This window comes from Panthera leo, chromosome B2 (genome assembly GCF_018350215.1).
Source record: "Panthera leo isolate Ple1 chromosome B2, P.leo_Ple1_pat1.1, whole genome shotgun sequence".
In the NCBI taxonomy this organism is placed as follows: domain Eukaryota; kingdom Metazoa; phylum Chordata; class Mammalia; order Carnivora; family Felidae; genus Panthera; species Panthera leo.
In genome coordinates this window covers 50,469,504-50,984,782 of record NC_056683.1, presented here as the reverse complement: position 1 = coordinate 50,984,782, position 515,279 = coordinate 50,469,504, and the positions used below count along the sequence as shown (strand labels likewise).

Sequence of the window (515,279 nt, the reverse complement as noted above, 5' to 3'; positions counted from 1 at the left end):
CAGCAGGAGCCCACATCACATCCTCAGAGGTTCAGAAGCCACTTTCTGGCCTTTGCATGAGCTCATCTGACTTGAGCTCCTAGTTTCTACCACAAGTCAGCTGACAGGCCCTCCTGATGATCTTTTCCCAAGAAGTAGGTGTGGACTGTGGACAGAAAGGTGATGAGAGTGGCCAGGGTAGACACAGACCTCTCCATCTGGCCACACTACCCAGGAATCAGTCTGGAACATGCTGTAATTAGGTGTAACACCTCCTTCCACCCACCACATGACAAATCCATTCCTTGCGGTTCTTGGAAACTGAAATACCAAATTTCTTCCAACTGAGTCAAATTCTCTGGACTCTAGAATTACAGCCTAGATAAGGAAACTCTTCAAAATAATGACAAGCCAAAAAAAATGTTTTTTCATTTTTAAAAATATTTCATCTTACTTCTAGGAGTTCAAAGTATTTTTACAGTAGACACACATACATACCATTAGATCTTCTAAAATACCACATGCAATAGTAAATTACCATTCCTGTCCACTAAATAATACCCAAGAGAAAGTAAATGGACATCCAGGAGTTTCTTCTATGCATTTACTAAGCTCTGGCCCATGATCTCATCATCCCTCATAACTATCACATGAAGGAGAGGACAAACATTTGTAGCCCTATGTTCTGGGTAGGGTTCCAAAATAGGCTAAATCCCCCTAGACTTCCGTGAACAAAGAGAAAAGCCTTCAGCACTCACTCAATCCTTACCTAAAAGAACCCACTGCTTCTGGTTGTTCCATGGCACAGCAAGGTCATGGCTGAGATTTCTGTCATCATTGCTAAGAAATGTTTACCTTGCTATTCCTGACCCCCTTGTGTAAATATCAACTACACTTATCCCCAGAATGTCAAGTCTGTGGTATAGACTAAAAAGGTATTCCTTTTTAAGGAAATCCCAAGTCCCTACTTACTATAGTACAGAAGCTGCAAATTCTGGCAGAGAGGATAATGCACTGGAAAGCTGGAAGGAAGGTTCGATGCGCCCCTTTTCACTGGAAGCCCCTTGAAAGAGGCAGGAGGAACTGTGAAAACAAGCTTATTTTGCTATTTTACCAGCATCACTCATCTTTGTCCATCCCAGAGAAGTTTTATTAAATGAATAGTTTTACTTTCCCTCAAAGACGTGAGCTATTTTTTTAAAGACACATAACTTCCAAGTTCCTCTAGAAAAATAAAAATTCTGCAAGTGTTAGCCTTTCAAAGCATGAGCAGAAGATGATGAAACTAAAGTCCATGGTACAGTACACAAATAGTACGCGTTCGTATTACTCGGAAACACAGAACGCCAGGGCTACCAGTGTTCCTGCAGGTTCATGTTTATAAACTTGATGACCATATTCATCTGAAACGCAAAACGAACAAACTCTTGCCACCCATAGCACATCTGGCTATTCCTCCTTCCCCTGAGTCAATACCTACATATAATGCTTGCCGTGTCTTAGTGAGCAATTCACAAGCTGAATGCAGGCACATGCCACAGTCAAGGAAAAGATGTCCCCCCAAAAGGAGGTAAATGCTTTTTACTTGGTGTTACACAAGTATTACTGAAGTGCCTCAGAAGATCAGCGCAGCAGAAAAGGTAGCACAGCAGAAAGAGCACTGGACCCAAGGGCAGGAATGCCCAGGGTGAACATCTTTGACAAAGCCATCTCCCCTGTTCATCCCCAAGATGCTCTATCATTTCCTCTGGCCTAGACCACCATAGTGGGTTCCTGGCTTGTCTCCCTGACTCTAAACCCTGTGCTCTGGAATTACCTTTCTAAAGCAAAGATCTAACTGTACTGCACCTCTACTTACACACCATCCATGGGCCTCCTCTGCCTCCAGGTCAGAACGTACCTCCTCAGCAACACTGTCAAGAGCCTTTCACGATCTGGCCCCAGAACCCTCTCCAGGCACGCTGTACTGTTCAGGTGCCCCTCATTCTAGCCACCTGGAAAGGACTGGTTTTGGCAACAGCTGACATACTTTGTCCTTCCTTCCAGTCAAGTGTGAATGTCACCACCTCCAAAGTCTTCCCTCAGCTCCTCAGAGAATGTGAGACTCCTCAGAGCTGCCATGAGCTTTCTGCAGAGGCTCCCTCCTAAGCATGCACATACTGCCGGGCCTCCTCTGGCCCAGGCAGGCCCACAGGTGGTAAACGCACACGTGGAACTGGAGCCAAATGCCTACTCCAGAACTGACCTTGACCATGTTTCCTAAACAAGATTCTTAAGTAAGTTTCTTAAATAAGTCTCAATGTCTGCATTTGCAAAACTGAAATTCTAACAGCTAAAGCGTGTTATTCAGTTTGAGAGAAATAATTTATGTAGAGTACCTAATTCGATGTTTGGAGCTTAGTAAAATCTCAATAAGTGGTGACTATTATACTTCTTATTAATAGGTACTAAATACTCAGTATTTCTTAATCAGAGAGATTTGGCCCTCCACTAACCCAAGGCAAATTACAACTTCTCCAGGTCTCAGTTTCCTCACCTATAAGGGGGTGGGGGAATTGGGGGCAGAGAGAAGTAGGAGAAGGGGGGTTGGATGAACACATAAGAGACTCACAATTAAGTGCTAAACTGTGCAACAGGATACCTGAGAAATGAGAACGGTTTCCTTACCCTGACAAATGCGTGGGTCATCACTTTAAAGGGAAAGTCCTCTCTTGGACTCCCTTCTTCCTCAGCTTTCACTTAAATTATTTTTATTCCAATGTTACTTAAGTATGTCTAAACATAAAACTAGGTATGCCCTCCCTGCGCCTTAGCTCTTACAAAACTATAAGGTGAACCAATTAAAAAATCTGACAAAAACCAATAAAAGAGAACGCTAATCTGACGTGACAAATGACAATGACACAATTGGACAGGCATCGCATGGCTGCACATACTGGTACAGCACTACCTCGGAGCAGGCTCCTGGCAACTCTGCCTGCCTGCACCACCGTGAGCTCTGTGACCCCTTCGGCTACCCACCACTCTTCTCTAACAAACGGCTATGAAACCTTTGCTCACGTAACTTCCAGCTATCATCTGACCCAAACACGTGATTTCTGCAATAAGCCCACATCTGTTCTTTCCCCCTCAGCTAGAGACAATTAAGGGAGTGCTCAATCAAACAGAGATTATGGCACTACTAAAACCTTATGGCACTACTCATCTGTAAGTTCACCTAGATGTATGGAACCTATGAGTTTTTAATTATTATTGAAAAGAGCATTAAAAATTTAATTCTGGTTATAAAAAATGACTTACAAACTCCCAGGAAAACGTGTACCAACTCTGGGTTAAGAAACATTGTTTTATTTGGAGGGAAATAAAAAAGGGGCATCTCACCACAGTAACTGCAAAACTCTTAGACCTCATATATCTGACTGTTAAGTGCTTTGCGTGCACTTACAGAGTAACCATACAAACCAGGTACTAAGACAACAAGTGAGGAAACCAAGGCTTGAAGAAAGTATCTAAGCGATGGAGCAGCATGTGAGCTATGTGACTGCAGCATCCGTGGTCTCTGCTCCTTGAAGACAAGCCCAAAGAGCCTTGGTCCATGAACTTGTGAAGAACGGCTGTCCCACTGAAGTGGGACATGGCAAGTTTAAGACAAAAGGGACTTATTCCAAGTAAGAATGGATATCCTCTTAACAGATTACAGTTTGAGATTTGAAGTCACAGTCAGAAATTATGTTTACAATGCCAAAAAATTATTTCAAAAAGATATGACTGTCAAAGATTCCCAGCACAGAAGAGATAGAGAACAAAAACTGGTAAGAAAAAACCACTGAATTCAGAATGACTTTATCCCATGACGAGTTTCAATAGATTGGTATATAGTAGACGTGAGACTGCAGGAAGGGGAATCACGATGGCTGAGAAACGGGGGCAGCTTACCCATGACAGCACATGTGAAGACTCATTCATGCAACAAACATGTGAGTGCCTACTATGTGCCAGCCACTGCCCCAGGTTCAGCCATGAACAAAAGCATCCCTGCCCTCGTGGAGGTGATGTACTAGTTGGGGAGACAAAGAACATGAGTAAAATAGGAGGGGCTAAATAAGCACGTAGATGCAAGTAAGCAACTCTAGAGTTTGGTAGTAATAGGACTCTAAGGGCTGGGAAAAAATAAAGCAGGATATGAGAAAGAATGATGGGAAAGGGGAGATATTTGAGATAATGTCATCTGGCAATCATCAAAAGATCAACTAAACTCTAAATAAGAGTAGGTGACAAAATGAAACTTGGTTTTATAAGCTATATGGGTTCAACAGCCTTTACTCAAAATATGTGCTGCCTATTAGACTAGGCTCTGTACTGAAGCCAGAGAGATGGCATGAAGGTATCCAAGAATCCATGCACCTTGAGGGGGAAATTGACAGTGTCAGAAACACTAAGGAAGCACAGAGGGGAGCATAGGCTCTTGGGGAAGACAAAACAGCTTCACCATATCAGTGACCTTTAACTTCTCAAGCGGCTTCCAACTTAAAGCAACCAGAGACTGTGCATCTAACCAGCTAGAGTCTTGAAAAAGGTCACTCCCAACTTGAATATTCTCTGACTATATTAGAGGTGGATAGATGCCAGAGCCATGATATGCTTAAGAGAAAGAGGCAGAGGAGAAAGATCTGTATCAGGCGAGGCTAAATTCCTTCAACAGACAAAAGCTGTTTACTGAGCAGGACCTACTGGGTGCCAGGCTCTATGCTCACAAGGATGAGCAAAAGCATGCCAGCATCTCAGGAAGTTAGAGTCAGACTGTCTCCATTACTAGGCATCCCAAAGGGATGGAGCCGGGAGGAAGTGAGAAGGAGAAGGTGGATGGGAATGGGATGGTGAGCCTATCATCCAGCTGGGGTCAGGCTACAGATGAACGTTCCAAGCCTTCCCTGCAGAACAGCAGCACTGAGAGGCTACTACAAGGTGGACCCACTGCCGAGGATGGGGATGCAGGCTCAGCAAAAGTTTAGATTAGGTAAGTAACCACCAAGCTAGCTGTCATGCCCCCTCTACCTCATACTCACCACATCTGTATTCAAGTCATCTACCTCCCCATAAAGTTGTGAATAGCTCATAGGAATCATACCTTCTCTAATCTCTATATTCCTAGCAACTGCAAATGATGAAGGGTCAGTAAATGTTTGACAGAGACCAGGCTTAATGACAGGAGTAAAATAGGAGGGGCTAAATAACTGAGATTTTAATGGGTGTGAAAAGCTGAATAAGCCAGATTCCTGCTAGGTGTCCAAAGCTGCTGAACAGGGGCGGGGCGGGGGGCAACCAGTGACTCTGCATCTAACCACCTGAACAGCCTTGATGGAGTCACTTCAATTCTGAGTTTCAATTCACAAAATGAGGGAGCTGAAGCAAATCTGAGCTTACAAACCTTTCAGTAGAAAGGAGACGGCTTTTCATCATCCTGAACCGTGAACAATGTCTGTATCTTTGCTTTTGGGGTATGGGGTGCGGCCTTCCCCCTTGTCTGTGCTTCCAAACAAATTACAGAGAAGAGAACAGCCAGCCAGCAAGACCGCCACCACAAGGGCCCAGGAGGTCTGTCAGCAAAAGAGGGCCCCTGGTGATGGGGCAGGTAAGGAGACAGAGGTTAGAGGAGGGGTGGGGGTAGGGACAGCAGGGAGCAGTGCTAATGAGTTATGCAGATCTCAGAGGGGAAACAACAGCCCAAGGAAAGGACTTCTACTTTGAATGAAATATCTGTGCTTTCAAGGTGGTTGTGCACGTCTGGCTTATACCCATCCAGGCACCCAGACACAGTAAGTCATGAAGAAATCATTGTTAAACAACCTAGAAACTCTAAAACTAATTTGGGAGCTGTAAGAGCAATAATTACCCATAAGCAAGACCACCTTTAGCCTCTGAAAAGCTTGTTTATTTATACTGTATCTACAGAGTGCTATCAGACTAGCTTGAGCCTCTGAGAAGTTTCCAGTTAGGATTAGTATGAATACCTAACACTTCCAAAACCCATAATTTCCCCTTACAAAGCTGAATTCCCCAACATTACAGGAAAACCCACAAACTTTGCAGAAGGGAGTAAAAAGCCAATCCAGTCAAAGGAAATCTTCCAGTTCTATAAAAACAAACAAACAAACAAAATACCACAAAGAACACTGAAACATTTCTAGTTAAATAGTTTTTCACTCAATCTTTAATAACTTCATGCTGACACACTTGAAAAGTATTAAATAACGTATTCTGTATTTCTGGCAATAGCAATGCCTAAAACTTACTTACAACTTAAGGCAGTAAGTGAGCTTATGCCTTTCAAGTCAAATTTGAGCAAGCTCAAGGCCAGACAAAGCCATGCGTCTGAAAATGCCTGCAAAATAATAAATGCCTGAGGGAACTGTACGGCTTTTTTGCTTCTAAGCTAAATAAAGCCTGGGGGGCTTTGCAAAGATCCTAGTGAGGATAATCCACATGGTTACACAGAGCAAACCATCCGATTCCACATGAACCAAGGAAAGTTAATCAAAGAGAAAGAACACTTTAAATATTAAGAAAAACACACCGTTCTGCTTTTTAAAACACTTGGTCAGCGCTGAGGAACGCCATCAGGTCATTTTAACAAGCCAGAACATTTGACTAGCGAGCGTCTCTGTGACAGTCCTGTGTTAACTAAAGGACAAGAAAGATATTTGAGTCCCAACGCTCAGGCCTCACGTCCTCCTCCCAATTCCCAGCAGTCTAGTCTCCCTACTTCCTGCACACCTTTGGATTACTGCACACCGACTTCCTGCACACCCGGGATTTGTGATACCTTCTTCCTTGAGGGTTACTCAAGCTAATTTCCTCGGCAGCAAGCTCGAAGGTTAAAAGTTCGCAGTCCCAGACCCTCCGTTAAAGCTCAATCAGCATGTGTCTCCTGACAACAAGTTTAGCCGCACCAGACTGATTAATGTATGTAAACAACTCTGAAGAGGTAACGCATCACTGCAAGGATAGAAGTCAGCAGGCTGAAGGTACGCGCTCCGGGAGAGGCGGCTGGCAATGCTGGCCCGCCGGGCGCAGCCTCTACTGACGTTCACAGCGGCTCCTTCCACGCAACAGGTCCACGCAGGCAGGGCCCCAGCGGCGGGCACCTGGGCACCTGCCCACAGGTCCCAAAGCATACCTCTCCTCCTGCCCGATATCCTCCAGCTCACCTCCCCTCACCTCCAATTCCCAACCGGCCCTGGAGCCAAGGCCGGCCAGCTCGCCAAACTACAATACTTTCAAGCACTGCCCACCAGCGATAAGGCCCCGGGGGCACATTCCTCCGAACATGCCTAGTTAGTGCGGCTCACTTGCGCGCTGCCCACCCGGGAAGCGCGCCCTGGCTAGTGGTCGGGGAATGCAGTGCAAGGAAAACTGCCCTGAGAGCAGATGCCACGCTCTGTCCTTCCACCTGGGAACAGCCCCAGCCACCTGGCTCCTCACCTGCCCGGGTACAACTGCCAGTTGTTTGTACTTAGACGTGCATCTAAACTCCTTACCAGCCCAGAACGTTTCCTTAGTCTCACAAGCTCTAGTGACTACTTGGAAAATATCAAGTCGCTCGCTTTGTATAAAATGACAAGGAACTTTTAATGCGAGGGGAGGAGGGTAAGGGAGGAAGAGGCAGGTGAATACAGGTAGTGGTGGTTCTGCGGGACGTGGCGACGGGATCTGGAGGTAGAAGAGGGATAGAGTGTGGAAGGGAGGTGACCACGGGAGAGAGGAAGGAGAGGGCTGGCCAGGCTCGGCCGAGTTCCCCCAAAGGCGGCGCGCAGGTGAGGCCGGACACTCACCTCGGGCAGCTCGCGGAGCTGGTTGGCGTCCAGCAGCAGCTCCTCCAGGCTGCGGGCGTAGCGGTAGATCTCCTCGGGGACATAGACCAGCGAGCAGTGGCGCTTGTCGATCGTCTCCACATGACGGTTGCACCGCCACAGGGGGATGCAGTGGAACATCGCCGCCCCCGCCGCCGGGTCCCGAGCCGCGGAGACCCGGGCTCTGAGCCCGCTCCGCCCGGCGGCTCCGCTCCGCCCGCTGCCCAGTCCGCACTCGTTGGCTCCCGTGCTCGCTTGCTCCACGCGCCGGGGTTCGCGGTCCCAAACGCTTCCAGGAACCTCGGGCGGGAGCCCCAGCCGAGTCCCAGCGCCCCCGCCCGCCAGCCGGTGCGTCCCCTCCCACCTTCCAGTCGCGCCGCCGCGGCCGCTACTGCCGCGCGGAGCTTCCTACTCGCGGCCACCGCGCGACTGAGCATGCGCGCCAGTGGGCGCGCGCGAGGGCGTATCCCGGCCCGGGGGATGCTCCGCTCCGGGTTTTCCCGGAGACCTGGAGTCGGAGAGGGTCGAAACCTGCGGACCGGGCGCTCTCGGTCCCCCAACTCTGGCTGGGATTCCGGGAGCGTTCGGCCCTCTGAGGAAGCCTGACTCCAATGGAGCTTGGGGTAAAGATGAAGCAGAGGAGAGGTGGCCTGAGAGGAGCAGAACAACTTTGATTTTTAGTTACTTAACTCGCTCTCGTCTCCTCGCTCCCCTTCCCCAAAACAACTTTCTCTTCCGGGGTCAGGCAGGACCGCCCCCCGAAGCGTACCTTGCGCGCCTTGGGCGCCTCAAGCTACGAGATTCGGTGTGATTTTGAGGTGCTCTGGCTGCCAGCAGGAGTGAGCGGACCGCCCTCCGCCCTGCACCGGGCCTGGCCGTGCCCTCTGGTCCGCGGGCACCGCCTGCAGGCTGTTGTAGCCTGGGCTCACATCTTCAGCATTGTTTTTATACAGAGTAATAGGAAGTCCCTCTCCCCTTACCACCAAAAACATATGGGTCAGAGAGTTTGTAAGATTCTCCTAGATATGGATGCACCCCATCAGGAGTCCAAACTCAAAAACGAAGTAGCTAAGGTGAGTTTCTGTGCCTGTTCTAGCCAGGCAGTTGATGGCCCCTGGCGACTATTCTGGGCTAGTGAGGAAGGACGAACGGGGGAGGTGGGGCAAATTGACGGGGCTGTTAGGTGAACATCCTCCATCCAGCTCCTATGTTTCTGCACCAACACCCAGTATCTTGCAAAGGGAGGTTGCAGCCCAAGAAGGGATAGCAGGGGAGGACTCAAGAGGCTCACTACTGGATAATAATGACCATTTGCTCGCCCCTGATTCATTCCCACGGACTAGGACCAGAACCCTGAACTTCTCCCTATCTCCAGATAACGCACTGGCTCCTTTACAAAGGCTTGCCGACCAGATCAAAGCCAATCACATTGATGGATTGTCTTTTGGGTCCTACTCTGATTCCCCTACCCCTCCCCCCCCCCCAGCTGCCCCCTTGTCCTCACACCTTCCCTTTCAAGATTCCACCTGTGGCCTCTGCCAGACACCACCATGTTCTCTGGCTCCAAGTTGCCAAAGCTAAAATCAGGAGTCATGAAATCCACTTTTCTGCAGAAACTGAAAGCTGAGCATGCTCAGTGGCGAAGGAAAATTTTGGTTTGAAACTAGTGCATACTACACAGACTCCCAGTTTCAACTGTGCACAGGACAGTTTCCCACGGGGTTAGCAGGGAGAAGAATACTTCATCATTTCTATTCCTGGCCGAGGGCTTCTTTCTTCCCAATCAGTGAGGATGAATCTGAGTACCACTTTGGTTTCTATCCTAACATTATCACCACCTTAACTGTCTAAATCCCGTCAGTCCCTAAACTGCATTGCCCTACCCACTCCACCCTCTCTTTTGTTTGTCCTGGTGTGATTTATACATTCCCAGCAGGTAAGGAAGGCCACCTGGACTTTGAACCTTAGCCACTCTTCCTTCCTTTTCGTGTCCCAGAAACCCACTTTGTGCCACCTTTAGTAGAAAACTGGTTACTGCCTGAGAGACTAAGTCTGGATTGGTAAGCAAGTCACTGTCTTTGCAAGTTTTCTAACTGCTTACAAAAGCAACAAAAATGAAGAAGGCTCAGCTCCTTCATCTTAATCTTCTGTTGACTTCAGAGATTACCACGCTCCGTTATTTTAATAAACACCAAGTATGTTTTAGAGATATGGCTGGTGTTTTAAAAAATTCAGACCTCAACTACTATTCCCTGTGTGCCTCTCCATGACACTTAGACTTGCATTATGATTTGCATTTCCCTGGTGGCAAGTGATGATGACCATCTTTTCATGTGTCTGTTGGCCATTTGTATGTCTTCTTTGGAGAAATGTCTGTTCATGTCTTCTGCCCATTGTTAATGGGATTATTTGTTTTGGGGTGTTGAGTTGTATCAGTTCTTTGTATATTTTGGATACTAACCCTTTATTGGATATGTCATTTGCAAATATCTTCTCCCATTCCATTGGTTGCCTTTTAGTTTTGTTAATTGTTTCCTTCACTGTGTAGAAGCTTTTTATTTTGATGAAGTCCCACTAGCTTATTTTACTTTTACTTCCCTTGTCTCAGGAGACATATCTAGAAAAATGTTATACAGCTGATGTTGGAGAAATTACTATTTGTGTTCTCTTCAAGGATTTTTATGGTTTCAGGTCTCACTTTTAGGTCTCTAATCCATTTTGAGGCTCTTTTTGTGTATGGTGAAAAGAAGTCCAGGTTCATCCTTTTGCATGTGGCTGACCAGTTTTTCCAATACCATTGGTTGAAGAGACTGTCTTTTTCACGTTACATATTCTTTCCTCCTTTGTCGAAGTGTGGATTTATTTCTGGGTTTTCTATTCTGTTCCACTGATCTTTGTGTCTATTTTTGTGCCATTACCATACTGTTTTAATTACCACCACTGTGTAATATAACTTGAAATCTGGAATTATGATGCTTCCAGCCTTGTTCTGCTTTCTCAAGATTGCTTTGGCGATTTAAGGTCCTTTGTGGTTCCACACAAATTTTAGGATTGTTTGTTCTAGTTCTGTAAAAAATGCAGTTGTTATTTTGATAGGGATTTCATTAAATACATAGCTTGCTTTGGGTAGTATAGATATTTTAACAATATTTGTTCTTCCAACCCATGAGCATGGAATGACTTTCCATTCTTTACATTGTCATTAGTGTTTTATAGTTTTCAGAGTACAGGTCTTTCACCTCTTTGGTTAAATTTATTTCTAGGTATCTTATTGTTTTTGGTGTGACTGTAAATGGGATTATTATCTTTTTATTTTTTTTTTAAGTTTATTTATTTTTTGAGAGACAGAGACAGAGCATGAGTAAGACAGGAGCAGTGAGAAGGAGAGACAGAATCCAAAGCAGGCTTCAGGCTCTGAGCTGTCAGCATAGAACATAACATGGGGTGTGAACCCACGAACCTTGAGATCATGACCTGAGCTGAAGTCAGACACTGAACCAACTGAGCCACCCACGCGTCCCAGGATTTTCTTAATTTCACTTCCTACTGCTTCATTATTAATGTATAGGAATGCCACAGATTTCTATACATTTTTATATCCTGTGACTTTACTGAATTGATTGATCAGTTCTAGTAGTTGTTTTAGTGGAGTCTTTAGGGTTTTCTATATACAGTACTGCCTAAAATGTGAAACATTAGTCTGGTAAGAGAGAAAAAAATGAAAAAAACCTGTGAATTGGAGACTAGGGGACCGATTCTTTATCCTGAAGAGTTTTAAGCTTTCCTTGTTGATATAATTTCTAGCACTATTCCCCCATATACAAATATGAATTTGACTCAGTGTAAACTAAATTTAAAAGATCGCTTAAATTAATTTCTTTTGGAATGGTGCATTTCACTCCTTTTCAATGTGAACAATTTTTCACAGACTCTGGGGCTAAAGAGGTCTGATTTTGAACTCTGGCTCTGCCACCTAATAGCTTTGTAGAATTGGACAGTTTGCTTAACTTTCATAAGTCTGTTTTATCATTTCAAATGAGGACAATGCTCCAGGTGTTATTATCAGGATGAAATGAGGTGATGTAAATACAGTTCTTAGCAGGCTGTCAGGCACACATCAGTTGCATCAAATATTCACTAATGCACAGTCTGAGGCAGCTTTCAGGTTGGCTTTTGTCATTCCCATCTCTTCATTGGTCTATACAACCAGCCTCTATCCTTGCTTCTCTTAGATCACTCACTTTGGGGAAGCCAGCTGCCATATTGAACAGCCCAGTGGAGAGGTCCACATGGCAAGGAATTGAGGACTGCTGACACCAGCCAGCAAGGACCTGAGACTTCTTGCCAAAAGCCATGTGAGTGAATAATATTGGAAGCCAATCCTATAGCCCCAGTCAAGCCTTTAAATGATGCAGCCCCAGCCAGTAGCTTAATTACTACATCATAATACACCCTGACCTAGGACCACTCGATTAAGCTGCTCCTGGATTCCTAACCCTAGGAAACTGTGTGGAACAATAAATATTTGTTATTTTAAGCTGCTAAAATTTGGAGTAATTCATGACAACACAACAGATAGCCCCATTAAATGTGTGTATACTATGCACCGGGCACTGTGCTAGATACAAAGAACCAGATAGGTAGTACCCTCATCAAGCTTATACTCTAAGGGTAGGAGAATCATAAATGTTCAATTAATGTTCTTGTGGTGGTGGTCGTGGTTGTTCTATCAGTAATTTTTTGAGCCTGGTTATTGTCATTAACTTTTTTAAAAATGGAAGTCCAAAGTGATACCTGGTAAGATGGGACAGAATGTGGATTCAGAGGTTTGATCATGTGAATTTGAAAGTAAGGCACTACCACCTATCCATTAGAATGATGACTAAAAATAAAAAGATTGACAGTCTCAAGTGTTACTAAAGATATGGGCAACTGGAACTCCTGCATTGCTGGTGGGAGTGTAAAATGATAAAACCACTTTGGGGAAACAATTTAGAATTTTTTTATAAGTATATACCCACCCTAATGACCCAGCTATCCTACCCCCTTGGTATTCACACTCACACACAAGAAAATGAAAGCACATGTCCATTCAGAGGCTTGTTGACCAATAGTGATAAAAGTTGTGTTAATTATAGCCATAAACTGGAAACAACCCAAATATTCATCAACAGATGAATGAATAAACAAAGTGTACTGTATCAAAACAATGGAATAACAACAATAAAAAGGAACAAACTAATAATACATGTGACATTGTGGATGAATCTCAAAAACATTATGCTGAGTAAAAGGAGCCAGACACAAAAGAATCCATACTGTGTGATTCCATATACAAACTAAGATAAAGTGATACAACCTAGATCCATAGATACCTGCACCTAGGGGTTGGGAAGAAAGTGTAGGGGAAAAGATTGATGGCAAAAGGCAGGAGGGAACTTTGTGGGTAATGGAATATTCTGTGTCTTGATTGTGGTGATGGCTGCATGGATGTATACATTTATTAAAGCTATCAAACTGTACACTTAAAATGGGAAAATTTTTATTATATAAAATTGTTCTTTATGTGTTCTCTAATTTTTCCTTCCAATGCGTTTGTAATATTGCATTTCAGACTCAGCTCTTTTTTAAATTTTTTTTTTTTAACGTTTATTTATTTTTGGGACAGAGAGAGACAGAGCACGAATGGGGGAGGGGCAGAGAGAGAGGGAGACACAGAATTGGAAGCAGGCTCCAGGCTCTGAGCCATCAGCCCAGAGCCTGACGCGGGGCTCGAACTCACAGACCGCGAGATCGTGACCTGAGCTGAAGTCGGATGCTTAACCGACTGAGCCACCCAGGCGCCCCTCAGACTCAGCTCTTTAATTCATCTAGGTTCAGTTTAAACATGATGTAAGGACTATATCTAACTTCCTCCCACCCTCACCCATGGACACACCTGTTATTAACAAAAGCATTGTTTCCTCATTAATCTCCCGTGCCACCTGAGTCACAAATTTAGTGTAAATATATATATATGGAGCTTATTTTGGGATATATTATGCCTCTGTTTTTCTGTGTCTCTGCTAATACCACAGCATATAATTACAGAAGTTTTATTTGATATCTTGATATTTAGTGGAGCAAATTTTTTCACCATGCTTTTTCAAGAGTAGTTTAGCTAATCTTTCTTCCTGATACTTTTGTTAAATTTTAGAAATAAGCTTCTAAAGTTTTAAATAATAAAAAAATCTGTACGGATTTTAATTAACATGTGAAAATCTATAAATTTGTTTGGGAGAATTGTCCCCTTCATATTACTGAGTCTTTTTTTTTTTTTAATTTTTTTTAACGTTTATTTATTTTTGAGACAGAGAGAGACAGAGCATGAACGGGGGAGGGGCAGAGAGAGAGGGAGACACAGAATCTGAAACAGGCTCCAGGCTCTGAGCTGTCAACACAGAGCCCGACGTGGGGCTCGAACTCACGGACTGTGAGATCATGACCTGAAGTTGGCCGCTTAACCGACTGAGCCACCCAGGCACCCCTTACTGAGTCTTTTAATCCATGCTCAAGATCTATTTTTTATTTATTTAGGAATCTTTTTTTTTTAATTTGTTTTAATGTTTGTTTGTTTTTTTTTTTTTGAGACAGAGAGAGACAGAGCATGAACGGGGGAGGGTCAGAGAGAGAGGGAGACACAGAATCCGAAGCAGGCTCCAGGCTCTGAGCTGTCAGCACAGAGCCCGAGCAGGGCTCGAACTCATGGACGGTGAGATCATGACCTGAGCCGAAGTCAGACACTTAACCGACTGAGCCACCCAGGCGCCCCTATTTAGGAATCTTTTAATGTAACTCATAAAATTTTATTACTTTCCTTAAGAAGTTTTATATATCTTTTGTAGGACTTCTTCCTAGATTCAATTAATTTTTTATGCTGTAATAAATGGTATAACTAAAATTTTATTTAAACTTTTAAAAAGTAAATAACTAAAAATAAAATAATGCATTAATAAAAGTAGTTTTAAAAGTTAACAAATAAATATACAGGTAAATGTATTTAACAGGCAATTGTAAATTACTTCTAGGACTAGGAATCATGTTGTGTTATTTATTTAATGTCTGCTATTGTGCCAGACACTGGATTAATTTTCTGGGGAGACAAAAAGGAATACGACATAGCTTTCAGTCTTACTGAAAGAATGGCAGTTATCAAGAAAATTATAACAATCATAGTAATATTTTTTCTTAACCTATGGAATCTAATCTTTGTCTTATAAAAAATTACTTGAGTGCCCTCTGAATTATTTATGTGTCAGCCAAATGGGCAAATTAAATCTTACTGTATGCAATGCTGGATACTAGGAAGAAATTTGCAATAGAATCTCAAAGCCCTCAGGGAGAGGAAGCACTCAGACCCCAACCTCTGCTTCTTCAAATTTGAATTTAAGGACATTTTCTAGAGATCATTTTCTAGAGATCATGCTGTAAGGGAAGGACACCCAAACCATTCAAGAAACACAAGAGCCTACACGATCATATGGGTAAATCGGTTTATAATTCAACAATCTATATAATCAGAAGCAAAGTTGCCACTCTAAGACTTCTGTGATTTCTTCTTGCTAGTAAATTAAAATTCCATCCCCTTCTATCCCTGGCTCTTTCTGTGGAATGTTTAGCTCATTTACATTTAATATAATTACCAGTTAACACTTGAATAATATGGTGGTTAGAAGCACTGACCCCTGCACAGTCAAAAATTCATGCATAACTCTTGACTCCCCAAAAACTTTACTAATAGCTTACTGTTGACCAGAAGCTTTACTGGTAACAGTAAATTAACACATATTTTGTTTTAATACATATGTAATACATTTTATATATAATACATATACGTATATGTATAAAGTAAGCTGGAGAAAAGAACACGTTATTAAGGAAATCATAAAGTATAGGAAATACATTTATAGTACTGTATGGTAAAAAATCTGCATATAAGTGAACCCATGCATGTCAAACCCATGTTCAAGGGTCAACTGTATTGCTATGGTTGAATTTAAGTCCGCTATGTATTATTTTCTTTCTGTTTGTACCATCTGATTTTTCATTCTCTGTTCTTTCTTTTCCACCATCTTTTGTGTAAATAAATAACCACATTTCGTCTATAGGCCTTCTAGGCTCTAGTAGCTACTCTATGGATTACAATATGCATCCTTAAATTTTCACAGTTTACCATGAAAGTATATACCAATTCATGTTAAACATAAGACTCTTGTAATTATCCAGGTCTATTTGCCACCTCTCTGGTCCTTTATGTTACAGGGTTTTTTTGTTTTTGTTTTTGTTTTAATTTTTTTTTAAGTTTATTTATTTTTGAGACAGAGAAAGGCAGAGCATGAACGGGGGAGGGGCAGAGAGAGAGGGAGACACAGAATCGGAAGCAGGCTCCAGGCTCCAAGCCATCAGCCCAGAACCCGACGCAGGGTTCAAACTCACGGACCGTGAGATGGTGACCTGAGTCAAAGTTGGACGCTTAACCAACTGAGCCACCCAGGCGCCCCTATGTTACAATTTTTATATGTATTACATTTACCTATGTTACAAGCTTCACAACGAAATTTTATAATTTTTTAACAGTCCTATGTATTTTAAAGAAACAAGAGGAAGAATAGTCTCTTATATTTACTCACATGTTTACTCTTTCCAGTGTTCTTTATTCCTACCTGACCTCATTCCTCTTACCTTTTGGTAAAGGTCTGTTGACAGAAGATTCTTGGTTTTCTTTATTATAAAGTGTCTTTATTTCATCCTAATTTTTTAAGCACATGTTCAGTGTGTATCAAATTTTTATTATAATTTTTTTCCTTTCAGCATTCTAAAAATGAACAACTTTCTTCCAATTTTTATTGTTTCTTATAAGAAGTCAGCAATATTTCAAATTGATGCTAAGCTGTATATAATGTATCATTTTTCTGTTTGCTTTCAAGATTTTCTCTTTACTTTTTTTTTTAATTTGACTATTACATGTCTGTATTTATCCTGATGTGAGTTTACTAAACTTATTGACTCTGTAAACTTATCTTTCACCAAATTTAGGATATTTTCAGTCACTGAGTCCCTAAAATTTTTTTGCCCAATTTCTTCTTTTTTCCTTTTGATATTCCAATATTACAAATGTTAGACTTTTTGGTGGTCACCCACATGTACTTGAGGTTCTGCTTTGTCCCCATTGTTTTTTTTCTCTCTGTTTTTCAAACTGAATAATATATATTTATACAGCTTCACATTTACTGGTTCTTTCTTTTATCATCTGAAGCTACTATTAAGCCCATATGAAATACAACTTTAGATAGTGTATTTTTGTAGTTCTAGAATTTCTTTCATTGTTTTTTATATATACAGTTTCTATTTCTCTGCTGAGATTTCCTATTTGCTCATGCATTAAGAGTATATGTTCCTTTGAGCTCAGAGCCTGAAGCCTGCTTTGAAATCTGTGTCTCCCTCTCTCTGCCCCTCCCCTGGTCATGTTCTGTCTCAAAAATAAATAAAATGTTAAAATTTTTTTTAAAAAGAGTATATGTTCCTTTATAAACCAAATATAGTTATAACCCCTGCTTTAAACTCCTTGTATACTAATTCCAACATCTGAGTCATCTCAGTGTTGATTTCCATTGAATGCCTTTTCTTTTAAGTGTAGGTCACATTTTCTTGTCTCTTAATATGCCTGGTTATTTTCAAATGTATCCTGGACATTATAAATGATAAAATCTCTGGATTATGTGATATTACTTCAAAGGGTATTATTTTTTTATTTTCTTTTAGCACACAGTTAGCTTGGATGAAATCAAACATCAAACTCTTATGTCCTAGCCTCTTCAGGCTGCTATACCAAAAATACCATATACTGGATAACTTACAAGCAACAGAAATTTATTTCTTATACCTCTGGAGACTGGAAGTCCACAATCAATGCACCACTAGATTCAGTGTGAGGTGAGGACCTGCTTCCTGGTTTATAGATGTTTTTCTTAGCACTGTGTCTCCACACATTACAAAGGGACACAGGAGCTCTCTGGGGCTCCCTTTATAAGGACACTAATCCCTTTCATGAGGGTTCCACTCCTATGACCTACTCACCTTCCAAAGGCCCTACTTCCACTTTGGGGATTACACTTCAACAATATAAATTTGAGGCGGGGGGGCACAAATATTTGGCCTATGGTATCTTATTTTCTCTGTGGTGGATGGCAACTGAAATTTTGTGTTCTGTTATTTTATTCTTAACTGTGCTACTTCAAACAGAGCTGCACATGCATAATTAAGGGGTAAGCCAGAGATATGGGTGGAGTTTATATGCAGAATTTGGAGTTAATACTCTTACTCAATCCCTTCTTAGGTTTCCCTCTCTCACTTCCCAACTGAAATGGTCACTCCAACTCTGATCCGCTCCAACTCAGACCAGTTAGATTGCTATAAAAATTGGCTGTTTTAATTTATACTTTAAATTTTAGTGGTTCTATGTAGTAGAGTGTCTATGCTTGTCAAAGACATAATAACAGAAAACTCACACCATGTTATTCCCTCCTTCCAAGTGTACAGTCCCCTTCAGTTCCTGCTTGCTTTTGGTCACCCTCTAGCACCTTCAGATAGTTTTTTTTGTTTGTTTGGGTTTTTTTGGTCTAGGATTTTAATTGTTATCTGCAGAAAGGTTAGTCTTATAGTAACCACTTAGTCCTTACTCAGAGAAAAACACGATTCCTTGCTTTTTATTAATTATAATCATTATTTCTTTATTCAGTTTCACAAATTGTAGTAGTATGTGGAAAATCCAAAATTTCGTATCACATAGATTTTAATCTACTCCTCCATTCAGAGAAGTTACAAGTGAGCAGCTTGACTTTCATTTGCTTTTCTATTTTTCTCAGTCTCCTAATAAATGTGCTAATGATGAATCAAATATTGAGCATCATTTCGCCTTGGTGGAAATGGGCCAAACACTAATCTGTCATGTGCTGTGGTATAAAGAACTCATGATTTTGCATTGAATTCTTGCATCTGCCACTATTACGGATTAGATCATAGGTGAATCATATTAACTCCAATATTCATTTCTCTATTTCTACAAAAGAGATGAAAACTGCCACCCTCAAAAAGCTGATGAGAAGATTTTGGGTTAATGTAGTGGAAACAGCTTTCCGTACTGCAGAAAACTACCCATTAGGCATTAGTCATTGTCAGTACTTTTTCTCAGTTACCAGCTTAAAAGAAAGCCTACCATGTGGGAAAACAATATAGTGGATTGGTAGAAATGAGACTGTAAAAGTATTTCAACGTGAAAGAGGGTGCACCAGACAAACCAATCAAAACAAGCACCTGCAACTGAATTCATCTTTTTCCAGGCCACTGCTTCACAGCCTCTTTTTCCAATAAAACAGAAAACTTGTGAGATGAAGCCTAGAGGAGGCTTATAATTATAGCAGTCTTTCCTCAGGTTCCGGAAATGCTTTACATTCATATAATGCTTTATAGACCAAAAGAGCTATTAACACACATAATCTCAATTGTCCAGAATGTATCTTTTAGTCATTTAAATATACACAGATGTCCTTTCCCCATTGTATATTCTAGGCTCCTTTGTTGTAAATTAATTGAGCATATATGCATGGGTTTATTTCTGGGCCCTCTGTTGTGTTCCATTAATCTACGTGCCTGCTCTTAATGCCAGCACTGTACTACTTTGATTACTTTAGCTGTGTGATATAGTTTGAAATAAGAAGCTTGTTGCCTCTAGCCTTGTTCTTTCTCAAGATTGCTTTGGCTATTTGGATAGCCAAATAGCCAATTTTGGCTATTTGGGATCTTTTGTAGTTCCATACATATTTTAGGATTGTTTGTTCTATTTCTGTGAAACATATCATTGGAATTTTGGTAAGGATTGCATTGAATCTATAGATTGCTTTGGTTAGTCATTTCAACAATATTAATTCTTTTAATCCATAAACAGAGAATTTACTTGTGTTTTCATAAATTTCTTTCATCTACATCTTATAGTTTTCAGTGTACAGATCTTTCACAACCTTGGTTAAATTTATTCCCATAAAATTTATTTTATTATTTTTGATGCAGGTGTAAATGGGGTTGCTTTCTTAATTTCTCTTTCTGATAGTTCATTGTTAATGTCCAGAAACACAACTAATTTTAGTCTATTCATATTATATCCTGAATCTTTAGTGAATTTGTTATTAATTCTAAAAGTTTTTTGATGGAGTCATTGGGATTTTCTATATATGATATTATGTCATCTGAAAATAGAGACAGTTTTGTATCTTCTTTTCTGATTGGGATGCCTATTATTATTATTATTATTATTATTATTATTATTATTATTTGCCTAGTACCTCTGGCTAGATCATTTAGTACTGTATTGAATAAAAGTGGAAAGCGTGGCCCTTCTGCTCTTGTTCCTGATCTTAGAAGAAACTCTCATTTTTTCACTGTTGAGTAGCTGTGGGCTTGTCATATATGGACTTTATTATTTTGAGATTTGTGCCTCCTATACCCAATTTGTTGAGCACTTTTATCATGACAGTCAATACTGAATTTTGTCAAATGCTTTTTCTGTATCTGTTGAGATGATTATATGACTTTTTATCCTTCGTTTTGTTAGTGTGGTATATCACATTGATTTGTGAATATTGAACAAAACTTGTATCCCTAGAGCAAATCCCTCCTGATCATGGTGTATGGTATATTGTTGAATTTGGTTTGCTAATATTTTGTTGAGGATTTTTGCCTCTATGTTCATAAGAGATATTGACCTGTAATTTCCTTTCCTTCTCTGATTTTGGTATCGGGGTAATGTTGGCCTCATAAAGTGATTTTTTTTTTTATTTTAGAAAGAGAGAGAGAACACAAGTGGGGAGAGAGGCAGAAAGAGGTGGGGAGAGAGAGAGGGAGAGAGAGAATCCCAAGCAGGTTTAACACAGGGCTCAATCTCAGCACTGTGAGATCATGACATGAGCCAAAATCAAGAGTCAGACACTTAAACAACTGAGCTACCCAGGTACCCCAACATAATGTGAATTTGTAAGTGTTCCCTCTTCTACTTTTTGGAAGAGATTGAGAAGGACTGGTATTAGTTCTTCTTGAATAATTTGATAGAATTCACCAGTGAAGCCATCTAGTTCTAGAATTTTTGTTGTTGGAAGGTTTTTGATTACTGATATGATCTCCTTACAGGTGTTCAGTATGTCCAGATTTTCCATTTCTTCATGATTCAGGTTGTTTGTTTCTAGGAATTTATCCATTTCTTCTAAGTTGTCCAATCTGTCAACATGTAATTGCTCATAGTAGCATCTTATGATCCTTTTAATTTTTATGATGTTAGTTGTAATGTCTCATCCTTCATTAATAATTTTATTTGATTCCTCTCTCTTTATTTTCTGGTAACTCTAGCTAAAGATTTGCCTATTTTGTTTATCTTTTCAAAAAGCTATCTCATAGTTTCATTCATTTCATTCATCTTTTCTAATGTGTTTTAGTCTTTATTTCTTTTACTTGTACTCTGATCTTTGTTATCTCCTTCCATCTACTAATTTGGGGGCTTTGTTTGTTCTTCTTTTTCTAGTGCCTTGAGGTATGAAATTAGGTTATTTGAGATCTTTTATTTTTCGTAATTTAGAAATTTATTACTATGAACTTCCTTCATAGAACTGCTTTTGCTGTATCCTATGTTTTGGTATGTTGTATTTCTGTTTTCATTTCTCTCAAGTAATTATTATTTTTATCCCTGTTTTGACTCATTATATGTTCAGTAGCGTGTTGTTTCATCTCCACATATTTATGAATTTTTCATTTTTCTTTTTGTAATTGATAGTTTCATACCATTGTGTTTGGAAAGGGTGCTGCTCTGATTTCAATATTCTTAAGTGTATTAATATTTGTTTTATGGTTTAACATACGACCAAAACTGGAGAATATTCCTTATTCACTTGAGAAGAATGTATATTTTGCTGTTTGATGGAATGTTCTGTAAATGTCTGTTAAGTCCATCTGATCTAACATGTAGTTTAAGTGTTTTCTTATTGTCTGGATGGTCTATCCATTGTTACATGTATTGAAGTCCTCTACTATTTTTTTAAACGTTTATTTATTTTTGAAAGAGAGAGAGTGCATGCAAGCAGGGGAGGGGCAGGAGGGGAGCAGACAGAGAATCCCAAGTGGGCTCCGTGCTAACAGCGGAGAGCCTGATGCGGAGCTCAAACTCCTGAACCACGAGATTATGACCTGAGCCAAAGTCAGACACTTAACTGACTGAGCCACATAGGCACCCCATACTAGTATTATATTACTGTCTATTTCTCTTTTCAGATCTTTATCTAGATCTCCCTTCATATTTGCTTTATATATTTAGGTGCTCTTACATTGGGTTCATAAATATTTATAAATGTTATATCATCTTGTTGGATTGATCCCTTTACTATTATATAATGACCTTCTTTTGTCTCTTAGTAGTCTTTGGACTAAAGCCGTTCATCTTATATAAGTATAGCTATCTCTGCTTTTTTTTTTTTTTTTTTTTTTGGTTTCCATTTGCATGAAATGTCTTTTTTCCATACTTTCGTTTTCAATTTGTGTGTGTCTTTAAAGTTGAAGTAAGTCACTTGTAGGCAGCATATTGTTGGATCTTGTTCTTTTATGCATACAGCTACTCTGCATCTTTTGACTAGAGAATTTAGTCCATTTACATTTAAAGTAATTGTTGATAGATACGGCCTTATTAATGCCGTGTTAATTTTCTAGCTGTTTAGTAATTCCTTTGTTTCTTTCCTCTTGGTCCCTTTCTTTGTAATTTAATTATTTTCTGCAGTGATGTGCTTAGATTCCTTTCATTTTCTTTTGTGTAACTACTATAGGTTTTTGCTTTGTGGTTATCATAAGGCTTACATAAAGCATCTTATATTCATAACAGTCTATTTTTAGCTGAAAACAACTTAACTTCTAACACATTAAAGCTTCATATTTTTTCTCCACCCCCCACATTTCTTTTTATTTTGTTGTCAAAATAAAAGTCTTTTAATCTTGTGTATCCTTTAAGAAATTATTGTAGTTATAGTTATTTTTAATGCTTTTGTCTTTTAACCTTCATACTTGATTTGTAAGTGATTGACTACTATTATTACAATATTATTTTTTTTTTTATTTTTTTATGTTTATTTATTTTTGAGAGAGAGGAAGAGACAGAGTGCCAGTGGGGGAGGGGCAGAGAGAGAGGGAGACACAGAATCCGAAGCAGGCTCCAGGTTCTGAGCTGTCAGCAGAGAGCTTGATACAGGGCTCGAACCCACAAACCATGAGATTGTGACCTAAGCCAAAGTCGGACGCTTAACCGACTGAGCCACCCAGGCACCCCTAGAGTATTTTAACTATAACAATATATTTATAATTACCAGTGATATTTATACTTTCATATGTTTTCCTCTTACTTATTAGTGCTCTTCTGTTTCAGCTTAAAGAAGGTCCTTTTACATTTCTTGTAAGACTGGTCTAATGATGATGTACTCCCTCTGCTTTTCCTTGTCTGGAATACTCCTTATTTCTCCTTCATTTTTGAAAGACAACTTTTCTAGGTAGAGTATTCTTGATTGACAGTTTTTTTCCTTCCATTTCTTTCAGTTTTTTTTAAAAACTTCCTTCTGATATTTAAAGTTTCCACTGAAAATTCTTATAGTCTTATGAGGATTCCCTTGTACAGAACAAGTTGTTTTTCCCTTGCTGCTTTTAAGACTCTTTTCTTGTCTTTAACTTTTGACAATTGAATTATAATGTGTCTTGATTTGGGTCTTTTTGGAATCATCTTATTTGAAATGCTCTGAGTTTCCTGGATTGAATATCTGTTTCCTTTTCCAGATTAAGGAAGTTTTCAGCCATTATTTTTTCAAATAAGTTTTCTGCCTGCCCCTTACTCTCACTCTTCTTTTTCTGGGACCCTTATATATGAAAGCTGGACCACTTGAAGTTTGCCCATAAGTCCCTTAAGCTAGCTTCATTCTTTTTTTTTCTTTTTGCTCTTCTGATTGGATGAATTCCACTGCCCTGGCTTCAGGTGCTCTGATCATTTTTTCTGCTTCATCTCACCTGTTATGGAACCCCTCTACTGAGTTCACATACATGTGAGAATATAAGTATAGTTCATTTGACAGACTTATTTCAGATTTTTAAATCTCTCAAGTGATGTAGAAAATAATAAATTTCACATTTATAAGTAAAAACTTAAACCAATTCTCTTACAGATCATAAAGTGCCATTATTAATAAACTTTACTGGATTAGGAATTCAGTTAATCTCAGTCCTGGCTCTTCAACAAAATAACATTGGATATCAAAAGGTTCATGTCTTTCGTTGCTGTTTCTCATCCTAACCAAAGCAGATGGGATAAAAAAAAAAAGTATATAAAATCTCTGGCAACTCCAAGTAAAGCCCCTCCTAAGTAAACGATCCTATCAGGTTTTCATTTTTATAAACAGTTTGCTTTCATGATTCACAGCCAGCTGCTCAATTTTTCTCTCCCCCTTTCCCAACATCAAATCCTTTTTCCTCAGACTATTTACCTGCCTATGACCCCTTATATTTCTTTCTTTAACTGTTCATCTGGCTCATTTCTGTCTACTTTGCTGAGAAGGAATATTTTAAAAGCAAAAATTGCTAAGTTTAATAGACTTATTGGCAGTCATAGACAACCCAATAATTAAATACTGTCTCTAACAAAATAGACTCTCAGTAATTTATAGAAATGGAAGAAGGCAAAATGTCAACCTGCTATTGTTGAATCTACCTTTTTAATATCAAAGCAGATAATATTTATATAAAGTATATGTTTTAATATTTATCCAATAAAATGTTAGTATTTATAATACTTTATATGTTTACTAGTTGCTTATGTATATTTTTGTATTTGTATAATCTTTCTTTTAAACCTGAGAAGGCACAAATATCAAATTTGACCCATGTCATTCCCTCTTGGGAGGCTAATGCAATTAGGTAATGCTATGACTAAGACAAAGGGGGAAATGGGGCCAAGATCATCCTGAGGCAGGACACTTCACTCTAGGGAGGTGGCTGGATCATACTGTGACTTAATTGGGAATAAAAACATAAGTTTCCCTCCAAATATGGGGCTAGGACTAATATTTATAAGTCACCATGACTACCTACCTGATCTTTGGTGCTCTCTAAGGAAGGAAGTGTGTGTGTGTGTGTGTGTGTGTGTGTGTGTGTGTGTAGACTAAAGAGGGGGAAGTGGAAAATGTACCAAGGAGACAGTCAAAGGGGAAATTGTTTTTAAGAAACAAACCAACTCAGAGGAAAAGAATAATTATGCATAGAGTGGAAATTGAAAAGTAAAGATGGTGCAAAAACTTGTAAGACTATGAAAAGAAGTATTATCTTATTATTTTTATATTGTGGGGTATGTTAAAGCTTTATTACTGGTATAGCCAGTTATCCTTCTTAACAATTTGTATGTTTCCAAACTGTGTAAGTCCTTATATAAATGTAGGACTCTCCCTTATATAAAAACTTTTCTATGAAATCAGTGAAACAATTGGGCACATCACATTCCCTAGGCTAGCTCTTTGTGACTATTTAAACCACGCAGTGGACAAAATCTCATATGGAACTAATTATCTCCACATCTTGATATTCGTTCTCTGAATTATTCCCTCCTCTTGAGTATTGCCTAGACTTTTAACTTACTTATAATGAATACAAAATACAGCAAAAGTCATAGGATATCACTACTGAGATTTGATTATAAAAAGACTATGGCTTCCTTCTTGAGTGCTCTCTCTCATTCTTTTGGATTGCTTCCTCTGGGGGAAGTCAGCTACCATAGCCTGAGACAGTCCTGTGGAGAGGTCCACACGAGTAAGCTTGAAAGCAAACCTTCTGAAGCATGTAAACAGCCACATGAGGGAGCTTGGAAGCAAATTCTCCCCCAGTTGAGCCTTGAGATGACTGCAGGTGCAGGTGATATCTTGACTACAACCTCATGAGAGACTGAACCAGAACCACTAGCTAAGCTGTTCCCAGCTTCACTGGGATGTTCCCAGCATAACTGATGCATAGAACTTTGAGATAATGTTTATTGTTGGGGCACCAAGTGGCTCGGTCAGTTAAACATCTGACTCTTGGTTTTGGCTTAGGTCGTGATCTCACAGTCATGAGATCAAGCCTTGCATCCAGCTCTGTCCTGACAGTGTGGAGCCTGCTTGGTGTTCTCTCTCTCTCCCTCTGTCTCTCGGCCCCTCCCTCACTCTCTCTTGCTCTCTCTCAAAGTAAATAAAGAAACTTAAAAAAATATTTATTTATTGTTTTAAGCTGCTAAGTTTGGGGTAATTTGTTGCACAGTAATAGATACCTAATACAAACCAGAGGTAACACATAACATAGCTGAAATGTTGTATGAGGTACAACTGAAGAGTCAGAGTCAGGGTAGGCAGAGGGTTGTACAGGAAAGAGATGAAGAGAAGAAGCCTCACTAAGCACCTGTGTTGTGCTAGGCACCATGCCAGGCACCTTATAGACACATCTTAGATTATTTTCATTACACTGTAACAATAGCATCATTATCCCTACATCACACATGAGTACTAACATTCAGAGGGGTTAAATACTTTGCCCAACTTAACACTCCTGGTAAGCAGCAGGTGCTAGGTTTTGAACTTCCTCTCCCCTATCCTCCACATATACATATGTATACACAGTAGCTCCAAAGCCTGCTTCTGTTACAACTTATTCATTGCAATTAATAAGGTCAGCAAATACCTCATAACACTGATCATGAGTGAAAATGCATCCATCCAGCTGAACCTTGCAGACACAAACCTAGCACTTTATGTGATCACAGCTAAGGTAGCATGCGTAGAGGGCCGTGGGAACATGGAGAGAGCAGCTGCTTGCAGTGCGGATGAGGATGTAGTGTGGGAAGAGGGTGGCGGGGAAAACCCACAGAGGGGATTATGTTAGAAATGAACAGCACAGCCTCTCTCTTACTCCTGGAAGGACCTGGGCTCTGGAATCAGACTGACATGGGTTCAGACCAGTTATTGGCTCTGTGACCTGGACAAGTTACTTCTTGTTGCCTTAGTTTCTTTATCTGTACTGATTAAATGAGGCAAGGCATATAAATTGCTTGGCAGAGAACCAGGTATATAGCAAGCACTTAATAGATGTTCACAATTAATAATACTCTTGTTTTCTCTTCACGACTGACTTTATTTTCATGAGTGTGTTATGACTAGTATTGCCTTTCATGCTTATCAGTCGGAGTGACTTCTTTTAAGGGAAGAAGAAAAATTTCCCTATGCTAGTTGGGCAAGAGTTGAAGGAAGAAAAACAAAGAGAGAGAATGTGAGAAAACGGAAAGGTGGGTAAAAACAATTGTATGTGATTGTGAGATAATGATTGTGTGAGGCCAGTGACTGTTTCCGGGAATAGAGGCAGGGAGGGAGACTGTCATGTGGACTCTCTCTGTGGGACATAAAGACCGTGCATTTTTCATATTGTGATAACAGCACCAGGTCCACAGTCATTCAGTGAGTGTACAATGAACTCATTCATTCTTCCATTCAGCAAATACTGTGGAAACCTATTGTGCACCATCAGGCTTCCATGAGGGTGGCGTCCCAGAGCTTATATACTAACAAGGCAAGACAGGAAATCAACACATAATATACAAAATAAAACCGTATGCAGAAAGGATGAATACGTTTGGAATATGAGTACTACTAGGGAGACATTAAAGCAGGAAACAGGCGGAAAGACAAAGGACAAAGGAGGGTATTGTGTCATTTTAGCTAGGGTGTTCAGGAAAGTCCTAGATGAAGCCAGAGAACTGGCAGCTCACGGCAACACCCCCCCTCCAGTCTGCGGCCGTGCAGGCAACTCACTCAAGTGCCTAATCAAGGGGCAGGGAGGAATGGGAAGACTAGAAGTTGGTTAGTTCCCGAGTGTCAGATAATTAACATTTAAAGTGTAAAGGCTTGATTCTTTTGCAAGTAGTTTTTTCAGGAAAAGTATGCTTTACTCATCTACCCAGAATTCCAGACATGCTGTTCGTCACCTGCATTGACCTGCCAGCCCTCCCCGTGTTGTTTGCAAAGCTGTCCAGGGCTACAGTGGTGTCAAAGAGGAGCTGAGGGTGCATTCGTGTGATTCTGCAAGGGAGTGCCTGACCAGACTTTGTATCCCAGGTTCCTCATTGGCTTCACCAAAGTCCCAGCCCTGACTGTTTGGTTGACTGGTTTCTCTGTTAGTGGGTTGAGTTTTGCTTTTGCCTCATATTGACATTTTTCTTTAATTGACACGTAATTCTTATTTAAAATGTCAATCAATACATGGGGCGCCTGGGTGGCTCAGTAGGTTAAGTGTCCGACTCTTGGTTTTGGCTCAGGTCATGATCTCTCAGTTTTGTGGGTTAAAGCCCCGCATCGGGCTCTGTGCTGACAGAGAGGAGCCTGCTTGGGATCCTCTCTCTCCCTCCCTCTCTGCTCCTCCCCTGCTCATGCTCTCTCTCTCTCTCTCTCTCTCTCTCTCAAGATAAACAAACTTTAAAAAAAAGTTTAGGGGCACCTGGGTGGCTCAGTCGGTTAAGTGTCCAACTTCAGCTCAGGTCATGATCTCATAGTTCATGGGGTCAGGCTCGTATCAGGCTCTGTGCTCACAGCTCAGAGCCTGGAGCCTGCTTTGGATTCTGTGTCTCCCTCTCTCTGCCCCTCCCCAACTCGTGTTCTGTCTCTCTCTCTCTCTCAAAAATAAACATGAAAAAATAAAAAATGAATTTAAAAAGTTTAAAATGTCAATCAATACAAAAAATTAAAGGGAGAAAGTAACAAAGCACTCCAGGTCCTGCCACCCAGAAATAACTAGCGTTAGGAATTGCTATACATTGTTATACACTCTATGCATATATAGAGACAGAAGGTTGGTAGATATATAAGCAATGTAGTTAGTCAAAGAGGTAAACAGATTTATGTAGAAATTATTTTATAAAGATAGGATAATACTACACATGATATTTTTAAGAGAAAAATCTGATTTTATCTTAATTACACTTAAATTACAGGCATGACTGAAACTTAGGTATATGTTCCTTTACTCAAAAGACATTTTTTTCTAAAAGATCCTTCTAAAATTAAAGAAAAATAGTTACTGAAATTATTCAAGTGTGGAGAGTGTTTGCAAGAATGCCAGGGCCGGGGGAGAAGAGCTAGATTTTTCTACTCTAGACAGTGATGATTTGCTTCAACTCGGAAAGATGAGCTGATTAGCACGCTCACTTTTCCTTCAGACTTCCGATTTTTTTTTTTTGTTTTCTTTTATATTCTATTCTGAAACCATAATTTGCCCAATAATCTCGAGATAAATTCTGTAATTGACTCACATTAGTTTCCAGGTGTCTGCCCTTGTCCCTCTGCAGAGTAATCAGCTCTTCAATACCTGACTTGTAAACATGAATGGCCAATCAAAAGTCATAGGACATTTTAGGGATTTGCCGTGTATTAAATAGAGACACCAAGATAACTTTGAAAAGCAAAAAGACCCTTAGCGGAGGTACAAAAAGATAGAGTTCTACTTCTGTTTTCTGACATGACAGTGTAAAAGACTTTACAGACCTACTGCCTAGCAAAACTTGTGTTCAAGAACAAAAACAAAATTATGTTTAAAAAACAACAATTGAAAATCTCTGGAGATTATCCTAAGGGCAAAGAGCAAATGAAGACACACTTAGTCAAGAAAACCTGCTAAAACTTTATAAAAACAAGAGTGTGTGGCATTTGAAACAAGACCTACTCCTTCCCCTACTTCCCAGATCAGAGAGACAGCAACTCCATTTCAGACATGTGCTACCAATAACAAAGGCTCCCTGCCCCCCAGTTCCCAGTCCGAAGGCCATATTCCCAGAACGGGCAGGACATCACGTGCCAGCTCATCTCTGAGGCCAGAACTGCTCTGATACCAAAACCAGACAAAAACAATAGAAGAAAATTACAAGCAAATATCTCTTGTAAATACATATATGAAAATCCTCAATAAAATACTAGCAAGCCTATAAAAGGCATATAAAAAAGAAACATAAGGATTTTATATATAAAATGAATTCTACATATAAATAAAAAGAATTACATACCGTACCCAAATGGGATTTATCCCAAGAATTAATACCCCAAAATCAACTAATATAATACACTCTATCAATAAAAAATGAAAATCACACAATCGTCTCAACAGACACAAGAAAAACATTTGCAAAATGCAATATCCTTTCATGATTAAATGTTAGTAAACACTGGATGCTTACCCTCCAAGATCAGGAACAAGATAAGAACATACATCCATCCTTGTCACTTCTGTTCACCAGTGTACTAGAGGTTCTAGCCAGGACAATTAGACAGGAAAAAGAAATACAAAGCATCCAGATAGGAAAAAAAAAGACATAAAGCTATCTCTATTTGAAGATGATACAATCTTACATACAGATAATCATGAAGAATCCATTTAAAAACTGTTAGAACTAACAAACAAGTTAAGCAAGGCTGCAGAATACAAAACCAATATATAAAAGTCAACTATATTTCTAAACTCTTGCAACAAACAATCTGAAAATTAAACAATGCCTAACAATAGAGCAGTGCCTTCCAAACATCAAAGGATATGCTTTCCAATCTCCTAGTGTGCATTCAGCGAGATTATGATTCAAATGTAATATAAAGACATTCTCTGACATGCAAAGACTCAGAAATAATTTCTTTCCCATCTTAGGAATTTTCCAGAAAATATGCTGTAGCAAACAAGATAGTATACCACAAAAGAGAAGAGATCCTCAAAGGATATACTACAAAGGAGATCTAGAGATGTACCAGTAGAGGTTGGAGCATCACAGAAAGCTCTTCTGGAAAATAATAATAATAATAATAATAATAATAATAATAATAATAATGGCACCAGATATATACTGTGGTGCTTTTAAAGAACAAGAAGAAACAAACAAAAAACACCAACAAAAAAGGATTATTACATTAGGAAAACATTACAAAAGGAAAGGAAAACTGCTTAGAAGGACAAGGACAAAGGCATACAAGAAAGAAGTATGCTCATAGGATACTACCTGGTTCTGCAATGATACTTACATGCAATTATTTTTCATTAATTTCACTAAAAGTGATGATACAACTATATTGGAGGACGGAGAGATGAGATGAGATAATAGAGCTAAATCTTCATTTGTCATAGCGGGTCTCACACTGATAAACTAAAAAACTCCAATAAGAGCACATTATTTAAAGACATGATAATACCGATTTGAAAAAATAACCAAAAGACTTAAAGTTGGCTATTTCTGGAGCACCTGGGTGACTCAGTCAGTTAAGCGTCCAACTTCGGCTCAGGTCATGATCTCATGGTTCCTGAATTTGAGCCCCGTGTCAGGCTCTGTGCTGGCAGCTCAGAGTCTGGAGCCTGCTTCAGATTCTGTGTCTCCTTCTTTCTCTGCACTTCCCCCACTTACTCTCTGTCTTTCTCTCTCTCAAAAGTAAATAAACAATTAAAAAATAAATAAATAAATAAAGATATATGGTATTTTGGCCAGGAGACTTTTCAGTACAAGTGTTGCTATTCACCCTTCACAACTATAGTAATGTTAATAGTTAATAATAAGTTCTCTAATTTGGGGCAACAAAGTGGTTAACTTGTTGTTTAATATGATAACAGCTTTGCCCAAGACCAGACCTACATTCTGGATCTGACTCATCGTGGCGTTATTTTGTTTCTTTATCACTTGTATTTCCTATGAAAAGGAAATTAGGTGTAAAAGCTTGATTAAATGCAGGTTAAACCTTTTTTGGTAAGTATACTTCATAGTTGATGCTGTGTGTTTCATTTCACAACTCATCAGATTAGCGATGCTAAGTGTGGTTACTTGGTTAAGGTGGGGACCACCAGATTCCTCCATTATAAAGACATATTTGAAACAAAAACAAACCAAATACAGTCCTCTCTCACTCCTTAAGTACATCACAGCTTGTAGATGCCTCCCCTGGTCCCTGTCTCCATCCTGTTCTTTGAAGAGTGGCCCACTTTTGTCTGTTTTAGGAATGCAACAAGTTGTTCTGAAATGAACCGGCAGCTTGAAGTGGGAGTAAAAGCCCAGGACAGGGAATGCAAGGGAAATGCTACAGAATGGCATGAAACCCAAAGCAAATGGTAAAAATGAGCAACACATGGAGAATGTGGGATGGAGAGAAAAGCACAAAAATCATAATCACATCTGATGTCTCCAGAAACGGAGAGACACAACAGATAACACATTTGGCTCTCTTCAGGTCAGAAAGATTCATCTTCACCATTCAGGGGTGAAGAAGGAGAGTCTTTCGAGGTCTTGAACCCTTGTCAAGTTGTTCTACCATGTCTTTTATTTCTTCTGCTTTGGCCAATGATTTCAATCATCAGAGAAATCTCCAGGCACAAAATATTGCATAGACTAAATTGATGCTTTCCAAAGTGTGCAGGAAAGACCATGATTTGGGATGTCAGGAGAAAAACCTATAACAGCTTATTCCAGTTGTTTTTATCTCACTCTTTTGGATGGATTTTTGTGTGTATGTTGTAGAAATACATCAATACAGTAGTATAGGATTACAGTGTATAAATAAAATGTATATTGGGAGAGTTCGTTGGGGGAAAAGAAAAGGACGTGTTTGTTTAAAAACACACACAAGTAATTTGTAGGGTGCTGCTTAAGCACCACATAAATATTGTTCTCCAACCATCTTTCACCTACTAAGTAGTTTTAGCATTCGTTGGTGATTTTTGCCTGCATCAATTATTTCGATGGGTACTGCAAAAATAATGCTTTTTCTAGGTCTCCTTCTTCCTAAATTTGTTAGCTAGTTTTGTGCTATGAAGAAAGAGCTTCCTTTTGTTAACTTGGAAAAAGCTGGGACCAACCATTGAATTTTAAAATTTCAGACTTCGATGACCACTGATCTCTTCACCAGAGCTCCTTCTTTATAATTTTGCAGATTGTGTTTTGTATAACTCAGGATGGGGAGGAGGGAGGAGATGTTGACATAGTAGTCATTGCAGACTTGTATAATTATTATGACAATTTTCTGGAGGATAGCAGAAAAGTGTCGAGGAAAGGGCCTCTTTTCTAATTTAGACGGGGTTGCATTTGGGCTAGTGACTGGGACATATATACACCCCATCCCTCGCCACTCACCTTGGAACCTTGGAAATCAGCATCTGGAAACCATGCCAGCGTCTGGTCTGTTCCCCACATGTGCACCTCTCCAGAAAACTCTGTCCTGCCAGACACAGTTCCTCCATTCTTAGCTTCTTACCTACCATCCCTTATTATCTACTGATTGATAGCATTGAGGCAACGCTATATGATTTTGGGGTGTTTTCTAGTGAGGAGGAAGAAAGGGAAGGTACCTATCCTTCACTGACCCAAAAGTTTCTGATGTTTCATATGCTCGCCATGTTTCAGGGTTTTCTGTCTTCTGTGTCATGCAGGAGTAAACAGTATCCACCATTAATTTCTTTATCTCCTTATATTTCTAAGAGACTATAATTCTATAAGGCTATACATTTTGCAGTGCATTCATAGGCAACCAAGAGGTTGTAAGACATCTTAATGCAAAAACATTGACATATCAAGTCAATGACTTTTTTTTTTTTTTTGGAAAGACAGTCTACATCTAGTGGAGCAGAGTGAAGTGAAGTGGGCTCATTAAACATCTGCAGGGTCACTCTATTCTTGGCTCACCTAGAGCATTTGCTTAAAAGCTGTCACATCCACCTCCCCTTTGTGTTCTGTGTTAAAGCAATTCACAGAGTGATGGAAATTTTCCAGTTTTTTCTCTCCCTCTCTTGCCCAGGGAACCTGTTGGCAATTACAGCCTTTACTTGACAAGGTCCTTTTGACACAGCGTGCTGATGGCAGTTGCCTCCAGGAGGGTTCAGCTGTTTTAGAAACAGGGTGACAGTTATCTGCTTCGATTTCTGCTGGCTACAACTTTTGTTGTTAAAACTTTCCCAGGACTTTTTAGGGTAGTTATTTCTTCTTGTACCATCATGACAATTTTCTTATCTCACCGTGGGTACTGTCGTATGCAATTAAACTCTGTGCTCCAAAATAAAGTCAGAAGTGGTGATTACATTACCCTCAGCTGAATGCCTCTAACTCTATCCCTATGAAATGTGGAGAAACTTCATGTGGTGACTTTTATTTTTGTTTACGTTTAACAAGAACTATGTCTAAAAACTGGAAGACAAGTTCGAACCATCCTGTCTGTATCTTGAAATCAGGGTTTTTCCACCTTGGCACTATTAACAATTTGGATTAGATAACTCTTCGTTGGAGAGGGAGTGTCCTGTGAGTTATAGGATATGTACCAGCACCCCTGCCTCTACCCCCCGGATGCCAGTAACACCCTCTTCCAAGCTGTGATAACCAAAAATGTCTTCAGACATTAACAAATGTTCTCGGGCTGGGTGGGGGTGGGGAGCAGCAAAATCGCCTCTAGTTGAGAATCACTGCTCTAACTAACGAAGTATTGATACAGATTGTGTTCAGTTCGGTAGCATACATTTCACTCTTTTATACTTTAAAAGCCTCATAACATCTCCGCTTTGCCTAAGCATATAATAGAAATAACATTTTTAATCTTACTTATTCTTCTAAAGAGTTATCCAAAGTGATTCCCGATGAGTTTAACCAATTAAAGGGGAATGAGGAGGGGAAAGCTTTTATTCTGTATACTCAGCTAAGGGATGCCAATGTATTCACAGTGGGTAATTTAGAAAATACTAGAAACAAACGGATAGACAAAATGAGGACTCATACCATTATGCCACATTATTCATGTGTTGATTTGCTTTTAAGAGTAAGACATTTTGGAAACATAAGCTTAATAGCAATTCTACTGTCATTAAGACTACTTTGTTTCAAAGGTCCCTTCTAAGATAATTACTCCAGAGCCTAAGACACTTATGCAATTGATAAAGGTTGATGGTATCTTCTGCAACACAACTCCTCATTTACAGCTGGGGACACGGAAACCCCTTATGGTGAAGCAATATGACTGAGGACATACAGTGGCAGGATCAAGAAAAGTCTTCAGAACCTTGTTAAAGTGACTTTGCTTAACGTGTAGCCACTTCAGGAATCTAAAGTACAGCAGCACTGAACTAAGATCTTTTTTTTTTAAGTAAGATTTATCTGTTTATTTATTTACTTATTTATTTATATTTTGGGGAGAGAGAGGGCACACAAGCAGGGAAGAGGGGCAGAGAGAGAGAGAGAGAGAGAGAGAGAGAGAATCCTAAGCAGGCTCCACACTCAGCACGGAACCCAGTGTGGGACTCTACCCCTTGTCGCTGGGATCATGACCTGAGCTGAAATCAAGAGTCGGATGCTCAACCAACTGAGCCACCCAGGGTCCCTGAAAGAACTAAGCTTTTTGAGGAGAGGTGGGGTTCATGCCAAAAGGGATGATGGAAGGAGAAGGAAATTCCATGGAGCCTATCTCATGATTTTGCACTTTCACTCAGGCTCAGTATATCCTATCCTCATAAAGCAGTTTTATTTATATCTGAGAGTTCACTACCGGGGTCACTGTGTGTCTACTACAGTGACTGGGGCACTGGCAGCGTTCAGGAGTCATTTGATAATGTGCTAGTGGGTATTAGTGCCGATGGTCAATTGATGGAGCAGGAGAAGGATCTCCCAAAATGTCAATGGAGAGTCCACAGAGGGTCATTCTGATTGTCTGTCACTGTTACAATCAATACAGTTTCAGATGTCAGAAGCTTGTCTTGTTTTGTCAAGGACTTTAAAGATTCAAAGGAAACTTCCAAAGGTCTCCCCTGATGAAAAGCAGTTGAAAAGCTCTACATAGGTCCAGGCAGATTTTTAACCCAGAACCCTTGGGGATTCTGGAACTACTCCTTCATTTTATCATTTTCATGATGATCCAGAATTCATGTAAGACCCCAGTGGAAACTAAGGGGCTGTAGAAGGGCTTCTGAAACTTGAACGTGCATAGGAACCACCTGGGGATCTTGTTAAAATCCAGATGCTGATTCAGTCAGTCTGGAGTGGGGCCTGAGACTCTGCAATGCTGATACGCGCCCAGATACTCTGATGCTGATGGTCCAAGGGGTAGGATGCTGAATCATTTAAGAACCAAACCTGGCTCACACTTATCATACAAATCAATAAAATAGCTGCCTACTCATTTCTCTTCTTCATTCCTTCATGAGCAAGGCTAGGAGTTTTGTTTTGTTTTGTTTTTTAAGATTCCTTTATTGTTACAATAAAAAATTACACACATATATTATATATATATATATATATATATATATATATATATATATATATATGTTATATATGTATACACACACACACATATATATAAATTATGCTATAATCTGAGAAACATATAAAAATAAATCAGAAACTACTCCTGTACTCAAGGTGCCTTCAAATTAATGGAGATAGAATAAATACATAAATAGCATGAGTATAATACAGAGGATAAGTGGCAAAACAGAATTACAAACAGAATTCTAAGAGGATCCAAATGCGGGAGGCTAGGAAACACAGGTTTGGGATCAGTGTGATCTAGCAGTGGGATCTCAGACCGGTTACATGACCTATCCAAGACTCAGGGTTTTCATCTGTGCCATGGGGGGATAACAGTACCTGCCTTGGAGGGTAAATGTTAAATGAGTTAACACCTGACTCTCACAAAGCCTGGCACATAAGAGCTTTGTAAATATTATCTAATACTGTGATTACCCATATCGTGGCTAGTTTGGGAGGGGCCCATTTGAAATGCGTCAGGAAAAAATGGATACTACTTAGCAGGAATGAATGCAGGGTGAGAAGAAGCATAGACAAAGACAGTGAAGATCTGCATGTGTTCAGAGAATTTAAATTGGCAGCGGATAAGTGGAAGAGAAGTTTGTAAGCCAAGAGCCTGCAGTCAGAGCTTGAGGAACCCTGAAATTCAAATGTCTTGGTAGAAATAAGACAAACGAAAATTTGTGAGCAGACTCATGGCTTAAAGTGACCTCTCTGCAAATGAACTGGGCGTGCTTCTTTTAATTCCTGGCCAGTTAATCCATTCATGTAGTCTTTTTTACCCTTTGGTTGCAAGGAAGCTCACAGATGAGTATCATGGTTAAGTTCAATAGCTTTCCTTACCTTGGAATTTTTAGAGTGATTATGCCTCTCCCCTTCATTACTGGGTTGGGACTCTAACCTTTTTCTAATGATTTACTCATCTGTTGCTTCTGACTCTTTGTTTTTTTCTAAGTCTTACAAATAACTAAGATAATAAAAGTGATTTTAGTCTCTATGAGCCTCTGATAGGAACTATATTCTTAGGAATCTGGTCTTCTCTGTTTTCTATCAAAATTACTTAGGGGAAAAATTTTAAACACAAGTTCATGAGCCCCATGTGTGAATTTATATATCCAGAATGTGTTTGCTGGGGCATCAGAAATCTCATTTTTTAAGAGCTTGCCAGATTTATTTAAACATGGCAGATTGAACACCTTCATTTATCTTCATTCCTTTCTGATATTCTACTAAATTCACAGAACTAATCCATACCCTGTCCCTGGCATGTGATTGGTGGAGAGATCAAGAGATTCTCAAGATGATAACAAAGGGAAGTCCCAGGATAAACACCTGTGTGGCTGTCCTTAGGAGCATAACCCAGATTGGGACAGGAGAGAGAGGCTCCAAGAGGGAGGTCTCTGATATATAAATAAAAACAATATTTTTCCCGATGTGACTGACTAAATTACAAAGGCTTAAACTCCAATGGACAATTTAGACCTCAGGTATTTACAGGTAATAAACATGATAAGAATACCTAAAATTTATTAATCACTTACTATGCACCAGTTATTGTTCTAAGTGTTTTCCATGTATTAAATCACTGATTCCTTACTACAGTCTTATGTGATGAGTATTACTATTATCATCCCCATTTTAAAGATGAGGTTTGTGAGGCAGAGAGTGGTTTCACCCCTGCAAGTTTAGAGGTAATGCAGCCAGGAGCCCAAATCAAGTATCTGGCACCAGAGCTCATGAGAAGACAAAAATAGTCATACTGGCTGTGATGGTTCAAATAAAACTTTAACCAAAAATCATGATATAGCCCCATGATGTAGAGTTGGCAGTGTTAGTATGTAGGGTGGGGAGGGCTGAGTGGGCGTGTGGATACTGGGGGCGGGGGTGTGAGGTGGAAGCGGGAGAGTTATACCCTCTCCTTTCCTGCCATAACAGAATGGATACAGATAATGTCTGAAATTGGAAAATTAAAATAGCAATATATGCACATTATTAAGAAACCTAGAAAGAGATGAAAATGGTTGGTTGCTTATGGGAAGCAGGAATCCAGAGAGTCGGGATGGGGCAAGGCGTTGTGGATTTTAATTATATGCCATGTAATCGTATTTTATTTCCTTTTTTTTTGTTTGTTTGTTTTTTTTGTTTTTTTTTTTAATTTTTTAACGTTTATTTATTTTTGAGACAGAGAGAGACAGAGCATGAACGGGGGAGGGGCAGAGAGAGAGGGAGACACAGAATCGGAAGCAGGCTCCAGGCTCTGAGCCATCAGACCAGAGCCTGACGCGGGGCTCGAACCCACGGACCGCGAGATCGTGACCTGAGCTGAAGTCGGACGCTCAACCGACTGAGCCACCCAGGCGCCCCCGTATTTGATTTTCGAACTCACAAGCATATTTTACTTTGATGAAGGTTAAAATTAAATTAGAAGAAGCTCAGATTATTCTGACACACCCGACCAGATTGATCCACCACTGAGATGAGCTACATGGTAGTGGAAAGAGCAGGAGGGATGAAGCGTTCTCAAAATTGTCGACATCAGAGCCGTTTGAGGAATTTGTTAAAATTTGCATTACTGGGCCTCACTCCAGACTCACTGAATCAATATGTCTAAGTATGGGCCCAATATTTGCACTTTTAACAAGTACTCCCTTTGATGCTGATGCAGTTGACCTTTGCACACAGTTTGAGAAACACTGAATATAGGAGGGCAGACCAGTTATCTATTCTACTTCTTGCAATCAAGGAGTGAAAAAATAAGCCATAGTGAGGGAGAGATGTATTTGAAAAACAAATACTGATTTTCACCAAAATAATGACAGTATTTGTCAAAAGGGTGTTGTAAACGCAAAGATCAACGTAAGAATGGTTACTTGATTAACAAGAAACAGGGGTGACAAGAAGTGATAATGCTGCATAATAGCTAACATTTACATAGCCCTCACTCTGTGCCAGACACTGTTCTAAGTTCTTGGACCTTAGAACAGCCCAAGAAGTGGACACCACTGTCTCCATTTCATAAATTGTGAAATTGATGCACAGATGCGATTAAGAATCAGGCTAAAAATCACCAGCTCGGAAGTGGCAGAACCAGGGTAGGAATCCAGGTAATCTAGCATCAGTTGCCATGCATTTAACCACTATCCTAAGCTCTTCTCAAAGTATAAAAGTTAACTGGGGATTCAATTACACCTGGCTTTGAATCCCAGCTCTGCAGTGAAGAAAATGACCTGCAGTGCATAGTAAGTGCTCATTAAAAGTAGCTATAATTAGGATAACTGTTTTTACCTGAGGTTGGGGAGGGAGGGCAGATAGAGAATGATGGGCACCCTGAGGCCCAATCAGGACAGGCAGGTTAAGATATTTTCCCAATTGAAAATAAGATAAAAACAGAGAGTAAGGCAAACCATAGAGACTCTTATATACAAAGAACAAACAGAGTTGCTGGAGGGGCATTGGGTGGGGGGATGGGCAAAATGGGTGAAGGACATTAAGGAGGGCACTTGTGGTGATGAGCACTGGATGTTATATATAAGTGATGAATCACTCAATTCTCCTGAAACCATTACTACACTATCTGTTAACTAGCTTGGATTTAAATTAAAAAAAATTTTTTTTTAATTTCCCCAATTGAAAGAGCAGAGCTAGAATTCAGCCGGTTTGTGCTGGAGACAGAGAAGTAGACCGACCTGTGCTGTGCAGAGTATGCAGCTTAAGTCATGGAAGTTTTATCTTCTCTTAGGGAGATAATAAGAGTAAGGAGGAAAGAAGGACAGGCCAAAATCTCGGGACTGGTCTACATACAGACTGTGGGGAAAAGACCCAATAAAAACACAAAGAAGGTGCAGGAGCGGCACTAGGGGACTGAGCATCATAGAAGAGAGAGTCATGGAAGAAGTGGTGAAGGGGTCCACGGGAGGTCCCTGATTCTCTGGGAAAGAGGTATTTCTGCAGAAGTCAAGGTATTTCTGCAAAAATTTTAATGATAATTGGAGGTGAGGGAGTAGAAACCCAAGAAGGAAGGAAGAAAAAGAGTGACAGCTTAAATAGGGAAGGCCATCAAAAGCAGGTCCTTTAAGAAACAGGAGATCTGGGTAATAAGAGTGGAGGGAGCAGGGCAGTGAACAGGCAGGTGATAGAAGAACCACTGAAGGAAGTGGGAGCAGAATTGTATTAGTTTCCAGAAGGAAGAGGTTGGAAGGAGATAAATAAAAATACTGAGGGATTTGCCAACGTGGAGAGGAAGGAAGTTGATGCTTACAAGGAACCGTCTCCAAATTTATAGTAAAGGCCTGATGCAGTTGTGTGGACAGGGTGAGCCTCTGGGGCCTGAAGCAGGTAGGGTACTGCTGTAGGCAATGTAACAGGGAGTGGAGAAGGGCTGATTCAAAGATGGCTGACTTCAGAGAGGCCTCAGCCCAGGCCATTGTAGATACTCTGTTTCAGGCTGCACCAGTGAGTTTCTCCATGGGAGAGATCACAGGCTGCTCTTCAGAAAACACGCAGAATGCTGGATTTCCATTACATCTGGCAGCCTACACTCTGTCCATTCAGATGTTGATGGCATGACCTCTGGCTCTTCTAGACCTGAGCCCTGCTCATCCCCTCGCACAAAGTCTCAAGTACTCATGTGACCCCTGGAATGTGCCCTGTGGACTCATTTAGCATCATTCTTGGTCCACAGCTAAAACTGGTGCCCAGGTCCTGGGCTGATCCCGGGAGGTCTGGCTGCATCTTCATAGGACTGGGTTCTTCTTTGAGCATCTCTAGCTGCTTTACCTACCTGGGCTCCCAAGTTAATGTTTTAGGGGCTGAATAAATCCTCCAGCTTCAGAAGGTTTTACTCTCCATTGTAATAAGATGATATTTAGCAGTACCTGACATTATTGGACCAGAAATACAAAATCACGTAAGAGTTAAGCAGGATTGAGGATGGGGAAAGTGAGGACCGAAAAATGTGTGTGAGCTGCGAAAAATGTTGATTTTGAGCTGCTGCTTAGAACAGTAAATAATTGAAATATGTGAAGCCAGAATGCAGATTATAGTCTAAAAGGAGAAGAAACATCAGGATGAGATGAGTATTTTCAGTAAGAGTCAGGAAATGTGCCAGAAATAGCACAGAACTTGGAGTCTGTCAAACATGGGCTCAAATCCTAGCTGTGTGATCATGGATAATATACTTTACCTCTCTGAGCCTCGGTTTTCCAGTACAAATAAATTTGAGGGCTCTGAGTTAACCAAAGCTAATTAAGTTTCCTTTTTTGAAAAACAATGAAATTAATAAAGTCTGCCTTATATGGTTGTTATGAAAATGACAAGAGAGTGTATGTAAAACATCCAGTTTATGCCAGGTACACAGTGGGTGCTCAAAAATTGGAGGATGTAATTACTGCTAGGGAAAGATAAAAGAGTTTGATTAGAGGAGGGGATTCTGAATGTCTTCAATCTTAAAGTCCACTTGGACTTGATCATATATAACTTCAATCTGAACAGTTCTGTGCACTTCAAAGGCAAGGATAGTTGTGGCCAAATCTCATGTTCATGTGGCTTAGGAAGGAACAGGAGACTGCGGCTGTGCCAGACGCATATTAACCCACTGACCTTGAAACACAGGCCAGGGTGAAACTTGCCCTGCCCCTCTCAGAACCGCCTGCCCTCCTGTTTCCCTGTTTTTGCTCCCGGGACCACCCCTGGAGTCATTTGTGGGAACCCCCTCATTCCCTCCACCCACCCCCGCTACCACTGCCACCAGTTGATTCTCTCTGTTAGATTCTTCTTATCTCCCTTACTGTCCATTCACTGCAGCCACTGCCCTGGCTCGGGTCTCCTCATCTTGGTCTCCTAACCACTCTCCTTTCTACGAACAGTCTTTCTCCTCTGTCAAGAGATAGACTGTGGCATATTAAAATTTCTGAGAGTTGATCTGAACACAGATCAATTTGAATCAGGCATTGCACACCGGAAGTGGTTAGACGAGTTCCCCCACAGGAGCCAAAGGAGAATTTTATAGAGAAAAGGCAGAAGAAGGAAATTATGATCAGCTATAATTTAAAACCTGTTTGGCTCTTTGTGAGTGGTTGTCCTTAGCATTTTGATTTCATGACCTTGAGGCATTTACAGGCTTAGATCTTGGTTTGCTTGTGCAGACCAACCACGAAAGTGTTACGTTAAAACCCACCTCAGTCTGACAGTCTCCTTTAATTATTTTAACACCTCTAACATCCTTGTACATTGCTTGGTACATGGCAATTTTCCATGCAAGAACCTTTATAAAAAATAACCTTTTTTTTTATATATAAAAAAGAACCTTTATTTACTGTGATGCACAGAATGAAGTTAAAGCTGTAGCCTGACATTTAAGACTCTAAAAATCTTGGAGTGCCTCGGTGGCTCATCAGTAAGCGTCTGACTCTTGATTTCAGCTCAGGTCATGCTCTCACAGTTTCATGAGCCAGAGCCCCACGTGGGGCTCTGCACTGACAGTGTGGAGCCTGCTTGGGATTCTCTCTTTCTGTCCCTCCCTCACTTGCACTCTCCCTGTCTCTCTCAAAATAAATAAATAAACTCTAAAAATTTTTTTAAAGGCTCTCAAAATGTTTTTTACCCTGCTTCTTCCCAAAAGTCAAGGCTCAAAGGTCTCCAAACCCCGCTGTGTGTTCCTACCTTCCTGCCTTGCTGTCATGATTCCTGGGTATTCTTTTCCCACCCCAGCTCTGTTCACCTACACGTTGCCTATCTCATAAGGCTGTACTGCTTTTCCTTCGCATCCCTGAAATGCTTCCATAGAACAGTAATTCCGACCCAGAGTGATTCCTTCCCTCCTTAAATCCTCTGCATGCACCTTCTACAACAAAATCTCCCCCATTTTCTTGGAATGTCCATAGATGTTACACAAAAACATGTTTCATGTTGAAATAGATAGGAAACTCTGGGCTAACAAAAGATAGGCAGATTTTATTGTCTAGACTCCTTTAATATGCTCATATGCATGGTGAGTCTCCAAGGAAAGGACATAATATGTTTCCCCAACTTAATTGGCCTCAGGATGCTTTTCACAGAGCATCCCATAGCACTAGTATATCTGAGAAGAGTTTTCAGCGTCATTCATGTGACATTCAGCATGTGCCACTTTACATTTTTATCTTTACATTTAATTTTGCCTTCCCTAAACCAGAAAGGAAACTCAAGGGCAAGAATAAAATCCTACTCATATACTCAGGAAATGCTCTATAAATGTGCTGATATAAAAAACAAAGCATAGTCTACCTATCAGCTGACCCTGAATTTAAGACCACCATGGATGGTTGTGCAGATTGAGAACATCACAACTTTAGGGGACAACATTCGCCTACATTGCAATGTGAGTAACAGTTCCCCAAACAGCGCCCCACTGGTGGGCGCCTGTCTCGCAGCCCCTGTGCCCAAGAGTCCTGTCATGTTTTCTTTACATCCACCACAACGTGGAGCGTAGCAGATCTTGGCGTACTCTGAAATATTCCATTCACACATTCACACTAACTATAGTTAATACCATATATTTTACTGAATATTTTATGGGAGAGATAGCAGAGGGAGTTTGCACCACACCTGCAGTAAACATTTTAAAAATCACCCAGTAGACATTTCTAATTTTCCAAAGATGCTATTTAGCTTTGCCTCGCCTATGGACATTTTCCCCCTTTGTCCTTACCCCTAGAGGCACACTGATTTTCCTCCTCATTTAATTTTGATTTCTCTCAACTGCCATAACAATGCATAGAAGAAGGAAGTAAATAGCCTCAAGCCACCACAGAAAGTCTTTATTACATCATAAAACCACTGGTGTTTGAGGGTCTTCAGGGATCAAGTGAGAATGTCAGCAAAACAAACTAAAGTGAATAACTATTTAATGACTCAATTATAAATATCTACACATATCAGTTGGCTCATCACAATGGGATAAGGTCTGTACCATATGATCTAAATGGTATCTGTGCTGAACTGGTAAATACTGTCGGGTCCTTAGCCCCGCCCTACCTTCAGCAGCTCATAAGATGCTACTAGTAGCTTATGTGGGCCCTGAGCACCCCCAGCGAAGAACTCAGGTTGTGGGGGCAGAACCCTGTAAATGGCAGCCTCGAAGGTTGTCCTTCGGTTTCGGTCTCGGGGCAGGTGTCATTTGTACTTAAAGTCAACTAGGGAATGGGAGGTGGGGTCTGCATGAGGCAGGATCAGCTGACATCCCAGCCCGTTGAGTCCAGAAAGCAGTCCTCTCCTACCTCTGGCTTCTTGTAACTGATACAAACAAAAGGCTAATGACCAGCGCGGGGTGGGGGGGGGGGGGGGTTGCTGCTGGGGGGGGCAAGGACCCAGGCTAAAGAGAGCCCTTTTCTTTTACTGAAACAGTATCTGAAGCCTAGCACAGTGGAGCCACCCTTTAGCTCTGGCCTACTGAGAGGCTGGGGTCTTTGGGCCATTATTTGAAGGAATTTTTAGTTGAACCCTAGAGCTTTTAAAAGAAGGGGAGGGCTGTAAGTTGATTTACACCTAACTACATTATGTTCAACATTTGTTTCTCTGATGAAGTCATTATGTTCAACATTTGTTTCTCTGATGAAGTTACTTAGTTGAACATAAAAGAGGCTGGTAAAACATACCATCTTGGTCTGGTTAAGCCCTAAGCTAGTCATTAGTACAGATCTGGAGAAATATTTTATTAGAACTTTTAGTTACCGAGAGGCCAACTCTAGCTCCTATGTATACTCTCTGATGATCTTCTCTTGCTCCTTTTATCTGTGTTCCCTTGCGTGGCAGGCAGCAGAGTCCTTGCAAGCCTGTCTAGAGAAGGAAGTAGAGATAGGGGCGCTTGGGTTGTTCAGTCGGTTAAGTGTCCACCTTTGGCTCAGGTCGTGATTTCGTGGTTTGTGAGTTTGAGCCCAGCATTGGGCTCTGTGCTGACCAACTAGAGCCTGCTTTGGATTCTGTGTCTTCCTGTCGTTCTGCCCTTACCCTGCTTGTGCACTCTCTCTCTCTCTCTCTATATATATATATATATCTCAAAAATAAATATTAAAAAAATTTAATAAAAGAAAGAAGGAAGCAGTGATAGAATGACAGAGCTCTCCGACTCCCTTACAAAGTGAGCCCATACAGATTGTTAACCTTAAAAACTAAAACTGCCAGTTATTTTACTGGCAAAAGATGGGTTTATTTGGGCATGGCAGAGAATTGCAATCCAGAACTAGGAAGCTATAGCAAAACCATAGGCAAATCCACAGAACAAAGCAGAGGGCGGCTCTTTCATAGAGCAAAGTGGGGTATTGGGAAGGCTGTTAGAAGTAAAAAGTCCACCGGATAAACTGAGAGTTTGCTGTATAGTGGCTTTTTATTGACTGAGCTGTGACAGTCTCTCATTAGCTGGGCTATTGTCACTGGGGTAGGAGGAAAACCTTTCTTTGCTGGCTAGGGTAGTTAGTAAACACTCCCAAAGTCCCACTCTTCCTGTTGGATTTCCCTTTATTAATAGGGATTTTAACAAAATTTAAAGGGGAAACAAGATTTCCCTTTATTAATCTTCACAAGCTGCAGTGCAGTTTAAGACTCACTGACCGATAAGAACATGAGGAATATCCTCGGTTCAGGAGAGCAAGGCTCTCATGTGGCTTGTCCTGATTGGATAGGGGCCTGCGTCGAGGGCAGTGAAAGAATTCACCCAAGTCCGACCAAAGGAGATAGAAGTTTATTGAATACGCTACAAGGGAACAGCAGGCAGGACAGCAAAGGAGAGACTGTCTGCCACGAAGCAATGGTGAGGGGCTATAGTTACAGGGCAGAGTAAAAGAGTATAGAGACATATGGAATTTTACTTGTTTTGGTCATCTTAGGAACTGTGCCCAGTTGTAAGGATCCCATTGGTTGGCTAAGGCCTAGGGCATAATGAGCCTGTTTGTGTCAGTCAGCTGGTGGGGGGGGGGGGGGGGCGGTGGTCGCTGTGAGCCCCTTTGCCTTGCTCAAGTTTCCATGGCTCAAGCCTGTTGCCTACAAGTGGCTTCTACATCTTGGTGTTCGAATGCAATTTACTGGCCCCTTTGGAATCCTGCAGCCCCTTCCAAACATGCTGGCTGTGTCCTTAGGATGTGCTCTTTAGTGCTCTGACTTCTATTCCCTGCTTCTCAAATCTCTGTTTTTCTCTACAGCTCTGTAGGTATCCAGCATCACGACTAAGACAGCCAAAGTGATAATGTTAGTTACAAATAGCATAAAATATGTTTTTTTTAAATTTCTGATTATGTAAGTATTATGTATTATGTAAGTATTTCAAAAGGTGCCTATATTTTCATCACACTGATATTAATCAATCCATCCAGACTTTTCTGTTGTGGAAATTGTAATTAAGATATTAGCAACTGGACATGGAACAGAAGCTACAGATTCCTGGAGAGACACAGGACGGAGAAAGCACAGGGACTCTAGTAACTCTCACAGCTGAGGAAATAGATATCTCCTCTCCCCAAAGTGTGGTCTGCAGACCAGCAGCCTCAGCATCACCACAAACTTGTTGGAAATGCAGAAACTCAGGCCAAATCCCAGACTTAAATCAGAATCTGCAACCTGACCAGGTTCCCAGCTGATTTGCCTACTGACGTTTGGGAAGCGCTGCTCTCGATGACCTGGACCCTGCAGCTGTGTTGGATCCCAAAAAGCCTTGGTCCTCCTGACCTCCTGAGGCCTGATAGTATGCATCTTCCCATATTCCCATGAATCCTGGTCCAAGTTCAAGAAGTTAATAAATAGAAGAGCTGGGATTCAAACAGAGGTCTGACTCTTTGATCCATCTGGGTAAATATAATATTGTATTTCTAGTCCTTTTGCCCAGAAACACACTATATTTTCCCATTCATTTAAATCTTCTATTATAGCTCAATCAAGTTTTATTACTTTTTTTCATACGGATCTGTGATATTGTGATTTATAATAGGATATATTTGATCTTGGTTCACTATTCCTGGCACAGAGCTCCTAAAACCCTTGGAATTTCCTTAGTGATGAGAGTGCTAAAGCTGTCTTATGTTAGGTTAATAAGGTAACTTTTTGAATGCACCTGAGGTTGAGGGCTGTTTGCCAGGAGAACCAATCTTGTGATTATAGGGGTGGAACTTGCAGTCCCATTTCCTGCTGACCTCCAGGAGGGTAGAGGGGACTAGATGTTGAATAATATCCAGTTTCAAATGCTTCCTTTTTTCAACCATGCCTCTGTAATGAAACCTCTATAAAACCCCAAAAGGACAGGGTTCAGAGAACTCCAGATTGGAGCTTGGAGGTCCTGGGAGAGTGGTGTGTTTAGAAAGGGGATGGAAGCTTTGCTGTCTTTCCTCATACTTTGCCCTGGGCATCTCTTCCATATGGCTGTTCCTGAATTATATACCCTTTTATAAAAAAAAAAAAAAACAACCAGTAATCTAGTAAGTAAAATGTTTTTTTCGAGTTCTGTGAGCAGCTCTAGCAAATTAATTGAATCCAAGGTTGGGGTTGTTGGAACCTTCAATCTATGGCCAGTGGGTCAGAAGCCTGGGCTTTCAGTTGATATCTGAAGTTGTGGGGACAGTTTTGTGGGATTGAGCCCTAAATCTGTGAGATCTGACACTACCTCCAGGTAGATAGTGTCAGAATTGAGTTGAGTTGTAGTACACCCAGCTGGTGTCCGGAGAATTGCTTTTCATTTAAGGAGGGGGGAATCCCTGATACAATTTGGAAGTTGGATCCAGAACCCATTTTTAGGATCCTACATATTTTATTTATTTATTTATTTATTTATTTATTTATTTAATTTTAATATTTATTTTTGAGAGAGAGACAGAGTGTGAGTGGAGGAGGGGCAAAGAGAAAGGGAGACACAGATCTGAAACAGGCTCTAGGCTCTGAGCTGTCAGCACAGAGCCTGATGCGGAGCTCGAACTCACGAAACATGAGATACTGACCTGAATTAAAGACGGGTGCCCAACTGACTGAGCCACCCAGGCGCCCCATTAGGATCCTACATATTTTAATAGGAAACTTCCATTATCAATTTGTTTACAAAGCAGTTGTTCATGCTACTTTGAACTATTTTTCTTTGCATCATTTAAGATTCTACTTACAATATCGATTTTATGTTACCCTAAATAACTAATTTTATGTTAGTAACTAATACGTTAATAACTAATTTTATGTTACCCTAAATAACTAATTTTTTTTCTAGTTTTGCTTGACTATCAAGGTTGGCCTTTTAACAGTTAACAGTTAAAACCTAGAAAAACTTTCATAAAAACTATCAGAAAATGGATCTAAAGTGTCTGAGTTGAAAGCTCAGAAGATCCTTTCCAGTAGAAGGCTTAGGCAGATCAAGTTTTCTATTATAATTTTGCTAAGCACTTTTGGATATTATGTGCCCAAAGATCAGATGGCATCTACTAGCTTAAGATGGTTCTTAAGATTTGTTGCACATTAGAATTACCTAGAGAGCTTATCAAAATCCCTGTGCTGCACCCTTACCAATAAAATCAGTATGTCTGATAGGAAGGGGACATCTGTATATTTTAAAGATTCTTAGGTGATTCCAATGTGCAGCAAAGTATGGAAACCAATGTACTACATGGTACATTTCTGGACACAGGTATTGCCTACTTTTTAATACCTGTATTGATTAATGCCTATATTAATACCTCTCTTTGCTAACCAAAAGAAATCTGAAGGGAACTTTCACTTTGACAAAACAAAAAACAAAAAAAAAGCAAAAATCGTATTCAGCATTTATTTTGCAATGAGCCCTTACAGAGGCAGGGTGCACCCTGACCAGTCTCAGGGAAGTGTTTTGACCAACACTTAGGTTTTCCAACTTCTTTCTTTGTGCTGTGAATTTCTTTAGAGGCTTTTTTTCTTTTTATTTTAAATAGATCTATGATCTAGAATGACCATGAACTGTCATAAAGCAAAAGAATCATGCATATAATCACAAATACCCAGACCCAGTCTAAAATTGGGGTGCCTGGGTGGCTCAGTTGGTTAAGCATCCGACTTTGGCTCAGGTCATGATCTCACAGTTCATGAGTTCGAGCCCCACATCAGGCTCTGTGCTGACAGCTCAGAGCCTGGAGCCTGCTTCAGGTTCTGTGTCTCCCTCTCTCTCTGCCCCTCCCCTGCTCATGCTCTGTCTCCCTCTCTCTCAAAAATAAATACACATTAAAAAAATAAAAATAAAAATAAAAATAAAATAAAATAAAATAAGATTGGGTAGTCTGTCCGGAAAAAAAAAAAAAAAAAAAAAAAAAGAATATGTCCACTTGCTTGAGCTCCACACTCAGGCAATTAGTTCTCGTATTGAGACATAAGGCAGGAAGGGGAAAAAATATGCTGTCAAATGTACTGTGAATATATATGTCTGGGAGTGGGATTGGAAAATACCCCTGAATTAGGTTTGCCCCACCAAGCCAAATTAATTGTGACTGGCAGTAAAAAAAAAAAAAAAAAGGGGGGGGGGGGTTTCTGAAACCCCATTTACTGAAACTGGCAGTAAAAAAAAAAAAAAAGCATGCTTTTACTGATTTGAGTCACATTCTACTGAACACTTAGTATTTGGGGAATAATAGTTTTATTGATTCGCTTCTGTTTTATTCCATACAACCTATAAAGTGGATTATACAGATACTATGCCATAGAAGAAAATAATTTTGAGTGAAAGAATGAAGAGGGGCACCTGGGTGGCTCAATTGGTTAAGCCCAATTTCAGCTCAGGTCATGATCTCACAGTATGTGAGAGCGAGCCTGATGTGTAGCTCTGTACTGATAGCACAGAGCCTGCTTGGGATTCTCTCTCTCCCTCTCTCTCTCTGCCCCTCCCTCACTTGTTCTCTCTAAATAAATAAACAAATAAATTTTAAAAACTAAAAAAAATTGTATGCACTGGGTTCTGTGTATCTGAGGTATGAAAGCCACTACTTACTAAGAGAGAGGGCTACTAATTGAACTCTGAGATTTATTGTATCAAAACAGTATATTCACAATTTCCTAAAATAAAGGTCTATTATTTCTATAACTGAAACTAGAGAAAAAAATGCCTCTTGCATTGACATAAAAAGGACCTTGTACAAAATTGAAAAAACATCCTCAATTTCTATATAGCCAAGAAGTTTGTAGGATTATGGATTTGTAGGATTTCAAGTCTTTGAAACATAAATTTAAAGGAACTGTATACAGAATACATGTTTATTTATCCACTGCAAATGGCTATCAGAGCTGCCAAAACACTGTCCCTCCTGACCCTGATTCCTTTGGGGCAGAATTTGGTGCATGTCAGTGAGGGGAGGTCTATTTACCTCTCATCCAGCCAGCCCATGGCCAAGGCATTGGGTGTAAGCACTACACACAACCTGTGTTACTTCTAACAAAACCCTCTGAAAGTCAATAAAAATGTAGAAAAGATTAGCAACAGAATACCTATCAGTTTCCTGACCACTCCTTGGTTAGAACCTTAGACTAAGAAACCCAGACTGGCAGTTTTTCAACACAGAAAATGTCTAATAAACTAGTAGAATTTTAATTTATAGGAGAGGAAAGGGTATGACTTTTTTAAAAAGCAGTCACCAAAGACCCTCGCTTAGTGTGCTAGCAGAATTCAGTATGGGCAAGGATTAGAGTCAGCCATCTTTGATCCGTTCTGCTGGTGGGGAATCTCCCCAAGATGCGTTCAGTTGGAGGTGAGATGTTGGTTTTAAATGAACAGTGTTTCCTAGATTTCATTAGCGTGTCACTTTTATTTTTGCAACCTTTATATACCATCTGTACTGTTATTATTTTTTTTTAATTTTTTTTAACATTTATTTATTTTTGAGACAGAGAGAGACAGAGCATGAACAGGGGAGGGGCAGAGAGAGAGGGAGACACAGAATCTGAAACAGGCTCCAGGCTCTGAGCTGTCAGCACAGAGCCCGACGCGGGGCTCGAACTCACGGACCGTGAGATCATGACCTGAGCCGAAGTCGGACGCTTAACCGACCAAGCCACCCAGGCGCCCCATCTGTACTGTTATTAATATGGTTCTTGAAATTGACTTTAAGCTTTATTCATCCAGAGCAAAAATATTTGCGATATCACTCTTGTGAAGGATATTTTTTTCTAACACACATTTAAGTAAATACAAAGTATTTTAGAAAGTTCTCCATGCCCAAAGTTGTCTCTCACATCCCATGCTGTGGAAATCACCACTTACAGAATATGAAGGGACTTTGGATGCAGGGTAGCACAGTGGTTTGAAAGACCGAGTCTGGAAACAGGTGGGCAGGGTTCAAATCCAATCTCTGTTTCTTAGTAGCTTTGGAACATTGAGCAAGTGACTTAATTTTTTCATGTCCCAGTGTCCTTCTCCGCAAAATGGGATGATATCACTAGTACTTCTGACACAAAACTAGTATAAAAACTAAATAAGTTAACATATACAAAGTGCTTCTAAAAGGGCTTGGCACATAGTGAGTGCTATGTGCCTATGTATCATTATTATTAGAGCACAGTAAATAGCTTTTGCTCATCCAGACTGGTGACTCGGTAGAACTGGGAGAAAGTGAGCTTTTGGGGTAGCTCCAGGTACTGATTCTTTCTCGTGTCTCGCCCAATCCATCCCTCCCGTGACTTGTGCTAGTAGTTACCTTTTACATCAAATCTGATGGACAAATTCATGTCTTCACCTATGGATCTCTTACACCTAAATTTTCTGAGTTAATAAAATATAACGAAATTTGAAATAGTAATTTGGGAAGGCGATTGTTATTTAGTGATGAACAGCAGGTGTAAAGGAAATGGGGCGGGAGAGAGGCCAGAAGGAGAACAGAAAGAAAGGACAGAGGTGGGAAGGAAAAGCCAGCCTGAGAACTTCAGGAAAATCTAGTCAGTCAGTTTCAAAAAGTTGTGATGGGGTTAAGATAAAATGTGAAACCACTGAGTGGTAGGATAATGAGTGAATTTTATTTTCTTCTTTCTGCTTTTCTGTATTTACCAAGTCTTCTACAACGAATAAGTGTTGCTTTTATAATGAAGAAAAAAATGGCAAGTGTTTTTTAAATTAATCCAATGTGTCATTAGAAAACTGCAGATTGTTTAGGGAGGCAGGAATTCAAATTAATAGTAACCTGAATATATGGTACATGAGAAACTATGAGAGGGTAAAATTTTATGTGTATTTACTGTAAAAGACCACCAAGAATTTCAAATGCAAAACTCAGTAGAAGCATTAGCATCAAAACAACTTTCTCACAGTTCTCCAGTTTCTGGGCTAACTTTGCTTGGTATGCAGTTTTTCATCACATGGAAAGAGTTAAAAGATTGGGAGGCTGGGGGCAGAGACCAAAAAAATCCTCAAAAGCCCACCTTCTAACAGCTCAGCATGGGCTCTGACCAGATGGAAGGGTGATCTTCCATGTACAGTGACCCAGGAGCCTGGGGCCAGTAGTATCTGCACGTGGGAATCTAGGTGCCATAGCACTGTACCCTGACTTTGAGAACTGGGTTCTCCTTGACTTAGAAATTTGTTATATCCTAAACTATGACATTTTTCTGAAACCCCAAACCTATATTTCCATAGAAGCTATGTTATGATTATTCAGTAGGATTCCACGTTCCAGTTGGGTTTTCAAAGATATTTTGCATCATTTTTCTCATTTGGATCTGGTACACTTAATTTCTTTTCTCTTTGTCTCAACTTCAAAGTGAGAAGTATTGAAATCTACCAGCTTCTGAGGGGAGTATAGTAAATCTCCCAGTATGACTTAAGAGTTTGCCAATCTCATCAGTTTTTCTTTATAAATCTATTTTATGTCTCTGTTGCTAGGTGCATATATGTTTGTTACAGTTTCCCTGGATCCTTTCCTTTCCTTTCCTTTCCTTTCCTCTTTTCTTTTCTTTTCTTTTCTTTTCTTTTCTTTTCTTTTCTTTTCTTTTCTTTTCTTTGTTTAAATAAGTTCTATGTGCAATGGGGAGCAGGAACTCTTGACCCTGAGATCAAGAGTAGCATGATCTTCGGACTGAGCCAGCCAGGTGCCCCCTGTTGGATTATTTATGTTATGACCTAGCACATGTCTATTCCTTAGCCTCAGCGGTGACGTTTTACTTGGGAAGTGCCAGCCCAGGGCAGTGCAGGTGAAGAAGAACGAAAGTGCCATAAGAAAAAATGCAAGGCCTTATGAGGCAATGAGTTACCCTGCCAACCAGTACTTGCCAGATAGCTCAGAAAGCATAACACTTTCACCATTCAGTAGGACTTTCTCCACAAAGGTTACGAGAAAAGAAAGGACACGGTTTATCCATCTGGCTCCCTTCTCTCCCACTTACCTTTCATTGAACTTTATCCCACTGGGACCTGATCCCCCCATATTTCAGTGTTGTCATCTGGCCTTTCAGAAGCTCCCAGGAAGCCAGACCAATGTCCTGAAATGTGGCCTCCCGTCCAAATCTAGAGTAGAGTGGACTGTAGGTGGGTGAGGCACTTGAGAGACTCCGAGAAGGTAGACAAGATTTATGTCTGGGACGTCTCTACTAACATACATTCTCATGTAATAATAATACCCTGAAGTCAATTCAATAAAAATGGACCCCCCCCCCAAAAAAAAACTGACAAACTCAAAATCAATTCAATAAACTTGTATTGAGTACTTAGCATGTGCAAGTTGCCATGCTAGGTACTCTGAGAGGAAAATGGCATGCAAGAACTGATTTGGGGCCTCATGGGAGACAAGCAAATCTCTGGAAGGAAGATTTCGGGTTCAGATTTGAATTTCTGCCCTGCCCCTTACTTCTTGGTGAATATGAATAAAATATTTAACTTTCTGAGGCTTGGTTTCCTGAGGATAATAATAGTTCTCTCTTTACAGGATTGGCATAAGACTGAAATGAAATAACAATTTTAAAGTAGCCAGTACATTTGATTACTGTTAAGTGTTATTTCCCTCTCATGAGCTTAACTCAAGGGGTCAATTCAGATAACTACAAAAACATCCATTATAAGCAAAGGATGAACAAAGGACCTTGAATCACAGAGAAAGGAAAGGAGACTTTAAGCCAAGAAAGCTCCGGGAAGGCTTCCAGGTCTGTAGTAAAAGAGAAAGAGAATCCCTTCCCCTTTCCTAGTACGTGGTCATCCCATGGCCAAGTTTCTACTTGGGCAAATCTGGTCTTTGGCACTCTACTTTCTTCTTGTACCTGTCTCCTGCCTCTTATTTCCTCTGTCCTTTGGATCCTTAGGTAGAGTGAAGCCCATCCACGTTGCCTGACTCAGAGGAGTGGGCAGTGTTGGCCAGCTCCCCCAACCCAGCTCCCCTCGCTTCTGGAGCTACTGCTATTTGTTCCAAAGCAAACAGATTATACTAACCCCCATCCAGTTACATGACTGGTTGTGGCCTCCACCCTCCTAACATTCGTAGTTCTTCCTCATTGAGGCTCATTTCACAAAGAGAAATCTAAGCAGCATCCCTGCCCCTTGAGAGTATACCCATTGAGACAGCTCCTCCAAGCTTTGTTAATTTTTCAGGGTCTTCCTTTTACCACCCTTGGATGCCTAGGCTCTCAGAAAGCTGCCACATTCTCCATGACAGCTTTCCCGGAGGAGTTCTGGCCAGCTGAGAGTCCATGTTACCTCATCGGTAGTAGGTGTTTATAAGTCAAGGGCTGTTTGTTCCCAAACCATGGATGAGCTGGGTTTCCGTACTGCTCCTCTACATTTTTCCATCATAAAATTTCCTCTCATAAAAATCCCCTCTAGCATTTTTCTTTTTTTTTTCTTTAGCATATATTCCATATATTAAATACAGAAACCACATGTCAATTTTTTTGGTTAAAGACAGATCTAAAGAGCAGCAAAGCTTTTAATTTCCTGCTTGAAAAATTGGATTATTCACATAAGAAACATGTGAAAACAAACTCCTTATTTGATCAGATAAAAGGGGTGAGGCTTATCTAGAATTATGACACACACTTCTCCTTCACTTAGTCATTCCTTCTATTTCTCCAGCCAGCCTGAGTATTTCTGTACAGTGAGTCCACTCTGATATGGCTCCTATCTTAATATTTATTCTTCTCACCTGATATTTCAAGACGTCTGCTAGCCGAGAGTGGGAAGGCAAGCTGAGCAAACTTTAGAGGGTACTTTGAATTTAATTTAGCAAGGTGTTCAGAAACGCTACAGCCAGTTGCTAAGTTATCTTCCCACCCTGCCTGGTGATGGCAGTGGATCTAAGTGAGCAGAGGCAACGGGCCATGGTGAGAGAGCACTGGATTGCCACTGGGGCAAGATATTTGCTGAACCACTTCTTAGCGGCATGACATGACGAAGTTATTCAATCTTGTGAGGCCTCCTTTTCTCACATTTAAGATGTCAGTGACAAGCCATACCCATGAAATCAATAATAATCAACAAGATCATCTGACTCCTACAGCATTTGGATACCCGTGTGCCAGATACTGTGCTAAGTGCTGGGGATATAGATTTGAGCAAGATAAAATTCCTGCTCTCAAACAGCGCAGAATCTAGTAGGAAAGTCAGACACGTAGATAGGTATATCGAGTGTTGTGGAAGTATGTTCCACAGTGGCTCACGAGATGGGAGATTATATCAGACATACGTAGGGAGCTTTTCAAATTACACACAGCCAGCCCCGGAGGAAAGGTGTTACACTATCAATACTCACTTCTTTAAAACTGCTTCTGCACATATTTAGCAATGGAAGGCAGGTAGTTTAAGTCAACTCCCCAACATTTTCTATATAACCATATAATTTCCCACCCCAGATCCCTAAAACCTCTTCTGTATACAATATCCTTGGGCAAAATAAGTCATTACCTAACCTTCAACTTCCACTTGTTCGCTAATGACTCTGAAATCTGTATCTTTAGCCCAGACTGCTCTCCTCCGGAACAACTGACGGCTGGTGGGTATTTATCTTCTGGAGGATCCGTGGGGTTTTCATTTGCACTAAAAGAGACACTTAACTCAGGGCCCTTCTCCCTTCTTCTGGTGGACCTACTCCCCCTGTACCCCCACCTACTGAAGGGCACACAGTTCACCCAAGGTAACTACCTTCCAGTCATCCTAGACTCTTTCCATCTTTTGCATCATTTTTAGTCAGCCACCAAATCCTATAAATGCTGTCTCTGAGACACATGATCTATATCCCCAGCTCTGTATTCCCACTGCCCTGATCCTAGTTAAAATCTGCATTAACCTGTAATCATCTTTCCTCTGTACTATCACTATGACCTTCTTGTCTACTTCAAAATGCTACTGTCTATAAACTATAACGTTTCTTTCCCACAGGCAAATCTGGTGATGTCACCTCCAGCTAAAATTCATCCAGTGATTTTTTTCCTCTTTCCTCCTTCCCAAAACCCACAACTATGTCTTATTCCTTTTGCTGCTTGGTCAATTCTGGGACAGGGTGAGGGACTGATATATGCTGGGGAAGGAAGATGTATAAGGAAAGAATTGTAGAAGAGATCATCCTGCACTGAAGTAATTTATAGTCTGATTTGGAAGGCACTGGAAGAGTCAGATAGGTCATTCGGTGATCACTTACTGAATACCTGCGATGCACCAGGCGTTAAGGCAGATGACTAGCTGCGGTGATTAAAATGCATGGTTCCTGCACTGAAGCTGGGAGAATTGCACTATAATACATTTTGTACCATTATATTTGTATAAAGTACTATCAGAGCACGGAGCTTGAGTTGTGACTTGAAGGTTGAGGAGGAAGCTACCAGGCTATGGTGGTCTGCATGGGGAGATAAGGGAGCCAGAGTTTACAGCATGAGGAAGCATGATGTTTGGGAAATAGAAAGTACTTTATTGCCACAGGAGGGTAGGGTGCTCAGGGAAGGGTGATTGAGGGGGCAGGAGAGCAAACGGTTAGTCTGAAGCATTTGTTCGTTTATTCACTCACTCATTCATGTGTTCATCAATAAATGTTTTTTTACCTAACATCCTCCCCAGAGTTTCCTATTAGCTCTGTCAGCCCCAGAGAACTATGCCTGTGTCCTGGCTTAAGTCAAGAACTTGAGGGGTGCCTGGATGCCTCAGTTGGTTGGGCGTCCGACTTCGGCTCAGGTCATGATCTCAGGGTCCGTGGGTTCGAGCTCCGCGTCAGGTTCTGTGCTGACAGCTTGGAGCCTGGAGCTTGCTTTGGATTCTGTGTCTCCGTCTCTCTTCCCTTCCCCTGCTTGCACTCTCTCTCTCTCTTTCTCAAAAATAAATAAATGTTAAAAAAAATTTTTGAAAAAATAAAGAAGAGTCACCTGTGAATAGATAAAAAAATTCTAAGTGAAATCACCATTGATCTATTTGCTTCCCTCTCCCCAACCTCCATTCTCAGTCGCCATAGCATGCCTTCAAACCCTTAAATATTTCTATCTACTATTCCATCCACAGATTAGAGATGGCATCCTTTAAATGAATTAGAATAAAGGAAATAAACCCACTTAAGGAGAAAGGGCTTCTGCACAGAAACCTCTTTGCTGCTATAAATATTCAGGACAGGAAGGCACACAGTTAAGTCAGTTCCCTGCCACCTTCAGTGTATAGTTTTTATGTTTGGAACTCTCAGTGTTCAATCATTACTCCTGTTCTGGCAGTCTTTCCTTTTGTGCATGTGAGCTCCCCCCTATTAAATAAGCCTCTCTTTTGGAAGAATGCTCATGGCAATGACTATAATTACACCCAAAGACTGAGCTGGAAAATGCAGTGATGTGACAGCTTTTGTGATAGGAAGGGTAGAGAAAGAGTGAAAGCTTATAATTTTCTTTGAGGTATCTTTAAGTCTGACAGTAGCCTTGCCCTTGTGATGTAAATGTGCAGTGACCCAGACACTCAGGAAAGACTAAGCCAGACAGACATGCCAAGTCCCTGCTACATGGTCTACCAGTCAACAAGCAAGGGAGACCCAGCACGGTGCTGAGTTCCCTTCTTTAGAGGGAATAGTCTAGAATAGTTGTTGCCCCATTTTGTAGTAATGTCAAAACTTTTCATTCCTCATACGAAATGAGAGGTTTTTTTATACATTATGTGCGAAAATACATAATACAAGTAACTACACACTTCTTATTACTTAGAGATAAATGTGTTTCATTCATCACAATAGCATGCATAGATACCTGAAAAACAGAACATCTGTGTTTTAAAAATATGATTTATTCCATCTACTCACCAAGCTTGGCTCCTTATGTATTTGAAGACACTTCCAGCAGCCCAGAAACCCATGATTTCCTCCTCTCCTGCACTGCCCCTACTTCAAGGTCTCAGACTTGGAATAGTGTCTTCCTTACATTCATTCATTTGTTTATTGGTTTAATTGTAGCTTTTCATTAAAAAAAAAGCATAGGGGCCCCTTATATTTTGGCCATCATGCTAGGGATCATAGATACAAAGTCAAATGATATTCTGTACCTGCCCTTGAGAAACTTCAGTTCATTTGGGGAGGCAGGTATATAAATCTGTAACAGTACAATGGGCACAAAAGAGGATACTGTTGGTCACTTCTACTGAGGAAGAGTTACTATAAAAGCTTTCGTGTAGGAGGTATTATCCATCAGCAATTGCCACAATAATGCTTTGCAACAAACTGCTCAAAGATGTGATGACTGAATGCTTCTGAGGCTTATGGTCTGCAAGATGAGAGCCAATTCCCTGGGCTGTGCTTGACTCCAGGCTTTGGGCTGCACTCTCTAAGCTGCAGGTTGGGTTCAGATCTGCTCTCCATGGTTCTCATCCTCCTCCTCAGACCAGATGGTCTCATAGTGAGTCACTAAAAAGCAAGAGAGCTTGACTGCAGAAATCATTTCATTCTCTGCTCTTGCCGCAGTCACCAAAATTCCATTGGCCAAAGCAAGTAATCTGGCCAAGCCCAAAGTCAAGGAGTAGGGAAGTATACTCAACCGTTCCATTACATGGATATGGATACTGCTACAGGGAAGTGAAGAGCTGGGACCAAAAAGCGAACTTACTGTAGGAGAGAGACCTTTGATCTACATTCTGAGAGAGGATTACCAGTTTTATCTGGTGGACCTAAATATCTGGAATAAGAATCAGGAGAAATAAAGGAACATTCGTGTGCAGTATTTGGCCCGAGAGAAATGTTCTGACACGTAGGAGTTGGGGCTTTTCTGGGGGATCCATGTTCGATGTCCATCATGGAATATACTGGGGCCAGTAGTGAGTAGAGATGAGCCCAGCCTATGCCTGTCAGAGCTAAGTAGATCTAGAGGATATTCAATGAAAGACCCCATCCTGCTGATTCTAGGTCCAGATTGACCGTGAAAGGGCAGTGTCTCTGGTTTTTAACCCAGTGTCTGGTTTGATGACCTTGAAATCTAAAAGAAGGAAACCAGGACTCACAGTCTGTGCTGCCTTTTGCACCAACCCATTCTTTATGCTGTTGTCTTTCGAGTATTGAGTTTGTGGTTTGTGCTGGTTTCCTACTGCCGCTGTAAACAAATTATCACAAATGTAATGGCCTAAAAACAGCAGAAATTTATTATTTCACAGTTCTGAAATGGGTCTTGTGGGCTAAAGTCGGGCTGTTGGCATGGCTCCATTCCTCCTGGAAACTCTGGGAGAGAATCTGTTTCCTTGCCTTTGCCAGCTGCCAGAGGCCAACAGCATTCCTTTGCTCTGTATTTCCTTCCTCCATCTTCAAAGCCAGCAGTGGAGCATCTTCAAAACTACCTCTGAGCTTCTGCATCCCTCTTCCACCTTTAAAAGACCTTGTGATTATATTGGGCCCACCCTGTTAATCCAGGATGATTTCCTTATTTTAGGAGTAGCTAGTTAGCAAACTTAATCCCACCTACAACATTAATTCCTCCTTGCCATGCAACCTAGGCATGTGGACATGTTTGAAAGGCCATTATTCTGCCTCCCACTTGTGTCAGGGAGTGGGGGTGACAAACAATGCATTGGCATTATGCTTGATGACATACCAGCACTTTCATTTTTTTCTGCGCTCACTTTTGAATCAGCAGAATAGTAAGCAGAGAACCATTTCATAAATTTTTTTTAATGTTTATTTATTTCTGAGACAGAAAGAGACAGAGCATGAATGGGGGAGGGGCAGAGAGAGAGAGGGAGACACAGAATCTGAAGCAGGCTCCAGGCTCTAAGCTGTCAGCACAGAGCTCGACACGGGGCTCGAACTCACAAACCGTGAGATCATGACCTGAGCCGAAGTCGGTTGCTCAACCAACTGAGCCACCCAGGCGCCCCTAGAACCATTTTATAAGTGAATAAATTGTAACTCAGACACATTAAGTGGCAATGTAGTATAGCAAAATAGTGACTTGCTGCTTGTTCGATTATCTCAGAGTACTCTGAATGTATCTAGGTTGGCCCTTGCCTCACTCTATTGCAGTTGTTTGTCACATGTCCATCTCATCACTTCCAGGCAGGCATGGAGTCATTTTATGCTCTGTGCCTTAGCAGTTAAGGATCATGAAAGAAAAGAGCATTCATTAGACACTCATTGTGTCCATCATGTGCCAGGGACTCCTTATATGACTTGTAGTTTGTTTTTTCCCATACTTGAAGATGAGTAAACGTGGACTCAAGGTCATATGGCCCTCAGCACAGAGCAAGGCTGGAAATCATACTGAGATCTGCCTGACTCCAAAGCCAGCATTCTTTCCCGGCTTCTTATGGGCCAGGGATCCCTCAACTGAGTTTTGAAGAAGAAACAGTGTGGGCTATTGGATTTAAGTGTCTGAAATTGACACTTAGAGACACAAGGAGCAGTTATAATGCTGTACTTTTGTTTCTAAATGACTTTGACTTTTCTAATGAAGAAAATGTTCAAATGTCCAACCCTCATCTTGGTTTCAGCAACAATCAGTGTGTGGCGTTGGTCAATTCACTGCCTTTCTAAGCAAGTTTCTTTTATAATGAGGAGGGTGGAGTAGGTGACCTCTAAGTTTCCCACTGTGATTTGAGACTTGTTGATATCCACACAGGTTATTATAGGAAGAGATGAGACTGGAACACAGATTTTGTGTTCAGAGCAGGGCAGCTTTTTTCATTCATTCATTTATTCATGAGTGTATGGACTATTCCAGTTTTAAGAGAGAACTTTGAAATGAAAAGTACACGATTAATTCATGTGTCCAAATCCACAAAATATACAACAGCAAGAGTGAACTATGGACTTTGGGTGATTATGATGTGTCAGTGTGGATTTATCAGTTTTAACAAATGTACCTCTCTGGTGGGGGAGTTTTCTCTGTGTGGGGGTAGGGGGTACAAGGGAAAATCTCTGTACCATCCCTTCAATTTTGTTGTGAACCGAAACTGATTAAAGTTTTAATACGATAAAGTCTATTTCTCTAAAGCTACATATATTCTGGCCAAATAAACTGTGACACTTTAAAACTGTTTGTTTTTCAAACATGTACTGAATTTCTTTGAACTTTTTTCATTGCCTTTTTAAGTGAAAACTTATGAAATAATTCAAACATGTTTTAAAAGGAAATAACATGGCACCTATGTACCCAATACCCGAATTTAACAAATATTTACATTATATAGTATCTGTTTCAATTTTTTTAAAGAAATACAACATTACAGATAAAATCAGGTTCCTTACCTCATATTCCTTCTCACACTTCCCAAAGGAAAATTACTACCCTGAAGCTGGTATGTAATCTCGCATTCCTTAATTGTAAATGCATTTATATCTGTAACACTTTCATATGATGTTGTTTTGAGTATTTTTGAAACTTTCAAATGATGCCATGCAAGAAAGATTCCATCAACAATTTTTTTTCACTCAATCTTTTAGTTTCAAGATTTATCCATGTTAATATCTATAGAACTATTCATTTTTTCAATTTTTAATGTTTATTTATTTTTGAGAAAGAGAGAGAGAGAGAGAGAGAGACAGAGCATGGGCGGGGGAGGGGCAAAGAGAGAGGGAGACACAGAATCCAAAGCAGGCTCCAGGCTCCGAGCTGTCAGCACAGAGCCTGACACAGGGCTGGAACTCACAAACGGTAAGATCATGACCTAAGCCAAAGTTGGACACTTAACCAACTGAGCCACCCAGGTGCCCCTAGATCTATTCATTTTAATTGCTGTATTGTGTTTCACTGTTTGACTATAATGTTTATTTTCCACTATGGTAGTGAACTTAAACTTTTTTATATTTAAAACAGTACTGCAATGAACATCCTCTCGATGCATGTCCTTGTTCCTACGGGCTAGCATTAGCATTGTCTGGGCTCCTCAAAGTGTGGACTGAAGACTATTACCAGATAATGACTACAAAGTACCGAAATTGAGAATAAGCTTTCAGAAACTTGAAAAGCAAATTACCTGGGTACTTTGATGTCTGCTGAACTGACAAGAAAAAAAAAAAAGTATCATATGCAGGCTTGTATTTTGTATTTTTAAAAATTTTCCTTAATTTTTATTCATTTTTTGAGAGGGGGGCTGGATAGAGACAAAGTGTGAGCAGGGGAGGGGCAGAGAGAGAGGGAGACACAGAATCTGAAGCAGGCTGCAGACTCTGAGCTGTCAGCATAGAGCCCAATGCGGGGCTCGAACTCACAAACCACGAGATCATGACCTGAGCCAAAGTCGAACGTTTAACCAACTGAGCCACCCAGGTGCTCCTATTTTGTCTATGTTTATGTTTTATTTGTTTTATGTTTTTACTGTATTTTACAAAAATATTGATCCTCAACATGTTGGAATGTTAACACTTGGTTTTTTATTCAGAGAATTTGAGGATCTCGAGACAGTTTCTACCTAGAAGTGGCATGTCTGGTTTGATGCACTGGTGCATTTTTAGCTCTATAAGGTGTTAACAAATTGCACTCCGGAACAGTCAAACCAATTTCCATTCTCTTCTGCGGTATATGAAGGTTCTCTTTTTTCCCAGTTGCGTTGTCAGACTTCAAAATCTTTGCCAACACGGTACCTGTGAAATGATATTTCATCTTAATTATAGCACTTATCTGATTAATAGTTAGGTTGGACATCTATATGTTTGTTAGGTTCCCATTTGTGTGACTCTGACAAGGTAGATTTTCTCAGTTTGCATTTGTGAAAATATGTCTGTAACAAGCTAACTGTGGGAGGTAAAGTATTATAACAGGTATAACTGGTTTTGACTAAGAAAAGCCTAGAATAGCTAGTTTTGGCTTGATGAAGGACAGGAAAAGCTAGTTGTAGCAAATGAACGCATACACAGGTACTTCAGTGTCTTTCCTGGTATTTTAGACTTTGGACGATGATTCAGTCATCAGCACTAAGACATTTCAGTGGACTAATTATCACTGAGAATTCTGTACCTGTCATCCAGTTCTGATAGCCAGTGACTTTCTGGTCCTAATGAGGCTGAAAACACAGAGCAAGACTGAATTCACCTGTGAGCTTTGTTATTTTCTGGAGCTGTGATCTGACCTCTCACTCACTCTACCTTTGGTACGGGCGAAATAACTGGGGAGAAGGTATGGAGGTGGGCACACTTTATCAGGCATTCCCTTCCAATCACCCTGTACTCAGCCTGATTTTTTTTTTTTTTTAAATGCAAACCAGAACCTATGCTTCCATACTTAAAACCTCTCGGTACCTTCCTACAGCATTATAAAATCTGAATTACTTGGCCTGGATCTTTCCTGTTTCTTCCATCTCTCTCACCTTCCCTTCCTCCTAGCCTGTGAGATGACATTTCTTGCAGAGCCCCAGTTTATGGCCAATTGTTTCACACTTTAGTCACTTGGCTTAAAGAATGCCTATTCCCAGAATACTTTCTTCCCCCAGTTGGCCTGGTGCACATTTCCTCCTCATTCATAACTCAACTATGAAGGCTCTCCCAGGGAGAATGGATTATTTTCATTTGTATGCTCTATTAAATTAAAGTGTTCACACATTCCCTCCTTTTTACAATAAACTTTTGCCCAAGGTGCATAGCTCAGTGAATTATTACAAAAAGAACAACTGGTGTAACCATCACCTGGCCAACAAATGGAAAGTTATGAGTCCCTCTCTCCACTAACTAGTACTTTATACAAATGAAAGCACATCACATGTACTTTCTCTGTCTGGTTTCTTTAGTTTACCGTTCATTGTATTTGTGAGATTTATCCCATGCTGTATTGAGCAGCTCATTTGTTTTCCTTGCTTTATAGTATTTAATTTATGTCAACATTGCATGTATTGATTTGTTTTTCAAATTGTTGGTGGATATTAGAGTTGTTCCTATTTTGAGACATTAAAAATAATGCTTCTGGGGCACCTGGGTGGCTCAGTCAGTAAAGCACCTGACTCATGATCTCAGGGTTGTGAGTTCAAGCCCCACATTAGGCATGGAGTCTACTTTAAAAAAAATGTTTCTATGAACATGCATGCACATGTCTTTTGGTGCACATGTGTGTATATGTTTCTGGTGGACATATACCTAAAAATGAAATTGCTGGGTCATAAGGTATGTGATATGTTTAACAGATAATGACAGTTTTTCAAAGTAGTTGTGTGTATTTATACTCCCCCAACAATTTTGCTTGTAATCAGCTCTTTTATTTTAGCTATCATTTTGAGTATTGTTGTGGTTTTAATTTTAATTTCTCTAATGACTAATGAAGTTGAGCATTCATATATTTATTGGCCATTTAGATATCCTATTTTCTGAAGTGCCTGTTTACATCACCCCTTACACATGTACTTTTCCCCTCAAGGTTGTCTGTTCTGTTATTGTTTTTAGAGGTTCTTTATAACTTTAATAGAGTCCAGTTTATCAGCATTTTCCAGACAACCCACCAAATCATAAGAAATAACACATTGCTGTTATTTTAAGCCACTTTGTTTGGGGAGTGTGTTCAAGAGCAATGGATAAGTGAAGCAGAAGAGTAAGAGAGTCTTTTATCTATGAGAGTCATCTTATCACTTGGAGTCAATTTATCACTTGATTCATCAGAAACCCAAAAAAGTTCTTAAAGAACTGTGTTGGCCTGGGCAGAGACATTTCCAAATGAAAAGAGGCCTCTAAGTCCTCAAACTTCTATGGGGAGGAAGTAGGTTAAGGCTTCTCAGCTACAAACATCCAGTGGAAAAAGCAGGATAGAGGGCTCTCCAGAGGCTAGGGTGAAGAGCAACGGAGATCTATTCCAAGAAGCAGGACTAGCAACATATGCCCAGTGGATTTGGGAATTGCTATGTATCAATGACCGCTTTGCACCTCCTTTTCACTCCCCTGGTTTTTTTTGTTTGTTTGTTTTTAATTTTTTTAACGTTTATTTATTTTTGAGACAGAGAGAGACAGAGCATGAACGGGGGAGGGGCAGAGAGAGAGGGAGACACAGAATCGGAAGCAGGCTCCAGGCTCTGAGCCATCAGCCCAGAGCCTGACGCGGGGCTCGAACTCACGGACCGCGAGATCGTGGCCTGAGCCAAAGTCGGACGCCCAACCGACTGAGCCACCCAGTCGCCCCTTCACTCCCCTGTTTTGAATGCAAGCATTTATTTTGGTCATCGTATCCCTAGCTTATGAAGGTATATTGAGTGTATGTGTCTGTGTGTATTCAGGAGAAGGGGGATAGAGATAACTTGTCTTTTTAATTCACGGTCTGCACTACCTCAGTGTATCTGCAGGAAAACATCTCATGAGCCCCATCTGAATTTGGACGTGACTTAGATTACAAGATGCCATATGGGATGAGCTTTGGGAGTCCAGAGAGAGGTGAATGTAAGTATATTTTATCTGTGCGGGATGTGAATCCTTAAAGACCAGAAAGTACACTGTAATATCTCGTCTTAAACATGACACCCAGTATTCTTGTTCTTATGTAATTAATCCCCTCCCACATGACATCTGGGTTAACTTTGTGACTTGCTTTAACTATTAGAATATGGCAGAAACAACATCATGCCGGTTCTGGGCATAAGGCTCAACAAGGCCAGGTAGCTTTCACTTTTGCATTTTGGAGATCTCTGAGTTGTCATAGAAGACATTCAGATACCCTGATGGAGGGATCATATGGAAAGGTCATGTGGACAGGGAAGAGGCCTAGATCCATGGAAACAAAGAGAGGAGCCCAGTTGTCTCAGCTGAGCCCAACCTCCCAGCCTTCCCCCCACAAGGTGTCAGTGAGTGAAGCCATCCTGGCTGTTGTAATTCCAGCTGATGTTTAATCGCAGCTCCATGAGACACCCCAAGTGACACCACCACAACCGCCCACTGAGTCCCAGTCAATCCGTAGAATTATGAGCAATGACAGAATTGTGGCTGGTTTAAGCCACTACGTTTTGGAGTGGTAAGAAAACAACATTTCTATACTATTACTCTACTTTGTGAACCTGCTATATCTCTCCTTTAGTTAGATCTTCAATTTCCCCCAACAACGTTTTATAGTTTTCTGTGTAGAGATCTTGCACATGTTTTTAGATTGGTTCTTAGACACATGGCTTGTGTATACTATTGGTAAATGGCACTATGTTTAACACTCGATTTTCTAATTGTTTATTGCTAGCTTATAGAAATTTAACTGTGTATAGAAACTAAATACATGATTTTGTTTTATTGACTGTGTACCCAGTGACCTTCTTTAATTCTCCTCTTAATTCAACAGTGTATCTGTAGATACTTTAGATTCTTCTACATATGAAATTATGTATAAATAATGACAGATTTATGTCTCCCTTTCCAATTCTAATAGGGTTTATTTCCTTTTTCCTTACCTAATTGCACTGGCTAGGACCTCCAGCATAATGAACTAGCCATTCTTGTCTCATTCTTGGTTTTTAAAAAATTTTTCAATATTTAACTGTTTTTTTTTTAATGTTTATTTATTTTTGAGAGACAGAGCATGAGCGGGGGAGGGGCCGAGGGAGACAGACAGACAGACAGACAGAATCTGAAGCAGGCTCCAGGCTCTGAGCTGTTGGCACAAAGCCCAACATGTGGCTTAAATCCACGAACTGTAAGATCATGACCTGAGCTGAAGTCGGAGGCTTAACGGACTGAACCACCTAGGTGCCCCAAACTCTTTCTTTTTTTTTTTTTTTAAGTTGGCTCCACACTGGGCATGGAGCCCAATACAGGGCTTGAGCTCATGACCCTGAGATCAAGACCTGAGCTGAGATCAATAGTCAGATGCTTAACCAAATGAGCCACCCAAACACCCCTCAATATTTAACTCTTAAGTGTGGGTTTTCCAGATATGTTTGGGAAGGCAAGAATTTTTATTATAAATGGGTATTGAATTTTATAAAAAAACTTTTTCTGCATCTATTGAGATGATAATATGATTTTTTATATCCATTACTGTGATGAATTACATTGATTTTTAACTTTAAAACCAATCTTACATATCAAATAAATCCAATTTGTTCATGAGGTATTATTCTTTTTACCTATTACAAAGCTTGATTCCTTGTTATTTTAAAAAAAATTTTGCATGCATGTTCATGAGAGAGAATGGATTATAATTTCTTTCTTTGTGTGTCATTGTCAGGCTTGGGTATAAAGGCTATGTAAATCCCATAAATTTCTTTCCTATTTCTTTCCTATTCTCTGGAAAAGTTTGTGTAAGATTGATGTTATAACTTTTTTCAATGTTTAGTGGAATGCACTAGTGAAACATCTCAGGTAGGGAAGATTTTAATTATAGGCTCACTTCCTTTGATAGATGTGACATTATTCAAATCCTCCTATTCTTACTGTGTTCATTTTGATACATTGAGATTTTCAATTTGTCAACTTTACCCAGATTTGCAAAATTATCAGTATAAAATTATTTGCATGGTCACCTTAATGATCTTTTCAATGATTGTTTTTTCATTTCTAAACTTGTTTAGTTGCATTCCCTACCCTGCCAATTCCTTTTTCCCCTCTCTCTTCCTCTCTCCCCCCTCCACTACCCTCCCTCCCCTGCTTTTCCTGGTCAGACTGGCCAGGTGTTTGTCAATTTCATAGGTTTTGTTTTGTTTTGTTTTGTTTTGTTTTGTTTTGTTTTTAAGGATCAGATAAACCTCATTATTTGTTTTCTGTTTTATTATTTTCTATTTTGTTCTTTATTATTTACCTTCTCTACTTAATCTGAGTTTGCTGTTCTTTTTCTACGTTGTTGAAATATTGAGATTTTTCATTTTCAGTTTTTCTACTTCTCTAAAGGCTACATTTAAGTGTATAAATTTCTCTGGGAACACAGCTTCAGATGCAGCCCTACAAGTTTTGATACATCGCATTTTTAACACGTTCAATTAAAAATATATTTGAATTCCTATTGTGATTTTTGGGTTGACCTATCAGATTGTTTAGTAATATATTATTAATTTCTAAAATTGTGGGAGTTTGTATAGGTATTTTTGTTAGTTATTAGTAGCTTAATTACATTGTGGTCAGAGAACATACTCTGCTTTATTTCAGTTTTTTTTAATTTATTTATTTATTTATTTATTTATTTATTTATTTATTTATTTAACTTAACTGATCTCTACATCCAACAGGGGCTTAAAGTTTTGACTCCAAGATCAAGAGTCGCACACTCTACTGACTGAACTAGGCAAGTGTTCTATTATTTCAGTTTTTTATGTTTGTTAAGACTTCCTTTCTAGAATTCAGTTGGTTCACTCTTCTCTATATATTAATTTCATCAAATTTGTTAATCATGTTGCTCAAATCCTCACATTTTTACTTTTTTTTTTTTTTGGTTTGCTCATTCTTTTTATAACTTTTAGCAAAAGAGTTGTGTTAAAATCTCCCATTATGATCATGGATTGATCTACTTCTCCCCTTTAGTTCTGAGAATGTTGTTTCACATATTTTGAGGCTACACAAAAATCAATAGTGATAATCTTCCAAAGAACCACTCCACTGGGCAACCCTGAGTGCTGGGTTATCCAGGAGACCTGGAAAGACCTCTGGCTGGCCTGGATCATTCATATAGCTCATTTTTGCTCTGTTACTCTTAGATGTTAGTGGCCTCCTTGTGGTTTGGTACATGCTTAACACACTCCTGCTTGGAGCCTTTGAATTTTCCATTCCCTGTCCCTAGAACACTCTTGTAGGTGTCCTCAAGGCTTGTGTCAGTGAGAGATACGAAGCACACAGAATTATACCTGGATCACAGGAGCTATTATAAGAGGAGGGAAGGAATACTATGAGTTCAAGTGTAAGGAGGGCATCATGGAGAGTCATTAAGATTCACCCAGAGAAAAACCGATTTTGAATGGGGACAGAGAACAACATATTGTAGTCAAGTAAACCAAGGCATGGAGCTGTGAACATGAGAGCTTCTCTTGAAACATCGCAGTGAGTCCAGGGCTCAGGTAGGAAAATGGTAGGTGATAGGTGAAAAGACTTATAAGTTGAATCACAAAATAAAGAGCCGTGAAGATGAGGCAAAGGATTTTGGACTCTGCATTATCCGTCCTCCTCCCAGACTCTTAACTTATTAGAATATAAGATTCCTGAGGACATACCTAGAAAGATGCTCTGCACATAACAAGCAATCCATGTTCTACATACTGGTGATTAAGCACGCAGGCCCTGGGGTGAGGTTGTCTGGGTTCGGATCTTGCCCCATTCCTTCTTTACTGTAGGTGCCTAAATGCTCTACCCCTTCTTTTCCTGATCTGTAAAAAGGGGCTGACGTACCAGGCTCACTGGGTAGGTGAGGATTAGCTGTTATATATAAAGCACTTGGTATACGTTTATCACATAACCATTAGCTGTTATTAACTTGGAAAATTCCTAATTTCTTTTCTTTAATTTTTTTTAAGTTTATTTATTTTGAGAGAGAATGTGTGTGTGTATGCACACAAGCGGGGAGGGACAGAGAGAGAGGGAGAGGAAGAATCCCAAGCACAGAGTCCAACGTGGGGGTCGATCCCACGAACTGTGAAGTCATGACCTAAGCCAAAACCCAGAGTCACTTAAACTACTGAGCCACCCAGGTGCTCCAAAAATTCCTAATGTCTGTAATAGTCTCCTTACATTCAAGATTCAAACTTCTGCCTTAAGGGAGAAATTTGTAAGTAGAGGTGGAGGAAGGAGAACTTATATCACCCAACCTAGTAACTATAGCCTGACCCCACAACATTTTTCTAATTTCTTTGTGACAAGTACCGTCTCAGTTTCCAAAGTGTTGTTCAATCAAGTGACAACATGGCAGTGACTGCTGGGATTTTTATCTGTTTCTATGACACCTAAAATTTAATAAATAAGGAAAGGATGATAAGGAGGCCTTATATTCTATGGGGCGCCTGGGTGGCGCAGTCGGTTAAGCGTCCGACTTCAGCCAGGTCACGATCTCGCGGTCCGTGAGTTCGAGCCCCGCGTCGGGCTCTGGGCTGATGGCTCAGAGCCTGGAGCCTGTTTCCGATTCTGTGTCTCCCTCTCTCTGCCCCTCCCCCGTTCATGCTCTGTCTGTCTCTCTCTGTCCCAAAAATAAATAAAAAACGTTGAAAAAAAAAATTTATATTCTGATCATTACTTTGCTTCCAAGAGCTGTTACTCCATGTAAGTGTCCCCGCAAAAGCTTAGCTATTCAAGTGATGGTTAGAAATCAGCTGGGGGGGAGCACCTGGGTGGCTCAGTTGGTTAAGCGTCCAACTTTGGCTCAGGTTGTGATCTCACGGTTCATGGGTTCGAGCCATGCATCGGACTCTCTGCTGTCAGCACCAAGCCCGCTTTGGATCCTCTGTCCCCCTCTCTCTCTGTCCTTCCCTGCTCACACATGTGCTTTCTCTCTCTCTCTCTTTCTCTCTCTCTCTGAAAAATATAAAAAAAGAAAGAAAAAATAAATCAGCTGTGTGTGATTCCACAGCAGTTGATTTTCCTGACCGATGTGTTTTACAGGCGATTAGCACAGAACAGAGTACTTGCCATCAAGGACAAGAAGTAAAGAGAATTACCTAGAGCAAGTAAAACAAAACCCGAAATGCAACATAGATACAACAGAAACGCTTTCCCATCCCTGGTTTGCCGTTCTAACTTGTCCTGAAGTGTGTACTGAAAGAACTTGATGGGATGGGCAGACAGTGCCAGCACTGAGACAACACTGTCACTGGGAAAAGTCACTTGACAAATCCTAATCTTGCCAACAGCCGCACCATTAGCGGCTCTGATGCTAAGATTAAATTAAGTCTGTGCCCCAGGAAACCATAACTATGCCAGGATACTCCTCCCACGGAGTGTTTTTCACGTTGAAGCTTAATGTTCTCAACACTCAGCTCGAGATCTGTTTTCAGTTGCTACACAAAGGATTAGTGAAAATAACTCCTTCTCATGTGATTAATGTTTCAGAAATATATCCCATCGTAGAATTCATAGAAGACCCTGACTTCCTATAGAAAGGCCTTCGAAAAACAAGGTAAAGAAAATAAAATCATAGATGTCTAAGTATAACAGACAAAATTTTGATTTTGATATTATATTCAATAATAAATCTTGGTCAATGAATGTTTATTTCAAAAGAAAAGGCATGCACAGCCACCTTCCTACTAATGGTAGGAAATTACATAGCTATTTAAATATTGAACTATTGCAAATTAAGGTGTAAATGTTGATGATGTTCAGAGATGGACACACTTTACCCTTACTCTGGTCTTAGTAATATTTTCTGTGGAGCCACCATGACAGGTCAGTCCAGTTTTTGAGGACTCAGTATTCAAATCATTGTAAAAGAAGGGGGATAATACTACTGACCTCAAGTCATTATTATGAAAATAAAGCAAAATCAAGTAAACAATACTTTTAAAAAACTGTTAACAATATAGAGCTCTTAATTAGTAATATTATGAGGAAAGAAACACAATAAATTCCAGTCTTTCCATACTATCACATAAATACATGTATGCATGCATATATGGGTATATATTTATTCTTATTCTGGTTAACCTGAAGCACAGCTGTATAGATCTACACCTAACAAAGGTATATGGGAATTTTATAATTAAAGCTAGAGGTTTTTTCTATCAACATATCAAGCACTTTCTTTGTTTTCTAAAAACCACGATAGCAATTTTTATATTTGTTATACCAGAACATAATTAGTGGTTATTCACAGGAACACGGACAGAATTATATAAAAACAACAGGTGCAAGAACTCATAGATTGTCGTTAATTGCAAAGGCTCCGAGGACTTGGAGCCAGCGTTATAAAATACCACAGAAGCAGGTGTTCTACGTCTTCTTATGGCTCGTGTAAGCGCTTAGAAATATTTGACATGGTAGATGACAGCTTGCTTAACGATGAGCCTGAACAGGACGGCTGGCAAGAGGATTAGTGGCATGTGGAGAGCTGGGGATTGGAGAAGAGAAAAGGTATGATCAGAGTCCCAACTGCGGCCAAAGTCAGTTTCTGTGTTCTGAGGACCCTCTGTCTGCTCTGGTTTCTCCCTTGGATTCCCTATGTGCTCCACCAGCTGGATTGCAGGCTATCTCCCTACTGGAGTGTCCTTCCCTAGCTCTTCTCATGATGGGCTCCTTCTAAATGTTTAGCACTCAGCTGACACTACTTCTTGGAAACTAACACCTCCCAGACCCTCTATTTCTCTGTAGCCTTTATCACCATCTACGTTATTTAATCATTTGTTTACTGTTCACGGTGTTGCTGCCCAACAGCAGGTGAGCTTTGTAAAGGGAAGAACTACATCTCCAGCGGTTTCTGGGTTATAGGAAACATAAATAAAAAAACTGATGAATCAATGAATGCATTAATCTCTGAGGCCCCCTACAGCTGTATCATTTTCTTCTTGATTACCTCTTACCTCAAATAGCATTAGTTTTGTTCTTGATTCATTTAAGTCCCCTATTCCCAATTTTTTGGGTAATAGTATGTTAAACACGGCTAGTTCTCATTAGCACATTAGCTATCAAATATGATCACCCTTTCACATAACAGAATGATTTCTGACTCCTAAATACAGAGGAAAAATTGAGGGTTGCTGGTGTGGTGTTGGGTGGGGGTATGGGTTAAATGGGCAATGGGCATTAAGGAGGGCACTTGTTGGGATGAGACTGGATGTTATATGTAAGTGATGAATCACTAAATTCTACTCCTGAGACTATAAAAAATAAAATGAAATGAAATAAAAGCAAAACAACAGCAACAACAACCCAAAAACAAAAAACAAAATGATTCTGCCTAGTTAAAATTCCTTTGTGATCTACTTCTTAGAGTATATAGGGGTGTTCATTTCTAACAGTATAGAAAATTGTAGAACCCCCAATGATAAAACACTTAGAAATGCTTAATGAGTTATACCAAACATTCTTTTAAAATTTTTTTAAATGTTTATTTTTGAGAGAGAGAGAGAGTGTGAGCGGGAAGGGGGAGAGAGAGAGGGAGACACAGAATCTGAAGCATAAAACAATAAGAATCAGGAGAAAAATAAAACTGCAAAGATGAGGGGAAAAAAGAAACACACAAATGCATTCTTTGAAATTAAAAACTCAATAGGCAGATTAGGAAGGGCTGAGAGAGCACTGTCAAACTGGAGGTATATGTGAGCATGAATCACAGAGAGATTACGAGATGAAAACTGTGAACAGAGATGAAGAGACATTGGGGATGAGATGAAATGTTACCTAACAGGAGCTCCCGAAGGAGAATATACGAAGAAATAAGTAAGAGGCAATATTGGAAGTTACGATGACTAAGAATTTTCCAAAATTTATGACACACATAAGTCATCTGATTCAGAAAGTTCATGGAAGTCCTGACTAGTATAAATAAAAGTAAATCCACTCTGAAACACACTGTAGTGAAACGGCAGAATATCAGAGACAAAGATCTTAGCAGCAAAAGTCAGAAACATGTACCCAAAATGAACAATAAATAGATTGATCGGAGAATTCTCCACAGCAATGCTCTAGTCAGAAGACCATGCAATAATATCTTCAGGTGCTGAGAGAAGATAGTCATCCAGCTAACATCCTATGCCAGACTAAACTACCATTAAATAATAATAATAATTGAGAGGTGCACCTATAACAAACCCTGATACTTCAAGAAGAACAAAATTGAACTCAGAAGGAAGGTGTGAGATGCAAAAAGGCATAATCAAAGAAACTAATAAATATTCAGATAATTCTAAATAGGCTTTGTTGGATAAAACAACATAATAATGATCGATTTGCAGTCACAAAAATAGGATGGAACTGAAATGAGATGAAAGAGATTTTGACTTAGAGTGTTCAAAAGTCTATTACTTGGGAGGTGAGACATTTGTCAACCTTAGACATCGAAAGTCACATGTGCACGATCAAATGTTAACTATCACCACCAGTAGAAATATATATTTTTCAAACACACAGCTTTCAAAGCAGTAGGTGCTGTCCAAAAGCCTGCAGTCTAGTGCAGCTGACAAAGTCTTTCACAGCACTAGAGCTGACATTCTACCTGCTCTGTGAAAGGTCCCCCCTCCAAAGAAACTTCAAAGTGCATTCCTCTCTCTTCTTGGGTGCCCTGGGCAAACCTCCTATACAGCAAGCTGTAATGTCCTGTTTCTTGAATCAGTTTCCTGTGCCGCCTTCACCATTATATCCCAGTGCCTGGCACAGAGCAGGGTTCTCATGCTTGTAGAATGAATGGATGCAACTTGCTCAAGGTCACACAACTACTACTCACTTGCAGGTAAGAATGAGAACCCAGATCTTTGTTCATCCATGCTTGTTCCTTTTGGGAAAAAAAAATTGTATCTGAAAAAATTGTTGTGTCCCATGAAAACAGTAGCTGCTTGGATTAAAGCGATAAGAAATCCCTCTGAGATCAAAAAAGCAAATGAAAACAGAAAAATTCACATCAGTAACTATTGCCAATCTTCTGTTTAAAGAAAATCCACATTTTGCAGGTTATGCTGGTGATGCAGCAGAGTGCTAGAACAGGTTTTTGGAGAGCCTGACGTTTCCAGGGAGAACTTGACCATACCTATCCCAAGGCAGGCTCTCCAGAAGCATGATCCTAGGGGACAGAAAGGATTCCCTACCCACCAGCTTGTCACTGCAGGGAATTAAAATGCCTTGAGACCCTATTGGTGATAAGTTAAAGAGGTGTAAGGTGGAAGGATTTGGAGCTAGCTGAGAATTTGCTCTTGGAAGGCTCTGCATAGAATAAACAAAGAAGAGGGATTAAAGGGAGGCAGACAGGGAGGGAAGAGAAGCAAAAGGTGAAGGAAGATACCTAATACCTATTTCACAATTTTGCTCAGGGCCAACCCTGTTCAGATTTTCAGCCTCAGCAACCCACAGGTTAAAATGGGAGGTTTCATATTTGATCTCCCTGGTCTTACAACAAAATTAAAGGGTGGGCAGGAAGTGGAAGATCTTTTGAGATTTTGGTGGGCAGTAGACAACTGCATTAGAGAGGACCCTAAAGATGTATATATCTATGTACACATATTTATATGGACAGAGAGAGAGAGAGAGAGAGACATATATAGCCATGCAGGATTTTCTCCAGCCCTTTCTTATCAGTCAAGAGCCAAGGAGGCCAGACTATTCCAAAGGCAGCTTTCCTTCAAGAGGAGGATGGTCACAGAGGCAGTAAAGGGAAGTCAGGACTGAGGGTGGCAGCCTGCACAGGAGGGAAAGTGAGGCACTGAGCATGAGAGCCATAGCTTGGGTATCTGTCTAAATTTGCAGAGACTGGAGTCCTGCTATGTCTAGGTTCGTGCCTCTGGAAAAGGGTTAAGGTTCTTAAATCCAGCCTCTTCCCTCCACCTAGACAATCCCTTCTCTCCTTAACCTGCCTCCCACGTGAAGAAACATCAGGAAGGAAACACACTCCCCAAAAAGACTAAAAGGTGTGTGTGTGTGTGTGTGTGTGTGTGTGTGTGTGTGTGTGTGTTTAATGTGTTATCGAGAATGGACAGAGGTATTTGGGCAGCAGGAATACCTAGCATGTCTGCCACACTGAAGTGACTAAGGTTAATTTTCTACTCCATCCTTCAACTTTGAGGTACCAGGTGAAGTCCTGTTTTTTCATTAATTAGTCTGACTTTTTGTAGGATTGTGGAGCTTTATCAGAAAGGGACTTCATAACTATCTCCAAGTGGGACAGAGTGGAACCCTACAAGCTCCCGAGGAGATTTTTTTCACAATTAGCATTTCAGTCAAAGCCTTAACTCTGCAAAAGGAAAGCATAATGTGGAACAAGAGCTCCCGAGGCAGCCTGTTCTGACTCTGGCTCTCTGGGGCTCTGAAGGAGCCGATTGTGATCTAGCATTGAAAACAAAACAGAGCTTTCTCTCTTGAGCTTTGCTGTTTGTGCTTGTTCAGAATGCATGGGCTAATACTTTGATCTGTGATTACTTGCTTATTTCCAAGGACTTCACTTACACACATTTGTTGGGGAAAAAAAATCTCCATTTTCTCACAAGGGGGTTGAGGTGAGAAAAATCCAATTAGTAGGTAAACATTTCATCAGACTGGGTTAGGGTATGCATTGCTACCATCGTTTGCCCATGTAAACTGCTGTTAGAAAGAAGCCCCTTGCAAAATGTTACCTGTGGAACTGCTTTAATATCTTCCTTGACAACAGACGCTTGGCATTAGTGAATCAACCACTGGGTTAATTAGAACTCAGACATGCTGCCTATTCTCAGCTCATAGAATAAACACTGTTTTCCTTTGACCTAATTACAAGATGTTCTTAAACATCATCATTTTGTGAAAGAAACTGACTACAAATTGCCTCATGAGCCACATTGTCAGGACTCAAAATGTGCCTGCAATTTGGAGAAAGTGTTTGCAATTTGCCAACAAAATGCCGTCCACAGAAGACAGCACCGTTCTCAGGCAGTGGGCCTGTTCTCTTTGCAGATGCTACGTTCTTTCCCCTATTTTCCCTCATCTTCTACATAGCCCCTATCTGGAAAAGGTCAGATTAGAATCAGCATGTCCTTTACCTTTATCAACATATTTTATGTGGTAGGTTCCACAAAGCTGCTGGCTTCAGTGATATTCTAGATTTCTTCCCCCAAGCACCAGCAATAGTTTCTATTGTCATGATTGAATTAAAAAGCCAACAAACAAAAAATTACCACACCACTACTGCTATCAACAACAGCAAAACTCAGAAACAAAGTAATTTTATTTAAGTCAGTGAGGCTTGTTTAAACACTTGGGGGTATATAATGGATCAACTGTTCCGGACCACATTGGATTGTTATTGTAGAATTGTGTTTGAGTTTTTACCCTAAGGGACTGTAATACCTGGGGCCTTACCAAACCTGATCTGCACAGGTACCCCTTTGCCATATGGGAAAACACCTGGGTATGGAAGGGAGAAAACATTCAAAAGGGCCTATGTACCCCTTTGATGGGGCTGCTGGGACACCCAATATTTAGAGTGGTAAGGACTCTGATCTTAAACACCCTTCTGGAGACATCCTCCCATGTATGACTACAGACCTTTGACCAAAGGACTGCAAGCCTCTTATAAAAAACAGAAAATGAAGGCTCAGATAACAACGTATATATAATACACAGATTATTATACTAACTGGAGTTTCGATACTATTCTGGAGAGCTTTTACAGAGTAGTAATTCCTAGTCTTTGAAGGTGTTCTGCAACTTGGCCACCACTAGAGGGCGGAGCAGACCACTTCCACACGTTTTCCCCAGCGGAAAGTTGAAAGACCAGTTCTGAAGGAAGGGCTGAATGCTGGGCAGACCTCTCTCTGCACAGAAAAGTCTCTCCACCTTTTAACTTCACCCAACATGTGCATCACCTCTGAAGGTTAGGGGCAGAGGGAAGAGCAGGCACGCACGGCATCAATTGCATTGAAATGTAGTATTTCACTGAAGAAGAGAATCTTGCCTTTGATAACTTTCATCTGTTAAAATATTTCAGCCCTTTCCATGTGCCAGAGACTGGTAGGCACTGAGAAAATAATCCAAGTAGCTCTCGCGTATTCCCTTCTACAGGCTTACAGTTTAGGGAGCAAGGCCAACACAGGTGAATTAATCAAGAGAATACAGCTTTCTAAATGCAGTACAGCTCAGAGGAGAATCTAAGCCAGATTTGGGTGTGAGTGAGCAGGTAGCATTTATTTCCCCACAGATTTAATAAGTGAATGTGCCAGAGGCTCAAGGACCAAATCAGAAGTCACTGAGGGAAGGAGAAAGACAAGGCAGAAAGAGGTTTAATCTGTGATTACTTGCTTATTTCCAAGGATCTCACTTGCACACATTTGTTGGGGAAAAAAAAAATCTCCATTTTCTCACAAGGGGGCTGAGGTGAGAAAAATCCAGTTAGTAGGTAAATATGATAAAGTGCTTTCAGTGCAACAGAATATGTAACAGGAAAAAAAAATATCCAAATGCAAAATAAGAGAGAAAAGTCAATAGCTGGTACAGAAAAACCATGGTTTTTTCAACTATGCACTTTTCTAGATTTCACAAGGTTTGGGATAAAAGCAATTTAGGAAGAAAACAATAACATGACCACACTGCACTGAAAGAAGCCATTTGAATATCATTCTTATTGTGTGCGCAGGGGTGCATCTGGGACCCCTGCAGGCCAGTCTAGGAGTCATTTTAGAACCTGTCTCCCCTTCTCCAAATGTCTAGCTAACCCACCGAATGTGCCTGAAGTGCTCATAGAGTGGTTCTCAGTCTTGGCAACACCAAGATTACTTGCGGACCTTCTAAAATGCAAATGTCGAGCCCCACAACCCCTCCCTGTTGTGATTTAATTTTAGAAAAATCTCTAGATTATTCTAATGTGAAGTCAGGGTAGAGGCATATTGAGTTATACACTGATGACATTCCACAGGGAAAACACAAAATCCCAATTAGGTTATGGGCATCTTCACTTTCTTGAGCACCAGGAATGAACTGAACCCTGTGTTAAACTTTTTGCACCTGGAATGGTTTGTAGGTAAAATATGTTATCACAAAGAAATTAACGTTACAACTAAAATGAATCAACAGAGGGTAGAAAACATTGCAAAATATTTTTACTGTTCATAAGTCTTTTTTTTTTTTATTTAGACTTTAAATTTCTAGGAGTTCCCCCCGCCCCCCGCCAGTCCAAAAGGGCATCTGAAAACTCCCCCCTTTGGTCTTTCTTTTTTTTTTAATGTTTATTTATTTTTTGAGAGAGAGAGAGAATGAGCAGGGGAGGGGCAGAGAGAGAGGTAGGGGACAGCAGATCCTAAGCAGGCTCTGCACTGACAACAGACAGCCCAATGCGGGGCTTGAACTCACGAACCATGAGATCATGACCTGAGCTGAAGTTAGCCACTGAACTGACTGAGCCACCCAGGCACCCCTCCCTCTGGTCTTTCTTACATCATCCTTTCGGGATGCTCTGGCTCCCACTCTGCCCCTCCCTGGGGCTCCCAGCTTCATCTCTGAAGAGCAGAGTGAGATGCCCCAGCCTCTGAAGCTCCTTCTCCGCTTCACTCTGGACTTTGGGTGGCAGCCCCCTCTGTGCTATCTTGTACAGTATATGTGGTGATGGTTGGCAATTTTCATCTCTTTATCTTACAGCATCTATGTGGCTGACACTGCTACCATTAGCCTGCTCTCATTATTATGCTAGCACATTCCTTAATTTTGTCATGTTGCATTGTCTTTCAAATAATTTTTCCCTATGATGGTGAATTTACATGTCAACTTGACTGGGCCATGGGAGGTCCAGATAATCTGATTAAACATTATTTCTGTGTATCTGTTGAGGGTGTTTCTAGGAGAGGAGCATTTGAACTGGTGAACGGAGTAAAGTAGGTTGCCCTCCCCAACGTGGACATCATCCAACCTACTGGGAAGATGAATAGAATGAAAAGACAGAGGGAGGTTGAATTCTCTCTGTCTGCCTGACTGAGCTAAGACATGGGTCTTCTCCTGCCCTTGGCCTGGGATTTACACCATTGGAGCTCCTGGTTCTCAGGCTCTGACTGGAATTGTAACTATCAGCTTTCCTGGGGTTCTAAGTTACAGACAGTAGATTATGGGACTTCTGAGTTTTGGTAATTGTGTAAGCCAGCTTCTTTATAATAAATCTCCAGATAAATAGATAGATAGACACATAGACAGATTACTATTGTTTCTGTTTCTCTGGAGAACCTGACTGACTAATACATTCCCCATCAGGAGGGAGTACAAGAGGACAGAGAAAGACAGAGGTGATGGTGAAGACGGGACTCTGACCCTGCCACATCCCTGACATCTTGACATCCTTTTTCCAGCATGCTGAATTGTAGGCTCACATTAAAGGGCCTGGATCCCGTAGTAGTTACTCCAAAGTAGCATATTGTACGCATCAGGATGGCCTACATTTCTTGGGCACCTTGATTCAAACGAGGGTCCAAGACAGCTGCTGTCCCTTAAAGTCGATCCTCTTCTGGAAAGAAAGCTGCATCAAGCAAGAACTCCATTACTGAGAAACTGCCCGGGGCTGAAGGTTCAGCCTTGGCAGCCTCAGCCGCAGGAGGCTAGAGGAGCCGCCGCTCTGACATCCTGCTGCCACTAGAGGGCAGAGCAGAGCAGCAGCCCCAGCTCAGACGCTGGTAGCATTTCAATATTTCAGCCACTGCAGCAGTTGATAGGTAGCTCCTAATAAAACAAGCACAGAATAAAGGATCCAGCAAGGAAGGTTCCTTTGGAATTTTACCGGGAGAAGAGTAGAAACCAAAGGTAAAAGGTAGCATTTGCTTCAAACATCTTTGAGTAAATGACACTATCTTGTAGTGAACATGACAGCTGGCTCCTTCAGAGAGAAGGAAAGAAGGGAATTTTGAGGTTATTTGGAAAGTGGTTTACCTCAGTAGCAACATGGCACACGTCCACTTCAGGGATAGAAAGCTAGCTGCCCAGGGGCTACACTGGCCTTCCTAGGTCTATTCAAACACTTCCAATAATTCCCCACTTGCAGTGATTTCATGCAGCCAACTCAAAGGGAACCGTGGAGACCTAGGTTTGTGTCACATGACAACTAGCCCAAGAAACCACCTTCACGTGGACCACAGTGGCTCCAATAGAGACAGAGCAACATTCAACCCTCATCATTTCATCTCGGATGGAAACAGAGTACTTCCAAGGAAGACTTTTAGCGATCACATATTTTATGTTCATATTTTGTAATGCCAGTACTTCTCACAGCCTTTATTGAACGTTTTCCCCCCGAGCATGGAGCACTGTAAGAGAGATTCAAAGCAAGAAAAAGTGAGTTCTAACTCTCAACGACTTTACATCGTGTCCTGGAGAAGCTGGAAAGTGTTTCAGTCAGGGTCCCAGCAGGAAACAGGTAGCATGCCCAAGTCCCAGGAGGGTTTATTTACTAATGTGTGGGAAAGGTGCAGGGGCACACGAGAGAGAGCGCCAAAAGTAAAGCAGAGCATTAGCAGCAGAGTGGTTACTACCTTCAAATCCAGGGCAAAGGGAGGGAGTGGTAATGGGGATGCTAATGGAGAGAGCCACCTTGTAAACAGCGATGTTAGGATGCAGCCAGTGTCAGGTGATGGCACAGGGAGCTTCGGGGAATGGCAGTGCTCCCTCCCTCCAAGTTCCTTTTGGGGTCCCTATTGGCTGACTTAAATGGGGCTCTCTCATCCAAATATTTACCTTACAGGGCCCCCTGTCTTCCCCGTGGCTTGGATCTCAAGATGCTATTAAAATCAAATTTCTAGGTCCCCAGATTGTAGCTACACTTGCAGTGAGCACAGCAAAATGAATAGAGAAATTGCATCACTATGTCATGCATCTGAAACTAATGTAACATTATGTGTCAATTATTCTCAGACAGAAACATTTTGGGTGAGCGGGGGCACCTGGGTGGCTCAGTCAGTTAAGTGTCCCACTTCAACTCAGATCATTATCTTGCGGGTTCGTGAGGTTGCACCCCATAGGCTCATTGCTGTCAGTGCACAGAGCCCACTTTGGATCCTGTCTCCCTCTCTGCCCCTCCCCCCTGCTTGCACTCTCTCAAAAATAAATGAACATTTTTAAAAAACTTAGAAAAAAAAATTCTAGGTCCCACTAGGTGGAGAAATGTCCGTACAGCAGCCAGTGGCTCCGGTGCTTAATTTCTTTTCTGTATTTGTGCTATATATGTACGTGTGTTATACATGCATCACCTTTGAGGATTTTCTTTATTCCTTTGTCAGTTTTAACTGTCCATTTTTAAAGGTCTTTTACAAATTCCTTATCTAGCATTAATAGTTAGGTTAAGCAGAGATGTTTTTAGAGTATTTTTTTTTTCTGCAGTATTCCCAGAAACTCTCAAGTCTGAAATAAGAGATATATGAGAGTACCTTTTTTTAATTTTTAAACTTTGCGCTAGATACTGGCTAAACACTACATGAATTATTTTATGCAACCCTTAAAACAATCCTGTGACCAAGGGGTGATCAATTCCACGCTTTATGGAGATGGAATATGAGAGATCAAATAAGCTGCCCAGAATGACATAGTTATTCATTGGTGAAGCCAGTTTGTCTGATGGCCAAGTTCACACTTTTATTCACAATCAACACAGCCACGGTGACTTCTGTCTTAAAGGTTTGGAGACGATCCAGTGAATGTTATCTGATCTCATCATCCCCTAACTAATCACCCAAGTTTTTGTTTGTTTGTTTGTTTTGTTTTTTTAACCAAAGTCAAACTTAAAACGTATCAGTCAGAGTTCAGGCAGGAAAACAGAGCCATGTCAAGTCTTACAGAGATGTAAGTTTAATATTCAAAGTGGAGCTTACAGAATGTCAGAGGTGCTGGGAGCTGAGGAAGGTCTGCATGGAGAAGTGGCACAGCCGAGAAACAGTCACTAACAGACACAGCAGCACCAGGTCCTGCCTGAGTCTAAGCCTGTGGGAGTGTGTGGCAAGCTGTGTGTGGGCCACCGAGGTGGGACCTGCAAGGGACAGCTGCCAGAGAGGTCTGTGGAAGCTTCTTCCACCGAGGATACTCCCACCTCTGTGGGCCTCAGCCAAGGGCTGGCTGCTGTGGGCTGGTCAGACCTGCAGGTGGAAGGACAAGCTGGACGAGGAGCAGAGGACAGCCAGGACAAGGTGGCCCCTGGTCAGGAACAGTGCCTCCGAGGGTAACGGCCTCTTGCCCGCATCGGCTTCCAGTTCCTCTCCTGGCAACTCCAGCCTGGATCCATGGAGAGAAGAGAATCCTGAGAAACAGCCCCTAGCCTGAGGAGAGAAGTGCCAGTTTTCCTGCTGACGACTTTTTAGCGTCACCAGATGGCTCCAGACGTGGGGGGACCCGTCGAACCCGCGCCCCACCCCCAAGCCCAGGCCGCGGCCTCCTGGTCTCCGTGACCTCCCGGGCCCCAGCCACATCTCTGGGGATGCCCGTTTTTAACCTTTCACCCATTGGGACTCAAAACTGTGAGACGCGTTCCCCAAACTGTGACCCCAGACCTTGACCCTGCCACACAGAAACCCCTGACCCCAGGCTGTGACTTCCGACCCCTAAAAATGGTTAGCCGGCCCCAGACTGTGACCCCTCACCCCAAACCGTGACCCAAATCCCAGACTGTGCCCTGAGCAGACTGTGACCCTTGACGTCAAACTGTGACACACCCTCCTCTTTTTCCCACCCTCGGTGGCTTTTCCCTATTTTAACCTCGGACACTCCCAACGGAAGCCCCGCCTCCCCCTGCCCTAGCCTTGATCCCAACCAACATCAGGCCAAAACTTCCCACCCCGTCCCACCTCACTACCAGCCCCACGTGCCACCAACCACATCCTCTCCAACTCTAGCCCTTGTTTGTGACCCTCCCAATGGTAACCCAGCAGAGTCTACCCCCCACTTCAACCCCCAAAGCCTCCTTTTCCTAGAGCTCCAGCCTGGTCTGGAGCTGGGTGATGGAGGAGAGGGTCTGGGAATCCACACCCACCACCAACCTCCCCTCCCATTCTCCTGTTACACATTGCAGTGTTGGAATAAACCATGTTTTTATGCCTCCTCAAAAACAAAACAAAACAAATAACAAGAACAAAAAAAACACCACATCACAACTCTGTGATGTCTAAGACCGATGGTCCTTTAACTCTCTAGGGTATAGCATAAATGCACACATGCTTAAAGTACAGGACTGCCTTTCAAATAAAAATATCAATGAGGGCCACCTGGGTGGCTTAGTGGGTTGAGCCTCTGACTCTTGATCTCAGCTCAGGTCATGATCTCATGGTTCAGTGAGTTCGAGTCCTGAGTCAGGCTCCACGCTGACAGTGCAAAACTTGCTTGGGATTCTCTCTCTCTCTCCCTCTCTCTCTGCCTCTCCCCTGCTTGTGCTTTCTTTCTCAAAATAAACAAGTGAACTTTAAAAAAAATCAATGAATTTAGTCTTTAGTTATGGTTCTATTTTATTATCAGCAACAGAATTATGACATAAAATTTAATAACACTTCTGAATTTATGTCTGGTACATATCATGAGATTGATGAGCATTAGGCTGCAGAACAGGCCTGCTCTCTTCCAAGCAAAACTTAGGGGATACACAATTAGATTTCTTAATACCTTCATTTGCAGACTTAACATAGTTCCTATTCTGATAATCCTTCAATGAGTATATTTCCATCTGACTAGATTTATAAAAGGTTGAAATAATTATGGGCAGATTTTCTTATTATTTGTGTTCTGTTTTCTTATGACCTAACTGATTTTTTTTAATGTTCTCAATGATTTGGGCTTTGCAGAAACAAGTTCTGGAAGGTAAATATTATCACCTTAAATGTGAGTCAAATTCTCTGCTTTTCTGAGAGAGGCCATCTCAGTCACTACATATATCCCAAACCTTAAATGAGGCACTCTGAGAGATAACAACAATAACTAATACATAAAACTCTTAAAAGAAAACATAGGCAGTAATTTCTTTGACATTGGCCATACAATATTTTTCTAGATATGTTTCCTAAGGCAAGAGAAACAAAATCAAAAATAAACTATTGGGGCTATGCCAAAATAAAAAGCTTCTGCACAGCAAAGAAAACCATCAACAAAATGAAAAGACAACCTATTGAATGGGAGAAGATATTTGCAAATGATATATCCAATTAGGGGTTAATATTCTACATATACAAAGGACTTATACAACTCAGCACCAAAAAAGTAATAAATGGACAGAGGACCTGGATAGACATTTCTCCAAAGAAGACATAGAGATGACCAACAGACACATGAAAACATGCTGTACATCACTAATCATCAGGGAAATGCAAGTCAAAACCACAGTGAGAATCTGTCAGAATGGTTAGGATCAAAAAGACAGCAAACAACAAGTACTGGCAAAGACGTGTAGAAAAAGGAACACTTGTGCATTTGGCGGGAATGGGAATTGGTATAGCCATGGTAGAAACAGTATGAAGGTTCCTCAAAAAATTGGAAATGCCATGTGATCCAGTAATTCCACTATTGGATATTTACCCAAAGAAAATGAAAACATGAGGGGGCGCCTGGGTGGCTCAGTCGGTTAAGCAGCCGACTTCGGCTCAGGTCATGATCTCACAGCCTGTGAGTTCGAGCCCCGCGTCAGGCTCTGTGCTGACAGCTCAGAGCCTGGAGCCTGTTTTGGATTCTGTGTCTCCCTCTCTCTGACCCTCCCCCATTCATGCTCTGTCTCTCTCTGTCTCAAAAATGAACGTTAAAAAAAATTATTTTTAAAGAAATGAAAACATTCAAAAAGATCTATGCACCCCTATGTTTATTGTATCATTATGTATAATAGCTAAAATATGGAAGCACTCCATGTGTCCATTGTTAGGTGAAGAGATAAAGGTGTGGTACACACACACACACACACACATACACACACATACTGAAATATTACTCAGCCATAAAAGAGGACAAGAACTTGCCATTTGTAACAACATGGATAGACCTGGAGGGTATTATGCCAAGTGAAATAAGTCAGATAGAGAAAGACAAATATCATATGGTTCCACTGACATGTGGAATTTTTAAAAATAAAACAAATAAAGAGCATCATTTAAATTAATAACTCTGCATATCATCCTCCACCTGAAAACTCACTGAATGCTTCCAGACTACCCCAAACAAAGGTCTTTGTACTTGCACCAAACCCATATGTATTTGGAGACCAAATCATCTTGCTTTGAAAAGACAGAAGAATGATTTGTTATAGCACCAAGAGACAATAAGACTCTGGCACATGTTATGGATGTGATAACTTCTACCTTTTTTGTACATGTAAAAAGAAGAGCGACTTCTTGATCCTATTTTCTTAAAAATGGCCTTGCCACTTTGTAGAAGTGTTTCACATAAATAGTTATCTTCAACTGAATTTACACTGGAATTTAGAAAATTTGAAGATAGAGTAGTTCACATAAGAAAAATACACTTTCTTGATTAAAAAAAAAGTACAAAACTTTCACTATTCAGTATGGAGACATTTTACTAAACCACACCAGAAAATAAGTTTCAGTTATTGGCAGTCGTATTACATATGCTGAATACTTTCTAATAGCTATTCTGAATATGACATTTGAAGCCTTATCAGTCAAAGGATACAATTTATAAGAATCCCCTTGAGGTGGAGCTCAGATGTTGGGTTGTAAAACAAAAAACAAACACAGATTCAACAACTGTGTGCTGCACTTCCTAAGGAAAAGATGTTTTATCAGAGTCCTGCAGGGTGAGAAACAGTTGTGAAGGAGGGAGGGAGTGGGTGATTCAGACAGTGACAGAATGTCTGAAGTTTCCAGTCAGGAGGGAATATGGCAGTTATACCAGAAATTGGAAGAAAACCATGGAGCACAGATTGCTGAAGTGACAGTGGCTCCTAAAGAAGACTGTTGACGTATGGCATTGTAGACCGTGCAAAATATTTTAGCCTGTACCCAGAAACTGATGGGAAATTATTGAAAGGTTTTCAGTGCATGCGGGAAGGTTCTAAATGAGTTGTCAACAAGTCACTGGTCTGATTTTGTTCCTTTGGAAGTAATCCTGTCTTCACCATGGCTGTTTTGTCGTTTATTTTTATTATGACGTTTGGTGTGGATTAGTGTCCTTCACCAATTGTGGAAAATTCTCAGCTGTCATCTCCTTAAGTATTTCCTCTCTCCTATTCTGACCTTCTCCTCTTCATGGAGAACTCTAATTCGACATGTTAGATCTACTCACTCTGCCCCACTCATTTCTTAACGTGTCAGCTTTTTCCGTCTCTTTTTCTCTCTGAGCTGCATTCGTAAAATTTCTTTGGAAGATTCTTCTAGTTAACTAATTCTTTTTCTTTTCTTTTTTGGTTCATTTCTTTTCTTTTCTTTTCTTTTCTTTTCTTTCTTTCTTTCTTTCTTTCTTTTCAATTCTACCTACTTTAAAATTTTTACTTGTTCATCCTTTTAATTATCCTATTCACTTTTCATATTATCTAGTTTTCCCTCAAAATTTTATTACACTTTTTATGTTGTGATAATTGCAGATTCTCATGTAGTTGTGAGGAATAATGCAAAGAGATCTCATGCATTGTTTACCCAGTTTCCTCCCATGGTAATATCTTGCCAAACTGTAGTGGAGTGGCACACCGGGACACTACATATTTAATTTAATTTAATTTAATTTAATTTTAAAAAAACATTGCCTTTTAATGTTCGGTGTTTTGTAGCTCTGTTTTGTTTGTTTTACAATTTTCTTATTTCTGTTGGTTCTTGTTCATGGTAGCTTGCTTCCTTGTGTAGTATATGATTTGTAGCTGTGAACTGTTTTACTTGGATCTGGAAATAAGGAGATTGATTTAGTCTTTGGATTGAAGTTGGATTCTATCAAGCAGGATTTGTCTTGGATTCTGTACAGTGCCCTGTGGGATTACCAACCCAAGTCTCCCTTACACTAAATTCCTGGCTGGAGGTATTTTGGGATAACCCAGACAGTCCGAATTTCAGTTACAAACTCACACGAAGGCTGTGTTGTGACTGTTTAGAAAGGCAGTCTGCTGGGGTTGGTGGGAGTTGGGCTTACATCTACTTCACCCTTCCACAAAGGGTTGCATAGGACAGTGAGCTCAGAAGAGCCCCTTACTTAGTTTAATGCTCTGCTGTTACTGTCTTAAAATTCTTAATAATTTTGAATGAGGACCCCCACATTTTCATTTTGCATGGGGCCCAAAAAATTATGAAGCTGGTGATGGAAGGTCTGTTTACAGAACGCAGGGTGATGTCTCCTATTTTATGGGGCTTTTTTTTCTTGTACTCTGTAACTGGTAGGTCCTCTATACCCAGCATGGAACCCAATGTGGGGCTTGACCTCATGACCCTAAGATCAAGACCTGACCTGAGATCAAGAGTGAGGATGCTCAACCAACTGAGCCACCCAGGTGCCCCTTAGCAAGTCCTTTAAAACTCAAAACTCACATTTACTCCTTTCGGAAGAACAACATCTATGTTCTCATCACTTCATGTTTCTATGATAGCTTTTATCCTCAATACTCTTTACATTTTTTCCAGGTCATCAATGCTTTTAAGAAGATTGTTTAAAATATGTATTTTTTTTAAATTTCAGTGGGAGATTCAAACGAGGTATTTAATCTCAAATGCTGCTGGGCAGTACCCCAGTGCTGACCCCAGAGCCTCTTGGGAAAATCCCCCCCCCCCCCCCAGGTGCGCTCCTCCATTCATAGGATCACCAGCTTCCCTCTAGAGCATACTCCATCTCTTCCTCTTTCAAACTCCACATCTGGGCAATCCTAATTTGGTCTGCAGGACCAGCGCCAACTATTTCCTCTTCTACCTACTGGTCAAGGCACATCCCCTACCCCCTGATTCCTTTAGAGTTTAGCTCTTTTGATTCTCGGTAAGTCTTTCTTCTCTCAGAACTCTCTGGTTTTGCAGATCCAAAGCTTTCTTTCAAAAATCTGTGTTATGGAAAATTGTTAAATATGTTTAGAAATTGAAAAGATAAGCATTACATTTCCTCTTTGCTTTCCTGCTATAACAATCCTGATCCTTTCTTGAGGAAAGGCGACCTCTGAATCAGTGGGGATGCTGAGCGTGAGCACAAGGGAACAACAAAACAAACCTTGCTCTGTGACTCCCAGTTGTGTCCTACGCCACACATGCCTTGGGTGCTGGGGGGTCTCTGAGACCAGTTCCACAGCCAGACTTCCTAGTTACAGGAGAAAATAAATTCAGATTTTGGGTGTGAGACAGTCTGAGTTGAATTTACTTTACAAATGAAACTCTCAACTAATCTGATGGTTAACTGGATGTTGGACTGTTCTGAACCCCTTTCTCAAGAAGTTAGGAGTAGGGCCCCAGCAAGCTCCAATGCCTATTTATTTGGTGGAAAAAAATCAACCAGCAAAAGCGGTTTGGGACACTTAAAGTGTGATTTTAGATTTGGACTTGACTTCAGAAGAGAGGAAATTGCCAAAGGTCACGCCCTGGAAACACAAAATCAGTTATACTTCCTGGAAGACAGAGCAGGAACAACCACAGTCTGCCACTTGGTGGCAGCCTAGCTCTATATCAAGTAGACACCTGGGTGATGGCTGAGATCTCTGGGAACCAGGGTGAATTCATTAAAATGGGATGGGCTGTACTTCTCATTCCTGCTTTAACCTTGGATAAGGTTATATATTAGAAGTATCTTAAGTAAGAGTTAAAAGAAAAAAAAGCAAAGCATTGTGGGGTTTTTTTGTTTTGTTTTGTTATGGTCTTAAAATCCATGTAAATGCTCTGGGAATATTTTTCTAAATGCCCGGGGCCTTGCTGTTCCACCAGAATATTAGTTCTCTCTTATTTTTTTCTTTAGCAGACTTAGGACAAAATGTCATTCAAAAATTATCTCCTTTTGGGGCGCCTGGGTGGCTCAGTTGGTTAAGTGTCTGACTTCAGATCAGGTCACGATCTTGCGGTTAGTGGGTGTTGAGCTCTGTGCTGACAGCTCAGAGCCTGGAGCCTGCTTTGGATTCCGTGTCTCCCTCTCTCTCTGCCCCTCCCCTGCTCGCGCTCTGTCTGTCTGTCTCTCTCTCAAAAATAAATAAATATTTTAAAAAATTTTAATATATCATTTTTCCTGACTTTCTGGATAGCCAACATTAAGTCCTTCCGTTTTCTTTTTTTCTTTTTTAAAGATTTACTTTCCTTTCATTTTTATTATCTGCTCCAGAGTGAGAGCTGCTCCCAGATTTTGATGGACTTTTTGCATCCTTTGGGTGTTCTGCTGGTTGTTTTGCACCCCCCCCCCCCAGATAATCTCCTCCTTAGAAACAAAGGTTGCACGCCTCAGCGTCCCTTGTTACCTTCAGAGACACATTTCCTTTTCATGTTGAATGCAGAGTTAGCATCAGAAACAAGCATTCTAAGAGATGCTATAACAGAGAAACATCATCTGCCACTGTAACTTACCACCAAGATGAGTATCTCAGACACTGCTGAATGGCTGCCTCAGGTAAGGCACCTTGAGGTCACGAGTTGGTCCTTAAGGGACTGCCAAGGGGTGACAGGAGAAAGCCACCACTGTCCTGAACCACCCACCATCTGTGGGGTGAAAGGTGGTGGTAGGAGCAGTGATGGGAAAAAGGGTGGGGCAGCTCCAAGGCCACACACAGGGAGGGTGAAAGCACTTTTACAATTAGAAACTTTCTTTTCAACGTTAAAAAAAAAAAAATTGGTACACTAGTCCTCCCTTAACCAAAGGGGGTACATTCTAAGATCCCCAGGTGCCTGAAACCGCAGATAGTACCAAACCCTATAGATACTGGTTTTTTCCTGTACATACATACTTACAATAATGTTTAGTTTATAAATTAGGCACAGTGAGAGATGAATAATTAATAATAAAATAGAAAAAATATGACAATACACTGTAGTAAAAGTCATGTGAATGTGGTGTCTCTCTCTCAAAATATCTTATTGTCCTCTTCTCACCCTTCTTCTTTTTCTTTTAAAAATTTTAGTTTTAAGTAATCTCTACCCAACATGGGGCTCAAACTTACAACCCTGAGATCACATGCTCCACTGACTGATCTAGCCAGGTGCCTCTCACCCTTCTTGTGATGATGTGAGATGACAATAAGCCCATGTGATGCGATGACATGAGGTGAATGACGTCAGCACTGTGACGTAGCATTACGTTACTACTGACCTTCTGACAATAAGTCAGAAAAGGATCATCTACTTCTGGACTGCACTTGACTGTGGGTAACTGAAACGTCAGAAAACAAAGTCATGGGTAAAGGCGGACTACTGTATACATTCATTACAATTATTGATAAATTTGTATTTATTCCTTTCATCTTCTTTTGTGGTCTCATTGTTATTCTTTTCATGTTTCTTTTTTTCTCCTGATGTCTTTCAGATTATTTCTTTCCACTCTACTATTTGTACATTATACATTCTATTTTTTTTATTCTTTTGGTGGTTACCTTTAAAATTATATATATAATTTAGCAAAGCTTCAAGTAAAATAAAATATGGATTCTGCTTCCAAAAATGACAGGAATCCTAAAATTTTGTACTTTGAATCACTCCTTCTCAGTTGGTAATGTTGACTGACTGTTCATTGTCCAGTATTTTAGTTCTATCTTTTTAATTAGAAAACGGTTATTTTAAAATGTGATAGTAAAAATATGTAACCTCTCTGTAAGTGTGCATTTCATGGATAATTATTCTATGTTCTAGGAGTGTCTTGGGTCGCTCAGTCGGTTAAGTGTCTGATTCTTGATTTTGGCTCTGGTCATGATCTCACGGTTGGTTGTGGATTGAGCCCCTCATCAGGCTCTGCACTGACATCAGGGAGTCGGCTTCAGATTCTCTCTCTCTCCCTTTCTCTCTGTCCCTTCCCCTCCCCGCTCACTCACATGAATGTGCATGCATGTTCTCTCTCTCTCTGTTTCTCAAAATAAATAAATGCGCATCTAAAAATTATTTTATGTTCTATATCTGATAATTTTAATATCTGAAATCTTTTTTTTTCCCCCTTGGGTCTATCTCTTTGTTGTTCAGGATTAATATTTAGAAGTGGAAGCTCAGCTCTGGGTCCAAACCCAGAATAATTTAATTGATATTGTTAACTTAAACTCTAAAAAAGTTGTATTAATTTACAAGGCAAAAAATGCTCCTTCTTTGGTTACTAAACAATCCAAATCTTTGCTAACATGATAAGAAAACATGTTTTAATTTTCACTTTTTAATTCAGTGAAGTTTAATTTTGTTTCCAACTTCATAATTTTGGTTTCTAGCATTATCTAGTTTCAGTTCATTACCTTTTCAGTTTCTAATTTTAGCCATATGCTTGTTTTAAGTCACTCTTTTTTGTAAAGAACAATTTATTCTTCTATCATTGTAACATCCATGGAATCTCACAGAAGATCAGAGACAGAGTTTTTAGAGGTCTCAGACCTTTTCTTTTAACCTTCAAAAAGGCAGTGTCCTACCTGCCTCTTTACTATCCCAGTGGAATATACCAGAGTTCCCTCAACTTAATGATTGCCTGAATGAACAGAACCTTTTTTGAGAAGAGTGAAATGCATAGAGAATTCAAAGTCCCTATTTTGATTTAATTTTCTTTTAATATCTGAGTTCTATCTCTTCTGTTTATAATCCATGTCTGACCTTTGGACAAGTCTGTCTAGTTCTATCTCTATAGGTCCTGGTTTCAACTCATGCTCTCAGGGAATTTTTTCACTTGGGTTTTTAAAAGATATGCTACTGTAGGCAGGTGCTGGTCCTTGATGGGCATCATACAGCTATAGCAAAAAAGGTTTCACAAATGGTTATCTGATATGGTCTAGTTAAAACTAATCTTAACTATAGTCTAATTAGGATTAACTTACAAAATCTCATTGCTTAGAAATAATTACCCATTGGGGCGCCTGGGTGGCTCAGTCTGTTGAGCGTCCAACTTTGGCTCAGGTCATGATCTCGTGGTTCGTAAGTTCGAGCCCCGCGTCGGGCTCTGTGCTGACAGCTCAGAACCTGGAGCCTGCTCGAATTCTGTGTCTCCCTCTCTCTCTGCCCCTCCCCTACTCATGCTCTGTTTCTCTCTGTCTCTCAAAAATAAATAAATGTTAAAAAAAAACATTTTTTTTAAAAGAAATGATTACCCATTGACCTAAAGTCACAAAAGTCTTTTTTTCTAATATTAAAAAAATATAGAATTGGAGGGGAGGGGGAACAACTAACTTGAAATAAACCAGAAAACACCTTCACATTAATTGTTCTTCTCATATACTTCAAATTTGTACTTGATGCCTTTCTCCTCCTGGATATCAGAAAGAACACCTGGGTATTCTGGGAGAAGTTTATATTTCTCCAAATCAACTTCTGGAAAAAATGTGTCACTTTCAAATTCCTGCATAAGCCTTGTCACAAGTAGTCTAAGATGGCCTGGCCTGTTCATGGCTTCCTTATAAACAGAACTGCCTCCCACTACCCAAACCATGTCCACTTTATGTGCTAATTCTGGTTGCTCAATAAGTTTTAAGGCATCATCCAGACTTTTAGCAAGAAAATGAGTTCCTTGTGGAGGTTCCTGGAGGTTCTCTACTGAGAACTATATTAATTCTGTCCTTTAAAGGTTGATTCTTCTTGGGAATAGAGAACCATGTCTTCCTATCCATAATCACCAAATTCTGTTTACCTCCTACTGATGAGGTTGTGGTCATTCTTTGGAAATACTTGAATTCATTCCTGAGCGGCGGCCAGGGCAGGTCCCCATTCTTGCCGATGCCCATGTTCTGGGACACAGCGATGATACAGTTTAGCGGACGAACCATGACAGATGCTGTGAACACCACAGAGCTTGCTCACAGCACTGGGAATCCCGGCCGAGCTTGGCGTGAAATTTTTAATATCTCAGATCTTACCAGGGTCTTGAACTGGTGTTTGTTTTTCTTGGTTTTGTTTTGTTTTGTTTTGTGGTTCTGGTGAGCCTCACTCATGGTATATGTGGTTTCTTAAGGCACCTAGTAATCTTTTTATTATAAGCTTAGGTTTTGATAACCTGTGGGAACTTGTGGGAACTTGACTGAGGGTAATTCTCTCCAGAGAGGGTGTGCCAGGGCTGCTACTAACCTGGGGTCACTTCATTTCTAGGTTTGGGGTGTCCCTGACTAAGTGGGCAGTGTGGATTGGAATCCCAGATCTTCTAAAAGGTAGGCCTCTGACTAGAGGTCTTTAGAGAAGAAATTGTTATTGTCTTTTTTTTTCCCCACCAACAGTTTTTTTTGTTTGTTTGTTTGTGTTTTTTGCTTTTGCTTTTGTTTTTGTTTTGGTGGTGACTTTTGCTGGCAGGCAGATTTTTTTTTTCCCAGCCTACCCCTTCATTTCACTGAGAATGTGACATCTCCGGGTATCTTGGCTGTATGGGGAGAGTCTCAGGGTTAGCCCTACTTCTATGTGTTTCTGGTTTTTTTATGTTTAAGATTTTTGCCCTTAGAGCTTGCCTTCAGATCTTAGAAGTTCAGCAAAGCATCAGAAGGTATATTTGCTGGAATTTATCCTTCACATGGACAGTTTTAATGGGATGGCATTTCAGAACATGGTCCTCTTCTCTCTCTTGTAGCTTCTCTGGCCTACTCTGCACCCCCTCCCTGTCCTCTGGGAGGGCTTTGGGCCTGGAATCCAACACTAAGAGGCTGCATCACTTCACTGAGTAGCATTTGGATGACAGTGGCCTTGAAATAACCACATAGCCAAGGCCAAGATGATGAGGAGCACTGAAAAACAAAAAGATTTAAAAAAAGGGGGGGGACAAGAAATCCCTAGCCTAAAGGGCCAACACTCCACTGAAAAAGGTAAGAACAAAATGACACTTCAAACATTTCAAAGATAATCTCAGAGATCATATCACAGCATCACCTTATGCAACCTAATCATGAACATTGTATTAGCCACATTATGGTTTGTGGGGTTTTGTTTGTTTGTTTGTTTGTTTGTTTGTTTGTTTTTTACTGTATCAAGTAGAAGCAAAGATCAGATGAAAAACCCACTTACGTGGGTTAGCGAAAAGCGCTAGAAGGTTTCAGCAAAGCCACAGGACTCCAATACTACTGCTGGAGTCTGGAGTAACCCTACCCTACAAAATCCACATCAATATGTTGTCCCTGACCTTCTAAATCCCTCAGTTTTCCATTGTCAAGGAGCAAATAAATCATCGCTGCCTCCAGTGACAGGATGGCGAACACACACCTGACATTTTCTGCTAGAATAAATTGTTGCAAATGAGTTGTTAGGCACTAACAACAATTTGCTTCCTAAAAACCGTCAACTCTTGTTCCTACTCCAATTTTCAGGTTTACAAGGTAGAGAGAAAACTATGAGATGAGAGTCACATTATACTGTGATCAGTATAATCTTATTCTAAGGGGTAGCAATTCCAGTGTCAAATGACATTACTTCAAGTCCAAACAAGTAGACCTTGTTGGACTTTCAAGATAATAAACGAAAGCCTATATAGGAGAAACTTATTCTGAAAGATCATTACCCCTTGCCTAAAAGTCCTCTGTCTTAAGATTAATGAAACATGAAAGCAACCACTATTTCTAATGAAGGTTTCACCTAAAATAACCAATCAAATGAGAATCATGTGTCACTTACATAGCATGTTGAGTGCAGATGACATTATATAATTTTTTAAAATAATAAATCATAAAGTAGTCTCTCTTACGTGAGCTGTGCAATGTTCTGAATACTTTCTCTGACACTCAGAAGTAGTCTGTGGATGCCTCACTCATCACTATCACTGACATCTGAATAGAATGAGCCCCTCTGACAGTGGGCTGGTCCAGTGGGCTAGTCAAGAGAGGTGACCATTAGCCTCAGGAAGCCAGATTGTTCAGACCAAGCCCTGGGATTTTCACACCTACTCAGACAAGTGCAGAAGGCTGTTTTCAGTCATAGAGAGACCTCGAGATATACCCAGGCTCCTGGGAAGTCCAAGCATATGCCTTTACAGACTTCCATTTTCCTGGTACATATCTGGACTTTTGGTGAAATCTAGGAACAACTGAAGCTCAGCTTAGAGCCTGAACCCAAACCCAAACTAGTGTCTTTCTAAACACACACACACACACACACACACACACACACACACACACACACACACTTCCAGTACTTCCAAAGCTTATGAAAGTTCCAATCTCAGTGCTATAATTTTATGTTTGCTTCTCCTTCATCTTTCTCTGCCTCCTCTGTGTCTTCAGAGGCTGACCTTTATTTTTTTTAAAGTGTATCTACTTATTTATTTTGAGAAAGAAAGACAGTGAGTGAGTGCAGGGGAGAGGAAGAGAGAGAGGAGAGGGAGAAACCCAAGCAGGCTCTGTACTGTCAGCACGGAGCCCTACGTGGGGCTCGAACCCATGAACCGTGAGATTATGACCTGAGCCAAAATCAAGAGTCAGATGCTTGGGGCACCTGGGTGACTCAATCGATTAAGCATCCAACTTCGGCTCAGGTCCTAATCTTCGGGTCAGGTTCATGTGTTCGAACCCCACCTCAGGCTCTGTGCTGACAGCTAAAAACCTAGAGCCTGCTTGGGATTCTGTGTCTCCCTCTCTCTCTTCCCCTCCCCACTCATACTCTTTATTTCTTTCTCTCTCTCTCAAAAATAAATAAGCATTGGGGGAAAAAAGTGTCAGATGCTTAACCATCTGAGGCCCCCCCAGATGCTGACCCTTAGTTTGCATCATCAAGGTCCCTTTGCCTTCTGGCTTCTGGGTTGGGTTTGACCAGTGGAAACATATGCAGGATATCAGAGGTTGGAAAGAGAAAGAGGAGGAGATATTTACTGTCTCTGCTTCTTTCCTGTGTCCATGGTTCTTCATTCTGTAGTCATAGCTCTGGGTAGGTGATCTACCTTCCAAGGTTCCAAGCTCTCTCAAGACTTGACAACACAGTTACCTCCCTTTGCCTCTTAAGGACAAAGCATATAAAAGCTTCTGTCTATGGCTAGTCCCTTGGTGCTCCACCCTCCTTTGCTGGTTCCCTTAATTCTGTCCCCCCAGAGTTTCTTCATTAAACTCTCAGTTAAACACTATGAGGTTGTTGGCTTTCCCTGTTGGTATCCTGACTGATATATACGCCTTCCCAAAGATTGGTTTGAACTCCAGAAAGTCTTATGGTCACATGTTCACTGCTGCCCAGGCATTCCTGCCTCTTTACTTTATATATCTAGATAAGAAATAGCCTTTTTACTGGTTTCTAAACAAAGCAAAATTTAAAACATAACCAGTCACTTATAAAGTTTACTGGAAAGTTGGGGGGCAATGGAAGTGGTTATATCACATGCTACGCAGTTAATAAATTAAGAATCCACATTAGTCACAAATAGCCAAGTGTTTTGGACCATAGAGTCTGGAGTCAACCCTAATGACTAAAAGCCGTCTCTACTACTTTCTAGCTCCTGTGTAATCTTAGGTGGTACCTAATTTCTCTGGACTTTCCTTCCTTCCTTCCTTCCTTCCTTCCTTCCTTCCTTCCTTCCTTCTTTCCTTCTTCTTTCCCCCTCTTTTGTAAATTGGGGTGGCCATAGTTCCTACCTCCTAGGATTGTTGTGAGGATTCAACAAGTTAGCATATACAAAATTCTTAGACACCTGACCATAGACATTCCCCAGAATCTTCTCAGGTGGGTTTCCTGGTTTCTCTCAGGCCTTTTATTAAATTGCCACCCTCATTTTGCCAGTTTTCCATTCATTCCTCTTTCCCTCCACTTGTCTTCTCCAGGGCTGCCTCAAGGGTAAGGGGGTGGAGAGGAGGAACAAATTTCTTACCAGGGACTTAAACAATTTGAATAACTCAAAATCACCATGTCAGCCCCACACCGGCTACCCAATGTCATGCAATTCTATGTGAGAAATACTGAGCAAGATAGTGGAGATGATCCACTTGTCAAGCCTCCAGTTTGGAACTGGGGCCCAGCCCAGGGCCCCCAGAAGATCCCATAAGCACAAAGTCTCCCATGCTCATCAGCACTTAACAACCCCACATGTGGACAATGGGAGGAAGTTGGGGTAGAGGATCAGAGAGTTCCTCAAAAGAGAGAAAAACAGGCCAGAGCCCATGGGGAACCAAGGGCTCTAAATAAGTCCTGGTCTGGAATCATGACACCCCACCCAGAAGATTCTGGCAACCCCATCAATCCCAGGCACTGGAGGATGACTTAGATGGTTTTGAAGAAATTAGCAGAGCATAGGGGCCCCTGAGGTCCTGGCCTGGGCTTCTCCTCAGTTCCTTCCTTCTGACTGCCTCAAGGGATCTTCTGCCTCTATAAGGCAGAGTAATACTGAGAATAAACTGAGGGTTGATGGGGGGTGGGAGGGAGGGGAGGGTGGGGGATGGACATTGAGGAGGGCACCTTTTGGGATGAGCACTGGGTGTTGTATGGAAACCAACCCTACATAAAACCCTACATATTAACATATGTATTAAACCCTACATAAGGTTTTAACATATTAAACCCTACATAAGGTTTTAACCCTACATAAGGTTTTAACATATTAAAAACCCTACATAAGAACATACACTAAAAAAAGTTAATGGTTTTAGCCACACTTCTAGGGGCTTCCATGTATAACATCAGTCCACTCAAGTTGTAGGTTGTGATTCTGCTGTTTGATTTGCTCTCCCTTCATTTAGATCACTTCCAGTTTACCCTGGGAGAAGGGAAAATTGGAAGCCCACAGGAACAAGGTCTCCCAGGCAAGGCTTTGGGCTGTGAGTTCATAGAGAAAGTCCAGGGTGACGTTATGTGTTTGGTGAGTACTCAGTTTGTACCATGATAATACCAAGAGTCCCCGGGAACTATGTGTTCTCTGAAGAGTTGGGAAACCTGGAAGCCCCTTGGCACCATTTTATTATTTCCTTTATTAAGTTTTTTCATTTTAAGTCCAGTATTGTTAATAATAGTGTTGTATTTGTTTCAGGCGTACAAAACTGATTCAACAACTCTATACATTTCTCAGTGCTCATCATAAGTGTACTCTTTAATCCCCTTCACCTATTTCACCCGTCCTCCTGCCCACCTCCCCTCCATTAACCACCTCTTTGTTCTCTGTAGTTAGGAGTTTGTGTCTTGGTTTCTCTCTCTCTCTCTCTCTCTCTCTCTCTCTCTCTCTCTCATTTTCCCTGTTCATTTGTTTTGTTTCTTAAATTCCACATATGAGTGAAATCATGTGGTATTTGTCTTTCTCTGACTGACTTCCACTTAGCATTATACCCTCTAGCTCCATCCATGCTATTGCAAATGGCAAGATTCATTCCTTTTTGTGGCTGAATAATATTCCATTGTTTATATGTACCGCCTCTTCTTTATCCATTAATCTATCAATGGACACTTGGGCTGGTTCCATAATTTGGCTATTGTAGATAATTCTGCAATAATCAAAAGGGTGCCATGTATCCTTTTGGGTTAATGTTTCTGTATTTTGGGGGTAAATATCCAGTAGTGTGATTATCGAATCATACGGTAATTCTATTTCTAACTTTTTTGAGGAAACTCCATACTGTTTTCCATAATGGCTGCACCAGTTTACATCCCCACCAACAGTGCAAAAGTGTTTCTTTTTCTCCATATCCTCACCACCGCATGTTGTTTCTTGTGTTTTTTATGTTAGCCATTCTGACAGGTATGAGGCAATATCTCATTGTGGTTTTGATTTTCATTTCCCTGATGATGAGTGATGATGAGCATATTTTCATGTGTCTGTTGGCCACCTGGATGTCTTCTTTGGATAAATGTTGATGTCTTCTGCCCATTTTTTAATAGGATTATTTGTTTTTTGGGTGTTGAGTTGTATCAGTTTTTTATATATTTTGGGTACTAACCCTTTATTAAGATATATCCTTTGCAAATATCTTCTCCCATTCAGTAGATTGCCTTTTAGTTTTTCTATTTGTTTCCTTTACTGTGCAGAAGCTTTTTATTTTGATGTAGTCCCAACAGTTTATTTTTGTTTTTGTTTTCCTGGCTTCAGGAGCCCTATCCAGAAAATTATTGTCACGGCCTATGTCAGAAAAATTACTGCCTGTATTCTCTTCTAGGATTTTTATGATTTAAGGTCTCATATTTATGTCTTTAATCTATTTTGAATTTATTTTTGTATGGTATAAGAAAGTGGTCCAATTTAATTCTTTTGCATGTAGCTGTCCAGTTTTCCTAGCACCGTTTGTTGAAGAGAATTTTTCTCATTGTATATTCTTTCCTCCTTTGTTGAATATTAATTGACCATATAATTGTGGGTTTGTTTCTGGCTCTCTATTCTGTTCTATTGATCTATGTGTCTGTTTGTGTGCCAGTACCATACTGTTTTGTTTACTACAGCTTTGTGACAGAACTTGAAGTCTAGAATGGTGATACCTCCAGTTTTGTTTTTCTTTTTCAAGATTGCTTTGGCTATTCAGGGTATTTCATGGTTCTCTACAAATTTTAGTATTGTTTGTTCTGTGGAAAATGCTGTTGGTATTTTGATAGGGATTGCATTAAATCTGTAGATTGCTTTGGGTAGTAAGGACATTTTAACAATATCGGTTCTTCCAAACCATGAGCATGGAATGTCTTTCCGTTTCTTTGCCTTGTCTTCAATTTCTTTCATCAGTTTTATAGTTTTCAGAATACAAGTCTTTCACCTCTTCAGTAAAGTTTATTCCTACATGTTTTATTATTTGGCAATTGCCGATGAGATTATTTTCTTAATTTCACTTTCCGCTGCTTCATTATTAGTATATAGAAATGCAACACATTTCTGTACATTTGTTCTATATCATGCAACTTTACTGAATTATTTCATCAGTTCTAGAAGTTTTTTTTGGTGGAGTCTTTAGGGCTTTCCCCTTGACATCATTTTAAAGGCCTGTGGTTTATGATGAAAATTTTTATAATTGTGTTCCTAAGATACCAACAGCCTTGCTATATATAGGAAGGATCATGTAAAACTTCAAAACATTAGGCTGTATCTGATGTTGGCAATTTTACACGTTTAATCTCTATAGGTGGCATATGGCTATGAATTTGGCCAATTGAACTTTATGCTAAAAATCATGCCTTAAAACTTTTCCAATCTTTATATTTCTCATCCTACTTGATAACATACTTTCATTTTTGAATCCTCCAACCCCCTACCCCTCAAAATAGGTTATCAGGCAGACCATTTGTTCCCTTCAATTCTATTTTTAGAGTGGATTTCCTTTGGACAGGGTCAATAGAGCAGCTGCAAGAGCTGATGTCTATTCATCTGTGGCAAAAAAAAAAAGAAAAAAAAGAAAAAAAGAAAAGAAAAAAGAATAAGAAGGAGAAGAAAAAGAAAAGAAAAGAAATAAAGAAAAAACCTTCACAAATGAGGGGACACCAATGCCCTCCCTGAACCACTCCAAATTCAGCTCTAAGTGATGAGCACTGCTGGTCAAGAGATGCAGAGTGCTTTTCTCCTGAACCAGTAGGTGCTGGATTGAGGAATATGTATAATATATATGTGGGTATAAAACAAGGAAGAGGACTAGCAGTTAGTATTAAATATTACTTTTTTAGGATACATCATCAGAAAGTATTAAAGAATAGAAGGGAGGAATTTACCTATGCTTTGTGCTAGGTTGAATCAAGGAGGAGTCAAATATATGTTCTGCTCTCAAGGAGTTAATGGGTTGAGACACAAAGTAGCAAGTGATGAATTTTACAATATAACACCTAAGATTCATTTTTTAAAGTTTATTTATTTTTGAGAGATAGAGTACAAGTCAGGGAGGGGCAGAGAGAGAGAGGAAGAGAGAGAGAGAGAGAGAGAGAGAGAGAATCCCAAGTAGGGATTCGATGCAGGGCTCGAACTCATGAACTGTGAGATCATGACCTGAGCAAAAGTCAGACACTTAACCTACTGAGCCTCCCATGCCCCCCATAACACCTAATATTTTTGCATGCTTACCATGTGCTTTAACCTACTTCAGCTCACCTCCCAATCACTCTGTGAAGCAGGTTGCTGGGAAAACGGACAAGAACAGCAAGAATCAAGCAGTTACCAATAGATTAAGTGACATTATAAATGTGAAATTTTATTTCTTCGTTTCCAAGTCACAGACTGTGTGAAGTAAATTTCAATACTAGCTAGATGGGAGCTCAGGAGAGGAAGACATGTGCTCCACTTGCTGGGTGTTCTGTAACCCAACCTGCTCCTTCCCCCTGCCAGCCGCAGCCCCAGCAGGTCGCCTGTGCCCCTGTGGCCAACCCACAGGATCCAAGACCATTCTGGGCACTTCCCTCAAATGGCCATGAGCAGCGCGTCGGTTTGAGTTTCTGAGATGAGGGACAGAAGTAAAGGCCCAATCTGGAGCCAGAAAGGCAGGTAGCCAGCAAAGGTTGCTTCATACGAGGTAAATGTTTAGCTCCAATTCAAAGTCCACAGTGAGCTATTTTTACCCCTGGCTACCTTAAAGGAACCTCATTTCTTCCCAGAGAGTAACTCAGGCATGGAGAATCTGGCCCACCTAATGTAACCTCAAATTATATTAAAATGCTTTCAATTCATGAATGGCTTCAGGGCAGAGTCTGTCAAATAATGAATCCATCCATATGCCTCCTCTCTATGGATGGTATTATTTTTAGATTTTGCTTCCCATGGAAACCTGAGCAATAAATTAGGGGCAGAGACCCTGCCTGTGGTCCTCAGTATCCCCCAAAGCACATGGCCGTGCTGGGACACATAACACAAGTTCAATGCATCTTGGCAGCATTTATTGCAAAGACGTAAATCTTAATTTATTATGGTGTGTCCTCTTGTTAAGAGGGGAATCAAAGACACTAGTGTGGAGGACGTATTCGATTTTTCCTGGTTGGCAGGCAGAGAGTGAAAATTTCCCTTTACGCTCTCCCTTCACACATTCCCCTCCCCCAGAGCCTGCCATCTGTTCTGGAATATCATCATTCATGCAGGGTTACCCCTAGTGAGCCTTTTTAGACAGTGTTTTGTCATGAACTATAAGTAGTAGTGATTCAAAACAGAGATTAGAGATGAATTTACTCCTCATCCTTTCCCTTGCCCTGAGCAGTACTATACAGAAACACAGTACTTGGTTATACAGCTGAAGAACACCCAAAAGAAGTCCTTTTAAAGTCTTGCAGCCAGCGTATGGACCTCACCCACCAACAGCACCATACACACCATTCATGAAGTCTTTGTTGAGCACCCTGCATGGGCAAGCCCTTGTGGGAGGCACAGGATGAGTAAAATACAGACATTTCTCCATGGAAGTTACAAAACAACATGGGAAATGAAGCACATAATTGTAATATGAAGCAGGTCATGATAAAGTGCTAAGAGAAAGATACACACACAGTCATATCAGATAGGATATAGGAGTTCTTGCAAGAGAGCAATTCCTGTGTTTAGGAGTCAAGGGAGAGAATACCTTAAAGGCATGTGAGCCAGACCAATGCATAAGGTAGGATTTAGTCATGTGTGATCAGGCCCTAGCAGGGAACAGCAGAAGTAGAGGCACAAGGACGTGTTCAGGAAACAGTGAGCAAGTAATTCGGTTTCATCAGTATGGGGGGCCATCAAGGGGACTAAGAGGAAATAAAAGTTAGACTCCTGTCAGATCAGGAACTATGTCAAATTACAGACTACAAAGTTAGACTTACTCCATGGGCAAGTTTTTTTTGTGCTCAGCAGTGACAGTCAAACTGTGTTTGAAGAAGTCCAAACCACCGCGGGCCCTTCCAGGAGGCGGAGGTGTGAACCTACCTCTGGGTCCTTCCCATATGGAGCCAGAGGGCAAAGGAGTTTCAGAGCATAGAACTAAATGGAGATGGGTAGAGCGACATCTGGCAGGGCACATGGAAGATGTCTAGCCCAGCCCCATAGATACTGCGGCTCAATTTCATAGGTTAGCAAATGGAGGCATGAGAGACCATGCTGTCTAAGGCCGAGTAAACTGTTAACTACCAGAGGCAGGATTTGAACTCAGGTGGATGTGATTTCAAAGCTGGTATATTGGGGGACCTGGGTGGCTTAGTTAGCTAAGTGTCTGATTCTTGATTTCAGCTCAAGTCATGACCCCATGGTTCATGAGTTTGAGCCCCACATGAAACTCTGCACTGATGATGTGGAGCCTGCTTGGGATTCTCTCTCTCTCTCTCTCTCTCTCTCTCTCTCTCTCTCTTTCTCTGTCCCTCCCCCACCCTTCTCTCTCAAAAATAAATAAACATTTTTTTTTTAATGCTGGTATTCTTGCATTGTATCAGCCTGGACATCATTGCAGAAATGTTGACATCTCACTTGAGAACACAGACATGCACTTTGATTCTCATGGCACCACTCCATTTCAGCAGCCAATCTTGGGGTCATGGTGGCAGAGGATTCAGAATGTTGGAAAATGTTACTGTAAAATGACAAGCTGGGTCTCAAGTTTGGTAAGGAGAAAAATATCCATAAAGGTGCCAAGCATCTATAAAAATGAGGAGTCCAGGGACCAGAAGATGAAAAAAGAAAAATAATAATTATAATAATAGTTAGCATTTTGGTAGGTGCTAGTCAATATTGAAACACTTTACATATATTATCTGAATTTTCACAGCAGCTGATTGAAATGGATGTAATTAATTTCATCCCTGGCCCAGAGAGGCTCATTAACTTGCCTAAGTTCACATAGCCAAGAGAGGGGCAGAGGCAGGAAACAAATGCAGACATTCCTGACTTTAGGGTCTGTGCATAGAACCTTCACAAAATGTCCCTTTGAACGATGTCAAGTAAATAAGGAAAAGACATTTCTTTAAAAATGAAATAAGACTCTTCAGGATTTGGGAGGTTTGTGCTTATTGGAAAATCATATAGCCTGTGGCTATCTAGAGATGACTTTTCCCAAGGTAACCATTCATTGTTTATGTTGGGTCAAAGTCTGCTTTCTTTAAATTTGCCTCCACATGATGATGTGGAGAAACAGGAACTCTCTTGCGCTGTTGGTGGAAATGCAAACTGGTGCAGCTGCTCTGGAACTCAGTGTGGAGGTTCCTCAAAAAATTAAAAATAGAACTACCCTATGACCCAGCAATAGCACTACTAGGAATTTATCCAAAGAATACAGGAGTGCTGATGCATAGGGGCACATGTACCCCAATGTTTATAGCAACGCTTTCAACAATAGCCAAATTATGGAAAGAGCCTAAATGTCTATCAACTGAAATGGATAAAGAAGATGTGGTTTGGTTTACATTATAAGGGAATGCTACTTGGCAATGAGAAAGAATGAAATCCTGCCATTTGCAGCAACATGGATGGAACTGGAGGGTATTATGCTAAGTGAAATAAGTCAGCCGGAGAAAGATATCATATGTTTTCACTCATATGTAGAACTTGAGAAACTTAACAGAAGACTATGGGGGAAGGGAAGGGGAAAAAATAGTTACAGAGAGGGAGGGAGGCAAACCATAAGAGACTCTCAAATACAGAGAACAAACTGAGGGTTGAAGTGGGGAGGTGGAGAGGGGAAAGTGGGTGATGGGCATTGAGGAGGGATGGGATCATTGTTGGGATGAGCACTGGGTGTTGTGTGTAAGCGATGAATCAAGGGAACCTACCCCCAAAACCAAAAGCACACTGTATACACTCTATGTTAGCCAACTTGACAATAAATTATATTAAATAAATAAATGAATCTAAGCTAAATAAATAAATAAATAAATAAATAAATAAATAAATAAATTTGCCTCCACAAGCTTACCCCCACTGCCTCCCCTCCTCCAGGGCAGTAATGTTAATTCTGGCCACTGCTCATCCCCACTTGTTGCCCAGGTCCACCCCCTTCCTCTCTGTCCTGGAAACCAAGGAGTGCTGCTTCTGTCACTTTTGGGCTAGTAACAAAAAGACCGAGTTGCTTGAAGCAGGAGTTTCAAGGATACACTTAGACATGCCCCCTTTGTCTTCAGTAACAGCATTTTCCTCCCAGTGGATTCAAAGCTTTGAATTTGGAAAATTTCATCTCTCGTGGCATCTCTTTATTGTGGATAGGGATAGTTGTCACTTTGGGGGCATACTGGCTCTTAGTTCTTTATTTGTATTAGCTCATTTGTCCCCATAAATAACCTGATGAGATGATACTATCATTATTGCCAGTCTGCAAGTAAGGAAACAGATTCAGGGAAGTTCATTTACCTCCTGTTTCCTGGTCACTTGAGCGTTGGAAGCAGGCTGAATCTGTCTTCTTGACTGTGAAACTTGAGGTAGGACTCATTTACCATTTACTGGAGCCCTATTAAGCCCCATGATGCTGAATATTAACACGATTATATGTATTCTAGGGTGATGGTTGGTAGCCCCAGTTCTTGATGACATTCCAAAATGCGTGGAACCACATTTAAATCACCTTTAAAAGTCATAGTTGTAGACATGAAGGCTTATAATCCATGTACCAGGGGCACCATATTATGTGAGACAGGAAAACTGAACCATATCACTTGCCGACATAAGCAGCACAGTGTCCAAGCTGCCGTGTTGCAAAATCACATTACCTAAAACAGTCGCCACGGACAGGCAGTGATTTGTGGCTCCTGAACAGTACCTTAAATAGCAAGGTCCACAAGACATGTGGTTTAGATTTTTCTTTTTTAAATGCCCGCATTCTTAGCAAATGGCCTTATCATATTGAGAACAACTAAGACATTGACCAAACTAGCAATGTTTGATTTTTATTTTTACTTGGTTATGGGCATAGGCAGAAAAAGCAATCTGTTCAGATGAGTAAACTGCTTTGCATACTCAGAAAGAAAAATTCAGACGAACAGAAAAGCAGTAACAACCTCCAATTTGTGAAATTCACCTTCATGCAAAGTTAAATAACACTCTCTTAGTGCCTTCATCTGATTATTTCTTTAGTACAAGTTCCTAGAAGTAGAACTGTTGTATCAAAGGATATTATAGGAAGCCTTATGCAGTTGACCCTTGAGCAACGATTTGAACTGTGAGGATGCACTTTCATGAAGATTTAGCAGTATAGTACAGTACTGAAAATGGATTTTCCTTAAGGTTTGATGAACAACATTTTATTTTCTCTAGCTTACTTTATTGTAAGAAAACAATATATAATACATATAGCGTGCGAAATATGTTAATTGACTGTTTTGTTATCTGTAAGGGTTCAGATCAACAGTAGGCTATTAGTAATTAAGTTTTGGGGAAGTCAAAAGTTATACTGGATTTTCAACTATGTGGGTGGTGGCACTCCTAACTTCCCCACCCCCCACATTGTTCAAGAGTGAACCGCAATATACTTTGCCCAATTGTCCTCCAGAAACGTGTCTCCCGGCATTTCAGAAGAGCACTGTTTTCCCATGCTCACCCATGCTGGTATTATCCAGCTGTTTTTGAATTTTACCACTGGAAAGTGTTCAAAGTCTGCTTGGTCTATTTTACTTTACTCCTTGGGTCTGCCGTGTACACGGTCTAGCCCCACCTACAGCTCTGACTCCTTTTCGCACTCTAGCTCAATCATGTGCTCAGCTCCAGCTACAGGGGTCTCCTCGAATTTCCTCCAAGGTCTCCTGCCTTCACACAATCTTTGCACATGCTACTTCCTCCTCCTGGACTCTTTCTCCACAAGCTCTGCCTGGCAGACTCTTACTTTTCCCTCAGCTCTGCACTTGACTGTCCATCTCTCTCTCAGGAATGCCATCTGTCTTTCCCACATGAAGATCAGACATGCATGAAGCGCCTATCAAAGTACCTCTCAGTTGAAATTTAACCCACTATGTGATTTACTTATTAAAATACTATCTCCACAACTAAAATGTAGCTTTATGAACACATGTCATTTTGTTGTTGCTGTTATCCACCGTATTCTTAGTCTATAAGTGCCTAGGGTGTGCTAGACACCCAACAAATAATATATGAATAAGTAAACAAGTGAATATTAAGAAATAAATAGAACTTACCTTCAAGCTGCTGTTACATCGGGAGTATAAGTTAAATTTCACTAAATAAACTGTTTGATGAAGCCCTGAAGAGTCTTCTTGCTTTCAGAGGTTTTATCATGCAAAGAGTTCTCCCTTTAATTACTTGCTACTCTTCTAATTCCTCTTACTATATCCTTCTTTGATATTAATCCCTAGACCTTTTCCCCTTTTTCCATTGCCCTCGCTCAACCCAACCATGGGTTCCTTCCTAACACAATGACACATTCTGGGATTCCCACCCCAGTGACCAGGAATGACCTCTTTCCAGAGTACTTGACCATCTTCCAGGCTCAGACACAACCTGTTACAGCCTGGAATCCAAATAAAGAAAAAAATGGTGTGTGTGTGTAATGCTGAGTGCATAGCACTAACCAACAAACCAAACCCCTCTTCTCCTTACCATCTCCTGAGTGATTTTCTGCCTAAGTGGTCACTTATTTGTGAAACCCTGGGCATGGCTTTGGTAGAAAGAGAAGATGACTTAGATTTAGAAGCAATCCAATGGCTTTTTTTTTTTTTATCATTTCTCCCATCAGAGTAGATCTGTTCAACACTAAACCACAAGTCAAGTTCATTATATATTTGGTATAACCTGAGAACCAACCAGATTCTGAGGATTTATGTCAGGGGACTCAAACTAACTGCCTCTAGCCTGAATCTGACCCCATAAAAAGTTTATATTTGTCCAGAACAGTGTTTAAGTGAATGTGAATGTCTGAGGCAAGGTGTGCCCTCTCTAGCCTGCCATGGTGCCTCCACATCAATGTTGTCTTACAGAGTAACAAGTACACCCTTTCCACATGCACATTCACTGTTGGGAGCCCCTGGGATAGAATTCAGCAGATTATGGGACAGCTGGGTGGCTCAGTCGGTTAAGCATCCAACTCTTAATCTCAGCTCGGGTCATGATCTCATAGTTCATGAGTTCAAGCCCCACATAGGGCTCCACACTGATGGCATAGAGACTGCTTGGGATTCTGCCTCTTCTTCTCTCTGCCCCTCCCTGTTTGTGCTTTCTCTCTTTCTCTCGAAATAAATAAATTAAAATTAACTTAAAAAAAAGAACTCAGCAGATTGTACTCCTTTTTCCCACTGCTAATAATAATGACTACTCTTCCCATATACATATTTTCCTTTATTTGTTATTGTGAGATCTTCTTACATATATCTGTTATTTTAAGAGGTCTTATAATATTTTCTTTCCCATCTTTCCTTCCACGTTTCAACATACATTCCTTTCTACTGTTAACTGGGCCACAAAATCCAATTGTTTTGGAGCCTGGCCCTGTCCATGGTTTTTGTAGAGAGGGTGCCAGATTGAATCATGAGATGTGGCTTTATTCTGGACTCTGCCCCGATAAGCTATGTGATGTTGGGCAAATCACCTTGGAGCTTCAGTCCCCACTTGCCCATCCCAAAGTGAAGAAATGGTAATAGATGATCTCACCTTCCTCTCAAATGTCACATGTTATACTTGTGTGATTTTTTTTTGTCACAATCCAAATAGAAGAAAATATCAGGGGAAAAGAAACATCCACTTCATTACTCAACAATTATTGGTTGAACAATGAGCAAGTGCTGGGAATAGTGGTGAATAAGACAGATGAAGTCACTGCCTCTGCTAGAAGGAGACAGTGAGCAAATAAACACAGAATGTCAGATTACAATAAATGCTATAAAGGGAATGAAGCATGGTAATTTCATAAAAAGTGACTGAGTAGTGACTAAGGAGGCCAGGAAGGGCATCTCTAAGAAGATTACGTCTGAGCTGTGACCTGAGAGAGAAGTGGTGAGCCACATGGGGAACCTTCAAGGCAGAGGAAACAGCAAGTGCAAAGGCCATGAGACACATTTGAGGAATGAAAAGCAGGCCAATGTTTCCAAAGAGTATTGAGCCAAGGGATGGAAGGTACAAAAAGAGGTGAGGGAAGGGGAGGTCAAGTCATAAAGGGCCTTGTGGGCTCGGACGAGCAGAGTGCGCGGAAGGGTTATCAGTAGAGCAGTGTCCCAGGATGGTTCCTGAGGTTGCTGTGTGGGTGTAAGTGGAAACAGTGTGTGGGAGGCTAGTCTTTTCAACTCAAGCTGTCTGAGGTAGTGGAGGTGGAGAAAGAAGAAAATCTGCTTATATTTTGGAGGTGGGCCTCACAGGACTTGCTGACAGGCTGTGGACATGCAGGTGGGCAGCAGTAATCCAGAATCGCCCTTGGGTTTTGGGATTGAGGGGCTGACTGGACACTGTGTCACATCACTGGTGTCAGTATACCCTCAATCACAGGCATTAAGTCCAACAGCCCTTCCAGTCTTCTAACATCTCCCTGCCCACCTCATAAACACTAGTGAAGACAGATTTGTTCTTCCATTCAGCACATATTTATTGATTGCCTGCTACAGTCTACTTTTAAAGTAACATGGCTATTTGGTTAATTTTAGTATGGTTGTTTGAAACAGCTTAAATTGGAGCCCAGTTAATCAGTAATCTAAGCCACTGATGAAATGAATTCTTTTCTTAGCATTGGCAGGCTATTTGCAACAAATGAAGATGCCTTAGCTTCACGCCAGCTGTGAGCAAATAGTTTTGGTTCTCAATTTGTAATATTCTAGAAATTTGCAGGAGATAGCCAGGATAAGGTTTGGGAATGCCTTGTCCATGTTAAACTCTGTCCAGCTGCACAACTTAGCTCTCAACTAAAAATGTCGTTTTCTGAAGAGGAAAGGCCCACGTTCAAAGAACTCCTCTGGCATCTGTCATGGTGTCTGTCCATGAGGGATGGACTCAGTCTGATCAGCTCCTTAGAACTGATTGTGGGTACAGGTCTGAGTATGCTCCACACAGTGTTTTTAAATATTCAAACCTTCAGCTGAGATCACCACTTAGGACACCTCCAGTCATATGGAGTTAGGCTAATGAATTATCTGAGACCCTTCATAACTGAAGCAAAAGAAAAATGAAACCTGTTTAACTGGATTAAAAGAAAAAAAGATGAAATCTTCACCAACTCCTGACCAATTTGAGCCCTAAAACTCATAAACTTGGTTGTTTTATTCCACCCACACAAGAACCCTGACTTATTCAAGTGTATAAATATTCCTGCTCTCTTCGGATTATCATTTTAAGAGCCTTCAGATAAACAGGTGCAAAGTCATTGACTGAGTCTGGCTCATTTCCAAATGGCAAAAGCTTCATCTAGACTGTGAACATTTGCAGCTGCCATTTGTGGATATTTCTGCTCATTTCCACACCAGCAAGGGTGGAATCCCAAGCTCCTGTCCCAGGTTCACTGGTTGTAGCTGTACTGGAAAGTCATCTACTTTTCATTGCTTGAGTGGCTCACATAGGCTTCCACACACACCCCAGATCTCACCCCCCAATACTCCCCAAATGATGGCTGTTATACCAGAGTAATAGAGTATCAGGTAAATGTTTTTTTCCTATTGTACGGAATTTTGCTGAGGCCTAAAGGGGAAAAGACCCTACCACGCCTAGCAGCTGGAGTCTGCCTCTTCCCCCCGGGGTTGATGGAGAAGCACCAATTCAAGAACCAGAAGTTCTGCTCCCTAACCTACCCACCTCTACCCCCATTCATTATAAGATGACCAGGTGGGAGAAGGGAAGGTCATCTCCTCTCCCCAGACTCTGGACAGGAAGGGAGGCTTGCCTCTCTTTTCCTCTGTTTAAATAGATCTGCCCCAGACTGAACAAAGGAAAGGAGACTGGAGAGAGATGACAGGGCTGAGGGGGGCAGTAGAGGGTACCCTGTACATCCACCATTTGGCATGAGTATCCCATGGAGGGAGGGGAGCGTGGAAGGTCACTAGGACTGGCTGCCTCTGTGACAGCCCTCCCCAGAGAAAGCCACCTGCTGGATGAAGGATTGCTGCTCCTTCTGCCTGGAACACTGCTTTATGCAATGGTCATCCATTGCTCAGTTCAAACATCATCTCTTCAGAGAGGCCTTTGCCCTCTGGATCTTATGCTCCAGAGCAAAAGTATTCATTCAGTTGGGGGAAAATGTGGAGCATCTTGGAAAGTGCATCTTAGGTGTTCATTTTATCACCATAGATAGAGGTAGTCCTCCATAGCCTCAGTTTTGTGGCCTAGAAAACATGGCTATTAGAATATCAGGCTTCCTCCAAGATGTCTGAGAAATAGGAGGGTAGAAAGTGACTAAGGTAAAGGAAGTACTTGTGGATATTTCAGTTAGAAGATTCAGGTAATTTCAATACTTAAGAAAGTAGAAAGGATTATTAGACAATTCATAGGTAAGAACATATCCATTCTCACCACCAGAGGTTTTGCATGTGGAGAAGGACAAGTGATATTTGCTGCCCCCCAAATTTTTCTTCTTACCAAGAAACTGAAATCACCTTTATCAGGATAAAATACTTTATTTTTTAAGTTTATTTATTTTTGAGAGAGAGAGCACACGTGAACACAGGGGAGGGGCAGAGAGAGGGAGAAAGAGAGAATTCCAAGCAGGTCCCACGCTGTCAGCATGGAGCCCAACACAGGACTCAAACCCATGAACTGTGAGGTCATGACCTGAGCTGAAACCAAGAGTTGGTCGCTTAACCAACTGAGCCACCCAGGCACCCCCCAGAATGAAATACTTTTTAAAACTTGTTATTTTGTGTAGACAAGTGAAATATCTGGTGTTTTTTGTCTGACTCTTTAAGGACAAACTTGAGACTAAAATTTGTACTTTGAAGGTAAACTTACCAGGCCCAACCTTCCAGGTGACATTGACTTTGTGCTACTATCATCTTAGTGTTTGGTGCCAGTTAAAGATTAGACAAGTCCCACTGAAGAAGACCTTTTCCATAAAATTTATCATCTCTCAACCACAGACATACAACTCTATGTCCCATTAGTATTTTTTTCATGTCATGTCGCTGCCATCACGTAGTTACCGCATTCCACAAATGTTAATCATTGTTTCTACAGACAATTTAAAACAGTTTAGGTATCACTTAGAATGTTTTGTGTTGGAGGTAAGAAGGCAAGCCATGTTCAATATGTAAAAATCACAGGAGTGTGTGTGGAAGAGTTTTATATATTACATAGTTACAGAAACAGATTCAGTATGTATGTGCAAATATAGATTTGAAAATAATGCATACCAACATGTTCAAATGTGAACCTTTTAACTGGACTTTGTGGGAGGGGTCAGTATGATGTTTACTTTATATAATGCCTACTCTACAAGTAAGGCACATTTTAGTATTTTTTTAAATTCACTAACTTTTTCCCCCGTATATTATTTTATATAGACTAAAAAGTAATCATCAATGATAAAGTACGGGATAAAGAACAGGCGTTAATCAGTTGCATGAGAGACTTAGAAAAAACACTTAGACTTTTGAGCATGCCCACCTAAATTTTTCAGTAACTGGTTTCTTGGTTTGGCCCTTCTTAATACACATTCATCCAGGATTTAAGTTCTGTTTTGATGTGATAGCCAATTCTTATTGACTGAGTGGACTATTATTTTAACGTTGGCATTTAGATTTTATTTGTAATACAAGCGAGGCCAAAAGAAGATTTGGATAGTACACACATAGCTAATTTATTTAAAATGTATTTAGAATCTATCAGATTTTTCAAAAGCATTCTTTTTCTTTAAGTTAATTTATTTATTTTGAGAGAAAGAGAGAGAGAACAAGTAGGAGAGGGGCAGAGAGGGTGGGAGAGAGGGAGAATCCCAAGCAGGCTCCGCACTGCCAGCACAGAGCCCGATGCAGGGCTGGAGCTCACGAACCGTGAGATCATGACCGGAGCCAAAATCAAGAGTTGGACGCTTAACCCACTGAGCCACCCAGGTGCCCCCCTACAAAAGCATTCTTAAGCTCATTGCAGATGAACAGGGAAAATGTTGACTATCATACTTTTTGTCCCTTGCATGACAGCCATGCTAACATTTTTGTACAATGCAAACTACTAATTTGTCTGACATTCCATGTTAAACAATTTAGATTATTTGGTGAGGTCACTCTCAGTCATATGCCTGGTTAAATCCTACCCTACCCTGTGCTTCCTTATCCGCTTTTCCTCTGTTTTCTTTTTCTACACAGCATTGACCACAATCTGATACATGATTTATACTTTTTAATTACTTGTTGTCTTTCTCTCCCCTGCATGCTCTCCAGGAAGGCAGAGACTTTTGCTAGTTTTGTTCATTGCTTCCCCTGTTGGTAGAACAGCACCTGGCACAGAGCATTGGAGACAACCAACAAATAGTTGTTGAATTCATGAGAGATGCAATGGACATGGGCTTTATCACCAGGGGCAGGTTCATTACTGACTTGCCCTGCTTACCAGTTGCAATTTGGGAAAATTCTTATTTTTAAGTCATAAATAGATTTTTATTTCTCTGGTCTCTCTCTCTCTCTCTCTCTCTCTCTCTCTCTCTCTCTCTCTCACACACACACACACACACACACACACACACCAATATATGTTCATTATGAAATATTCAGAAATACAGAAAAATATGGAAAGTGGTGAAAAATAATAATAATTCCACCCCCCAGAAGTTGTTAAAAATTTTCATATATAGCCTCTGACCACCCGTGTTGATTTCCACTCATGGGATTGCAAACATAGCAGCCATTTGGTGGAACTGTTAGAGATAATGTGTAGAAAACAGCTGTCCCTCAGTGCTATTCTTTTATCAGGATGGAATGCAAACGTGTATTCACCTCCAGATGCATGGGGCACACTATTATTTTGAGACAAGTTCAAGAAAATTTAGCTCCAATTTCAGATATTGATAAGAATTAATATTATAGAAGATGGTCATCATTAGAGATCCCATCCCAAGAGATAACATCTAATGCTGATGGTAATAGTAAAGTAGGAGGAAGGGTCTTCTTACATCTTTAAAAGATAAATATATATGCCAATAAATTAAACAAATATTTTTAAATGTTTACTATGTGCCTGGCTCTGTGTTTATTGCGTTCAGGTATCTTTGCATTTTAGCGTCACAATAACCATGTTACTATTATTATTCCCATTTTAAGAATGAAATGGAGGGGCGCCTGGGTGGCTCAGTTGGTTGAGCGTCCGACTTGGGCTCAGGTCATGATCTTGCAGTTCATGAGTTTGAGCCCCGCGTCGGGCTCTGTGCTGACAGCTCGGAGCCTGAAGCCTGCTTCAGATTCTGTGTCTCCCTCTCTCTCTCTGCCCCTCCCCTGCTCATGCGCTCTCTCTCTCTCTCTCTCTCAAAAATAAATAAGTAAATAAACATAAAAAAAATTTTTTGAAGAATGAAATGGAGGTGTAAAGAGATAGTAAGCTGCCCAGGTCATAGGGCTTGAAGCCAAGGAAACTAGAATGCAAATCCTGGATCTGGCTCCAGGGTCCTCATTCATAGAGCATTTCAGAACAGCATCCAGTGCAAACAGGCAATGGGGGCCTACATGCAATATAGAAGGATGCAAAATAAGAATAACGTCCAGAGGATCAAGAGGATGTCGGTCATGAGGCATGAGCACTCTGTTCCACTCTGCTATCAACTTCCAACAGGATTAATCAGTTAGTTGGCTTTTATTGGTATGAATCTGCCCTTTAAATCCCAATCATGACTAGATGAACCGATGAAAATACTGTTCTTTGGATTCTGAAGTTCAGTTTCAGACCTTGGACCCATAATGACTTTACTAAAGAGTGGGTCCCCACTGGGGCCAAGACAGGGCAGCCGCTCTATCTCAGCAGTGGCTTCAGTGCCACTGATAAGACATTCCATATTCTCCAGCTGGTTTTTGTTACCTGATAGGGAAATCAAGACAGATGATTGGGAAATATGTATCTATGATCAAAAACATGTTATGCAGTGATTGGAATTTAATTTCTGACATGTGAGTTCACCCTTAGTAAGCTAACAGAAGGTTCATTGGACTGGCTGGGCATGCGAAGGTCACACTGATGCCCAGTCTGGTTAGAAGCTGGAGGATCCTAGGAGAACTCCAAATGTTTCCTCCCCTAGCCTATTTTCACCCTCAAGCCTCTGAACACACATCCTATTGATTGCTTCTTGCTTCACCAAGATTCCAGAATCCTTATTTCTAACATTAGTCTAGGACCCTGCCTTCAGTTCCTCACGGCCTCCTTTGCTTGAATGCCCGCTATTAGTGTTCTTGAACTTGAGCCACACCTCACTGTACATAAATTCAGAAACTGAACTTCTTTTTTGACATTGCGTACCCAGAAGGAAGAAATATTGTTGAAAGAAATAAAAGAACTTTGGCATCAGACTGACTTGGACTTTAATTCAAGCCCCACATTCACTAGCCATGTAGACTTTGACTTCTCATCTTGAGAACAACATTTTTTGCCCCTGTGAAAATGGGGGAAATACCTCTTATCCTGCTCACTTGTTGGGACTAAATGAAACAGTGAATGGGCAAAGGTCTGTGGCAGTGCTGAGACATTTCAGGCTCTCGGTCTTCTTGACCTCTTTTCTCAGAGCTGCCCGCATATTTTCTAGACCAGGGGTCCGCAAACCATTTCTGTGAGGGACCAACGAGTTAGTATTTTAAACTCTTCTGGACAAACTCATTCACAGCTGATCACTCAGACCAGTAAAACTTATTAGCTATGTAAATTTGGACCACAGTTGTACATTAATTTGGCATTCCACAATCAAAGTACAACCCAATACTGTAATTCAGTCACTATGAAGGCTTCTCACTCTTTCTGTCTCTTATAAGTCTTAGGCACAAATATAAATTAAGCAGTTCCTTTGTACCTCATTCTGCTTTTAATTTAGAGGACAACCCCACAATGGCTCTGGGATGGCATCAATTATCCTCAATTCGGGCCAGCTTTACAGTCTTAGGAGTGAATTGCTGGTATATAAGTTTTCTACTACTCACAGAATGACTCCTTTTGTGACAACCTGGGGGGCGGGGGAAGCTACTCTGGGCATATCTTAATCACGAATTCAAACTGGCCAGAAAAACAGTCAGAGAAGAGAAAGCGTGCCTATATGCATTATAAGATTTATACAAACTTTTACAAAGAAAACAGAGATCACAGAAGAGTGTGACTTGACTTTTCACCTTTAAAGAAGCGGCACATAAGAAAGTCTGGTTGCGCAATGCCTCCTTGAGGCTCAGCTAAAAAGTAACCCTAGCTGGCCTGAGATCAGCAGCAACCACCACAGCATTTCTTTCTTCCTTCCTGGTTATACAATTCATCATGCTTAGTGAATAGCCCTGGAGATATCACTGCAGCAAAGAAAAAAAGGGATATCTTAAGTTTAATTTTTTTTAATGTTCATTTTATTTTTGAGAGAGAGAGCACAAGTGCGGCAGGGACAGAAAGAGAGGGGAACAAAGAATGCAAAGCAGACTCTGTGCTGCCAGCGTGAGCCCGATATGGAGCTCCAACTCATGAACTGTGAGATCATAACCTGAACCGAAGTCAGACGCTCAACTGATGGAGCCCCCCAGGCACCCCATCTTAGGTTTAATATAATGATAAATAAGAAGCAATGTGAGTGGTCTCATAGAAAGGATCTACCAAGCACCTTCTCAACACAATGTAACCTCTGAAACATTCCCTCAAGATAGGTTGTCCCCATTTTGCATTTAAAGATACTAAGGCTCAGAAAGTTTAGACTTCTGCCCAAATTTCATCTAAACGGCAGGTAATCAAACTGGACTTGAAATCCTCTATTTCTCAGCTCGAGATGATAACTCTGCTTGTACCACACCAGGATGCCCCTTTCAGGGACTAGGAAAATAATTATAGCATTTATATATATGGGAAATCCTACCCTCTCTTTACTTTGTTTTCTAATTAGAACTGATTTTATTTGATCACCAGCCTTGAAAACAGTGTCCTTAATTAAATTGTGCCTAATACATTTCTGTTTAAATAACCATTTAAGCTACATTGTGGGTTATACAGGCTTTTCTGAACTAGCCTGAAAATCTATTCACCCTTTAATTGCTGAGGAAACTATCTGTCCCAAATTGCTGAGGAAACTCATTTATTAATATATATTTGGAGTAATGTTCAATTATGTATTACAGATTTCCAATGTCAATGAGTAAATATTGCCAGAGTGTTATGTAAGTTATTAAAATTTCTGCATTACATTTACATCCACCCATTTTTATTAGACTTCTAAGAGTTCTGAAGGGCTGTGGCTTATGATTAGGAAAGATGGGACAGAAAATAGAGATAGATGTAAATCTCAGCCTTGGCTATACCTGGGAATCATCTGGAGAGCTTTAAAATGTGCAATGTCTGGGTCTAATGCTTAGAGATTCTGATAGTATTTGAGTTGGAGCCTTGGTATCAGGTAACAAGCTTCCTGGGTAATTCTGACAAACAGCCAAGACTGAGAAGGAATGAAAAAGAAACAACAATTAAAAATATCCCATAGGAAAAAAAATTACCCCATAGAATGTACAACACCAAGAGTGAACCCTAATGTAAAGTATGGACTTAGGGTACTTAACCATGTCAGTGTAGGTTTATCAACTGTAGCAAACGCACCACTCTGGTTGGGGTTGGTAAAGGGAGAGGTAGGCATGTGTGGGAGCAGGAGGCATAAGGAAAATCCCTCTACCTTCCTCTCGTTGTTGTGAGCCTGACTAAAACTGCTCTAAAGGAAAAGTCTTTAATTTTTAAAAGCATACAAAATAAATATTTTAAAAAGAAAAAAAAAGGATTTCTTCTTTAATTTGGTTACAGGAAATGTAAATATATATGGAAATGTGACTAGGAAAATATTTAGTGAAGGTAATAATTTAAACAGTTCTTTTAATTTTAAAGACTTTTACGTGACACATGAAAGCCCACTTTTAAAAAGTTGTGCCTACCATGTGCCTCAACATTTCTAAGTGCCTTACACCTGCTATTTCAAGTAGCCAAAATCATACCTAAAGAAAAATGTATGCTTGTAAGTGTATATATTGGAAAATAAGGAAAATTGAAAATAAATGGATCTAGCACAAAATTCAAGAAACCAAAAAATAACAAATAAAATCAAAGAAAAAAGGTAAGAAAGGAAGGAAATAAGGAAGATAAAGGCAGAAACCAACCAAATGAGAAATTGAAAGAAAAAACGAATAGCAATTAAAAATAAAAGTCAAATATGCTCAGTTGGTAGAGCATGTGACTCTTGATCTCAGGGTTGTGAGCCCCATGTTGGGTGTGGAGCCTACTTAAAATAAATAAATAGGTATCTTAAAAAAAATAAAAAGTTGGAAAGTAATAAAATTACTAAATCTAACCTGGCAAACGATCACACCAAAAGAGATAATGTATAAGTAACATTATGGATAAAAAAGAGTCTATAGTTATAAATGAAGTAGGGAATAAAACCACTTGAAGAGCATACTAGTCAGTAAGCTTAAAAATCTATATAACTTTTTCAGATAGTTTTCTAGAGAAACGCAAATTAAGATTCGTTCAAAAAGACTTAGGATACTTGACTGTATAATAACCAGAAGAGAAAACAAAGAGGAAGCTAATCATTTACCTTGAATAAGAACATCTTTTTCAAAATGAAAGATGTGTTTTTTCCCTCTTTCCCTCCTAGGAAGGAGACTTCCTAGAAGTCCCACATCCCGCTTCTGCTGCCATCTCATTAGCCAGAATGTAGTCACATGGCCAAGGGGATTTGAAAAAGGTTGTCTTTACCTGGAAAAGGAAAAGGAAGGGTGGAACAGAAGGACAAAGTCATATTCAGAGGTGGCTAGAAATATCTCTTATTAAGCAGCAACAATCAACTAGATAAATAATGGAAAAAAAGATATAGTTGGGTTTTTTTTTAATGTTTATTTATTTTTGAGAGAGAGACAGAGAGAGAGCATGAGCAGGCTAATGGCAGAGAGAGAAGGAGACACAGAGTCTGAAGCACGCTCCAGGCTCTGAGCTATGAGCACACAGCCTGATGTGGGGCTTGAACTCATGACCCATGAGACCATGACCTAAGCTGAAGTCAGATGCTTAACCCACTGAGCCATCCAGGTGCCCCTATAGTTGGGGTTTTAAGCCATAAAAATAACACGTCCAAAAAATGCATAATCATCATATAAGAAGAAAAAATCAAGTGTGTGTACCTCCAGGCCCAAGGAGACGCCAAAGGTGGCTTTTGGGGAAGGAGTGTGGAGGGAGCTAGGACAGGCTGACAAGGCGGTCACATGTATACATGAAGTCCTGCTGGGCCTTTAACATACTGAGACATATGGTATGTGGACCTCCCTTCACACTTGCTCCAGGCCTGTGTATGTGAAGGACTTATCTGGCCGGGGTGTCAGGATGGGGATTCCTATTTTATATAATTAGGCCAAGGAAATCCTCATTGTTAAGGTGAATGAGTAGAGAGCTGAAGGAATAAAGAGCAATCTGCATAAGTCACAAAATGAACATGTGAGGAAATCAAATTTAAAGTAATACAGAAGAAGCAGCAAACAACCCATCCAAACCCAAACCATATTTATGTTTATGTCGATGAGAGCCATGTGAGAAATGGTTTTCGAACAACTTCTTTGGAAATCTTGACTATGTCATGATCTAGCTTGCTTCTCAAATGGAATTAAAAACTCCTAGCAACCTCAATGTCCCCTGTGTGATAAGAGTGAATCCGGCAGAGGCCTGAAATGGAATGGCTGAGTGTGCGATGAGGTCAGCAGCTATGTGTGGTGTGAGGGAGAGAGGGCTCCATGACGCTGGGCTATAATTGGCTGGTATAAATGCCAGCAAGCCAGGCTGGCAGCAGAAGGAGAGACTGAACCCAATAATCTGAGTAGCAGAAGTTACATTAGTGTTTCTGCCCATTAGTGACAAGCACATGGTTCTTTATAAAACAAACTTCCAGTACAACAGTGTTGGCATATTGAATGCACTTATTCTTTCGAAAAGCACACCAGTTAGGGGCACCTGGGTGGCTCAGTCTGTTGAGCATTTGTCTCGATTTCGGTTTGGTGAGTAACATGTCACTGAGTTACAATATTGTCACATAGGTGTATGCAAGCATAGTTTAATTTGAGTTTTAAGAAAATGCTTCATATGATCTCACAGTGGTGGGGTAGAGCCCTGTGTTGGGCTCTGCACTGAGCATGAAGCCTGACTGGGATTCTCTCCCTCTCTCTCTCTCTCTCTGCCCCTCCCCACTCCTCCCAAAATAAATAAATATATATATATATATATATATATACATATATATACACATATATATGTATATATATATATATACATATATATACACATATATATATATGTACATATATATGTGTATATACACATATATGTGTATGTATGTATATATATATATATATATATATATATATATATATACCAGTTAATTAAACTGTGATTACAATTATGTGGCAGAAGCTATGCAAAAAAAAAGAATGAAAACTGATACAAGTAAAATGATAATAATTGTCCTCGGTTGTCGGGGTAGTTTTTTCTACATTTCTGGGTTTTTTTCTTGCATACTCATTAATTTCATATTTGAAAAAATGTACTAAAACAAGCAATTAAATTTTTAGGCCTTATGAGCCTAGTAAGATGGATAATTAGGAGATAAATATATATTTTTTTCAATTTTTTAAAAGTTTATTTATTTATTTTGAGAGAGACAGAGACAATGTGAGTGTGGGAAGGGCAGAGAGACAGGGAGAGAGAGAGAATCCCAAGCAGGCCCCACACTGCCAGAGTAGAGTCCAGTGTGGGGTTCAAGCTTACAAAACCAAGAGATCATGACCTGAGCTGAAACCAACAGTCAGATGCTTCACCAACTGAGCCACCCAGGCACCCCAGGAGATAAATATATTTAAATCAGTTTAGTCTCAATAATCAATTAGAATGATGATTTGGAAAGAGATGTCACAATATATATATTTCACCCAGGAATAAACTTAACAAGAAACGTGCAAGATCTATGTAAAGAAAAAAAAAAAATATATATATATATATATTTTATATATCCATATATATATCCATATATATATCTCCATACATATTTATATATGTATGGAAAGACATATCTTATTTCCACGTGGGACACCAAATACTAAAAATGCTATAAGAATCCACATTAGTGAGGGGAGCCTGGGTGGCTCAGTCAGTTAAGCGTCCGACTTCAGCTCAGGTCACGGTCTCGCAGTCCATGAGTTCGATCCCTATGTCAGGCTCTGAGCTGATGGCTCAGAGCCTGGATCCTGCTTCCGATTCTGTGTCTCCCTCTCTCTCTGCCCCTCCCCCGTTCATGCTCTGTCTCTGACTCAAAAATAAATAAGCGTTAAAAAACAGGTTACTCTTTAAAAAAAAGAATCCACATTAGTGGATTAAAATGCAATTTCAGTAAAAAAAAAAAAAAAAATCCAGTTAGGCTTCCTTAGAACCTGACATGGGAATTTTAAATTCATCATAGAGAAGAAATTTGTTTAAAAAAGAAGAAAAACTAAAGAATAACAAGGAAAAGGGGGCGCCTGGGTGGCTCAGTCTGACTTCAGCTCAGGTCATGATCTCGCAGTCTGTGAGTTCGAGCCCTGCATCAAGCTCTGTGCTGACAGCTCAGAGCCTGGAGCCTGTTTCAGATTCTGTGTCTCCCTCTCTCTCTGATGCTCCCCCATTCATGCTCTGTCTCTCTCTGTCTCAAAAATAAATAAACGTTAAAAAAAAAAAAAAAAGAATAACAAGGAAAGGGGTGCCTGGCTGGCTCAGTCAGTTAAGTGCTGACTTCGGCTCAGGTCATGATCTCATGGTCCATGGGTTCAAGCCTGTGTGGCACTCTGTGCTGACAGCTCAGAGCCTGGAGCCTGCTTGGGATTCTGTGTCTCCCTCTTTCTCTGCCCCTCCCCCACTCCCACTCTGTCTATCTCTCTCTCTCAAAAATAAATAAACGTTAAAAAAAAAAAAGAATAACAAGGAAAGAGTTGTCTTTCTAAAAGTCCTGTGAAACTGCAGAAATTAAAACAGAAAATAAAGAAAGAGGTGGAAGGAAGAGACCAGACTGTGTGAGATTGATTATCTGATACAGGGGGTATTTCAAATCCAGGAGTGACAATGGCCTGCTCCATGCATAGTGCTGAGAATGGTATTTCAGAAGCAAAAGAAACAAAGTAAGAGTTCTACTTCAAGAGTTCCTGTCTTCAATTCTGACTGGAAAGATTAATGAATGACAAGTCTATCCAAGTAGTAGATGGAAAAACCAGTGACTATTTTATAATCTTGGGATAAGTTACTTTCTTAAGTAAAAAGAAAATTCAGAAGTCATGAAAGAAAATTGTAGCATAAATTGTAGACAAAAGATTAATATAATATGGTAAGCAACCACATAACTAAAGGGGCAAATCCAAAGGAGAAATGCTTAAGTCCAATAAACATATGAAGAGACATTCATCTTCATACATTCATTATGACATGCAAACTAAAGCATCATTGGGATCCATGTCTCTTACATTAGATCGGTTAACATTGAAAAGATTGATAATACCCAGTAGTTGCAAGGTGGTGGGGAAGAGGTATTTCTATACGTGATGGTGGGAATGTAATTTGGTGAGCCTTGTGGGGGTCAATTTGAGAATAAATATTTAAATAACCCAGGAATTCCACATCTAGAAGTCCATTCTACAAAACAACCTAACCATGGATATGTACACAAAGTGTTACCTATAAAACTGAAAAATTAGAATCAACTGAATGTGTTCCTATAAAAGATTGGTGAGATGAATTCTGACTTAACCACGCTAGAGGATGCAATGCAGTGTCATTAAGGACGAAATAGTTCTGCGTGTACCAACGATGAAAAAAGCTTGTGACATGTCACTGAATTGCAATATTGTCACATAGGTGTATGCAAGGATGGTTTAATTTGAGTTTTAAGAAAATTCTTCATGTTATGTAGGGAATGGAGGAGTTTTAAGTTTTATTTTATGAACTTTTATATTGTTTCAAATGTTATTAGTCTTATGTTTTTAAAACACTCGATTTAGCTGCAGTATTCAAAATTAAGTATCTATCAGTCCAGGTGTCCAACTTTCCTGCCCTCACTGGGGTCCAAGCTACTCATCACCTGTCCTCGGTGTATAAAATTTCCCTGGAGGAGCACCTGAGTGGCTCAGTCAGTTAAGCCTCCAACTCTTGATTTTGGTTTAGTTCATCATCTCTCATGAGATCAAACCCCAGCATTGGGCTCTACACTGACAGCACAGAGCCTGCTTGGGATTTTCTCTCTCCCTCTATGCTCCTCCCCTGCTTGCTTGCTCTCTCTCTCTCTCTCTCTCTCTCTCTCTCTCAAAAATAAGTGAGCTTTAAAAAAAAGTTCCCTGGGGCATGCCTGGGTGGCTCAGTTGATTAAGCATCCAACTTCGGCTCAGGTCATGATCTCACAATTTGTGAGTTCAAGCCCCGCGTCGGGCTCTGTGCTGATAGCTCAGAGCCTGGAGCCTGCTTCGGATTCTGTCTCCTTTTCTCTCTGCCCTCCCACGCTCATGCTCTGTCTCTCTCTGTCTCTCAATAATAAATAAATGTTTTTTTTTAAAAAAAAGTTCCCTGGACAGTGTGGAGGTTCCTCAAAAAATTAAAAATAGACCTACCCTATGACCCAGCAATAGCACTGCTAGGAATTTACCCAAGGGATACAGGAGTACTGATGCATAGGGGCACTTGTACCCTAATGTTTATAGCAGGACTCTCAACAATAGCCAAATTATGGAAAGAACCTAAATTTCCATCAACTGATGAATGGATAAAGAAATTGTGGTTTATATACACAATGGAGTACTACGTGGCAATGAGAAAGAATGAAATATGGCCCTTTGTAGCAACATGGATGGAACTGGAGAGTGTGATGCTAAGTGAAATAAGCCATACAGAGAAAGACAGATACCATATGGTTTTACTCTTATGTGGATCCTGAGAAACTTAACAGAAACCCATGGGGAGGGGAAGGAAAAAAAAAAAAAAGAGGTTAGAGTGGGAGAGAGCCAAAGCATAAGAGACTCTTAAAAACTGAGAACAAACTGAGGGTTGATGGGGGGTGGGAGGGAGGGGAGGGTGGGTGATGGGTATTGAGGAGGGCACCTTTTGGGATGAGCACTGGGTGTTGTATGGAAACCAATTTAACAATAAACTTCATATATTGAAAAAAAAATTTTTTTAATTTAAAAAAATAAAAAAAATTTTAAAAAGTTCCCTGGAAAGATTTTAGAAAACAGTGATGCCTGTGCTCCATCTCAGAACAAGTAAGTCAGAATCTCAGGGGTAGGACTGAGGCACCCAATGCATGGTCTGCAGACCAGCAGTATCAACAGGATCTGAGAGCCTGTTAGAAATGCAGACTCTCAGGCCCCACCGGAGACCTACTCCATCAAAGTGTGCATCTTAAATCACACCTCCCAGGGAATTCATTTGCACATTAGGTTGGGAAATGCTGACTATTCCATTTAGTGACCCAGGGTAAATTACTTAATGTATGGAGACTCCACTTTTCTCGACTGTAAAATAGAGGGAAATAATATCTCTGAAAGGTAAATGGGCTTATGTGTGTAAAGTGTCCAGGGCCCCACCAGGCATATAGTAGGGACCCAGTGAATGGTACCTTTTGCATGCTGGTTACTTCCAACTTTGCGCCTCAAAAGTGGATGGCTCACCCACCCGACCTCCACTGACCACCTCACCAGAAAATCCCGTGCTCTGCATACTCTCTGTGAGACATACAGACCAATGATCAGGGTACACGAGGTGGTGGCTACTATCCAGCACACCCATGTGCTTCTGCTCCCACAGGTTCAGCTGTGTGTTTACCAAGAGGCAGCTGGGTGTGTTCCCAAACCTGTTTATGCCAGTAGCACTTGTTATTGAATTACATAATTTAATTAAACATTATGTAAACCAATGAAATAGGAGTCCAAAAAGTAAACTGTTCCCATGAAATGCTACATTGAAGGCTTTCAAAAGACCCAATAAATGCAAGTATCTAAAAATGCGCATGGGTGAGACAACTGTAGAAGACAAGAGAAAAGAAGTCATATGCATGTACAATTATATTCAGGTTGCTTGGCAAGGTTTGAAAATTTTTCTGTCCAAAATAAGGAAACCAAAATTGAATTCACAATTGACGTTTTGTGCGTGAATTTAAGAAGGGTCCATCTACCTGTGCTCACACAGAAGGCCTTGGCTCTATGTCAAAAGATTGGGGGTGAGTATCTCTATGTGTCAAGTTAAAATAAAGTATCTCCAGTATGGGTAGGCATCTCTTGGAAAGATTTCCCATGTGTTCTGGTCACAGAAGGCTTGGCACTCTGCAGGGCCCAAAGAGAATTTGTCTCTGCCATCGTCTCTAATGTACACACTGAGTGGGCTGATTCTTTCCTGTCCTTATATGAAGCCTCAAGCAGCCCTCCCAGTCACTCTGGGTGTGAAATGTCCTGAGATCACCTTTGGTCTTAAGGAAAGCCTTGTTTTAGTAATTAAAATAATCAGTTTAGTTTAATAACAAAATTCCATATTTTCCCCCTCCCTGAGCTGAGGCTTGATTTAGGCCACGAAACCCAAGGTCTTGGGAGTCGGGGACACAAGGGCCATTAGGACAGGTGGATGTCCATCCTCTTTCAGTGCCTCCCCTTACTAACTGCCTTTCCATCCCCTCCAGGGTTGGGCCTGGGACAAGCGGGTTAAGACAAAGGGCACAGTCTTCCATGGATAATACGTCCGCAACCTGGCATGGCTGCCCATTGGTCTTGGGTGTACAGGGTTGAGTCTGTCATGAGGTATTCTCCCCATTGCGAATCCCCGCTGAAAAGCACATGATGAAAGCGATCATTCCTCTGCCTGCCTGCTCTCACTGCCTACACTCAACCCTCAGGCTGCTAGTCTGAAGAACTCTCCAGAAGGCCCTTTCTTGGTGGTCCTTCTTAAGAAGACTCTAGGCCAGCTCCCTCACATGAATCCAAACAACAAACCAGAAAAACTCACCTCCTTGTCCCAATGTTGGTGAAAGAACAGCTTAGAGTTCTAGCCATAAGAGCTTGTCAACACCTAGGGTCTCCAAGTACAGTTGTACAGATTATACACATTGTCATCTGTGTGGATGGCACCTTACAGTTGTGCAGTGTACCATCTGAACAGTCATCCTCAGAGTCACTAGCTCACTGAAACCCAGAGAACACACATCAAGCTTAGGTGACTGCCTCAAAGCCTTTTTCACTTGGATTGGGAAGTGATAAAGCACACCTCTCCCCCTACTAAATTAAAGGGGAAATGTCACAGCTCTCCAAGAACTTTCTCCATAAGAATCCTCTCTCTTTGATCCTCTTTACTCTCCTCTTCAACTTCCTAGCCCCATCTTAAATTACTTCTAAGGGTCACAAAAACAGAATTTTTTTGACCACCTGGTTTACATAGGACACTTTGGAGTATGAGTTTATTGTTTGTTCTTATACCTTCCTTCAAACAGGACAGAAATTGCTCTTGTTACACCTTTAATTGACTTTTAAAACTAATTGACCAAGAGAGTGCCTGGGTGGCTCAGTCGGTTAAGCATCCAACTTTAGCCCAGGTCATGATCTCATGGGTCCTGAGTTTGAGGCCCCATTTCAGATCCTCTGTCCCCTGTCTCTCTGCCCCTCTCTTGCTTACCGTGTTCTGTGTGTGTGTGTGTGTGTGTGTGTGTGTGTGTGTGTGTGTCTCAAAAATAAGTAAACATTTTGGGTGCCTGGTGGCTCAGTTGGTTAAGCGCCCAACTTTAGCTCAAGTCATGATGTCACAGGTCATGAATTGGAGCCCCCACTTTGGATCCTCTGTCCCCCTGTCTCTCTGCCCCTCTGTCACTTGCGTGTGCTCTCTCTCTCTCTCAAAAATAAGTAAACACTTGGGGCACCTGGGCGGCTCAGTCAGTGAAGCACCCAACTTCAGCTCAAGTCATGATCTCACAGTTCATGGGTTTGAGCCCCACATTGGAATCTGTGCTGACAGCTCGGAGTCTGGAGCCTGCTTCAGATTCTGTGTCTCCCCCTCTCTCTCTGCCCCTCCCCCACTGGCACTCTGTCTCTCTCTCAAAAGTAAAAAATAAACATTAAAAAAATGTTTTAATAAGTTAACATTAAAAAAAACAAAACAATAATTGACCAACTGTGGACCCAATGGCTGTTGTACATGGAAACACTTTATGCAGGAGGATGCGCCAACAGAAGGGAATCAGGCATTCAGAGAACTTTCACAGAAATGCTTCACAGAAATGCACAATTTACATTAGCCTTGAAACATCTGCCAGACCAAATCTAAGTGGAAGGGTACAGGAGCCAGAGAGGGGTCCTATTGGTGGAGAGATTGACATTGACTATCCATATTCACTCAAATTATGTTATCATGTCTGTGAAAACTTGGTCTGGCAAACATCAAAAAGACACAAGAACGGGATAATCTTAGCCTCTTTTCCTGCTTTAGAAGTTAGAATGATTGTTTAAGAGATGTCAGGTGAAATATTTCCTACTTTGTGTCATGAAACAGCCTTAAACCCTATCAAAAGATTATGGCTGTGGGGCACCTGGGTGGCTCAGTCGGTTGAGCATCAGACTTCAGCTCAGGTTGTGATCCCACAGTTTGTGAGTTTGATCCCCATATCTGGCTCGCTGCTGTCAGTGTGGAGCTCGCTTCTGATTTTCTGTCTCCCTCTCTCTCTGCACCTCCCCCCCACACTCAAAAATAATAAAAATAAATTAAAAGGCTATGGCCATAAACCCCATAGGATGATACACTGCTCAAGAATGCAGTTGCTGAAGCCATGAGAGGTAGCCCTCCAGGTCCACACTCATGGGCTCAGCTGTGTTTTCCACAGCAGAGGACTAAGCTAGCATGGTCCTGATGGGTGTCACCCCAGTCCCATGCTTCTCCAGACCTAGCCTTTGCCATTGTGAGATCAAAACTGAGGCCAGACCCCCACTTCCCTCCTGCTGAGTTCTTCTTTGGGACCTTGTCATTGGGTCAGCCTTGTACTTTACAGTTTTCAAGGTCAGCACTGAAAGAAGCAAATTTCCTTCAAGCCCCTTTAACTGCAGTGCAACTATGTGGCCATTAGGTGGATATGACCCTGATGCCCAAAGACACTGCAGAGTAGGAGTTGCAAAACATGTGTTTTGTGTTTTGTTGCCATGGGCAATGTTGAAAACAAATTAGTTACGAACATTTAGAGATTAGGCTATATCACATGAAAAGGTGATTTTTTTTTCTTGTCTTGAAATTAGAATCTCTCTCAACATACTGGGCCTAAATTCCTAAATGGCAACAGATAACTAAAACATTTTTTCCTGATACCCTGTGATAATAAACACATTTGATCTCCGAGGTTCATGGGTTCAAGCCCTGCATCAGGCTCTATGCTGACAGCTCAGAGCCTGGAGCCTGCTTTGGATTCTGTGTCTCCCCTCTCTCTGCCCCTCCCCCATTCACACTGTCTCTCTCTCTCTCTCTCTCTCTCTCTCTCTCTCTCTCTCTCAAAAGGAAAAAAATAAACATTAAAATTTTTTTAAAATAAATAAATAAAAAGTTTATCCTAAAAGTAAAAGGTAAGGGCACCTGAGTGGCACAGTCAGTTAAGCAACTGACTCTTGATTTTGGCTCACGTCATGATCCCACGGTTTGTGAGTTTGAGCCCCACTTCAGCACAGAGCCTGCTTGGGATTCTCTCTCTCCCTCTGTCTCAAAATAAATAAATAAACTTAAAAAAAGTAAAAGCTACACTTGAAATTCTCTTTAAGGTCTTATGAATTGCACTGCAATTTCCTCTGCCCATTGGAGAAACACATTTTAATGGAGTCCTTTACCTGACTCACCCAGAAAATACCTCCAAAGCCTTCAGGACCATGCCAAACATGATCTCCTGTGCTGAAACGTCACCAGCTTCTTGGGGCTGCTTCCCTTTGCTTCCATTATACCTAAGTCTAGTTAGTCTTTTTCTGATGATGTAATCATCATTCATCTCCCCAACCGGACTGTGAGCAATTTGAGAAAAAAAAAAAAAAGGTAATAATTTACAGGGCATTCCTAGCAGCTGAGCTATAATGTCTGATTAATGCTTATTTAATAGTGCATCATCCTTCAGGTCTCAGATTAGATATAGTTTCTATGAAGAAAACTTCCAACCTGTCCTGACACAACTGACTTTACCAGAACCCCTGTTATGCCTCTCCAAATATGGCCAACTTCTCATTCACAGCACCTGTTACAATGGTAGTTCATTGTTTGGTGGGAATTATTTGTTTGTCAGGGCCTTCCCCACCAGATTCGTGAGGCTGAGCCTATGTCTTCTGGTTCCTCAGTGTATTCACCCATCTGCCTAGTACAGTGCCCAGCAGCTTTTCTCAAGTGGTTGCATGGCCCATGCATAGTCATCAGGGTCATGAGTATCCAGCATAACAGTTCTGCCACTGCCCCCATGCTCCTGTCTGCTGTCACCATCTGTAAGTCCCAGGAGAAAGGGCCCCTGCCTTCTTTTGCTCACCATTATGGCTCCAGTCCAGTGCCTAGTTCAATGTCTGTGTCTGGAGCACCACATATGCGTATCCCTTGCTCTAGTCATCACCTCAGCCCCCAGTTCTGTGCAAACTTTCACCTACATTGTGCAGGTAAAATCTGTCAGTACCTCACTGGCCCAAGGTGTGGAATCCTGGGAGAACCTACTTGACTCACAAGAATACACAAGCCAGAAGCCAGGTTGTTAGTGCCTGTGGGGCCACTCTTGGTCAGTGGACAGTTATATGAGATCCATTTCAGAAAGCTTCTCAAGAGATCCAGGGGGCTGAGGCACAGCAGCCCACAGTGCTAGGCAACTTCTTAATGCATCCTTGTGCTGTCTTTCTCTCTGTTCTTTTTCAGTCCTCTGGCCTCTCACTCTTCCCTGCGATCACTTCCCAAATACACCTCCCATAGAGGCGTATACCTATATAGGTGTATATAGGCTCTGCTCTCAGGGAAATCCAGGGCAACATATGATGCAACAATTTGTTGTTGAATGAATGAATGACCCAGTGAATAAACAAGACCTTAACCATTGTGGATGCATGAGCATAACTGGGTCTCCAAAAATATCATGAATGATCATTTGCATTCATTACCACTCCTAAGAATAGAATTACCTCCAACAGATAGAAGATGTTATCCCAAAGAATGTCTTTAAAAGAATAGACTCATTAAAAAGCAAGAAGGGACTAGTTGGTGGTTGCCAAGGACTGGAGGGAGGGGGGGATAGGGAGTTATTTTTAATGGAATTAAAATTATTTTAAGGGCACCTGGATGGCTCAGTCGGTTAAGTGCCCGACTTTGGCTCAGGTCATAATCTCACTGCTTGTGAGTTCAAGCCCCACGTCGGGCTCTGTGCTGACGGCTCAAAGCCTGGAGCTTGCTTTGGATTCTGTGTCTCCCCCCTCTCTGCCTCTTCCCTGCTTTCTCTCACTCTCTTTCCCTCTCAAAAATAAATAAACCTTAAAAATTAAAAAAATAAAAATAAAATTATTGTGGAAGAATTAACAGAATTTCAGTTTGGAAGTTGAAAAAGTTCCGGAGATGGCAAGAGGTGATGGCTGCACCACAGTGCAAAGATACTCAATACCACTAAAATGTACACCTAAAAATGGTTAAAATGATGCATTTTGTTATGGATACTTTACCATAATAAATAATTATAATAAAAACTATAAGTATAATAAGATTATAATGATAAAAAACACATTGGACACTAACAAATAGTAGGAAATAAACACCAATGTTGCTACCTGTGATATGGGAGTGGGATTTTAGAATATACACTCTTTAGTTTCCAATTTTCTCCACTGCTATTCTACTGCATTCCTCACCTGACAGTGGTTATGACCGTGCTATTCTTCTTGAGATGGCCCCAAAACATTAATATACATATTTTAGCTAACATTAAATTCTGAGTACAAAAGGAGACTTATTAACTAGCCTGCTTGTCTTTAATGATGATAATTTAATGATGATAATGGAAAAATTTTTGTTTTGTTCTCTTCCATTTCACTTTTGTTAGGACTTAATTTTGACAGGAGGTAAAAATGAGACTCTAACCCCTGGTATGGCTTGCTTTTCTAAAGGATATGCTTGTAACATATATTATACTTTTATATAAAACATGAACATTAAACAAAGTAGTGCTTTCACTTTTTATGAAAATAAAGCTAACCCTCATTAATTACCTCCTTAATCTCCTTATCACTTCCCATTATTATTATTATTATTATTATTATTATTATATATTTTGTTATCATTGATTCTCCATTAACATCCGTGTTCCTTTTTTAAGGTGATCACACTTTCCTTCTCCACAATTTTGGGTTTAACTAAGACCATTTACCCCCAAACTTAGTGATCAGTGTGTGCATTCCATATGCATTCTGCTACTACTAGGTGACAGGATTCTGGGATTTCAACCCACTTTCATCACAGCCACCATTTCTGTTCTGGAGCAAGTTGCTGTATCTTGCTTCTGACCAACTTTTCAGAAATAGTATAAGACCACATAAGAAAAGTGGGAAGTCCCTAGGAATTCCTATATGCGTTTTCTAAGGTTATTCCGTGGAACACTTGTGCCACAGGGTAGTCCCATGAAAATAGGTTTTGATCAAATATATATGAGAAAAGGCTACATGTTTATTCTCCTTTTAGAGACTAACAATGCACAATAAGTGTTTTAAAGGGTCTAAGAAGTCCTTCACTAGAAGGAAGGAAGGAAGGAAGGAAGGAAGGAAGGAAGGAAGGAAGGAAGGAAGGGGAAAGAAAGGAAAAGAAAAGGGGAAAGAAAAGAAAAAAACAAAAGAAAAGAAAAGCAGTCATTTATCTTTGCTGATAAATGAATAAATACCTGGCTACTGAAATTTTTCTTTTATGTAACACCAATCTTAACATCCCTTGGAACAAAGTTTCTACAGAACATACTTTGAGTTTTACATAAATAAAAGTAGCTAATTCTAGGCGGGGAGAGCAGGGAGAGTGAAAATATCTTCTTGGTGTCATGGAGAATTCCCTGTTACTGAAAAACTATAAATGGTTAAGTGACTCCTTGCTGAGGATATTCTAGTCTAATCTCAAACCTGAAGAAGTCACTTCTACAAAGTTGCTTCTAATTTTAGAATGGTAGACAATTAGACAATGAACTATGATATGAAGCTCTTCGTGGCAAACTCAATTGCCTACCATGACTAAGGAGAAATGAGAAAACCATCCAGGATAAGTGCCGGGCAAACCCCATGTGGGCAATGGAAACTGATGCGTTGGGGGCATATGCCCTAATGGGTGCAGTCACCACTCAGCTTCAGCTGTTGTTCTCACGTAGATGGACGGGGCCAGTATCGCTAGATTGTATGACTGTTCATGAAACCACCTTTCTATGGAAATTGTTCTATGCAGCAAGATATTGTTCTGTGAAAACGTCTTTATTTAAAACTATTGGCTAAGGGGCACCTGGGTTGCTCAGCTGGTTGAGCATCCGACTTCAGCTCAGGTCATAATCTCACAGTTCATGAGCTCAAGCCCCACATCAGCCTCGCTGCTGTCAGCGCAGAGCCTGCTTCGGATCCTCTGTTTCCCCTTTCTCTCTGCCCCTTCCTCACTTGAGCTCTCTCTCTCTCTCAAAAATGAATATACATTTATTTAAAAAATATATTAGCAGGGTGCCTAGATGGCTCAGTCAGTTAAGCGGCCAACTTCAGCTCAGGTCATGGACTCACAGTTGGTGAGTTCAAGCCCCACATTGGGCTCAATGCTGACAGCTCAGAGCCTGGAGACTGCTTCAGATTCTGTGTCTCCCTCTTTCTCTGCCCCTCCGCCACTTGTGCTATATCTCTCAAAAATAAATAAGCATTAAAAAAAGAAGTTTAAAAAATATATTAGTCCAATAAAATAAAAAACAAAAAACATTGTAAAGGCTAAATTTGGTCCACAGGACAACTGTCTTGAGTCCTCTCACAATGGTGCTCAGAAATGAGTGCCCCTACCCTATGATGTAAAACTGAGGGTTTGGGAAGTCCTGTGTCACATTTTCATCAGTTTGCCTCCATCTGATCAATCCGCCGCCTCTTGCTGTGAATGTCTTCTTTACTGCCTGGGAACCAACTTGATTGGAATATGTGAAGAAAGAATGAATATGCATTGAGTGAGGATGTGGAGGGACCTCCTAAGTGGAAACAATAAGGAACCTATAACATCTGAGTTTTGATCATCTTATTCTTTCCAGCTGTTTTCCACATAGCGTGGAGTCACTGTGTTGCCCGAGAGGACTCAGGGACAGCCATCAAGCTTTCAAAAGATAATTTTAATCAATTTTTCTGTTCAGAAATAGCTTTTGAAATTTAAAGCTGTTTTAAGATAACATATAATTGATCTCAACTTGCATAAACACAAGCCACTATGGTTTCAAAATTTTATGATGGCTGGCCTTCTTTAAAGGGGGAGGGGCAGGAATGAAAAATGATAGATTTAACTTTACCGAAAAGGCCTCACATCTCTCCTTTCAACTTCTTTAAATCTTCCAGAATGATTTCACTCTTGATCATGGTGAGGCAAAGGAAAAATATTTTAGTGGAATAGCTAGATGGGAAAAAAGAAGAGCATGGCAGGAAGGACAGAACGAGGCCATCACTTGTCTAGGGCATTGAATGGAAGGGACTTTTAGTCTTTCAATTACCTTTTGAAGGTAATTTGATGATGCGACTAATGAGAAACTAATCTTTGGCATCTTTTCTAATCTTGTTTCAATCTTGTTTAATTCCAGGGATAGTGGGTCATTAATGCAAGCAAATGGATCATCCCTAGGGTGACAAGCTTTCTTGAGCACTGACCATGTACCAGGCATCATACTGATATAGAAGTTAAAGAAAAAAAAAAAAAGACCTTGTCCTCTAAGATGTCCCAGGTCAGGGAGGAGAAAACCACATTAATATAATGTAGTAAGTGCCACAAGAGACAGCTATATCCATGGCATCACAGGACCATGGAAGGAGGCACCTAACACAACTTGGGAAGAAGAGGAAGAAGACAGGTCAGGGAAGGACTCTACAAGAAGAAGGTAAATGAAGAAACACCACTCAACACTTGGGAATAAAGAAAATTTTATCATTTTAACTCACAATGGCCGGGAAAGCAAATTCCCTGAATAAGGGGCTTCTACATTTTAGATGACTCTTCAATAGTGCCAAACCAAAGTGAGTGTTAGTCCTCAGCTTTCATATGTAGATTGTTTTTATTATTTGCTGTCTAAAAGCAACCCTCAGTGACTGTACACTTGCAATCATCGGAGAAGCATGCCATATATTTTGAAAACTGTCATACTTTTATTTTTTTTTAATTTTTTTTGAATGTTTTATTTATTTTTGACAGAGCATGACCGGGGGAGGGTCAGAGAGAGAGGGAGACACAGAATCCGAAGCAGGCTCCAGGCTCTGAGCCATCAGCACAGAGCCCGACGCGGGGCTTGAACTCACAGACCGCAAGATCATGACCTGAGCCAAAGTCGGACGCTCAACCGACTGAGCCACTCAGGCACCCCAAAACTGTCATACTTTTAGAAGTGCTTGCAATGAATATGTTTTCTCCTTTACAAGTGTGTCTTTATACCAAAACAGAACTGCCACTTTTAAAATGTCACAACAGATCATGTGGCTTGTAAATGTCCTCTTACGTCAAGAACCTCTTAACTATACTGAGCACAGTCCATGCGCAATTGGCATCTGTAGATGCTTTTGGAATGGGCTGCATACATTCATGAATCGGCTATAGTATCCATGAAAGTTTTTACTTCATTGATTGACCTCATGTTTATCTTCCAAAAGTAAGAGTTCAATGGGACCTTTGAACGCCTCTATGCTTGACTTACCTAGCCAATGTTTTCTCCATAAAACCTATGTGTTTACAATAATGAAATAGATCCCTTTGTGTCACCTTGAAAAGGCAATGCTTCATGTCTATTATCTGAAAATTCTTGGCATAGGAACCCGGCTCCGCGTGTTCCATTTGTTTTAGAGAGTCACTAACAGATCCTCTTTCAAAGATTTACTCCCACAATAAAGACGAGAAACTATCTGTTGTCCCCTGTGACTGATCCCTGAGCTAGTCCTTCTTAGTGATGACAAATAGATTAACATGTCAGATGACATCTCCAAGCCTTTATGATATTTAAATAAAATTGGCTTCACCTTTCTAAGTCACAGCCATGCCCTCACCAGGATTTCGGGGAATTACCCAGGGACCTAGGCTCACGTATGTCACCTGTGACTCCAAGTAACTGCTCACCTCCTCACAGCTCATCTCCATAACTCTCCTGTCATTTTTACTCTGCGCCAATGCGGGTGACTTTTCTATGATTTCCACTGAAAACACCCACCCAGAACATTATGTAGAGCAGCCTTTACTCAAACTTTTGTGCCATGGAGAGTATTTACAATGCAGAAATACAAACTGCTGAGAATGAATCATTAGGCACCTTTGTTGTTACAGGTACATCAGCCACCCTGCATCAGAAATGGCTCCATTTCTGACTCCCTGCCCCCACCACCTGCAGACTACAGCTCACATCTCCTAACTCAGCCCTTCTCCCTCAAGACTCCCACCGGCTCTGTGCTTCCCTGCTTCCAGGCTGCCCTCTCTGAGTTTCCCCCCCTCAAGTCCCCCCATTTCATTATACCGAGGAGCTGAGCTCCTGGGCCTGTCAGCTGAGTAACTAAAGAGGAAAGAAATGCACTGAAAGGATACTGTGGAGCCCACGGACTCACTCCTGACCGGCCAGAGAAACAGGCCAGAGAGAGGAAGAGAACAAACAAAGCCTCTGCAGCTGGAGCCAGAGCGGAGAGGCCCAGACACCACAGCCCCCACAGAACAGTAGAAGCCATGGCAGGAAGTCCGAAAACCTCTAGATCTGGACGCAGAGGCCACCACTGGCCCCACTGCCAGTTCTGCTGTGGCAGACAGATGTTGCTGATGCGGCTCAGCCATTCCCCACCGCCCCCCTCGGGCCAGAACAGCTTCCTCTCTGCCCTGCTTCTTTGCATCATTAGCTCCCAATTTCTAATCTGGGGTGCGGGCATCTGATGAGCCAAACCCATGACTTATGCCCATCCATGCCATAGCTGACAAATTAAGCATCTGGCTTCTTGGCTTTTATGGCAGAGACAGACTCTGCTTGCCACCCAATCTCATACAGTAGAAAATAAGTATACAACCGTCAGCAAGGGGTTCACATGTCCAGCAGCCAGAAGTAAAAAGTGTCAGCGTCACTTTCTATCGCCTGTTTTGCCTCCTGGCCTTTCTGGCTCCTTGATGACTCTGCACAACCAAAGACTTACTATAGCCTTGCCTTTGCTAAACAAAGGGCAATCTTCTCCAGCCTCACTGTCTAGGATGCAAAACCTGTCAGTTTTGTTCTCTCAAACTTTCCTGTCTTCTGCCTGAAATGAAACTGTATATTTCTGGGAACCTAAATTTTAGAAGATGAAGGACATGCTTAAACTCTTCTCAGGCTACTGTTTAAGATGACAAGTCATGATTTCTTTTCCAGGTCCCACTTAAAGAAAAACTTTAAGACCACTTCTGTCCCTAAAGTTCAGTTTTTATTTTGAATAGTTTCTAGCACCTCTTGAGATCATAACAGAAGGAGTACTTACAAGAATAAGAGATACCCTGTTGACTCCCAGAGGCTGCATCTTCCTTCCAAGTTTTCTTTATACCTGCACTGTCCATACACCTGTGTTGTCCATACACCTAGGCTGTCGATACTCCTGCAGTGTCCATGTATGCAGTGCCTAATACTAATATTGGGCACTTGAAATAAGGCAAATCCAAATTTCAGCACTTGAAATGTACTGAAAATATAAAAGATTTTGAGCACTTAGTATTTATTTAGAATGTAAAATATCTCATAATTTTATATCAATTGTCTATTGAAACAATATTATAGATATATTGAGTTCAGTAAAATATATTATTAAATTAATGTCATCTGTTCCCCTTTTCTAATTTCTAAAGCAACTCTTAGAACATTTAAACTTACATATGCTTACATAATGCTTACATTACACTGTTTTGCACTCTGAAATGCACCTGTATTTTTAAATTAATTCCAGTATAGTTAACATACAGTGTATTAGTTTCAGGTGTACAATATAGTGATTCAGCAATTCCATATATTACTTAGTGTCATCAAGATGAGTGTGCTCTTAATCCCCTTCACCTGTTTTACCAACCCCCCACCCCCACCCCGCCAACTCCCCTCTGGTAACCATCTGTTTGTTCTCTATAGTTAAAAGACTGGGTTTGGGGAGTTTTTTTAGTTTGTCTCTTCCTCCCCCCCTTATTTGTTTTGTTTCTTAAATTCCACACATGAATGAAATCATATGGCATTTGTGTTTCTCTTAACTGACTTATTTCACTTAGCATTATACTCTCTAGATCTATCCATGTTGTTTGTAAGGGGCAGGATTTCATTCTTTTTTATGGCTGAAGAATATTCCATGGGGGGTGTGTGTGTGTCTTTTGTGTGTGTGTGTCTTTTGGGTGTTGAGTTGTATCAGTTTTTTTATATATTTTGAGTACTAACCCTTTATTGGATATGTCATTTACAAATATCTCCTCCCATTCAGTAGTCTGCCTTTTAGTTTTGTTGTTTGTTTCCTGCACTGTGCAGAAACTTTTTATTTTACTGTAATCTCAATAGTTTCTTTTTGCTTTTATCTTCTTGCCTCAGGAGACATATCTAGAAAGATGTTATTATGGCCAATGTCAGATAAATTGCTGCCTGTGCTCCCTACTAGGATTTTTATGGTTTCAGGTTTCACATTTAGGTCTTTAATCCATTTTGAGTTTATTGTTGAGTATAGTATAAGAAAGTGGTCCGGTTTCATTCTTTTGCATGTGGCTCTCCAGTTTTCCCAGCACCATCTGTTGACGAGATTGTCTTTCCCCCATTGTATATCCTTTCCTCCTTTGTTGAAGATTAATTGACCATATAGTTGTGGGTTTCTTTCTGGGCTTTCTATTCTGCTCCACCGATCTATGTGTCTATTTTTGTCCCAATACCATACCATTTTGACTACTACAGCTTTTTTTTATATGAAATTTGTCAAATTGGTTTCCATACAACACCCAGTGCTCATCCCAACAGGTGCCCTCCTCCATGCCCATCACCTACCCTCCCCTCCCTCCCACCCTCCCCCCATCAACCCTCAGTTTATTCTCAGTTTTTAAGAGTCTCTTATGGTTTGGCTGTCTCCCTCTCTAACTTTTTTTTTCCTTCCCCTCCCCCATGGTCTTCTGTTAAGTTTCTGTTTCTGTTTCTGTTAAGGATCCACATAAGAGTGAACACATACGGTATCTGTCTTTCTCTGTATGACTTATTTCACTTAGCATAACACTCTCCAGTTCCATCCATGTTGCTACAAAAGGCCATATTTCATTCTTCATCATTGCCACGTAGTATTCCATTGTGTATATAAACCACAATTTCTTTATCCATCCATCAGTTGATGTACATTTAGGCTCTTTCCATAATTTGGCTATTGTTGAAAGTGCTGCTATAAACATTGGGGTACAAGTGCCTAGAAATATGGGATTGTGATCACTCCAACTTTGTGTTTCTTTTTCAAGATTGCTTTGGCTATTCAGGGCCTTTTGTGATCCATACAAATTTTAGGATTGTTGGTTCTAGTTCTGTGAAAAATGCTGCTGGTATGCACCTATAATTTTCAGTCAATGAGCATGTAGCCCATTCTATGCCTGCATACTACAAAATGAAAAAAAGCCTTTGAGACTCAATTATAACTGAGAATACTCTTCTAAAATTCTTTTGCATGAACAAACCCAAAATTTATTCATCACTCATTTAGCACTTTTCTAAATTAAGTAATCAATTAACCAATTATTGATCACTAGTGTGTGTCAAATGCTGTGTTGTTGGTTGGGACTAGAGTTATACACAAATCAGATACAGTCACTGTTTCATGCAAAATGAAGTGATTAAAAGCATGGGCCATGGAGCCTGACCATGTGGGTCTAAATTCTGGTTCCATCCCTTACCAGCATGTGATCTAGGATAAGTTAAGAGTTCTTCACTTTTTTAATCTATAAAACATGAATCCTAGCTGGTAAAAATGTTGTGAGGATTATGTTAGCTTATCCATGAAAGGTACATGGAAGGGTTAGTTACCTACTGCTGCATAACTTAGCAGCTTGAAACAATACACATTTATTATCTCACAGTTTCAGTAGATCAGAGATCCAAGCTTAACTGTGAAATCACAGTACTGCACAAAGTACTGCACGGTTTGATTACTAAGTAATTAGCTAATAAGCAAACCTCACAGAGCAGCTTCATGTCAGCCAAGGCCACACACAACTGTGGACAACACATTTGAACTGACAGATTTTGACATGTTAAAAATACAACATCGGTGCACACTGGGGATCCTTGGTGCCAGAAACAAAGGCGACAGAAGGAAAAAAACTAGTCCTTAGTAGATTCCTCCTCCTTGATTTTAACTGAAGCACTCTCTCAAGCTTTGACCAACATACAGAGCTTGATTTCCAGGCTAATGGCTTTGGCCAGAGGTCATGGCAGTGTTAACCACCTGCTGGTGCTTATCCAGGATATTTGCCAAGGTTGAGTCTCATCTGAAGGCTCAACTGAAGAAGGATCCACTTGAAAGTTCATGCAGGGGTGTTGGCAGGATTCACATCTTTGGGGGAATGTTGGACTAAGGGCTTCATTTTCTAGAGGTTGTTCCTTGCCTGGGTATTTCAGATGTTGCACTGAGCTTCATTAAAGACAGGAATAGAGAAAGTCTTCTTTTAATGTGGAAATAGGAATCTCTTGCAATCTAGTCATAGAAATCATAGTCCCTCAACTTTGAGGTATTCTATTGTTTAGAAGTAAGTTGCGGAAAGCTAAGAGATTATTTAATGCTATGAATCCCAGGAGGCAGAGATCATTTGGGGACCATCGTAGAAGCTACTTACAACAGTTACCTGGTACAGAGTAAGTACATGCTAGCTTTTGTTATTTATGGCACTTCTAGTCCAATGAGGGGTTGTTGAACTGTGAAGTGGAAGGGGAAATAGATGGCACCTCGGGAGCAAGTATGATGACTTAAGGCCAGAGAGAGAGGTGGTATATTTGAGGTACTTGGAGAGGACTGGCTTTGCTAGAGCATGAAGATATTGTAGAGGAAAACAGGGATCAGGTGGCTGAAAGGCAATGTAAGCCAGAGAGAGATTTGGGACTTTATCCTGAGGAAATGGAAAGCTATTGAATTTTCTGCAGGGAAGTTACATGACCAGATTTGAAAATATCACTTTGGTTACATTGTGTTAAGGACAGATTGGAGAGAAGCAAGAGTAGACACGGGAAAGCCATTTTGGGAGATTTCATAATGGTTCAAGTGAGAGATGATGATAGCCAGGACCATAATGGAAGCAGTGGGAAATATATTACAGATATGTAATAACAGGACATGGTGAATTATAAGATGTGGATACAGGGGTGCAGGGTGGTGAGGAAGAGGCAAATAATGATCCCAAGTTCACCCTTTATAGAACTAGATGAGTGATGGCTTGTATACCACCAAAGGCAATATTGTAGAAAGAACATATTTTGAGGGAAAAGATGACTTTAATCCTGGAAATAATGAATTTTAAGGAGCCTGTGAGATATCTAAGGATGTCTGAGATCATCTGCCAAATGCAGCTTTGAGGATTGAAGAGGTCGAGGACAGCTCTGAAGCACTTGGATCTTCAAAAGTTCCACAGAAGATCTTCTTCAAGAAAAGGAAAATGAGAATACAAGACCAGAGAAATTGGAGAAAAGTCAAAACCAATAGGAAGAAAAAAATTTTAGTAGAAGTGATTGGTCAACTGTGTGGAATAATTCAGAAAGGTCAGGCTCTGACAAATGTCCAAAAAACTAGTTACTCGGGGTTATTTATGACCTTGGCACTAGCACTTTGGTAGAAGGGCAAACAGGGAAACTTAGTTGGATTGATTTGGGGAGAAAATGGGAAGCAACATGATAGAGGCTACAGATATAAATACACACAATACATCTGAGAAGGTTGCCTATAAAGAAGTGAAGAGAAATATGGCATTATCTGGAGAAAATATGGACAAAATTGAAAGATTTGTTTTGTTGCACTTGTTTTAAATAGAAGAGTTTGTGTACCATTAAATATACGTAGAAATTGGCCAGCAGAAATGGGGGTGGGGGGGTACAGGAGAGTAGGAAGAATTGATACAGCAAGGTTCCTGAACAGATGGCTATGTCTGTAACCCAAAGCACCAGCAGAGGGGTTTAGAAGGAGGGGCTGTTCCATTTTAACAAGGCAAAGAAAGAAAGGTTGTGGACTTCGTCCTGGTGGATTTGGTATTGGAACATTGAACGTGTTCTGATAGAATGGCTTCTATTGCCTTTTTAACAAACCCTTTCCTTCAGATGTTGAGTAGCCCAAGCATTCTAAATCCTCGCTACTCCAAGTGTGGCCCTGGGACCAGCAATATCAGCATTACCTGTGAGCTTGTTAGAAAAACAGAATCGGGGCACCAGGGTGGCTCAGTGGGTTGAGTGTCCGACTTCAGCTTAGGTCATGATCTCACAGTCAGTGAGTTCCAGCCCGGCATCGGGCTCTGTGCTGACAGCTCAGAGCCTGGAGCCTGCTTCAGATTCTGTGTCTCCCTCTCTCTCTGCTCCTCCCCTGCTTGCACTCTATCTCTCTCTGTCTCTCAAAAATAAACGTTAGAAAGAAAAGAAAAACAGGATCTCGGGCCCCACCCCAGGCCTACCTTATCAAAACTGATTTTTAACAAGGTTCCCAGGTCATTCCTTCTTACTTCTTGAAGGACCTTTCCATAATCATATAAGTATCATCATAAATACTGATATCAGCTGATTTTTATCATTCTACTAAGGTGACAGTTGAATGCCCTGGCCCTTGACTGCAATCAAGGAGGTGGAAACAGGAAGGATCACATGGAAGTGGTCCTCTATTAGCTTTATGTAAACCATAGAATAAAGAACTTCTTTGATTTATTTCTGACACATTCGAAGCTGAAGATCTATGGGTGAAAACTAAGAATTTAAAAAAAAAAAATCAAAATAGTTTCCCATTCTAAAAAAGCTGAATGGAATTTAAGTAGAAGTGATAACTAAGATTCTAACCAGTGAGCTGAGAGGTGACAGGAGGACTAAGCCCAGTACCTACGGAAATCATAGAATCATAGAGTTGGAAAGATATCAGACATGATCTAGTGCAAGGGCCAGCCAGAGCGATAGTCCCTCCTACCTCACCCAATCCTATAGCTTCTTTTATTTCCCCGCTTCCCCTCATAAGGAACTGGCTCCTTTTCATCATTAGGATCCTGTTTCATCATTAGAACCCAGTTGTTACCGGAATTTTCCTTTCTTATTTTTAATATTTCCCTGGACTTCCACCCATGGGGCCCAAATTTGGCCTTGTTATGTTGCAAGAATTTTTACTGAATCCCCTTGTTGCACAACAACCCCCAAAACACTTGACACAGGAGTTTCATCTATCCTAAGTCCTCTCTCGATACTTTGCTTCAGACAGGCCCAATATGCACAGCTTCTGAAGTTCTCTTCATTCCAGACATTTCCTTCAGGATGCAGAATAATTTCCCAGTGTGCCAAGGGGCAAAGCAATGCCTAACACATCACCTGAGTAATGAAGACTAATTTAGAACATTAATTTTCCCTGATCCATTTCTCCATTATTGCAGCCTAATATCACATTAATGCTTCACAGCCATTTCACACTCTTAGTGTCTATTAAAAGCTTGTGGTCAATTGTAATCCTCTGATTTTTTTTTTTTCACAAGAAGTGCTGCCAAAGTGGACATCTTTCCACCTGCCTGTACGCCAGAGCGTGTGTTCATCGCAGACCTCCCTGTGCATCACTGCAGAGTCAGGGACTGGTCGCAAACCTCACTCTGTTCAACTATACCATGACCGTAATGATGTCGATATCACATGTGAGGTATCAAAGAACACACCTTGTCCTCCTAAACATGTGCTCCTCTTCTAAAGAACAACCTATTTATAAACTTGGGCTTTGGGGAGGACCTGAGGTGACCAGGCTATTTACCGTTCTAGAAGCTAATTTGTGATTCACAGCCTTCCCTTCTTCTTACCAAGGATGCCTTCCCCGTCCCTGCTTCCAATAATTAAATACCCAGCTAATTAATTTCCTTTCCTCACACCCAGGGTGGCTGACTCTTGACTCTTTTTTTTTTAAACTACTGAGCAGGTCAAGAAACCCAACCCCTCCCCAGCAACCAGAGCCCCGCCTCTGCCCCAGGAGGCTGAGAGTTGAAGCCCCGGGGGGAGGGGGTCCCCTCCTACTCCAGGCCATTCGGGCTGAGGAGCTCAAGCTCTGACACCTCATTTGGTTGGACGGCCAAGGGTCACTCTAAAAATTGCTGCTGCTGGGACTTTGTCAGGTGGCTGCTGGTGGCTCCCCACCGCATTTTCCTTCTCCCTCCCTCCCTCCCTCTCTCTCTCTCTCCACAGATTGCTTCCCAAGAGGAGCCTGCTGCTGAAAACTCACCATCACACGTCTGGACGCCACTTCGCACAGGAGGGTAAGGAGCTGGGGCCACGCTCTCCAATTCCTGTCTTCTAGATTCGAGGGTGCGTATGGGTGTGTGGGTGGGAGAGGGTGGCCGTGACCGCGTGCTCCCGGCTCCGGAGCAATTCACTGACTGCCATCTACAGCGGGCGGTACCGTTCTGTGCCTGTGCCCGATGGGAAATTGGGAGCCAGAAAACATTTTCTTGAAATGTAAGGAATGCCATAGATTAGGAGAATGCCTAGGGATAGAAATGCATGAGAGGGATGCCTTTAAATAGTAAAATTGCTAGTCGTTTCTATTAATAATTTTAAGTCTCTAAAGCCTAATGTATTTTTTTTCTTCCTCTCTGTTTTATAAAGAAAGGAGGGACAAAGTAACATTATTAGGTTTGGTTCACAAGGTTTAGAATTCCCTCTTCATTTTGATCAGGAACCATGTAAACATTTAGTACCTGATCCATTTAGATGAAATACAGTACGTTTCAATTCAGTTGATAGCACAAAAGTCTACCAACTTTTTGGTTGATAACCTCTTTGAATTCCTAGAAATATTCCTACTGGCAAGATAGAAACTCCCCCTATGAAAAGAAAGTATTGTTGACTGAACCATAAGACAAGTTTTTGTTCCCGATGTACACATATGGCTATGCTGATCATATGTTTTAGGTTAGAAATGAAACGGTAAAGTGGAAAACCCCCCTCAAGTCCAACTTAACTTAAAATGGCAAGCAGCAGAGGCTGGAGTGTTTCTATTCCAGGAGTCAGTCCTGATGAGCTCGGACAGATGCAGCCACAGGAATGTGACAGGACAGGGAGAAGGCGCAGCTGATTCGCCCCTTTGGCAAGGACACATTCTGGGATCCCAGCTCATTCTGGCATGAGAGTGACAGTGACACTTTAGCACACATGGCTTTTCAGCTTGCCCCATGTGGAGTCTCTCCCAGGAGGCAAGGGTGGAGGGCAGCAGAAAAGAGAATGTTCTTAAATATAAAGTGACAATTCTTTTCTATAGTCAGCTCTAGAAGATTTTCATTTGAGAGCTGTATCAGGCCGGGACACAGTGTAATTCTTTCACAGTGACTTGCCCACTCCTTGAAGACAGTAGAATTTTGTGACTATTTCTTGTCTGACCATTCTCAGCCCAATGGTTCTGGGTCTATTTTGGGTTACGGGTCCTTTTCAGAAGATTTCATGAAATCTCTAAGCCCGCTCTACAGAAAAACACAAACACACAGGCGTAACATGTTTCATAACATTCCAGAAATTTTCATGGAATTCACGGACTCACTTGAAACCTTAGCCAGAGCAAGGTTTCCAGATAAAATACAGGATACCCAAACTACATTTGAATTTCAGATGAACCACCCAGTTTTTTGTATAAGTATGTCCCAAATATTTCAGGGGATATACTTATTCTAAAATATGATTCAAGGTTTATCTGAAATTCAAATTTAACTGGACATCTCGTATTTTTATTTGCTAAATCTGGCAATCTTCTGTCCCAGTTGGTTTATCTGTATCTGATAAAATTGATTGTAGGGTTCTGAAAAACCATATTGAGGGGAGAAAAGATATGGGACCAGACTTTGACAATTCTGGCAGCCAAAGCCAGCTGTTTCACCTTAACTCTCTGTAAACTTTTAGAACTGAGAGGTACACATGTCCTCATTTGATGGATGATTGAAGTGAATTCCTACTCGGTTGAGGTTTTGCCATACTTCCATTAGACGGTTAGAGCAAAAAGATCCCCAAAACTCAATTTCCAGTTCTGTGACAACCAAAGAGACATTAATCTGAATAATTACATTTCCAACCGTCCCACAACCCGTATACATACAAAAGTCTAAGAAGAGATTTCAACAAAACCAAAAACCAAACATTTTAGTACTAGTTCCTTGCATCCTGTGTGCGGTCTTAGTGAGTGGAATTACAATCAACTCTGCGTATGGTTTCTGTATCCTTTACACATAAAAGCCAGGCGCAATTCTCTAGCTAAGTTAAACCATATGGAATTAATACTTGTTTTTAAACAAAAATTGATAATTTCATATTCATCCCAACACATAATAAAAGGAAGTGCTTTATTCTCTGATCAACACATTCCTGTAGGATCTCCTTGAACCTATTTCTGTTTTGGGCTTACCCAACCGATTAGAGTTTTGTATCTTTACTACCCGTAACAGGATTAAGAAATCCACAGGCTCTGTTCCTCCTCAAATTTATTTTACATTCAAAAAGGCATTTCCTTTATTTTAGTGTTTGGAGTTTTTATAACTCCATTTCGTGTTCTCTGTATCCAAATTTTTATCTTAGAACCTTGGTTCTGCCTCACTTAGTCTGTGTCTTCCCATGCTGGAAAGAGCTAACTTTTTAACCTGCTACAGAGTTTAGCCTACCCTGGGTCTAAGAGAGGTGATTATAGGGGTCAGGACCCAATCTGGGTTTGAATCTGTGCTCCACTGCACACTACATACTTGTGTGACCTTGATACGTTTTTAAACTCTCTCTGAACCTTAATTTCTTCATTGGTAAAATGAACATAATATACCCTATCTTTTAGGATTTCAGTGATGCTTAAATTAAAAAAAAAAAAAAAAGTCACATCAAGTACTTAACTCAGGGCTCAGCACACAGTAAGTTCTCAATTAATAAATGCTAGCTATATAATTATTTTGAACAGACATGGAGGTAACAGTTGACATTTAATACATAGTGTAGATTCATGCTTGGTGGCTTATAGTTAGGAATTAATTATGAATGTACTTAAATTTGGCAAATACGAAAGATGATGAAAACTGTGATGGCTCACATGACTGTTTGCATGTGTTCATCAGATGTTGAATACATGACACCATCGTAATAGAAATTACACAAGAGCCAAGATCTGCGGTGGACAATGGGAGGAAAGTGTGGAATTGCATCTCTAGTACCCTTCTACCTAGTTTCTAATGGGCAGCCCTTCCAGGGGACCCAAGAGGCTGCTCCGGGTAATATTGGACAGAGCAGAGACAGAAGGAGGGAGGCTATGGTGTCCATCACCAGAAAAAGAGAATTGTCTGGGGTTTCTGCACAGAATGAAGGGATAGTTTGGAAGTATAACGAGCTTTCTATAACCCTCTGCACCCTGTGCAGTCTTTCACCCAAAAAGAGAAGGGAAAGGAAAGGATTTGCAGTGCCTTCCGTTATACTTAGCTGTTCATCCCATTACACAACCTCTTCTGCTGTAACTAACTGGACCAGTTCCTCTTTCCAGTGAGTCCTACTATGGTAGGGGCTGTGTGAAAACTGCAAGGCCTAACTGTCTCAGGGAGCATGTGTGGTTCTTCCTTTCTTTGATCCTGGAGTGGTGGTGGGGAGGCCCACAGCTTCCTAGAGCCCCCCTGGGTAGGGAGGGAGAATCAAGCCTGTTGTGCTTTAAGAACAACAGAGAAACAGTCTTGAAACTCTCCCAGCCTAGGACACCTCAGCAAGGCTGTGCTTCTCACCATCTAGACCATGACCCCAGTCAAAGCCTTCCTAACCTCCCTCTATGGTAACCGTGTTCATTGCCCTGCCAAGAAGCCTGGACAATGTCTCAGCAGCTTGACCACAAGACACTCACTCAGTTAAAAAAAGAGAAAAAAGCTTTAAAAAAAATAACAGTAATTAAAACCCTCATCCAACTGTGAGTTAATATATAATTGAATCAATGAAAGCGGAATGCTTTCAAAATTTATTGCTAAATTTCTAGGTTATACTCTAGATTACATATGAACATATGTATGCAACTCATTTGTAAAACATCTGTTCCTCACAACCACGTTGTGGGGCTGTCACTGTGACCATCATCAGCCATCACTTACAGTATGACCCAGGGCACACAGTGAACATTTGTATAATTGTAGAAGAAACAGTAAAGAGTTCCTGTACAAATTGTTTCTGAATATATGTTTGCATATGACCTGAGTGACTGAGCCATTTGCATTTGCAGTGACTGAGTAATATATTTTGTAAATATTCAGTTCTTTCTGATCATTCGTTGTACAATCAGCTTGGAAGCCCAGCGCCATGACAGAATGAGTAAATAGCAGTGGATTAAATTGTTCCACTTTACCTTCACACATCTGCTCCTTAGGCTGCCCTTTTACAACTCCCTTCCTTTCAAGCTGTCCTTGCTCTTCATTTAAATGTGACTGTGAAAGAATGATGGTCGGTCACGTGGCACGGTGAGTGTATATGTGTGTGTGTGCGCACATACGCCCACTGTAACATCCCTGTGCCTGTACTCCCCAGCAAGGCCCCAGGGTGAGGGATCTGTAGAGTTTGTTGGAGGCTTGTCTGTCTGCCTGATGAGAACGGAGCCTCTTGGGTTTTGATCTGCCATAATGAGAAAGCTAGTCTTCTCTGCAGTAGGGCCCTGAGTAGCTGCCCTTACCACTCTTACTGACCTGTAATCCTCCTCGAATTGAGAAAAGCAGTGGCCAGAGCCCCATGCAGGGCCAATAGGAATTAGAGGAGCAGGCCCAGTGGAAAAGCATCTGTCGGGATACAGGAGCCCGTGAACATCTCTGCAGCCTAGAGGACATCATCAGAGCTTTGTCCAGCTTCAGAGCAGTGACTGACCCTCAGAGTCCTGTGAGGAGTCTTTAGGGTCCTTATTGGAGGAACATAGCCCACACTAAGAACACCTGGCCAGGTGGATACACAGCCTCACCTCCAAGGTGCACACCTAGAAAAAGGATGTAGTGGCAGCTCTAGTACAGAATGATTGAATATGTGAGCATGTCTGGGAAAATATGGCCACTAGGAAGTTGAAGGCAAGCTCTGGTTTCAGTAGTCTTTTATAGTCTCCTGACGACTTCTCTCCCTCTAACTCGCCTGGAGAGCGCTTAAGAAGCCAGTTACCTGGATTTTGAGGGCTCTAAAAGACCTCTCTTATTTTTAAAATGTACATATTAAAATGTTACCCAGAATATTAATTAAGTGATGCCTGGGTGGCTCAGCCAGTCAGGCATGCGACTTCGGCTCAGGTCATGATCTCGCGGTTCGTGAGTTTGAGCCCTGTGTCAGACTCTGTGCTGATGGCTCAGAGCCTGGAACCTACTTCGGATTCCGTGTCTCCCTCTCTCTCTGCCCGTCCCCTGCTTGCGCTCTCTCTCTCTTTCAAAAATAAATAAACATTTAAAAAATGTCAACAAAGAGCATGTCTTAAAAATAAATTAAATAAATAAAATAAAATAAAATAAAATAAAATAAAATAAAATTTTAATTAATAGGGGCACCTGGCTGCCTCAGTCGGTAGAGCACGCAACTCTTGATCTTGGGGTTGTGGCTTTGAGCCCATGTTGGGTATAGAGATTACTTAAAAATAAAATGTTTTTAAAATATTAATTATACTAAATTAATTGAACTGATTAATATTATTTAAAATATCATTTAAATAATAAAATTATATATACATAATAAACAGCTGACCCTTGAGCAACATGGGGGTTAGGGGAGCCAAACCCCTGCACACTCAAAAATCTGCGTATAGCTTTTGACTCCCCCAAAACTTAACTACTGATCACAAGGACCATAAGATATCACGTTTTGCTGCCATAAAAAATTTCCTGGAGAGACAGACTGTTTATGCAGAGGTGATTAGGGTCACGCAGCATGTTAAGAGAATATTTGCAACTCTTGAGCTCACTGCAGTAGCAACAGGAGGTTGCTGCAAAATTATTGCAATTAATTTTATGCAGTTATGACTTAATTCTGCATCTTTATATTTGTTTACGTTTCTCTCAACTACAAATGGTGCCACACATGGTCTGTGTTTGTATGTGTACGTTTTCATAAATTTTAAATTGTTTATAATAGGTTTGTGTGTATCTTATGGTAGCAGATGATAAAATAGACTAGTATCTACATACATTTTATGCATTCATGACGTACCAGACTTTTTCTTAATTTTTTCACTATTTCTAGATTATATGGTTTGTCTGCAAGTGTTTTCAGTTATTGCAAATCTCCAAAAAAACCTCCAATGTATTTATTGAAAAAACCTGTATGGAAGTTCAGTTCAAGAGTCAACTGTACATATACATGTACATATATATCTAGGTAGATAGAAAGATAGATATGTATATATCTATATCTATATCTATATCTATATCTATATCTATATCATCTATATCTATATCTATATATAAAGGAAATTAAAAGTGGCAACAGGAGATAAGAGATGGAGGCCTGGAAGAACTTTTACTGATTTCACTAGGGCCTCAGGTCATCTTCTTCTCCCTTTCTGGAGATTTCTTAATCCTTCTTGATCACATACTAATTTATTGAGTTCAGACCCTTCCCAGAATCCAACAACCTTTATGTTTTGGCCTAATATGCCTGCCCACCTATCCCTCATGACAGCCATCTGAGTCTGCATGTACCATGCTGAGTCATGCCTCCCTGCTTCAGCATGAGGCATTTCCTCTACTACTAAGTGATCTTCTCTGCTCCCACCCCCCGACCCACTTCTCTTAAAAACCCTGTTTTGTACCAGGACCAGCAAAACCTATTATCTGCAAACCCTCCCATCCCAACACCACTTCACCAAAATAGCCCTTGTATTTGAATCCTTAGGCCCAGTCTTACAGGTTCAATCTGTTTCATGTAATTTTGTGTTGCTACATAACCAATAACCAAATGTCCCAAGTCTTCTAAATTTCTAGGGTTACCTTTATCATTCATATCAAAATAAAAATAATCTGCTCCTCATACTGCATAATTGCACAAATTCCATTTCTCTCCCTAGGATTTTCAAAAATTCTTAGAAATGTTCATAGTTTCTAGAAACACCCCCCTGCTTCCAGGTTGCTGTTTGCCATTTCTCATTCTGGGTCCCTGTGTATGCTTGTCCCCTGCTCCTCATGATTGCTTTTCCATAATGTGGCATCTTTCTCTGATTCGCTTCACCTCAAGGCTTAAACAAGTTACTTTCCTATTCCCAAAGACCCACAACACAATGTTGTTGATTTTTATGAAAATGATTGAAATTTTTTGAATGCTCACTTTTTGCTAGATACTCGGCTGAGTGCTGTATAGGCATTAATTTCTCATTACATTTTCATTTGCAACCTTGCAGGCAGGCACTATTATTATCTTCACTTTAAAGACAAGTCAGTGGAGACTCTAAGAGGTTAGGTAATCTATGGTGAGTCTTACTTTGGATTAGTAGCAGAGCTGTATTTATATCACATTTCATTATCATTTAGTTTGAAATATTATCTAATTTCTCTTGTGACTTCTTCTTTGACACATGGATTATTTAGAAGTATACTGTTTAATTTCCAAATAATGGTGGTTTTTCTAGATTATTGTTACTAATTTCTAAATTTAATTCCAGTATGATCAGAGAATGTACTCCGTATGGCTTCAGTGCCTTTAAATTTACTGAGACATGTTTTGTGGTCCAGCATAGGGTCTGATCTGTCTTGGTGAGAGTACCATGTGCACCTGAGGAGAATTTGTATTCTGCAGTTGTTGGGTGTAATGTCATAGAAATATCAGTTAAATCAAGGTGATTAATAATGTTGTTCAGGTAATCTATACCTTTACTGATTTCTTTGCCTAGTAGTTCTGTTAGTGTCTGAGAGTTATTAATATTTTCAAGTATAATTGAGGAATTGCCCATTTCTCCTTTTAATTCTGTCACTTGTTTTGCTTCACGTAACTTTGAAAGTCTGTTATTGGGGCGCCTGGGTGGCTCAGTCGGTTAAGCCTCCGACTTCGGCTTAGGTCATGATCTCACAGTCCGTGAGTTCGAGCCCCGCGTCGGGCTCTGTGCTGACAGCTCAGAGCCTGGAGCCTGCTTCGGATTCTGTGTCTCCCTCTCTCTCTGACCCTCCCCCGTTCATGCTCTGTCTCTCTCTGTCTCAAAAATAAATAAACGTTAAAAAAAAATTAAAAAAAAATAAAAAGAAAGTCTGTTATTTGCACATATATGTTTATATTTGTTATATTCTCATGATGATTTGACCTTCTTATCATTATGAAATTCCCTCTTTACCAATGGTAATTGTTTTTTTATTGAAATGTATTTCACCTGATATTAACATATCCACTCCAGTCTTCTTATGTCTACTCTTCCTATAGTAAATCTTTTTGTACCCATTTATTTTTTACCTATCTGTGTCTTTATAGTGAGTCTCATGTAGACAGTAGACAGCATATATCTGGGTCTTACTCTTGCTTTTCTTATCCGTTCTGAGAATCTGTGCCTGTTAACTATAATGTTCTACCCACTGACATTTAATATAATTAGTAATATAATTGGATTTAGGTTTACCATTAAATTACTTAGCGGGGGTTTTGTCCCCTCTAATTTTTGTCTCTCTGCTCCAACTTCCCTGCCTTCTTTTGAATTCCATTTAATCTATTGGTCTTTCAGCTATACTTGGCATTCTTTTTTTTTTTTTTTTTTAATTTTTTTTTCAACGTTTTTTTATTTATTTTTGGGACAGAGAGAGACAGAGCATGAACGGGGGAGGGGCAGAGAGAGAGGGAGACACAGAATCGGAAACAGGCTCCAGGCTCCGAGCCATCAGCCCAGAGCCTGACGCGGGGCTCGAACTCACGGACCGCGAGATCGTGACCTGGCTGAAGTCGGACGCTTAACCGACTGCGCCACCCAGGCGCCCCGGCATTCTTTTTTTTAATGTTTTTATTTATTTTTGAGAGAGAGAGAGAGTACAAACAGGGGAGGGGCAGAGAAAGGGGGGTACAGGGATCTGAAGTGGGCTTCATGTTGACAGCAGGGAGCCCAATGCAGGGCTCAAACTCACAAACTGTGAGATCATAAGCGAAAGTCGGACACTTAACCAACTGAGCCACCCAGGCGCCCTGTACTCTGCATTCTGTAAGTGGTTATTCTAGGGCTTTGCTGTCCAATACCATGGTCATCAGTCACATGTGACTATTAAACACTTTAAGTGTAGCTAGTCCAAAATGAGCTGCACTGTAAGTATAAAATACACCTTGCATTTTGAAGACTTGGGATGAATGAAGAATGTAAAATATCACATTAATAATTTTATACCAATTACATAGTGAAATGATAATATTTTGCATGTATATGGTTGAATAAACTATATTATTAAAATTAATTTCACTTGTTTCTTTTTAACATTTTAATGTCACTACTGGAAATTCTTTAATTGCATGTGTGACTCATGTTACATTTCTATTGGACAGCACTACTCTAGAGATTACAATATGCAAAGTTAAATTCTCACAGGCTACAGAAGTTAATATTTACCATTCCACATAAAATGTAGTAACCTTGCAACCATATAGATTCACTTACCATCACCCCACCCTTTATGCTGTAATTGTTGTATGTGCTACATCTAGAAATATTAGAAACCCTGCAAGACAATTTATCAATTTTGCTTTGAAGAGTTGTATGAATTTTAAAGAAGTTTAGAGGGAAAAAAGGTCTTTTATATGCATCCATATATTTATCATTTCTGATACTTTTCATTCCTTCCTGAGATCTAAATTTCCACTGAGTTCCCCTTTGAGGATCTCTTTTTCCCAGAATTCCCAGCTCACTTTGCAGTGGATGTGATTGCCACAAACTGTCCTCTGGTTCTTCAATGCAGTGATACTTTCTGTTGGAGGTGTAGCTGCCCCGTGAAGTGCCAGTTGCAATCTGCTCTTAGGCAAAAAGCCACCAACAAAACAAAACAACCCACAAAAAAACCACCCCAAAACTTTGCAAGGGTAGGGGAACTCATCCTATGCTATTTCTTTTTTTCCAACTCTTGACTCCTCTACAAAATCACCCTGCCTTTATTTTTTTTTTTAAGTTTATTTATTTATTTTGAGTCTCTGAGAGAGCACAAGCAGAGGAGGGGCAGAGAGAGAGAGGGAGACAGAGAATACCATGCAGGCTCTGTCCGCACTGTCGGCACAGAGCCCAATGCAGGGCTTGAACTCAGGAGCTGTGAGATCATGACCTGAGCAGAAATCAAGAACTGGAGGCTTAACGATCTGAGCCCCCCAGGCACCCCACATCCTGCTTTTTATACTCCCTACAGTCACTTGATAGTTTCCCCTGCTTCTCTCCCCCACCCCCCCCCCAATCCACAGCTTCCCACCCTAACCCCTAGAGCTGCTTGTTAAACTGAAGCAGTCCTTCTGTAGAGGCTGAGGTGTTCACGACAATACCAGATGATACTCCTACAGGCAGAAAGGGAGCTAGTCAGCAATTTATCAGACTTTATTAAGGATACTTGAGATTCTTCAATTAAGTGTGATATAGGAGAGTAACAATGTAGAAAAGGAAGATTTAAAACTGGCAATCATATATTATTGCTCCCAGGGTCCACTGGTCACCCTTTCCTTTGGAATTCCCTGCTGGCCCTTTGTCTCCAGAGCCCCATAATATTGCTGCTTTGTTGAAGCTAGATTTTCTGTTTTCTTCAGAAACCTCATGATTATACCCTGTCTCTGAGACAAGAATGATTCAGTACAGTATACCATTTGTTAAAATAGTGAGATCCTTCCGTACGGAGTTGATCCTTCTGTATTTCCGGATATTTGCTGCCCTGACCTCCCCCTGATTCCCTCCCACCCCTCCAGCCTTCTCCAAGAAGCCCCTGGGCCCCACTGTTATCCAGCAACTGATGCCTTACACAGAGTGCTCCAGGGAAGCCTCTGGAACTCAGCTCCAGAATCCATGCTATTTAGTAGGCGCCTGTGAATCCATGCTATTTAGTAGGTGCCCTGTTTTATCAGTTGTTGAATATCTTAAGATATTTAAGATATCCTATATGCTACCAATGAATACAGTAGTCACCCCTTATCCACAGGGGATATCTTCCAAGACCCCCGGTGACGCCTAAAACTGCAAATAGTACTGAAGCTTATATATATATATATATATATATATATATGGTATATATATATATATATAAGCCCATATACATACACACACTCTATGTTTTTTCCTATACATACATACCTCGGACAAAGTTTATAAATTAGGCGCAGTAAGAGATTAACAACAATAATAATAGAATAACTATAACAACATACTATAATCCAAGCTATGTGAATGTGCTCTCTCTTAAAATATCTTACTGTACCTTACTCACCCTTCTTGTGATGCTGTGAGATGATAAAATGCTTACGTGACGAGATGAAGTGAGGTGAATGACATAGGCGTTGTGGTGTAGCATTTAGGCTACTATTGGTCTTCTGTCCAGAAGGACATCATCTGCCTCCGGACCACAGCTGACCATGGGTAATGGAAAGAGAGGAAAGCAAAACCACAGATAAAAAAGGGACTACTGTAATCATTTAATGATAGATGAACAGAATATTTACCTTTTCGGTCTAAAACATTGATACTACTCTTCAAGTTCAGGATTTCCTCCAAAATAATGAGTGATTATAAGCCCAACATTTATGGGAATAAAAAATTGTCCAAAGGGGCTCTTCCAAGAAAATAGACCAGGCTTTTCCCAAAGACATTGGTGCTTCTACTCCAGATGGTAGAAACTGATGTTTAAAAAAAATTATTGTGTTTACCTAGTTACTTGTTGCTATTTTATATTTGTATGCCTTGTCTGTCTAACATAAATTACGTATTGTATTACTCCATCACTCCCAGCACAGTGCTGCCCAGACAGCAGTAGGTGTCTGATAAGTACTTGCTGAACAAAATTTTTACATTTCCCCAGAAAAATCCATCAAGAGGACACTAACCACCTAAGTCAAAGGCATTTGAAGACTAAACTGATGCGTGTTTGGAAATCTATTTCACAAGGTCAGGATGCATCTGGCATTGCTTGCAGAAAAGAATGAAGTAGGACATATGTGCTGCCGTCTTGTAAACAAATATAAATATGAATATGACAATCTGAACTTAATGAGGAGGACAAAAGGCCCTGGCAAAGAGATAGATCTTCTCTGTTTCCCACGTACTTGCTATGATTCTTCTACATCAAAGGAATAAGGACAAACAAAATAAAAAGGTTACAGAATTCTTAACATATATTCCAGGATCAAAGCCAAGTTTTACCCTTCAGAATGAATTCAACAGTGAGACTTAAAAGACACACACACACACACACACACACACACACACACACAGAGCCTTCAAAAAACTATGAAATGCCTGAATACCCAAATACCCATCAGTAGGAGAATAATTGCATAAGTTTTATACATCTTTAGTATGGGATGCTATGCAACTATCAGAATGATGTGAATGCATGTGTGTACTGATACGGAAGGAAGTACATAACTTATGGTAGGTGAGAAAAAACAAACTGCTGAATAATACAGCATCAATGTGTTTTAATGTAAGTTCTCATATAGTGGTATGCTGGAGCTGACTTGTACTGGCTTCTAAAAGCCAACTGTTACATTTTCAGGAATTTGACAAGCTGATTGTTAAGCAGTAGATAGCTTAAAAGCAGCCACAATGAGTGTATTTGCACTAAAGAAATCCATACTTTACAAAGAAGGACTTTTTCACCTTTAAGAGAGCTGGTTTATCAGCACATCACTGCTCAAAAATATGTGAATATAAGTTTGTATAAGCTTATCCAATTATCTGGAATAATATCTACCAAAGTGAGTTGTTGATTTATAAATACTGATTTTGCAATCTTCAAAATTAAAAAAAAAAAACAGTAATCTCACAAAAAAGTGAATACTACCATCCTGGTGTAAATAAAACCCACTGAAAAGTCCAAATATAACATCTTCTGGTGACTAAGCTCAATATTTTTAACAAGTCTGAAACAGTTTAATTAATGATATTTTAAGGGCTAAGCATGTATTTGTTAAACTTAGTATATTTCAAGTCTGTTTAATACTAAAGCTTAAATCACCTTAAAGGTTCAGAGCCACTTCATATCGGTTTAAACTGGCTCAAATATTTATAACATTGATAATGGAAAATGGATACTATCCATATAAATATATCTTTATGAGGATAATACTCTATGAGGCACATTCCTAGATTTAGATTTAGCATCAAAGCAAAGACTGTATCAATCATACTCCCATCAATAATGTGTGTGGACCACCACACCAGTATCTGATATATGAAGATTAGAAAATATTTTAACCATCTGATAAGCAAAATGAATCCACAAAAAAATAAATAAAAAGGATTTCTGTATTTCAGTTGACAGTTCCCTGATTATAATTAGTTTAGCTTTAAAAAATGTATTGATCAACTATTTGTATTTTCTGTGAACAATCTAGTTACCTAGTCATAGTCTTAGATAATTTTTAATTGGATTACTTTTTTATTGTTAATTAATTGTTGGAGTTCTTTAAATATCATGTTAATTAACTTATTATCTGTCAAGAGTGTTACAATTTTTCAAAAGGTGGGGTGTGCCTGGGTGGCTCAGAGGTTAAGCATCCAATTTTTTGTTTTGGTTCAGGTCATGATCTCGCAGTTCTTAAGATCAAGCCCGCTTGGGATTCTCTCTCTCCCTCTCTATCTGCCTCTCCCTGACTTGCGTGCACACTCTCTCTCTCTAAAAATAAATAAATATCAGGGTTGATGGGGGGTGGGAGGGAGGGCAGGGTGGGTGATGGGTACTGAGGAGGGCACCTTTTGGGATGAGCACTGGGTGTTGTATGGAAACCAATTTGACAGTAAATTTCATATATTAAAAAAAAAAAAAAAAAAAAAAAAAAATAAATAAATCCTAAAAATAAATAAATATTGAAAAAAAAGAATGTGACAAACATTTTTTAAACATCAATTTCTTGCCTTTTAAATGGCTGGTGTTATTTTATAGTTTCCTTTTTTTGTATTCAGATATTTCAGTCTTTTCCCCTATGACTTCTGGATTTGGGATTATGCTTAAGAGGGCCTTTCCTACCCTAAAATTAAAAAAGAAAAAGAAAAAAAACACCTACTTTGCTCTACTTTTTGTACACACTGCGTGTGTGTGTATGTGTATGTGTGTGTGTGAGTGTGACTTAGGGATTTCATCCATCTGGAAGTTATTTTAGTGACTATGTAGAGTAGAAATTAATTGAACTAATGTGTCATTACAAATCCTTACCCACTGATTTTTAAATTCCACATTTATTCTAATATATATATACATTTCACATGGATTCCTGAATTTTAGTATTTTATTGAGGAAAACTTCAGAGTAGTTATAATTCATTTTTTCATGAGAATAAACTAAGCCCTTCAAGTGATGTTTAACTACTATTCTATAAATACTATACAGCTAGAACAGAGAATATTTGATCATTTCTGCTATATAAAGTTACTTGGCAGTATAGGTATTGAGAGGTCTCATTTGATAATATAAATCTTTCTAGAATTGTCTTCAGTGCTTGATGCTGAATCAAACTGTCCATAAAATGTGCATCTGGTTTAATGTAAGTCTTTAAGCCCATTTTTGAGGTTTAATCTACATTATGCTATTAAAAAACTATTATGAAAAAGATGGTTTTCAGTGTAACATTTCAAAGCCCAATGCACAGTTAAAATAAAACCATGCCTTTCTTTCTTTTCTTTTTCTTTCTTTTCTCTTTCTTTCTTTCTTTCTTTCTTTCTTTTCTTTTTTTTTTTGTAGCAAAATCTTGCCTGTGACAGTGTGTTTGCCAACATGGCCCCCAAAAAGAAGACTGTCAAAAAGAACAAAGGAGATATCAATGAGATGACCATAATCGTAGAAGATAGCCCCCTAAACAAATTAAATGCTTTGAATGGGCTCCTAGAGGGAGGCAATGGCCTTAACTGCATTTCTTCTGAACTAACAGATGCTTCTTACGGCCCCAATCTCTTGGAAGGCTTAAGTAAAATGAGGCAGGAGAACTTCCTTTGCGACTTAGTCATTGGCACCAAAACCAAATCTTTTGATGTTCACAAGTCAGTGATGGCTTCATGCAGTGAATACTTTTACAACATCCTAAAAAAAGACCCATCTACCCAAAGGGTGGATCTCAATGATATCTCACCACTAGGCCTGGCTACTGTCATCGCATATGCCTACACCGGAAAGCTGACTCTCTCCTTGTACACGATAGGAAGCATTATTTCTGCTGCTGTTTATCTTCAGATCCACACCCTTGTAAAGATGTGCAGTGATTTTCTGATACGGGAGATGAGTGTTGAGAATTGCATGTACATTGCTAACATTGCTGAAACATACTCTTTGAAAAATGCAAAAGCAGCAACCCAAAAATTTATCCGGGATAACTTCCTTGAATTTGCAGAATCAGATCAGTTTTTGAAACTTACCTTTGAGCAAATTAATGAACTTCTCATAGATGATGACTTACAGTTGCCTTCTGAAATAGTAGCATTCCAGATTGCAATGAAGTGGTTAGAATTTGACCAAAAGAGAGTGAGGTATGCTGCAGATCTCTTGAGCAATATTCGCTTTGGTACCATCTCTGCACAAGACCTGGTCAACTATGTTCAGTCTGTACCAAGAATGATGCAAGATGCTGACTGCCACAAACTTCTCGTAGATGCTATGAACTACCACTTACTTCCATATCATCAAAACACATTGCAGTCTAGGCGCACGAGAATCCGTGGGGGCTGTCGAGTCCTTGTCACTGTTGGGGGACGCCCAGGCCTCACTGAGAAGTCCCTTAGTAGAGACATCTTGTACAGAGACCCTGAAAATGGATGGAGCAAGCTTACAGAAATGCCAGCCAAGAGTTTTAATCAGTGTGTGGCTGTGATGGACGGATTTCTTTACGTGGCCGGTGGCGAAGACCAGAATGATGCAAGAAATCAAGCCAAGCACGCAGTCAGCAATTTCTGCAGGTATTTGATCCTTTATTAGAAACTCAAATGGTTTAATATAAGACAGTTTCCCTGACAGAAGTAAATTAGTCATTTCTGTTAGTTCATTGGCTCAGTAAATCAATAACAATAATCCCACATTACGTGTACACAACAGTTCACATTACATAAAATACATGCATATATAAATAGTGCACTCCAGATTTCTGAATAAGCCTAGGAAATGAGCTGGGAAGATGTGGTTATTCTGATTATACACGTGAGAAATCTGATACCCAGAGAAGTTATACCACTAGTAAGTAGTAATTCACATTTTCTCATTTATAGTATGGTGCCCTTCCCAATACATTGTTTTTCTGAAAACAAACTAGGTACAAATGTAGTTTTTAACACTAGATGGTAAGAAAGATCACAATAATACAAAATTTATTTTAAGTGACTGTCACTGATGACTGTCAGATTTATAATTGGCAGATACAATGAGATCGTTAAACACGTGACAGGTAATTAATTTTAAACATTTATTTGAGGACTGAATACCTTAGAAAATATCTACATTTTTGATGCATGTAGAAACAGTAAAAGTATAATATAGCCTTCAGAAAATGGAACTCAAATGCCATGTTATTTTTGTATATTTATAATAACAACTTTCATATATTTGAAATGTCAGAAAGTCATGCTTCTATCATGGTACAAGTACAAAGTCAAACAACTAATGAGCAAGATCTGAAAATTTATACAGCATATCATGAAAAAAATTCTTTATTATTTCATTATAAGTCTGTGTGTCATTTAAATGAATCCAAACAATTAACTGATTTTTGTCCTTTATAAGAGTGGTTAAGCTTTGATTTGGAGGTTAAATGGGACAAAAATGAAGGAACATCAAACTAATGGAAAGAATCTGTGTTTACAATACTTTGGAACTATGTAAACAGTTGAAACAGGTTTTCTATGACTGCTTATTTTCCTCCTGCTGATAACTCTTATTAGTATTCTAGCCACTGCTTTTGCAGTATTGATTTCAATGCCTTGTGGCATAATAACTGTAATATCAAACACTGAAAAAATATACCTCTAACCTAAAAAATCTTCCCTGTGCAGAGGTGCTAGAAAATAGAAAGGTATCAAAAATTAGGCATCTGTTGATGTTTTTGGATATGAGTTCCATTGATCTCATTCTAAACCGATGATAGAAGACTTGGTTGAGTGACTTAGCTTTACTGTTGCAATGGCCAGGACACGTGTGTAAATGAGAAGGTATTGGTGAGAGATGGAGAAATCCAACTAGCCAACTCCTATCTTAAGCAGTGAGAATGAGCGAGGGATGGCTGGTGTCTGTAGATATGTGGAATTGACGTCAATGTGGCAGTGTTCCCTTTCTGTTTGCCACAAATACCCAGTTTGCACGGCCTCCCCTACATGCATAAATCTTCCCCGTGATGGATATTTGAATATGGAGGAAGAGGGACTGGAAGGTTGGGCTCTGTGGGGACTTCTCCAAGTGACAGCGGGTTTTATAAACGGGAGGAGGAGGAGTCACCAATGCCTACCTTGCCTTTTCCAAGTGTCACGCTCTTTTACTGGCTGACAGAGAAACACCAGCCTCCAGGTGAGGGGCTGCGCTCTGTTGGTAGGGAAGCCTCCTTGCAGGAAGTGTCAACATTTCCATTTGTGGACTCACGTGGGTTCTCCAGCTGCCGCCAACAAGGCTGTCACACTTCCTCTGCCATTTTCAGATATGATCCCCGTTTCAACACCTGGATACACCTGGCCAGCATGAACCAGAAGCGCACGCACTTCAGCCTGAGCGTGTTCAACGGGCTCCTTTACGCCGTGGGCGGCCGCAATACCGAAGGCAGTCTGGCCTCGCTGGAATGCTACGTGCCCTCCACCAATCAGTGGCAGCCGAAGACGCCCCTGGAGGTGGCGCGCTGCTGCCACGCCAGCGCGGTCACCGACGGCCGGGTGCTGGTGACCGGCGGGTACATCGGCAGCGCGTACTCGCGCTCGGTGTGCGCGTACGACCCCGCCGGCGACTCGTGGCAGGAGCTGCCGGGCCTGAGCACGCCGCGGGGCTGGCACTGCGCGGTCACGCTGGGCGACAGAGTGTACGTGATGGGGGGTAGCCAGCTGGGGGCGCGCGGGGAGCGCGTGGACGTGCTGACCGTGGAGTGCTACAGCCCCGCGACTGGCCAATGGAGCTACGCGGCGCCGCTGCTGGTGGGCGTGAGCACGGCGGGCGCCTCGGCGCTGCACGGCCGCGCCTATCTCGTGGGGGGCTGGAACGAGGGCGAGAAGAAATACAAGAAGTGCATCCAGTGCTTCAGCCCGGAGCTCAACGAGTGGATGGAGGACGACGAGTTGCCCGAGGCCACCGTGGGCGTGTCCTGCTGCACCCTCTCGATGCCCAACAGCGTGACCCGGGAATCCCGAGCCAGCTCGGTGTCCTCCGTGCCAGTCAGTATCTGAACCCAGGTAGATGCGGGGACGCAGGAAGAACAAATAGGCGTTCGTGGGTAACCTTTGAGTTAGCGGAAAGGAAAATATATAACCTTTACTACAGTGATTGTATCTTAAACTATATCGAGGCCTATGTCTTGGTGGTTTTAAATTCCGGGTATGGCTTAATCTACCTCTGGGTCTTTTTTTTTTTTTTTTTTTTTCTGTAAGCCACAAAGAAAAGAAACCACTCCTTTCACCGGCCATTGGGTGGCAGACAGAATTCATTGCAGGCAGTCTTCCACCAGGGCGTTTTCCCTTCATGCATAGCGGTTACACCCACATCTGAGAATTTTCTTTTACCCTTCAGTAGACGGGAAGCTTATTCGAGTAAGCAGTTTCATGTACAAAAGTTTATCTTCCTCTTTCTCTTTTTCTTTAGGAAGTTAAAAGCATTTATAGCTTTTATTTTAAAATGGAAATCCGTCTATATCCATAAAGACTTAATTCTATATTTAAATGCAGTTTCTTTTTCTATACGTGACTGAGTAAAGAATATTGAAAGGCATCCCGTGACAAAGTCATAAAGCTTAAAACAACGTCTGACTGGAAAGTAACAGGGATTCCTCCCTGTAACTGTCACATTGATACCTTTGGTTTATCCCTTGTTCTCTTTTTCCTCTGTGCCTCAGTCTCCACTGTAGTTGCTATCAAAAAACACTGCTCTCAAAGAAGAGAACCACTAGTCATTTAGTTTATGGTGTAAATTTAGATCATTTTGTTGTTTTTCCTACAAGTGTTTGCACTTCAACCTTCCTCCCCTATTAAAGAAATTGCAAGTATGATGGGAGCCTTACTCTGACCCTAAAAACTACACGAAGATGCAACCTTGACCCAATGTAAGCCCCAAGAAAGAACACCAAATAAAACTATGGCTGTAAGGATCATTAACTTAAAGCTTATGTAGCCCGAAGGTTATACAACTGGTAACAGTAATGTGATTTCCCCTTTTTTTTTTTTTTTTTTTTTTTTTTTTTTAATGGATGAGAATGAAGGGAACCTTTGGAATTCTTGGGTTTGGCAATAACATCCTGGTGGTAAATGTCATTGTTTTCCATTTCACAGCAATCCTCTTGATTTCTTAATTAAAAATCTAACACATTTATCTCACATGGAAATATCAAAATAATATATGCCCATTCTGTTATATATGTTTTCACTTCTCTGCTCCAAATTAGCTTTGCAAATTAAGGTGTATCTACTTGATATCATTTTCTTACATGTTTGCCAAGTTTTGGAGCAAGGGAATGATTGTAGTAAATGATACATATTTTCCTTTCTTATAATTTATCACTTTATTCTTTGATAGTTTCTTTGTTTTGGAGAAGTGGCCTATCAGTTATGGGTTATGTGCAATTAGGTTTTGAAAAATAAAACTATTTAAATGGTTAAACACGGGATACGTGGAAATGTAACTGGGTTCTCATTAATCCCATTTCTCCTACCTTGTGTAGATAGGTTATTGCTAGAGTTACAATATTTATATTTAAAATATTTTATTTGAACTGTGAAAAGTGGTTCATGTAGTACACTTTGTGGAACAATTTTATATCATTGCCCCTTATGAAAAGTTCAATTTCTGTGTATTTAATGGTAACACTTGGGTAAAACCTACGACACTATAAGTTGAGAACAAGGCATTATTAATGTTAAAACACTGGGCTGTTTCCTCACCCCACACAGAACATTCAGAACTTCTCCACATACGGAGCAAATCTAAAGGTATCTGCTCCCTTGACTCTCTGTTCAGGCTGGAAAGTAAAGCTGTATAAGAAACTAGTTTATGGAGCAAGTTAAATCACTGAGCTCCTTAAGTTACCATTGTACACACCACAGATAACCCTTGTCCTTGAAGCATCATTGGGAAAATAAACTTTTCATTTTTAATAAATTATTTTGGCCACAACCCACAAAGCCTGTGTGAGGGTGACTATAACATCTTTTAGTTTGATATAAATGTATGTTCTTGTACAGTTGAGATGCCTATAGTATATTACAAATTTTGAGAGAAAAAAAGTGATTTCTTATGGATTGTAGGTCATAAGTGGGCAAATAGACATAATTCCTGATGTGCACTAGTAGCCTCTCCCGTTGAGATCCTAGAAGTTCGGTGAAGTGGAGGGCCTGTGGCTTGGAATGAAATGAGAATCAATCAATCAGTTGTAACATTTTATCTTGGAAGAATGAGGAGAGATTGACACTAGAGGATTTTTCAGCAATCAGAGCTTGATGAGAGCTTGGTGCAGACACGGAAGTGGCTTTTTAGAGATGAGATTGGAGACATGTTGGAGCTGAGTAAATCATTTGAAATTACCATGTAATGTATTTTCTACGTTGTTTATTTGAAGACTGAGAAAACCCACGTGTCTGGGCGTACCAGGTTCCTGGGGACGTTGCTGCTCTCCCTTCTGTTTCAACAGTTAGGTCCATAAATAAAGACCAATATGAATTTCGGATCCTGGAATTTCTGACATAACAAATTGGTAGGGAGCATGGAACATTAAGTGTTGGTGAAAGTGCTGTGTCTTAAACATCCCTCACTGACAACTGAAAGACACGAAAGTATGTAGAATCAAACTAATGCGCGTCACTTTTTGCGCACGAGCGAAACATACTCTTTAACCCTGCCATTGAAGCAGTTGCCCCTAGAACCGCGACGGTTTCTCCATGTTTCCCAACTGGAAAAGCACTTCATTTTCCATGTGTTTAAAGCATTCAATTACACTTCTGGTCTCAGGATCCAACCCTATACCTCCTTTTATTTTTCTCAAAGAAAAGGACGTGTTATTTTTGTAATGCCAACATCCTGTGACTAAATAAAAGCATCAGTTCCGCCTATCAGAGCAATAGCAAGTTACCCAGTAGCTGAAATAAGAAGCTTTCTTTTTCTGAATGGGCCAGAGACCTGATGTGCGAGTCTCAAGGAAACAAGACTGTCATGTGGTCTGTCCGATGTTAGCGTGCCACTGTCGTCCCTGATGCTCCAGTTGCTTTCGGTGCCATTGAATGAGTTTTGTGTTTACTTTCTCTGTTGTAAGACTGGTTATGAATAGAAGGTCAGTGATGGTACAGATTAATATAATTCTAAACAGTAATTGGACGGTAGCAAGGTGTTACGAGTGAGGAGGTGTAATTGAGGCAAGAAGGAAGTGAAAATGTACTGAATGGTTCTATGGTTAAGGCATCACAGCAATTATAGTAAGTGTATTTTACAAATATGCATGTAACTAGAGGCTTCCCTGGAAATATGTAAGTGTTAAAAGGTCAATTCTTTGCTGGTTATCTCGGCCAAATGCCTTCAGAATTTATCCAAGACACTAGATAAAAGAAACTAAAATCACTTCATTTAATTTTTTCCCTGAGTTACAAAGCAATAAGTTTATGTAATCTTCTCTGAATGATTCTTCTGAATTCTTTTCTGAACGAATGTTCTCTGAATGAGCTATATCCCCATCCCAGCCACGGATGAATATGTCTTCTAGCACAAGGCAGAATTATAAGGAATTATTTTTCAGTATGTCTCTTCATATCAGTAAAAACTGTAGCAAAATTTCCTCAATGCTCCTCCCATGGTAATTATGAGAACTAAAGAATCTAAAATATTAAAGATTTACCCTCCAGCACATTCAGAAGGTAAAAACCATTTAAATTTCCTTCCCAGAGAATTTGAGATGAAATGCTTGTCTTGGATACTCCTTTTAAAACAACTTTGTATCTAGTCAGCAAATTCTGGCAAAAAAAAAAAAAAATTCTTTGCTTAAAACATTCTGGTACCATATAAGGAACAACAAACTAAAATGTATGTGGTGTCTGTAACCTCATCACTACCAATAAAGCTGCATTCAGTAAGAGCTCAGTCAGTGATCCACGTGGACAGTTTTGTAGTGTCCTTTGCGTGATAACTGGGGTGTGTGGTTTCTTCCTCTAGTTAGTTTTCATGGTGACTCACTTCAGCAAAACACAACAAGAAAACGAAATGAGATTGAAGAGCTGTTTCAGCTGCTTGAGGACTGCTAAAGGAAAAATGTATTTTTATACATCGAGAGTGATTTGCTTTGTAGCTCAGACAAAAGCCTACGTTTGGTCTGTCTCAGCCCTGACCACTTACAAGTCATAGATGAAGTGTGGTGGTTTCTAGTTTCGTTCCCACTCTGACCACAGCCAACCTGGCATGGACTCTGGTTCATCATCATTTGCATCGAAACTACATGTTAGGAAATGAAACTGTATTGTTGTGCCAACAAACCCTCACAGCCTTACTCTTCCACCTCACCTTCCAAATGAGCAAATGAAATATAACCAACATAAGATGCCCAGTCTTTGATCTGGTTTAGTAGTTAAAGAATAACACTCAGTTGAGGCCATTAGTCATTTCTAGAAAATTCTAAATGGCAGCGATTACTTTTTCTTAAACTTCTCCAAGCTTTGCCACCATGAAAAGAGACTAGAACCGCCCCCAAACGGAAACAGCCTGGTGCCACATTCCCAGTTCTGAGCACACTGGCAGGTGCCCCAGAGCTTCCTTGACTTTTCTTTGAACTCCCACATTTATAACTCCAAGCTTCCCCACCGGTCTGCACTCCCTCCCATGTCCACATACTAGTCTGTTTATCCAATTCTTAGCACATGTGAAATTATTTAAAGACACTAATTACATCTAAGGCACTCCAGTATGTATCAAAGGAATAACCATATTGCACACACTGCGTTTGCAAATTTGATAGACTAGAGACCGAAAGATATTCAAAACTACCTCTAGGCTTTCCCCTCACCGGGGTTGCAGGGGAAGTGGATTAGGAAGTCCATTTCAGGAAAGGGACTTGAAGGAATCCAACCCACACCCTCTAGAAATACTCTTCTTGGCCCTTCTTTTCCTTTCTAGCTACATTCACAAGATGGTCTATGAATGTAGGTGTAGGACGCATTATTCCTTATGCCAATGCCAATCTTCCACCCAGTTTCAGACCAGACATGCTCCTTAAAGAGTGGTGAGGGGGAGGCCCTTTTCCCCAACCTTTTGACAAATACAGTAGTCTCTGGTTAGCCTAAAGATCCTATATGTCTTCTTTCCTTATCCCTTTCAGAAAAGCACCTTTTAAAGTCAGTCTGACTCATCCTGGAGAAATTACTATTCAGATTTTGCCTTGATATTCAGTCACAGCTATGGAAGTGACTGCAACTTTCAAAAAAGAAGACCTCTTAAAATTACGATTCATCTAGTGCAGATAAGGGTGATATATCAAAATGGAAGAAGTGAGACCTTGATTATAGTGACAAACATTTCTCTTTACCTTACCTCCATCCCCACTGTTGCAACATGTACCCACAGGAGGGAAGTGTCCAGTGATATGAATGGAGGACTTACATCTTTTTATCTAGCTGTTTTTGCTTTGTGCTCACATTTAGGTTATCACTATAGACTCTGCATTCAGAAATTCCTTTTCCATCTTGGAGACATCACTACCAACAATTAGGGGGGGGGAAACTGAGCAGGATCTGTTTTTGGTGGGCCAGGTATGGAAGTAACCTATGTCAATTCCACCTACATCACTTTGGCCAGAACTAAGCATATGGCTGTACCTAGATACAAGGGAGCTGGAGAAACAGTCTTCATGTGAGCCCAAGAGGAAGAAGAAAGGATTTCATACAGCGTTGTCTCTGCACATTGAATGATTACATTTTGGAAACCACTGCTCTCATCTTCCTCCCTGGTTGTCCAGGTGGGGAGCAAGGAGCTTCCCAGGCAAACTGCCTCCCCTCAACTTCTGGATGTGGTCACAGCACAGCGGGTTCTCCTCTTTCCCTTTCCTGCCTCATAAGACTTGCACTCAGCTCCTCTATTGTATCTTGCCTTTTTCTTTCTGAAGAACAAGTCCAGATGACTCTTGCAGCCTTTTCTCAATTCAGGGTCCTGATAGGTCTACAGCATACATTACATGTATTCTGTAAGCCTTGAGAATTGGTATAAATCTGGCTCCCCCAAATCATCAAGGAAACCCATCCAATACCAGAATCACCCCCTCATCCCTCCCTCTTTGGGTCTCCCTGACCCTCTACTTCTAGAATACTCTAAATTCTTCTTGATTTTACCTCTTCTAAAACAATATTGACTAGAAATCATACATCTGTGATTAAATTCCTCTTACTCCAGTCATACAAGGAAGTTCCCAATGCATGATTGTTTGGAGAGAATAGAACACATTATGTAGAGTCTAAAAGAGGAAATACATGGATCTATTCTTAATAACCACAAGAAGAGAGGATTCCTTAATGAGAAAGGGAGAAAGAAAATGAAATGGCTATAATCTGACCCCCAAGTCTTCTTCCCTAACCTTTATGCAACCTTTCCATTTAGTGTAGAGCTCCAAGCTGAGAATTGTTTTATTCTTATTTTTTTAAGGTTTATTTATTTACTTTTGAGAGAGAGAGAGAGCACAAGGAGGGGAAGGACAAAGAGAGAGAGAGGGAGACACAGAATCCAAAGCAGGCTCCAGGCCCTCCGCTGTCAGCACAGAGCCCGATGCGGGGCTCAAACTCATGAACTGTGCGATCGTGACCTGAGCCGAAGGCTGACACTTAACCGACTGAGCCACCCAGGTGCCCCCAAGAAGTGTTTTATTCTATCACAATTTTGCATGTGGGTAACAAAGGAAATTCTGTATGCAGAAAGAATCCTTTCCTTGTTTAGCAAATATTCATTGAACATAACCATGTACCAAGAACACTGTTGGAACACCATCGTGAAAAGGTGCTATGTTTCCCCCAGGGAAAGTGAAGAACCAGAATTCCCATGGGACACTGCTACCTGATGCATACTCATTTGGGCAGAGGCGACCCTACAAAGTACAATCAAATTAACAGGCATTTACTTATTGCCAAGTTTCGTGCTCCTGAGGTCCTGTGCAGAAGAGAAAGATAAACCTAACTTAGAGCCTGGCCTCACAGAGCCTTTTAGAAGGGGTAGAAGTTGGAGTGCCTTGGTGGCTGAGTTGGTCAAGTGTCTAACTCTTGATTTCAGCTCAGGTTGTGGGATCCCAGGGTCATGAGATCAAGCCCCGCATCGGGCTCTGCGCTAAGTGAATGTAGAGCCTGCTTAAGATTCTCTCTCTCCTTCTCCCAAAAAGAAAGAGAAGCAGAAGAAGGGAAAGAAGGAGAAGTAAAAGTTTTCTAATTGACTACACTTGGACAGTATTCTTTTATTTCCCAACCCCATACCCCTGATCCTGCTCTGTCTGTCTTTGTCCTGCTCTGTGCTCTCAGAGGCTGACCCCCAGGGACTACATCCTCCGGACTCAGACTCTTTGTTCCATAGGTTGTATTTACCCAATGAGGCATCAGGAGGAGGTAGAGGGCAGAAGAGAGTGGTTGGGGCATCTCTTTCCTGTCCTTCCGGGCTTCTGCACTGCACTCTGGACACTGCTGCAACTCTCTGCAACTACTGCTTCTGCTGGGCGAGCCCCCCTCTCTGCCTCCACCTCTCACACACAACACGTCACAGCCCTGCAGCTCCTGGATATTTCCTTGCCGGTTTATGTACATTCCGCCACCCCTTTCAGAATACGTTCCTTCAAAGTGAGAACACTGTCTCCCCCGTTCACTGCTGTACCTCTAGTGTCTAGAACAATTCTTGGTGTACAGCCAGGGTATCAGTATTTTTTGTTGAGTGAATGGATGAATGAATGAATGAAATGATAAAATCATCATGACTGACTGCTTGCCAGATTCCTATTCTAATGATATTCACTTATTCAATCAGTAAATACTTACTGTGTGTCTAGGATATTCAAATCGCTTTCCCTTACCCCGGAAGAGGTGAGCACAAGTACTGTACAAGACCACGAAAATAGGTCTTCTCTAAACGAATGGCAGCCAAGAGTTACATTGTCAAGAAACAGTACAGGTGGAAGGAATTATCCAGCCAAACCTTTACTGTACATTTCTGTTTTTAAAAAAATCTGTCAGGGGCACCTGGGTGGCTCAGTCGGTTAAGCGTCCGACTTCAGCTCAGGTCACGATCTCACAGCTCGTGGGTTCAAGCCCCAGGTCCTCCTCTGTGTTGACAGCTCAGAGCCTGGAGCTGCTTTGGATTCTGTGTCTCCCTCTCTCTCTGCCCCTCCCCTACTTGTGCTCTCTCTCTCTCTCTCTCTCAAAAATAAATAAACATTAAAAAAAGAAAGAAACATTTGTAAAAAAAAAAAATCTCAAAAGATTGATAATATTTATATAGTTATTTTCCCATTAAACTTTCTAAAATCTCATTGCTTTCTCTCTATAATTGCCAAATCTTTAAAAGCAAATTAGGACTAGTTTCAGCATTTAGCTGGTAAGTGTTTATTTAGTGTATTTATTTAGTAATAAATATTTAGTGTCCATATTTAAACTGTTCAATATATTGAACATATTTAAACTATTCAATATAGTTATGTATATACATACATTTTATGGAATACATATATTGGTATTTATGTATATATCCATATTTATATACAGTCTATCAAATGATGTGCATATATATGTATATTTAGTAAGCACTAAACACCAGCTAAGGGCTGAAACTAATCCTATTATAAATATATATACATATGTGTGTGTGTGAGTGTGCATGTATGTATATGTATATGTATGTATATATATATATATATATATATATATATATATATATATATATAGTTATACTGTTACAGACTGAATGTGTCCCCTGAAATTTATATGTTGAAACCATATATGATGACATTTGGAGGTGGGGCCTTTGGGAGGTACTTAGGTCATGAGGGTGGAGTCCCATGATGGGATCAGTGTCCCCAGAGAAGAGGAAGAGTCAGCTCTCTCTGCCACGTGAGGATACAAATTAGAAGACGGCCATCTGTAAACCAGGAAGAGGGCCTTCGCCCAGAATCCAACCACACTGGTACCCTTATTTCAGATTTTCAGCCTCCGGAACTGTGAGAAGTAAAGAGTTGTTTAAGCCACCTGGTCTATGGTACTTTATTATGGCGGTCTCAGCCCAAGCAGACTAAGAGACAAAGATAGGGAGATAAAGAGAGACAGAGACATATCTGTATTTATATCTTATCATGTCACTACATGCTTGCATCCTGAGATTTACAGCCGTTCTGACTCCAACACCTTACTTTACATGACAGCTAAATGAGTTCATAGGTAACGTTCAGTTCTGTAAATACTTCTTGAGGGCAGCTGTGTTCGTGGTCACATGTAGGAACCTGAGAAGTTTGGAGCCTACCCATTGATGCCCAGAGGACTTCTTCTGATTCAGCAATGAGAGATAAATAGAGGGACTCCTGGGAGCAGGGTCCCTGCAGCCCAAACCCCGGCACCTTTCAGAACCCCAGAGCAGCCTCCATCAGTGGTTCTGTCTTTCAAGTTTAAAGATACAGAGGACAAGGCAGAGTCCTGAACAATGAACAGTAAGGCTCTAGGCCTGAGCACGGAGCCTGCTTTGGATCCTCTGCCCCCCCCCCCTGCCCTCCCCCTGCTCATGCTCTCTCAAAATTAAATAAAACATTAAATAAATAAATAAATAAATAAATAAATAAATAAATAAAAAGATAAAACGTTGCAAATTCCGCTGAGAGGGAGATCTGCCTGTCCTTCAGAGACACAACGCGGAAGCACACTTCTGAAAGTGATGTGAGAGACGGGAGACTGACCCTGGGCAACCTTGGGAGCCATGCGCTGGAAGTGAGAAGGCCATTGGAAGGGAGTCTCCCTGTGGAATGCTTGCATTGAATGGGGACAAATTGGCTCCATCGAAAATCCCCAAAATACTAAGACATTGTCCGTCTCAGTCCCACCTTGATTCCTCCTGAATTCTTCCAGTTGAAATCCAGCTCTGTAAGCTAGTACCTTTGGTGAAGCCCTCTGTCCTCTGCGGCCACCCCCACCCCCACCCCCAGCCTGCACTGACCAAACACAGAAGAGAGAGGAAGCCTTCAGGGGTGGTAACTCCCTGTGATGTCTGTAGGAAGATCAGGGCTCTGGGCTGCAGAAGGAAACTTTAAATCAGAAGAGTGAGCATCACCCAGGGCTGGGGGGATGTGAGTCCTCTGCTGCAGTGGGTGCCACCATTATGCCCTGACACACACAGCCTGGGTTCCAGCACAGCATGGCTGTGATGCCTCCTAGGTTTGCTGTAGGGATTTTGCTGTAGGTTTGCAGGTGGAGCCTAGAGAGGCCAGTGCTCACAGGCTGGTCTTCTCTGGCTGCATCAGCCTTTTCCATAGCCTCCTCAGTGCACCATACAAATAATTTTTTTGTGCACTTACCCTCTGCTTGGGCAGAGCAAAGTTACGAACCCTGGCCTCCCCCTCTCCCAGTCCCACTAATGGTCTGTCCTGGATTGAGGCAGTTGTTTGGGTCAGAGGTGGCACACTTTGCAGGGGCCTGTGCCAGTCATGTGGCTCAGAGGATACTAGCAACCAGAGGTGGCACTGTGGGACCCTTTGGAGTGATGGAGGGCCTGCTGACTGCCACAACAATGACTTTCCGGCAGTCCTGAGCAGCTGTGTTGTGCTCTGCCAGGCTTGTCGGAACACTCGAGACAATGCCCAGTTCTCTCTGGGTTTTCTCATGGTTTTGGCATTGGCTCTTTATAGTAAAGAGCCCATGTTCTTTAAAGAGGGGGAAAAGAACTAGGCAAAAGATCATCTGCCCCAGGGTGGAAGAATATGGCAAAGTCAGGGAGAAGACTGATCTGCTCACAAGACCAAGAAGGACTCAAGTCACCACCAGTGGAGGTGAGTCCTCCGATGGGCCAAGCACCATATTCGGCAGCCCTTGACTGAAAGCTGAGCAAGTTCATCTCTTCTCTAGAGGATACAGCAGGCCTTCCTGACAGATCATAGAAAAGCGAGACACCTATGGGGCACCCGGGTGGCTCAGTTGGTAAAGCGTCCGACTCTTGACTTCGCCCCAGGTCATGATCTCATGATTTATAAATTCAAGCCCCACATGGGGCTTGGGATTCATTCTCTCTCTCTCTCTCTCTCTCTCTCTCTCTCTCTCTCTCTCTCTCCCTCCCTCCCCCCCCCCCCCCGCTCTTGCTCTCTTTCTCTCTCAAAATAAATAAACTTAAAAAAAAAACCTTAAAAGCGAGACACCCAAACTTTCATTTCATTTCATGGAATAATAAAGACTCGCCTTCAAGGACAGACACATGGTCACTTGCAGATGATTCAAAATCCCTCCAGTCCCTAGTAACTCACATCAAAATATGCCTTTATCTTTTTTAAAACCATCAATGGTAAGATGTATTTGTTCTTTAGGTAAAGGAGAAAAGGACCAAGGTAAAAGCCATGTTGAAATTTACAAATACGACCCATTTAAAGAGGTTAGGAAAATCTCACAGCAAGAGCAGTCAAGCGTTTCTAATACAAGGATATGGCTTGCATAGAATATTTCCCATTAAATTACAACAATTACCCAGGCCCTAAAATTTGAGAAATAAAAAGATTTTAGGAAGTGCAGTTGATCCATGTTGATCCACAGAGGATGTGGATAATAGTCTTGGGAAATACGGTAACAACTAAAGGTTAGGTAGTACAAATTTCCACTTTATTTACTTTTGTGTGTGTTTGTGTGCTGGGGAAAAGCAAGCTCATTTTATTTTATTTATTTTGTTTTTATGGATTTTATTTTATTTTTTTAATTTACATCCAAGTTAGCATATAGTGCAACAATGATTTCAGGAGTAGATTCCTTAATGCCCCTTACCCATTTAGCCCATCCCCCCTCCCACATCCCCTCCAGTAACTCTCTGTTTGTTCTCCATATTTGAGTGTCTTATGTTTTGTCCCCCTCCCTGTTTTTATATTTTTGCTTCCCTTCCCTTGTATTCATCTGTTCTGTGTCTTAAAGTCCTCATATGAGGGAAGTCATATATTTGACTTTCTCTGACTGTCTAATTTTGCTTAGCATAATACCCTCCAGTTCCAACCACATAGTTGCAAATGGCAAGATTTCATTCTTTTTGATTGTCAAATAATACTCCAGTGTGTGTGTGTGTGTGTGTGTGTGTGTGTGTGTGTGTATATATATATATATATATATATATATATATATATATATATACCATATCTTCTTTATCCATTCATCCATCGGTGGACATTTGGGCTCTTTCCATACTTTGGCTACTATCAATAGTGCTGTTATAAACATTGGGGTGCATGTGCCCCTTCGAACAGCATACCTGTATCCCTTGGTAAATACCTATTAGTGCAATTGCTGGGTCATAGGGAAGTTCTGTTTTTAATTTTTTGAGGAACCTCCATGCTGCTTTCCAGAGTGATTGCACCAGTTTGCATTCCCACCAGCAGTGCAAAAGAGATCCTCTTTCTCCACATCCTCACCAACATCTGTTGTTGCCTGAGTTGTTAATGTTAGCCATTCTGATAGGTGTGAGGTGGTATCTCATTGTGGTTTTGATTTGTATTTCCCTGATGATGAGTGATGTTGAGCACTTTTTCATATGTCAGTTGGCCATCTGGATGTCTTCTTTGGAGACGTGTCTATTCATGTCTTTTGCCCATTTTTTTACTGGATTATTTGTTTTTTGGGTGTTGAGTTGGATAAGTTTTCTATAGATTTTGGATACTACCCTTTATCTGATATGTCCTTTGCAAATATCTTCTCCCATTCCATCTTCTCCCATTCCCGTCTTTTAGTTTTGCTGATTGTTTCCTTCGCTGTGCAGAAAGTTCTTATTTTGATGAGGTCCCAGTAGTTCCTTTTTGCTTTGGTTTCCCTTGTCTCTGGAGACTTGTTGAGTAAGAAGTTGCTGTGGCTGAGGTCAAAAGAAGTTTTTGCCTGCTTTCTCCTCGAGAATTTTGATGGCTTCCTGTCCTACATTTAGGTCTTTCATCCATTTTGAGGTTATTTTTGTGTATGGTGTTAAGAAAGTGGTCCACGTTCATTTTTCTGCATGTCGCTATCCAGTTTTCCCAGCAGCACCACTTGCTGAAGAGACTGTCTTTATTCCATTGGATATTCATTCCTGCTTAGTCAAAGATTAGTTGGCGATATGTTTGTGGGTCCATTTCTGGGTTCTCTATTCTGTTCCATTGATCTGAGTGTCTGTTTTTGTGCCAGTACCATATTGTCTTGATGATTACAGCTTTGTAATACAGCTTGAAGTCTGGGATTGTGATGCCCCCAGCTTTGGTTTTCTTTTTCAATATTGCTTTGGCTATTTGGGTTCTATCCAAATTTTGTGGTTCTGTCCAAATTTTAGGATTGTTTGTTCTAGCTATGTGAAGAATGCTGGTGTTATTTTGATAGGGATTGCATTGAATATGTAGATTGTTTTGGGTAGTAGTGACATTTTAACAATATTTGTTCTTCCTATCCAGGAGCATGGAATCTTTTTCCATTTTTATATGTCTTCTTCAATTTCTTTCATAAGTTTTCTATAGTTTTCAAAGTATAGATTTTTCACCTCTTTGGTTAGATTTATTCCTAAGTATTTTATGGTGTTTGGTGCAATTGTAAATGGGATCGATTCCTTGATTTCTCTTTCTGTTGCTTCATTGTTGGTATATAGGAATGCAACTGATTTCTGTGCATTGATTTTATATCCTGCGACTTTGCTGAATTCATGGATCAGTTCTGGCAGTTTTTTAGTGGAATCTTTTGGGTTTTCCATACAGAGCATCATGTCATCTGCAAAGTGAAAATTTGACCTCCTCCTGGACGATTTGGATGCCTTTTATTTCTTTATGTTGTCTGATTGCTGAAGCTAAGACTTCCAATACTATGTTGAGTAACAGTGGTTAGAGTGGACATCCCTGTCTTGTTCCTCACCTTAGGAGGAAACTCTCAGTTTTTTCCTGATTTATATATTTGGGTTCTTCCACATTTGGAGCATAAATGTTTACAATTGTTAGGTCTTCTTGGGAGATAGACCCCTTAATTATGATATAATGCCCTTATTCATCTCTTGGTACAGTCTTTATTTTGAAGTCTAGATTGTCTGATAAAAGTATGGCTACTCCGGCTTTCTTTTGTCGACCATTAGTGTGATAGATGGTTCTGCATCCCCTTACTTTCAATCTGAATGTGTCTTTAGGTCTAAAGTGGGTCTCTTGTAAACAACATATAAATGGATCTTGTTTTCTTACCCATTCTGTTACCCTGTGTCTTTTGATTGGAGCATTTAGTCCATTGACGTTTAGAATGAGTACTGAAAGATATGAATTTATTGACATTATGTTGCTTGTAGAGATGGAGTTTCTGGTGGTGTTCTCTGGTACTTTCTAGTCTTTGTTGCTTTTGGACTTTCTTTCTTTCTTTCTTTCTTTCTTTCTTTCTTTCTTTCTTTCTTTTTCATCTTTTCTCCCCTCAAAGAGTCCCCCTTAAAATTTCTTGCAGGACTGGTTTAGTGGTTGTGAACTCCTTTAATTTTTGTTTTTCTGGGAAACTTTTTATCTCTCCTTCTATTTTGAATGACAGCCTTGCTGGGTAAAGAATTCTTGGCTGCATATCTTTCCGATTCAGTACACTGAATATATCCCACCACTCCTTTCTGGCCTGCCAAGTTTCTGTGGATAGGTCTGCTGCAAACCTGATCTGTCTTCCCTTGTAGGTTAAGGACTTTTTTCCTTTGCTGTGTTCATGATTCTCTCCTTGCCTGAGTATTTTGTGAATTTGACGATGATATGCCTTGTTGATGGTTGATTTTTGTTGAATATAATGGGAGTCCTCTGTGCTTCCTGTATTTTGATGTCTTTGTCTTTCCCCAGGTTAGGAAAGTTTTCCGCTATGATTTGCTCACATAACCCTTCTAGCCTTTTTTCTCTCTTCACTTTCTGGGACCCCTAAGATTCTAATGGTGTTCCTTTTTAATGAATCACTGATTTCTCTAATTCTTAAATCGTGCTCTTTTGCCTTAGTCTCCCTCTTTTTTTCTGCTTCATTATTCTCCATAAGTTTGTCCTCTATATCTCTGATTTTCTGCTCTGCCTCATCCATCTTTGCTGCCATGGCATCCATTCGAGATTGCAGCTCAGTTATAGCACTTTTTATTTCATCCTGACTAGCTTTTACTTCTTTTATCTCCACAGAAAAGGATTCTAATCTATTTTTGACTCTAGCTAGTATTCTTATTATCATGATTCTAAATTCTGGTTCAGACATTTTGCTTGTATATGTGTTGGTTAAGTCCCTGGCTTTCATTTCTTCCTGCTCTTTATTTTGGGGTGAATTCCTTTGTTTCATCATTTTGAAGGAGAAAAGGAATTAATGAGGTAAAAAAATTAAAATTAAAAAAATTAAAATTAAAAAAATTAAAATTAAAAAATTAAAAACAACACACACACACACACACACACACACACACAAATCAAATACATGATGCTAGATCCTAGGTGTGTTTCCATCTAGTTGTTGAATGGGGCTTCATAGATTAGAAAAAAAGGGGGGGGAGAAAAATTTTAAAAAGGAAATCATTTGAAAATTTGAAAAAATGAATATACTGAAATAGAATAAAATGAAATGATGGAAGTAGAGTCTGAAAAAATTTACACAAAAGTAAAAAATATAGTAGAAAACATTAAAGAGAAATGTTTTTGATAAAAATTGAAAATAAAATTTTTTTTCTCTTTATGTATTCAAGAAAAAAAAACAAAAAAGAGAAAAAGAAAATTGAATAGATGGACCAGTGAACAGACTGAAATACGATTGAAATTACTTAATTTTCCCCTAGAAGTCAAACTATGAAGCTCTTTATTGTCCATAAACTAAGCAGGCAGAGAGACTTGTGTTCCTGAAGAGCAAGGTTGGCCCAGTTGGGCGGGGCTTAGTGTAATGGCTCAATTCTCCACTAGATGGCGCTGCTTAGCTTACTGGGGTGGATGGTTGTGGTGCTTGTAGGTGTGTATGTGCACAGGCCGCAGGGTTGAAAATGGTGTTACCCAGCTACCCAGTCTCTAGTATTGGAACTCTGCTCACCGATCAGCAATCGCGCACCTGTCCTTTGTCTTTGGCTTCCTCCCACTTCCCGCTTTGACGCTGTCCGTGACCAAGCCCCAGGTAGCACCTCCCTCCGGAGTTTTGTCTCAGATGCGGCTGTGTTTCCCAGCCCCTCGCTTGTGAAGGACTGCGGCTTTGACCAGCTCAGACCTTCTGGGGAATCGTCTCACTGAGCAATGGCTGGGTGCCGGCCGCACCCAGGAACATTTGCATGACTGTGCTGCTGCCGGTGCCCAGAGACTGCAGCTGAGTGCCAGCCCACCCCAGAAAAAGTTCACGCGATCGTGCAGCAGCAACATTTCAGGGATTATGGCAAATCACAACACACACCTGGCGCCAGGCTTCACCCTCAACGACCTTGTTCCAGCACTAGTGGATGTGGTTGTTCTCCCAGGTCCACTGGGGCCTTTTCCTTTTGGGGGTGGGGGGCCACACAGACTCTACATCTCCCAGCAAGGGAACCACCTCTCCACATGTGGCCCAAGGAACTGAGGACCTTGCTCTCTGCTCCTGGGGATTCGCCCTTCCCACCAGAGCACCACCAGGTACCAAGCTGCAGAGCCTCAGACTCTGCACTCCCCTGTTTATAGAGTCTTAATGGAATTTAAACCCTCTCCTTTCTCCTTTCTCCCTGTTTTGTTCATTCCCTGCAGCTGTTTCCACTTCTCCACTTTCTCTCCAGCTGCTTTTGGGGTGTGGTGCTTTTCCCGTACTCTCCTCCCATCTCTGTCCTCTCCCTGCAAGCAAAAACAGTTCCCTGCCCTCTGTGGCTTCTGTCTCCCCCAGTTCACCTCTCTGCACCACGTACCTGCTGAGTTCTGTGGTTCAGGTTGTGCAGATTGTTGTGTTAATCCTCAAATCAGTTTTCTAGGTGTGCAGCATGGTTTAGTGTTGACCTGGCTGTATTTCATGGATGCGAGACACAAAAAAAACTTCCATGCTGTTTTGCCATCTTGGCTCCTGTCCCTACATCAAAAGTGTCTTTAAAGGTGGGGCGCCCTGGTGGCTTGGTCGGTTAAGCATCTGACTTCAGCTCAGGTCATGATCTCGGAGTTCATAAGTTCAAGCCCGGCATTTGGCTGTCCACTGTCAGCATGGCACCCACTTTGGATCCTCTCCCCGGCCCCACCTCTCTCGCCTTCTCTCTCTCAAAAATAAATAAACATTTAAAAAAATGTCTTAAAGGAATCTCAGAAGAATGTAAAACAATTTCTGAGGAAAATAATGGGTGGCTTGGATGAAAACGCTCATCCCAAGAGGTGATATGATAGATGAAAAGTAGGGGGAGAAATACTTGAAAATTTAAGCCACGTGAATAAAACAGGCCATACAGGATAAAGGGGGCCCATTGAAATCTCTGACTGAAACCGTGCTGGAGATGATCCACTTGCCTGCTCCATTTAGAGATGGCCACGTGGATGATGGCAGCTTGTAGAAAAAAGAGAACTGGACATGGCTGCCTAAATGGTCAGCCACAAGTCAATTTGAAGAAACTCATTGATGCCACTAACTTAAATGTTTCCTTAGAAGATTTCAAGGAAAGAAACAAGGAATTTTAAAAGTTTTTAAAATAATATTGGGGTGCCTAGGTGGCTCAGTCTGTTAAGTGTCTGACACTTGGTTTCAGCTCAGGTCATGATCTCGAGGTTTCACGGGTTCAAGCCCTGCATCGGGCTCTATGCTGACAGTGCAGCACTTGCTCTCTCTGCCCCTCCCCCGCTTGCACTGTCTCTGTCTCTCTCAAAAAATAAATACTTAAAAAAAATTTTAATTAAAAAAACTATAAAATTAAAAAAATTTTTTTGAATAAAATCAAATGAAGAGCTTACAGGTCACAAAAAGTTTCTAATCCAAACAACCATCTTTAGTGGCTGAAAATTCACAGCCTGATGGGGAGATTTAAGAGCTTCCATTGAAACATCAAATACTGCCTGAACTGTGTCAAGAACATATTATGAAACTTTGCAGAAAACCAGTCGGGGAGGTAATTTACCTTAGAAGTTGAGAAAAAAAAACTTGTTAAAATGTAGGAAAGCATCAGCACTATAAACTGGAAACACAGCTCCCACCCAGAAGATGGCTGGAGACCTGGGGGAAGAATGGCAGTGCACAGCTTCCTTCTTTGCAAGCTGGACTGATTATCTCCTATGAGAAAAGAAGCTCAAGAAGGTTGGTTGCCAACTGAGAGAAAGCTCAACAAGCCAGGACCAGGAAATGGCTAAACACCCAAAAGTTGGCTGAAGCACAGTTTAAATTCTAGTTTTCCCACGGGGTCTTATGCGGGGCTGGTTAATGTCCACACCCACACCAAAATGTCTGGATCCTGTACGTATGTTCTGTTCCATGGCGAAAGGGGCTTTACAGATGTAATTAAGGCTATGACTCATGAGGTGAGGAGACAAGCCTGGATTAACCAACTGGATCCAATCTAATCGCTTGAGACCTTAACATGAGACTCCACTTCCAGCTGGAGTCAGAGATGCAGCAGCAGAGAAAGGAGCTTCCAAGTGTGAGAAGGATTGACTGCACTATTGCTGCCACTGAGGCATAGGTGTCCGCGTGCAGAGATTGAAGAGAAGCCTCTAGAAGCTACAGCCAGCCCCCAGCTGTCAGTTAGTGAGGAGATGAGGACCTTAGTCCTACAGCTGCAAAGCACTGGATTTTGCCAATAACAACCAGAATGAGCGTGGAATGAGCCTCTCCAGAAGAATGTGTCCTGTCGACACCTTGATGACAGCCTGTGAAACCTGGAGCTGAGAAACCAGCAAGCTAACCCACACTTGCAACCTGCAGAATAAAAGGCAATAAATGTGTGTTGCTTTAAGGCACTGAGTTGGGGTGATTTGTCCAGCAACAGTAGAAAACTAAAGCCCCTATTATTCAACAAACAGCCCTGGGCACAGGCCCAAGAGAATTGGGGCATCCCCTGGGTCATCAGGTCCCCAGGGGAAAGGGAGGGTTAAGCTGTGATGTCTCTGGAATCCAGGGTCACATGCTGGTCTGATTCAACTTTCAAAGCCCCCAGTCTCTGTGTATCCACAACAACCGAGTGATTTTCCTGCATCCTCTCTCTTTAAAAGTCATTTTGAGGGACACCTGGGTGGCTCGGTTGGTTAAGCGTCTGACTTCAGTTCAGGTCATGATCTCACATTTCGTGAGTTTGAGCCCCACATAGGACTCTGCGCTGTGCCACAGAGCCTACTTCGTACCCTCTCTCTCCCTCTATCTCTGCCTCCACCCTGCTCATGCTCTTCTCTCTCTCAAAAATAAATAAACATTAAAAAAATAAAGACTTTAGAAGTCATTTTGATACATCTCTTTTTAGTTCAACTACTATTACTTAATTGATGAAACATGTGCTGTTAGTAAGGTCTGATAGAATGATAATTCCTAAGGTAGTGTTTTTCTAATATAGATGATTGTTCTGTAATTCTTGTAGGTACATCGTTTCCACTTCAGTAGGCCCTATAGAATATAGATGATATATTGCATTTTGCTTCAAGAAAAAGGTCCATTATTACTTAAATTATCATTGAACCTTGACATGACCAAATGGAGACATTTAGAAGAGTAAAGACCATTTCTATGCCCTCTGAGCTGCTACTAGAAATCAGTAAAAGTCCCCGGGCACCTGGGTGGCTCAGTCGGTTAAGCATCTGACTCTTGATTTCAGCTCAGGTCATGATCTCACGGTTTGAGAGTTTGATCCCTGAGCTGGGCTCTGTGTTGGTGGTGTGGAGCCTGCTTGGGATTCTCTCTCCTTCTCTTTCTCTTTCTCTCTTTCTCTCTGCCCTTCCCTCACATATGTGTATGCTCTTTCTCTTTCAAAGTAAATAAATCAACATTAAAATTTTTTAGAAATCAGTAAAAGTATTACCTCAAAATGTTTTGACTGGTATTTAAAACAACACATACACACAGCCCCAAATGGCAGCATCATCCCTAGCTGAACTTAGTAATATTTTTATTATTAATTCATAGATTAGAGGATTTGATATTTTGTAGCCATTTCTTATTTTTCGATTTCTTTTTAACTTTATTTCATTTTTGATATTCCTTACTGTTCAAATATTTCTGAATTTTATGCAGTCGAATTAAGTTTTTCCTTTTATGAAAAACATAAAGAGGGCATTTATTACATCTAGCAACCTGCTGGGTACTGGAGACCCAAGATGGCTGGCCCTGTGTCACTGTCCCCGGGGGGTGGGGAGACAAGGGGAAGAGGTGGAGGGGACAGACATGTAAACGAATTATTGTTGTACAACGCAGTACGTGTAATTACAGGGGCAGGTGGGCAGCCTCACGGGATTGCTGCAGGAGTGGCAGATTCTATCTGGAGGGGTTAAAGCAAGAGGGGCAAACTTGGAGCTGAATTTTTAAAAAGATTTAGAAATTCAGTGTCACTGTGGGTTATGTACTATGTGCAAACAGCATTAGCAAGTCTGTGCTCTTGCCTGTCTTGAATTTTGCCAAGAAATTTAGCAAGGGTTGTCCCCAGAAAGCCTCTTCTATGGTCCTTGGAAAGTAGTCTAAACTGCGAGTCGGAAGCCTGGAATTTTATACCCAGATCTCACATTTGCTAAACAAATGGTTTGGGTCTCAGTTTTTGTAAAAATGGCAGTTGATCATAATCATCCTGCTTCCTTCATAGGAAAATTAGTAAAGATTGAATTAGAGCATGTATGTGCAAATACCAGGGCACTCTACAAATTAACTGAGGTCGCAACATTCCTGTTCTGAGTTGCCCAGGGCCAATGTTAATTACTACTACATATTAAAAGGACAGATTAAGCAGACTAATAAAAATGTTTGATGCCTTAGAGTTTCGTAGCACCTCACCTCTGAAGCTGGGCACCCCTGTTCCCTCCTTAGGCCTTCCAGGGTCTTTCCAGGATAACCATGGCCTGTGTCATTACCCCACACTTGTGGAAGAATGGGGAGGATCAGGTAGAAGGCCCAAGATTGACAGGCAGAGTGAGGACTGGAGCTCTGGCCCTTGCCTTCAGACCATTTCCTGGTACACAGAGTGCACAGAGCGCCAGGCAGGAATGACCATGGTGCTTTCTCACAAACTATTTCATTTTTTAAAAATAAGTGTTTTTTCTTTTAAATTTATTTATTTATTTTAAGAAAGAGAGAGAGCACATGAGTTTGGTAGGGGCAGAGAGAGAGAGAATTCCAAGCACACTAATAGTGTGGAGCCTGATGGGGGGCTCAAACTCATAAACTACGAGATCATGACCTGAGCCGAAATCAAGAATCAGACACTTAAAAGACTGAGCTACCCAGGTGCCCCTCTCACAAACTATTTCAATAGTCACCCAGAACAGATAAAGATGTATTTGTTCTAATTACAGATGTTCAATAGTAAGGCTCATTCTCTTCAATATTCAACTGGAATTAAAAACAAACAAACAAACAGGGGCGTCTGGGTGAGTCAGTCCTTTAAGCATCAGGTTCTTGGTTTCATCTCAGGTCATGATCTCATGGAACGTGAGCCCTCAGTGGGGGCTGTCAAGACATAGCCCTCTTGAGATTCTGTCTGTCTGTCTCTCTCTCTCTCTCTGTCCCCCTCAACTCATGCTCTCTCTCTCTCTCAAAATAAATGAACATTTAGAAAACAAACAAACAAAGCATGCCTTTAAAATGTAAAAGGAGGGGTGCCTGGGTGGCTCAGTCGTTTGAGTGTCTGACTTTGGCTCAAGTCATGATCTCATGGTTCATGGGTTCGAGCCCTATGTCACAGTCTGTGCTGACAGCTCAGAGCCAGCAGCCTGCTTCGACAGCCAACAGCCTGTCTGTCTCCCTCTCTCTGCCCCTCCCCTGCTTGCGCTTTGTCTCTCTCTGTCTCTCAAAAATAAATAGATGTAAAAAAATTTTTTTTAATTAAAAAACAGTTTTTAATGTAAAAGGAGAAAGCACTATGTGACTACCTCTCCTTGTCCCCCAGGCTCCACCCATTCCAGGCACGGAATATGCCTCCCCCTCTCCACCTGTGGAAATTTACCCCAACCCTAAGCTCAGCTGCAATGCCGCTCCCTGATCCCAGCTGCCAGAAACATTTCCCTCTCTTGAAATCCCAGCGCTTAGACCAGTGGGTGAGAACCCAGGCTCCCCAGGCAGTCTGTGTCTGAATCCCAGACCAAGTACTTACTAGCAGCCTCTCTACCTGTGGTCCCTTACCTGCAAGTGCATGGTGATGCTAAAAAACAAACAAACAGCAACAACAACAAAATCATGGGCATTACAGGTTTATTAAAAAGATTAATAAGAGGGGCACCTGGGTGGCTCATTCAGTAAGCATCTGACTCTTGATTTAGGCTCAAGTCATGATCTCACAGTTTGTCAGTTCAGGCCTGAGTCAGGCTCCATGATGACAGCATGGAGTCTGCTTGGGACTCTCTCTCTCCCCTCTCTCTCTGCCCCTCCCCACATGCTCTCTCTCCCTCTCTCTCAAAATCAATAAATAAACATTTAAAAAAATTAATAAGATAATGTGTGTAGAACACACTTAATGACACATGACAATACCCAATAAATATTAGCTGTCAAATTTTCACCTATTCGTTTTCAGGTTTTTCCTGTGCGCTAGGTAGCCAGTTCTCTGGGGATAGGAACTGCCGTCATGACACCCCTTGCCGAGTTAACACAACATCCCAGCTCTGCTGTTTATGAACTCTGTAGGCTGGGCCTGTCATTTAATTTCTGTGTCTCTGTCCCTCATCTGTAAAATGGGGATAAGATGAAACTTAAAGGCAATAATGTATGTATACTTTAGCCATTATTTGGTGTTTAAGAGTCTATATTAAAATTATATTAAAGAGTTAAGGCTCTGATACCACAGTGTTTCTCTGACTGTATTTTTCTGACCTATACAGTTGAAATTACAGATCGAAATTTGGAGAGAGAGACAGAGAAAATGCAGTGTGAGGATGTTCAGGGCTGGGAAAATAGCTGCAGGCAGTCTTATGAGATATACTCTCCACAAGAGACAGGAACCCCTCAACTCTGCTCTTACAAGAGGGCCACCACCTCCTCCCTGATGAAAGTGCGAAGGAGGAGGAGATGGGAAAAGCAGAGCAAGGAGGGGAAAGGCAAGGGAACACGGGAGATGAACAGGAGTGGCAGCAGAGGAAAAGAGAAGGGAGAAGAGAGGAAGGCAGAGACAGGAGAGGACAAGGGGACAAAAGAGATTTGGAAATAAGGAAGCCCTAACCTAGTGGCTGCCAGTTGGAGTGATCCAGCACCTGGAGGTGTGGAAATTTAAAGGGGCGGTTGTATGTCCCAACAGTTGAAGTTTGGGTATGGTGGATATCATGGAACTGTGGATGGTCCCACAACTAGATAGTCCCACATCCTGCTTAACCATTGAATTAATTCACGTAGGTGACAAAGTCAGGACCCCAGTCTATTTCCCACATTCACACAGTGTTTTCTCTGGGTTTTGATATAGGCTGAATATCCCCGCAATGCCACTAAATTGGAGGGAAAATTATATGTTGCTGTGTTGACAATTTTTTTTAATCAGGGGGAGCTTATATGCTGTTTTGCTAATAACTTTACTTAGATTACTCACCACTGGAAAAATCTCATCTCCTGAGGTAAGGCTACTCTCAATAGGTGACTCACACCACACCCTGTATCAGCACATACTCACATTTGCAGATTCCACATATGGGTGCAAACATTTGACTACATCATTATGACTTTGCTATAGTTGGTCCTGAGCTAGAAGTATCATACTATTTACTTTCCATTTACTTTCCTTTTGTTCTTTCTTTATGATTCAGCTGGGCATAACATTGATTTTCAATTATGTGTATAAATAGATTAGGTTATCTAGGAAAGTCACTTTAGAATAGTCAAAAGAGTTTTAATAAAAAAATTTTTGTGGGCAGGGGGTTTTGGGGACGATGGGATTAAACTCCTATCCTAGAAGCAATCCTGACCCATCCTTTCCCTAATCCATTTCCCTCTTGACCACTTCAACAGTAGGAGACGCTGGCCTATAGGAGCCCTCCCAAAAGAGGCACTGGACTCTGGCCCTCTCTTCCCTGGATCTCTGATGTCTCATCCCAGATGTGTGCTGTGTAAGGAGGTAAGTAGACCTGCAGTCAATCACTGGCACTAATTTTATTGTATAATAACATGATACGAAAACAAAACATTTCATTTTGAAAATGTGGTGATATTTCTGGTTAGTGGGTCTAGTTGGAGAAAATGTGACTGCTTAAAAATGGTGCCCCTGTGGCCCAGATCATTCAAAGATCAAGAGGCCTCTGTAGCATCAACAATCACAAATACTCCAGAGCTGGACTTCAGGGGCTCATTCCATCCCCTTCCTGCAGAGATGATCCTACAACCTTGGGCAAACACATAGATCCAAAATTTCCATTAGCTGAAAAGGCCATAAAAACAATGCTTTTCAGTGAGGAAAACACGCCAAGGTTCAGATCCAGGATGGGAGTATTTCCCAGGTAGAAAGCCAACGGAGTAATGGTTAAGGAAAAGACTTTGCATCCAGACCACCTGGGTTCATAATCTTAGCCCTGGTGCTCATCAGCCCCGTGACCTCTGGTGACTTCTACTCATCACTGCCATCAATTGGTTTGTTTGCTGTAAAGGGAGGAGAGAAATAACACCTGCCCAATAGGGTCCTTGTAACAATAAAAATGGTATCTGCTGTCAAGCATCTGAAGAAGAGTTTGGCACACAGGAATCAATAAACGTTAGCTCTTAGAATTCTTCTGCCTGGGAAATTTCCTTCCTTTGACTCTAACAATGCTTACGTGCGATTCTGCTCTACCAGGTACGTGGTGTTCTTTATGACCATGTCATCAAGTACAGATCAAATTAGAGGGGAAAGCTCTAAAGGAAAACAAAGACACCAGAGAATTCCTCTTTGACAGGCGTAGACTAAGACAAAAGGAGTTATGTGACCGCTAGCCATATATTCAGAAGAGTTTAGACAATACAGCGCTTTGTTATATTTCATGAGTTCATAGGACCCAAAGAAGCTAATACAGTAGAACAATAGCTGACATATCAGGTTTTTCAGTCATACTATCAGTTGCTGACAGGTTGCCAAACTGCCTTTGGCCTGGCTCTGAATCCACATCAGGCAAAGTATTAAAATGATCATTTCCATTTAACTTTGAAAGTCCCGGGTTATCTGAAAGATAAATCAAAATCAAATGTGGCCTGTGCATCTGATGGCAGAATTACTGAGCTGACTCCGTTACTGAGGTATCTAGACAGTGAGCAGGACATTTAACAAGAGGAGAGGGGAACGCTCTATGAAATTTATTTGAATTATTCTGTGTCAGCCCATAGTTGGTATCTTAGTTTCCTAGGACTGCCACAAATTACCACAGACTGAATAACTTAAAACAATAGCTGTTTGTGCTTTCATGGTTCTGGAGGCTTAGAAGTCCAAAATCAAAGTGCCAGCAAGGTTCTGGAGGCCTGAGAGCGAGCCTGTGCCATGCTTCTCCCCTGGCTCCTGAAAGTTATCAGCCATCTCTGATATTTCTTGCCTTGTGGCTACCTCATTCCCGTCTTTGCTTCCATTGTCATGTGGCCTCCTTCTCCCTGCACATCTCTGTCTTTACGTGGCATTCTCCTCTGTGTGTGTGTCTGTGTCCAGATTTCTGTCACCTTATGAAAATACCAGTCATATTAGATTAGGATCTACCCTAATGACTTCACCTTAACTTGATTACATCTGCAAAGACCCTATTTCCAAATAAGGTGACATTCACAGGCCCCAAGGGCTAAATTAGCATTTCCCTATATCTTTTGGGAAGACACTAGCCAAGCAATAACAGGTGACGGAAGTTGCTAATTGCTGAAGACAATTTGGTGTTTATCAGGTTCTGCCCTGCATCTGAGCATTTTCATTCCTTAGATAAGGAGGGCAAACATGTTTAACCTTTGGACTTGATTTTGGCCAGGATCAGTCTCTTCTAGTAGTTTCTCACTCAAGTTCTGCGTTTGGTATTTTCCTGCATTTTGAAAGAAACTGCATTTGCCTCATCTTTGAATACATTAACTCTCTATTTGGATAAGCAGTGCCAAAGAAGGCCAAATTAAATGGTCATTGTTGCCAGTGAAATGGGAGAAAGAAAGAGTAGTGGCCGCGTAAGAGACACTACTCAACTCTTAGCAGAGGCCGTCTGTGTATGAAGAACTTCACTAGATGGGAGGAAAAAGTAGCAAACAGGATCTCGGTCCTTAAAATAAAAAACCCGCAATAACACGTTCCAGCCGCTTCTGTATCTTAAAAGCAGACAGGAAGTTTGGTTTGAGGCTATTCGCTTCCAGAGTTACAAATGGAAGCTAGAAGGTAAATGACAGAGACACACAGGTAAAATGGTTCCTCCTACCCCCCATCCTTTAGGAAAAAAAAACAATTAGAATTTAAAAATTGCTCATGGAGAGTATAAAATGTATATATCTGTTTGTCTGTTCATTTCTATCGTGGATCAGCAGCGGTGGTCCACATGCCAAATCTGATTGCTGCCTGTTTTGTCAATAAAGTTTTACTGGAACACAGCCATACCTATTTGTCTTACTGTCTATCACAGATTCCCACCACAGTGGCAGAAATGAATATTGCCAGCAAGGCCTAAAGTATTTACCACTGGTCTTAAAAGAAAAAGGTTGCCAACTCTTTATTTAGGTTTAGGGATTAGGAACTAAAGAATACCTTAAGACACCAAGCAAGAATGGATTACACATGGGTTACAAGTAGTAACTTGCAGCAGATCTCTTGGTATTACCATTTATTTGACAAGCCTATGAATTTAGTGGTAAAAGCTTGGCATTAGTGCCTATTAGTACAAGCCAAGTAGGATTTAAACAACAAACCCTGAGTAATCCTAAGAATGGAGATCCCCAAAGTCAGTATTATTAACAGTCAGAATCCTAGACCTGGGGCGCCTGGGTGGCTCAGGCAGTTAAACATCTAACTTCAGCTCAGGTCACGATCTCATGGTTTGTGGGTTTGAGCCCCGTGTTGGGCTCTGTGCTGACAGCTCAGAGCCTGGAGCTTACTTCAGATTCTGTGTCGCCCTCTCTCTGCCCCTTCCTTGCTTGCTCTCTATCTCTCTCTCTCAAAAATAAATAAACATTTTTTTTATTAAAAAAAAAAAAAAAAAAAAAAGAATCCTAGACCTGATGGTAAAGGAGAATGAATCCCAATCCAGTAGAGCCTTCTAGGGCTCAGAGTAGGGTGTAAAAATCTTCTTCTACTTGTTTGTAACTACATTTTGGTGTTGGGATGAAATCTAGCACAACTTCTCCCTGCTGTTGTTATTCTTGTACTTTGTCCCTTTTTCTGCCTGGGTCACCAAACCATGGGAGGGTATGCCCAAATAGTGCTGGAGACCCCACACCCTTCACAGGGTTCTCCCAGAGCACCCCATACACCAGTGCTCTATAAAAAGCAACTGCCACTTTATCCCAGGGGCTGAGGTTTCTCTCTAGGCCCCAGCACCCCTTCCTCAGGCCTGCTGCTTTGATCTGGTGCACCCACATTCTCAATCCAAACTGTGCCTCTCTGGCCGGCCCCTATGGATGAATGCCTTGGCCCAACTGTCTGCCCAGCTTCCCATCAGATCATCTTTGAATCCAGGCCTGCTGCACAAGTGCCAGACCTGATCTCTCCCAGTCTGCTCTGATCTCATCATTTTTCCCCTAAGGGCACAATGTCCAATCCCTGCCACTAAGCCACGGGGACTTCTGCGTAACGTGTTGGCTGGTCCCTTTTTGCTGAATCTGTTTTTCCATGACAGTTTCTGGGTTAACTTGTCTTAGAACATACCAGGACTTGAAAGGTCTGCTAATCCCTTATGTCCTAAGAGAATAAATTAGTATATCTGTATCTATCTATCTATCACATATTAGAATATATAGTGTGTATATATACATATATAAATTGTGTATATGTGTGTGTGTGTATATATATACATATACATATATATATATACACATATACACACACACACACACACACACACACACACATATATATGACACTTAGAAGTGTGTCTGACTAGGGAAAACATCTAATATATGTTATTATCTTATCAAGGTCTGAGCCAGCAGTGATAGTTTCTTCAGCGCTACATGGTATTCAGAAAGCTTCTGGAACCAAGCATTTACTTCTAAGAACAATATTCATCTTTAGGATGCTGAAACTCTAGTCATATCCAGTATCTCTTTTTACTATTTCTCAAGTCCTGTTTTCAGGTGGAGAAGAAAGACTTGTAAAATCTGCCTTTAAGTACAATGAGAAGGCAAAAATGCCTGTACTTATCTTTCTCATTTTTAAGCCACTGAAACTCATTTTGGCCAATAGATGGGTGATCCTTGAACCCTCACAAGCTTTGTCTAAAACAGAAGCATTTTTTTTCTCATCTTCCTAACAGAATGTCTTTTATACTTTTTCCCCAAAAACCAGCACGGAAAGAACCACTAAGAGCAAGAGGCAGTCTACTAATCCAGTATAAGTCCACCGGGGCCATCTATCTGTATGTCTTGTTAAATTATCCATGTTTATGATGTGCTAAGTGTTTACTGCTCATTTCTTGAGCTCCAGGTCCCTCATGACTGGCTCCTTGCACTTTGAGCTCTTCCACCAGCTGGTCTTAGGAGACAAAACTGCAGGAAGACATGTGACAGAAATCAGGAAGCAAAGGTGCTGCTTCCCCAGCATGAGCCAGAGTGGAAACAGGCCTATTTCAAAGATTGTTTGGGACAAAGCCCTGTGGTACTGTTTCTAATACTACATGTCTGGTGTCTGTTCCAGAAGTAGCAATGTAGGATAGATAATAACTAATGGGCCTGTAGGGACCAGACCTTATTGGTGGCCACTGGGAAATTTCAGACAGTGGGCATGGTTCCAGATGTGAGATAATCTGTTATCTTTAGACTCATTTAGAATCACTGGAGTTGGAGCTGAGCCCATACTGGCTTGCAGGGAAAGGACCTCCCAAGGACATTTTGTCCAATGCAAAGCCCAGAAGATTCCTTATATCTTGTACTTGCTTTATTGTTGCCCTTATCACACAGTATCATAGATATTTGTATTCCCCTTTTAAACTCTAACCTCCTTAAGGGCTTTGATCATATAATATTCATGTTTAAGTTCCCAGTGACCACTGATCAATCAATTAATTCATCAATCAATCAAATTTAACTTTAGGTTTAAAAAGAACACTGTATTTACACCCTTCAATTTAGACCAAACAGTTGAGATACTAATGAGGCTTTAGGGCCTCCTCCAGGGTGGATAAAAAGTGGTATCTTCCTCTCCTCTGCTTCTTTCTCTGGGATTATTCACAAATGGACTGGAAATATTGGTCCCACTCTTGCCTTAAAGCTAAAAGGCTCCCGGGGCTCCTGTGTGGCTCATTCGGTTAAGGGTACAATTTCAGCTCAGGTCATAATCTCACAGTTCATGGGTTCGAGCCTCACGTCAGGCTGTGTGCTGACAGCTCAGAGCCTGGAGCCTGCTTCAGATTCTGTGTCTCCCCCTCTCTCTGCTGTGTGTCTCCCTCCCCTGCTGTCACTCTCTCTCTCTCTCTCTCTCTGTCTCTCTCTCTCTCTCAAAAATAAATAAACATTTAAAAAAATTAAAAAAAAAAAAAAAAACAACTATAATGCTCTGGATCTGTGGCCCTCGAAGAACACCTGGGACTAATGAAAGTTCTCCCACCCATCTGCCAGGTGGCATCAACTCCCTCCAAGCCTAGATGCAGGAGTTCACCCAAATGCTTGTTGTACTTGATTACAGCATCCTCTCCTAGGAGGGCAGATAATTGCTTCCATATTCTGTGTCTCTGAATGTCCTTTCTTTATCTCATCTGATGAAAGATCATCTCTTGTCCTTTTGGTGCTGACAGTATTCACCATCCTAGTACTCCCAGGGTTTCCCTGACCAAACACTCTGGAAGTGTGCATGACTCATCAAGTCCCATCTTCTGGATGTTACAGTGGCATAAGTAGTACAGTAGGGTCACAGCCGTAGCAATAGAGGTGACCAACCTGGCATTTTACCTGAGAACAATGACCACTGCAAGTTCTTTCCATTCTTTATCCCCCTGAATATTTATGTTGTTAATTCTTTGCATGAATCTACATTTGCCTTTCTGTTCCTTTATCTTAATCCTTCACTCTAGATCAGTTTGGATTCAATGACCTTTATGGAGCTATTTACAACCTACTGGTTTATCATCTGAATCTGACCTTCTGGACCCTGGCCTCTGGTCAAATATTTAATACAAAACAAAGACTATTTATTTATTTATTTATTTATTTTAATGTTTATTTATTTTTGAGAGAGACAGAGAGAGAGAGACAGAGCATGAGCGAAGGAAGGGCAGAGAGCGAGGGAGACACACAGAATCCAAAGCAAGCTCCAGGCTCTGAACTGTCAGCATAGAGCCCGGTGTGGGGCTTGAGCTCATGAACCACGAGATTATGACTGAGCCAAAGTTGGATGTTTAACCGATTGAGCCACCTGAGCACCCTCAAAATAAAGACTTTTTAAATTTCCAAAGGATAAGTATCAGAACAGTACCAACCCTTACAAGTCACCATGTGTCTGAGAAATAACTATTTGGATGTTAAAAAGCTAGCAGAAATACCTGACATCCACATCCCCCTGGTTGAACTGACTACAAGAAAGGGGTGGAAAATAGAGAAGGGGATGGAAGGGAAGGAATTATGAGGTATGCTGGCTCAATGCCATGTGCCTATGGGGGAAACAAATTCTTTGACACCCCCAACAATGACTCCCAACCCTTTTGGAATTCTGGCATCCTATCATTATCTACTTGACCATCTAGTGTTGATGTGACAACTTCCAATCCTGCACTTGCATGAAAATTAAATGAAATCCACTTAATGTTTTTAAATGAATGTGAATTAACAAGAATTTTATTGCAGGCATTTTGCAGCATCCCTTGTAACAGCTTGTATATAACACATTGGCTAAGAGGAACACCACTTTTTAAAACAAAATGGTGCAGTCATATAGTCGTTACAGCCCTGGGGTCATGTCAGGTGAGCCTTGCCACATCCATCCTGGAAAATAGCAGGAACAGTTGGCACCTCACTCAGGGAGACAGTGCAAGAGTGAAAGAGTTCCCAGGTGGTCCAGGCACACTTCCTACAAATGAACTCCAGGACATAACCTCAAAGTCTTCCAGTGGACCCTCCTTTACTTGAGCTACTTTCAGTCATTTTCAGTCCTTACAAAATAAATCATCCTTGCCTAGATCATGCTGAATTGGCACATAGAAAAAGGATACGTGAATACCAGTAAAAAACTTGGCAGGCCCAGGCCCTGCCTCCATCTGACCTTCAGGGCACAGTGCCACGTGGGGGGTAGAAGGGTGACAGAGAGGTGGCCTAAGCATCTGGAGTTGCTGATGTGCTGCCCAGCTTTGCTACAACCAGATCTTGCACTCACCTACCCAACAGAGCCATCTATCCGTATATGAAGATGTTTAACTCTACAAAAGGGGGGCACTTTGCTTGGCTCCTTTGACTGGTATGTTTGGATAGAGCAAGAGGAAAAGAGACAGTAAACAACATGGAAAGGAAAAATAAAAGATGGAGAGACTTGTGGCCGATATATTCCCACCCAAACATACACACTCCATTCATTCTACAGAGCACATAAAAGACCCTAGAATTAGGAAAAGACCGTTCCGTGAGAATAATACTCACAGGGCTTTTCAACAAAATGTTTTTGCCCTATAGACCTACAGAGCAGTCTGGCTGACTCATTTCTACTATAAAACACGCTCCAATTTTCTCCGGCCTTAACAGAGAAATATGAAACTTGAAAAATGTTTATTTCCCCAGCTTCTTGCAAAGCCCTACCTCCCAAGTTATTGTGGTAACTTCCTGACTTCCACCCCCGTGTACCCACAACTGCTTTATTTCCCTCAGGCCTACGGCCTGGTCAACACATATCAGTCAGTTTCCCAAGGCTCTGCTTTCTGCCATGTGGCCATGGTTGGTACTAGTTCACACAGGAAGTGTCCCCAATTTCAATGGAGATTTCTTCAACAGTAAGTGTTAGCAAGAATGTGGAGAAAAAGGAACATTCATGCACTGTTGGTGGAAATGCAAACTGTGCAGCTACCATGGAAAACATAGTTTCCTCAAAAAGTTAAAAATAGAACTACCCTACAATTCAGTAGGGTAGTTAATAATTACACTATTGGGTACTTACCCAAAAAATACAAAAACACTAGCTCAAAGGGATATGCACCCCTATGTTTATAGCAGTATTATCTACAAGAGCCAAATTATGGAAGCAGCCCAAGTATCCATCAATAGGTGAATGGATAAGCAAGATGTGGTATATATATATATATATATATATATATATATATATATATATATATATATACACACACACACACACAAGGGCATATCATTCAGCCATAAAAAAGGAAATCATGCCATTTGCAATGACATGGATGGAACTAGAGAAAATAATGCTAAGTGAAATCAGTCAGTAAGAGAAAGACAAATACCGTATGATTTTCACTCATATGTGGAATTTAAGAAACAAATAGAAAGGGGTGCCTGAATGGCTCAGTTGGTTAAGTGTCTGACTTTGGCTCGGGTCATGATCTCACAGTTCAGGATTGGAGCGCCATATCAGGTTCTGCACTGACAGTGAGGAGCCTGCTTGAGATTCTCATTCTCTTTCTCTTTCTCTCTCTCTCTCTGCCCCTTTCCTGCTTACACACACTCATGCATGCTCTCTCTGTCTCTCTCTCTCTCTCTCTCTAAAAAATCAATAAACATTAAAAAAAAATGATGAAGATAAAAAAAGAAGAGAGATACAAACCAAGAAACAGACTCTTAACTACAAAGAACAAACTGATGGTTACCAGGGCAGGGAGTGGGGGGAATGGGTAAGATGGGGGATGGGGACTAAGGATGGCACTTGTGATGAGCACTAGGTGGTGTATGGAATTGTTGAGTCACTATATTGTACATCTGAAACTAATATAACTCTGTATGTAAACTATACTGGAATTTAAAAAAAAATTTTAATGGAGATTTTTTCCCTCTTGGTGTTGTTGACTGGATGGAATGAGAGAGCAAATGCAAAGTTCCAGGCTGAGGGCAGGCACCCAAGAAGCCTGTACACAATTTACTGTGGGGATCTGGCCTTCCCTCCTGAGAGAACAAAGTACTTGCCTCCTTGGAGTTAATGTAACTGTAGGTCCAAAAGTGTATGGAGTTAAAGGGCAAGTTTACAAGGCAGTGGGCTGAGGATAGAAGACTTTCTGCTCTGGGGGTAACTTCTGGTCCCACATGGGTGGAATATGCTTTCATATGCCTACTACAGACTCAGATGAATACCTCAGGCAGCTGAGCAGGAGAACTCAGCACAGTGCTGCATAAGGATCAAACTGGAATTCTGCAGATAAAATTTTATTGTGAAAGAAAGATGTGAATGGGGAATTACACTTTGATGATGTTAAATTAACTGATTTTTTAATATACTGAGATGAAAAGGAAGTTTAAAGTCATTCTTATTATTAAATGCTTAGCCAATTCAGAGTCCTTTGGGGGAACCAAAATGTCCATTGATATCTTTTAAAAAATTACTTATTTTAGAGCCTTAATAGATCTCTTTGACTCTGTGTTGGCAAAAACTTCAAATCTATCACTCATTGAAATTAACTTTGTTTATTAAATCACTTTTGATACCAAGAAATTTCAAGCTTTCAAATTCCAAGCTTTAACCATGCAGGAGAAACACCAAATCCAGATAATGAATTTGAGTGAATTTAGCTGATGATGTGGCTGGGAATTTCATTCTCAGAAACAGCTTAGAAAATGATGTCATAAGGTTGTTAACATGAAGACAGTAATACATGTCACATCTGTGTCTGTCTTTGTGGTTTTTAAATTTAACCAGTTAGTTATTCCCACACCCACACTATTTTCCATAAAGAATAAAAGAGCACTTAGAAGATTTTATGAAAGATAGCTTGATAACATAAGATACGTAGAGGTGGTAACCAAAGGGGAAAACCACAATAAGTTCCTGAAATAGAAGTAGGAATGAATCCAACAAAGGATTATCTATTATATGAAACTATTTAGTGACTTTGGTACCACCTTTTTAACCAGGTGAGGAAAAAATAGTTTGGCTTTTTATAAATAGAAAATGTTTAATTTTTTGCTGTTTCCAGTTTAAACTTTACCCATTTGAATCACATTCCAAAAATACTCCAGTGCACATTTCAGAATCTTCTGACTCTTCTTTGAATCAAAATCGTAGCTTATTGTCCAATGAAATGACTATTTTTTCTACCTGATAGTTTGAAAACAAGGACTATTAAATCACTAGAAAATCTTGCATGAAAGCAAATCTCAGGAATAGTGTGAACTCCTGGGAAGTGATGGGATTTTTAGGGACTAATATAGTGATACGTTTATATCTATATATATATTTTAAGACAGAAAGTTTATGCAGGAATTGCTTGCAACTTTCTGTTTACAGGCTAAGACCTCAAATATACCCTACACCTCCACTTAATAACTATTCTTTTTTTTTTTTAATTTTTTTTAACGTTTATTTATTTTTGAGACAGAGAGACAGAGCATGAACAGGGGAGGGGCAGAGAGAGAGGGAGACACAGAATCCGAAACAGGCTCCAGGCTCTGAGCTGTCAGCACAGAGCCCCACGCGGGGCTCGAACCCACGGACCGTGAGATCATGACCTGAGCCGAAGTCGAACGCTTAACAGACCAAGCCACCCAGGCGCCCCTAACTATTCTTTTACTTAAAAGATTTTCCCAATAAAATTTTTGCTCTTATCAGGTTTGGGTCCCAGCAAAGGCAGTCACCTTGCAAATTTCAGTAACACATAGCCCTTAGGTGGATTCAGCATTTACAATCTTAGATTTTCTAAGTGCTACTTTCCAGTATTCTGTCCCATATTCTGTCCTACTGAATCATCAGAATATCCCAGAAATTCCAGCATTCTGGCAAGGAAAAACATATGTATGTATGTAGGTATGTGCGTGTGCATATGCGTGCGTATGTATGTATATATATATATATATATATATATATATATATATATATATATAGTATTTATCATATTAAGGTGTACTTGGAATTCTTTTTATTCCTAGGATATATCCCAATGGTTATACATTAAATCGCTGTTTTTTAAGCCCCTTGAAATAATTTATCTTTGTATAGTTAAGCTACTAACTCAACACAGTAATCTTTATCTTACTTTCTGTTTTAGGAATTACTTTTGAAATTTAATTTGATTTTTATAATGATATAAAAATGGTTCCAAACTCAAATTCACAAAACAAGGTATAATCCAAAATGTAGTTTTCAATCTGTGTTTCCTTCACTGTAGTCCCAATATAAACAATTTTTTTTCAGTGTTTTTATTATGCCCTTTTGTTGTTATGATTTCAAATATAAGCAAATATTCATATCCCTGCCACATTTTGGGGGTAAATAGTGAAATATATCTTCTTCCATCTTGTTTTTTTCAGGTTATAACATTCTACAGAGTACATATCCATAGAAGCATAAGAAGCTCCTTATTTCTAGCCACACTTCTCCAGTGGTGAGTGTCTGAGTCCCCTATTGACAAACATTTGGATTATTTCCAGCATTTTATTGTTACAAATAGAGTTGCAGTGAATATCTGCCTAAAGATTATAAATTAACTTTGGAGTTTTGGAAACGTTTATATTCTAAGACTATTTTGGAAACTGTTAGATAATTCATGGACTGAAGCGTTTTGTTTGCTTAAACCTTTCTTTGTGTATGTTAGCTATGATTATATAAATATGTTTACTACATTTTCTCTTTTTTAAATTTATTTATTTTGAGGGAGAGAGTATGAGCAGGAGAGGGACAGAGAGAAAGGGAGAGAGAGAGAGAATCCCAAGCAGGCTCTGCACTGTCAGCACAGAGCCCGACATGGGGCTTGATCTCCAGAGCCATGAGACTGTGGCCCGAGCCAAAATCAAGATTAGGATGCTCAGCTGACTGAGCCACCTGGGTGCCCCCATTTTCTCATTTTTCTTATATAATTGGACTTCTGTGTCCAAGTATATGACCAGCCGCTGCAAATGGTCCACAGATGCATGGCAAAGGTATAGCCTCTGCTTATAAAATACAAAGTTCAATACCTACCTACTGAGTCAATCTTATTTTACTTTTTGCTCTCTACAAAATCTTGAGAAAAATATTTTAATTCCTCTTACAATTATATTTATCATTTTCTCTTTGATATTCCAGAAAGTTTTTTCTTTATTTCTTTTAAGGCTATATTACTAAGAAGGCTCATGAATTTTACATCTTCTTTTATCTATATAAAATGATCCTTGTTGGCGTGTGTGGGTGGCTCAGTAGTTTAAGCCTCCAGCTCTTCATTTCGGCTCAGGTCATGATCTCATGATTCATGAGCTCAAGCCCCACATTGGGCTCTGTACTGACAGCACAGAGAATGCTTGGGATTCTCCCTCTCCCTTTCTCTCTGCCACTCCCCCACTCATGATCACACTCTCACTCTCAAAATAAATAAATAAATAAACTCAAAAAAATATTAAAAAAATAAAATGATCCTTGTTTTCCTGACAAATTATTTTTGGTTTTAATGACATTGTTATCACTACCTTTATCTTCTTTCTTGCCTTTCTTCTTCTTCCTTTTTTTTCCCATCGTTTATCTTTTTATTTTTAACGCTCACAGCTGAGTAATGGCTGCCCAGTTTTTGGCTAGCAACTGTCCTGAGTTCTTGAACCAAGGAGTATGCAAAGCCTCTCTCAACCCCCAGCAAGATCTTCCATGTCAGGGGTAAAGCTTTGATGGCTCCTGATAGAGATCCTCAGAAAGCTCCGTAAGATTTTCACCTAATGACATTCCCTCTCAGATTCTGACTGCCACTCAAGCTTCATTTCCAGTGTCACTGGAATTAATAATGGATTCATCATTTTTATGTGGGTTCATCTGGGTAAGATACTGGATGCATAAAACTAGAAGAGATTGCACTGGAGCACATTCCATTTTATTTATTTATTTATTTTTAAGTTTATTTTTTATTTTTATTTGAGAATGAGGGGAGGGGCAGAGAGAGAGAGAGAGATTCCCAGGCAGGCTCCACCCTGTCAGTGTAGAGCCTGCTGCAAGGCTCAAACTCACGAACCATGAGATCATGACCTAAGCCAGAGTCAGACGCCTAACCAACTGAGCCACCCAGGTATCTTAGAGCACATTCTATTTTAAACTGGAACCAACTTGCGATGTTTTGAACATTCACTACTATTTGGTAATATGATTTTGATAATTAAATTTGTATTATAAAAGCATATATTAAAGAGAACTTAATGGCTGAATATGACACAGAAAAAGAAACAGTGTGTCAAAGATGATAAAATTTACTTATAAACTTTTATTCTATGAATGTATTTCAGACCTAAAGAAAATATACAACCTTGTCCTTTCACTTTGGGGTCAACTTATATTTTTAAGTACCCTTGTATTTTTTATATTAAGAACTTATGATGAATTGGAGGTTTCAAAATTGATAACTCAAATCCATTAGTCTGTTGTTTGTTTCAAAATTTTGAGAAAAGAGTTCATTGTTAAGCAAACTGAGTTCTTCAGACAATACAAATGGATCATATACCATTGACTTTAAAATGGTCAAATGATAATTCAACTCTTCTATAAACCAATAGATGCAGTTTATTAAATTATTTTTTCTCATGAATTTTTATTCTTTTCAACAGAAGTATATTCAATATGTGCCTTAATTTGTCATCTTTGGAGGATTTTTTTAATTTAAAACATCTTAAAAGACTCTTCAGACAAAATATGCCAATTAGCAGCTCAGAAAATATTATAATCCTTCTCAAAGACCATAAATTAAAACTCCTCCATCTTTTAAGTTGGAAAACTGGGTCTGCAAATCACAGGACTAATTTTCTTTTTCATTTTTTATTTCAAAATAATTTCGAATTTATAGAAAAGTTGCAAAAACAGGAAAGAGAATCCTGTACTACCCCAGTTCATCCAATGTTAACATTTTGCCACATTTACTTTTCCAGTCTCTCTCTCATCTCACTCTTTTCTCTCTCCATGTGTACACACATACACACACACACACACACACACACACACACACACAACCAGAACAAGAGTATCCTCTTACATAACCACATTGCAGTTATACATTTAGCACTGATGCCATAATCACTCTTTATCATTCAGTTTCTGTTCGCACACTTCCAGTTTTCCGAACAATGTCCTTTATGGCCACCCCGGATCCAACACAGCGTTCTGAGTTGCATTTAGCTGCCTTGCCCCTTTCGTCTCCTTCAATCTGGAAGAGTTCCTCAGCCTTTCCTTGTCTTGACAGCAACCGTTGTAAAGAGTCAGAGCAGTTGTTAGAACGGGAACTAGTTTTCACTCTCCTCAATCCCTTCTGGCACCGGCTTTGTCTTAGCTGAGGGAACTTGGTGTCTGCTCTTCTAACCTGCCAGAATCTATTTCTTAAGGGTGAATCAACCCAATGACTCATTTTCATGAATCGTTATGTGTAGCATCTGAATCCACATCCACATACAAAGACTCAAAGCAAACCTAAAAATAGTAGTAGTTGTGGCAGTGGAAGCTTGTAATACATAGAGCTTACTCTGTTTCATATGTTTACTCATTTGCTCCTCGTAATAACTCTAGGAGAGTAATACAATTATCATGGCTGCCTTTTTATGACAGGAAACTGAGGCACAAAGAAGTTAAGGAACTGTACAAAATCACACAGCTAGAACATGGCAAAACCTGAACTTCAACCCCAGCAATCTGTCACTAGAAGCTTCTATGGGTTCCTTCTCTCTCAAATAAATCTCTCACCTCTTTTATAAGCCTTCAGCCTAGCAAATTAAACGTGGCTTTTATGATAGGTTGGCATGTGATATAGGTAGTAAAATTTATAAGAACAATGTTCTGGTCTATTGCATAAGCCCCACACTCTACATCTGAGCTAGGTGGGAACGGAAGACCCAGAGAAGCACCAACAGACAGCAGTCCCCTGAGAGCAGGGAAGTGCAGTATCTGAACAAATTGTCACTGAGTCATATTAAGTAAGTTAAATATTTACTTAGCTGGCAGGAGTGAATATTATATTTTTAATTGTTATCTACTTTAACCAACAGTTAGTTGGTATCCATTGTGGATGGAAGATTATATTATGCATTTTGGAAAGAACCCAAATAGAAGAAAGAGTCTCAAGGAACAATACCCATTCATGAAAAGACAAAAGGTTAAGAATATTTACTAGGAAGCACACATGTGTTGATACATTAGTATTATATGAAGAAAACACTTTTCACAGAAACCCTATGGAAGTTATTAGAGTAGGGAACATTTAAGAAGATATGTTTTTCCAAAGGGCGCCTGGGTGGCTCAATCGGTTGAGAGTCTTACTTCTGTTCAGGTCATGATCACACTGCTCGTAAGTTCAAGCCCCATGTCTGGCTCTGTGCTGACAGCTCAGAGCCTGGAGCCTCCTTCAGATCCTGTGTCTCCCCTTCTCTTTGCCCCACCCCTGTTCATGCTCTGTCTCTCAAAACTGAATGAAAGTTAAAAAAATATAATAATAAATACTAAAAATTAAAAAAAAAAGAAGTTATGTTTTTCCTTGAATGTATGAGTTTTAAAATTGGCTTAGAAAACCAAGTGGAATTAAGAGTGTCCTGATCAGGGTAAAGACGCACAGGAAGGGGACCACACACATGAGGACCTACAGAGGGTAGAGAGTCGTGGGTTCACCTCAGAAAGCAAAAGGATGCCAATAATGGGTGTGACAAAGAAAAATCAGCATTAACCTGTTCACCGGATGGGTTAAAAAAAAAAAAAGGAGCTCAGGGTCATACCTGTCAGGAAGAAGAGACTATCTTAAAGAAAAGGCTTTTGGTTGAGGAGGGATTTTTGTTTTATTTTATTTTTTTAATAATGTCAGACCAACTAAGCATGACAGAGGAGTATGAAAAGAGCTTACTGGCTCAAGGTCAGAAGAAAGCACTGAGGCCTTATAGGAAGTGGTGTATTCCGGGGCACCTGCGTGGCTCAGTCGGTTAAGGGTTCAACTTTGGCTCAGGCCATGATCTCTTGGTTCATGAGTTCCAGCCCCACGTCGGGCTCTGTGCTGACCGCTCAGAGCCTGGAGCCTGCTTCAGATTCTGGGTCTCCCTCTCTCTCTGCCCCTCCCCTGCTCATACTCTATCTCTCAAAAGTAAATAAACATTAAAAAAAATTTAAAAAAAAAAAGAGGAAGTGGTGTGTTCTGAAGAGCAGTGAAGCCAAAGTCAGGCAGCAGCTAGCTGAGATAAAAGTGAGTAGGGTGAAAAAGTCCACTTTGTCACACATGATTGTGGAAAATGAAATGGCAATTGGATGCTGTAGCGAGGTCAAGGGAGGGATACTCTTTAAGAGCAAACACTACACACTGGCTACAAACTCCCTGAGACTGTGTCTAACCAGTGCTGTAGATATTGAATCAGCTCCTGAGGATGGCTTTCACGACTCCAGTCATTGGGAAAATGTTCAGAAGAAACAGGAAATATGGGAAATATAAACATTTGTGCAGAAAATAGTGGGATTCTAAAAATAAAACTTAAAATTTTTGTGTATAAGGCCACGTGGCATACAGTTAAATTAAAAGGAAGGAACCAGAGGGGTTGCCTGGCTGGCTCAGTTGGCTCAGGGTTGTGAGTTCAAGCCCTACATTGGGTGTGGAACCTACTTAAAATAAAAATTAAAAAATAAAACTACACACACACATTTAAAAATAAAATGAAAAATAAAAGGAAGGAACCAGAGGAATGTGATTAGATAAAAATACCAAAGTCAGTTAAATTTTTGTTTAAGCTTATTTATTTATTTTGAGAGAGAGAGAGAGACAGAGCAGGGGAGGGGCAAATATATATATACAGAGAGAGAGAGAATCCCGCTGACAGTGTGGAGCCCAATTCAGGGCTTGAACCCACAAACTCTGAGATCATGACCTGAGACGAAACCAAGAGCCGGCTGCTTAACTGACTGAGCCACTGTGCTGTCCCCAAAGTCGGTTAAATATTTACATATGAGGGTTCAAAGAAAACTTAGAAATAGTAGTAATCATGGCAAGCATAGTTAACACTTGTGTGGTGCTTACTCTGTATGAACGTGTGAGTATAGAAGCAAAAGTCCTGAGACACTAAGTTTTTCTTCACATCTCAGAGTTTTGAAGAAAAAGTAGAAGATGGATTTATTTACTAACTCAATAGAAACATTTGCTAAACATCAGGGGTATTGAGATCAATCCAATATGTCCCCTTTGGTCAAGGAGCTTCCGATCCAATGGAACTGGCAGATAACTACAATCTGTTGTGCCGAGAGCTACCAAGGACAAGAGTAACAAACATAAAGGTAATGAAAATGTATTTTAGTGATTTGGTGATTTGGGTGCCATTCAGTAGACCCTCAGAAGCCCCAAGCCTTCCAGCCCATCTTTTATCCCAAGAGGATCCTGGATCACTCACAATACTCTTTGGCATTCTTAACATTGTCTTACTCTAAGTCTTGACTCTAATACGCCCACCACCACCACCACACCTTCACATACACGCACATACACCGAGGAAGGATGGTCTCAGTTGATTCTTCCATCCACATTGTCACCACCACATCTATCATGGCTAATCTTGCCAGGTGGACCTTGCTGTTATTTATCAAAAAGGCCTTCATCTCACCTATGTTGGAGCCCTCTTACTGGCATTCCAAAAGGTTCTCTGGCTCCTAGATTGTTTTTTTGTAATTTTCTTTCTAAAGCAATTTGAAATACCTCTACTCTGTTCAACCTTGAATAAGTTTCTTAACTACCTAGGAGTGAGTTTAAGACACACACACACACACACCCATACACACACTCCTTTGCTCATTAAATTTCAGTGTGCTGATTCCTAAGCATGAATCCCAATCTTCCACCCCTACCTAAAATTCCAAGGCAAATCTAGTTGAGGCTTTGAGGCAGCCAGACAGACTCAGTTCCCCCCAGGGACGTGGGCACCTGTGTGCTTTGCATTTTATTATGTGAGGGAGAAGCACCTGAAACGTGAGATTTAGTGAAAGAAAGGCAGTCATGTAACAGTGCCTCCAGCTTATTTCAGCAAAAGAAAGGAAGTGAAAGCCAAGCTCTCTGTATATGCTTTTCACTAGACAATCACCAAATCACAGTGACTCAGCACCATCATATGTTTTGGTCATTGGCACTTATTCCTATTCCTTTAGGACCCAAACATTGCTCCAATCATGTTGCCATGTCACACCTCACCACTGTTGTTAGAAAAACATTCCATGCGGGAAAACACACTTGTTACACAAAAAGAATATGAGAGATTACATGGTGGAAGCAGGCAGTGTTATGGTAAAGATCAAAGTTCCTTTTCAAAAGGAATTTGTTATTGGTTCACACTCTTAGACTTGAGCTTTTGTTGACTCATTGTACAGTACTCAAGCTGCACTGAGCTAATGTTTAGAAATTCATTCAACATGGAAGCAAAGTCCAATATCAAATTCTTAAGAGCATGTGACTTGGGTCTATTCATACCTGGGTATGTTCTTATTAATGAGTACACACACACACACACACACACACACACACACTCACACACACACACACATCCACACACAACATGGCTGTAGAAAAATGGAATGATAACTGGACACTGAAATGAAGTCACCAAAGGATTACTTTTCATAAGAAATGAGAAGGAACACTACAGAGTGGCAGCAACTTCTCTCTGCATTGAGATTCATATGCATCCATATACATTCTTACATGAAAACTCTTTTTTAAAAGCTTAAAACCAAATGAGGGAAAACAGTTATAACTTGAACTAAGATTACAGTGAACAAGGAGTCCACAGAATGTTAGTATTTGGTTGTATATATCAACTTCCTTGCTCAAAGCATACACTTTAAAGAAATGTACTGAGGTGCAATATACGTCCTGTAAAGGGCACACATGTGAAATGTGGAGTTGATGGATTCTCCCACATGCATTTACCTACGTAACTAACGTTCAGTTCAGGATAGAGGACATCTCTGTGCTCCTCTAAGAAGGCTGTCTCTTGCCTGTTCCCAGTAAACATCTCCCCATAGAGGTAATACTATTCTTACCTCTGTCACCATAATTTGTTTTGTGTGTTCTTGAGATTTATGTAATTTGAATCTATTAAAGTATGTACTTTAATGTATATTTAAAGTATATACTTTAGTGCCATTTAATTTTAAAAAATGCAATACATTTGAAAGGTGTTTCTCTCTCAGCTCTGACCTCCAGCCACTCACACCTCTACCCAAGGCAACCAATGATGCCAGCTTCTTGTGCATCTCTACGGAAATATTTATTCATACACATGCAAATGCACATGCATATACATAGTTTTCCTCCTCACACAAGTTCTACCAAATGCTATACACACAGTGACCTATAGTTTGCATTTTACACACACACACACACACACACACACACACACACACACACACACACACACAAAATATATCACGGATATTGTTCCTATTCAAGACTTTCCTGATCTTTTCTCTGCCACAGAACATTCCTTTAATGAACCAGTCCCCTACTGATAAGCTTTTACTTCCTAATTTTTTGCTGTGATAAACGTTTAAATGTATTATTTCACACACAGGGAAGTAAATCTATGGGAAAACATTTTTAAAGGTGGATTTGTTGGGTCAAATGACATAATGTATATGCAATTTTTATACATTTATAAAATTACTCCAGTGACATGTTTTTTCCAGTTTAAGCTCCAAGGGTCTGTTTTCTCATTCATTTGCCAACATAGAGTGTTATTAAACTTAGGCTCTTTGCCAATCTGACAAGAAAAAAATGATTTCCTCTCTGTAGATCTAATTTGCATTTATGAGTGCGGTTGGGTGTATGTTCATGGGTATAAGGGCCATTTGTAGATCTTTTTCTATACACCATCTTTTTACACCTTTATTCATGTTCCTATTTGATTGTTGGCTTATTTCTTTGAAGATACTTTTTATATACTGGGGAATTTACTCTTTAATTGTGAAATGTCTTGCAAATATTTTCTCCTAGGTTCTTGCTTATCTCTTATCTTTGCCATATTGGCATTTGCCATACAGATTTTTTATGAAGTTGAATTTTATTGTGTAGCTTATAACTTTTCCACTCAAAGATTATAAGAGAAGATTCTCCCGTGAATTATTTTGACACTTTGTTTGTTTAAATGTCTGGTTCATCTGGAATTTACTTGGGTATAAAATATAAGATATGGATATAACTTCATCTTTTTCCAGATAACCATTCAAGTTTACAAATACCATTTATCAAATAACTGTCTTTTCCCTGTTGATTTCAAATGCCATTTTTATCATATCCTAAATTATATGTGTGTTGGGGTACATTTCTACAACAAGAAACCAACCCTTGGAGATTCTTCTATACCCTGAGATCAAATAGGACCCAAATAGAGGTCTTGATTACTTCTGAAGATATGCTCACAGGCCAAGGAGAGAGTCGGCAGACACCAATATGTAAGGAATCACCCTGAATGAACTACATGCTATAGAATCATCTGAAGGGAACTTTAAAACAAACATTTCAAATGTCAAAGAGATAAAAGAAGGAACAGAATCTATAAGGCAAGAAAAGAACATACAGATTTGGAGGTGCTTGGATGGCTCAGTTGGTTAAATGTCTGACTATTTTGGCTCAAGTTACGATCTCACCTTTCATGAGATCAATCCTTGAGTGTGGCTCTGCTCTGACAGCACAGAACCTGCTTGGGATTCTCTCTCTCTCTGCCCCTGCCCCACTCACATAGTCTCTGTCTCTGTCTCTCTCTCTGTCCCTCTGTCTCAAAAATAATAAATAAGCTTTATTTATTTATTTATTTATTTGTCTATTTTTTGAGAGAGAGGGCACAAGTGAGTGAGGGACAGAGAGCTAGAGAGAGAGAGAGAGAGAGAGAGAGAGAGAGAGAGAGAGAATCCCTGAGGGGCAGAGACTGGGTGGAGAGAAAGAAACAGGGCTCACCCAAAGTAGGTTCCTGTTTTTACTGGACATGGGGCTCGTGTTCACCTGAAATGGGGTTCGTTGGACTGGAACTCTCAAATCGTGAGATCATGACGTGAGCGAAAGTCAGATGCTTAAGGACTGAGCCACCCAGGTGCCCAAATAAATAAACTTAAAAAAAAAAAAAAAGAGCATACAGATTTGGAAGGGAGTTAAATGGAATGATTGAATTATAATCTACTGATTTGACCTGTATTGAATACAAAGCTGACCAATTACTGACTAAACTTTGTTGTAAATTTTGCCTAAGAATAGGCAAAAAAATGAAGGAAACAAATATGAAACTGACAATTAAAACTTTTTGATTATTCCAAAGTTATTTAGAAAAGTTATTTTTAAAAAATTATTCTAAATGTTTTGTTTCAACCTCTGCAGTCCTTGCTTGATAGTCATTTTTATTAGGAGAAAAGGGCATCATTTTACCAGAGTGAACACATGTTGAAGAGAAGTGGACAAAAGCTACTGGTGAGGGAAGCATTGTACCATAATTTTTCTTGGTAGATGAAAGATAGCCTTGAAAACCAACGCAAGTTAAAGGTGTTTCTAATTGGTAAGGCAAGTAATAATGGGTATGGACATTGTACAGAGCTATAATTATCATTCCAGGGAAGCCAGATGGGTAGAGTCAGTTTATTGCATATAAAAATAAAAAAGAGGGGAAAAATCAGTGATACTGCACAGCATTTAGGAATGTGTAGGTGCAAATAACAGACTCAAAAACAGTATCTTAAATGATACACTTGCCCTGTGCAACAAGAAGCTGGGGTAGTCCAACGTTGCCCTGGAGGCTTAAGAGGCTTTTCCTGCTTTTCACTTCCACCATCCTGAACATGAGGCTTTCATCTTCATGCTGACCACTTCTTTGTTGCAAGGGAGCCACTGTACCCCTACGTACTACAGCAACACCCAGGCAGGGAGAAGAGAAGAGAAAGTAAGAAGGCTGGATCTATATCAGGAAAACAGAAGTTTCCCCAGAAACCCTCTGCATATATCTCATGCAACGCTACAGGGTCACATGGCCCCAAAGTTGGCAAGATAGTCTGATGAAGCAAGTATTTTTAATTTGGCTCATTAGCTAAAATTAGGGTCTTTCAGAAAGAAACAGGGCCAGTGAGAATTGGCATCAGCAGATACAGGGTTAACCCCTGGCCTCACATGATATTTTGACCGTGTTGCTTATTAAACATTCAGAAAGTTATGGACTATTTCAACACATTTTAGTTTTGATAAACATCTTATGTACCTTCATTTTTGCCCAGTCCCTCCCTACTCGTAAGCAAAAGGTGAACTGAAGCACTCCTAAAATGTCTTCTCATTTTGTTATGATAAACAGGTCCATCTTCCTTTATCCACAGTTTGCAAAATGTAAAAACAAGACAAAAACCATGAAAACAGAAAAAATGTTGTAACTGATTTTGTGGCAAAAGCTTGATCTGACATGAGAAAAACATATTTAGAGGCTTCATTCATATGAATTAGTGTGAATGTTTATTTCATACGTTGCAGAAATATTAATGTTTGGTTAAGGGGTGCTGTCACAGGCTCTGCTTGGAATATTACATAATAATATTTGAAGTTCTGAATTCCGAAAAACTTCTTCTCAATGGTTTGAATAGGGGATCGTGGAACCACACTTAGAAAGATGACCTCGATGTAAATACACAGTTTAGCAGAAAGCACAGGGTAATTACATAAGTAATCACAGGTTTAAAAAAATGCGGACATTTGAGAACCTGGAAGAAGGTACAATTAATATGCCTCTTAACACTGGGTAATTTAGGGGTGCCTGGGTGGCTTAGTTGGTTGAGCATCTGACTCTTGATTCCCGCTCAGGTCATGATCCCAGCATCGTGGGATCAAGCCCTGCACTGCTTGGGATTCTCTCTCTCTTTCCCTCTGCCCCTCTCCCTCACTCACTGTCAATCTCTCTCTCTCTCTCTCTCTCCCTCTCTCTCTCTCTCTCTCTCTCTCTCTCTCTCAAAAAAAAAAATTAGGAATTTAAACCATTTCTATAGTCACCTATGAGGAGGGCATCAAGAATTCTTTCTAAATTTTTTTTTTAATTTTCTTTTTAACGTTTATTTATTTTTGAGACAGAGAGAGACAGAGCATGAATGGGGGAGGGTCAGAGAGAGAGGGAGACACAGAATCTGAAACAGGCTCCAGGCTCTGAGCCATCAGCACAGAGCCTGATGCGGGGCTTGAACTCACGAACCGCGAATCATGACCTGAGCTGAAGTTGGACACTTAACCGACTGAGCCACCCAGGCGCCCCCTAAATTTTAAACATTACATACATTTGAATGCTAAACTAGTCCTAAGACTAGTCCCAGAAATATCACTGACCAGTACAAGTTAATGTTACTATTTGCCCACCTGTGTTGCCGCAGGATGTCCAGTGTAAGTAAAGTAGCTGCAGCAGAGGTCTTTGATCTTGTGTGTTACTCAGAGATGATCCTCTACCTGAAAATACCTAAGCAGGCTTCTCAGCATTACCATACAAATGATATCTAGTAGTTCCCTGTGAATACTCCGTGTGCTTTTCAAACTCCTACCGTAACACATTCATTTACATGATAAATAACAACCAAAGTATTCAATGCGTTATTGTGTTCCATATCTATTATGTTGTACAAGATATTACACAAGCATTGTATAAATAGTAATGGAAGGTGCAATATACAATAAATTCACCTCGCTTGAGCTCTTTGCAGGGGTGCTGTGGCAGAGCTGAGCACCACATAAGTGATGAGGCCAAAGCGCAAGGACAGCAGTGTTCCAACACTTCAAAAATGTGCACACAAATGGGGAGAAGGGGTTGTTGAACTATGCATTCTGATTTAGCAGGTCTGGAGTTGGGCCCTGAGATTCTGCATTTCTCCCAACTTCCGGGTGATGCACACGCTGACTGGTGGACCACATTTTTTTAAATGTTTGTTTATTTTTGAGAAAGAGCAAAAGAGAGATGGTGCAAGGTAGAAGCAGAGAGAGAGCAGGGACAGGGGATCTGAAGCAGGCTCTGCACTGACAGCAGCAAGCCCAATGTGATGCTCGAACTCACAAACCATGAGATCATGACCTGAGCCGAAGTTGGAGGCTCAACCAACTGAGCCACCCAAGCACCCCATTATGGTGGGCCACATTTTGAATAACAAGGCCCTAAAGCTTCTTCCAACCCTGCGTTACAATCCTCTATAAAAGGATTCATATAATCTATCTGTAAAATGAACTACAGAAATATAGAGTAATAATACTTTACTACTGTTCGTCGCTTGGGAGGACAACGTACATCTTCGAATACACAAAGTCTTAGGAGAACTCCATGTGATTTAGCAATCTAGCTAGCTTGCCAAGAGGATAATGGAAAACATAATTGAAATGTGGGCGAAAACCTCCAAAGACTAAAAACCTTTGCTCTGACATGCACCCTGAATATGGTTGTCCCTATGCCAAGATTTTACTAAAAGGTAATTAAGTCTAACCTTGAAAAAACATGTGCTCCCGAGAGTCTTTTGAACCCTCTCAGCCTCAAGTGGAGTTAGGCAATTCTGGAGGACTCCTTTAACATCTTAGATCTATTACTTGCAAGGAACAGTAAGACCCCATAAACAACTAAGATGTTCGTTAGATAATAGGCCGTAAAAGATGTAGGGCAAAGTGGAGAACCACAATAATCAAGAAGGACAAAAAGGAATTCAGAGTGAACCGTTTCTATAAGGGCTATTATACCAGATTCAAACTGGCCTCCTGGTTTCTTGAAACATTAACACCAATTTATGCTACTTACCATAGCCAAAGTCATCCTCTCCAAAGAGAATTTTTTGCATGCTGCTCTGCTGTGAAGTCTAAGGCTCATAGAGAAAAATAAATGCTCACAATTCTATAGGTTTTCACAAAAGCATACAGTTGTGGAACTACAACCACAATCAAGGTATTGAACACTTCCATCATCCCCCAAATCTTTCCCTGTACCTACATAGCCAGTCCGTTCCCCAATCCCAGCCCTTTGCAACCAGTGACTTCCTTTCCCTTCCTATAGTTTTTTCTATTTCTGAATGTTCTAAATGGAATCATACATCTAGGGCCTTCTGAATTGGCTTGTCAACTTTGCACAACACCTTAGAGATACATCAGTCAGGTATTTGTTCCTTCCCGATGCTGAGCAGTATTCCCACTGCAATGCCGTGCGGAGCCATATTGGAGCCTATGGCAAAAGGAAAACTATGCACCCGTATCTACATATTTTTATGTATTTTATGGGCATTTTCTTTCTAGAACATTTAAGTAGCTGAAAAATATTGAAGACTTGAAAAATGGATGTAATTCACATTAAGTATAAAAATTATATTTATACCAAAGCAGAATTTGTTGTAATTTTACTTTCTTGGCTTTAATGGAAGCAAACTCATCATTAATATCTTCAAAATCCACTTCTTTCCTTATCTCATTTTCTTTGGTAGAAGATTATTGCACTAAGATTAGCATCATTAAAAAAAAAATCTCGGGGCGCCTGGGTGGCTCAGTCCATTAAGCCTCCGACTTCGGCTCAGGTCATGATCTCGCGGTTTGCAGGTTCAAGTCCTATGTCAGTCTCTGGGCTGGCAGCTGGAGCCTGGAGACTGCTTCAGATTCTGTGTCTCCCTCTCTCTCTCTGCCCCTCCCATGTTGATGCTCTGTCTCTCTCTGTCTCTCAATAATAAATAAACATTAAAAAAAAAATTTGTTTTTAAATCTCAAGATCACTTCTGAGATTGTTTTTTAAACCTTGTTTTTAAATCAAGACCTGGCTCGGTTGGTGGAGCAAGTGACTCTCGATCTCAGGGTTGTGAGTTTGACCCACACATTGGATGTAGAGATTACTTAAAAATAAAAGCTTTTTTTTTGAAAAATATAATTTATCGTCAAGTTGGCTAACATACAGTGAATACAGTGTGCTCTTGGTTTTGGGGGTAGATTCCTGTGATTTATCGCTTACATACAACACCCAGTGCTCATCCCAGTAAGTGCCCTCCTCAATGCTCATCATCCATTTTCCCCTCTCCCCAAAAGCTTTTTTTTAATGTTTATTTATTTTTGAGAGAGAGAGAGAGAGAGAGAGAGAGAGAGAGAGCATGAGCAGGGGAAGGGCAGAGAGAGAGAGGGAGACACAGAATCTGAAGCAGGCTCCAGGCTCTGAGCTGTCAGCACAGAGCCCCATGTGGGGCTTGAACTCACCAACTGACATAGTTTTTGTGTGATGTGCATTTTTTTCCATAATAATTGATACTCTCATGCAGTGATTTGTAAATTTCTTACTTCCTAATTTTTCTTTTCATTTATTTTCAAATTCTGGATATATATTCATATCTTTTGTTAAAGTTTACATTCATCAAATATGCTTTAAAAGTAATTTTTTCATTTGTTATAAGCAAAGGGATAGGCCTTCTATTAAGCATGCAGCATTATGTACAGTCACGTTTTTTTTTTGTTGTTTTTGTTTTTTTTTAATTTTTTTTTTAACGTTTATTTATTTTTGAGACAGAGAGAGACAGAGCATGAACAGGGGAGGGTCAGAGAGAGAGGGAGACACAGAATCTGAAACAGGCTCCAGGCTCTGAGCTGTCAGCACAGAGCCCGACGCGGGGCTTGAACTCACGAGCCGCGAGATCATGACCTGAGCCGAAATCGGACGCTTAACCGACTGAGCCACCCAGGTGCCCCATACAGTCACGTTTTTAACATAGAGCTTTATTAACTTTTTTGTTGTTGCTTTAAAACATCCCATACATGTAAGTTTCATAAAATATGTGATCTATTGCACTAAGATGCTTTTGGTTACAGCATAATGTATTTTGTCATTTGATAGTATATCTTTTAATATTTGGTGAGTGTTTTTAATTTGTGTAAAAGGTCCCTTGGTGCAATTGATGTTTATGCCTGTCAGATGTTCCATAATATCATTCTTAAAACAGACATAATAATGTTCCATGTGTCATTGAATTAAAAAAAAAAGTAAATGTACTTTATTCCATACTCAAGACAGTTTATATTTCAATTCACAGAAGCAACATTTTTGCATATTAAAACTATGAGCTAAATATTGCACAGACTTGGGACAATCAATTTTGGGAGGAAATACTGGCTTGTACACCCTTGTATACACCAGCCATGTTTGCTCCATTGTCACACCCCTGGACACAAGCATTTTTATGTTAATACTATCTTTTCTAATTTATTAATAGTTTCACAAGATAGGCCATATCCAGTTTTTTTTATTTCAGTAAAGTCTTTTATTGATGACATTATTCATCATGTGAATATACCTAATAATCTGACACACCTGTTCACAATGAGCTATATAAGGTGTACAATCAAAATTACTCTGCTTCCTTTATTCTCAATAGTTTTCAGATTTACTAGGATTTCCTAGTAGCATTACTAATTTGTTTTGAATTTTGTTAGACAAGTAAATCATGGGTTCATTTTTATAATAGCCATGTGATTAGCTTTATTGACATTCATGATCTATAAGTTCAACTAAATTTAGAAACATTCCAGCATCTAGACTTCCAATAATTTCTTGCCATTCTCTAAGACGTAAATCATTTTTGCACCAAATATAACATCTAAAATCACTTACAAACTATTCCACCATTTTTTTCCTCTAATTTTACTTCCTTCTGCTAAGTATTATCTATTAAACAGTTTGAAAACACTTTCATTTTAGAAAAGCATCATGATAAAACAAGGCATTTTTATGGGGAAAAAATGCTTAAATCTTCCAGTCTTTGAAAGCTGTTTTTGAGTTGCAAATATCTGTTTTTAAAACTGTTTTTAAGTTGCAAATATCTGATTTTGTAGTATCACTGCTAAAAAGTACACATGAAAAAAAAGAAAAACACTTTTTAAAATAAATCAGCCAGTCACAATGAATCTATTTGCCTTTAAAACATTTTTTTTTAAAAAGTGTCTTGAGGGGTGGCTGGGTGGCTCAGTTGTTAAGCATTTGACTTTTGATTTCAGCTCACGTCGTGATCTCACGGTCATGGGATTGAGCCCTGTGTCAGGCTCCACACTGAGCGTGCTGCCTGCTTAAGATTCTCTCTCCCTCTCTCTCTCTCTCTCTCTCTCTCCCTCTGCCCCTCTCCTCACCCCCCTTAAATAATTTTTTTTTTAAAAATGGTCTCTTGAAATCTTCAGCCACTATGTGAAAGTCATTATAATCTGGATCCTATCCTGGATTATGTTTATTAACATCAGTTTTTTTTTTACTGAAAATTGGTGTCCACAATGGAACATTATTAAAATTTATTACAAATGTCATTTTTCTTGCTCTCTTGCTCATATTCTTGTTACTAGTTTCTGAAATGTACATTTTCTTTTCTTTAGATTTTTCTTCACATTCAAAATGATTCTTTAGAAAACTGAATTTGCTTGTTCTATTCGAACAATGCCAATATTTTTGGCACTCAATTATTTTAAAAAATTTTTTTTAACATTTATTTATTTTTGAGACAGAGAGAGAGAGAGAGAGAGCATGAACAGGGGAGGGTCAGAGAAAGAGGGAGACACAGAATCTGAAACAGGCTCCAGGCTCTGAGCTGTCAGCACAGAGCCTGATGCGGGGCTTGAACCCACGGATCACGAGATCATAACCTGAGCCAAAGTCGGCCGTTCAACGGACTGAGCCACCCAGGCTCCCCTTCAGTGGTTGAAGTACAAGTGCTTTGCTGTCTAGCCAAACTTGTAACTGCCCCATATAATTTTGATCCATTTCTATATGCATTCTTTCTCCTTTTCCTGAAAATTTTATCATCACATACAGTTTTTAGATGCCATATTTCTGAAAAATAAATTTTAGTATAAAACATATTTATTTTTAATCCATATGCAGTTCAAGTAAATATAATATATAGTGAATTGGAATTAGCTTAATTCATATAAATTATAATATTTAACAATCAAGTATATGTATGTAAAAGTTTGTATCAAAAATTTTTTTAAATCCCTGTGAATGGTTCGTGGAAATGCAAAATGGTGCAGCTGCCATAGAAAGCAGCATGGCAGTTCCTCAAAAACTCAAAAATGGTATTACTGTATAGCCCAGTTATTCAACTTCCGGATATATAGGCCAAAGAATTGAAAGCAGGGTCTCAAAAAGGTATTGTACAACCACATTCATAGCAGTATTATTTACAACAGTCAAAAGGTGGAAGCAACCCAAGCATCCATTGACAGATTGATGGATAATTAAACTATGGTATACATGGGGCACCTGGGTGGCTCAGTCAGTTAAGCGTCTGACTTTGGCTCAAGTCATGATTTCATGGTTATGGGTTCGAGCCCCGCATCAGGCTTCGTGCTGATAGCTCACAGCCTGGAGCCTGCTTCAGATTCTGTGTCTCCCTCTCTCTACCCCTCCCCTGCTCATGCTCCGTCTCTCTCTCAAAAATAAATAAACACTAAAAAATGTGTACATTTGCAATAGTATATATTCAGCCTTAAAAAGGAAGGAACTTCTGACACACAGTGCAACATGGATGAATCATTATGCTAACTGAATAAGCCAGTCAAAAGGACAAATACTGTATGATTCCACTTAAATGTGGTACCAAGGACAGTCAAATTCCTAAGGACAGAAAGTAGAACAGTGGTTACCAGGGCCGGGGATGGGGGAAAGGGATGTTATTGTTCAATAGGCAGAGACTTTTAATTTTGCAAGATGAAAAATTTCTGGTGGTTGTACAACAATGTGAATATACATAACACTATTCAACTATACACTTAAAAATGATTAAGATGGTAATTTTTTATGTGTATTTTACCACAATTTAAAATTTACTTTAATTAAAACTTTAATTTTAATTAAAAACCACTCTATATATGTGTGTGTATACATATATATGTATATAAATCAACAATTACAAATAGAAAATTACATACTAGCTTTCTAGACAAGTTAGTAAAATGAAAAGCAGTTTAAAAAATAGGTTTGATATAAAGATATGAAACACAGTGAATTATTTATCATTGTCTTAAGTAAATAAAGTGTAAAAGCCTCCTAAGTTTATTTTCCTGATTAAAATTTTTTTTCATAAAACATTTGAAGTGACCAAGTTTTATTCCCGAAAAGTAAAATATATGATTTATACACTATTTATATATTTCAGAAATAAATATAAATCAAAAATAAATATTTATTTTATTTTATTTTTAAGTAAATATTTATTAAATAAAATTTGTATACCTCACTTCAGTTCTTACTATTTTTAAATTTTTTTTTTTACGTTTATTTATTTTTGAGACAGAGAGAGACAGAGCATGAACGGGGGAGGTTCAGAGAGAGGGAGACACAGAATCCGAAACAGGCTCCAGGCTCTGAGCTGTCAGCACAGAGCCCGACGCGGGGCTCGAACTCACCGACCGTGAGATCTCGAACTCACGGACCCTGAGATCATGACCTGAGCCAAAGTCGGCCGCTTAACCGACTGAGCCACCCAGGCGCCCCAGTTCTTACTATTTTTAAAATCACACATTTATTTGTAATAAAATAAAACCTTCCCGTTTACACTGCAGTACTGTAGATGTACAATTATAAATGATGGAAAGAACTTGCCAATTTCCTTCATTTGGGAACGATGGTTATGATTGTCCAAAGAAAATGCAAATTGGGTCATTTTTACCACCTTGCACGTGCACCCCCAACTTGCTTAACTCTCATGGTTGTAGCAGTGCAGGGTCAGTTTCTGCATTAAATTTTCATGTTTTGTTCGTCATGTACTTTTTTGCATTAGTTTTGATCTTTAAAAAATATTGCATTAATATTATTTATCTTGGTTACTGAGTGCTTTGGTGTCCCTAAATGTTGTGCCTGAGCTGAGTGTCTCATTTGCCTCACCCTAATCCTGGGCCTGCTCCATCGTGTGGATGTACCACGGCTGGTTTATCCACCTGAAGAATTTTGCACCGTTTCAAGTTTCGGGCGATTATGAATGAAGCCATTATAAATATGCATGGAGAGGTTTTCGTGAGAATATATGTCTTGGGGCACCAGGCTGGCTCAGTCAGGTAAGCATCCAACTCTGGATTTTAGTTCAGGTCATGATCTCACGGTTCGTGGAATGGAGCCTCGCATTGGGCTCTGAGCTGACAGCATGGAGCTTGCTTGGGATTCTCTCTCTCTCTCTCTCTCTCTCTCTCTCTCTCTCAAAATAAATAAATAAACATTTCCAAAAAAGAACATGTTTTCATTTCATTTGAGTAAATGTCTGGGCATGGAATTTTTGTTGTATATGAAGTACGCACTCACCTTTATAAGAGACTGTCAACCGTTTTCCAAACTGGCAGTAACGTTTTGCTTTCTCACCGGTTTATGAGAGTTTCAGTTGCTCTGCATCCTTGTCAGCACTTGGTATTGTCAGCTTTTTATGGTTTGTTTTTTAATTTATCTGGATCATTCTAATAGGTGTACAGTGTGGTATCCTGCTGTCATTTTAATTTGCTTTTCTCTAATGTTCCTGATTTATCCATGTAGTGTTTTACACCATGTGCCAATTAAAAATATGGCACATGTGGGGCACCTGGGTGGCTCAATCGGTCGAGCACCCAACTCTTGATTTTGGCTCATGTCATGATCCCAGAGTCATGGGATCGAGCCCTGCATTGCGCTCCACACTGAGCACGGAGCCTGCTGAGGATTCTCTCTCCGTTCCTCTGCCCCTCTTCCCTGCTCACACATGTGCTCACTCTCTCTCCCTCTCTCTCTCTCTCTCTCAAATAAAAAATAAAACAAATAAAACTTTTTTAAAAATTTAAGAATATTGCATATGTACATATGCTGAAAAAGATAGGTTTAAAAAGCAAGAGCAGAATATCACATACTGTGATCTCTTTGTGTAAATAAATATACATGCACATAACCCAAAGTTTTTGGAAGAACACATAAGAAATGTCAATGACGAGTCCTCTAGGGGAAGAAGAGAAGACTTTAACTTAATACCTTTTGAACGGTTTAAATATTTTTTAAAAAATTCATTATTTTAGAGAGAGAGTGAGAGAGACAGAGTGTGAAGAGGGGAGGAGCAGAGAGAAAGAAGGAGACACCGAATCCAAAGCAGGCTCCTGGCTCCGCGCTGTCAGCACAGAGCCTGACGTGGGGCTCAAACTCACCGCGAGATCGTGACCTGAGCCGAAGTCGGACTCTTAACCGACTGAACCACTCAGGCGCCCCGACAGGTTAAATATTTTTATAAGCATGTGTTACTTAAACAGCTAAAGTACTGTTTAAAAATTTAATACCGTCCATGCCTCTCCTGGGAAGATATAATTTAAAAATCATCCAAAAAACAACCTCAGCAGGGCTCTAATCACTCACATTCCCAACATAGACTCCTAGGACAGCAGGGAGGTGATGGGATCTCGGGAAATCCTGCCTCGGCTGCAGGTTATCCCTTCCTGGAGCTGCAGCTTGTAGAGAACAAGCTCCTCCCAGATGCACCAAGGCAACCTCACCTGTGCTGAGACAGAAAGGGCAAGGTGAAGGGCGCTTACAATTAAATCTGCCCCTTTTGACTGAGAAAAGGAGAGGCTGTTTCACCAGCCTCAGCTGGAAGACTTCTGCTTACAGCTCGCGGGCTAAAACCAAGCTGTGTGGCCGCCCCTCACCTCGAGGGAGACTGGTGACTAGGAGTCTCAGACAGCCATTGGGTCAGCAACCAGCACTCTGCACTGGGTTGGTACACATTACATGTGTTCAAAAAATTGGGCTTTGAGATGCCACGAATTTCTAAAATATGCCTCCTTGCATGCCTATTTGCAAATAACGTAAAAAAGCAGCAAGAAAAGAAACAAGCGTGCCAAAGGAACACAGAGTGAGGAAAACACGTCTTTAGGAAAATAAGTGCAGTTGTCCTTATCAGGAAGTTTTGAAGACAATGACATTTCATTCATGGTAACGTTGTAAGTATGTTGTTTATTCCACCCTGGCCCCTCTTCCTCTCCCCCACTTTGTAAGAGAATGAGACCAGTAACATAAGGTTACCTGAAAAGAATGTTGTAATTCCTGAACATGAGCAAAAGCCAGCTGTGTTCACTCTGTGCTGGGCTCTGAGGAGCTTTCAATCCACCTGGGGAAACAAGAGTTCTATACATTAAATAGAGAAATTAAAAATGTTAAAATGAATCCTGGGGACGCCTGGCTGGCTCAGTCGGTTATGCGTCTTGACTTCAGCTCAGGTCACGATCTTGCAGTCTGTGGGTTCGAGCCCCGCGTCGGGCTCTGTGCTGACAGCTCAGAGCCTGGAGCCTGCTTCGGATGTTGTGTGTCCCTCTCTCTCTGCCCTCCCCGCTCACATTCTGTGTGTCTCTCTCAAATATAAATAAACATTCAAAAACAATAAAAATAAAAATGAATCCTGTGCTGGACTGTGAGGTTTAAGCCACAGGAGGTTAGGATGCAAACAGTAGCCAGCCATCTCAGCTGTGGCTCTTCAGTGAAATCTCCTCACAGGCGAGTTTTGAGTTTTTCTGATGCAGTCTGTGTCATCCTCCCTTCCTTTTTCTCACTTCTTTCCAGGATGATGTTTGTCCCGATTCTACAAGGCAGAGAGGGTGACATTTTCAACTTCTTTCTGGCACCAGCTCCCCTACAAGAAAAGAACACTATTAAGTGAGTACTCTTCCAGGCACGAAAAAGGGGGGAGGGGGGCGGGGGACCTTTCTTCAACTTTATCCGGTTTTTCCTTTGGAATCAGAGCTCCTGAAAAAAATAGTATCTCCTTAAAACAGAAGCTGGTCAAAAAGTTTTGTCCGGAATTTTAAAACATGGGTGTGCACGGATGAATAGTTTTCAAATAATTTGTCCCTGAGAGGTGAGCCTTCTTTTGCCCTGGGGTAGTCACATGAGTGGCCATTTTAGGCAAACAAACACAGAGCAAGAAAGCAGGCATTGTCCTGGGATTAGGATGGAACCCAAGCTTTTGTGTCTCAGTCAAGTCTGAGATCCTTGTTACATAAAATTCAACACTGGGGACACAGTGGGTCAGTTTGAGTGAGTCCGGAGTCTTCAGGGAGGCAGCAGACTGTTTAATCAACCCGGTTTGCAGATATGTGAAGAGAAGGGTCTATCGGGATGGACTAGGATGGTTCTGAAATTAACTCTAGGGTAACAGGGGTCTCAACGAGGGAGGGGAGCTCAGGTCACAGGCCCCCGAGTGAATGCGGAAGGAATGCGTTAAACATATAGATCCTGCTGAAGCTGGAGGCCTCCTGGCCTGCCAGCAGGACGTGGGGCTTGTGATCCAAGGCACAGGCGTGGAGCACACGGGCTGGGGAAGGGGCGCGCCTGCATCAAGGTCCCGAGCTGAGGGATGGGATTCCCACCCCCGCCCCCCCCCCCCCCCCGGAGGAACTGAGACGCCAGGTGTTGAGCAGGAGACACCACTTCACAGGGGACTGTCATCGTCTGCTGATGGGGGAGGATTTGTTTTCTCTCTCACAGGCTGTGCGTGGTGGGGATGGGGGTGGGGAGAATGGCAACAGCTGATAGATCACTTAAAAGTCAGACAAAGGCCCTCTTCAGACCTTAGAAGTACCGCGGTGTTTGGTGGGGGGCGGAGTATGCCAAAGATTCATAGAAAGGAACCTGGAAGCGGGGCTGTTGGACTGCCCGTTAACCTGGCAACTGGGGCTCTTGAGCGCTCTTATGCTCAACGTGAAAATCTAAAAGAATGTGACGAATGGGACTCAGATCCATGAAGCAGGAAAACCCAGTTACACGTATAACACAACCCTCATCCGGGTTCTTATCTGGAACAGTATCTGAAGCAGTATCAGAGGTATTAGAATTTAGTGGTTGAAGGCATAGACTTTGAAAGCAGATAAGCTGAGACCAAGCTCTAGTTCTGCCACTTATTTGGGAAGTAATCTCAGGAAACATCAGAGAGTAAGGAAATAAAATAGGAAAAGTAGGGAAGCTAATAAAGGGTATATTATCAAGTCAACTGTCACAGGGGGCGATGGGTGCATAATCCTGCTGGGGAACCCTAGGAGACAGAACAGAGATTACCTCAGAGTTGTCCCAACCAGGAGCTAGGAAGCCAGGGTATTTGTCCACCAATTTCTGTCCACCATTGCTTCAGAGCTGCTCCTGGGGGCATTGACTCTCTGGCACTCAGGCTTGCCACAATGCTGCTGTGCATGTTCCCAGGACCAGAGCAAAGCCCTTGGGTAGAGAATCTCAAGTGTTCACAGTAAGGCTTGGGCCCAGAGATAAGAGTGCCAGGAGGATATAATGGTTGGCTCTGGCCATGTGGGCCACAGGATAACAGGGCTCATCCTTGTGTGGTTCAGAAAGCACTCGTAGACACATTACCATATTTTACCTTCACTACCAACCTGAAAGATAGATTTTTATTATATCCATCTCATAAGGAATGGAACAGAGGATACAAGACATTAAATGACTTGCCAAAGTCATACAATTAATAGGCACAGCAGGAATTGAACCCAGATTTTCTGTTTCAAAGCACCATTTTTAAAAAATCAGCTATAGCCTCTCTCTCTGTCTCTCTCTCTCTCTCTCTTTCTCTTTCTCTCCTCTCTCTCTCCCTCAAAAATAAACATTTAACAATAAATAAACAAACAAACAAATAGGCACCAGTGTGGCTCGGTCGGTTAAGCTCTTGACTTTGGCTCAGATCATGATCTCATGGTTCATGAGTTCAAGCCCCACATCAGGCTCTCTTCTGTCAGTGCAGAGCCCACATCAGATTTTCTGTCTCCCTCCCCCCTCCCTCTCTGCCCCATCTCTGCTCCTGTTCTCTCTCTCAAAAATAAATAAACATTATATATATATATATAACATTATATATATATGTGTGTGTATATATACACACACACACACACATATATATATATATATATATATATATATATATATATATAATGTTTATTGGTATATTTGTATACCATATTGGTATATGGTTTATTGTATATATATATACATATATATATATATACCAAATACAGCAAGCCATCTTATAAATGGAGTTTAAAAGGGTGGAAAATATTTGCCCATCAGAATAGCTGAGCCCCCCCTTCCCCGCCCCCAGGCCTAGTAGCATGAGGGCTATCCACCCCCTGGAGGGCTGCTCGAGAAGTAGAGTCCACATTAGAACAAGAAGAGGAAGACACTATTTACAGTCTGGGCTGATATTATAAGTGTGTTTTGTGACAATGGGTAGTGAATTCCAAAGGGAATCATAGAAGGGTTTTAGAAGTTGGGGGTGGGGGAGGCTCAGGTGAGCTAGAAGAGACAAAGAGTGAATACACAAAGCCCTGTGCGGTTTTTAGATTTGCTTCCTTTGCCATCACCTCATCCTCTTACATACCAGTGCCGTCGTTCTGAGCTCCTTGTTGTTTTCCTGACCACTCCTAACTCCCTTCCTGCACAAGGCCTTTGTACTGGCTGTTTCCTCTGCCTGCAATACTCTTCCTCACTTGGCTACTTGGCTAAACCCCTAACTTCCTTCAAGTCCTTGTTCACATCGTTCCTTCTCAAGAAGACCTAACTACCCTGGCCACTATCCAGGCCATATCATGTCCTGACCTTGAACTAACTGCATACTATGGATCCCCTGCTTTAATTTTTCTTTTTCCCATAACACTTATCACTTTCTGACTTCCTGTACAGTTACTTATTTTCCATATGTACTGTGTGTCTTTCCTTGCTAAAACGTAAACGCCAGAAGGCCAAGCGTCTTTGTTTTGTTCTCTGATATATCCCAAGCACCTAGAACAGCATCTGGCCAGTGGTAAGCACTCAGTGAACACTGAGAAATGAGTGAATGAATGTCAACATTGCTCAGCTCACAAAGGAACAATCCAGGTGCCATTCCTTGCCTTCACCATAACTTAATGCCCCCTGCTTCCAGGGACAGAAGAGGTTCCATCTTCTCCCTTTCCTGTCCCCCACCTCTCCCACTTTCTCGACACTGAGTCTCCTCCCCTCCTTAACCTAGGCAACCAGAACCTTCTGCATTGTGAAAGTGGGCATTTTCTTCTTGGTTTACTTTTAAATGGTAAGTACTTTTGTTTGCCCTGTGAAATATATGGCAACAGTTTATTTAATAACTCCACTGTCTTCTTTCTTTTTTTGGACACAGTAGATCTCATGAAATAGCATGCTCTTAATTATATTTGTCAAAAAAAGGGGGGGGGGGATAGGATCTGTTAAATGGTCAGCATTAGGGCTGGACACTGCCCTTACACTGTCAACACTATGTTTACTTTGACATATTTACAGTGCCTGAAAACATTTGCTGTAGTTCCAACAGTCAAGGTTAAGAGATAAGTATCTGAATGAGAGGAGAGGATGGAAACCAGCCCATGTCAAATGCTGGGGAAAGGGCAGAGCTACAGCTAGAGAGTACCGGAATCTTACTCTAGAATAAAATCCCCAGTTTTATTTTTTATTTTTTTTAAGTTTTTTTTTATTAACATTTATTTATTTTTTGAGAGTTAGAAAGAGACAGAGCACGAGCAGGGGAGGTGCAGAGAGAGGGAGACACAGAACCGGAAGCAGGCTGTCAGCACAGTGCCCGACACGGGGCTCGAACCCATGAACCATGAGATCATGACCCGAGCCGAAGTCAGTCGCCCAACCAACTGAGCCACCCAGGCGCCCCTAAAACCCCCAGTTTTTTTTTAAAGCACTGAAATAATTCTAATATATAAGCTGAGAACTAAAAACTGTACTTAAGTTCTTGGAGCAGCATTTCAAATACTGAGGCACCCTGGGGAGTGTTGTGTTGTAGAGTTTGAAATTTGATTTGACTAGTTTTGATTTAACTAGTAATTTGAAGTAACTAGTCCCGTTTCCTACATGTGAAATCATAAGCAATTAAGTATGCGAAGAACATGCAAAATATCCAATAGAGAAAAATCCTGAGTAACACTTTCAGTCTTTTTTATTATTATTGTTTTTATTTATTTTTGAGAGAGAGAGAGAGAATGGAGGACGGGCAGAGAGAGAGGGAGGCAGAGGATCCGAAGCAGGCTCTGCGCTGACAACAGGGAGCCCAACTTGAGGCTCAAACTCATGAACCATGAGATCACGACCTGAGCCCAAGTCAGATGCTTAACTACCTGAGCCACCCAGGCACTCCTCACTTTCAGTCTTAAAGATAATAATCTGATGTAGAGAGAACAGAGGAAGACGGAACCTGACAGGACACTGAAAAGTCACTGGCAGAGCCCTACCAGCTGGTTATAATATGGACAGATTGTACACTAACTAGAAAGGTCATCGTGTTGTGTCCTTCACATCAAATCCCCACGGATAGAACAGTTCAGTGTCAAATATTCAGTTTTCCCCATCCATTCGATCATCCATCTATCCCAACATTCTGGGTGTTTAAGTAAGGGCCAGGCAAATGAGCTTTAAGTTATTGAAAAAGAAAAAAGAAAAAGGGGAGGGGGCCCTCACATAAGGAGTTCCCAGAAAAGCAAGAAAGTCTCGTCAGGGAAAGTTTCAGGGAAGTGGAGCCAGGGCTGAAGATCATTGGCTTGTCTGCAATGCCTGAATCAAAGCAAATGGAAAAGTGCTCACATCAATATTTCTACAGCATTCTTGCTCTGTCACATCCAATTATTTACAGAGCTTTCATGTATCTTTGTTTATTTTAATCAAATTACTTCTTTTCTGGCTAGTTTAGAAAATGCCATTGGCAGAATGAAAGAAGGTATGTCTTTTTTTTTTCTTTATATTTTATTTTCTTTAATCCCCTCCATGAAGCAGTAAGGATTTTCAACCTCGGCTCTGAATTGCCACAATACCAAAATAGTCAAGAAACTGTTCCATGAAGGCAATGCCAGTGTTACGGATAAGAAAATTGATGTTTAGAAGCTTGCTCAGTGTCACCCACTGACAGCTGTGTCAAAATGTTTTTTACCTTTTTGCTCCTACTTAGTCTAGAAAAACGTACAGAAATTTCTATAGTGCTGCATTGTTCTGGGAATAGTGACATATTAAGCCATTAGAAATGACCTAGTCGGACCCTGTCTAGAGGTTACCTAGTCAGCCCCAGCAAGAAACGTGGACACGTATGAAAGATCAAAGTGACAAGGGCAACTTTTGCTAGAAAAATCCAATGATGTAAAAGAGTCAGTAGCCAGCATCTGACCTGCTTAATTTATGCTTAAAATTGTACTAGGGGCTTTTTTACTAGACTCTAAAAGCAGGTAAGGAAACTGTTATTACAATGCTTCATCTAAGAATTCCCCCTTGTTTGGAGTAAATCTGAGAATTCCTGGAAAATGCGAGCTTGCTGACTACTTTTGAATAACCTCAAATGTCATTTCTCAATCTCAGCGCCGCTTGGGGCCTGAAAATTCTTTGGCGTGAGGGGCTGCCCTTTGCACTGAAGGAGGTTCAATAGCATCTCTGGCCTCTATTCACTAGATACTGGCAAAACTACCAGCAAAACCACCCCTTCCCCCTCCCCCCCTCCCCCCTTGTGACAAGCAAAATATCTGTAGACATTGCTGAATGTCCCCCAGGGGCAAATCACAAGCACCATTGCTTCTAGGTGCTTCCAGCTAGCTCAGCCTTCAGGCTCAGGCATGTTACTTCCTCTAAGAGGCCTTCCCTGATTACTTAATCTAAAGCAAATCCCCTTAGGGGCACCTGGGTGGCTCAGTCGGTTAAGTATCTGACTTTGGCTCAGGTCATGATCTCATGGTTCCTGGGTTCGAGTTCTGAGCTGGGCTCTGTGCCAACAGCTTGGAGCCTGGAGCCTGCTTTGGATTCTGTGTCTCCCTTTCTCTCTGCTGTTCCCCTGACCTCACTCTGTCTCTCTCTCTCAAAAAAAATTTTTAAGTAAATCCCTTTATTAATATCTCTCACACATCACCCAGTAAACTAAGATAGACATTGCAAAGTTTATGATTACACACCTATTATCTTCTTTTCTTTTCTTTTTTTTAAATTTTTTAACGTTTATTTATTTTTGAGACAGAGAGAGACAGAGCACAAGCAGGGGAGGGGCAGAGAGAGAGGGAGACACAGAATCCAAAACAGACTCCAGGCTCTGAGCTGTCAGCACAGAGCCTGAAGCGGGGCTGGAACTCACAAACTGTGATATCATGACCTGTGCTAAAGTCAGACACTTAACTGACTGAGCCGCCCAGGCTCCTCTTATTTTCTTGTTCAGTGTCTATCTAACCTGTTTTATTGGAAGCCCAATGAGGGCTGTGACCATGCATATTTCATTTGCTACCATACACTCATCAACTGGCACAGTGCATGACATAAAAAAGATGTTTAGTTAGAATTGGCTAAGTAAGTACATTATACTAACATGTCAGAAGATTCTGAGGTTAGATTTATTCTGTATCCAAAATCCCTAGGGAGGACCATATTCCAGGATGTAGAATAAGTAATTGCTTTATGGTTGTAAGAATTTTTTAAATACCCCTTATGGAAGGAACATTAGGCATAAAATTAAGCAGTTTTATACTTAGGGCTCTGAGAGATTTGGAACAAAAAATCAACTTACCAGCCCAAGTTAGTCACTTCACTTCCTTGACCTACAGTTGTCTGCTCTGGAAAATAGGGGTAATAGTACATGCTTCAATAAAGTTGTAGTAAGGAGTAGGGATATGATTTATAAGGTGTCTGGCACATAGAAATTGCTCAATAAAATGGCAAATGCCATCAAATACTTTTTGTAATAATAATAACAATAATAGCTTAGTCCTGTCAAAACTGGGCTTTACCAACCCAATCACACTCAGCAATCGCCATTCAACCTCCAACTGACAAGTTCAGTTCCAACAGTCAACCCAAGGCTGTTTGAGACCCTACAAATGGATAAGGTCTGCAGTTCATTTTCCTACCCCTAGCCTGGAATGCCATGTGCCCCAACAGAGCCTTGAGCCCAACAAATGGCAATCTGTCTCTGACCCCAGTCATTCTTGTTCTTGGCTTTTGCACAAATTTCTTGGCTTACACTCTACTTCCCTTTCCAGGACAAACTTTCTCCCGAGACCCACCCATTTTGTTAGGGCTCAAACATTCTCTTAGTTATTTCTAGCCTCTCCTCTCTATGCCAGTAACCATAGCCGATCCAGCAATATCGACCAACCCAAACCACAGCGACAATTCTAACACCGACACTGCCTAGAAACTCCCATGTAGCCCCCATCGGTAATCAGACCAAATGCTGGCCAGCCTGGCCTTATTTGAGCCGAAATTTCCCTCTGGAGAGTAGGATATTGACTGCTGAATGAAGCATACTGTGAGCTGGATTAGACTTGAGGAAACAGCATAGAGATTATTTGGAGAGAGAAGGAGGGATAGGATATGTGGCAGGATATGTGCCGAATCAGAGCCCCATGCATACTTGATCTGCTTTCTCCCCAGCCCCCATCTACTGCAAAGGTTCCAGATGATGACAATATCTATGGCAAAGTCTTCCAAACACACGCATAGCCTTGAAAATAGGTAAACACAGCCATAACTATTTCTATATTTCTGAAAAATCCAGGCCTTCTTAAGGTTGAGAGTCACCACCTCTGAGTGTCCTGGCTTAGTGATCTGGCAAGGTGTTTTAGCAAACTCTTCCCTGCATTTAATATGACTAGGTGGGGCTGACATAAGCTAGTAAAAATTTAAACCCTTTTCTGATTAAGCAACGTGTCAGTGCCAGTGAGAGAGAACCTGTTGACACATCTGGCTTACTAGGCTAGAGAGCAAAGAAAAAGAGCCATTATCCTTGGCTTCTAGTTAACTTTCTTTTCTCTGTAGCTTCAGGGTCAGCAAATTTTTTTTCTCTAAAGGTTCCAGTTAATAAATATTTTAAGCTTTGCTGCTCACATATAGTTTCTGTTCCTTCTTCTCCCTCTCCTATTTGCCTTAAATCATGTAAAAATTTTAAAACATTCTTAGCTCCTAGACCATACAGAAATAGTCTACACTGCCCCATAGGCCATAGTTTATTGATCCCGCTCCAAACCAACAACTCACAAATATCTGAGTAATGGCCTTCAAACTGACATTTCAAGACAAAGTCCATTGATTTTATTTGGGATATATGCTCACTGGTAAAATTGCAATTATCCTCGAATAAGTTTCCTGGCACTTATGATAACTCCTAATTTATTGGTAACCCATTGAGCTTATCCTTAAGATGTGTACGTTTTACGATATGAAAGTTATAGCTCAATTTTTTAAAGTTTTAAAATGTTATTAGGGTATATTTGTTTAATAACCAAATGCATCTTCCTTGCTTGCCTTGTTAACTTTTTTTTTAAGTAATCTCTACACCCGACATGGAGCTCGAACTCCTGACCCCAAAATCAAGAGTCGGATGCTCCAGTGACTAAGCCAGCCAGGCTCCCCTATCTAGCTTACCTTTCTATTTTTAGCACCACATCCAGCTTGAAGTAGGCACTCATTTATTGTGTATAATGGAGAGAAGAAGAGATTCAGGAGAATGGATGGTGGTGGAGGAAGGAGTGGAGGAACATTACAAACACAATAACCCAGGACTGTAAACTAAGATGAGTCATAACTGAATGGCCAGATTGTTTGAGAAACACCTGTTACGTAGACACAAAAAGGCACCTGTGGATGCCTGATTCTGATAAACACGTGAAATTATTCTGTGAAAATCACAGAATTGTCATGACTGCAGTTACAAGGGCTCTCCAGGAGCCTACCGGGAATATGACTTTGGAGTCACACACCTACCAGGAATATGACTTTGGAGCTGCAACCAACTAGTCTACAAAGCCAGAAGAGATTTCAAAAATTCAGTTTGCTATCACTTCAGTATTTGCAATAGCTCTTACGAGCTTCCAGAAAACCCAAAGGGCAGCCAAGTTGTATGTAGACAACTTGTATTTGTTGTATTTGTTCGCAAATGTTAAGAGTCAAGAGAAGAGGGTCTTCAGGCTTTCCTGCAGAGAGAATTAGAGGTTTGAGGGCTAAGTGACCTTTTGGCTCCGGAAATCACAGAGTCAATGACAAAGCTGCAAAAGCGGATTCAGTGTGTCCCGTCAAGATTGCCAAAAAGAATATATAGTAAGCCTTCTTCTGGCTGAAGTTTCCAGGCAGTAAGCCACGTCAGGCAAGCTGAGATAGTCAGCCCCAAAATGCATGGGACAAGGAAATGGTTTCCGTAGTGAAGAAGTATCTTTTGACTCCAAAGAGGATTCAGAACCAAGCACAGAAATATTTAAGATAACCAAGGCCATATGTTACTCTATTGAGACTAGAGTGTGTGCAAATTTAGTGCTTTCTGTATTAGGAATATTTAGGAGAAATAAGTCTATCAGAGTGTCTACCTTCTAATTAGAAGTTTTGTTTTATTTATTTTTGAGGGAGGGAAGGAGAATGAGCGAGGGAAGGGCAAAGAGAGAAAGGGGGACGGGAGACAGAGGATCCAAAGTGGGCTCATGCCAACAGCAGAGAGCCTGATGCGGGGCTCAGACTCACGAACCATGAGATCATGACCTAAGCTGAAGTTAGATGCTCAACTGACTTAGCCATCCAGGTGCCCCCTAATTAGAATTTAAATGTGTAATTGAGTAGTCAGTATCAACTTGTAATTTTTGGTTGAAATCTTCTACATTGGGAAGAAGCACTGGAACATTTAAGAGAATCTTAAGTTCACTCTCCAGCTGAACAGTTCTTTCTTGCAGATAACCTGAGCACCAGGTGGGAAGGTGGGCCTGTAGTGTCCCCTGTCTCTTTATCGTCCCAGGATGCTGGACTCCTCGGTGGCAGATGAAACGACCGGACTGACCTTGAAACTCTGGGAGAAGAAACTGGAGCAAGAGCCTAAGCATGTGGAAGGGGATTCTGAGGATCCCCACCTCAGGCCAGGAAATGAGGGCAGGCCGGAGTGGAGTGCTCTGAGGAAGAGGAAAGAGTTTCCACAGAGCACCTTCCAGCACCTCCTGGAGGAGGTCTCCCAGGCCCAGGGGAACGGGTGTCAACAGAGGAGGAGCCCCCCCACCATGGGCATCTACCTGCGTCTCCCTGCCCCCACCAGTCCTGGAGCCACCAGGGATTATCCAACACTCTGTCCCCCAGCCTCTTGCCACCATCACTAAACAGCTACCTCAGCAGCCACTCACCTCATAGATTCCCCTCTCCAGGTCTTCCCCACTCAAAGGTCAGGAAGTATTAAGGAAGGTCTTCTGCCTCACTCATCGATTTCTAGGAATTCCTTACCTATTCTAACATGGGCCTTTTTCAATACGCAAATTGCAAGTGTTAAGTCCTTTGGTGACCTGCCTTTCAGTCTCTTTGCGGTGTCTTTGGATGAACACACGTCCTTAATTTTAATCATTTTGTTTTTCAGGCTTTCCCCCCACCCCAAAAAAATAGAATTTTAAGTTTGTTATAAGTTTAATGTATCAGATTTCTAAGAATTATTTAAACACTTGGAAAGGTTTATTGGTCAAAAGATTTTTAAGGCTAAAGACCTAACCTGAAATACATTAAATATACAAATGCAGTGTAAAGTATTTGAAGATATTTGATTAACAGATCCATAAATAGAGCCAAATATTAGTCAAAGAGCCTTACAAGTGATTGCAAAAATGTGCTTGATATATAATAAAATGAGATTTGTAAGCTGAACTTCAAACCTTAAGGGTTTTGAATGTGTAACTATAATAAATTTATTATTAACTTCAAAAGCTTAAACAAGCCTCTGCATAGTCCTTTCTGCACTTAAAACAGCCCTTAAAGTGTGCTGAAAAATTAACACTTAACACTTTCATCATCAGCCCTAATTCCTTTGGTAGTTCCTCTTATGACATGATTTACACACATCTCAGAACTTCAGTTACTCCTCTGAACTGGAATTTATCTCTGTGTCTAGGGGCGCTTATTCCAAAAATTCACATTGATGCTTATCAATTTAACATCTAAGAGGTACTTAGTAATGTAAAATCACTAAGATTTCCTGATGCAAGAAGTTCTAAAGTTGAGGTAAACTGTCAAATAACTGAAATTTTAAGAAGGCAGTCCAAATTAATCTGCTAATTTAGAGCTTCTTTGTGGCCCAGAAACTAAGCTATCCATGTTGGCACTTTGCACAATCAGCATAATGCAGTACCTTCTAGAAAATAACCTGCTTCCAATTCCCTGAAATTGAAATTTAGGGACCATCAGCAGAAACTCCAGCTAGCACAACCTGACAAGAGGCTGCAGCAATAAAACATGACATCTATAGACAGTTTGAGATAATATTTTCCCAATTCTACAAATATTTTTAGCATAGGAAATAGTGCTATTAGCTTTGAATTATTTTCTAGTAGTGGTAGTTTTAAAGGATAAAATAAATACATAATGGATTGAAAATACAGCACAGGGAATATAGTCAATAACATTGTAACTTTGTAGGGTGACTGATGGTAACTACACTTATTGTGGTGACCTTTTTGTAATGTATGTAATTGTCGAATCACTGTGTTATACACTCAAAACTAATATAATATTGTATGTTGACTAACGTTCAATTTAAAAAATTAAATAGGTGTGCCTGGGTGGCTCAGTTGGTTGAATATCTGACTCTTGATTTTGGCTCAGGTCATGATCCCAGGGTTGTGGGATCAAGCCCCACGTTGGGCTCCATGCACAGCACAATTTCTGCTTAAGATTCTCTCTCTCTCCCTCTGCCCCTCTCCACCTCTGGCATGCTCTCTCTCTGCCTCTCTCTCTAAATAAATAATAAAAATAAACTAAAATATACATACATGATGTTGTAATGGGTTTGAACATTTCCTATGAGTATAGAACAGCATGGTAGTCATTAAATCTTTATTTTTCCCCAAAACAAAAGCAAAATACATGAATGGAGGATGTCTCCAATTACTAAGTAAAAAGACAGAAGGATAGCCCAATTAGCAAAAAAGAAATATAGTTGTTAGGTAGATTTAATTAAAGTCTTTACACATTTCATCTAAGACTATGCTTTTATTCACTGTAACTTAGAGGCCATTTCAGTCATAATTGCATATGATTAAATGTAAGAGTAAAAAAGGAATAATGGGGCGCCTGGGTGGCTCAGTCGGTTGGACTTCCGACTTCAGCTCAGGTCACGATCTCGCGGTCCATGAGTTCGAGCCCCGCATCGGGCTCTGGGCTGATGGCCCAGAGCCTGGAGCCTGCTTCTGATTCTGTGTCTCCCTCTCTCTCTGCCCCTCCCCCGTTCATGCTCTGTCTCTCTCTGTCCCAAAGATAGATAAACGTTAAAAAAAAAAAAAAAGAGTAAAAAAGGAATAAAGAGCAAACTTTCTTCCCGAGTAACCAGTACCAGGCTTGCCCTCCTGCCATCAACAACAATAAATGACAAATAAATGAGACAATTATTTTTAGACGTTGGACACCAGGCAGCACAGGACAGAGGTCCTTGAGAAAAGGGAAGCCCATGAAGTGAACAGCACATTCACCCTGGATTTTTGCCTAGGGAAACCTTCCAAACCACAGGGCCAAGAAGTGAAGTGCTAGAAGGGCACAGAAGACTCTAGAAGACACAGATTCTATGTCCCTCTTGCCCTGCACTGAAGAGGGCAAGAGTGAAGTTCAGGGCTGCTAAAGGAATTTGTAGGGCATGGCAACAGAGAGAATGGAGCTGCAGAGATGAGTTCTTAGAAGTCTGTGTGGCAGCTCATGGTAGAACCTTGGCTGAGGGCAGAGCTGCACATAAGCAGGGCAAAACTCTGTAAGGCCCAGCAGAGAGTGGCTGCCCTAGGATTGAGTACTAACAGAGGTAGCTCAGTGCTGAGAGGCTTTGGAGTTCCAACCCAACCAGAGTGGGAGACATTTCTGGGCTCTTTGATCACTTCCAGAGACCCCAGAAAGGCCATGTGATTGGAGGAAGTAATGTGGCCTCAAGTCTGAGGCATTCTTTAGAGCAGAAGTTGGCAAAATTTTTCTTACAAGACCAAAGAGAAAAAACTCCAGGCTTGCAAGTCATATGTTCCCTTTCACAATGTCTCAATTCTGTCATTGTAGCATGGAAGCAGCCACAGACAACATGTAAATGAGTGAGCATAGTTGCATGCCCATAAAGTTTTGTTCATAGACCCGAAGGTGATCTAAGTGTTAGGATGGGCAGACAAGGACATAAAAGTAACAGTTATAAATATGTTTAAGGATATAACAGAAAATGTAAACTAGTAAACACCTGGGAAATCTCAGCATAAAAATGGAAATTATAAAAAATAACCAAATGGAGGGGGCACCTGGGTGGCTCAGTCAGTTAAGCGTCCGACTTTGGCTCAGGTCATGATTTCATGGCTCATGAGTTTGAACCCTGTGTCAGGCTCTGGGCTGACAGATCAGAGCCTGGAGCCTGCTTCAGATTCTGTGTTTCCCTCTCTCTATGTCCCTCTCTTGTTTGTGTTCTGTCTCTCTCTCTCTCTCTCAAAAATAAATAAACATTAAAAAAATTTTTTTTAAATAACCAAATGGAAATTCTATACCTGTAAATTACATTACCTGAAATATAATATTCATGAAATAAGCATAACAGCAGACCAAAAATTGCGTAAGAAAAAGTTGGTGAGCTTGAAGACAAATTAAAAGAAATCATTCAATCTGAAGAACAAGAAAAAAAAAATTGTTAATGAATAGAGTCTTGGTAATCTCTAGAAAGATACCAATGATCTAACATGTATAATGAGAGTACCCGAATGAAAAGAGAAAAAGAACAGAGCAGAAAAAATATATTTGAAGTAAAGATGGATGAAATGTTCCTAAAGTTGGTTATTGGAAAGTCAATTTACAGATCCAAGAAGCTTGGTGAAACTTATGGAGGATAAACACACAAAGAAAAACATACTGAGACATTTCATAGTCAAAATGCAGAAAAATCAAAGATGAGGAGAAAAATCTTAACAGAAGCCAGAGAAAAAGGTATATTATGCTCAGGCGAACTATAATACAAACTCAAACTGGTACCTCAGCAAAAACAGTGGTGAAAAAAGTCAGAAAGTGAAATTTTAAAGTGTTTCAAGGGCAAAAAACACCATCAACTCAAATTGCTATATCCAGCAAAATTATCATTGAAATGAGGGTAAAATAAAAACCTTTTCAGATCAATGAAAACTGAAAGAACTTGTTGTCAGCTGATTTATAAAAATAGAAATGCTAAGACAATTTTTCAAGCTGAAAGAAAAAATGAAACCAAATGGAATCCCAGACTTATAGGAAGGCATGAAAAGTATGTAAGCTAATAAATATGTAGATATTTAAAAGGCTATCTTTCTTTTCATTCCTTTAAAAGACAATTTAAAGCAAAAGTAGTAACATTGCGTATGAGGTTTATAAAGCCCATAGAAGTAAAACAGATGACAAGTTAGCATAAAGAATGGAGTAAAAGGAACTATACTCTTGTAAACTGTATTTTACATGAAGTGCTACAGTGTAAATTTAACATAGACTATAATTTTAAGAAATTTTTTTATGTTTATTTTTGAGAGAGAGAGCACAAGTGGGGGAGGGACAGAGAGAGAGGGAGACAGGATCTGAAGGGGGCTCCACACTGACAGCAGTGAGATCAGTGTGGGGCATGAACTCACAAAACCAGGTGGAGATCATGACCTGACCCAAAGTCAGATGCTCAACCCACTGAGCCACCTAGCCACCCCAGTAAATTTAACAAACAATAGGAGAAATAAGTAGGAATGTTAAAAATTCAATTAAACAAAAAGAAAGCAGGAAAGGAATAACAGAGGAACAAAGATCCCATGACAACCAGAAAACAAGTACAGACTGATGGATGCTAACCCCAACCATCTCAATGACTACATAAAATATCAATGAACTGTGTACTCTAATTCAAGGGCATTTGAATTTAAAAAGCAAGACTGAATTACATACTCTTTACAAAGGGTGAAACTTAATTATAAAGACACAAATACAGTGAAGGAAAAAGATGCATCATGCAAACAGTAAATGTGAGAAGTTACTGTGGGCATATTAATATCAATCAAAGTAGATTTCAAGGCAAAAGAGTATTTCATACAATAAAAGGACCAATTCATCAAGAAGACATACTCCTAAATGTGTGTGCTTCTAATATTAGGCCTTTGAAATGCATGGGATAAAAACCAATAAAACTGAAGAGAGAAGTAATCCACAGCCATAACTGGAAACTTTAATGCCTTTCAGCAACTGACAAAACACTTTTAAAAATCAGCCTGGCCAACACCTAGCAAATGAGTATTGTGTCTGGTCTTCTTTCTCTTTGAGACACCTAGTGTATCTTAACATACTCAGAATGGATTGGAAAAGTTAAAATAATTCAATAGACTTTTCCCAATATATATTTTTATGAAATGCTCTTTTCTTATCACAACTTTATTCTTATAAACTTCTTGGAGCTGCTGATTTACCTTATCTTCCCTTATCTTACCTTATATGGAGAATGCTACGTACTAATTTGTACGTACCAAATTTGAATGTAGAAGCCTTAACCCTTAGTATCTCAGAATGTGACTGTGACTGGAGACAGTCCTTTAAAGAGGTGCATCAATTAAAATAGTGCTGTTAATGTGGGCTTTAATCCAACCTGACTAGTGCCCTTATAACAGGGAATCTGGACACACAAAGAGTCACCAGAGATGCACAGGCATAGAGAAAGGACCAAGTGAGGACACAGTGAGAAGGTGATCATGTGCAAGCCGAGGAGAGTGGCCTCAGAAGAAACTAAAGCTTCTTAGACCTTGATCTTGGACTCATAGCGTGGCTGACTGGGAGCTGCCACTGCCCAGCATCACAAGAGAGCATCATACTGCATATCATCAGTCCAGGAAAAGGTCAAAATTCAAAACTGGAAATACAGTTTCTACTAAATGCATATCACTTTCTCCCCTAATAAAGTCAAAAAATCGTTAAGTGGAACCATCATTAAGTGTGGAACAGTCTGTACTATATAGAAAACCAGAACATTTGAATATGGGCTGGAAGTCTCTACATTTAATGATATTCCATGAAGAGAAATACACAGGCAAAGACACATGGTGTGTTTGCCTTTGACATATGCCATAGTAAGATTCCAAGAAAAGTACTGGTGTGACTTTAAAATAAACAAACAATGAAAAGGACAATTGAGAAAATATGAAAGTAAGACACACTAATACTGACATCTTGACCCAGGGTGCTCAGTTAACCCAAAGGCAGAGAGGAGATACTCATAGTATTTAGAGCAGGTGGTATGTCTAGTCCAACAGTCACATTTAATAAAGGTGGAAGGTGGAGCCAGAGAAATTAAGTGGCTGTCCAAGATCACACAGCCAATGGCAAAAAGGGCCTTGACCTAAGCCCCTAAACACCCAGCCTTCACTTCACAGTACCAAAAATAGCACAGTGAAGTCAGTAACGTGATAATCATGCATTATAAAAAGCAGATAACTACAGTTTTCTCCAATACAAGTTTGACTCCAGTAATGAAAAAACATTTAGGGCCAAATGAAGAAGCAAAGGTGTTTTATCAAATGACAATAATCTGATTACATTTTAATAATATAAGACATAAGAGTTTTTATGTAGTAGTTTCTCTCATCTGTGAATGGCGGGCTATTTATGAAAACAAAAATAAGATAAAATTCCAATACAGCAATAAACTAAATGTAGGCCGATTTTGGCATCACAGAGTAGCACCTGTAGAAGCATTGACAGAGAAGAGACTGAAGCGAAGGTAAAATTTTGGGTGGTGCTAGGGGCCGGGGGGTGGGGGAGCAGATCGAAGCTGCCCTCACCTGATTGGCACTATCAAATTCTAAAAGATTTCAAAGACCCATCTAGGATGAGTGATGCTTACATTGGGACACAGGCAGGAAGGGCAAATCACACAGACCAAGGGGCCGGAGTTGGCATTAATTTCAGGAAAGTTGGGGCCATGATGGAGCCCAAATCAGGCTGATTGAGCTCCACAATCCTGCTGTCTAGATAGATTAAAAGATAAAGTAGAAAAGAGCTCTCTCTAGAGTCAGCAGCTCAGTCTAAAACCCTCACTCCCTGTCATCATGAGTCTAGACATCTGTATAACTGATTTTCTATAAAGGCAAATATTTGTTTATATGGTAATGGATGTGAAACTTGAGAACAGAAAGAATGATTTATATTTAATAATTTAAATGTATTTAGTGCTTTACACTTTAAATACATTGTTAAATGTTTTTACTTCTGTTTTATAAAGAGGATGAAGAACTCAGAAACCACGAAGTGGTTATGTAGCATGTAAAGCACCCAAAACAAATGAGTCTCTTTAAGGTGAAATCTGAAGCAGGTGGTGTTAGAGGTTATTGTCTGCGCTGCTACATACAGTTCTTTTTTTTTTTTTTAAATTTAATGCTTTTATTTATTTTTGAGACAGAGACAGACAGAGCATGAGCAGGGGAGGGGCAGAGAGAGGGAGACACAGAATCCAAAGCAGGCTCCAAGCTGTCAGCACAGAGTCTGATGCGGGGCTCGAACTCACAGAGTGTGAGATCATGACCTGAGCTGAAGTCGGAGACTTAACTGACTGAGCCACCCAGGCACCCCTGCTACATACAGTTCTATGAGCATGTCTTACATCAGACAATCAATTGGTCTGTCCTGTGGGACCCTTTAACTTATGAAATGTGTCTTCAGAAACTTCCATGGAGGGTTGTGGAGAGGGCAGAGCATTTATTCATTGACCCTTTTACCCCGTTGGTCAAGGGTTGCCTCAGGGGGCATTATTAACTGCCCCCCTCCTATTGTCCCTTCTTGTCCCTTCTTCCCCATTCGCAACCCCACGCTTTAATCTTGCATATGTGTGAGTGCCAAGAAGATTCCTATGAGTGTCCCCATAAAGGGAATCACAAAAGCCCCAAAGCAGGAAGTGAGAGGACTAGGGTGTTGGGTGAGGCACTATTCAAGGGCATCTGCATGAAAATGGTTAATGCCTGCCCAGAACTGGTCACTGCAGCTGTGGCTGGAATAAAAGGTGAGGCCAAGAGGTTGTGAAATGATGCACAAGTGTCTACTACCCAAGAACATTTAGTCAAGGGGATCAGAGGGACTGAAATTCATCCTGTGCCCTCTTCTCTGTATCATGTTCCCTGGTGCAGGCTGCAACTACTTGAAAGAAGTGGCTTGCTTCTCTTATTTATACAAAGATGCCATACAGGGTAGCAAAGGCCCTGGTTTTTCCTCACCAGGTGCTTCATATCACACGAGAATCTTTTTCTTTTTTATGTTTATTTTTGATAGAGAGAGGGAGAACGTGAGCGGGGGAGGGGCAGAGAGAGAGGGAGACACAGAATCCAAAGCAGGCTCCAGGTTCCCAGCTGTCAGCACAGAGCCTGATGTGGGGCTTGAACTCACCAACTGTGAGATCATGACCTGAGCCAAAGTCGGACGCTTAACGGACCGAGCCACCCAGGCGCCCCTTATATCACACAAGAATATTAATTCCGATGTTCAAAAATCTAAAAGAAAGAAAGAAAGAAAGAAAGAAAGAAAGAAAGAAAGAAAGAAAGAAAGAAAGAAAGAAAGAAAGAAAAGGCATCCAGATTGGAAAACAAGAAGTAAATTATCTCTGTTCAAAGATGACATGATCTTATATATGGAAAACTCTAAATACTACACATACATGTACACACACATGAGCCTGTTACAACTAATAAAAGAAATTAACAAAGACGCAGGATCAAAAAATCAACACGCAAAAATCAGTTACATTTCTATACATTACCAGTGACCAATCTGGAAAGGAAATTAAGAAAATAATCCTAGAGTGCCTGGGTGGCTCAGTCAGTTAAGCATACAACCCTTGATTTCGGCTAAGGTCATGATCTCATGGTTGGTGGGTTTGAGCCCTGTGTTGGGCTCTGCACTGACAGTGTGGAGCCTGTTTGGAATTCTCTCTCTCTTCCTCTCTCTCTGACCCTCCCCTTCTCTCTCTCATGCATATGCACGCGCTCTCTCTCTCTCAAAAAACAAAAAACATTAAAAAAAAAAAAACATTTACTATACCATTAAAAAAAGAATAAAACACTTAGAAATAAACTTAACCAAGGAGGTAAAAGACTTGTACACTGAATACTATGAAACACTGTTTTAAAAACTCAAAGATACAAAAAAATAAAACTTAAAAAGGAAAAACATTCCTTGTTCGTGGAATGGAAAACAATATTGTTAAAATGTCCATACTACCCAAGGAGATATACACATTCAATGCAATCTCTGTCAAAATCCCAAAGGTATTTTTTGCAGGAAAAAAAAAGTCCTAAAATTCATATGGAATCTTAAGGGACTGCAAATAGCCAAAACAATCTTGAAAAAGAACAAAGCTGGAAACCTTATACTTCCTCATTTCAAATAATACTACAAAGCAGAAGTAATTAAGATGGTGTAGTACTGGTGTAAAGACACATAGATAGACCAATAGAAAAGAATAGAAAGCCCAGAAGTAACCCCTTTTATATATGGCCAAATGATTTTCAACAAGACAACACATGGGGAAAGAGTAGTTTCTTCAACAAACGATGTGGAAGAAATGGGATATCCACATCCAAAAAACATGAAGTCGAACCCTTACCTTACAACAGATGCAAAACTTAGCTCAAAATGGATTAACCACCTAGGGGTAAGACCTAAAACTACAAAACTCCAGAAGAAAACATAGGGAAAATCTTTAGGACATTGGACTTGCCAATGACTTCTTGGATACAACACCAAAAGCACAGGCAAAGGAAGCTAAAATAGACAAATAGGATGACATCAAAGTTAAAAACTTTTGTGCATCAAAGGAAACCATCATCAGAATGAAAAGGGAACCTACAAAATGGGAGAAAATATTTGCAAATCACATATCTGACATATATAGGTTGATATCCAGAAAAGGATCTATATAAGGGATTTCTACAACTCAACAACAAAATAACCTGACTTAAAAATAGAGAAAGGGCTTGAATAGACAATTTTCCAAAGATATGGGAGTGGCCAACAAGCACAGGAAAAGATGCTCAACATTAGTAATCATAAGACAAATGTAAATCGCAACCACAGTGAGAAGCTCACTTAAAAGTGTTCACCAGAGTGCAGAGAAATTGAAACCCTCACGCACTGTTGGTGGGAATATAAAATGGTGCAGCCACTATGGAAAACAGTACAGACGTTTCTCAAAAATTTAAAAATAGAACTCCTATGTGATCCAGCAATTCCACTCTGACTACATATAGTCTGATTATATATTATTAATTATTATACATTATATTATATATATTATTTTATATATAATTCAAAGAAGGATCTCAAAGAAGTATCAGACACACGGCAGCATTATTCATGATAACCAAGAGGTGGAAGCAACCCAAATATCCATCAAAAGACAAATGGATATTTGCAATGACATGGATGGAACCAGAGAGTATTATGCTAAGTGAAATCAGTCAGTTAAAGACAAATATCATGTGATTTCACTCATATGTGGAATGAATGAAATGAGCAAAGGGGGAAATTAAACAATGAACAAAGGGGGAAAAAACAGAGAGAGAGACAGAGACAAACCAGGAAACAGACTCTAACTCTAGAGAAAAACTGATCGTTACCAAACACTGGCCGTGGGGGGTGAAATAGGTGATGGGGATTCAGGAGTGCACTTGTTGTGATAAGGGTAGGGAGATGTATGAGTGCTGAATCACTGTTGTTATACACTGGAAACTAATACAACACCGTATGTTAACTACTGCAGTTAAAGTTTTTTTAGAAAGATGAATGGATAAAGAAAATGTCGTATATACTTATAATGGAATGTTCTGCAGCCTTAAAAAGAATGAAATCCGGTTACATGCTAAAACCGTGCATGAATCTTGAGGACATTATGCTAAGTGAAATAAGTCAGTCACAAAAGAACAAATACTATGTGTTTCCACTCAAATGAAGTATCTAAAGTAGTCAAAATCATAGAAAGTAGAAAAGTCATTGCCAAGAGCTAGGAAGAAGGGAGAATTAGTGTTTAGTGGGTGTCAAATTTCAGTGTTGCAAGATGAAAAGTTTCTAGAGATCTGTTGCCCAACAATGTAAATATCCTTAACACTACTGAAACTCTAAATGGTACATTCTAAAATGGTTAGGATAGAGGAACACCTGGCTGGCTTACCTGGTGGAGACTGTGGCTCTTGATCTCGGGGTGGTGAGTTTGAGCCCCATGTCAGGTGTAGAGGTTACTTAAATAAATAAACTTACTTAAAAAAAAGAAATAAAATGGTGAAGATGGAACATTTAATGTTATATGTTTTTTACCACCACGAAAACGCCTCAAACGACACCCAAAAATAGCTCAGTATTTTTAAAGAAATAAAAGTTGGTGAGAATAACTAAACTGACACCCATTAATGAGACATATAAACAGTTCGCTGTCCATAAACATCTATGACAAATTCTAAAAGATGTAGAGCATGTCTTGATATAATCTCTAGCTTTTCTTTCCTAAAATCCTTCGTGGCCTAAAGGCACTAGTTAGAGTTCAGTCTGGATTCTCTGTATGACTCACAATTTGCTTCCCCACTCATTTAGATGCCTGCTTCTTGCTTTGGGGTCCTTAAAAGTGATGTCAGGGAGTTAGTTTTGCTTCTTAGCTTGGTCACAGAAATTCTTTGAAGACTGAGGTTTTATCAGCTAACTACAATAAAGCTCTTTGCCTATTAGTGGCTGCAAAATTCTCACATTGCTATGAATTACTGAGCTCTGTTGCTACATCTGTGGAATATGGAGTCATGGTGTCCTTTCCACAAATCATTTTGTATGGTATATGTTTTTAAACCTAGTTGTTGAGAATCACTTCCTACTTGGAATGAAAGCTAGAAATAAATTCTCTGTTGACTGTGTTACTATTAAACACTCTCTTCTTCTTGCTTCCCGCCCTCCTGCCAACCGTTGCTTAGGAGTTGGAACAAACCTATTTCCTTATCCAATGTTCTGTGAGTTGCCACAAGTTGTCCAGAGTGATATAGGCAGTAATAGTTGAGAGGAGAACTAGAATCTAGATTTTTCTGATTATACACAAGATGTTCTTTCAACTATGCTTCTTGACTATAGTGATTGATTATTGGTTAGCAATTCCAATTTCCAAAGAGTTTTATGTTTTGGGGCAGCTGGGTGGCTTGGTTGGTTGAGTGTCTGACTCTTTTTTTTTTTTCTTTTTTTCTTAATGTTTATTTATTTTTGAGACAGAGAGAGACAGACAGACAGACACAGAGAGACAGAGCACTAGTGAGGGAAGGGCAGAGAGAGAGAGGGAGACACAGAATCTGAAGCAGGGTCCAGGTTCTGAGCTGTCAGCACAGAGCCCAATGCAGGGCTCAAACCACGAACTGTGAGATCCTGACCTGAACCGAAGTCAGATGCTTAACCGACTGAGCCACCCAGGCACCCCGAGTGTCTGACTCTTGATCTCAGCTCAGGTCTTGATCTCACAGACTTGTGAGTTCAAGCCCCACTTTGGGTTCCATTTTACTTTGAAAAAAAAAAAGTACTTAAATGGAGCCTACTTAAAAAACAACAACAACAAAAGTTTTATGTTTAAAAGATTATTCTCTTTAAATTATTTTTAAAGCCTAATAGTGAAAAAAATAACCAAAATAGTAACACTCATTAACACAATTTTATAAGTGTAGGAAAGGAGAGGGCAATTAACATTTATTGAGCATCTATTCTTTAGTAGACCTATACATACTTTATCTCATTTAATCCCCATTACACTGGAGGGTATTTATTATTAGGTAGAAATTTTTCTCTATAGTTTACAGAGCAAGGGACTGAGGCTAAAAGAAGTAATGAAAGTAAACTTATGCACATTATACCCTGGCTGCCATCCCTGATTGGTTAAGATTGCCCCATGGAATGTTGTTCTCTTGTACTTCTAGTTTGTGCATCTGTCACAATGTCTCAGTGAGTTCCTGAAGACATCCTTCACAGCAAGAACAGAGAAGTAATAGGCCAGCCAGGGATACACAGTACAGCTGAGACCAGGCACCCCCAAGTTACACCTACACATCTGGTCACTCGTGCCAGATGATGTACAAGAGGTATCCCATATACCCACCAACTACAAACATATGTGCATATAGTCCTTAATCTTCTGATCTCTAGCCCACACAGAGCTCTCAGATCACAGCGCCATCGTCCATGGGCCTGCCGATTGCCACATGGTACCTAACAAATATTTGGAAATACATGAAGAAGAATTTTGGGAGAAGATATTCCCATAACCCATCTTCTTCCTCAGTCCAAAATATTAGTGATGTCTGCACAGGGAGATTTTCAAAGGTGGTCCTCTTGATTGTCATTATCTTTACAGAAAAAAAATTATCTGTAATTATCTTTGAGAAAGAACAAAACAAAACTGTAAACAGTGAGGAGTCACTAAACAGTTGAGAGTGTGATCTTTTATTTTACAAAATTATAATTTTGTGGTGTACAGTAGACAGTTTGGGGTGAAAAATACCAAACAAATGTGGAAATGAAAAATCTCTGCAGACTGGAGGGGCAACTGGGTGGCTCAGTCAGTTAAGCATCTGACTTCAGCTCAGGTCATGATCTTGTGGTTCATGAGTTCGAGCCCCGCGTTGGGCTCTGTGCTGACAGCTCAGAGCCTGGAGCCTGCTTTGGATTCTGTGTCTCCCTCTCTCTCTGCCCCTCCTCCACTCACACTGTGTCTCCCTCAAAAATAAATAAACATTAAAAAAAGTTTTGAAATCTCTGCAGACTGGAAAAGTATCTTTCAAGGATATGCAAGAGATTAGAAAACAAACATCTGAGTTTCCAACATAGGTGATTCAAAACTAAAATGATGAAGATGAAAAAAAAACAATCTATGCTATTTATATAATTACTATTTGCTATGAAGTAGATACGGAGCTCTAGAAAAACAAATGGGGAAATTGTTAAGCTGTAGAAATTCCTATAGATGTGGCTGGATAGTATTTTAAAATAAAGTTTCACATACATCCACTGACATTTGTATGCCCTCTGGCCCTTTCAGATTAAGTCATCCTGGGCATTTTTCTTTCTGCTTCAAGGCAGGTACTATCTGGCAAAATAAAAATAGCAATGGAGTCAAGTGTTTGGCATTTTACTTTCAAAAGGCTGGGCCTTGGCTGGCATAGAGATGGAAATGATTTGGGAACACACATTCTCTGAAATGGAGAAAGAAAACTAAAGAGACCAGGATTTATTCAAGAACTGTGGAGAGGGTTGACCCAACAGGTTTTGTTAATTAATTGAGGAAGACATCAAGGATGGTTCCTGAGTTTCTGTCCTGGGTAACCACATAGATGGTGGTGTCACGATGCTATAGATGGGACCGTAGAGGGGCTGGGGACTGGGGGAGGGAGAGAAGGATTCAGCCTTCAGTTTTGGACATGTTGAGATTAAGGGGCCTGGGAGAGAGCAAAAAGGAGCTGCTCAGTAGATGGCTTGATTTCTGATCCTCAGGAAAGAGATTTTAACTGGAGACCTGAATTTGAAAGAGATTAATACACAGAAGACATGAAGGTATGTCACAGATGAGACTGCCCTGGAAGGGTGTGTAGAACAAGAAGAGAAGGTGACCCAGGACATGACCTAAAGGAACACCAATAGTTAAAGGATGGAGAGATACAAAAGGGCCCTCAAAAAAGACTGCGCAATGTTCAGAGTAGTAGGCAGAAAACCAGAAAACAATGTGGTAATAGAAGCTACAGGAGGAACATACTTTAAGAAGGGATTGGTCAGCAGTGTCGTATACTGCTGAGAGGTTAAAATAGAAACTGAAAAGTGTCCATTGGATTTAGCAATATGGAGTTCTTTGTGACCTTGACAAGAAGCACTTGGTTGGCATCGTGGAACAGAAATCTCAATTAAAGTAGGTGGAGGCATAGAAGGTGACAAAGACATCACAGAGACAACTGCTGTGTCCACCTGGCTTACAGCCAAGCACTGTAACATTCACTTCCTTGAATGTATGCCTTGGAGCCATTGCATAGAGGGAAGGAGCAGCTGAGTGATGAGTGGTTGGTGGGAAGAACTCAGCATGATAATTTTCATGTTTAAAACATAGCCCAATGTTGAACTAAAAGGCAATAAATACTGATCATTCACTAAAGCAAACATTGACTCATAGTATGTTAGAGCCAGAACAAAAGCCGGGACATTCAGCTGTTCTTTTATTCATCTACTAGCTAGAAATCTTACCCCTAACCAATTTCAAGTTCAGATCTTGTACTAGAGATCATAAAAAAAACAATAGAGACCTCTACCAATTCCCAAACACATCAAGTTGTGTACATTAAATGTCTACAGCTTTTTGTATGTCAATCACACCATACAACGTTTAATTGATAGGCAGTCTTGAGGAATGTTACAGGATACGACTATATCTTTACTCTCTACTTCATCCTAATCCCATGGTTGCATTGGGTTAAATTAAAGTTTTTAAAGTTTTAAGATATTAAGAAATACTATTGTATCATTTAGCTTTACTGCATAACAGCACCTCGAATTAGCGACTTAAAACAACAAACATTATTACTTTTCACAATTCTGTGGATGGGAAAAATGCAGTGCATGCTTTCCAATGGGTAGTTGTGGTCTGGGTCTGCTCAGATGATGTGTGCTGGTTCATTCCTACATCTCCAGGTGGTAGGCAGCTCAGCTGGAGTTTCATGGTCCAGGGGAGCCTCATGGTGGTTGGCATCTGTTAGCGGGGTGACATGGACATGACCATGTTGATATGCCCCGATTCGAGAGACCCCCCGAAAACAAACCACCAGAGTCCAGAATCAAAGCCAAGCGGCAAGGGTCGTTTATTGCAGGTTCGAACCCGGTCCTCCGCGCACTCGTTGCTGGTGGCGCTAAGAGGCCCCGAGTAAGGATCTTACAGCTTCTTTTATAGCCCCGCACAAACAAGTTAGGGACCTTTTTTAGAGGTTACAGAGCTGTTGTTGGTTAACATTTAAATTTGAACGCTCAGCAGAACTCTATTGGTTCCCGCCTTTATTTTAAACCATTCAGCAGAACTTGATTGGTTCCCGCCTTTATGTCAGACTACAACCGGGCACGCCCTGGCTGGTTTCAGGAACGGGGGGGGGGGGGGGGGGGGGGGGGGGGGGGGGGGGGGGGGAATCTTTTCTTTGCAGTTTTGAGTACACCTGGTAATTTTTCTCTTAGCCTCTCACATGTGTCTTTCTTCCTTCAGCAAGGTAGCTCAAGCCCATTCACATGGTTCTCTTAGGGTTCCAAGTGCAGTAAGACAACAAGCCCTAACACACAAGCACTTTTCAAGCGTCTACTTGTAGCACATTTGTTAATGTGGCTAATGTTGGCAAAGCAAGTCACATGGCCAAGCCCAGATTTACTGGATGGAGAAATAGAGCTAGCCTGTGAATGGGAATACAGGAAAGCCACATTACTAATGGGCATACGTACAGGGATGAAATAATATGTGGCTATTTTTCAATCTGTGACAACTATCTTTTCTTAGTCTACAAAATACTCCTAGAACTTCTTCCTAATTTAAGTTTAAAGGAATCATAAATATAATAGCCATATATATACCATATCTTGAAAGAAGAAGCATCCTGCCTTTTCTTTTCTTTAGAGGTGGTTCTAAAACACCATGGAGGAAGGGTATTCTTGGGACTTTGAGTTCCTAAAGGGTTGGATCTGTGTCGGATTCTTTTCTGTATCCCAGCAGTATGATAACTTTTTTTTAAATGAATGAATGGTTTGTCACCTAAATCTAATAACATCAACACAGCAAGAATAAAAAGCTGCTGATTTTCACAGATCTTGATTTTCATGACTTCCTAAGAATAAAAAAAAGGAAGAATTACATACAATCAGAATATACAATGATATACTGAGGCATACATTTTGGTTTACTTTTATTGGTTTCTAGATTTTGGACTTTATAAATAAATTGTTTTCTTCTCCATCGCAAGTCATATTCATTATATGCTGATACTTGTCAGCTCTTCACTGAAACAGCTAGAGGGCACAGATCTTGGGAAGAAACCTGACCTTTACAGTATGCATTTCATTAGGGTTATTCAAATTCTGGCCCATCTTCTTTCATGATGGCAACTCTTCCTTTGTGTCACCTGTGGGGCATCAAGTAACAGTATGCTTGTAAATGATCTTTATTCAGCACATACACACCTTTGGTATTAATTGGTTTGTTTGTTTTTTTTTTAATTTTTATTTTAACATTTATTTATTCTTGAGACAGAGACAGAGCATGAACAGGGGAGGGTCAGAGAGAGAGGGAGACACAGAATCCGAAACAGGCTCCAGGCTCTGAGCTGTCAGCACAGAGCCTGACGTGGGGCTCGAACCCACGAACTGGGAGATCATGACCTGAGCCGAAGTCGGACGCTTAACCGACTGAGCCACCCAGGCACCCCGGCACCCCTCATTTGGTTTAATACAGTCTCCCAGGAGGGAGAAGACAAGAGAAAGAATAAAATAAATCTAACTTTGCTGAGATATTGATTTGTTTCTGGTGATCTCTGGCTGTTGGGTTCTATCACAAGAAACATTTCCCAGGAGCAAATGTTGAAAATGGACCCCCTGCAAAGAGAAAGAAAATGTACTTCCCCACTACCGAGTAGGAGGAAATATGTTAATATACTCATTAATGAGCCATAAAATCATTCTTTTCTGGTCACAATCATCAAGCACCTTAATAGAAATTAGTGGACCTCAAGCCTATAGATGGCTTTTACACATGCACTGTACTCTGACTCTTCTTCCTCATCTCTTACTTTGCTTCTCTATGGCATGGAAAAGAACTTGGGAGGGAAAAGGCGAGAATTCTCAGTCAACTTGTAAAGGAGTTGATTCGTACTGCAGTGGCAGTTCATTTTACTGCATTCAGAGATGTCCCTCTGTCCTTTCTGGGTCACACTCCCTTCCAGGTTTCTGTACACCCTCCACTCCCTTGATTTCTCTTTGTTGCTACTAAAAGGTAAACCCATCCTTGACCTTCTGGTTTCCTTTACTCTTCCCCATGGCCACCTGGATCACATGTGTTCTTTCCCCCTGATCTTGCTCAGCTTTTCCTAACCCAGTAAGGGGGCATCCATCAGCAGTCTCCTGAGAAGCATGGGCTGCCATTTGAATCCCAGACCCAGCCCTTCAGCTCAAACCATAGCTTAGACTGTACTTAACTGCTGATCTCAGACCCTCCCCTCCTCCTTCCTTTGTGGACTGAGGCAAATGCAGCTATAGAAACAGCAGTTACTGATGTGGTTTGGAGTGTTGGGGTTCAGAACCGATGCCCAAGAAAGAATTCATGAGACATCTTTCATGCAAAAAGGTGGTTTTATTAAAGCATGGGGACAGGAACCATGGGCAGAAAGAGCTGCACTGGGGTTGTGATGGGTGACTGATTATATACCTTCAGGTTGGGAGGTAGTTAGGATAGCATGAGTTTCCTCTTCACGAGGTCCTCAAAGCATCCTGAGGTTCCTGCACCTGCCAGGAAGTGACATTCTTTACTCTCCTGGTAAGGCTGCTGGGAACTCTGTAAGCAACATTTCCCGGGGGCTTTATTGCTCCATGTTTCATAAAGTCAACCTTACTTGCTTAAAGCCGTCTGGTCATATCTGAGTCTGTGCATGTCTCTGTCAAATATGACATTCCAGTCAAATCTAGGTAAAATCACCAGTGCTTCCAGTGGCATCATGTTACGAGGAGAACAGATTCCTATTGAACTTATGCAAATGACTATGATTGCCATGGAAGAAAGACTTCCCACTGAGACTTTTGACTTTCAGAGGATTCAGATAGAGAGAAAAGTTAAATGCTTCTGTTTGTTCCCAAGTGAATACTTGATCATGTTTCTCTAAATCAGAGATATCTTAAATTTCCTTAATCTGGAAGAGCAAACACAAGAGAACCAGCAATGTTTCAAACAAAAGTCACAAAAACTATAATCACTTTTCTCAGTGTATTTAGTCCCACTTTACTAATTTTTCTTCAGTTTGATTGCAGCTTTTAGTTAGTTCTGGAAATGCATTTCAGTTTTATGATCTTAAAGATCATTTCAGTTTTACGATCTTAAAGACGTCAAATATCTCTATTCGTCCTAAAAGTCCTTTTTATGAGTCTCCTTGAAAATGAAACACCTTTTGTAAGATCATGAGAACAATTATAAATGACAACAAACTCAGCAATAGACATTGTTAAAGATCTGATATGAGAGTTCGTTATAATGCAGTTGATAAGGATATTTGGTTTTTTCTGTGACACAGAACACTTCAATAATCAGAATATTGAGTGATGACCTTATATCAGAATGTAGCATACCAAATTAACAAGCTTAATTAGTCAAAAAGACTTCATTTATGATTTAAATCTTGGGGAAGTTTGTTAAAACCTTAGAAGTTTTAAAGCACATGCCTAAATAGGATTGTAGCTCACCAAAGACCTGATAAAGGCACAACATAGAAACTTTTTTCTGGGCAAAGAAAAGAGAAAACAACTTGGTTTACATTTTCTTATCAAGAGAAGACCAACAGTCCAAGAAACTTTGTCTTTTTAACAAAGAGAAAGCAGAATTTCAATCTTATGCTAGTGCTCATCTTTTAATGTTTATTTTTGAGAAAGAGAATGCACAAGAGAGTGCACACACATGTGTAAGAGCAGGAGGTGGGGGGAGAGGTGGGAGGAGCAAAGAGAGAGAGAGAGAGAGAGAGAGAGAGACTGAGGATCCAAAGTGGGCTCTGCACTGAGCCCGACGTGGGGCCCGAACTCACAAACCAAACCATGAGATCATGACCTGAGCCAAAGTCAGATGCTTAACCAACTGAACCACCCCAGGTGCCCCACCAGTGTACTTTTAAAATTCATTCATTTTCACCTTAGGCCATCCTGACCACACATAGAATTCCTTTCCAAAGATTCCACTTCATAAACCCTCTACAACTTTCCTTTACATTCAGATTTTGTCCCAAGCCATTTCTCTCCAATCAGTCTCATTTAGGCCAAAATTACCTTCTTTTACCTTCAACAAAAATGTATTTCCATTCCTTATACCTTCCTTACACATCTCCTACTTTCTACATACAGAGTTGCTTCCCTTATTTCAGTCTTCATTACATTTAGCAGAATTTTGCATTCTTAGAAATCTTAGTCTCCAGTGAAAACTAAGTAGTAATCAGTTGTGAACTGTTACACCAGAATTCTTTAGACGGCAAATTCATGAATCAGTCAAGCACAAAGCATGTTTTCTAACAGACCCAAATATCCTTAGTTTCTCTGCAATAAGAAGTCAAAAGCAAATAAACCTTATGTTTAGTAATCAATGCTTTAGTATTATCCTATTTGGAAAAAACCTGGATTCCAATGAATTCAGCCCAATTTATTATCCAAGCAAAACTTTAAAGTTTCAGGTTACCAAAGACTTTGAGAGTGATCTTAACAATTAACCATGAAAAGGTTTGAGACAGACAAAATTAACCATCATTTTTAAGTCACCTTTTTGGTAACAAATTGCAACAGAGATAACGTGAGCTTAATAAACCTTGGTAAAATAAAAGTTTCACATTTAATGCTGACAACTCTAAAGACATGTCTATTTTACTTAAACCAACAAACTTAAATTAGCTTAAATACAGAATTCTCTTCTACCTGGATCTGCTTAAAAAAGTCAATCAATTTGTACTCCATTGTCAATTTTTACCTGGGGCACCACTGGGGAAACCTGAAGTGGGTGGTCCTAGGGGGGTGGTGTTCACTCCTTGACCTCAACGGTAGGAGAAGGAGCCAATGGTGCCAGAGGTACCGAGGTTGGTATAGGAACTAGTTATACAGGCTGCACCCAAGGTGGTGCAGAAACAGGAGAGGCGGTGGGGGGCAGGCAGAAGAGGTGAGGGGCCACCAGAAGGCAGAGAAAGAGGGTTCCTGGTTCTAAACTTCATCAGCTCAGACAGATGAGCAGATGCCATGGCTTTTTTCCAACAAAGTGGAAATATGCAGTCCATGGTGGGCCAGGGAAGACAGAGAATTTCCCTGAAACAAAGGGAGTTTCAGTAGATGTTTGGAAATATTCCTTAAAGTCTCTGTCCTAAGATAGACTAGCCACAATTGGCTCCAATTACAGCCATTAACCTGGGAAATGAATGAGGGAGAAGGCCCAACATCTGTTAGGAGGAGGAACAGTGAGAGAGTCAGTATCCCCTTTGTTAGGGATGGCCTATTTTTCCCTCAAGCAATTGGTTTCTCTTAGGAGGAGGCCTATTTAGATAATTATCATCCAATATATCAGGAGGGAGTTTACTGGCCTGGTTAGTGACCAAACACATTCTGGAAGAGGCCCTTAGGTCCGGGTTCTGATTTAGAGCCCTGAAGGCCTGGACCTAAGGTCCCTCTGAACATTTGCCCTGTTTTCTGCAAAAGAGATCTAACTAATAGATACTACTGAGGCCATGCAGTGTTATAGAAGACCAGTCCTTTTCTAAATTTTGTAATCCAAGTTTTTTCCAGTGGGTTAAAAGGCATTCCAAGGATGAGTCCTTGAGAACTAAAGAGAGAGGGTCCATTACCAAAAATCCCCCCTAACTCCCAGATGGTATCACACACAGGGTATGTCAGAGGTTCTGCATATCAAAAGCAACCAGAGATGTCCCTCCAATGAAAATCACTATTGATCACCATCTTGCCATAAAGGCCCTGTAGGAAGGATGCTAGCCTCCCCCTCCCTTCCCCTTCCTTCCCTATTGTATCCTAGGCTACGGATGGGTGCCTGGTAAATGGACTGAAATACTGTGCCATACCATGTCCAAGCCTTCCTGTGAAGGCCACGCTATTGCCTTGCTGTGAAGGTTGTGCTGTTTTTAACCCATGGAAAACACTAGAAAAGCTTTACAAGGGGAAATTCCCCAATTCTGTAGCTTAAGTAGTTATTAACGGACATTGAGATAAAACAGTAAAGATAGAAGTCCATCATAGTCTAAATGACATTCCAACACATATAGTTTTTATAGCTAACATCTCTAGGAAATGGTCCCTGGTTGGGCTTTAATTCAATCGGGTTCTGGCCACTCCCAGTGGAAGTCTGTTGGCCAGAAGCTGCTAGACCAGGGATGTGGAAGGCATCATATTAGACCAATGAAGAAGAAACCTCACATAGGAGTCTTAAGATTAGCAATTGTCCTGGTTATTTAGGTGGCTGTCCTATGTCCAAGACAGACAACTTTGTGCAAGGACAGGAATAAAAAGAGGGCATCAAGTTTCTGGGTCTTTTTTCCATTCTGGCCATGGTACTAACTTCCAGCCAAAAGGCAGGCTTTCCCCTCCCTGTAGAGTAGCCACAAGCTAGAGGATTGCAGCCCGAGCAATCGACATGAAAGTGTTCCAATAAGACTGGGGCACCTGGGTGGCTCAGTTGGTTAAATGTCTGACTCTTGATTTCAGATCTTGGGTCAAGATCTCACAGTTCATGAGTTCAAGTCCTCCACTGGGCTCTGTGCTGATACTGTGGAGCCTGCTTGGGATTCTCTTTCCCTCCCTTGCTCTCTGCCCTTGTCCCATGCACTCTCAAAATAAATAAACATTGACAAAAGAAAAGACAAGACAAGAAAAGAAAAAGGAAAGAAAATATTGTTCCAATAAGACCATACTCCCTGAAAAGTCCCTGAAATGAAATGAAAGTAAAGGAAGAGAAGAGAAAATACTCATCAAGTTTGTACCGAGGCTCAGAGTCCAGATGAGAAGTCTTAACCCATGTTAGGATGCCAAATGATGTGGATTGAAGTGTTGGGGTTCAGAACCAACAGCCAAGGAAGAATTCTTGAGACATTTTTGGTGCAAAAAGATGGTTTTGTTAAAGCACAGGGACAGGATCCATCGGCAGAAAGAGTTGCACCGAGGTTGTGATGAGTGACTGATTATATACCTCAGATTGGGAGGGGATTAGAGACAGCATAAGTCACTAAAGAATTTTAGAAACATGGTTTCCAGGGCCTTGAGGGGGCTAGCTATTGTTAGGAAAAGGTCATTTATAACTGTCTAGTAAAACCTTAGTCAAGAGACTCTTCAGATGTATATCAGGGGGCCATATGCTTGGAGGATGATTGCTGACATATATCTTTGGGGGTAGAGATAAAGGAAGTTTCCAAAGGAATTTTATATGTTAAAGTAGACTTACACCATCTTGAAGGTTGGGATAATGTTAACCTAAGATTCCCTTTTGCCCTTAGCAAAGGGTCATCATCAAGGCAGCTGAGCTTCCAAAGGAATGTCACTCTGCCTGTCCCAAGGACTTGTCAATGCACTGTAGGCAGAAAGGAAATTCAGTTTTTCATTTGCCTTTGTTTCCCACATCAGTACAGCCTTCTAATAGACTGGGAGGGATGACCTACAGAGTGTGGTCTCTGGATGGAGCCTGAATAGTGATTTCAGGCTTTCATACGACATGCAGAACAGGAGAGAGGCCAAAGAATGTGCCACTAATGGACTCACTGCCTACCTCATTGCCTGTCCCCCTTAAAGGGAAACTACTAGCCTTTTCCATTTGCATTCCAAAGATGTCATGGTTTCAGAACAAGAGTACTTCCACTCTTGGGCTTCTAATGAAGAACCACCCATCCATATAGGATCCAGTAAAAATTACTTGCTATTTCTGTCATGTGGACAGGGCTGACTTGGAGTCACCCTATTCACATATTCATTTGATCATTTTGAGGGGAATTTGGGAGATGAGGAACCAACAAGCTTTGCAAAAAAACAGATTCAGTTTCTGTTTCTCAATCTCCCATTATCTAGCATTTGCCATGACGTTTGTGCGACTTTGTTTTAGCCCTGACCTTTTTCACACTCTCTGACATCTTTTACACACGGATATCTATTCCTCATATACTTACTCATTTAGCGAATGTTTATTGAGTGTCTGTTTCATGTCTGGTGCTATTCTGGGTGCTAGAAATAGATACAACCATGGACAACACAGACAAAAATATCCCTGTCCTCATGGACTTTACATTCTTACAAATATTTTTGAATTCTTTCACGTTTCAGCTCTCCCATTCTCCTTCCTCCAAGCTTGCCCAACTGCCATTTTTCCCTTTAGAAAATGACTCCTTTCTTTCTCAATCATATGCTCCTTTGGCCAAATTCATCCACTTCACAGCTCCACTGTCACCTCTAACCAGTCGAACTTCTCTGCTGGGATCCTGGACAACCTCTACAGTTCCCAAGAACTGCTTCCCGGGAAGAAGGGAGTGTGTTATGCTTTTCACCATCCCATATGGTGGTTTCAAATCGAAAACTCTAAACTCATGTTTTATATAATAAACAGGGATACATACATTTGTGTTTGCTCAAATAGTGTCCAGCTTACACTGCAAGTTTGATAAACAAAACTATTCACTTGGATTCAACATGTACTAAAAACCTAAAATGAACAAAACATTCTATTTGGTGGACATACAGGCAAAAGGACTGGTTTAGCTTAAAGAAAAGGCAAAGGAGTAGAAAGCAGTAAAGATTCAATAAATAATTTTGCACTGCTTTGAAACAACGCCAAAGTATGACCACAGAACATTGCACTGAAGGTTCTGGAAGTTACCAGGCAGAAGGTTAACGAGCATAGGTTAACAAGCATAGGTTAAGAAGATGGTTTTGGAGATGATGGAAGGGAACCCAATTTGAGAACTGGTGTGCATAAAACAAGCGATGGGGTTTATGAAGCCCAGGATGTGAGGGATAAAGGACTAACTGAAGTCAAAACTTGGAAGATATGAGGGGGGGCCTGGGTGGCTCAGTCCGTTGAGCGTCTGAATTCAGCTCAGGTAAATGATATCATAGTTTGTGGGTTCAAGCCCCGCATTGGGCTCTGTGCTGACAACTCAGAGCCTGGAGCCTGCTTCTGATTCTATGTCTCCTCTCTCTCCCTCTCTCTCTTTCTCCCAAAAATAAATAAACATTAAAAAAAAAAAAAACTTAGGAGATATGTTCCTTAGGAGGAACATCCATACCTTTGCCAGAAAAATGTGATTATGATTGAGGATTTTGGAATCGACTTTTGCTTTTTGCTTGATTATTGTTTGTTTGATTGTTTTAAGTAAATTATAAAAGATTATTCTTGGTAAGTAAAGTAGAACACCTAAACCATTCCTACATCTAACTAGGATCTAGGGAATATTTTTAAACTGGAAAATCATTATTCTAAAAGAAAAAGGTCTTATGAAAGGGCTTATATGTGTTTTTATTTGGATAGTAAAACATTTGATGTAGCTTAACTATGCAGCATATTTTCAAAATTAGAGGTACTTCTTAATATACTAAATTTCTGATATTTTTTTCATCTTCACTCAATCATTTTATAATTCCCCAAACTACAACTTATCTTGACCATTTTTTTAAAGTTTTTATTTGCTTACTTTGAGAAAGAGAGAGAGAGAGAGTGAGCTGGGGAGGGGCAGAGAGAGAGAGGGGGAGAGAGAGAGAGTCCCAAGCAGGCTCCACACTGTCAGTGGAGAGCCTGATCCAGGACTGCAACTCACAAACCGTGAGATCATGACCTAAGTCGAAATCTAGAGTCGGACACTTAACTGACTGAGCCACCCAGGCGTCCATCAACCGTTTTTGTAAGTTTACAATCGATCATTGCTAACATGTCAGCCTCACAGATTTCGCAAGTCAGTTTATCTACTTATCTTCAAATTCGCCTCTGAGCTCAGGAGAGTACCACGCCCCATCCTCCAAGAACACCTTACCTTTATTCTGTAGTACTTTACTATTGTGAAAGCACTTTCACACACATTAAGTGATTTATTTCATCCTCACAACGACCCTGTGAGGAAAGGAAAAGAGACACTCCAATCCCCATTTTACAGGTAAGGAAATCGGGGCTCAGAAAAACTAAGCAAACGGTCTCAAGTCACAAGGCTATTAAGTCAAAAAATCCTTACTCTGAATTTTCTGATTTCTGGTCTTCTGCTGTTTTCACTGTCCCACTGTATCTGCTATCTTTCTGTGCACCCAATATCTGTACCTGGGCCAGAGTATGCCTGTCTCTATCAAATAATTATCAGCTGTGCCTTACCCATTCCCTTCAGGCTACTCTCATTTCCCATCATCGCCAGCCAAACTATCCAGACCTTATGCACACATAAAAAGTAGGAAAACAAAACACCATGAGCCAGTGACACAGAGATACTAAAAAATAGTCCAAAGTGTGTTCGTAGATAAATAAGTCAACATGTCTCCTTGCAACATCCCTGAACTTCCTCCCAACCGAGAATGATAGCTCTGGAGAGAACTGAATTTCAAGATCACTGTGCATTGTTTTATGCCTGATGAAAAGATGGGAAGCAATCTCCCTTTCCACACATCCCTTACTGAAGGAATGAAATAAATAGAAGGGACCCGCCCGCATGGGTCCCTGCCTCCCTATCCTGTGTTCCCTCTGCCCATAAAAATGTCCAAGGGTATGGGGTGCCTGGGTGGTTCAGTCAATAGACTGAGCATCTGACTCCTGATTTCAGCTCAGGTCATGATTTCATGGTTAGTGAGTTCAAGCCCTGTGTCTGGCTCTGTGCTGACAGCACGGAGCTTGCTTGGGATTCTCTCTCTTCCTCTCTCTCTGCCCTCCCCTGCTTGTACTTGCTTGTTCTCTCTCTCTCTCTCTCTCTCTCAAAATAAATAAATAAACTTAAAAAAATAAAATAAAATAATTTTTAAATGTCCAAGGGTATAAATATTTGTAATATTCTTAATACATATCGCAGAATCATGTTGTGAATCATGCTTTGATAGAAAGCTGATTCCTTGTATAAGGCCCATAACCTTTTTAAAAGGCATCTGAAACTTTTTCACTGTAAAACCTAAATATCTGAGAAAAACATAATAATAATGTTACCTATCTCTAGCTTAAGGATAAAATGTCAGGGGTAAAACTTTGAGGTATCTGGGTAAGGCAATTTAGGATGCCTAGGGCCATATATTACCCATTTCAGGTTTCTGTGTAGAAAGCCCCAAAGAGAGTCTCCTTTTATAATAGGTTACTTTTTCCTAAAAAAAAGAGAATCTGAGGGGTGCCTGGGTGGCTCAGTCAGTTAAGCATCTGACTCTTGATTTTGGTTCAGGTCATGATCTTATGGTTTGTGGGATGGAGCCTTACATCGGGCTCTGTGCTGACAGTGCAGAACCTGCTTGGGTTTCTCTCTCTCTGCCCCTTCCCTGCTCTCTCTCTCTCTCTGTCAAAATAAATAAATATTAAAAAAAAAAAAAGAATTTAAGTTCATTGAAATAGGCTTCTGAATTTCATTATTTCACATACTAGGTACACAAGTTCATCAATTTTATTGCATATAAGATTTTAAATAATGTAAGATTTTATTTGCCGCTTTATCAGCAACATGTGCCCAGTTGTGTACCCACGTGCAGGGCCTTCCTCTAAAAAGAGGGAATTAAATCCTATTCTGGATAAGCTTCTTATGATTATGATGTTAGGTGGTTGACTATGGGCTGGAATGATGGAAGACAGTAATTCACAGATGGTGAGCTCTTCATGATGGCAAAGGCCCAAAGCGTAACAGTGACATTGGATGGGAAGATAGGGTCAAGGAAAAGCTCATGGAAAATGAGGAGACCAAAGACTGAAGATGCCAGAGTGCCAGATGGTCATCCACGTGGATGCAGACGTCTCCTAGGGTGATGGCAGGGCGTAGGGTTGAAGCAAAGGCTGAGAGCCAGGTGCCCAAACTTTAGTGAATGAATAGAGAGACAAGGAGGTTGGTGGACAGCAATGTAAGAGGCAGATGGCATAGCCAGATAGCATTAACCTCAAAGGCACAAGAAATTTACATAAGGGTTGAGGAGTAAATGTCTGGAAGCTGCAGTGAAATGGGAAAAAGACTGCAAACTAGTGTCCAGATTCCAACACCCAGGGAATGTGGGAAAGCTAGCAGCCTGCATTTGAAAGGGCTGCAGGGAAGTACTGTCTTCAGAAACAAGCCAGTCTACAGGTAGGCAAGGAGACCAAGGGAAACAATGGTAGAAAGCCTGAGAGCATAGACGAAATTGTTAGTGAGGAACACTAGAGGAAACAACAGGAAAATGAGAGAGATGGAGGAGAGGAGAGAAGAGAAAGGGGAGATTGAACCAGAAGAGAGAATTCACAGCTGAACTAGTAAGAGTAAGGGAGAAGGTAAATAATGACTTGGGTTTTGCTGGTGACCAGAACCAATGAGCAAACCAATTTAAATGAAAATACCTTTATAAAACCTTAAGGTTAAAGGCTTGAATGGAAGTAGAACAGCAGCTATATGAGTTCCTCTGGATGCTGGTTGGAGAATGAGTATGTGGCAGTGCTTCTCAATGCTAAGGGTGCCTTAGAATCTCCCGAAGAACTTTTATAAAACATAGATGTCCAGGCCCCACTCCCAACCAATTAAATCAAAATCCCTGAGAGTAGACCTCAACACTGGTAGTTTTTGGCAGTACTATTCCTTTTCTTGTTGTTTGTTAAGATTTTATTTTTAGGTAATCTCTACACCCAATGAGGGGCTCAAACTCTCAACCCCAAGACCAAGAGTCACCTGCTCTACCGACTGAGCCAGCCACGGCCCCTGGCAACAGTGTTCTTTTAAATATCTCCAGCTACATTACAGCCAGGATTGAGCTAATAGATGGCAGTGGTTCTTGAAGTTGGTCCTGGACTATAGGTGTCACTGTAACCTAGGAACTTGTTAAAAATGCAAGTTCTCAGGCATCACCCTAGACTTACTGAATCAGAATTCTGGGGTGGGGTCCAGCAATCCATGTTTTAACAAGCTGTCTGGGTGATTCTGATGCATGCTGAAGTTTAAGAGGCACTGGTATATGGGATGGGGTGGGGGTGGGGCTCTCCTGCTACACAGAGGCAGTTATAGCTATGTGTATCAGTATGGTCGGCAGTTACGTTCTCATCAGCATTTTATGAGACTTCTTACTGCCAAGATCTTTTTATATATAATTCTGGGGCAGTTTGATAGTCCAAAAACAAAAACAAAAACAAAACAAAAAATTGTCTGACTTAAAACTGAACATTTTTCATGTTTATCATTAACATAAATTTTTCATGCTGCTATTCAAACTAATTTCTTTTCTTTCATCTAAAATAAAAATAGACCATTTTTTACTATTGAGTGGAAGGCCAAACACACTGAAAAGTTGCAAGGAGGTAAAAAATTCTCCATCTAGCCTGCTTTATGAAGAATCATAGCATAAAGATAGTGTCTTAATTGCTAACTTTCAACCCAAGAATATGAACATATACAATGACATCTGTTCATAGTCTCAATTTTTATGGAAAAAAAAAAAAGAAAGGGAACAACTCTCAAAAAAAAATTGAGGGAAAGAAAACTAAGAAGAGGAAATTCCTCAAATTAAACAAGTTTAAATATTGGCAGTGGGTGCCAGTAAAACACACATAGAAATGTGGTATACGTTTCCTGAAAATGTTAGTTGTTAAACGGAAGGGATCGTGTTTCAGTATTTTCTTAAATAAAACTTAGCATATCCAGGGTGGTCCATAAGTTTTAAATAATAACAATTTGCTCTCCAATCTGGTCTCACTTAGCTTCCTTTTTCACTGTAACATCTTGAATTTCTCCCAGGGCTTAGTTTGCAATTCACTCAAATAAATAAATAAATAAATAAATAAATAAATAAATAAATAAAATGAAACAGCAGCTTCTTCAAGTTTGGGCTCAACTGACAAATCACTTACACAGAAAAAAATGTCTTTTCATTTCAACATACAAACTGTCAATTCAAACCTCATTACTGCTTACCTATACTAGTAATTGTTTGCTTCCTCCTTTTTTTTCACTTTGCTACCAGATTAATTTTCTTTTTTGTGTAAGTTTATTTATTTATTTTGAGAGAGAGAGAGAGAGAGAGTGTGTATGGGGGGGGGGGAGGGGCAGAGAGAAGGAGAGAATCCCAAGTAGGCTCCTCACTGCCAGTGCGAAGCCGATGTGGGGTTCAAACCCACGAACTGTGAGATCATGACCTGAGCTGCAACCAAGAGCTGGATACTTAACCGATTGAGCCACCGGCATCCCAAGATTAATTTCCTTATAGCAAAATTCAAAATCTCTCAGGAACCTATCCCCCAGTGACAACCCATGAAATACAGACAAGATGTTTACCAGGCGCAGGCCACAGGGAATTGGCTCTGGGGAAACGACAGAAGAGACAGGAATGTATTGATCTTAAAAACTAAGAAATCCCTGGGGAGACTAAAGTCCATCATAAACCTTGGGTGAAGACGCACGCAGAGGTGGAGTATCAGGTAAAGAGAGCCCGGCCACATTCTGCTCTGCCTTTCTCTGATCCTTTGGATCCCTGCCTATCTCAGGACCGCCTTGAGTCAGAAGGCAGCAACAATAGCCCTCATAAGGGTAAGGGGTGCGGGAGAGGCTGACCAGTGCCCTGAGCGCTCACTCACTTCTCACACATCCTCAGCAAGCCTGCCTAAGGGATAGTAGATCACATGTGAGATCATTGTCTTCTCCCTTTTAATACTTTAGAGGAGGATTCTGGCCAGAGGAATGCTTGTTGAAGGAGAACAGATGAGTGGTTAATCACAGTTCTGGTGTCCAGGGCTTTGTGCCTTGGGGCTCATCTTCTAACCACTCAAAATCACAAAAGAGCCTAAACTAAGGCCTGAGCCTTGGTAATACAGCTCACAGCCTGAAATACCTGAGGTTAGAACCACTACAGAACAAGCAGAGTAAGAATGTAAAATAAGCACAACCAAAGTTAAGAAAAAGATATTGGTAATAAAGGGGCACCTAGGTGCCTCAGTCTGTTAAGCATCCAACTTCGGCTTATGTCCTGATCTTGTAGTTCGTAGGTTTGAGCCCCGCATCATGTTCTGCACTGACAGCCCAGAGCCTGGAGGCTGCTTCAGATTTCAGATTCTCTGTCTCCCTCTCTCTGCCTCTGCCTGCTTGCATTCTCTCTCAAAATAAATAAATAAACATTAAAAAAAAAAGATATTGGTAATATGAAGCAAGAAAAAGTCACAAAGAGATCCAAGTGAAAAGTACATATACATATATATATATATATATATATATATATATATATATATATATATCTCTTGAAAGAAAGAATAGTAGATGGAATAAATAGCAAGCTGAACATAGCCACAGAATAAATTGTAAAATTGCAAGAGCAGACTGAGGTAATCTCCCAGAAGGCAGACAAAAAATGGGATAAGAGATAATTATAGAAATAAATATAGAGATAAAAGTAGACAAGCTGACATATGGAAAATAGGAATCCAAAAGGAGAAAAAAATAAAGGGAGGGAAAAATGTTAAAGGAAATAATAAAAATAAATATCCCTGAATTAAAGGGAGAAGAAAGAACTCAAATGCAAAGAATTGAGTGCCCAATAAGAAAAAGTAAGAACTCAGATACGGTCTTGGAAAATTTAAGCTCATGAAAGAGAAAGAGAAAATTCTGAAAACTTCCAGACAAAAAGAGCATATCTCCTACAAAGTTACAAAAATCAGACAGGCATCAGATTTTTTAACAGCAACACTGGATCCAAATATTTAAGGGTTTTCCAGATATCACTCTGTTACTGATTTCAAATTTAATTCCACTGTGGCCTGAAAACGCACTTTGTATGACTTGAATCCTTTTAAATTTATGGAGACTTGTCTTATGGCTCCAAATATGGTCTATCTTGAGCAGACACTTCACCAAAGAATATATATGGATGGCAAATAAGCACATGAAAAAGACGCTCAACACAATTAGTTATTAGGGAAATGCAAATTAAAACCATAATGAAATACCTCCAAACACTAACCATACGAAGTGTTGCCAAGAATTTAGAGGAACTAGAACTCCCCTATGCTTCTGATTGGGTTGTGAAGTGGTTCAACAACTTTGAGAACTAGCTTGGCTGTTTCTTAAGAAGTTAAACATAAACCTACCATCTAACCAGCCATTCCACTCCAACACATTGTCCAAGGAAAAAAGAAAGTTTACGTTCATTCAAAGACTTGTACCTGAGGGGCGCCTGGGTGGCTCAGTCGGTGAAGCATTGGACTCTTGACTTTGGTTCAGGTCATGATCTTGTGGTTTGTGAGTTCCAGCCCCACATCAGGCTCTGCTGTGACAGCCAGGAGCTTGCTTGGGATTCTCTGCCTCCTCTTTCTCTGCCCCTTCCTCACTGATGTGCACGCACCCCCATGCCCGCTCTCACTCTCTCTAAAAAACAAATAAACTTAAAAAACATTGCTCTTTATAAATAACAACAACAAAGACTTGTACTTGAACGTTCCTAGCAAATTTACTGGCAATAGCCCAAACTGGAAACAATCTAAATGTCCATTAACAGGTAAATGGATAAGTAAATTGCGGCACATTCATATAATGGAATACTAGTCAGCAATACAAAGGAATGAACTATTGATACATACAATAACATGAACAAGCTACAAACTAATAATGATAAACAAGACAAAATAAAAGAGTATATACTGTTTGACCCATTTATATAAAATTCTAGAAAGTGTAACTTATCTGTAGTGATAAGAAGCAGATCAGTGGTTGCCTAGAGATGGGGAAGAAAGGCAGGGAAGGGTGTGAGAGCATGATTACAAAAGAGCAAAAGAAAACTTTTGGAGGTGATAAATATGTTCATTATCTTCATTATAGTGGTGATTTCACAACTGTATGCATATACTAAAACTTATCAAAATGTACACTTTAAATATGTATAGTTTGTCATATGCCAGTGATACAGTGAGAAAGTTGTTAACTGAAAAAGTTGTCAAAAAAATTTTTTTGTCTGAAATAGATGAAATGCAGGTCCCCATTTTTTATTCAAAAAATAAACAGAGAAAAATTTAAAAATACAAATATATATATATATATATATATATATATATATATATATATATAGTTTGTTTAATAATGTAGAACTCAAACTCTAGATACTAACAACACAGTGGTGGAGAGAAGCCAGAAGGATAGGAAATGATGTGTATCAGTTGGAGTCCAGGCAAGAGGCAGAAACACACAGCTATTGTTGACAGAGAGGATTTAACATAATTAAGGAATAGCTAGCCAGGTTTTAAAGAACTGAAAAATTTAAAAGGGAAACATTACCAGCACACCAGCCCTCCTTTCTTCCAGTAGAAGCAGTCTGTTCCAGTGGCAACAGTTGATTCCAGTTTGCCATGTTCTGACATTCATGCAGCAGAAGAACTGTGGTAAGTTGGGTATTAAAATTGAATGGTATTTCATTTTGTATATAATCCAGATGGGTGAAGTCAAGACTTGCTTTTTGACATCAGTATGTATCTCACACTATATTTTGCCAGTTCTAAGATGCCATTAGTTGTAAGTTGTGCCATCGATTTAAATAAGTTTTCTTTTTTTCTTGGAAAAATACTTTTTTAACCCTACCTATAACATCGATCATATACAATGTGTAATAGGTCAACTTATAAGATATCAGAAAGCTTATTGTATATAAGTTTGGCTTAAACACACCTTTCATGAATAATTGAGACAAAAGCTTATGTAGTTCCCTATTAGGGTTATCGGAAATTACTAACTGCCCTATCTCACTTCTGTGACCTCGCCTGCTTACTAAACAGATAACTTAGGATGCAAAACGCTCCCCCACCCCCTCTACCAAGATCTGGGCTAGGCAAGACCAACATGTAAAAAGTCACGTACTCACTGCCCTACAGCATCTCAGGTGTCTAACTATGATTGGTCATTTTAAACCCTCTTAGGACAAAGACCTTTAAATTGATAGGTTCCCACCAAAACTAACGTCTTTATGTCACAATATAATTGGCTACCATGAAATGTTGTAAATTGTAATTGGTTAACTAAATAATGACGTATTCTGACTTGCTAAAATCCATATAAGCTCACTGCTACCTTTGTTCAGGGCCCTTCTCTGCACTTTTCTCCTTAAGATCAGGAGATCAGGTTTGGCCTGGCCGTGAATAAAATCTTGCCTCGCTTCTGTTCAGCGTCTGGTGGTTTTTTCGACAGCACCCTGTTTCAAATGATTATAAAATAAATCTTGAACTCAGAAATCATAAATTATAAAAAATAAGAATCAGAACTGAGGAAATTTGTTATTTATACTATTTAACAAACTTTCCTGTTACTCAGCAAGTAAATGCTTTTAATGCTTTGATGATGGTGAGATTCTTTACAAACATTACTTTTACATTTTGAAATAAACATGTATGGTTTTGCACAAAGTCGTTGCGTAGAGGTAAGGATGGATTGTAAAAGATTTTGATTAATAGTCTTTCCCACTAACTAAGATAACTTTTTTTTTTAACGTAAGCTATTTAAGCAGTAACTTTCAATAGAAAACAAGGCGAATAATTTATATCCCAAAAAGGGGGAAAATACATATTTTATTATATACTTTCTAAAAGCTTTCAAAGTGTTTTATTTGGTCACCATTAAAGGTTGCTAAAATTTCATCACTTTATTCTCTATGAAAATGTAGGTGTATCCTAAATAAGTATTTAAGTAACATTACACTGGGCACAAATCACTATGTGCTTACCTAAGACTTAAAAATGAGAGGTAGCCCACAAATTGTAGAATGTTAATATTAAAACAGACCTATTAAATGGAGAGAAAAGAATTTCTGTTACGTGTATAGAAAGGAGTAAACTTTGATTACTTGGGAGATATGAGGAAAAAAGAAATCCCTTCACAACACAATAGTTATTTTATCTGTAAAAATGGTGATTATTATGGTTTACTCCAGGAGATACAAAGACAATAATAGTTTGTGAAAATGTATAATTACGTCATAGTAGAAATACTTGCCGCCAGCTGCAATTTACTTTTAAAAGTTGTAGACTGTACCTGGATGGCTCAGTTGGTTAAGTGTCCGACTTCAGCCTAGGTCATGACCTTGCTGATCCGGAGTTCCGGAGTTGAAGCCTCGAATCAGGCTCTGTGCTGACGGCTCAGAGCCTGGAGCCTGCTTCAGGTTCTGTGTCTCCCTTCTTTCTCTCTCTGCCCCGCCCGCACTTGTGCTCTCTCTCAAAAATAAATAAACATTTAAAATAAATAAATAAAAATAAATAAATAAAAGCTGTAGGAAAAGTTTGTGTGTGTAATAAAAGTAAAAGTATTCCCTGCTATTACCTGTAACTTTCATCAGAGGTTAATAATTTTATTACTCTGAAATCCTCAACAATACAAGTATTTCAGTATTCAGTTGATAAACATGTTGTTTTAAATGTCACTTTCCCAGAGAGGCCTTTCCTGAAACAGCCACCCCCTGTCCCATCTAAACTATGTCCTCCTCCCCTTATTCTCTGTCATGACACTCTTTTACTGTCATAAAGCATACTAATTTTAAATTATGCATTAATTCATATGGCTCCTTATTTAACACCAGTCTCTTCCTACCCAGCATGGCTGTAAACTGTGAAGGAACTACCATGCCTTTTGCTCACCTTTTTGTTCAAGCACCTAGCACCATACCTGGCACCTAGTAGGCACTTAATAAATATTCATTAGATCTATTCATATTTCCTCAGTACCCTTACTTTACTACTTTACCTGCCTCTTTTTAGTGAACCCCCACCCTTCCCAGCTCCTCTGTTAATCCCCACAAAGTAGTCCCTGACTACCGGAACTAGACCATCACTGAGAAGCAGGAAACTGATGCAGAAACTGAAGCAACCAGATGGATGCCATCACCACAAGAAATGAGGAGGAAATGCCCACACTCTCCAGAAATGCTACAGAAAATGGGGAAGGGCTGGGGAAAGAAAGGTCCCTGACCTCAGTGTCCTCAGAACCAACAGCTGACTTTGCAGGAGGTCCCTGGGCCTGGGACCTCTGTTCTCCTACAGAATTGGGGAAGAGCAGGTGGCAGAGGGATGCCTAGAGAACTGAAAGGGAGAAGCAAGGTGGTGAACACCTGGATTTGAATTTAGATTCTGCCATTTACTAGCTATGTCACTTTACAAGTAGGCTTAAATCCTCAAATTTTTCAACTGGAGATACTGTCGCCCACCTCATATTGTTACAATTAAATGTTACAATTAAGGACACTTAAGAGTGTGCACATAGTGACCGACCCATACTATGGCCTCCGTCAGTGGAATGCAGCCTCCATAATTATCTGATCCTGGCCTTGAGTTGGATGAATCAGCTGCCTTGATCTTTTCCTGTTTTGTAGAGTGAATCATCTACCCACTTTCTTCCCAAACAATAAGGTATCATATCTTAAATATGTAAAGCTATAGTGTGTGTTTTTTTTTAATTTTATTTTACCATAGGCCATTGAAGAGACATTGTTCTGTTCCTACCATACCCTCATACACTCAGCTTGAATATTGGACACTCTGCACTCTTTTCTCACAAGATAAAAGATGTCCATCTTACTGTCTGTGCTTTGGGGCCTGAGTCCATCTGGAAGGCCACTTGCAAAACCTCCAACACAGTTTTAGATGGTGAATGGGCCTTTGCCTCTTATTAATAGTACCTATAGAGAATATTCTTCTATAGAGAATTTTTTCAAAGCACTTTCATATATGTTATATTGTTTACCCTCACAATGATGATGAACCAGGGCTGGAATTATGATCATTTCCACCAGTTTCTTCTCTTACTTTTTTTTTCTTTTAATGTTTATTTATTTATTTTTTTGAGAGAGAGACAGAGAGCATGAGCGGGAGAGAGGCAGAGAGAAAGAGGAGACAGAGAAAATCCCAAGCAGGCTCCACGCTCAGTGCAGAGCCCGGCACAGGGCTCATCCCGTGACTGTGAGATCATGACCTGAGCAGAAATCAAGAGTCGGAGGTTTAACCGAATGAGCCACCCAGGCACCCCCTCTTACTTTTTTTTCTTAATCTTTCTTTCTTCCAGAACCCAGGTGAAGAAATTAATTTATCTGCCCAAAGTAATATCACTATCACATGAATATTTGAAGGAATGAGTGAGTGAATCATAATGAGCTGGTACGTCAGGAATCTAAGACACTAACCCATGCTGTTCCTGTTTTCTTTCCTTTCCTTCTTATTATCATTTTCTTCTTTCTTTCATTTTTCCCTCTGTTCTTTCTTACTCTCTCCCATTTTCTGGTAACTTCTCATAATCTGCATCAGCTTTTGTGTCCTTCCCCTGGGACTCGGGAATGCAATACTAATGACATTAATGAACTACAAGCCTCAGAGAAAATGAAACATAATAGCCATTGTTTTTTATTATTTCTGCAGTGTCCTAAGTACAATTAAAAGAAAGCCAGCTTTCATCAATCATGCAACAACACATTAGCTGAACTGAGCTGGTAACAGACTTTAAATGTTCAAGTAAATATTTGCTGGCTTACGTTGGCATGTTTTTGCCTTTTAAACAAACTACCATATAATCATCTGAATACAAAACAGCCCAAACTGTATAAACTAGCCATAACTTGAAAACTAAAACTTGGAAACCTCAAGTCATATTATTTTAGTTAAAATATTTTAGTTGAATCTCCTTTTTTACATCTAGAATTTTTTTTAAAGATTTTATTTTTTTAAGTAATCTCTACATCCAACATGGGGCTCAAGTTTACAACCCTGAGATCAAGAGTCAGGTGCTCTACTGACCGAGCCAGCCATGTGCCCCCCCATCTAGAAAAATTTTAAATAGATAAAAGAGAGAAAACTCTTATTGAGGATGCCACCTTCAAGCAGAATTTATATTGTTTTCTTACAAGGAAAAAAAATAGGATTCATAAGCCACTTTGGGTGTAATATACTGAGTATGGATTAGATTATTTATATCTTACAAATCTGACATTATCAAATGTACCAAATTTCTGAAAAATGTGATTATTTGCACTTTTCCTCTTTAGCTTTAAATACTAAAGCATTCCACCATCTGCACTAGGAACTTTTTATCAATATGGTCTGCCTGCAGAATAGTATCGTGTAATGTTAGCAAAGGCATGCTATCAATTATCATTTTCATCCCCAAGTATCGTTTGAAAAAATAAAACCCTAATCATGTAACAAGTCCAGTCAATTTAATTAACGTCAAATCAAATATTCCTTGACATTTTGACACAATTTTGACTTACTGAATAAATCCCATTATAAATCTCTCATAAACCCTTCAGATTTTACATACTGTTTTAAATATTATGCTTCTAAGGTCTGTAGATTCATAACAGAAACCAGAGACTATCAAAGGTTAACTAAAGCATCTATCTTTCAATAGCATTCCTCACTGATTACCTCATTTTGAAATCATCTAAGAAGTAAGCTGTATGCCCTACCTGAAGATAAAGGGGGAAAAATTCTTCAACTGAGAGATTTTATCCCCAGTCTGAGCAAAGGGAAATTCTCCAGGGCTGGTGTCTTTTTCAGGGTACAAATCACAGCACTCAGAGCTAAATCATTAGCAGAACTAACCAGTCTGACACACATAAATCATCACAAAAACAATAGGTGCTCTTTATTATTTTCTTCATAATGACACCTAAAATTACCGAGTTTATATTCTTGTTTATTGTCCGTCTTCTCACTCTAGAAAGAAAGCTCCATGAAAACAGAATGTTGCTCTTCCCTTTCACCCAGTATCTTCGGCACCAAGAACAGGACCCGTGCAGAGTGGGTACGTAGTACATATTTGTTAAATAAACACAAATTTAGTTCAACTGGCAGAGAATTGCCTTAGTTGTATAATCACAGAACTTTATATATTGTCCAAACTTCCAAAAGTTCTTTGTAGCCCAGATCAACACTGGTACTAATTTCACAGCTAGTTTATGGACATATTTCATCTGTGTTCTTAAGTATTAGAAGACATCTGTAAAAAACTGTCTTAGTTATTTGAAAACTAGAAGATAGTGCCTAACTCTAACTTCAATAATAATACTATCTCCAAGGACACGTTCTCACATTCAAGGTTTTAGCTGTTGTTTTGACCATTGCAATCTAATTACAACTTAGAAAACCTAGTGAATTTCCCCATCACACATTCCCTCAACTACAGGACTGTGCCCCTGACCTTGCTGAGGGCAAGGTGAACCCTGATTAGTTCCCTGTATGTGGAAACGATTCAGTATAGGTATAAGAGAAATGTTCATTCGTTTACCCCTCAACTCCCCATTTCTTCTGCCAAAGCACATCACAAGCCATAAAGGCCTATTCAAAATTTAAGTATTACTGTTGATACATATGATTGAGTTTTGTTTTCAGCAGTGAGAGGGAAAGTGGAATGAATTTGGACTCTGAAGGCAAAGAGACCTGGAATCAAATCCAAGTTCTGCTGTTTACCTGCTATTTACAAGTCTCTGGCTAGCCTTTGAGTGTGCTTCCTAATCTGTGAGCCTCCACTTCCTCCTCTGTAAAATGGGCTAACACCTCATAGAAATCTTTCCTAACCTTTTTCACAACATTACACACCTTGAAACTGAGAATGTTTTTACTGTAAAGGATGTTGTTGTCCACAGTGAGATGTGACCAGACCAGAAGGCTCTGGCCACCCAAATCAGGTCCTGCTTTGCCATTGCAAGGGCTGAAGGGAATGTCATTTTGGTATCCCATTGCTAGTTAGGGCACATTAGTATTCCAAGCCATGCTTTTTGGGAAGCTCTGCCTTGTTTTGCAGGGGGGTGTGGGTGGGGGGATAAATGTGAATCTTCCTGATCACTAGTTCCCCTTCCTTCCCTAGATCAAGGATAAGCAAAACAACGTGTTTATCTGGTGCCCATCTCCCTGGCTGAACACTCCTCTGAAAGTGACCGTTGGACTGTGCCAGAGCAGAGCTGTCCACACCAAGTGATGCTTCATAGCAACTCTGTCTTTGGTGAACTTACTGGCATCCCCTTATATATAAGCTGTGGCCTGATAACCTTAAGCATAGTTCCATAAAGTTCCTACCCAAGGCCACGGAGTTGACTGCTGACTAGCAAGCTGTTCTCTACTTTGTACAGGTGTCTATTTGGGGAGGGAGAAGGTAGAAGAGCCAGTGAAGGTTTGCTTAAACTATTCTTACAGCGAAAACACTGGCTGTCATCACAAAATATTAAAAATTAAAATGCCAGAGACGGTTTTTAGTGGCCCTGGCTTTTACAGGTGCTAAGCTTTTGAGTAATAGGGGAGTGTCTTTCCAGGAAACTGCAACCTTTTACCATTGCAACAGCGGAAAACATCTGTGGCAGGAAGATATTTTCTGAGCTTACTGCTACTTGAACGTAGTGATGTTGTGTCTCCTAAAATTCCTACCTTGCCTTAATTGATGAAAAAGAAGTACCATTCAGTGAGCCTCCCCCTCCTCACTATATGTGTCAGATATTCCGCATGTTATTTTCAGTCTTTACAAGCACTCATCAAAGTATCGCTTTCCCCCATTATACAAATGATGAAACTCAAGCACAGGAGTTTGCCCAAGGTCACAGAGCTAGAGGGGCCAGAGCTGGGATTCCAAATCAGTTCTAACACTCAAGCCAAGACTTTTCTGGTATGCCATATTCTCTGTCCAGTAGTAACAGAGCTTCTAAGACCTAATGAGTTTTTATTCTTTAAAACTGAATTTTTAAAAAATGTAAGCAGGGCACTAAGAACTCTGCAGCTTAATATTAATTAATATTGGTGGGGCATCTGTGTGGCTCTGTTGGTTGAGCATCTGACTTCGGCTGAGGTCGTGATCTCATGGTTCGTGAGTTCAAGCCCCACACAGGGCTCTGCTCTGACAGCACCAGGCCTGCTTTGGATTCTCTCTCTCTCCCTCTCTGCCACCTCCCTGTTCATGGGCATGCACATGTGCATGTTTCTGTCTCTCTCTCTCACAAGTAAACATTAAAAAAATTTAATATTGATATTGATATATTACTGGTCTCACATGGACAAGAACTAAGACTAGGAGAGTAGACCAGGGCTAGATCAGGAAGTGGCCACAAGGAAAAGAGAAACAAGATAAAGAAGTGGTCTTACTCCCTCTTATCATGGGCCCCATCAACACACTGGAGACTAGTGGTATATTCAATAGCTACATATAAACATTTATTTATTTTTGAGAAACAGAGTGTGAGCGGATGAGGGGCAGAGAGAGAAGAAGACACAGAATCCGAAAGTAGGTTCCACGCTCTGTCATTACAGAGCCTGATCGATGCGGGGCTCGAACCCACAAACCGTGAGATCATGACCTGAGCTGCTTAATCAACCGAGCCACCCAGGTGCCCGTTACAAATGTTTAAAGAAAGGCACCCATGTAATATTTAGAGTTAATCCTAATACATGTAGACCAAGGTTTCTCAACCTTCACACTGTTGACATTTTGAGTTGAATAGTTCTTTGTGTGGGGCTCTCCCGTGCATTGTAGGATAGGCAGTTTTTCCATGAGTTGATTTTTCCCTTCAAAATAACTATTAAATAACTAAGTACTAAAATAAGCAGCAGCAGGGGGTATCGTGTGTGAAAAATACCTCCCGGAAGTACAATTATGTTATTCCTTTGTTTTTGTTTTTGCTTTTTGGACATGTTTTATTGAAGCAAAATTGCTTGGTATCCAGTATAGCTGCCTTTCCACGTAGGTGTAATTATGATTGGCACTTTTTCACATTTCATCATCCACAAATTGCTGCGTGCCAAAGGTCAATTATTTGGTGTTATCTAATCTAGAATGAAGCTTACATCTATGTGTATAAAGGTGAGTGCAATGGGAAGAAAAAATAGGAATCTTCAAAAACATAAATACATGCCTTAAAGACCTTACTCATATTTGACAGTGGGCCTCCTTTGACAATAATAATTACCCATGCCAGCCACTGTGAAAGTTTATACCACATGTGACAAGTAGGGTTTTTTAGTTTTGTTTTCAAATGCAAGGTCACCTAATGTGGAACAATAGCTAGAAAAGTTGGAATAAAAACAATTGGATAACATCACCTGTCTCCAATTTTAGGATGAAGGAAATTGACTTCCAGTAAGGGATTAGCCTATTGCTTTCTCCTTTTCATCTTCCTGGATCATCCCTCAGTACCAATTGCTCAAAGTGTCTTTTACATTTGTCACTTAAAGCTAACTACCTGAGATCAGATGCCAGTGAGATTTGCTTTAAATTAATGGGAGGGGGTGAATATCTGAGATGAGATTAGCTATGTGGTGATCCTGAAGATGGGTAATAGGTACATTACACTATGTCCTCTGTACTTTTCTGCTTGCTCGGAAATGTCTGCAATAAAAAATTGTGTTTCTTTAACCATACTCCAGTGAAGAGAGTGAATCTACTAGGCTGAGCTATTACCTTCCCTGTCCCAACACATCAATCTTGGCCTCCTTATCTGCTTCCCTAGCATCTGATAAGATCGTGATACTGTTATGAAAAACCTCACCATTTCACATGTGTCCCGGATTCCATCATGTCTCCTGAGAGATCTTCTAAAGGCATCCTCTCTCATTCCCACATCTTTAATCTCACCCCATTGACTCCTATCCATCTTCTTTACACTCAAGCTTCCTCATCTTAATATAGGCCTCACTTGAGGGAGCAAACCTTTTGTGACTATATGAAAATAAGCACATTTTTATTTTTTAAAAATCCATATGAACTAAAAGTCGGCTTTAAAAATCAAGTTGATGGTGGTTCAGTGTTTTGTCGACTTAGAATGACAGTAACATATTTCAGCAACATGTGTTAGAAATACTACACAATACAAAAAAAAAAAAATTGCACTTTTTCAACTAACTTAGTGGTATTGACATCAGAGAATGTTTAGGCTGGGAGAGAAACCTCAGGTGAAGAAGGAAGTGTCCCTGATGATAACAAACACAACTTTGCTTAGAAGAACTGGGCACGCTCCCCTGAGCCAGGGTGAAGACCACAGTCTTTTGGGCACTGCTCTTCTGTGATAAAGCCCTGGGGTATTTCTTCAATGTAGTCAAATTCTAAGTACAATGCGATGGTAGGGAAAAAATCCTTCATGCATCTTCTGCATTTTGTACTGTATGCACTTGAGTTGAGAAACAACTAGTTGTTTCTACCAATAATTAAAACACAAAGCAAGAAAATCTTAAACACCTCACCGTCAGAACAGAGGTTTTTTGGGGGAAAGGGAATGTCAGAGGAGAGGAGGCCTTAGCGGAGGTGGCATCAAGAAGACAGGAGCCCCACAGAAGGAGGCCTTCAGCTCCACCCAGACTATGAGTTGTAATAGAAAGTGCACTGTAGTTCAGATCCCTGAGTAGCCACTACCTGTTACTATTACTGGATCTCAGTTGCCTTATCTATAAAACATGGCAACAACCAGGATTGTTCCATGGATTCTAGATCAAAGTGCTCGGCATAAAGCAGGTGCACCATGAAGAGTAAATTACTGCGACGGCCGGGATACCATCTAGAGGACGTTCAAGCCAAACAGAGCAGTAAGGGCTGGGGCGGGTGACCGCAAAGCGGCCTGAACCTGCAAATTTCTCCCGTAGAGACCCTTAGGCAAAAGTCCCTCTGCTTTCCTCGTTTGATCTTTGTGCGGTCAGCTCCAGGCTATCATCGGAAGCTGCTGACTCAGGGAAAATTGGAACTGGCATGACCACAGGGAAATAGACTTTTTTCCCTCCGTACTCAAGAGGCCCGAAAACCAATGAGTCTGAAATGGCTGCTGCAACACTTAGGAGCAGCAGCCGGGTGTGGGGGATGGGAGAGTGTCAGGAGTGGAGGGCCGAAACTTTGCCCCAAGCAGCATCCCGGCAGTGACCTCTAGCACAGAACAGGCACAAAGTGCTGAGTCACGGGGAGGCGGCACCGTGCGCCTGGAGGCGGGCCCGGCGCAGTCACGTGGCGAGGGCTGTATCACAACAACGACGCGGCGTGCAGCGCCGGCCGCCCGCGCCGCTTCCTCCCGCTATCCAGCCGCCCTCCGAGCATGCTCAGCTCGGCCCCGCGGTTGCTCCGGGTCCCCAGCTTCACTGCTCCGTGGTCCGAGTTTTCCAGGCGTCCCTGGAGGCGGGGCTTGCGACTGTCGGGGCTAGGAGGCGTGAAAGGTGAAAGCGTCGTCTTGATCGCCAGTAGCAACGGTTGGTTAGAGCCTACTGAGTCCGGGTTTTTTTCCGCGGAAGATGTGACCGGGAATCCGCTTTGAGCAAGGCCTGAAGAAGAGCTGACTCTGCAGTCTATGGGCACCGTTTCCCGTTAGTGGTCATTAAAGCCCTGAACGATCTGTCTGGGGCTAGTCGCTGAAAACCTACTCGTAGAAGTACCGAAGAAGTAAACCTAAAAATGAAAAACACTGTCAAATAGAGGGGATTGACTGTTGACTGTAATTCCGTTGATCTGTGCTGGGGATTTTTTCTCCTTGTAACAGCAATTGATTAAGGCACTGTGGAGGCCACAGTTTACATTTGACATAACTGCCAAATAGTACCATCATGCTGCACCCCATTTGGGATCGTCCTGAGCCCAGGGGCTCTCGGGGGGGGGGGGGTGCTTGTTTAGAATTTGAATAAGAGAGGCCCCCTTCTGTGTCACCCGGAACCTGGGACTGAGTGACTCAAATTATAGCGCTCTCACTACATGCAGTGCTATCTAGAATTTTGGCTAGACTTGAACTTAAATCTCTTACTGAACCCCCCCCCCCCATACCTGTTTGTTCATTAAAATGAAACTGACACTCTCCCAAGAGTCCAGCTTCAGGTATTGTGAGGAAATGCAGCAGGTGTAGGAGAAGAGTGTGTGCTTTGCAAAGTGTAAATGTCTACACCTGTGCTGTTTCAATTAAGTGGAATGCGAGTCACAAAGATAATCTTAAATTTCCCATTAACCACCTTTAAAAACGGAAAAGAAACAGATGAATTAATTTAAGCACATACTGTATCTTAACATATTCAAAATACTGTTAGGGCAACATGTAATTGATATAAAATTATTAATGAGGTATCTACATGCTTATTTTTGTAAGGTCTTTGAATCTGGTATGTGTATTACACTCACAGTAGGTCTCTTAGGCCACTAAGTTTTCAATGGAAATACTTGATGTGTATTTCCATTTTATAAAATTAACAGGCAAAAAAGTAAATTCATATTCCCATCCTGCTCCAAATTTATGTAAAAGTTTTCCAGTAACCAAATGGAATTTCAAGTTTGAAATGTCTATTTCAGTGGATTAAAATAAAGCTAAAATTAGTTTTACAGTCAAATTAGCCATTCCTCAGATGCTCGGTAGCCACATGTAGTTGATGGCTATTGTATTGAACAATGCAGGCCCATGCAAATGCTAGATTTTGAGAATAAAAAATGATCTTTTAGATGTCTCACTTGCATGTGAAACATGAGCAACACTGCTCTCCTAGATCCCCACACTACCTGCCTTCCTTAGGAAGTAAGATACATAGGAAGCACTTTTCTAGAATCGAGGATATGAGAGGCATAAATTAACTCTATCCCAGAGGAAGTCAGTATAGAGATACTTTTAAAATTATTCTATCATAATGTAGAACTAGAGGCATGTACAAATGCAACCAAATTAAGGAGAGGAATAACTGGGACTGAGCAGATAAACAGGAATGTGTCAAGTGGAGATTTCCAAGCAGAAAAGTCAGTGGAAAGCCAGGACCAAACAAGCCTGGTGATGCTGGTGCAGAGGGTACAAAGAAGAGTGGATGCAGCAGCAGCTGAGGTCGAGTTGGCTGTGAACAAATTAGAATGAAGCTTGGTTTTTATCCTCGCTGTGTGCTGGGGATTGAAACCTCTCCTGAGCTTCAAACACCCCCACAAATCCACGCCCCCCCCCACACCCCACACACATACACACACTCCACTGTAGGATTATAACCAAACCTTGGGTTTCCATGTCCCCAAGCCCTAAGAGGGGCACATCCAATAGGATGGGTGTGGGAGAAGGGACTTCTGTCATATAGCCTCTCAGCAGTTAGTTAATAAGTGCTTAAGAAATGTTAACTTTGTAGTTCATGGAATACACTTTTGGCCTCATGTGTGTGATCTAGTTGCTGTCACTTTCTCCCTCGCTGACACATCAGCACTCTGCCAACACATATTTATTGAACAATAACTTGGGGCTGAGATACCGCCTTCCTTCTGTTTGCCACCAGGATAGGGTCAACCCCAGCTGCTTCTAAAATCCTCTACTCTTTTGTAAGCTCACAAGAACATCATTTTAGTCACATAATGGATGAATATTAGGTTTGGATGAGGGATATGCTTTTGGAGAAGATTCTATCAATAAATCCATCTGTAGATGTTGACAAAGTCCCTCTTGTTGCAATGAATGGTGTCTGTGCAAAGAATATAGGTCAAATAATTACAGAATACAGAAATACTTGTCATATATATACATATGGTATAAATACACAAGCTTGTATTTCTCTTAATAACCAGGTAATGTATTGTTCATCAACTCTATGCACGTCTGCATCGTGCACACTCTTACAACATAAAAGATAGAATTAATATAAGTTTACACGGGTGTAGAAATAACTTGCCCAAAGTCCCACAGTCAGTAAATAGTGGAAACGAGAATTGAACAGGTGTTTTATCTGACTACCAAGCTACAGAGTCATTACCATACCTGGCTGCCCTCACCTGTTTTTTTTATAAGTGTGAGGGCTTTTCTCACCTCACAAAGAATATAGAGGGTTGTTCATTAATTCAAATGATCAAATTTCTTCTCCAACACCAAGTTTATCTCTTTGGATTAGAGAAAACGAGTTTCCACACGTTTCCTTTGCTTAAAGAGGGGCGAATCTCACTCTCCCGGCCCCCGGTGAGCTCCTCCCCTTCGACTCCGCCCCAACCACGCCTGCGCACGCCTCCTCCTCAGCCTCCTCAGTGTTTCTTTGGGCGCTTGGCCACGCTTCCTCTTCTGCACCGCCTTCTTTCCCCGCCCCTCGCCCGTAGTCTATAAAATCCGGAGCTACGGATCGCGCCTCGGAGCGGCGAGCGAGCAGATAGGAAGACTGGGCATGCTCGGTGGCGGCGCAGGTCTTGGTCACAAGTAGGAAGAAGCCAGTGCACGACACTGGCAAAGAGAAGCGGGAGCCGCTGCCGCACCGCGGCGGTGGGGTCTGTCGCCACCGCCTGGGAGCAGGAGCGGGGCGGGAGCCGGAGCGGGCGAGGCCGCCTGGCCGAGAGCCGCCCAGCCTGCCCTCCTGCCCTCTGCCTCTGTGCCCGTGCGGTGCGCCGGACCCCTGAGTCGGTCACCTGGGGGGCAAGGACCCGCGCGGGGGAGCGGGAGAGGAGCGGACCCTCCCTCTCTCCGCCGGCTGCGGCACGAGGGCGCCCCCGCGGGGCGGAGCAGCTGCTGCCTCCGGCGTCTTGTGCGGGCAGCTGAGTGTCCGTCTCGCGCCCAGCGCCCCGAGCGAGCGGCAGCCGTCAGCCCCGAGAAGGAGGAGGGGGCAGCCATGGGGCTGCTGTCCCAGGGCTCGCCGCTGAGCTGGGAGGAGACCAAGCGCCACGCCGACCACGTGCGGCGGCACGGGATCCTCCAGTTCCTGCACATCTACCACGCCGTCAAGGACCGGCACAAGGACGTGCTCAAGTGGGGCGACGAGGTGAGCGCCCACGGCCTCCGCCCCCGCCTGGCTCCCCTGTCAGGCCACCCCGCGCCTCCTTTGTTCTGCGAGGCGCGCCCCGCGGCCCCACGGTGGTCCGTGTCATCCGGTGTGCCTCTAGGGTCCTCGGACGAGCTGTCCCTGCCCTCGCCTGGCGCGCGTCCGGGGTGTGGGGCCCTGCCTGAGCCTTCTCACCAGACTTCTCCATCCCATTCATTCATTCTTAACGGGTTTCCCCATTTATTCAAAAAAACGGGGTAGGCGCTGGGAGGGCGCGAGCTTGAGCAGGTGTGACATTTGGTGCTTCTAGGAGTTCTCAGTCTGATACATGTGCCGGCCGCGTTTCGAGATCTACCGTCCCGTGTAAAAATGGGCTTTTGTGCTCAGTGAGAGAGGCACAAAGTTGTCCTAGAAGGCCCATTGCTGCTAGGAGTCAGGTTTTAAGGATGTTCGCTTCTGCCCCATCTCATGCAGATTACGTTTTAAACCTCCCAACTTCTCATCAGTCACCTCGCACCTTCTTCACCCTCCTCCCTCTTCTGCTGCACCACCTCTGTAGAAATTAAGACTCGGTTTTCCTAAAGGGAAGGAAACTTCCTTGTCCTGTTTAATTCTAAATGGGAATTCTTGAAGCTTCACAGTTGGGATTTGTTAGTGGTTTTCCGTGGCCTGGATCCAATGTCTAAACTTTACAAATCAGTGCTTCAACATGTGTTCTGCCTAGAGGTGAAATGTTTTTGTATTCTCAGTATGTTGAACCATCGTTTATGGGAAAGATCTGGAAAGCATTGCCCCTTTGGATTTAGTTTTTTTCCTGCCAAAGCGTTTTGCGCTCTCCCTTCCGTTTTTGAAAGTCGCATGTAGATACAATTCAAATAATTAAATGCTTTTTTTGAAAAGTGCGTCTGTTTTTACCATCTGTCTTCCATGGCTTGCTTAGGTGTAAGCTTATCTTTAGTCCATGTTATTACTCTTGACCTAAGCGTCAAGGTGCTGGTACGCCAATGCAGAATATCTGTGTCTCCTTGCAAAACTAGTTTGTCTGTTCCTAAGATTGGAAGATAATTCTGCTTTTTTACAGTTGAAGGAATTGTGCTGTTTTAAGTTAGAAACGTATAATGATCAGTCATTCACATATCTACTAGAAGGGGTTTGTCATACTTGGGACAGAAAAGGAGTGTACAGGATTGTGTTTACTGGTAATTCTTCAGTTTTATTCTGAAGTTCTTTGTTTCTTCACAGCATCTGATATTATACATGTTCATTTGTATATTGTGGGCATTTTACAATCTATCCTCTACTCTCCAGCCCCCTTGAAAATTCTGCTTCAGTCATGTCTGGGCAGAGTATAGGGTTTTTAGGAAGAGTAAAATTCCTACCCTCAAGTTTTGACAGTCAAGTTAGAAATAGGCAGCCTGATGTAAGGAGAAGAAGTGAGATTGTGAAGACTGCTCAGATGGTTAAGGGGGGGGGGACCCCACTCTTCTCCTGAAATGGCGCTTAAGTGAAACCTTAGTTCCCTGAAGTTGGTTCTCTCTTAGATCCTTGACCTGTGGTATTGCAGGCATGAATTCTCCATTGTGGTATCTCTGTTTGGGCAGATAGAGAGGGTGATGTTTTGAACGGGGGCGGGGAGGAGTCTCATGCCTAAACATTTGCTGGTGCTTCCTTCTAGTATCATGTCAAAGTACTCATTTACGTTACAGAACATTACTACTTAAAAAAAAATTTTTTTTTTTTAATGTTTATTTTTGAGAGCGAGCACGACAGAGTTCCAGCTGGGGAGTGACTGAGAGAGAGGGAGACACACAGTCTGAAGCAGGCTCTAGGCTCCAGGCTCTGAGCTGTCAGCACAGAGCCTGATGCAGGGCTTGAACTCAGGAACTGTGAGATCACGACCTGAGCCAAAGTCGGACGCTTAACTGACTGACCACCCAGGCGCCCCAGAACGTTACTATTACATGCAGGTCATGATCCATTAGTGGGTTGAGAAATAAATTTGGATTTCCCTAGATTTGTTTTCTTCTCTTCAGAACTTAAAAAAAAGAAAAAAATAGAATAAGATGAAGAGTACCAATTACCACAAACAGTATTCGGTCAAACTTTTGGGTTATTTGAGAGCATGTTGAGCAGGTATGTATTGAGTCACATGTAAATTATTTCTTAGTATGGTGGCCACTTAAGGAGTTTGAAAACCATACTGTCCTATTTATCACAGGAGGCTTCCTTGATGAGACGAGCCTTTGAAAAGAGCAGGAGAGCAGTCATCCACTCCAGTGTTAGCAGTTTTCCTTGCTCAGAGGGACTCACAGACCACATCCACCAAGTGAAGTCTGCAGTCAGGGTCAGACAGCAAGCAAGCCTGTTTGTATGCAGAAGCCTTGGGAATTAACAGAAACAGGCTGGGCAGATAAAAGTAGAGAAGGGTGTGGTGGGTGGTATGGCCCTGGAGATGAAGGATGGCCTTGCCAGACAGAAAATGGTGTTTGAGATGTGATATTTGGACTGTGTTGGTGTGATACCAAATTACTGCTCTTATTGGGAAATTTTGGTGTTGTACTCATAAGTCCTCTTCTCCACCCCACCCCCTCCAAAAAAAAAAAAAAGGCCTTCAAACCGTGGTTAGAAGGAGACCCTGCCGCTTTTGGAAATGCTCAGCCCTAGTTACTAGGACAGTATTTACACCTGACAGTGTTTATCAGAAGGAACCCTGGAGTTGTAGTTTCCTTATGTTGTAGTCCAAGGCCTGCCAAACTGCCTGTGTGATGGTGAGCCTCAGTTTCCTCTTTTGGAAAATGACAGGGTTGGAATCTCCCTTCTAACTTTTATAGTTTGAGTATAATTTGAATAAGATTTTTAAAAAGCAACGTACATAATTTCAAACCAGAATGTTATTCTTTGAAATTCACCTGGAGATAGATAATCTTCAGGCTGTTGAGGAAAGGAGAAGGCTGCCACCAGCCGCTGGGATAAAAATGGGTCGTACTGTAAAGGTGTGTGTATGCTGGCTTTTTGGAACTCCAAAGTATTCTCCTGTGACAACGTTATGCATGAGTAGATTCCCAGATCAGCTTACAGATGTATGTTTCACCTTTGGTTTAACTGGTCCTAACCCTAGCCACCATTTATTCTGTTTCTGTAGGAGATAGACGTTCTAACTCCTGGGTACCAGGAAAACACTTCATTTTGCCCCAGGATGGGGGCTTTGGGGGAGAGGTAAGATGGATGTTCCTGGGTGCTCTCCTGCCTGCTAAGCATTCTATGTATGCAAAAAAGAAAGCCCTTCCCTTTTCACAGCTGACACAACTTTTCAGGTACAGTTTTTGTTTATAACCAGAGTGTACTCATTAAAAGACCAACTTAGGAAATGTATGCTGCCAACGTGGCACTAAATACAACTTTTGATTTTTTCCTAATCACTCTCGTGTTAGTTACCTTCCTGGCCTTTCTGCTACTTAATAATGGCAGAGGCATTATCAGAGTTGAAATCTGTCTGACTCCAGGTCCATTTCTTAAACACCTTATACCAGGTTTTGGATTATTTACGATGTATGAGATTTCATCAAATCTCCTTTTACACAGTTCACACTACAGGTTGTAAAGGTGTCAGGAAACAACATTTGAAAGCAAACGTTTAATTTTTCTAATTTTTTTTAACCCAGTGTTGTGGCTGTCAAAGTTAAGAAGGTAATTGTCCTGTAGTACGCAGAAAAGTGCATGTGATCTTAGGAAAATATAATATGCCTTTAATACTTGAGTGTGTTCTTTGCATAAAGCCAGTAAAACTGGGGTGGGGTATATTCAGTGCTGATAGGTCTTTGAACTACAAATTTGCTTGTGTAGGGTAAGAATGCTTAAATGACTATTTAGAAAATGCATAGCTTGCTGATTAATAAGCTTATGATCCTGTAGGAAAAGTAACATAACCCTGAGCTATAAATCTAGAATGAATAAAAGCAGCCATTTGAGTGTAAATGAATGTGAAGCTTGGACAAATTGCTTAATCTCAACCTCAGTTTTATTATCTATAAAACAGGGATGATAATACCTCATAGGGTTATTAAGATTAAATAGGATAATGTTGATGAAATGGTGTACAAGGAAGTGCCTAACTTACTAAACAAAGACTCATAAAATGGTAACTTAAAATGTTTACTTGGAAGAATTTTTTTTTTTTTTTTAAATGTTTGAATGAGAGTATGTGAGCAAGAGCGTGAGTGGCAGAGGGGCAGAGAGAGGGAGAGAGAAGAGAGAATTGGAGGCAGGCTCCATGCTGTCAGTGCAGAGTGACACAACAGTGAGATCATGACCTGAGGGGAGATCAAGAGCCAGTCACTTAACCAACTGAGCTACCCAGGTGCCCCTACTTGGAAGTTTTAAAATATCTGCTATATCTCATCTAAATACTCATGGTCAAACTGATTCTCAGCTATAGAGAACAAACTGAGGGTTACTGGAGGGGAGGTGGACAGGGGGTGGATCAATAGGTGATGGCTATTAGGGCAATTGTGATGAGCACTGGGTATTGTATGTAAGTGATGAATCCCTAAATTCTACAACTAAAACTAATATTACACTGTATGGTAACTAGCTGGAATTTAAATACAAACTTGAAGAAAAAAAATAGCCATAGTCATTGGGGAATGAGGTAATCCCTGTATGTAGGGTTTATTTTTAAACTAACAAACTTATATTTGTTTATTCAGATATATATTTCATTAGCTTATTATTTTTGATGGTATTGATGGTAATTCTAGTATTTCTAAATTGCTTTTAACAATCTAAATTGTCTTAAAAATACATTACTAGACACTGACTTACTAGAATTAGATATTGAGCACAACTATTTCTTGATAGTCATTGTCAAGATTCAGGTTTCTTACATAGGTCATTGAGTGTTTTGTGACCTATAAAGCCAAGTTGTTTTATCTTTCTGCTGTCACTGTGTACATTGTTTTACAGCATTCATTCATATGTCTAAAGCACAGTGGTGAAATCAAGGAAAAAATGAATTTGTGCTTCTGAACATTTTATATACTCCAGGCATCTGAATGTGTTGTTAAATTTAGAAAACTGTATTTGGGGCATTACGGGTGCTGCTGGTATTGGATGGGAGCGTATTCTAATAAGCTTGCTAATCTTTGTTCGTTCATGATTGAACCAAGTTAGGTGGGTTTTTAAAAACATTTCAACACCTTTATTTAGATGTAACTGATATACATCAAACTGCACATATTTAAAATGTACAGTTTGATAAATTTTGATATAGGTATACACCTGCGAAACTATCACTACAATCACAATAACATCCATCATTCTAAAAATGTTCTTGTGCCCCTTTGTAATACCCCCCTTTCCTCCCCACTTAACAGGCAACCAATGATCTCCTTTCTGTCACCATAGTAGAATTTGCATTTCCTAAGAGTTTTATATCTAGGAAACCCTATAGCATGTACGTTTTTGGTCTGGCTTTTTAAGCTGCATATACATTTTGAGGTTCATTCCTTTTGCTGCATGTATAAGTAGTTCATCCCTTTCATTGCTGAGTAGTATTCCATCGCATGGATATACTATGATTTGTTTATCCACTGTTTGGATTGTATCCAATTTTTAGCTTTTACAAACAAAATTTATATGAACATTATGTCTTTGTACTTAATGCTTTTATCTACCTTGATTATTCCCTAGGAGTGATGTGTTTAACTTTTTAAGGAAACTATAAAACTTTAAAAACATTTTCTTTTTAATGTTTATTTTTGAGAGAAAGAGAAAGACTGTGAACAGGGAGGGGCAGAGAGAGAGAGGGAGACACAGAACCTGAAACCGGCTCCAGGGTCTGAGCTGCACAGAAACCGATGAGGGACTCGAACTGATGAACCGCGAGATCATGATCTGAGCCGAAGTTGGACGCTTAATCGACTGAGCCACTGAGGTGCCCCCTGAGTTGTTCTCTTGTTACCGAATTTGAGAATTCTTTATATATTTTGGATGTAATTCTTCCCAGATAATAGACATTCCCAGTCTGTTTTCATTGTCTCAAATGATGTCTTTTGAAGAACAGAGAAGTTGTTCATTGTAATGAAGTCCAGTTTGTCCACTTGTTCTTTTATACTTTTGGTGTGGTATCTAAGAAATCTTTCCTTAATCCAAGATCACAAAAGTTTGCTCCCTTATTTTCTTCTAGAAGTTTTATAATCTTAGGCTTTACATTTAGGTTTACAACCCATTTTGAATTACTTTTGTCTGTGGTATAAGGTATGGATTGTTGCTTTTGGTTGCCCCAGCACAATTTGTTGAAAAGACTATCCTTTCTCCACTGCCAGAGGTACATGGCCTTTGTGGCTTGTCTAATACCAGTTGTCTGTGTGTGTGGTTTTATTTCTGGATTCTTTGTATTTGATCTGTATGTCTATCTTTATGCCTGTACTACACTCTTTTTATTGCTGTAGCTTTATAATACATTGTGAGATAAGGCAGTGTTAGCTCTCCAGCTTTGTTCTTTTCCAGCAAAGTTTGGTTTGACTCTTCTGAGCCCTTTGAACTTCTACATGAATTTTAGAACCAGTTTGGCAATTTCTACCAAAAACAAACAAACCCTCCTGGGGTTTTGACTGCAATTGGATTGAATCCATAGATCAGTTTGGGAAGAATTGACATTTTAACCATAATGAGTCTTCTGACCCAAGAACAAGTACAGCTTTAATTTTTCTCATCAATGTTTTATAGTTTTTGGTTTTTTTTTAAGTTTATTTAGGGGGGGAGTGGAGAGAAAGAGGAGTGGGGGAGGGGCAGACAGAGCAGGAGAGAGAATCCCAAGTAGGCTCCCGCACTGTCCCTGCAGAGCTTGATCTCAGGACCTGAGCCAAAATCAAGAGTTGAAGGCTTAACCTGAGCCACCCAGGTGCCCCAGTATTTCGTCATTCTTAATGTACAAGTCTTGCATATCTTTTGTTAGGTTTATCATGGTTTCATATTTTTTTCCTATTGTAAATGCTATTAAGTTTCAATTTCTGATTATTGATTGCTAATATATTGAAATAAAATTGGTTTTTGCATATTTATCTTATATTCTAACCTCATTTTTGAACATGTGGGATACAGTTGTAATTAATAACTGTTTTAGTGTCTTTGCTAATACTTTCATCTTTGCTATTTAAGGTTAAGTTCAGTTTTAATTCTTTTAATTCTGAATATGCTTCACTGCTTCTTTGCATGCCTGGTAATCTTTTATTGGATTCTTTACCTTGTTGGGTGCTTGTTACTTGGGTTTTCCTGAGTATTCTTAAGCTTTGTTCTTGAATATAGTTAATTTGGAGATAGGTTAATCCTTTGAGGTCCTGATTTTGTAATTAGGCAGATCCAGAGAAGTCTCTAGTTTAGGGCTAATTCTTCTACTGAGGCAAGACCTTTATGAGCATTTTCCCCAGTGCCCCTGAATTAGAAGTTGTTCCTTTCTGACTTGTGGGAATACAATTCTGCCCTAGCTTTGGGTACTTGCCTCATGTATGGATTGACTTACTACTGAATTCCTAAGGAGGAGCCCTCTGCTGATCCTCTGGGTTTATCTGTGCACCTCTCTTTGGCACTTTGTGTCTTTGGCACCAGTGTCTTGAAAAAGCTGCTCTTTCATATACTCTGGTTTTGGTTGTTTCAGGAGGGAAGGTAAAATTGGTTGCTTTTACTCCATCTTGAGCAGAGATCTTTTTCTCTTTATCTTTTTAAAGTCAAGATTTTCTTTGCTTTTATGCTGTCATGTTCATCATTTTGCATCACTGTTGTCATCCTACAACTGGGTATTTGTTGAAAATACAGTCATTTTAAAAGTTTGCATACGTTTTATGAACGAACTTTAATTTGAAGATGCAAGTCTAAGCCTTGAATCTTCCTCCAAATAACTGTGTGATATTAGGTATAGAACTTAAGTTCTTTAGACCACAAATTTCTCATCTGTAAGACTAATAAAAAAAAGTCATATCATTTGGTTTTGAATCTCATGTTGACCTATATGTGTGTGTGTGTGTGTGTATAGTTTCTAATTGTGTCTTTTAACAATTTGTTTCAGAATACTTTAAATTCCATACAACTTACAAAAATCAGGAAATGTGTACAAGAAATGGTAGAATTTATTTCCTTACCCTGTCACCTTTTGGGTTTTAGCATTCATCTAAGATAAAGTACTTCACTGGCTACTGACAAAGTAATCTAATTATATAGTCATAGATATTAGGTTTCTAGAAATTTGTTTTTAACGTCTTAGGTGAGCCTATTTGAGCCTCACAACTTTTTTTAATTTTAGAGTGAGTGCAAGCGAGGGAGAGTGGTGGAAAGAGATACAAAATCTTAAGCAGGCTCCATGCTCAGGGCAGAGCCTGATGCAGGGTTGGATCCCATGACCCTGAGATCGTGACCTGAGCTGAAATCAAGATCTGGATGGACACTCAACCAGCTAAGCCACCCAGGCGTCCCACAACTTTTCTATTAAAATCACGATGGTATTGCAAAAATGTTTTCCTCAGAAAAGCTGATACTTAAGTTTTATTTACTTATGGCAAAACACTAAAGGCTATATTTCCATGATGGATAATTTTTTTAATTTATTTAAATTCAAGTTAGTTAACATAGAGTGGAATAATGGTTTCAGGAGTAGAACCCAGTGATTCATCACTTATTTATAACACCCAGTGTTCATCCCAACAAGTGCCCTCCTAATGCCCATCACCCATTTAGCCCATCCCCCCCAACCACCTCCCCTCCAGCAACCCTTAGTTTGTTCTCTGTATTTAGTCTCTTATGGTTTGCCTTCCTCTGTTCTTATCTTACTTTTCCTTCCTTCCCTATGTTCATCTATTTTTGTTTCTTAAATTCCACATATGAGTGCAATCATATGATATTTGTCTTTCTCTGACTAATCTATTTGGCTTAGTATAATACAGTGTAGTTCCACATGATGGATAATTTTTTAAAAAATTTTTTAATGTTCATTTTTGAGAGAGAGCGCAAGTGGGGGAGGGACAGAGAGAGAGGGAGGGAGACACAGAATCTGAAGCAAGCTCCAAGTTATGAGTTGTCAGCACAGAACCCAATGCAGGGCTGGAACCTACGAACCGCAGTATCATGACCTGAGCTGAAGTTAGATGCTTAACCAACTAAGCCACCCAGGCGCCCCTGGATAATTTTTAAATTAAGTATTTGTTGTGTACTTCCTATATATCAAGGGCTTCCTGTGTTAGGTCATGGGGTTGAAGAGAGAAATCAAAAGCTGCTTTTGAACTCGAGTGGAAGGTGGGTGAACAAGGGGGAGGGAGGAGAGGAGGATATCTAGAGATCCTGGGGGTCTTAGGGATGGCGAGTGAACCTTTTGGTGGAACTCAAAGGGAGAAGGAGAAAGGCAAGGAAAGGGCATGTGCAAATGTGAGATTATGGAGGTGCCTGAAGTTGAGAGAGTACTGCTGTAACACAGGACCAAAGCAGAGGAAAAGGAATGGCTAGAAGTTGAGGCTAGAAAGGTGGGTTGGGTTCAATCTGTTGAAGGTCCTTGCTAGTAGGCCATGTCAGGAGACCTAATGTTGTAAGTCCAAGAATAGTACAAGGAAATGTCTTCTAGGTCCCTTTGGTCATAGTGTGACATAGGTTGGGAGGAATAACTGGAGACAAGGAGCCCACACTATGGAGGACATGTCATTGCTAGGAGACAGAAAAGAGTGTAGCCTAAGACTCAGGAGAGAAAGATTTTGTCTGTTAAAGGAGATACTTTAGAGAAGGAGTACAAGGACCTGGCATGTGAGCAGGTATGTCTCTCATCCTGGTTCCTAACTTAGATGACTAAGTGAATAAGATTCCCTGGAAGGATAGTTCCTCGGGGAACTGGTTTGGATATTCTGGTTTGGAACCCTTTAAGGGGCCTAGTACTCATTCAGTAGAAATACCAGGTAGACAGGAGAAAGCTGGAGCCACATCTGAGTTGCCCGGGGCGGGGGGAGACGCTCACCACAGGCCTAAAGATGGTGGTTAAAACCAAAGTGGAGAGCAAGATAGACCAGGGAGAGGAAACATTGGCAGCACCTCAGAACACTGATGGATACACATTAAAAAAAAAAATTTTTTTTAATGTTTATTTTTGAAAGAGACCGAGCATGAACGGGGAAGGGGCAGAGAGAGAGGGAGACACAGAATCTGAAGCAGGCTCCAGGCTCTGAGCTGTCAGCACAGAGCCCCACGTGGGGCTCCAAGTCACCGTGAGATCATGACCTGAGCTTAAGTCAGACACTTAACTGACTGAGCCACCCCAGCGCCCCATGATGGATACACATTTTAAGGGACAGGGATAAAGTGTGGGATCCTAAGAGGGAACGGTGTGAGGGGTAGTAAGACTGCTGTGTGCAGGAAGAGGGCTCGCAGGCTTTTGAGAGGTGTGGAAGGATAAGAACTGAAAGGAAGCCACTGGATTTGCTGGTTAGGCAGGAACTGGAGGCTTTGGCAACAGCCTATCTCAAACATATTGAGAACTTGGGGGGAAAAAACAAAAATTGGTTTCTGGCCAAAATAAATGGCACAAAGCCCATGGATATCTTCACAGTTCATAGGGTCCTTGAAATCTTGATTATAATTTTAGCAAGAAACAGAATTGAACTATTTCAGTTGAACTGGATGGCGTGTGAGTTTGGGTATCACTTAATACCATTGTGGCTATTAAGTTGTCTCTGGAGTAGTATATTTAGAATGATTGTAATGGAGTGAGTATATTAGAATGATGATCCTGAATCTCCACTTAAAGGTTGGTGTTCTCAGACATTGTTTAAGAAGTTGGGGAAACATGATTAAGTCTCAGACTTCTGGCCAAAAGAACTCATTTTAGATACATGTTGATAGGTATTCAGAAAACTTGGTTATCTGGATTGGTATATCCTTAGAGAGTGTATGTGGCTACAGTTGTACTTTGTTGGACACTCTTCTGAAAGTTTCCTTATGCTTAGGTTTTTTTTGTGTCTGTCATGGTCAGAATTTGAGATATGGTAGTAGTTTCCAGAGTAAGATTACGAAAGAACCCAAACCAGATGTTCCTAATTACGTAAATGTTCACACAGACCCACTGGTCTTGTCTCCCCCCGCCCCCCCCAGGTCCTTTTTTTAGTCCATTGGATTTGGTTAGTGCCTTTTATTTTTTTTTAAACTGGATGTTGATTTAGCAGAGTTAAAACCCTTAGGCAAGAGACTTCCTGACCCTTTTCTTGGAAGCTAGTAAGAATCTAGGCTGTGACTGTGCCCCATTTGGATTACTTGCAGGGGTCATGGGCTCGATACACAGGGCTTCACATATTTTAATGCTCTGGAGAGATCATAAAGATCTTAAAGTACCTGTAAAAGTTGACCGGCACTTGTCTGAAGTGTTTTCAAGAGTTAGTGACCTTCAATCCTTAGAAAGTTAGCATTTTTTATTTTTAAAAAAGTTTTTGTTTGAAAGGATATACTCTGAAAACTTTAAACCTCAGACAAACCTAAGGAGGTTATTTGGGAGTGCTTCCTTCATTTCCCGCTGGAAATGTTCACATATTTACATAAGTCAGGTATTTGGAAGTTACTTTTTTTTTTTTTTTAATGTTTTCTAGTGTTTATTTTTGAGAGAGAGACAGAGTGCAAGCTGAGGAGGGGCAGAGAGAGAGAGAGGGAAACACAGAATCTGAAGCAGGCTGCAGGCTCTGAGCTGTCAGCACAGACCCTGACATGGGGCTCGAACTCACAGAACTGCAAGATCATGACCTGAGCCAATGTCAGACACTTAAACGACTGAGCCACCCAGGCGCCCCGAAGGTACTTTTTTTTTTTTTTTTTAATCTTTCTTTATTTTTGGGAGAGAGAGAACCGTGTGAATGGGGGGAGGGGCAGAAAGGAGAGGAACAGAGGATCTGAAGCAGGCTCTGCACTGACAGCAGCAAGCCCAATGCAGGGCTTGAACCCACAAATCGTAAGATCATGACCTGACCCAAAGTCAGATGCTTATATGACTGAGCCACCCCGGTGCCCTAGAAGGTACCTTTTTATCTAACACACTTTCAGTAGTGCTGCCTGTGCTAAGGATGGTGGTCCTCTCTTCTTGGCCCCCAAGGCTGCCATTTCTGTATTAAGTTGTATCTAGGGGTCCTGCTCTGTGGGCTTTAGTACTCAAATACAGAGAGGACTAGGAAGTAAACAAAAGGCTTCTAAGTACAAAGTTTATGCATTTTATTCCTAGAAGTGTCTTAAGCCTTTACCCAGAGAGCACTCACTTTATACACAGTTGCTGCAAGCTTGGCATCTGGTTTCTTAGTTTACGATGAGCTACATACAAATCAATTGAGGCAGAAGCAAGAGAAAGCAATTCAGAGAGCAGCTGTGAAAAGCATATCTAGACACGGCAGCCCGGTGTTCCTCTAAGGATCTTCCTCTGCTGTAATTCTAGTTAGAGAAATAAAATAGCTAATGAATTCCAAAGCCTTAATAAAAAGTGACAGTGTGTTTAGGATCTTCCTATTGTGATGGCAGAAGAGGTTGTAATCACTTTTAGAAAGATAATATACATAAAAATGTTTAAGAGATCATGTGCTTGAAAGGAGTAAGCTTTGGGAAACAAGACAATGCATTTGAATAAAATTACCTTCCTGGCAACACCGAGTAAGTAATGTATTTGCACCAGTGAAAGAACAATGGATGGTCATATACTAAGAGTTTCTAGAAAAATTTAGTAGAAATACAGATTTCCCCCCACTCTCCGAGAGGGCATCCCTCTGAAATCTTTTCTAACCCAAAATCGTGTAAAGTGAAGAAGCAATTACCGTTATTTATATGGAAGAATTTTTTAGCATTCCCAGACCCCCAAATAACCTCTTTTAGACTTTTTTGATACCTTAGGACGTATCTTGCTAATGGGTGGCCAGAATAAATCGAGATCAAGCCCAGATGCTCACTGACCCAGTTCAGAGCTATGGTGACTAGAGACTGACACGCTGGGTGTGGCTCCCAGGGAAGGGGCCTGGCGGGGCCCTCTAGCTGCTCCAGGTGCTCTCTGGTATAAGGGCTCGCTGCGGGGATGTTGTTTTCACCTTTTTTTTTTTTTTAAATTTTGAGAGAGAAGGAGAGCATGAGCGGGGGAGGGGCAGAGAGAGAATCCCAAGCAGATCCCACAGTATCAGTGCAGAGCTGTGAGATCTTGACCTGAGCCGAAATCAAGAGTCAGATGCTTACCCGACTGAGCCACCCAGGTGACCCTTTGCCTTTTTGTAAAGGCAGAAAATCTCCTTCAGATTTCTTTCAATTAGCAAAAACAGGTACAGTTATCCCTCACTTTCTGAAACTTTGCATGACTTTGCGTTATAAGAGAAACTTTGCGTTTCTCTTATAAAAGACGTATATTAGATAAGTATGTGTTTCACTAAATGAAAGAAATCTAAAGAGAATTCTTGCTGCTATGAAAACAAAGTTACCATACTGAGGTAGGTCTTTTGTAACAGTGAGTGGCCTACCACGAATTTTTGGAAAACTGGAAATGCTCCTCGCCTTACACCATTTCTGCTTATGAAAGTTTTTATAGGAACACTTCACTTCCAGATAGATAGTGGGGAAACCCCTGCTGATGTAGCTCTTTCCTATCAACAAAGTAGCTTGGTTCAAATATTTGAAAAGCAGTGGATACCTTTACTCGTTTAGAGCTGGAAAGGACTTTTTTTTTCCCTCCTATTTTTCCAGATGATAAAACTAAGGCTCAGAGACTAAAACACATTCCAAATGCCCATAATTGTAATATTTGTAAGAAAAGAGGGAAAATTAAGGCTGTTCTGAGCAGGTTGGTGCCTCTTGGGGGTGGGGACAAGAAGGAGGTTGTGGTAGCGGGTGGTCAGCAAAGATTTCTCCGAAAAGGTGGCATTGAGACAGAAACTAGCTGTTTGAAGGGCTGAGGTAAAATCTTTCTAAGCAGAGAGAATAGAAGGGCTGTCAAGGTCCTGACTTGGTTTTTGGAGAAAGAAGTGTGGCCAGTGTGGCCACAACACAATGGGGAGGAGGGAGGTGGGAAATAAAGGAGGCAGAGGTCGGAAGACTAGCCTTAATGTTCCTGGTGAGGGGTGTTGGGTCGTTTAGCCCAGTGGGAGCCACTTGAAAGTTTCAAGGAAGGGAATGACTGGATCTGCTTGGTGCAGGAACCCAGGACTGCCTGATTGCAGAATTAGGCCCCGTTCTACACTAGGAGCTTTCACTTTTGACTGAGACCAATAGTACTGGAAACAAATGCCAAATGAAACAAAACGTTGGTGAAATGGTATTTCCATTCCCATGAGTGACACATTCTGGTATTTTATTCTTGATTTGAAAAAAAAAAAAAAAAGCTTTTTATTTTGAGAGAGCATGAGCAGGGGAGAGGGGCAGACAGAAGGTGGGGAGAGAATCCCAAGCAGGCTGCACACTGTCCTTGCAGAGCCTGACGTGGGGCTCAATTTCACGAACTGTGAGATCATGACCTGAGCCAAGACCAAGAGTCGGATGCTTAATGGACTGAGCCCCCCAGTACCCCTCAATTTCAAAATTTTTATGTGATGTTGATTACTGCCTACTTTGGCTCATTACAGGCTTGTAACTAGCATTTGAAAAACCCTTCTAAGACTCCTATTCTGCCTTAATAAATATACCTCTGCCCAAGAGGTAGAAAACAATAGCCAGTAGCATCTGAGTGGTGCTGTATACTTCTGGTTTAGGCACTTTTGCATGCAGGTGTTTTGTTTTGTTTTTGTTTTTGTTTTTAAGTTTCTTTGAGAGAGCATGAGAGAGTGCAAGCAAGGGAGGGACAGAGAGACTCCCAAGCACATTTTGAGCTGCCAGCCACAGCCTGATTTGGGGCTTGATCTCACAAACCATGAGATCATGTCCTGAGCTGAGATCAAGTCAGATACTTAACTGACTGAGCCACCCAGGCACCCCACATGCAGTTTTTATATGTAATCCTTCCCAGAAACTGATGGACACCGAAACATGAACTCCTAGCTCCCAAATGAGCAGGAGGAAAAGCTCTCTGTAACAGTTTTCATGGGCTCCAACACAAGATGAGATTTAAGGTGGACAGAAAAAGAAGAAAAAAATAAAGGTAGGGATGGTGGTGATGAAGGAAGTAGGCTCTTGTTTCTGAGTAAAAATACAAATGTCTTAGAGTCACAGATGTTTAAGTATTTTTCGTTACCAGATGGCCAGTGATTCCCTTCTAGAAGTGAAATGCCAACATTCTTTCAAAACTGTAATATTGAATATGCTTGGTAAATTTCTCGGTCTGCAGGATGAATGCTAGCAGGTTTAGTAACATGACTGCAGCCTTCCCAGCTAATCTTCTGCTGGCAACGGAGCCCGGTGAAAAGGCAGATGCGGATGAGCCCTTTATATGAAACCCAGGCTGATCTCAGTTGTTAGTTATGCAGCCTGCGTCAACCTCAGCCCAGGCCAGCAGGTATTGGGCCAAAATCAGGACCTTTGACTTACTCTTTAACAGGAATTTCAAATATGGCAGGAAAGGAGTTTATATTAACAAGGGTCTCCATCTTCCAAATTTGATCTTAAGGAGGTTAGCATTGCTCTCTTGGAGGGATCTGCCCAAACATCCAGGTGTCATTCCTGAGGTGGAGCCCTGATGCTGCCTTTATGAGATGTGATTATGAAAGAGCATCTGTGCTCAGATTCTTGTGATGGTGGAATATGGTGTTGAATCCATGCTCTCCCCAGCCCCCCATGACCCTGGCTCTGGGGGCCTAGATGGGCCTGAGCACAGCGGTCACTTGGGAGGTAGAATGTATCTGCTTTACAGTTGGCTGTCACTCAGTCTCTTTAGAAAGCACTTTTTTTTTTTTTTTTTAACCCCTTTGGTGGGTTAGTCTACCACTGGTTCCTAAAAACTAAAACTCCAAATTTCTTCTATTTTTTTTTTTTTGGCAGTCCTTGAATTTAAGCCCACTGAATTTATAAACACACCTTGAAAGATTATACTTGTTTTCTTAAATTTTTTTTTTAATGTTTTTATTTTTGCGACAGAGAGAGACAGAGCATGAGCAGGGGAGGGGCAGAGAGAGAGGGAAACACAGAATCGGAAGCAGGCTCCAGGCTCTGAGCTGTCAGCACAGAGCCCGATGCGGGGCTCGAACCCACAGACTGCGAGATCATGACCTGAGCTGAAGTCGGACGCTTAACCGACTGAGCCACCCAGGCGCCCCTATACTTGTCTTCTTGATTGTCCAGTTCTAGGAGTGCATCAGGCAGAGCTGGGCACCACCATGGAGGGTGCATGTTCTCTTCAGCAACAGGCATGACCCTTGCTAAAGCCCTAAGCTTCCCCACACGTGGTAGGAGCCACCTCAGAGGTTCTTGACACACACCTCCCCATACTGAGCACTACGCAATAGTTGATCAAAAGCAGCCTTTATCTGGATGGGGACCAGGATACCTTTTTTCTTGTCAGCCCTGTGGTGACATATTCCTCTGGCAGAGGAGCCCTGACCCCTGCAGACAGCCTGGCCCATGTCAACCCAGTTTTCACTCCTGGCCCATCCCTGACCTGGCCTACCCTCCCCTCCCAGCCACCCCATCTGGGACTCCACACTCACCCAATTTTCTGGCTCAGCACCTGGCTCCAGCTGCCTGGGGCTGCACACAGGTCAACTGCCCGTGTCACGCCTGAGCACACACAGGAAGGTGTAGTGGTCAGTTGCACCTACCTCCCCAACCCCGAGCCCTGCAAAGTTCACCCCTCTCCCACATCTATCCATGCCCAGCTCCTTTCAAGCGCCTGTCCCTCTTCCTACCTGTCCCCTGCCCCACAGACTCTCCACGTCAGCCCACCTACCACAGGAAGCTCCACAGACATGGCCCAGTTGTCCATTCCCTTTGCCCACCCCATCCCCCCGTGACTCGCCCGCCAGGTGGGCCTGCCATATTCCTCTGGCAGAGGAATATGTTTGCAGGAAAGAGCCAAGGAATTGACTTGTCCTTAAAACTCAGAAGCTACAGATCTAAGAGATGTTTTGAGGTAAATAAAAACTATACTTACAGTATTGTTTTTTGAGGAGCAATGGTCTGCGGTTTAGGTTTAGGGTTTGTTTTTGTGGGTGGTTTTTTTTTTTTCTTCTTTTTTTCTTTTTTTTTTTTTTTTTTTTTTGGTTGAGTGCCTGTGTAAAATTGGTGGCCATGGGAAACATGACCTTTGGTAACTTTACTTGATGAATTACTTTTTGTGAGGTTAATTTGTGTGAGAAGACTGGCTGGGTTCTGCTAGGTTTGATTCAGAAAGAAGGTAGGAATGCCTTAATGTGGTCTTTATAACCATCAGAAAATTAAAACTGAAATATGCTTGAAGTGTAGTGGTATGGTTAAAAAAAAAATCTGACAAACATAAATTCAGAGGCCCAGAAAATAAATGTCTCCTGCTGTTAATAGAGCATGAAAGAGCAGATGTACTTTTAGGGATTTCCTATGTAGTGAGTTAATAGGCCCGTGTACAATTCCAGGACTGTGGTTTCTTTTAGGTTTTAGTCCAGTGAGGTTCAATGTTACTCTCTGTAGTAATAGAAATATTTGCTCTATTCAGTAGGGTAGCCAGTAGCCCTATGTGGCCAGTGGGACTTGGGAACTGAATTTTTAACTTTATTTTAAATCTAAATTGGAATAGCTACATATGCTTACTATCTACTATAATGGACAATGTGAATTTGTTTTTCTTTTAGTGAAAGGTGTCATTCTCTCTCATAATCTTCCCAACAGCTCCCATTTAGTCTCTTTTAAAGTCTTAAATTTCTTCACTTAGACTTCATATTACTAATCTTGGCATGTGAAGAATTTTTGTCTGTGTGGGCCAAGATAATGATTCAAGGAAGTTACTTCACCTAATCATACAGGAAATTCACAGATGTTATGCATTGTTAAGATTGAGATTAACATATTATAAATAAAAAGCAACCTACTCTGTCAGCTTAAGTTCTAATCTAGGATGGCAACAGAAGACCAGGTCAGGGCAAGGCCACATTTATTTTGGTTTCTAAAAGTGTAAAGTTCCCTAGAGTACACCCTGTGTAATTCTGTGGTATGAAATGACATTTCACAGTAGGAGAGAAAGTCAAAATACATCAAATATTATAAGAAATTGACATAACTGTAGACTAAACTACTAAAACATTTCTTTAGGGAACATAGGGCAGTTTAACATATCAACAGTTTAGAACATCACCATATACATGAATCTATAAAAGCACATGTATTCCAGTTTCTACTTCCTAGTTACTGGTCCCCCCAAATGCTCAGACATTACCACATAAAACACTGGTTTTGATATTTGTAATGTTAGATGTGTCTAACCTGGGAGTCCACCTTAAAACCAGATTCTGAGTCATACCAATTTCATTACATTCATGTAAGAATTTCTTATGTAAGTTTATTCACTATCTTAAGCACAGCTATTCTTTTGGTCTTATCATTCGGCTCTTCCCCATTTAAGTACTGGGGTTGAAAAAAAAAGCATCACTGTGGCTGACACCTCTTGGGGTGCTCTAAGTTTAGGTATTATGCTGGTACCCATCATATGGAAATGGATGCCATCCAACTGAATGGTTGAGAGTGCTCAAAAATAATGGTCCTTTTATTTTGCCATGTGAGAAAACTGCCTTCTGGATAGAAGGCATGGCCGCTAGCTTTAAAATAGTTTATAATCTAGAGAAGGACTGTCATGGCATGATCTCTTTGGGGAGGGCCCACTTTATCTGCATCTCTGACCAGCCAGAGAGGCGATGATGCTGCAGTCAGAAAGGTGGTTGGGGAAAGCATGGGAATCCTGTGGGAAGTTATTGAGACATCAGTAGACCCTCCCCTTTGGCCAGTCCCTTTCCTCCAGGAAGCCTTCTGAACTAGACTGGATCAGCTCCTCCTATTACACATGCACAGCTCTGTTTGGTTATCTCCAGTGCTCACCCAGACCCTTCTATGTTATTGGCTGTGGCTCTAGCAGCAACGGAGGAAGCTTGAGAAAAAGGAGCCACGCCTGCCTGACTCTTCACAGTATTGTCAGCACCTACCCAACACTGGGCCTTGTTGAGCGGGTGAAAGGACAAAGGGGGGCGGGGAGGGTGGAGCAGCAAGACCATGGGTTTTGGCACTGATTGGTCATCAACTCTAACTGGGGCCTTAACCCTCAAAGTGGCTGTGGGCTTGTTTTGGAGTTAGTGTAAGGAGAAAACTGCGTCTCAGAAGCAGGTTATTCTAGCAAGAGTCAAGACTACTGCTTGGGCCATTGGAAGAGAGCCAACAGTGGAGTTGAGGACCTGGCCCTGAATTTTGAATTTCAAGAGGATGGCTGGAGACAAAAGAATTTCTTAGAGTATCATCTCTCTAAATAGGGAACTGCCTGTAACTGCTTCTGAGCCTTATAGAACTAGATTGCTTTCCTAATTAAGTACTGTTTTTACTTCCAGGGAGTAGAAATTTTAAAATTCGTGTTTTATAAAATGTCTAGCTTTTTCTCAAATTCCAAGCTCTCTGAAACACTTACCTTCATGGTAGAGTATCAAAAGTTTTTTTTACAAAGGAGATTTAATTTAAACTAGTGGTAAATGTCATTTAAAGACCACATAAATCCTACAAAACTTGAATATATTTATATTAACAGTTACTATTGTTATCTTGAACTCTGATGCCATGATCGCTTAACGGTCGACTATATATTCAGCATTGTCCTGAGAACTTACATCACCCTCAATTAAGATTCTTTACTTTTCTTGGCCTAATTTCAGATGAACATAAAGCACCTCGTGCTTGTGCAAACCTGCACTGAATAACTAGTGGATTATTGTATTCAGGTCATTCCTAGCAACACTATATAACACATAAACTACACAATAGTCTTTTGAATGTGCCTTTGTCTTTGATTCAACAGCTCAGAGATATTAGTGGTTTTTATTCTAGTGGGATAAAATTTAGCCTTTTTCACAATGAAATTAAAAAATTTTTAATGTATAGAAAAAGTGCACATTTTAAAATAAGCATCTTACATACTGGTTGGTTATTTTTATTGTGTCTCTTCTCACCCCATTTAAAAAGATAACTAATGGGTACCAAGTAGCAGTGTCCCTAAGTTACATTTAGGGAGTTGTAATCTGTGTACTGAGAATAGAGCCCAATGGCTGTTTTTGCTACTTCCAAATATGTTGATTACACAAATTTGAATTAGTTACTCTGCAGTCCACTTAAAATATCTTGGAATTGTGTATGTATGCAATGTACATAGATGTTGCTGTAACTCTGAATACACAGCCTAGATGCTACTCAAAGTTAGGAAGTTGGTACAGTTTAATCCTTGGAATCTGTTGTATTCAGAAGGGCTTCTGTATCCTGTTTTGTTATTTTCTCTTTGATTTTGTCTTTTACTCTCATTCTTTGTTTGCAGAAAGGATTTAAGATGGGGACAAAGTCCAGATAATAATAAAGTCACTGTGGCTTTAGGTATTTTACATTGGGAAAGCATTGTCTTACTGTTTGACTTTATTATCACTGAACAGCTAGCTCACTGAACCAAACTCCATTTTGGCTCTAGTTTGGCTGTTAGGAGAGACTGAGTTAATTATTTGACTGCTTGTGTGATCTAGAATTACAAATAAACTTAAGTGTATTGAGGTGGGTCGAGGAAGATTTTAACGTTTATTTATTTTTGAGACAGAAAGAGAGCATGAACAGGGGAGGAACAGAGAGAGAGGGAGACACAAAATCTGAAACAGGCTCCAGGCTCTGAGCTGTCAGCACAGAGCCCGATGTGGGGCTTGAACTCACGGACTGTGAGATCATGACCTGAGCCGAAGTCGGACGCTTAACCGACCAAGCCACCCAGGCGCCCCTCGAGGAAGATTTTAAAAAAGATAAAACTAGGGGCGCCTGGGTGGCGCAGTCGGTTAAGCGTCCAACTTCAGCCAGGTCACGATCTCGCGGTCCGTGAGTTCGAGCCCCGCGTCAGGCTCTGGGCTGATGGCTCGGAGCCTGGAGCCTGTTTCCGATTCTGTGTCTCCCTCTCTCTCTGCCCCTCCCCCGTTCATGCTCTGTCTCTCTCTGTCCCAAAAATAAATAAAAAACGTTGAAAAAAAAAAAATTAAAAAAAAAAAAAAAAGATAAAACTAGGAGCTGAAGGAACCATTCTGAGCACTGACGCAGGAAAATCAAAGCCACTATACGGGGTGATTGCTTCAGAACACCCTAAATTTGAGTTTGAAAAACATTTAGAAAATTCTTCAGGCTTCTAACTGATCTTTGATTTTTATCCAAAAGTATGTTTGTTTGTTTTTTCTCATTTGGTAAATGTTCTTTTTTTTTTTTTTTTTTTTTTTTTTTTTTAATGTTTATTTTTGAGAGACAGAGCGAGCGAGCTGGGGAGGGGCAGAGAGAGAGAGGGAAACACAGAATCTGAAGCAGGTTCCAAGCTGTCAGCACAGAGCCGGACAGGGAGCTTGAACTGTGAGATCATGACCTGAGCTGAAGTCGGATGCTTAATTGACTGAGCCACCCAGGCGCTCCCATTTGGTAAATATTCTGATGTGTTTGTTTCATTCACTTAATGAGATCATGGATGATTATTTTTTTAATTAAGGAGCATTTCTTTTGTAAGCATTTTAAATGTCATCCATTTGGCTGATATTTAAAACTCAGACCAAGTTTGAGCTTTTTGCTCTTCAGTGTCATTCCCATGCTTTAAACTTAGGGCCTCAGAGTGATTTTGAAAACTAAGGATTTCAATTATTTCAAACCTAGGAAACCAACCAGAGTTTATTCTACTTTAGCTTGTATCATAGATACAAAAGTTTTTACTCACTTTGGTAATAGATAAATGATGGGAACCCAGTAAGCTAGGAAGTATCTCTTCATCTGTCCCACAGGAAACATTTTATCTGGTTAAGAAGATAACCCAGATAGCAGATGATGCCTTGCAGACGTGTTGCAGCCAGTGATCAAAGGAGGAAGTACTGAAGTAGGAAGACTCCTGAGAGAGTTAGTAAGGCATTATAGAGCCAGAAGCTCTGTCCTGGGCCTAAGAGATTGGCTGAGGCATTTATTTAAATCTGTAACTGTACCTGTGATGTTTCAGCTTTTATGGTAGAATGTCAGGTCCACTTCATAAAATTGAGTCATAATCCATTTTTTATATTTTCAGCCAGTGTTCTATCCTGTCCCTGCCTCATATAGCTTATAACGATTCTTTAAAAAGCTTCTCATCACTAACCAAGATTGGCATCCTCTATAGTCCTAGCAGCAAGGTGTGCTGAGCCTGGAGGCCAGGCAGGCTGGGTTCACATCTGCTCTGACATTTGTGGCCTAGGGCAAGCTTACTCAGCCTCTGTGCACATCTTAGCACATCTGTAAAATAGGTGATGATGCCTACTTTGAATGATGGTTTGGAGGTTGGATCTGCATAGGAAAATTTGTGGCATATCCTTTCTCATTATGCTCATTTAAAGGTAAATTTGTGTCTTTTACTTAGGATATTTTCATGTATCTATCCTGAGACTTAGTTTCCTGCTCCATCAGCTCTTTGCTGATGAGGAAGGAGAAACTATCTGAAAACCTGTGCTTAAATATGGGAGCAGTTTCAGATTCTGCCGCCCACAGTTTTCAGGAATTTGACATTGAGTGATCGTACAAGTGCAGATTTCACATTTCTGTTTCATGTAGCTAAGCCAAGTAGTCTTACCTATTTCTTGAACTAAAAATGTTCTAATACAAAAACAAGAATGGGAACTTAAACTCATCAATAAAACTGCTATCTTAGTTCAGGCTACTGTACCACACGCCACAGACTGGGTGACTTAAACAACAGACTTCTGTTTCTCATGGTCCTGGAAGTTGGGAAGTCCAGTGTGAAAGGTCGTGACAGATTCATTTTGGGATGAGGGCCCTCTTCCTGGCTTCTGAATAGCTGCCTTCTTGCGGTGTCCTCACATGGTGGCAAGAGAGGTGATCTTTTCCATTTCTTTTAATAAGGGCACTAATCCTATCCCATTGGGGATTAAGGGCTTCAACATATGAATTTGGTAGGGGTTGGGTGGAGCACATTCAGTCCCTAGTAACAACTAATAAAAGTTGGTTCAAAAGTGTGTTGTTTAAACCTGCTAGGCTATTTCCTATGGTTACTAACATTCTTTCCTCCTTTATAATTATATCTCTTAGCTGAGGTGCAAAACAGTCTCCGGTTGAACATTACTGTGTCTGTGATGGGGCGCCTGATTGAAATGCCTTCCAAAGCCAGGCAGGTACACATAATAAGTAAAGAGAATAGGCCACTGCAGACCAGAGCATGGCCCTCCGAGGAGAGCAGCTCATACCCTGCCCTTCAAAAGGGCAATACTGGGCTTTTGGGCATTTGTGGAGTTTTTGTTTTTTTAAATTAAAAAAAATTTTTGAGCTTATTTGGGGGGGGTGGGGCGGAGAGAGAGAGAGCACACACACGCACACACATGCATGCGTGAAAGGGGCCCCAGGGTGTGAGTGGGGGGTTAGGGAGAATCCCAAGCAGGCTCTGCATTGTCAGCGTGGACCCAGGAACCCTGAGATCACTCAAGACCTGAGCTGAAGTGTTTAACCGACTGAGCCACCTAGGTGCCCCTGGACATTTGTTTTTAAGGCTGGAAATCTGGATTTGCATGTCAAATGTCAGGTAGATAGTGGAGATAGTGGATGTATTGTTGCTTCCTTTTTTTTTTTTTTTTTTTTTTTTTTTTTAATAAGTCAAACAAAATACATCTGCTGACTGAGTATGCTTTGTGGGCACCAGTTTCCTACCTTTTCTCTGTTCTGGTATCTTGTGCAGAGGGTATTCTCAAGTGTTTGCCTATATGATCTGATTCCATACCTTTTCACTTATATACAGATAATGTTTTATTTCAACCATAAATCGTGATTCATAGTCTTCACTATTTATACTAACTATCATAATTTAAAGCATGTGTTTTCAGGAAAACAAAAGCATGTTCTATTTGTACTCCACCCAGAAAAGACCTACTTTGGTATTTAACTCCTGATTTTTATCAGAATTCCACCAGGTGGTGTTATCAGTGCAGTAGTGCACCTTACACTGTAAATTTTGTATGGTTTCAGAGTGGGCAAGTTGTCTTAAGTTACTCATGAGAAACCGAAAGTAAATTGTTGAAACTCCTAAAATAACCTCTCCATATTGGTGTGTTTATGATTATGAATTAACTCTCCAATAGTGGGGCTTACAGTTCCATTTATCCTTATCCACTGGCAGGTTATTAATCTACCATGATTAGAATGCCCAGGTAACTACTTACCTTCAGTAAGCCATTTGAGGAAATAAATTTTAAAATGCAGCTTCTTTGTGTAACTGAGATTTACAGAATCTTAGCTTTGAAATACTTCTTTTGAAGTGCAGTCTGTGAAAATGGGCATCTTGACCTTTGTTTAGCATATTAAATAGAGCAGGAGAAAGAAATAATTAGGGAAAAAGTTCTTGTCCTCAAACAGTGCCACTGTTGACTGACGAGTTTCTCCAGGTTTTCATATTATGCAAAAGAACACTCATTGTGTGCAGTGTAAGCAGATGTGACGGTCTCTAGTTACTGTGGGCCCTTTCCAACCTTGATTTTCCTGCCTTCTCCTAAAGGTCACACTGAACCTGAATCTGGAAGAAGGTTAATCTCTCTTTTACTTTCAATAGGTGGAATACATGTTGGTGTCTTTTGATCATGAAAATAAGAGAGTCCAGTTGGTCCTGTCTGGAGAAGAAGTTCTTGAAACTCTACAAGAAAAGGGGGAAAGGACAAACCCAAAGTAAGCTGATAAACTGAAGGATTGTTACAGTGTTTCTGAAACTGATAGAACTATTAAAATAGAATCTTTCCTCAGATGTATAGGAGACAGGGTGGCATAGTAGTTGAGGGCACAGGTTCTGGTCCTCCCAAGTTGTCTGGATTCAAATCCTGGCTCCCCTACTTCATAGCTGGGTGCAACCTTGCACAAGTTATTTCTCTGTGCCTTAGTTTCCTCACCTGTAAAGTAGGGATAATAATACTTTCCATGTAGGGTGTGGACATTAATATCTTAACATATTATAAAGCACTTAGAACTATGAGCTCAATATAAAACCTGTTTAATATTAATAAAGGTAAAAGAAAAAACAAAAACAACAAACCATTGACAAAGCGTTACTGAGATCACGAACCATGGTGCCAGATTGAGCTTACAGAGGAGGGTGTTTGGCTGGCGGGATGTTTTTGCAGTATTTCCTTAAGTAGGCAAAGAGGTGAAGGGGCATATACTTTCCAGTTCAGTTTTCTGCTCACTCGATTTTGGGAGGCAGCATTTGAGTTTGGAGTCTAGCATTGAACTGAAAGAGCCCTTAAGGCCAAAGGCTTCCTCTCCTTTGTCACAAAGTGGACTAGCTTGTCTTGGACAGTGATTGCCCTGTGTGTGGTTCTCAGTTACTTAAAAATATTTTGGGTCCAATACTTATAACCCTTACATGGTTAAAGAGCTCTGGAGAATTACCAGCCTTTGGGAACTGTGAAGGAGTTCTTAGCTTCATTTATACTGAATGGTTTCTAAGTTTTTTGAATTGACTTTTTAAAAACTTCTAAAAATTGAGTAGACAGCAGTAAAATATGATGGAATGGAATTTTCCCTCCTCTGTAGCCATCCTACCCTGTGGAGACCAGAGTATGGCAGTTACATGATTGAAGGCACACCTGGACAACCGTATGGAGGAACAATGTCCGAGTTCAACACAGTTGAAGACAACATGAGAAAACGCCGGAAGGAGGCAACCTCTTTATTAGGAGAAAATCAGGCTCTTTGCACAATAACTTCATTTCCCAGGTTAGTTCCTATATTAACATGCCCCAGCAGATAGTTAGTTCAGAGCTTCAGGTTATAAAAAGCAAATCATGACCCAAGCATTTGACTGTACAGTTCTCATACTTTACAGACAGTTCATACTTTGATAGAGTCTGTAACGTGAGAGGTGCAGGCAAAAATTGCATGCCAGTTCCAGTTGGTGGGTGGTGGCCCAGAGCATTGTGGTGAGAGCATTGGTCTGGCCTCAGTGGGCATGACTGTGGGGACCACCGTGACTGATAGCCTTGTGGCAGAGTCCAGCCCTGGCCCGGCTGGTAGGAGCAGCGTGTCTGCCACGCAGTTCTGACCCCGTAAAGAGTAGCAGAGTCTCTGATGATTATCATGTGCCCTTCTCACTCGACTCTGACAGTCGCTTCCCCAAACCTGTGTACCCACTAGCGAATGGTGGTATTGGTGGTGATTGGAGGGTCACCTGTTGGAGGGCTGGCATCAGTGCTTCTGGTCCACTATTGATCCATCTTAACTATGAATGAGGGGGTCATCAGGCCATGTTTGAGTGTTGTGATGAAAAGGCAATTTACAGTTTGTCTTCAAATCTAGTTGTGGCTGAAAGCTCATAAAAGTAAATATCGAGTAAAGTGAATAATAAACGGTGAAGCTATATTCCTAGCATAGAAGGAGGTGTATAAATAGCGTAAAATTAAACCCAGGAGTTCTGCATAGGAATGCAGTTCTACCAAATTGTCAATCTGGTTCATCTATGCTAGATATCTGTCAGGTTGTGGCAAAGTGTGCTTACCTCCTCAAAGTTCAAAAGAGCTTTGTTTGGGGATTGGTTTCCTTGGACTGGAACACTTAGAACTATCTTTATACCCTCCCTTTTTTTCCTGATAAAAGTATAACGAACATAGGCATTCTGAATCTTATCACTGGTGTCGGAAGGATGCTGAATAGGAATTTTCTTTGTAAAAAATCTCCATCTTAACATAGAAATAGTTGAAACTCTATTTAAACAACTTGGACGTCTTGTTTTCTGTGATTCCTTCGTGCCATTATGCAGGCCACTCCTCTTTCCCTGCCAAAAGAAAATCCCCAGCTGAAGGAGGGTGGACGGGTTTGCTTGGAAAAGAGTTGGCATGGTCCTTTGCCCTAGATTTTTGAGGAGGTGAAAAATCATGACTGTGCCCGTCACTCAGATACTTGAGTGCCTGCTCCGTGCCGGACCCATGCAGTGTGGGGATGCAGTCATAAATGCAAACAGCAGAGTCTTTACCTGTGTGGAGACTGAGTGATCAAATCCCTACAGATCCACTGAACATAAAGTCGAGGCAGTGCCGTGAGGAAAAGACACAGAACAGAGACTGGGACGAGGTTGTTGGGTGGACTCTGCTGGGGGCGGGGGTTGCTGATGATTGGAATGAAGTCCAAAGCCCTGTTGGGAATTGGGAGTACGGAGGGGCAGGATGGCCTAGGAAGAGGGAGCAGAGTGGGTAGACGTCTCAGGATGAATGGGGAAAGCACGGAGCCTTGAGAGAACCAAAAGAAGGCTAGCCGGTGGGACCGGGGTGCTGCAGGTGAAGGGGAGCCTGGGCACGTAGTTGGCGGGGCCAGATGAGGTTAACTGAGAATTTGAGTTGTTATCCCAAAAGCAGTAGGAGTTATAAACGGAGAGTTGGGACAGAAGAATAAGTTTTCTTCCAAAAATGGATTTTTTTTAAAAAAAGCTTCATCATACATTTTTTGATAGGGCATTTTTGGATTTGTAAACGAAACAATTATTATTTAGTTGTAGAAGGATCACCTTATATCCGTAGTGAATGATAAGGAAAGTTTTCTTTTGGGGTCAAGAGAGAAAGGAGTACTTGGTTTCTTAAGTGTAAATAGTGTGATTTTTCTTTCTGTAAAGAGGCAAAATCTCATGGATCTCGAAGCCCAAACAGTGGCCAAGTGAATTTTTAAATTTAAGCCAACTTAAATGGAAAATTTAGTTCCTCAGTCACACTAGCTTCAAGTCAGGTGCTCACTAGCCACATGCATGGGACACACGGGTATTGGACAGTGCAGACATACATTAAACATTCCTATTGTGGCATAGAGTTTTCATGGATGGAGCTGGTCTGGAAGAAAAGCAGTGCTATAGGAGTCTGAAGATCTGAGTTCTGATTGCCTTGTCCTGCCAGACACATTCTCCTTGTCCTTTCCATTCAGCCTAATTCTGGTTGGCTAAGAATCCCCAAGATTGAAGTTTGCCACTCTTACAGGAGTTTTCCTGAGTTTGCAGGCTCATAGTAGAGAATGCACATAGGTGCAAGAATTCTCAGGAACCCTCATGAAAGCTGGAAACTGTTTCCCAGATAAGATCAGCAAATTCAATTGTTGTTCACAAGGCGGATGTGGGCAGCCAATAGGTACTTTATTTTATAAAAGGTAGGGGCTGAAAATAAGGCATGGGCTAGTCTTGGCTCTAAGGCCAAAAGTTTCCTACCACTGATCTAAAGCCCTGACAAGAGCCTGCCTTGTTTTGCCTTTACGAACTGTCAGTCTTTGTCCTCTCTCAGAGCAGCACACTTAACTATGACCTTAAATTTCTTAACCTGAGGAACTGGTGGCGTCACTGCAGTTGATGTGGAATTTGAGCTTTACCTCTAGGGATAAATACAGAGCTTCATTTTTGCGTTGGAATTAAAGCTCTTCTTTGGGTCAAGTAAGATAATAAGGTTGGGTTTCAGACATCAGAGGGAGATCTCAGGGGTGGATGGGGGCACCTGTAGAGACACTACCTAATCTTTTTTTTTTTTTTTTTTTAATTTTTTAATGTTTATTTTTGAGAGACACAGAGTGTGAGCAGGACAGGAGCAGAGAGACAGACAAATAGAATCTGAAGCAGGCTCCAGGCTCCGAGCTGTCAGCACAGAGCCCAACGCGGGGCTCAAACCCATGAACCGTGAGATCATGACCTGAGCCACAAAGGCTCCCCTAGACACTACCTAATCTTGATGGACTTATGAGGTGACCTGGAGAGGCAAAAAACATGAGAGCCCTACGATATTTGAACAAAGCTTATCAACAGGTTGGGGGTGGTGGTGGTGTGCAGGGGTCAAAAGACAATCCGAGACATAAGAGCTAGTAAAGTAAGACATCTCAGAAACTGTGTAGGGGGAACCCATAACCCATGACAGTTGATATGATGTAGCCTAGGGACTTCTGTGCTGTTGGTCCTTGCTATTAAGTGAAGAGATGGGTGGAGGTGAATAAGCTCTGTAGAGATCACAGGTGGATGAAAGGTCTCTAATACAGTCACTAAAGGGCTGCAATCACAAAAGATGATGCTGAAGAAGACCAAGTGCCAAGGGGGTGTTTGTAAAGCACAGTATTTACATGGTGTCCGTGTGCTGACTTTCCTTAGTGGGGAACATGGAGAGGTGTGGTTCTTAACAGGTGCGGTGATGGTGAGATACCGTTAACTTTTGAAGACAAATCCTGCCTACTTCTTTGATTTGTTGTAGATTAGGCTGTCCTGGGTTCACGCTGCCAGAGTTTAAACCCAATCCACTCGAAGGAGGAGCTTCCAAGTCCCTCTTCTTTCCTGATGAAGCCATAAACAAGCATCCCCGCTTCAGGTGAGTATGGCTCTGCGAATGAATGCAGATGTGCCTCACTCTTACCACTGCCTTCTAGGAGTAAGGTGCTCCTTCCCAGAATCCTTGTCGCAGTTAAGAGTTCAGGCTCCTCTTGTAACTAACCAGAGAAGCCAGCGGGCATATGTGCATTTGGTTGGTTGTTTGATGCTGCTCAGAACCCGGCTGACTTGCCCATTTTCCAAGTCATCTTAAAGCGATTCGCTTCTTTAGTGTGTGACAGCATTCTCGAGCAAGAGGCAGAGGAAGTGGTGTTACTGCAGAGCCTGCTGAGAGAACATTCCATCAGAATATCTTGATCCACATTAAAGTCACTGTCTTCTTTAATGTGCAGGTTCTTTTCAATCCTAGTTCCTTAAATGCCTGTTGGGGGAAGTTTTCTCTTAGAGAGGGACAGAAAAGGTAGAAATAACTAAGTGATCTACTCTCACTCAGTATACCTTCAGAATGAGGCAAAATATGTACAACTCTGTACCTTCTGCTCTATTAACTTGTAGGTCTGTTTGTAGTTTCATTCCTGGGTTTTAAGTTGCTTCAGGGCCCACACTCGTCAGATCTTGCTTTGTACCTTGAGTTTCCTCTGACAGCCTAAACCTAGGCTCCTCACCTATAGGCAGGAACCACGGGACTTGTCAGCATTCACTCCTTTAACAGGTCTACACATCTGCTATATGCAGAGATTTTGGGGAAAACATATTTATAGACATAATTCCCAATTTCAAGTGTTATATTGTGCCAAAGGGAAAATAGAGATACTCGGCTGCAAGAAAAGGTAGATGCACCAGAGACCCTCCTTGGAGAAAAGAGGATGCTTCTGACTGAGGGGATCACAGCAGGCACGTGAAAGAGGTGGCCTGCATGCTGAGGCTATATCACCACTGTCTGCTAGAATCATACTGTCAGCCCCAGATATAATTTTAAATTTTCTTTTCAACGTTTTTTTTTTTGTTTTTTGTTTGTTTTTTTTTTTATTTTTGGGACAGAGAGAGACAGAGCATGAACGGGGGAGGGGCAGAGAGAGAGGGAGACACAGAATCTGAAACAGGCTCCAGGCTCCGAGCCATCAGCCCAGAGCCTGACGCGGGGCTTGAACTCACAGACCGCGAGATCGTGACCTGGCTGAAGTCGGACGCTTAACCGACTGCGCCACCCAGGCGCCCCATAATTTTAAATTTTCTAATAGCCACGTGAAAAAAGTAAAAAAGATGGACTTTATTTTTTCTTTAATTATCCAAAATTATTTCAACATGTAACCAATATTTTAAAGTTATTGGTAAGACCTCTTTATTTTTATAGTAAGTCTTCCAAATTCGGTGTGTATATTATCTTTACACCATATTTTACTTAGGACTAGCCACATTTCAAGTGCACAGTAGCCACAGTGGACCAGGTGGCTTCTGGATTAGACACTCTGGGTCTAGAGGAGAAGTATTAATGTTGCAGTTTGGGTAGGGCAGTACCAAGGTATTGGGGCTCCAGAGATGCCTAGGGATAGTGAGTACTAAAGTTTGGCGTCTTTGTAGTTAACACGGGGAACGGTAACATACAGTGAGACCAGACCATGGCATACCCCAGACACTTGAATTTGATCTGGTAAGTTACAGGGAACTGGGGAACCCAGGGTTGAACAGGGAAGAGAACGGCATTCTCGAGCAAGAGGCGGAAAAAGTGGTGTGACTGCAGAGCCTTCTTACAGAACATTCCCTTCGAGTATCTTGATCCACATAAATATTCAGTTGGATTGCCTCAGAGAATTAGTTTGAGGGAGGGTTTCGTTGTGTTTATTTGTATAGGATCAAATTCTTCTTGTACATGATGTTCTTAGGTAACCGATTCTTGACGTTTGGTTGTCTGTTTTAGTACCCTGACAAGAAATATCCGACACAGGAGAGGAGAAAAGGTTGTCATCAATGTACCAAGTAAGTCCAGAGTGAGGCGATAGCGTGGGAGAGAGACAGCTGTGGAATTGTTGTTTCATCCTGGAATCTCACCCATTTCCCTTTTTTTATTTTTAATTTAATAATACAGTATTTAAGGACAAGAATACACCATCTCCATTTATGGAAACATTTCCTGAGGATGAGGAGGCAGCAAGGGCTTCCAAGCCTGATCATATTTACATGGATGCCATGGGATTTGGGATGGGTAATTGCTGTCTTCAGGTATGGCTTCAAGTATACAGAGAGGCAGTGTGCCCTTGTCCCTTTCTGTTTACTAACTTTTTTTTTTTTTTATAAATGTGCATTTAAAAATGTTAACATTTTAATCAAGTTGAACTGAAAGCCAAGTGTGCCTTTCTGAAGACTAGTGATTTTAGTAAATTCATTAGTAGCTATCTTGATGGAGAATTGACAGAATCTCCAGTTTACAGCAAATATAATTAATTGTTAATTAATTTACAGTGTGAAGTATTCCATGATGAGTCTCTAATCTTTTCTAGTGATGGATGGTCTGGCTTAGAGCTTGTAACATCATTCAGATCTGTTTGTGAAAATGAACTCTGGATGCACTCCAGAGATTTTGTGATCCAAGGGAAGGACTGTCTGGACTTGAAATTTTCATATTCGGGCAAGGCCATCTAGTGGCGTAAAAAGAACTGTTTAGCCACCTGTGTGTGTCTTGCCCCGGGCTAAGTCACACGGGGTAGGGTAGCCTTTCTGTGTTTACTTGATTAAAACTTTCTGTGGATCTAATGAGATGGTGGATGCCCTTGGCACAGGCATTGTGCCCAAGGACCTGGGCGGGAGGGCACAGAACCTATCAGGCAGCATGTGGGCCTGCACTAGGGTCTCAGTTGTTACTCCTCAGGTATTTGGGGAGCTCCCTTCACTTCTTTTGGTCTTGGTTTTCTTATCCGTTAACAGGAAGATTTATATTAAGGCCCCTTCTGGGTCTGACTCTAAGCTAGTATTTACTTCATTGTTTTTGTCAACAGAAGTGCTGGTTTTAATCACCCTTCATTTGCTTAAAATCATGTTAGAACAGGAGTTAGGAGTTGCACAAATTGAAAATTTCAAATAAAAATAGAGGCTACTTGTTACTGTCTAAGGAGATTGTATCCAGTTCTGATTACTTGAAGATTAGAAATGGTGTCCTTAGAGGCCTGGAAGGGTGCAAAGCCCGGCCCCCTTCTGAGGTCACTGGGCCTCCACTCTGCCTGCTTAGCACCCAGAGGCCAAAAGCACAGAATTCCCATCATCTTGAACAGCTGCAGCATAGCCATGCACCTTCTTGCACATATAGCTCCGATGTGCTTATTTTTACAACTATGGATAATGAAAATTGAATGCCAGAGTCCCATTGTTCTATGCTAAATGTGTCTACATGACCATAATTTTTTTTTTCTGATTTTCCTGGCTTACATAGGTAGTATAAAGTGTGTCTTCCAAACAAATATAGGCCAGTAGGTTTCTTTACAAATGGTTACATTTCATAAAGGGAGCTTTTGACTTTGGCCTGTGTACCTGCTTTCCTGTCTTAATTACCAGTATTTTTTTTTTTTTTTTTTAAGAGCACCATTAAGATCTAGGGTTTAGTGCATGGCTTTAAAGTTGTGTCAGTGCAATGGGAGTACTGATTGCCTTTTCTTGGTTTAATATGAAACCAAGGAGCCTTGCCAGGCATAGCACAATTACTTCTTTCCACCAGGATGGTCTTTCCCTTGTACTACTATACAAGTAAATGTGCTCTAATGGTGGGTAGTAACATTTTTATTGCCTGCAGATGCACTTTTCCGTCCAATTTAAGCTTTGTTGTGGATTTAGGATTAAGGTTTCTTTTTTCTCGATGGCATGTCCAAAACCGTACTTTGAATACTCCACTTAAAAAGTCGTTAGCACAGGTCATGTATGGTGTATGGGAAATAAGATGAATTCCATACCTCCCCACAGAAAACCCTGTTTTGTATCTCTCAAGTGGAAAAGTAGAAACAACTTAGCAAAGTAAAGCAGAAAAAGTTTTAAAGTAATTTTTAAAGGTTAATGACGACTTAATTGTACAAAACAAAAAAATCATTTAACCACATTCAGATTCTTGACTCTTTGGGAGTCAAGATTTTTCAGGAATCATTTAATAAGTTGGTGTACATTGTGCTAGGTTTTCCCCCTCTAAGAAAATCAGGTGGCTTCAAAACTGGGTTCTAGATAAATTTTAGAGATTCAGGTTTCCAACATCTGTTTTTCATACTTTCTCTTTTTTACCCCTCTGTTTCCTAGTGACATTTCTTCTCCTCCTATATGATGCTTTAAAAGGACACCAGAAGCCAAAACTGAATATTCATACTTTAAGGCATAAGAACTCTTTGTTTTCCTTTCCCCACTAAAGCCATTAACCATAGTCCTGTTTGATTTGAAGATAGCTCTAGAGTACTGAAGCCAGTTACTAAATAGATTTAGAATAACTAAGTCACTTCACTGTTGTAACTTAACTATTGATTTCCAGGTGCTAATTTTCTTAAGGATACTTTACCCCTAGATTTCCCTATGAGTTGCCTAGTATATACCAGGCTGTCTAAGAGAAGCCAGTCAAAAAACTGGAGAGAAAACACTTAGATTGTATCTATTTAAAGATAGAAATAACAGACACACACTACTGTACCTCAAGAGTAACAAAAGAGCTAAACAAACTAAGGGATGCATATTCAGAAGAATTCAGCAGTCAAAACACTTGGGGAACATTGAGGTATTTTTAATCTCCGTCCATCTGAATGTGGCCTCTAGAGTCCCTATTTTTTAAGTATCTCAGCATTTTATGAAAATAAAACTTCTTTACTCCCCCGTAGTCTCCTCTTTAGCACCCTCTTTCCTTCAAGATACACGAATTCATTTAACAAATGCTTATTAAGCACCAGGTAAGTGTCACTTTACTTCACATTTGGAATAGAGAACAGCAAGGCCCATCCCTGCCCTCAGAGAACTCACATTTTCGTGGGGATTCCCAGCTCAGAAGTGTCTAAATACTCAGCTTACTGTCTTCTGTTTTCTCACTTGCCATTTTATACTTCCCTTGCACAAGGTGATTCCTGAGTTCCCACCACATTGCAGAAACTGCCCTTGTTTTGGTTAAGAGTGACCTAATTACCAGTCCCTCTTAATCTTTATTTTAACCTTTGATACGCTTATTCCTTGATGTCTATGATGAATTAGTTTGTAGTGACTGATTAATTGCCAGTACATTTGAATTAAAATACAGCATTGAATCATTAACAGAAATTACAGCAAGTTGTCTAAATAATTATTTTCTGTAATTAGTTACCACCCTGACGTGAATAGAATTCTGCAGGTAGGCTGTGAGTCTCGAACAGAAGTTCCTCTGAGACCTGGCTAGAACTATGGGAAATACCTGGTTGGGATTATAACAATAAACATATTCGCTCAGCTGCTTCCTCAAGGATTAAGCTCATAAATCACCTCCTGTACCAACACGAAATTCAAAATTTTCATTGTTAAATAACAGAGGACATGAAAGCTGTTCCCATTTGGCAGTTTATACGGATGTGCTAACACAGTCATGATTTGTGTTCCCGGTCCCTTCCTTCCACTGCTCCTCACCCCAAGGCAGGCAGAACCTTTTTGGTTTCTTTCGGGTAATTGTTTTTAGATTTGTGCTGATCAGTCATGTGATGTTTTTTTCTCTGCCTTACTCTTAAGTGTTCTGCTTGCCCCTCTTACGTGGGCTCCCTCTCCATCTTCAGAACTTGACCTGAGCCTTCTCCCTGTTTCTCCACCCCCAGACTTTTCTTCTGGGCATCAGCCCTGGGAGACCCCACCTCTTTAAAGGGCTTCTTTATCTGCTCCTGGCCTTTTACGCCCATCGTGTCTTGGTGCCTCTGCTCACTGTCTGTCGTAGGAACACCCAAGCCAAAACTCGAGTTACACTTTTGTTATCTGTACCCCACCGGCCCCCAGGGGCTGCTTGGACTTGGGTGTGCCCCTTGCACCAGCCGTGCTTGGTTCTTCCGGGTTAGTTGCAGTATTTTAACTAACTCTCTCTTCCTCTAGTTATGTCCTGTTCCAAGCTGTACTTTATACTGCTGCCAGGGAACTTTGAAACCCACCCTTTTGTACCCAAATTTATATAACCCTTCAGCTATAACTGAAGTGAATGGGAAGCTATAGAGGGAAATGAGCCAGCACAAGAGGAAATGCCTTGCTGAACTCATTATTTCTCGAGTGTCTTACTTTTTTTTCCTGACATTTTAATCTTACTTAACTTAGGAAATGGTTGTTTATATTAGTTGTGAACATGATGAAATACCATATTTTGGCAAAATTCAACCATGACAACTTTTTAAAAACATTCTGTATTAAATGTTATTAGCAATGGAGTAACTGTGGTCCCTTCTCCAGCCATCTTCCTTGTCAGAGTAACCTTTGGGAAGGATGTTCATGATTTGTTGTTGTTAATAACTTGCAATTCTTAAACAGGTAACGTTCCAAGCCTGCAGCATATCTGAGGCTAGATACCTTTATGATCAGCTGGCCACCATCTGTCCAATTGTCGTAAGTAGAAATGACATTTTACTTTAAACGCTTCTTTGTCTAGAGGGTGCTTGTGCAGAATTTGCTGACCATGTGCTATTGAAGTTCACGTAAGACTTCATTCAGAAATGAACTGACATAAATAATATACATTCAGAGCTAATGGACTAAGACTCTAAGCTGTAAGAGTTTACTGTTGCTAGTAAGACATTTGAGGGTTAAAGTGTTAAGTTTGCAGCCGTTTCCCCCTCCCATCCTTCACATTCTCATGTGAGAGAGGGGATGATTTAAAATGCATCAAATCCGGAGCGCCTGGGTGGCTCAGTCGGTTAGGGTTCCGACTTCGGCTCAGGTCATGGTCTCACGGTCAGTGAGTTTGAGCCCCGCATCAGGCTCTGTGCTGACAGTTCAGAGCCTGGAGCCTGCTTCGGATTCTGTGTCTCCCTCTCTCTCTCTGCCCCTCCCCTGCTCATGCTCTGTCTCTCTCTGTCTCAAAAATAAATAAAAACATTTTAAAAAAATTAAAATAAAATGCATCAAATCCAAGAACTTGAGTCTCTTTTGGTGTCTTTGACTGTGAGAAGGCAGGTACAGACAGATGGAGTATAACTCCATAGGGGGTGCATAAACTGTTCTAGACCAGAGATAACTGCATGGTGCTTTTCTCAGCTTGTATGTGACACTTTGAACCTGCAGGTGCTGACTCTTGTTTGTTTTTAGATGGCTTTGAGTGCTGCGTCTCCTTTTTACCGAGGCTATGTGTCAGACATTGATTGTCGCTGGGGAGTGATTTCTGCATCTGTAGATGATAGAACTCGGGAGGAGAGAGGACTGGAGGTGGGAGTGATTTTCCTTAATAGCCTTTTAAATCAAGCAGGTAAAATGGGGTTATTGTAACTACTTGCCATTTTGAAAGTCTCCCTTAAATTTTTGTCTTGAGTGGGTTAGTCACATATGGGAAGAAATTGACAGGTTATCAACCTGTCTTTGATGTCCTAGTGTTTGTGTTGGGTGAATACGTGGGAAACACGATTTGGTTTGGGTGAGGAGGTTTCATCACTTGTTGAAATCTGTATTTGTTTCATCCTCTTCTAAAACTAGTAGTGCTATTTTTCTATATTTTGGAAGTCCGTGCTGATGGGCTGCTACTACCAGAAGGCTTTTTGGTGCTACATGAATGTTTTGTATATGAAGATTTCTGCCGTGGAATCTGTTGTCAAAGATTATTTTGCCGCATTGAAAGGGGTTAGGTTTGCCTAATAAGCGTAGGTTAGTGCCTCTTGTTTTATATGACTGTGCACCTCTCCCAAGCTGGAGTGTGCATCAGAACCACCTATGGACATGATTAAAACTAGTCCCCCAGGCCCATTTTCGATCTAATACACCAGTATCTCCAGAACTGGGACCGGGGCATGATTTGTAAAGCCGTCTCGAGCACCCTGGATGTTCTCCACCAGGACTGCAATACCACTGCTCTCGTCTTGCTGTGAGCGTTCGTACATTGTTCAGCAGGTTGCCGAAGGAGAGAGAAACTGTAAAGGAGAAATGATCTTAATAGCTTCGTTTTACATTAATGGGTTTGCTTCTAAACTTTGCATTTATTTTCTTAGCTTAGGAAGAATTAAAAGAAAAAAAAGTATATTTAAATCCTATCAAAACAGCTACTTAAATTACTTCCAAAGTTGTTAAAAACGTAATTTTCCGTAATAACTTCTCAGGATTAACTTATTTGAGGATCTTAAGGTTGGACATTTGTATGTAACTGTTATATATAAAAAATCATTTTAGTAGAACTATTTGGGGCATTAGTTTATTTCCAGAGGTTATTTTCTATGGCATTCATTTATATTTTTTTCAATTTTAGCCACTGAAGAACAATAGCTATAGGATCAGTAAATCCCGATATGATTCAATAGACAGTTACTTATCTGAGTGTGGGGAGAAATACAATGACATTGACTTGACAATTGATAAAGAAATCTACGAACAGCTGCTGCAGGAAGGTGAGTAGCCACTCGTGTTCTCCAGATTTGATTGTACACCTTTAGTTCTTCAAAATTCTTTACAACTCTTTGCCGACCCCTGGTCTGGTTTCTGTTCCTGGTGTGAAGTCTAGAACTTGTCTTATTTGGCTGTCTGTTCCTAAAGTTTCAAGTTTCTAATTCTGAGATCTTCTTAGCTTTTAGCAAATTAACTTACTTTGGAGGTCTGTATCTAGGTCCACACCAGTGCCCCAACCAGGTATTGTGTAAGTAGCAAATAAAACTCTGGCATGTGCTCAGGGTCTGTAGAATAAAACCGTGGGTGACATACAGAGACCGAACTAACCAGCCATTTCCTAAGCTTCTCAATGCCCTCTCTTCACACCTGCTGAGCTGTCCTGTCTCCTGACTAGACTTAGACACGGTGGAGCCTACAGCTTTGATGGGAGTCCTGTGTAATCTCTTGACAGGCATTGATCATCTCCTGGCCCAGCATGTCGCTCATCTCTTCATCAGAGACCCACTGACTCTATTCGAAGAGAAAATACACTTGGATGATGCCAATGAATCGGACCATTTTGAGGTATCTCCTCTAATTTTGTTTTTTAATGTTTGTTTTTGGGAGAGAGACAGAGTGTGAGCAGGTGAGGGGCAGAGAGAGAGAGACACACACACGCACACGCACAGAATCTGAAGCAGGCTCTAGGATCTGAGCTGTCAGCACAGAGCCTGACATGGGGCTCGAACTATTGAACCACGAGATCATGACCTGAGCCGAAGTCAGATGCTTAACTGAACGAGCCATCCAGGCACCCCATCTCCTCTGTTTTAAATGCATTTCACTTCACTAACCAAGATGGAGGACATTTTCTGTACCTGTGTACAGCTAGTAATAGGAGAAATGTCCTATGCCTTTCATTATCTAGTGCAGTAAAGAATTAAGAAATTTTAAATTGGTTTAAAGTACCCTATTTTAGGATTCTGACTGGTTATATCTCTGGTTCTGCATTTTTTTCAATATTTTCTCTTGCTTGCATAAACGTGAAAAATTCAAACATGACACATGAAAAGATGGCTTCAGTTATTTCTGTGCTGCCAGCATATCCCAACTTTTGTTAAATGTTTGTTTACCTAACAGGTCACACACCAAGAAAATCTCAAATGGTATCTTTTTGTATTTGTAAATTAAAGAGTACTTGCTATTAACAGTGAATAATCATCCCTTAATAAAGACCAAACCATCTTAATATTTTACTGGACATATGGAAAATTGGTTTTATTTTCCGTTTGTTTGATTTTATATAGAACATTCAGTCCACAAATTGGCAGACAATGAGATTTAAGCCCCCTCCTCCAAACTCTGACATTGGATGGAGAGTAGAATTCCGACCCATGGAGGTAAGATACACATGGGCAGGAAGTGACTTAAATATACCCGTCCTCTGCCCATCACCCTTCTGATGCTCTTCTCAAAGGTTCTTGGAAGGACATTCAAATCAAGTTTGTGCTTGATAAAAGCAGGTCTAAAAGCTAAGGTGGATTGATTTCTGAGAAGAGACTGTGGGCAGAGGGCTTCAAGCCCTGGGTGGGGGAAGTCGGAGCTGGCTTGGGAATGACATGATCTGAGGAGGGGCCTGTAGGGAAGAGCATGTTTGTGTGGTTGGTCCATAACTTTTCTGGGTTCCTGCTTGTCTAGGTTCAGTTAACAGACTTTGAGAACTCTGCATATGTGGTATTTGTGGTGCTGCTTACAAGAGTGATCCTTTCATACAAACTGGATTTTCTCATTCCACTATCAAAGGTAAGAATGTGTTTGAGGGTAGTGATCAGTCTAGGTATCTATGGATTATTATCTATGGCTCGTTTACATATAATATTTTAAATCTGACCTTATTTCGAATTTTCACCATTTAGAATAAGATGCTTCTCCCTCCACCCTATTCTCTTTTCCTTTTAAACCTAAGCTTAGGCTGTAGATTTTGGTACTGCACTGGTGGAGATTCCTTGAAAACGAAGTGCTAACACTAGCTCCTTTGCCCATTTGAAAGAGATTTGGGGTTGCTTTTGAATAACCACTTTTATAGAGGCTTTCAATTCAGGGTGATGGTTAGAATCCACATATTGATTTCATTTTCCCCCAAATGCCACTTTGGTGACCATATTAAAACTGAGAGGGGAATGTATAACTGCAGGGAAGGGTCACGTCGGTGGAATCACTCTGGAGGTGTTTCTGGACAATGTAGATGGGACTATCAGAAAAACAACTAATAGTTAATCAGCTTCAGCCCAACAAAACCAAAAAAGGAGCTCTCTGGAAGCAGTTTCCCAGCAAAGCCTTGGAACAATTTCAGGCCATGAGGCAGCAGCTAACTAACTAGAGACCTTTGGTTCTGGGGCCACTTGGTCTCTGGCCACAGAAAGTGTCTGGGAAAGGTGGTTGGGCCCAGTGAGGGGTCTGCTGAGGTTTTATTTCCAGAGAAAGGAGAAGGATAGCAGCCCTGTCAGAGCAAGCATGGAAGGAAGAAATAAATGCCTAACTCAGCATCTGCTCCCACCTCACTGCCTACTCCCTCCATCAGGTGGGACTTGTCCCGCCCACACACCCTGAGGGAAGTTTGGCCATCAGCCTATCTCTGCCTGCTCTTAATGCCCAGGCCAAAAGTAAGCCACAGAATTGTGTGAGTCCATTTGCCCATATGGGTGTCCCTGCCAAGAGGGATCAGCCCATATAAGGAAAATTCCCTGTAAGCTACCCGCCTAAGCCTTTGTTAACAAGTATGAATAGATGTCTGAAAGTCCATAGAAAATGGGTAACTTTTAATAGCCTTAAAGGGCCCAGCTGGGTTTACAGAATGCCTTCTCCTCAGTGAACGAGTTAATTAAAGAAAAACGGAAGAATTCTTAAATGCTAATTAGTGCCCTTGAAAAAATTCTAGAGAAGAGTCATATGTGTAAAATAAACAAGAGTATGGACCAGGGAGCATTTGGAGAAGAGTTCTTAAAAAAAGCTACACTTTTAAAACTTCATATATTCACCAGTAGAGCCCATGTTACTGAAGATCCAAGTTAATGATTTGGGAAACCAAATTGAGATTTATCTCAGAATGACAGAGAAACGGAAATTATGGAAAAACTGAAACATGGAGAATTGATCTGGAAAGTTGAATGTTTGTAATACTTTAGGAGAGATGATCTGTATAAAAAATGGGATCCAGTAATCAGAGAAATAGAAATTTCTCTGACTGAAAGAGTCCATTAAGGGTGAAACAACTATTTAAAGAACCCAAATCTAGGAATTTCTGAATCCTAAAGAAGGACATCAACCATTTGAACAGGAGAGAGAATTCAGATTGGATAGCTACCAAGAGGAAAAGAAACTAGTTGATCTCCTTCCTCATCTACAACATCAAATGCTAAGAGATGGAGAAAAGTTCACAGAATCCATAGAGGTAAAGAAAACAGTTCTCTTCCCAAACTTCAAAATCCAGGCTATTCCTCAATAGATTATTAGAGCTAAAAGCATGCCAGAACTCTTACCAACTGAGGGGAAAGTGGAAGGAGATTTATAGTAGGTATCCTTTAATGCTTGATATTTAGAGAATTTCATAACAAAGCAAGAAAAACTAATAGTATAGAAGATTTTTTACTTCTAACCTGCTAGTTTAAAAGGATGGGAGAACGAAGAACTTCCCAGTGCTAATGAACAAAAATTTGGGGTGGGACTAACTACCTTGAGAGTGGTAAGACAGTATAGCCCAGAGAACATAAAATGATGAAAGTAAGATAAAAACAAATTTGAATAGACTATTCTACTAAAAAGCTAAAACAGATGATAGAAGGTAGCAGCATAATGGTGTAGGGTGTTTGCCTACCTAAAACAAGGACAAGTGTGGAAAACAAAGGGCTAGGTAATGACCTTTAAAGAGATAGCAGAAATAAGAAACTAATAACAAAATTTGAGAAGTATTAAATGAAATAGAGAAAGCAGTTTTCTGTATTCTTCCAAGATAATGTTAGATTTTTGTTGTTGTTGTTGTTGTTGTTGTTGTTGTTGTTGTTATTCCTTTAACTATAGCAGACATTTCTTAAGGAGCATAAAAGAATTTAAAGGCACTGTAGTGTGGTGTCTCTGATATGGCTGCATTATGAGCATTAAATTCATAAATCACTTGTATTCCTTACTGGCTTTTTAAGCTGAGCAAAGGTGCTACCATCACCGTGCCTCCATTTGCACGTGTAGAAGTGGGCTACATGTGTTGTAAGAACATGTGGGATTCATGGAGGTAAATCACTTAGAGTGCCTTGTCTGTTACTCAATAACTGACAGGCCATATGATCAGAGAATGAGAATAAAAGACTAAAGTAAACCTAAGCAGTCAAACTGAGAATCTGAGGTGCAATAGTACAGTATACTTGTAAGAGAAATTCAGAAAAGCAAAAATTAAAATAGTCCTTTGTGAACTTTGATCAAGGCTAAGAAAAAATTTTAGAAAAGAAAACCCATTCGTAGCCATGATGGAATTTTAGACTGTTATTTGGATATGTTTCTAGAAGTGTCTAGATTATTCAGAAGGTCATGTGTCTTAAACATGACAATGGAAATTGAGTATGGGAGACAGGCTCAGTAATCAAAGACTTGGCACTATCCATCCTAGTTCAACAAGACCCTTTAACTTGTACATGTTAAGATTCTCCTAAAATTTCATTATGGGAAAAAGTACTACTTTAAAAGCTCTACTTTAAGGGTCTTAAAAAGTCATTGGAAAAATAAAGAATTGACAATAAAGATGTTTTTGTACGTGGAGACAAATGAAAATGAAATTACACAATGGTCCAAATTTGGGGGACAGAGTGAAAAAGCAGTTCTAAGAAGGAAATTCACAGCAATGCAGGCAGGCCTACCTCAAGAAACAAAAATTTCAAAGAGCCTTACATCTAAATGGCCTAGAAAAAAGGAGAACAAAGCCCAAAGTTAGAAGGAGGAAGGAGCAGAGCAGAAATAAATGGACACTAAAAAAGTAGAAAAGATCAATGAAACAAGAACTGGTTCTTCGAAAAAATAAATGAAATTTAAACACCTTTAGATTCCTCAAGAAAAAGGACACAAGTAAGTAAAATAGAAAATGAGAAGTAACAGCTGACATCACAGAAAGGACTATGAGAGACTACTACAGAAAATTACATGCCAACAAATTGGACAACCAAGAAGAAATGGGATACATTCCTAGAAACAGAATCTTCCAAAACTCTATCAGGAAGAGCTAGAAAATGTGAACAGACCAAATACTACTAATGACGTTGAATTGGTAATACAAAAACTCAGAAGTCCAGGACCAGATGGATTTACAGGTGAATTCTACCAAACATTTAAGGAAGAGTTCATACTTGTTCTCCTCAAACTGTTCCAAAAAATAGAAGAGGAAGGAGAGCTTCCAAATACATTATACTATCAAAACCAGGTGAAGATACTGTAGGCTCATACCTTTTGATGAACAAAATCCGAAAGTTCTCAACAAAATATTAGCAAATTATATTCAACAATGTATTGAAAGGATCATTCACCACAGTCAAGTGAGATTTATTCTGGGGATGCAGGCTGGTTCAGTAGTTGCAAATTAATGTGATAGACCACATTAACAGAGAACAATAAAAATCATTATTTTAGTAGATGCAGGAAAAAAACATTGGACAAAATTCAACATCCATTCATGAACACTCCCAGTAAAGTGGGTTGAGGGCGAACATACCTCAACATAGTAAAGGCCATGTATGGAAAATCCACAGCTAATATCTTGGTTGGTGATGAAAAATTGAGAGCTTTTCTTCTAAGATCAGGAACAAGACCTAGTTAACATAGTCCTGGAAGTCCTCCTAGTCCTAATAGTTGACAAGAAAAAGAAATCAAAGGCATTTGAATTGGTAATGAATAAGTAAAACTCATTATTTGCAGATGACATGATACTATGTAGAAAACTCTAAAGAGCCCACCAGAAAAACCTATATGAAATAATAAATGATTTCAGTAAAGCTGCAGGATACAAAGTCTGTTGCATTTCTATACACTAATAACCAAGTAGCAGAAAGAAAACAATTTTATATTCAGTTAAACCAAAAAAAAAAAAAAAAAAAAAATACCTAGAAATAAACTTAGCCAAGGAGGTGAAAAACCTACACTCTTGATGGAAGAAATTGAAGATGACACTAAGAAATGGAAAGACATACCAGGCTTATGGACTGGAAGAATATTGTTAAAATATCTCTACTACCCATAGCAACCTGCAGATTCAATAAACCCCTATCAAAATACCAACAGTATTTTTCATAGAACTAGAATAACCCTAGAATTGTATGGAACCAAACCAAACCAAAAAAAAAAAACAAAAACAAAACAAGTTCCCCCAAATAGCCAAAGCAGTCTTGAGAAAGCAAAGCTGGAGGTAACACAATCCCAGATTCCAAGATGACATACTACAAAGCTAGTGTAATTGAAACAGTAAGGTATACTGGCCCAAAAATAGACATATAGGTGAATGGAACAGAATAGAGAGGTCCAAAATAAACCCATTCTTATGCAATCTATGACAAAAAAGGAGACAAGAATATACAGGAAAAGGCAGTCTTCTCAACAAACGGTGTTGGGAAAACTGGACTTTCTTACCCCATACACAAAAATCAGCTCAACAAGGATTAAAGACCTAAATGTGAGACCTGAAACCATAAAACTCAGAAGAAAGCATAAGTATCAATCTTTGACATGTACTGTTAGCAATATTTGTCTAGATTTGTCTCCTCTGGCAAAGAAAAGCCAAAGACAATTATTGGGACTACCTCAAAATAAAAAGCTTTTGCATAGAAAAAAAAAAATCATCAGCAAAACAAAAAGGCAACCTACTGAATAGGGGAATATATCTGCAAATGATATATGTGATAAGGGTTTAATATCCAAAATATATTTAAAAATCTCACCAAAAGAGGGGTGCCTGGGTGGCTCAGTTGGTTAAAGTGTCTGACTCTTGATTTTTTGCTTAGGTTGTGATCTCACAGTTCATGGGATCGAGCCCCACATCAGGCTCTGTGCTGACAGTGCAGAGCCTGCTTGGGATTCTCTCTCTCTCCCTCTCACCCTGCCTCTCCTGCTTGCGTGCGCTCTTCCTTGCTCTCTTTCAAGATAAATAAACTTAAAAAGAAAAAAAAAAAAAACTTCACCAAAAAGAAAAAAAAAAAAACACCCACTTCAAATCTATCTGATTAAAAAATGGACAGAGGACCTGAATAGATATCTTTCCAAAGAAGACATACAGATGGCCAACAGACATGAAAAATTCTTCAGCATCACTAATTATCAGGGAAATACAGCTCAAAACCACAATGAGATACCACTTTACACCTGTCAAATGGCTAGAATTAAAAAGACAAGAAATAATGTTGGCAAGGATGTGGAGAAAAAGGAACCCTTGTGCACTCTTGGTGGGAATGCAAATTGGTGCAGCCACTATGGAAAACAGTATGGAGGTTCCTCAAAAAATTAAAAATAGAATTACCATATGATTCGGTTAATTCAACTGTTGGGTATTTACCCAAAGAACATGAAAATATTAATTCAAAAAGATACGTACCCCTACTGTGTTTATTGCAGTATTATTTACAGTAGCCAAGATACAGATGCAATTCAAGTGCCCGTCAATAGATGGATTAAAGATGTGGTATATACATATACAATGGAATATTGCTCAGCCATAAAAAAGAATGAGGTCTTGCCATTTGCAACAATGTGGATGGACCTAGAGAGTATTATCCCTAAATCAGAGAAAGACAAATACCTTATGATTTCACTTCTGTGTGGAATCTAAAAAAGAAAAATGAACAAAAAACAGACCCATAAATACAGAGAACAAACTGATGGTTGCCAAAGGGGAGGGAGTGGGGAAGTGAGTAAATGGGGAAGGACAGGGGGAGGTATAGGCTCCAGTTATGGGATAAGTCACCGGGATGAAAGATAGAAGCATAGGGAATATAGTCAATGATACTGTAATAGTATCATATGGTGACAGACGGGAGCTATACTTGCAGTGAACACAGCACAACAGTTGTTGAATCACTGTGTTGTACACTGGAAACTAACATAACATTATGTGTCACCGATGCTTTGATAGAAAATAAAGACACTAATACTCGGGACCCATAGTCAAAAGCTCCGATTTAACAGGTCGTGTGTGTGGCCTGGGCATACCACATGACCTAGCAGTCTTCTGGGTATGTACTTCTTAAAAAAAATATTGGGGCTCATGAATAGTTGATGTGGCCAGAACTACCGGATTGGACCCTCTCTTCTTAGAGAGGTTCTAAACATACTGGTGACCCTCTGTTCTTAGAGGACTAATCTTATTCCAGATCTGACTACCTATCAACTCTTTTCCTTTCCTCACCAGTGAGGAAAGCAAAACCCTAGTGGTAGGGAAGGCATAGCACTGAGCCAGAAGTTCTCTGGGTTCTTTGCTTTTTGTAACCCTGGCATCTTGTGTGAGTCACTGTGCTGGGTGAAGAGAACCCACCACCTGCCCTCCACAGATTTCTTACAAGGTTCAGTCACAAAGGTATTTTGAAATGCAGACAGCCTATGTGAATGTAAGTTTTTGTTGTGATTTTTTTTTAAAGTAAACTTCTCTTAAAGTTTTCTCATTCTTACTAAAAAGCACATACTAATCTGTGTTGGAATGACCCAGGCCCTACAAAAAAGTGAAGTCTCTTGTTCCAACCAGTAAGCATTGAAGTGAAAGTAGAATTCTGAGGGGGTGAGTCTTAATTGCAAAAGCAAGGAAGGCACCACACCTTCTCTGTTGGATGGAGAATGTTCTGATGTAGCCATGATTATTTTTCTCCCTTAGGTTGATGAAAACATGAAAGTTGCACAGAAACGAGATGCTGTCTTGCGGGGAATGTTTTATTTCAGGAAAGATATTTGCAAAGGTATTCATTCTCTTGGATTTCTAGGGTCACTCATTTTATTTTTATTTTCTAAGTGTTTATCTTGAGAGAAGTGGTGTAGGCACGTGCCAGCCAGGGAGGGGCAAACAGAGGGGGAGAGAGAATCCCAAGCTGGCCCTGGGCTGTTAGCACAGAGTCCCAACACGGGGCTCGATCCCATGAACCCTGAGATCATGACCTGCGCTAAAATCAAGAGTCGGATGTTGACCCTACTGAGCCAGCCAGGCACCCCAGGGTCACTCACTCTAGGCTTTCACAAGCCCCTAAAGCTCCTCCATCCTTTCATCTGGCAGGTGGGAACACTGTGGTGGATGGCTACGGGAAGGCCCAGAACACCTCGGAACTGACCACGGAGGACTACACCCTGATGAGCATAGACACCATCATCAACGGGAAGGTAGAGGCCCTGCCCATTGCACCTCACCACCTGCACCAGTGGACAGGGCACTAATTATGTGTCCCGCTTCTCCTAGGAGGGTGTGTTTCCTGGGCTGATCCCGATTCTGAACTCTTACCTTGAAAACATGGAGGTGGATGTGGACACTAGATGTAGTATTCTGAACTACTTAAAGCTAATTAAGAAGAGAGCATCTGGTATGGTATCCTTTGCTTTTGTTTGAAATCTTAATGGAGGCAGAATCTCACAATCTTACAATATTGTTTCTTAATGTAGTCTTTTCAAATATACCATATTTTATCAGTGTATTTTTCACATTGAGGTCTCTGCAGTAGGAGACACCTTATAATCATTGACATTTTAATTATAAGAACTTTTTTGTCTTACCAGTTCATAAAGCAGTGGTGCATCTTTAAGTTGATGGCATCTTGGACAATGAAATACAGTATCTAAATTGACTTTTAGTCATTTATGGGAAGCTGTATTTGTTGGACATCATCATCAACAGCTCTATAGGGCTAAGTAACTCTAGGTTAAATAAGTGACAGCCACGATGTCTGCTTCTTCAGCCACCTTGCATACAGTGAGCACCCCAGAATCCTCTTTTTTGTTTTGAGATCACATTGACCAACCATGCCTACCAAAGGCCCAGCACAAGGGAACTGTCAGCTGTGAATAAGAGTAACAATGTCATCTACATTTCACTTGAGGCTTCCATAAACTTCCTGGAGTCTCAAAGGATACACCCTCCAAAGATGGTGTATCTGCCAATCTCTCCCTTCATTCTTAACTATTCCTTATTTTTTTCACCTCTTTGATCAAAGATCAAAGTTCTGGGAACTCCATACCCTACAGTGCCTGCATCAGTCGCAGCTCTTCAGCTCAACAGGAGGACATGTGCTCCAGTACATGTGTTCGTTCCCTTTTTTGATTTCTTTCCAGTTTTTTTTTGAGGAATAATGGACATGGATCCCTGTGTGAGTTTAAGGTACACAGCATGACGGCTTGATTTACATATATTGTGAAATGATTACCACCCTAGTTAAGACCATCTTCTCGTATAGACAGAATAAAAAGGAAATGTCCCCTTGCCTGAGAACTTCGATCTGCTCACTCCCCAGCTTGTCTGTCACACAGCAGGCAGCGTTAGCTCTAGTCCTCGTCTTTGTGACATGCTAGTGGCTCCCCATTTCTGAAGAGGTGGCTGTGTCCCCAACTGGGTGCGTCTAACCTTGGGACGCATGTGTTTCTAGTTACCTGCCTGCAACCTAAAATTCTTCCCCTGGAGTAATTCTTCTGGAAAACCTTTCTCCCCACCCTCTGGTGGGTACACCAGGAGGTCATACTGATTTTTCTTCAGGATTGTGTTTATGCTGGTCACTAAGTGGCAAGTTACAAAACAAAACAAAACAAAACAAACACACTTCTCTTAACTTATGTTGTCTTAATTTTTTTCCCCTAGGAGAACTAATGACAGTTGCCAGATGGATGAGAGAGTTTATCTCCAACCATCCTGACTATAAGCGAGACAGTGTAATCACTGATGAAATGAACTATAGCCTCATCTTAAAGTGTAACCAAATTGCAGACGAATTGTGTGAGTGCCCGGAGTTACTTGGACCAGCGTTTAGGAAAGTGAAATACAGTGGAAGTAAAACGGACCCTTCCAACTGACATTCTGTAGAAGGAAAAACACGTTGTTTTATTGAAAAATGACCGCGTGATGCTCTGCCCGTGAGTGGTATGAAGACCAAGTTCCAGAACAGCCCTGTGTCTTGGGCCGCTCAGCCCGAAATGGATTTAGAGGCTTCCCTTCAGTAGGTAAATCTAGAGTTTATACAGTGTACGTGTACATAGTAAAGTATTTTTATGATTAACAACGTATTTTAATAACCTTGTATCTAAAGTCACTGTGAACTGGCTTGTACATTTTCTTACTCTGGAACACCTACTGACTAAACAGTTTTGTAAATGTAACGTACTGGTGACTGTACTATACCTGCATTCCAGAGTTGAAGGCGTTTACTGTAAATTTTTGGTTTTTTTAAAGCCTTTACCAGGGACCTGATTCACTGAAATTTATCACTTCATTTTAAAAACAGGTGGCCTTGTGAATTCTCTGAGTCGTCTCCTTTGTTGTATAGTTAAAATCACTATCGAATCCATTGAAATGCTTCAAGGGTAATCTATGTTTCTTTTATAATTGGAATAGTTAACAGGTTGGTCACCCTCCCTCAAGCTTTCACCTCTAAATAAAGTCCATTGAACTGAAGGTACTTTTTTTTCTTTAAATTTTCTGATTTAGGCATTAGGAGACTGGTATCCCTAGTTCACCTGTGGTGATTAGGGAAAGTGATTTTGTTTGTTTTTTAAAGGGCAGAATTGTTTGTCCTCCTGTACACACCAAGAGTAATGTCAGCAATGGCACCAGCCCTTGTGTTGTGGCCCATGGGGATTCAGATTGCTGCTATCTACTTAAATTTTCAAACCAAATGCAGTTTCTGAAGTTTTTGTTCTGTTACTCTTTCTCTGGTTTCCAGTAAGCATATTGACATTCTTCCAAAAACCATTCTAGATTTTACCAAGGGAATATTCTACATAATGCTTATCTTCTCTGTGAAAATCATAAATGAATCATGATGTGCACTAAGTTTTGTGAATCAGGACCCTACATGTTTAATTGTAAATAATTTAAGTTTACACAATTGTCATTAGTGCATTCTGTTAAAGGTTTTTTTCCCCAATTAGTTAAGTCCTAACTGCTTCTGAAATAACTATGTATAGTAGATGATGCAAACCTTTATAGGCCTAAACACTTAAACTGTAATGCTAATTTTAACAAATCGCGATAAAGCTGCTTCAGCTAAGCCTGTGTATGTATAAATACTAGGGTTTGTGCTATGTTTCATACGTGTATTTTGGAGGATTAAAGAATGCCTGTTTTTTCATTTGCAGTTTGCTTGTGTAAATCAGGATGTAAAAAGGCAGATGAACTAAATGTGGTATGAGGAAATAAAACATGGAATTAGCATTCTGAAAACTCTTGAATGTGTGAGTTCCACAACTAACTGCAGCATGATGGGGATCAGAATTAGCCCAGATATCTGTGACGGTTACTTGTTTCAGTCCTCAGATGTCTTTAGAAAGAAGCCTGCTCTCAAAGCAGGTGCCTTCTCTCCCTTAGTGGCTGTCAGCCCCTAGGGGCAGGGGAGGGACTTGCTCAATGGCTGAAAGAACCACTGGAAGCGGCTTTCAGGCTGGTCACACGGAGCAATACTGGGTCACCTAGGTGCTGTGGGCACTCGAAGCTGGAGACCAAGGACTGAGTCAGTAAGCCCGACCGGGAGCTGTAGTCAACTCGTATCTTTGGATCAGCATCTCTCTCCTACCCCAGCCCCTTGTAATGTAATAATGTCCTTCATCTGGTCAGTTCACTTTTCTCACTGATGACTTTATCTGAATGACTCTAGGGCAGGACTCGTCAGACTAATCTGCATACAGATGTGTAGGGGTCTTAGTAAAGTGCACATTCTGGCTCAGCGGGCCTGGGGTGGGGCCCATGTTCCCCTACTTCTAGCAAACTCCCAGGAGACATGGCTACTGCCCTGTGGGCCACATTGAGTAAAAAGGACTTCGATCACGTTCTGGACCTCAGTTATAGACATGTCTGTTTAGGTCTCAAATGACACTTGTTTCTAATTCTAATGTGTTGTACCTAGATTTTTCTCTTACTGAAACCCAGAACATAGAAAGTAACACCACCCTTCCTGAGCTTTACCCTCCCTGGACGCAACAGACAACTCAGGATTTGGGGCACAGGATGATAAGCATTGAGAAGAGCAAAAAGGGCTTTCTCCCTATTTGGGCTCATCCACAGCTGTTTCTGACTCTCAGATCCTCACTTAAGAGTATAACTGGATTTACTTAACCCAAAGTCTAGTTTCCTGCCCATGAGGTTTCCTGGATCACTAAGAGGCCTGCTTCTAGTCCCAGGTTGCCCCTGCCATCTGGCTTATTCCTGAGGCTGTTGGTGAGCCTTTCCATTAAAAACGGAGAAAGCCTGCCTTGGCCGCTTCTTTCTAAACCACCTCCACAAACATTAATCATGACACACGTGGACATCCAGGATGGAGTGTGGGTTTAAATAAGGGGCCCTTTTCAGAACAATGAAAAGGCTGCCTAATTGCAAGATTTTTATAGATGCTAACAAGCTTTTCATTTAAGTTAAAGCTTCCTTCCCTTTCCTTGTTAAACCATCTCAGTTTTACCAGCTGCTCTCTCTTCTATTATGCTTTTGTGTAAATTCCCTATAAACACTTCTGAACATACATGCCAAGAGATACTTAGGAAATGTGAATTAGAAGAGAAACTGATGAGGTCTGGTTTGGAAACATGGAGACTGTGGTAGGCAACCTTGACTGGGAAAAATACACTCTTCAGACTATTCATGTTTTCTTGGTAAGATTGAAACTAGCTGGATAATTCCTAAAGCCCCATTCTCTCTTAACATTACAAAGGTAAGTATGGAAGATGTATTAACATATAGCAATGGTGCATCCAGCTTTGTTCTGATTTCAAACTATATTACAAAGCTGTAGTAATCCAAATAGTATGATACTTGGCATAAAAGCACAGATTGATGAAACAGACTAACCCTGCCCCCGCCAAAAAAACCCATGCATATATGGTTAATTTATGGCAAAAAAGCCAAGAATGTACCATGGGAAAAGGACCATCTCTTTGATAAATAGTGTTGGGAATACTGGCTAGCCACATGCAAAAGAAAAAACTAGACTACCGTTTTGCACCAAACACAAAAATTAACTCAATGAGTGAAAGACTAGACTTTCTGGTCCAAGACGACATGGTGATGGAAAACCCTGAATTCACCTTCCAGGGACACATCAAATTTATGCCTATATATACAGAACAATGCTCCCTGAAGACCCGGGTTGACTGAGCAGCTGTAGCACAAAAGACCACAGAGAGAACAGTGAGGGAGAGACACCCAGTAATGAAAGGCACCCCCACCCCCTATGCTGGGAGCTGCAGTGGGGAGAGAGAGTACTGAGGAGCAGGGACTGGGTTCATCTTCCTGGGGGCAGAAAAAAGCTGTGGTTTGAAAAGGCAACCAGAATATAAAAGCTCTCTCCCTCGAACTCTGCCAAATGGTGGGGCTGCTGCTGGAACTCTGGGTTGGAGCCTGGTGAGCACCACAGTTGGCATTCCCCTTCCACATCAGTAACATGGACAGGAGCAGGTCCAGACATCCTAGCCAGCCCACTACCTCAGAGTCCCAACCCCAAGCTCACACCACACCCAGCCATTGCACCAAAGTGGCCCCAGTGAGGCACACACCAGGATACTCACAATGAACACACACACAGCTCTAGCCATCTCACCAAGGTGACCCAGGCACAAAGCATCTCGAAACATTTCAAAACATCCCAGCTCTGCACTCTTTTCAGCTCCCCATACCTTGCCAGGGCACCTAACCTGCACTCACCTTGGCTCCAGCCACCCTGCCAGGACACCCCCTGTGTGGAGTGCTCTGTGATCTCCCTTCCCCCACAGCATGTACCCTACCTGGACTCCAGCCACTCACCAAAACACCTCCTGAGAGCAACACCTGGAGACACCCCAGCTTGCACCCACTTCCCCTGCACAGGGGACACTCTGTACAGAGAGCCTTGAAACTGCTCCAGCCTATGCCCATTTCAGCTCTGGGCATACCACTAGAGCAGACCCAACCCAGAATGCCCTGGGACCCCCTACCCATGCCAGCCACACCTCCAGCCAGCCAAAGTCACCAGGCACACATAACCTACACAGGAGACAACCGTTCACAAGAACACTCCTTCAAGTTTAGAAGCACCTATTCTACCTAGTTCACAGAAACACAAAAAGTCAAGCAAAATGAGACCTAGGAATATGCTTCAAATGAAAAAACAAGACAAAAATCTCAGAAAAAGAAATGAAACAGAGATAACCAACCTACTTGATAAGGACTTCAAAGTAATGATCATAAAGATGCTCACTGGACTGGAGAGAAGAGTGGATGAATTCAGAATGTTAACAAGAGATAGTAAATATTAAAAAAAGAATCAGAGCTGAATAATAAAATAACTGAAATAAAAAATATTATGGAAAATCCTCATAGATTAGAGCATGCAGAAAAAAGGATCAGCGAACTGGAAGACGGTAACAGAAAGCACCTACACTGAACAGCAAAAAGAAACAAGATGTTTTTAAAATGAGGACATGTTAACAGATCCTTTGAACTGCAAACACACAAACACTTGCATTATAGGGGTCCAAGAAGGAGAAGAGAGGAACGGGCAGAAGAATCATTTTAATAATAGCTGGGGAATTGTTTAATCTGGGGAAGAAAATATACATCCAGGTTGAGGAAGCACAGAGTTCCAAACAAGATGAACCCAAACAGGTCCACACCACAATACCTAATAATTAAAATGTCAAAGATCAAAGAGAAAGCAAGATTTTGAGAAGCAACTAGTTACATACGTAAGGAAATGCCATAAGCCTATCAGCTGAGTTTTCAGCAGAAACTGCAGGCCAGAAGAGATTGGAACAATATATTTAAAGTGCTGAAGGAGGGACACCTGGGTGGCTCAGTTGGGTAAGCATCTGACTTTGGCTCAGGTCATGACCTCATGGTTTGTGAGTTCAAGCCCTGCATCAGGCTTTGTGCCGACAGCTCAGAGCCTGGAGCCTGCTTCAGATTCTGTGTCTTCCTCTCTCTCTCTGCCCCTCCCCTGCTCACACTCTGTCAAAAATAAATACACATTAAAAAAATAAATATAAAGTGCTGAAGGAAAAAATTTACAACCAAGAATACTCCACCTGACAATGTTACCATTCAAAATCGAAGGACAGGATAGAGTTCCCCAAGCCAAAAAGAAAAAAGTTTTAAAAGGTTCATTGCTACAAAATGAACCTTATAAAAAAATATTAAAGGGACTTCTTTAAGTGGATAAGAAAAGGTCATGATTGGAAGAAAATTATGAAAAGAAAAAATTTCATGAGTAAAAGCAAACATACAGTACAGGTAGTAAGCAAACACAAAGCTAGTATGAAGGTTAAAAGACAAAGTAGTGAAATCAATTATATCTAAAAATCAGTTGGGATTTTTTAAAGATGTAAGATATGACAACATACATAAAATGTGAAAGGCAGGGAGTAAAAATTTAGTGATTTTAATGAACTTAAGTGACAATCTACATAGACTGCTATATTCTTAGGATGTTATATATGAACCTCATGCTAACCATGCCAAAAACCTAAATAGACAAAAAAAAAAAAAAAAGCTTTAAAGAATAAAAGCACAACACTAAAGAAAGTCATCAATCATAAGGAAAGAGGAAAGAGAGAAACAGAAGTAGAAAGGAACAGGGAAAAACTGCAAAAATAACCAAAAAGTAATGAACAAAATGGCAATAAGTACATACTTACCAATAATTACTTTAAATGTAAATGCCCTTTTATCCACAGGATACAGGTGTGCTGTTTCGAAGGGACACATGCACCCCCATGTTTATAGCAGCACTATCAACAATAGCCAAAGTATGGAAAGAGCCCAAATGTCCAACAATGGATGAATGGATAAAGAAAATATGTGTGTGTGTGTGTGTGTGTGTGTGTATGTATATATATATACATATATATATAATGGAGTATTACTTGGCGATCAAAAAGAATGAAATCTTGCCACTTGCAACTACGTGGATGGAACTGGAGGGTATTATGCTAAGTGAAATTAGTCAGAGAAAGACAAAAATCATATAACTTCACTCATATTAAGACTTTAAGAGACAAAACAGATGAATAAAAGGGAAGGGAAATAAAAATAATATAAAAACAGGGAAGGGGACAAAACAGAAGAGACTCATAAATATGGAAAACAAACTGAGGGTTACTGGAAGGGTTGTAGGAGGGGTGATGGGCTAAATGGGTAAGGGGCACTAAGGAATCTACTCCTGAAATCACTGTTTCACTATATGCTAATTTGGATGTAATTTTAAAAAAATAAAAAAGAAAATTAAAAAAAGAAAAAAATAATAAAATAAATGTAAATGCCCTAATTGCTCCAATCAAAAGACATAGGATGACTAAGTTGATGATGATGATGATGATGATGATGATAATAATAATACCCGTTTTTGTTTTTGTTTTTGTTTGAGTACAAGAAACTCCAGATCTAAAGACAGATACAGGCTGAAAGTTAAGGGGATGGAAAAGATATTCCATGCCAATGGAAGGGGGCAAAGAAGAGAAAAAGCTGGTTAGCAATACTTATATCAGGTAAAATTGACTTAAAAAAACAATAATTGTAACAAGATACAAATAAGGGCATTACTAATGATAAAGAGATTGATCAGAGAAGAGGATAAAACGATTCTAAGTATCTATGCACATAACATAGGCTCACCTAAATACATAAACCAAATATTAACAGACATAAACAGAGAAACTGACAGTAAAACAATGATATTAGGGGACTTTAACATCCCACTTACTTCAGTGAATAGATCAGCCAGCCAGAAAATAAATAAGGAAGCAGTATTTTTGAACAACACATTAGGCCAGATAGACTTAACAAATATATATGGAACATTCCATCTAAAAATGACAGAATATACATTCTTTTCAAGTGTACATGGAACATTCTCCAGGAGGGATCACACGTTAGGCCACAAAATAAGTCTCAATAAATTTAAGGAGATTAAAATCATATCAAGCATCATTTTATGGCACAGTGATATGAAACAACATCAATTACAAGAAACAAACTGGAAAGAAAAAAAACATGTGGAGGTGAAACAATATGCTACTAAACAATGAAAGAGTCAACCAATAAATCAAAGAGGAAATTTAGAAATTCATGGAAACAAAGGAAAATGAACACCCAACAACAGTCCAAAATCTTTAGGATCCAGTGAAAGCAGTCCTAAGAGGAAAACTTATAGAGATAGGTCCACCTTGAGAAACAAGAAAAATCTCAAACAATCTAAACTTAAAGGAACTAGAAAAAGAACAAATCCCAAGGTTAGTAGAAGGAAGGTAATAACAAAGAACAGAGCAGAAATTAATGACATAGAGACTTTCGAAAGAAATAGAAAAGATCCCTGAAACCAAGGGCTACTTCTTTGAAAAGATAAATAAAAATGATAAAACTTTAGCTGACTCATCAAGGAAAAAAGAGAAAGGACCCATATAAATAAATAAAATCAGAAATGAAAGAGGAGAAGTAATGATTGACACCACAGAAATACAAAGGATAAGAGACTACTACAAAAAATTATATGCCACCAAATTGGACAACCAAGAAGAAATGGATGAATTCCTCAAAACATACAATCTTCCAAAACTAAATCAGGAGAAATAGAAAATCTAAACAAACCAATTACTAAAAACAAAATTGAATTGGTAATCAAAAAACTTCCAACAAACAAAAGTCCAGGACTAGATGGCTTTATAGGTGAATTCTACCAAACGTGTACAGAAGAGTTAATACCTATTCTTCTCAAACTGTTCCAAAAACAGAAGAGGAAGGAAAAGTTCCAAATACATTCTATAGGCCAGCATTACCCTATACAAAAACCAAAAAAAAAGCTACAGGCCAATATCCTTGATAAACATAGATGAAAAAATTCTCAACAAAATATTAGCAAACCACACTCAACAATACATTAAAAGGATTATTCACCATAATCAAGTGGTATTTACTCCAGGAATGCAAGAATGGTTCAATATTTGCAAATCAATTAAGGTGATATACCACATTAACAAAACAAAAAATAAAAATCATGTGATCATCTCAATAGATGCTGAAAAAGCATTCGACAAAATTCAACATTTGTTCATGATGAAAATCCTTAACAAATCCTAGACCTCAAAAATAATAAGGCCATACATGAAAAACCCTCAGCTAATATCATATAATATCATACTCAATGATGAGACTCTTGATTTTGGCTTTCAAACTGAAAGCTTTTCCTCTAAGGTCAGAAACAAGACCAGGATATTCACTCACACCACTTTTATTGTAGACAGTACTGGAAATACTAGCCACAACAATCAGACAAGAAAAAGAAATATAAACCATCCAAATTGGTAAGGAAGAAGTAAATCTGTCACTATTTGCAGATGGCAAGATACCATACATACAAAATGCTAAAGATTCCACACACAAAAAAACTATTCAAAGTAATAAATGAATTTAGTAAAGTTGTAGGATACAAAATACCATAAATTGGTTCCATTTTATACATGAATAAGGAAGTAGCAGAAAAAAATTAACAAACAATTCCATTTACAACTGCATGAAAAACAATAAAATATCCAGGAATAAATTTCACCAAAGCGGTGAAAGCTCTGTATTCTGAAAACTATAAAACACTGATGTAAGAAATTGAAGATAACAGAAACAAATGGAAAGACATACCATGATTACGGATTGGAAAAATTAATTAAATGTCTGTGCTATCCAAAGCAATCAGTAGATTCAAAATACCAATAGAATTTTTCGTAGAAATAGAACAAAAAATACAAAAATTTGTCTGGAACTACAAAATATGTCAAATAACCAAAGAAACCTGAAGAAAGAAGAACAAAGCTGGAGGTATCACAACACCAGATTTCCAGATATACTACAAAGCTATATTACTCAAAACAGTATGGTATAAATACAGACCTATAAGTCAATGGAACAAAATAAAAAGCCCCAAAATAAGCCCATTTTTTTATTGGAAGACTGTCATGAGGTCTCCATCCATTTATTATTTATTTTTAATGTTTATTTATTTGAGAGAAAGAGTGCACACAAGCGAGCAGGAGGGGCAGAGAGTGAGGGAAAGTGAGGGAGGCAGAGAGCAGGCTCCTTGCTATCAGCGTAGAGCCCGATGCAGAGCTCAAACTCATGAGTAGCAAGACCACGACCTGAGCCAAAATCAAGAGTCTGTTGTTTAACCATCTGAGACACCCAGGTGCTCCTAAAATCACTCTTATATAGTTAATTAATCTATGACAAAGGAGGCAAGAATATACAATTGGGGAAAAAACTGTATTTTCTTCGATAAATGCTGCTGGGAAAACTGGACACCTACATGCAAATGAATGAAACTGGACCACTGTCTTATACACAAAAATAAACTCAAAATGGATTAAAGAACTAAATGTGAGACCTGAAACCATAAAACTCCTATAAGAAAACATAATAATCTATTTAACATCAGCCTTGGCAACATATTCATCGGTATATCTCCTCAGCAAGGAAACAAAAGCAAAAATAAACCAGTGGGATTACACCAAAATAAAAAGCTTTCACATAATGAAGGAAACAATTAACAAAACAAAAGGCAACCTACCAAATGGTAGAAGATATCTGCAAAAGACATATCTGATAAGGGTTTAATGTCTAAAATATATAAAGAACTTATACAACTATACAACTCAACACCAAAATAAACAAACAGTCTGATTAAAAAATGGTCAGAAGACCTGAATAGACACTTTTCCAAAGAAGACACACAGGTGGCAAACAGAAACAAGAAGGAGGCTCAACATCCTTAATCATCAAGGAAATGCAAATGAAAACCACAATGAGGTATGACCTTAATCATATTCAAATGGCTAGAATAAAAAAGACAAGAAATAACAAGTGTCAGAATGTGCAGAAAAGGGAACCCTTGTGCACTGTTGATGGGAATGCAAATTGGTATAGTCACAGTGGAAAACAGTATGGGTTTCCTCAAAAAATGTTAAAAATAGAAATGTCATATAATCCAGTAATTCCACTACTGAGTATTTACCCAAAGAAAATGAAAACATTAATTTGAAAAGACATAAGCACCCCCATGTTTATTGCAACATTATTTACAGTAGCCAAGATATGTAAACAACCTATGTGTCCATTGATACAGGAACAGATGATGAAATGGACACACACACACACACACACACACACACACACTGAAATATTACTCAGCCATCAGAAAAAATGAGATCTTGACATTAGCAACAATATGTATGGACTTACAGGGTATTATGCTAAATGATGCTAAGTGACCTATTGGTCAGGCAAAGAAAAACAAATACCATGATTTCACTTATATGTGGAATCTAATGAACAAGCAAGCAAACAAATATGCAGAAACAGACATAAAAGACAAACATGGTTGCTAGAGGAGAAGGGGCTGGGGGATGGGAAAAATTGGTGAAGATTAAGTGGGAGGTATAGGCTTCCACTTAGAGAATGAATAAATCATGGGGATCAAAGGTATAGAATAGGAATATAGTCAATTATATTGTATGGTGACAGATGGGAGCTCCATTTGTGGTCAGCACAGCATAATGTACAGAGTGGTCAAATCACTATGTTGTACACTTGAAACTAATGTAACATTTGTATGTCAATTCCAATTTTAAAAATGACTTACAGGGGCACCTGGGTGGCTCAGTCAATTGAACATCCAACTCTTGATTTTGGCTCAGGACATGGTCCCAGGGTCGTGGGGCTGAGCCCCTCATAGGGCTCCACACAATGCGTGGCACCTGTTTAGATTCTCTCTCTCTCTCTCTCTCTCTCTCTCTCTCTCTCTCTCTCTCTGCCTCTCCCTCTCCCTCAGCCCTTCTCCCATGCTCATGTGCTTTCTCTCTCTAAAAAACAAAAACAAAAGACAAAAACAACTTACATATTTGAATGTTAAACCTGATAGCATAAATCTCTTAGAAAAAAAGGTGGTAATCTTCTTGACATTAATCTTGGTGATGATTTTTTGGATTCAACCTCAAAAGCAAAGGCAGAAAAAGCAAAAATAAACAACTAGGACTACATCAAACTAAAAAACTTCTGCACAGCAAAGTAACCATCAGCAAAATGAGAACGCAACTTACTGAGAGAAACTATTTGCAAATCTTCTGATGAAATGTTAACATCCAAACTATACAACTCAATACCGTAAAAGCCATCTGACTGAAAAATGGGCAGAGGATCTGCATGGACATTTTGCTAAAGGAAATATACAAATGGCCAATAGATACATGAAAATGTGCTCAACATCATTAATCATCAGGGAAATGCAAATCAAAACCACAGTGAGATATCACCTCACACCTGTTAAAATGACTCTTGCCAAAAAGAAAGAAGTATTGGCAAGAGTGTGGAGAGGAGATATTGCTAGTGTGCTATTGGTAGAAGCATACATTTTTGCATCCACTACTGAAAACAGTATGGGGAGGTCACCCGAAAAATTAAAACTAGTACTACCATATGATCAAGAAATTCTATGGGTATTAACTGAAGAAAGTTAAAGCAAAAAGATCTGCATCCCCTTACCATCACGTTCACTGCAGCATTATCACAATAGCCAAGATAGGAAAGCAACCTAAGTGCCCATCAGTGGATGCATGAATAAACCAAGTGTGGTATATACATACACAATGGAATACTATTCTGCCATCAAAAGAAGAAAATACAGTAAAACCTTGGTTTGCAAGCATGATTTGCTCCAGAAACATGCCTGTAATCCAAAGCACTTGTATATCAACTCGAATTTCAAGAACCATTGGCTCAGCTGTGATTATGTGATATTCAGCATCATGTACTACTCGTATTGCAAGTTAACATCACTCGTTTATCAAGTTAAAATTTATTAGAAATGTTTGCTTGTCTTGTGGAAAACTCACAGAACAAGTTACTCGTAATCCAAGGATTTACTGTACTGCCATTTGTGACAACACGGATGGACCTTGAAGGCATTATACTGAAATAAGTCAGAGAAAGACAAAATACAGTATGACCTCACTTACATGGAGGGTCTTAAATACACACAGTCACAAACTCATGGATACAGAGAACAGACTGGTGGTTTCCAGAAGTAGGGGGTGAAGGCTGGGAGAAATGGGTGAAGGGGGTCAAAAGGTACAAACTTCCAGTTATGAAATAACTGAGGATGTAATGGTGATATAGCATGGTGATAGTTGATAATACTATTTTGCCTGTTTGCAAGTTGCTAAGAGAAGAGACTTAAAAGTTCTTGTTACAAGAAAAAAAAATGTCATTAGGTTTAGTGGCAGATTTAACTAGACTCATTGTGGTAATCATTTTGCAGTATTTATATGAAATGATACACCTGGAACTAGTATAATGTTGCATGTCATTATACCTCAGTTTAAAAAAAGAGCAATGTACAAGGATAGAAAAGAAAGAACCATTACTCACAAAAGGAATGAATCTTACAAATCTCATGTTGAGTAAAAAAGTCAGATTAATAATAATAATAAAAAAAAGACCAGATACTGTATGACTCAATTTATAAGTTCAAGAACAGACAACACTAAGTAACCATTATCCAGCCCCACCAGTGGTTGCCGCTGGGCAGGAGTGGACTAGCACCAAATGGAAAGGCATGAAAGAAACTTCGACAGTGTTAGACATGTTCTGCATCTTAATCTGATTCATGGTTATTAATATGTTAAAGTGACCAAGATGTGCACTTAAGATGAGCTCTCTTTATACATTTTATGTATGTTATACCTAAAACAGGGGGAAAAAAGTAGGTAAAAATTATTTAGAGAGGAACTTTTGAGCAAAAACTGGCTCTCAAACTGTGGTTATCTACTGAATAACTGCATTTTTTTAATACCTTTTGAATACATTATGCTATCACTGTGTCCTTTTTTTTTCACTTAAGACAGGGAATACTTGTATTCAAACCCATCAGAGAAATGGACAGCTTGAATCTGTAACAGAGTGCTGTGTTTTAAAGCATAGGTCAGTAATTATATACGAGAGTATATATTGCTACATACAAATTAACTGATCAGAGCTCAACCTTTATTCTTTTTTTTAAATATTATTTATTGTCAAATTGGCTAACATATAGGGTGTAAAGTGTGCTCTTGGTTTTGGGGGTAGATTCCTGTGGTTGATCACTTACATACAACACCCAGTGCTCATCCCAAGTTCCCTCCTCAATGCCCATCACCCATTTCCCCCTCTCTCCCATCCCCCGACCCACCCTCAGATTGTTCTTTGTATTTAAGAGTCTCTTATGGTTTTCCTCCCTCCCTCTCTGTTTGTAATCTTTTTCCCCCTTTCCTTCCCCCAGGGGTCTTAAGTTTCTCAAGATCCACATATGAGTGAAAACATAGGATATCTGTTTTTCTCTGACTTATTTCACTTAGCATAATACCCTCCAGTTCCATCCACATTGTTGCAAATGGCAAGATTTCATTCTTTCTCATTGCCAAGAAGTATTCCTTATTTTCTTTATTCAGTTATCAGTTGGACATTTGGGCTCTTTCCATAATTTGGCTATTGTTGAAAGTGCTGCTGTAAACATTGGGGTACCTGTGCCCCTATGAATCAGCACTCCTGTATCCTTTGGATAAATACCTAGTAGTGCTATTGCTGGGTCATAAGGTAGTTCTATTTTTAATTTTTTGAGGAATCTCCATACTGTTTTCCATAGTGGCTGCACCAGTTTGCATTCCCACCAACAGTGCAAGAGGTTTCCCATTTCTCCACATCCTCACCAGCATCTGTTGTTTCTTGAGTTAATTTTAGCGACTCTGATCGGTGTGAGGCATTACCTCAGTGTGGGTTCAATTTGTATTTCCCTGATGAGTGACATTGAACATCTTTTCATGCGTCTGTTGGCCATCTGGATGTCTTCTTTGGAAAAGTGTCTATTCATGTGTTCTGCCCATTTCTTCACTGGATTATTTGTTTTTCTGGTGTTGAGTTTGGTAAATTCTTTATAGATTTTGGACACTAACCCTTTATCCGATATGTCATTTGAAAACATCTTTTCCCATTCTGTCAGTTGCCTTTGTTTTGTTGATTGTTTCTTTTGCAGTGCAGAAGCTTTTTATCCTGATGAGGTCCCAGCAGTTCATTTTTGCTTTTGATTCGCTTGCCCTTGGAGACATGTTGAGCAAGAAATTTCTGTGGCTGAGATCAAAGAGGTTGTTGCCTGCTTTCTCCTCCAGGGTTTTGATGGTTTCCTGTCTCCCATTCAGGTCTTTCATCCATTTTGAGTTTATTTTTGTGTATGGTGTAAGAAAGTGGTCCAGGTTCATTCTTCTGCATGTCACTGTCCGGTTCTCCCAGCACCACTTGCTAAAGAGACTTTTTTTCTCATGGATACTCTGTCCTGCTTTGTCAAAGATTAGTTGGCCATACATTTGTGGGTACAATTCTGGGTTCTCTATTCTATTCCATTGGTCTATGTGTCTGTTTTTGTGCCAATGCCATACTGTCTTGATGATTACAGCTTTGTAGTAGAGGCTAAAGTCTGGGATTGTGATGCTTCCTGCTTTGGTTTTCTTCCTGAATATTACTTTGGCTATTCTGGGTCTTTTGTGGTTCCATACAAATTTTAGGATTGCTTATTCTAGCTTCGAGAAGAATGCTGGTGCAATTTTGATTGGGATTGCACTGAATGTGTAGATAGCTTTGGATAGTATTGACATTTTAACAATATTTGTTCCTCCAATCCACGAGCATGAAAAGTTTTTCCATTTCTTTGTCTTCTTAAATTTCCTTCATAAGTTTTCTATAGTTTTCAACATACATATCTTTTATAACTTTGGTTAGGTTTATTCATAGGTATTTTATGGTTCTTGGTGCAACTATAAATGGGATCTATTTCTTTATTTCTCTTTCTGTTGCTTCATTATTGGTGTATAGAAATGCAACCGATTTCTGTACATTGATTTTGCACCCTGCAACTTTGCTGAATTCATGTATCTGTTCTAGCAGCCTTTTGGTGGAGTCTTTTGGGTTTTCCATGTAAAGTATCATGTCATCTGCAAAAACTTAAAGTTTGACTTTTTCTTTGCCAATTTTAATGCCTTTTATTTCATTCTGTTGTCTGATTGCTGACACTAGGACTTCCATCAATATGTTAAACAACAGTGGTGAGAATGGACATCCCTGTCGTGTTCCTGATCTCAGGGGGAAAGCTCTCAGTTTTTCCCCATTGAGGATGATATTAGCTGTGGGCTTTTCATATATGGCTTTTATGATGTCTAGGTATGTTCCTTCTACCATGACTTTCTTGAAGGTTTTTATTAAGAAACGATGCTGTGTTTTGTCAAATGCTTTTTCTGCATCTATTGACAGGATCATATGGTTCTTATCCTTTCTTTTATTGATGTGATGTATCACATTGATTGATTTGTGAATTTTGAACCAGCTCTGCAGCCCAGGAATGAATCCCACTTGATCATGGTGAATAATTCTTTTTATATGCTTTGAATTCGATTTGCTAGTATCTTGTTGAGAATTTTTGCATCCATATTCATCAGGGATATTGGTCTGTAGTTCTCCTTTTTTTTGTGAGGTCTCTGGTGGCTTCATAGAATGAGTCTGGAATTTTCCCTTTTATTTCTATTTTTTGGAATAGCTTGAGAAGGATGGGTATTATCTCTGCTTTAAATGTCTGGTAGAATTCCCCTGGGAAGACATCTGGCCCAGGACTCTTATTTGTTTGGAAGATTTTTGGTAACTGATTCAATTTCTTCACCAGTTATGAGTGCAACCTTTATTCTTTTTTTTTTTTTTTTTTTTTTAATTTATTTTTGGGACAGAGAGAGACAGAGCATGAACGGGGGAGGGACAGAGAAAGAGGGAGACACAGAATCGGAAACAGGCTCCAGGCTCTGAGCCATCAGCCCAGAGCCCGACGCGGGGCTCGAACTCACGGACCGTGAGATCGTGACCTGGCTGAAGTCGGACGCTCAACCGACTGCGCCACCCAGGCGCCCCGCAACCTTTATTCTTAAAACAGAAGAAGCTTCCCTGTAAAAGCAGTATCTTTATAACATTTTTAACTTTAGTATTCCTCTCCATCTTCACCCTTTCCTTCATCAGAATCCACACCAACCTCCTCATAATCCTTCTCAGGGCAGCCATGTCCTCACAAGCCTCAGAAGACTCTCCTTCCTCCATTCCCTCATCCACATACTGGTGAACAAAGGCACGCTTGGTATATATCAGGTCAAACTTGTGGTCCAGGGCATCCCAGGCCTCAGCAATGACTGTGGTGTTGGTCAGCATGCACACAGCTCACTGTACTTTGGCCGGGTCTCCACCAGGTACCACGGTGGGAGGCTGGTAATTAATGTCAACTTTGAATCCAGTGGGCACCGGTCCACAAACTGGATGGTGCGCTTGGTCTTGATGGTGGCATTGACAATAGTGACATCTTTGGGAACCACATCACCACAGTACAACAGGCAGCAAGCCATGTATTTACCATTTCACCATCTGGTTGGCTGGCTCAAAGCATGCCTTGGTGATCTCTGCTACAGAAAACTGCTCATGGTTGGCTTTCTCAGCAGAGATGACAGGGGCATGTGTGGTCAGAAAGAAGTGGGTGTGGGGTCCAGAATTCTGTCAGATCAACATTCAGGACTCCATCAAATCTGAGGGAAGCAGTGATCGAGGACACAATTTGACCTATCAAACTATTCAGGTTAGTGTATGTTGGGCATTCAATATCCAGGTTTAAAAACAAACACACACAACTTTTTTTTAATGTTTATTTTTGACAGAGAGACAGAGCATGAGTGGGGGAGGGGAAGAGGGGGAGACACAGAATCTGGAGCAGGCTTCAGACTCTGAGCTGTCAGCACAGAGCCTGACGTGGGGCTCAAACTCACGAACCATGAGATCATGACCTGAGCTGACATCAGATGCTTAACTGACTGAGCCACCCAGATGCCCCAATATCGAGGTTTATTTGACAGATGTCATAGATGGCCTCATCGTCTACCATGAAGGCACAATCAGAATGCTCCAGGGTGGTGTGTGTAGTGAAGATGGAGTTGTAGGGCTCAACTACAGCAACGGAAACCTGGAGGGCTGGGTAAATAGAGAACTCCAGCTTGGACTTCTTGCCATAATTGACAGAAAGATGTTCCATCAGCAGGGAGGTAAACCTGGAACCAGTTCCCCTTCCAAAGCTATGGGAAACCAAGAAGCCCTGAAGACCTGTGCACTGGTTGGCCAGTTTCCAAATTCGGTTCAAGACAAGGTCACTGATCTCCTTGCCAACGGTGTAGTGCCCTCGGGTTGGCAGCATCTTCCTTGCCTGTGATGAGCTTCTCAGGGTAGAAAAGCTGGAGGTAGGGGCCAGTGTGAACTTCATCAATGGCTGTGGGTTCCAGGTCTACAAACACCACCCTGGGAACGTGCTTGCCAGCACCTGTCTCACTGAAGAAGGCATTTAAGGGTCATCTCCTCCCCTAGTGGTCTTGTCACCTGGCATCTGGTCATTGGACTGGATGCCGTATTCCAGGCAATAGAACTCCTAACAGGCATTGCCAATCTTAACACCAGCCTGGCCAATATGAATGGGGATAAATTCGTGCACGGTTGCTGCTTTATGGCTGCTGAGCAGGTGGCAGACAGGAAAAGGAGAGGTTGTTGCTTCTTACAGCAGGCCTCTTAGGGGGTCAATGTAAGAGAACACGCTTCATCATGCCCTCTTAATGAAAGATGATTAACAGCTAACATCTCAATCAGAAGTATCATGTTCTGAAGTTCCTAGGAAATTTGTGAGGTCTGGGTTCAGATGGGATACAAGCACATCTAGCATAAAGCAAGAGCACAGACTTGAGTTCAAGTCCTAATATTTATACATACTAACTGGATGACGTTAGACAGTTCATAACTTCTTTGTCTCTATTGCATCTGTAAAAGAGACATGAGATTTCTTTGCAGAGTTGCTACGGGGTGGAAGTGAGATAATCCACGTAAAGCAAAGTACATCAACTGTTCGGTATTTTTACTCCCTACTCTTTACCCATAGAGAGTCAGGGGACACTATTGTATTAAAGATCACAAAGCATGCATCTACCTTCTACCAGCATATTTTATTAATGGTCTTTGAAATAGTTTACCTTCCAAGAATGTAACCAAGAATTCAGCAGAGGAAAAAAAAAAAACAATTGTATCCACAACTTAGGAACTAACATTTCTGGGGGAAAATGAAACATGAGAATGTCCTCATATGTTTTTCTATCCTTAGTTATCACCTTGCAAATCCAGTCCTGGTGTTACCTAGAACCTTTTTTTTCTCTCTTTCCAAAATAAATCACATGTTCTGAATTCCACTGACCCTCTGACAAAGCAGAAGAGCTTCCCATATTCAAGATTCTTGGTTGCAAGTGACAGAAAACCCTGTACCAACTGGCTTTAAATAGAATTACACAGGTTTGCATAACCAAAACATCCAAGAAATGGCACTATTTCAAGCACAGTTTATTGGGCACTCAAATGCCACCAGGTCCTGGTCTCTCCATCCCTCTTTGCCTACCTTTCCTGACAGCAGTTTCAGCAACTTCAGGTGTACATCTCATAGCAGGGAAATCCCAGTGGAAAAGAGCTTGTTAGCATACGCCCATAGGGAAGTCTAGGTCTATCTCTGATGTCACAAAGAATCATGATGTGCTGTAAGTCAGGAGACTAGTGCCTAGTTCTGACATTAGTCCTAAAGTTTGTATGATGTTGGGCAAGTCATTTGCTTCCCCCGCACCTCAATTGTCTCATTCTCAAAATAAAGGGATAAAATCTCAATGCTATCTCGGGTCTGTTGCAGAGCTAATACTTCTTCCTTGTTTCAGAGTAAAGGCTTTTCCTCTGGAGTTAGAGAGTAGTGCCCTCTGATGGGCTATTCTATAGTTGCCTTTTTATTTCATTTCACTGATTTACAGTTTCCAATTCACAAAGAGAAAATAGTCTGAACAAAGGTACTGTAAAATGAAATTCAATATTGACATCTATTTCATTTCTATTCTCATTTTAAGATGTAAATAGGCTTGTGTCCTAACATGAGCAGTTAAAGCTATGGATTTCATATTGCTGTTTTTGCTGTGTCCATTTTCTCATGTGGTATTTTCAGTGTTGTTCAGTTATAAGTATTTGTAATCCCTTATGATTTTTTTGACCCATGTGTCATTGAGTTAGTTCATTTCCAAACTTTTGGAAATTTTCTAGATGTCTTTTTATTATTAATGTCTAACAATTTCATTGTGGTCATACAATATTCTGTGTGATTTAAAGCTTTAAGTTTTAGACTGCTCTTATGTCTCAACATATTGTCTCTCTCGAGGAATACCCCATGTTCACTTGAAAAGTGTATTTGATGTGTGCAGTGTGTGTTCTTTACTACGTTTAGTTCTTTGTAATATTCAACTCTTCTGTATCCTTCATACTTCCCTTTGTTTTACAGTCATTTACTGAGAGTGGTGTATTGAATCTCAAAATATGATTGTGGACTTGTCTATTTCTCCATCTAGTTTTGTCAGTTTTTTCCCACGTTATACTTTGAAACTCTGTCAGCAGTTACCTTTGCATATAGGATGGGTAGGTCTCCTTAATAAATTGACCTATATAACATAATGTCTCTTTTTATCTCTGGCAATACTCCTTGTTTTGAAGTTTATTGTGTCCAATATTAATATAGCCACACCACCTAATAATCTGTGCTTGTATAATAAATATTTTCTATCATTTTACTTATAACCTATCTATGATTTTATACTCATGTGTGTCCCTTGTAAACATCTCAACAGTTGGGCCTTTTAAAAGTTCTTTTTAAAAAAAGAGGTTAGAGTGGGAGAGAGCCAAAGCATAAGAGACTGTTAAAAACTGAGAACAAACTGAGGGTTGATGCGGGGTGGGAGGGAGGGCAGGGTGGGTGATGGGTATTGAGGAGGGCACCTTTTGGGATGAGCACTGGGTGTTGTATGGAAACCAATTTGACAGTAAATTTCATATATTAAAAAATAAAAAAAAATATATAAAACAAAACAAAAAAAAAAAAGATTATGTGCCTGTTCACGCCCTAAATAAAAACGAAAAAGAGTTTTACTTTAACAAAAAATAAATAAATAAATAAATAAATAATAATAAAAGTTCTTTTTAAATTGAAGGTCATAGTCCACTAACATTTACTGTGATATAATAATTGATATGGCTAGGTTGATGTGTGTCATTTTGTTATTCATTTCCTAGTTGTTTCAGCTGTACTTTGTTCCCTCAGTCCTCCTTTCTTGCCATCTTTTGGTAGTCCACCTGATCTCTTCTACTGACTTATATTTCTTTCTTTTAACGATTCCCCTTGATGCATCTTTTACATGGTTACAATATGCATCTCTAACTTCTCATGGTTTGGCACGGATTACCACTGTCAGTTCATATAGAACGTAAGAACCATACCACAGTATACTTTCATTTACCTCCTCTCATTCTTTGTGCAACTATTGTCACATATTTTACTAGTACATATGTTATGCTACTCATAATCCAATATTGATATTTTACTCTAAAAGTAAAATGTATTATAAGGCCTTATATCCTTATACCTAAAATATATAAAGAACTCTCCAAGCTCAACAGTAAAGAGCAATAATCCAATTATAAAAAGGGCAAAATATATGAAGAGATGTTTCACTGATGAGGAGAGAGGCAGAGGGCCAAAAAGCACATGAAAATATGTTTAACATCATTAGTCACTGGGGACATGCAAATTAAAGCCACAATGAGTTATTACTACACACCTAGTAGAAAAGCTAAAATTAAAAAAAAAATAGCGATAATACTAAATGCTGGTAAGAATGCCAAAAAACTGGATCACTTATACCTTGCTGTAAAATGGGGCACTCTGGAAAACAGCTCAGCAATGTCTTATGAAACTAAACATGTAATTACCATTCTTACCCAGAAGTCGCTGTCTTGGGCATTTACCCCAGAGAAACGAAAACGTATATTTACACAAAACCCATACACAAATATTCATCACAGCTTTATTTCTAGTAGCGAAGCACAGCAAACAATCCAGATGTCCTTTGAGGGGTGAATGGTTTAACAGGGGTATACATATATCATCAAATACTACTCAGCAATACATAGGAACAAACGAACGATATAAACAACAATCTAGTTGAATGGCCATGAATTACTCTGAATGAGAAAAGCCCAATACCAATTAGTGGTTGCCAGAGTTTAGGGAGAGAGGTGGGGAGACTGCAGGAGAGAAGTGGGTATGGTTATAAACGTATAGCACAAGGGGTCTTTGTGATGGATCTGTTCTGTATCTAGACTGTGATGTTAGATATACGGATCTGCATGTGTGATACAATTATATAGAACTAAACACACATACATATAAATGAGTACAAGTAAAACTGAGGAAATCTGAAGAAGATCTCTGAATTTTATCAACGTCAGTATCTTGGTTGTGATACTGTTCTATAGTTCTGTGAACTGTTTACCCTGGAGAGAATTGGGTAATAGGTACGTGGGATCCCTCTATATTATTTCTTACGACTGTACATGAATCTATAATTATCTCAAAATAAAAAGTTTAATTAAAATAAAAAGGTTTTGGGGAGGCTGTGTGGCTCAGTCAGTTAAGCGTCCAACTTCAGCTCAGGTCACAATCTCATTGTTCATGAGTTCAAACCCCACGTGAGGCTCTGTGCTGACAGCTCAGGGCCTGGAGCCTGCTTCGGATTCTGTGTCTCCCTCTCTCTCTGCCCCTCCCCCACTTGTGCATGCTATCTCTCTCTCAAAAAAATGAATAAACATTTAAAAAATTAAGAACAAAAGTTTTCTTTTATTAAAATTTTTATTTTATTAAATATTGTAGTATTTTTATTTTATTAAAATAAAAACAAATTGTGCCAGGAGGTATAAAGAGATGACAAATGTTTTTATTATGGAGACACAGAGTTAGGAAGCCAATGGTTTTAGAGATGACAAAACCTGACTGGTTATGCCCAGGAAACACTTCAGTTGTGAGAGGTGAACTTTGTTGTCCGATAATCATACCTGTTAACATTTATTGCCCAGTTCTAAATGCTTGATATGCAGCATTTCTTTGGATCTTTATTATAACTTTCTGAAGTAGGATTTTTTATTATGCCCATTTTGCTCATGAAAAATCAAAGCATAGTCAGATTAAATAACTTTGCAAGTCATTTTTTTTTTTTTAACTCAGGGAAGTCCTGTTTTGGCCAATCTTGAGTAATATTTCAGCATTATACAAAGGACACTAGATAATTTGTCAAAATCTTGGGTTCTAAGGCCAGCATGCTACTGATTCACATTTTAACTTGCAAAGTGATTCGACCACCCAGTTACCCCATTTGAAAAAAGAAATTGGAGTACATTCCTAGAATCCTCATCACATTAGCATTCTATATTTTTATGATACCCCAATTCTAGAATGGATGGTAGAAAAAAATGTTTTCCATTCCCATTTTGATAGCTAGAACATCTCCAGAGACATCATTCCTTTTCCCTCTTTTCTTGAGCCATTTAAGTATTTATCGAACATCCACTATAGGCTGTATGTTGAGTATTTGGTTTTATTTGGGTTCCTGATGCCTCCCTTCCCCCCACCTTTCTCTACCTCTTCCTGTAGAAGGCTTACCTAATGCCTTCAGTCATAGCAAATTTCAGATGATAACAATATCAGTCATTTACTGAGTGCTTTCCAAGTGCTAAAGATTGACACAGGTGGTGTTATTTAGCCAAGAAGAAACCCAGGGAAATGGTACTATCTTCACTTTTTTCTACTTGTGGCTTACAAAATGTAAATGTCTGTGTTAAGGACAGTCACTGATAGTGGAAGGCTGAGAGAGGTCTCAGACCCTAACCTACCTAATTCAGACATATCTGGAAACGTTGTCTATCCCTTGAAACCTTCCAGAAGGTCATTTTTTAGGAGGGGATTACTCCATTATGGTTTTTTTTTTTTTTTTAACTTTCTCACTTTCCTTTCTGAAACTTTACATTTGATAACAAATCATTTTGACACAAAGCACCTCGGAATTCCAGAAGCTCCCATAAGGTGGCGGTATAAGTACAATCCGTGTGCACGCAGCCTTCAGCATCCAGGAGTCAACCTCCAAGTCATGCACTTCAATCAGCTTTGGGTCAGTTCTGGAGTTATGTAAAATGTAAACATTAGGGCACCCTGAACGGGGAAAAAAAGTTTGGAGCATCCAGGGTATTGACCCCAGAGAGATTCAACCAACTTGCCAAAGAAAGAACGTAACTTCCTATGGGGAAAAAACAAAGTACTTGTAGCTGCCCACTCATTTGATAACTGGCCTTATCGTAGTCGTCCAGCAGCAAACACAAGAGCCCTAGCCACAGATGTTTGCCCATTTCCTCTATCTTCTTGCAACCAAACATTTGAGAATAAATAGCCTATTTCTTCCTTCTTGACTTGCTCCAGTGGTTGTAAATAAGGGGATGACTGGCATACAGAAATGACACATATTTTTCTTTAGCACATATGAATCCCTTCCTCGGGACTAAATGCAAGAACTGAATAATTCAGCCAAGGTTCTCAAAGTCAGGACAAAAACAACCAGGAAATAAACATTTATTCAGTTACATCCAAGTATAACCGATTATCTTTGGGCTGTCTGCCCAGCACTTGACTGTGCCTTGTGGATAAATGTCTTATCCATCCACAAAATTAGTCCCCAGGAGCCATGTTTTTACTTCATGAAGCTTGGTCAGAGCTTATTGTATTAGAGGTAAACACCTGACTCCAGAAGAGGTAACTCACAGGCTGGCCAGAGGTCAACTGCATTCTCTCTTGGGGACTCCAGCTAACAGACAGAGGTGCACCTTACTAAGTCCCCTCATGGATGAAGCATTAGGGAGGAAGCCCAAGGACTCTTGCTGATGAGCACCCGGCTGTTCAACCTTCCTCAAATCCTAGATGGTATCTAGTTGGTTTTTGCTTAAGCTTATTTTGAATGGGTTTCTGTTACATGCATTTCCTATGAAAGATACCAAAGGCCAGTGCAAAGGCCAGTGAGAATATGAGAAGGAATTTATGACTTATTCCCTGCCCCCAGGGGAATGGGTAATCTTCCTTGCTAGAGAAGAGAACTAGGTTTCTGGAATTCAACACAGATTCATAGCCTTGAGAATGTCCTTTGTTTCTCTCAGAGCCTCAGCTTTGTTCTCAGTAAGCATGGAAATGATACCATCTACCTAACAAAGTCATCTCCAGCAGGCAGCGCCCATCTGGCTAGGTACCTGGCTCATAGAAGATGCTCAACACACATCAGCCTCCACTCTGCCTGGCAAGTAGATCCTTCGGCTGGTCTCAAATGCAAGTCAAACAACACCATGGGAGTTTTTAATAGGAAACACATTTATCATTCTTACAAAGAAAAAAAAATATATATATATATATAGCCATAACAACAGCTGTTTAGCCAGGGATAGAGTCTCTGTTTGGACCTTGCTGGGGGCCGGGGGGCATTGCTCCAAGAAATAGGCTAATGGACAATAAGACTGAAGCCTGATTCTGGAAAGAAAGATGTGAGTAGCTCCTAAATTTAAGCCAGTGTTGAAGGTTGAGTAGGAAAGTCTAGAGGAACCTTTGAGCCCCCATGCTTGGGAATACTGGAACACAGAGGGTGTAATCCTCCTAACTGGACAGCATCCCACTCCTGCTAATGGTCTCTCTTGTGAAGAAAATTTTCGCACAATCGACTCATTCTCATGAAAGAGCCCAATATGGGTACCCTTCTGTAGGTATTTTCAAAGAAGTTAGTGAAGATAACACAAACAGAAAAAAATCTATTCATGGAATTTCAGGCATCATTGGTGAAACCTTTCTTCCTAGGGTGGCTTTCAGAGTGTCTTTAAATCACCCCCTTAGAGATGGGATGTTAGATCACCTGCTGTACCTAGAGAAGATTCCCAGGGCCTGGGGCTTGGGTTCTCACTGTCCTGTTACTGAGAAAGCATCACCAATGCAGTGAGCAAGCCACAGCTGGCAGCCAACAAATGTTCCCCAAATGTCCACTCAATGTCAGGGACTACTGAACAGGAAATGCAGCATGACCTTGACAGACACTTCCTCCCCTCAAAACATCCTGCATGAGTACACACCAAGTGTATACACAGGGCTTCCGACTCAGATTTTTTTCATAGTCCGGTCTCCCTGGATTCATTTCTGAGTTCTATGGAGAACACGGAAGAGCTGTTTCCTGAAAGCCCTTTAGAATTGTGGGGCACCAGTATCTCTCCTTATTAAAAAAATAAAACACAGAAAGCAGAGGACATTTTTACCCATTTTGCTGCTGAAGTTTGAATAGCTTTGCCACGCCAAGAGTTCCAACATCACTGCTGCCACTCACCAGGCATTATATCCCTAGGTGGGCCCATAGTCTGGCTGCCCAGGTTGGACAAGTTCAGAGGTGACACATTTGCCTGTGAGCACGCATGAGACAGCCCCTAGGAACATACTGAAATATTACTGGAACAGGCCATGAAGCAAAGGTCAACAAAAGAGCGCCTACACAAGTGAAGAGAGAAAAGCAAATTTTTCAAAATTAAAAGACTATATGTAAATAAAATTCCCTCTGAAAAAGTAAACAAGATATGAAATAAGGATCCAAGTTTGCTTTGGTATTAATTACAATGCTCATCAGAATGGTATCTAAAATCTTTTAACTGTTTTCTCCCCCTTTTTAATATATGCCGCCCAAAAAAGCAAGTCTGAGCTTGGTCAAGAGAGCTTAGGGTGCACTCTTTGTTTTGTTTTGTTTTTAATTTTTTTTCAATATATGAAATTTATTGTCAAATTGATTTCCATACAACACCCAGTGCTCATCCCAAAAGGTGCCCTCCTCAATACCCATCACCCACCCTCCCCTCCCTCCCACCCCCAATCAACCCTCAGTTTGTTCTCAGTTTTTAAGAGTGTCTTATGCTTTGGTTCTCTCCCACTCTAACCTCTTTTTTTTTTCTTCCCCTCCCCCATGGGTTTCTGTTACGTTTCTCAGGATCCACATAAGAGTGAAAACATATGGTATCTGTCTTTCTCTGTATGGCTTATTTCACTTAGCATCACACTCTCCAGTTCCATCCACGTTGCTACAAAAGGCCATATTTCATTCTTTCTCATTGTCACGTAGTACTCCATTGTATATATAAACCACAATTTCTTTATCCATTCATCAGTTGATGGACATTTAGGCTCTTTCCATAATTTGGCTATTGTTAAGAGTGCTGCTATAAACATTGGGGTACAAGTGCCCCTATGCATCAGTACCCCTGTATCCCTTGGGTAAATTCCTAGCAGTGCTATTGCTGGGTCATAGGGTAGGTCTATTTTTAATTTTTTGAGGAACCTCCACACTGTTTCCCAGAGTGGCTGCACCAATTTGCATTCCCAACAGTGCAAGAGGGTTCCCATTTCTCCACATCCTCTCCAGCATCTATAGTCTTCTGATTTGTTCATTTTGGCCACTCTGAGTGGTGTGAGGTGATATCTGAGTGTGGTTTTGATTTGTATTTCCCTGATAAGGAGCAACGCCGAGCATGCTTTCATGTGCCTTTTGGCCATCCGGATGTCTTCTTTAGAGAAGTGTCTATTCATGTCTTCTGCCCATTTCTTCACTGGGTTATTTGTTTTTCAGGTGTGGAGTTTGGTGAGCTCTTTATAGATTTCGGATACTAGCCCTTTGTCCGAAATGTCATTTGCAAATATCTTTTCCCATTCCGTTGGTTGCCTTTTAGTTTTGTTGGTTGTTTCCTTTGCTGTGCAGAGCTTTTTATCTTCATAAGGTCCCAGTAGTTCATTTTGCTTTTAATTCCCTAGTGTGCACTCTTTGATAGATGAAGAAGAGATGAGTTTAACACACTGATTAGCTTTAAAACAAAACAAAACAAAACAAGACAGATTCTCTCTTCTTGTTTTCTGTCTCAAAAAAAGCCCCTGATAAGAGGAAGTTACTATTAGTGAAGTGAATGTTTAGTATTATCAGAATCACTTAAAATAAATGAGTGTTTGTGAAAAGCACACTAGCTTAAGAAATCATTTACCTGAGACTTATTGAAATAGTAATATATAAACAATTGATTAAAACATATTTTGTGTGTTATGTGTATACTGTATTCTTAATGTAAGCTAGAAAAAAATGTTATTAAGAAAATCATAAGGAAGAGAAAATACGTTTATAGGACCGTACTGTATTTACTGGGAAACAAATCCACATATAAATGAACTCATGCAGTTAAAACCCATGTGGTTCAAGGCCAACTGTATATACAAATATCAAATCATTATGTTGTATACCTAATATAATGCGATATGTCAATTTTACATCAATAACTAAAAACTATCCTAAATGGAAAACAGAGATATTCAGGAGACTATAAATTTTAATTTGATATAAAACTTATATCAAAACATCATCAAAAAAGTGGAAAGATGAATAACTGGGAAGAATATTTCCCACAATATGACAAAAGGTAAATGTCCTTAATATATCAAGAGTTTATAAATACTGAAAACTAAAGATACTAAGGGTGCCTACAAAATGTAAAGGATATGAAAAACTATTCACAAAAAATATAAGGCTTGGAAAGATATTCTGTGTTCATGAATTGGAAGACTTAAAATCATTAATCATTAATACGTCAATAGTACCCAAGTGATCTACAAGTTAGCGAAAGTCCTCTTGAAATCACATGGAATACCAGGGCACCCTCAATGGTCAAAACAATCCCGAAGAAAAGAAACAAATTTAGAGGTCTTATATTTCATTATTTCAAAACTTATTACAAAGCTACAGTATCTAAAATGGTGTGATACTGGCATGAAAATGAATATAGAGGCCAATGGAAGAGAATAGAGATCCTAGGAATAATCCCTCACATGTGAAAGGAATGGTGAAAGGAATTTTTATAAGGGTGCCAAACCTATTCAAAGGAGAAAGGGTGCCAAACCTATTCAAAGGAGAAAAGAATAGGTGCCAAACCTATTCAAAGCGAGTAGTGCCGGGAAAACTGGATGGTCACATGTAAAAGAATGAAGTTGGACTCTTGCCTTACACCCTATGCAAAAATCAACACAAAAGGGATCAAAGACCTAAATGTAAGACTTAAAACTACAAAACTCTTAGAAGAAAACAAAAGGAAATCTTCATGACCTTGGCTTTGGCAATGACATCTTGTCTATGACACCAAAAGTAAAGCAAACAAAAGCAAAAATAGTCAAATGGGACCATACCTCACTTAAAAACTTCTGTGCATCAAGCTGCAGGCAGGTTTCATAACCAAGAAGGCCAGAGATACCTATGCTCACCAGAATGCCCGAAAGAGTCATACTGAAACTTGCAACCGCAGGGCCTGGGGCCCCTTTGCTCACTAGTATGCCCAAGCACTTGCAACCAGGCTTTGCAGTTGGAAAGGTTTTGCAGCCAGGTTGGCCAAGGCCACCCTGCCCACCAGTGTCCCTATAGCAGTCCTGGTCAGTCCTCACAGCCAGCTCACATGCCACTAGGCCCACAGCAGTTGAAGTTACACTACAATAGGAGGGCTCACACAACCCATAGAAGGGAAGTCCTAGAGCACCTGACTCTAATAGCTAGAAAGGCTTCTGGGTCCCTCAGGACCTCTATATAGGGCCATTCTTTTAAGACCAGGAGACATAGCTAAACTACCGAATACACAGAAACAAACACAGAGAGTCAGGTAAAATGAAGAAACAGAAGAATATTTTCCAAACCAACAAACAAGACAAAACCTCAGAAAAAGAACTAAATGAAGCAAATATAAGCAGTTAAAAGTAATGATAAAGAGTTAAAAGTAATGGTCAGGGGGCCTGGGTGGCTCAGTTGGTTAAGCATTCAACTTTGACTCAGGTCATGATGTCACGGTTTGTGAGTTCAAGCCCCACTTCTGGTTCTGTGCTGATCAGAGCCTGGAGCCTGCTTTGGATTCTGTCTCTCCCTTTATTTGCCCTTCCCCCACTTGCTTTCTGTTTCTCTCACTCTCTCTCTCAAAAAATAAATAAACTTAAAATTTTTAATTAAAAAAAAAAAAGTATGGATAAACACAGTAAGAACTTCAACTAAGAGAAGACATTAAAATTTACCAGTCAGAACTGAAGTATATAACAGAAGTGAAAAATATACTACAGAAAATAAAGAGTACATTAGAGGATACAGAAAATGGATCAACAGTTTGGAACTCAGGGTAGTAGAAATCACCTAAACTGAACAGCAAAGAGAAAAAATAATTTTTAAAAGTTAAACTACTTTAAGGGACCTCTGGGACAACATCAAGCATACTAATATTTGCATTATAGGGGTCTTGGAAAGAGGAAAGAGAGAGAAAGGGTCAAAAAAATTATTTAAAGAAATGTATCTTAAAACTTTCCTATCTGAGGAAGGAAACAGACATCTAAGCTCAAAAAGCACAGTGGGTTCCAAACAAAATGAACCCAAAGAGATGCACACCAACACACATTATAAATAAAATGTCAAAAATTAGAGGTAATCTTAAAAGCAACAAAAGAAAAGCAATCAGCTACATACAACCCCCCACCCCCCACCCCCCCGCATAGGATTTAATCTGATTTTTCAGCAGAAACGTTGCAGATCAGAAGGGGGAGACATGATATATTCAAAGTGAAGAAATGAAAAACCTAACAACCAAAAATATTCTACCCAGTAAGATTATTCAGATTGAAGGGGAGATCATTCCCCAAAGAAGCAAAAGCCAAAGGGGTTAATCATCCTAAATAAGTTTACAAGAAATATTACAGGGACCTTTTTAAGTGGAAAAGAAAAGACCACAACCAGAAATAAGAAAAGAGAAGAAAGAAAAAAACATATAAAGAAAATGCAGTGGATCAACCACTGAAAAGCTAGTATGAGGATTAAAAGACAAAAGTAGCAAAATCAACTATAGCTACAATAGTGAGTGAAGGAACACACAAAATAAAAAGATGTAAAACGTAATATCAAAATCAAAACACATGGGTGGGGTAAGAAAAACTTAGTGCTTTTAGAAATGCCTTCAAATTTAAATGACCACCAACTTAAAATAGACTGCTGTATACATGGGTTGTTGACATATGAACTTCATGGTAGGCACAAACCCAAAACCTATAATAGATACACAAAACATAAAGATAAAGGAATACAAGCATAACATAAAGAAAATCATCAAGTCACAAGGGAGGAAAATAAGGAAGAAACAGGAAAAAACTACAAAAAGCACCAGAAAACAATGAACAAATTGTTTGCAATGAACAAATAGGTCTGCAAAAAATACATACCTATTAGTAAGTGCTTTAAATTTAAATGGACTAAATGCTCCAATCAAAAGACATAGAGTGGCTGAAGAGATTAAAAAAAAACAATATCCATCTATATGCTGCCCATTAGAGACTCACTTCAGATATAAAGACACATACAAACTGAAAGTGAAGAAATAGAAAAACATTTCATGCAAAGGGAAATGGAAAGAAAGCTGAGATAGCAATACGTGTATCAAATAAAAGAGACTTTAAAACAAAGGCTATAACAAGAGACAAAGGTATTACATAATGATAAATCAATCCAATAAGAATATATTAATAAATATGTATGGATAGGAATACCTAAACATGAAGCAAATATTAACAGAAGCAGAAAGAGAAATTGACAGTAATACAATAATAGTAGGAAGACTTTTAATACCCCCTTATATTAATGGAGAGATTGTCCCATCAGAAAATAAGGAAACAGTGTCTTTGAATGACACATTAGACCAGATAGACATAAGAGAAATATACAAAACACTCCATCACAAAAAAAAAGAAAAAAAAAAAAAAAAAGGAATACACATTCTTTCAAGTGCACATGGAACATTCTCCTGGACAGATCACATGTTAGGCCACAAAAAAATCTCAATAAATTTAAGAAGACTGAAATCACATTGGGCATCTTTTCTGACCACAGCAATATGAAAGTGAAAAATCAATCTCACACACACAAACAAAAACAAACTAGAAAACCACAAACACATGGAGGCTAAACAATATGCTACCAAATAGCTAATGGATCAATGAATAAATGAAAGATGAAATCAAAAGATAGGTGGAGACAAACGAAAATGAAAATACAACAGACAAAATCTTTGGGATGCAGTGAAAGCAGTTCTAAAGGATATTCGTAGTGATATAGGCATACCTCAGTAACAAGAAAAATCTCAGCATAACTTTACACCTAAAGGAACTAGAAAAAGAACAAAGCCCAACATGAGTAGAAGGAAAAAAGTAACAAACATCAGAGGGGAAATAAATAAAATGGAGACAAAAAAATAGAAAAGATCAATGAAACCTACAGTTGGTTCTTTGAAAAGATAAACAAAATTAATAAACCTCAGCCAGAAAAAAAGAGAACGGACATAAATAAATAAAATTATTTTGAAAAGAGAAGGAGTGGGGCACCTGGGTGGCTCAGTCAAACATCTGACTCTTGATTTTGGTTCAGATTATGATCTCACAGTTTGTGAGACTGAGCTCCACACTGGGCTCTGCACTAGCAGTGTGGAGGCTGCTTCAGATTCTCTCTCTTTCCCTCTCTCTCTGTCCCTCCCCCACTCATGCTGTGTCTTTGTCTCTCAAAATAAATAAACTTAAAAAAAAATTTTAAATAAAAAGAGAGGAAGTTAATAGACACCATGGAAATACAAAGGATTGTAAGAAACTACAATTATACATTGACAAATTAGATCTTAGAAAAAATAGATAAATTCTAGAAACATACAATATCCCAAGACTTAATCAACAAGAAATAGAACATTTAAGCAGACCAATTACCAGTAATGAAACTAAATTGGCAATCAAAAAACTCCCAACAAAGAAAAGTCCAAGACCAGATAGTTTTACAGGTGAATTCTACCATTTAAAGATGACTTATACCCACCCTTCTCCAACTCTTCCAGAAAATGGAAGAAGAATCATTTCCAAATTCATTTGGCAAGTTCACCAGAACAAGCCGAAGACACTACAAAAACAAAACAAAACAAAAAACTATGGGCCAATATCCCTAATGAACATAGATGCAAAAATCCTCAAAAAATATTAGCAAGCCACATTCAAAACCACATTGAAAGGATCACTCATCACCATCAAGTGGGATTCATTGTAAGCATGCAAGGACGGTTCAATATTTGCCACTCAAACAATATGATACACCATTTTACCAAAATAAAAATCAGCAATCATATGATCATCTTAATAAAAGAAAAAGCATTTGACAGAAATAAGTTGTTCATGCTAAACCTCTCAACAAAATGGGTTTTATTTTTTTTTAATGTTTATTTTTGAGAGAGAGAGAGACAGAGTATGAGCAGAAGAGGAGCAGAGAGAGAGAGACGCAGAATCTGAAGCTGGCTCCAGGCTCCAAGCTGTCAGCACAGAGCCCAACGTGGGGCTTGAACTCACAGACCACAAGATCATGACCTGAGCCAAAGTCGGATACTTAACTGACCAAGCCAGCCAGGTGCCCCTCAACAAAATGGGTTTAAAGAGAGCATATCTCAACATAATAAAGGCCATATATAAAAAACTCAGAGCCAATCTCATATTCAATGGTGAAAAATTGGAAGTTTTTCTCTAAGATCAAGAACAAGACAAGGATACCCACCTCACCACTTTAATTCATCACAGTAATGGAAGTCTTAGCAGTAGCAATCAGACAAGAAAAATAAATAGAAGACATACAAATTGGTAAGGAGGAAGTGAAACTGTCACTGTTTGCAGATGACATGATACTATTCATAGAAAACCCTAACAACAACACCAAAAAACTGTTAGAATTGATAAATAAACTCAGTAAAGTTGCAAATACAAAATCAGTGTACAAAAATCGGTTGCATTTATCTACATTAATAACAAACTATCAGAAAGAGAAGTTAAGAAAACAATTCCATAATCAATTGTATCAAATAGAGTAAGATACCTAGGAATAAATTTAACCAAAGAGATGAAAGACCCATACTCTGAAAACCATAAGATATTGATGAAGGAAACTGAAAATGATGAAAAAAATGGAAAGATATGCCATGCTCATGAATTGGAAGAATTGATATTGTTAAAATGTTTATACTACCAAAGCAATCTATAGTCTCAATGCAATTCCCATCAAGGTACTAACAGCATTTGTCACAGAACTATAACAAATAATACTAAAATTCATATGGAACCCCAAAAGACCCCAAATAGCCAAGGAAATCTTGAGAAGGAATAACAAAACTGGAGGTTATCACATCCCCAATTTTAAGATCTACTATAAAACTATAGTAATCAAAACCATATGTTACTGGCTCAAACATAGATTCATAGAAAAATGAAATCAGGATAGGGAGGCCAGAAATAAACCCACACTTATATGGTCAATTAATCTACAACAAAGAGGCAAGAATATACAATGGGGAAAATAATTTTCTTCAGTAAATGGTGTTGAAAACTGGACATCTATGTGCCTAAGAATGAAATGGAACCACTTTCTTACACCATACACAAAAATAAACTCAAAATAAATGAAAGACATAAATGTGATACCTTAAATCATAAAACTTTTAAGAGAAAACATAATCAGTAGACTTTTGGACACTGATTGTAGTAGTATTTTTTTGCATATGTCTCATCAGTGATGGGCAACAAAAGTAAAAATAAACAGGAATATATCAAACTAAAAGCTTTTGCACAGTGAAGTAACTATCAACAAAATGAAAAGGCAACCTACTGAATGGGAGTAGATGTTTGCAAATGATACACCTCATAAGGGATTAATGGCTGAAATATATAAAGAATTCCTACAACTGAACAAGAAAAAAACCGATCTGATTAAAAGATGTGTGGAGGATCTGAATAGACATTTTTCCAAAGACATGCAGATGGCTAACAATCACATGAAAAGATGTTCAACATCACTAATCTATAAGATAAATGCAAATCAAAACCACAAAGTGGTACCACCTCAGATCTGTCAGAATGGCTACTATCAAGAAGACAAGAGATAACAAGTGATCACAAGGATGTGGAGAAAAGAGAACCTGAACTGTTGGTGGGAATGTAAATTGGTGCAGCCACTGTGGAAAATGGTATGGACATTCCAGAAAAAATTAAGAATAAAAATACCATACAATTCAGCAATTCTACTTCTGGGTATTTTTCTGAAGAATATGAAAACACTAACTTGAAAAAACATATGCACTCTTATATTCATTGTAGCATTATTTTTGATAGCCAAGTTATAGAAGCAACCAGAGTATCCACTGATACATGAACGCAAGAAGATGTGATATACATATAAAATGGATTACTCATCCATACAAAAGAATGAGATTTTCCCATTTGTGAAAACATGTATGGCTCTACAGCATATTATGCTAAATGAAGAATTTAGAAAAAGACCAATACTGTGTGATTTCACTTACATGTGACATCAAAAAACAAAACAAATGCCACAAAACATTCTCATAAATACAGAGAATTGGTGACTGCCAGAAAGGAGAAGGGTGGGGGGTGTGAAAAATAGGTGAAAGGCATTAAGATATACAAACTTCCAGTTACAAAATATTTAAGTCATGCTGGATGTAAAGTACAGCACAGGGTAAGGGTCAATAATATTGTAATAACTTGTATGGTAACAGATGGCAACTAGATTTATTCTGCGGATCATTTTGGAATGTACATAAACACTGAATGACTATGTTGTACACCTGAAACTAACACGTTATCGTATGCCAAGTATACTTCAAGAAAATCAAAAACAAAACCAAAAAACCCCCAAAACGCTGCATTGCTGTTATGCCTTCCCTGGCCAAGTTCCGGGTGACCTTCTCTGCATTACCTCCAACACTTAAATTTTGGACAATTTCAGTGCCAAGTAAATAAAACTATAGGCTAATAAACACAACTTAAAAAACAAGCCCTGGGAATCAAAGGAAACGATAAAATGAATGATAAGCAACCTATAAAATGAGAGAAGGTATTTGCAAATCTCGTATCTGGCTATAGATATTCAGGAGATTTTACTACTCTGTAATAATAGCATAAAGAAAAAAAAGCAAATAATGATTTACAAAATGGGCAAAGGACTTGAATACACAATTTTTCAAAGAAGACATACAAATGACCACAAAACATGAAAAGATGCTCAATATGACTAATCATTAGAGAAATGCAAATCAAAACCACAATGAGATACCATCTCACACCCCTTAAAATGACTACTATTTAAAAAAACAAAACAAAACAGAAAACAAGTGTTGGCAAGGATGTGGAGAAACTTGTAGCCTCATGCACTGTTGCCTGGATTGTGAAATGGTACAGCTGCTATGGAAAACATTGCGACAGTTCTGCAAAAAAAATTTAAAAATAAAATTACCACGGGATTCAGTCACTCCACTCCCAGGTGTATACCCCAAAGTATTGCAAGCAAAGCCTCAAAGAGATATTTTTACATCCATGCTTATTGCAGCAGAATTCACAACGCCCTAAAAGTGGGAACAACCCAAATATCCATCAACAGACGAATGGAAAAGCAGAAGCTAGTGTATACATACACTGGAATATTATTCAGTCTTAAAAAGGAAAGGAATTCTGGGGCGCCTGGGTGGCTCAGTTGTTTAAGCGTCTGACTTCAGCTCAGGTCATGATCTCACGGTTTGTGAGTTCGAGCCCTGCATTGGGCTCTCTGCTGTCAGCGCGGAGCTCATTCAGGTCCTCTGTCTCCCTCTCTTTCTGCCCCTCCCCACTCATGCTCTCTCTCTCTCAAAAATAAACAAACATTAAAAATTTAAAAATTGAGAAAAAAAAGGAAAGGAGTTCTGACACATATTACAACACAGGTGAACCTTAAGGACACTGTGCTAAGTGAAATAAGCCAGTCAGAAAAAGACAAATACTGTATTATGGCACTTATATGAGATATTTAGAACAGTCAAATTTGTAGAGACAGTAAGTAAATTGTTGTTGCCAGGGGTAAGAGGAATGGTTAGTCATTGTTTAATGAACACAGAGTTTAGTTTTGCAAGATGAAAGATGTCTGCATATTGGTTGTACAACAATCTGAATATATTTCACACTACTGGGCTTTACCCTTAAACATGCTTAAGATGGTAACTTTTACATTGTATGTACTTTGTCACAGTTAAAAATTTTTAATTATTTCAAAATAAAAAATAATAAAAAGGAAAAGCTATTGAGTATATGGAAAACTATCCAGACTCATTTGTAATAAGGACATGAAAATTAAAATGGGATCAATTTTTACTGATCGAATTAGCAGAGATTTTTTTTGAGGTGTCATACTTGACACTGGCATAGATGTAGCAAAAATGGTCACCTTCTCGGGACACCTGGGTGGCTCAGTCGGTTGAGCGTCCGACTTCGGCTCAGGTCATGATCTCGCGGTCTGTGAGTTCGAGCCCTGCATCGGTCTCTGTGCTGTCAGCTCAGAGCCTGGAGCCTGCTTCAGATTGTGTGTCTCCCTCTCTCCCTGCCCCTCCCCTGCTCATGCTCTGTCTCTCTGTCTGTCAAAAATAAATAAACATTAAAAAAAAAGTTTAAAAATGGTCACCTTCTCATCTTCAATAGTACTGAGCCTACGAGCCATAAAATAGTCATATCTTTACCCAAGAAGTCTATTTTTAGGAATCCATTCTGAGAAATACAGAATGTATACATAATATGTATTTGTTTAGATTAATATAAAGGTATTTCTTCACAATGTTTTTTATAATAAAGAAAATTAGGGGTGCCTGGGTGGTCTGACAATGTGGAGCCTGCTTGGGATTCTCTTTCTCCCTCTCTCTGCCCTCTTCCTCTTGCACTCTCTCACTCAAAATAAATAAAATTTTAAAAAAAGAAAAGAAAATTAGACTACCCGAAGCCCATCAACAAGGAAATGATTTCAAATGTTAATCTATGGAACAAATTGTATGTAGTATTTTGCAACCATTACAACTGATATTTATGAACAATTTCTAATGGCATGAGAAAATGGTTAGGATGCAATTTTAGTACATGAAACAGGAGGTAGAACTTAATATGTGATATATCAATTATGCAATAAATACAAGTGAGCAGAGAGAAAAGAACGGAAGCAAATTGAGATGTGTACAAAGATTTCTTCTAGTTGGTCAAACTTAGGGTACTTGTATTCTTTTTTTTTTTTTTTTTTTGAGAGAGAGAGAGAGAGAGGGCATGCACAAGCAGGGGAGAGGGACAGAGGCAGAGAGAGAGAGAGAGAGAGAGAGAGAATGAATCTTAAGCAGACTCAGTGCTCAGTGTGGAGCCCAATGCAGAGCTCCACCCCACAACCCTGGGATCATGACCTGAGCCAAAATCAAAAGTTAGACATTCAACTGACTGAGCCATCCAGGCATCCCTATTTTATTCTTTATATATTTTTTTCTTTTTTCTTTTATTTTTTTTAGTGGATCAAAGGTCATTGAAAGCCCTCAGTGGAACATGCCATCTTGACCTTCAGTTACCTGCCAGCTCTGTCAGCCAGTGGTTTTTCATTAGCTGACATCAGGGTTGATTATCAATTAGCTCCTCATATTTTCATAACATGAACACAAGTTCATATTTGTGTCCTACACTCGAATCACAAATGGCTATCTACAATATTACTACCTGGTTTTATCTTTTTGTTGTTTTGTAGTAAAATACATACACAAGAATATTGTTAATTTTTAATGGCAAATAGCATCATTTTGGTTTTTTAAAGAGCAATTAAATATATTCGTAACAATACCTCCGCAGTTTTTATATTGCCATACATCAGCTTTTTTCAGCTTTGTTATATAGAAGCACTGTTCTGAAAAGCGTTATCAAGTAAATCATTGAAAAAGGGGGTCCATAATAAAATGAGTTTGGGAATCTTGATACTTTTTGCTCTAAACCTCATTTCACTATGAACTTCTGTAACCAAGTAATGGCTGTGAAACTGTGTTTCCTAGGAACCCATTTGTGAAATGCTATAGTAATAAGTGTGATAACAGAATGCTGGTAAACATGAGAATGTGTTTCTTAGAAAAAGTAGGAGTTTTGTTTCAACCATAATATGACCTAATATATTTAATAGATGAATTCACTGGAATTATGGGCTATATTATGTCCCACCACCCTGCCTCCCCAAATCATATGCAGCAGTCCTAATTCCCAGTATCTTACAACATGACTCTATTTGGATGTAAGGTCTTTAAAGAGCTGATTAAGTTCAAATGAGGTCATTAGGATGAGCTCTAATCCAACATGATTGGTGTCCTTCTAAGAAGCGGAAATGTAAATACTGACACACACAGAAGACAACGTTGTGGAGACAGAGAGAATGACCATCTACAAGCCAAGGAGAGAAGCCTCTGAAGAAACCAACTCTGCCAACACCTTGATCTTGGACTTCTTTCCTCTAGAACTGTGAGGAATTTTATGTTTGTGGTTTAAATCACCCAGTCTGTGGAACTTTTTATTACTGGCAGCCTTAGTAAACAAATATGATGTACATCCCTATTAAGGTAGGAGTAGGAGGAGTGTGGTGGCAATGGTAGGAGGTCCCATGGTGGGGAGGAATATTTACCACTCATGTTGTTCACAACTCTGGGAGCATGGTGATAATTACAAAGACTGAGTTTTAAAGCTACTTTTGGGGCGCCTGGGTGGCTCGGTCGGTTGGGCGTCCGACTTCGGCTCAGGTCACGATCTCGCGGTCCGTGAGTTTGAGCCCTGCGTCGGGCTCTGTGCTGACAGCTCAGAGCCTGGAGCCTGTTTCGGATTCTGTGTCTCCCTCTCTCTCTGACCCTCCCCCATTCATGCTCTGTCTCTCTCTGTCTCAAAAATAAATAAACGTTAAAAAAATTTTTTTTAAAGCTACTTTTAAGCTCTGTATGGATAATGTAGCCATTATTGCCTGCATCTGGGTGGGTTGCTCCCTTCACCTTCCCTCTTGGTATCCCTTGACTTAACTGTGTTGTGGTTTGAACTGTGCTCCCCAAAAAGATAGGTTGATGCCCTAATCCCCAATACCTGTGAATGTTACCTTATTTGGAAATAACTCCTTGAAGATATAATTAAGATAAGGTCATATTGGATGAAGGCAGGTGTTAAATCCAATGATTGGTGTCCTTATAAGAGAAGATCTAAAAACACACAGGGAAAAAGGACTTGTGAAGATGAATGCAGAGAACTGAAGTTGTTTTGCCACAAACCAAGGAATGCTCAGGACTGCTGGCAAGGAAGGGTTCCTTCCCAGAGTCTCCAGAGAGAGCATACCCCTGACAACACCTTCGTCTAAGATTTCTGGTATTTAATGAATAGGCACTTTTCCAAAGAGGCATCCGGATGGCCAACAGACACACGAAAAGATACTCAACATCACTCATCATCAGGGAAATGCAAATCAAAACCACAATGAGATCACAGAGCTAGAACAAACAATCCTAAAATGTGTATGGAACCACAAAAGACCCCAAATAGCCAAAACAATCTGGAAAAAGAAAACCAAAGCAGGAGGCATCACAATCCCGGACTTCAAGCTGTATTACAAAGCTGTATTCATCAAGAAGTATGGTACTGCCACAAGAACAGACACTCAGATCAATGGAACAGAATAGAGAACCCAGAAATGGACCCACAAGCGGATGGCCAACTAATCTTTGACAAAGCAGGAAAGAATATCCAATGGAATAAAGACAGTCTCTTCAGCAAATGGTACTAGGAAAACTGGACAGCAACAATGCAGAAGAATGAACCTGGACCACTTTCTTACACCATACCCAAAAATAAACTCAAAGTGGATGAAACACCTAAATGTAAGACAGGAAGCCATCAAAATCCTCGAGGAGAAAGCAGGCAAAAACCTCTTTGACCTCGGCCGTACCAACTTCTTACTCAACACGTCTCCAGAGGCAAGAGAAACCAAAACAAAAATGAACTATTGGGACTTCGTCAAAATAAAAACCTTCTGCACAGTGAAGGAAATAATCAGCAAAACTAAAAGGCAACTGACAGAATGGGAGAAGATATTTGCAAATGACATATCAGATAAAGGGTTAGTATCTAAAATCTATAAAGAACTTATCTAACTCAACACCCAAAAAACAAATAATCCAGTGAATAAATAGGCAAAAGACATGAATAGACACTTCTCCAAAGACATCCAGATGGCCAACCGACACACGAAAAAATACTCAACATCACTCATCACCAGGGAAATACAAATCAAAACCACAATGAGATATCATCTCACACCTTTCATTATGGCTAACATTAACAATTCAGGCAACAACAAATGTTGGCGACGATGTGGAGAAAGAGGATCTCTCTTTCACTGTTGGCAGGAATTCAAACTGGTGCAGCCACTCTGGAAAACAGTATGGAGTTTCCTCAAAAAATTAAACATATAACTACCCCACGACCCAGCAATTGCACTACTAGGCATTTATCCTCGGGATACAGGTGTGCTGTTTTGAAGGGACACATGCACCCACATGTTTATAGCAGCACTATCAACAATAGCCAAAGTATGGAAAGAGCCCAAATGTCCATCGATGGATGAATGGATAAAGAAGATGTGGTATATATATATACAATGGAGTATTACTTGGCAATCAAAAAGAATGCAATCTTGCCATTTGCAATTACGTAGATGGAACTAGAGGGTATTATGCTAAATGAAATTAGAGAAAGACAAATATCATATGATTTCACTCATGTGGGAATTTTAATATAGAAAACAGATGAACATATGGGAAGGGAAACAAAAATAATATAAAAACAGGGAGGGGGACAAAACATAAGAGACTCTTAAATATACAGAACAGAGGGTTGCTGGAGGGATTATGGGAGGGGAGATGGGCTAAATGGTCAAAGGGAATTCAAGAATCTACTCCTGAAATCATTGTTGCACTATATGCTAGCTAACTTGGATGTAAATTTTTTAAAAATAAAAATAAATTAAAAAAAAAGAAAGAGAAAAAACCACAATGAGATAGCACCTGTCAGAATGGATAAAATCAACAACACAAGCAACAATAGGTGTTGGTGAGGATGTGGAGAAAGGGGAAATCTCTTACGCTGGTGGTGGGAATGCAAACTGGTGCAGCCACTCTGGAGAACAGTAAGGAGGTTTCTCAAGAAACGAAAAGTAGAACAGCCCTATGATCCAGTAATTGCACTATTAGGTATTTACCCAAAGGATACAAAAATACAGATTTGAAGGGGTACATACACCCTGATATTTACAGCAGCATTATCAACAATAGTGGAATTATGGAGAGAGCCCAAATGTCCATTGACTGATGAATAAAGAAGATATGGTAGACATATACAATGGAATATTACTTAGCCATCACATCAAAACGAATGAAATCTTGCCATTTGCAATGACATGGACGGAGCTAGAATGTGCTATGCTAAGTGAAGTAAGTCAATCAGAGAAAGACAAATACTATATGATTTCACTCATATGTGGAGTTTAAAACAGACGAACTTGTGGGAAGGGGGGAAGAGAAGAGAGGGAATCAAACCACAAGAGACTCTTAATGATAGGGAACAAACTATGGGTTGACAGAGGGAGGTGGGTGGGAGTTGGACTAGATTGATTATGGGCACTAAGGAGGACCCTCCTTAGTTGTGATGAGCACTCGGTTGTATGTAAATGATGAATCACTGAATTCTACTCCCAAAACCAATACTGTACTGTATGTTAACTAAAATTTAAATTAAAAAAAGATATCTAGTCTTCAGAACTGTGACAGAATAAATTTCGATTGCTTTAAGCCTACCAACTTTTTGTGCTTTGTTACAGCAGCCCTGGAAAACTAATACAACCAGGAGAAGTTGAAACTTGTTGATTACTGGATTAAACAATTTACTCCATGTTTCAAAGTTAACCTACTATTTGGAATACCAATCACTTACCTATATCCTCCTAGTCTGAGCTCCTAGTTGCCTGACCTGTCAGAAAAGGTGGACATGTCCTGAGCTCACTGAATGATCTAGGCAGGCTACCAGCCCCTCTATTGCTCTAGAATGCCCTGTGATGACTCATTAGTAAGAAATACCAAGAAAGAGAAAGGACCCTTCCCAATATCCTTTGATTCTGTTCTTACTCCATATAATATTTAAAATACGAAACAGCAGGATACATGTTTACTGCCATAACTGTGTCACCTTGAATAATGCCAGGCACACAGAAGGCACTCACATTTTGGTCAAAGAAATGAACGAACACATAATCCCTACAATGTAAGATGAACACTATCCATTCACAGTTCTATGTTGCCCATCACTCCAGAAACTTTCTTCAGTCAAATCAAGCACTCTTCTGAAATCACTCTTCTTTTATAGGCAAAGAAAACTGAGGTGCAGTTTCTAGTTTTTAGGCTGAGGAGTAAGGCAGATCTTTACCTGTCCCACCCAATCCCCCAGCCCTCTAAGGTGGCCTTTAGAAATGAGTGCCAAGTTGCCTCCCAGAAGCCTCCAAACACCCTGTATGGCAGTGGCACCTGAAGCCTAATCAGTTGACATCCTTGCTGAGACCAAAACAAACCCTGGGCTGCAGGCAGATGTGGGAAGCAGTGAATGTCAGCCTCAACTGTTGCACAATTTTGTCAGGAGTCATCTTGGTTCAGAACATGGAGAGATTTCTCTGTCCTATACTTGGGAGGTTGATCTGTGACTCCTAGCTTGTGTTGTTTTGTGCAGTGCTGATGTGAAAACAGCAATGAGATAATTTAGCAGAAATAAGGTTGCATCCGGCCAGTGGGAACAGGCTCTCCTCAGAGAGAAGACTATGGCATTTGTCAGAGACTCCCCTGGGTTCGAGCCTTGCTCCCCTGCAAGAAGCCTAGCATTTTGGAGTGTTTCCTCTCTTTCATCCATAGTTTCTGAACCAAACTCCTCTTTTGTTCATAAGCTTTTTTCCTCTTCCTTCAACCTCCTCACTCTGAGGGTGCAGGCCCTCATCCTAGTGTATAAGTCCTTTCATCTCAGGGAGTAGTAGCTTCCTGGGCCTCTGCTTCTGAGTTCAGGAAAGACAACAAATGGCCATAAAGACATCATTCGGGGCCTGGACTAACTGGTCTTTTTGCCAGTGATGGTGGATCTGAGCTGACCCCTCCTGTCAAAACCTGCTGTCACACCATGCTCACATCTTGCCCAGAAGAAAATTTGTGGCCACACTACAAGGGAGGCTGGTGGACAAGTGGACCTTCACACAGTGAGCACACTGCGGCCTGGCCCTGACATCCCTCACAGGCTCATCTCTCATAACGTTGGACTCCACCAGGATCAACCCTCAGAAACTCTCCCAAAGACGTAAGACCAGCCCCTCTGCACCACTGTACATGCTGTTTCCTCTGCCTGGAATTTTTCTTCCTCCTTATCTGTTAGATGACTCTTCATTTTTCAAAACTGAAGTCAGTGTCTCTTAAAGTCTAAATTCTTACTTTGGCTTACAAAGTCACAGTGACCTATCCAAGTTTCCTATCTGATCTCATTCTCCTAACACTCTCTCATCTCATTGTACTCAGATCACACTGGGCTCCTTCCTGTCCCTTGAGCTACCAAGCACAAGCTGCCCCAGGACCTTTGGACATGCTATTTCCCCTGCCTAATATGCTCTTCTCCGCATCATTTGCACAACTCACTCCTCATTTCAGTTCTCTTCCTACACAGATGCAGCCCCCTCAGAAGGCCTTTGCTGACCACTATGTAACATAGTGTGTGCCCCCTCCTACACACACATCATCATGCTCTGTCCAAACCCCCATATTTCTTCATTGCATGTATCACAGTCCTATTTTATGATACACGTATATGCATTCTGTTCATGGTCTTATTCCTGCAGGAGGATGTAAATGCGATGGCTGCAGGGACATTTGTGTTCGCCAGTGCATTGTACGCCCCCTTAGGACACCACCTGGCCTACAGTATGCCCCAGTAAACAGCAGCTGAATAGAGATTGTTTCGAACTTGATATTCTGGTGGCTCTAGGCATACCTGTGAATAAAGACAGGACTCTAGGTAAGGCTCATGTGAATGTGACTCAAATGACACATGCACAGGCACATGGGTGTGCATATTATTGGTTCAAAGCAGCAATGTGGAAGATTTAGTCCATGTTCTATATGAAGGGCATAATATGATTATAAGAGTTTCCTTCACCATTCCCTCTGGGAAAGAGGGTTTGTATTCATCAGATAGAAGGTTCTTGATGGGGACCATTCATGTTTATACCTGTTTTTTTAGTGTAATTATTAATGGCATTTCTTTCACTCTCCAAAGTGTCTTTGTTTGGCCCCTCTAGTTGCTGGTGAATTTCGAAAGAAATAGTTTCAGATTAAGGGTTGGCATCAAGGGCCAGATTTCCCTGGGTTAAGGAGATAGATGACAATGTGGAGGCAGGACCTTCCTTCACCACATTCAGCTGTTCCCCAATGGCAACAGCTTGACAGTGAATAGAATAGAGAAAGGGGAACGCAACTAGGCTTACAGAGAGGTGTTTACTCTTTGGTTTACTTGTTTCATTTCAATTAAGGTAAAGACAAAAACAAAGAAGCCATCTGTCCTCATATTAACTGAAAGTAAGCCGGCACATTCCCCCCTGCTTCCCGCTGAGTGCTTTGCTGGAAATTCGCACACATCCAGACTGCAGGAGAGTTGGAAGCCCTCCCCCTGCTGCAGAACTGCTCTTCAGAAAGCCTCGTGTAGCTAAGATTTGGTTTGTATTACAAACCACTCATTGGTTAGTATTGTTTGACAGGGAAGAATGGAGCTCAGAGCAATCAGAAGGGGACTGCAATGGCTTTTAATTTAATGACAGTGTGGGATGTGTGTGTGTGTGTTCTTTATCTCCTTAATTTTTTTGAGTTTTTAAAAAAAATTTTTAATGTTTATTTATTTTTGAGGGAGAGAGAGACAGTGTGTAAGCGGGGGATGGGCAGAGAGCGAGGGAGACGCAGAATCCAAAGCAGGCTGAAGGCTCTGAGCAAGCTGTTGGCACAGAGACTGACACGGGGCTTGAACCCACAAACCGCGAGACCATGACCTGAGCCGAAGTCAGACGCTTATCTGAGCCACCCAGGCATCCCTCTGCTTGATTTTTTTTGAGTGTGAAATGCTGGGTACATTTTTTAAATCATGATTTATTTACTGAAATGAACTTTTCTTTCTCTGAGATGCATGAAGATGTGAAACAACAGAGAAAATGGACTTGAAAGAGGAGATTTTAGGGTTGAAGGAACTAGAAAAAAGAACTATGCTAGGAAAGAGAAAACAGTGTAGTAAGAGGGGGCTGCTTCATTTGTTTGAAAGGTACACCCAGAAGGAAAAGTTATATAAAGAATACGGTGATTATTCAAATAAAGGGAAAAGAGGACATTAGTGGCTCCTGTTAACTCAGTGCTTTTCTCAAGAAAAATTGTCTTATTGATCCTTTTCTTCTGTGTGACCCAATGATCTGGCTCAGAGATGGTGTGAGCTAACAGCAAGCATGTGGCAGGTTTGGTGACCACCTACAGATATCATGGGGGACTTTTCTAGGGAACAGCAACTTGTGTGTCTTTCAGATGAGCAACAATGAATATTGAACGCTGGTAACAGATGCGAAAGTCAGAGCAGTTCTCTCAGGAGAGTGTCAAAAAACTGCAGTGATTTGACTTCTGGGGAAGGTGGCAGAGTAGGACCCAAGTCTCACCTCATCCCATCAATACACCCAGATAATGCTCACATCAGTGTAAATAACCAGAAAACAATCCAAAGACTGGCAGAATAAACTCCTCAACTAAATGTACACACGAGGTGACATCAAAGAAGGTAGGAAGGGTGGAGACACAGTTGGGAAATAAATGGACTCATAAGACTGTCCGCAGGAGGGAGGGACCCTGCAGGCATGGAGAGAAGAGAGAAATAGACTATCACACTGGGGAACCTGCACAGGGTAAATTACTATAACGTTTGGCTTTGAAAACCAGAGGGACCAAATTTTGAGAGTTCTTATAAGCAGCAAAACTTAAAACCTGGAATTAAAAAAAAAAACAAACAATGATCTTGGTTCTGAGAGAACCAGGAGGGGGAGGGGGAGAGGAAACTAAGTCCTTGCCCTGAAAGAGACAGCACAACAGCCCATGGAAGTAGAGCATAGAAACAGCAGTTTTAAAAATGCCTGGGGTATACTAAAGAATTATTTACTCATCTCAGAACATGAGCCAGAAGGGCAGAATTCTCTGGAGAACTCCTCTAGGAACAAAAGAACTTGCAGGCACCATTTCATACCCCCCACCCCAAAAGGTAAACATGTGGCCACCTACGGGACTCCCTATCTAACTTGCCAGCACTGCTGCCCATGCTGTCCAGACAGACCACCTCAGTGTAGGCACTGCAGGGCCCCTCCCACAGAGGTCAAGGTGGGGCGGCCCACAAAACTTGCTAGCACTGTGACCCCACTATCCCCCCACCCCCGCTATGCATCTGCAGGAAACATAGGAAGGCTGTTTCAATCCTAATTCTGCGGGGCCTATCCGGAAAAGGACTGGGAGGCACAAAGCCACTAGCACGGCCATTCCACCACCCTCCCCACACTGTGCTTTGGCAGATCCACACTTTCCAATGTACTCTTGGCCAGAGCCCAGACAGGGCAGGGCCACAGGCCTGGCAGTGTGAAAACAACCCTTACAGTGATCAGCAACTCTCCAAAGTGACGCTTGCCCTAGAGACAGGGAAAGATAACCACACATGTTAGTCAGACTGAAGACCCAGCAATGGGCTGGAGGTGGACAACTGGTCTGACTGCAGACTCTACTTACCAATGAAAGCTTCTCAGAGGACAACATATGGAAAATACCCTGAAGTTTGGTGCTACTTCATCTCTGGCAAACACTGGGTCTGACTCAAGTGCAACGCATCCCCAATTTGGCCTACTAACACCACAGGTACCAAAGACTGTACATAACAGGCAAAAAGAGCCATTACAGATAACTGAAGGAAAAATTGGCTCAGTCACAATATCAGGGTATGTGCATCACACATAGAAGACACCTCTGAAGCACAAGGTTCTGGGCACTACAGGACCTCTTCTTCATAAGGCCATTACTCCCAAGTGCAGGAGACATAGCTGTCTTTCCAGAGATACAGAGAATTAGACAAAATGAGTAGAGAGGTATATGTCCCAAATTAAAGCATAGGACAAAATCACAGCAAGAGACCTAAGCAAAATGGAGATATGTAATATGCCTGATAGAGAATTTAAAGTAATGATCATAAAGGTACTAAGTGGACTTGAGAAAAGTATGGAGGACATAAGTGAGACCCTTAACTATGAGATTAAAAAAATAACCAATCAGAGATGAAGAACACAATAAATGAAATTAAAATTACACAAATGGACTAAATAGTAGACTAGGTGAAGAAGAAGAGTGAATCAGTGACATGGAAGACAGGTAATGGAAAGTACTCAAGCTGAGCAGGTGAGAGAAAAAATATGCAAACTGAGAATAAACTTAGGGAACTCAGTGGCTCCATCAAATATAATAACATTTGCATTAGAGGGACCCAAGAAGGAGAAGAGAGAGAAAAGGGGAAGAAAATTTATTTGAAGAAATAATAACTGAAAGCTTCCTGAATCTGGGGAAGAAAACACAAATCTAGATGCAGAAGGCACAGAGATTCCCAACAAAAGCAACCCCAAGAGGTCCACACCAAGACACATAGTAATTAAGATAGAAATAAGTCATGATAAAGAGAGAATTTTAAAAGCAGCAAGAGAAAAGAAGACAGTTACATACAAGGGAAATGCTGTAAGTCTATCAGTCAATTTTTTATCAAAGATTTTGCAGGCCAGAAGGGAGTGGCATAAAATATTCAAAGTACTGAAAGGGAAAAATCTACAGTCAAGAATACTCTATCCACAAGACCATCACTCAGAATAGAAGGAGAGATAAAGAGTTTCTCAGACCACCAAAAGTTAAAGGAATTCATAAACACTAAACCAGCCCTACAAGAAATGTTAGAGGATTCTCTGAGGGATGCCCGGGTGGCTCAGTAGATTGAACATTTAACTCTTGATTTCAGTTCCAGTCATGATCTCACAGTAAATGGGATGGAGCCCAGCCTCAGGCTGTATGCTGACAGCACGAAACCTACTTAGGATTCTCTCTTTTCCTCTCTCTTTGCCCTTCCCTTGTTTGTTTTCTTTCTCTCTTTCTCTTAAAATAAATAAAATAAAATTTTAAAAAAGAGGATTCTTTGAATGGGAAACAAAGACTATAAGCAAGAGTAAGGAAAGTAGGAAGCACAAAAAGAGTAAAAATAAATATATCTGTAAAAATCAGTCAAGGGATTCACAAAATAAAATGATGTAAAGTATGACACCATATAACTAAAACTGGAGAAGGGAGGAGTAAAGAATGAGTTCAAACTTAAGCAACCATCAACTTAATATAGACTGCTATATACAGAAGCTGTTATATATAAGCTGAATGGTAACCACAAATCAAAAGCCAGTAATAGATATGCAAAAAATAAAGAGAAAGGAATCCAAGTATATCACTAAAGAAAGCCAACTTGTTGTGAGAGAAGAGAGAAGGGGAATAAAGAAATGAGAAGAACTACAAAAACCATAAAACAAGTAACAAAACAGCAATAAATACATATACCTATCAATAATTACTTTGAATGTAAATGGACTAAACACTCCAATCAAAAGACACAGGGTGACAGAATGGATAAAAACCAAAACCCAACTATATTCTAGACTTATTTCAGATCTAAAGACAATGCAGACTGAAAGTGAAAGATGGAGAAGCATTTATCATCTAAATGGAGGTGAAAAGAAAGCCAAGATAACAATACTTACATCAGACAAAATAGACTAAAAAAAAAAAAAAAAAAAAAAAAAAAAGACTGTAACAAGAGACAAAGAAAGACACTATATGTAAAGGGGACAATCCAACTAGAAACCATAACAACTATAAATATTTATACACCCAGCATGGGAGCACCCAAATGCTTAAAGCAGTTAGTAACAAATATAAATGAAATAATCGATAGTAATACAATAATAGTAGGGGACTTTACACATCTCACTCCTCAATGGAGAGATCATCTAAACAGAAAATCAATAAGAAAATAGTGGCTTTGAATGACACCCTGGAACAGATGGATTTAACAGATATACTTAGAACTTTCCATCCTAACACAGAAGAATATACATTCCTTCAAGTGCACATAGAACATTCTCCACAGATCACGTTAGGTCAGAAAATGAGTCTCAACAAATTCAAAAAGACTGACGTCATTCCATGCGTATTTTCTGATGACAACACTGTGAAACTAGAAATCAGCCACAAGGGAAAAAAATCTGAAAAGAGCAAACATACATGGAAGCTGAATAATATGCTACTAAACAATGAATGGGTCAACCAAGAAATCAAAGTGGAAATCAAAAAATACATGGAAATAAATGAAAATGGAAACACATAGGTCCAATATCTTTGGGATGAAGCATAAGTGGTTCTAAGAGGAAAGATTATAGTGATACAGGGGTTACCTCAAGAAGCAAGAAAAATATAAAATAAACAACCTAACCTTATACCTAAAGGAGCTAGAACAAGAAGAACAAACAAAACCTAAAACCAGTAGAAGGAAGGAAATAATAAGTATTAGAGTAGAAGTAAACAAAATTGAAACTGAAAAACAACAGAACAGATTAATGAAACCAGGAGCTGATTCTTTGAAAAAGTCAACAAAATTGATAAACCTTTAGACAGATTTCATCAAAAAAAAAAGGGGGGGGGGAAGAGAGGACTCAAACAAAATTAGAAAGAAAACAGGAGAAATACAACTAACAACACAGAAATACAAAGGATTATAAGGGAATATTACGAAAAGTTATATGCCAACAATTGGACAACCTAGAAGAAATAAATAAATTCCTATCAACATATAACCTCCTAAAACAGGAAGAAATAGAAAATTTTAACAGACTGATTACCAGCAATGAAATTGAATCAGTAACCAAAAAACTCCCAACAAACTAAAGTCCAGGACCAGATTGCTTCACAGGTGAATTCTATCAAACATTTAAAGAAGAGTTAATACCTATTCTTAAACTGTTCCAAATAATACAAGAGAAAGGAAAACTTCCAAATTCATTCTATGAGACCTGCATTACCTGACCCCAAAACCAGATAGACATTACCAAAAAAAAAAAAAAAAAAAAAAAGGAGAACTACAGGGCAGTATCTCTGATGAACATAGATGCAAAAATCCTCAACAAAATACTATCAAAACAAATCCAGCAATACATTAAAAATCATTTACCATGATCAAGTGGGATGTATTCCTGGGATGCAAGTGTGATTCAACATTCACAAATCAGTCAATGTGATACATCACATCAGTATGAGAAAGGATAAGAACCATATGATCATTTCAACAGATGAATAAAAAGCATTTGGCAACATACAATATCGTCATGATGACAACCCTCAACCCAAGTAGGTTTAGATGGAATATACCTCAACAAAATAAAGGGCATAAATGAAAACCACAGTTAACTTCACCCTAAATGAGAAAGAACTGAGAGCTTTTTCCCACAGGTCAGGAACAAGACAAGGAAGTCCCCCCTCACCACTTTTATTCAACATAGTACTAGAAGTTCTAGCTGTAACAATCAGACAAGAAAAAGAAATAAAAGGCATCTAAGTTGGTAAGGAAGAAGTAAAACTCTCACTATTTGCAGATGACATGATATTCTATATAGAAAACCTGAAAGACTCCACCAAAAGCTACTAGAACTGATAAACAAATTCAGTAAGGTCACAGGATAGAAAATCAATGTACAGAAATGTATATGCATTGCATAATAAGGAAGCAACCAAAAGGTAAATTAAAAAAGCAATTCCGTTCACAATTTCACCAAAATTATAAAATACCTAGGAATAAACTTACCCAAGGAGGTGAAAGACTGACACTCTGAAAACTTTAAGACACTGATGAAAGAAATTGAAGATGACACAAATGGAAAGATATTCTATGTTCATGGATTGAAAGAACAAATATTGTTAAAGTGTCCATAATACCCAAAGCAATCTACAGATTTAAAGCAAACCCTATCAAAACATGAACGCCATTTTTTACAGATACAGAACCAAAAAATACTAAAATTTATATGGAACTACAAAAGACTCTGCTATCTTGAAAAAGAAAAACAAAAGTGGAGCTATCACAATTCCAGATTTCAAGTTATACTACAAAGCTATAATCAAAACAGTATGGTACTAGCACAAAAAGACACATAGATCAATGGAATAGGATAGAGAGCTTAGAAGCAAACCCAATTAATTTTCAACAAAAGAAGCAAGAATACATCCAGATGGCCAAAGGCTCATGAAAAGATGCTCAATGTCACTCCTCATCAGGGAAATACAAATCAAAACCACACTCAGATATCACCTCACGCCAGTCAGGGTGGCTAAAATGAACAAATCAGGAGACTGTAGATGCTGGAGAGGATGTGAAGAAACGGGAACCCTCTTGCACTGTTGATGGGAATGCAAACTGGTGCAGTCGCTCTGGAAAACAGTGTGGAGGGTCCTGAAAAATTAAAAATAGATCTACCCTGTGACCCAGCAATAGCACTGCTAGGAATTTACCCGAGAGATACAGGAGTGCTGATGCATAGGGGCACTTGTACCCCAATGTTCATAGTAGCACTTTCAACAATAGCCTAAATTATGGAAAGAGCCTAAATGTCCATCAACTGATGAATGGATGAAGAAATTGTGGTTTATATACACAATGGAGTACTACGTGGCAATGGGAAAGAATGAAATATGGCCCTTTGTAGCAACGTGGATGAAACTGGAGAGTGTTATGCTAAGTGAAATAAGTCATACAGAGAAAGACAGATACCATATGTTTTCACTCTGATGCATATCCTGAGAAACTTAACAGAAGGCCATGGGGGAGGGGAAGGGGAAAAAATTAGAGAGAGAGGGAGGGAGCCAAACCATAAGAGACTCTTAAAAACTGAGAATAAACTGAGGGTTGATGGAGGGTGGCAGGGAAGGGAAAGTGGGTGATGGGCATTGAGGAGGGCACCTGTTGGGGTGAGCACTGGGTGTTGTATGGAAACCAATTTGACAACAAATTTCATATAAAAAATAAAATACATTTGAAATATAAAATTTTTTTTAAAAAAAAAGCAAGACTATGCAATGGGAAAAAGACAGTCTCCTCAACAAATGGTGCTGGAAAAACTGGACAGCCACATGCAGAAAAAAGAAATTGGACCACTTTTTTACAGCATACACAAAAATAAGCTCAAAATGGGGGGCACCTGGGTGGCTTAGTCGGTTGAATGTACAACTTTGTCTCAGGACATGATCTCACGGTTTGTGGGTTTGAGCCCCATGTCAGGCTCTATGCTGACAGTTTGCTCAGAGCCTGGAACCTGCTTCAGATTCTGTGTCTCCTTCTCTCTCTGCCCCTCCCCTGCTCACATTCTGTCTCTCTGTCTCTCAAAAATAAATAAATGTAAAAACATTTTTTTTAAATAAGTTCAAAATGGATTAAAGATCTAAACGGGAAGCCTGAAACTAAAAAATCCTAGAAGAAACAGGCAATAATTTCTCTGACATTGGCTGTAGCAATATCCTTCTAGATATATCTCCTCTGGCAAGGGAAACAAAAGCAAAAATAAACTGTTGGGACTACATCAAAATAAAAAGGTTTGGCACAGTGAAGGAAACAATCAATAAAACTAAAGGCAACCTAATAAATGGGAGATTTCTAAATGACTTATCTGACCAAGGGTTTATATCCAGAATACTGTATATAAAGAACAGATACAACTCAACAAACCAAAAACAAATATCCAAGTAAAAATGGACAGAACACATAAATAGACATTTTTCCAAAGAAGACATTCAGATGGGCAATGGACACATGAAAAGATGCTCAACATCACTCATCATCAGGGAAATACAAATCAAAACTACATGAGATACCACCTCACACCTGTCAGAATAGCTAAAATCAAAAACACAAGAAACAGCAAGTTTTGGCAAGGATATAGAAGAAAAGGAACCTGCATTCACTGTTAGTGGGAGTGCAAATTGTACAGCCACTGTGGAAAACAGTATGGAGGTTCCTCAAAAAAGTTAAAAATAGAACTGCCCTATGATCCAGCAATTGCATTACTGGATATTTACCCAAAGAATACAAAAGCACTCATTCAAAGTAGTATATATGCCTATGTTTATCGCAGCATTATTTACAATAGCCAAATTATGGAAGCAGCACAATTGTTCATCAAAAGAGGATAGGATAAAGAAGATGTGGTATACACATACGATGAATATTATTTAGCCATAAAAAAGAATGTAATCTTGCCATTTGCAACAACAGGAATGGAGCTAGAGAATATAATGCTAAACGAAATAAGCCAATCAGAGAAAGAGAAATATCATATGATTGCACTCATGTGGAATAAAAAACAAATGAACAAAGGGGAAAAAAAGAGAGAAGGACAAACCGAGAAAAGGACTTTTAACCATGGAGAACTGGTTACCAGAGGGGAGGTGGGTAGGGGGATGGGTGAAATAGGTGAAAGGGATTAAAGAGTACCCTTATCATGATGAACACTGAGTAATGTATAGAATTGTTGAATCACTATATTGTACACCTGAAACTAATAGAACATTGTATGTTAACGATGCTGGAATTAAAATAAAAAGCTTAAAAAAATAAACTGCACTGACTCTGAATATATCCAACATACTTCAAATGAATATGGTATATTCCCTCATTGTTGCCTTTTATAACATATTTACCACTTAGAGTTGCCAGATTTAGCAAATAAAAATACAAAATACCCAGTTAAATTCAAGTTTTATATAAACAACTGTTTGGTGTAAGTTTATCCCATGCAATATTTGAGGCATACTAAAAATTTCTCTTTGTTTATCTGAAATTCAAACTTAACAGGTCATTCTATCTGACAGCCCTATTGTCCCCAGTCCTTCTTGAAGATTCCCCTAAAACAAGGGGAAATATGTTCAACTCAATTCAACAAATATTGTAGCCCCTACTGGGAAAGGTCAATGGGAGGGATGTTTAAAGATGAGGAGGATCTAATCTCTCACCTTGGGGGAATTTACAACCTACAGTCCAGACAGAGGTACAGAAATAACTGAAGCACAAAGCCCCGCCTTGATTACTCTGTGGGAGAAGTCAGGGTAGAAATACAGAATATATATCGCAGGAGAGATCCAAGCATTCAAGTTAAGGGAGGCTTCAAGGGAAATGCGTTCACATCAGTTGTGTTTGGTGGGTCCGTCATGTTGGTCATGGCATGGAGAATGATAGTAAAAGGGGCTGGTAAAGGGGCAGGAGGGCCTTTTGGTGCCTTTAAAATTTTTTTTTAATGTTTTATTTATTTTTGAGACAGGGAGAGACAGAGCATGAACAGGAGAGGGGCAGAGAGAGAGGGAGACACAGAATCCAAAGCAGGCTCCAGGCTCTGAGCTGTCAGCACAGAGCCCGACGCGGGGCTCGAACTCACGAACCGTGAGATCATGACCTGAGCAGAAGTCGGACGCTTAACCGACTGAGCCACCCAGGCGCCCCATCTTGGTGCCTTTTAAAGGGTTGTGAGCTTTTGGAGAAGTGAGGAAAAAGAGCTCCGTGTTGAGGAAATTGCAAGAGCAAGAGCATGGGTGAGGGGTTCGTGGAGAGAAGACAGGGTCTCAGTGGGGAGGGATGTTGGGTGTGGTTATCTGTTCCTGGGTCAGAAAAATTGTCACATAGGGCGAGAGCCTATGGTGGGAATGGTGTGAAGTAAATTTTCCAACTTAGGTTGAGACCATACTAGGATAGGCCTTGAATAAGAGCCAGACACATTTTTCTTCTCTGTGGGACTGACTGTAGTGCCTGGTCAATGCTTGCCTCTGTGCACCTGCTCAGTTCACTTCTCTTGGATGAACAGGGGGCTAGGGCATGTTGGGATGCAGGTGGCATGCAGCTGGCAGCCTATGTTTCTTTGTCCCTGGTCTCTGGAAGGATCACCTGATACCACAAAGTAGGAAGAGGAATAGGTGGAGCCAGAGAGGAAACAAAGGGAACATTTATGGACCACTACTTATATGCAAGACACCACTTCTTGCTCGTGCATTCTCTCATTTAACCCTCACACTAACTTTAATGGAGAGGTGTTCCAGCCGATGACACTGAAGTTCACAGGAGCTAGTTAGAGTCAGGGTTTGAATCTACATGCAACCCACAGTGGGGATGAAGGATGAGATACGGAATAAGTTTTCTGGGGGCACCTGGGTGGCTCAGTTGATTCAGCGTCTGACTTCGGCTCAGGTCACCGTCTCAGTTTCTGAGTTCAAGCCCCATATCAGGCTCACTGCTGTCCGTGCAGAGCCCACTTCAGATCCTCTCTCCCTCTCTCTCTGCCCCTCCCCTGCTGTGCTCTCTCAAAAATAAAAAAAAATAAAAAAGAAAAAGAATACGTTTTCTGATAGCGTATGAGAGTGTGAGGAGAGGCCACAATTCAATCACACGAAAGCATTGGAGAAAGGTTTTGTTCCAAGTGCTTTAGAGCTTGTGAAGACAAGGTATGAAGGGTCCGTTATATAACAGAAAGGCTGGCTTGACAGAAATATTGTGCAATAGGCAGTGTGTTTTAAGGAAGTAAATGTAAACAGATCTTCATCTTCCCCTAGCTGCCCAATTTTACTTTCTTTCTTACACTCTAACCACAGATGAACAGTAATGGTTCTTCAAAGCAAGCTGGGTGTGTTTTCCATTTCTCATGAACATTTATTCTTTAATGAATCTGTGCTGACATGCTCATTTGTTTTCTCTCTCTCTGCTTCCCCCCAGCACACACTGCTCGCTACTGTTGACTAAGCATCCCTTATGTGTAGGCACATGCTCATATATATTCTCTTACTCGTTCAGTGCAAATGTGGGCCGTGCTACCATTGGGTACCATGAAGATGAAATGCAATGTTGTCTGTAAATTTAAAAAAAAAAAAAACTGTAAAGTTATGCCTATTATTGCCTGAAAGCTTTGGCCTGGGAGACTGTATTGCAGCATTCAAAAAATCATTCCATCCCAGTTCCCTCTCACAGAATTGAGAAACAATAAAGCTCGATCCGGTTTCATGTCAGCTTTGATTACAGTTATCCAGAAGAGTGACAAAAAGCAGCTCACCTTATATTGATTATAAGGCCCGTCTCTATCCTTTTCACAACTATTGAAATCATTTCCTACACTCGATAAATGAGGCCAAGTGAAATGCCATCTCTTTTGATCCCTCCTCAGAATGCCTTTGTGAAAGGCAGGTTTGTCACAGGTATGACTGAGCAAATTGCTCAGTTTAGCTTGGTATGTGAGACAGTTCCCACAGGAGATCTATTTACTTCCAAGTGACAATGAGAAGAAATTCAACACAAGAGTTGACTTACTTTAAATGTTTAAATTTTCAAATAAGATGGTTCAATGTACCCAAGGAGCCCTTTATTTCTTCTACCATTGTGTTTACTGAGTGAAACATCAAAATTGAGATGTCAGAAGGCAATGGGACTTGCCAGTCAGGAAAGACCCACATTGGAAAGTACAAGAAGGGCTGACATGGAACGTGCACTTGGGGACATGCCCAGTGTGGGAAAAGGAACACAGCTGAAATCAAGCATACAGGCAGAAAACAGTTGGCAGGAAAGGAAAATTACAGGACCGAACAGAGGGGGCAAAACTCAGAGAGATTCAGCAGAAGATAAGACGCAGGCAGATTATAATGCTACAGTCGATTTCATTTAACGCAAGCCTTCTGTGTGCCAGGAACTGTGCAAGGTACTTTGCATATCTTATTTAATTCCGGTAGTAACACTGAACACTGGAAGTCAGGGTCTCCATTTTGAATGAGTAGTGGTTATGGAAGTACTTGAAGATAATTAGCTCAGAGAAGTAAGTATTGTGCTAAGAACAAGGTGGTGATGGAGACTCCTGGACACATTGACATTAGGTCTCAAGAGTGGGGCCCACTCAAAGAACTTGTGCTGGGGAGCAGACCTTAGTGCCCTGTAGGACTTAAGAGAAGGACAGACTCCTGGTTTTATATGGAGTAGGACATGAGGCCAAGAACCTCGGTGGGTTGAAGTAATTCTAGCTGTGGGAAAAGAAGGATTGACAGGTAGGGAACCTGGCAGGTCACAGCAAAGAGCTGACATTTTCTAAGCTTTTAACACATCACTCACGGTCATGGAAACTCTTCAAGTCAGGATTCATATGGAGGATTCATTTCCCCAGCACTTCTTGGGCAAACTCAATGGGCAGGACATATTAAACATACACAGAACATACTATGATGCACCAAAATGTCATGTAACCAGGGTACTCATTCCCATTTGGTGATGAGCCAAGCTGGAATTTGGGCTAAGAATAGAACTGCAGAAAAAAGAATTGGGAATGAAATCAAGTAAAGTTCCACCAATCCCTGTCTTCTGAGGGAGTTCAAAGAGAAGAGCAAAAGTTATTTGCCTTGGACATGAAAGTTTAATACAGCACTATTTCAATAGCCAAAATGTTGAGAAAACCCAAACGTCTATCAATGGATGAATGGATAAACAATATGGTACATGCATACAAGACAATATTCAGCCACAAGTAGGAGTGAAGTAGGAGTGAGGTACTGATGAAATGCTACAACATGAGTGAAACTTGGAACGTGCCAAGTAAAAAAAGCCAGACACAACATATATTGTCTGATTCTGTTTATATGAAATATCCAGAATAGGTAGACAAAAAGCAGACAAGTGGTTTCCAGGGGCTGGGAGGAGGCAGAAGGAGGACAAAGGAGGAGGAAGCAAAACCACAGCATTAACAGAGGGTTCTATTTTGGAGGAAAATGTTTTGGAACTAGATGGAAATAGTGGTTGGACAATACTGTGAATGGACTAATGCCACTGAATTTTTTATCTTAAAGTGGTTTATTTTATTTTATATGAGCTTCATCTTGATTTTTTAAAAAGGCTATTTGTCATGAAAATTGCAGCAGATGCCAGGTGACTCTACATCCCCCAGTCATTTTTTTAACTCCTGAATCCATGCTGGTGGGGCCCATGTCCCTTTAAACTGCATCCATTTGGCTATGTACACTGAATGCCCACTCACTCTGAAGCAGAAGGCAAGACACATGGCTCAATAAAGGACATTTTTTATTTGGAAATTTATTCCTATGAGATATAAAAAGAAAACCATGTTTACTTATACTTTGAAGGATTGATTTTTATTAAAGATGAAAAGTTACATGGAATCAGAATCCGTCCAGAAATTCGGGGACCTACATTTGCATTGTATATCCTTAAAAACGTGTTTATAACCCTCCTTTTGTTCACTAGCCCAAAGGTCTGTGCTTATTATGATAACCTCATTTCGGAGGCTTCATTTTTCTTCCCCCACTACCTCTAGACAGTTGCAAGTAACAGGTCCAACACGTGCAGGCTAATTCCCCAGTGACTTATGAACCAGTCCACTCTCAACCAACCAGCATAGTAAGAGCCTTATCCACCCTACAGGACACGTGGAATCAGGGTTTTTGTTTTTGTTTTTCCAGTGGCTGGAGATCTCACGTATACTCTCCAGGTACATACCTGTATTTTCACTGAGCTGTCTATATTTTTCTTATTCCCTGTTAATTTAGGACCTGAGGACTCCCTACACATCTACAAAGATTTGAGATTATGGGAAAAATAGTGTAAACATGTGTACATTTTTCTGATAAAAGTTTTACCCACACCATTATATTAGTGGTTCTCAGATTTAGCTTTTCTCAAAATCAGCTGTGGGACTTACAAAACATGGGTTGCTGGGCCCTTCCTCTGGAGATTCTGATTCAGTGGGTCTGGGGTGCAGCCCAACATCTTGTATTTCTAACAAATTCCTGGGTAATGCTATTGCTGCTGGTTAGGGACCACACTTTGTAAATCACAGCATTAGATTGAAAAGAAAAAAGTCTGTGGTCTGGGATTCTGAGTATTCATTCAACTAAAGACTTCACCCTGGATTCTGAATTACACTATAATTCCTTGATAGGATTTGAATCCTGCCCTTCATCTCAGCACATTCAGAATCTACCAAGGGCTTGAAATCTCCTTTATCTTTACAAATTGGCTTTTACTCAAAATAATAATTACATGAACTTAAAAACCACTGTGAAAAATCTTGGACCTACCCACATCCCCTAAGCAGGTAGCTAGGGTACTTTCCAAACCAGATATATCTCTCCACAGGTTGAACAAAACTGAGACACGTTGACCCATCTGTCTACATGTACTACTGACCTGACCCGACTGAACAGTTTGCCCTGGAATTTCCAGACACAGAAGTTATGGTTGCAGCCAACTTCTGCATGATCTGCCCCACTGCCCAAACGGTGTCTTTACCCCCTTTATCCCTTCTCCATTACCAGATTCCAAATTGCAAATTACAACCAATTAGTCAAACAACTTAATGTATTGCAAATACACTTTCTTTTTAATGCAATAGAACAGAGAATAAAAAAAGAAAAAAATATCCCAGAACATTATTCCTAGAAAGTATTGCTTCCAAAACCTTTATTTCCAGCATATGTGTATGTTTCTTGTGTGTATGTGTGTGTACGCATATGTGTGGGTGTTAGGGGTATACAGACTGGCCACAGTGTAAAATGTACTTTTCACTGTGCATCAGTCAAAAATGTTTGAAAGCCTATGCTCTGTTTGCCTTGAAAGGCAAGCAAAGCAACAGGTTTCAATGTCATTTTCCATGAGATAAAATTATTTTCCTAAAGAATCTAGAATGTATGATTGAAGCCTACAAAGTCAGCATCTTTGCTCATCCACCAGCCAGTATTTTGTGGAGCTTGTCAGTGCTTGTCAGCATGACATGTCAGTGCTTCTTGGACAATAATTATCTTGCTTTTCATTTCAAATTACCATCGATTATTAAATCACTGACTTCTCATTTCCCTAGCTTTCAGGGATTCTTGATTATTCCTGATAAGATGGGACACAGCTACAATGTAGAAGTTTAAATCCATAGTGACCTAAAAATTTTGCAGGTGATTTTCTACATCTTTCTCAAAAACTGAGATTGAACAGAAACATAAAATTCTCTGTCCATATCACCTCCTTTTGTGCCACCCACTCTCTGTGGGAAACCACTCTACAAGCAGAGCAGTGTCGTTTCAACAACTCAGATCCGTGAAACCCCAAAGAAAACAAAACAATGGGCAGATCTGTGAAAAACCCAAAACAGCAATGGGGCGCCATTTCTGTGAACTCCACCTTACCTCAGACTCTGCTCCCCTTTCAGTAAATCATTTTTCTATCAAGTCCAGGGTTGAACTTGGCCCCCAAGCAATCTGGATTTGATCCAATGGGCTGGGGAGGGAAGTGGCATTGGTTGCTAACACCGCACGCAGTCTCCATGTTTAGCATCTACGTAATTTCATGTACGATCATGAACTGTAGGGTCAGGCTTCAGACAGTCTCAAGACTAAGATCAAGTATGTCCCTTGAGATCCAGCCCTGAGTAGGGTTCTGTGCTGCGTGTGGCACCTACTCAAGGCTCCCTATCCTTCTCCTTCTGCCCCTTCCCAACTCATGCTTTCAAAATATATATGTATATATTATTCGTATAAAAATAGCATGAACACATACATAACTTATTTTAAAATTATAAGATAAACCTCCATGTACCAATCAACCAGCTTAAGAAATCTATGATTTTCAGGGTCTCTGAAGCATCAGGTGAACCCACACAATTAAATCACACAACACCCCCAGAGTTGTGTTCATTATTCCTTTGTTTCTCTGTGTATTTATTGCAGATGTGTAACCCTAAATAAAAGTATTTTTATTTTGCCTGTTTCTGAACTTCATGTCAGTAGAATCTTACTATGTAGTGTTTTACTCACTATTATTAAAATTCATCTGTGTTGTAGCCTCTATAGGGGGCTCTTTCATTTTCATTACCATATACTATTCCATTGTATAAATAAGCCACAATGTGTAAACATGTAGGCTATTCCCAGTGTTTCAAAAGAAAAAAAAAAAAAGATCAAGTATGTCCCAACATCTTTGAACGCTGACTGGTTAGAGAAATACATGGTAAGCAGGAAGGTCTAATCAAGGTACTCAAGTTTATACAAGAAAGCCTTGAGAATGGACAGCTCCTGGGAACATCATACCCACTTCACGTCTGCATCTAAAGCTGCCATCCACTGCAGGCCAGAACTGACTTTCCTGAATGAACTACAAACTATGCACAGGAAGGTGTGTGTGTGTGTGTGTGTGTGTGTGTGTGTGTGTGCACGCACATGTGCGTGCATGCATGCGTGTGTGTGTGTGTGTAAAGCCTTATAATTAAGAAATCCATGAAAACGAGAATTTTGTGTCTACTGGTATTTTGTCCTATGTCCTAAGATTTTCCATGGATGGAAATAATATTCTTTTTTATGTGTCATGCAGCAGATGATTTAAAAACTTTTTTAAACTGTTCATCTCAGTATCTATTGACTTCTATGCTCATAACTCCACTTCTTTTTATATTGAAAGCATAATATGATAGCATCCTAATCTTAGCTGCTAGGAATTATTTTTTTTTAATTTTTTTATGTTTATTTTTGAGACCAAGAGAGACAGAGCACAAGCGGAGGAGGGGGCAGAGAGAGAAGGAGATACAGAATCTGAAGCAGGCTCCAGCCTCTGAGCTGTCGGCACAGAGCCCAATGCAGGGTTGAACCCACAGACCACAAGCTCATGATCTGAGCCAAAGTCGGATGCTTAACCAACTGAGCCACCCAGACGCCACAGCAGCTGCTAGAAATTATTAGTGTGTTCTTTGAGACTCTCCCTTATAAATGCCCATATGTGTGAAGAAAAACCCAGCTAACAAGTTACTTAAGTCTATGAAGCAAATGGTTGCAACTGTCTGTCTTACCCAGCAAGCTTAGAGTGTACAGACTTATTAGAAGTGGCAAGAAAGCTAACAATTCACAAATCTTTTGCTTAGTTTATGTGTTCCTTATATGCTTCAGAATAGATGGGGGGAGACAAATTTTTTAAGTATTCACCTTTTGCAGGCACTTCTAATGGTTGTTGCTAGAGCTGATACTCATCTATCTACCCAAGAGTTTTGACCAAGGCTCAGTTTCAGTACTATTAAGATAGATGCTAGATTAAGAAACTGAGACCTATTATTTATCAAGAAGAAAACTGGTGTCTGAGTTCTGAGCACCCTAAAGGTCTGAGAGCTGTTTTCACCCTTATCTATTTTAAGAATTTGGGGATTTGGGGGTCAGAGTGAATCTCCTTCACATTCCTGTGGTCCTAAGGCATTGCCTCCATGCAAGGCTGACAAGCGGACATTCCCTATTTAGGGCCTTTGGAGTCGTTTCTTGACTTTTACTAGATGGGCAAATATTCCACCAAACATAAGTAACCCACCAATCCTTAAAAATATATACCTGAAAGAACAACCACATGCTTTCATTAAAAACAGCACATTGGGAGTGGCAACAGGCAGGGGGGCGGGTGGGGAGTCCGGGTGGCTCAGTGGTTAAGCATATGACTTTGGCTCAGGTCATGATCTCCCGGTTCGTGGGTTTGAGCCCCACATTGAGCTCTGTGCTGACAGCTCCGAGCCTGGAGCCTGTTTCAGATTCTGTCTCCCTCTCTCTGTCCCTCCCCTGCTCGTGCATATGTTCGCTCTCTCTCTTTCTCTCTCTCCCACCTCAAAAATAAATGATAAAAATATTTCAAAAATTTTACAAATAGCACATTGGTACTAAATAAAAATTGCTGCATTATAATTAAGTTATATTGGCCAACTTAAATTTAAGGTTGATATTCTAACACTTTAGAGGAGAATCTGTAATCAAAGTGTAACCAAAATTTTCTTGGTGGGCCTCAAGTTCCAAAAGGGGAATGTCTCAGGGATATCTTCCAAAACCAAGAATTTTCTCCATTTGTGAATTTACTTATATGAAAACAGTTTTTTGAAAGGTACAAATTAAATCACATTTGTTTGACATTGAGATTATCACAAAAAAACTATGCTATTTGATCACTGTACCAAAAAATTTGAACATTTTATTTTTCCATATACCTCTCCAGGAAAAAGAAAATTGAGGTTACTACAGATACTTCTCAGCTTGAGAACAGCAACAAAAAAAGTATTCTGTATTTTTCCCCTGATTAAGGGGCTTGCTTTTATTTCTAAATCCATAGGTGTATAAATAGATAAATAATAACCCAAGAAACTGTGAATCACATTGAATTGATTGGAGAATACCCAATAACCTTTAAACCTTGGTTTTTCCAACCTCGCCTTGACCTCCTACGACAGGACATTCTTTTGTAGGGTGCCACTGGAAGTAATTCTAGTTCCGATGAAAATAAAGGCTTCCTCTATTTTTGGCCTTTTAATGAGACAGCACTGTTGATACTCAAGGCCCTCCTGCAGGAATGCACATGTCCTTGGAGGTTGGGGAACTAATGTTTCATGTTCATGATAGCATGTGAGCAGAGGTTCAAACACAAAAGTTCTGCATCTTTTCTTCAAGGCTAGTAAGCCTCGAGCAGCCATGTTGCTTTTGAGAATGGTTGAGTTGCTGAGCAAGATGAAGTTTCCTTCTAACTTATTTTTTGAAGCCTGCTTAATGCTAAGAGTACTAGAACAACTAAGATATCCATAATCTCCAAGAAGAGTCAAAGACATAGATAAATAAAGCAGGAGACAGGAACAATAAAAAGACAGTGACATAAGTCAAAAGTCACTAAAGTGACATTTAGTCAAAGAGACTAAATGTAAAATGCAAAACTATAAAACTACTGAAAGATAGGTGGGAAGTCTAGATACATTTATTTATCTAGATAAATATTTATATGTTTAATCTAGATGGATCTAAGTGAATTTAAGTTTAGCAATGGTTTTTTTAGATATAGAACCAAAAGTTCAATCCATGAGAAAAAAAACTGATCAACTGTACTTTATTAGAATTAAAAACAACTGCGGGGAGCCTGGGTGGCTCAGTTGGCTAAGCATCCAACTTCAGCTCAAGTCATGATCTCGTGGCTAGTGAATTCTAGCCCCAGATCAAGTTCTGTGCTGACAGCTCAGAGCCTGAAGCCTGCTTCAGATTCTGTGTCTTCCTGTCTCTCCACCCATCCCCTGCTCATGCTCTGTCTCTCTCAAAAATAAAAACATTGGGGGCTCAGTTGGTTGAGCATCCAACTCCTGATTTTGGCTCAGGTCATGATATCATGGTTCGTGAGTTTGAGCCCCACATTGGGCTCTGTGCTGACAACATGGGGCCTGCTTGGGATTTTCCCTTTCTCTCTCTTTCTCTCTCCCCGCCCCCCATCTCCCACTCATGTGTGCACTCTCTCTCTCAAAATAAATAAACTTTAAAAAATCGTGCCATAAATAAATAAATATTACTCAAAAAAACTGCTCTGCAAAAGAAACTGTTAAGAGAAAACATGAACATTAGAGATCCAACATGGCAGACAAATAGGGGGATCCGAAGTTCCCTCATCCCTCAAACACAGCAGTCTTGAGGCCAGAAGACTTTAAATTCCAAGAGTCCTGGCTGCAGAGTGACAGAGACGTCTCCAGGGGCCCACAGGGACAACCTGGTGGGACATAGGTGCATGATTGTGAACTGGGAGAGATAAAATGGGTGGTGTAGGCACGGAGGGGAGGGATCCCCTTCTGCAGAGAGACAGAGGGAAGAGAAGGAAAGGCTATAAAAGTGTAGGACTGTATTTGGACAAGAGAAAAACCATGGACAGGGACAGAGAAAGATCCAATCTCTAACTGCAGGGCTTTCTCCGGACTGGGTCCGGATGCCTTGTTCATGCACCTAGGGAGGAGGGAAACCAGCCCCGGGCTCAGTAACTAGTTCAGAAGCGCAGTCTGCAGTGGGAGAAAGCGATTCCCTCCCTGGAATGCTGTGGAAAGAAGGTATATAACCGTTCAAGGAAAAAGATTGCTTGTGTCTGTCAGCCAGAGGACATATATCGGCGGGGTGGAGTGGCACTTCCCCAGAACCCAGGCACATGGAGTGGGATCCTTTAAGACATCCGGGTTTGAATCCTAGCTGAGTGCCAGGGAGGCATGGGAGAATGTAAAGTGGAAAAAAAAAATCGGTTGCATTTCTATACACCAATAATGAAGCAACAGAAAGAGAAATCAATGGGAATGCAAGCTGGCAAAGCCACTCTGGAAAACAGTATGGATGTTCCTCAAAAAATTAAAAATAGAACTACCCTATGACCCAGTAATTGCACTACTAGGTATTTATCCAAGGGATACAGGTGTGTTGTTTCGAAGGGACACACACACCCCAATGTTTATAGCAGCATTATCAACAATAGCCAAAGCATGGAAAGAGCTCAAATGTCCATCGATGGATGAATGGATAAAGAAGATGTGGTATATATATGCAATGGAGTATTACTCAGCAATCAAAAAGAATGAAATCCTGCCATTTGCAACAATGTGGGTCAAACTGGAGGGTATTACACTAAGTGAAATAAGTCAGAGAAAGACAGATACCATATTTTCACTCATATGTGGAACTTGAGAAACTTAACAGAAGACCATGGGGGAAGGGAAGGGGAAAAAATAGTTACAAACAGAGAGGGAGGGAGGCAAAACATAGGAGACTCTTAAATACAGAGAACAAACTGAAGGTTGTTGGGGGAGGGCAGCGGAGAGAGGAAAATGCATGATGGGCATTGAGGAAGGCACTTGTTGGGATGAGCACTGGGTGAATCACAGGAATCTGCCCCCAAAACCAAGAGTGCACTGTAGACACTGTATGTTAGCCCATTTGGCAATAAATTGTATTTAAAAAAAGAAAGAAAGTTTCTTGAAACATCAAAAAAAAAAGTGAGAGAGAGAGAACAAAAAGATAAGCCACAAACAAGGAGAGTTTATAACCTAAAACATATCTGATAAAAGGCTTATATCAAACTATACAAAGAATTATTAAACGCAGCAATGAAAAACAACCCAATTTAAAAATGGGCAAAAGATTTGAACAGACATCTCACCCAAAAAGATGGCAAATAAGCATATCAAAGGTGTTCTATGTCTCATATCATCAAGGAATTGCAAATTAGAACAATGAGATAATATTGCACACTTATTAAAATGGCTAAAATCCAAAATACTGACAACACCAAAGGCTGGTGAGGATATGGAGCAACAGGAACTTTCATTCAATGCTGGGAGGATTGCAACATGGTACAGACACTTCGGAAGGTATTTTGACAGTTTCTTACAAAAGTAAACATACTGCTACCATACAACTCAGCAATTGTACTTTTACCCAAAGGAGTTGAAAACGTATGTTCAGTCAAAAACTTTCCCATGTATGTTTATAACAGTTTTATTCAAAATTGCCAAAATATGGGAACAGCTAAATTGTCTTTCAATAGGTGAATGGATACATTGTGGTACATCCAAACAATGGAATATTTTCAGCAACATAAAGAAATAAACTTGCAGACCACAAAAAGACTTGGAGAAAACTTAAATGAACATTGCTAAATTAAAGAAACCAATCTGAAAAGGCCACATACTGTATGATTCCAACTATATGACATTCTGGAAAGGGCAAAACTATAAAGACAGTAAAAAGATCTATGGTTGTCAAGAGCTCAGGAGGATGGGGAGAGGCATGATTAGGTAGAGCACAGGACACTTTTAGTACAGTTTGAACTATTCTGTATGATAAGGTCAAGGTGGACGCAAGACATGTATTTGTCAAAACCCATAGAACTATATAACAGTTAGAGTGAACTGTAATGTAAATTATGGACCTTTGTTAATAATAATGAACCAACATTGGTTCATCAATTATAATGAATGTATTATACTAATGCAAAATGTTAATAATAGGGGAAACTATAAAGAGAGGGCAGGAAAAAGAAGTGTATGGAAACTCTATACTTTTTTACACAATTTTCCTGTACACCTAAAACTGCTCTAAAAATAAAGTCTATTAAAAAAAAAGAAGAAGGCAATGATAGGGGTATATTCAGGACATTATGGGAGCACAGAGGAGCTGAACTAAATCTGGCACTGGGAAAGTGAAGGAAGGCTTCCTTAAGGAGGCCAACTCTGCACTCTGAGTCTCAAAGAGAAGGAGGAAACAGAGAGAAAAGAGTATGCTACAGATAGACAGGATAACACAAGTGTAGCAGGCTGAATAAGGGCCACTCAATAAGGTCAAGTACTAATCCTTGGAACCTTCAAATGTTATAAAGAAAAGGGGTCTTTGCAGATGTGATTAAATTAAGAATCTTGACCTGGGGAGATTATCCTAGGTTTTCTGGGTGGGCCCTAAATCCAGTCGCAACTAACCTTTTAAGAGAGAGGCAGAAGGAGGATACATACAGCAAGAGAAGGTACTTTAAAAATGCAGGCAGAGATTGGTATGATGTGACCATAGTGAAGGAATGCAGGCTGCTACTAGAAGCTGAAAGAGACCAGGAATGGATTCTCCCCCAGAGCCCCTGGAGGGGCTGCTGCCTTGCGGACACTTTCATTTCAGCCTAGCAAAACTGATGCTGAACTTCTGGCCTCCAGAACTGAGCAAGATAAGTTTCTGTTGTTTACAAGGCACTAAGTTTGTGGTCATTTGTTACAAGAACTACAGGAAACTAATGCAACAAACAAATATGGCAATTTATTTCTAGAATACCTACTATGTGCTAGACACTATTCTAAGTGCTCCACATATACTGATTCACCTAATCCTTATGACAACAAATGAAATAGATACTATTAATACCTTCATCCCCATTTTATACATGGGGAAACTAAGACTCAGCTTAGGTAACTTGACTGAGGTCACACACACTACAAGTAAACGACATAGGTAGCTTTCAAGGCTAGGCAGTCTGGTTCAAGATTCCTTGTGCTTTACCACCAGGTGACACTGTTCTTGGACAGAAAAAAGCTGTGTTATATTTAGTGGACACAAAAATGCAGTTTGGGGCAACTGGTTGGCTCAGTTCATGTAGGTGTCTGCCTTTAGATCAGGTCATTATCTCATGGTTCTTGAGCTCAAGCCCCGCCTCTGGCTCTGTGCTGACAGCTCAGAGCCTGGAGCCTGCTTCAGATTCTGTCTCCCTTTCCCTCTGCCACTCACCCGCTTGCATTCTGTCTCTGTCTCTCAAAAATAAATAAACATTTAAAAAAATGCAGTTTGATGAGAGAAGCAATGAATGGCAAGGTAAACTAGGGAAGTTAGCCTAATCACACATGGGTCTTGAGTGTCATCTAAAACTCAAGCTCCAGCATGCAGCATTAGATTACCCAGAGAGTTTGTTTATATCCACATTTCTTGGACTCGTCCTCTACTTCTGAGTTAGTAGGTCTAAGGTAGAGCCTGAGAATTTGCATTTCTAGCAATTCCCAAGTGATGCTGATGTTGCTGGTCTGGGGGACCCTGAGGGGAAGGTATGCTGTGGTTTCAAGCAGAGAAGTAACACTTTTAGAACTGCATTTAAATTAGCTACCTAAAGCCTATGTGGAAGGTGTTTAACAGCATCAGAAACAAAAGCTCAGTATTTAAAATAGATTAAAATGTAGCTTCTCTGTTTTCAGAAGGAAGTGGCGGAGTAGAGGAGGGTTTTTCAACCTGTGGTCTCTAGCATCTCAGACCTTGGCCAAGTTACGTAATCTGTCCAAACCTCAGGCATCTCATCTATAAAGTGGAATTGGAATCTTGAGGGTGAAATAAATGAAGTGTAACAGTTCACACACAAAGGATATTTTTATGTTTGGTATTTTTATAAAGAGGATTAGGACAGAGGTCCACTGCTCAGGATGGATTCTAGGTGAGCTTTTTCTTTTTGCTTTTTAATATAGTTTATTTTAACACAACTATTCTTACAGGAATACACTTATATTGGTTAGTGTAATTTAGATGAACTTATCCAACACAATTTGCACCAAAGTTGTACGTGGTTTAAATTTTAAGAAGAAAAAAGCATGGCTTGTGATCTGAATTATTTTTCATCTTTCACAGATGTATAAAAGATCCTTCCTTAAATGCTGCTAAAGAAGGCAGCATGAGACCTGAGAAATTTGATTTTAGCATACTTCAGAAAAATAACATGTGTTAGCACTGGAAAAGCTTAAAAATTGGAGCAACAAAACATTTTTTGTAATGTTTCATTGCTAACTTAAAGAAACTAACTACAGAGTAGCCTTAGGGTGAGGACAGGGTGTGTTCACATGTGAGACAAGTACAATAGTTGTGTACTTTGGTTAATATTTTATGTGGCTTCTAAATCTATACACTCTAAGATTCAACCCATTTCCTAAGCGTGAGTTAACACAATCTGTCTGAAGGGCACTTTGAAAAACTGAGATCAGGTTTAAACACTCAGTTCTAAAATTTAATGGTTTTAAGAGAGCATTCTTTAAATTAAGTGAGTTAGACTGATTTTTACCAGATATTATAGATTCAGACATTGAATAATGTGCCCAGTCTTTCAAGGAGCTGAAAACATTTTCTATGTTAGGCCATTAATCTTGATCCCCTTTCAGTGATACACAGAAAAACTAGGTCTCGTCCTCCTTAAGTTTTATATGGAGAATAAGGCACTGAAAGTCTATACCTAAAGCACTGAAGAAATCTGTTTTAGAACTGCCACTGGATTCTGGGCTTCCTGAATCTCTTCTGGAGGACTGTATGTTGACTTCACCAATAACCTTAAATAGAATTCACATGGATTTTCAATCATCTAGTCGACCACAGTATTAAAAACCTTAACAGCGGCACCTTGTTGGCTCAGTTGGTTAGGCGTCCAACTTCAGCTCAGGTGGTGATCTCAAGGCTCGTGAGTCCAAGCCCCACATTGGGCTCTGTACTGATAGCTCAGAACCTGGAGCCAGCTTCAGATTCTGTGTCTCCCATTCTCTCTCTGCCCCTCCCCCACTGGTGCTCTGCCTCGTGCTCTCTCTCAAAAATGAATAAACATTAAGAAAAAAACCTTAGCAAACATTTATGTTAGCAAATATGCCAGAAGATGATCAGCCTTTTTCTTGTTTTCCAATATACTGACAAAAAAATGCCTCTTTATTGTTTTACTTTATAGTTCCTTAAGAAATGTTGAGCACCTCTTTTCTCATATAGGTATGGACCATTTTATTATCTTCTGTGAATCGCCTTTTCCAATCTTTTGCTAGTTTTCCTACTGTTATGTCTTTTTCTTATTAAAAACATTAATTCTTTGTTATATTTTTGAAATTATCTCTAATATATTGCTGATGTAAAGGAATCACAACCTTTGATATGCACAGAGAACGTAGTTTCTTTATTTTGTCTACTGTCCATCACCTTCATGAGCCCTACTTGCTAAAGAGGAGAGATAACTGTCAGACCAATTTACCTCTTAATCTCATTTAACAATTTAAGCAGTCATTTTAGGAAATGCTCACTTTTAGGAGACAATTGGTCAGTCTTCCATGTGCCCTGCCACCGCTCTCTCTACCTTTACTCCTCCTTCTCCTAAGATAGGAGTATATTCTAGGGGATGCACTAATGTGAGCTCAGAGTGAAATGACAGGGACAGAGTGAAATGGTCCCAAGGAATGTACATCTGCAGAATGGCTGGATTGGCACCCACTGGGTTACAGTTGGCCCATCCAAGCCCCATGTGTTCTATAAGCATCTACTTTTGGCATCTTCAGCTGGTGACACCAAGGTTGATTTATTCTCAGTTTAGAAAGAACCCTAGCAGGACCCTCCTCCCCCACCTGCTACTACCACTGTCTTGGCTTCCCCTAGCTTACGAGAACTGCAGACTCCACTGGGCATCTGCCACATGTTTTATCCTGCCCTCTAGCCCACACGACCAACAGTTAGGGTTTGGGGCAAGGTTCAACTCACCCTCCTTATGATGGGCTCCATGGCTTTCAGCTCAGTGTATCCACTTGAAGAATCCCAGACACTCAGAAACACAGAACTCTCTCCTTACTTCTCACCCTCTCCTAACCTTATTGGCCATCACCAACAAGTGCACAGGACCTCTGCACAGCTGTCTCCTCCAAGACTCATATACAGGATAAAGGAGCCTTTCTGCCTCTGGTGTTCCCCTCAAATGATCTGCCATGACCCTCCTCTCTTAGAACATGTGTTTCATTATCTACTCTCCTGCCATGTTGCCCACGTTCTCTTCCCATGATCCCTCAGGACTGAAAGCTGTGAGATTTTTCTGCTTATCCTCCTGTCTGGCTAAGACCTCTCTAAGGTGAAAATGCTATGGTCATTCTCCAGTTTCTGCCTCTTGCTATGCTGATATCTTATAGCAAAATCCTATTCTGAATGTCAGATGCTGACTATTCACTCTTTCTCTTGGCTTTCCTGTTAAATCAATTATTTTTTAAAACTTATAAATGTAATTATGCTTTCATTGTTCACAAATTTTTGAATATTCAAATCCATCTGTCTTTTCCTTCACAGATGTTTGGAGGTTTCTATTTTCATCAGAAGACTGCCCATAACTCAAAATTATAAAAATATGTTTCAGTAATTTTATTTGGTTTCTTTTTATTTTATTTTATTTTATTTCTATTTATTTGGTTTCTTTAGCTCTGTAAAGCCATGAGTTTTGTAATCTGACTTTATTTTTTTCTACATGGATAACGACTTGTCACGATATTATTTACTGAATCCAAACTACTGATTGTATTAAAAAGTAAATTTTCATTATACATTGATCTGTTTCTAAGTTTATTCACCTCAGTCTGCCATCTCTTGATAAGCACTAGGTGGGAATGTTCTGAGTTGCTTTTTTTACTATGTTGAGTTTTTGTCTTTTGCCTGCTATATTCCATTTCACTATATATGAATATGGAGATATATATATATATATATATATATATATATATATATATTCATATAGATAGGACTGTATTTCTGTATCAGTCTTGCAAAATGTGTATGCCTTTTCTTTCATCTTGCTAATGCTTGGAAGTGCCGTTCAGATATTCCATTGTTCTCACCTCATATATGTGATTTCTTTACTTTCTTTTCATTATATTTGATAGTGTTTTTTCTTCTATGACTTTACATGTTGATGTCTGGCTAATTCATTTTCCTGTCATTTAATGAATACAGGGGAAAACAGCTGCTCAGCTAAGAAGCAGCTGCATACTCAGAATATCTGGGTTCCACTTTCTCTTTTGTGATGTGGGTGACTGTCCTGTTCCAGGGTCCTTTCACCTAGGAAGTGAACAGAGATCAAACAGCCTTTACGTTGGCTTCACTTTAGAATAAGTTGCAGAGAGCTTGGGGTGCCCAAATGCCAGAATGAGGACTTTACTTAGGGACACCAAAGCAACACTAGTCATCTTAGTTTATCCCTGTCAGTTTGTTCTATTTCTTCTTTTTTTTAAAGTTTATTTGTTTACTTAGAGAGAGAGAGAGAGAGAGAGAGAGAGAGAGAGAGAGAAAGCACAAGCAGGTGGAGGGGCAGGGGGGAAAGGGAGAGAACCCCAAGCAGGCTCCACACTATCAGGGTGAGCCTGTCATGGGGCTCAAACTGTGAGATCATGACCTAAGCCAAAACCAAGAGCTGGAGGCTTAACCGATTGGGCCACTCTGGTGCCCCAGTTTGTTCTATTTCTTAAGGAAAAGAAACCCTCCAGGCAAATTTTTGACCAAGGAATTAATGCTTATCTGGCTTTGAAGATGATGAAGGATAAGGGGTGGGCATATGGAGCAATGTTATCTGCATCTGAATCTTCAGTCAGTCCCATCGATTTCCGCCCCACCCATCACTTCTGAGTTTTGAATCTGAAAGTTCTATGTGGTCTGCTGTTCAGTCGCCTACTTCTGTACTTATTTTAGTATTTGATTTCTTTGACTTAGATTGTCATTTAACATTTGCTTTGTGATGCCCCTGAATTTTTGTAGGTTTATAGCTTTTAAAAAATTCCTGGGGCACCTGGGTGGCTCAGTCGGTTAAGCGGCCGACTTCGGCTCAGGTCACGATCTCGCAGTCCATGGGTTCGAGCCCCATGTCGGGTTCTGTGCTGACAGCTCAGAGCCTGGAGCCTGTTTCATATTCTGTGTCTCCCTCTCTCTGACCCTCCCCTGTTCATGCTCTGTCTCTCCCTGTCTCAAAAATAAATAAAAACGTTAAAAAAATTTTTAAAAAAATTCCTTACCATCATTTTAATGGAGTCTGAGGAGAAATAATAAAGGTTTGTACTCAAACCACCACCTGAATTGAAATAATCTCCATCTAGTTTAAATGTACTTTAGTTCTTCAGAATTGTGGATTGCCCTGGGCTCAGGGCAAATTTTGCTAAAGCCATGAAGGATTGCCCTACACAGCCATCTGGTACACAGCCGTCAGCACTGTCCAGCCACTGTGCAGCACCCAGGCCACTCACTGTGCTGAGTCACTACTGCCATGCACCATGCCCAGCTGCCAGATGCACAGCTGCTGATTCATGCTGTAGCCAGGCATGGTGCCACACCCAGTCACTTGGTCCCAGCCACTGTGGTACACCAGGCCCAGTTGAGCCCAGCCATCACTGCACACTGTGCCCTCATGCCCTGGCCACAATGGTACACAGCCCCCAGGTACCAGAGCACTTCAGAGGTCTGGTATATGACTAGTGGCCCAGGACAAAATTTGCTAATATTGCTGCCCCACTCCCAAGCTGCCCCTCAGAGCTAGCCTGTTTACATCCCACTAACACCAGAGAGTAAGCACAGCTGACAACAGGCAGAGTGTCAGTGCAGATGACTACACTGAAAGGAAAAGTGACTCAGACACAACAGTAGGGCATAAGCAACACACATAGAATACTTTCTTGAAGGGCCAGGTTCTGGTGTACAGGGGACACTGCATTGCAGAGCACTCCAGGACCTCTTCTTCAGAAAATAGCTACTTTCAAGAGCAGAAGACATAGCTGACTTTCTTAACACACAGAAACAGACACAGAGAGGCAGACAAAATGAGGAGACAGAGAAATTTACCACAAATGAAAGAATATAACAAGGCCACAGCCAGAGATTTAAGCAAAACAGATATAAGTAATATGTGTGATAGAGAATTTAAATCAATGATCATAAAGATACTAACTGGACTTGAGAAAAGAGTGGAAGACATCAGTGAGACCCTTAATATACAGATAAGGAACAACTCAGCAGAGATAAGGGACTCAATAAATAAAAAGAGAAACACGCTTGACAAAATGAATAGGAAGAAGCAGAGGAACAAATTAATGATATAGAAGACAGAGTGATGCAAAGTAATCAAGATGAACAAAATAGAGAAAGAATTCTGCAAAACAAGAATAGACTTAGGGAACTCACTGACTCCATCAAACATAATAACATTCATATTACAGGAGTCCCAAGATAAGAAGAGACAGAAAGGGTGGGGGTGGGGGGGCAGAAAAGTTATTTGAAGAAATAATAGCTGAAAACTTCCCAAATCTGGAGAAGGAAACAGATATCCAGATTCAGGAGACACAGAGAACCTCCATCAGAAATTAACAAAAGCAGATCCACACAAAGACATGTTGTAACTAAATTTGCAAAATTTAGTGATTAAATTTTAGTGATTAAATTTTAGTGATTAAAAACACTTTTAAGCAGCAAGACAAAAGAAGATAGTAACACACAGAGGAAAACCCATAGGTGTAGCAAATAATTTTTCAGCAGAAACTTTCCAAACGAGAAGGGAGCGGCATAATATGTTCAAAGTGCTGAGTGGGAAACATATGCAGCTAAGAATATTCTATCCAGCAAGGCTATCATCCAGAATAGAAAGAGATAAAGAGTTACTTAGAAAATAAAAACTAGGGGCGCCTGGGTGGCGCAGTCGGTTAAGCGTCCGACTTCAGCCAGGTCACGATCTCACGGTCCGTGAGTTCGAGCCCTGCGTCAGGCTCTGGGCTGATGGCTCGGAGCCTGGAGCCTGTTTCCGATTCTGTGTCTCCCTCTCTCTCTGCCCCTCCCCCGTTCATGCTCTGTCTCTCTCTGTCCCAAAAATAAATAAAAAACATTGAAAACAAAAATTAAAAAAAAAAAAAAAAAAGAAAATAAATACTAAATCTCATGACCACTAAATCAGCCTGGCAAGAAATATTAAAGAGGACACTTTAAGTGGAAAGGAGAGACCAAAAGTGGTAGTATAAAGACAGGAAACACAAAAGTAATAAAAATGAATATTTCTATAAAAAATAAGTCATAGAACTAACAAAACAAAAGGATGTGAAAATATGACATTTACCTAAAATGTGAGGAAGAGAAAAAGAATAGGTTCAAATGTAAATGACCATCAACTTAATATAGACTGCTATATGCAGGAGAGGTTATAGACAAACCTAATGGTAACCATGGATCAAAAACCACTAATAATATATGAAGAATAAAGAGAAAAAAACCCAAATATATCACTAAAAAAATCAGCAAACCACGAAGGAGAGAAAGACAAGAAAGGATCAGAGAAAATCTTCGGAAACAACCACTAAATAAAAATAACAAAATTACAATAAATGCATACCTATCAATAATTACTTTGAATGTAAATGGACCAAATGCTCCAGTCAAAAGCCATAGGGTGACAGAGTGGATAAAAACAACAAGACTCATCTATATGCTGCCTCCAAGAGACTCATTTTACACCTAAAGCCACTTGCAGATTGAAAGTGAGTGGATAGAAAACACGTTATGTAAATGGATGTCAAAAGAAAGCTGGAGTAGCAATGCTTATATCAGACAAAATAGACTTTTTAAAAAGTTTTAGTTAGTTAACATACAGTGCAATATTGGTTTTAGGAGTGGAATTCAATGATTCACTTATGTACAACAGCCAGTGCCCATCACAAGTGCCCTTCTTAATACCTATCACCCATCTAGTTCATCATCCACCCACTCTCTCCATCAATGCTCAGTTTGTTCTCTATCGTTAAAAGTCTCTTGTCATTTGTTTCCCTCTCTTCTCTTTCCTCCCTCCCTTCCCATACATTCATCTGTTTCATTTCTTAAATTCCACATATGAGGGAAATTATATGGTATTTGTCTTTCTCTGATTGACTTATTTTGCTTAGCCTAATACATACTAGATCTATCCACATCATTGCAAATAACAAGATTTCATTCTTTTTGGTGGCTGAGTAATATTCCATTATATATTATATAATACATACGTACACACACACACACCCCACATCTTCCTTATCCATTCTTCAGTCAATGGACATTTGGGTTCTCTCCATAGTTTTGTTATTATTAATAATGCTGCTATAAACATTGGGGTGCATGTACCCCTTCAAGTATGTATTTTTTTATCCTTTGGGTAAATACCTATACTGCAATTGCTAGATCATAGGGTGGTTCTATTTTTAGTTTCTTGAGGAACCTCCGTACTGTTCTCCATAGTGGCTGTACCAGTTTGCATTCTCACCAACAGTGCAAGAGGGTTCCCCTTTCTCTGCATGCTCAGCAACACCTGTTGTTTCTTGTATTGTTAATTTTAGCCATTCTTACAGGTGTGAGGTAGTATCTCATATTTCTCTGATGGTGAGTGATGTTGAGCCTCTTTTCATGTTTGTTAGCCATCTGGATATCTTCTTTGGAAAAGTGTCTATTCATGTTTTCTGCCCATTTCTTCACTGAGTTATTTGTTTTTGGGATTTGGTAATTTCTTTATAGATTTTGGATACTAACCCTGTATCAGATATGTCATTTGCAAATATCTTCTCCCATTCCATAGGCTGTCTTTTAGTTTTGTTGATTGTTTCTATCACTGTGCAAAAACTTTTTATCTTGATGAAATCCCAATAGTTCATGTTTGCTTTTGTTTCCCTTGCCTTCAGCAACATGTCTAGTAAGACGTTGCTTCAGCCAAGGTCAAAGAGGATTCTGCCTGTGTTCTCCTCTAGGATTTTGATCATTTCCTGTCTCACATTTAGGTCTTTCATCCATTTTGAATTTATTTTTGTGTACGGTGGAAGAAAGTGTCCAGTTTCACTCTTTTGCATGTTGCCATCCAGTTTTCCCAACACCATTTGTTGAGGAGACATTGGATATTCTTTCCTGCTTTGTCAAAGATTAGTTGGCCACAAACAAAACAGACTTTAAAACAAGCTCTATAACTAGAGACAAAGAAGGAAGGGGACAATCCAACAAGAAGATATAACAATTGTAGATATTTACACACCTAACATACGAGCACCCAAATACATAAAATGGTTATTAACAAGCATAAAGGAAATAAGTAATAATATAATAATATTTGGGGGTTTTAACACTCCACTTACATCAATGGACAGATCATCTAAACAAAAATCAACAAGGAAACAATGACTTTGAATGACACAGTGGAACAAATAAATTTAACAGATATATTCAGAACACTGCATCATAAAACAGAATATACATTCTTTTCAAGTGTACAAAGAACATTCTCCAGAGAAGATCACATATTAGTCCATAAAAAAAAACCTCAACACATTCAAGAAGATTAAAATCATATCTTTCATCTTTTCTGACGACAGCACTATGAAACTAGAAGTTAACTTCAAGAAAATATCTGGAAACATCACAAATACATGGAGGCTAAATAACATGCTAGTAAACAATGAATGATTCAATCAGGAAATAAAAGAAGAAATTAAAAAGTACATGGAAATAAATGAAAATGAAAACACAATGGTCAAAAACCTTTGGGATGCAGCAAAAGTGGTTCCAAGAGGAAAGTTTATAACAATACAGGTCACCTCAAGGAGCAAGAAAAATCTGAAATAAACAACCTAACCTTACATTTAATGGATCCAGAAAGAGAACAACCATCACAACCTAGAACCAACAGAAGGGAGGAAATAATAAAAGAGCAGAAATAAACGATATAGAAACTTAAAAAGCAATAGAACAGATCAATGAAACCAGGAGCTGGTCCCTTAAAAATAATTAACAAAACTGATAAACCTCCACAGACTTATCAATAAGATAAAGAACTCAAATAAATAAAATTACAAATGGGAGAGGAGAAAAAAACAACCAATACCATATAAATACAAACAATTGTAAGAGAATATTATGAAAAACTTTATGTCAATTGGGCAACCTAGAAGAAATAGATAAATTCCTAGAAACATATAAACTACCAAAATTGGAGGAGGAAGAAATATAAAATGTGAACAGAACAATAACCAACAAAAAAATTGAATCAGCAATCAAAATCCCAACGAACACAAGTCCAGGGCCAGACAGCTTCACAGGCAAGTTCCACCAAATATTTAAAGAAGAGTTAATGCCTATTTTTCTCAAGGTATCCCAAACAGTATAAGAGGAAGGAAAACTTCCAAATTCATTCTATGAGGCCTGCATTGCCCTGATACCAAAGCAAGATAAAGACACCACTAAAAAAGAGAACTATAGGTCATTATCTCTGATGGACAGAGATGCAAAAATCCTCAACAAAATACTAGTAAATCAAATTCAACTATACATTTAAAAAATCATTCACCACAATCAAGTAAGATTTATTCCTGAATTTCAAGTGTGCTTCAATATTTGCAAATTAATCAACATGATAGATCACATCAATAAGAGAAAGGATAAGAATCACATGATCATTTCAATAGATGCAGAGAAAACACGTGACATAGCACAACATACATTTATGATAAAAACTCTTGACAAAGTAGGTTTAGAGGGAACACATCTCAACATAATGAAGACAATATATTAAAAACCCACAGGGGCGCCTGGGTGGCTCAGTCAGTTAAGCGTCCGACTTCAGCTCAGGTCACGATCTCGCGGTCCGTGAGTTCGAGCCCCACATCGGGCTCTGGGCTGATGGCTCAGAGCCTGGAGCCTGCTTCCGATTCTGTGTCTCCCTCTCTCTCTGCCCCTCCCCCGTTCATGCTCTGTCTCTCTCTGTCTCAAAAATAAATAAAACGTTAAAAAAAAAAATTTAAAAACCCACAGCTAACGTCACTGTTCATGGGGAACAACTGAGTGCTTTTCCCCTAGGGTCAGGAACATGATAAGGCTTGTCCACTGTCCCCACTTTTATTCAACATAGTATTGGAAGTCCTAGCTGCAGCAGACAACAAAAGAAAGAAAAGGCATCCAAATTGGTAAGGAAGAAGTAAAACTTTTCTATTTGCAGATGACATGATACTCTATATAGAAAATCCAAAAGATTCCACTAAAAAACTGCTAGAACTGATAAATGAATTCAATAAAGTTGTAAAATACAAAATCAATGTACAGAAATATGTTGCACTTCTATACACTACAAATGAAGTAGAGAAAGAGAAATTAAGAAAACAATCTGATTTATAATTGCATAAAAAATAATAAGATACCTAGAAATAAACCTAATCAAGGAAGTAAAAGACTTATGCTTGGCAAATTGTAAAACACTGATGAAAGAAATTGAAGATGACACAAAGGAATGGAAAGTTATTCCATACTCACTGATTGGAAAAACAAATATTGTTAAAATATCTATATCACCCAAAGCAATCTACACATTTAATGCAACTCCTATCAAAATGCTAACGGCATTTTTCACAGAACTAGAACAAACAATACTAAAATTTGTATGGAGCCACAAAAGACCCCGACCGGCCAAAGCAATCTTGAAAAAGAAAAGCAAAGCTGGAGGCACCACAATTCTGGACTTCAAATTATATTACAAAGTTGTAAAAATCAAAACAGTATGGTACTGAGACAAAAATAGACTCAAAGATTAATGGAACAGAATAGAAAGCCTAGAAATAAACTTTCAACTAAATGGTCAATATCTTCAACAAAGCAGGAAAGAATATCCAACGGGAAAAAGTATTTTCAACAGACGGTGTTGGGGAAACTGGACAGCAACAGGCCAAAGAAAGAAAATGGATCAAAGACCCAAATGTGAGGCCTGAAACCATTACAATCCTAGAAGGGAACACAGGTAGTAACTTCTTTGACATTGGACTTGGCAACTTTGTTCTAGATAGGTCTTCTTAGGCAAGGGAAACAAAAGCAAAAATAAACTATCAAATAAAATAAACTATCAAAATAAAAAGGTTCTGCACAGCAAAGGAAACAAACAACAAAACTAAAAATCAACCTACAGAATGGGAGAAGATATTTACAAATGGCATATCCAATAAAGGATTAGTATCCAAAATATATAATTTCTAAAACTCAACACCCAAAAAACAAACAATCCAATTAAAAATGGGCAGAAGACATGAACTGACATTTCTCCAAAGAAGAGACATGAACAGATGTTTTTCCAAAGAAGACATATGATGGGCAACAGACACATGAAAATATGCTCATCATCACTTACCATCAGGGAAATGCAAATCAAAATTGCAATGCGATATTACCTCACACCTGTCAGAATAGCTAAAATCAACAACACAAGAAACAACAAGTGTTGGCAAGGATGTGGAGAAAAAAGAACACTTGTTATGGCCAACTAATCTTTGAAAGCAGGAAAGAATATTCAATGGAAAAAAGATAGTGTCTTTAACAAATTGTGGTGGGAGAACTGGACAGCAACATGCAGAAGAATAAAACTAGACCACCTTCTTACACCATTCACAAAAATAAACTCAAAATGGATAAAGGACCTGAATGTGAGACAGGAAACCATCAAAACCCTAGAGGAGAAAGTAGGACAAAACCTCTCTGACCTCAGCCGCAGCAATTTCTTACTTGATACATCTCTAAAGGCAAGGGAATTAAAAGCAAAAATGAATTACTGGGACCTCATGAAAAAAGGAGTTTCGGCACTGCAAAGGAAAAATCAACAAAACTAAAAGGCAACCAATAGAATGTGAAAGTTATTTGCGAATGACATATCAGATAAAGGGCTAGTATCGAAAATCTACAAAGAACTCACCAAACTCCACACTAAAAAAAATAATAATAATAAACCAGTGAAGAAATGGGCAGAAAACATGAATAGACACTTCTCTAAAGAAGACATCCAGATGGCCAACAGGCACATGAAAAGATGCTCAACGTCGCTCCTCATCAGGGAAATACAAATCAAAACCACACTGAGATATCACTTCACGCCAGTCAGAGTGGCTAAAATGAACAAATCAGGAGACTATAGATGCTGGAGAGGATGTGGATAAATGGGAAACCTCTTGCACTGTTAATGGGAATGCAAATTGGTGCAGCCACTCTGGAAAACAGTGTGGAGGTTCCTCAAAAAATTAAAAATAGACCTACCCTATGACCCAGCAATAGCACTGCTAGGAATTTACCCAAGGGATACAGGAGTACTGATGCATAGGGGCACTTGTACCCCAATGTTTATAGCAGCACTCTCAACAATAGCCAAATTATGGAAAGAGCCTAAATGTCCATCAACTGATGAATGGATAAAGAAATTGTGGTTTATATACACAATGGAATACTACATGGCAATAGGAAAGAATGAAATATGGCCTTTTGTAGCAACGTGGATGAAACTGGAGAGTGCTATGCTAAGTGAAATAAGCCATACAGAGAAAGACAGATACCATATGTTTTCACTCTTATGTGGATCGTGAGAAACTTAACAGAAAGACCTTGGGGGAGGGGAAGGTTTTTTCCTTTTTTTTTTTCCCATTTTTTTTTAAATGGTTAGAGAGGGAGGGAGCCAAACCATAAGAGACTCTTAAAAACTGAGAACAAACTGAGGGTTGATGGGGGGTGGGAGGGAGGGGAGGGTGGGAGATGGGCACTGAGGAGGGCACTTGTTGGGATGAGCACTGGGTGTTGTATGGAAACCAATTTGACAATAAATTTCACATTTAAAAAAATAAAGAAGAAAAAAAAAAAAGAAAAAAAGAACACTTATACATTGTTGGTGGGAATATGAAGTAGTGTAGCCACTCTGGAAAACTGTATGGAAGTTCCTCGAAAACTTAAAAATAGAGCTACACTATGATCCACCAATTGCACTACTGGGTATTTACCCAAAGAATACAAAACACTAATTCAAAGGGACACATGCATCCCTGTGTTTATAGCAGCATAAGTTACAGTAGCTAAGAAGTGGAAGCCTCCCAAAGGTCCATCAATTGATGATGGATGAAGATCATGTGATATATATACATACACACACATATATATTTGTGTACATTTGTACATATACAATGTGTGTGTATATATATATACATGTGTGTATGTGTGCATGTATATGTATTCACAATGGAATATCATTCAGCTATAAAAAAGAATGAAATCTTGCCATTTGCAATGACATGGATGAAGCTAGAGGGTATAATGCTAAATGAAATAAGCCAGTCAGAGGAAGACAAATACCATATGATTTCACTCATATGTGGAATTTCAGAAACAAAACAAATGGACAAAGGGAAAAAGAGAGAGCAAGACAAATCAAGAAATAGACTCAACAATAGAGAACAAACTGATGGTTAGCAGAGGGGAAAGGGAGATGAGTTAAATAGCTGATGGGGATTAAGGAGTGTCCTTGCCATGATAAGCACTGGATGATATATGGATATGTTTAATTATAATATTGCACACCTGAAATTAATAACACTGTATGTTAACTAACTAGAATTAAAATAAAAACTTAAAAAAATGATGGGCCAAGGATCTGAATAGACACTTTTCCTAAGACACACAGATGGCCAACAGGTACATGAAAAAGTGTCCAACATCACTAGTCATAAGAGAAATGCAAATAAACACCACAGAGGTATCACTTCACACCTATTAGAATGTCTATTCCCATAAAGAGTTAATAAGTGTTGGTGAAGATTGTGGAAAAAAGGGAACCCTTGTGCATTTTGGTGGGATTGTAAATCGGTGCAGCCACTAGGGAAAACAGTATAGAGATTCCTCCCCAAATTAGAAATAAAGTACTATATGACCTACCAATCCCAGTTTTGGGTATTTACCTGAAGGAAATGAAAACACTAACTCAGAAAGGTGTCTGCACCTCATATTTACTGCAGCATTGTTTACAAGAACCAAGACATGGAAATGACTCAAGTGTCCATCAATAGATGGATGAATAAAGAAAATATGGTATACACACACTCTCATATACTCGCACACATATGTATAAATATATATTTTTGCTTATTGACAAAATGTACACTCATTGCTGATAAACTAGATAATGCAGAAAAGAATAAAAAGCAGAAATATTCCTTCCAGATATAGGAGGAAGATGGCAGAGTAGGAGGATCCTGAGCTCATTTTGTCCTCTAGACACAGTGAGATAATAACTACATGTGTGAAACTAACTCCAAAAATGACCTGAAGACTAGCACAACAGTCCTTCCACAGTTAATTACAAAGAGGAGGCCATGTCAAAAACAATAGGAAGGGCAGAGACATGGTTGGGAACTAATCCCCCAGTGGTACTAACCACAAACAGCAGTGCATCACAATCACTAAGTGAAAGGATCAGACCCCACACCAGGCATCCCCCACACTGGGGACCCACACTGGAAAGATGATACCCCATAATATCTAGCTTTGAAAAACAGTGGGACCTAACTTTGGGAGATTTAAAAATCAATGAGGCATAACTCTGGGAACTCTAAAAATCAGTGGGCTTGATGTAGGGAGAGGGCCATAGGAAATTATGTCCCACCCTTAAAGAGCCAGAATACAAAATGACTTGACCCAAGACACAGCACAGAAGTACCAGTTTGAAAAGTACCTGGGATATACATTGAAAAGATTTATTGACTAATCTTAGAAAGTGTGGAGGGACAGGGATCTTCAGGAGATTTCTCTGGACATAAAAGTTCTGGTGAACACCATTTCTTTTGCCCTCTGGATACTTGCAGGAGCCAGTGCCAACACTCTCTCTCCATCTACTTTGCTAATACCACATGCCTCACCCCAGAGTTGCCCTGTGGACTCATGCCATCCAACCCACCTGTGTAGACATACATCCCTCCCAAGTGTCTCTTGCCCCACCACACACTGCTGGCAGTCCCAGCTGAGACCAGCACCACTCCAAAGTGACTCCTGCCCTCGGGAAAGGAGGAAATAATTTCACACATCAGCACATCTACAGTTTCAGCAGCCTGACTTCTTATCTGATTGTACAGGGAACAAGCCCTATCTTTAGGTATTTCTGCAGCTGTGGCAGAGAGGCTAATGGCAGATATCTATGCTGCTAACCTCACCCTCCAGATAGCCTCTGGTGGCCTCAGAGTATCCTCTCAACAGCAAAGGGACCAAACCGTTCCCAGTGTACCCATAGCTGGCAAAAAGGATCACTGTAGTTGGTGTGGCTGAAGGTAAAGCCACAACAGCAGGGCACATGCAACCTACCCAGGACACACTCCGGGAGCAGCTGATTTTGGAGACCAGGAGATACTATGCTACAAGGCACAATAGGACCTCTTCTAAACAAAGCCACTACTTTCAAGACCAGGGGATGTGGCTGGCCTAACTAATGCATAGAAAAAACACAGAGAAGTAGACAAAATGAGGAACAGAGGAATATGTTCCAAATGAAAGAACAGAACAAAATAACAGTAAAAAACTTAATGAAACGGAGATCAGCAATATGCCTGATAAAGAATTCAAAGTAATAGTCATAAAAATATTCAGTGGACTGAAAAAAAAGTAGATGATCCCAGTGAAAAATTCAACAAATAATAGAAAATATTAAAAAGAACCAGTCAGGGGCACCTGGGTGGCTCAGTCGGTAAAGCATCTGACTTTGGCTCAGGTCATGATCTCACAGTTCATGAGTTCGAGACCTGCATTGGGCTCTGTGCTGACAGGTCAGAGCCTGGAGCCTGCTTTGGATTCTGTGTCTCCCTCTCTGCCCCTAACCCACTCACACTCTGTCTCTGTCTCTCTCTCAAATAAAATAAAATAAAATAAAATGAAATAAAGTAAACATTAAAAGACATTTTTTTTAAAAAACAGAACCAGTCAGAGCTGAAGAATTCAGTAATTAAAATAAAAAATACAGTAGACAGAATCAAGAGCAGAGTGGAGGATGCAGAAGAACCGATCAGTGATCTAGAAAACAGAGTAATAGAAAGCAACCAAGAACAAAAAAAAGAGAACAGGTTAAGGGAACATAGTGATATCATCAAAACATATTAACATTTGCATTATAGGGATCCTAAAAGGAGAAAAGAGAATGAGGGATAAAACTTATTTGAAGAAACAAAGCTGAAAACTTCCTTAACCTGGGGAAACAAATGGACATCAACATCTAGGAATCACAAAGAACCCCTAACAAAATGATCCAAGGAGTTACACACTAAGATATATAATAATTAAAAGGGTATGATGTAATGATAAAGATAGAATTTTAAAAATAACAAGAGAAGCAAAAATAAACTATTGGGACCTCATCAAGATAAAAAGCTCCTGCACGGCAAAGGAAACAATCAATAAAACTAAAAGGCAACCAATGAAATGAGAGAAAATATTTACAAATGACATATCAGATAAAGGGTTAGTATCTAAAATCTATAAAGAACTTACCAAACTCAGCACCCAAAAAACAAATAATCCAGTGAAGAAATGGGCAGAATACATGAATAGGCACTTTTCCAAAGATTTCCAGATGGCTAACAGACATATGAAAAGATGCTCAAAATCACTCATCAACAGAGAAACACAAATCAAAACCATAATAAAATACCATCTCATACCTGTCAGAATGGCTAAAATTAACAACTCAGGAAACAACAGATGTTGGTAAGGATGTGGAGAAATGGGAACGCTTTTGTACTGTTGGCAGGAATGTAAAACTGGTATAGTGTAGCCACTCTGGAAAACAGTATGGAGGCTCCTCAAAAAATTAAAAATAGAACTACCCTACAACCCAGCAATTGCACCACTAGGAATTTAACCAAAGAATACAAAAATGCTAATTCTAAGGGACACGTGTACCCCCAATGTTTATAGCAGTACTATCAACAATAGCCAAATTATGGAAACAGTCAAAATATCCATCAACTGATGAATGTATAAAGAAGATGTGGTGTGTGTGTGTGTGTATACGTATTCCACGCACACTGGAATATTACTTGGCCAATAAAAAAATGGAATCTTCCCATTTGCAACAACGTGGATGGAACTAGAGAGTATTATGCTAAGTGAAATAAGTCAGAGAAATATTTCATATGATTTCACTCATATGTGGAATTTGAGAAACTTAACAGATGAGCACAGGGGAAGGGAAGGAAAAATAAGTTACAGAGAGGGAGGCAAACCATAAGAGACTCTTAAATACAAAGAACAAATTGAGTGTTTCTGGGGGTGGGAGGGATGGGTTAAATGGTACTGATAAGCATTAAGGAGGGCAATTTTCAGGATGAGCAACTGGGTCTCATATATAAGAGATAAATCGTTGGGTTCTACTCCTGAAGCCAAGGCTACACTACATGTAAACTAACTTGAATTTAAATAAAAAAATAAAAGTAGCAAGAGAAAACAGTTATATACAAAGAAACCTCATTAGGCTATTAGCCAACTTTTTCAGCAGACACTTTGCAGGCCAGAAGGAAGTGGCATAATATAGTCAAAGTGCTGAAGGGAAAAAAGCATACAATTGTAAGTATGCACCCAACATAGAAGCACTTAAATACATAAAGAAAATATTAGTAGACATAAGGAAGAAATTGACAACAATACAACAATAGTAGGGGACTTTAACTTACATCAATAGATAGATCTCCCAAACAGAAAATCAATAAGGAAACAGCACATTAGACTGGGTGACCTTAACAGATATATATAGAACATTCCATCCAAAAACAACAGAATGCACATTCTGCTCACATGTTAGGCCACAAAACAAGTCTCAATAAATTTAAGAAGATTAAAATTACACCAAGTATTTTTTCTGATCCCAGTGGTATGAAACAAGTAATCTACTGCCAGAAAAAAATATGGAAAGAACACAAACACATGAAAACTAAATACCATACTACTAAACAATAAATAGGTCAACCAAAAAAATAAAAAAGTAAATAAAAAAATACATGAAGACAAATGAAAGTCAAAATGTGACAGTCCAAAATCTTTGGGACACAGCAAAAATAGCTCTAAGCGCAAAGTTTGTAGTGATACAGGTCTACCTCAAGAAATAAGAAAAATCTCAAATAAACAGTCTAAAATTACACCTAAAGGAGCTAGAAAAAGAAGGACGAAGCCTAAAGCCAATAGAAGGGAGGAAATAATGAAGATTGCATGTTTAAAGCAAAAGAGTGAAACTGGACTAATTTATCACACCACACACAAAAAATCCACACTCAAAATGGATTGAATACCTAAGTGTGAGGGACTCTTGGGTGGCTCAGTTGGTTGCAGGTCTGACTCTAGATGTCAGCTCAGGTCATGATCTCAGGGTTATGGGATCAAGCCCCGAGCTGGGCTCTGTGCTGAGCATGGAGCCTGGTTGAGATTCTCTCTCTTTCCCCTTGTCCCTCCCCTGCTCCTACATGCACCCTCTCTCTCTCTCTCAAAATAAAAACAAAAAATACATATTTTTTAAAAAAGAACTAAATGTGAGACCTGAAACTATAAAACTCCTAAAATAAAACATAGGTAGTAATCTCCTGGACCTCAGCCTTAGCAAGGTATTTATGCATATGTCTCCTCAGGTAAGGGAAAAGAAAGCAAAAATAAACTGTTGAAATTAAACCAGACTAACACCATCTCAGACAAATCTGCCATGATGACTGCTCTATGACCTGAAGCTTTCTTAAGCACAGCCTCTCATTCACATTCTTTCCTTTTGTCTAACCACACACATAATAACCCTTAGGTACAATCTTAGGGCCTAAGATAGACTTCCAAGCACATGCTGTTCTTGTGGCTTTATAGAAGGAGCTGACTTTTGCTCAGGCCACTGCCTTCCTTGGGAGAGGGAGGAGGAAGAAGAGGAGAAGAAGAAGAGGAAACAACTAAGCCACAGGTAGTTTCTTACCAGTGCTAGGTACCCCACGTCCAAGAGACTAGAGGTGGGGCCAATGTTGCTTCCATGTGAGAACCATGAGGGGCAACCAGAAGCCCCACATAGAGCTCACAATTTACTGTTCACAGAAAAAAAGATAAGTAAATAAATAAGCAAAAAACTATGGCCTTAGTAGATATTGGAGCAGAAGGGACCCTAATTCATGGTAATCCAGAACCTCACTCTAGGACTTTGGCAGATGGTGACAGAGGAAAAACCATTAGCGAAGCACACAGTAGTGTACTTGGGAAAAGATAAAAGCCCACCTTCCTCTAATGAAGTTTTTATTTTCTTAATACCTGAGAATATATTCTCCTGAGAAATATGAGTATTCTCCTGAAAAACATGGGGATCTTTCTGAGAAACATGGGTATTCTCCTGAGAAAAATGTTACAAACCTCTTCAGGAGAATTTCACCTTCGAGTTACGTTCACTAAAGCTATCCTAAGGGGAAATACAATTTGGGATCCTGTGTTACTGCTTCTCTTGCACCAGGCTGTAAACGTAAAGCAATAGCAGTTGCCAAGAGGATTTGAGGTAACAACTGCCACTATACAGGAATTAGCAAAAAGTACAAATAATCAGGCCAGCACAAAGTTTCTATAATAGCTGTGTATGGCCTGTGAAAAAACTGGACAGCACCTAGAGAATGACCATGTATTTTGGAGAAATGATTAAGCTTGTTCCTGATATACACACTGCTGTCCCTAGTATCACCCAAATCTTTGAACAAATAGTACGTGGTGTAGGTTATCATGTGGTTTTGGATTTAGTCAACATTTTCTTTAGTATTCTTTTGCATCCTGAGTCACTAGACCAATGCATTTTCACTTGTGATGGTTGACAGTGGACATTCCAGGTATTGCCATAAGCTTATTTGGATAGCTCCACTATGTGCCATGATGTGATTGCCCATGATTTGTCTTTATACCCACTCATCACCCATAGTTAAAAGATTTCATTATATTTATGATGTGATGCTAAACTCTGAAGACTTGTCTCTGTTATAGTCTTATCTGAATGGCCTCTGCTCTCATTTGAACAAGTTAGGATGGGCCATCAATCCACAGAAAGTACGAGGCCCTGGGCTAGAAGTAAAGTTTTTAGGGGTTACCTGGTCAGGTAAGACAACTATCACTCTCTGTGATTGACTAGATCCAACAATTTCCTATCCCTAACACAGTGAAGCAACTTCAAGTTCCTAGATCTACTGAGTATTGGAGGCCTTTATCCAACATCTAGCACAATGCCTGCACCCTCTATACCATCTGGTAAAAAGGGGAACTGGCATTGAGTAGAAGTGAAGAAGTAGTAGAAATAGCTGCCTTTGATAAAGCTCAGACATCAGTTGTTTAAGTATAGGCCTTAGGAACGACTTCATCTAGTATCCCCATGAACCTAGATGATACCTAAGTGATACTAGATGGATTGATTTCGACATTATGGCAGGAACAGCATGGAAAGTTAACCTCACTGGGTTTTTGGTCACAATTGGAAGGGAACAGAGATACAATTTTCTACTATTGAACAAATATTAGGCATATTTAAGGACTTTCAACAAGTATAGCTCTTAATGGCCACTGTTTTGGTAACTGTCCAAACAGGGTTGCCTATAAAGCAATGGATAGATGATATATTCAGAAGACCAGCATCTGCCATAGCACAAGCCCCAACATTGCAAAAATGGCATATTTACTGACAGCCAGGGAGTGTTCTCTCCAATGGTCCACTGGAAGCTGAATTGCATGCTGTCTTGGAGCCAGTAAAATATAAAATCCTTAATTCCCCCCCAGAACTTCCTATGGAGACTTCCTCACAAGTGAAGGAATGCACATACCCTGTTCCTGAAGATTCTTGGTATAGAGATGGCTCTAATAAGGGGAATCCTAGTCGCTGGACTGTGGTAGTAATCCAATGTCAGACTGATACTACCTGATTTGAGACTGCAGATGATAAAAGCAGACAGGGGACTGAATGAGGACTGCATGGATGGTATGAATGTCTAAACTTTGGCCCCTTACCTTCTGCACAGATAGTTGGGCTGTCTATAAGGGTTTGACAACCTGGATGACCCAAAGGGCTTGGGTCAACTGGTGAATTTTACAGAAATCATTATGGAAAGCTGGATTATGGAAACATCTGGGAAAGGACACAGGACCCTGCTGCCCCTCTTACTGTTCTTCATATCTCAGCACATAGACCTATCTCACCCCATGGTAGTACTGAGTGTCATGTACTGATATCCCTGAAGGATAGTGACAGGGGAACACATTTTACTAGACATGATGTACAGGACAGGGCTTGTGAGTGGGACACACATTGGCATTTTCATTTGCCCTATAATTCATAGGCTACCAGGCTAATTGAAGGGAAAAATGGCCTTCTTAAAGTGCAATTCAGAGCCCTCCCACAGACACCACAGTTTATGGATGGATGAAAGTCTTGCCAGAAGCTATACTCTTATACTTGACTGGGACAGGCTGTGGAACCACCCCTTATGCACAATTAGATACCAAGACCAGTGCACCTATGACTATTGTTGTCCAGAAAACAAAGCCTGAAGTGCTGGTTCCTGAGCTCATAGCAGGCCAGAGACAAATTCTCAGCCCATCCTCCTGGGGGAGGGGACACTTGGATGGGAGTTGAAATGGCAACCCCCCACCCCAGGATGAATAGGCTATTTCTTGCCAGAGTGTAAGAAATATCCTAGACAGCTAAAATGGTCTCTGTTGACCCTTCTGGAGCCTGGGACAAAACAGCCAATATATACATACTCTGGACAGGTATCTCTATACTCTGAGGTGGTTACCTAATGTAGTCATTTGCACCACCTTTAATTTTATATATATAGGCTAATTCTTTGCTCCCCTCCACCCCAGGAAACATGTCTGTTATATTCCTCTCACTCATGAACCTCAGACCTCTTCTGTCCTCATGACCAAGAGTGAAGCCACTAACATCATCTTAAAAGATGGAGAGGCTCTCCCCAGACAAACTACTAAGCATTTATTCTTTTATCCTTAGGTGAAGGAAAGGTGAAGGAAACCTTTCTCTGCAATGGGCACAGACATATGTGGATGGTCTACAATGAGATTCATGCTAGATATGTCATTTGCTCCCTTTTTCAGGTTACCTTACTCCAGGTTACCATGGTGTGTGTCACCCCTACAAGGAAATGATCCTATGCTCACTTTAAGCCAATGGTTATCAAGCTGGTTTAGAACCTGGGGACACAGTGGCAAAAAGTATTCCTCATTCTCTGTTGTGTCATCAGTATAGATCTCTTTTCCCATTACTGTCTGCACTACTGCTGTGGCTTATGCCTTCAACTTAAACACCATCTGGCAAAAAACCTGCCCCAAAGAGGCCACTCTGATGGCTCAGGGGATATCATGAAAGAGGTGCACGCATGGCATTCTAAGCGCCAGAATTGAGGGGTGTGGTATGTGAAAGAAAATAAAGCCATTTTGCACAAATATTTCCTGATAAGTGCTCTGTGACCTGAATCCTTCTTGAGCACAACCCCCACCATTCTTTTTGTCTGACCATATATGTAATAACCCTTAAGTACACACTTGGGTCATAGTATCATACTCTGGAGATAGGACTACATTTTCTCCCAGGTGGTCTACCGGCACATATTCCCTGGCCTCTAGGGCTAGAAAAGTAGTTCTTGTGGTTGGTAGGGTGGCAGAGATCTATTTATCTTGCACCCACCTGGAACCTGTCCATAAGTCCCTTAAATGAGCTATTTCTCATCAAGCTGGACTTGTCAGCCTTTTTCTTTGGTCTTACTGATCCTTTGGCCTTTCAAGGTAATTTTGCAAATACTTTCATGGAACAGGACAACATCAAAATAAAAAGCTTTTGCACAGCAAAGGAAGTCATTGACTAAACAAAAAGGCAACCTAATAAACTGGAGAAGATATGTGCAAATGATATATTCGATAAAGAGTTAATATTCAAACCGTATAGAGAACTCACACAACTCACACACCAATTTAAAAATGGGCAGAGGTCTGGGGTGCCCAGGTGGCTCAGTTGGTTAAGTGTCCTACTTTGGCTCAGGTCATGATTTTGCAGTTTGTGAATTCAAGCCCCACATTGGGCTCTGTGTTGACAGTTCAGACCCTGGAGCCTGCTTCGAATTCTGTATCTCCCTCTCTCTCTGGCCCTCTCCTGCTTGCACTCTATCTCTCAAAAATAAATAAACATGAAAAAAAATTTTTTAATGGGCAGAGGACCTGAAAAGACCTGTTTCTGAAGAAGACATACAGATGGCCAACAGACATGAAAAGATGCTCAACGTGACTAATCATCAGGGAAATGCAGAGCAAAATCACAATGAGCTATCACTTTGCACCTATCCAAGTGACTAGTACCAAAAACAAAGAATAACAAGTGTTGGCAAGGATGTGGGGCAAAGGGAACTCTCGGTGGGAATGTACATTGGTGCAGCCACTATGTGACAGTTTGAATTTCCTCAAAAAAGTAAAAGTAGAAATATAATCCAGCAATTCCACTACTGGCTATTTGCCCCCCCCCAAAAAAATGAAAACACAAATTTGAAAAGATATATGTACCTTTATGTTTATTGCAGCATTATTTACAATAGCCAAGATATGAAAGCAATCCATGTCTATTGATAGGTGAATGGATAAAGATGTGATGTACACACACACAGGAATATTATCCATAAAAAAAATGAAATCTTGCCATTTGTAACAATTTGGAGGGTATGATGCTAAGTGAAATAAGCCAGAGAAAGACAAATATCATATGATTTCATTATGTGTGGAACAAAAAAAAAAAAAAAAAACAAATGAAGAAACAACCACAACAAAAAACCCTCAAAATCTTAAATACAGAGAACTGGTAATCACCAGAAAGGAGATGGATTGGGAAGGGGGTGAAAAATAGATAAAGAGGATTAACAAACTGCCAGTTATAAAAGAAACACATCACAAAGATGAAAAGTACAACATAGGGAATATAGTCAATACTACTGTAATAACATGGTATGGTGACAGATGGTAACTACATTTATTGTAGTGAGCACTGAGTAGTTGACCAACATGCTGTACACCTGAAACCAATGTGTTACTATATGTTAATTGTACTTCAATAAAAACATATATTACTTTCAAGCTAATTTCCTCCAAATACAGATTTTCCTTGACTTACAATGGGGTTACATCTTGATAAAATATTTTCAATTTATGGCGGGTTTAAGTAAAAAAAATGTGTTTAATACACCCAACATACCAAACATTATAGCTTAGTCTGACTTAGTTGTGCTCAGAACACTTACACCGGCCCACAACTGTGGGCCACACCCATCTAACACACAGCTTATTTTAGAATAGTGTTGAGTATCTCATGTAATTTATTGGGTGCTATGCTAAAAGTGAAAAACAGAATGTCTCATGGGTACAGAATGGTTTTAAGTGTATCAAGCGTTTACCCTTGTGATTACAGGGCTAACTGGGAGCTATGGCTCACTGCCACTCCCCAGCATCACAAGAGAGTATCATACTGCATACAGCTAACCTGTGAAAAGATCAAAATTCCAAGTAACATTTCTACAGAATGTGTCTTGCTTTCACACTAAAGTAAAGTCAAGAAAAATCATAAGCCAAACCATTATAAGTTGGGGGCTATCTGGGGCTATCTGTAGTTGTTAATACTTCCAAGTATTTTTTTCTAATTTTTTACACATTTTTAAACAAAATTGGAATAATTTTATACACATACACACATATGTAAAAACTTCACTGTGCTCTTAGAATATCTTAACATTATACCATGAACATTTTAACATGTCGTTAAATATGTCCGGAAAAATTATTTTTAAAAATTTCAATATTAAATAGAATTACAGAACTCAAAACAGAATTATGTGTGAAGAAGCCTCAATCCATCTTGACCCACCCAGCCATCCACCACCATTCTCACCACTGCCACCACCATCTGGACCATTATCATCACTGTTAACTGCTCTCATCAGCACCAGGACACTCTCTGGCCTATAGAGTAACCACTACATTAAGTTATTGTTTATCTTTCCAGCTGAAAACACTATTTTTAATGGCTGCATGATATTCCAAACTGAAGAGATACAAGATCTACATTCTTTTACTTTTAGACGTATGGGAATGTTTCTAATTTCTTTTTTTTACCACTGTAACTAGTATTTACAACAGTTTTTCACAGTATTTCCATGATGTGGAAGAATCCAGCACCAGAAAAGATATATTTTGTTCATTAATTTGTACTTCTGTGTTTTACCAAAATCGTGAAGCCAAAGTGTCCCTTAGAATTAGTCAAATTTAGTTCAGTCCTCTTACTTAACAGACGTAGGAAAGTGAAACAGAGTGTGTGACTTGCCCAAAGACACAAGCTAGTTAGCAGGAGGACAGGGATGGAGAACAGGACAGTTCACCATCTGCCCCAGCATTGCTCCACACCCCAGGACTGATTATCTGGCTGGTATGACTGACTAGAGTAGTAGGCCCTCTCCCATTGGTCAGCCCCATATAACCCTCTTCAGTCTGCACCTTCCCAGAAAGAAAGAAGAATTTTTAAATGAAAAGTGGCTTAATTTCTCTGCTAGAGCATCCTGGTTGAACCATCTCTAGGTTAAACATCAGGTACATAAATAAGAAAAAAAAAGTGAAAACAGAGAAATTAAGGGGGGTGATTCCAAAGCTTCAGTATTTCTTCCAAATCATGCAGCAGAATCTAGCCAGCTGCCAAGCCAAGAGACAATCTGTGAAACTAGATTCCACCCAAGTCCTTGGATATCCTCCCTTTCCTTGTTCTTTTCTCTTAAGGCAATATGTAAAATTCCCTGGAATTTAGAAGTGTTTAGCTCAGCAATGGGCATCTAAGCATTTTTCCCAAGATAATATACAGATAAGTGCACGGTATTATGTAAAATGGTTTTTTATTACAGCCTTAGTTATTATAATGAAAACTGGAAAATAACCTAAATTATATTTCCTCAGTATGTATCTTATTTGCTTCCACAGGTTCTCCTAGCCTTACCTGTCTTTTCTAAATGTTTTTTATTATTTATTTTTGAGAAAGAGAGAGAGAGAGAGCGAGCGAATGGAGGAGTGGGGAGGGGGCAGGGGATCTGAAGCAGGCTCTGTGCTGACAGCAGAGAGCCGATATGGGGCTCAAATTCACAAATCATAAGATCATGAGCTGAGCGGAAGTAGAGATGCTTAACCTACTGAGCCACCCAGGCACCCAACCTTACCGGTCTTTTAGAACTGGTTCACATTGCTTTCTTTACTTTAGCTATTGTTAAGGCTGACCTACTCTATATAGACCATAAAAGTCCACCTGCTGAGGCCAGTCAGCCACACTTATAGTCTCTGGCTCTCTCTGACCCCTCAAATGGAGAACTGCACTGCAGAACAGATCTGGTTTGTCAAGTGGCTGCCAAAGATGCTGACTGATGAGAAGGAATGTGAGGGAGTAAACGTCCTTGTGAGGAAAACTTTGACCATTGGAAAAGAGGAGAAGAAGGGGAGCTGGCAGACAAATTCCTTCTCCTTTCCTCCCTTCAAAGACTGTTCTGAGGTGTGACTTTATATAGTTTTTCTGGGTATATGCTGCTTGATCAGGCAAGTGTACCTGCGAAGGAACAGGTTTTACTTCTTATGGTCTCATCATGAAGCAAACGACATCATGTGGCATTGTTTCCCATCCTTCACTACTTCATACATCTTTTCCTTCACTCTTGCTGCCTTCGGATGGCACCTTCCAAATGAAACATAAACATTTATTGCTTGTCTTGAGTTCTGTTTCATAGGGAACCTGGGCTAAGGCAGGTTTTTGTTTTGTTTATAATGTTTATTTATTTTTGAGAGAGGGAGAGAGAGAGAGAAAATATATGAGTGGGGGAGGGGTAAAGAGAGGGAGGGAGACAAGGATCTGAAGCAGGCTCTGCACTGAGAGCAGAGAGCCCAATGTGGGGCTTGAATTCACCAACTGCAAGATCATGAGCTGAGCTGAAGTCAGATGCTTAGCCAACTGAGCCACCCAGGTGCCCCAGGAAGATTGGTTTTAAAAACTGGTCTTAAAATTGGAAGTTGTCAACAGTAGCAGCTCAAAATGGTGATGTACCCTATATTTGATAATTTGGAAAGAACTCTAAGTCATATTTTTGAAGGAAAGTTAACCCTGATTGTTTCTAGATAGTAAGATTTTGGACATTTCTTATTCTTTTTTTAACCATTATAAATTTATTGTTACAGTTTTTAAAACAAGTATATATTTAACTTCTAAACAGAATAATTTTTGACAGTGCAATTTTTACACTAAATTGTTGACAAAATTCTCAACACTATATAATTTCTTCTAATGAGTAAATTTTAAGTATAAATGTTTTATCAATGCCAAGTCTACAGAGAAGTAATTTTTATGTCTATAAATAGATACATAATATATAAAGTACCTAACCATTTTTGAATAGAACTTTTATCAAATCAATTTGTTTTTTAATTAGGCTGTCTACTGATAAATCACTTTACTCAGCATCCAGTTTCCGAAATGCCATTTAATAATTGTCTATTTACAAAGAACAACAGTCCTTTTATGACACTCAAGATTTTTGGCTTTTAGCCTTGTAGACCCAGTTCGCTGTACTATTTATAACTGTCCACACAAATTGGTCATAAAAGGATGGTATTTGGGGTGAGTTCAGTCAGTTCCCTGCAGAATTCAATAATAAACCTGTTGCTAAACTTAGAAATGCTATTTTTATTATTTATAAGTGGTTTTTTATTCCATTTATGGGATATCAGCTGATTTAAATAAGCACCTTATATCTGAATAAGGATTTCATCCAAGTGTGCAACCTAAATGGAAAAATTTGAAGCCAAATAAAAATATACTATAAAAAAATAAAGATGGTACCAAATTTTAGATCCAAATAAATTAGGAAATAGATCAGCCAATGGTTTATGATTCTAAATTCAGATATGATATCAATATACAGAGATAGTAGGACAAAGGTGAGTTACAGAAAGAACCTTCATCAACTTCGAAATATTACTTTTGGTGGAGAAGAGAAAGATGAAGATTAAAAGCAATGGCTAAGTCAAAAGACATCAATTTCTAACACACATGTCCCATGCCTGGTGAGATATGTAATTAAAAAGGTGTGTGGATAACACTATGAAACAAGAGTAAAGAAAACCATCATTATTTTAAGCCTATTGCAGTGAAATAACTGGTGCACCCTCATTCTCCTTCTAACTGGATTCTGGAGTTACTTGCCCACTCTTCTTGTGGTATCTAAAGTTCTGGAAATATCAGTCCTCCTAGAGCTCCCTTTCTAGTGAGGGAGTAGACATGGGTCAAATCATCACCAAGTACATAATTATAAACTCTGGTAAGTGTTGTGAAGAAATATTCCAAAAATCGAATAGAGCATATAATGAAGATAATGATCTATTGTGGCAGAACTGAAGGCATGTTCCAGGAAAGGCTTCCTTGAGCAAGAAACTAACATTCATGCCGATATCCTAAGGAGTTTTCCAGGCAAAAAGGAGTGTGCCAGGCAGAAGGAAGAGGTTGTGTCAATTCACAATGCATTCAGTGAATGAAAACATTTTGGTGTGGGAGCTAAATAAATTTGGAAAGTTGGAGTGCCTAAATTCTACAAATTCTGGTCAGAACATGTAAGGACAAAGCCATTCGCCACCCTCCCCACTTTCTCTAGTATTTCAGTTCTGGAGCTGTCCCTTGCAACATGCTCCAGTGTTTTCCCTTCCAAGAGTCCCACCTAGGAGGCTTTACATAAGCAGAACCTGCAGTGTGGTTGTGACCACGAAATGGTCATAGGGTGACCACAAAATGAACTTACTTCTGGTATAGTACATTGTATGCAACCTTCTAGATTATAAAGTGCAATCAGCAAGGATCCTAGCAGCAAAGGATGGTGCAGCATGCCAGGCTGGCAAGAGTGAAGAGCTATTTCCATGTGCAGGCCCCGAGAGAGCTGGGAAAACAGTAGTTTCTAGAATCTGAATAGATAAACTGTACCTGACAAAAGATATTTCCTTTGACAAAGGTATCCTGTGGCTATCCTTCAGATAGGCTAGTGGAAGAAGAAGGTGTCCAGCCTCTTTCATTTCCCACCCTCTGATCCCTTGTCACTGCTGTGAAGCCACACACTTGTCATCCTCCCAAGACTTAGAACAGAAGGGAGAATGGAGGATAGGCAAACCAGGTGACCTTGTCAGAGAGGGTTAAAGCATAGTGCTCAGTTTCAAATCTTAGGGGAGCCACTTAGAAATTGTGTGACCTTAGGAATGGTAACCCTTCTCCAAATGCCTCAATTTCCTCACCTTTAAAATGGAAGTGATGACAATTACACATTGATTCACTTTAAAGATTCATAAAGTGTTCAGATGAGTGCCTGGCACGTAATCAGTGCTTATAAATGTTCTTAACATACTCATTTATGGAAGAAACTGAAGTTCAGGCAAGGTGAGTGACTTACTCAAGCTCCCATTGTCAGAAGGGACACAAAGCTTGAATCCAGGATTTGTTGTTCTTGTCTTGACACTCTGATCTCGCCCTTCACCAGTCTCTTCTCCAGAACTGACAAAAGAATTACCAAATTCACTAAAATTTAGTTCAGTAAGCATATTCTGAATCTTGTCTGTGTCAATTTTTAGAATATTTACATTCCCTCCACATACTTTATTGAGATATAATTAACATATAACTATGTAATTTTAAGGCACAAAATGTGTCAATTTGATGCAATTATTTATTGCAATGTGATTACCACTATAGTTTTAAGTAACATCTTTATCACTCTTTACCACTTCTTTGTTGAAGTGACAACATTTAAGACCTACTCTCTTATCAACTTCTAAGCACACTTTTTAAAAATTCATTAGCAGAGGACAGGGAAATGTTTCTCACATTCTCTATAACTTAATGTAAACAGGAAATTGTACCTTCCAGATACCTTGTAATTGTAGATCCTATCACAGTAAACATGAGGTTGACAATAACAGGGTCTTTTTAGACTTCTCAATGGAGACTCTCAGAAGTGCAATCAATTTAGGAGCCTCCATGGAGCTCACTTACCTATAGAACTGAGATAATTGTACATCATATTTCACTAATTGAAATGCCTCAGAAGAGTTAAAAGTTCAAATAATTGGAGTGGGTAGAACCAACCATCCTCCCAGTCTTAAGAAAAATTCTCCAAGAAGTTTCTGATCTGAGACAAGTATCCACAAGCCAACTACTGGGAACCCCCAGGCATGCTCTAGTCAGTTCCACCAGAAGGCCAGGGCACTCCTGCATGGGGTATAAGGGACCACAACAAAAATTATATGTCAACAAAGTAACCAACCTAGAATAAATGGATGAATTTCTAGAAACACAATCTTCCAAAGTGAATCAGGAGGTGCTTGGGTGGCTAAGTTGGTTAAGTGTCTGACTTCTGCCCAGGTCATGGTCTTACAGTTCATGAGTTTGAGCCTGCATCAGGCTCTGTGCTGACAGCTCAGAGCCAGGAGCCTGCTTCAGATTCTCTGTCTCCCTCTCCCTCTCCCCAACTTGTGTGCACATGCACTCTCAAAAATAAATCAATACAATTTTTTTTAAAGTGAATCAGAAAGAAATAGAAGATCTGAACAGACCAATTACCAGTAACAAAATTGAATCAGTAATCAAAAAACTCCCAATAAGCAAAAGGCCAGGATCAGATTGATTCACAGGTGAATCCTACCAACATTTAAAGAAGAATTAATACCTATTCTTTTTAAACTATTCCCAAAAAAACAGAAGAGGAAGTAAAACTTTCAAATTCATTTGAGAAGGCCTGTATTATCCTGATATTAAAACCAAAGACACTAAAAAAAAGAAAGAAAACTACAGGCCCAATATCCCTGATGAACAAAGATGCAAAGGTCCTCAATAAAATGTTACCAAACTGCATTCAACAATACATTAAAAGGATCATTCACCACGATCAAGTGGGATTTATTTCAAGGAAGCAAGGATGGTTTAATATTCACAAATCAATCAACACACATTAACAAAAAGTAAAAATCATATAACCATCTCCATAGATGCAAAAAAAGCATTTGACAAAATTCAACATTTTTCACGAGAGAAACTTTTGAAGTGTTTAAAGGGAACACACTTCAACATAATAAGGATGGTATATCAAGACCCACAGCTAGCATCATACTCATTTGTGTAAAAATGGGAGTTTTCCCTCTAAGGTCAGGAATAAGACAAGGATGTTCACTGTCACCACTTACTTTCAACACACTACTGGAAGTCCTTGCCACAGCAATCAGACAAGAAAAAGAAACAAGAGGTATCCATATTGGTACCAGAGAAGTAAAACTCTATTTGCAGATAACATGATACTGTATATGGAAGACCCTAAAGACTTCACCAGAAAACCATTAAAAATGATAAATGATTTTTATCAGGATACAAATTTATCAGGATATAAATATTTTTATCAGGATACAAAATTAATATACAGAAATCTGTTGCATTTCTATACACAAAGAGCAAAGTAGCAGAAAGAGAAGTTAAGGGAAAAAACTCCATCTACAATTACACCAAAAATAATAAAATACTTAGGAATAAATTTAACTAAGGAAGTGAAAGACCTGTACTCTGCAAACTATAAAACATTGAAGGAAATGGAAGATGACACAAACAAATGGAGTGATTTTCCATGCCTATGGATTGGAAGAGTCACTATTGTTAAAATGTCCATACTAAAAGCCAAAATGTCCATCAACTGATGAATGGACATATGTGTGTGTGTATATATAAGTACACAACAGAATATTATTCAGCCGTAAAAAGAATGAAATCTTGCTATTTGCAACAATGTGGGTGGAGCTACAGTGTATTATGTAAATTGAAATAAGTCAGAGAAAGACAAGTATCATATGATTTCACTCATGTGGAATTTAAAGAACAAAACAGAGGAACATGGGGTTGGGGGAGGCAAGAGAGTCAAAGCAGGAAACATAATTTTTTTTATTAATTTTATTTTTTTAATTTACACCCAAATTAGTTACCATATAGTGCAACAATGATTTCAGGAGTAGATTCCTTAATGCCCCTTACCCACTTAGCCCATCCCCCCTCCCACAACCCTTCCATTAACCCTGTTTTTTCTCTATATTTAAGAGTCTCTTATGTTTTGTCCCCCTCCCTGTTTTTATATTATTTTTGCTTCCCTTATGTTCATCTGTTCTGTGTCTTAAATTCCCCATATGAGTGAAGTCATATGACTTCAGCCCTCAGCTGAGGGCCACTGGAGGGGAGGTAGGCAGGGGGATGGAATAATAAGTGATGGGCATTACAGAGGGCCCTGGTTGTGATAAGCACTGGGTGTTTCATGTATGCGGTGAATCAGTAAATTCTACACCTGAAACCAGTATTACACTGTATATTAACTGGAATTTAAATAAAAAATTGAAAAAATTACAATATCCATACTACCCAAGGCAATCTACAGATTCAATGCAATCTCTGTCAAAATACCAATAGTATTTTTTCACATAATTAGGACAAATATTACTAACATTTATATGGAACCACAAAGATCCCAAATAACCAAAACAATCTTGAGAAAGAAAAACGGAGTTGGAGGCATCACAATCCCAGACTCCAAGATGTACTACAAAGCTATAGTAATAAAAATAGTATGGGACTAGCACAAAAGCAGATACATAGATTAGAACAGAAGACAGAGCCCCCAAATAAGCCCAAGTGTAAATGGTCAATTAATCTATGACAAAGGAGGCAAGAATATACTGTAGGCAAAAGACAGTCTCCTCAATAAATTGAGTTAGGAAAATTGGACAGCCACATGCAAAAGAATAAAACTAGACCACTTTATTACATCACATGCAGACAGAAGTGTGTGTGTGTGTGTGTGTGTGTGTGTGTATAATCAGACAAGATACACTTTAAAAACGAAAACTATAACAAGAGATAAAGAAGGGCATATATAATGATAAAGGGATCAATCCAACAAGAATATTGTAAATATTGTAATTGTAACAATTGTAAATATCTATGCACCAAACATTGGAGCACCTAAATACATAAAGCAAATATTAACAGATACAAAGGGAGAAATTGACAGTAATATAATAATTGTAGGGGAAATTAACACCTCATTTATATCAATGGATAGATTATCTAGGCAGAAAATCAATAAGAAGACAATGTTTTTGAACACAACAGTCTAGGTGGACTTAACAGATATATACAGAACAGTCTATTCAAAAACAGAATACATATCCTTTTCAAGTACACATGAAAAACTCTCAGGATTGATCACGTTAGGCTGCAACAACTCTCAATATATTGAAGAAGACTGAAATGGTACCATGCATCTTTTCCAACCACAATGGGTGAATGAAATGAATGAAAATGAAACTAGAAATCTAAAACAAGAAAAAAATTGGAAAACACACAAACACATGGAGGATAAACAACATACCACTAAGCAACCAATGGGTCAACATTAAAATCAAATAAGAAATCAAAAAATACATGGAGACAAATGAAAATGAAACACAGTGGTCCCTAATCTTTTGGATACAGCAAAAGTAGTTCTAACAGGGAAATTTACAGTGATAGAGGTCTAACTCAAAAAACAAGAAAAAGCTCATATAAATAATCTAACCTCACACTTAAAGCAACTAGAAAAAGAGAAACAAAGCCCAAAGTGAGTAAAAGGAAAAATAATGAAGAGCAGAGCAGAAAAAAATGACATAGACACTAAAAAATAAAATCAATAGAGAAGATCAATGAAACCAGGATCTGATTCTTTGAAGAGATAAACAAATTGATAAAACTTTGGCCAGATTCATCAAGAAAAAAGAGAGAGATAACAAAAATAAATAAAATCAGAAATAAAAGAAGGAGAAATAACAACTGACACCACAGAGACACAGGATTACAAGAGAATATTATGAAAAATGGCATGCCAGCAAGTTGGAAAACATAGAAGAAATTGATAAATTTACAGAAACCTGTAATCTTCCAAAACTGAATCAGAAAGAAATAGAAAATCTAAACAGATTTATTACTAGTAATTAATTAAATCGGTAATCAAAAACCTACCAAAAAAACAAAAGTCCAGGTCCAGATGGACTCACAGGTGACTTCTACCAAATATTTTAAAAAGAGTTGGGGCGCCTGGGTGGCTCAGTTGGTTGAGTGTCTGACTTCGGCTCAGGTCATGATCTCACAACTCGTGAGTTGGAACCCCGCATCAGGCTCTGTGCTGACAGCTCAGAGCCTGGAGCCTGCTTCTGCTTCTGTGTCTCCCCCTCTCTCTCTGCCCCTAACCCACTCGCATTCTGTCTCTGTCTCTCTCAAAAATAAATAAACATTTAAAAAAAAAAGAGTCAACACCTATACTTCTCAAAATATTCCAAAAAAATAGAAGAGATAGGTACTAAGGAGGGCACTTGTGATGAGCACTGGGGTGTTGTATGTAAGTGATGAATCACTAAATTCTACACTTGAAACTAATATTACACTGTATTTTAACTAACTGGAATTTAAATAAAAATTTTGAGGAAAAAAAAGGGAAGTAAAGTTTCCAACTACATTCTATCAGGCCAGCATTACCCTGATATCAAAATCAGACAAAGACACTATAGAAAAAAGGAAACTACAGATGATCCACAATGAACATGGATGTTAAAATCTTTAACAAAATGCTAACATACTGCATTCAGCAATACATTAAAAGAATCATATACGTGATCAAGTGGGATTTATTCCAGAGATTCAAGGATGGTTCAATATTCACAAATAAATCAACGTGAAACATAAATCAAGAAAACCAAGATAAAATTATATGATCATCTCAATAGATGCAGAAAAAGCCTTTGACAAAATTCAACATTCATTTGTGATAAAAACTGAACAAAGTGGGTTTACAGGAAACATACTTCAATACAAAATAAAGGCCACATATGACAAACCCACAGATAACATCATACTCAATTGTGAAAAACTGAAAGCTTTTCAATAAAAATTGGTAAAGAAGGAGTAAAACTATCACTCTTTGTAGATCACATGATACTATGCATAGAAAACCCTAAAGATTCCACTAAAGAACTATTCAAAGCAATAAATGAATTCAGTCAAGTTGCAGGATACAAAATTAATACACATAAATTGGTTGTGTTTTTATACACAACAACTAGCAGAAAGAGAAATTAGGAAAACTTTTACATACATCAAAAACAATAAAATACCTAGGAATACATTTAACTAGGAAAGTGAAAGACCTGTATTCAGAACTATAAAACACTGATGAAAGAAGCTGAAGAAGACACAAACAATGGAAAGATATACCATGCTTATGGATTAAAAGAATATTGTTAAAATGTTCATACTATCCAAAGCAATCTACACATTCAGTTCAGTCTCTATCAAAGTACCAACAGCATTTTTCACAGAACTAGAACAAATATTACTGAAATCTATATGGAACCACAAAAGACCCTGAATAGCCAAAGCAATTTTGAGAAAGAAGAACAAAGCTGAAGGTATCACAATTCCAGACTTCAAGATACAAAGCTATAGTTATCAAAATAGTATTATACTGGCACAAAAATACACAAATATATCAGTGTAACAGAAGAGAAAGGCCAGAAATAAACCTGAACTTATATGTCAATTAATCTATGATAGAGACAAGACTATAAAGGAAAAGACAGTCTCTTCAAATCAGTGGTACTGTGAAAACTGCATAGCTACCTGCAAAAGGATGAAACTGGACCACTTTCTTACACAACAAAAAAATAAACTCCAAATGGATTAAAGACCTGTGAGACCTGAAACCATAAAACTCCTAGAAAATAACAGGCAGTTATCTCTCTGATATTGGCTGTAGCAACATTTTTCTAGATATATCTCCTAAGGCAAGGGAAACAAAAGCAAAATAGATTATTGGGATTACACCAAAATAAAAAGCTTCTGAAGAGTGAAGGAAACCATTAACAAAATTAAAAGGCAATCTACTGCATGGGAGAAGACATTTACAAATGATATATCCAATAAGGAGTTAATATCCAAAACATATAAAGAACCTATACATCTTACACACACACACCCTACAAATGATCCAATTAAAAATGGGCACAGGACTTGAATCCAAAGAAGGCATACAGATGGACAACAGACACATAAAAACAGACTCAACATCATTAAGCATTAGGGAAATACAAATCAGTACCAAAATGAGATATGACCTTATGCCTATCGGAATAGCTAGAATCAAAAAGACTAGAAATATTGGTGAGGATGTGGGAAAATGGCACCCTCATGCATTGTTGGTGGGAATACAAACTGGTGCAGCCACTGTGGAAAACACTATGGGGGTCCTCAAAAAATTAAAGATAAAAATACGATATGTTCCACTAATTCCACTGGGTATTTGCTCCCCCCTCCAAAAATGAAAACACTAATTCAAAAAGATATATGTGTTCCTATGTTTATTTCAGCATTATTTACAATAGTCAAGAGATGGAAGCAAGCCAAATGCCCGTTGATAGATGAATAGATTAAAAAAAAGGGTATGTATAACCAATGAGATAGTAGTCATAAAAAAGGATGAAATATTGCCATTTGAGACAACATGGGTGGACCTAGAGGGTATTATTCTAAATGAAACAAGTCAGAGAAAGACAAATATCATGATTTCACTTACATGTGGAAAATAAAAAGCAAAACAAATGAATAAGCAAATGAACAGAAAGTAGAATCAGACCTGTAAATGTAAAGATGGTTGCCTTGCTGGGGTGGGAGTGAAGATAAGCAAAATGGGTAAAAGGGAGTGGTAAGTACAGGATTTGAGTTAGGGAATAAGTCACAGGAATAAAAGATACGTATAAGGAATACACTCAATGGTATTGTAATAGTGTTGTATGATAACAGATGGTAGCTATACCTGTAACATATAAACTTGTTGAATCACTATGTTATACACTTGAAACTTAGGTATCAACTATGGTGTGTCAACTATATTCAAATTTTTTAAAATTAAGAATAGAAATAACATGATCCAGTAAGTCTACTACTGGATATTTCACAAAGCAAACAAAAACATTAATTTGAAAACATACATCCACTCTTATGTTTAATGCAGCATTATTAACAATAGCTAAGTAATGGAAGCAACCTAAGTCCATTGATAGATAAATGGATAAAGATGATGTAGGGTATATAAATACAATGGAATATTACTCAGCTATAAAAAAAAGGATGATATCTTGCCATTTGTGACAACATGGATGGACCTAGAGGGCATTATGCTAAGTGAAATAAGTCCAACAGTAAAAAAACAAATACCATATGATTTCACTTATAAGTGGAACCTAAGAAACAAAACAAATGGAGAGACAACAAACCAGAAATAACAGAGAGCAAACTGGTTGTTGCCAGAGGGGAGGAAGCTGGGGGTAGGAGTGAAACAGGTGAAAGGTATTAAGAGGCACAAACTCCCAATTATAAAATAAATAAGTTACAGAATAAAAAATACACGTAATATAGTTAATATTGTAATGATGTTGTATGGTGACAGAATGTAACTACACTTACCATGGTGAGCACAGCATAATGTATAGAACTGTTGAATCACTATGTCAGACACCTGAAGCTAATATAACGTTGTAGGACAACTATACTTCAACTTAAAAAGGAATGAAAACTAAAACCCTTAGAAGAAAACATAAAGGTAATTCTTAATGGCTTTGAATTTGGCAAATGATTCTTACATTTGACACCAAAAGCACAAGCAATCAAAGAAATAGGTATGTTGGACTTTATCAAAATTAAAAGCTTTTATGCTTCAAAGGATGGCATCAAGAAAGTGAAAAGACAACCCATAGAATGGGAGAAAGTATTTGGCATTTCTCCCATAGAATGGGAGAAGGTATTGGCATTCACATATCTGAAAAGGGATTTGTATCTGGAATATATAAAGAACTCTTACAACCCAATAATAAAAAATAAATATCCGAATTAAAAATGGACACAAGATCTTGTATTAGTCATCTCCAGCTGCCATAACAATATCAGAGACTGGGAAGTTTAAATAGCAGATATTTATTTCTCATATTTCTGAAGGCTGGAAAGTCCAAGATCAAGATGATAGCAGATTCAGTTCCTGATGCAGGCCTTCTTCCTTAGCCAGTAGACAGCAGCTTTCTCACTCTGTCCTTATGGAGAGAGAGAGAGAGAAAGCTAGACTTTCTTCTTCTTTTGTTTGTTTGCATTCATTTTAATCTTTCTTAGTGTTTGTAAATTATAATCTATAAAACGTAATATTTATCTATTGGATAGTTTGCTGTATGATATCTAGCAAGTCTCTTAACCTCTCTGTCTCTGTGTACTCTGTGTATGTACTCTTTTATGTATGTATGTATGTATGTATGTATGTACATATGTATGTATGTATGTATTTTTAATTTACATCCAAGTTAGCATATAGTGCAATGATGATTTCAGGAATAGAATCCAGTGATTCATCGCCTACATATAACACCCCGCACTCATCCCAACAAGTGTCCATCTTATTGCCCCTTATCCATTTAGCCCACCCCCCCCCAACCAAAACCCCTCCAGCAACTCTCAGTGTGTACTCTGTATTTAAGAGTCTCTTATGTTTTCCCCCTGCCTGTTTTTATATTATTTTTGCTTCCTTTCCCTTACGTTCATCTGTTTTGTAACTTAAATTCCACATCTGTGTGAACTCATATATTTGTCTTTCTATGACTAATTACACTTAGCATAATACCCTCTAGTTCCATCCACGTTGTTGCAAATGGCAAGATTTCATGATTTTTCATTGCCGAGTAATATTCCACTGTATATACATACCATATATACATACCACATCTCCTTTATCCATTCATCAGTCGATGGGCATTTGTGCTCTTTCCATACTTTGGCTATTGTCGATAGTACTACTATAAATATTGGGATGCATGTGCCCCTTCGAAACAGCATACCTGTATTCTTTGGCTAAACTTCTATTAGTGCAATTACTATGTCATAGGTTAGTTCTGTTTTTAATTTTTGAAGAACCTCCATGCTGTTTTCCAGAGTGGCTGCACCTGTTTGCATTCCTACCATCAAGGCAAAGGGGTTCCTCTTTCTCCACATCCTCGCCAACATCTGTTGTTCCCAGAGTTGTTAATTTTACCCATTCTGACAGGTATGAGGTGATATCTCATTGTGGTTTTGATTTGTATTTCCCTGATGATGAATGATGTTGATCATTTTTTCATGTGTCTGTTAGCCATTTGGATGTCTTCTTTGGAAAAGTGTCTATTCATGTATTTTGCCCATTTCTTCACTGGATTGTTTTTTGGGTGTTGAGTTTGATCAGTTCTTTATAGATTTTGGATATGAACCATTTATTAGATATGTGATTTTAAAATATCTTCTCCCATTCTCTCAGTTGTCTTTTAGTTTTGCTGATTGTTTCCTTTGCTGTGCAGAAGTTTTTTATCTTGATGATGTCCCAATAGATCATTTTTCTTCTTCTTTTAATAAGAATGCTAATCCCACCATGGGACCCCACCATCATGACCTTATTTAAACCTAGTTACTTCCCAAAGGTCCTACCTCCAAATACCATTACACTCCATGTTAGGGCTCCAACATATAAAATTTGGCAAGGAAACACATTTAGTCCATAAAAGATCTCAATAGACATTTTTTAAAAAAAAATGCAGATGGAAAATAAGCCCATGAAGAGATTCTTGAAATCATTAGGGATATGCAAATCAAAACCATAATGAAATGCCACTTCATACCCATCAGATGGCTAGAATCAGTCAGATAATAACAAGTGTTGACAAGGATGTGAAGGAATCAGAACCTTCCTACCCCTGCTGGTGGGAATGTAAAATAGTGCAGCCACTTTGGAGAACAGCCCAGCAGTTCCGCAAATGATTAAACATAGATTTACCACATGATCCAGAAATTCTACCTCTAGGTAAATAGTGAGAAAAATGAAAACATATGTCCACAAAGAAATTTGTTAATGAATATTTATTGCAGCATTATTGCAATATCCAAGAGATAGAAATAACTCAAATGTCTATCAATGGGCAAATGGATAAAGAAAACATGATATATTCATTCAACGAAATGTATAGAATATCATTTAGCTATAAAAAGGAATGAAGTGTTAATACATGTTACAACATAGATGAGTCTTGAAAACATTATGCTGAGTGAAATAAGGCAGTCACACACACACACACACACACACACACACACACACACACACATATACACACACACCTACTCACTATATAATTTCATTCATATGGAAGTCCAGAATAAAGAAATCTATAAATCTATACTGTAAAGTAGATTAGTGGTTGCCTAAGGCTGGGGAGAAGGAAATGGGAGATAGCGGTGATAGCTAAAGACTATGGAGTTTCTAAAAAACAACAAAAAAGAGTATGGAGTTTCTTTTTGAGGTGATGAAAACGTTTTAAAATTGACTCTACTGATCTTTGCAGGTAGCTGTGAATATACTAAAAATCATTAAATTTCACATTTTAAATGGATTAAGTGGGTAAGTTGTACAGTATGTTAATTATATCTCAATAAAGCTCTTTAAAACCTTATACAGTAATTTTGTTTTGAATATGATAATTGCAGTATCTGATGCCTTTGGGGTTTCTTTCCTCATTCATGAGGGTATGTTTTCCTGTCTGTCAGTCTTCATTCATTGGCTCCTATTTGATTTTTATCCCTAGAAATTCTGGGCCATTAAATGAGGTATGCTTTCTTCCAGAGATGATTGGCATTTGTTTCTGCCAGTAATGCAAGGATACTGTTAACCTGGGACCAGTTTGGGTCCCTTTAGGATCTCTGACTTCATCCAGGAGTCTCAAGTATATCTCCCCCATTCTATGCAGCCCAAGATTTTGTTTGGTGTCAGTGCTGATGTTAGTACTTAACGCAGCCTCACTTCATGTGTCTGCCTACAATTCACCTCTCACAAATTTGTTTCTTTGGGTTGGGTTTGTGAGAGATTTCTCTGACCTCCTGAGGAGCCCAGAAGTGCAATAAGAATTGTTTTACAGTAGTGGTCTTTGTAGAATGTAGATGACCATACAGCCCAAAATGGAAGTCTCTCAGGCAGGTTTTATTTTTTTTATCATGAATGTTCACAGAAAATTTGCTTCATTGAATATGATTAATTCCTCCTTTTTTTTCTAGATCTTATGGGAATATTGGGTATTCTAGACTGGTCTTCCCCCAAAAGGAAGGCGTTAAGGCATTTAACTAACAGATGCTATATGACATATACAGCAAACATAAAGTATGTATACCCAAACCAAGGTACTTGGCCTGAGCTATCTGCAGAACTTTTTAAAAATATAAATACTAGGGTTCCACTCATGGTAAGTCTGTTTCTATCAGTTCACCAACTCCATCTGCTTTACTAGCCAGATATCCATCATCCAAACCAAAGATGGAATTATCTTCTTCACTGATTCTAGTAGAAAACACTTATTAAAAGATTACCATGAGAAGGGTATTGCATTAGTACTTTACTTGGACTTCTCACATATTTATCACCACAGTCTTACAAGGGATGTATCAATATTATTCCCACTTTACAGATGAGGAAAATGAGACTCAAAGAGATTAAATAACTTCGTAAATGTATTAGCAGAGGTAAAAGCTAGAGAACCAACAGAGACCCAGCAATAATTCAGGGGTTTATTTCTCACATTACAACCTGGGTTCAGCATAGCAGGTTGGCAGGAAAATATGCTTCATGTGGTCATTCAGAAACCCAGTTCCTTCCAATTTATTTCTTTAGCATCTCCTAGTACTTTGCCCTCATCTGAGGCTTAAAACTTATTTGTGGGAAAGACAAAAAGAGCCTAAAGAAGGCATGCTGACTGTCTGAAGACCTCAGCCCAGAGGTATCTTCTCCACATACATATCTTCTCCAATTCCACTGAGGAGAACTGAGTCACATGGCCACACTTAAATACAAAGGATCCTGGGAAAGAGGGTGAAGCAAGACAGCCCTGGGCCTTACTATAATACCATAAGTATGGAAAAGGTGGATAATGAATTTTTATGGACAATCTCTGATTAAATTAATATTAAGAAACCATCCCTTTCATTCAAGATACCCTCATCTCTCATTTGGACTACTTGATCTCCCTACTCCCACTCTAAATCTCTGTATTGCATCACTCACACAAAGAGCAATTCATTATAAATATGTCAGATTGTGTCATTCCTCTGCTTAAAATCTCTTGTGTGTTCTGTTCTGATCTAGAATGAAATTCAAAGTCCTTACCATAGCTGATAAGCCCCACCCAATATTGCTTCTGACCATTGCTCATGCTTTATTTTTCCTTTATTCCTATTGCTTACCCTGGTTCCAGCCACAGTGGTCATTTTGCTCTCTTTTTTTTTAATGTTTATTTTTGGGGCACCTGGGTGGCTCAGTTGGTTAACTGGCCAACTTTAGCTCAGGTCATGATCTCAAGGCTTGTGAATTCGAGCCCCGTGTTGGTCTCTGTGCTGACAGCTAAGGCCTGGAGCCCACTTCAGATTCTGTGTCTCCCTCTCTCTTTGCTCTTCCCCTGTTCGTGTTCTCTCTCTCTAAAATAAACAAACATTAATTCTATGTTTATTTATTTTTGAGAGAGAGAGAGAGAGAGAGAGAGTGTGTGTGTGTGTGTGTGTGTGTGTGTGTGTGTGTGTGTGTGTGAGTGTTGGGGAGGGAGAGAGAGAGAGGGAGCCAGAGTATCTGAAGCAGGCTCTATGCAGACAGTAGAGAACCTGATATATGGCTCAAACTCATGAACCACAAGATCATGACCTGAGCCAAAGTCAGATGCTTCACCAACTGAGCCACCCATGCTCCCCTCATTTTGTTCTTTCTTAAGCAGGTCAAGCAAGCTATCACCTTTGAACCTTTACATCTGCTGTTATAGTAAGAAGCCAGCAAAATAAACTCAAAATAAAGAGTATTTCAGCAAAGGGAAGGTCTGGAATAGTTAAGATGAAATTGAGACTCATTGACAAGAATACCATAATAGTAGGGGACTCCAACACCCCACTTGCAACAATGGACAGATCATCTAAGCAGAAAATCAACAGAGAAACAATGGCTTTGAATGACACACTGGACTGGATGGACTTAAAAGATATATTCAAAACATTTCATCCTAAAGCAGAGGAATACACATTCTTCCCGAGCACACATGGAACATTCTCCAGAATGGATCACATACTGGGTCACGAATCAGCGCTCAACAAGTACAAAAAGATTGAGATCATACTTTGCATATTTTCAGACTACAACACTATGAAACTCGCAATCAACCACAAGAAAAAATTGCAAAGACCATGAACACTTGGGGGTTAAAAACATCTAAAGAATGAATGGGTAAACCGAGAAATTAAAGAGGAAATAAAAAGTACATGGAAGCCACTGAAAATGAAAACACGATAGCCCAAAACCTCTGAGAGCAGCAAAGGTGGTCATAAGAGGAAAGTATATAGCCATCCAGGCATTCCTAAAGAAGGAAGAAAGGTCTCAGATACACAACCTAACTTTACACCTAAAAGAGCTGAGGGGAAAAAACAGCAAATAAAGCCCAAAACCAGAAGAAGGTAAATAATAAAGATTAGAGTAGAAATCAACGATCTCAAAATCAAAAAGCCACTCTAACAGATCAATGAAACCAGGAGATGGTTCTTTGAAAGAGTTAACAAAAATGATAAACTCCTAGACAGACTGATCAAAATGTAAAGGACCCAAATAAATAAAATCATGACTAAAAGAGGAGAAACCACAATAAACACTGAAGAAATACAAACAATAATAAGAGAATATTATGAGCAATTACATGCCAATAAATTGGGCAATCTGGAAGAAATGGAAAAACATATAAACCACCAAAACTGAAACACGAAAAAATAGACAATTTGAACAGACCCATAACTAGGAAAGAAATTGAATTAGTAATCAAAAATCTCCCCCAAAAAACAAGAGTCCAGGGTGGATGGCTTTCCAGGGGAATTCTATCAAACATTTAAATAAGAGTTAACACCATTCTCTTGAAGCTGTTCCAAAAAATAGAAATGGAAGGAAAACTTCCAAACTCATTCTTTGAGGCCAGCATTAACTTGGTTCCAAAACCAAAGACCCTCACTGAAAAGGAGAACTACAGACCAATTTCCCTAATGACTGTGGATGCAAAAATTCTCAACAAGATACTAGAAAACCAGATCCAACAATACATTAAAAGTATTATTCACCACATTCAAGTGAAATTTACTCCTGGGATGCAGGGTTGGTTCAATATCCTCAAATCAATCAATGTGATATATCACATTAATAAAAGAAAGAATAAGCACCACGTGATCCTGTCAATAGATGCAGAAAAAGCATTTGGCAAAATAAAGCATCCTTTCCTGATAACAACCCTCAAGTAAGTAGGGATAGAAGGAACATACCTCAAGATCATGAAGGTCACATATAAAAGACTCACAGCTAATATCTTCCTCAATGCAGAAAAACTGAGAGCTTTCCCCTTAAGGTCAGGAACACAACAGGGATGTCCACTACACCATTGTTATTCAACATAGCATTGGAAGTCTAGTCTTGGCAATCAGACAACACAAAGAAATAAAAGGCATCCAAATCAGCAAGGAGGAAGTCAAACTGTCCACTTTTTGCAGATGACAAGATACTCTATGTGGAAAACCCAAAAGAGTCCACCAAAAAACTGCTAGAACTGATACATAAATTCAGCAAAGTCACAGGATATAAAATCAATGTTCAGAAAGCAGTTGCATTTCTATACACCAATAATGAAGCAGCAGGAAGAGAAATCAAAGAATCAATCCCATTTACAATTGCACCAAAAACCATAAAAATACCTAGGAATAAACTGAACCAAAGAGGTGAATAATCTATACATTGAAAACTATAGAAAGCTTATGAAAGAAATTGAAGAAGACCCAAAACACAGAAAAACATTCCATGTTTATGGATTAGAAGAACAAGTATTGTTAAAAATGTCAATACTATCCAAAGCAATCTACATATTCAATGCAATCCCTGTCAAAATAACACCAACATTCTTCACAGAGCCAGAACAATCTTAAAATATGTATGGAACCAGAAAAGACCCCAAATAGCCAAAGTAATGTTGAAAAAGAAAACCAAAGCAGGAGGCATCACAATCCCAGACTTCAAGCTGTATTACAAAGCTGTAATCATCAAGACAGTATGCTACTGGCACAAAAACAGACACTCAGATCAATGGAACACAATAGAGAACCCAGAAATGGACCCACAAATGTATAGCCAACTAATCTTTGACAAAGCAGAAAGAATATGGAAAAAAAAATTCTCTTCAGCAAATGGTGTTGGGTAAACTGGACAGTGACATGCAGAAGAATGTCCTTGGACCACTTTCTTACACCATACACAAAAATAAGCTCTAAATGGACGAAGGACCTAAACATAAGACAGGAAGCCATCAAAACCCTAGAGGATAAAGCCGGCAACCTCCTTAACCTCGGTCACAGCAACTTCTTACTTGACACGTTTCCAGAGGCAAGGGAATCAAAAGCAAAAATGAATTATTGGGACGTCATCAGGATAAAAATCTTCTGCACAGCAAAGTAAACAATCAGCAAAACTAAAAGGCAACCGACAGAATGGGAAAAGATATTTGCAAATGACATTAGATAAAAGGCTAGTATCCAAAATCTATAAAGAACTTATCAAACTCAACACCTAAAAAACAAAAAAATCTAGTGAAGAAATGGGCAAAAGATATTAATAGACGCTTTTCCAAAGAAGACATCCAGATGGCTAACAGACACATGAAAAGATGTTCAACATCACTCATCATCAGGGAAATACAAATCAAAACCACAATGAGATATCACCTCATACCTGTCAAAATGACTAACATTAACAACTCAGGCAAAAACAGATGTTGGCGAGGATATGGAGAAAGAGGAACCCTTTTGCACTGCTGGTGGGAATGCAAACTGGTGCAGCCACTCTGGAAAACATCATGGAAGTTCCTCAAAAACTTAAAAATAGAACTACCCTATGACCCAGCAATTACACTACTAGGTATTTATCCAAAGGAAACAAAAACGCTGATTAGAAGGGGCACATGTACCCCAATGTTTATAGCAGTGCTATGGACAGTAGCCAAAGTATGGAAAGAGCCCAAATGTCCATCAACTGATGAATGGATAAAGAAGATGCGGTATATGTATACAAGGAATACTACTCAGCAATCAGAAAGAATGAAATCTTGTCATTTGCAACAACATGGATGGAACTAGAGGGTGTTATACCAAGCTAAATAAGTCAGAGAAAGACAAATATATGATTTCACTCATATATAGAATTTAAGAAACAAAACAAATGAACATAGTGGAAGAGAAGCAAAAGTAAGATAAAAACAGAGAGGGAGGCAAACCACAAGAGAGTCTTAAATATAAGGAAAAAATAGAGGGTTGCTGTTGGGATATTAAGTGAGGGAATGGGTTAAATGGGTGATGGGAATTAAGGAGGCACTTTTTCGGATGAACACTGGGTGTTATTATGTAAGTGATGCATCACTGAATTCTATTCTTGAAATCATTATTACACTACATGGTAACTAACTTCGATTTAATTTTTTAAAAATAAATAAAAAGTATAGTAATAAAAAACAGGAAAAAATCAAAAAACAAAAAAAGAATTTACCCTACAGATTATATATACTTCCAAATCACACATACACACACTGCTAAAATGACACAAATATAAGGTTATTCTTTGCAATACTTGTTTGTAAATATAGAGTATTAGAAATAAAAACGTTCTCCATCAAGAAGAGTTTAATAAACCATGGTGCATCTACACAAATAAGAAGCCAGCTCCTCTTCCACAAAACCTATGAATGTCAGTTTTCCTTTACCCTCAGCCCTAAAATTTCTTTTTATTCTCACCCATTGTCATGGCTTTAAATATCTTCAGAGAAAATGGCTCATTTCAGAAACCTGATACTTATCTTGTTTCATTCTCCCTTATTCTCTTCACCAAATACCATTAACTTACCTCAGAGACAGATTTCAAAACTTTTTACAACAGCCTTATTGATGTGTAAATGACATAACTGAACTACACATGATTAAAGTGTAATATTTGCTAAGTGTTCTGCTATCACCACAATCAAGATAATAAACATATCCATTACCCTCAAAAGTTTCCTAATTTCCCCCTTGTAATCCCTCTAGACCATCCCCTCCACCACCCCACACTCTCATCCTGAGGCAGTCATTGGTATGCTGTCACCATAGCTTAGTTTGCTTTTCTAGAATTTAATATAAATAGAATCATACAGCATGAGCTTTTTTTCAAGCTTTTTTCTTACACAGTAATTATTTTGAGAGTCCTCTAAGTTATTACATGTATTCATAGGTCACTCCTTTTATTGCCAAGTAGTTCTCCATTGTATTGAAATACCACAATTTGTTTAAATTTACTTACTGATGTTCTGGATGAAAAAGTGTATTTAATCCATCTGGTTCCCTTCATTTAAAAAAATTATATTTCTGGGGCGCCTGGGTGGCTCAGTCGGTTTAGTGTCCGACTTCGGCTCAGGTCACGATCTCGCGGTTCGTGAGTTCGAGCCCCGCGTCGGGCTCTGGGCTGATGGCTCAGAGCCTGGAGCCTGCTTCTGATTCTGTGTCTCCCTCTCTCTCTGCCCCTCCCCCGTTCATGCTCTGTCTCTCTCTGTCCCAAAAATAAATAAACATTAAAAAAAAATTATATTTCTTCCTTCTATTTTTAAAGTTTCCCCTAGTCTACTCCCTTCTCTAACAGGTAGGTATAAGGATTTCTTAAGTGATCTTCTATCTTCTACTCTTCATTCTACCCAAATTGTCCACCCTATTGTCCACACTACAACTATAGCTAGCCTTTTAAAAACATATTAGTGTATAGTACTCTCTTATTTAAAGCCCCTTAAGAACCACCACTCTCTCCCTTCTCCCCAACTACCCAATATACTAAGAATAAAACCCAAACTCTATAACCCTAAAATATATCTTATACAACCTGGCTTCTTTTACTTCATCTAACACCACCATCTTTCATGCTTGTGTTTCTTGACCTATATGATCTTTCTCTCATTTCCTCAGGAGTCCTAAAATCTTTCTATTCCAAGTATTTTTCACATGCTTTTCCCTCTTCTTGGAATCCTCTTTTCCACTTTATCTACTCTCTTGCAACTTTTCCCATTCTTCCTTTTAAGTTTCTGAGAAATCAGTAGCAGATTATAAAAACACCATTCTAAATTTCCTCCCACCCTTGAAGAGGTTAAGAGATGGAATGACCCATTCCAAAAGTGGAGCAAGGATCTTCAAGCTAAGGAAGAAAGAAAATGAGCAAGGCAAAAACTAGTTAAGTCCATGATCCTGATGTTCAAAGTGCAAAAAGGCAAGTCTTGGGGGGAGGGGCACGGTGGGTGTCACCAAATCTTTTCATAGATAATGACCACATCACAGTGACCAGAAATAAAATATGTATGACTGAAAACAGTTAAGAATATAAAAGACAGCCTTGAAGATACATACTATATGAAATGAAAAAAGATGGACATTAGAAATGACTACTGATATGGAATACAGTCAAGAGAGATATGAAAATAATTGGTATTCCTAAAGAAAAGAGGCAAGAACATAACAAAAAGATCTGAAAGATTTAGGGGTGTCTGGGTGGCTCAGTCAGTTAAGCATCCAACTTCAGCTCAGGCCAGGATCTCACGGTTTGTGCTGATAGCTCAGAGCCTGGAGCCTGCTTCAGATTCTGTGTCTCCCTCCCTCTGTGCCCCTCCCCCACTCTCACTCAGTCTCTCTCTCAAAAATTAAACATTAAAAAAAAATTTTTTTTAAGACTTGAAAGATTTAATAACAAAAAATAAAGACTGAAGCCATTAGAAAAATTTCCCCAGGATAATTTGGTAAGGAATTAAATATTCCTATGCCTAGACTTATCATGAACTAAATTAAAACCTTTAGGGACATCCATGTAGAAAAAGAAAATCTCCTACAAGTATGAAGGCTAAATGGGAAATATAGAATCAGACTAACTTCAGACTTCTCTGCAGCAACATTTATTGCCAGAAGATGTTGGAGCTTTATTTATAAAGTTCTGAGGAAGGAAGGGATAATTTGGGGCCCAACAATTTGGTCCTTCAAACATAAAGACAAGAAACAGACTTTCTCAAATAAGCAACAGTTCATGAAACTGAGTACTCAGGAATTCTCTGAATAAGTCATCCAACTACAAAATCCAGCAAACCAATGAGTAAGTGAAAATAAAGAACCTAGAAATAGATGTTCTGTGACCAATGAATGGCAGGTAATTAAAGAAAAAGCTACAGTGTGAGAATTATAGTTATGGGAAAGAACAAATTTGTGAATCTTGATTATATAAAAATAATAACAGGATTAACAGAAACATGAAAGCAATGAGGTTAGAAGAATGTCAAGTTTCTCATCTTCAGAGCAGGAAGTCATAGGTAGTGTTTAAATTGAAGCATTTTGGTAGTTTTTCTTTTTTTAAGTAAAAGGAACTTTAAAATTTTTAAAGTTACCTTTTAGTAAATAAAATTGCTTGATATGAACAAGTTATTATTAATCTCAGGTTGTGCAATTCTACCAATTCCATTTGCTTTTCTCCTGTTAAATTCAAGTAAAGATAAATCTAATATTTTTACTTTTGAAAAGCATTTAGAAGCATCCTATTTTTATGAATTATATCTATATACATGTATAAACACATGTATAAAGGGATGACTAGGATGATAAGATGATGTCTGCCAAATATTAATGATAATTATTTCTAGGTAGTTGATAGTGTTTTGTTTTGTTTTTTGATTTTTGTTTTTGCTTTCTTCTCTAACTTGTCCCTAGTAGTTTCCTGTGTTAAGTGTGAATCAATTTTATAAAACCAGTACTTTTTAAATGAGTCCCTGTCTTCTAACAATCACAGGGGATGGCTGTGGAAAGGGTAGTAGACCAGAAGTCCCGCTGATCATGGGTCTCACACTTGCAAAGACAAGAAACTTAGATTTGGGTGGGTGTCGGGGGTTCTCTCCAAAGGAAGACAGACATACTGTGAGATACACCAACAGAATTAAACATTTAAAACACTACGTTTTCTTTTTAAAAAATCACACCTGGATTCTCAAGATGTCCATGTCTCTTTCACAACCTGATAGCATTTGGCATACATTATTCAAAGTTAAGAAAAGCTAATTTAACACACCAGGAGTGAAATGGCTCCAAGAAGGATTCCTTTTCCTAATAGATCATACCCAATTCAGAGCTTTCTATCAGGCAAATATTATGCAACACTGACACTGCCACCTATAGCTTCAAGCAATGAATAAAAGGATAACCAATGCAAACATTTTTTTTTTTTTTAATTAGAATGCTCATAGCTGATTACTTACGTAGATTTTAGTTTGACTGGTTCACCTTTGCTCTGCCCTGATCACTCAATTCCTAATCTTACTACTGGACTTCAGCAGAACTCACCACTACTTATCTTACAACAAGATTTCTGATTAGATTATCTACTTATCTTTGGCAATTGAACTTACCTCACACCATGGGTTTCAATTCCCACGTCTCTCTTGCCTCATTGCTGGCTGCATAGTGTGATATTACACAAAATGAACCAAGCAAGCAGCAAAACTCATCTGCTCGTTAAAGTTTCTGTGGCAATAAAGGGTGAAAAGTGTTCATAAGTGTGTTGAAATATTCTATCCAGATCAACATCCAGGATGATAAAATTGAGCTCCTTATGGTAAAGTAGTTCAGGGTTGTAACTGTGCCAGAGGTGTGATATAAATAGTTTTGAACCTGTAGTTAGAAGATGTAGGTTCAAATCCTTGCTCTACATGAGCAGACTTGCTATACAAGAAATCCTAATAACTCCAATCTTCCTAAGAAACAAAGAGCACCAGTAAGGGTAACTACATGGCATAAATGTATTTGTGTTAGTGACTTTTCTTCTTCTATCTTATTTAAAAGACAATTGTATAATGAAATAATTATAAAATTGTTGATGGACTTGTAATGTGTAAAGATGTAATTGCAGGACAATCATAGCATGAAGAAAGGGAAAGGAGAAGGAGTGATATTGGAATAGAAAAAAAGATGGAAAGGTGCCTTGCTGACTCAGTGGTTAGAGCCATTTGGGTCATGAATTTAAGCCCTTTGTTGGGGGTAGAGTTTACTTAAAAAATAAATTAAGAAAAAAAGATAAATGACAAAAATTAATTTAAAAATGGAGAAAATAAACAGAATAATCCTAGCTCTGCCAGTTGTATAGCCTTGAGCAATTTCTCTTTTTACCAAACCTGAGTCTTAAAGTTCTCCATACACCGACTATAATACTTATCTTATTAAGTAAAATATTGTTTCATAAGGTTGTTCAGAGGATTAAGTGAAAACAATGTTCTGGAAACATTTTGTACAATGATTTGCAGAGGTGTTCAAGAAATGTTAAAATAAATGCTTCTTCTGGATAGTGGGCAACTGGCAGTTTAGTACACTATTTTCCCCACTTTTCTGTATCTTGAAAATTTTTTATAGTTAAAAAAAATTTTATTCCTGCTTCCTTCCCTTTATGATGGTGTGGGGAATACTTTCTGATTTAAACCATAAATTTATAAATGACCATGGAGGAAGGGGAGGATAACTAGATGACTAAACCAGTTGTCTCCACAAGGATTTTCTTAAGGGATACAAATAGATGAGACATGAATTAGTAAGTTCTCAGCTCCACTTTACACAGAGATATGTCACATAATCTTGAAATGCAAAAATCCAGATTCAGAAAGGCAATTCTTTACCTTTGTCCCCTGCCCTCTGGGATGGTTGCCAATGAGCCACACTACTGGTATTCATGTCCCTGTATAATCCCCTACCCTGGAGCCACAGCTGGATCTAGTGAGTGACTTCTAATAGAATACAAAAAAGTAATGGAATGTCACTTCTGTGATTAAGTCGTTTATCTGCTGGCTCTAGATGAAGCAAGGGGCCATATTGTAAGCTGCCCTATGGGGAGGACCTTGAACAAGGAATGACCATGTATGTGAACTTGGAAGTGGATTCATTTCCAATTGAACATGGAAATGACTTCAGTTCTGCTGACACTGTGATGGCAGCCTCATGAAAGAACCTAAACCACAGGACCCAGATAAGCAGCACGATTCCTGATTCAAATAAACTGTCAGATAATAAATGTTGTTTTAAGCTGCTTAATGTTGGGGCAATTTCTTATATTACATTGTAGAACTAATACACCTGTCTCTTGGAAAAAGGATTTACTGTAGAATGTCTATAAAGATTTTCTGTAGATTAAAAATAAGGGAAGTCTTTCCAGAAATCGACTTACACTCAATTGTTTCAAGAACATTTCTATTGCATGAAGCATATTTCAGACAGCATACAGAGTAGTTACACTTACCACCCAGAACATTCTTTAAAATTTTAAGTTAAAATTTTATCAATTTTTACCTTAAGATTCTCCTTGTCTATTTGTCATGCCCAGTGTTATCACCCAATGCTTCTACATGAAATCAATGTGTTAAAAACAAGAAGAATAAGGAATTGGAGGGGAAAAATGAAAAATAAAAAAAAGAATAAGAAACAACATCAGTAGAGGTCATCAGGTTTTCACTGGCCACAAGGGATTTACAAAGTAGAGTTTTAAAAGCACTTTGCATGCCAAGAAGAATCACTGAGAAAAATAATTACCTACATTGATGTGTATTCCTTAGCTGAATCATGACGAAACCTCCTACATTTTCTGGGACAGTCCCAGTTGCAAATTGTCTGCTCTACTTTCCCCAAATCAGTTTGTACTTGCCAAATCACATGTCTTGATTTCGGTTTGGAAATTATGGATCTTTGCAATCCTGAATATGAAGGATGTTCCTAGTCTAGTGCTATGCATCTGATCTTTGTAATAATATCACTTGTGTCATGTCTACTACATGCCAAGAACTGGGTTAAGTGTTTCACATGTATCATCTCATTTGCTCTTTATAAATAAGATTCTTATAATGTGCTCTTTATAGACAAGGACACTGATGGACTTAGAAAGATTCGATAACTCACCTGAGGTTACAAGCTAACATGTGGCATAGCCAAGATCAAGTCCCAGTCTGAATGACACAAAAGCCCAAGCTCCTAGCCATTGTACCATCCCGATATCAAAGTACAGAAAACAGAGAAACATTAATTCTGAAACTCTTCCATAAACTCTTTATAAGTAAATGCTGATATTCACCTGAATGTTTCACCTAATGGTTAGTGGGGACAGATCAAATACAGGGATGTCATACAGTATAGGAGATATGTGCCCTTCCTTTCTTGGCCACACTACTATCCAGCTATAGAAATTTGCAAAGCCATGGACATTTGTTTCCCTTGCATGGTCTTTAAGGTCACGGTCCTCCAAACTCTGCAGTATTTATTGTGCATGTAAGACTTACTTCTCATGAGTATACCAAAAATATCTCAACAAACCCCACAAATGTCAGGTTCCCCTCCCAGACAAGCCTACACCTAGATGCTCTGGATCTCAGACTCTGCTTCCTTATCCCTTTTTATTTTTTTTTATTTTTTTTTTATTTTTTAATATATGAAATTTACTGTCAAATTGGTTTCCATACAACACCCAGTGCTCATCCCAAAAGGTGCCCTCCTCAATACCCATCACCCACCCTGCCCTCCCTCCCACCCCCCATCAACCCTCAGTTTGTTCTCAGTTTTTAACAGTCTCTTATGCTTTGGCTCTCTCCCACTCTAACCTCTTTTTTTTTTTTTTTTTTTTTTTTCCTTCCCCTCCCCCATGGGTTTCTGTTGTGTTTCTCAGGATCCACATAAGAGTGAAACCATATGGTATCTGTCTTTCTCTGTATGGCTTATTTCACTTAGCATCACACTCTCCAGTTCCATCCATGTTGCTACAAAAGGCCATATTTCATTTTTTCTCATTGCCACGTAGTATTCCATTGTGTATATACACCACAATTTCTTTATCCATTCATCAGTTGATGGACATTTAGGCTCTTTCCATAATTTGGCTATTGTTGAGAGTGCCGCTATAAACATTGGGGTACAGGTGCCCCTATGCATCAGTACTCCTGTATCCCTTGGATAAATTCCTAGCAGTGCTATTGCTGGGTCATAGGGTAGGTCTATTTTTAATTTTCTGAGGAACCTCCACACTGCTTTCCAGAGCGGCTGCACCAATTTGCATTCCCACCAACAGGAGACTATAGATGCTGGAGAGGATGTGGAGAAACAGGAACCCTCTTGCACTGCTTCCTTATCCCAACACTACCTCAGGAAGACGTCCAATCCCAAAACCTGGTAGACTAACAACTAAAAACAAAACAAAACAAACAAACAGAAAAGACCTGGCAGAGAGGGAAAAACATCCAAATACAAAAGCAATAGGACAGAAATCAGGGAAACCAGATAAGAGGTTCAAATAACACTTGGGAGAGAATAGTTTTTGGAAAATTTTCCAGGCTGATCTGAATTAGTCATTGCTTTCTTATAGAGTAGCCTTGGGTAAGGCAGAAAAGAAATCATGAAGGGGCTTATCAGTTTAGACAGTGTCCCCGCCGTCCCCAGATTGCTCAAAGAGCCCTCAGACTAATCCAAAGGAGAGCTGATGTTATCCAAGATGGACTCAGCATAGAAGAGGATTTATTCTGTAATGTCCATATCCACAGACCATACAGCCTGGCCCCTTATTATGTAGGCAGACCATTCTGCCAGAAGAAGCTCACAATAGCAGCATCCAATATTGTGACCAGTTAAGACAGGTCGTTAGTGTATTTCCATTACTCAGTGTGAAAGGCTGGTCCGAAATGGTACAGGCTATCATTGACAAGCCAAATCAACGTGCTCCTTGGAAACATTGAAGTGGTTTCTTGGCAAGAATAGATTTGAAACTAGGTTATGCTCTCAGCAACAAATCACCAAGTGTACCTGAAAAATTGAAAGCATCTTGTCTGGAAAAGAGGCATTGCTTCTATTTTCTAGCTCAGGTATTCTCTTCTGGTGTTCACTAGCTGAGCAGGCAGACAGCCAAGATACAGTCTCTTTGGACTTTAATTTGCAGAGAAAAATGGCCCTTCAGACTCCTTGTGATATTTTGGGAACATTAAGCTGAGTAAAATTCAGGGTCATCTAACAGGTTAATGATGCAAATCATTAAACAGGATACACTAAACTTTCTTCCCACAAGAACAACGTCAGTCATTTGACTTCTAAAAATGAGGACACCAAGGAAAGAGATGGGAAAAAAGTGTGGGTAGCTTGCATGCTCCTTAAACTAAAGTTTGTGTTCTAAGAGGAGGAAGGTATAGAGAGATATTCTGTCTCTGCGTACAAGTTATATATTGAAAAATATATATACGAAAGATTATTTTTCCTTCGCTTTAGAATATTAGATGTTATAAATTTTAACTGCTTAGTTTGTCTACCTCTTATAGCTAAATTATGTTTTATGTACCATGATTATATTAAGTTCTCTTTGCAAACCAGCCATTATGCCTTCGTTTGTGTATTATTTGTATAAATACTGTATTCACCATTCTCTCAAGCTTCTAACCCTTAAGAATATTTTCTTAGGCAGTGTATTGTTCCAACTCAGATTTTACATGAGTATTGTTTAATCCTTGAGATCTGGGACAAAGTTAAAAGTGATAAAAATGGGGTACCTGGGTGGTTCAGTTGGTTAAGCATTGGACTCTTGATTTCAGTTCAGGTCATGATCTCACAGGTCAGATCCGCATGGGGTTCTGTGCTGGGCATGGAACCTGCTTAAGATTCTCTCTCCCACTCTCTCTTCCACTCGCTTGCTCTGTCAGTCAGTCAATAAATAAATAAATAAATAAATAAATAAATAAATAAAGTGATAAAAACAATACTTCCAATTCCTTACCTCTTCCTATGTCCTCTGTGTGTTCAAACTATTAACTCTCAAGAAAATATTTCTTCACTAAAAATAAGGTTTTCCCAGACAAGTTTTGATGATCATCTCAAGCAGACAAACCCAAGTTTGCTACAAGCGGGTCAATCTAACCCGAAGGAAACACCATGGATGAGCGGACATTTCACTCTAAACAATAATTTCCACCAACAGAGGTGTACTCAGATAGACATCACTGAATATTACAAAAGAAGGAAATCCTGCCTTTCTTAAAGTAAACAGAATCCAAACCCTCCAAAACTTATAGCTGTGAATTAAAAATACAGACAGGAAAGGTCTCTGAAAAAGTGGCTTAAGTCCTACTATTAAGTAGGCAGAATTCTAAGGTGACCCCCAAATAACATTCACCCTTATAAACCCCTTTCTTTGGAGTATGGGTAGAATCTATGAATATGATGAGCTATCACTCCCATAATTAGGTTATATGGCACAGTTGACTTTTTTTTTTTTTAACTGTTGTAAAAAACATTACATACAGAAGTTGGATTGCTGGATTATATGGTAGTTCTAATTTAAAATTTATCTTTACATTTTTGGAGAAACAGCCATACTATTTTCCATAGCAGCTGCACCATTTTACAAGGGTTCCAATCACTCTACATCCTCACCAACACTTTTTTTTTTTTTTTTTTTTTTGGTTTTTAATTTTAGAAAGAGAGCATGTGCTCAAGTTGGGGAGGGGGGAGAGAGGGGGAGAGTGAGAGAGAAAAAGACAAATTGAGAGAGAGAGACAGAGAGAGAGGGAATCTTAAGCAACCTCCATGCTCAGGGCAGAGCCTGATGTGGAGCTCAATCCCACAACCATGGGATCATAACCTGAGCTGAAATCAAGAGTCAGACACTCAACCAACTGAGCCACCCAGGTGCCCCTGTTATTTTCTGGTTTTTTGATAGTGACTGTAAAAATGGGTGTGAGAGGATATTACACTGTGGTTTGTATTTGCATTTTTCTAATGGTTAGTGATGTTGAGCATATTTTCATATGCTCCTCTTTATATCCTCTTTAGAGAAATGTCCATTCAAGTTCTTTGCTCATTGTTTAATCACGTTATTTATTTTGCTGTTTAGTTGTAGGAGTTTTTTATTCTGGCTATTAACTCTTCACCAGATATAAGATTTGCAAATATTTTCTTCCATTCCATACATTGTCTTTCATTACTGATATTTTCCTTTGATACACCAAAGGTTTTTTATTTTATTATTTGTTATTTATTTTTATTTTTTTAAATTTCCATTCAAGTTAGTTAGCATATGGTGCAACAATGATTTCAGGGGTAGATTCCTTAATGTCCCTTACCCATTTAGCCCATCCCCCCTCCCACAACCCCTCCAGTAACCCTCAGTTTGTTCTCCATATTTATGAATCTCTTCTGTTTTGTCCTCCTCCCTGTTTTTATATTTTTTGTTTCCCTTCCCTTATGTTCATCTGTTTTGTCTCTTAAAGTCCTCATATGAGTGAAGTCATATGATTTTTGCCTTTCTCTGACTAATTTCACTTAGCACAATACCCTGCAGCTCCATCCACATAGTTGCAAATGGCAAGATTTCATTCTTTTTGATTGCCGAGTAATAATCCATTGTATATATATACCACCTCTTCTTTACCCATTCATCCAATGATGGACATTTGGGTTCTTTCCATACTTTGGCTATTGTTGATAGTGCTGCTATAAACATTGGGGTGCATGTGTCCCTTCTAAACAGCACACCTGTATCACTTGGATAAATACCTAGTAGTGCAATTTCTGGGTCATAGGGTAGTTCTATTTTTAATTTTTTGAGAAACCTCCATACTGTTTCCAGAGTGACTGCACCAGTTTACATTCCCATCAGCAGTGCAAAAGAGATCCTCTTTCTCCGCATCCTCGCCAACATCTGTTGTTGCTTGAGTTGTTAATGTTAGCCATGCTGACAAGTGTGAGGTGATATCTCATTGTGGTTTTGATTTGTATTTCCCTGATGATGAGGGATGTTGAACATTTTTTCATGTGTCGGTTGGCCATCTGGATGTCTTCTTTGGAGACATGTCCATTCGTGTCTTTTGCCCATTTCTTCCCTGGATTATTTGCTTTTTGGCTGTTGAGTTTGATAAGTTCTTTGTAGATGTTGGATACTAACCCTTTATCTGATATGTCGTTTGCAAATATATTCTCCCATTCCGTCAGTTGCCTTTTAGTTTTGCTGATTGTTTCCTTTGCTGTGCAGAAGCTTTTTATTTTGATGAGGTCCCAATAGTTCATTTTTCCTTTTGTTTCCCTTGCTTCCAGAGACGTGTTGAGTAAGAAGTTGCTGCAGTCAAGATCAAAGAGGTTTTGCCTGCTTTCTCCTCAAGGATTTTGATGGCTTCCTGTCTTATGTTTAGGTCTTTCACCCATTTTGAGTTTATTTTTGTGTATGGTGTAAGAAAGTGATCTAGGTTCATTTTTCTACATGACGCTGTCCAGTTTTCCCAGCAGCACCACTTGCTGAAGAGACCATCTTTATTCCATTAAATATTCTTTCCTGCTTTGTCAAAGATTAGTTGGCCATCCATTTGTGGGTCCATTTCTGGGTTCTCTGTCCAGTCCCATTGATCTGAGTGTCTGTTTTTGTACCAGTAGCATACCGTCTTGATGATTACAGTTTTGGAATACAGTTTGAAATCTGGGATTGTGATGCCTCCTGCTTTGGTTTTCTTTTTCAAGATTGCTTTGGCTATTCAGGGTCTTTTCTGGTTTCGTACAAATTTTAGGATTGTTTGTTCTAGCTCTGTGAAGAATGCTGGTGTTATTTTGATAGGGATTGCATTGAATATGTAGATTGCTTTGGGTAGTATTGACATTTTAACAATATTTTTTCTTTCTATCCAGGAGCATGGTATCTTTTTCCATTTTTTTGTGTGTGTCCTCTGCAATTTCTTTCATAAGGTTTCTATAGTTTTCAATGCATGGATTTTTCACCTCTTTGGTTAGATTTATTCCTAGGGTATTTTATGGGTTTTGGTGCAATTGTAAATGGAATCAATTCCTTGATTTCTCTTTCTGTTGCTTCATTGTTGGTGTATAGGAATGCAACCAATTTCTGTGGATTGATTTTATATCCTGTGACTGCTCAATTCATGGATCAGTTCCAGCAGTTTTTTGGTGGAATCTTTTAGGTTTTCCACCTAGAGTATCATGTCATCTGCAAAGAACAAAAGTTTGACCTCCTCCTGCTCAATTTGGATGTCTTTTATTTCTTTGTGTTGTCTGATTGCTGAGGCTAAGACTTCCAATACTATGTTGAGTAACAGTGGCGAGAGTGGACATCCCTGTCTTGTTCCTGATCTTAGCGGGAAAGCTCTCAGTTTTTTCCCATTGAAGATGATATTAGTATTGGATCTTTCATATATGGCTTTTATGTTCTCAAGGTATGATCCTTCTATTCCTACTTTCTTGAGAAATTTTTGTCAAGAAAGGATGCCGTATTTTGTCAAATGCTTTCTCTGCATCTATTGGGAGGATCATGTGGTTCTTGTCCTTTCTTTTACTGATGTGATGAATCACATTGACTGTTTTGTGGATATTGAACCAGCCCTGCATCCCAGGTATAAATCCCACTTAGTCGTGGTGAATAATTTTTTCATGTATTGTTGGATACAGTTGGTTAATATCTTGTTGAGACTCTTTGCGTCCATGTTCATCAGGGAAATCGGTTATAGTTCTCCTTTTTAGTGGGGTCTCTGGTTTTGGAATCAAGGTAATGCTGGCTTCATAGAAAGAGTTTGGAAGTTTTCCTTCCGTTTCTATTTTTTGGTACAGATTCAAGAGAATGAGAGTTAACTCTTCTTTAAATGTTTGGTAGAATTCCCCTGAAAGCCATCTGGCCCTGGACTCTTGTTTTTTGGAAGATTTTTTATTACTTTAATTCGATTTCTTTACCGGTTATGGGTCTGTTCAAGTTTTGTATTTCTTCCTGTTTCAGTTTTGGTAGTTTATATGTTTCTAGGAATTTTTCCATTTCTTCAAGATTGCCCATTTTATTGGCATGTAATTGCTCATAATATTCTCTTATTATTGTTTTTATTTCTGCTGTATTGGTTGTGATCTCTTCTCTTTCATTCTTGATTTTATGTATTTGGGTCATTTCCTTTTTCTTTTTGATCAAACTGCTTAGGGGTTTATCAATTTTGTTAATTCTTTCAAAGAACCAGGTTCTGGTTCCATTGATCTGTTCTGGTTTTTTTGGTTTCAATAGCATTGATTTCTGCTCTAATCTTATTTCCTGTCTTCTGCTGGTTTGGGGTTTTATTTGCTGTTCTTTTTCCAGTTCTTTAAGGTATAAGGCTCAGTTGTGTATCTGAGACCTTTCTTCCTTCTTTAGAAAAGCCTGGATTGCTATATACTTTCCTCTTATGACCACCTTTGCTGCATCCCAGAGGTGACACATTGAAGTTTTTAAGCTTTGTATAGTAATGTGTGTGTGTGTGTGTGTGTGTGTGTGTATGGCTTTTGCTGCCCATGCTTTTGGTATCATATCTAAGAAATCATTGCCAAATCCAATGGCATTAAGTTTTTCCTGTGTTCTAGGAGTCCTATAATTTGGGGTCTTACATTTACACCTTTAACCCATTTTGAGTTAATGTTTGTATATGGTGGAAGAGAAGGGTCCAATTTCATTCTTTTGCATGTGGACAGTTTTCCTAGCACTATTTATTGGAGTGGTTGCCTTTTCCCTATTGGGTGGTCTTGGGGGAAATCATGTGTCCACATACATGAGGGTTTATTTCTGAGACCTCTATTCTATTTTATAGGTCTATATTGGCGCAGTTGACTTTAAGAAAGAAAAATGATTTGGGTGTGCCTGACCTAATCACATGAGCCATTTAAGAGCAAAGAGTTTTCTCTGGCTGGTCACATGGCCAAAGCAACATGAGGAAGATTTGACAAAGGTATGTTGCTGAGATGGAGGAGGACATGTGGCTAGGACCAGAGAAGCTAACAACTTCAAGGAAATAAACTCTGCTAACAATCTAAATAAGCTTGGAAGTGGATTTTTCCCTAGGTGAACTTCCCGATGATAATACAGCCATCCAACATCTTGATTACAGACTTAGGATACCCTGAACAGAGAACCCAGTAAAAACATGCCATACTCTGACACACAGAAACAGTGAGATAGTAAATTTTTTATTTTGAACTAAGTTTATTTTTTGTTACAAAGCAATAGAAAACGAATTAAGCCATTCTAATTCCTAGGGGCCATTTGTCCACTGGAGTCCATGGTTCCTTTGTACTTACCAAAGTATACTGACTAGACATTGTTTATTTTTTATTTTTCTTCTTTTATTTGCTTATCTTTAGAGAGGAATTTTAATTAATCTATGTAAGTTTGTAAATAGAAAATACACACATACACGGTTCACAAATCAAAATATACAAGATACATAGTAAAAACTCTTCCTGTCACTCTTATTCTTCATTGGCCCCATTCTTACCTCCCAACCCTCTCCCCAGGGAACCACATAAGCTTTTAGTTTCTCAATATTCTTCCTGAGTTATTTCAAGTGCATATATGTGACAAAGACTGCTAATTACTTCTAATATCAATTCTCTTCTTCTTAAATAGTATTAGAATTTTGAGTATATGGCTGTCAGAAATAAAAACTGTATTTCCCAGGCTACTTACAGCTAGGTATGACAAGCAGGGATATAAACAGATGGGCTATGTGGCAGGTTCCAGGAACTTTCCCTGGTGTAGGTTCTCTGCTCCTTCTTCTCCTTCTCCAACCTATTGCTGGAAAGTGGATGCATCCACTGACTAAGGGCAAGGCCATACCATAAAGGTGAGGGGCTCGTGGTCTAGAAGGAAACTGTCTCCCTGGGTGTGTCAGGCAATAGAGCCCATCTCAGTTCTAGACTACCTTCACCCAGTTATTTACAGAGAAATCATCTTTTTTTTTTTTTTAAGTCACAGTTCTCTTTGGCAATTATCTCTTGTACTGTATTCATCCAAAAAAATCCACATATAAGTAGACCTACACAGTTCAAACCCATGTTATTCAAGGGTCAACTGTACAATATCTAAGAAAATATGAAGACACATTCTCCCTAACCCGAGTTTTACTAAATAAATAAATAAATAAATAAATAAATAAATAAATAAAGCAAGCATTACATAGCTCTTTTGCTTCTTTGATTCAAGATGTCTTTTAGGTCTTTCCATTTTGTATTGTCAGGGATGGCAAGAAGTATATGGCACACTATCAACAGGTAATCAAAAGAAAAATAGCAAGGTCATTTTTAAAAATCCCAGTAATATTTATGACAATTTGGGCAATGTTAGGTGAAACCAATAAGGAAGAGAGAACCACAGTGGGAAGCCACTAGTCTCCTCAGGCCTGAAAAGGTAAGTAGATGGATTGGTTATCAGAACCCAGAAAGACCAGTTGCTGCAGGAAAGGGTGACCCAATAGGAGTGTGGCTTTTTTTTTTTTTTAATGTTTATTTATTTTTGAGAGACAGAGAGACAGAGCATGAGCGGGGGAGGGGCAGAGAGAGAGGGAGACACAGAATCCGAAGCAGGCTCCAGGCTCTGAGCTGTCAGTCCAGAGCCCAACACAGGGCTGGAGCTCACGGACTGTGAGATCATGACCTGAGCTGAAGTCGGACGCTTAACCAACTGAGCCACCCAGGCACCCCGATAGGACTGTGGCTTTTGATAGAAAAAGATAGCCACTGCCAACATTTACCTCAGCAGAAAGGAAGCCCAAAGAATATTCTAATCTCTTTCTTCCCATCCTTCAAATTTCTGTTGGTGCTTCCCTTTGGCTGAACCCAACTAAAAGCCAGAAAACAAGAGGTTGGTTGATGCAATTCATAAATGTCAACCTCTTTCAGCCCAGAGCAATATGGAGAAAGGTGAAGATATTTATCTAAATATTTATCTATTTATCTAAAGAAAATATCCAGCATTGTCCACTCATGTTACTTCTCAGAACCTAATTTGTCCTTTGTCCAGATGAAAAATGTGTCCTCAAAACAGGAAATATACAAAGTCGCATCAGCTACCACACCATCATAGGGTACTATCATTCAGTCATATTTCTTTTTTTTTTTTTAATGTTTATTCATTTTTGAGAGACAGAGAACACACGTGGGGGTGGGGCAGAGAGAGAGAGAGACACAGAATCTGAAGCAGGCTCCAGGCTCTGAGCTGTCAGCACAGAGCCCAACGTGGGGCTCAAACCTATCAACTGCGAGATCATGACCAGAGCCGAAGTCAGACGCTTAACTGAATTAGCTACCCAGGCGCCCCCTTCAGTCATATTTCAAAATCATTAAACTTTAGCCATTACACTGCTCTTCATTTAAATTAGTAGGGGGATCTACAAACTCAATGCAATTCCTATCAAAATGTCAATTGTCTTTTTTGTGGAACTGGACACACTGATCCTAAAATTCATATGGAAATGCAAAGGACCCGAGGAAGGAAAACACGTGTGCTCGCACTCGTGCGCGCGCGCACACACACACACACACACACACTGAGAATAAATAGCTAAGTTAGAAGACTCACATTTCCTGATTTTATTTAGTTTTTTCAATGTTTATTTATTTTTGAGAGAGAGAGAGAGAAAGACTGAGCGCAAGCAGGGAAGGGGCAGAGAGAGGGGGAGACACAGAATCTGAAGTAGGCTTCAGCTGAGCTGTCAGCACAGAGCCTGATGTAGGGCTTGAACTCACGAACTGCGAGATCATGACCTGAGCTGAAGTTGGACACTTGACCGACTGAGCCACCCAGGTGCCCCCACATTTCCTGATTTTAAAACTTACTACAAAGCAACAATAAGACTCTGTGCTACTCGGATAAGGGTAGAGCTATAGATCAATGGCATAGATTGAGCCCAGAAATAAACCCATATGTTTATATTCTACTGGTTTTCAACAAAGGTACCAAGACCTTTGAATTGGGAAAGAATTGCCTTTTCAACATATGGTCCTGGGACAACTAGGTATCTACGTGGAAAAAATGAATTTGGACTCCTAACTCACACCATATACAACAACTCAAAGGGTGCTTGGGAAGCTCAGTTGGTTAAGCGTCCAACTTCGGCTTAGGTCATGATCTCCCAATTCATGAGTTTGAGTCCCGCATCAGGCTCTCTGCTGTCAGCACAGAGCCCACTTTGGATCCTCTGTCTCTCTCTCTCTCTCTGCTCCTCCCCCACTCATACTCTCTTCTCTCTCAAAAATAAACATTAAAAAAAAAACCTTACTCAAAATGGAACCAAGACCTAAACATGAGAACTAAAACTATAAAATCTTAGAAGAAAGCATTGGCATAAATCTCTGTGACTTTGGAGTAGGCATCAGTTTCTTAGAATAACACCAAAAGCACAAGCAACCAAAGAAAAAATAAACTGAACTTCATCAAAATTTAAAACTTTTGTGTGTCAAAAGTCACCATAAACAAAGTGGAAAGGCAACAGAGAGAATGGGGAGACAAAATTTATAAATCACATATCCGAGAGGGTCTATCTAGAATACATAGAGCCCTAATGATGCAACAGCAAAAAGACAAATAACTCCATTAAAAAGTGGGCAAAGGATTTGAATAGACAGTTCTCCAAAGAAGATATACAAATGGTCAATAGCACATTAAAAAAAATGCTTAACATTAGTCATTAGAGAAATTCAAATCAAAGCCAGAATGAGTTAGCACTTCATACCTGCTGAGATAGTTATAATAAAATAAATAAACAAGAATTGACAAGTATGTGGAGAAAATTGAACTCTTATACGTTACTGGTATAAATATAAAATTGTGTAGGACTGTGGAAAACAGTTTGGAAGTTCATCAAAAGGTCAAACAAAGAATTACTATATCTCAGCTATTTCTCTCCTACGTATATAACCAAAAAAAACCAAAAAACAAAACACCAAAAAAACATACATCCACACAAAAACATGTACATGAATGTTTATAGCAGCATTATTCATAATGGCTAAAAAGTAGAAACAATTCTAATATCCATCAATAGATAAACTAATAAACAAAATGTGGTATATCCATGCCATGGACTATTCAGCCATAAAAGAGGAATGAGGTACTGATATATGCTACAACACAGATGAACCTGAAAGTATTATTCTAAGTAAAGTAAGGCAGACACAAAAGACCATATATTGTATGATTCACTTTATATTAAATGTCCAGAATAGGCAACCTTGAGCATTGAGCATTCAAAATCTGTTGACAGCCAGATCACCTGGGTGAGGGGAAATCCCTGATGCTAAGGACATATTGTGCAATGTCCTGTTAGCAAGGCACTCTGCTGAGAGAGACTAACTGACATGCACCGTAAAGATCATTTTGTCCCGCAATTACTGAGAAACTCCTCTGTAATGCATGAATTTGGCGAATGTTCACATGGGTCAAAAATATTTTCCCATTCTGTGCCCGTTCAGTCTCCATACCTCTCCCCACCATATTTCTTTGTCCTGTCCTTTCCTGTCTTGTTCTTTCCCCAATAAGAAGATCACTGCATTAGTTACTGCCTGTCAATTAGGATTGATCCATACATCAGGCCATTTCTCCTTTCATGCAAAGTGGACAACCAAATGTCCATCGGATGACCTATCCATTGGGGAAACTTCCCTTCACCACACTTTTTGGGCCACCTCTAAGTAAGGCTGAAATTCAGTGGCCATCTGCATTTTCTGGTGCCAGTACAACATATAGGCCCATAAGTAAAGCAGGCCTGTGCCTTTTCCTTATGTTAACTATTTATAGGGAATCCCCATGTTGCCTCTAGTATAAGTTGAATAAGATATAGCAACACATCATCCCAGGCACCAGGGGAGTCTGAGCTGCCTGATCATGCAGCTTACTTGTGCCTGCCAGATCTCCTCAGCCTGGTCTTGGGTATTCCGTTTCCATGTAATGTTGGAACGCTGCTGCATGTGTCCAAGTTTATGATTTTGTGGGTCAGAAAATATCCATATCATGATGGGTCCTTCAGGACAGAGTTGATTTGTATGCCATAATCAGACATTCATTCAGTCATTACCAGGACCTAGTAATAATTCAGGAGCTGCTTTTCAAAGAGGGAACAGTTTGTCAGGAGAAGAGAACATGATCTTATTCTGAAATCCCAGGAGTCCGGGTGGTGCTTCTTTTACTGGGTCTTACCAGAGGCTCCATCAAGCATCTCTGTCTGCCATAGACACATTCAAGGGCACTGGGTCTGCCAGATTATAAGTGGCAGAGCATTTTGTACCACTGCCTTGACTTGCTAGAGTCTTTTCATTGGGCATCACCCACAATTGACCCAGGATATGGATCAGAGCATCATGCCCAAACGTAGTATACATTGCCTCCAAAATCAGAAGAGGCCTACCAAGCATTGTGCCTCTTTCTTCATGGTACAAGGATTAAAGTGAAGCAACTTCTCTCTCCTTTCAGGGGGGCTATCCAAACATGCCCAAGTTTCCTGGATTTCCATAGAAACATCCCCCACCATGGTCAAAACCCTTTCTGTGTTTATTTCCCATCCTCTGGCATGCATACTTTTTACCATGGCAAGTAGGGTCCTGGTTACTTCTCATTCATCAGGTCCAGTTAATATAACTTTATTAATACAGAAGAGTATGCCACTCTGTGAGATATCCAGATGATTAAGCTCCCACTGGACTATGTTATAACAAAAATAGAGTTGACATAGTCCTTAGGTAAAATAGTAAAGATATTAATCTCTCTGCTTCATAAAGGCAAACTGCTTTTGTTACCTTTGCTGATAGCAGTGACCAGAAAAGTCTATGGTAAATCAATAGCAGAACACTAGTAAAGGGCTGTGCTTATTTGTGCCAGTAAGATGCTATATCCAGATCCTTAGCTAAGCTTGACACTAGTCCAGAATAAATTTGAAACAATCTACATTGTTCAAGACCGTCCAGTTTTTGCATTGTCCAAACAGGTGAGTTAAATGGAGACAGGACAGGAATTACCCATTCTAAGTCTTTGAGTAATCACTAAAGTCTGTAATTCCCCCAGAGATGTGGTGTTGCTTTTTGTTTAGCATTTTGGGTTGGAGGTCAGATGGGGGCAGTACCAGGGGCTTCTATTTAACTACCTAATGCCACTTCATGGGTCAGGGAGCCAATATGAGGGTTAGTCAATTTGCAGAGTCTATCTGTTATCACTCTACCCCTGGCACAAGGGAAATGAGCACAGATGGGTCCAGGAGCCCACTGGATCCACTTTGCCATGGGCTTGGAACAAGACTTTATCTATTACCTAAACTCTGTAAGTCCTTTCTCTATAGAGGGACCTATAATGGCATTTTGGTTCTCCAGAAATTAGTATCATATTTGAGCCAGTATCTGGTAAGTCCAGGGAGGTCTGGGTATATATATTTTATTGTATCATATAGCCACAGGTAAATGACTACAGGTTCCTCCAAGGAAGGTTTGTGGCCACACTACAGAGTCCTTCTTTAATAGGTCTTACCTCTTCCTCAATCAACGGGCTCCACACCAGTGCACTGTCTTATATATGGAAACTGAACACACTAGGTCAGATTTCTGCCCACCTTCCGTAGAATTCTTTCTGCTTATCAGGTCAAGCTACTACTTCAAGCAACCTTAGAAGTCTATCCATTTCATTCCTAAGAGCCCTACGATCAAGTAGCGACCAATCACAGACCCCTACAGATCAAAATCTCTGATTCCCACTCAGAAGCCCTCATGGCTTATTGTAGTAATGCATTCCTTGTCCCTTGCTGTCACTTGGACTCCACCACTCCAGGATTCCATTATTCCCATTGAAACCCAACTGCAGCATCTCCTTCCCTCACCTCCAGGCTAGAGAGAATAGCCACCACAGGACTTCTCAAAGATGCTGGTGCTCTTTTCACTAACAATGTATTTTCTAATGTCTTAGGAAATGAACATCCATCCTTCAAACCTTCTATGGTATAGGATTAGCAGGTGGCATAGCAATTTGCACATAAACAATAATTTGAAACATTTCTCTCCTCCTAAGCCTTTGGACCTCTCTTTGTACAGTGTTTCAGGGGATTTACAACACATCATTGTCAGTGTTTGTATGTCAACACTAACTCTAGACCTCAGTAAAACATCCCCACATACCAACATGGGGTGTTGAAGTCCCCCTGAGCTACCTCTATCGCTAGGCTTGGGTGGGGAACAATATTGCCAGAACTGTGCCAAATAGGAGCTGTGGCCTTTGGGAGAGGAGCACTGTCATTGCCAATCTGAGGCCTAGGGGAGAGACAGCCAAGGAACTAACTCCTGTTGGTGTTTCCCCCTCGCCTTAACCGAAGGAAGCCAGAAAGCAGTGGAGCCCAATTGATTCATTCCATAAAGGGTAGCCTTCCAAGGAATAAAACAGGGCAGAGAAGGTAAACAGTGAATTTGGAGAAGAAAACAAACAATATCTAGTATACAGGTCAGTGTATAAAAATTTATTTTTAATGACTGCATAATATTTCTTTATATAACTATACCAGTGAGTTATATGTAACAGTCCTCTGCTGTTGGATATTTAGGTTGCTTCCAACCTTGTGATTGTAAACAATACCATTATCAATACTATACTGCAATGAATAACCTTACACATATGATATTTTTATGATAGAACATAACAAATTTACATTCTAAGTATGCAATTCAATAGCATTAAATACATTAGCATATTACTGTGCCAACACCATCACCACAATCCATCTCCAGACTGTTTCATCATCCCAAACTGAAACTCTGTACCCATTTAACAATAACTCCGCATTTATCCCTCCTGACCAGGCCCTAGCAACCACTATTCTACTTTCTGTCTTTATGTATTTGACTACTCTAAGTACCTCATATAAATGGGAGCATATAATATTTGTCCTTTTTTTCTGGGTTCTTTCACCTAGCCATTTATTTATAAGCTACTTATGGCTTATTTCACCTATTTCACGGAGACAAAGTTCATCCATATTGTAGCTATATCAGAATTTCATTCTTTTTTATGGCTGACCAACATTAATATATTTTCCATATATATTCCATATATAACTGATCCAAGGATAAATTCACTTGTAATATTTATGTCTATTGCTGAATTGCACACTCCCTCACAACCCAGTGAAGGGCTTGTAGCAATTTCTACTCCTACCAACAATCTATAAGAGTATCTAATTCCTATATCCTTGCCAACACAGTAAGTTGACTTTAGATATTTGCCAACTGGATAAATAGAAGAAAAAAAGATAAAACGATGGTATTACAAATCTCTTATTGTAAGTTGAGGATTGTATGTTTTAGGTAGGAAATAGGGACACTTTCAAATAATAAATATTTATTAAATATTAAAGAATACTCAAAGGAAATTAGAAAAGGGCAATAAATATTTTTAAAATTCATCTTAGAGAGTAAAGATCTTATTTGTATTATAGCCACCTGGCACCCATTTGCAGGATGCCTTGATATTTGTATACTCCATCCCAAAAGGACTAGCACAGCTCACAAGGTCTCTTTATTTTGGACCCGGACTTTCTATTTGAGAGCCTAGCATCAGGTGGCAGGTGCCTTCTTGGTGGCCACCACCAGGGTCCCTCTTTTTGATGACTACCTTTCTAAGGGAGAGAGGCTGCTGCTCATTCCTAAGGTTCTCTGTCTTGGGTTAGGTTTCTGGTCTGAAAAGTACACCATGATCAGGTAATGGATACCAGAGGTGACACTGGCCTTCATGTGATAGAGTTGGCAGTAATATCTGTGATCCCACTGATCGCCAAGGTGATACTACTGATCTAGTTGTTATCAGCTTTCTCATGGAGGCTCACCAATCTTTCTAAAGCTGTGCAAAGACACTAACCCAGAGGCATGGGCTTAACAGGGTAACCATGTCTTAAAAAGTATCAGAGATAACCCTGATAGAAAAGTAATTTCCTAACTAGTGTGTCCCAAACTTGTTTAATAAAAATCATTTAGGACGTCTGTTGACAGGTGAGTGGTAAATGGCAGAGCCAGGACTCCATGATTTCAAAGCCCTGCTCTTACACACTCCTTACACACAAATACTAATTATATACATTTGGGCAGGTCACTTAACAGCTTCATTTACATAGGACCTTATGGTTTATGAAACAATTTCACACCATTATTTAATTCTTACAACCCTATGAAGTTGATAAAATTACCCCCATTTTATAGATGCTCAGAAAAGTCAAGTGAATGGCTAAGGCAGGAGTCACACATTCAAATGCCTCTAGAGACCAGGCAGTTTCATCCATTTTTTCAATGACTGATTCATTCATTTATCTCTCTAGTAAGCATTTACTCATTCATCAGTTTAAGAAGTATTTATGGAATATCGATGACAAAGGATTTAGCAGTGAATTGTATAAAATCCTTGCCTTCGTGGAGGTCACACATTCTGTGAGGAAAGACCAACAGTAAGCTCATAAAGAACAAATTAATAACACAATTTTGGATTATCATATGTACTATGAAAGCAATAAAACAGGCCTTTTGAATGGGGGTGGGAGGCACTTTTCCCAGGATTGTCTGCTATGATAGCCACTACCTTCCATGTGTCTACTGAGCTTTTGAAATATGGCTAGAGAACATTGAGATAAAATACACACTGGATTTCAAGGACTTAGTACAAAAAAATATAAAATATCAAATATCCTGATCATAATTTTTATGTTGATTATAAGTTGAAATGGTATTTTAGTCATATTGGATAAAATAAATTATTAAAATCAATTTCACTTGGTTCTTTTTGTTTTTAATGTAAAATTACATATGTGGGTCACATTTGTGACTCCCACCATACGTTCTTTGAATGGTGCTGATCCAGATTGACCTGTCAGAAGCAGAGATCTCAGAGATGAGAGAGTTCACCATGTGAAGATCTGAGAGAGGTAGTTCCCCAGGAAGAGGAAACTGTGGGTGGAAACTCACCTAAGGCGGACTGTGACTCTTGACCTTGGAAAACAGCAGAGAGTGGTAGAACCTACAGAGAACAACAGTATTTCCCACCCAAATCATTTAAATCCAAAATGTTTAAACATCACAAAGACAAAGAAGTGAGTGCCCGAATTATTTTCTGTCTTGCTCAACCTGCCTTTAGATCATACTGCTCCCACCCTTAAAATGAGTAAATGTGCTGGTCAGGGTCACAGGGAAAGCCAGATCAGCCCCATCAATTCAACCAGCTCGGCTAGGCAGCAGTCAGCCCTGCCAAACCTCCTGCAAATCCGATCACTCAGCCAGAAAATACTAGGAGAATTTTTCTTCTCATTCCAAATCCTGTGTTCTTTCCACTTAGCCTGTTTGGGGCAACAGGTCCCTTTGAGAATCTGCTGATAACTATGGGCCAAATCCCCCTCCGTTACCCCCACCACGATATGCCCACATTAATACTGCGTATCATTTAAGGGGCTCAGAAGTCCTTTTCCAAAGCCTACCCATGAACCTCAGATTAAGCTCTGCAGTATAGATATCTGGCTCCTTTCTATGCACCAAACTATAACATGGAGATAAAATCAGTTTCCTTTACATCACTGAAATACTGTCAGGATCAAATAAGATGATGTTAGTGAAGTCACTGTCTGAATATACAGTATTACTGGTACATTTGGCTAGGATTTAAGGGCCTATAATGGTAGTGCTAAAGCCTTGAATGGATTTTTTTAACTGAAGACCTAATTACAGATTTACCAAGAAAGGGAAGAGGCCAAGTAATTTTCAAGTGATATAAATTTGGGGGAATCTATTTTAGATCTGTGTTTCTCATTGCTGCCTGTATCTTAGAATCACTAAGAGAATTTTTTTTAATTTTGATGAGGGCACCTGGGTGGCCCAGTCATTAAGCACCTAACGGTGAGGTCATGATCTCACAGCTCAGTTCATGAGTTCCACATCAGGTGAGCTTGTGCCCCGCTTCGGGTGAGCCACACTTCTCTCTCTCTCTCACTCTCCCCCTCCTGGGATTCTCTCTCTCTCTGCCACTCACTCACTTTTGCCCTCTGTCTCACAAAATAAATACACATACACACTCATCTATTCATTCTGATGAAATAGCCCAACCCCTCAGAAGGGAATAAGTTATATGTAAAAAATTTGCATTCTGACCCAGCAATACTTCTAGGACTCAATTTCAAAGATGTGATGGTAAATTTTGAAAAGGAGGCAAGGATAAAATTATCCATTGCTGCACTATTTCCAATAGCAAAAGCCTAGAAACAACCCAGTTGTACAGAGAAGAAGGATTAACATGCTTAAGACTGAACCCCTGCAGGCTAGTTTTCTAGAAAAGCATTGGGCCTCCTGTGAATCTCCCTGGAAATCTTTGGGGCCCTGTGCTTCAGTTGATCAATTCTTGTCTGCTTAGATCCCCGCACCCTCCTCATTCTGATGATGCCAGGGCCAGGGCTGGAACACAATCCTCAACACTTTTGTGGAAAATCCTACCATCAGGAAGCCACCTCAAAGAGCTGTGGATCCCAGTGCCCTGATCATCATGGGAGGGCTGGTGATTCTTGCAACCTGAAAACTGATTAGCAGGATCAGACCAGAAACTAGGAGACACCTCACTGTATTGCAATGGCATCCAGTCATGTTGACAAGGGAGGGGTCAGTGCTTCCTCCATCTTTGAGCTTAAATGCCCCATATCACAAGAAAGGGAATCTGGGATTCAGATCAGCATAAAAGGACAAGGAGACACCAATCCTATGTCTGTGAGTTTTTCCTAGTGAATACTGTGCTAACAGGCCTGATATGCACACTACTTGACCATTTGCCCATTTTTACACTCAGCTAGTACAATGAGCTGAGCATCTGGCCAGCCAGTCACTATGACTTCCTGGAAAATAGTCAATAGATCAGGAATCAAAGTCCAACTATGGGGATAGGACAAATCTCCTTTGGGTAGCATGGCTTGCTATTGGGATGATTAGTCACTAATTGCTTGTGGGAATCTCATGGAACCTCAGCAACAGGAGACCCAGTGGGTAAGACCTCCTGGAATAGAATTTCTTTGTTAGTATAAGCTGGAAAGAGAGTTTCCAAGGAAGGGGTGGGCAGCTCCATTGAATGAAGACTGAACCAGCACTGATACTAGTACCTTTCTGGAATCACTGAAGAATGTTCACCTTATACCTAACCACTTAGTACCTAAGATGGAGAGGAGTTGGAAAAAGCACAGATCACTCTCAAGACTGACCCAAGGAGGATCCAAAAATTACACTCCCTCCCTTTTGAATATAACTAGTAAAATCGGCAAGGTGAAACAGAAGAAACTGACTTTGTACTTTACCTACTTCCATTATTCCACTGGGAATTGCAAATGGTGATAGTCTAATTCGTTTAATCCTTTTTCATTTATTAGAATTTTTCCATAAAGAACTTCCCTTCATCTACTTTTTGTACATCTTGAGGTACCATACAGGAAAGGCATGAAAATTCCAGGCTTGTTTTCTTTATTTCCTGCCCCCAGATCCAGGCTATATATTTCTCCAAAAACAGTTTTGGTGTTTAGTGAGAAATTATATTTACAGACCATAATATGGCTTACCGGTTCTCATTGCTTCTAAGCTGGTTATTTTTTTTATATGCCTGTTTTGTAAACAGAGTTAGGACATATGCATTTTTTCAAAGGAGAAAATATATTAGGATTTTATTCTGACCTTTCCAATTCAAATTTAGGGTTAAAAAGATTTTATAAACCTATCTTGTTTTATGTTTTCATCTCCTGAAAACTTAGTTCTTTATGATACTAGCATCATTATCAATTTTTTCTATCTTACCTCCCAAGATATACCCACTGATCACAAAGAGAAAAGGCAACCAGACCTGACATGCTTACTGACATGAAACAATAGGAAATACATATTTCATCGCCTAAGAAATATCTTTGCTAAAAATTCCAACCTGAATGTGAAGTAGATCTAATTATTGATTTTCAGAAAATACAGCAAACCAACCAACATAAGACCAAATAGATGGAGTCAGCAAAAGTCAAAACGAAAAGAGTTTGGGAAGATGATAGTGTAGGAGGATCCTGAGCTCACCTTGTCCCTCTCTCCGCCCCCAACACACCAACACACACACACACACACACACACACACACACACACACACATCAAGATAACAGCAACATCGATGCAACTAACTCAGAAAATGATCTGAGGACTGGCAGAACAGACCTCCCACGGCTAATCATAAAGAAAAGGCTGCATCAGAAAGGGTAGGAAGGGTGCAGACACAATCAGGAACCAAACCCCCAGTGAGACTAACAACTAACAAGAAGGACATCCCAAGCACAGAGAAGTAAGAGCATCAGAGCCCACCAGAAACTGGCGACCCACACTGGGAAGACCAGTCTTCATAACATCCGGCTGTGAAAAACAGCGGGGCTTAACCCAAGAGCTTTAGAAATCAGCTAACTCTGAGAGCTTTTTAAAAACAGTAAGCTTAGCACTGGGAGAGCTAGAGGCTGACGGGAAACTGTATCCCTGCCCTTAGAAAGCCAGCAAACTAAGTAACTCAGACTGAGACACAGCACAGAAGCAGCAGTTTGAAGAGTGCTTGGGGTAAACGTGAGTGAGATTTACTGACTAATCTTAATGCTGGAGGGGTGGGGACCTTTAAGAGATTTCTCCTGGGACTCAGTGATGAACAGAGCTGGCGGCCTCCATTTCTCTTCCCCTCCCTTAGGCTAGATAGGACATTTGTTGGAGCCAGAGCTGCAGTTCCCATCTACCCTGCTAGCACCATGGGTCTTCCATACCCACAGAGCCCTGCTGACGGCCCACTCAACCCTCCCACCTTGGCAAGGTGCCCTTCCAAAGCTTCTCCTACCTTCTCACACCTTGCAGGCAGCCCCTGCAAGGCCCACACCACTCAAAAGTGACTCCTGCACTGGGAAGAGGGGAAGATAACCCCAGACTCCTGCATGCCTGAAGTTCCAGCAGCTCAGCCTCTTAGCTGGCTGTGCAGGGAACAAGCCCTGCCCTCCAGTGCACCTACAGCCATAGCAGATAGGCTAAATGCAGACAGCTAGGCTGACTGCTGGCCCCAACCACCACCAATTCCACGGTGGCCTCAGAGAGCCCTTGCAACAGTGTAGGGACCAAACCCCACCCAATGTACTCAGACCAGATCATTGCAGCTGGCTAGGCTAAAGGCAAACGGGGCTAAGCCACAACAGAAGGATCCCTACAGCCTACACAGGGGACACTCCTGGAGCACCACGTGCTGTTGACCTAGGAGGGGATGGTACTATATGACATCACAGGACCTCTTCTATATAAGGCCACTACTTTCAAAAGTAGAAGATATAGCTGTAACTATTACATCCCTAATACATAGAAACAAACACAGAGAGTTAAACAAAATGAGGAGACACAAAAATATGTCCCACATGAAAGAACAAAACAAAATCACAGTCTAGAGTTACATGGAGTTAAGCAATATACTTGATAAAGAATTCAAGGTTATATCATAAAAATATTCACTGGACTTGAGTAAGAGTGAGAGAACACACTGAGAACTTCAATAGATATATATATAGATATATATAGATATATATATATCTATATATAGATATATATAGGATCGGGGCCAACATGGCAGAGAAGTAGGGGGATCCCTATGTCCTGCATCTCTCAAACAAAGAAGTGTAGAAGCCAAAGGACTTTGAACACAAGAGCATGGGAGGAAAGGAGACTGAAACTACTAGGAAGAAAATGGGAAAGCTGGAAAAAAGATAAGTGGGTAATTGCAAACTGGGGGAGATAAAAAAAAAAAAAAAGGCCTCAGGCACAGAGGGGAGGGACCCCCTTCTGCGGAGAGACAAAGGGCAAAGAAAGAGCAGCTAGGGAAGTGCAGGACCATAGCTGTACAGGAGAAAGACCTCAGAATGAGACTGAGAGGGATAAGATCTCTAACTCCGGGGCTTTCTTCTGACTGGAGCCAGCTCCCTGTTGGCGCACCTGGGGAAGAGAGGAGCCAGCCTTGGGTGCAGTGGTAGGTCAGGGGCTCAGTCCACAGCTGAGCTCCAGGGATTCCCTCCCTGGAGCGCTGCGCAATAGCACGGAACCTGCCTGCGTCTGCCACCCCCGGGCGCAGTGGCCGGGCGGAGGAGGGCTCAGTCTGCAAGAGGAAAAGCCTGCCGTTTCCTTGGAGTACTGTGGGAAAAGACAAAGCCTGCCTGCATCCACCACCCCGGGGGCTCGAGGTGGCTAGGGCGACAGCTCTCAGTCCACACTAGGAGAAGGCTGTCCTCCCTGAAGTGCCGCGGCAAAGACAAAGCCAGCCAGGACCACATATTGCTGCCCTGAGAGGTGCTTCCCCAGCACCAGAATGCATGGAGCGGGACTTTGAATCCTAGCCAAGCACAGGGTCAGGGGTGTTGGTAGAGCGAGAAGGACCGCCCCATCTGCACTCGAGGCACAGTGAGGACAACTCAAACTGAGTCCACTGGTCTGGCTCTGTGGAGAAGAGACTAGGGGAACACCATTACCCCCAACACCGCCACCGCCACCACCACCACCACCACCACAGCAGGGCCTCAGGGATCACTCCCGGGGCCCATAGTGGAGGTGGGTCCAGAAAATGCCAAACCACACCCCTTTGCACTGGGTACCTGTGTATCCACCAGAGCGGCACAGACCCTGTGGACAGCTACTACCCATAAGCGCTGAAGCATTGCCTGGATTAACTCTAGGTCAATTCTGGATACAAAGATATATTCTCACTCCCCCCTTTTCTCCCCCTTATCTCTTCCTTCCCCTAGGCTGGTTACGCTGGTTATTGGTCTGTCTAAACAGACATATTGAATCCATTGTTTTGATACATGTTCTACACCTCCGCCTTTACACTCCTTTCTCTCTCTCTCTCTGGAATAATCAAGCCATATGGTTTCTCTGTCTGGGTAACTTTATCTTTGTTTCGTTTTTCCCACCTCCTTCTTTTTAAAAAAAAAAAAAAAATTTTTAATGTTTATTTATTTTTGAGACAGAGCATGAACGGGGGAGGGTCAGAGAGAGAGGGAGACACAGAATCTGAAACAGGCTCCAGGCTCTGAGCTGTCAGCACAGAGCCCGATGCGGGGCTTGAACTCACAGACCGCGAGATCATGACCTGAGCCGAAGTCGGCTGCCTAACCTACTGAGCCACCCAGGTGCCCCTCCCACCTCCTTCTTTATTTTCCTTTCTCTCTCTCTAGATTAAGCCTTTTAGTCTCTCTGCCTCATCAACGTTTATTCCCACCATCCTCCACTTCTATCATTTCTCTCTTTGCATGTGGTCTTCCATCAGCACCGCCTCCACCCTCGTTTACTTGTAGTCGGTGTTTTCGGGTTTTTTGTTTTTAGTCTTCAGGTTTTTGTTTTTATTCGTTTGTTTGTGTTATTTGTTTGCGTGTTTGCATGTTTTTGTCTCCTGTTTGTCTGTTTTCCTTTACAGGGCTACTCCAAGGAACAAATCAAAGCACACCTGGTGGAGGGTACAAAATATTACTATGAGTACGGTAATAAAATAACCAAAGTCACAACAACAGAGAACGAGTAACAATCCCCAAAAAAACGCCTCCTGAAGGGCCAGGCCCTGGACAGTGTATGACACCCCTTTAATATAGCAGTGCTCAAGGTGCAGAGCACACAAGCTTTTAAAATGCATAAGGGACAGAAAACTAGCCAAAATGATGAAATGGAAGAATTCTATTCAAAAGAAACTTTAGGAAGTAGCGACAGCTAATGAATTGATCAAAACCAATGTAAGCAATATAACGGAACAAGAATTTAGAATGATAGTCATAAAATTAATTGCTGGGCTTGAAAAAAGCATAGAGGACAGCAGAGACTCTATTGCTACAGAGATCAAAGGACTAAAAAATAGTCATGAGGAACTAAAAAATGCTATAAATGAGGTGCAAAATAAAATGGAGGCGGCCATAGCATGGATTGAAGAGGCAGAGGAGAGAATAGATGAATTACAAGTAAAATTGTGGAAAAAGAGGAAGCTGACAAAAAACGAGAGATAAAAAAATCCAGGAGTATGAGAGGAGAATTAGAGAACTAAGTGATGCGCTCAAACGGAACAATATCCATATCATAGGAATTCTAGAAGAAGAAGAGAGAGAGAAAGGGGCTGAAAGTGTACTTGAATAAATCATAGCTGAGACTTCTCCGATCTGGGGAAGGAAACAGGCATTGAAATCCAAGAGGCACAGAGAACTCCCTTCAGAGGTAACTTGAATCAATCTTCTGCATGACATATCGTAGTGAAACTGGCAAAATACAAGGATAAAGAGAGAATTTTAAAGGCAGGTAGGGATAAAAGGACCCTAACATACAAAGATAGACACATAAGGGTAGTAGCAGACCTATCTACTGAAACTTGACAGGCCAGAAAGGAATGGCAGGAAATCTTCAATGTGATGAACAGAAAAAAATATGCAGTCGAGAATCCTTTATCCAGCAAGTCTGTCATTCAGAATAGAAGGAGAGAGAAATGTTTTCCAAAACAAACAAAAACTTAAGGAATTCATCACCACTAAACCAGCCCTACAAGAGATCCTAAGGGTGACTCTGTGAGTGAAATTTGCAAGGACCACAAAGTACCAGAGACACCACTACAAGCATGAAACCTACAGACATCACAATGACTCTAAACCCTATCTTTCTATAATAACACTGAATGTAAATGGACTAAATGCTCCAACCAAAAGACACAGGGTATCAGAATGGATAAAAAAACAAGACCCAACTATTTGCTGTCTACAAGAGACTCCTTTTAGACCTGAGGACACCTTCAGATTGAAAGTGAGGGGATGGAGAACTATTTATCATGCTAGTGAAAGTCAAAAGAAAGCTGGAGTAGTCATACTTATATCAGACAAACTAGACTTTAAAGTCTGTAACAAGAGATGAAGAATGGCATTATATCATAATTACAGGGTCTATCCATCAGGAAGAGCTAACAATTATAAATGTCTATGTGCCGAATACAGGAGCCCCCAAATATATAAAATAATTAATCACAAACATAAGCAACCTTATTGGTAGGAGTGTGGTAATTGCAGGGGACTTTAATAATCCACTTACAACAATGGATAGATCATCTAGACACAGGATCAATAAAGAAACAAGGACCCTGAATGATACATTGGATCAGATGGACTTGACAGATATATTTAGAACTCTGCATCCCAAAGCAACAGAATGTACTTTCTTCTCGAGTGCACATGGAACATTCTCCAAGATAGAGCACATACTGGGTCACAAAACAGCCCTTCTAAGTATAAAAGAATTGAGATCATACCATGCACACTTTCAGACCACAATGCTATGAAACTTAAAATCAACCACAGGAAAAAGTCTGGAAAATCTCCAAAAGAATGGAGGTTAAAGAACACCCTACTCAAGAATGAATGGGTCAACCAGACAATTAGAGAAGAAATTAAAAAATATATGGAAACCAACGAAAATGAAAATACAACAATCCAGACGCTTTTGGATGCAGCGAAGGCAGTCCTGAGAGGAAAATACATTGTGATCCAGGCCTATCTCAAGAAACAAGAAAAATCCCAAATACAAAATCTAACAGCACACCTAAAGGAAATAGAAGAACAGCAAAGACACCCCAAACCCATCAGAAGAAGAGAAATAATAAAGATCAGAGCAGAAATAAACAATATAGAATCTAAAAAAACTGTAGAGCAGATCAATGAAACCAAGAGTTGGTTTTTTGAAAACATAAACAAAATTGATAAACCTCTAGCCAGGCTTCTCAAAAAGAAAAGGGAGAAAACCCAAATAGATAAAATCACGAATGAAAATGAAATTATTACAACCAATCCCTCATAAATACAAGCAATTATCAGGGAATACTATGAAAAACTATATGCCAACAAAACGGACAACCTGGAAGAAATGGACAAATTCCAAAGCAGGCACACACTTCCAAAACTCAAATAGGAAGAAATAGAAAATTTGAACCGACCTATAACCAGTGAAGAAATTGAATCAGTTATCAAAAATCTCTCAACAAATGAGAGTCCAGGACCAAATGGCTTCCCTGGGGAATTCTACCAGATGTTTAAAGCAGAGATAATACCTATCCTTCTCAAGCTATTCCAAAAAATAGAAAGGGAAGGAAAACTTCCAGACTCATTCTATGAAGCCAGTATTACTTTGATTCCCAAACCAGACAGAGACCCAGAAACAAAAGAGAACTACAGGCCAATATATCTGATGAACATGGATGCAAAAATTCTCAACAAGATACTAGCAAATCAATCAACAGCATGATCAAGTGGGATTCATTCCTGAGCTGCAGGGCTGGTTCAACAATCGCAAATCAATCGATGTGATATATCACATTAATAAAAGAAAAGATAAGAACCATATGATCCTGTCAATCCATGCAGAAAAAGCATTTGACAAAATTCAGCATCCTTTCTTAATAAAAACCCTCAAGAAAGTTGGATGGAAGGAACATACTTAAACATCATAAAAGCCATTTATGAAAAGCCCACATCTAATATCATCCTCAATGAGGAAAAACTGAGAGCTTTCCCCTGAGATCACGAACAAAACAGGAATGTCCACTCTCATCACTGATGTTTAACATAGTGTTGGAAGTTCTAGCATCAGCAATCAGACAACAAAAGGAAATCAAAGGCATCAAAATTGGCAAAGATGTAGTCAAGCTTTCACTTTTTGCAGATGACCTGATATTATACATGGAAAATCCGACAGACTCCACCAAAAGTCTGCTAGAACTGATACATGAATTCAGCAAAGTTGCAGGATACAAATCAATGTACAGAAATCAGTTGCATTCTTATACACTAATAATGAAGCAACAGAAAGACAAAGAAACTGATCCCATTCACAATTGTACCAAGAAGCATAAAATTCCTAGGAATAAATCTAACCAAAGATTTACAAGATCTGTATGCTGAAAACTATAGAAAGCTTATGAAGGAAATTGAAGAAGATACAAAGAAATGGAAAAACATTCCATGCTCATGGATTAGAAGAATAAATATTGTCAAAATGTCAATACTACCCAAAGCAATCTGCATATTTAATGCAATCCCAATCAAAATTGCACCAGCATTCTTCTCAAAGCTAGAACAAGCAATCCTAAAATTTGTATGGAACCACAAAAGACACTGAATAGCCAAAGTAATATTGAAGAAGAAAACCAAAGCGGGAGGCATCACAATCCCAGACTTTAGCCTCTACTACAAAGCTGTAATCATCAAGACAGCATGGTATTGGCACAAAAACAGACACATAGACCAATGGAATAGAATAGAGAACCCAAAACTGGACCCACAAATGTAGGGCAAACTAATCTTTGACAAAGCAGGAAAGAATATCCAATGGAAAAAAGACAGTCTCTTTAACAAATGGTGCTGGGAGAACTGGACAGCAACATGCAGAAGAATGAAACTAGACCACTTTCTTACACCATTCACAAAAATAAACTCAAAATGGATGAAGGCCCTGAATGTGAGACAAGAAATCATTCAAAACCCTAGAGGAGAAAGCAGGAAAAGACCTCTCTGACCTCAGCCACAGCAATTTCTTACTTGACACATCTCCAAAGGTAAGGGAATTAAAAGCAAAAAATGAACTATTGGGACCTCATGAAGATAAAAAGCTTCTGCGCTGCAAAGGAAACCATCAACAAAACTAAAAGGCAACTGACGGAATGGGAAAAGATATTTGCAAATGACATATTGGACAAAGGGTTAGTATCCAAAATCTATAGAGAACTCACCAAACTCCACACCCAAAAAAACAAATAATTCAGTGAAGAAATGGGCAGAAGACATGAATAGACACTTCTCTAAAGAAGACATACAGATGGCCAACAGGCACATGAAAAGATGCTCAACGTCACTCCTCATCAGGGAAATACAAATAAAAACCGCACTCAGATCTCACCTTATGCCAGTCAGGGTGGCTAAAATAAACAAATCAGGAGACTATAGATGCTGGAGAGGATGTGGAGAAACAGGAACCCTTTTGCATTGTTGGTGGGAATGCAACTGGTGCAGCCGCTCTGGAAAACAGTATGAAGGTTCTTCAAAAATTAAAAATAGATCTACCCTATGACCCAGCAATAGCACTGCTAGGAATTTTCCCAAGGGATACAGGAGTGCATAGGGGCACTTGTACCCCAATGTTTATAGTAGCACTTTCAACAATAGCCAAATTATGGAAAGAGCCTAAATGTCCAACAACTGATGAATGGATAAAGAAGTTGTGGTTTATATATATAATGGAATACTACTTGGCAATGAGAAAGAATGAAATCTGGCCATTGGTAGCAACTTGGATGGAACTGGAGAGTGTTATGCTAAGTGAAATAAGTCATACACAGAAAGACAGATACCATATGTTTTCACTCTTATGCAGATCCTGAGAAACTTAACAGAAGGCCATGGGGGAGGGGAAAGAAAAAAAAAAAGAGAGGGAGGGAGCCAAACCATAAGAGACTCTTAAAAACAGAATAAGCGGAGGGTTGATGGGGAGTGGGAGGGAGGGGAGGGTGGGTGATGGGCATTGAGGAGGGCACCTGTTGGGATGAGCACTGGGTGTTGTATGGAAACCAATTTGACAATAACTTTCATATTAAAAAAATTTAAAAAAATACACATTTTGGTAAATTTAGAATTTTCCCTTAGTATCTTAATAAACCAATATATTGTCAACACCACAGTCATTTGAAAATAAAACACACCCCATAAGCATTAAAAAAAAGAGAGATAAAAAATATATATAAAGAAAGAACCAGAGAAGAACTCAGTAACTAAAATTAAAAAAAAAAATACACTAGAGGGAATCAAGAGCAGATTAGATGGACAGAAGAACAAATCAGTGATCAGGAAGACAGGGTAAAGGAAAGCAACCAAGCTGAACAGCAAAAAGTAAAAAGAGTAATAAAAACTGGTAATAGGTTAAGAAAACTCAGCAATATCATCAAACACAGTAACATTTGCATTATAGGAATCCCAGAAGAAGAAGACAGAGAGAAAGGAACAGAAAGCATATTTAAAGAAATAATAGCTGAAACTTCCATAATCTGGGGAAAGAGACATCCAGGTTCAGGAATCACAGAGATCTCCAAACAAGATGAACCCAATAAGTCCACACCAAGACACATGATAATCAAAATGGCAAAAGTGGTGATAAAGAGAGCATTTAAAGAGCAGGAAGAGAAAACAGATACATACAAAGGAGCCCCCATAAAGTTATCAGATGATTTTTCAGCAGAAAATTTGCAGGCCAAAGGGAGTAGCATGATATATTCAGAGTGTTGAAATGTAAAAATCTACTACCAAGAATACTCTACACAGCAAGATGATCATTCAGAATTGAAGCAGAAAGAGAGTCCCAAACAAAAAAAGTTAAAGGAGTTTATCACTACTAAACCAACCTTGTAATAAATGTTAGGGGGAATTCTTTAAGTGTAAAAAAAATAAAATGCCATAAGGAGAAGGACATTATGAAAGGATAAAAATTCGCTGGTAAAAGTAAACATATAACAAAGGAAGTAGATTAATCACTTATAAGTCATTCGTGGAGGTTAAAACACAAATGTAGTAAAATCAATTATCTATAAAAAATAGTCAAGGGGTATGCCAATAAAAAAGTAAAAAGTGACATTATATACATAAAATGAGGGGTAAAATTTAGAGATTTTATTTATTTTTTGATAGAGAGAGGGGGGAGAGAGGGAAGGGGGGAGAGAGGGAAGGGGGGAGAGAGGGAAGGGGGGAGAGAGGGAAGGAGGGGGGAGAGAGGGAAGGAGGGGGGAGAGAGGGAAGGAGGGGGGAGAGAGGGAAGGAGGGGGGAGAGAGGGAAGGAGGGGGGGAGAGAGGGAAGGAGGGGGGGAGAGGGGCAGAGGGAGACAGAGAGAAACCTCAAGCAGGCTCCAGGCTCAGCATGGAGCCCAATGTGGAGCTCAATCCCATGACCCTGGGATCATGACCTGAGCAAAATCAAGAGTAGGACAACCACCAACTGAGCCACCCAGGCACCCCAAATTTAGAGCCTTGAGAATATGCTTCAGCTTAAGCAACCATCAACTTAATGTGAACTGCTATACACATAAGATGTTATGTATGAACCCGATCGTAACCATAAATTAAAAATCTATAATAGATACACAAAAAATAAAAAGAAAGAAAACCAAGCATAACACTAAAGATAGCCATTAAACCACAAGGGAAGAGAGCAAAAGAGGAAGAGAGAACTACAAAAGCAACCATCAACAACTAGCAAATGGCAGTAAGTACATACATATCAATAATGATTTTAAATGTAAATTAACTAAATGCTCCATTCAAAAGATATAGAATGATGGAATGGATGAAAAAACAGAACCCATCTATATGGTGTGTTCAAGAGACTCACTACAGACCTAAAGAGACATACAGACTACTAGAGAAGGGATGGAAGTAGAAAAAAAAAAAACTGGGGTACCAATCCTTAGATGAAATACACTTTAAAACAAAGACTGTAGGGGCGCCTGGGTGGCTCAGTCTGTTGAGCATCCGACTTCGGCTCAGGTCACGATCTCGCGGTCCACGAATTCGAGCCCCGCGTCGGGCTCTGGGCTGATGGCTCAGAGCCTGGAGCCTGCTTCCAATTCTGTATTTCCCTCTCTCTCTGCCCCTCCCCCGTTCATGCTGTGTCTCTCTCCGTCTCAAAAATAAATAAACGTTAAAAAAAAATTAAAAAAAAAAAAAACGAAAGACTGTAATGAGAAACGAAGAAGGGCACTACATAATGATAAAGGGATCAATCCAACAAGAAGATAAGACAATGATAAATATCTATGCACTCAACATAGGAACACCTAAGTACATAAAGAAAAAATTAACATATAAAAAGAGCAACTGACAGTAATACAATAATAGTAGGGGATTTTAACACCTCACTCAGAGCAACTGATAGATCATCCAGAAAGTCAACAAGACAAGTGGTTTTGAATGACACACTGGACCAGATAGACCTAAGAGATACAGAACATTCCACCCAAAAACAGAATACACATTCTTTGCAAGTGCACATGGAACATTCTCCAGGATAGATCACGTTAGGCCTCAAAACAAGTCTCAATAAATTCAAGGAGATTAAAATCATATCATGCATCTTTCTTGACCACAAAAATACAAAACTAGAAATCAATTAAAGGAGAAAAATCAGACTAAAAAATTGTGGTGGCCAAAAAACACACTACTAAACACAAATGTGGCAACCAAGAAACCAAAGAGAAAATTTAAAAAAATACATGGAGACAAATGAAAATGAAGACACAACAGTCCAAAATCTTTGGGATGCAGCAAAAACAGTACTAAGATGAAAGTTTATAGAGAAAGAGGCCTACCTCAAGAAATAAGAAAAATCTCAAATTAACAACCTAAACTTACATCTAAAAAGAAGTAGAAAAAGAACTAAGCTCAAAGCTAACTAAAAGAAGAAAATAATATCAGACAGAGCATAAATAAATGAAATAGAGACCAAAATAATGGGGTGGGGGGGAGAATCAATGAAACCAAGAGCTAGTTCTTAAAGAAGATAAAAAAAATTGATAAACTTTCAGCCAGATTAATCAAGAAAAGGAGAGGACACAAATAAATAAAATCAGAAACAAAAAAGTGGCAGTAACTGATACCACAGAAATACAAAGGATTACAAGAGAATGTTATGAAAAATAATGTGTCAACAAAGTGGACAACTGGAAGAAATGGATAAATTTCTAGAAACACACAATCTTCCAAAACTGCATCAGGAATAGAGTATCTGAACAGAGTGATTACTTATAATGAAATTATATCAGTAATCAAAAACCTCCCAACAAACAAGAGTCCAAGACCAGATGTATTCACAGGTGAATTCTACAAAACATATAAAGAAGAGTTATTACATATTCTTTGCAAACTACTGCAAGAGAGAGAGAGACAGAGGGAGAGAAAGGAAAGCTTCTGAATTTATTCTACAAGGCCAGCATTACACTGATACCAAAACCAGACAAAGACATTAAAGACAAAACAAAACCAAAACCACAGGCCAATATATCCAATGAACATAAATGCAAAATCCTCAACAAAATATTAGCAAACTAAATTCAATGATACCTTTGAAAAAACATTTGCCATGATCAAGAGGGATTTATTCCAGGGTTCCAAGTATGGTTCAATATTCACAAATCAATGAATGTGATACATCATATTTCCAAGCGGAAGAATAAAAACCATAAAATCATCTCAATAGATGCAGGGAAAGCATTTGACAGACTCCAACATTTGTTCATGATAAAAACACTAAAGAAAATGGGTTTAGAGAAAACACACCCTATTAAAGACCATATATGACACTCACGGCTAACATCATACTCAACGGTGAATGCTTTTTTCTAATATCAGGAACAAGACAAGGATGTCCACTCTCACCATTTTTATTAAACATGTACTGGAATTCCTAGCCACAGCAACAAGACAAGAAAAAGAAATAAAAAGCATCCCAACTGATAAGGAAAAAGTAAAACTGTCACTGTTTGCAGATGACATGACACTATATATAGAAAACCCTAAAAACTCCACCAAAAAACTATTACAACTGAAAAGTTAATTTAGGAAAGCTGTGGGATACAAAATGAATATACTAAAATATTTTCCATTTCTCTAAACTAACAATCAAGTTGCAGAAAAAGAAATTAAGAAAACAATTCCGTTTAAAATTGCACCAAAAATAAAATACCTACAAATAAACTTAACAAAAAATGTGAAAAATCTGTACTCTGAAAACTTTAAGACATTGATGAAAGAAATTGAAGATAACACTAATGGAAAGATATCCCGTGCTTATGGATTAGAAGAATTCATATCATTAAAATGTCCATACTACCCCAAGCAATCTACAGATTCAATGCAATCCCTATTAAAATACTAACAGCATTTTTCACAGAATCACAATAATCTTAAGACTTGTATGGAACCCCAAAGACTTTGAATAGCCAAAGCAGTCTTGAGAAAGAAGAACAAAGCTGGAGGTGTCAAAATCCCAGATTTCAAGATATACTACAAAGCTTAAAGTAATCAAAGCAGTATGGTACTGACACATACATCAATAGAACAGAGAGCTCAGAAATAAACCCACACCTATATGGTCAATTAATCTATGTCAAATCAATGTGCTGTACACTTGCAACTAATATAAACTGCATGTTAATTATACTTGAATAAAAAACAAAACACACCATTTTTTAAATGAGGGAAAAAACAACTTCACATTCCTGGGAAACTCTAGTTGATCCTGAAGTATCATCCTTTTTGCATATTTTTGGATTTGACGTACTAAAATTTTGTTTAGAATTTTTTAATTTATGTTTATAAAGGACATTCATCTGTAGTTTTCTTGTGTTATCTTTTTCCGGCCTCTATCAAGATTTGATAGTCTTATAGAATGAGTTGGGAAATATTCTCTCTCTTCAATTTTCTGGAAGAGTTTGTGTATCATAGAATTATATCTTCCTTAAATGTTCTTCGGGGTTGTTTGGTTGTGTTTTTTTTTTTTTTTTTGAGAGAGAGAGAGCATAAGTGAACAAGGGCAGAGAGAGAGAGAGAGAGAGAGAGAGAGAGAGAGAGAGAGAGAGAGAGAGAGAGAGAGAGAGAATCCCACACAGTCTCCACACTGTCAGCAAAGAGCCCAATGCGGGGTTCAAACTCACAAACCAAGAGATCATGACCTGAGCCAAAGTCGTACACTTAATCAACTGAGCCACGCAGGCACCCCTCCTTAAGTGTTTGATACAATTCACAAGAAAAGCCGTTTGTACCCAGAGCTTTCTTTCTTCCCCCCGAGCTTTGAGGCATAATTGACAAAAATTGTACATATATATATATATTTTTTTAATCCAAAATGTGGGAAACTCCACAAAACCAATGACCAGTTTCCTTAAAAAAAAAAAAAAAGTGACAAAGAAAAAAAGAGTGTAGAGGAACCTCTAGATTAAAATAAATGTATGAGGTACACTAACCAAATGCAATGTGTAAACATTGCATGGATCCTAATTAAAATAAACCTACCTCAAAAAATTGTTTATGAGACAATTGGGGAAATGTGACAACTGACTGGATATTTTATTACATTAGGGATTTTATTATTTGAGGTATGATAAAGATACCATGCTTTACATATCATTTTAGATATACATATCTAAGTCATCAAAGATGATATATGCTTTGGGGGATTTTCTATAGAACAATTCAATAGTGATGAGGAGTAGGGGAGATTATGGAAGAAGTAAAATTGGCCATTCGTTGATAATTGTTGAATCTGGATGATATATATAGAGGGAAGGGCATCATTACACTATTCTACCTTTATCTTGATAGTTAAAGTTCTATTTTTAACTTTTCCATTGTAAAGGTTTTTTTTAATTCTAATATTCAAACATTATGCCAGAGGTTCTTATTCAATTGGTCTGGGATGGGGAACTGGGAGGTTTTTAAAGCTCCAGTTAATTCTAGAGTATAGCTATCATTGAGAACTAACACTACAGGCTGAGTTCCTTAAGGATGAAAGCTAGGTCATGGTCCTTTTTATATTTCAAGCAGTACTGGGCACATAGCACAGTCTCTGTAACATTGAATGTTTACTGAAATCATAAGGATAGCACTCTGTATTTTTACTGGACATGGGGAAGATGAGGAAGACTGAAGAAATATTGCAACCTCAAATGAAGACCAGGTAAACTAAGAAACTGCAGCCTGCCCAATGGCCCTCTGCACCAGCTTCACCACATCCTCTTCTGTCACCCAACCTCCTCCTCAACCAAAGGGAAAACAGTCGTCATTTTAGGTCCACTCCACTTATCCTCCAGACACACTGGATAAATTATAATGGGCAAATCGGCCAGGGACCAAAAAAAAAGTCAGAAACAGGTTTGTTATGTGCAGAGAGGTTTTTAAAATTATTAACCCATATTCTTTCTAGGATCAAAGGTACCATGATCACCAATGAAAATTCACCCTTAACTAACCAACGATCTGCCATTTTTGTAGGAGTTAGCTGGAGAGCAAGGATCATGCTGTCAGGTTTAAATCCCATAGAAGTGCTTGGAGGGAATCAGCACCTCCTTCACTTTGCACCTGTCCACTGAGGGCTGTACCTGCCTGCCACTGAGCACCTTAGCAGGACAGCTGCATGAAGGCAACTGATGACCTCTCACCAGGATGTCTGGGGCTCATCCCTTCCTTTGCAGATATTTATTTATATCCAGCTGTTTTTCAACATCCCACAAATACCTCAGACTCATCCAAAAGTGACTATCATTTTTTTTCTACTAAACCTTCTCCTCCTGTTACATGTTCTAGCTCTAATGATGGTACCTCCATACACCTAATCTAGGTGTTATCCTTACTCTCTCTTTTCCTCAAACTGTACATCTAGGGAATTGCCAGGTCCTGCTGAGGACATGGCCTGTATGTTTCCCAACTCCATGCCTATCTCTGTGTCACAGCTCAAGTTTTCTACTACAGCAGATGTCTCTTCAAATCCACCCGCCACACTTTAGCAGAATAATCTACCTAAAGTGTTTAGTCCATGTTATCCTGAGGCATTGAACTGTCAATGGATCTCCTTCATTTTTCTAGATTAAGTCCCAACTCCTTTACTGGCTATACAAGGCCCTCTATAATCTGGCCTTTGCCTACTTAGTCTCATCTTTCACCACCCCCTTTGGACATTACATGTACCAGCAGTATAAAAAATATTTGTAGGGGCACCTGGGTGGCTCAGTCAGTTGAGTGTCTGGCTTTGGCTCAGGTCATGATCTCACACCTCATGAGTTCGAGCCCCATGATGGGCTCAGTGCTGACAGCTCGGAGCCTGGGGCCTGTTTCTGATTCTGTGTCTCCCTCTCTCTCTGCCCCTAACCCACTCGCATTCTGTCTCTGTCTCTCTCAAAAATAAATAAACATTAAAAAAATATTTTTAAAAATATTTGTAGATCCACACACATACCGTCTTGTTTCTTGCTCCTGCGCTTTTGGTAGGATTATTCCTCAGCATGAAACGTCTCTTCTCTCCAACCTCCTATGGTCTCATCAGTCTTCACAACCTCACTCAAACCTTCCTCCAAGTCCCAACCAAGTCATCACCTTATAAGACATCCTCACTAATCTGAACACACATATATATGTGTACACACTTCCCACCCCAGCTAGGTTGTGTACCCTTCTCGATGCTGCCATAATACCCTAGGTATTTTTCTATCACTACAATTATCAAATGATTCTCTACTCACTCGCTCACTTATCTACCATGTGGTAAGGACTGTGGCCCTTTGAGGCCCAGGGCTGTCTTAGTGTCCTTGACACTTCAAGTGCCTGGCCTACTTCTTGGCACCCAATAAGAACCAAATATCTCCACTTTGAATAAATGAACAAAGGTCATATGGATTAGGTCAGAGCAGGCATGCCAGTGAAAAAGTATTGCAACGAGATTAATGAAATCTTGAATCAAGGCCAGAGAAACGAGAAAGGGGACAAGGAGAAAAGACTGAGGAGTTTTATTTTGTTATTTTTTTAATATGAAATTTAGTGTCAAATTGATTTCCATACAACACCCAGTGCTCATCCCAACAGGTGCCCTCCTCAATACCCTTCACCCACCCTCCCCTCCCTCCCACCCCCCATCAACCCTCACTTTGTTCTCAGTTTTTAAGAGTCTCTTATGTTTTGGCTCCCTCCCTCCCTAACCTTTTTTTTTTTTTTTTTCCTTCCCCTCTCCCACAGTCTTCTGTTAAGTTTCTCAGGATCCACATAGGAGTGAAAACATGTTATCTTTCTCTGTATGACTTATTTCACTTAGCATAACACTTAAGACTGAGGAGTTTTAGAGTTTAACTCACTGGAGCTTTAGCAGCACGGCAGAGGAAGAGAGGAAGAGATCAAGTATGACTCAGCAGCATCTTCCTTTAGTGACGGAAGGGAGATGGAAATGCAGAGAGAGCTAAACTTTTGTGAGGGGAGAGGCAAAATAGTGAGTTCTGTTTTAGACATGTTGAATCTGAGATATCAGAGAGAACAAAGTGGTTGGAGAGATGGGAGTCATCAACAGCGTGCTAGGTCGAAACCATGGCATGACTTAGTATAGCCAGAAAAAGGGTAAGGACTGAGCATAAAAGACTATCTGTTGTCTTTGATCATTTTAAAGCTTCTATTCTCTCTTTAGTGCTCTCCTTCACACTTGTTTTAACCTGATTTCCTTTTACCAAAATTGATGTGCCTGTCCAGGGATGCCTCCTGAGACCAAATGCATCAAGAACAGAATCAGATAGCAGAAACTTTTGTTTGCAGAGGAAGCTGGTCCTTCACAGATGTTGTCTTGGATGGCTACCATTAAAGAGTCAAGAAATAAGTATACCTATTTCTGCTTTGATTTTTTTTTTTAAGTTTTTTAAAATTTATTTTGAGAGACAAAGAGAGAGCATGCATTGGGGAAGGACAGAGAGAGAGGGAGACAGAAAATCCTAAGCAGGCTCCACATGGGCAGAGCAGAGCCTGATGCAGGGCTTCAACTCACCAACTGTGAGATCATGGCCTGAGCTGAAACCAAGAGTCAGGCACTTCAACTGAGCCACCCAGGTGCTCCATGCTCTGCTTTTAAAAGTATGTTCTCAGGGGCAGCTGGGTGGTTCAGTCAGTTGGGCATCCAACTCTTGATGTTGGCTCAGGTCATGATCCCAGAGTGGTGGGTTTGAGCCCTGCATCAGGCTCTGCACTGAGTACGGAGCCTACTTAAGATTCTCTCTCTCTGCCCCTCTCCCCTGCTCACACTCTCTCTAAAATAATTTTTTCAAAGTGTATTCTCAAACTATTCATATACACAAACCTGAATTATTTAACATTTTTAAATCAGTATTATCAGATTTAAAAAAACATGTATAGTCACTTTCATATAGGCGTATGCTAGGTACTACAGTATGCTTAAGTTCAAACAAAATATCTTCTGGCCCCAACCTAACCCAGATAAAATAATTTATTTCTTTAAAATTTAAAACCTGCCTCATAAAACAGGGAAGGAATTGCATATAATAGATCTTATTTTTTCATTTATTTCTTCATTTGGCAAGATTTACTAAGAAATGTCATTTGTCAGGCACTTAGTAGAGCCTATGAACATGGTCATGAATAAAACACACATGGTTATTTCCCTCACAAAGCTTGCAGTCTAGTGGGGGAGATAGCAATATGGTTTGTAGGATGAACACTAGGGAATGAAAATGGTATACTAAGAGAAAAAAGTAAATAGTTAAAAGAACAGTATGGATGACAATAGAAGTCAGGGAGAAGGATAAGGATGAAGAGTGAGTAAATGAGGAATTTTATAAAATATAAAAAGAAATGCACAGCCATATTGAACCGAGATATAAAAATCTCCAATAAGGGACACCCGGATGGAGCAGTTGGTTAAGTGACCAACTCTTGATCTCAGCTCATGATCTCACGCTCGTGAGTTGAGCACATCAGGCTGTGCGCTGACGGTGCAGAGCCTGCTTGGGTTTCTAGCTCTCCTCTCTGCTCCTCCCCCATTACTACTACTACTTCTCCTCCTCCTCCTCCTCTCACTCTCTCCCTCAAAGTAAATAAACTTAAAAAATTGTTTTAATATAAAAATCCTCAATAAAATATTAGCAAACCACGTTCAACCATATATTAAAAGGACCATTAACCACGATCAAATGGGATTTATTCTGGAGATGCAAGACTGGTTCAATATTCACAAAATCAATGTGATACACCACACTAATAAAATCAAATGATATAAGTCATATTATCTCACTAGATGCAGAAAAAGCATTTGACAAAATTCAACATCCATTCATGATAAAAACTCTCTACTCTCAAAGTGGGTTTAGAGGGACTATACCACACCATAATAAAGACCATATATGAAAACTATATAGCTAATATCATACTCAATAGAGACAAACTGAAAGTTTCTCTAGGGAAAACAAGGATGTCCACTGCCATCACTTTTATTCAGCACAGTACTGGAAATCCTAGCTGCAGCAGTAAGAGAAGGAAAATAAATAGAAGGAACCCAAATTCGTAAAGAGGAAGTTAAACTATGACTATTTACAGATGATAGGATACTATACTTAGAAACCCTGAAGATTCCACCAAGAAACTATTAAAAGTAATTAATGAATTCAGCAAAGTTAAGGATACAAATTATACAGAAATCTGTTGTATTTTTATATGCTAATAACAGAAGTAGCAGAAAGATAAGTTAAGAAAACAATTCAATTTACAATTGCATCAAAAAACAATAAAATACCTAGGAATAAATTTAACCAAACAGGTGAAAGAAAAGCATTCTGTAAACTATAAGACACGAATGAAAGAAATTGAAGGCAACACAAAGACATATTATGGCTTATAGGTTTAAAGAATTAATGTTGATTGTTAAAATGTCCATACGTCTCAAAGCAATCTACAGAATCCGTGCAGTCCCAATCAAAATATCGACAGCATTTTTTTCACAGAACTACAACAAACACTAAAATTTGTGTGGAATCACAAAAACTCCAAATAACTAAAGCAATCTTGAGAAAGAAGAACAAAGATGGAGCTATCACAATCCCAGATTTCAAGATACACTACAAAGGTATGGTAATCAAAAGGCACCAGTACAAAAAGAGATGCGTAGATCAATGGAACAGAATAGAGAGCTCAATATGGTCACTTATATGGTCAATTAACCCACAACAAAGGAGGCAAGAATATGCAATGGGGAAAATTCACTCTCTGCAATAAATGGTGCTGGGAAAGCTGGAGACCTACATGCAAAAGACTGAAACTAGACCACTTTTGATAAAAAGATCAACAACCCAATTTTTTAAATGGTTACAAGACTTGAACAGACACTTCACAAAAGAAAACACATGAATGTCTAATAAACACACAAAGAGGTACCCAAGAGGATTATTTGTTAGGGAAATGTAAACTAATAAGGTATCATTGCAAATTCACTAGGAGGATAAAAACTTGAAGAGTGGAAACATCACCTACCATCAAGGATGTGGAGCCACAAGAATTTTTTTTTTTTTCAAACAGAACTTTTATCATTGCTTGTGGGAATGTAAAATGCTACATCTACTTTGGAAAATTGGAAATTTCTTAAATAGTTAAACATACATCTAATCCTATGACCCAGCAATGCTAATGCTACTGTTTATCCAAAGGAGATAAGATGTAGGTCCACAAAAAGCCTTGTATGAGAATGTGCATAACAGCTTTATTCATAATAGCCCCAAGCTGGAAACAGCCCAAGTGTCCATCAATTGAATAACTCTGGTATATTTATACAATAGAATACTATTCAATAATAAAAATTGACAAACTACTAGCAACATGAATGAATCTCAAAAACTTTATACCAAGTTTAAGAAGTCAGAAACAAAAGAGTACAAAATGTATAATTCCAGGTATATGAAGTTCTGTAGCTGAAAAAATCAATTTATAAGAAAACAGAATAGTGGTTACTTCTGTAAGTATTGGGTGTTGACTGGGAAAGGGTGTGCGGGACCTTCCTGGTTGATTGAAATATATTTCTATCTTGATTATCTTGATAGAGGTGTGAGTTATATGGGTGTAAACATTTGTAAAACTGGTTTAACTGTAGGCTTGAGGTATGTGCATTTCACTATGTATGAATTCTATCTCCATCAAACAACAACTCATTTCCTGCAAAGAGCTGCATTGTGCATTCTCTAGCACTTTAATACTTTTGTTTTCAATAAAGAATACATAAATATTTGAAGTCTATTCCTATACACACCCACTTCACCTTTTTGCCTTTTGGACCATGATGAAGGGAGTTATCAGGAACACCATGTGGGGCAATAGGGGTCCCTATGTCACTGGCTATAAACCACCAGCAGTCCAGAAGCTCAAGTAACTTAAATTGAATTACCAATTTCAAATAGAAAGAAACATGAAATAAAAAGGAACGTTGTACATTTACAAAGTACACATAATAAAGGCTAATGAGCTAATATGTAACTATTTGTAAATGATCAATCTGGATATCTGAAAGCAAAGGTCACTTTTCTTTAGTTTTAAGGGAGCAATGTCTTTAACAAGTCATAATCTGTACCGTTACTTCTGTGCTTCATTAGGAACTAATTAACAATGTGCAAGGTATTTAAAATACCACTCACAATATTAATTTTTATTCATTTTAGAAACTAGATATAGATGAAGTAAACAGTTTATTTGTTTGGATTTTAGCAGCACACCATATGGACGATAAACCTAGTTTTTGGTGATTAGAATTTAGCAGTCATTTCGGTGGATGGTGTAATTAAAACTATCCCTTGTTTCTTTATAGTGTTCCTCTCTTGGTCTCGCTCAAAACTTTCTATGGAGATCCAAGTAGACATTTTCCCACTTTTTCTTTATTTTCTTAACCTATTGACAAAGATTCTCTGCTTGATCCAAACTCTAGCCAGGTTTCTGAGCCCTTCCCCTCACTAGGTCCCCATCTTAACCTGTAAAGACTTGGACAAACATTAACATAGTTTCTAACAGCTCAAAGCCAAATCCCTAGGATGACTCTAGCCTCGTGAACACCTGCTTTTGGATTAGTCACAGAGCATTCCCCAGTGGTCGCCATCCTGGGCAGCAATGGGCTCTTTCCCAATATGGCCAAGGAAAGGATCTACCCAATGCAGGGAGAAGACTGTGCAAACCAGGAAAGGCTTTTCTGCCTCAGGCAGAGACTCTTGGAAGCATATTCTGAGAAGAAACCAGGGATGCAAGGAAGAGGAAAAGCTGAATCAGACTCCCTGGGCATTTCAACCTGCAGCTTTTGTGTTGGGACTCAGAACACAAAGGATCCAAACTACTTGAGGTCAGTTACTTGAGGTCCCGGTGAAGGTAGAGATTCACTTTGTTTCCTTTTACTTTTCAGCATTTCCTATTATGGTTTTGTTGTGTTGTTTTGTTTTGCTGCTCCCCTAGTTTGCTTGGCCAAGGCAGCAATCTGAAAACTTAGATTCTCCAGACCCGATAGCACAGTCCATCATTATGTCACCTAAAACAAACACTCGGAGGGCTTCCGGAAGTCTCCAAGGCCTTCCAATCAGTTTACTTTGGGAGGATCTAAAACCATCTCTGCTTCATTTCAAGGGGTTCCCTCATTCAGTCCTCCATTACGCTATCACCTTCAACTGCAAGAGTCTTCATTTTTCCACTGTTTCTAGCTCTTCTCTCTACCTCAATCCCAGAATGGAATTGATCCTATCAATCATCTAAGACACAGATCCTTTTTTGTCACATCTCTGCTGAGAAACCCTGTCTCCCCACTACATCACTGGTAAATCCAAACCCACAGCACAGAGGCATCTGGCCCAAGACCATTTTCTGCCTCATAGTCCATCACTCCTTCCCTCTTGGGCCAGCCCTCATCACCCATATCCCTCTCCTTCTGTCTTCTAAGTGCAACAGAGTGGCCATTTTTCAATCACACCAAGGGTTTTTATTTCTGTCTTTTGCTTGTATAGTATCCTCTGCCCCTGATAGTTTCCTCCCCACACCCCACCTCTGACCTGTACTCCTTACATAGGCCTCAACACCAGCTGAAATATTCCTTCTCAACTCGAAACCATCTCGACCTTTCCAGGTAAAATGAACTCTTCCAGTCTGCTCCCCAACTTACCTCTCTATTCCAATTCTTATTGCTTCAGCCTTATTTAACACTGTAAATGCATCCTTTGTTTAAATAGTTTCTTACCAGATTATAAAATCCCCAAAGGTAGAAATGGAGTTACACGCCAAATCTGACACATAATGATTTGTCACCACAAACTGTTTACATTTATTTGTTCATAGGTCTTAATCTTTCCATCTAGATTGTGAACTTTTTGAAGAGTTAAATCATTTTGTTCCCTCTTTGACTTCTTCAACCCTTACAGTTGTGATGAACCTAGGTTATCGTTCTATCTGTGAAAGGCAGATTGGGTCTAACATTTGGTAACTCTAAGAGCAAACAGTAGGAACCCAAGAAGTACATCATACGGACTTCACAAGGGCTGCTTAGGTAGTATTTATACTCAGGAACCAAACAGTGATTACCTTTTTTAAAAACAAAAGAAGTAGGAGCAATGGAGATCCTCCTCCTGTATGCTTGTGCTTGTTGACAACCCATCACATGCCCAACACTGATCTAAGCACAAGGGATATAGCAGAGAACAAAACCACTCAAAGGCCTTCCATCTGTGGAGCTTACAGTCAGGTGGGGAGACAGACAATAGACAAAGGCATACATGGCATGGCCAGGTGGCCACAATGCTGGCAATCAAAAACATTACCCACTACACTACTAGTAACAATGGAAAGCTGGGTAAGTAGCTAAAGAGTGATAAAGGGCACCGATATTTGGGAATGGTAATCAGGTAGGTAGTTCCCTCTAAGGGGATGCTAACCTGTGCATGAAATGCTGCCAGGAGGTCCCCGAGGCCATCCTCACCCTGGTCTGAGGAGTAAGTCAACACAGTGTGGTTAAAGCCCAGAGCTTTGCCAGTAACAGGCACATTTGATTGTTTAAGGGATACAGGAAAAGAGCTTAAAATCTAGTGAAGAAACAGATAAATGGGTAAACAAATTATAGTATCGCCACAAAACCAAATATTATATAATCATAAATGGTGTTTTAGAGAGGTTTTCTTTAATCTGGAAAAGGAGACTCAATAAAATGTAGCGTGATGAACCATACATATGTATGCTCTTGTGCAAAATAAAATTCTAATTATGTCTACAGAACATACACTGGAAGGAACATCACAAAATATTAACAGTGGTTGTCTCTAGTTGATAGACTCACAGATGAATTCCATTTTTCTTTATACTTCTTTACATTTTTAAGTTTCTACCTCAAGCATGTCTCATTTATACTTTATGTTATTGTGGTAAGAACACATGAGATCTACTCTCTTGCATTTTTTAAGTATACAAAACAATATTGTTAACGACAAACACAGTGTTTCCTTTCCCGTTTTATTTTCATTTTGAAAACGGTATGTGTGGGGGCACCTGGGTGGTTCAGCAGACTTCGGTTCAGGTCATGATCTCACGGTTCATGAGTTCGAGCCCCACATCTGGTCTCTACTCTCAGCGCAGAGCCTGCTTCAGATTCTCTGTCTCCTTTCTCTCTATATCCCTCCCCTGTTCGTGGTCACTCTCGAAAATAAATGTTAAAAAAAAAAAAAAAATGGTGTGTGTGCATTCAAAATAATTCAAGTACTACAGATGTGCCTAAGGTAAAGAGTCAAAATCTGCCCTCCCCTTACCTTCCCCACTTCTCTCCTCAGAGCTTTCAACGATTATCTGCCAACAGGTTTTCTCTATATCCTTAGAGAACTCTTATATGCAGGCACAGGCACATAGAGTATTATTCTCCACTGCCCCCTCCGCCATGGGATCATAACATATATACCATTATGTAATCTTTTTCATTTGTTTAAAAATACACTGAAATACATTCCTGTGTCAGAACTTAAGGAGACGTCTCCTTCTTTCTCAACCACCAGGTAGAATGCTCTTGTTATCTTGTTCTGTAATTTATCTCAATGGATTGTCTCCAGTGTTTTGCTATTGCAAAGAGGACTGCAAACAGCAGCTGTCTGCAATTCAAGGGTTTCTCTGGCCAGCAGTTATCCGATGTTCAAGGCAGCGGAGAAGACCAGCTCAGCACCTACGTGCTGCCCTGACTTCATGGAGGCCAACTGCCCTCGCACTGATGGTGTCTTCACACATCTGGCTTCTCCAGTGATTTCTAGGGTGAGATGATGTCTCGGAGGCCTTCAACTACAGAGTCACTTCTGAGATTGGCCAGTGTCTGCTGTTGTCATGAGCCACACATACACACCTGTGCCATGTTCTCTTCTAGTTTGCACTGGGTACAATGTTAGAGAATATTGATATTTGCTAGGTTCTGTAATAGCATCTTTCTCTGTCAGGAAGTGAAGCACTCTTGAGCCAACACTACACAGAAAACCAAAATCAATTAAAACAAGACATTTTGAAAACATAAGCTTTTTTGTCTAAATATCAACTATAGAAGTACATAATGCTTACAGTTGGCAATTGAGTGGACACGAAGCATGGATTTAGCAATGCGTAAGCTGACTTTACAGCCAGTTTCAGCTAAGCAGGATGTTCTTCAAGGGAGTAAGGTGAAAATGGTGTCTTTTCTGAATTTTCAGATACCCTTGCTTAGAAAATTCCACACATCAATAAAGCTCAGAAATGGTCTTTCCTTCTTTCCAGCTGAACCTGTTAAGAACTGATCACAGTGACCTCTTACATATGGTTTCTAGAAACACAATCACACAATTGAAGTTCTAGGCCTGGGCTTCACTGAAGTGGCCATGAGCAAAGTTCCAAAAGAGAAAAAATGTGGAGATGATGGTAGGTGATTCCCTTAATTTCATACCCCCTGAATGCACTAGTTTCCACCCACAGCTGCAGCCAATCATCAACCATGAGACTATTGAGTTTATATAAATATGACAACAGCAACTGGGGATTTTGAGCATCTGACCAAACAATGATAAATTCTCTGCAAGTCATTTTTCAGGCATGCATTGTATGGGTTTGTTTGACGGAATAGCCTCTGGTCAGGTCAAAATCCTTTATGAAATTCACAGCTCCTGGCACAACTCATCCTATAGAAGAATAATCAAAGTCTACATTATGCTATTAAAATGAAAGCTTCTGCACTAGGATACTTTAATCAGAATTGGAAAAGTGGTGTAATTCCCCTATCCTGGGCATTTGCCTTATTAATGAAATGTGGCCAAAGGTCCCATGCGGACCAGACACAAAGGCCCAGGTATTGAGTAAATGTATAAGAGAAGGAAACAGACAACTCCAAAGGTGACCAGGGTGCAAAGGATCAGGTGTTTAAATGTAAAAAACACAAAAAACACAGAATTTGCTAAGCAAAGTTAGAAAGAAAAATTAGGCATATATATGATGGATATATATATCCATATACATATGCATATATATATATATCCATCCATATATGGCTAACGTATAGGTATAAATTATGTTTTTATGAAGACTGGAAAGAAAATAATGGGTTACGATATGATGGGTAGTTTCGGTTATTTTCTTCACACTTTAGCATTCTATAGTTCAAGTTTTCTACAATGAATCTATATTACTTTATATACCAAAACACACACAAAAAGGAAATAGGATTTTTAACTAAATAGATGCTCAATCCAAACAGCTGGAATCAGTGCATATTTAAAAGCAAAAAAATAATAATTTTAAAAACTAAAAAGCAAAGGGGCACCTGGGTGGCTCAGTCAGTTAAGTATCCAACTTTGGCTCAGGTCATGATCTCATGGCTCTTCATGAGTTTAAGCCTAGAGTCAGGCTCTGTGCTAACAGCTCACTGCTTCGGATTCTGTGTCTCCGTCTCACCTCTCTCCCTCTGCCCCTTCCCCGCTCATGCTCGGTCTTTCTCTCCTTCAAAAATAAATAAACATTAAAACAATAATTTAAAAAATCACTTTAAAAATTAAAAAGTAAAAAAACGAAATTTAAATTCAACACTTGCTATAGAGCCCCTATCACGATTCTTAGCCAAAGCTAACTCCAGCATCCTGTCTGGGATGGGGCAGAGGCTTTGGCTGCCAGATTATGGGAAGTCTGGTTTGGCTAGTGTTCCCAATAACCCTCCTAGTCCTGAGACTTGGAAAAGCATGAGAGTACAGGTTCTCTTGCTTGATGGTCAAATGACAATCAAATTGAAATCAATGACTCATCAGCTCTATTATGAGGACACAGAATCATACCTCCCGATCTCAGTCTTCAAGTAATGATTGTGTCATTAGCAGCCAGCCGCACGATTATTAAATAAAGCAAAGAACCTAGAAGTGTTAAAAAAAATATTGCCAGGCTAGAAGACATGAGACAGCTTGCTATTCTGCAAAGGCAAGAGTCCACTACAAAACTGCATGAGGAGAGGTGGAGAAAGTACATGGATTGAAGCATTCCTGGTCAGAAAGAGCAGAAGCTGGGGCACCTGGGTGGCTCAGTCAAGTGTCCAACTTTGGATTAAGTCATGATCTCATGGTTCGTGACTTGGAGCCCCAAGTCAGGCTCTGCACTGACAGCCTAGAACCTGCTGGGGATTCTCTCTCTCCGCCCCTCCCCACCCTCTTTCAAAATAAATAAACTTTAAAAAAAAAAAAAAAAAAAAAAAAAAAGAGCAGGACCTGATGTAATGCTTGATACTTGCTGAAGTATTTGTCTACTCTAAGGCAATGGTTGAATATTTTAAGGAAAAATTAAAAATACACTATCTGGGGGTGCCTGGGTGTCTTAGTTGAATATCCTACACTTTTCTTTTTTTTTTTTTTTAATGATTACTTATTTTTGAGAGAGAGACAGAGTGTGAGCAGGGGAGGGGCAGACAGAGAGGGAAACACAGAATCCGAAGCAGGCTCCAGGCTCTGAGCTGTCAGCAAAGGGCCCGTTGCGGGGCTCGAACTCAGGAACCGTGGGATCATGACCTGAGCCAAAGTTGGAAGTTTAACCTACAGAGCCACCCAGGTGCCCCGTACATCTAACTGACTCTCGATTTCAGTTCAGGCCACCAATCTCAACGGTTGGTGAGTTCAAGCCCCTCATCAGACTCTGTGCTGACAGTGTGGAGCCTGCTTAAGATTCTCCTTCTCGGTCTCTCAAAATAAACTTAAAAAATACACTATCTGTACCTGTATCAGGCTCAACTAGGCATGAACTTCTAGAGACACCTATATATGCGGAAGGAAATAGACACTGGCCAGTTTGCTATACAACCTGGCTATCACATACCATTTACTGAAGAACTTACTACCAACAGTTTAGAAGAAAATGCATCTTTTTTCTCAAACTAGGGAAAATAGTACTGAAAGACCCACGAGTTTCAAAAGAGGTTTGTCCCAGTGCTTACAATGTCCCTGGCAGTCTTTAAAGAGGCTGCCCTCATCAGCCAAGTTGCCTGGGGATGGACCAGACCAAAGGAAGCCTCAACTGTGGTGTTTAGGTCAGTGTTCAAGACCAGTAGAGGCTGCTCAAGTGTGTACGCCTACAGGCTCCAAGTGTATAGACCACAGTAAGTTGAAATTTCCCAGATCAACTTTGCCAGTTTTTTTCTTAGCTGTTTATAGGCTTGGATTTTCACTCACAGATCTGTAGGGGAACGTCATCAAAAAAGACATGATTGCCGGAGGCTCATCACTCCCACCTCTGTCCCTGGGATGTGGGTTGTGCTTGCCTCTCCCAGAGGCTGCTCCAAGGACATAACCTTGAGATAGTGATGTGGTTATTGAGAACACTGACACCATACACATGACTGAACCCGGTGAAGGCCACTTTATTAACTTTAAGATTTGGCCTGTCTGTGCAAGCCAAAAGGTATGAGGTATGACTGTTATATTAGATTACTGATCTTTCTTCTCTGAAAATACATTAAGCATCACATCCGGGGAAGCTACAACTTTAAGGGAGTCAATCTCATGTGTTTTTCAAAAATGGAAGTGGAACCTGAATTACCTTCATTTTGCAGAGTGGCTATTGGGTTTATTGCTTAAATTCCATCAAGGAAATAATCCTATTTCACTCATTGTGACATTTGTCCTTAGGGAAACAGGGCAGATTCCAAGTTCTGATAACCTCAGTGTGCTTCTCTAATTTAAAGCCATGTGGAGGGGCTCCATCCCCAATTCCTGGGTCAAGGTGAATTAACCCCACTTTGGAGCACTGGAAACTGTTATTTGCAAAGATTACTGTTACCATTTCAAAATGTGTACACTACCTAAGTTTTCTTTTGAGAAAAACTATTCACCTTAAAAAAACAAAACAAAACAAAACAAACTGCCTGGACAAAAACAGTTCTGGTTTGATGAACCATTGTTTCTTCAAATGATAGGTGTTATGCAAGGTGGACCCTTGATGTGCCAACATTGCACTGTGGATACACATCTATGTTTACAAGCTGTCAGAACAGAAGGTGCTGTATATAGAAATGTTGCTTTGAAGCAGTATTTGCAAAACAAGCAAACTTCCATATCTGTATTCAGGAAAAAAAAAAAAATCTCATCTTCCTGCCTTCTAAGATAAACCTTGTATGCAAGTCCCTTTTGCTTATTAAAATTGCCATCTATGAACCTGAGGCGTCCTGCCTCTTTCTTCTTCAGTCTCTCCCTGCCCTCTGGGTACAGCTGCTGTTTCAGATTTCACCAGAGAAATTCAGGGGCATTATAAACCAACAGCATCCCATACCATCCCCCTGGAAGGAATTCACTAAGATTTTCATAGTCTATTCACTACACTTGAGTGCAAAGAGTTAACATTCGTTAATATTTCTGAACTTGATTATTTCAATGAATATTTTTGGCATTTAAGGGGGAAAAAGGGTTTTTAACTAAAAAAAAAAAAAAAAAAATTGTTTCCTAACCATCAACAGCTTGCCCCTAAAGGACTATAATCTTCTTCAGGTCTGCATGGTTCTTATACTTCTCACATGAAATAGTGTGGTTTACCTTTATCATTGTTTTTGTATTTCCTTCATTAAGCTGAAAGCTGTTTGAGGCAAGATTTGTCTTATTCATCTTTGTGTGATCTGCAATACTTAGCAAGTGGTAGGAACCCTAGAAATGTGCATGGAGATGAATTTAATGTAATTATTTGGCATAAATGATAGGAATTATACTGTCCTACAGAACTGGCGCAAAATATCCAAAATTGCATTCATTATATCATTCACATTTGTGAATTAAAAGCCTGTTCATTGCCCTCCATTTTTTTTTTTTTTAAAGGTTTTTATTTCTGAGAGAGAGAGGGAGAGCATGAGCAGGGAGGGGCACCTGAAGTAAACTCCACACTGATAACAGAGAGCCAGATGTGGGGCTCAAATCCACAAACTCTGAGATCATGACCTGAGCTGAAGTCAGACACTTAACCAACTGACCACCCAGGCACCCCTTGCCCTGCATTTTTAATGGCAAATGTCATCCACATTCTCCCAGATACCTATCACTCTCCCCAATTCTTCCCAGCAGCCCCTAGTTGTTTTGTTTTTACTGGTGCATCTTCCCCTCTTGCTCATTTCCTCTGTCCTGCTGCAGGATTATTTTTTTCTAACAGGCTTTGTGGAAGACCCTAATTTGTCTTAGTCCTCTCTGGTGAACCCTTCTCACCACCACCAAGGAAGCCTTCCTCGTACAGGTGAGACTTTAGTTTTCTTCCTCAAAACTTCAAAGCACTCTCACTTACCCAAAACCCAAATGGCTTCTCCAAGGCCCTCTAGTCTGATTTAGCTGGGCCCTAATTTCCAGCTAATCATCATTACGAGCCACGCCCTCCAAACAGACCCTTCATCATTCTATGTCCTTCCCCAGACATGTCCCTACAATTTCAAATGAAGCTGATTTATGTAGAGTCAAGTTTAACAGAGTGAAAGCAAGATACCTGAAACTTCTCCAGCTATTAGTAGTCATGCATTTCTTTAGCTGACGGAGTACAGAAGAACTAAAGCTGGAAGCCTAGACGCTCAACAGTTCCCCTGTGCTATACATCATGCAGGTATCAAACTCCTGGAAAACACAACTATGATTATACATTTTGACTCTCTGAGGGCAGGGATTCTGGTCTATTATGTTCCCTATCTCCCAAGTTCTTAGAACAGTGCCTGCCACATAGTAGAAACTACATAAATACCTGTTACATGAGGGTAAAGGTCATGAAGCATATTGTGTATGGAAGAAATTGAGGTCAAGATGCATTTAATGTGTGCCCACTCTGTAGCTGGCAGTGAATGAGCCCTGGAGACAGCCAAAGGCATAGGCAATCCATGCCTCACTCTTGGGGAGCTTTGACTTCATGAAAGGAGACCAGCATAGAGTAATTATTTGGAGTAACTCAAGTGGGGAATCCTTGATGTTAGGCGTGTGTTTACTCAACTGTCAAGGAAGAAATCCTCTCAATCTCCTATGTTCCCTGGTGTCTTCTTGTCTTAAACATGTGGTTTGTATTTCCCAGATGAATGTCCCTAGAGGCCTGGGCTGTGCCCTCTCATCTTTATATTCCCTACAGTACCTAGCAGAATACCTTGTAATTAGTTGTTGCTATTATCTGGTTTTGTCATTAAACTGACTGGGCCACAACTGTGTAATTTTTAAAACAAAATTAGAGATAAAGAGTATCTCTGATAATTCTCTTAAGAAAAGGGTACCCCCAATAAAGAAATCCTTTGAGGTGAGGCAGCACAGAACAGAACAGGCAGAGAAGCTTTCACATTCAGATAAGGACTCCTGCTTTGAGCAGTTTCTTAGTAACTTTGAGCCTTGGCTACCTTATACGTAGTACTAGAATCATCATACCTAGCTCACAGCATTAAGAGAGCATCAGCAGATAATGAACATGAAATTGCTCTCTAAGTATGAAGAACATTCGCTAACATTAGTGAATATTATGACCACTATGTGGCTGGCTACAAATCCACTTTGCATCTTCACTGCCTTCTTTCCTAACCTAGTCAATCAAGTAGAGTGTGGAAACATGGTCTTTTGTCTCTTTACCTCCTTAGATTTAAACTATTGGCTGTCTCACGTCTAGAATTTAAAATGTGGCTAAAAAAAAAAAAAATCAAGATTATTGGAAATATCTGTTGATTAATAGGACAAAATAATTCAAGAAACTTAGGAAAATAGATTAAAAGTCATACATACTTTTGGTTCATCTCATTTAGAAAAAAAAAGATATGTCAAAAAATAAGGAAATTATCCAAAGAAAACAAAAGTTTACAAAGACATTTATTGCAAAATTAATTTACAACAATGGAAAATCATGACTTTCATAGCCAGCTCTATAAAACCACAAGTTATGTAACAGAGATTCTTTAGCTCACCCCCAATATTTGGATTCAGTAGATTTGGTTCAACACCTAAAAATGTGCATTGAGCAACAATGGCTTAAGCAACAGTATGGGACAATTATTAAATGGACATTTTTAAAAAGATAATGTAGCACATGGAAAAACACTAATTGTAATTACTTATAGAATTTAAAAATCTGTATTCATTCAGAACCAAGCAATATGTGGATTTGAGATTTTATGAATCCTTCATTAAAAAAACAGCTAATAGCAGTGGTTTCTGCCTTTCCCATAAAGACTTCTAATTAGTGTAGTGAGTAAATACTGGGCTTCAGCAAAATAGGTTAGATTTGTCAGTAGATAAGAGAACAAAACACAATACAGATCATGCCATTAACCTCTGAAAGAACAAAGGGACAACTACAGCAACTGTTACCAGAAATTTAGAACCCAGAAATGTTGGCATCTTGACAATTTAGTGTGCAGATATTACAGTCGCACGCATGTAAGACCACTGTGGCTCTCCCAGAACCATTCAAAAGATTAAGGAACTTTGACTTTAACGTTCACTGGTGTTGCTAGATTTTAATCCTTTTGCACCTTTACCTGCAATGTATTCTCTACACTGCAGTTAAGATGAATCCAGAAGTTTGGGGCACCTGGGTGGCTCAGCTGGTAAGCATCAGACTCTTGATTTTGGCTCAGGTCATGATCTCGTGGTTTGTGAGTTTCGAGCCCTGCATTGTGCTCTGCACTTACAGTGCCGAGCCCGTTTGGGATTCTGTCTTTCCCTCTTGCTCTGCTCCCCACCCACCCCTCTTTCTCTCAAAAATAAATAAATATGCTTAAAAACAAAAAAAAAGGATGAATCAACAAGTTTGCTAATTTATAAAATAGTGTTTAGTAGTCTCCTACTACTTTGGATCCCAATCTCAGTAGTTAATCTCGGGCAATTTAAGTATTTAATAGATGAGTACTTTTTCCCCATGCCTCTTCATTTCCCTGGGAATCTGTGTCATGCTTATATGTCCCATTGAAGTGGGAATTGGTGGATGCTGGAATCATTACCAGGTTGAATAAAATCAGCTGTGACTTCAGAGATTCAAGCCAAAGTAGATCTTCTCTATTTTCAGGTAACCACCTCTAATTCTTACTTTATTCAGAGCAAACCTAGCCATGAAATGCCTTAGATATAGTGGAGCACACTAATAGCTTTCTTCTCAGAACTGACAAAAAGGAACAATTTACTCTAGTAAGTTGTGATATCTAGAAACAGAAAACTCTTAGCCATGATCTGGCCAACACAACCGGAGCTAAGGGTAAAGTCCCACCAAAGGCACTATTTATGCCAGAGCTGGGATGTAGGAATTTGGATGGTATTAAAAACCTACTCTTTCATCCCATACCAGCAACCATGCTATACACAGTTGGTTCAGGAACTAACTTCTGATAACTATTGAAATGGTCAGACCAGACCATAATCTTAGGACTTCCAGGGATCTTTTAAAAGAACTGAGCCACACCAAACTAACCTAAAAACAGCAATAAATATAAATGTACATAGATTTAAAAAAAAAAAAAAAACTTATTTGGTACAAATGTTTTAGCAGTCCTACCATGCTTCTGATTTCATTTGGGCAGAAAATGTCCCTGCATTGTTTTGCAGAATATTAAACTCATATTTTGAGTATATGCATTTTTCTCCAATGAACTTCCCTTTCTCCCCTTATAGGCCTCTTCCCGTGCCAGAGCCGTTTTCGGCCCAACTCAGGTGAAATTTTAGTTCTGGAGGGGCACATGTTATTCCACCCAGGGTGGACTTGGTGTTGTAGCCCCAGCAATGGCCATTCTTAATTTGGGGCAAGTCCAAAGAACCAGACTGTTTCCTAAAGTGTTGGAGGGTCATAAGGAGTCAAGTCCAGGTGGCCAGTGTAACTCAGACCCCCAAGAACCCACAAGATCAGCCCTCAGGCAGTTCTGGATCATGCATCTTACACTGGCTCCCCTGAGTGGCAAACAAAATTGAACAATCAAATTCATCTCCTACTGTCACCTTCTCCTATACCTCTTCTCCTTGGGCCCAGTGTTCCTTCCTGAGTTCGGGTCAGTACTTACCTGGCTTCTGGGTGATTGAAAACTTCATGATTAACAGGACAATGCTGAATGTGTGCAGACAGGCCATCTCCAAGAGCAATATCATGCTGGTGCAATTTTGGAGGAGTGGGTTTTATCACGGAGGGAGTCAAGATGGAGGAGCCTGTTCACAGTTTTATACCAAAGATCATGTGGCGCTTGTTGAAATCCTCCTAAACTAGTGCTTTACAGAAACTGGAGCAGATGGAAAGCATCACCATGAACACACTGAAGAAATCCCATGCCTGTGATTAACCTTACCTGTGCCTCACCCTTGCCTCTCACCTCACCTGTACCTCTCACCTCAGATCGGAAAGCTCTTTCACACATGGTACTCATTTGATCCCACAACAATTAAGGAACATCACGCTGGGATAACTGCCAAGTTATCCCATTACAGCAGAGAAAACACTACCTCTAGAAGGTTCCCACTACGGCCATAAAGAAAGCCCTTCCCAGATTAGTCCTATTGTGTATCACCCGCCCCCCCTCCCCCATTGCCCATCTAGGCTTTTCTGTATGTATCTTTTTATACATAACTTATTCTGCCAATTCTTAAATACTTAGATTCATCATAATGTGCTACCCTCTTGCCTTCCTTACAAGTAGCCTTCCTGGTGCCACAGACATTAGTGAAACCTTCACCACAGAAATTTACACATTCTCTCCCAAGGTCTCCATTGTCTAACCCAACCCAGTGCTGTCCAATAGAACATAACAAGGAAGCCACATACACAATTAAAAATTTTTCTGCTGGCGAGGATGTGGAGAAATGGGAACTCTCTTGCACTGTTGGTGGGAATGCAAACTGGTACAGCTACTCTGGAAAATGGTGTGGAGGTTCCTCAAAATATTAAAAATAGAACTACCCTATGACCCAGCAATAGCACTACAAGGAATTTATCCAAGGATACAGGAGTGCTGATTTATAGGGGCATATGTATCCCAATGTTTATAGCAGCGCTTTCAACAATAGCCAAATTATGGAAAGAGCCTAAATGTCCATCAACTGATAAATGGATAAAGAAGATGTAGCTTATATACACAATGGAATACTACTTGGCAACGAGAAAGAATGAAATCCTGCCATTTGCAGCAACGTGGATGAAACTGGAGGGTATTATGCTAAGTGAAATAAGTCAGTCAGAGAAAGAAGATATCATATGTTTTCACCCATATGTGGATCTTGAGAAACTTAACAGAAGACCATGGGGGAAGGGAAGGGGAAAAAATAGTTACAAACAGAGAGGGAGGGAGGCAAACCACAAGAGACTTAAATACAGAGAACACACTGAGGGTGGATGGGGGGGTAGGGGAGAGGAGAAAATGGGTGATGGGCATTGAGGAGGGCACTTGTTGGGATGAGCACTGGGTGTTGTATGTAAGTGATGAATCATGGGAATCTACCCCTAATATCAAGAGCACACTGTATACACTGTATGTTAGCTAACTTGATAATAAATTATATTTTAAAAAATAAAAAATAAAATATTTCTAGTAACTTCATTTTTAAAAGTAAAAAGGAATATGTGAATATAATTTTTAAATGTGGTAAAATGTACATACCTTTCACATTTTAACCATATTTAAGTATACAATTCAGAGGCATTAAGTATATTCACAATGCTGTGCAAATGTCACCACTCTCCATTTCCAGAACATTGTCATTATCCCAAACAGAAATTGCATACCCATTAAGCAATAATTCCTCAATACCTCCAGCCCCAGGTAACCTCTATTGTACTTTCTGCCTCTATGAATTTGCCTATTCTAAGTACCTCATATAAGAGGAATCAAACAATGTTTGTGCTTTTGTGACTGGCTTATTTCATCTATTTCACTGCCCAGGTTCATCTGTGTTGTAACACGTATTGAAATTTCATTCCTGGGGTGTCTTGGTGGCTCAGTCAATTAAATGTCTGATTCCCACACAGGTCATGATCTCACAGTTTGTGAGTTCCAGCTCTGCATTGATCTCTCTGCTGTCAGCACAGAGCCTGCTTTGAATCCTCTGTCTCCCTCTCTCTCTGCTCCTCCTCTGCTGGTGCTCTCTCTCTCTCTCTCTCTCTCTCTCAAAAATAAATATTTTTAAAATTTTAAAAAGAAAAAGATTGTTAAAATTTTTTTCATTCCTTTTTAAGGCTGAATAATATTCATATATTCATACATATATTGTTTTGTTTATGGATTCATCTGTTGGTAGATATTTAGGTTTGACCAACTTTTAACTGTTATCAATAATGCTGTTATGAACAGTGGTGTACAAGTATCTGTTTGAATCCCTGTTTTCAATCCTTTGGGTATATACCAAAATTAGTGAAACTAACTCTAAACATATACTTTACTTAGACCAATATATCCAAAATAGGACCATTTCAACATGTAATCAGTAGAGAAAAATGAGATCCTTTATAATCTTCTTTTCTATGAGGTCAAAATCCAGTTCCAGATGATAAATTTTCACCAAAATTCATCTGTATTTAGATTTCCCAAAATTTATAGTTGAAAAAGTAGATTTACATATCCATGTTGTTCCAGATATAGTTTAGGACATGCAAATTAATTAAAATTAAACAGAATTTAAAATTCAGTTCCTCAGTCACATTTCATTACCCTTCCATACTGAACAGGGCAGATCCAAACAATAGGGTAGAAACACTTCTCTCTGCCCCCTGCATCTGCTCCATCCAACATTCTCAGCCTGCCTCCCACTCTTCCTCAGCATGTATTCTAGGTGGACAGATTCTGAGCTTTAATTTAAAATTTTTTAATGGTTATTTATTTTTGAGAGAGAGAGAGAGAGAGAGAGAGAGAGAGAATGACAGACAGAGCGTGAGTGAGGGAGGGGCAAAGAGAGAGGGAGACACAGAATCTGAAGCAGGCTCCAGGCTCTGAGCTGTCAGCACAGAGCTTGACACAGGGCTTGAACTCATGAACCATGAGATCATGACCTGAGCTGAAGTCAGACGCTCAACTGACTGAGCCACCCAGGCACCCCCTGAGCATTAACTCAAGAAATATTTATTGAGCACTGACAATGTGCTAAGCATTGTGCTAACCACAGGACATGATAAGAAATAAAACCATGTCTGCACAGAGCCCAAAACAGGTGGGGCCAGCAGATAAAAAACAAATCATTTTCCAAATAAATATATGTTATAAATTGTTATAAGCCCTATGAGGAAAAAATGGTTCCATGACAGTACAGGCAGATATCAAAGAGATAATCACACAAATAACAATATATTACAAATTTTGATAAGTGCACTGGCCAAAAAGATCTGATGAGAGTTATAACAGTGGGCTTTATTTAGAAGGGGAACTTCTCAGAGGAAGCAACTTGAAGCTGAGATGGAAGAACAAATGAGCTAGGGAAAGGGGTATAGACAGGGGACAGGGTAGTGAGGTGACCAGGCAGAGGGGACAGCATGTGTAAAAGGCCAGGGTAAGAAAAAGTCTCATCTCTGAGAAACAAGGAGATGAGAGTACGGTACAAGTACAGACAGTGGTGTCCCAGGAGGATGGGCAGGTAAGCAGGACCCAGTTCATGCAGGGCTTCACATCATGGTAAGGATTTGGGATTTAGTACCAAGTGCAATGGGAACACTATTAAAGAGTGCTTAATGATATTGGGTTGGCTTTTTTTTTTTTTTCACCAAGGCCATTCTGGCTGGTTGGTGAAGAAAGTCCTGACTTTTCAACTTGGAGCCTAAAGGGGCCTCCTTTCCTTCTGCATTTTGACCTACACTGCTTGGTAAAAACTCATCCATAATTCTTGCCTTGCATTTAGCTATTGTCACTTTATGTGCTGCCTTCCTTTACTGTTATTCATACACTGGACTCAATAATACGCTTAAGCCAACTGTGATCCTTTCCAGCAGGCAGGAAGAGCTTCTCACTCATCTTTGTGTACCCACAGCATGCAGAATGGAGCAGATATACTCAGCCAATCTTTTAAATCAGATTGAGTTAAAAGTCTGATCATAGTTTGCTACTTTCTACCCACAAAAAGCATTCTGTGACCTAATTAACTCTGTCTTTGATCCAACTTTTCTGTACTCTGCTTGTCACAAAGACTGAAGTCCCTGAAGACCTGGGCAGCCTTCCAGCATCCCCACTGGCAATACTTAATTACAAAAAGGAGTTTTGTTTCAGGTCAAGCTAGGGTTGCAAAAAGCATTGGCCCATATGTGACCCCGGTATTTCAGAACTTCAAGGAACTCTCCTTCCAGAACCCTTCAAAGTTCATAGAAAACTATGCACTTAACAGAGTTCTCAAGAAACACAAACCCATCTCCAAGAGGTGTTTGCACTTGGCTAGATGCACCATCTTTAGCTAAGGACCCTCAAAGCGTTGGATTCCTTTCCACCTTACACTTATTGTGGATTGAAATTTCATAACCTGGGGGAAGGAAATGTGGACAGGGACCAAACTCTAATTTACAAACTTGTGATCTTGGCCGGATTAATCTCTGAGCCTGTTCTGACATCTGAAAAGAGTGATAATACCTATTCCTACAGACTGGTTAGCAGAATTAAAAAGAGAAGTGAAAATATCTAGCCAGCAGTTTGCGATCAAACTGCTTTCTGTGCCTTTAAGTGTTTCGGGGGTTGGGGGGGGGGGGGCAGTGAGGGAGTGACCTTTGCCGCCAATAGAAAAGCCACTAGGTTTCCTCTTTTCCTTCCTGGTGAATAAGACGTTATGGAAGATAAATCAGACGGCGGCGGCGAAGGAGCGCATTTATGAAATAATCCAAGAGAAATATTTTCAATATCTCAATTTATGAGGATACAACAATTAAATACAATTTTAACCTCGACAGAAGCAGCTTTTTGTTATACCTCTCTCACAGCAGAGGACACACGTTAACGAAGTCTATACAGCACAGGGCTAATTCACAGATTATTAAAAAATGACCAAAAGATGAGTAACGATTTAAAGCTTCTCTCTAGAGGCTTTTCCCAGCACCAGCCTTGGGCTGAGCTGCCCAGACACACATTTTTTTTTTTTTTTTTTTTTTTTTTTTTTTGCTGCCTCATCTCCCCCTTTTCTCCCGCCCACGTAGTTGCACCCAGTCGCGCGTCTCCGGACTGAGAACGTAATACGCGCCCATCTGGAAGCTCTGGGCTGGATGTGAGGGGCGTGGGGACCCCTGGAGTCAAAGCCACTTTCCATTCTTCTCCCAAGGCCCGGGCCACCCTCCGATCTCTCCGATCTCGGCAGTCCGGACCGCACGACTCTCCGCTCCTTCGCTCAGCGCCTCCCCCACCCTAAGTCCCCGGCCGGGTCAGTGCTGGGACGAGGCCGGTCAATGCCCGGGAATAACCCGGCCCGAGCGCGAGCTCGGAGCGGGGCAGGGGCGAGCGCGCGCCTGGCGAGGCCCCGCCCTATCGCCAGATGCGGCGCCGTTGGTGCGCGGTGATTGGCGGGTGCGGCCGCGGGATGAATGGGGTGACCGCGGTGGGGGAGCGGGGCGGGGACGCGGAGAGCGCCGGGCGGGGGAGAGCGGTCGAGGGGCGCGCGCCGAAGGCGGCACCGCCCTTGTGCCGCGGGCGGCTAACGGTCCCCAAAGCGTGCGAGTGGAGGAGGGGACCCGCTGGGCGGGTTCTGGTCCCCAGGCTGGGCCTGCGAGTGGGGGCTCGGGAGCGATGGGGGCCCCAGAGGAGCTGCGGTTCTGACTAGGAGGGTGGGGGTGGGGAAAGGAGAAGCCGCGCCTGCTACTCAAGCCACTGGCAAAGGGCGTCCCCGCCCCTGAGAATCCCTCCCGGGTGCTCGAAGCACCTTGTGCAAAAGAGGGCCTCGCTCACCGGAGTAAGAGCTATGATTGGAATCCATGTCTGGACATCCCTGTCTGGACACGCAGCTTTTTCCCATTCCTACACCGGTACCCTTTTTTGACTTCATATTTTACATTCGGTCATTCAACAAGTATCTATTGTGTGCATACTTTATGCTTGTCACACCCCAGTAGGCAAGGTAGACTTGTTTCGCACATCCTCAAGTTTAAAGGCTAATTAGTAAGGTAGTGATAAAAATAACCAGAACAATTACGGATTGTGCAAAGTCCTAAGAACTAAGTATTGACTAGTGGCCAAGGAAGCTGAAATGAAAAGAGGTGACTCCTTTCACCCGGGATAATGGGAAAGACCTATCTGAAAAGGCGACTTCTAAGTCGAGCAGTTTTAAGGAGAGAGCGTAGCCTTCCCAAAGGCCTTGCTGCTTCACTCCCTTTTTCTCATCTTCTGCAACATCTGAATTTTCATGGCACTTTTTCTGCACTTCTTAAGATACATCACTTTTCACCAAGTATTGTGGTTTCGTTATCTCAATTCCTGGCACATACCAGGTCCCCAAAGAATATTCAGTAAATATATACTCAGCATCCACTGATTCCAGATATGCTGCGAGGTGAGGTGCCCAAAGTAATTTAAAAAGTGGACTGAGCATTCATAACTGCTTCCTGAATATTAATTTTGTATTTTTATACCTGTCCTGTACATCCACCGTGGCACCCTTTATCCTTGGCCTTTGAGATTTTTCTTGATTACTTAACCACAAGTAAATTTACCAGGCTTTCACACTTTCAGAGCTTAATTGGCTCATCCAATAAACTAATTAGGCCTATCTATTAGTGAATGAAAGTACAGTGGATCATTCTTCTTATAGAATGTGTTTGTTTTTGTTTGTGTTTTATTAGTAACCTGCAATCCCTTAACTCAAAGTAATAAATGAAAATTTAAAGCACTTGACTAGCCCCCTGCATTCAGAAGTGTTTACTGACGTTGGGCTGGGAATGTAGGTCCCTTCACCGTAAGCCCTCTTCTTTGGCGCAGTCAGTACCTTGATTTGTTTCCAAAGTGGCCTGCCTTGATCTCTACCTCCTTCTACTGCAATTTGGCAACCTATTGCCATATGTGTAAATGTTTTTCTGAGATAGGAGAAAAACCATATTGGGAAAGGCAAATTTCTTGTAACTAAAATATTGACATAGTTATCAAAATACTAGGCATTCCTTGACTGTTCTGACATGTAGATAAACTTTACTGCAATTATTCTGTCTCTGATTGTTTTAAAAAGTAAAACTATTGATTTTCTTTGCATCAGTTATCTATTGCTTTGTAACAAATTATCCCAAAACAGTGGCTTAAAACAACATTCTTTTCTCTCAAACTTTCTGTAAGTGAAGAATTTGGGCATTGCTTACTTAGCTGGGTTTTATGTTTCAGGGTTTCTCACAGACTGCAGTCAAGATCTCCACTGGGCCTGTAGTCATCTTAAGGCTTTGATGAGGAGGCACTTCCAAGTTCACTCACGTGGTCATTGGCAGGATTCAGTTCCTTGTGTGCTGTCATACTGAGGACCTCTGTTCCTAGCCAGAAGCCATACTTAGTTTCTTGTCCTGTGAGCATCTCCAATGTGGCACCTTGCTTCACCAAAGTATGCAATCCAGGAGCACCTGGGTGGCTCAGTCAGTCAAGTGTCTACCTTTGTCTCAGGTCACCATCTCATGGTTGGTGGGTTTGAGCCCAAGGTGGGGTTCTGTGCTGACAGATCAGAGCCTGGAGTTTGCTTCAGATTCTGTCTCTCCCTCTCTCTCTGCCCCTTCCCCGCTCATGCTCACGTGTTCTCTCTCTCAAAAATAAATAAACATTTTTTTTAAGTATGTAATCCAAACAACTAGATAGAGAATGCCAGTAAGATAGCAGTCAATTCTTTTCTAACCTAATCTTGAAAAGCCATTCCATCATTTTAGCCATGTTCTTTCTATCTGTTAGGAGCAAGTAAGTCACTAGGTCCAGTCCACGGGCATGAAGATCAGGTGCCAAAGATCTTTGGGAGCACTTTCAGAAGTTGCTAATCATATTATCAGAGCACATTAAACTGATGATAGAAACTTGGGGCTCCAAAAGTCTTTCCTGTGTAATGTGAAACAGCTTACCATGTCTCATTTACTGTTTTTATTATCAAGAATGTAAATGGTCTTTTGAGAATCTAGTTTAGTAAACATTTATTGAATGCCTGCTAAATATCTGGCATAGCACAAAACTAGAGGAACAAAGATGACACATGACACATTTTCTCACCTTGAGCTGGGGAAGAGAAGTATAAGCAAATAATTGTAATGTTAATATTATAAGTCATCAAAAGAAAAAAAAAGGCCTGCATAGAATGCACTGATTATGGGGAGAATCTTAAAGAAACATTCTGTTCCAGGTCACATTCAAGGGAGTAGAAAGAATAGGAGAGGTGGAGAAATGAAAATGGTAAAAAATGAAAAGATTACATATACTTCAAGAACTATGTAGAAGTTGGGGCACCTGGGTGGCTCAGTTAGGTGAGAGTCTGGCTCTTGGTTTTGGTTCAGGCCATGATCTCGTGGTTTCATGAGGTTGAGCCCTGCATCAGGCTCTGTGCTGGCAGCTCAGAGCTTGCTTGGGATTCTCTCTCTCCCTCTCTCTCTGCCCCTCCCCCATTCACCCTGTCTCTGTCTCTCTCAAAATAAATAAATAAACTTAAAAAAAAAGTTTAAGACTATGTAGAAGTTAATCTTACTGATCAGCAAAATGCAGAAGTAATGACATACTATCGTACCTTTTATTTCTAGACCTTAAATAGCTTAAAATTGCCTCGATGTCATGCATATAGGGTATCTGACAGCTTTTTCAGTTTTATGCCTGAGTGTTATTCTATTGAGACACATCTGATAGATGCATATAGGGTATCTGACAGCTTTTTAAGTTTCATGCCTAAGTTTTATTCTATTGAGATACATCTGATAGAGTGCAGTGTGTCATTTAATCACTCGGATTAGAAGACAATCCTGCATGCTATTTAGCTGAAAGAGAATTGACTTAGTGAACCTAACATTAGGACATTCACATAAATTTGAAAAACAAAAATGTGCTTCACAATCAGGTGCCAAGCAATAGTTTGCAAAAATAACTGAAGTGCAACACACACTTGTAGAATTTCATAACTTCACACACTTGCCACATTCACTCTTGGCAAACCGTGAATTTAAGATTGCAAAAAGAAATTGTACTACCGGTTTTGTGACATGTAAGAGCATGTCTAATATTGCAGGTGCACACAAGCCAGGTCTTTTATAGCGCATATAACTAAAATATAACATGACCTAATTATGGAGAACTTGTTTCATAAATGATAGAAAAAGGCAAAGCATATGACTAATTATTGGAGAACTTGTTTCATAAATGATAGAAAAGAGCAAAGCATATTCCATACTGTATCACCAGCGCCAAAATCATATAGCGCACTTTCAGAACACACTGCTTTACCAGAACACTCTGCTTTACTAGACATACTCCTTAACAACAGACACCATATGGCTATTCTTTGCCAGCTGCACATAGTTTTTGGCTAGAAGTTTGGTTATTGTCTGGTTTTGGCTACTCCCTAAAAATCTTTAGCTCTTTAATATGTTATAGAATTTTAAAAAATCAATTATGAAAGTTATCTGTTGATAGCCAGCAAAGTAAAAGACATATTGAGAATCTGTCCTGGTTTAAAATCTTTAACACAGTTAAGCCTTTGAAAAAGTTGAGAACTGAAACTTGAATTCAATCGTAATAATAAAAATAAATCTATAGTATGTCAGATAGTGATAAGTGCTTAAGGAGACAAATTAAGCAGAGTGAAAGAGTTCCAGAAAATGGGAGGCAGGGAGGGAGATGTTGCAAATTTAGAGAGTTTAAGGAGAATTCTCTAAAATGACATTTATAGAGATCAGAATGAAGCAAGAATATAAGCCTTGGAGATTTCTGGGTGACATTATTCTAGGCATGGCAGAAGAGTATGTGTAAAGGCCCTGAGGCAAGTCTAGTGCCAAGGAGGCTATTGTGGGTGAAGACAAAGTAGCATTAGGTCAGAGAAATGGTCTGGTGCTAAGACATGAAGGACCCGATAAGCCATTGTAAGGGTTTTGATTTGTACTCTTACTGAGAGGAAAGGTTGATTGATGGTAAGTAGACAAGTAACATGATTTGGCTTTGGTTTAAGAGAATCCCTCAGGCTGCCGGGTTGAAAATAGACTGTAGGAGGCAAAACCACAAGTAGAGGTCCAGGCTATTGCAAAATTCTGGGCATCAGTGTATAGTGACTCAAACCAGTGGTTGTGGTAAACATGGTGAAAAGTAGTAAGATTCTGGATATATTTTGAAAACCGAGTAGACAGAATTTTGCCAATG

At 40.0% G+C, this 515,279-nt stretch overlaps 4 protein-coding genes, 4 long non-coding RNA genes and 1 pseudogene across 26 annotated transcripts in view; 4 read left to right on the top strand and 5 right to left on the bottom strand.

The window, feature by feature from the left end:
* The window catches only part of LRRC1 (leucine rich repeat containing 1), a 132,373-nt gene extending 124,213 nt beyond the window's left edge, over window positions 1–8,160 (bottom strand). The window contains exon 1 of one of the 2 annotated variants that reach the window (XM_042939076.1): window positions 7,812–8,160. In XM_042939076.1, coding sequence (XP_042795010.1) covers window positions 7,812–7,970 — 159 coding nt within the window. In that variant the 5' untranslated portion in view covers window positions 7,971–8,160. The remainder of the gene's footprint in view (window positions 1–7,811) is intronic. The other variant, XM_042939077.1, reaches the window with a different exon arrangement.
* Window positions 8,161–8,336: 176 nt separating this feature from the next.
* LOC122219048 lies at window positions 8,337–68,754 on the top strand. Its single transcript, XR_006202238.1, has 4 exons — window positions 8,337–8,902; window positions 12,062–12,184; window positions 65,847–65,951; window positions 68,714–68,754. It is a non-coding gene; the product is annotated as an uncharacterized LOC122219048 (long non-coding RNA).
* LOC122219047 lies at window positions 44,064–47,162 on the top strand. 3 transcript variants are annotated; one of them, XR_006202236.1, is made up of 2 exons: window positions 44,064–44,177; window positions 46,581–47,162. It is a non-coding gene; the product is annotated as an uncharacterized LOC122219047 (long non-coding RNA). The 3 variants fall into 3 exon arrangements; XR_006202235.1 differs by having other exon boundaries at window positions 46,410–47,162; XR_006202237.1 differs by lacking the exon at window positions 44,064–44,177 and adding an exon at window positions 46,199–46,413.
* Window positions 68,755–71,537: 2,783 nt separating the features above from the next.
* On the top strand, window positions 71,538–268,091 carry KLHL31 (kelch like family member 31). Of its 5 annotated transcripts, XM_042939072.1 has the most exons (11): window positions 71,538–71,580; window positions 143,901–144,058; window positions 144,592–144,662; window positions 159,237–160,441; window positions 162,163–162,901; window positions 186,899–187,004; window positions 198,473–198,546; window positions 204,316–204,398; window positions 220,655–220,747; window positions 224,100–224,159; window positions 230,772–232,455. In XM_042939072.1, the coding sequence occupies exons 4-5, from the start codon at window positions 159,270–159,272 to the stop codon at window positions 162,893–162,895; spliced, it is 1,905 nt and encodes a 634-aa protein (XP_042795006.1). In that variant the 5' UTR covers window positions 71,538–71,580; window positions 143,901–144,058; window positions 144,592–144,662; window positions 159,237–159,269; the 3' UTR covers window positions 162,896–162,901; window positions 186,899–187,004; window positions 198,473–198,546; window positions 204,316–204,398; window positions 220,655–220,747; window positions 224,100–224,159; window positions 230,772–232,455. The 5 variants fall into 5 exon arrangements, with proteins under 5 accessions (XP_042795006.1, XP_042795005.1, XP_042795003.1 ...); XM_042939071.1 differs by lacking the exons at window positions 224,100–224,159; window positions 230,772–232,455 and adding an exon at window positions 268,000–268,091; XM_042939069.1 differs by lacking the exon at window positions 224,100–224,159 and having other exon boundaries at window positions 230,847–232,455.
* Window positions 87,770–90,655, bottom strand: LOC122220037. Its single transcript, XR_006202652.1, has 3 exons — window positions 90,530–90,655; window positions 89,199–89,285; window positions 87,770–87,898 (listed from the first exon to the last, which is right to left on the bottom strand). It is a non-coding gene; the product is annotated as an uncharacterized LOC122220037 (long non-coding RNA).
* Window positions 93,325–93,900, bottom strand: LOC122220036 (dihydrofolate reductase-like). Its single transcript, XM_042939074.1, is given in 2 exon segments — window positions 93,325–93,662; window positions 93,664–93,900. Coding segments are annotated over 2 exon segments (564 nt in total). The 3' UTR covers window positions 93,325–93,335.
* LOC122220038 lies at window positions 117,140–130,950 on the bottom strand. Of its 2 annotated transcripts, none has more exons than XR_006202654.1 (3): window positions 130,710–130,950; window positions 119,551–119,711; window positions 117,140–117,283 (listed from the first exon to the last, which is right to left on the bottom strand). It is a non-coding gene; the product is annotated as an uncharacterized LOC122220038 (long non-coding RNA). The 2 variants fall into 2 exon arrangements; XR_006202653.1 differs by lacking the exon at window positions 130,710–130,950 and adding an exon at window positions 129,854–130,006.
* A 1,549-nt stretch (window positions 268,092–269,640) lies between the features above and the next one.
* On the top strand, window positions 269,641–328,981 carry GCLC (glutamate-cysteine ligase catalytic subunit). 11 transcript variants are annotated; one of them, XM_042939065.1, is made up of 19 exons: window positions 300,136–300,176; window positions 300,530–300,641; window positions 301,420–301,604; window positions 301,818–301,896; window positions 303,325–303,437; window positions 304,299–304,481; window positions 307,967–308,080; window positions 309,959–310,017; window positions 310,127–310,260; window positions 314,524–314,598; window positions 315,298–315,414; window positions 316,442–316,580; window positions 317,030–317,142; window positions 317,865–317,957; window positions 318,256–318,360; window positions 325,445–325,526; window positions 325,838–325,941; window positions 326,018–326,138; window positions 327,404–328,981. In XM_042939065.1, exons 5-19 carry the CDS (start codon window positions 303,334–303,336, stop codon window positions 327,613–327,615), a joined length of 1,755 nt encoding a protein of 584 aa, XP_042794999.1. In that variant the 5' UTR covers window positions 300,136–300,176; window positions 300,530–300,641; window positions 301,420–301,604; window positions 301,818–301,896; window positions 303,325–303,333; the 3' UTR covers window positions 327,616–328,981. The 11 variants fall into 11 exon arrangements, 8 of the variants coding, with proteins under 8 accessions (XP_042794995.1, XP_042794994.1, XP_042794998.1 ...); XM_042939063.1 differs by having other exon boundaries at window positions 301,818–301,900; XR_006202651.1 differs by lacking the exons at window positions 300,136–300,176; window positions 300,530–300,641; window positions 301,420–301,604; window positions 301,818–301,896 and adding an exon at window positions 278,025–278,624 and having other exon boundaries at window positions 327,404–327,758; window positions 328,897–328,981.
* A 14,821-nt stretch (window positions 328,982–343,802) lies between these two features.
* Window positions 343,803–346,326, bottom strand: LOC122220035 (annotated as a pseudogene).
* Between the last annotated feature and the right edge of the window lie 168,953 nt (window positions 346,327–515,279).

Bases quoted from the DNA above. Each gene is read 5' to 3' on its own strand.
- KLHL31 (XM_042939071.1), top strand. From the start codon at position 159,270: ATGGCCCCCAAAAAGAAGACTGTCAAAAAGAACAAAGGAGATATCAAT. The intron at 160,442-162,162 runs GTATTTGATCCT...TGCCATTTTCAG, and splicing joins GCAGTCAGCAATTTCTGCAG to ATATGATCCCCGTTTCAACA.
- GCLC (XM_042939060.1), top strand. From the start codon at position 278,475: ATGGGGCTGCTGTCCCAGGGCTCGCCGCTGAGCTGGGAGGAGACCAAG. The intron at 310,261-314,523 runs GTATGGCTTCAA...ATTCTTAAACAG, and splicing joins TGGGTAATTGCTGTCTTCAG to GTAACGTTCCAAGCCTGCAG. The intron at 314,599-315,297 runs GTAAGTAGAAAT...GTTTGTTTTTAG, and splicing joins CCACCATCTGTCCAATTGTC to ATGGCTTTGAGTGCTGCGTC.